We start from the raw sequence: 565,968 nt of genomic DNA, 5'->3' as shown, positions 1-565,968 counted from the left end.
TGGGGACAGGTCCTTGGTGATTTGCCTCTATGAAAAATGGGGAGGCATAAAATGAAGCAGCCAGGAATCAGGTGAGGACATGGATATCTGGATCTCAAGCACCTGTGCTATGCCCATTGGGTACTGGCCCCATGGACACAGTGCTGAATGAGGCAAGTTGTGACAGTTCTCCTGCTGCACCCAAAATTAGGGTCTGGCAAGGCACCTGGATACATCAGCCAGCTGGTTGGAAGTGGAAGCTGCTCAGAACCATCATGTTTGGTGGGGTTGGCTGCATCAGGGTGGGGTGCTTGGGACATTTCCTTGGGGCAGAAGGAGGCTCTGTGCTGCTGAGGAGGGTCCCAAGCCCCCTTCCCACTGATGTCTCCTGAAACAGGTCTCAGACCTGGATGAAGGATGCTCTGGGGCTGGAGGAGGTTCTGCAGCAGAGGTGTCTGTCAGGATGGTGCTCAGCCAGCAGAGTCCAGTATTTCCTAAAATCCATAGCAAATCTGTGCCTCAGTTTCCACACTGGCAGGAGTCTCAGCCAAAGATTTCAGCAGCCTAAAGGCAACTTTCCCATGGAAAATTTTGCCTGAAAGGGGGGAGGGCAAGGCCACGGACCTCAGCCATGGTGCTTGCTGAGGCTATCCTGGGAACAGGTGGCTGGAGACTGTGACTATTTCAAACAAACCTGGAAAACCTGGACAGTCCTTGGTGCACATCCCTCTGGATGAGGGTGCCAGCTGGGAGGATGGACTCAGTTGTGGGTGAGAACATGAATTCCTGGTTGTGGGTTTAACCCATCCTGCTCTGTGCAGGTGCCAATTCCAGCAGGGTGTGTGGTCACACACCTCTGCTGCCTTCAGTACAGCCTGGGGGCTCCTCAAGGATCCTTTTCTCCATGGCTGAGCCATGGAATCACTTGTGTGTGATCTTTGGTTTTCCTCCAAATTGGAAATTAAAGGATGAAATATTTATTTGGCGGTTTAGCAGTGCTCAAAGGACAGCACATCACAGATGAGCGGCATCTTGGGGCGGACAGTGCTGAAAGCTACAACTGAACCCACTGGGCTGTAAAACTGCCACGAGATTTCGTCTCCCTCCTGACCTCCCACCCTTTCCAGAGTTCTTACCTGCCTGGGAAGGTGCAGCAGGGTTCAACATCCAGGAATGGCCTAAAGCTGTGGACCAGCAGACAGATATGTTTTGTCTGAGAAAGGGGAATGACAGCCCCACTTTGCTTTAAATACCAGCCTTAAACCCTCCAATTGATACGCCATGGAACTGGTAGGTCCTGGCTCTGGCAGTGGGGATATTTGCACAGGGCAGCCTGGTTGGAAAATCGAATGAAAGCACAGATCCTCCAAAAGGAATCAGGATCACGAGCTTCTCTCATTGCTTGCCTTCATTCAGGCTCTGGAGGGCAGGTTTTCTCCATTGCTGGCCCTTGGTTTGCTGGGGATGTATCCCAGGTGGTGAGGCATAGGGTGGGAAGTGACTCCAGGGCTGGTGACAATCTCTGTGGTGGATTTAATGTATCAACCAAATAAACAAGATAAATAAAAATCCATCTCAGTGTGCTGGAGAAGCTCCTGTGTGTCATCCCACTGGGATATCCCATAGCACCATGAGATCCTATCACTGGGTTCCCGTTTTGCTTTCCCTAGCCCTGAAAAGTACCAGGACAACATAGAGGGTTAACACAGATCCCAGGAGGCTTCAGCTTTGTCAAGAGCACTGGATTGGCAGATCATTAATCTCAGAGTTACTTGATAACTTTAAATACAGTCATGTAATCAGCAGGAACCTGTAATTATTATTTATGTGTATGGTGCTTACTAAATTACAGTTCTCTCCAAGGCTCTGTGTGATGAACAAATTAATTCTGCATCAGAAGAACTTGACCAAAAATCTGTTTGTGTCTGAATTTCACTTGTAAACACTGATGTATGAAATGAAAGTCGAGTTTAATTGGCCCTCCCTCCTGCTGTGAAACACATCACATTTTTGTTTTGTATTAGCTCACCTAGCAAGGGGGAAAACCTGGAAGACTTTCTCCAATCCTGATGGTACTTGTCTGGAAAACCCGTGTGGGATTCTCTTGGATGAGATGGATACCTTTGTGGAGAGCCACCTCCACACTCTGGGCACATGGTTTTAGGGTAAAAAGGAGACAAAAAAGCCTCTGGACCAGTGGGATGCTGAGCCCACTGCAGTGTGAGGATGCTCCTATGGAAACTGGGGAGAGACAATGCCAGAGTTGTCTTTTCCAAAAGATAAACCATACCCCAAAAGTCCTTGTAAGAGGAATTTAAGTATTTTTAATCAAATAAGACAGAGAATACACACTCCAGCTACGGAAAATAAAGTCACGTCAGTTGGAGCAGACCACCAAGAGAAGAAGGGTAAAACAGTGATGTGAACACAGATGCTTTTGTTTGGGTTTCTTTCTTTGGCTTTTCAATTTCCAGCTTCTTTCCACCAAAACTCCCCACTTTAGAAAAATCCAAATTGAGTAGGTAGCACATAATTTTTTGGCAACATTACTTGCAGGGATGATGAAAAAAGCTCTCTGGGGCATTTCCCCTTCTTCATTGCTAGCAGATCTTTACTAGCTCCTGCCAAAATACCCAACGAAGACACTAAGACACAGAAGACACAAGTCTACTCCTTACAGGGCACCAGCAGAAGTGTCCATAGAACTGGGAGCTGTCACTTTTCCCATTGGACAATTCCAGGGATCTTTTTCACACCTGTATTTTGAAGAAGTGGCAGTTTTTGGGACTCTTGACACTGGGTGAACTTGAACAAAGACTGAAACATGCCCCATATGCAGGGTATGGTCCTTCGTTGTGGTCACTGTGCCATACTGGGAACTGTTGCTGTTCCCAGCACGTTGAGTAAATGGGGTATTTCCAGTTTGACTGCACTGTGGACATGCAGGTAGGAAATCAAAATGGGAGGGAAGGGGGAGGAATTTACTCCAAACTACTGAATTTCACAGATGTTTGAAGAAAGAACTCAGAGGTTTTTCCCTATGCTTTCCTTTAAATAAAAAAAATGCAAGATTTTATTCATTTCTTGTGGTATATCCCAAAGATATCATAGAATACTGCAATTTCAATGATGCTTAAATCTCCCCAGGGTGGGAAACATTTATGCCTTTATGGTTCTTTACAGTAGGAAAACTGAGGCACAGAAGCGTGAAGGGGCTCACACCAGACCCTGTACAGCCCCAATGGCAAAATTCCTGGGATGCAGAGGGCAGACAGTCCATAACCCTGCCTGGGCATCCTCAGACCTTGTATGGGACAAGGAAAAGGTTGGACCTCTCTGCTCAGCTGCTTTCGATGACCACATGGGCAATGGGAGAGAGGGAACTGGGGTTTTAGAATGGGAAGGGAGATAGGAAGGGAGGAAAGGAGGCTGCTGCTCCTCCAAGGCACTTAACCCCAACGTGGGGATGGTTTGGCCCATCCCCTGCACAAGAGCAAGGAGCAGCTTTGGCCCTGGGCCCACCTGCCCAGGTAAAAGCAGGGCAATGAGGAGGTGGCAGAGCCAGGGCCTGTGCCTGCAGTAGCTGTCTTTGGGGACCCCAACCACTGCCCTGCTGCAGGGCTCCCTCACCTTTCCACCCTCTGAGCAGGGACATGGAATCAGCCTGAAGTCCAGGAGTTTGCAGAGACCTGTGGATCCATCTGGGCTGGACCAGAGGATTTAACTAGTTCCTGTTCTTCCCTCCAGATCAAGTCCACTCTGTGTGGCTGTTCAGAGACCCTAGGATCCATCTCCATGGGAGGGGAGTTCCCTCCCCTCTTCCACCCCATTGCTTTACCCTGCTTTTGGTGTGAAGATGAGAAATGACCTGGTCAGACCAAGCAGTAGTTACAGGACATCTGGAGACCCAGCAAGAGACAGGGGAATGACTCAGCCCCAGTGCTACAAAAACATAGCCATGTGAACCAATGTCTTGAATCACTCCAGGGCTCTCCATCCACGCCCTTCGAACTCGTAGGACTTTGGCTCCTCTAGAGCATTCTTCCCCCCCACCAGCAACATTCCAGCATGTGCTCAATGGAAGGCTGACCCAGCTTCCCAGGGAATTAGCCCCATAAGTTGTCCCAGCAATGTCCTGTCACCTCAAAGTCAACAAACCTAATAAAGGCAGTGACATGAGACATCATGCCCAGGATGAAGCTGGCACAAAGCTGCTGCAACCTCTCCTGGATCTTCTGTATCTTTCTGCTATGCCAGCAGGTCAAACAGCTGCCAGGAAGATGACAAAGCAGCATCTCAGCTGTCCTGTCCTCCAGGCCTGCCCAGCACATGGGGCAAGAGCTGTGCAGGTGTCCCATGACCGAGTGAGTTCACGCTCTCCTTGTGGGGCCAGGGGCCACAGGCAGGACCTGATCCTGTGCCATGCCCACCTCCCAGCTGCTCCCCACATGGGGATGTCGGCTCCTGGTGAGGCCTTTTGCTCCCAGCTCAGACAGCTGTGGATTGCTTGATGCTGTGGAAGCTTACACGGGTTGGAGAGGTGGGGATTGACATGGCCCTTGCCACGCGGGCACGGATGGAGTGCTTGTCCTGCCACCGATGCCACCGCTTCCGTACAGCTGATCGCACCTGGACGAGATGAACGAGGGACATGTGATCACCACACAGGGGCTGTTCAGGGGCAACAGCCATCCTTCTCAGTCCTCCAGCCAAAAATGGATTAATGGTATGTGATTTGGTAACAAAACAGGTTAATGTGGGGTAATCTTTCCTGAGCCAGCAAAGGTGTGGGAGCATTTGGAGGAGGCAGAGGAAAGAGCTGCCCAAATATTTGGCCCCAGGATTCACTTCTACTCTCAGCTCCTTTACTTTCTGCTGTTTGTGTTTTGAATCAGAACCTGGAACATGTTGTCATCCATGTGCAATCCACATGTCTATGGGGCTTACTCTGGGGAAGGATTTCCCTGGGATGGGGAAAACCCTTGTCTCTGTTGCACCAAATCATGCAAGTGCACCCTGAGAGCATCTCTTCTTGGGGGTGAATTTTCCTCCTCCATAGGAGACAGACAGCAGCCATTCCTGTCTGAGCAAAATCTGCAGCTGCAGATGTACCTGGGGCTAGAGGTAAAGCACCAACTCCAATCACCAAAGACCTTCAGATGGAGAATTAGGGACCAACACCCTCCAAGCCTTGTGCAGCAGCAGAGCCTCGTGCTGAACTTGTCTGCTTGCAAGCAAGGATGTAGATCCCCACAAAAAACCCCAGCCCCTTGTGCTCACCTCGCTGTTCAGGAAGCAGTAGAAGACAGAGACAAAGAAGCCCTGGAAGGAGACAAGCAGCAGAGTCACAAGCCAACAGGCACCCCCAAGCCAGGAGCTTTGAAATAGCTCTGGGGTTTGGTCTGGCTGGGGTCTGGTTTCGGGAGGGGGCAGAAGCAGGATGAGGGATCAGCCAGGATGGGCTCTTCCACATCCCATGGTGAAAGGACTGGGGTGGAAGCCAGTGTGGAGGACCATTACCTGGAAAGACTCTAGAAAGGAGTTGAAGTAGATGAAGACTATCCTGGAGATCTCATCCTCCCCTGGGTTGACAAAGAATAGCATGTAGGTGATCCCCAGCAAGGGCAGCAGCACCAGTGTGGCCTTGACTGCTTTCCTAGGGGGAAAACAGGGACCTGAGCTGCTACAGGACCCTGCCCATCCCACTCCCAACACCAGCATGGCTTGGACTGGTCTGCTGGGACTTGAAAACCAGTGACTGGGGGAGGATGGAGCCAAGTTGGGCTATTTTCCAGGGCAGGGGACTGGGATGGTTTGAGCACTGGGGACCTGCTCTGCTTCTCCACTCAGAAAAGGACAGTGGGGAGTAGAGGCCTGACCTTGAGCTGGCATGGAATGATTGCTTGGCTGATCTACAGCTTAATTAAAAAGGAATTAAGGAGGGTATAATAATTCACACCCTTCAACATGAGTTTGTGAAAACCGTATCTCAGGTAATTAATTTGATATCTTGATGAGATTACAAGTGCAGTTTGTGAAAACTTATAGTGCTTATATAGAGAGTGTGGGAAGGATTGGGGCTTGGCACCTCATTGCTTTGGATCAGGAGACAAGAACTATGCCAAGTCATCACTTTTTGCTTAAAGATCCTGTGAACAGACAGATTTCAGCAGTAGATGGTTATTCCTGGAGGGTTTGAGCTGGTCAGGGAGGGGGTCTGGCACCTATTTTGCATCTCTGTCTTAGAGGAGAGAACAGTCCCTGACGCAAATGGGCTGACGACATGGAAAACTGGAGGGAACCAAGGACGGAAGCTGGAAAACTAGAGTACAGCACATTCACTAGTCTAGCTTCTCCAGGGGGGCAGCCATGGCAGCAGGGGACACATCAGCCTTTTATCATCTAAGGTGAGCAGGAGCCCTCCAGGGCTGTGCCTTGCCTGGTTTAAGCAGAAGTGCACAGTTTATAACATACCAAGTTCTCCAAGTTTTCCTGTACCACAGAATATTTCCGGGAAATGAAAATGTTCGCCTGCCCAAAGGTGATAAACTCTCCCAAAATGAGGCCAATACTGGAAAACCAAAAGTCTCTCAAAATTGCTGTCGGGGCCAACCAGCCTTTTCCCAGAACCTTTATCTTTACTTACCCCAAGCTGAACCCCTCATCCCAGTTCAATACTCTGTGATGAGGAAAGCTGGCATTTCCCAGTAACAGAACCAGAATTTTTCCATTCTCAGCTGAAAAAGCCATCCTTCCATCTCAAAACAGCTTCTCTTGACCCAGCACATGGTGAGATTACCCAATTCCTGCCCACAAAATGATCCAGACAGAGGCAATGATGAAGTGAAGCCCAAATTATTTTCCATTCCAGGTACTTTTGGGAGCTGCTCTGACCATGCACCTCTTACGTTGTCTGCAAAATATTCCTCAGCAGGCAAGGAAGGGTTAAATCTTCCTGCCTTGTGCTGTGGGAGTACTGTCTTCTTCTTTACAAAGATGTGTTGGAGTGGCATTGATTCATCACTGCTTCCTCAGCTTTTGCTTTTCTGTCAAGCAGTGATTTAATTCTCACCTCCATGCCAGGATTTGCAGCTCCCAGCCTGGAGAGCTCATCAGGTCCCACCAGAACAGGCTTTTGCAAAGAGACTCAAATCCCAAAGGTTCACTTCAAAGGCAGAAATGGTCATCCACACTCTACATCACAAGACTCTCCCTGGCCAGATTTAATGACCATGTACCTCCAAAGAGCATTTGAGATGCTCTTAGATGTTTCTCCATGGTCCCATCCCCTTGCTACCAGGCTAATGGGGCTGTTCCCATCCCCACTAATCACGAGAGAACCCAGTTACTAGGTTGACTTCCTGCAGGGTCGCTCATGCTCTTACCTGTACTGGATTGTCTCGGACGTGGTTGAAGCTCGGAGCTTTGTCATGAGGATTCGGACAATGTTAAATAGAAAGATGAAGTTTATCTGGAAGGAACAGGGCCAGTGGTTAGTGTTTGCTTCCCCGTTATTTCTTCCTCCCATTTCTTCTGCAATGGCAGGGAAGGGGTGGGGGGGGGAAGATGGGGGAGCCAGGGGATATGTGAGTGTTTCCTCTTGAACCTGATCTACTGCCTTCCATGCACCATGAGAGGACATCTGCTGTCTTTAAAAACACTTGAACAATAAGATTTAGGAGTTTGGTCAAGGGATCAGGGCAGCAGGGTATGCTGGGAGATTGCCAAGGAAGGACAAGTGCTAGAGAAAGGGCTGAAGGTGAAAAAGTAGAGGGACAGGAAGAATCTATGGTGGAGAGTGGCTGCCATCACAGCAAGGATCTGCCTGACTGCTCTCCTGGCTGCCGAATTGCTAATAAGGGAATAGGAAGGCATCTTTTGAGCTGAACACAATTGACAGGAATTAGTAGTGGCCCGGCTGCCTAACAGACAAGGAAATGGGAAGCAGGATCACTTGTTCCATCATGCTGGTGCTTTTTACTCCCTTGAGTTTTCTCAGCATTGGGCAAGGTGGGAAGGAGCAGTTTTGGGACTTTGTGCATGGCTTTCCCCCGCCAGTACAGGTTGGACCCCCAGCTTGTGACCTACCACCTCTGCTCTTCTTTGTCCCTCCCCAAAAGACAAAGCCCCATCTATGTGACCCTTGGATCAAGCATTGCTACTCAGCTGGGGACCAGGAACAGAGAAGTGGAATCAGGATCAGGGAATGGAGTCAAGGATCCCAGGCTTCTGCAAATGCTTGGCAAAGCATCCACTCACACCCAAACAATGCCAGGGCAGGGATGGAGTGACCTACTGATGCATGTTGGAGTCTGCTGATGGGACATCCCTGTTAGAATGAGGTTTCCAGGCTCCTTCTTCAGCCCACCCCAAGCCCAGAATTGCTCAAGGGGCAGTTTGGGTGAGGGGCAGTGCTGCTGTGTGGAAGCAGAACCAGCCCCAGCAGAGTGAAGCTAAAGGACAGGGAATACCCTGTACAGAAGAGGCTGTGTTCCACCTACACAAGAGGGACTCTGTATTTAGCACACAAGGTCACTTTGCTCTTACCAGAAGCACCAGGATCATGGGGCCTTGGTAAATGTAGTCAGTATAAACTCCAGCTCGTTTCCCAAACCAGCACCTGCAAAGCAAGGGCAAGTGGTGTTGGGAACAAGCAGTGTCAGGGACAAGCCTGACATGACAGTGACCTGGATAGACTCCTGTCCTTGCACAGTCTGTAAGTCACTGTCTGTGAGGTGAAAGCACTACAACTCAAACTGCTGCGGCCATTGTGGAATAGCTTCCCTGGGAACTCAGTAAAAGGAGGGGTGTGTGTGTGAATGTGGGAGTGTTTATGGGCCACATGTCGATGTGGGACCTGGTTATTGCAGGACAAGCAGGGACACCCTCCTTACAAAGGAGGTGACTGTCTCCACTCTCTTCTGAATGGGGGCAGCCTCACCTCTTGTCCTGGGGGCAGTTTTGGGCACAACAATATAAGAAAGATCTGAAGTCATTAGAGAGCATCCAAAGGAGGGACATGAAGATGGAGAGCAGTGTGGAGGGGCCACATGAGAACAGCTGAGGGCAGAGGAGACCGAGTTTAGACTTCACCAGGGGCTGCAGCTCCTCACCAGGGGCAGCCCCCATCTCTGCTCTCTGTAACAGGGACGGGACCCAAGGAAATGGCCTGAAGTTGTGTCACAGCGGAATTTGCGATGGAGATCAGGAGAAGGTTCTTCCCCCAGAGGGTGTCTGGGCACTGAACAGGCTCCCCAGGGAAATGCTACAGCCCTGAGGCTGCCAGAGCTCCAGGACCTTCTGGGCAATGCTCTCAGAGATGCACAGGGTGGGATTGTTGGGGTGTCTGTGCAGGGTCAGGAGTCAGACTCTATGATCCTTGTGGTTTCCTTCCAGCTCAGGATATTCCATGATTCTCCATAATTTCACATAGGTCTGGGGGTCAGCTCTGTCCTCAGCAAACCCTGCTCACTCAGGGAGCTCACTCAGGTATATCCCTGCCTTGGGAGCACCTTGTGAAGGTTGTTCTATCAGTGCCTGTGTGAATAGCATGGGGCTTCTGAAGTCAGCAGGAAAAACTACCTCTGGAAAACAGAACAAGCTGCCATTCATCTCAACAGGCTCCTCTCAACTTCCCACTCTGGGATGAACTCTCTGGTACCTGTTAAGACCTTCTTTAGCAGGTGTCTGTTAAAATGGCTCAGGTGGGGGAATTTAGATCTCTGCTGGTTAAATCCCAGCTCCATTTAGCAAACCTGTTGTAGGAGATTTGGTTTAATCCCTTTTCCCCCTTAAAAATCACATTTGTCTTTCAAGGAGAAATAAGCAGGGGCAGAGCTTGTGCTGCAGAGAGCTGAAAGGTGGGGAAAAAAGAAAGAATGGAAGAATATTATCCTTTTTTTCCTCCCTGACACAACTGATCCCTCAGGATTTGGGATTGAAAGTAGAATGGAGGATAAGAGCAATCAGGCTCACTTCTCATTGTCATAGTAGAGCTTCCCAATGGCCCAGGCAACGATGATGGGAAAGGGGATACCTGCAGGGGAACACACAGGTGAGTCTCAGAGTGCAAGATCACCACAAAACCACACCATAACAAGGGTTTTCTCACATTCAAACCACCCAGTGAGCTGATGTGTCCATGCAAATCCCATCCTCCTGCTCCTGGCACCCTTATTGCAGTTCTTTGTGTGCACGGAGAACTGGAGCAGGGGATGGAGAGGGCATCACTCATCACTAAACCCTGGGTACCACTGACTGAGAGGAAGCCTGGCACTCACACCAGCCGATGCAGATAAACATCCACTTGCGGAGCTTGTCTGTGGAATAGGTGAGCACGATGGCCGTGTGCAGGTAGCAACCCTCGCCGAACATCCAGAAAAAATTGGTGACATGGAAGTAATTGTAGGCAGCAGTGACCAAGCGGCACCAAACCTGCCAGGAGATGTGGAGCTTGTCAAACTCTGTGCTACAGTGATGCAAACAATGCATGAAGCAGCACAGACCACAGCAGAGCAGTCAAATCCATGTTTCTCATACACACGGGGTGCCTGACAGCCACCAGCCAGCCCTATTCACCCCCCTGAAGTTGTTTTTGTAGACACATCTTAGATGTGAAAAATCACATCTGAAAGACAGTAATTTTAGAGAAGAAATTCTTCCCTGGGAAGGTGAGGTGAGGCCCTGGCACAGGTTGCCCAGAGAAGTTGTGGCTGCACCATCCCTGGAAGTGTCCAAGGCTAGGTTGGATGAGGCTTGGAGCAGCCTGGGATAGTGAAGGTATCCTTCTTCATGGCAGGGAGGCTGGAACCAAAGGATCCTTAAGGTCCCTTCAGACCCAAATCACTTCGTGGTTCTGTGATCTCCAGGGTCCTCACACCCCCTCACAACTGCTCAGGACTGGGCTCAGCCTGGCAGAGCTGCACCTACCACATTGCTCTCATGCACCTCTGGGTTCATGGTGAGCTGTACCACAAACCACGTGGCATTGCGTAGGATGAAGGCTGTGATCAGGTTCCAGTGGATGATGTTTCTCAGGCACCGGATGCTCCTGGAGAGAGGTGGAACAAGGCACCATCAGAGCAGGGGGACTGGGTACAGTGCTGTTTGTGGAGCTGAGTGTCTCTGTTGGGACCCCAAGGGTGACCTGCTGGGACCATGCCCTGGGTGGGGAGGAAGAAGACCAGGAGGTGGAAGGCATCAAGGAGGACACTCTGCCTCCATAATCAGGTGCTTTAAAAAAGCAGCAGAAGAAAAACAACCCTGAGACAGGCAGGATCCTTCCAGCCTGGAGGGTAGTGGCTGTGGGGGAGGACATGGCAAAGCACAGGAGCTGGGTGCATCCCTGCCTGAGATGACCTCGCAGGAACACGGCAGCAGGTTTATAACTCACCGCAGGCGCATGAAGAGGACAAAGGCCATGAGGAGGGCCCCCAGCGAAACACAGTGGCCCAGGTAGTTGATGATGACAGCAATGTGGTAGTGCAGCTTGCTCTTCCTCTGGGAGTGAGGGAGATGGGCAGAGGGTCAGCAGCAGCCTCGGTACCACACAAACCCACCTGCTCCACCACATCACCTTTGGCAGCCACACCTCAAATTTTGAGTCCTTTTTCAGGAAGCAGTTGGAGCCCACCCTGGGACAGGACATGGGAATGGATGGAGATAGGGCTAATGTGGGTTAACAGCCAACCAGCCTGGTTGCACATCCCACTTGTGCCAGAGCAGCTCACCAGCCAGTTCAGTGCTGGGACATCCCAACCCCTCCTCTGGGGAAACTCTTCCAGAACATAGCCGAGCTCACTGGAATCTTGTATCTCAGTTCATCCCCCATTGCCCTGGGGGCACTTGAGAGGCTGGGATGAATTTGGGCAGAGGGGAAATGTGAGTGATAATTGAATTAATTGATCACTCCTGCTCTTAGGCACTCATCCAATCAGTGAATTAGCAATTAAGTGAGTGAGAAAACCATTCCTGGCAAGAGATATCAGCACCTTAAACACAAGAGTTGATATCAACTGCACATGAAAAACTCCTATCTCTTCTTGTGTGCTTCAAGGGGTGGCTTGACCTACTCAGGGGCTTGTAATTCTTGATCCCCATTTTTTTATCTTTCAGCTTCCTAAATGTCTCCTTTATTTCATTGCCAGCAGGGAAGGATGGGATTTTCACTGAGTGCTGTGTCAGGAGGGAGCTGCAGGAGAGTGACGGGGCTGATCTGTACCCAGAGACCCTGGGAACCTCACACTGCCAATCCTGTTGGATTTTTAATGAGGATGGAAATAGGCATGGCTTTAGTTCTGAGGGGGAATAAAAATGCAAATCAAGAAGGGATCATAATTGCAACATGCAACTTTATCACTGGGAGCTGCTGCATGCTCAGCCCTGAGCTCCCACGGGCCATTCCAGGCCTGGATGCTGTTGCCTTTCAAAACTCCATTGTGTGTCTCTTGCCCTCCTGCCAAGAGCCCAAGGGCTCCCAAGCTCCTACCTCTTCACTGAGGATCTCCTGGCACTGGGAGTAGTTGACACGTGCTGCCCAGCTCCCATTTGCGAGGCATTCCCTGTACCCATTATCTGAAAGAAAGGATGCCCATCCAAGGGTTAACAGAGCACAGGGGATGGGCACAGGCATGTGACCTGACTGTCACTAATGCAGGGCATTGACATCAGGCCAGTTCTGAAGGCAGCTCAGCTACTGCCTTGGTCACAATTGCAGAACCAATATCCTTGGAATATTTCAGACCTGCTCAAGAGCTTTGGGTCTGCACTAGTTCTGCCCTGGGCACTGGGGCCCTCAACACCTCCTCACCACACACAGGGATGCAGCGGAAGCAGCACCAGTTAGACTCTTCCTTTTCACTCCACTGTTTGCTTGGGTGATCGTGTGCCAGCCCAGGATCTCTGCTGAGATGGCAGAATGAAGTTTCACTTCTCTCCCTGAATTAGGAGCTTTTGTGCCTCCCAGTGAGGACAGTCATGGCTAATTGGGAAGGAATGGCCCAGGCACCCCAGAGAGTCTGTGGTTGGTGTCAGCAGTGGGGCAATGCCAGCACTGGGGTGAGACACGGCTTCCATTAATGGGAGACTGTGAGCCTCATCAGGGTGATGGGGTGGGAAGGGCTCAGAGACAGGCTCAAGTTGCGATTAATGCAGAGAGGCTCCTAAAGTAGCACAGGAGGCACCACAAAGCGGGAGCTGTGTATCTGTGCCATCCTCCATGGCTGCAAGAATGTGCAGGATGGAAAAAATAAAGTTTTTTTTGTGAGAAGCAAGGTGTTTCTTTCATCAAAAACAGCACTTGGATGGTCAGAAACTTAACATTATGCTAGGAATGACTTTGGGCACTTTTCATATGCTATGGCTTCATCCTCTACTCCCAGCATGTCACCGGCAGTGACAGTGCAGTCACCTGTGCCAGGAGAGGATGAGGTTCAAAGTCTCCCAGTCTTTGCTCAACTGGGGGCTTCAGACCCCTGTACTACCTCCCAGGGCAGGACAGGATCGCTTCTGTGCCTTTGTCCCCAAGATAGGGACATCAGCCCTCTCCTCCCAGGAGGACCTGCTTATAAAGCTGCTTCTCTCAAATGACCCTCCCTGAAATCTAGGGTCCGAGGCACTGTTTTCTTTATGGTTGATGAGCTTTGTTTGCAGAGGTGTATTGTCACTTGTATGTCAGAACCCTCGCCCAGTGTGTCCCCAGCAGTGCTGCCCCTCTTACTGGTGGTGTTGTACCGCACGCCATAGAAGTACTCGGGGCAGGGCCGGGCCACCAACTGTCCCACCGCACTCCGCGGCCAGCATGTGCCGATCAGGTCCACTGAGGCATTGCACTGGGGACCTGCAAGGATGAAATGCACAGGGTAAGCAGAGGTCTGTGGGCCCCTTCCAGGCTGTTGAAGGTCAAGATTTGATTGAAGAGCTGCTGGATGAGCTGATGGGTCACCACAAGCTCAGCCCCCAGAAAACCCTCATGGCAGACACCAAATGGGGGCTGTGCAAGACTTGCAAGGGCTGCTTGAATCATCATGGCCATGACTATTACTCTGGTCCTGTCTAAACTACTGGGCTAAGCCCAGTTCGGGCACAAACTTGGTTTCAGACCTGCCTTCCAAGTCGATTTGGAGCTCCCAAGCTCTGGTTTCCCAGCCCTGCTCCTTCCTTCAGCCATGACTTTGGCATTTAGCCCCACAACAGGCACTAAGCCAGACTTACTCTTCCTCAGTGGTGGGTCCAGTCTGGTTCTAAGCCTCTCCAAGCATCTCACACCTCCTGGCTGCAAAATCTCCTTCCCAGCCATTCCCGTTGGTCTCTTCCAGTCTTTCACGGGTAGAAAACTCCAAAGCTGCTGCTATTTCAGATTTCAAGGATTTGTGTGCTTTTCTCAGCTACACAAGTGTGCTAACGTAGGCATTAGGTAGGCCAGATTGCAGGATTTTTTATGTATAATTTGTGTATATTTAGAACAACATGTACTGTAGCTAAATATGTCCCTGCTCCATCTCACAGTGAGGTCGGATGCACAATGGCTGCAATATCCATATACTACAACCCAAGACAAGCAGAAAATGGGTGGGCAGGAGATGCTGGAAGGGGTAGAGTTCAGTCCAAACCACTCCTGGGTAGCAGAGATGTTTGTGCTGCTGGCACAGAGACAGAAACTGCCATTTCCTAGGACAAAACACCCCAATTCACAGCTTCTTGGGTGCGAGAACACAGCATTTCCTCTCCCCCTGGATTTGTGGTTGCTATATGAATGCCTTTCCCAAAAATTCCTATGGATGGAGCTGGCTAAAGAGTGACCAAAGGAAAAAAAGCAAAATATTGCTGCTGCTGATGGAAGGTTTTTATGGAGGAATATTTGTTTTCATCGATTATTGGCCCCTTGTTATTTTGTGATGCTCTCAGAGAAAATTTTCAGGGCTTTCAGTGTCTTCAAATATCTTAGCAAGGGAAAACAGCTTCCAAGCATGTGAGCGAGGGAAGCATCAGAGCATGGTGAGTGTTTCCTTCTGCTTCCCATAGCTTGTAGGGAGAAATTAATTTTAACAATGACCTTTGCTTTTAGTTTTGCTAATGTGTAGGGTTGCTGTGGCAACCTTCCCTTTAAGTTAACTGTTTTAAACCTGTATTTTATAGGGAACAAGGTGCATTTTATCATGTGTGTGCCTGTGCCTTTCTGCATCCATTTGAATTTGTTGAGCTCCTTTGTTGTTTTGGTCCAACTTTGACAGAGAAGTAGAGGGTCACAGTTAAAAATTTTATGATAACATTCATCCATGTAAAGAAAAAACAACCAGTAATTACTCGAACAAAGGACAAAGTTAAATTGCAGGTGCTCTCCCTGTTAGCCACCAAGGTGAGAAGCTGCGTGAATGGCTGGAGGAAAAGCTTCACTTGGAACAATGCAGCACAGGAAAATGGGGCCTGCACACTACTAGTGACCATGGCAGCTCATGCAACTATCACAACCCCTCCCGGGGACTGGTAGGGCTGGGCACAAACTCAATTTTCTTTGCATGTTCTTTTGCCTCAGTTTTCCTTCTGTATGCCAGCATCTGTTCTGGGGGATGGACAGAGATTGCTCAGGGAGGACAAACAGGAAGAATGAGTACAGTAATTTCATGATTACAAGCCACACCGTTTTGACTAAAATTTTGCTCCCACACCAGAAATGCGGCTTACACTCAGGAGTGGCTAATATGTGAATAATTTTCTGACATTTCCAACCCTGGAAGTGCAAACCTAGATGCCGAGTCGAGCAACCTGCCAGTAAAACCCGGGACTGAGTGATTGTTACAAATTGGTTATTACTCTCTTGCGCGGCGGGTGGAGCCGGCTCCGTGCAGGCAGCGTGGCGGGGGGAAGGGGGGAAAGGCGGGGGGCTCAGGCAGCACAGCCTGGGGGGAGGCGGGGGAGCTCCCTCCTGCTGGCCCTGCGGCCCGGGGGAGAGGTGGGGGGCTCCTGTCCCCTCCTGCCACCGCTGCCATGGGTGCCAGCGGGCTCCATCCCCGCCTCCCACCACCGCCGCGGGTGCCGGCGGGCTCTGTGCCCCCCTGCCACCGTGGCGCAGTGCAGTGCCGGGCCAGGGCGAGTGAGCCCAGCGGCGGCGGCTGGCCCCAAGCAGCCCCGCCGAGCAGCCCCGTGGAGGGGCAGCGCCGAGCTGGGCCACCTGGCCCCGTTGGCAGCCCCGAGCCCAGCCAGTAAAGCCCGCCATGCCGTGATTCTGTTACTATTTGGCAACTTTGTTGCACACAGGTCCTTGCTGTGAACGACAGAGCGGCTTATAATTGGGTGTGGCTTGTGTATGGACAAAGAACGAAATGTTTGCCAACACCCGGACATGTGGCTTATAGTCAGTGCGGCTTGTAATCGTGAAATTTCTGTAATTAAAAGTCAACAGGGCAAGAAAGAAACAATGAAGATACTCTTCACCAGTAAAACAAACCCACAGCGATGCCATTAATAACCAAACCCAAGAGAGACTCATGGAAATTACATAGCCAGACAAAGGTGCATCATTCTGTGATATGTCAGCTCAAGGCTGGATTCAGTATCTCCACCTTTCTCCCAGGCACTTGGTGGTATGCTGCTTTGCACTCCCGTTAGAGCATTACAGGATCCCACCAGACACCAAACACAGTGGTTCCCACCAGTCCCACCACAGGGAAGGTGTACCAACATCAGCAGGAGCTCAGCCCTCCTCATCCCATGGTTTGGGTGTGCTGTGGGGTTACATTGGGGTCTAGGGCTGAAGTCAGATGAGGAGATGCTCAGCCAGGCTGGACCTCCCCCATGCTGCCACTGGCAGCATTTGGAGCTCTGTCCCACCAGGTTTTCATCTAGTGGGTGGCTGTTGTATTTTTCCCAGGCTTTCACTGAGAAAAGCTTGATGAAGAAAAGCTGCAGAAAGCAGATGTTGCTGTTTCTGCCCTCTCCAGCACACAGAAAAGAGAAAAAAAAAACCCTCCTGATAGGGAAGTGATAACTAAAACAGTGAAGACAAAGAGTGCCATGAGGGCTGCAACATCCTCTTCACTCAGGGGAGCTCTCTGCTCCAGCTCCCCCTGACTGGTGCCTGACTCCCAGCATTTAGAGCACTGTTTAGCATAGAAATGATAAGTTTCAGTACTAAATGCTTTCCTGTCCGCTCTGCAGCCCATCCATGTTTGCAGGGGACTATTCTACGGGCTCTGCACACTAGTGCTTTGGTTTCTCAGCTCCACTGGCTGCACAGGTTTGGTTTTTGCAAATTTACAGCAAGAAAGGTCGGTGAATTTCCTACCTGCACTCAATCTCCCTACTTTGGCTTCTTTCCCCACAAAAACATGCTGTTTGGAGGAGGAAGGCGCAGGCCCTACTTTGAGACAGGGAATGTGGCACACGGGAAGTCGCTCCAATCCCTTCTCACCCTGTTGCCTTTGGGTTGTACTGCTCTGAAGCAATATAAAGCACTTATTTTCTTCTGAAGAAAAAAGTGTCTGTCCAGGGACTAACACCGAGACAACTACAACAACAATAACTGTCTGTAACAATATCCCATCTGGTTCTAGAAAACATCCTTCTCCAGCCTGCTCCCACCACTTTCAGGGGCCTCCAAGATGGCTCTGAGCTAAAGCCACGGAACCATGAGACACCTGGCAGTGTAAAGCTCTCCGCTCCCAGATAATCTGCCACAAGATTTTGAGCAAATTTGAAGAGGATGGAGCATGTTTATCCTGGTCCGGCAGTACCAGACGTGTGGCCACAGTGCTCTTGAGCTGCTGCCAGGAGGTCTGAAGTATTACCACGCCTTCAAGCCATTGCTGGGATGCTCTGAAGAGGAGTAAAGCAAAGGCTGTGCTGATATAACTGGGCTGGTAAACACATCCTGCTTTACACTGGGCAGAACTGTGCCGCAGCACAATGTTCCAGTTTGCTGCTGTGCACAGACACAACTCTAAAGTGTGGAAGGATGAAGCCTCTCTCCTCTTCTGCAATGCAAAGGGACCAGGAGAGATGATGGAAATCTGAACTAAAGGCTCATTCCCATGGCTGGGAGTGACGGGGTTATTTATCTAAGATGATATCTCAAAAGCCTAACAGCTGAATGTTGTTAACCTATATCACTATCTGTCCTGAGCTCTTCTTCAACCATAGTTATCTCTGTCGAGCCCTGATGTCCTCTGTGACCACATTGCTGCTGCTACCTCGAGTCTCTGACTCCCTGAGAATGTCCTCTGTGTCTCTGCTGCAACATTTGCATTTGGCAATCAGGGCTTCATCTCCACATCTAATCAAAATACAACTCACCAATGCATCAAATTCGAAATCGCACAAAAGTCTCTTTGTCTCTCCCAGGCAGCTTCATCAGAGTGGTGAAGAACAAAGACCCATTTCACACCTTATTGCCCCAAAACAAGAGCCTTTGGGGGATGCTTTTACTTCCAGGTGCTGAGGTGCCAAGGAGGGATGGCTGGGTCAAGCTGCCGAGTCACTCAAAAGTTAAATGCTTGAGTAGCACCTTGAGGCATTGAGGAAAATGGCACTGGGGGACAATTTGTATTAAGATGGGGTAGAAATTGGGGTACTGTAGCTGTTTGCCTTCCCTCTGAGCAACGGTTGGTGCTCAGGATCGCTGGGAGCAGCTGTGGTTGCTTCAAAGTAGATCCTTGCTTACACCCTACCTCCAGCACTGCTTTCAGTGGCATTGGGGGCTTCTATTTACCTTTGAAAGATTCCAGTCCTTAAAACATCCCCAGCAATCCTCCCAAGCATTTAAGTTCCATGATCCTTTATGTAAAATAATTACCCTGGCTAATTAAGCATTATGATAGCTATGGGTCTTTGTAATGAATTTTTGGCTTGTTGCTATTCACTGTCACTGACTATCCCCTCAGGTCTTTGCTGCTGCTCTGGAGAAGAATAAATAAAAGGCACCAAACCTAGCTTGTGCTGCTGGTATCCATGCATCTGCTCAATGTTGTCGCTTAGGATGATCCATATACAGCTTTACAGCATATATATGTACATAATGTATATAACGTAGTAGTTGTGTTTGGGGCTTATCTTGTTCTCCTGACATGAACCACAGAGTGTTTGGAGTTGTGTTAATAACCAAGTGTGGCAGGAAGTTGTTTATTCCCTGGGGTTGGCTGGGATTTGGTGGTGGGTGAGTGAAGCATCAAAATCTCTCCCTGGCAGAGCCTTTTTTCCAGTTTGGCTACAACTGAACAGTCTCTGGCAGTGACTTCACTGCATCCAGTCCAAAGTACAGTTTAACTGCTGTAGCTGCTGCTCACACTGGGATATACCAGGACACGGTTTTGTACTGGAAAACTTCATAATCTTCCCTCCTCCACTACAATAAAATGTATAAATATCAATGAGTTGCTATTGACATCCCTGTTTCCCAGATGATGAAGGAGAATGGCCTTATCAACATCAGTATATATTTAAACCACTAGAATTTTCCATTTATATGAAAGTTTTGTTTCCCAAAACTGCCCAGTACTATGTCTCTCCCTCAAGTCCCTGCCTATACTCATTGCTGCACCTTTAACCCTTGCTCAGCTCCTTTATTAAGATTTCTGCCTCGGTGGGAGAGATGCCAATGAGACTAAAGAGAAAAGAGTCGCTGATGTTAATTTGACCTTTATGAATTTAAATTCTAGACTCACCCCACGGGAGTCAGTGATTGAATGAAAGAGCAGTGGCACGCAGGCTGCTGGAGCAGCATCAGCTTTTGGGAGCTCAGCTGGAGCTGGGAGTGGGTGGAAAGGCTCTTGGTAAAATTGTCACCCACTGTGAAAGGTGTTACCAAACTTATCTGATAGTGCCTGTGAAGGATATGTTCTCATTACTCACTGCTTCTTAGCCACAGGATTTTGCTGTATCTGGAACAATTAGATTTGCCTTTTTTAATGCAAAGCTACACTCCCTTTCCCCCTTGAAAAAACCTTCAGTTAAAAACCCACAGACATTTATTTTTTTCTGCTTAGCTTTGCTTTAGGTGAACTGGCATTGGCATGAAACATTTCTGTCCTGACAAGGAATTTTCTGTACTCCCCTCTCTCTCCTGAGCACACACACAGGATTGAGGATTCATTGTAATAAAAAGCTTAAGGAGTGGGTCGTGCAGCCAGGACCAGAAGGGGATGTGAGCAATTGGGTGGCAAATCCTTGGGCTGATCCAGGCTTGAGAGCTACGTATGGCAAAACAACCGCTTGAGAGTGCTCCGAGCTTGCTCTGCTCAAGTGCTTTCTGCTGAGCTGCTTTGGAAAAGCCTCATTATTACAGATATTTCACGACCATAAGGTGCACCGGAGTATAAGGCACACCTCCAGGAGCCGGCAAATTTTGCAACTTTGTACATTATATAAGGTGAACCGGAATAAAAGGCGCACCAGACTATAAGGCGCACTTTTTTTTTTGCAGCGAGGATCCACACACAACAAAGTAACGAAATAGTAACGGAATCGCACAATCGCGGGGTTTACTGGCAGGTGCTCAAATTACAAACATTTTTCACAGATTGGTGTAGCCATTAAACGCAGCCCCAGGCGCCCTCCCCGTGCACGGGGCCCGGAACTCTTGCCTGCCCGCGGTGCCAGCTGGTGAGGCGCAGCTCAGGGTGGCCGCGGTTCGCGGCGGTCTGGTTGGCTCGGGGTGGCTGTGGCTCACGCTGGGCTGGCGGCTCCCTCCCTCCTTACCCACATGGCTCGCGCCGGGCTGGAGCCGGTGGCAGCAGCTCCCTCCCTCCCTCCCCACGCAGCTCGCGCTGGGCTGGAGCTGACGGCGGCAGCTCCCTCCCTCCTTCCCCGCGCAGCTCATGCCAGGCCAGCGGTGGCAGCTTCCTCCATCCCTGCGCGGTTAGCGCTGGTCCGGAGCCGGTGGCAGCAGCTCCCTCCCTCTCTCCCTGCGCAATTCGCGCTGGGCTGGAGCCAGCGGCTCCCTCTATCCCCGTGTGGTCAGCACCAGTCCAGAGCCGGCGGTGGCAGCTCCCTCCCTCCTTCCCTGCGCAGCTCACGCCAGGCCAGCGGCGGCAGTTCCCTCTGTCCCCGCGTGGTTAGCGCCTGTCTGGAGCTGGCGGTAGCAGCTCCCTCCCTCCCTCCCCATGCAGCTCACACCAGGCCAGTGGCAGCACCTCCCTCCTTCCCCGCGCAGCCCAGGCTGGCGGTGGTGGCTCCCTCCCTCCCCGCACAATTCGCACCGGGCTGGAGCTGGCGGCTTCCTCCATCCCCGTGCGGTTAGTGCCAGTCCGCAGCCAGCGGCGGCGGCTCCCTGCTTCCCCACTTCTCCCCGGCCAGTGGCTGCCGCGCCGCTTCTCCCCGGCCGGCGGCTGCCGCACCGCTTCTTCCCGCTTCTCCCCGCGTCCTCCCAGCTGGCAGCCGCGCCGCGTCCCTCTGGCCAGTGGTCGCGCAGCTTCTCCCCGCTTCTCCCTGGCTGGCGGCTGCGCAGCATTCCCCCTAGCCAGCAGCCGCGCCCCTGCATCCCCCCGCCCGGCAGCCACGCTGGTTCCCGGTTTCCCCCGCCTGGTGACCACAGCTCCTGTGGTTCCTGGCTCCCCCCGTGCGGCCACAGCTCCTGTGGGTCCCGGCTCGGCTCATGGCTAGCACTTCCGGGTTGGCAAATTTCCGAACTTTGTCCACATATAAGACGCATCGGACTATAAGGCGCACTTCTGTGTTCGGACCAAAATTTTAGTCAAAAGGGTGCGCCTTATAGTAGTGAAATTACTGTAATTAGGAAAAGGCTTTCTCATCTTCTCAGATTCGCCCTTCCCTCCCCAGGGAAGTAGTCCTGCAGCTGCAGGGAATGCTTTGCCTTGGGGGATGAAATGACCTTGTCCTTCCCTGATGGACTTTGTGACAGGGCGAGAAGCAGCTGCACACAGACCCTGCGGAGTTTAAATCATCAGCCAGAGGAATCATCAGCCGGAGAAACCTGAGTCAGTCCATGGGCTAGGAGCCCTTGGGACAGCATCTATCCACCCCAGACAAGGGATGCTGATCCTCACTGTGTTCCTGTTCAGGCCTAATCTGAGACTCTCATGGTTTGCAGATGTTTGATGGTGCAGCTGACCTGACTTTCTGAATGTGCCATGTTGACCTTAAGTCCAGCCTGATATTCCCTCTTCATTGCTACTGTGGGAGGCAGCTTTCTGATAGAGCATGCAGCTATGTCCCAGCGTCCCAGTCTCAGCGAAAATCAGGGGCTCACTGACAAGAATTTTTGATGGATACCTAAACTATCAAGTTGGAGCATCCCAATGAGCCTGAATTCCCAGGGATATCTCCCTGCACTGGGGACTTGAAGGAAAATGGGTAAAACCATGGTGATAAGAGGGCAGGACAGGCGAGTTCTGTGAGGCTCAGGTGCTCTGTGTCCTGGGATAAGAGTTTGCACCATCTGTACCTCCTGAATCTGGACAGTATCACCCCAGTGTGCCTCCACCCTCTACCCCACTGCTGTGGCAGAGACTTTTCCAGCTCAGTGCACATGCCTGGAAACTGCTGGCACCCTGGTGACATCACTGGCCAGCCACATACCCTTTTTAAAACTGAGAGATTAAGGGACTGGTGACCCAGGAGAGGATGAGAGCCCATGCTGGACTGTGTTTTGGAGGAGGGATGCTGCACACAGGCACGAGGCAGTGCCTGTCCATGCATCCAGCAGATCCCCCACCGAGCCGCGTGCTGGGGGACCGCTGGGCTTCTGTTATCAGCATGTGTCATTTCCCAAGGGTTGTGAAGACATTAACAAATTAAGTCTCAGGAGCCTGCTGCAATTCTCATTAGCATCATCCTAACAACTCTTCATGTTAAATAGCTCAAATCAAAGTTTCCAGTTTAGTAAATATCCCTCTATAGGAATCACTGTCTCCATCAGCCAGGGCCTAAATGGACCCCAAGGACCAGGACTGGTACTGAACTCCACTTCCAAAGCAGATGTAACACAATTAATTTCACCTCCACCTCTTGTTCTAAGTTGCCTCCTCCAGCTGGAAGTGGCTCTCACATGTGCCAGCCCCGTCCAAATTAATGAATTGCTCAAGAATTGCAGGTTGGATATGTAGGGATAATAGACAATTTGCAAATCTGAAGCCTCACATTCTCCCCTCTGCCAGGGAGATGGAGACTGAGGTGCACTAAATCCTGCTTGGAATCGTGTTGATAAATCCCCAATGTGCAAAGCCCAATCCTTGCAGGAAGTAGTGCTCAGTGCTTGAGGATGGTGGTGATTCCAGGGCAATCCATCAGCAAACCACAGCAGAAATTCTCCCGTGTTTCTGATCTCTCCCTGGGGCTTGGGAGGTTCCAGAAGTGGGTGGAAAAGGCACAAGCTGGGCATGACGGTTTTCTGGGACCTGCCTGCTGCCCTGAGTCAGGATTTATCACAACTTAACATGGCCAAGGACAGGCACTCACTCAGCAGAGTGATGAAACCTTCAGGGAGCAAAACACATGAGTGATGACCAAGTTTCTTGTCTGAACAGGCATCCAGTCATTGCCACTCCACAGGCAGCTTTGATGTCCCCTGGCTTTCTGCCTCCACCTCGTGGGCTTGGGAAACTTCTTTCAGGGCAAGGTAGCCTGGGTTTGGCCAGACACTGGATCAGCTGGTGCCAAGATGGGATTTATTAAAAAGGAGTTGTTAATGCTGCTGTTAATGGGTGGTGGGCAGCCATCCCTCAGCTCTGGGTCCCCATGGCCGTGCTTCAGTGCCCAGTCCTGTGGCCATCCATCACCCTGATGCAGAGCTCCTTGGTGCCCACTCTGATTCTCATTCAGTCATGGAAAATCAACACCGCATCATTGCAGATCTGGGGAGGACTTTTCTCCTTGTTCCTGTGAGCTCCACTCCTTCTCACACTTCTCCTCCCCCAAAACCTGTCACTGAACCAGACCTGTCACTGCTGAGGTGACATCCAAGTCACATCCTGAATATAGGGTAAAAGCCAGTTTTGGCACAAGCTCTGACCTGATTGGATCAAACCCATGTACAATGCTGAACAGGAGTGGGCTGTCCATGCCCCTGCTGCTGCCACCTGTCAAGGCTGAGCCAGCCCTGGCCATAGCCATGTCCCCAGAAGCTCTTCATGACTGGTGGCCTCCCAAAGTGCTTAGTGGCACCTGTGTAGGAGTACTGGGGGAGTGAAAGTTGGCTGAGCCCAGAGCCATGGTGGCCACACTGCACTGGTGATGTAGTCTCCACAAAAATTCAAAACTTCCAGTCATAGGAGCCAAAGTCCTGCTGTCTCTTGGCATATCACAGAACAGGCAGCCAGCCCTGATGTCTCTGTCCAATCTCTCCCTCTGCCCAACACATATTTATTTTCTCAATTTTTATCTCCTGAGATCTGCACCTTCCACCTGCCTCCACAGTCACCCTGCAAGGAGGCTGCAGCAGCAGAGGGCTGTGATGCAGTGTCCGCACATCCCACCTCCCCAAAAAGGATCTCTGCAGCAGCAGATGAGCCAGGAGACAGCACTGGATCCTTGGGAGGTGGCTCGAGTGGACTGGGGCTGGGGGACACTCACCAGTGTGGTTGGTGACAGGCGGCAGGCTCTCGCAGTACTGCTCCTGGGTGGAGGCTGCAACCCGGCTATCCCAGAGGAGAAAGGCCTGCATGGGGAGAGAGCAGGCAGGAGTGGGGTTATATGTGCAATATGTTGCTTCCCCATCCCCAAATGCCTCCTTGGGTCAGATCTGAGCTTGTCTGAATAAGTACCGCCCCCAAAGCTGCACAATGGACATGTACCATTTTCAGGATGGTTTCCTAGGGAAACTGGCCCAAGCCCAAGGCTGGAGGACTGCTCTCTGTTTCCCATCCAGTGATCCTCTCCTGGCTCAAATAACCTCCTCAGCAAACTCTCCTGCAGCCCCTACTGAATTGTGGAATCTCTGCTATTTAGCATTTTAATCAACACTTTTGGGTTTAGCATCTTTCAATCCTGAGAGCAGACAGGGGAAACATGATGAGCCTGACACCATGCTTGGATTTTCAATCCCTTACTGAAATCACAGCCTTGTAAGCTGTCAGTGGAAAGATGTTCATACATGTCCTTAAGGAGATCCAATCCACAGACAATGAGGTCTGGCTAAAGTATTTTTTTCTGGAGAATTGTCAGCACACAATGGTAAATGTTGGTACATTCCCATTGAGTCTGAAAGCACTGACCATGATCTACTCAGCTGCTAAAACTTTGCACAAGGAGCTATTTTAGAAAAATTATTATTGAATTATTATGCCTTTAAAGGAATTTGAGGTAACTAGAAGTGAGAAAGGCAATTGCCATGATGAAGGGATTTCAAGGATGGCAGAGGGATGGTGCTGTTGGCCTCACAACTCACCAGGGTGCAGATGAGGGAAGGAGGGACCTGATATTTTGCAGAACACAGATTTCTACACAAGCAGCTGTGCACTCTCCCCTCCAGCTCAGAGAAGAGTGACACAAGCTCACCCTCTCTGCTCCACCAGCACTAATGGTGGATGAGGCTCAACTCCACTTCTTTCACCTTCAACAACTGATCAAATCCCCTGGAGAGAAGTCACTGATTAAATGACAGAGCTGCGCCCCAAAATACATCACATACAGATCTCTTGGGAAACAGCTCTGAGCCTGAAGGCAGGAGGGGCTGCACCTCCCCTGCTTGCAGGCAAGCTCCCAGCTTCTCGGGGACAACAACCTCTGCCTTCCCCATCAGCCAGGCTGATTCCTAGTGCCTGGCCCCCCTTCTTGAATGCCTGTCATTTACCTCCCAAACTGTTCTGAACAGGGAGAAGACATTTCTCCTCTTGTCCTTGAGCCATAGAAACACTGTCTGCTCTTGCTGGCACACCCAGCCATCCTCATGCCACATCAAGGCATTAGCAGGATTTATTCAGATACAGAGACAAGCTCAGCACCCACTTGCTCTTTTCCAAACAACTGTTTACTGCCTTGGGGAGCTGGTTTTGACAACAAGAGAGATGTCAGGCAGACGTATAAATGGAGCTGAGAATAGCTCCCTTGTTGTGACTGCTCCAGATGGCACAGAGGATCCGGCAGCGCAATCCTGCCCTGGTGCAGGAGCTGCTTGGAGCTCCTGGGTGCTGGTCCTGCAGGAGCCCAGCACCTCCTGAGTCTCCTTTCAGAAAGCTGAGACTACCCAAACTCCAGACAGGGGGAATCAAGGTATGGGGAGTCTGCTCCCCTCTGTGTTGATGCCCACAGCTGGTGCTCATCACACCTGGTGGCTCTTGGCATTGGCAGCTGGGACAGAAAGGCTCTGCCCAAAAATGGCTGGGATGGTTTCTCTACCTGAACAGGCTTTTAAGTGTTAATTGGATGTGTTTCTCCCAATCCCAGTCTGTTTCATCCTGGCAGTGCCCATTCTCCTTCCAGACACAGGGAGAGGTCTTGGTGCTGAGCAACACATGGACAAAGCCATGGCCAGAGAGGGCTGTGGATGGAGCAATCACTGGCCCTTTGCAGGCTTTATAAATGAGCTTGTTTCACTGCAGCGTGGCCAAACCTCTTAACAGAGGCAGAGGTTTTGTCCCACTTCCATCAGCATTTTGAGGGGAATAAGCAGGGGTGGTGGCAGCTGCAGGGGGATTTGCCCCAGTAAAAAAAATTCTTACCTGGCACTTGTTGGTCACTGTCTTATCTGTTTTGCTCTTTGTGGGTTAGTGCAACCCCTCTGAACACTTTTACAGATAGAACAGGTCAAAGCTCCATCCTTGAAGAGCTTCTTGTGCCAGAGCAGCACTGCTCTGTAAGATGCCACATGGTGCCCAGCAGGGCCCAGCCTGGCCGGGCTGAGCCAAGCTCACCTCAAGAGCCCCGACACGGCAGTGGGTTGTGCTTGGGCCAGAGAGGGGCCGTGTTCCTCCGCCCTCCTGCCCTGCCTTCACACAGCTATGGCAGATCCTGCTCTGCAGGCAGGAACACCTCTGTGACCTCTCTCAGCCTGCCAAAATCCTGGAGAGCCTCAGCTGAGCCCTCAGCTGCCTAGGAAGAAAGGCAATCTGCTCCTCTGGAAGCAGCCCCTTGGCACCTTGCTCCCAGTTATCCCGGGGAGCTGCTCCCACAGGGAGGGTGATAGTTCTGCCAGGAGCTGCACGGGCCGCATGAGGGCCCGCACTGGCAGCAGCTTCTTCTTCAGTAGGAGCCACCATTGTCTCCCCTGCTGCCGCCTCAGCATCCACCCAGCTCCCTTCCAGGCTCTGTAACATGTCTGTTTTATATGCAGGGATGGTTGTGGTTTAACCTTGGAGCACCAGCTCCTTCCTTTCATCCCCACATTTTCTGTAGCAGGACCAGCCCCCCCAGTCCTCACTGCATAGTTCAGACACCAAAACCTGACACTGCTTCCATGTTTCCTGCATCCCACACAGAGCAAACATCTGCTGTGGTTGGTGTTCCACCACCCACTATGGTAGGGTTGTCCCAGAGGGGAAACTGAGGCACTGAGGACCACCTGCCTCAGATCACTTAGGTTGTGGGGCACCATATGGGGCAGATCTCTCCAATATGGACACACCAATCATGTCCTGGTCCCACCAGGGCTCAAAAAACCCCGCTTGGTTTGTTTTGAGTTGTACTTGTGCCTGTGAGGGGACAGGGTGGCAGGTCCCCTGGGCCAGGAGATGCAGCGCAGTGGACTAGGACAGTGTCAGCTCATCAGCACTGGGAGTCTGGCTGCTGCTGTGTGGGTGAGCAGCACACTCACACACACATGGCTGATTCAGTCTCTGTGACCTCCCACTGACCTGGTAGAAAATTCAATTAATAGCAATTAGGAATTAATGTCCCCTAGTGGTGCTTTTGCTCTCCAATGCAATCCACAGATACTTATTAATACATTCACATCCAACTGCAACATCAGCCCCTGCACTGTGTTACCCAGAGACAAGCACATGTTGTTCCCCGCCCTGCCCCACTATAATATTGCCTCAAAAAAGAGGGGACCTGCATGGCAGCAAGGGCTGACAGCTCTGAGCAGAGATAGATGGCTTGTTGCCTAATTAGCAATCTAGGAGGTCCAGTGCCGAGGGGCTGTAATTGGAGAGTGGAGCGATTAGTAGGACTGAAGCCGGGGATAAAGCTGTGGGAGACAGGGCCTTGCACAGAGCTGGGGAGGACAGTGGGAGCAGTGGACAGCGATGGCCACCTTGACCTTCCTGGGAGGGGGGACAACACCAACCACTCTGGAGCTGTCCTTGCTGTAGGGACCTCTCTGACCCATCAGTTCTGCTCCCTGGCTTGGCTGGGCTTGCTGCCCACTACAACACTTGGCGTGGAAGAGGAAAGACCTCCTGGAACACATGGGCAGGGAAGGGCTGAGCAGCTGCTACCCTGGATCTTTGCTGAGGTTCCCTGGGGCATTAGGCTGGGATGGAGCCTATTCTTGGCTCTGAGCCTGCTGCAAAAGGTGCCAGACTTTGGGTATTAAATACAGTGAGTGTTAGAAGAGCTGGATGCCAACTTCAGATGGCAGAGCAGCATCAGTGGTGAGGGAAGGGAGCAGCACGTTCTGCCAGGACTGCAGCTGGAGGCTGGAGGTGGCCTGCAACAGCGACCGAAAGAGCTGCCCCTCAAATGTGCTTGGAGGTGCCTCCAACTCCCTGTGTCTCCTGCCTTCAGTGCAGGGGATCTCTTTGTCTCCTCTGACTTCCAGGGACTGATTTCTGCAGCTGGGGAGCTTCTTACCTGCTCCACCTTGAGGGCTTTAGCTTGGAAAAGTTTCATCCTCAGTTGAATCCATATATGAAACTTCCAGGCAGCATCTGGTCCATGAAGGACCCTCTTTACACCTCTGTCTTAGACCTGGCAGTAACCTGCTTTGTCACCCATGATCTCATGGTTTTTCCAAGCCCCTTTGCTGCCCTACCAAGACCCCATTGGTCCTTCAGTGCTTTTCCAAAGCCCCATCCCAAGCCCTGCCAGCATCAACGCAAAGCTCAGGCAATGGAACAAGGCTCAAAGCAAGACATGTGGGGGGATTTTCCATGGCTGATGTTACTCAGGGGGAGAGCAGGCAGTGAGAACATCTCCATCTGGCATTAAAATCTGTGAGTTTATTAATTTATCTGTATTAGAGGGCTAGTCCCTGTGGTGTGTGGACAGGAGCTTTGGTGAGAATATTTATTCTATTGCAGTCTCTCTCCAAGTGTGCTGGATGCAGATCCTAACAAAAGAATATCTATCAGGGCTAAATGAATGCCCTGTAAAAACTGATTTATGAGCAATTAAAGGTTTTCCTGAATTACGCTGTGGTCTCCCTTGCTTGCCATAAATAATTCTGACTTCATTTGTCTGTCAAGAGAGACATGGATTTTTGGGAACAGGTGAAAAAAATAACTAATGGCATTTGGGTATTGGAAGCTAAAGGCACAAACAAGCTGAGGAAAGGGACACTCCATGCTGCTCCTATGGGATCTGGATTTGCAGGGGCAAAGGCTGCTGAGGAAAATTGGAGTGATGGACACAATACTGGGGGAGGGTTGTTTTTCTACGGCAATTTTATTAAACTCTCTTGCAGGTTGCACATGTGGAACTCTTGTGCATTGACAGGTATTTTCAGTTTTGGATTGGACATTTTTCCCTCCAGCTTTGTCCCAAAACCCACATCTTGACTGCTCCAAACCCCTTCCTTCACCCATCACCTTTTTAGGGCTGCGCCCTGGGATGAACATCCACAATTAAATTCCCCATAATTTTTTTTTCTGGTTTATTCAGATTCACAGCTCAGGAAAGCTCGGCCACACCAAGGCATCTGTCACTGCCTTTCCAGGGTAAATAGCGCAGATTTCAGGGTGAAAGAGAGACTGTGATCTGCAAAATGCCAACCCACTTTGCCCTTGGTCATTGGAATGGAGATGACTGCTCCTGGGAGGGTGACTGTGGATAAAGCAGAGTAGGAGGGTCTCTTCTATCAGCTCAGAATACAGTTAGGGAAAAAAGGAAAAACAACAGATGGGCCCTGGGTATGCTATTCCATCTCCAGAAAGAGCCACCCTCTCCTGAGTGACAGCTCTGAAGTGTTGGACAGTGGCTCCTGGGCTCTGCTTGGTGAGGTGATTAGGGGGTTGATTTGTGCTTTGGGTTCAAAAATTGGTTTCACAGACAAAGCCACAGATGTAGCCTCTAAACATTGCAGACCCAATCGCAGCTTGAGCTTGTCGCTCACAACAAACTTCTAGGCTAACCCTGTGCAGGATTTTGGGTGAGCAGAGCTGGATTTCAGGGCAGGGTTGAGCTGTGGTGCAGGATATTCTCATCGTATTCCTATATATTCATTCTATGGTGAAAGAGCAGCTATTCTGGGAACAGGCTGTGCCTTTTCCATTCACTTCTTCGCTGGAGATGTGAAACCACAGGGATGATTTCATACACACTGAATCAACTCCAGCTTTTAAGGAAAGTGAGGACTGGAAGAGATCCCCAGGGTCAGCACGTCCTGCAACTGCAGCTCTGCATCTTATGCAAGGATTGGAGCATGGAATGGGCAGAGACTTTTTTTGGGGCTTATTGCTGCTGGAGGTGGTCAAATGAGAGGAGAGGGGAAATTATCTGATCTTCAGCATTAATCTCTGATTTTTCATAAAATGCTTTTGCAGTTTTATCAGCCCCAGATATGACATTGGCTCCTGACAGAGCTGCAGGTGGACTGGTTTATTTTAATCACGTTTTTAGTTTGCTTAAATGACTTGCAGGGTGTCAGGGAGCACTTGACAGCAAGTTTGGCTGCCTGTCTCCTAGTCTGTCTGTCTAACCTCCTGAGGGATTTCTATCTGGTAAAGCAACATGGGCAAACTGATGCTAAAGTGGAGGTGCTAGCCAGCTGCATGGGAACACCTAAACTGTACCAACCCAGTATCTGCAGGGGAGGTTTGTCCTTGCTGACCCCTGTGTTGGAGCTGGGCTGCTGCAGGTTTCTGCACTCACAGGCTGGATGCTGCTGCAGGTACACCTGGCTGCAGGGATGCACTCACAGCTGGAGTTTTATGGTCCTTTAGCCCATGCTGTCCCCAGGAGAGGGTTGAGACTGTTCTGGAGAAGTATCTGAGTTTTGAATGCGTGTATTTATAAGGAAAAATAGCTTGGCTGCAAAGAGGGCTGTAGATGGGCTGTTTCTTTTTGGAGCCAGCTGGGAGAGGCTTCTCTTTACCTGGACTGGGTTTTGTGATGCCACCCCCCACCCCCTCCTCCAGTCCCAGCTCCAGCACAGCAGTGGTTATATCTGAAACTCTGGAAGATTTTTGAGGACTTGTTGCTCCAGCTTCACAAGGATATCTCCAATATCCTTGGGGAACACCTGGGGATGGTGAGGGAATTCCCTGAGCCTAAGGAGCTTTGACAGAGGACGGGAGCTTCAGGCTCTTTAGGCTTCTTTTGGACCGCTTTCTGCTCATGGAAGTTATCATGCTGCTCACATGGCTGTCCTGACCAGAACATGACCCTACTGCATGCACTACGTCTGTGCTGTCTCTGCAGACTGGCCAAGAAGGACCTGGGCTGAGGGAAGAGATCCTGCCCTGTCTCACCTTTATTTCTTATATCAGAGCCAAACAAAACCTGAACCAGGGAATGTAACAACAAGAGAGGTCCCATAAATCCTATCAATCAGGCTTAGTGGGTTGCAGTGATAAGAGAGAGTAGCTGCTTAGAAGAGGAGATTTTAGAAGCAACACCAACTTGGCAGGCGGGTCTCCTGGTGCACATCAGCTTTTCTTATCACTCAGGTGAGAATTTTCTTGGCCCAGAGGTGCAGCTGGTGTGTGAGGTGCACAGTGGGATGAACAGTGGGGTGCACAGCCTGTAGGGTATGAGCCATGGCAGTGCTAATGGGGAGGGCTCTCCCTCCAGTCTACCTGCTGTTTTAACTGTGCAGTCTCAGCTGGGGCACTGAGACACCATTCTGCAGCCAGCCAAGCGGATTTGCTCTTTTACCCCTCTTTGACACACAGGTTTTATCAAAAGCCTGATCATTTTGTTTAACTGCCACTATAGGCTTGTTCAAATAAAATACAAGATTTCATTCAGAAATCTCTTCACCTCATTTGTCCGGGGTTTGGGATTTAAACAAGCTTTGGGCTGTGAATGTTTCCGTCTTTGATCAGCACTCAAGGAGCAGGAATATTCTTCTGACAAATCATTTGCATATTGTGCAGAGCTGCAAAATTAGCAGTGGCTACAGTTCCACAGTGAGCAAATTAGAGAGAAAAAGTCTTTTGCTCTGCAGGTGCAGGAGGGGAAAGGAGAGGCTTCCTTAGAAAATTAATTATGGGGGGCACAATTGAGCTCTGCATTTGCATTGTTCACATCCATTATACCCCCAGAGTGGCCACCTTCCCCAGCAGCCTGGTGGCAGCTGGTTTCACCGGGAGGTGCAAGGCTGGGAGGTGCTGGGAGCCCTGGGCTGAGCCCAGGAGGACCTGGCTGCAATTCTTCCCCCTTGAAATGATCCTCTGACTCACTTCAGCCCCTCTCCCCGACAGTTTTTGAGCATCACGAGCTCTTGCCAAGCCCCAGTGCCTCGACTGGAGGAATTCTCCTGGGGGCCCTTTGTGTTGCAGTTTCTTTTTTTACTTTTTCCTTCAAAGAAACTGGAAAGTCACTGCAGAGAACGCGGACGGTGCAGGGCGCAGGGGTGATAGGGAGGGGGCAGAAAGGCCCTTATGGGAAAAGAGGACTTAAAGAATCTTACCTTCAGGAGGAGGAGGAGGAGGGCAGGACATAGGCTGGGCACCATCCTCAGCTGCCCCTGCGCCCAGCTTCCCGGGGCATGGCTGGCGGTGTCCCCGCTCCTGCTGGGCTGCTTCTGCCGTCGGGGAGAGAATCCTCTGCGCGTCAAGCGAAGGAGCGTGGCGGGGCTGCGCGGAGGCTGCGGGTCCTTCTGCGTCCCGATCCTGCCTTTTATAACCTCCCTGGAGCCGGTCCTCCGGCTGCCCACCTTCCAGCTTGCCCGGCGATGGGCTGCATCCCTCCTCATCAGCCTCCCACTCCCCCTTCTCTCCCTCCTCCTCTCCCTCCTCCTCTCCCTCCTCCCCTTTTCCTCCCTCCACCTCCCTGGTGCCTTCCAACTCTATTTGATTTTTTTTCCGTTTTCTCCTTCCCTCCCTCAGCATCTTCAGCAGCAGAAACTTCCCACCGGCCCAGGGACCGCCCTCCCCACTCTCCTTGGAGTGGGATTTCTCCTCTCCACCCTTCTTACTCCCATCGTGCAGACACTGTGGACTCTCTCCTGCGGAGCCTGCGGGCTTCCCTTGTGTCTGCAAAGGGTTTGGGGCTGCAATTTGCCGGGGATGAGAGGGTGAGTGGGTGTTATGCATTTGGGGATTTCACTCCAGGGCTCTGGCAGAGGAATTGGGAAAAGGCGAGGTTTTCCCTGCCAGCCTTTGCAGCCCCTTTGCAAAATGCATGGTGAACACAGAGGGAGGGCAGAGTCCCTTTTCTCTTCCACAGGGATGGGGTGGAAGGGGTTTGAGCCCTGCCTTGTGAGGGAGATGCTCCTGAGGGAAGGACAGGGATGTGGATGCAGGTATTTCACACTGGGGCTGTGCGGGGGGCGTTTGATCATAAGAGCGGTCCTGGAGGAGGTGGAGGTGCTGGTAGCACTGTGCTTTGTCCCTTTTGTAGGATGGGTGATGGGAGGGGCAGGAGCGGGGCGGGGAGGGGGGCTTGAACTGATAGAGAAGGGGAAGGACAAGTGTCCTGGGGAGAGTGGGGGACAGTGGTGTGGGAGAGTCTGGATGATGTTCCTGAGGTGTTGGATAATGACATTTCCCTTCTCTCCTAGCATAATCCTACCCCTGGTCTCCTGGGGAGGGATCCCACACACCCTATCTCTTGGGGTTGCCATGGTCAGGATTGGGTCCATTCCTGAGCTGGATGAAATTCTGACTGGGTTAAATCTGCTTTCCCATGCCTGGGCAGTTTCAGAGCATGCCTTCTGTACCCTCTGAGGTTTAGGGGGTAGTCCCAGCTGTGGGTGCCGCATCTGTCCTGGGAGTAAGCCAAGCTCCATCAGCCTGAGGTGAGCTGGAGCAGCCAGCCAGGCAACACACTATGCTTCTTTCTTTCCTTGAGGAAAAACAAGGATCAATGAGGTGTACTGCTGGGAGGGGGGTGCTGGAAAATACTGCCATGGGATGCCAAATATTACCATACAGGGGTGTGATATTTCCCTTAGCTGATGATGGTTCATCCACCACCAGCCTCTCATGGGGTGCTGGATCATGCTCCCAACTGCAGCCTCTGCCTCTGAGAATGGCTGCAGACCACAGCAGGTTGTAGATGGATCAATAGGAGGGCAGTGTCCCTTGATGAATTCACGGCCACAGTCTCCATCCATCTTCACTGAGCTGCTCTTTGTCTCTGGAGCACCTGAGAGGGCAGAAGGGGATCAAGGTCCTCCCTGAGCTGTGGAACCAAGGCACAACAACTGGCCCCAGCATGTGGGGGGTGACCAGTGACCCATCCTGTCCCCCAAAGAGTAAATGTTCCTGGCCCAGTAATCAAAGGGAATAAACAACACAGACATACATCTCCTGGTATTAGCTGAGTTTAATCAATTGTATCATTGCTTTGGCAAAGAAATCTGAAAATATATAAAGCTCTGGTAAATTCAGGAAACTTTTTGTTTCTGAGGTCTCTTAACAAGGATGGGATGAGGCAGACTCCAGTGCCAGCCTTGTGTTACCTTTCACTTCAATAAGCCCATGGAAAATGCAAAATTTTCTAAAAATTGCTTGAGAAAACTCCAAATAACTTTGTACAGCCTGGATTCAACTGTGTATATCATAGAATCATGTAATGGTTTGAGCTGGAAGATCATATAGTTCCAAACCCCTGCCATGGGACACCTTCTACCATTGCAGGTCTAGGGCACAGCTCCTGATCACAAAATACACTGTTTTTGGGGGCTGCTCTGGGCTTTGTGCACCTAGGGGACAGAAGGGATCTTCCAATGGGAAGCACCAGAGACCTCATTCCCACACCAAGATCAATGATTGTCTTTCACTATCTCAGCCTGCCCATGGTGACCAAGTGGCACATATGGGATGGCCGTGCTCTGTTTAGGTGCCCAAAGTATGAGGTGATGCAGGGAAGGTAGAAGTGAACACTATTTTTAGTTAAGGAATTGGTTGCCCGGGACATGAAGATAATTCTTTCTCCATATATCAGGGAAAAGGCTGCAGAGCTGTTTGAAGCACTTAACTGAGGGGATTTATAGTAAAATGCAACTTGTCAGATGCGGCAAAGGAAAAATAAAACAGTCCCTGAGACACAGAAATCAGTTCATTTGTCATGGTTAATCTCAAACTCCTTGATGCGGTGCAGAGACAGACGTGGGAGATGGGTATTAGGGATGGAGACAATGAAGAGAAATATCGGATCTCCAGGAAGGAGGGAGAGGAGAGGTTTAGTCTGACTTACCTGCCTTTTTAAAAAAATACTATTATTTTATATAACTGCACATGGTTTGATAATCCTGTGTCTGAGCAGCAACATGACAGCTGCACTACAGGACTGTACAGGACTTACACCACTGCCCTACTCCCTCTCTATCTCTGCAGTCAACCCTCTCCTGGTTTGGGAAAACTCCATGTGTCCCTCCTGCACTATAGGGATGAGTCTGGGACTGGACTGTGCACTGAAAGGTTGCAGGGAAATGTGTTCCTGCTTCTCACATGGGGCATTGGTAGCAGGGCTTTGCTTCCAGCTGGGACATCTGTAGGAAAAAATAATCCTCAGTGTCCTAGACATTTAGATGAGGTAGGCGGAAAGGTGGAGTTTGGCTTCTCAGCTGAAATCCCAGCTGAGATCAGCAGTGTGCCTCGATTTCCCCAACTGTGTGTTGGAACTGTTTCCTTCCCAGGAGGTCGAATGCTTGGGGCGGTGCTCAGGGGAGGATAGGCTGTCAGCACGTGGGGCTGTGTTAGCAACTGCAGGCTGAGAAAAAATCCAACCTAGCACATTAAGTTTCTCCCAGGAGACTTGTTTTTTGCCCTGCTTTTAAAATTAGTTTCCAGGTTTTCTGTCCTGTGTCCTTTCCTCCTCCTAATCTGCAGTGAGAGGAACATGCTCTCAAACTCTGCCTGATGAAAGTGGCTGCTGGAACCAGGTTTCCCTCATTCCCAGTCACCACATAGTATAATCATGCCTCAAATTTGGCTATCCCTGTTGTATTTGATCACTCTGTATCACCTGCATCACCCCTGCAAGTCTCACAGTGCTCTGAGACTGAGAGCAGGAAAGCTGAAGCCACGGCCCCACTGAAAACATTGCAGGGAAAGAAACCTAAGATTGTTACCAATCTCATTTAGTGAGTATTACCTTAGAGCTGGACTGGCAGATTTTCTTGGTCTTGAAGGCCTTGAGAAATTCTGTTCATCCCATCAAACTCTGCTGTAGATGCGAAGTTGTCTGTGCAGGAAAACAAACCAGCATCCTGCTGGGAGGAGGAAAACTCAAACACATGGAGCTGGCTTTACTCTGACTCATTGCTCCATGCTGCAAGTGGCTGATTCCTTCATTTGTCCTCCTTCAGGAGGATAATTTCCTCCTGCCATTTCTTCTTCCCACATTGTGTGCATTGATAGGAAATCCTGCATTAACAAAAACATGGCAACTGCAAACTAAAACAAGGAAACCCACAAAGATCTGGGATCTAATTGAATTTCTCATTTGATTCCCAAGTTTCTCAAAAGTGTTTGCCATGTTTTTCAAATTGCTTTTGGGAGGATATGTCAATTTTGAATAGAACAGAAACACAAAAGCTTTTGTTTTACAGCTAATTAAACCTCAAGGCAGAATGCTAAACTGATCATAATAAAAGTCATAATTATTATTTTTCTCATTCGAAGCTAAGTCAACTGAAATTTCCCAATCAGCAGTTGGCATTTCCCATTAAACAGATCACAGTGGTTTGTGGTTGGGAAAAACTCCATGGTTTTATTCTGGAAACTGATCCCATCAGTGCACCAGCCGAAAGTGGCTCTGTCTTCACACGCTCTGTGACAGAGAGATGTACAGCCCTGTCAGCTAAGAACCTCTTTGTGGCTGTGTCTGTTTGGCAGCACAGGGACCCATCATGATTCTGCTGCATTGGCCATGCTGTTGTTGCACAGATGTACATGAGTTCCATGGATATACAGAGGCTCTTGCACGTATCATGGAATCATAAGATTGGGAAAGCCCTCCCAAACCATTCAGTCCAACCTGTGCCCCACCCCCACCTTGTTACCAAGCCCAGAGCACTGAGTGCCATGTTCAGGTGTTCCTTGGCCACCTTCAGGCATAGGGACTCCATATCTCCCTGGGCAGCCCCTTGCAATGCTTAGTAATTCCTTCCATGAGGAGATTACTCCTGATGTCCAACCTGAACCTCCCCTGTCAGAGCTTGAGGCCGTTTCCTCTTATCCTGTCCCTTGTTCCCTAGGAGAAGAGCCTGACTCCCCTGGCTGCCCGCTCCTGTCACAGTTGTGGAGAGCCAGAAGGTCCCCCCTGAACCTCCTTTTCTCCAGACTGGGCTCTCCCTCTGTCCCACAGAGGAATGGGCATATCCAGTGAGTGCAACACTCACTGGGCAACCTATGGGCATAACCCCACAGCATCATGGACATGGACACGTTATGGGTGGTGGAAATGTCCTTCAGAGATCGTGGCAAAAATACCTCCCTGCTCCTCAGGTCTGCAAATGCCCAACAAGGCAGGAAAGGTTCTGGATGCCTTTCAAACCTGGTTCTTTATTCCCTGTACATTTGATGAAATATTAATTTCCTCATCTCCAAAAGGCAATCAAATAAAACTGAGAAGAGATGACGCACAGGACCTCAACAGACAACAAAAAGCAGGAAAATAAAAATGAAATAAAATTCCGAATGTAATGTAGAATTCTATAAAACACATCTCTGTGCTGGCACAAAGGGCAGAGATGAAGTGACCTGGTGTCCTCAGGAGGCCAAGCAGGACCATGCAGGGAAGGGGATGAAGAGGACTTGGATCAGGTTACTCAGGTTGGTCTAAAGCTTTTCTGTGAGAGCTGTTGGTGGGATTTCTTTGAAGGTTTCCCCTTCCTTCTCTTGTGCATTAATTAGGGGTGGGTTGGTGCCAAGGCATCAGCCAGTTGGAGCCATTGTGCTGGGAATGGAGGGAAGGCAGATGGTGGATGTGTTGGAGGTGATGGCGGCTGGCACTAGGAACAACTGTTCAAAGTGATGGAGACTGGCAGCCTGGTGGGGACAGGACTCCAGAGGGGAAGTCTCCCTGAAGAGCTCCTGCAAGGCCCTGGTTCCATCTGCTTTCAGGGTGATGCAGCCTCAAACTGGACTCACTGTCTGAGGAGAGATGCTGCTCCGTCTTCCCAAGATGGCCCTTGGAAAACATTCACTGCTGCTGTGGATAGTGCTGGTACTAAAGGATTTGCACATGCAGCCAAAAAGAGTCTGGCAAAGTCTTGTTCAGTTCATGATCTCTCAGCCCATTTTCTTTATGTGTTTGTATCACATCTTTTTTGTAAAATAATCTCACAGATAATCTCCTGACATTTGATGAGGCAAAAAACTTTCCACCATCTCCATTTCTCTGGCTGTTACTAGTGTGCAGGTGATGTGGGAAGTGGTGTGAGTACCTTGTTTAATAACTATGGTCATAAAATAATTTGGTCACATAGGTTAAAATCCTCTTTCAAATCCCACTCCATGTTAACTATGATCTTGTAGGATCCAGTGCTTCAGCTGGAGACAAAGGACAGTCCTTTATTTGGGATGTCTTTGAATTTGCTCTTTTGTTCTGTAAAGTCCCTCAGTCTATGAGAAACCCAGGGATTATATATATATATATATACATATATATATATATATATAATGCTTCATCCCAGAGAGTTTAAGGTTTTGGCAGTTTGCTAACTGTATTCCTCATGCATATTTTATTCCATCATTACTCAGTCAGGATTTTCCTTCTTTAGGAATAATTAACCAGTGAGTAAGGGTCAACCAAAGGGCTGCAGTTTATTACAGGGGAAAGAGGAAATCACAAAATTGCTCTGCTGGAAGGTATACAGTTTGCATAGGGATTTATTTCCCCTTTCCTCATATGTCCTTGGATGTATTGTGGTGGCACTGTGTGTGAACGGGAAGTGTGTGCATGACAGCCTGTGGTCCCTGCAGGCGCAGGGAGCATTGCTGTGGCACTGTATGGGTGACTACTGTGGAGCAGCCAAGAACAGGGCACAGCTGCCCAAGAACTGGGCAGGTCTCTTTTGGGATGTAGAAGAAAAAATGAGAGGAGAGGGAGAGGGAGAGGGGAAAAAATATCCTGCTTTTCTTCCTTTCCTATTTCCCCGAGCAGCAGCACTTCCCTCTTGTCAATCTCTCCTCCTTGCTGCCTGACTCCTCCAATTCCCCTGTGCAGGTTCCAAGCTCTCTGGGATGGGAAGCCAGAGGCATCTCCCATATCCAGGCTTCTGCTTGACCTCAGGCTACCAGGGAATTCTTGTTGGCAGGATGATTTTCACTAGGGAAAATGCAGCCTGGTCAGACTCCATGCGTGCTGATGCAGGGCTGCAGGAAGGCCTGATTTCCGTTATTCAGGGCTAGCTCCACATTGCGTGAGGTCACCAGTCCCTGCTATGGTTGGGATGTACACTGGGCAAGGACAGTCCTCACCATATCCCAGCCACCTGGTGTTTGCTGTGCTGAATTGAGAGATGGAACACCATCCCAGAATCTCCCAGCACTACAATTCCATTCGACAGCAGAGCCCTCATGGCTGCACTGACTGATGTCTGCTGCTGCTTATTCTTCCCTCTCATCCTTCTCCCCTGATTTTTCTTGCCTGCTGCACAGCTGACAGGCTTCAGGGGTTTGGGACCCTGGAGCAGGGCTGGGATGTGCAGCTTCAGCATCTAATTCAATCCCACAATCAATCCTGCTGCTTGTGTTTTACCAATTATCCAGAGAGACAGGTCAGAAACCAGCCACACAGGAAATGGCAGGGTTATGTCTTCCATGCAGGAAGAGAATGGGAAGCAGCTGGAGCCACTTCTATTCCTGTGCCAGAGGAAGGTGCATTGGCAGCACTTTCACCTGTGAGGAGATGAAAGCCACTTTCAGCTCTGCCAGGCTCAGTCTGTGAACCCAGCCCAGGAGCTTTCCAACACAACTACATCCATTCCAAAGCAGGGGCATGCTTGGATTTTGTTGCTACACAGGATGACTCATCACAGCCAAAGCCTCCACATTCCCATTAACTCTAGAATGAGCATCTAAATTAATTAATTTGACAAGGTTTGGCTCCAGATTGGCACATCAGTGCTCTGGTCTGGCCAGAGCTGCTTCTGGCTGGAGGGGAGGGTGCGCTCAACAAAGGCTCTGAGGAGAATCTGTCCATCTAAGGCTTGCCTTTGAAAGCTTTGCTGCTGCTGCTATGAGAGGTGTCACTGTATCTGTGAATTCTCCCCACATGGGAAGGAACTGGCTCTATTTGCATTCTTGGCATGGAGGTGTTTGTGCTGCTCTGAGTCCCAAAGTACTGGCCTGTGTTTACACTCCAGCTCATGACCCTGCAGAAATGATCACAGTCCATTCACACAGGAAAGTCAGGAAATAAAGGCCCAAAGTGACGCAAAGACACCCAACTTCAGAGGGTAAAAACCCCAAAGTAATTTTTTAAAAAAATAAATCACAAGGAAATTTAGGCTTTTTAATAACTGGGGCCTTCCAGTCAGTGGGGGTGACATGCTGAGCATCAGGCAAGAGGCTCCCCTGAAGCTGAAGGTGCCAAAATAGGATGAGTGAAGCACAGAAATGCCCTTTGAGAAGTTCTGGTCCAGGAAATACTTTTTTGGCACTTCCAAGGGCAGATCGCAGGAGCTATGGCTACTTCGTGGGAAGCTGTCACTTCTGCCGCCTTCAAAACTTCCCAAATATTTCCCTCCAGGAAGCCACTGGGAGAAACTCAGTTCTTACAGAGTGCCTGGAGCATTCCAGAGGCTTGTCAGCTGATAAAAGGTCTTTAACCTAAAATTAGCTGTGTGGCCCAGGCAGAAGAACGGGTGGGGAGGCAGCTCAGACTGGGAGTGCAGCGGCTGCCTGGGACACTCATTGGAGTCTCCAGGAACGTTATTTGTGGTTCTCCTCCATTCCTGGGGTTACTAGTGCTGGTTTATCTTTCTGACAGCTAATCCCAGCGCAGACAGTGCCAGCTCTGATAGCATCATCTGCTCATCACCTTGTACAGGTTCAGGATTGAGTGAATTGTGGCTTTGCTAAGAGGTCTCTTTTCCCCCCACGGACAAGGTGAGGTCAGGGTGTCCTCGATAAATTCATTTCGCTCCTCTGGACCAGGAGGATGCAAGGATGAGCATAAAAGCCACTCTGGGCTGCTGGAGCCTAGTCCAGCCTCCGAGCGATGCTCTATGGACCTGGTGTCCTTAGTTGCTGGGCAAAGGATCTAAAATATGCCTTAGCAAAGTAAAATTTCTTGGAGAGGAGGGCTGTGTCCTTGTCCTTGGACGAATTATGTCAGAATGGCTTCCACCAGGGCTGAATCCTCAGCTCCTCCATGTGAAAGGAGGTCAGGATAAAATGAGTCTCCAATCTGTCAGTGCCTCTGGGCACAGACCAGACATTTATTATCCGGTGGTACAAGCACAGGGAATGTGTGTCCTGCACTCCCAGCACACAGGAAAAGAGATGATTTATGTTATGCTACCAACATGCTGAGCCAGCGCTGCATCCCGGCCCTTCCCAGGGCACTGAACTGCTTCCCCACTGAATCCCATGTGTGCTTCAGGAGCAGCAGTTGCAGAGAACATCCTGCTCCCTGGTGAAGGGAGATAGGTCAGGGAGCTGCTTCTCTGAAGCACCTCCATCCCTCCTCACACAGGGGAAAGGACAAATTCCAGAGTTATTTGCAAGGCTCTGCAATCTATTCACACAATCACAGAATGGTTTTGGGTTGGAAGGGACTTTCAGAGGTCATCTAGTCCAATCCCCATACTCAGAGGCTAAACCGTGACACCCTATTAGCCAGGGACCAGGAGCACTTGGCTTCAGTGATGGGAGAAAGTGTCCTGTGCATCTTGATTGTGATCAGCCTTTCCTCCCTGTGGTGTCATCAGATCTGGGTGCTGCTCTGGTCCCTTCAAGTTGCTTTTATTTCATGGGAATCTCCATAAGCATTTGACTGTGCCTTAGTTTTACTCTGCCATGAGCTTTCTAAGGCTGCAGTTCCCATCGTGGATTGGGAAGGGAAACCCCGCAGATGCAGACTAGGGTTTGACTCTGGGATTTTGGGCAATGGCTCAACCATTTTCCATCCCTAATCCATGTCTGGAAGCTGAAATCATCCAGTTTCCCAATAGCAGGACAAGCCCAGAGCCTGGATCTCCCCCATGCCACACCCAGGGGAGTCTCTGCTGTGCTTGTGCTGCTGTGATGAAGGTGATGGGGGAGCCTAAGCCACCAAAGTAATCATGGGGAAAGGAGTTTGTGTGATTAACCTCGTTATTCCAACCAAAGGACCTGAAGCAGCTCCAGACAGCCTAATAGCTGCTCTGTGGATATTACCCAGCCCATCCATCTTCCATGTAATCACCAGGCTGTAGGGATGAGACAGACTGATCTATGGATATCTGCTGCTGTTTAACCAGCCTGAAACTGGGAATATTTAACACAAAATAATTTGGGGGCTGGAAAACACTACTCAGCAGGAAATGGAATGGGTTCACAGTGGAAAAGGCCTAAAGGCACCCTAGTACTGAGCATGGGAGATGTTTCTAAAGGCAGTGATATATTTCCTATAGTGAAATTACATGTTTCACCTTTTCATTTCAGTTCATTTTGTTTTAACTTTTATATTGCTTGGTGGGGAAAGATTGTAAATTTTCACTATGGAGGTCTCCTCACCAGGACTGGTCACCTTAAACTCCTTCCCACCCGAACAAGACATCTGTTAGATCAGATAAATCAAACCCTCAGTGAGTTGAAGATAGAAGAAGGAAGAAAGTTACCAGATACAGGAGAAAAAATCAGCTCAAGGAATGGACCAAAAGCAGACAGTGAAGGACTGGCTGGGCTGTGAGAAAACTGCTGTGAAAGTCAGAGTTATTTTCTGGATAACATATATGAATATTTCCTAAAACGTTCCTGAGAAATGAAATCTAGTAAACCTGATGGAAGGGAATTATATTGCTAATTATATTGCTATTATACTGCTATTATAAAATATATAAATAATCAATATATAAATAATATAATAATATATATATAATATAAATATTATTGCTATTATACTGCTAATATATTGTGACAAGGTCCCTGCTGCAATGTGTTAAATCCCCACTTAAAAGCAGCGGACAGAGAGAGTGTGAATGAGTGAAAGCTGGAGGGAGATTCCTGGGTTCAGCTGTGACACCAAGACACCACAGACAGAGGGCAAAAAGCCAACCAGAGGCACTGGCACTGATCCATGGCAGGAGATAGCCTGGCTGTGTCAACAAATACTCTGGATTATCATTGGCTCTGAAATTGGGATGGGTGGGACTGTTAGGTTTCCAGCTTTGATGCTTCATGAGCATTGGAGATTAAGAAAACTGGACTAGGGGATGCTGGGAAGCGACAGCAGTCACTGGACTCTTCAGTATTACCTGGAGGCCAATAAATCTCAGGCAGATCCTACCAGCAAAAAAAAGTGGTCCTAAAGAAGTACAGTAATTTCACGACTATAAGGTGCACCCTTTTGATTAAAATTTTGATCGAAACCTGGAAGTGTGCCTTATAATCCAGTGCATCTTATATATGGACAAAGTTCAGAAATTTGCCAACCCGGAAGTGTGAGCCGCAAGGTTGCGGTGGCCGAGCTGCGAGGGGGGGCAACGGGGCCGTGGCAGCCAAGCCGCGAGCCGAGCCACGCCAGCTGGCGCCAGGGGCCAGCAGGAGTGCCGGGGCCTGTGGCATGGGGAGGGTGCCTGGGGCTGCGTTTAAAGGCTATGCCAATCTGTGAAAAATGTTTGCAAATTGAGCACCTGCCAGTAAACCCTGCGATCATGCGATTCCGTTTCTAATTTGTTACTTTCTTGTGTGGATCCTCGCTGCAAAAAAATAGTGCACCATATAGTCTGGTGTGCCTTATATATGGATAACGTTTGGAAATTTGCCGACACCTGGAAGTGTGCCTTATAATCCAGTGCGCCTTATAGTCATGAAATTACTGCAATTCGATGCCTTTGTCTATCTCTCTGCATATCTCAGCATGTAGGAACATATTTCTCCATTTCTGCTCTTTTAATAACAGCTTTTCCGTGGGGGATTCTGGAGTTGGTATCAGCAGGAGAAAAAAAGGTTCTCCCATGTGAACTGGGAAACAGCAGCTTTTGTTGCATGGTGATGTCATGGTCTGCACAACTGAGCAGGGGTCGTGATGGTTCGCTCAATCACAGAGTGCAAATGACAACACCAAGAGACTAAGGTTTTATTCAGCAACAAGCAGCAAAGCAGTTTATTGGCGGCCATCAATTCAGTTTTGGGGTAGTGGTAAGAGGGAGAGGGAGGGAGAGAGAGAGAGAATAAGGGGAACAGGGAGAGAGATATAGGTGACAAAGTAGAGAGAGAGAGAGAGAAAATGAGGGGAATAGCTACCAACAGATGGGATGTCCTCAGATCATCCGGCGATGTCTTCCATCTGTGGGGAGAAAGAAGTCTCAAAAGTCTCTTCGGAGAGTAATAATTTTATAGTCCGTTTCAAGGCAAGTGGCTGCTGGCCAAAAGGTGGGGAGATTTATGGACTATTGGGTGTAAGGCCTACTGCTCAGGTGCAGAAAGTACGGTTCCTTCAGCCTGTACCTGCCTGAACGCAGTGCAGCGTGACAGTACTGCACACACCCGACACAGTCCTTGGCAAGCATCTGCCTTGGCCTGGCCCAGCAGCTCCTGCCTAAAGTGAGTGGTAGGGGTCTCAGGGTCTCAGTCTCTGACGATGATTGTGAGGCAGATCAGGGAATCTTCGGACCAACCCTTACAGGTGATTTGCAGGTTTTCTAACTGTGAGGGTCTGCAGGACCATGGGGTGTTCACAGGGAAGATGCAACCAGTGGGTCATTGGGACTAATAGACCAAGGACAGAGCATGCTTAATCCACTTGGACTGGTTGGATTTGGATGAAATGAAAACATAGACAATGCACCAGATGGCCTAAGGAATCACAGAATGAATCACATTGGAAGAGACCACAGTGGGTCATCTGGTCCAGCTGAAGCAAATTCAGAGCATGTGGCACAGGATTGGCACAGAGGGTTCTGGAATGTCCCTGGTGAGGGAGACTCCACATCCTCCCCAGGTGACTTTTTCCAGCCTGTGGCCACACACATAACAAAATTCTTCCTCAGGTTCAGGGTCAATGTCTTCAGTTCAGTGGCTGAGTCAGTTCTGCTCCAGACAGAGTATCTGAAATGCAGAGGCTGAGCCACCTCCTCAGAGCGAAACTGAACACCCTTGCATTGCTGCTACACCCCTGCATTGCAGAGCAGGTGAGGATGGGACAGGTGCTTAATGCTCCATCAAAATCCACAACTGACTTTTCAAGGACTGCACACAGCAGCTGTCAGATGTCTCACTGCAAACCAGCCCACATCACTGATGGTGATGGGGTTGAGCTTCCACTCAGGTGGGCTGGGATGGAGAGACTTTTGCCTTGCAAACAGAGTGGAGACCTGTGAGGTGAGGATACACAGTGACACAGAGTCCCAAGGTAGGTGCAAAGGAGAACCGATTTATTCCAAAAACTCAGTCTTTTAAAAACATTAGCCAGTTATCAGTTACATACTTTTAAATAACAAACATAATTCAACCAACCACCATACTCCACGATGTGAACTCCTAATTCAACTGAATCTCTTTCCCACAGAGCTTTTCTACTTGGCCAAAGTAACAAGCCTGAACCGTGATTTTACAAGGCTTCTCTTATATAAAACGTTACTTATTGGTAGCAGAGACCCGTTTGCCTCAGACAGGCTGCTGGCGATTTCCCTCCTGGTAAAGGGAATTGCTGGAGGCAAAGATGAAATTCAAAGGATCAGATGAGAAACTGAGCAGTGCTGGAGGAACATGCGGAGTGCCAGGACCAGAACAGAGCAGAGCCCTGCAGCTGGGACAGCTGTGACAATTGCTCTGCTCCACAGGGAGCTGCCTGAGGGACTTTTTCTGCATTAGAAAGTGTATTTCTGCCCTTAATTGACTTGACAAAAGCACTCCCTGCCGGAGACAGGAGGTGGTCCCAAGAGGGGCTCACAAGTGCCGTTACTCTTGCCCTGGCTGCTGCCTGCAGAGCTTGTTCAGCCAAGAAGCTCCTGATGGCCAAACCTGTGTGTCCAGGCAGCTCCTACATACTTCCTTTCCAATGGTCTCCCTTGTCACCTCCGAAAGGATGCGAGGGTCAGCTGGGTGACAGAGATAATCAAATTGTCATCCCTCTCAGTTCTCTACCTGCCCTAGCTCATGCTCTACCCTCTCCCTGCTCTCAGCTCCCTGGTCATCTGCCATGGATCTGGGCAGATGCCAACACTTCTTTCTTTCCTTGACTCTCTCAGCTGATGTTGGACATCCAAAGCCTTGCAGATGCCTTTTGCAGAATGGATAAACACACATTTTATATGTTCTAGACAGACACTTTGCAAAGTTTCTACAGCCTCAGTGGAATCAGCACAATTTTCTGCAGATTTCCAAGCTGAATGCCAGTCAAATGTTCTGCCTTTTGATTCCTCCAAAGTATCACACTGAAATCAGAAATGTGACTCCTTCCCATGGGAATCTATTAAGTCCTAATATTATGAGCAATATTAATTTAAAAATGCACCTACTTACTCAATATACCATGAGTGTGTGAAGGGGGATGATGCAGCACAACTCCTAGGTTAGTGTCCCAGAAATATAGAAATATATTGGATTTTCTTTTTTCTGCACATGCCCTGTATGGTGTGTGTGAGAGCAGCACTGCATTAAGGTGCTTCAAGGTGGGGTGGAAAAAGAAGACATAAGCTTTATCAGAGAAATTGTAATTGAAATTAAATTGCATTTGATAGACAATGCTTAGCAATTCCAGAGTGACTGTGAGACAGGTAAAGTGATAGTGCTCATGTGAAATGCCTTGTTCAATCACTTCTCCATGTTATTAAAGTCATTTGGAAGCATCATTCCTTGCCATTGACATTGACTTGCCTAATTCAGGAAATGTGAACTCTGGGTATGTCATTCATGGCCTAAAAAGCTGAGAGATAGGGAAGTGCTTTGCTCTCTGAAGTGTGGTACATCCAGGGTTGCCCAGTACAGACTGGGGAAAGACAGGCTGGAGAGCAGCTCTGGGAAAGAGACCTGGGGCTCCTGGTCAACAGCAAGGACATTGAGTCAGCAATGCCCTGGAGCCAGGAGGGAAATTCATATCCTGGGAGGCATCAGGGAGGCCAGGCAAGGAAGGGGATTGTCCTACTCTCCTCTGGGCTGTGGGAGTCACACCTTGAGTGTTAGGGGCAGTTTTGGGCACAACAATGTAAGAAAGATCTAAAACTGTTGGAGAGTGTCCAAAGCAGGGACACAAGGATGGGGAAGGGTCTGGAGGGGCCACACAAGGAGCAGCTGAAGGCACTTGGCCTGTTCAGCTGGAGCAGAGAAAGCTGAAGGCAGAGCTCACCAGGGTCTGCAGTTCCGATCTCTGCTCCCTGTGACAGGGACAGGACCCAGGCAATGGCTGGAGCTGGGCCAGGGAATTTGAGATGGAGCTCAGGGAAAGGTTCTTCCCCCAGAGGGTGCTGGGCACTGCCCAGGCTCCCCAGGGAATGGTCCCAGCCCTGAGGCTGCCAGAGCTCCAGCAGTGTTTGGACAGAGCTGCCAGGGATGCACAGGGTGGGATTGTTGGGGTGTCTGTGCAGGGCTGGGGGTGGACTGAATAATCCTTGGGGAGTGCTTTCTACCCAGGATGTTTCATGATTCTAAATTTACGCCCATTTCTTGCTGCGGGTGTGAAGCTTTGCCTGAATTGAAAGCCTTGCTCTGTGTGCTGGTGGGCCAATCCCTACCAAAATTATCATAAAAAAGAAAAGGAGAGGAATTTGAAATAGATTTGGAAAGACTGGACTAGCAAGAAGTTTACGCATAAGTACAGATGCAGCTGAAGCCATAATTACAGAAGTCTCTTTTCCCATGGGTGGATCTACTGCAGATGAAGAGACCTCAGGGGACATCTCCCGAGTAGGTTGCATGGTACCAATGACACCATCACACAGCAGCAGCTGTGGCTGGACTCCAGACCTCCAAACTCATCTTCCCTGACTGTCCAACTGCAACCTTCTACATTGTTGAAGTGCAGCTGGAGAAGCAGAGGAGACCAGCCTGGGAACCTGATGGAGCAGTTTAGCAGAGGCTTTCCATGTTTAGTTCTGCAGGTACACTATTCAAGTCCCCAAATCTGTCTCTCGTGGCCCACTGGGTTGTGATGCCACAGTTGCCTTGCATGGTGGCAATGCCTAATTAAATGTCTCTTGCGTTGCTGTCACCTTGTTCATCACCCTCAGGAGGCTCTTAGTTGTGCTGTTCTGGGTCTGCTTAGTCAAGCTGGCCAGGCTGGATGGGGTTCTGAGCACCCTGGTGGAAAGCGTCCTTGCCCTTGGCAGGGGGCTGGAACTGGATGAACTTTAAGGTCCCTTCCAACTCAAACCATTGTAGGATCCAGCAGAAGCTTTGAGTTTCTCCTGTCTCTCATTTTATTTCATGCACTTCTACCAAAACAAATACAGGAAAGGTGCCCCTAAAGGCTCTGTCTCACTGTTTTCCAGGACCAGATGCAGATTGCACTGAGGGAAGTGTTCTGCATGCATTTCTGTGTTTATTATTCAAAGGAGGTTCCTCAGAGGCCAAAGGGTTTTCACCACACTGAACTTGCAGTAATGCAACACCAAAACAATAATTTTGAATCCTGAAAGTATTACTCTTAAATAATTCAGCCGTGAGAAAAGCGATTCCAGGATGTTTATGAGATGGATGAAGGGTTTTTAATTAGTCAGCAAGACTTCATTTAAACATACAGAACTCTGGAAGGGGGGGTATCAACTCCTTTGTGGAGTTTTATGCTGTTTCCAGCATGTATCTGATGAACTCGCTTTCATCAGAAGCAGAATGCAGCTTTTCGTAACCATTATAAGCATCCTCAGGATGAGGAGAAGCTGCTGGGAGGTCCCCAGTGTGCAGCAGGTGATGCCAGGGAAGGGGTGCTGGAGGAGAATGAGGTTTTCCTCAGAACAGCAGGAAGCTGCTGCTGTCTGGCAGCCTGCCCAGGCAGAGACTGCAGGAATTTCTCCCTCATCAGAAATGCTACTTCAGAAATGTGACGGGAAACACCCTGGGGAGCAGCCAAACCCACAGCTGCAGTATCCAGAATGAACTAAAGCAGCAGTTCAGAATGCTCTGTCCAGATAGGGCTTTGACCTGGCTGCTTTTACTTTTCATTAACAATGGAAAAGGTAAAGTTTTGCCTGAGTTACATCACCCAGTGCTGGGGAAGGTGAATTCCTTTGGTGCCTTCAGCCCTGCAGACACCCCCCTGTGAGTCATCCCACAGTACCACTTGCTCAGTGCCTTCTCCCACTCAGGCTGAGTCACTCCCGGCTGGTGGGGTCCCACCAGGATGGCACCAGAAACAGGAGTTAACCTGGAGCCTGTGTTATTGGAGTGTAAATTTGGGAATCACCCCATGATCCTGGGAGGAGGGAGCTAAGGGCAGGAGCTGGGCTTTGTTTTGAGTTTGTGGAGTAATTGCAACATCTACAGCTTGTGTCCCATTCCTGGACTGTTGCACGCAGGTTCATGGAGTAATATGTGACTGCTGCTCACCTGGAGGATGCAGTCCCACTGGCACCTGTAGATAGGACTGCAGAGTCACTACTCAGTTTTCACGTCACTGAGCTCTTGAGCCTGATCATTGCTGTTGGACACAGGCTGTTTGCTGGAACAGCAGCCAGCTTTGCTCTAGAAACAGCAGAAGGATGGCTAGTCTGTGTTGCATGGATTAGTCATGCTTAGTGCAGAAAAACCTTGTGCCTCATTTCCAATGCAAAGCTACCCTGGTTCAGATCTTCACCACTTCTTCTGTGGTGAACTCGGCATTCAAGAGCACTCGAATACCTTGTATTTTCTCTGCAGGGAGACACTTATTCCCTTTCATCAAATCACCCCTCATACTGCCTTCTTTATATATTTTTTTTTCCCTTTTTGAGCAGCAAACCAGACGGAGCTTTGTCAGTCTTCTATAGTGTGGCATTTTCTGTAGCTCTCCAATCACACCCGGTCTCTGCTTTCAGTCCTCTCTGAATTTTCACCTTCTTTTCAAAACCACAAATGCTGGGAGCACCTGAATTGTCCCATGTAGGCAGGGCCAGGGCAGCACATATTCATTACCTGGGTATTTCTGGTTCCGTTGCCTCCAGCCCTTTTGGAATGGCTGGTGTTTGGTGCTGATGTAGGTTCGTTTTCTGAGCTGTCAAATTCCCCCCACAGGTAAGCCTGGCTTGTCCTTAACTGGTTTAGAAGAGATGAAGGCAAGGAAGAGGCATAAAGAGATGGATTAGAACAAGGCTTGTTGTATGGGAGACTTGTAATCACTGGCTTGTCTTCTCTTCTTTGATAGTCTCTAAATTATTGAGCTTTGCATGTTGACTTGATTGCACGTGATCTTCCATCTGCTTCAACAGGGGTGATGAATCAAGAGAGAGGCATCTTCTAGTGGAAAGTGTCCATGGCAGGGGGTTGGAACAAGATGGTCTTTTTGGCCCCTCCTAACACATTCTGGGATTCCATGATTCCATGATTCCATGATCTGGTTATGGTTCTGCAGCTCTCCACCAGAAACATCCCTCCCAAAGATGGTCCCTTCTGGCAGCTCTTAATTCATCTGCTTCAGCACTGGCAAACCTGGCTTTGCCAGAACAGGTGATACCTTTTCTCAGTCCCGCTGGGCTGACAATTTTTGGCTCAGTGCTGATCTTTCAACTGGTTTCTAAGCATGAGGTCTTTCAGAATTCAAAATCTACCAACTGTAAATCAAGTCTGAAAATCCTTTTGACCAGAGACAGCCTCAGTCAATGAAGGGCACAGCATTGCCAGCCTTCAGTTCCCAATTTGCTAAATCCAAAGATCAACTTTCCCATTGTGTTGCCTTGACAGGCACCTGTTAGTGACTATGGTCTGTGACATTCTGCTTTTCTTCTCTGCACAAAGCTCCATTAACTTCTGCAGTTCCCTAAAGAAAGATTTCCCACTCATTAATATTTAATCTCAGTGTACTGGACAACACTCTGACCATCTTTTTGAAGACTCGAGAATAAAAATGATGTAAAATTACTGATTTGAAACGATATAAAAATACAGTTTTGTTCCCATCTGAAGTTGCCTAACAACCTCCTTAGTTACTAATGGACTAAAAAGTAGTTTGTTTCTCTGATGCTCTACAAGCATATTTTCCTGCTCCTCTACTAATACAAAATATAAATATTATTTGAGATCTTTTCTAGACTGCCAGCATCTGTTTCTCAGAGATTTACAGCAGAATGAAACCTTATGAAGGGATGAGTCTGGAAATAACCCAGTTCTTGTTCTCAGGGAAAAATATGACCAGTGCTTTTGTGACAGAGGAAGCTATTTCTTAAAATACATTGAAAGAAAAAGCAAAGGCATCCTCTGACTCTTGTTCTGGAAATGATACAGTTACACATAGCACATTAAAGCCCCAAACAATCATTTATAGCATACGATGAGAAACTGAAGCCTCCGGGAAAAACTACATTAAAAGGAAGAAGGACATAGAAGTAATGGACTAACTGTCCCACTGTTCCCTCATTTCTGCTGGGGCACACTGCACATTTCAGACACCCACCAGCTGCCCTCTGTCCCTCCCAGCACGGAAATGAGTGTTGGAAGGACTGAGCCTTCCCCTTACCTAAGGCTGCCAAAGACATTCCTGTGCCCTGGATAGTAAGACTTGCCTTGTGGGAAGAGATGGGATGGAGTTGAGCTGCAGGCTGTGGGACACACCTGCAGAAGAACATCAGAGCACAAAGAAGCACATGGCAGCACAGAGAGGCTTGTCTCCACCTGACCTTGGGAGCAGGAGGTGTCAAGTGCAGAGCCCTGCAGAGAGGACCCTGCTGGAAGCTGACAGACAGGTGAACAGAGCGTGCTCACCCCATAGAAGGACATTGAGAGAGCGTGTTGCTGACATGGAGATGTGTGATAAGTCGCTTAGTGAGAATTACCATATAAGGAAATACAGTGTCTTGAAGAAGTGTAAAAAACCAGCTCGTTTCTTTGAATAAATGGCTCAGATTCCCTGCTGGTATGAGTCCATGGCTCAGTTGTTACATTGCCTCATCCCTGAAACATTTTTAATGCTGAAATAGGTCTTTGAAATAGGAGTCTGAGTTTCTGCAGGCTCCCCAGAAGTTTCCTGCTGCTTCCACTGCTGACTGCAGTCACATTCAAGGGTTGAGAGTGTGAGTACACCCACACTCCTGATGCTCCTGGATGTCTCAGTGTCTCCTGGTGGAAGTGCTTTGCTGAGGGCCAGCAGAGCTACGCCAGTGGGAGCTGAGGCTCCTGTGCTGTAGTGGATATTCAGCTGATTTACTAATGGTAGAAAACCATTCTCTTTTTCTATTGACGGGGTCTTCATGGTCATCAAAACAGAATCTTCCAGGAGACAGTACAAACACAGGTCTTGCAATGTGATCTCTCTCTTCCTCCCCCTTCTAACATCTCATCCCTCTGTCCTCCTCTCCTCACCTTTTGCACCACTCCGTCTGAGCCAACTCTTCTGCTGCAAGCCCTTACACAGAATCCCAGTGCACAGAAGGAGGAATGAAGGATTTGTGGAGTGGTATGGGAGCAAGACCCTTGCACTGAGCATGGATTCAGGTCCATGGAGTGGGTGCTGAGCATTCCCCAGGCTCCGAGGAGAGGAGCAGGGCAGGTACCTTGTCCTTTCCCAACAAACACACACTGAGACCCACCAATAAACCAGCTTCAAAATAAAATGGAATTTTGCCCCAGAAAAACCTGCATTGTGAAGTGTAGGAGCAGGATGACTCAGGTGTCCCAATCCACTTCTGGAAATTTAGATTGATTTCCTGCTTTGATGGAAAATGCCTTTTTCCATCCTTTCAGCTCCCTGCAGCCATAGTCACGGGAAGCAAAATGCTCCTTAGAAACCCTGGGAGTCCTGAGCCTCCAAGGCCTCAGTGCCATTGCTGTTTGTGCAGCTGGTCAGAGGGGGTCATGTGGCAGCACTGGGAACAGGCATTAAACCCAAATCCGTGTGGCTTCTGTCCATGGCTTTCCACGGTACCTTCCAAACCCAGCTGGGGATGGTGCTGAAAATCCAGTATGGATTGAAGCAGGGTTGGTAGGTTATAATTTGCAGTAGAAACTTAGCGTGAAATCTTTACTTATACCATCTTAGAAAATCAAGAAGCAACTTAAAAAGACACCCGGAGCTCATTAGGATTTCTAAAATATTGTGACTTTAATCACTCAAGTTAAGGAGAGGGTGGAGAAGGGAAGGATGAATCCTGTTTTTCCAGTATGGTGGGGGAAGGGGTTTAAGAAAACTAAAATGAGACAAAGGAGGAGGTTGCATCTTCATGAGGTGCCAAACTCATCCAACTCTGCGTGAGCTGCACACATACATAATCCTCATTACATATTCCACAAACTACTTCCACTATGTTTCCAGACAGCCACCCACCAGCCATTGATGTTCCTTGCATGACAACCACGGAGCTCAGCAGCTCAGGAGTCAAAGAGCACAAACCAAAAAGGGAACTGTTCCATTACCTTGCTCATGTGGCTTCACCTGGGGCCAGAGGATCACCGCCCAGTGAGGGCACAGGTCTGGAGCCAGGGCAGCTGGGTGATTCCCCACACCACATTTTGAGACTTAATCATAAACACACACAATGGTTTGGGTTGTAAGGGGTCTTAAAGATCATCCAGTGCTACACTCTGCCATGGGCAGGCACATCTTCCACTCAACCAGGCTGCTCGAAGCCCTGGCCAGCCTGGCCTTAGAAAGGTGCTGATAGAGGACTCACTGGCAGAAAATAGAAGTATTTCAGCACTAATAGTTTTGGGTCAGGAATTCTTCCTTGGTACCTCATTGTTTCAGTAGAGGCTGACTAAAACTGACATTGAGCTCAGTTGCCTGAACACACATGGCTGTTGCTGTCTGAGGTGCTACACAAGATCCTTGGGGCTGGAAAACAGGATATAGGACCAGTGGGAATACCGCACCCTTCTAAAGACACAGCCAAAGGCTGAGGAGTTCCTGTTGCATCCAACACAGAGAGAGACACCTCCAACTAGGCAACCGTGAGAAGCCCCATGGCTGTTGAGCTGTCCTACTCCTGTTCTGTTCACTGCCTTCCTGCAGGTGATGCTCAGACACCAGTCCCATGGCAGGGGTTGGAACAGGATGGTCTTTAGGGTTCCATCCAACTCACACCTTCACATGGTTCCATGAGCTGACACATTTCATGCCATCTGTGGATGCTCAACTTGCCATGGTCACACCCTTTCAAGCGGGATTCCAGAGGAACTCACCAGGAGTTCACTGGAGGAGCGAGGGGACAAAGTCCCTCTGCTGTCTCAGGCAGCCAAGATGAGGATGACTCAGCCCTCCCAGTGTCCAGCCTGAATTTGCGACATGACAAAATGCAGCAAAACACACTGGGATGCAGGTCCTGCTCCTGAGAGCGCTTATTGATTTTATTGATGGATCTGCTATTGGGTCTGGTTGTGAATCCCATGGGAGCAGCTGGGTGTGATGGGTGGGTTATGAGCAGAGGGATCCATGGTCTTCCAGTGTGAGACCATGATCCAAAATAGAGATTTCCTTCCAGAGAAGGAAAAGGATCCCCTTCCTGTGGGGCTCCAATTTCACTTGAGTCCACTCTTCCTGTGGACTCAAAATGCACATAAAATCCAATTTGGCCACTGAATTTTGCTTTATTCCACTGTATGGGTGTTGTCATTGGGCTAGGAGACTGGCAAAAAAGGAACATGGCAACAAAGTTCCTTTGTGCAGAAGAGAAGCAAAAAGCCCTTTATTTAAAGAAACAACTACACTTTTATAGAGTAGAACGTAGAACTAAGGATAGACATGATTTCATTGGTGTAAGGAAGGTAACACCCCTTGTAAACATGCTTTCATGAAAACACCATGTCTCTCATGCAACCAGCAGGTGTTTAATCATTGTTATAATTCTTTCTGTCGTGTTTTCTTTGAGCAGCCTGAGAAACAAGGCTGCTTTCTCCCTGGCTTTCACTAGTATCCACCACATATGGGAAAACAAATTTTTGGGTTGTCAGAACGGCAAGTTCAGGTCAGACCAGATTGGCTCAACTTCCCTCCATGTCTTGATTTGGAGCAGAGTCTCAGGCTGGACATTCAGTTAAGGACGGACCAGGCACTTGGATCTTTGGCATTCAATTATCTGGGAATCTCAGCAAGCTCTGTGACAAAGCACAATCATGACTATCTTTTCCCCTCAGTTCCAAAACTTGCATTTTCCATTAACTTTCCCCAAATTAACAACTAGAACAACTAATTATTTTTATGCGCATGGTAGCTTCCAGAACTGATCTAAACTTGGGTGAAAGATCAGAGGGATTGTGTGAGCTCTTGTTTATTGAGTTCTGAGCAAGACCCTTTTGTGTCTTGGGGTGGGCAGAAAAAATAACACAAGGGCAATAAATATTTGTTCTTTGCCTGCAAAGGAATTTCCCTGTAAGCTTCACCAGTCTCCTGAAATATCTTGACCTGCTATTTTCTCTTTTCTCCTGTTGATTCTTGAAGCTGTCACTGTGACAGACAGAAGAAAGTGCTCTGCAAACCCTTCTCTCAACAAGGAAAGCTTTCAGCTGCCTTTTAACTTTTTGTTTAATTTGTATTTTCATACTTCCACTGTATTTTCTGTACTAATTCTTCAGTTCAGGAGGGGCATCATTTGTTTCCAGCCTAACTCACAGACTATCTGATTTTCTCATTGTTGTGTGTTTCATAATTCCTCCCTCATATAACTCTAGAAGCAGGTTTTTGATCTGAGAGTTAGCTGCTGAAAGCTAATAATGGGCTGGTTAAAATTAAATGTTTTGCTTTGTAAGGAGAATAATTAAATAATTAAATAAATAAATATTAACAGCTGTACTACTAAAACACACAAAATACCGATGGCTGTCTCAAAGCTGCTTGGTTGGAGAGATGTCTCTGTGAGCCACTGCAGTGGTCTGTGGAGATAATTCCTCAGATGGACCTGCTCCATAGGTTTGGCTTTTCACAACGAGCAGAGTGTATTTCCTCTACATTAATTAACCATCTGAAATGGGTTGAATATATTTATAAATCTATTTCAGATGCCTGAGTTTCAGTTCAGGCTTTACTGACAGACTGATTCTTTTTTTTTTCCTTCTGTGGGCACAGAAAAGCTGCTTGATGCCTCTAAGTCTGGTTGACTGTTACTACAAAGAGTTTTGGAGATGATTCAGATCCTGGATGCCTCTCTTCATTGCAGGAGAAATATCCACCAGAATGACAGGGGTGGGATGTGACACAAGGAGTAGGGCAAGGAGAAGGGGTGAGTTGGGTGCTGGGGCTTGACAGCACAACATGGGACAGATTTCTTGTCAAGAGATTTCTCCTTGGGCAGGACCTGGATTAATTCATTAATAGGATGAATGAGTATCAGAGGTGTTTTGGATGCCCTGTTTAACAGCTTGTGTGTGGACTTGATCCAATGTCTACTACAAAAGAAAGCTGTGGTGTGGGGATAAGACGGAGCCTGAAATTTAATTTTTTACTATCCCAAAATATTGCAGTGTTGGCTGCTGTGTTTTGGGGACTGAAGGTGTGTCAAGGTGGGTGTGCCAGGACCAGGAGATCACCTCTTAGTGGGGTGTTTCCTCCCTGTCTGTAAGGTGCTCATGGACATTCCTGTGGGATCCAAGCCTCTGACTGAAGATTTACTTTAGCATTTCTCTTTCCTTCACAATGCCCTATTTCTACAAGCACAATAAGGAGAAATTCTAAGGGACTGAAAAAAATAGTAACTTTGGAAATGTCAGAGTATTTTAACAGGTTTTGATCTCTGCATTGTCAAAATGAAAAGGATTCTTTTGTGTTCATTGCAAGACCATGAAATGCCATTTCACCTCTGCTCAAGTGAGTAAAAAGTACAAGATGGCAGGTACAGAAGGGGAACTGAGAGAAAGAAATGGCGTATTCCTTGTGATCTGGAATCCCATGGAGTATGTGGGGAAATGCAATGTGGGTTGAATGTGTGGTGAAACTGTAGGAGCCCTTTTGGCTCCTGCATCTCCCTGCTGTGTGGAGACGCCTCCTGCTCTGCTGCCTCCAGACTGGGGATCTCAGCTCAGGATCTGGAGCTGCTGGAGAGAGTCCAGAGGAGGTACTAGGATCATCAGAGGGATGGAGCAGCTCTGTTGGGAGGAAAGGCTGGGAGAGCTGGGATTGTTCAGCTGGAGAAGAGACCAGAGGTGACCTCATTGTGGCCTTCCAGTGTCAGAAGAGAGCCTGCAAAACAGATGGAGACTATTTACAGAGGATGGAGGGACAGGACAAGGGGAAAAGGATTTCCACTACCAGAAGACAGGTTTAGATGGGAAATTAGGAAGGAATTAGGGTGATCAGAGCAGCTGTGGCTGCCCCTGGATTCCTGGAAGTGTCCAAGGCCAGGCTGGACGAGGCTTGGAGGAGCCTGGGACAGTGGGAGGTGTCCCTGCCATGGCAGGGGGTGGGACTGGATGATATTTAAGGTCCCTTCCAAAACAGACCATTCAATGATTCAGTGATTCTGTGATTTAAAGGAAGAAACCAAGCTCCCCTGGCAGCCAGAAGGAAGTTGGTTAATACAATATCCCCATTAGAATTTGCTCAGTCCTTTTCCAGGTAGGTGAGAAAGAGTTGATCTCCATCCACCACCAAGGGTTGTGGGAAGTAAGGGACAAAACTTTCCAGTATCAGGCAAAGAAGCCTATTTCCAGGGGCTCTGTCCCAAGAACTCAATTCACAGGTGCCAAACCACTTTGTAACCTCAGCTGGAGATAATCAGAGAGCATTTAAAGCAGAGCTTCCGACTTCCCCCAAGCCCATGTGGTGCTCACACCCAGGATGGCAATTCTGCAATTTCCATAGGTAGATTTTTGCTGGGAGATTTAATGAAATCGTGGCAGAGAAACCACAGGGCATTAGTTACGGGGCTAAGGAAACAAATCTCACAGCATAATCCTGAGGTGCCTTTAATGTTCTAATTAAACCTATATATAGAAACTGCAGGGAGGAAAAATGGTGTGAAAAGTTTCTCATCTGCTGAGTATTTTTCCATCCCTTCCCCACCCTTCCCCCCTCCCCTCCATCCCCAACTCCCTTAACTCAGAGAGGGGCTGCAAAAGATCTTTCACACTGATTTTGATGGAGAAAGAGAGAGAAATGCCAGGCAGATAGAGATCAGCAGCATTTCCATTCCCTGGGCCCTTTGGAAAGACATGGCCCTGTCAATGTCTGCTGATAAGGCTGACTTCTGGCCTGATGAAGCCAGGCCAGCCCAAACCACACAAGGGGTTGAGCATTAGAAGCCTTGCATTTTTCTCCTCTAATTGCAAAGTGCAGCTGGTGATGGGACAAAAAATGTGAGGAGCTAGGAAATCACAGAGACTGTCTGAGAGAATTAGTGTTCATCAAAGGATGGCAGTGGGACAGGAGAACCTCACTGCCTTTTCATTTAGGGAAGGGTCACTGGAGACAGATGAAGAAGGAGGACAAAATCCTGCTGTCTTTTGCCAGTTAGCAAAGATGTCAAAGTGAGGGATGATGAATCAGAGATTGAGAGAATTGTTTAGGTTGGAAAAAACCTCTAAGATCATCTAGTCCAGCCACTGCCCCAGCACTGCCAAGGCCACCACTAATCCATGTCCCCAAGTGCCACATCCATATGGCTTTTAAATCCCTCCAGGGTGGGTGAGGCAGTGACTCTACCATTGCCCTGGGCACCCTGTTCCAGAGCTTGACAACGCTTTCAGTGTAGATGTTTTTCCTAATGCTCAATCTAAACTTCCCCAGATGTGACTAGAGGCGATTTCGTGTTGTCAGGACATGAGTTTGGGAAACAAAAGACCCCTTGAAGCAGGATAGGATGTGGGGTGAGAGCTGCTGAGACAACAAGGCTGTCCCAGGATCCCAGTGGCTGCAAGGATGTGATGTTGCCCAAGCTGTTACACTTCTAAGTCTTGCACAAATGGTCCTTCTCTCTACAATCTACCATCTGTGTTTTGAGCTTTCCTCCACCGTGCTGTGGACACAGAAGTTCTCGTGGAACAGCAGAGGAACATGCAGGAAGGTGGCACTTCAGGCTCATGCAACACAGGGAGGCTGGATTGAGTCTAAAGTGCAAATCCTGAAGAAAGGAATCCCAGTGTTAACAGAAATCTCTTTCAATCACATCCAACATTACTCCAAACCAGGTTTTTGTCACTTGGAGAAATGCATCTGCTTTGGCAGAGCTCTCACTATTAGTCCCAACCCAGTCTGGGGTCCAGCTTCCCATGAGAGCTCCCCGAGTTGTTCCTGCCATGACAGAGATTGCAGTGTGAACCTATTCCATCACTTCAGGGCTGTCTGAGACCTTTTGCTCCTTTTTTCATTTCCCTTCACAAGGTCTACTTGGAGCTAACAGCCAGGGGTATCTTTATCCCTCTTTCATCCTTCAGGCAGCAGAGGGAAGGGCCGAGCAATGTAGAGGCGAACTGAGATGTTCATTACCACCCTCTCCATGCCAAAGGAGCCCCTCCCACAGCAGGAATTAGTCTATAATTAGCTTAGAGAGTAAAGCACTTTTAATTAAGGATTAAAATTCAGCAGGCCATCTGCTGGTTTTTATTTGTAAGCAATAGGCATCTTCTGCTGGCAGCACTATTTTTCCTGGTTCCTCTCTCTAAACCTCTCAGTTGGGGTGAGACTAGGGCTGAGTGTGGGGGGGTGGAGCCAGGACATCACATCCACATTGTCCAAGACAATGCACTGCAATTTATTGGTTGCTACAGTGCAAAGCCTCCCTCAGAGACAGCCATGGAAGCTGGGATGGCATCTTGCTTTCCTTCCAGCCTTCCAAGCACTGTGACAGCTGCAAGGATCCCACCGAGGAAATTTCAGCAGAAGATTGCCCTTAGGTCCCATATAAGCCCTTTGCTTTCTCTGCAAGACACTCAAGGGGCTCAGAAAAGCCAGAAGCACAATTCCTGACACTTTCTTGCCTGGAACAGTTGTGGGGGGTAGTTAGGTGGGACATTAGGAAGAAATTCTTCCCTATGAGGGTGCTGAGGCCCTGGCACAGGTTGCCCAGAAAAGCTGTTGCTGCTCCATCCTGCCCAAGGCCAGATGGGAGAACTTGGACTTTAATGTCCCTTCCCACCCAAACCATTGTGGGATTCTATAATTCTGTAAAATCAGGACATGTCTTATGAATCACAGCCGTGGGATTGTTTGGGAAGCCTGAGGAAAGCAAACACAATTCTCAGTGTCCAGTAAGTTTTCAGAGACCTTTGATATTTGAAGTTCAAACTAAATTATAGCTCTTTTACTCCTTTTTTGTTTTCAAGCTGCAAATGGATGAAGCCCCCCCCAGCCTATCTGCAGTGCCCTGCTGTGAGACATGAGCTGGTGCTGCACATATTGTCAAGGAACCCAAGGGTTTCAAGGGCTCCTTTCTACCTGGAGCTTTCCCAATTACCATAAAAACCAGAGAAAGGCAGGAGGCACACCTGGGGCTGCTCCCTCTATTCTGGAGATGCTCTTAGAAAACCTTTTTGTCGAGCAGCTGACTCCCACCTGCATGTCTTTTATTCCCAATGATTTCCCATATACTCATGTTAGCTGACAAAAGTGCTGCTGCGGCTCTTTCTCCTTTCCCCCAGATTATTATTTTTCTTTATTTTCATTATTACTAAGGACACAACATGATTTATTTTCTGTAAAACAAGCCATGTTACAGTCAAGGCAAATTGAAAGGGCTGGGTTAGGAAGAGACATTAAAATACATTTTGTATGAAAATGAAAGATCACAAGCAGTTTCTTGGCAGACCTAATGTCTTTCAGGGCTGTTCTTTGGGAATAGCAATTCCAGGCAGGGACTCTGGAAAAAGTAGAGTGTGTTGATATAATGAGAAGCTGTATCAGAATGGATATGCATGAGCTGGGCAGATTAATATTTAATGAACAGTGAAGCCTGCTATCCCTAATTGTGGAGTGCCTGGGATTTGCGAAGTGACTAATTTTAAAGTATTTTGTATGGAATTATTCATGCATTAAAAAGTTCATGACTCCCTTGCAGTGAAACGGAATTAAACTCAATGAAATTTAGTCATCAAAATGTCAGGTGTCAGGTCCAGCTGAGACAAGGGTATCACTCTTATTGAAAGACATGGTGGAACTGGAAGTGTCAGGATTAGGGCACACAGATTCTTGCAGGGAGGAATGGCCTCATTCCAGTGGGTTTTCTTGCGAACCCAGAGCAGACAGATCATTTTTTGGGTTTTCAAAGCAAGGAAGAGCCAGGAGTGGAGACAGGACCAGCAAGAACTCCAGAGCAGGAAAACAGTGTGGATGAATGAAAAGGCAACACAAGGATTCAGGTGCTGGGGCAGGAACAGGACTGGGTCAAAACCAGTGACATCACTTGAGTGACATCTCTGACATCACTGTCATAATCTTTATTTTTGTTGGTATTTTGCTTTGAATGATGTCTTCAAACTTCCTTGTTGATTCAGAGTTTAATGAGACTTTACTTTGGCTGGAACAAATGGTTTTTGGATCTCAGTTCAGACAATTCTCCTGGAACTTCTTAGTCTTTTCTTCACCATCTTCTGATAAAAGGAGACTGTTCCAAATAAAAATGTTCTTTTCACCTGGAAAATGGGGTTTTTGTTGGGGGTGGGGAGGAAAGACTTTTTCCCCCGGCATCTTTTAAAGATTTCCACATTTTCCCTGACAGAAAACAGTTTGTTGACATTATTCTGTGTTCTTGAAAGCCATTGTTTGACCCAAACATTTATTTTGTGAAAATGCAGGAGGTAGAGGAGGCTGAGCCCTCTTCACCACACAATCTGTGAACACAGTAAGTTCATTGGCTTACTGAGAGGAGATTATAGAAACCACGTGAAAAGTTGAGTGCTACTAATTGCACCTAAGAGCTTCAGGAGAAGAGAGAAATTTGGCAATAAGGGTATGGGACAGGTGGGAGATGCATTTCCTCTCTCTGTGCCTGCCTGGAGCTGAACCAAGGCTGGGCTACCCACACACACAGTAATGGGGTTCCAGCTCGCTGGGAATGTGCCCTTGGCAAACATGGTCCCCAGGAATGAGAAAATCTCACCTGCAGTTGTAGCTGTGGCCCTGGAAGTGAAATGAATTTTGCTGGTCAGGAGGGAGGAAAAGGAGGGGGGAATGCGCAGGATCTGCAGCTCTTCCTGGGTTTGCATAGAAGCAGTCGGAGCAGATGTATTTTGTTATTTTTGGAACAGAATGTTGACTCAGAAATCAATTTATCCTTTCTCTGCCTAAATTAAAACAAAAGGTGAGCCTGAAAATGAGAAAACATTTCATGTCATCTTGAGAAAAATGCTTTAATCAGCCTGAAGTAAACAGATTGAGATTTTTCAGTTTTTGGTTCTTGGATTTTTTTTCTTTGCTTTGTTTTGTTATGGCAAGGATTTAGAGCTGGGCTTTTCCAAAGATTATTTATTCTTCTCTCATCATTCTTTATTAGATCTCTGAAAAGAAAGATGCATTATTTTCAGTGCAAGTATCGTTAGTACAGCTCCAAAAAGACATGTTAAATCCTAATTTGAATATTAAACATAATTAAAAGACATTTCTACATTGTGAACTGTTCTGTTATCTGTCTGCCCATAAATGTCAGTGTATTAATGGTCACGATTTGTCTCAGAGGTAGGAAGTAGCTTTTTCCTCCCACTGCCTTTTTTGAGCAATGAGGAATCAAGCACAGCAAGTCATGCTCATACAACCAGGCAAAAAAGTTCCTGCTACGCTTTTGCTTCAGCTTCAGTTGTAAATCCAATCTCTTCTGGCCAAGTGATTATTTCTACTCTTGAATACACTCTTTAAACCAAGAAATGTTATCTAGAAGTAGAAACAGGCAGAGATACATTTTAAAAGTATTTAATTTACTAAGCTACAAGCCAGAAGAAAGTTGGAGAAATTAATAACTCAGAGTGTGATGAACATGAAGCTTTTCTTTTTTTAATAGCTGGAGAGACAAGGAATTGGAAACTTGATGCTTTCTAATGATATGGAGAAAATGTTCATGTGAGTGTTTGGGCATTGCCAGATTCTCACATCCTTGTGCTTGGCCAAGGCTTTTGAAAACACTGACATCCCTGCCATCAAGGCTCTCCAGTACAGAGGAGAACTGCTCCCTGTGATAAATTTCCCCGGACTTTGTACAGGCTAATGGCCTTTAGTTATTTATTTCTTTGATTTGATTTAAAGTCCAACTCTTGGTGACTGCAGCTTTTAGAAATTCACAAAAGGATGGCTCCACCACACATTCCATGAAGTGTTGCACCTTAAGAAATTGCAATGCAATTGCAATTTTTCACTCCCTTGGCCAGACCAAAATCTGGGTTAGAGACAATTGAAAATCATTGTACTTGTAAAAAAAATGAGGCAAAAATATTAAACCTGAGCATTGCTCTGAGCATTGCTGTGAAACAGTCAGAGAGAGGTGAAACTTGCCCATTTTTGTGGTGTGTGACATTTCTCTACCTGCCAGATACACAAAAGGCAGTTTTCCTCTGCTTTCCACTAGCATTTCTTCTAATTTGCACCACTGGCTAGAAGTGCCTCACAGGTTCAGCTTCTCAGTTGCAAATAAGGATGTAGAGAAACAGAATGTGCCCCTGAATGGACTGATTTTGTCAAGAAGAAGATTGAAGTGGAAATTGAAGATTTTTCCATCTGCTTTTATCAAATTCAGGTGGAGAACTGAACAGCTGTGTCTGGAAGGGGCCCTGCAGGCCATTCTGGGCTGAAGCATTTCAATGTTTGTCAACACTTGTCACACTCTCCCAAGGCTTTATTTAGTGATTTCAACTTGTCCCCTGTGCTGGAAGATCCCAAGGTGTATTCTGGGATGTGTGAGACAGGAGCAGCAGCAAATACAGCAGTTTGAGTGAGCAGAGCTTTGGCTGCTGCTGGGGGGCATGGGGTCCCTCATGCCCACATCTGAATGTCCCTCCCAAGAAGATGCTTTCCTTGTCCCTGCTTTCTTCTGCATCCATAGTGCTTTCTCTTCTATCCCTTTCTGTATCCAGAAAAGGATGAAAACCACATCTTTGGTTTTGTTGGGAACTTGCTAAGCAAAACTCTGTGAAACCAGCCTGAGTGGGAATGAGCCCAAGGTGTTGTTTTGAGGCCTTTAGTCCTCTACCTCCTCCATCACATTGATCCTTCTGCTGTTCTGGAGAAAGGTGGGAGGGAGGTGTAACTTTTCCATGGCTGTGGAGGTCCAGCACAGGACACCTGGAACTCCCAGAACAGCCACAGGAGGCTGGAGTTGTGATGGGAAGAGGACATGGCAGAAATTCCTCTGCTGGCAGCTCTGTGTGGCTGGCACAGCCCAGATTCCCCCCCTTTCCTACCTGCCAGGGCTTTCCCCCAGGAAAACTCTTGGTTCTGCAAAGTCTCAGTGCTGCCATCGGCCTGGCAGAGAGACAAAAGCACCAGGTTAATTAAAGACCCAAGAACATAATTGCAATTAAACCCAAACAAACTGCTGAACCAGAGCAGCAAATTGCCTGGAGATGGGGGAAAGGCTGCTTTGCTTTAGCTTGTTTTGCTCAGAAAGGCTGAAGAGGCACAGGCGGTCAAGCAAATGCTGCAACAAGGATGTGCCACTGGTAGAAGTGTTTAACTGTTGAATAAGAGATAAGGATATGGATAAAGCCAGGATTGGGAGCAGCATGGTTGCTCAAGCCAATTTATGTTGGCTTCACTCTAGGAAAATCCCAGGAGTCTGCATCTGGCAAGCGTCTTTCCTACTTGGCTGGAAGCCTTCCCCAGCTGGGGCAGTCCCATTGATTCGTCCCATTCTAATTCCCTATTTCAGTGCTGCAAACCCATTCTGGAGTGGTCTTATGGCCAAAGCACCTCCTAGGCCCTCACCAGAATCCATGCCAAGGATATGTTCCCAAGGGATCTGCAGGAAGGATGTGGAAATTGCTCTACATCCTGCCTGATCTTCAAGGAAAACCTCATGGATACATCAGGGACCACCAGAAAATGAATCTGTGGGGCACCTCTGTCCTGTGCCTGGCAAGCAATGCCCCAAAGGGTGCATGGAGGAAATATTGGCACCTTCCCCCCTCCATTATTCAAATTCTGCAATCCTTGTTTGCAGCATCTATTCACTCATTCCAGGGCTGCTTTCTGTGGAGCTGCTCCAGTGCATCTCACTGAAGGCATAAAATTGAGAGAAGCCAGTGAATCATAAGGTCCCCGACAGCAGGACTCAGCAAGCAGCTGCTGTTAATCTTCCCTTTGCTACTCAGTTTTTGTTCTGCCTGTAATAAATCCCTGTGCCCTTTGCTGTTCAAACTGCAGCCTTGCTACTGGAAAGGGAGTGGGGTGGGGAATGCTGGAGATTGCTATGTGCAGAAATAAAATAAGGGATTCATGTCTTGGGCTGGCCAATACTTCTCATCGAGGACTGAGCCTTTGCTTGATCAACCAGTGTTAAATGTAATCATGGGGAGCTCAGGCTGAACCACAACATATTGGAAAAGCTGGTGGATTAATGCAGGAAATGGGGCAGACGGTGCTCTGTGTTTTCTTTGAGCAGGGTAGAATGGGCAATTGGAGACACGATGTGACATTGCTTCCAAATCTGGAGTAACATCAAGCTGGGAATTTGTTAATGAAAGTCTTTTCCCCAAATGCCACCTCTGTGGATTTACAGCTACTTGTGGTAAAGACAATATTCATAATAAACTTAGAAAATAAGAAAATCTGAGAATATCTACTATTTGCTTTGATATGAGCAAAATAACAATTACAATTTGGTTCACAATTTCTCCCAATCTGGGGATTTGTATAAAACAGAATTTAAAAACATTGAAAAGTAGTAAGAAAACACAGCACTCGACAGCACTTGAATTTCTGCACTTCTATGCAGGTTCTTCATTTGTGAAAAAATCTGCGCTTTTGATTATTCACCTGCACCTGAAGTAAAGGGGGAAAAAAACAAAATAGAAATTCAGAGAAAAATTGCCTGAGGGATTTGCTGCTGCAGAGAAGAAAAGCAGCTGCAGATCTGGTGGTGAGAAGAGCTGTGTCCTGTTGAAAATTTAAACTTCCCCATCATCCTTCCCAGTTCCCTGGTCCCTCTGCTCACACACTGCTGGGATTCATTTCCTGTGGCTCAACAATCCTCTAATCCCAGCACTGATTTCATGGCCAGGGGTTATTTAATCAATAGTCCTGACTCCTGTTGACAACGAGCTAACTTTATACTGCTCACCAGGCTTGGGAGCACTGAGGAGGGTGCAGAGCTCCGTGTGCTGCCAGGCAGGAGCTCTCTGAGATTAGCTTTGTGTCAATCCCTGCGGGGATCACATCCCTAGGAAGTGTCCTTGGAGTAGAGCTTGTGCCTGGTGCCACAGAAGATGCAGCTGGGCATGGAGAGTCCATAAATGTTGTGGCACAGGTGAAATGCTTTCAGAGGGATAATGCACCAACAGATAGAGCTGGAAAATGGAAAAGCTTTTGACACCACACCCTCTACCTGCTTCTGCCTTTACTTCTTCAGGGCTATAAATGTTACTGGCTCTTTACAGCTGTACAAGCAACAAGATCTGGCAGTGAGGCTGTAAAGGATCCTCCCTGCAGGAATTAAAGTCAGGGGGGAAAAATGCCCAGCCATGCCATCCACCAGAGCATGGAATGAGGCTTTGATTGCTTAGGAAATGAGCTGGAGTGGACTCCCCACATTTTAAAGACTCAAGACCTCACCAGGACAGCCCCCACCTGGGATATGGCCTGTCTCTCCTTCCAGCATGGCTCCAGACAGACCCAGCAGTGGGGCACAAGTAGAGAACGAATGGAATCATTAAGGTTGGAAAAGACCTCCAGAATTATCAGTTCCAACCTTTGATGGAATAAACTACATCCCAACATGCCCTGTGTGCTTGCTTTTTGAGCACCTCCAGAGATGGGAGGTCCTTTTTCAGGGCTTAACAACCCTTTCCATGAAAAAATTTTTCATAATACCCAATCTGAACCTCCCGTGGCACAGCTTGGGGTTGTTTCCTCTTGTTCTGTTGTTTCCTGGTAGCAGAGCCTGACCCCCCCTCACTGCCCCTCCTGTTAGGGAGTTGTGCAGAGCCACAAGGGCCCCCCTGAGCCTCCTTTGCTCCAGGCTGAGCCCCTTTCCAGCTCCATTCTCTTCCCTGGACATGTTCCAGCCCTTCAAGGTCTTGTTGTGAGGAGCCCAAAACTGGATACAGGATTTGAGATGCAGCCCCACCAATGCCAAGTTCAAGCTGCCTGAGACTGGTGGAATTGTGGGATTGGGCCTGCTGAGAACCTCATGGAAATTCGACCAAGCAGGTTTAATCCTAGACTCTGTAACTCCTGGGCCTTGGTTTCTTCAGGCAGTGAATGAATGGTTTCCACCTGGATCTGGAAAATATCCATGAGAATTCATGGGAAAGGAGGTCTTTAGCACTGCAGTGACTATGGTGGGAAAAATCAAGACTGATGGGCTTCTTCCCACCATGTTCCCCAGATGGAACACCAAAAATTTCCTTTGAGGACAGTTCTGTTTTTTTCCATAGCTCCAGTCTGCAAATGCTGTGGATTGGTCTAGAAACCCTCAAGATGGGAAGAAGCTTGAGCAGGTTGATTTTAACACAACTTTTCTGGCATGAAAATAATTCCTTTTTTGAGCAATTCTCTTGTTTAATTTCCAGCAGACAAGGAGTCACAATGAAATAGCCTTGAGTAGGATCTGAATATGAGAAACAAACTCCTGCAGAGGGATGAAAGATGTTAACTTAATAAAATTACAGTCTCAATCATACAAAACTGAACAAGAGAGCAATGTTTTCTCAATTGACAGTTGTGTTACTGTTCCCAAATGTTACTTTTTATTCCAACTATGCTAGCTGGGGTAGTAAAAGATATGACTTTGCTCCCCATACTTTGCCCAGTTGATTTTTTTATGAGTACCAAATCCTATTTCATGTCCTCAGTAGATGCAAAATTACCCAGAGTTGCCCCCAGTTGGAAGTTCAAATCTGTTAGAAATGGTTTATAGTAACACACAGGCTTGGCTACCACAGCACAGGGAAAATGTCTTTTTAAATGGTGTAGACTCACTCCCACAGAGTGAAAATCCTTGGTCTCCTTGTTCTATTTATATCTTACAGTGTTATATCGATGCTGGTATTTTTGTTACATTTTGTAGGATGTACTGAAAGGATTTTTAATATACTCAGATGTTGAAGAGCACTTCCACTTTTTTTATTTACCCAAACCTTCTGACATTATTAAAAAAAAACCCTGTGTGATATTTCTGAGGCAAATGCCAGGAATTTCAAAATTCCAAATGCATTTTCAATTGATGGTGAAAAGCCAGAGCAGGGATTTGAGCATCAGACCATTCTGTTCTGATGTGAGAATGGGAATTGCCCATGATTTCCTATAGGGGCATTCCTGGGAGATGGGCTGCTCTGCCCAAAAGTAAACATGAGTTCTTTTCTCCATTTCTTCCAAACTGCAATCGGTTGTGGGTCCATTGTGTAAAGACAAGAGAAACCAGTCAGTTAAATCCCAGAATGGTTTAGGTTGGAAGAGACATTGAAGGGCATCAGTCCCACCCCTGCTATAGGCAGGGACACCTTCCACTATCCCAGGTTGCTCCAAGCCCTGTCCAACCTGGCCTCGAGGCTGAAGGATGTGCATCCAAATTCATTGATGGGAGTGTGAACCCCACTCCCATCTCTGCCCCATCCCTGTGGGGCAGCACAGCTGGGCAAATAAAATGAGTTAAATGAGCATCTGGCAAATAAAAAAACATCCTTACCAGAGGTTCCAGGTCTACAGCTGATGACACAGAGTTAAGAAGTAGAAACTTTTTAACTGGGTTTTGGCCTTCATGAGGAAAAAAGATGGTAACATTGGGGGGTTGTGGGCCAAGGGGTGACATCCTTGTAGGGAAACATATGACAAAGCTGGCAGTGAAATATTGTTCTCCAGGTGAATTATTAATGTTGACATAGGAAGGGATATTTGTTGGGAATTGGTTATTATTGAAAAAATGCATCCTTCTCCCCCCTCCCCACAGCTCTCAGACAGGGGTTTAGGCCAAGGCCAGCAATCTTTGGGACTCCAGGGCAAACAAGCTTAGAGGTTACGAGAGAATTTCTCCTTTCATTAACTCCCAACTCCAAAAACTCCAGCTTTGCTGCTGCAGTCCAGTCTCTCTATGCCTTTTTGAGTCATGACTGGTGACAGAATTCAGAAGGGTCACGCTGGGCTGTAGCAGCACTGACACCCCACGGCTGCAGCAGGGATGGATGGATGGATGTGCCCAAGCCTCCTGTAATTGGCTTTGGAGAAAACCAGCACTGTCCCAAGAGTGCCACCAACTCAAGCCAAATGAATATTTCCATCTGCAGCTTTGTCATCATCTACAACTCCTTGGGACAGGAGAGTTGCTCATTTAAGTGCCAGAGAGGTAATTTGGAATAATAAATAATAAAAATATATCAATAAAATATATTTATTTACATTTATTTTTATCAATTTATATTTACTATATTAATAAATAAGTGGAAATATTCCCTTTTACCCCCCCGCCACCCCCAATATCTTCTTTATTTATGCAATGGAGTTGGGTCTGTTTGGATGTTCCCTGGAACCCTGAAGGTTTTACTTCTGCAAGTTGCACACTTTCACTCAGGGATGATATTTTTTGGCTGTTCATTAATTTGGGCGGGGATTATTTTCTTACAAGGTTCCTTTTGCCTTCTCCTTACATACTGAGTTGGTTTCTGAATCCTCCTGATAGATTTGTCTGGAGTGGTACAAGACCAGAAAGGGGCAAATCCTGTCCCAGTCATGCCTCTCTTCCACAACTCCCCCTAACTTTGGGGTTCCCAGAGCCAAGGACCCTGAATAGACCCGTCTGGGCTTTTTCCTTTGCAGGCACTACCACCTAGTGCAGTGCACTGGAACTTCATGTCTTCCCCTTGGATTTTATCCCACAGTTGAAATCGATTGGTGGAATAATGTATTAGCCATTGCTCCAAGGTGTTTGCTTTTCTTAACCACTGCAAGCAGTTCTCAAAGGGGGAACAATTTCCACAGCCAGGCAATGGGTTCATTGTCTCCAAAAGGGAATTTGCAAAGTGACTGCTAGAGCTGCTCTTAAAGGGGAGACCTTCTTTTGGATTTTGAAGTTGACTCAGTCCCTGTCTAGGCAAGCAGGATAAAATCACAGAATCCTGGACTGGTTTGAGTGGGAAGAGACTGTAAAGCCCATCCAGTGCCATCCCTGCCATGGGCAAGGGAGGACCTTCCACTATCCCAGGTTGCTCCCCATCCAGCCTGGCCTTGGACACTTCCAGGGATGGGATAGGCACAATTTCTCTGAGAAATCTGTTCCATTGTCTCACCACCCTCACAGGGAAGAATTTCTTCCTTATATCTACTCTAAACCATGGATAGCCATAAGCAAGAGCAAGGAAAAGGGAAAATCCTCCCCTCCTGGGAGGTTTGTGTGTGAACCTCACACCAAGTGAGTCAATGCTGTGGAACTGAGCAGAGCCTTCACATGGACAACCTTCTCCTCTGATGCTTCCCTGCCTGTTTACCCCCCAAAGCTCTCCATGCTTCTCAGTCTGGCTCATTTTTCATGTGCTCCAAAGGGATGCAACACTGGCCTGGTGTGCAGGAGTTTTTTGCTCCTCAGCCAGCAGTGACTCCTACTCCCAGAACCCCACTGCTGGATCACATATAGAAAGTGGAAGGTGTGAACAGAGAGGTCCCTTGGCTTTTCCATACCTGAGAAGTGTCTCAGAGTTTGTCTGGATCGTGCCATGATTTTTACAACCTGCTTTTCTTTCCAGGGTGCTGGCATTTCTCCCAAAATTAGACAAAGAGGGAGCAATGTGACTGTTACCTCCAGGTGAAGTAACTTTAAATTTTGGTTTGCCTTGAGATAGTCCTCCAACACTGGTTTCGAACAGAGGCTGATTTTCCTAAATATGAAGACATATTTGAAGACAATTTCAGACTTTGTGGAGATTTGCCTGTTAAGGCACGATGTAAAGCCATGGCATGTGCCCCATTTGTCCCTAGGCAGGGCATCCTGTTTACAGTCACAGCCTGCGCATAGAAACAGAGACCCGTTTTAGTTGGAAACAACCTTTAAGATCATGAGGTCCATTGGCCTGCCATGTTTTGTGGGAGTGAACGATGAGCAGAGAGCTCCAGATAATGCTAGTGTGGGTCCTCAGCCACCTGAGCACTCTCCATCCCCACCATTTGCTCACAGTCAAGCAGAAGTTTGAAGCAGTGGAAATAAAATGACATTATTCCAGGCAGAGCTGATTTCATGAAAAATACATTGTCTTTCCACAGCTTCAGTAAAAATATATTGGTTTTTGCCAGATGAAATTAGAAGTCATCTATTCTCAGAACCTGTGAGGAACTGGCATGAGATGGGAGTGGATATGAGAGACATCAAATCTCTTGCAGGGACTGAATTAACTGAATGCAACACTTTACCTGCAAAGGAAGCTAAATAAATTTCCTCCTGCTAAATATGCACTGCAAAATAACTACAGTAGTTTCACGAATACAAGCCGCACGGATTATAAGCCGCACCCCTGGTGCCTCGACAATGTTGCTGTCTTTGTCAATAGATAAGCCGCACCCCAAATATTAGCCGCACTTTCGTTCGTAGCGAGAATCCGTGCGCAGCTTTCACAAATTGGCCAATTAGCAACAGGATCGCGGCATAGCGGGCTTTACTGGCTCGGGGCGGGGCCAGGCAGGCTCAGCCCGCTCATGGTTGCCGATAGGGGTGGATGGCCCGGCTCGGCGCTACGGCTTGGCTGGGCCGGCCGGGCGGTGTTGCTGCCGCCGCCGCCGCCAGGCTCCCTGCTCCCGTCTGCACTGCCACTGCTGCGTTTGCTTGCCCTGCGGGCGGTGCTGCTGCTGCCGCCGCTGCCAGACTCCCTGGCTCCCCGCTCCCGTCTGCACCGCCGCTGCCATGTTGGCTTGCCCTGGCCGGCACTGCTGGCCGCCGCACCGCCGGGCTCCCCCACGCTGCTAGCCCTGGTTCCCCTGGGCTCCCGTGCACTGCCAGCCCTGCTTCTAGGGGCTTCTCCCCGCCGCCGGGCAGCCCTGCTCGCCGGGCTTCCTGCTTCTACTATCCTATCCTATGCAATGTGGCTCCCGTGCACTGCCAGCCCTGCTTCTAGGGGGCTTTTCCCTGCCGCCGGGCTTCCTGCTTCTGCTATCTTCCCCTATGCAGTCGGGCTCCCCTGCACTGCTAGCCCCAGTTCTCCCGGGCTTCCCCGCCCTGCTGGCCCGGGCTCTGCCGCCCTCCCTGCCCCGCCCTGCTGGCTCAGGCTCTGCTGCCCGCCCCCCACACTGCTGGCCCCGCCTCTGCCCGGCTTTCCCACCTCAGCCGGGGCCGGCCGGGCTCCAGCTTGGCTTGGGGCTGCCGCGGGCTCTCACTTCCGTGTTGGCAGCTTTTAGAATTTTGTTAATGTATTAGCCGCCCCGGAATATTGGCCGCACGTCCGGGTTTCCACCAAAATTTTGGTCAAATTGGTGCGGCTTGTATTCGTGAAATTACTGTATATGAAAACACTTCATTTATTTGCAATCTGAACTCAGCAATTACTGGTTTACTTCGCTTTTGTTTGACAGGCATAATTTTGTATTAAAAGGTGAACCAAATGAATATGAGTAAAACTATTATCCACCTTAAAACCAGGAGTAATTGTAGGTGAAACAAGAAGTTTTATTCAACAACAACAACAAAATAAATGTTTCTCTTTAATTTAATAGGCCTTAAAATCCTGGAACTGTCTGGTTTTCCCAATATTTTATCATGGCAGTTTTGAGCTGAAAGCACTGCAATGAGAAATCAAGACACTTCATTTTAAAAGTGTCAAGACAAAGAATCTTCACTTTTCCAGTTTTTTCTACCCATTTTATTTTGAGCTGAACTCGTCAAATCCTCAAAAATCTTTGGGGCTGTCAAAAAGGACACAGTGTCTCTTTTTAACCCTTTTCAAACTTTTAAAACATAAATAAACCCCCATTTGCTGACCAAAGACTTGTATCATTCTGTTGGCATTGGCTTTGCTACCAGACCAGCCCCAAATACATTTTTCTGCAAAATAAATGGCCTTGGATTAACTCAGTTTGGATGCTCTTGAACTGCAGCAAACTCTCTTTGCGGTTTACCCTCTGACACCAAATTAACCTTCCCCTGAGCAAGGCATTTATATTCTGGAGTAAATGCACTTACAGAGTTATTCTGCAATTATGTGAAATTATATTTGGTCTCAGCGTAACAAGAGCAAGTGTGGAGAGCATAGGGTGAGGAGAGGATGAACAGCCTGAGCATCCCCTGCTGCCTGCAGGGACAGGCTCCCTGTGCTCACCTGCACTGGTTTCTGAACTTGGTATTTGTGCAGTGAAAAGCAATCCTGGAATGAACAGTGACAAAAATGGGACTGCCCAAAGCTGCAATTTGCACCTCGGGAACCCCAGTGAAATGCTCTTCAGGGTTTTTACTCCTGGTCTCTGCAGGAGGACAGTGCTTTAACAGAGGGGATGTGAATCATCATCAAAGAGGTTTGCACATTCTCTGACTTTGCTTTCAAGTGGTTTCATGTCCATTTCTCTTAAACTGGTTGGAAACCAGGGAAAGGATGAAACCAGAGGATGTTTTCAGAGCCTGGAAACATTGAAGGCTGGATTCAACTAGGCTTGGAACAATCTGATCCAGTGGAAGGTGTCCCTGCCCATGGCAGGGAGTGGAACTGGATGAGCTATAAGGTCTCTTCCAACCCAAACTATTTCATGATTCAATGAAAGAGTGTACACAGAAATGTGCCATGAGAAAGCTGATCCTGACAGCAGGTGTCATTGCTTGAACCAGACTGGTTTGGTAATACCTGGCAGGGAATGGAACATTGAAAAGCTTCACCTTCCCAAATATCTGAGTTCCACCACCACAGAGCAGCTTCCTGTGGAAAGCCAGCCAAAAAAACGGTGGCATGCTGAAAGTGACTTCCCCAGGGCATGGAGTTGTCCCATATCCCAGCCACTGAGTGCTATGAATGATGAGTAAATGTCAGTGACTGAGCCCTGGCAGAGGCTGGCTGCATTGCTGAGCTCTGACAGAGGCTGGGCTGCATTGCTGTGCCTGCTTTTGATTTCTAAGAGTCAACACTGCATCTATCCTGCACCTCTCAGCAATTTTCCTGATAGGAGGAAACCAAGCAGCTTTTGGCAAGGTTTGCTTAAGCAAATCACAATTTTCTCTTTGAGGGCTTTTACCACTTGCAAATTTGCTTTTATTGTATCTACAGCTCCTTCCTGGTCAGACTTTGGTGTATGGGGGTGACAGCAGAAATGATAATTGCAAGGGCATGATGCTGATGGGTTGGAGTGATGCCACCACAGGAAATGCTTTCAGGAAGATGCTTTCAGAAAGATGTTTTCAGTAGACGCTTTCAGGAGATGGTTTCAGGAGGATGTTTTCAGTAGATGCTTTCAGAAAAATGCTTTTGGGACATGCCTTCAGAAGGTGCTTTCGGAAGATGGTTTCAGGAGAGGCTTTTAGGAAAATACCTTTGGGAGATGGTTTCAGTAAGATGTTTTTGGTAGATGCATTCAGGAAGATTCTTTCAGAAGATGCTTTAGCTCCACCATCTCTGCTGCTCTCTCTAGCTCAGCTAAAATGACTGCACTGGGGATCCTTTCCTCCTTGCTGGGCTTTGCTCTGCTCATAGAATTGAGACTGGTTTGAGTTGGAAGGAACATTAAAGATCACCCAGTCCAACTCCCTGCCAGGGGGCAGGGACACCTTCCACTATCGCAGCTTGCTCCAGGTCCTGTCCAGTCAGGCCTTGGACGCTCCCAGGGATCCAAGGGCAGCCACAGCTGCTCTGGGCACCTGGTGCCAGGGCCTGCCCACCCTCACAGGGAACAATTCCTTTCTAGTCATCCGCTCAGCACTGACTCAGTGAGACCTTTTCTGGCCACTTTGTAAGAGTCAAAATCCTTCCATTCTTAGAGTGAGAGCTGCAGTTCTGGCAATAATTGCTGTCACACCTAGCTTCCAAGTGCAGATGAGTGATGGCCAATTTTCTGCTGGTTGAGAATTTGCTTCTGAAAATCCCCACCTGCCCTGGAGAGCTGCTCCCTCACCACCCTGAACAGCACCTGGGATCTGAGTCCCAGCTCCTTTTCAGCTATCAGCAAACCATCATCACATCATGCCTGGCCAGAAACATGACCAAACACAGAACTAGAGCAGGGAAACAGGCAGTGCTTGCTTTGTTCTTTCATTAGAACTTGATTTGGTGCTGTATTTAAACATGAAATACTGAGAAGAAAAAGACAGGGCTCTGCTCCTCATTGGCTGTTATTAAAACTTTAAATCAGGCTGCCTATGGAGCCATCCCTGCTACCTTTGCAAAATGAAACAGGGAATTGGCCCCTTCTGTCTCTGAGGGAGGGTGCAAGCACGTCCAGCTATCCTAATAAAGCACTTGGATTTTCCTGAACCTGCCAGTTTGCAATTTTGTAAATCACCACAACAGGGCTGGGGAGGAAAAGGACTTGGAAATGTTCTTCCTAAATGGCAGCTGTACTGTAACTCAGACCAGCAGCTGCCCAGATCTCGTTCAGCTGTAAATTCAGTAATGGATTTCTAAGGAGTGGAGATTCATACCCCAAAATCCCATATCCAGCTTATAACTCCAAACCAGAAACATCCCCCTTGCTGGGGCATGTCTGGAAGGACTGCAGGGAACATGGTGGGAATTCTGGTTTAACCCCAGTTGCAACTCAACCTCACACATCCCAGTGGGGTGGGTGAAGAGAATCAAAAGGGTAGAAGTGAGAAAACTTGGGTTGAGGTAAACATTTTAATAAGTAAAGCAAAAACTGTGTGCAAGCAAGGCAAACCAAAGAGTCCATTCACTGCTTTCCATCACAGGCAGGTGCTCAGCCATCCCAGGAAAACACGGCCTCAACACTGGCACAGTGACTTTGGAAGACAAAACCCATCACTCAGAATTTCTCTCTCTTCCTTCTTCCCCCAGCTAAGTATGACTTCATATGGAATGGGATATCCCTGGGATTAGTTGGGATTCTGGCTGTGACTACCAGACCTTCTTCCCAGCCTCCCCTCTGGTGGGGTGAGAAGCAGAAAACACCCTAACTCTGTCACCCCTGCCCAGCTAAAGCAAAACATCCCTGGATTATCTCCAGCACAAAGCCCAGCCACAGCACCAGATAAGTTACTGCGAAGGAAATGAACTGTCTCCCACCCACACCCAGCACATGATGGGATGAGGACATTATTATTGTTATATTTAGGCTGATATAACTGATTCTCTGTTTCAAAATATAAAAAAATAAATTTAAATTAAAAAAAATTCAAAGTTTTGGTTTTGTTTGAATTATTTTGTTGTTTATACACAAGGTTTAGGTTCTTTTAATTTCATTTTCCAGGCAGCCTTTTCCTGCCCAGATATCATGGACCAGCTTCACCACAAGAAGCTCTGACTGACCTGAAAATGCATTTCCACTGCTCAGATAATTGATCTTCAATGCTGTCTGCCAAGTGAGCAAGTGAGAGCACTGAGTCACTCCTTTCCCTACCAGCCTGGTCACAGCCGCCCCCAGCCAGGCCAGCAAAGCTCTCACCTACAGAGAGGACCCAGCAGAGGGTTTTTTCCTGTGTGATGGGAAAACAGAACCCTCCTTCATCTTCTGGAATGAACTTTCTGCCCTTCTATAGAGAGGAGACCTGCAAAAACACCAGGGTAGAGGACTGGTGATGCATTTCATACTGAGAGTCCCAGACTGGTTTGGGTTGGAAAAAACCTTAAAGCTCATCCAGTGCCATCCCCTGCCATGGGCAGTGACACCTTCTACTGTCCCAGGCTGCTCCAAGCCCTGTCCAACCTGGCCTTGGACACTCCCAGGGATGAGGCAGCCACAGCTCTCAGGGCCCTGTGCCAGAGCCTGCCCACCCTCACAAGGAAGTATTCCTAGACAGAAATGAACTAGGATAAAAGATATATTGAGCCCAATTTGCATTTTTTTTCCCTCTGAAAGCAGGCAAAATCATTCTTTAGCTTTTCTGGGCCTTTTCTCTCACGCATCATCTCAGGCACCCTCTCAGAGAATATGTGATGAGCAAAGGGCTCAGGGTAGGGCCCTCTTCTGTCACATCTTACACAAACTGAAGGAACCTCTTAAGTTGGGGCAGCTTCATGGAGCAAAATGCTTGATCTACTCAGCTCTACCAAGACCAGCTCTGGGCAGTTATTACTGCACTGACTTAAACCACATCCAAAAGGAACACAGAAAATTTCATGTGTTCTCCCCTTCAGAAAGGGCAAGGATTTAAGATGAGGTTGGTTATCTTGGTGCAGGAACAGCTCCTCTGAAGTGGATAGAATCCTGCTGAGAGTAAATACCATAATCTGGTAGAGTTCCTGTCCCTGCTGCTTCTCAACCCACTGAATAACCAAGATCTAACTCACTCAGTGTTCCTGAGGGGGGAAAGTATTAGGCCCAACCACCATACTGGGGAGCACAAATTAAATTACATGTTCCAGCCAAAAAGCATCTTGCATGGCCTCCAGCAAACCTCATCCATGACTCTGATTTCCATAAAGTGCTAACAATGCCACAGGACACATCTCCAGCGTATCAATTTGCCCCCACAACAAACAGTCCTTTCAGCCAACTCACTTCATATTTCTGCCTTTGGGAGGTCCCCCTGCAGAGCTGCCTCCAGCCCTGGGATCCCAGAACAGGAAGGATGTGGAGCTGCTGGAGACTCCAGACATGGTCCTGGAGCTGCTCCAGGGCTGGAGTGGCTCTGTGGGAGGACAGCTGGTAAGGACAGTGCTGAAGGCAGTCTCCCCTGATGACTTGCAGCTGCACTAATTACCAAAGAGTGGAAACAGCCTTTCTTGCCCGATGAGGCTGGGTGTTACAAAAGAGTGAGTTAGTTAGCTGAGAGGAGTTTGTTGGAGTTTGCTGGTTGTGCTGTGAGGAAGAAGGAATGTGTGAGGGACAGATGGGGTTAGGTGGTCATCTGGAAGGAAGAGAGAAGGAGTCAATGCTGTGTGGAGCTGCCTGTGGAGAGGATATAGACAAAAACTATAAGATATTTTCAAGGTAATAAGGGACTGATGATGGTGTCAGTCATACCTCTACTGTCACCCCTCTTGCTCAGGAGCCAGGCTAGGAGAGCTGGGGGTGCTCACCTGGACAGGAGAAGCTCCAGGGAGAGCTCAGAGCCCCTTCCAGGGCCTAAAGGGACTGCAGGAGAGCTGGAGAGGGACTGGGGAAAAGGGGTGGAGAGACAAGACACAGGGAATGACTCCCACTGCCAGAGGGAAGGGATGGATGGCTGAGGGTGGTGAGACCCTGGCACAGAGTGTCTGGAGAAGCTGTGGCTGCCTCTGGATCCCTGGAAGTGCCCAAGACCAGTTTAAATTTGGCTTAAATCAGCCTGGGATAGTGGAAGCTGTGACTTGCTCTTGATACAAATGTAAACAGGAGCTTTTTACCCATTGGCCCTGCACAGACACCCCAGCAATCCCACCCTGTGCATCCCTGGTAGTGCTGTCCAAACACTCCTGGAGCTCTGGCAGCCTCAGGGCTGGGACCATTCCCTGGGGAGCCTGGGCAGTGCCCAGCACCCTCTGGGGAAGAACCTTTCCCTGAGCTCCATCCCAAATTCCCTGGCCCAGCTCCAGCCATTGCCTGGGTCCTGTCCCTGTCACAGGGAGCAGAGATTGGAGCTGCAGACCCTGGTGAGCTCTGCCTTCAGCTTCCTCTGCTCCAGCTGAACAGGCCAAGTGCCTTCAGCTGCTCCTTGTGTGGCCCCTCCAGACCCTTCCCCATCCTTGTGTCCCTGCTTTGGACACTCTCCAATGCCTTTAGATTTTTTGGTACAGAGAAATCCCCCCTGGGGATCCCCAAGGACCTCTGTCTTGTGCCATCTCCCAGCTCTGCTCCTTTGGCATCAGGATTGTAATTAGCTTTGAGATTGTTTTTTTTTTTTTCTTTCTCTTGTTTTCCCAGTTCAGCCACTTGAGGAAGGACAATTGGGGTTGCCATGGCAATGGAAGAATGACTTCTTAATTTGTGGGATTCTCTCTCTAATTATTCTGAGAATTGTAATCCCATGAAAATTGCCTCCTTTGGAGAAATTCAGTTAAGAGCTGCACAGGCATTGAAGGAGAATTTAAAAGAAAGCTAATGAAGATGTTTTTTGCGCAAAAGAATGAAAAAATATATTTTGGTGAATTTTCCTTGCTTGTTTCATGTGCCAACAAGAACAAATGTCTGGTATTATCCAGAAACAAGGGCCTGGAATGGGTCCTAAGCTTGAATTATTCATGGGTAATTCAAGGTGTTTTTACAGACTTTCTGAGGAACAAGAGTATCAGGGAGAACTAACACACATAACTGAAAATAAAACCGTGTAAAACTTAATGGAGAACAAGTAGGATTTCAAGGGCTATTTAAATGGAGAGGTACCCGAGAAAATAAAAATTTTTAGTACATTTTTTCATCCCCGAATCTTAAAACTCAAGATGCAGGACTGAAGCAGCACTTGCTTTCATTTTGTGTAAGATGAAGAGACACTGTGGCTTGCTCAGGGTAGGCAGTGAAGGACAGGCACAGGAGGATGGAGCCAAAGTCCCTGAGGTGTCCAAGCTGGCTTTGGAGCTGAGCAGGTGCCACAGAAGTCACCTCTTACAGGAGCAGCTTGGAACCCCGAGGGACATGGCCCTGAAGAGAGGGCTGCTACATCTGGTATTGCAGAGAAGCTGGGAATGTCAGAGGGAACATAGCAGCCTCTGAGTGCTAAGAAACACCTCTAAAAATTCAATATGCCCTTGCTGGGGCCCAGCACCTCCAGGGGTGTATTAATGTGTATTAATATTTCTGCAGGATGAGGGAGAGGAGGAAGGCAGCTGGAGCATCCTCTCTGCTGCTTGGGGAGAATGCTTCTCCCCAAAATCATAAATCCACTGGAAAATGCTGGTTAAGCTCTCTGCCAATATGATGTTTTCATTATCACTTTTCTTTGGAAGGAAATGGTCACATGGAAATGGAGCATTTAATTGTCTTGTATTCTGACAGCTTTGTTGCCCAAAGAAGCTGTGGCTGCCCCTGGATCCCTGGTAGTGTCCAAGGCCAGGTTGGGCAGGGCTTGGAGCAACCTGGGATATAGTGGAAGGTGTCCCTGCCCAGGGCAGGGACTGGGACGGAATGATTTTAAGACACCTTCCAACCCAAACTAGTATGGGATTCTATGACCTTCCTTTAGAAGGCATTTCATGCAGCCATTTGCATATTTTTGGTTTTCTTTCAAGGAAATTTCTTTTTCTTTTCAATTGCCTTCATTGGTTTCATTTTATACCACATTATAAATCCAAGCACAACAGTAAATGCCCTCAAATCTAATAAAAATTTCAATTTTCTTTATATATTAAAAAGCTGTTTAACTGAGCCAAAACTACTTTGGAAGTGATCAGATTTAATTTCAGGGGAAACATCAATACTCAACTTTGTTTCTGTTAAGAAAGGTGAAGTCCTTTAAGTAGCTGAGCCCTCTCTGCTCAGGTGAGCTCTGTATCCCCACTTTGAAGACACTGGCAGTAAAAATTTAAGTGACAAGAGTCCAAAAATATTAGGGAAAGCCTGAGAAATGAGGGAGAGTTACAGATCATGATTAACTTAACCAAAATTCTTCTTCCGGGAGTCAGTATTGTTGGCCCAATGCTCCCTGACTTCTCTTCCAAATGCCTCTTGTCCTTTCTGCCTTCAAAGCCCATGGCAAAAGCAGTGTCCTGTGAAACTGAAATCCCAGTGGGACATTGCCCTGGCGCTCAATGCAACCACAGAATGATCTGCAGCTGGACCAGGGAAGGATCTGGAGCAGCTGAGGGAGCTGGGACAGGGGCTCAGCTTGGAGAAGAGGAGGCTCAGAGGGGACCTTCTGGCTGTGCACAACTCCGTGACAGGAGGGACAGCTGGGGAGGGGTTGGGATTTCTCCTAGGGGACAGTAGGAGAGGGAGCGGCCTCAAACTGTGCCTGGGAAAGCTTGGATTGGATATTAGGGAACATTTCTTTGTGGAAAGGGCTGTCCAGCCCTGGCACAGCTGCCCAGGACAGTAGCGGAGTCCCCATCCCTGGAGGGGTTTAAAAGCCGTGTGAATGTGGCACCTGGGACAGTGGTGGCCTTTGGCAGTGCTGCGTCATCTCAGTTGAACTCAAAGGGCTCCAAGGACTTTTCCAATCTAAATGAATTTGTGATTGTCAGACAAACCTCTTCCCTTCCTCCCTGGACTGCAACCATCATTGACTATTTTTGGTTTTTTTAAATCCTTTTCTCTTCAAGCCCAGAGGGGAACATCAAAAAAATGAACTGGCAGAAAACACAATGATTTCCAGGGTTAAGGAGAGGGCTCTGGCCCAGGGCAGTGGAAACCATGTGCTGAGCCACATGGGGGACCAAAGCACCTCATTTTCTCTGTAAAACATCCCAGTGCTGTGTCTGGGAGGTCAGTCCTGCCTTTCTCATTGCAAACCCTTTACCTGGGCTGTGCTTCTGGGAGGGTTCAGGTGGGGCTGTGCAAGCTCACACGGGTGAGAATCTTTCTTCAGCTCTTTTTCTTCCTCAAATAGAGCTGTTCCCCCGTGTTTCAGGGTGGGATCCCGAGCACTGCAGCAAGTGCTGGAGACACAAGAGGGCAGGCACAGGCTGTACAAAGGAGAGAGGGCTCTGCATGGCCTGGGTCTGCCCTCTTGCCAGCCAGCCTGGCCCACTCCACTTCTCTGCAAAGGAGTGAAAAAGAGGATTTTCTTCAGGGGTATATCTTCTGGCCCTGCCTGGCTCATCTGCTGAAACAGATTTGAAGCAGCATGTTCTGCAAGAACATCCAGGGGCTGAGAGTGGGCTGTGAGCTCCCATAGCAGCTCCTCCACCTGCCAGAGATGCTCTGCATTCCCAGAGTGTTCCCTAGTGCAGGTGTCCTTGGCTGGGCTCTGCCACCTCAGGGGGTTTATGGGACCAGCTAGGTTGCCTTGTCCTCCCTCTGCATGTCCCCTTAGAGGGGTTGTTCATAGGGGTGGCCCGAGCGGCCATCAGCCCTTACCAGCCTTTGCATCCCCTGTCCCTGACCCTCGCTAGTGTTACCCCACATCCCATCTCCAGCCACTGCTTTCCTTGGCTCCCAGGATATTATGGCTGATGGCAGCTCTTGGGCACAGCCTGAGCCAGCCCTCACCAGAGTGTGACAGTGCCCAGAGCAGCTGTGGCTGGCCCAGCCCTGGAAGCGCCCAAGGCCAGGTTGGACAGGACTTGGAACATCCTGGGATAGTGAAGGTGTCCCTGCTCATGGCAGAGGGTGGGATGAGATGATGCCTTCCCACCCAAACCATTCCACGATTCTGTGATTTTTCACCTTGGTTTGTGCCCGTCCCAGGGGCAGTGGAGTAGAACTGCCCTCTGAGGTGCCCTCAGAGGTGCCAGAACCAGTGCCAGGCAGCTCTGCTGGGCATGGGGCTGTTCCCTCCAGGCTGCAGCCAAAGCTCCCTGCACCGTTCAACAATAAATCATAGCAGATGGTTTATGGTGTGAATTACAGCAAACCGGATTGCAAAGGCAGCGCATGGGGAACAAATGAAAGCATTAACACGCTGGCCAGTGCAGGTGTGAGAAGGGAGGGGGATTTGCAGATGTGCTGGGAATGGGTAGGAAAGGGAGCCAGGAGTGTTTTAGAGGCGAAGGATGTTGTCTCTGACCATGCAGCAGTGGTGAGCATAACGAGAGACAGGCAGTGAGGTCTGGAGCCAGGAGCAAGGGTGCTGTGGCCACTCTGTCCTCAGCTGCTTTAATTCTGGACACACCCAATTGTGCTCAGCTCTGTCTTTTCCACTTTCTTGGAAAGAGAGTGCACAAGGTGCCGGTTTGTGCATATTGTCTGAATTTCTGTGTAATGCAGATGGAACACAGCTGTTTAGCCATCAATGGACTGTATTGATAGCCTGGCTTCACTCACAGGCACAGATGCAGGAGGAGGAAGCATTTTTTTGCATTTCAGGGCTGATGTGGATTTGTACAAGATGAAACCAGAGTCTGGAGGCAGCTCCTGCTCCCTCTGCACCCCAGCCATCCGTGACAACACAATACTGGAGCCTTCTCCGGTACTAGAAGGAGTGTTCAGCTTCAGGGCAGCAACCCCGCATACTGAAAAGTCCTCCTGGGAAAACCAGCTCCCAAAACGGTTCCAAATCCTTTGTCCTTTCTTTGCTTCAGATTCTCCGGTGTAAAATGGAGAAAGCAGTTTTGTAGCAGGGCTGGTATGGGCAGTTCAGACTGAGAGATATTCCCATAGGAACATCTATGCTGAGGGATGCCACAGCTGGGTTTGTGTTTGACTGCCAAGGCCAAATGGAGACAGCAAAGCTGAAATTATCTTATCTCTGTGTGAAAATCGTCAGGGGGAGGACAGGATGGCTTATCGCCTGGGAACAAGAGTCTTGGGGCTCCATCAGTGAAGTCAAGCACCTGAAAGGTGAAGGGGCCAAATGGTGCAAATGGTCTGTTGTCATGGTAACAGCAGTAAGGGTTATAAATCCAAAAACCGGGCTCATTTTATCCTATATGTTTTTTAAAAGTGGCTGAGATCGTGACAGGCTCTGCCTGTGCTTCAACCCTCTGCTTCCATCTCATCCCACCTAGGAAAGTCACGTTCTGGGAAAGAGCTTCCATGCTCTGGGACCCTCACCTGCTGTAGGGCTGGGTGCTGTAGAGAGACAGAAATCCTGGGTTTAATTCTTGATCTGAAAAAAAGCAAGCAAAACCCCTGCTGTTCATGGAGCCAATATGGAAGGGAGTTACTCTGGCCCTGCTGAGACCCAGCACCTCACACCTCTGGTATGGATCCCCCTCATTCCCACTCCAGTCACAGCACGGATGCTCTCCTGTACCAAGGCATCGTCACAGGATCTGCAGCATCTCCTGGGTAGAAAACTCGGTTTTCCTCCCCTCCGCTCCTTCCTCCATCCCAGTCTCCCGGCTGAATGCACATCTGGGAGCGCCGTCCCCTAACACATCCATCACAGCTGCCTTCCACCGGCAAACAGAGCATCTGGAGATCCTGCTGGTTCAGAGTCTTCCGAGCCTCGGGGGGCTGAGCCGGGGGGCTCAGGAGCTGCTGGGCACAGCCCCCGAGCCCCGCCGAGGCACAGCCACGTCCAGACTCAGCCCAGGCTGGAGCTGGGGGTCTCGAGTCGCAGCTCCCCCTCCCTGCCCTGCCGCGGGGCTCTGGATCCATGTGTGACTCACGGCTCCCAGCGCTTCTCCCTGAAAGTCCTGCAGCGAAGGAAAGCTCTGAGGAGAGATGAGAGATGCTATAGCCCCTCCGCTGCCTCTCCCCGGGTCTAGCCCTGACTGGGTTTTGCTCGGAGCTGCCGTGAGAAGGAGAAGCGGGTTCATGCCACCGCTTTGTAATCTGTGTGTGTGCATGCACGGAGCTGAGCAGCAATCCTCTCATTTTCTTTCATTTTTCAGCTTTCCCTTTTCATTTTTAGCCTTTCCTTTTCCCTCCCTCTTTCGCTCTCCTATTTCTCCCGTTGAATTAGCTGCCCACCTTTCCCTTGCAAATCACACCGACAGCACAGGGTGGTGTTTTCTGCCCAAAATGGAGAAGTGGGGAGGAGGAGAGATGCCTAAATCCTGCAGTCGCATCCCCGGAGCTCGGGGAGCATCTCCCGGTCGGGCTGAAGACATCCGGGAAGCAGCATCCTCGGCTTTCCGCACTAGTTAACAGCCTGCGAGCTGCCTCCGCTTGTTTTAGGCTCGCTCACTTAATCTCAGCTCCCCTCGGCGCGTGTGTGCCTGTGTGTGTGCAGGGGGAGGACTTTATTGCCATTGGCTCAGCTTTCGCTGCCCACCCACATCTCTTCCACATCACCTTGGTGTCTCCCTAAATAAAACCAGCCCTCTTTATCGCACCGAGGAAATCAAGAACGAGAGTTTGAATGGATTTTATATAAATATTTACCCCGACGAAGCTACTGCTGAGCTCGTGGGACAAACTCGCAGCAGCTGGTCTCACTCTGCTTCCCTTGCCCGCCCCTAAAAGGGCTTAATTACTTTGGGGAGGAGAGGGGAGAGATCTGGATCCCAGTTCTGGCTTCAGATTGACCCAAAAAGCAGGACCAGGATTTAAATGAACTATGGATCTGAAGGACAGCACCAGCGAAGGCAGCATGGGCAGCCTGCAGCCTTCCAGCATCCAGATTTTTGCCAACACCACCACGCTCCATGGGATCCGTCATGTCTTTGTCTACGGGCCGGTGACCATCCGGCGCCTGCTCTGGACTTTGGCCTTTGTGGGCTCGCTGGGTCTCCTCCTGGTGGAGAGCTCAGATAGGGTGGCTTTTTACTTCTCCTATCAGCATGTGACCAAAGTGGATGAGGTGGTGGCGAACAGCCTGGTGTTTCCTGCCGTCACCATCTGTAACCTCAATGAGTTCCGCTTCTCCCAGCTCACCACCAATGACCTATACCATGCTGGAGAGCTCCTGGCTCTGCTGGACGTCAACCTGCAGATCCCCAACCCTCACTTGGCTGACCCCGCTGTCTTAGCCATCCTCCAAGAAAAGGCAAACTTTAAGCAGTATAAACCCAAAGTTTTCAGCATGCAGGAGTTCCTGGCACGGGTTGGCCATGACCTAAAGGATATGATGCTGTACTGCAAGTTCAGAGGCCAAGAGTGCAACCACAAGGACTTCAAAACTGTGAGTATGAGCAGACACTCTGCTTTTCTCTTCTCTGGGCATGTGGACCATGGTGTTGCAGGACCAGGACAGCCCTGGAGGTCACTGGCCAAATTATGTGGATCTGGTGTGATGAGGCTGTGGCTGCCAGGCTCTGGCATGGCAGAGGAGGAGCAGGAGGAAGCCTATTGAGCTGAAGTTTTTTTGTTGGAGTACTAATGGGGGTTTTGTGGGGCCAGACCTGCAATGGGCTTGTAGCAGTTCTAGCCTCCATCCTGCATAAGGCCCACGGTTCCCAGTATCTGCTTGGGGTCAGCTGCTGAGCGTCACAGGGGGCCTGAGGGTCTCTTGCCATGGCCAGTGGATGTCATCCAGCTGAAGGAAGCAGAGAGGGCTGGACAGAGCCAGCAAGAAGGGCAGGTTCTTGGGGCTGGTCTGAGCAGTGTCCAGTTGTATTTCTCCAGGTGTTTGCAGCTTTACTGGAACTGTGGAAGGAGAAATTTTTCCTCTTGTTCCTGGTGTTCATGCCTCATAAATCCTTGTTTGCTGCGGAGTCTGGGTAGCAGCTGGGTACCTGCCTGGTGTTGTGTCCTTCTTGTGCTGTGTTAGATGAAAGGAGGGGAAAGAGGAGAGGAAAAGCTGCTGAGAGGCTGAGCTCTGATCCCAGTCTGATCTGAGATGGGGGAAGATGGAGTGAGCCGGCTACTCGAGCATCCTGAGGGAAGCAGCTGCTGCCGAGTTTCCAGCTTGTGGCTGGCACCCTGATGGCAATGCAGGCTGGCCTGGGTGCTATGGTGGTAAACGTGTCAGTGGAAAATAAAAATTACTAGGAGATTGTCTGGATGAAGTGATGCCCCTCTGTGCTGCTGGGGCAGGTGAGGGGACTGGACAGGGGACTGCAGAGGGGGCTGAGCCCCATCCTGGCTGAGCTGGGGGGTGCTGGGGTCTGGGCTAAGTCCCACTATGCTCTCAGGCCTTGCTGGGCAGTGCCTTGGCTCTGAGATCCTGGAGTCAGGAATGTTATAGGTTTCAGGTAGTTTTTTCTTGGGAGTGCTTCAGCTTGTTCTGCTAATTGCAGTGTGTCCTGCAGTGAGCAGGTCCTGAGCAGGGTTTGTGATCGCCTAGTTCATCAGCAGAATCTGTCTGGTTTTGGGAGAAGGAAATATTTTCTTTCTGCACTGCTTTGGATCTCGGAGCAAATGAGTCCAACAGTCTCCAGCTCCAAAGTCATTGCCATCCCCTGGACTATGCTCTCTTTATGCTTCTGAGCAGGAACACAGAATTTTATGCCTCAGTTATTGCCTTTGCATAACTCGGATGCTGTGCCTATTTCAGACTGGATATCCAGGCAAACCATTCCCTTGTTTCTGCTCCCTGGGCAGGTCTGAGAGGGGTTGGGCCATCCAAGTTGTAGGAAGGCATCAACCAAGTTCCAAGGAGAGGAGCTTGCTAAAGAAAAGCCATGTGTGAGCAAGTCTGGGGAATGGGATAAAAAAGGAGAAACAGATGCAAAAGTCCAGGGAACGGACAAGTTGTGGAATGAGGTCAGATCCCACGAGTATGGACAGATCTCCCTTGACTGTAGCAAAGTGTGGGGAGCGGGAGGTATTCTGCCTGTGGACTTACCAAGAATGAAATAAGAACCAGCCAAAACAAAAAACCTCAAAGCCAGGGAGCAACCAGCACTTTTAAAGCATCTGCAGGACTTAAAAATGGACTTTAAATAGCAGGTCCTGTTCTCAGGGAAGACAGGAGCTCTTGGCAGCCCTCCTTGGACCCAGCAGGGTGTCACCCCAGCCATTGAGTTTTTGAGATAATTGTTTCTGAAACAATGATTTTTAAAATTTTCTTTTTCCATGGGGGATACTGTAGTCTCCAGAAAGACAAACATTCCCTGTCTGCCAAATAAATGCTCTGTTAAAACAGATCAGGGCAAGCTAGAAAGAGACAGGACAGCACTTGTCCTTGTCAAGGTGAGAGATTGAGTGCAATACTTCAGCCCATTCTGCAAAGTAGCTCCTACCTGAGCCAGCAGACACATTGTCTCTTGCAGAGGCAGGACTTCAGTCCCACTGACTCCAGGTAATCCCCCAAGAAATCCCAGAAGCAGCGCTCAATAGAGACACAACAACTCTGTTTTCCTTCCGGATTTTACGTCTCAGAGATATTTCCGTAGGGAGAATGCTGTAAAGGTCTTTGGGCAGCCTCCAGGCTGAATCAGAACCTCATGACCTGGATAAATTTTGCATTTAATCACCACCAACCTGTTGCTATTGCACACAGGCTCAGTGACAGTGCATTCATCCTGCTGAAGCACCCCCTGGAGAAGAGTCATCACTGAAGCCTGATTTGTTTCCTGAAGGGAAACGGCGTAAATCCCAAGGCAGTTCTGCAATATGTCAGCAGAGTGGAGAACTATGAGGTTTTTATACACACTCCTCAAATTCTGGCAGCTAGGAGCAGAGAAGGCAGGAGCTTTGTAGCAGAGGGCTGCACCAAACAGCAACTCTGCAATAAGGTGCTGCTGGAAGAGTCAGTGCTGTGCTGCCTCTGGTCAGCTCTGCCTTCTGGTACATGGGGGGTTTTGTGTGCAGGGTGTCCCTGAATAAAGCCCACAGTGCTGCTGCTGCAGGGAGAGCAGGAGCTGGAGTGGCAGCGTCTTGGCACATTGAAAACAGTTGACTTTACCCTCCTTCCTCCTCCACTGCCCTGTTTAAATCCTCTGTCACTGCTCTAATGACATGGTTTGAGCTGGGTTTTCCCTACACTTCCTGTTCCTTTTCCCCCTAATACTTCTCAGATAACATTTCCCATATTAAGGTCTGTTCACTGGAGTGAGTCCCTGCAGCTTTTTTGCAGAAATACCCCAAAGGGAACAGCCAGGTGTCAGCAGGATGTGCTGATTGCCATATACAGAACAGCAGAGAAGATAATGCAGAGCTCTGCTGTAGGCAATGCAAGTGAAGAAGAGAAAATTGGCTGAATGAGGTTTAGCAAAGCCATTCCCTTGGAGTATTTGGAGGAGGAAATCCTGACAGCAGCAGCCAAGGAAATCCCCTCCTTGTTTTCTGCATTGCTCCCCCAGGAGGTCCTGGTTGGAGATGACCTTGCCTTTTCCTGGAGGAGCTGTGCTCCTGCTGCTCGACGTGACATCAAGGTCTTCCATCCCACTGCTGCTGAGCCTGGCAAAGCTTGGGCTCATCTGTCTGCACGGCACCACACCCCACCACACCCCACCACACCCCACCACACCCCACCACACCCCACCACACCCCACCACACCCCACCACACCCCACCACACCCCACCACACTGCTGGGCTGCTGTTGTGGCTTGTGGTCCTTCACTGCTCCAGCCTGGGATGAGCTGGGCAGTGGCAGGGGACACTTACAGGAGGATTTTGTGTGTGACCCAGCAAATGTGAGGGGCAACGGGGAGAAAACCTCTGAAAACCCTTTCAGCCTGTGGTGCAAACATGGAGTGAGGGATGGGATGGCCTGGAGTGGAAACTGGGAATGTGAGCAGCAGGGGAATGGGATGCCTCAGTCCCCCTCTTGCTGAGAAATGCTCCCCAGAAGCACAGCCCTGCCCAGCACAGCCTGCTCGTTGCTCTGAGGGATGTTTCGGGTGTCTGGGGTGGTACCACGATCCTCAGTCAGGTCATTTGCTAAATGCAGTGTTGGGCTGTGCTTCCTCACACATCCAATCATTTGAGCTAACACAAACTTTTCCCTTGTGCATGCTCTGCCTCATCAGGTGTCTATTTATTGCCAGTGGCCATGACAATTGAAGGATAGGATTAATTTATTTTCAATACACATTCTTCTACTGACAGAGTCCACAAAATGAAGTGTATCTCATGTGAATATTGCTATTTTAAGACATGAGTTTCTGTCAATCTATCTGGCTTTCTCTATACACATTTTTTTCTGCCATTCTTTCTAGTGTATCTATCAGGACAATGTTTAGTGAATAACTTTGGCTTTTTAGACTAACTAGTCCATTCTCATCTGTTACAAAACTTCCACTTTCTTCAAGAAAAAAGGTCAGGATAGTGCGTACTTGATTCTGAAAACCATTACTTTTCTATTTAACAATTTTTCTGAAGAGTCAAACTTTTCCAAAGTTTCCTCCAGAATCTAAGATGCTGTAATGAGATCTGGCATTATGAGACGTGCAATTCAGCGATAACTTGTACAAAAAAAGGCTGTTCTTCCAGTAGGAAATCAGGTCTCTGTGCAGCCTTCCCAGTCTGCACTAGAATATCTCCATTTTGCAGGTGCTTTAGAAGGTCTGGGTGTGCGCACAGGCACAGAGGGAGTGCAGTATTGCCATTTTGCTGCTGGTGGTGTCTCGTTGGGTGTCTAAAAAGAGGTGGATTGCTCCTGGCTCAGGTATCTGGCAAACCCTGCCCTTGAGTAATGCAGACCCTCATTCTACCCAGTTCTTTCCTGGATTAAATTTCTCTGTCTGATAAGGATTTATGGTTATGGTAGTTCCCTATTACAATTATGGCATTTGTATTTCCTTAATTTATTAAAAAATGGTAGGATAATGCTTTATATTTTGCAGGAAGTTTCATGGATGGATGCCAGTTGGGATCAATGCTCATGAAAAGCCATTCCTGGGTTGGACTTAATAGAGTTAAAATCTAATGAAAGCTGTGGACCTTCAGGGGGGTCTTTTCATGGTAAATCCAGTTTTAAATCCTTTAATACTGTGTCTTGGTTTGGCACAGCCTGGTTTTTTGTTGGGGAGGGGGGTGGGGGAGGCAAGGGAGTAGCTTTTGTGAGAAGCTACTAGAAACTTCCCCATATTTGACAGAGCCAATCTCTGGTGGCTCTGAAGATGGACATGCTACCAGCTCGATTAGAGAGGTTGGTAATACGTCTGTGATAACATATTTAAGAAGAAAATCCAAACACCACCTGCCAGTTTTTTCCCAGGGATGGCTTGGCACTGCCACTGGGGCCATCTCAGTGTAGTGCAAGGCAAGCCTTGCCTGCCTGGCCGCCCCTAGCCAGCCGTGCCGTGGGCAGAAGTGCAGGACTGGTGGCAGCAACTACTCCTTCCTGATGCCCCACAGGAGGAGAGGTGTTAAATAGTGCCAGCAGCCTGGCAGTCCCCACTGTCCATGGGATGGTGGCAGGGTTGAATGGACGGCACCAGAAAAACAGCGAGAGACTCACTAGTGTGGAACCAAGACAAATCGACTCCTCAGTGCTCCTGCAGGAATCTCTGAACTGGTGGAACTTGTTGGCAACGGTACTTAGGAACAGCAGTTTTTTTTCTAGTCAGAGAAGAGAAGGAAGTGTGGATTTGTGAGGGAAAACAACATGGTGTCCCTAAGGTCAGTGGGAAAAAGAGCAGAAGGAAGTTTTCCAAGCATCAGAGCCAAAATTCCTCTGCAAGCTGTGGTGAGGACCATGGTGAAACAAACTGTAATCCATGTAATCCCTGTAATCCATGAAGTCCACAGTGTGTGTAGAGAGCCACTCATAGCGCATAGGAGAAGTGCTCATGCTGGGGAAGGTGGATGCCAAAGGAACCTGTGATCCAGTGGGACACTGAATATAGAGAGAGAGGGACCTTGCTTCTAGAGATAAAGAGACAGGGTCCCTAGTTCTAGAGATAGAGTGCCCTTGCTCCCAAACTAGAGCAGCCTCTCCTTAGAGGACTGCACCCATGGACGAGTGACCCACTCCACAGCAGTTTTGGGAAGACTGTTTGCCCATGGGAGGGACCCCATGGCATAGCAGAGAAAAGACTCCTCTCCCTAAATGAACAGATGAAGATCTCAAGTGATGAACTGACCAAAACCCCCACTCCCTGTGCTGTGGGTGGGAAGGAGGGAGAGGCTGAGGAGAAAAAAAGGTGTTTTAGGAGCTTATTTTACTTCTCATTATCCTCCTCTGACTGTGTTGATAATAAATTTACTTTATACCTCTAAATTTAAACCTACTTTGCCCTTGGAGTGTTTTTTCTCCCAATCCTTAACTCATTAACCCTTTGTTAATTCTTAATTTTTTTTTTTGTTTCTCTTCTCTGCCCAATTGTAGCAGAAGAGGGTAAACAAATTACATTCATGAATATCTGGCTTTGGCCAATATCAAACTATGACATACTGAAAGTATAAACACTGGGTGAAACAACTTCAAAGCAGAGAAACTGCAGAAATGGGCTGTAGGTTGTGTTGTTAGCTTGGGACATTGGTGCTCCACGTTGGGGATGCTGATCTGACTGCAGACCTAACCAGAGCAGTGACAGGTCTCCTTAATGATCTTTGAAAAGGGCTGTGTTTGGTTGTGTTTTTATGTTTCTTAGCCAGGCATGCCACCCTTCCTCACTTGGGTTTTTGGATGGGGAATAAACAAGTGGGAAATGTCAGGAACAGGCACGGCTCAAGTGTCAGAGCCAGCTGGAGAGCAGAGGGGGATGAATGACGAGGGAGATGGGGCACGGGGAGGGCCCTGGGAGAGGAAGGACGAAGAATTTGTGTGTGTAAGAGTCAGATGTTGGCTCAGCCGTCCCTTGCTGGAGCAGCTGGCACTTGGTTTGGAGGAGAGCAAGAGCCACTCCTCACTTCTGAGGTATTCCCATTCGTTAGACTTATTCATCAGGAGACCAGATGAGAGCTCCTCTGTCCTCCACACCCCACCTGCCCAGGGATTTGCACTCTAAATAGCAGCTGGAGCAAAATGCAAATCTGCCCTTGGGATGGGGAAGAACTGCTGAACAAGGAGGGGTGTCACTGGAGTTCCAAGGATAGAGAAGATGTTTGAGGGCTGCCAGGATTTATCAGAATTGTCCTGGGAATTGTGTGAGGCTTTTCTTAGAGTTGGAAATACCTCTGAGTGCAGTTTCTTGTGCTTCAGCTCATTTCTCCCAGACTGACACTGAGAACTGAAGTGCCCAAAGCTGTGGAGAGCCAAGATTGTCAACAACAGAGAACAAATCTGATAAATGTCTTCCAGACGCCATGTCCTGGTGCCTCCTTCGCCTGTGGCTCTCTGTGACTAACACAGTTCATGTCACAGGGTCTCCCTGACAACTGGTCTTGGATGAGTTCTTCTGGGTACAGTTTTCTGTCTGCAGTGGGTGGAGCGTAAAACCAGAGGAAGCTTTCACATGTACTTGTGCTCTCTCTGCAGGAACCAGACTTAGTCTAGTCATGTCCAAAGCTAGACGTAAAGGCCAGGAAATACAAGGAATATATAAAAAACCCAGCCTGGCTTCCAACTGGAGAGGTAAAGTGGAACAACATAGCTTGTCCATATCCCCACCATGCAGGTGCCCCTTCGAGTCTTTCTCGCAGATTATGAGCAACGTCCCAGATGTCCCCTCCTGAGTTTATCTAACCAAGAGCAGTGATGCTCTGTGAAAAATCATGGTGTGACTGCTGTGGGTTTAATCTAAGCCCTCCTTGAGAGGATCTGACTTCCAGGTCTATGGTCCCCAAAGACCTCAAAGAAATTGGTAAAAATCTAAACCGGTTCTCATGAAGTGAAACAGGAGAAATTCCCAGCTGATTAAAAAAGAAAACAGGTCTGACTTCAGTGAGGGCCTCTGGCCTCTTGAGGTGCCTTCCAAGCTGAATTATGATTTTATAAGACAAAGCAGGGGCATATCTGTGGGTCTTAAATACTTTTCCTGCTTTTGGAGCATTGAATTTTTTCATGGAAATACAGAACCCTGGAATCGTTTGGGTTAGAAGGGACCTTTAAATCATCCAGTCCCATTCCCTGCCATGGACAGGGACACCTTCCACTGTCCCAGGATGCTCCAAGCCTGGTCCAATCTGGCCTTGGACACTTTCAGAGATCAGGAGCAGCCACGGCTTCTTTGGGCATCTTGTGCGTATGGTGGAGTCATCATCCCTGGATGTGTTTAAAAAAAGACTGGATGTGGCACTTGGTGCTATGGTCTAATTGAGGTGTTGGGGCATGGGTTAGACTCAGTGATCTTGAAGGTCTCTTCCAACTTAGTCATTCTGTGAAATTCTGTGCCAGGGCCTCCCCACCCTCACAGGGAAGCATGTTTTCCTAATATCTAATCCAAACCTACTCTCTCAGTTTAAAGCCATTCCGCTTAGTTCTGTCCCTACATGCTCTTTTCCAATGTCTCTCTCCATCTCTCTTGGACTCCTTTGGGCACAGGAAGGGGCTCTAAAGATCAGTCTCCCTGGAGCTTCTCTTCTCCAGGCCGAACAGCCTTGCAGGACCTTGCACTTGGCCTTGATGGACTTTGTGAGGGTTACGCATTCCCACCTCTCCAGCCTGGCCAGGTCCCTCTGGATCCCATCCCTTCCCTCTAGCATGTCACACAGCTTGGTGTCATGAAGCTTACTGAGGGTGCCCTCAATCCCATTGTTCGTGTCACCAACAGAGATGGAAACCACAGCTCTAACCCTGACAAGCTCTACACATCTCTCACCTGCTCTCAAGGTTACCCTCAGTCTTCCTGAGAAATGAAAGCCAGTTTGGGAAGACGATCACCTTCCTCTCTGTGAACACTATGCACAAGTTCAAGTATGCATTATTGACCTAAGGACAAAAATTGCCCTCAAATGTAGAGCTGCTGACAGCTCTGTCTGCTCTGAGCATTGAGGCATTCACAGCTCTGATTCCATAATGAGTCCACCACAGTTTCTCTGAGCAAACCCCTGTCTTTTCTCATTTCCTGACTATCCCTATTTGCTTTAGAAGCAGACAGTGGCGATTCCCTAAAAAAGCCCTCCTCAAATCCATCACTCATCTCCTGCTGACACAAAATGTGCCTGGCAGCTCTTGAGGAGGCGCAGGATGGGGAGGTCAGGCACAGCATCTCCATCTCCTCTGGCAGGGTCTGGAGTCCCTCCTATGCCTTCCCAAAGGCATTTGTCACAGGGATTTATGCCTGGAGTGCCAGCCAGGCTCAGGTCAGCCCTGCAGAAGAGTCCTGCTATCATTGGCATGGTCAGGGTGAAGGCAATGAAGGGGATAAACTATCATGCTAAGGCAGGTGTGAGCAGGGTGTCAGGTGACTGTGTTGCTGCCACAGCTACACCAGCTCTATATGGGACTCAAAAATACAAAACGGATTCTGCCTACTGGGCTGATGAGACCCTGCAGTGTTCCATAGGAAGAGCTCTTTGGAAAAAAAGACCCATGGAAAACTTTCTTGCCTAGAAAGTGATGACAGCTATGAGAGAGCTGGGAGTGGGGAGGACTCAGATCTTGGCACCTGCATCTGCTGAGAGGTCATGATGAAAAGCCTTAAACAGATTGACTTTATTGAGGGATGGTCCTCTAGAAGCTTTTTGGGATTTCCTGACCCCTGGAAATCCATGAGGAAACCTCTCAGGCAGCAGAAGCTCAATAAGCTAAGAAGGAAAATGAGGTAGATGAGGTGGTCATGTCTGACTCCATCTGCCATGAATTAAGGTATGAGACCTGCACCAGGAAAACAAAATCGCCCCTTGGAGGTAAAAGAGACTGAGAGTTGTTTCAGCATGACTGACACCAGTGTGCTCAGGGCCATCAAGAACCTATCTCCACCCAGCCATGAATATTTACAAACAAGCACATGCCATTACTTGAAGAATGTTTTGATAATTTATTGCTGTTGTGCCATGGAAGGAAGGATTTAGCCTGTGTGTTAACGCAAGGAGCCTGAAATGAAGGAGTGAAGGGTAATGGAAAATGCACATATATTTGCCCAGGGTGAGATGGATGAAAGGAGATTTAATCTGCACTTGGATTTCCCAGAGGATCCCATCCAAGGGAATGGGGCCATCAGGGATGCTCATGTGCAAGAGGAGCTGCTCAGTTGTCTGCTCCTGTCATCAGAGGAACCAGTTCTGCTTCATGATTTCCTCAGAGATTGAAATTTGAAAAGAAAATCAGAAGTGAAAAAGACTGAGTCAAATTTCATCTCCTCCTCAAATATTCCCCCACACTGGTCTGACCTTGTACGAGAAGGAGATTCCAGGCTCTTGTCTCATGCCAGGTCTGTAGGCTTCCCTTTCAGTCAGTCCAAAAGTTGTCCAGATCTCACTTCCAGTATGAGTTTCTTGGGAATTTGAGTTTTTCCTGAGGTAAACCAATAGTGCTGAGTCTGTCCTCCTTGCCTGTATGAAAAAAATCCCAAACCAAGACACAAAAGCCCCAAACTAAACCACTGAAGGTCCAAAATCATAGAAATTTTAGTGGGATCAAGTTTTAGCTGCTCTATAAAACTGAGTTTTCATTATGGTGTTTCAATGGTGATGAAGACTGATATATAAATGTAATATGAAGGTGGGTATGAAATTAAAATACTTCCTGAAATTAAAGTGAAAATAAAATGAAATTAAAGTTTAAAACTATTAAAGTTTATTTTGCTTTTTAACAGCTTTGTCATTATTGGAAAAAGAAAATCAAAGCAACCCATTTAGACATTTTTTTGTTTCTCATTCCATCTCGTTTTCCAGGTTCTCTGAAATCCCACGCTTGTGTGGTGGAGGACTTGTGCAGGGATTTCATTTTATGAAAGGGGCTGAATCCCATAACAGTGATTTAAACTGTTGCTTCACCTGAAGGTTTGAGGGATATTAATCTTAGGCCAGGAGAAGAGAATAAATAAACCCCAGCAAATGCTCTCTGGTGATTCAGCTGTGTTACTGTGAGAGAGGTAATTTAAGGGTTCCGTGACAGGAGATTTCTCCCAGCTCAGTAAAAAATGATGAGCTGGACCTCTGGAACAGCACGAGGATAGGACAGGACAGGATTCACATGGGGTTGCTCAACGACAGCCCAGCAAACATCACTGCAGTTGCCATAGGCAGGACTAAATTAATTATAGAGAAGATCAATGAGTAGTGGGAGGAATTAATAGAAGCTTAACCCTTGATTATCTAAACTTCCAATATGACATTCCACTGCTCCCTGGCCTGAAATGGATGGTGAATCCTGAGACATCCAGGAAAGTCTCTCTATCCCTTCCAGTGCCACCTGCAAGGCTTTGGACGAGCAGCTCACGGCTCTGTCACGTGTGAAGTGGTGTCACCAGAGCTATGAACTCCTCAGCAGTTCTCCAGTGATGGAGGAACATGTGAAAGCTGAATGTCAGAGAGGCGTCATTTTCACCCTGAATGAGAGATGTAATTATGTGCTTGGAGATGGGAGGGACTCTAAGCCATTGTAATTGGGAAGGTTTAGCTGAAGGGGACCTTGGATGGGGGCTGACATTCACTAGCAGATTTTTTGGTGTATCTGTGAACAGGTGAACCAGAATTCTGCTCAGAAGTGTAGTTTCTGTTCACCCTACTGGTATTTTTCTCTGGATATACTGCTGGGATTAGGGTTAGGGGTGGGGATCAGGATCTCATAGAACATAACATGTTGTGTCCTCTTCTGCTCAGGAGCTGCTGGTGTGGTACAGCAGTCACACAACCCTGATATATTAATTTCTTCCTTTGAAACATCCACTGTTTGGGGATTTATTTTTTTTTTTATGAAAAAAGAGGCAAGTTTCCCCATAAGGTTTGAGGTTGCTGTGGTCATTTCTCAAGCAATGTTCCCATCTAAGCCAATCTTTATGTAAAAGCTGGGAACAGTTTCCATGGATAGCATGACCAGAGTGTGGAGATGCTGAGAAGGAGCTGCTATGCTGGATGTTAAGATTGATCTGTGTTGATTCAGCTACATTTTTCATCCTCTACCCTGGCCTCAGATGCTGCAGAAACCATCCCTTCTGCAGATCCTGCAGGATCACTCTAAATAGTCATTAATTAATGCTAAATTATGATGAAGCATCTCCTGAAATACATGTGGCATCCACATGAATAACAAATGGATTTGTTTCCGTCAGGCATGACAGGGGTTTGCAGCTGATCCACACCAATCCTACAAGTCCCTCATAGGGCCCTGTCATTCCAGGACAGGAACGGAGAGAGGAGGGAGTGTACATGGCAGTCCAGGATGAGCTGTGGGAGGAGACAAGTTCCAGGCTGTCAAAGCAGTCCCAGTTCTATAGAACCCCAGTGGAGTTTGTCTCCTAACAACATTAATGAGGGGGAGATCCCTCTGTTAACCTCCGCAGCTGCATCCATGCCTGCAAAAATCGTTCTCTCCTCATTATCTCTTGGTAAAACAAAAAGACCCTCAGAGGTCAGTCCTGTGATGATGTTTCTGTACATCTGCATCTCTCCAGGGAAAAAGAGATCAAGAGGGAAAAGATTTTTCCATGGAGTTTGTGCATGATACCAGAAGAATGCGTGTCTCCTGGGATGAGATTTCCCATGTGAAAAATGAAAGCTTTTTGTCTTAAAGCATTTCTATTTTCCACGAAAATAATTAAAATCTCAGTGAAAAATAAAGCATTGAAACCTTGGGATACCTCATGAAATGGATGGTCTGGTTCATAATTAAGTAATGGATAAAGTGATGCAGAGCTGGGGAACTTTTCACCATGTGCTGCCTCTACATCTTGCTCTTGTAGGTCAGCAGGTTCTATTGCACCCAGGTTCTATTTTACAGGGGTTTTGAGGCAAACCCTGGTGTCATCTGAGGTTAGTGAGGGGGAGCCCTGAGTTACATATTCATGTCTGGCTTTCCCTGAATAGGGGGATTTAATTTACTGTTTTCAAACAAGCCTCCTCTTTCAAAGAGCAGTCAGAGCATGACGCTTCTGACAGCCCGACCTCTGAGATTTCTGGAGATGGCTTTAGACTTTTTTCCTGATAAGAGATGGTTTCAGCAATTTTCCTTTGTTTGAAAGAACAGGAGAAATATCAAAACTATGTGATTTCTACAAGTTTCACAAAAGCTGGCAGATGGGAGAGACCCAAACTGGAGCCCAGGGAGGAAAAACAGGGTCAGTGCTTGTGTTTTACATTATGTCTGACAGGGACCAGCTGGCCAACAAACACATGTGCCCCAGTTTCTCCAGGAGCAGCCTGGCAATAATGAAACAGCTCACACTTCTCTGGCAGCACAGCACAAGCAAGATCAAAGCAGGATGCTGTGCTCCCTGAGGGACATGGGGAACCATCCCAGGGCAGGTGCACGTGTGAAGGCAGGTCCTGGGTGTGCAGGTCAGCTCCTCCTGGTTTGTTCTGATGGTGCTCTGGGGGTCCTAAGGAGCCTGGGACAGAGAACGGAGAGGTTGGAAGACAAAATCCTCAGGAACACAGTCTTCATACATTCTTCTGTTTCAAATTCTGAGTAATTCCCAGGACTGGGAGCTGGCTCACAGTGCTGCAGGTGCACTGCAGGACTCGGAATGCATGGAGTGACCTCAGCTTTGCAGCCGAACTCCTCCAGGGCTGGGTGGGAAATCCTGTCCAGCTTGGAGCCTCCTCAACTGCCTGTCAATCCAAAGCTTTCACTCCACTCTTTAGATTGGCAATAAAACTGTCATCTCCTCAGGGCAAGGGCTGTTTTCTGGTTTATGTTTGCTGTTAAACATTTATTATTAAAATTGATTAAACTTTAACTAAGGGAGGGGAATTGTTTTAACCTGCTGCAGAGAATGACATGGACTGTGATTTTGTGCAGACATGAGAAAATCCATCATTCTTGGTTGGAAGGAATTTAAACCAAACAGATTTTTCTACAAATGTCTTCACTCAAAAAGCATTTTGAAAGCCTTAGTGCATTTGCAAATCAGGTATACAGAATACTTGAGCACCCCAGCTGCTGTAGCTCTAGAAACTCCAGATAGCTTCTGCAAGTGCCTGCAGGCTGAACAGCATCCTGAGGTAAAGTGTCTACCTCCCTTCCATTTTGGAATGCTGTTAAATGTTGATGGGTATTTCTGAGCCTAAATCTCTCCGTCATTGGGGGTGCCCATGGCTGTTTGTTGGAACAATTAACTGCAGCATATTTTCCTCCCATATTTCAAGCCCATCTAACACCAGGCATTAAAGCACAGGTAAATTCATGTGACAAATCATTTCTGGAGATCAAGCAAAGACAGTTCAGTTACCAGGGGCAGGGAAATGTGGTGACCATTTATTTTGTTGGAAATCGGGCAGGTTAGTACAGTCCCCATTAGCAAAGTAATCTTGAAACCTGGGAAGAGCTGTCAGTTGTTAACACAGTTATTGTGACCCCTTTGTGTATTCTGGTCTTTTCGTGCATTTTCTTTTTTTCTGTCAGGAGGAGAAATAAGTGTCTGAGTCAAGTATGTTCTTGTAGACACACTTTCATTAAACCCAACAAAACCAAACACCAGCATTGTGGCTTTAGTGCTGAGAAACCCTTTGATTCAGCCCTCCTCTGAGCTGTGCCCAAGCAGATCCATCTCTCTGCAGTACTTTTTACCTGGAATAAAATTCCTCTGCTCTTTCAGTGCAGGCACATCCAGGTGTGTGATATTCCAGCTTTTTGGTGTGCACCAGGGTTCTTCCCTTGTCTCATCCATGTGGTGTTTGTCAGTCAAGGTGGGGGCGCCTGATTGTCAAAGATGATGATTGTAGAAACCCAAGACATTCCTCTGGCTTCCCTGGACGGTTCGAGACCCAGGCAGGGGTTTCAGGAGCCTCAGCACAGTGCCCAAAACCCCTGTGCCTTTGATTTCTCTCCCTGGGAAAAACTACCACCTTTACATGAAGAATTACAAGTCACAAAAAATAAGTAGAGTGTAAGTCAGATTATTATAAGATGAAAAAGTAGGTTTTTAAGATTGTTTATAATTAGGGTCTGGAGTCAAGGTGGAGGAACCTGAGCGTGTTCTGTCCTTCTTTCTCCTTCTTCCTAGCGTCCATCTTTTAGGTGATGTTGGCATTTTTAGATTGGTTTAGAGCAGAACCAGACTGTTCAATATAAGTGATAGGTATTGGAAGATAATTGTAAATAATGTTTATGCAGTTTATAGTATAAAAAGATAATACCACCCCAGGGGTGAGCAGTGTGCCTGGGGCTGGCCTGCTGAAGGAACCTCAACTGGTCAGGGAAAGAGCTTTTAGATTAGATAAAAAAACACCTCTGGAAACAACAGAAGAAGTCTCCCGACTCTTTCTCCAGTGCTCGGGCTGGAACACAGAGACTCTAAAACAACACAGGTGGCCGGCTCAGGTTCCAGAGACACCACTGGCCACAGATGATGATTCAAAGATGCAGATGATGAGTTTGTATCACTTATTGCAACAGTGGTGCAGTAAATCCCAGTTTTAGGCATATGCATATGAATAGCATCCTTGCTATTCACAGGGAATCTCACATTCCTAAAATATCAAGGGGAAGAGATAAAACAGCATCAAGTACCTCCAGGGGAGGTTTAGATTGAATATTAGGGAAAATTGGGGAAGCTTTTTTCACAGAAAGGTTTAGGAGAGCATAGGATAAGAGGCAGAGCAGGGCACTCACCACCCACCCCTGGAAGTGTTCAAAAAATTATGGATGGACACTTGAGGAAAGAGTTAAAAGTGACCATAGTGGTGGTGCTGTGGGTTGGACTTGGTGATCTCAGAGGTGTTTTCTAACCTTAACAATTTCCTAGATCCAGCTAGACATCCCCACAGCAGAGGTTTGGTGTCCTGCTCCTGAGCTGAGTGTCTAGAAATTGGGATTTTCTGTCCTCCCAGTGTGCACCTGGGGAGGGGAAAAAGAGCTGGGGGAAGGGGAATGTTTGGGAGCAGTGCCTGGACTGCTGGGGATTGCAGAGGAGATGCAGGGAGGCAAAGGGGAGCAGCAGAGTATATTCTCAAAGGGCCACACTAGCATGTCTAGCCCATTCCTTGAAGGTACCGGGAGGGTCTCAGGGAGCTGGGAAGGGGCTCAGCCTGGAGAAAAGGAGGCTCAAGGGGGACCTTGTGGCTCTGCACAACTCCCTGACAGGAGGGGCAGTGAGGGGGGGTTGGGCTCTGCTCCAGGGAACAGGGACAGGAGGAGAAGGAACAGGGCAGGCTCAGGTTGGACACCAGCAGGAATTTCCCCATGGAAAGGGTGCTCAGGCCTTGGAACTGCCCAGGGAGGTTTGGAGTGCCCATCCCTGCAGGTGTCCCAGGAACTCCTGGGGGTGGCACTGAGTGCTCTGGGCTGGGGACAAGGTGGGGATCAGTCACAAGGTGAATTTGATGATCCTGGAGGTCTTTTCCAACCTCAATGATTCTGGGATTTTACGATTGCTGGAAATAATGCTTAGGTCTACTTTTCTCCATATTTTTCATGCCAGGCTGGCATAAAAAAATACTTTCATGCTGAGTTTCATGCCTTTCCTCCCTCCCTTACTAGTAACATGGAATTATATCTCCATTCTTTCAACATTATGAAGTTTAGCAAGCACATAAACTCACTTAAACCCTAGCCCTAACTGTAAAGTAAATATTCCTTTTCCTCTCAGGGAATCATTCCTTTGACTTGTTATTTTGAGCTCCATCATGGCTGTTGCATGCAAGGGCAACTTTGTGGAAAAGAAGGTTAAGTGCTAAGGTTAAAACAGGTTCAAGTATAATCCAGAGTGCCCTTGGCAAAGACAGAAGGGTTTTAGTGGGTCTCATTTATCATTTCCTGACTTAAAGTGCTTGACTGACTCATTATTGTTTTTATATGCCTTTGGAAGAGCTGCAAAAGAGCCAGTGAGAAAAGCATCACTGTTTTCCTCTTTTAACCCACACTCAACAGGGAACAATAGTATTTAAGACTTCAGAGTATAAAAGGTTTCCTCTTCAGAAACCAAATTCCCCAGCATGAGCCACGTGGAGCAGCTCAGGCTCAGCTCCAGTGCGAAGGTTTCTGTTGGTGTGGAGTTACATCCATGGCACAATTTTAGAGCTGAGAGCTGGGAGCTGCTCCTGCCAGCTAGGGTTCCCAGGCCTTCCTGAAACCACTTTCAGCCTTTTTTCCTCATCCTTTCTGCCATAGCTTTGTCCTCCCCCTGCAGGGGCTATGGGCTCTGCAATGGAAGGAATGGTTGGACCATCCCTGGAAGGCTGGGAGCTACTGGAATAGTTTTCTCAGAAGAAGTTGTGGACTCCCCATCTCTGGCAGTGCCCAAGGCCAGGGTGGATGGGACTTAGAGCACCCTGGGATAGTGGAATGTGTCCCCGTCCATTGTACAGGGTGGGAATAAGAAGAGCTTTAAAGTCTCTTCCAGCTCAAACCATTCAATGATTCTGGGATCATGGAACACTAAAAAGAATATTTTGGAGCACAGATATCAAAGATCAGTGATCAAAGACCTTCTCTGTGCTCCATCCCCACCTGTTTGTTTTGCACATGGATCCTGGGAGATACAGGCAGTGCTCCCAGTGCTCCACACCTGGGGATTTGTGTGCAGTTATATAAATCACATCAGGATGATATAGCAGAGGTCCTGACGGTGGGGGGACTTTAATTCGTGGCACCTTGCCAAAGCTCTTTACAAAGCTCTTCCAGAGCTCAGGAGATGCTAATGCCACTGGAAGAAGCAGTGGCTTTATCCCAAAGCAGCTGAATCCAACCTGAAACGGGTACAGAGCAAGACTGGATTAAGGAAAAGAAGCACCTGTTCTAGAGGGGAGATAATGAGAATGGAGCTTGTTTAAGTGAGCCTGGCAAAAGCTGTGTAAAGGACTGGGATAACTCTGAAGGAGAAATCCATCAAGGGGATGACAACTGCAGGGAAAATGGTTTCTGGCTTTGAAGCAAATGGTACAAATTGTTCATGGATAACTTGATGCTGGAAGTTAGAAAGGGTTTTTTAAATTGTTATTATTTTTTGAAGGGACAAAATTCTGAAGTAACAGGGATAAAGAACACAACAGGGTTTTAAGCAGGATCATTTCTTAGTGGTGGATTGTGTGAGGTGGCTGCTGGGAACAGGAGGGGGTGTTCAAAGACCTCTCCAAGTCTGTGGACAACAACCTTTTCCTAGACTGAAGGAATGGGTTGGATGTACACCTGGATCATGGTAGCCAGGCACCTTTCACCTGGGATAAGCAGAGTGGTGGGATGCCTGGGAAGCATGGAAAAACACAGCTGTGTCCTGGAAAGCTCTTTCTGCTCAGTTCCCAGAGTCCTACAGTATCAATTCTGTGTTTCTTGATCCTGAGAAAACTTTAATACCCAGCTTGCCAGTTCTGGGAATTCAGTTAACTCAGCTCCTGTCTGTGTCTGCATGGAGACAGGAACATTGAGCACATTGGGGTGTAAATCCTGTGGGTGCTTAACCCTGTCCAGGGCTGGATGAAGATCCCATGTGGAGGCTGAAGCAGCTTCCTTTGATGGTGTTCATGTGGCCTGCAGTGAGAATCTGCCCAAAACAGGAGTGCAAGACACCCCAAATGCAGACACCCCAAAATTACAGGTTAATGTTAATGTTGAGAACACTCATGAGTATTATTCAATATCTCTGCTGCAAGAGAGTGTAAAAACACCCTGGGATCCTGTTAATGGCCCATCTGACTGAAGTCAAGGCATTAGATGTGGCTGGATTTTTGTTTATCTATATTCATATCCGATCTGGGAGTCCCTGGGATGCTGTTGTATTAGACATCACACAAAAATGAAGCAGAAATGTGGTCTCTCCTTTCTGCTGCTTAAAAATAATATAATTTTCTCTGTGATTTACAGGGTCTCTGAGCAGCAAGGGAGAAAAGGGAGGGACAGCTTCGGTTCATTGATTCTGACCACTACTCACAATGCAACACAGAGAGAAAGGGGGAACCTTTAAAAAATATTTTAATAAATTCCTTCTGCAGAAATTAATTACTTGGGCTTGATTTTACCCACCTGGGAACTCTGATTATTGTCTCATGAAACAGAGCACCTGCTCTGTTATCCCATAAATAAGAGAGAGCAAATGCATTGTGTGCTCACTCCAAAGCCTGGCTCCCCTGCAGGGCTGGAATGTGCTGCAGCAGAAGGAAGAGATTTGAAAGTTTGCCCTCCAGTCTCGTAGAGAGACAAGGCTGTGGGAGCAGTTAGAAGAACATTCACTCTGCCTGCCGGGGTTCCCTTCCATGGCTCAAAAGTGCTTGTTGCTGCTGTTAATCAGACCTGGGTGGAAACATCCCCAGCAAAGCTGGAGCTGCAGCAAACATGCCTGGCAGGGTTGCACTCCAGGCTTCAACTGCAAATCAGCTGCCCTGGAAGATTTGGAATCCCTGAAGGGATGGAGTGGACTGGAGCTCTGGCATCAGTGACATGTGAATGCTCTTAGGATAAGCCAAGGTCCAGATGTGGACTAATTAAGACCCACTTTGTGTTGACTTAGGGGGTATTTAGCTAATGAAGACGGGACCGGCAGCCCAGCTTTGTGCTGAATGTGCAATTCTCCTTTCTCTTGGTTTTAGTGGCAGGACAGGGAGCTCGCTCTGAGTCCATCCTGTCTGTTTTGAATCCTAAATTGTGACCTCAAAATCTCCACTGGAAGCAGGGCGGTGACCACCCTGCTAAGACCCATTTGTGCTGCAGGCAGAACTGGTACTGCTGGCACCCTTGGGAGCCTAAGGAGTAAATCCGTGCTGGTTGTTTGGGATGAGGGGCAATAAAGCTGTTGGAGAAGGTGGGGGTGGCTTTGCTGGAACTGCCTCAGACATTGAAATCCCCTCTGGTCAGCAGTACCAGATCAATGCTGTGAACACAGCCATGAGTGTGCAGGATGTGGCCCAACCCACAGCTCAGCCTCACCCTGAGATCTGTGTCAGAGTGGGAAGTGAGAGCTTTCCATATCCTGCTGCTGTGTTCCAGATCATTTACTGTGACTCTTGGCATATGTTGTCAATTCACCAGCACCGTTATGCAGTCAGCTATAATTCACATTTGCTGGTTTTTAATGAATGTTTGTTCACTGGAGCATTTGCCAGGGAGTGTGCATGGTGTGCAGAGCCCACATCCCAGCAGCCTCCAACACAAGCTGAGGTGAGGAATCAAGCTCAGGAACAAATGAGGAATATATTTTGTGAAACATGCTGCCTGAGATGGAGGGGACTCTGTGAATGAGAGTCTTGCAAGAGAGTCCTGGCAGGCACATGGATGGAAAACTTTCCTGCCAAAGCAATGGAAAATCCCGGACATAATCAGGCCCTGCTGAAATTCCCTTAAAATCCAAATATAAGCTCAGCCACTGCCACTCTGGAGTACCTCATTGCTGTCACTGCAATGTTTGTTGTCCTGGCTGGTATTCTCATCATCCAGATGGGGAATGGAAGCAAACCAGGATATATGGAATGCATAGTGATGAGGGGCCTTTGAGAAACATCCCAGGAGGCCCATATTCTCAGGAAGGCATTGAGAGACAGAAGGAATACAGACGGAACTAAGGCTGAATGTGGTTCTTCTAAAAATGCACCCAAAAAGGCAATGTGGGGATTTCAGAAACACTTGAGAGGTGTTGGGAGCCCTTCTCCTCCTCCAGCCCTGTCTTCCCCAGTTCAACCTCCCGAAGTTGCTACAGCCCAAGTTACAATATCCACTCCTTCAGCAACTTTAGTGTTGCCTCAACCTTCCCCTCTAAGTCATCCCACTCCTACAATTTATCCTCCCTTACCATCCTCTACCCCAAATACATTAAATCCCTCTCTCTCAAGTGCTCCTTTAGCTCCACAGGCTTCTTTAGGTGCCCCAATATCCTCTCCTGTTGTTCCTATAACCCAAGCCTGCTCTGCAAACTTAAGTTCAACAACTCAAAGTATCCTTTCCCCAATCCTTGCCCCTAACACATTCCAAAATACTCCTTTTTATTTTTCCACTATACCTCAACCTGTTGGAGACCAAGTAGCAGAAAAAGACCAAAAACCGAAGGAAGCATATTTAATGGAAGATCAGAAAATAGAAAAGACTTGTTGTTGTAGGAATGTAGAGGAAAATAAATCTATGAAATCAAATGGACGCTTGGAGGGTCATCAATATAATACTAGGTTCCAAGCAAAGAAAATTCAGAATTATAGAGAGAGGACCGAAAGATTGTTATCCTTAAGAAAGGTACCTATGAGGGGAGCTAGGAGAGGTATAGGTTTTGTAAATGTTCCCTTGACTGCTTCTGAGGTTAGGAATTTTAAAAAAGAAATTAAGAATCTATTGGAGGATCCCATAGGCATTTCTCAACAATTTGATCAATTCCTAGGCCCTATTATATACACCTGGGAAGAATTAAATTCCATTCTAGGAATATTTTTCTCCCCTGAGGAAATACAACTAATTCGGACAGCAGGTATGTGAATTTGGGAAGGGGAAAACCAAGGTGGTCCTAGGGAGGATGAAAAGTTGCCTAATAACCCTCCAGACTGGGACCCAAATGAAGGAGAAGGGAGAAGGAGTATGAGAGAACACAGAACACTGATCGTAAGAGGGATAAGGGAGGCAGTCCCCAGGGCAAGTAATGTGAAACTGGCTTATGATAGCCAACAGCACAAGGATGAATTGCCCAGTGCCTGGCTAGAAAGGTTAAAAAGAAACTTCCAACTCTATTCCAGTGTTGATCCTGAGAGTCCGGAGGGACAAGTCTTAGTAAAATTACAGTTTGTAACAAAGGTAGACAAAGCAATGCAAATAAATAATTACTGTAGCTAAACGTGGGAGTTAATTACTTCTCCCCTTTGCTGGCTGTGTAAAAGATGCAGAGATGAACAGGGACTGCTTCCTCTGTCCTTTGCTGGGAGAGCCAAGGCTGCAGCCTGTGCTGGGGAAAAATGCAGGAAAACCAAGGAGCTGACAAGAGTAGGCTACAAAGTTGAGCAGCTCTGAGTCTTGCTGGGCAAAAACAACTGACCAGGAAACTGGATTTCAGCAGCTTTTCCTTCCATATCTTTGCCTCCAAATGCAGCTGCTGCTTCAACAAAACTGGCTTTAAAGTAGGTCAGATCTGAAGTCATCTTAGGATACTCTTAGAAATACAGCCACTGTGGCTTTTAATCGAGTTGTTCTCCACTGGCTGCTCCATGGGACTCACATCCAGAAGAAAAGCTGCAGCCAGGTGGGACAAGCCATAGATCGCAAATCCTACCTGAAGGGATGCACTCCAGCAGAGATGAGGACAGCACAAGGGAAACATGAGAGTGGAGATCTAAATTCTCAAACTACTTCTGAGAAGATGGACTTGGAGAAACATCAGGGTCCTGAGCACCTTCTTAGCAGCTTTGGGGTCCCAAAAGCTTAATTATCCACTCAGAGTCTTAATGAGTAATCCCAGGGCTTTTTTGGACAGTCTGACAGAATTCAGTCTGGGCTATTTTAGTAGCATGAAGACATCCTGGGTACTCCTTTTAGGTCTCAGACATGTAATTAGCAGTTCCAGGTTGTGAGTAGCTCATTAGTGTTTGTGCAATTGGGAAGGGGACACCAATGAATTATGATTTCAAGCACCTGCTCAGCAGCTGTGAGTTTTGGATCCCTCCTCTTAGCAATGCCAGCGAGTTCCAAACCTGCTTTCAGGGAAGCATTTTCATCAGGCTGGAAAGAAATTAACGGTTTTTTTCCCTGCCGCTGTCCAGCAGCCAAATTCTTGTGCCTTGTTTTCCTGGGAGGAGTGGTCCCAGGCTGAGCTGCAGTTTTCCCTGGTTGATTGGGCTCTAAAGCCTGCGTTTAGCTGAACACATTAAACCCATCTGATTTCCAGATCCAGCTGCAACTCCAGGCCTCCAGGGCACTCGGCAGTGCTGCTGTTCTGACAAAGCTCAGGCAGGAGCTTTTTGGGAAGGCAGAGAATGGAAGAAGAAGGAGGAGGAAGATGTAAAAGCAGATCAGCACAGCATCTCGGAGGAGCTTTCCCTTCTCCCTGAGCCACCCATCACTCCACAGATGCACAAAAGGAAAGAGAAAAGTAGTATTTGCTGACTCTCTGAGGAATGTGAGGCTGGAGTGAGCTCCAGGTGAGGGATCCATGCATTATTTATTGGCTCTGGGCTGTGCTGGATGGCTTGGCTGGATGAGCCAAGTGTTCTCATTCAAAGAACAGCTCCTACCAGGCAGTTTAACCCCCATCCCTGTTGTCTCCAGTGAACTGAGACTGGAAGACACAAAGGCAAAGCTCAGCTCCCTGGTGTGCGCAGGTGAGCACAGCCAGGAGGGTCTGAGCTGTGCCTGGGATGGGATTCACGGCCCTGGAGAATGGGAATGCTGCCAGTGCCCCCCCAGTGCCACCTGAGCCAGCAGCAATCAGCCCCTGCTCTCCCTGGCCAGAAAGGTCTGGAATGGCCGGAGCTCCTGAGCTGACATCTTCCAGCTGAGTGGTTTGTTGCTCCCTGGGAAATGCTGCTGCTTGAGGTGAGTTCCTGTCCTGCTAGAGCAGTGCCCAGGCAAAGCAGCTTTTTGGGACCAATTCACGTTTTCTTGCTCTGTGGTGCATGTAAAATCCATCAGAATGAAAATCAGAGCAACATAAAGCTAACACTGGCATGGGCTTGTTTGCATTTTAATCCTTTATTACCATAAAATACGGAACTGTGTTATAATATGATAGGGTTTTATACTGTGTTACACTGGGCTTCAAAGATTACAAAGAATTTGTATTAAATATGAGGTTGAGTGGTTTCCAAGCACATATATTAAGGGGATATTTAGTATATAATATGTGGGGGTTTTATTATAAAATGCCATCAGTATTTCAGTACAACAACCTGTTAAGATAAAATGGATTAAAGAGACAAGTTGGAACTGTCTGCTTTACCAGCCTTGAGTAAATTACTTCAGCATTTTTCTAACTAAACAAGAAAACCTATGTGATTAATTTGGACTCTTGATCTGAGTTGGATTTCACTAGATCAAATTGACATTTTGCTGTGAAATGTTAGAAACTAGATGAGACCACATTTTCCTCTCAAGGATTTTCTGATCTTCATGGAAAGAGTGGTCAGGAATTAGAAAGGGCTGCCCGGGACAGTGGTGGAGTCCCTGTCCCTGGAGAGGTTTAAAAGCCTTGTGGACGTGGCATTTGAGGATATGGTTAGTGGTGGCCTTGGCAGTGCTGGGGGATGGTTGGTCTCAATGGTCTCACAGAGCTTTTCCAACCTGAACAAAGCCATGATTCTTGTGATCATTTTCCCACACAGCCCCTGCCCAGCCTCGGGAATCAGCTGCCTCCAAGACAGGCTTTGCCAGGCTGGTGGCACAGCGGGAGTCATGAGAGCAAAGGGTCTGAGTGTTTGCAGAGGAGAACGTGCAGTACCTTGAGAACGACCCCTGTGGGCTCATTCCTCTGTATCCTCTGCGTCTTGTCTCCTGGGCTTTCCACACTACTGGCATTCCCCAGGCAGCAAAGGGAGAGCAGGAGGGCTGTGGCAGCTGCTCATGTTGTATTGTGCATCCACAGGGAGTAGTGGAGGGTTCTTCAGGAAAACAGGAATCCCAAAAGACCCTCCATGAACTAGGAGCCACCTGAGCCCCCTGATACACAACATCCCATGGACACACGGAGGGAAAACATGCCAGAAGCACACAAAAATTGATCCAAACTCTGGGGTTTCAGTGACTGCTCTGGGGTATTAGTGACCCAGTGTATAAATGACCCCAGAGTAGGTATAGAAGAGTTCATATCATCAATAAGTGGCTCAAGGGTTGGTGTCATCGGCAGATGAGTTCTTTGATCATGGGGAAACTTTTACAGCACCTGGCCTGCTGGAACTGGATGGGCTCCATCTCTCAGTTAAGGGCAAAAGGTTTTTAGCTCATGAACTGGCAGACCTCATTGAGAGGGCTTTAAACTAGGTTTGAAGGGGGAAGGGGATGCAAGCAGGTAAGCCCGAGCTAGGAGTGAAATCAGTAGCCCAGCTGAGGTGCTGGTACACCAATGCACACAGCATGGATAATAAAGAAGAGCTGGAAGCCATGGTGCAACAGCAGAGCTATGATGTAGTTGCCATCACAGAAACGTGGTGGGACAACTCACACAGCTGGAGCACTGCACTGGATGGCTACAAGCTCTTCAAAAGAGACAGGAAAGGGAGCAGAGGTGGAGGGGTGGTCCCTTATATTAGGGAGGCTTTTGATGTCATGGTATTGAAAAGAATGATGATGAAGTTGAATGTTTATGGGTAAGAGTTAAGGGGAAGGCCAACAAGGCTGACATCCTACTGGGGGTCTGTTATCGTCCACCCAAAGAAGAAGAGGTGGACAACTCCACTGCTCCAGCAGTGGAGCAGCTGGAGAATGTTTCAGGATCATCAACCCTCGTACTTGTAGGTGATTTCAACCTACCAGACATCTGCTGGGAACTTAATACAGCAGAAAAGAGGCAGTCCAGGAAGTTTTTAGAGTATATGGAGGACAACTTTTTGTCACAGCTGGTGAGTGAGCCTACCAGGGGAGGGACTATTTTAGACTTGGTGTTTGTAAATAGAGATGGGCTGGTGGGAGATGTGGTGGTTGGGAGCTGCTTGGGGCACAGTGATCATGAAATTATTCTCATTATTTGGTGATATCAGGAGGAACATCAATAAGACTTTTACAGTGGACTTCGGGAGGGCAGATTTTGGCCTATTTAGGAGACTTATTCAGAGAATTGCTTGGGAAGCCCTCAAAAGCAAAGGAGTAGAGGAAAGGTGAGTGCGCTTCAAAACAGAGATCTTGAGGGCACAGGAACAAGCTGTCCCTATGTGCCGAAAGATGAGTTGATGAGGCAAATGTCCAGCTTGGATGGGCAATGAGGTTTCGAAGGAAGTTAGAAATAAAAAGAGGATATATCATCTTTGGAAGGAGGGTCAGGTTTCTCAGTAAGTACTTAAGGGGGCTGTTAGAGCATGTAGGAAAAAAATTAGGGAGGCCAAAGCTCAGTTCAAACTTAAAATGGCAACTTCTATAAAGGGTAGTAAAAAATATTTTTACTAATATATTACTGGTAAAAGAAAGGGCAAGACCAGTCTTTTTTCTCTATTGGATGCGGGAGGGAAGTTAGTAACTACATATGAGGAGAAATTGGAAGTGTTTAATACCTTCTTTGTCTCAGTCTTTAGTGAGAAGACAGCTTGTCTTCAGGACAACTGTCCTCTTGGGATGGTAGAGGGTGTCAGGGACCAGAATGGTCCTCCTGTTATCCAGGAGGAGGCAGTCAGAGAACTGCTGAGCAGCTTAGATATTCATAAATCTATGGGCTCAGATAAGATTCACCCCAGGGTGATGAGGGACCTGGCAGATGAGCTTGTGAAGCCACTCTCCATCATTTACCAGCAGTCCTGGGACACTGGCGAGGTTCCAGATGACTGGAAGCTGGCCAATGTGACAGCCATTCATAAAAAGCGGGGGATGGACCTCAGTAGCTGGTAAGGTTATGGAGCAGCACTTACAGGATGGCCAGGGTAGCAGACCCAGCCAGCATGGGATTAGGAGGGGTAGGTCGTGTTTTACCAACCTGATCTCCTGTTATGACCAGATGACCCACCTGGTGGATGCAGGAAGGGCTGTGGATGTTGTGTACCTTGATTTCAGCAAGGCCTTTGACACTGCCTCCCACAGCAAACTCCTGGAAAAGCTGCAGCCCACAGCTTGGACAGGAGCACTCTTTGCTGGGTTAAGAACTGGCTGGATGGCCAGGCCCAGAGAGTGGTGCTGAACAGTGCTTCATCCAGCTGGGGATCAGTCACCAGTGGTGTCCCTCAGGGGTCTGTGATGGGGCCTGTTGTGTTCAATATTTTATTGACTACGTGGATGAGTCTTTCATTAGTAAATTTGGAGACAACACTAAGCTGGAAGCATGTGTTGATCTGTTGGAAGGAAGGAGGGCTCTGCAGAGAGACCTGGAATGTTTGGATGGATGGGCAGAGTCCAACAAGATGAAGTTTAACAAGTCCAAGTGCCGAGTCCTGCATTTTGGCCACAATAACCCCCTGCAGCATTACAGGCTGGGGACGGTGTGGCTGGACAGTGCCCAGGCAGAAAGGGACCTGGGGGTACTGGTCAACAGCCAACTGAACATGAGCCAGCAGTGTGCCCTGGTGGCCAAGAAGGCCAATGGCATCTGGCCTGGATCAGGAACAGCGTGGCCAGCAGGAGCAGAGAGGTCATTCTTCCCCTGTACTCAGCACTGGTGAGGCCACATCTTGAGTGCTGTGTCCATTTCTGGTCCCTCAGTTTAGGGAGGACGTGGAGATGCTTGAGCACACCCAGAGAAGGGCAATGAGGCTGGTGAGGGGCTTGGAACACAAACCCTGTGAGGAATGGCTGAGGGAACTGGGGTTGTTTATCCTGGAGAAAAGGATACTCAGGGGTGACCTTATCACTCTCTACAGCTCCCTGAAAGGTGGCTGTGGTCAGGTGGGGTCGGTCTCTTTCTCCAGGCAGCACTGACAGAATGAGAGGACACAGTCTCAAGCTGCACCAAGGGTGCACTATAGATTCAATATTAGCAAAGATTTTACAGAAGGGGTGATAGAGTATTGGAAGGACTTGCCCAGGGAGGTGTTCTGTCACCATCTCTGGATGTGTTTAAAAATAGACTTGGATGTGGCACTTGGTGCCATGGTCTAGTTGAGGTGTTAGGGAATGGGTTGGACTCGACGATCTTGGAGATCTCTTGCAATCTACTGATTCTATGATTCTATTATTCTGTAACACCGCCTTCCTTGTTGGTATAAACCCATCTGAGTGACAACCTGGGATGGGAGGATTTGTTTTGATTTTTTTCGTCTCTGGATGTTGGATTTCAGAGGAGCCTCTGGAAGTGGAGCAGAGAAAAACTCAGTGAGGCAAGAAACTGTTTTCTCTCCTTGGAAAAGCTTCCAGAAAGGCTCATCCAGCCCCATTCAGGCTTAGGAAAACCCTCTGAGAGCTTTGGGCTGAGTTGGGGCAACAGTGGTGAGAGATATATGTGCCAGGGGAGGCTGGAGCTGTAAGGAAAGGCTCTGGGACCTGCAGGGATCTGTTGATATCTCTGTCTACTGGGCAAGACATGGCCTAGGGGAAGCCCTAGGCAAAGTTAATAACGAGGAATGTGAGTGTTGGGAGGCAGCAGGGACCTCTCTGTGCCATAGCAGCTTCCAGCAGGAGGAAGAGAAGTTTGAGGAGCCATGAGGAATTTCTGAGGCAGATGCTGATAGATTTGGGCTCAGACAGCTCATCAGATCTTCTAAATACATCCTTCAAGGGAGGCAATGAAAAGGCCCTACAATTGGGCCCCGATTTGAGAGAGTTTCAAGGAAATGCTTGATTTTGGTGCTCCTCACCCTAAAATGGGCCTTCCCCAATCAGACAGGGAAGCTGTGAAACTTTATTGTCATTATTAAATCAAGAACAATATGAATGTGATTTCTTAATCAGTGGACTATAAACAGCCCTTCTTCCTAAGGGATGATTTTTCTTCCTTTTTTATCCATGGGGGAAGTAGGAAAGAGAGAAGAGATTTCTTTTGTCTCTACAACCCATCTGTGATAGAGAAAACTGTTCCCTGATTCCCACCCTAATGGTACAACCCCTGCAAAAGCCCCTGGTTATGGACTGCCATAGGGGTGTGCAACCAAAGAGAACAACTTGGGCTTCCAGCATGGGACAATTCATGGCAGAAGAGGAAATACAAGATATTAGGGGGTAGGGAGATGTCAGAGCTTGGTCCAAGCACCCAGAAGGTTCCTCTCCTGACTGCTGGAGGATTTTCCCACCAGCCCTGTGGCTTTGGAGCCAGGAGGAATTGGTTTTTCCAGATACATTTGTCAAGGGCTCCACGGCACCATAATGAGAAGTGTCACAGTTTCAGAGCCAGGCATTTGACAAAACTCACCAAAATTCCTGCAGCAACAGTCACAGTTTAGTGATGTGCGCCCCCTTTATAGGGGCTGCCATTCCCCCTTACACGTGATTGGTTGATGTCTTAGCCCCGCCCAGCTCACTGGCCAATGATCTGTGTGCATTTGGGTTCAAAGGGATTGGCTGCGCTGCTGTTTGGGTTTGAATCTGACCAATCACGGCCATTCCTGGCACTTGGTTATTGTTATTCTCTAACGAGCTCAGGCTGCTCAGGTTGGTGTCTGTTGGGGCAATCAATGCGTGCAGCTTACAGACCAGCCAGAGCTGTCACAGAGAAGCTCTGCAGGTCTGTCAGCAGAGCCCTGGGAAGACATCTCCAAGGAAAGCAGAGTTTTCCCTCTCTCTTTAAGGGTCTCTCCGTTTTATTCCTCCCATACCCATACAAGGCAAAGGTCAGACTCGTGCTGAAGAAGAAACACCTCATCCCCTTCCAGGCTTTCAGCCAAAGGATGGGCTGTAAATCACCCTTGTTTCCACGTGCAGCTGTGGGTTTTATGTCATGGGCTGAGAAGATAAACTCACTCCCTACTCACAACAGAGAGCTTTTGCAGCATTTATTTCCAATTCTGTCCCCCCACACACCCACCCTGGCATGACAAATAAGAGGCTGTAATTCTCTGGGAGTCAAGTTTTATGGGAAGCAATGAATTTTCCTGTACCAGCTGCTAAACAGTCTGTGGCTCTCCATCTGATACTAGGTTTGGGCAGTTTATTCTCTGGCAGACTTGCTGTGATTTTCCAATTCACTGATCTAACATGGGATGATTAAGAAAAGTCTTCCCTTCTTGCTACTGTCATTCTTCTTCACCATGTAATTCTTTCCCAATTTACTTTTGAACAAGTGGGCTTTTTTGGTCTCCATACAGGTCTGAGATTTATGCTTTATTTCTGTCTTATGGGACCATGTCCCACAGAGAAAATTCATGGAGCAGCTTTGTGTAGGTGTCTCAGTCCTGTTGAAGTTCAGTGTTCTCAAAGCTGGGAATTGGGTGACATTTAAGGTGCCTTCCAATGCAGGCCATTTTAGGATTTTATGAAACCTGGAGAATTTCTGCTGTGACCTTTAACTCTTTAAAGCCATTTAAAAGCACAAGCTCTCCAGAATTGGGGGATATGCAGCAGATGACCCCCAGTCTGAGGCATAACTCTTAGCTGTGTTGAAGATATTTAGCTTTGGATCAAGATCAATCAGCTCCTGAGAGTGATCTGTGCTGCCATAAAGCACTGTCTTATTTAAAACAGCCCCTAGTCCCACCAACCCCAGGGCTCTCTCATTGTCAGCACTGTTTCAGTGGAATTTATTGGCATGTTTGGCTCTTTTTAGATCCTCGTACAATCTCTGCTGTTGATCCTGACATTTAACTGGCCATCATCATTGTCTTGACACAATTTGAATGCAGTTCTGTGGTTAACAGGTTATAGTGCAGCTCTTTGCAGCACAAATACCCTTGTCTTTCCCCCTGGGAAACTACAAAGAGTCTATTAAAAAATATCTGTTCTAGTGAGGTGGGGCTGGGCTCTTCTCCCAGGCAATAAGTGACAGGATGAGAAGAAATGGCCTAGAGTCTCACCAGGGTGAGTTTAGGTTGGATATCAGGAAAATTTTCTTAATGGAAGGAGTTATCAAGCACTTGCACAGGTTGTGCAGGCAGTTGTGGAGTCACCATCCCTCAAAGTGTTCAAAGAAGTGTGTGGTTGTGCCACCTGGGGACACAGTCACTGGTAAATGTACTACTGGTGCTGGCCTTGTGGTTGCACTTGATGTTGTCCAACCTCAACAATTCTATGATACTATGAAATGGGTTTGGGTTTTTTTTATCCTGATGATAGAGAAAGAATTACAGATAAAGACATTGCACTGTGTTCCAGGGAAGCTGAGATTAACAAGGCAACTTTCTGCTTTTGTTTTGGAGCACAGCATAGATGCATAATTTAGGGGAATTTGGTACCTTGACTCTCCTGTGCTTTTTATTCACTCTCTGCATTGACTGGAGGATGGAGAGTGCAAGAATCTGAAGGGCAGGCTGTGTACACACTGATGTGGTAGCACAGAGCCAGGGATAAATTCCTCCTGTACTACAGGAGTGTGATAATCTTCGACGGCAGAGGTAACAGGAGCTACACAACTGAGATACACCAGCACAATCCTAGCCCAGCTGTGGTGGCTGCTGCTGCATTCAGAAATAGCATCATCCTCTTTTGTATTTGCTGCCTGGGTTTGTGTTCGTGTTCTTTCTGCCGTAGAATGAAAACACAACAGGAGAAGAGAGCAGGGAGGGGCAGGGGTTATCACTGGCCTGGGGACAAGTGAAGGACAATCACTGAGAGGGAAAAGGCAAAGGCAGATTGTCCTGGCTTAGGGACAGTACTGCCAGAAAAGAAAAAGGCGAGAGTTTTTTCCCAAAATGGAGAGTGAAACTCCCTCCCAGTTTACTATAATTTGGAAATTAAGGGTTTCTCAGCCAAAAGGTATGGGTTTAGGAATAACAGTTTTTTACTGATATATCTACAAGACAAACAAGAACAACATCAGCTATGAACAGATCAGTGACAAACAGAACGAAACGCAGTCTCAGTCCTTTTGTCCAGTCAGGCCACAGGGTCCTGGTGGAGCGGGGGGTGGAGTGGCTTTTTTCTCAGTCGCAGGAACTGCAGGAGCAGGCAGGTGGTAGCGACAGGGCTGTCCCAGGTGGGAGACGGGTGAAGGAAAAGAAACCTCTGCTCACCGGTTGTGTCCCGGTTCTCAGTGCTGTTCTCAGAAGCAGGAAGCTGTAGCAGTGTCGGAGTGCAGGACCTGGTCGCACCACGGAGAAAGAAAGAAATTCTCTCCTCCGCGTTTGAGTGGCTCCTCAAAAGACCAAAGCAACTTACAGCTATTCATCCCCACCCCCTCTTTTGTCTTGAGTAATTAGAAACCAGGGAGTTGCCCGGGTCAGGTTCCTTTGACATGCTAATGACAAAAATTTTCTCTACTGAGGGAAAGAGTAAAAACTTCCCCAGCCCCCAACACAGATCAAGGCAAAGCATATCAAATAGGGACACAAGACTATTAATGTACTTGTACACGCAGAAATTCCAGTCACACAGACAAGGAAAGGATTTCCCTCGACCTTCCTCAGGATGCTCTCTCTGGCAACACCCAGACCTGGCAGCAGCCGAAAAGCTTCAGCAATGACAACTCCAGAGCAGTGACCACAATGACCATTCCCTGGTGGGGAGTGTTTGTCCACGAATGGATCATTACTGATCCAAAAGCTTGTTCATACACAGCAGGGGGCTGGTGGGACAAACTTGTCAAAGCCAAAGGTTGTCGGAGGGAAATATAATCTTAATTGAAAAAGTTAGGAGAGTCCTTCAACCTAAGAACCACCTGCAACCACATAGCTGTGTCCCTAGAAAGTTAGTGGAATGAAAGACAGACCTTGAGCAAGGCCTGGCAGTTGCTCATGCAGTGAATATCCATGACGTTATTATCCAGTGATTTATCTTCAAGGCTTAGCTACTACCAGAATAGTTTATCTGTGCTACATTCTGCCCTTGCAAATGTAGGGTCATCTGCTGCTGCTAAAGGTACCAGAGTGGAGACAAAGTCTCTTATGTCAACGCCTCCAATCTAGAGAGAAGCCAGTTTTCTGGTGGTTTGTAAAGATTTCCTGAAATTTTTTACCTGCTGAGACCTGGGCAGCTTCCTTTGAACCTGACAAAGACCAATCAGTGTCTGATTTTTAATACTGACACATTGGTACAGGAATGAGAACGTTTATTTGTCTTTGTGAAACACCTAAAGACAAAAAGCCCTGGGAAAGCTCTCTTTCATTTCCTCTCAGAAGGTAACTGGCCTGGCGGGGGCCAAGCCCAGCGTGGCCTGTAGGCCAGGCCGGGACTGGGCTGGGGAGGGGAGGCCCTTGGCTCGCTGAGATCCTGGCTGCTTCCCCCTCCCCTGCAGTGTGGCAAAAATGCTGCCACTGCTAACACCCCTGGGAGAAGCTCCAGGCTGGGGCTGCCCCGTCACTCCTCTCTGGCCGGGCAAGGTCCAGTCTGAGCCTGCCTACCATAGCCCCTGCAGCCAGGGAGGGGGAGGCTGAGCTGAGTTTCCCCCCTGAGTGGAATACAACCAACACACCACCGATTCTGGCTGGGCCCTTGCTAAGATCCTAGCCCAGCCCAGCACGGCTGCTGAAAAAGACTCTGTCATAAAATAACTCCCGGTTGTGGCCTGGAAGAGGTCGCAGAACCAACCTGCCTGGGCAAGGTACTAACTCTTTAACTGCCCAAAATGAGACTTGTAGACACTCTGCTGTCTTTCCTGACTGAAAGAAAAGGACCAAGATGATAATATGCACAGAAACAGCATGAAAACACTGAGGTCAGACAAAGTCAGGTCAGAGTCAGGGAATAATCAAAGTCAGGGAGGAGTCAGGTCTCAGATGAGGGAAGGATGAGAGTCATGGACTGAAATTTCTCTTTTTTTAAGCTATGGAAAAGAGACTCTTGTTTCCCTACAACACATAAAGAAACGATGGGGTGGATTGAATGTTTTAACTGTCAATATGAGCAGAGGCATTGGTGCTAGAATAAGCAGATGTTGAAATGGCTGTCATTCCATAAGCGTGAATAGAGAGGAGATGAAGATCCCTGCTGCTCCCAGAGAAGAAGAAGAAGAAGAAGAAGAAGAAGAAGAAGAAGAAGAAGAAGAAGAAGAAGAAGACCTCCGTTTTCAAAGATGAAAAGAGCCTTTGTTTGAACTGTTATAATCCTTAAGTGTGTGCCATAAAGACCTCCGTTTTCAAAGATGAAAAGAGCCTTTGTTTGAACTGTTATAATCCTTAAGTGTGTGCCATAAGTTGATATGGTCCTCAATAATAGTCATAGGAAAACTGTTAGTCAGGGAAGGGATTTTTACACAGTGATCAGAATTCTGTTCTCCTGGGTGGCTGATCACTATGACATCAAGGCCATGAGAAAACTGTTTCTTGTGGAGAAATCTCCATAGACTGAAGAGAGAAGTCTCCTCTCACAAGTGAATTGGTGAAAGACTCTTTTTTTGAAAAGATGGTAAACTGATTGATTTTTCTGTACATTGTCAGTGTGAAAGAAAAGAAGTGTGTGGGGGGAGGAGGAGTGTTCTGAAAGTTTTATTCTGAGTTTTATTCTTTTTTTTCTTGTAGTTTCTAGTAATAAAGTTTTTCCTTGTACCACTTAAAGGCCTGTTTTGCCTTCCTCCTAATCCTATCTCACAGTAGGGAAATTTCAAATCGGCGAACTAAAACCACTACATGGCTCTTCCACGTGCTTAGCTCCAGTAATGCCAATTGTACCTGTTCATTGGATTTGTAGCTCTCCCTCCCTGCTGGCCCAGGCAGGATAATAATTTCCCATTATTCATTAGTGCACAGCATCCTTCTCTTCTCCAAAGGGATTTCCCCAGACTGTGGCTCCCTAATCAAAGGGGTTTGTGATGGGAGATGAAGTTTGAGCTGGAACTGCAGCACCACAGAGAAAACTTCAATGTGTTTTTGCCACATTTACAGGCAATTTTCCTACAGGTCAAACCCATGGGTCTGATTCCCAAATACAATCAAGTATTTGGGTTTTCATCCCACAAAAGGGGTGGGAAGGTGCTTTTGCCCCATTTTGGTGTCATAACTTGAAAGATGACACAGGTGGCATGAAGTGAGCCAGTGAAGAGGAATCTGTTAGACTGGAAAAAGAGGATGGGTATTTCTAATGCTCAGAGAGTGTCCCAGCTGCCTGTGGAATAGGAATTGCTGCATTTCCCCCAAAATCCTGACTGCAGAGTTGAGCAGCTCATTTCTGTCAACCAGATGTCATGAGAAAACAGAGTGAGTAAGACAAAAAGAGCCAACAAACCACTACCGTAGGTTAAAGGAAAAAAAAGACAGGGAAGAGTGTCTTATGCCTTTGGTGTACCACGGGGCTGCACCTTCCAACAGGATTCAGGAAGGGATGAGATAAAGGACAGCACAAGACATGAATCCCAGGCAAGACAGGCTCTGATCATTATGGGAATTTTAACCCAGCCTGACACTATGCACTGCAAAAATCTGAAAGCATAACCTGTCCCTGACCTTGGAAAAGATTTTCCTCTGTTTGAAATTAAAATTCAGAAGGGAAGAAAGGAGGCAATTGCTAGAATAAGCACTACAGCCTTTAAACACAGACATTATTGAACACAGCTCATGTAAAGCTTTCTCAATCCCACAAGCACTTCCTTATGAAAACCCCTCCCTGTTCCTGCATCTCACCTGTAGCTGGGAGTGGCTGCCAGGGGAGCATGAGACTCAGCACCAAGATTTGCAGTCCTTGCAACAGGCAGAACGGAACGGAGGCCCAGGATGAGGGGTTGTGCTATTACCTGCCTGCTTGTAATGCAGATCCATCCTCTGCATTTCCTGCCAACACCTCCAAGCTAAAAATAGAAATGTTTCCTTCACAGTTGGCATGCAGGAAGAATCCAAGTCTGGGGAGTGGAGCAATTACAAAGTTTTATTGGGAACATCTCTCCTTTGCTGGGTTGGAGCAGCATTGGCAGAGCAGCAGCAGTGATGTCAGAGCATCACCAAGAAGAGTTGGCCCAGAGCCTACAGGTCCTGCAAGATCTGAGAGCACAAATTGAACACCAGAGATGCTCCTGTGGGAGCGGAATGTCAGGCAGGAAGCACTTGGCCTCTGCATCCCATGGGAATGAAGCATTTTAGCTCCCACCTCCACCCTCCCTGAGTGACACGAGGTGCCCAGAGGAGCTGTGCCCAGGGGGTTTCTTTGCATTTAAAGCTGGGGCAGGTCCATGCAGTGTCCCAGCCTGGGCAGCTTCATGGTGGCTGTGGAGTGGATGATGCAGCTGGAGTGCCCAGAGCCCTGCTATGTCAGTTCTGAGGACCAACTCCAGAGACTGCTGAGTGCAGAATGAGCTTGAGAAGGTGTAAAAATCCCACCCTGGCACTGGTCATAACCAGATTTTGGTCAAGGTGTGTTCCTGACTGGCCTATCCAAGGAAAGCTTGGCTAGGGAGGGCAAAGGGATTCTTACCATGGTTACTAAAGGGAAGTGAAGGTGCAAACACACCACACTTAAACCAATTTCTGTACTTTATTCCATGTCCAATCCACATTCTGGGATCAATTCGCCCACATCCAACTCATAAACCCAGGATCCATCTGACTTGCCACCAATGCCATCCTGCCAGTGAGCTGATGGATGGGCCAGAATGTTCTTCAGACCACACTCAGTAATGACAGCTCCTGATATTCTAGCAGCATTCCCTCCTCCTCCAGCCTACTGTCCACAGCCTTATCAATATCTGGATTGCCAATCCCCAGCAGAGAAGGATGCCTAGGGGCTTTGGGCCTATTTGGGAATCTTTCACCCTCCTTGGGACCTCTGCCACAGAAGGACCAGTTGGATGATGTCAGCAGTCTGCCAGGAAGAACAGGAATGCAGTTTCCATCCTCTAGAGCTGTAGGAAAACCTCAACACTTTTTCAACCCTCTTTCGACTGCCCTCAAACCCTGATGATCCAAGAGAGTTCTCCCTGCTTTTCTGCTCCCTGACACTGCAGTGACAACAGTGCAGGCCCTGGGAGCCCTGCAAGGACTGTCACACTTGGGCTTTCCCAGCCTTTTGGAAGGAACTGCACCCATTGTGGTTGTTCAGAGAGGATAGTGGGACTCTGAGCTGGCAGCGCCTGCTCATTGAAGGAACCCAGTTTGCACTGTTCTTGTTGCAGTACACACTGTTAGAGTGTTGCTACCCTGTTGTGTTTGTATGGGGCAAAGAATTGACTGGGTATCAGTTTCATCCCTTTAGGGTTTACAGTAGGAGAGTCTCCTTCTTTCTGCACGTGCTGGTGAGGAGTCCCCCTCCTGGGTTCCATTCTGGGCAGGGTGACCATGCTGTGAAATGCCCATTTACAGCCACATTTGCTCTTTTTTAACAGGTCCTTTTGCTTCTGGCAGGAACCCCCAAACACCCTCTCAGCAAATGTTAGAAGCAGGAGGCAGCTCTGCTTTTCCATCAGGGGCTCAGCCCTCCCATCTGTGTGGTCCTGCCACCCACAGAAGATCAGAGGGGTGTGTGTGGTAATGTGTGGCCTAGGAGGAGTCAGGTCCTGCTTTGTTTGCCACTTTCCTAGTGGCATTTCAGGGATGTGGCACAATCTGTCCTTCACTTGTTAGCCCTGGGAAAGTGTCAAAAATCCGACACTATCAATCTGAACCTTTCTAATGTGGTTTGCTGTGGAGGGAAAGGGGGAGGTGAGGTAGAAGTGATGGAGTTCTTTATGCCAAAGGGAGAGGAGATCATAATCCTTTAACTTGGATACTTCCCCTCCCCGCCCCACCCCCAAACCAGGCAGATTGGGATGTTGACATGGGAGGAGCAAGGATTCTGTCAGTGTCATGTGTTTCCTTTCTCCACAGCTGCCACTGGATGGGAGTAACATGAAGCCCCAAACACCACAGATGTGTGGTATGGCCATGCAGGGAGGAGGAGAAGCCTTGAACCCGATATTTGGCACCAACCCAAGCTCGCACCAGCCATCCCAGGGAGGGATGTCATTGTGGGTATCTACAGCATAGGCATTGCCCAGCAGGTGCCACCTGCTCAGGCATTGCTGTGAGAAGAGGACAGTGGTTCAGGAGTGACTGCAGGAGGAGCAGAGCACCCACTGCACTGAATCCCACAGGCTCTTGTGAAGAACCAGTTCACAGTCTGTGCTTTGAGGAGGGATCATTAGACCCAAGTTGGGATTTCAGACAGCCTTTGGATGTCATCTTTCCCTGTTCCCTGAAAGAGCTGTCACCTCTAGGTTAAGAAATAACTGAAAAATACAATGTCAAGAGCAAGGCCTCCTCCACCAGCTCCCTGAAGATCCAACTGCTGCATGACAGACTCACATCATCAATTGAAAATTTTTCCCAAAAACGACTCCTCTGCATCATTTGTTTCTGGCCTGGTTGGGCACCAAAGTGCAGACACTGAAATGCTCTTGAATGCATCCCTTGGTTCCTTATTCCTGTGGTTGTAGTGGGATCTCTTGTTATTGTATGTTGGGTTGATGTGAAGGCGCAGTGTGAGGAGCACTCAGCTGCAGTGTAAGGAGGAGAAACTTCTCTCCCACGAGACATCTCCTTGTGGCTCTAGGTGGGGATGCCTGGCTGATGGCTGCAAGATTTGGGTGATGGCTGCAGGCGGTTTGTGTTCAGGACAGTCCACGCTGTCCCCTCACTCTGTAGCACCACATTTCTGTCTGGGCTGAGCAGAATTAGGGACCTGACGGACAGGTGAAGGTGGCTGAGCCCCCTCTGGAGAAGAGTCAGGGTGGCACCTGCTACCAGTCCTGCTCTGACACTGGTGGAATGTGCTGAAAGGGAGAGATTTGGGTTCTCGTACTTCCAATGGGCTGAAAACACAGAGTATTTATCCAGGTGTTTCATGGGTGATTCACTGACAGTGAATGAACACTGATGACAACTGCAAGGACTCTACTAAAAACTGTCCTGGCCCCACGTTTCCTCTTCAGGTCCAGGAGTATGCCCTTCCTGAGTCTTTGGGAATGTCCCTCCAACTGCCAGATGCAGAACCTGAGGAGCACGGACTCCAGAATGGGGGGCAAAAATTAGGATATTTGTTATTATCTGGTAATATGTTAGGGAGCTGTGGAAATCCAGAGTATGGTTCAGTTGCCCTGTGATCATGGAATAGCCTGGATTGGAAGGTATGTAAAACACCATCCAGGGCCACGCCTACCATGGGCAGGGACATCTTCCACTCTCCCAGGTTGCTTCAAGCCCTGTCCAACCTGGCTTTGAACAATTCCAGGGATGGGGCAGCCACAGCTGCTCTGAGTAGCCTGTGCCAGGACCTCCCCACCCTTACAACAAAGGATTCCTTCGCAATATTTAATAATTCTGCTGCAGAGAGCAGACATTTCCCAGCCTGTGTCAGTGCACGGCTGGAGGAGTTGATATAGCCCCTGAAGCCCATCACAACAACCCCAGAAGGTGGGAACTTCTGTGTTCCTTCTGGAGTTACTTCTTATGGATCCAACCAGCCACACCAACCTTCCCATAGATCTAGGCCAAGGACTACACTTGCTAGAAGGTGCTGCAGAGATTTCATATTCCCAGAGAAAGGAAGATGTCTTCCAAGTGTTCTGTGGCTGGGTTTAGAAGAGAAAGATTGAAAGCAATCTGCACAGAAAATGAATCTGCTTTAGATCCTGGTTATTTTAGAACTGTATCAAGTTCATGACAGAAAAGATGTCCTGCCATGGCTAATCCTATCTTTGGAGTAGCAGGACCAGGGCTGGGAATTGAGCCAAAAAGAGCCAGAAACTCCTGTTACGAAGTGCTGGCTCACAGTTTGGGAACACTACACACAGCTGTACTTGGTGGGATGCTGGGCTGTCACTCAGCCATTGGAATGCTGTCGTGATCCTGGTTCTTTGGCAGACTTCCCAGGGAAGGAGGTCAGTGGGATAACAGGGCCCATTAAGTGGGTTTGGAGGCTGCCCTGGTAAACCACGTTTGGTTGGGGCTTGAGGCAGCAAAGCTCCCAGAAGGGAGCAGATGGAGTGGGAATATCCCACAGCACCACCAAACACTGCTCATCTCCCTGTGCCAGGGACAGCACGGGACAGGCAGAGCTCGGCAGTTAACATTCCATGGGTAACGCCAGCAGGCCTGGGACTCGGAGCTTCTCCTCTGCCAGCAGACAAATACACGAGCTGGATGGCAGCTGGCTGGACTCAGGGGCTGCCATCCTGCACAGCTTTCCTTGGCAAAGGCCCTCGGCTCCACCAGCAGGGCTGGCTCAGGGTTTTCCAGCTCAATTAGCTTTTGTCTGGTTTATTGAGATTTGAGGCTGAAGTGCAGACTCTTGTTACTTTATAAAGTAAGTTAGAAGGAAGAATGTTCTGTTTGCCCTTAGTACAGAAAATCCTGTATTGTTTTGGTTCATTCTGATGTCAAATAAATTTTTTCCCTTTTTTTTTTAGTATAACCTCTTTTTTTATTTTATGCAAACCCCTACTCAGAATAAATCATCTCAAACCAAAATATTCCATCTTAGAGAATTCCCTCTCCCTCTCCACATCCCCATTTTTGTCCTTTTCCACCTCCCCTTTTTTTGCTGTTTTTGTTTTATTTTAATTTCCTTTTGGTTTTACCTTTTTCTACAAAGAGCATCTGGCAAAAAGCTGGGGTTTTCAGACAGGGTTGTAAGGATTTTTTTAAGCCCATACCTGGTAGTTCTCTGCAGGCTCAGAGAACACACCCCTGTTCATCTATTCCTCCTTTCCCAGGGGCTGAATTTCCCTTTCACCCCACACATGCACTGAGGTGAGCAAAGGACCAATTGGATGGTTGGTTGGGGACTAAAGGAAATGAGGAAAAAACATGATCCTCATATCACTAATGAATTGAAAATATAATTTTAAAAATCCCTGAGAAACGAACTGGATAAATCCCTTACAATTCTGACATTTCTTGAGCAATTTTCAGCTAATAAGTCCAATTGAAGGAGGTTTTGAAATGAAACATCACTTCAAATGAAAAATAATCAGCACTTGTTTGTTCTCAAAGTCCCAGATTGACACAAAGACTAAAAACTCCTGAAATGTTTACATTCTTATTTTTTCCAATTAACAGCTTTAATATACAGCACATGTAATAAAGTAATTCAGGTTTTTTACACTGGAAAAATTGATTCCCTCTCCCTTTCTCCAGACTGACAGAACTATACCTTCTGCTTGTTACAGTCTTATTCTGCTGCCAGGTTTCAAACAAATGACAGGCTTGGTGTTAAAAAGTAATCAAAAGGAAGGAGCACCCGATAAAGCTGTTTGCTCTGATGAAGTGAGGCAGTTGCTTTGCACATGAATATCAGCATTATGAGTAAACTTGAAAATAGCCTTTTTCCTGAGTTTTGCTTCTAAATCAATATTTAGATGTGTCTCAGCTGAGCAGCACATGTGGCACTGGCTGCCACAAGCTCTCAAATGGCCTCTTCTCCACCCTTCTTTGAGCATGGGGGCTACAGAAATTCAGAGGTGTTTGGAAAGCAGCATCCTGCATTCCCCTAATCCTTTCCTTCATTAAAGACATCTGTGGTGGGAAAATTCAGGATGACAGCACTGAAGGGATGGGATTGAAGGGTAGAACAGGGAGGCCCTTTCAGGACATTCCCAGCTAGAGAAATCTATGCCAGATATTACAGAGAGCATCGCAGGATGAGTTTAGACTCTCAACTTCTGGATATCTGAAACTAAGCAAGAATTAACAGAATTCACAGAATCACAGAATCACTAGGTTGGAAGAGACCTCCAAGATCGTCGAGTCCAACCCATTCCCTAACACCTCAACTAGACCATGGCACCAAGTGCCACATCAGTCTATTTTTAAACACATTCAGAGATGGTGACTCCACCACCTCCCTGGACAGACCATTCCAGTACTTTAATACTCTTTATGTGAAAAACTTTTTCCTAATATAAAACCTATATTTCCCTTGGTGCAGCTTGAGACTGTATCCTCTCATTCTGTCAGTGCTACCTGGAGAAAGAGACCGACCCCACCTGACCACAGCCACCTTTCAGGGAGCTGTAGAGAGTGATAAGGTCACCCCTGAGTATCCTTTTCTCCAGGATAAACAACCCCAGTTCCCTCAGCCATTCCTCACAGGGTTTGTGTTCCAAGCCCCTCACCAGCCTCATTGCCCTTCTCTGGGTGTGCTCAAGCATCTCCACGTCCTCCCTAAACTGAGGGACCAGAAATGGACACAGCACTCAAGGTGTGGCCTCACCAGTGCTGAGTACAAGGGAAGAATGACCTCCCTGCTCCTGCTGGCCACACTGTTCCTGATACAGGACAGATGCCATTGGCCTTCTTGGCCACCAGGGCACACTGCTGGCTCATGTTCAGTTGGCTGTTGACCAGTACCCCCAGGTCCCTTTCTGCCTGGGCACTGTCCAGCCACACCGTCCCCAGCCTGTAATGCTGCAGGGGGTTATTGTGGCCAAAATGCAGGACTCGGCACTTGGATTTGTTAAACTTCATCTTGTTGGACTCTGCCCATCCATCCAAACATTCCAGGTCTCTCTGCAGAGCCCTCCTTCCTTCCAACAGATTGACACATGCTTCCAGCTTAGTGTTGTCTCCAAATTTACTAATGAAAGACTCATCCATGTAGTCAATAAAATATTGAACACAACAGGCCCCATCACAGACCCCTGAGGGACACCACTGGTGACTGATCCCCAGCTGGATGAAGCACCGTTCAGCACCACTTTCTGGGCCTGGCCATCCAGCCAGTTCTTAACCCAGCAAAGAGTGCTCCTGTCCAAGCTGTGGGCTGCAGCTTTTCCAGGAGTTTGCTGTGGGAGGCAGTGTCAAAGGCCTTGCTGAAGTCCAAGAAACCCCACCCTCAGCTCCTCTGCTCCCGTAATTTTTTTTGAGATAATGACAATGCTCTGTTTCCCAGAGAGGTTATAAAAATTAGTGCAATCTTCAAGTGCCACAGGGAGAACAGAGAAGAGAAAGAACAAGTTCTCCTGGTGCATGGGGGACAAGAGCAGGAATAACAGGTTTAAGTTGTAGGAAGGAGGATTTAGTTTTCATGTAGAAAACCACCTAGCAAAGTTTGACAGACAATTTGAGCCCAAGGAAGCAATACACAGACCATGGAATTCTCCTCTGGTGCAGGCCCCTGCTCACTCCACGTATGTTACATGGGGCACATCTGTGGGATAACACACATCCCTGGGAGCAGGATAACTGATATCTCCCAGGGAGAAGGATAATACATGTTCCCAAGAGTAGGATAACTCACAGCTCCCTGGGAATGAGGATTTCTGGAGCACTTGGAGCTGTGCGATATTCCAGCATCTGGCTGAATGTTCTCCTTTGGCAAATGACAGAGCTGTTTCCACCTGTAGAGCTGAACAAGAGCTGCTGTGCCTGAAATGGACCTTGGTTGTCACCCAGGCGACATTTGTGACCTGGAGGTGCTGAGTGTAAGCAGTGCCTCTGACAGGTGTGGAGCAGTCCAGCTCTGAACAAGTTAAATGTTTCCTGCTGAAATCTTGGACTACTGTATTTTATTTCTGTGGATAACTTGCTTCTGAAATAATTTATTGGACACTGACAGAATGTTTCACTTCCTCCTTAACATGAAAAAATTTTGGAGGTAAGAATTAATCTTGTGTGCAAGTCACAAGTTTGGCACGGAAGCCATCCAGCTAAGTTTGGGCTCAAAGTGCCTTTCTCAGCTTTAGTGCTTGAACTGGAAAGCAGAGTGCAGGCAGCAGTGCCAGTCTGGAGGAAATCTCTCCAGGTCTGATCCCTCTTCCTCACTGCAGCAGGAACAGGCAGAGACAGTGCTGAACTCCCCAGGTTGGTGCCTTTGGAAAGCTTGAAAGAGGAAGGACTATTAAGGAACTGACAAATCTGGTACCTCCGAGCTCTGGGCTTTGTGGCCTTTGATGAATTTGCTCAGTCATCTCAGTGTGAACGCTCTGCCAAGTACTGAAGAATATAGGCTTTGAAAAGCCACCAAGCCCCAGCACACTCTCCAGGGGTGCAGAGAAGCTGCCTCTGCCCCAGCCGCAGAGTGCCCTCCTCAGCTGTGGAACCCCCAGCCCACAGCAGGGCTGGAGCCTTTTGCAGCCTTTAGTGGACTGAATCCCATTAAAGTACCCACTCCCCACAGGCACTCCTCTTTAGGGCTGGGGTCACCAGACCCAGGAGAGCAATTCCTGAAGCAGGCCCTCTCTCCTGTCTGGCTTGTCGCAGCCCATCATTCCACCAGGAACCAGCCCCATTGGCTGGCAGGAAGCTGCTGCAGCCATCAGTGCTGAGCTACAGGCAGAACCTGTCCCCCATGCACAGCGAGTTGTGGCTCACTGGGGATCCAGGGCAGCAGGGGAGTTTTTAATCCTGGGGTTTCTGAGCTGGTGGATGTAACCTGAGGGCTCAGGGATTTCAGGGGCTGTTCATCAGCGATCACAGGTTGGTGCAGCCATGAGCGTATCTGGGTGCAGGTGGGGGTGTTTGGCTCTGGGTGAAGGTGTTTGGCTCTGGGTGCAGGTGGGGGTGATTGGCTCTGAGTGAAGGTGAAGGTGTTTGGCTCTGGGTGAAGGTGAAGGTGTTTGGCTCTGGGTGCAGGTGGGGGTGTTTGGCTCTGGGTGAAGTTGTTTGGCTCTGGGTGCAGGTGGGGGTGTTTGGCTCTGGCTGAAGATGTTTGGCTCTGGGTGAAGGTTGGGGTGATTGGCTCTGGATCCTTCCTCTCTGTGTTCAGTCAGCCATCCTTGCATATCTGGGGTTTAGGGGGCACAGGGAATCCTCCCACACTCTGCTCCAGGCCTGCCCTGGGGCGGAGGCCCACTCACACTTCCAGGGTGTCCAACCCCAGCTGGGTTTTGGCAGCTCTGTGCTGGGAGAGGAGGTTATACAGGGGATTAAGCCTAAATAACCATTGGGCCTGCCTGAGCCAGGGAAGAGGAAGAAAGAAAGAAAGGAGAGCGTTCTGTCCTTTTTGATTGAGAGGATGAAGAATAGGGGGTGTTCTCCCCTTCCTGAAGAGCAGTTTCCTCAACAGGACTCTGACAGCAGCCCCTTGGTGGCAAGAAGGGTATGTCTGGTTTGTCTGATCTGGACCTTGACCCGTCCCTTCCCAGTGTCCCTGAACCACAGGATGTCACCACAGAGTATCCAGAGGCAGGACAGAGACCCCAAAGCTCCTGAAAACACAAGCTGAGGAAGATTCTGCTTCCAAACTCTCCACTCCAATCCAGGCTCAGCTTTCAGAAGTATTGCCCAGAGCAGGTCCCAGCTTTGGCTCCTCCACAGAAACACAATTTGCTCCTCACAGATGCATCCTGCCAGCCAAGCCTGCTGCCTTAAGGATTATCCACTGCAGAGACAGAAAGACCTTGTCATTAACAAGGGGAGCAAAAGAAAATACTTTAATTATCAGTCAAGTCTGACAAAGCAAATACATCCAAGTTAATGAGCATCCCAGTGGCACACACCTTACCTAAGCAGGTAGATGTTTCCTCTCTAATTGAAAAAAAAAGCTGTTCATTAGCAAAAGTTCTTTTAGAGACTTTCTTCATGCTAATATAGATGCATAGCCCTCCCTACTCTTCTTGCAGTATCTTCCCAGTGAGGCACCCCCATGTTCCCAGGGACCAGTAGACAAACAGGGGCAAGTTTCATTCCTTGGAGGCAGCTGATGGAATCTGGGGGGCTCAAGGCTAGCAAGGAGGGGGTGGCAGGACCCTTTCCCGGTGGGGATCAGGGCTCCACTTCTAGGCTCTGATTTCTGTGCTCTGTCTTATATCCACAAATCCAACTAGACTTACTTATGTCTAAACTCTTCCTTGGGGTGAATGTTGTTTTTACTAGTGACAGCTATGTCTGTTAAACACACACATTTTAGGTGCCTGTAACCATTCCTTGGGAACCTCCTTCCCACCTGAACTGCTGGGCAGTGTCTGCTTCTCTTTAATGTAGTGCTAAAGGAGATGGATGCTAGGGCAGGGACCTCTGCTCTCTAATCCCTTAAATGCTATGGGCCACGGAGCCTTTCAGAAGTGAAAACAAACCAAAAAATAATTTCCTTTAGCCTAAAACTCAGAACCAGGATTTCCAGCCTAGCTGAAATCAGGAATTTTCTATTCCCCCTGCAATGAGACTCTTGCCTTATCCAGAGAAGGGTCCTGGTTAGGTTTGGAGTTTGTCAGCAATCTTGCAGTGTAATTTTCTTATTCTGCCAAGCACTGAGGCTTTGTGGATGTGACTGGGCTTGCAAGTGCTCAAACTCTTCAGGGAAATTGCTTGTCATCCTTGGCTGCTTTACAGCTGTAAACATCGTGAAGACAAAGGCGTTGAAGTGCTGTACTCAGATGGTACCTGCTCCTGCTCATAGTTAACAGGAGATGGACTGCAGAAAAAAATAACAGCAGCTTTCACTGTTTTCCTCCTCTTTTCCCCCACCGACTGGCAGTGAAAGCTTTACTGTCTCCCACACCCGCTGCTTTTATTATTTTATCAATTCTTAGCCCTGCCACAAAAGTGAAGGAAACACGGGATGGGCTTTATGAACCACCACCAAGCATGGCTACAGATCTAATTATAGATTCCTGAAATTTGCATTAAAGTGTTTGGAAGCCCTGTGGAAGGAGAGCACATAGCTGTACGAAATAGGAAGAACAGCAGCCTCTTGCCCAACATTTTGCAGTTTAAGTAGAGAAGGCAAGAAAAAGATGGCGATTACAGTAATTTCACTATTATAAGCCGCACCATTTTGACTAAAATTTTGATCCCACCCCGGAAATGCGGCTTACACTCAGGAGCGGCTAATATGTGGAAAATTTTCTGAAATTTCCAACCCCAGAAGTGCAGCTGAGGTGCCAAGTCGAGCACCTGCCAGTAAAACCTGGGATTGCACGATTGGTTACTCTGTTGCACAGCGAGTGGGGGCGGGCTCTGTGCCGGCAGTGCAGGGGGAGGTGGGGGGCTCCCTCCTTCAGGCAGCGCAGCCCACAGGAGAGGCAGGGGGCTCCATGCTGCCATCCCTGCAGCTCAAGGGGAGGCGGGGGGCTCCTGCCCCTGCCTGCCGCTGCAGGAGCAGGCAGGCTCCGTCCCCGCCTGCCGCCGCGGGAGCAGGGGGGCTCCGTCCCTGCCTGCCGCCACTGCTGTGGGTGCCAGCGGGCTCCATCCCCCCCTGCTGCCGCTGCAGTGGGTGCCGGCGGGCTCCGTCTCCGCCTGCCACCACGGGGCAGCGCCGGGCCAGGTTGAGCGAGCCCAGCGGCAGCAGTGGCCAGCCTCGAGTGGCCCCGCCGAGCGGCAGCGCCGAGCTGGGCCACGTGACCCCATTGGCAGCCCTGAGCGGGCCGAGCCTGCACGGCCCGAGCCGAGCCAGTAATCCACACGATCCAGCTATTCTGTTACTATTTGGCAACTTTGTTGCACGCGAGTCCTCACTGCGAACAACAGAGCAGCTTATAATCAGGTGCAGCTTATGTATGGACAAAGAACGAAATGTTGCCGACACCCGGAGATGCGGCTTATAGTCACTGCGGCTTGTAATTGTGAAATTAGTGTAATTAACTGGTACCAGTTATGTGGTGCAGGAGGAGAATGGAGACCAGGGGAGTTCAGGCTGAGTCTGTCCCGTGGATCTGTGGTGCAGCCAAGAGGAGAGCCTGGCTGGAAGGCAAATGGGCTCATCTGTCTGATCACTTGATGCCATGTTCTTCCCACTGTCCCAGAATGCCAAGAGAAGGAGTTTATTAAATATGGAATCTCAGAAGGGCTTGGGTTGGAAGGGACCTTAAAGCCCACCCAGTCCCACCCCTGCCATGGGCAGGGACACCTTTCACTATTCCAGGGTGCCCCAAGCCCTGTCCAGCCTGGCCTTGGACACTTCCAGGGATCCAGGGGCAGCCACTGCTGCTCTGGGCATCTGTGCCAGGGCCTCCCCACATTCCCAATATCCCATCTAACCCTGCCCTCTGGCAGTGGGAAGCCATTCCCTGTGTCCTGTCAGCTGGATGCAGCACCATTCATGAACACTCTCTGGGCCCGGTTATCCAGCCAGTTCTTATCCCAGCAGAGTGCTCCTGTCCATGCCGTGCGCTGCAGCTTTTCCAGAGAATGCTGAGGGAGGCAGTGTCAAAGGCCTTGCTGAAGTCCAAGCCACCACTCCTCCGTGCTTCCTGGCTCTCTCCGAAATCCGAAAAAAAGCTGTGCACAGGTTCCAGAGCTCAGGGATATGTGGAAACAGGGAAACACACCTGAGAAAAGTGGCAGTGGAGGCAGAAAAGGACAGAGAAGGGACAGAGGAGCCAGAGGCAGCTGGTGAGGAAAATCAGCAGATAGTCAGCACATCTAATCATGTGTGATGGGCTCCATCTCCTCGGCTCTTCAGGGCCAGCAAATCTCTGCACTACTATTGATTTTCTGTCTGGCCCCTCAGGGGTGGTGCTCTCTGAAGATATGGGCTTCCCCTTCAGGCTGCAGCTGAAGGAGGCAGGGAAGGCTCTCACTGCTGGAGCAGAAGCTCCTCCTGCTCAGAGCTTTCTGCAGAAGGAGGAATCATGTGCAAAAACCTGCTTGTCTAGGGCATTTGTATCTATCTAGCAATGCAGCAGGAAAGATTGATCCTGCCCTGAGCATCTTGTCACAGTGACTGATGGCCTGAAGCCTTGGGAGCTGGCTGGCTTGGAGTTACAGGTGCCATCACTACATACTGGATGTCACAGTTCACTTGGGCTAAATAAAAAGTTACTGTGATTCAAAAGCGAGAAAGGGTCTATTTCTTATTTATAGAGAAAAATATAGAGAATTTTTTGTTTCAATGTAATGGAAATTCTCCATGTCCTTATGATATTAAAAAGCTTGGATGAGTTGACATTTTTCTAATGGGAAAAAAAACTTGTTGTCAAAAGATTCCACTCATTTTACTCCGCTTCAGCTAGCCCTTTTCTCTCACTGTGAGTTTGTTTAACACTTGACAGAAGCAGGAGACCAAGGCACCAGCAGTGCTGAACCACTGCCCTTCTCTGTACCCTTCCCTGTCTTGGCTCTGCTCTGCTGGAGCAGGAATCAGCTGTCAGGAGTCAGGATACAAATCCCTATCAGACTCGCAGGTTCATCCCAGAGCTGCTCACACCACAGGCTTTGGGGTGCCTCTACTCAGGTATTGCTTTATGTAGTCCATGAGCCAACTTTTAACAGGTTAATAGCCAAGATTGGGTTTGCTGCCTTTATTCCTGCCAAGAGACCTGAAGTCACCTCACCAAAGCTGGGAGCTAGGAGGGAAGGCCCAGTGGATGTTAACAGCTGCAGGGGCATTTTCCACCCCCAATGCTGCCTGGGGGGGCTCTGGAGTGGGAAGATTTAGGAAAGGTGGCAGGAGCAGCACACGCCTGCCCATCCTAGAGGTGAAGGGCTGGAGAGAGCCAATCCCATGAGGAGCAGCTGAGGGAGCTGGAAAGGGGCTCAGCCTGGAGCAAAGGAGGCTCAGGGGGGCCCTTGTGGCTCTGCACAACTCCCTGACAGGAGGGGCAGTGAGGGGGGCTCGGGCTCTGCTCCAGGGAACAGGGACAGGAGGAGAGGGAACGGCCTCAGGCTGGGCCAGGGCAGGCTCAGGGTGGACACCAGCAGGAATTTCCCCATGGAAAGGGTGCTCAGGCCTTGGAACTGCCCAGGGAGGTTTGGAGTGCCCATCCCTGCAGGTGTCCAAGGAATTCCTGGAGGTGGCACTGAGTGCTCTGAGCTGGGGACAAGGTGGAGATTGGGCACAGTTTGGACTCGATGATCCTGGAGATCTTTTCTAACTTAATGATCCTGGGATTCTGGAGTTCCCTGATCCAAATCACTCCCTTGTACACCACAGGAATGCCCTGTTATGAGATGTTTGTTCTGGGATATAAACCACATCCTTAGGATGTTTGGAGAGGGAAGAGGCAGTGCCCTCTGTCTCCTCCAGCAAAATGTAAGAGAGCGTGTGAAAAATTGGTGGCATTGGTAGAAATCACCTTTACTTTAATCTTTCATGATCAAACACAGGGATGCCTTGGGGAGGTGCATATTAATGACATATTAAAGCAATATAAAATGGGCTGTACAACAGGTACCGCACTCCAGCCCCACTCCTGGGCTCCCTGGACCTCACTTTATCAGGAGTTATTTACAGCAGTGTCTTGTCCTATTATGCAAATGTCCTTTTTGTCTCCATTTTGGAATGTGCAACGTTCCCATCATTGGCAGGAAGGCTGCCCTATGCTGAAAGAATCAGATAAAATATTGGGTGATATTCCTGGGCTATTTAAGTGGAAAAACTCTTTAGTGGTGTTGCTTTTCTCATGACCCAAATGCATTTTCTCTTGCATGGTTGAAAGCACAAATTGTGTTTAATCCTAGCCCCACAATTCCTCATATCTCTATGCCCTGAGCATGCCAGGAATAGCAAACTTGCACTCATCCTTTTGAATTCAGCTTCATTTAGATTCGTGACTTGTTTATGGATTCTCTCCTGAAGTGCTTGGGTGTATTTGCTAAATAATCTGGACAAACTTCAGCTCTGGCAGGGAGTTATCGACTCCCCAGCTGCCTTTGCCAGGGAAGGGGATGGGAATGTACGCTCTGGATTACATGGCTGCCTGTGCCACTGATCTCATTATGAATCTTGCAAAACTTCATGTTTTCCTAAAAGCCTCAGCTCCTCAGCTGAAATGTGAACCTGCCCACTGATGTCATGACAAAGCTCTGCGATCTGAGCTGCAGAAGAGAGGTTGCAAGGGGGACTGAAATGGCTGAAAAATCCAGCCAGAAAATGAAAGGGGCTTTTGGTCATTGAAATCTCCTTGTTTAAAGGCAAATCTCATTGTTTTGCGGATAACGGACTGGCTTGGTTGGATTTGTGGAGGGTCGGAGAGCTGAGCCCCTTGCTAGGCAGGCAGAGACAGTCACAAGTATGGACCAGCAAAGCCTGAGTGTGTTGAGCTGTTGCCAGGAGAGAGGGGTTGGGCTCATGTGCTGCTCTTCCACAAATCCCTTGGTGCTGCCAAATCCTCTGCTGCTCCTCCAGCCCCTGCTTGAGCTCTGCTCACCCTCTGGTCCCTCCCTGAGCTCTGTAGTGTTCAGATACATTCTCTGAGCAAGATCTTCCTTGCAGTGTTTTGTTCCAGGTGTCTGAACCTTTAAATGAGATAAAACTCCATGTTCATCCCTGGAGATCTTGGTGTCTTGGGGTTCTCTTCCCCTCTGTCCCCAACATGTGGCGAGCCAGACAGATCAAGTATTTGACAAAATACAATGTGAACACCTGCAAATCCAGTGCCTAGTCTGTGCCAGGTGCTGCAGCCCTGGCTAAAGTGTCTGAGTATATTTAGAGAAAGTCTGAGGGTATAGAAATAACATTTCTACATGGGAAATGAGAACAGGGGTGGAGAAATAACTGATGTTTTAATGCCAGTTGGTAATCACCGGATGTCTTCTGGATGTGCCTTGGATGGCAGCAAAGCAAGAATCCCTGCCTTGCACTTCCCAACATCACTCAGCAGGAGCTCAGCAAGAGAGAAGATGTCCAAGCAGGGTGGTTGTGATGTGTCACATGTGTCAGGAGGGATTGTGGAGATGCCAACAAGAGGTTTTGTCTGTGGAACTGCTTGGATTGATATAAAACACAGAGATTTGTGCTTCCAGGATGCAGGAGTGCCTGGAAATTGTTGTTATGGCAAACAGGGCAGAAAGCATGAAAGGGAAGAAAGGGGTTCCCTTCCCGAAGCTGAATTCAGCTGGGGTCAGGGGCTGGGAGAGGCAGGAGTGCTGCCTATCCAGACTGCATCTCAAACTGGATACAGGTATTTTCTGGCACAAAGAGGCACAAGGATGCATCTGGGCCAGACCCCAAAGTCCTCCAGGCTTTGCCCAGTGACTCTGTGGTGAAGGAACCTGAACTGTCCCATGGATACAGGACTGGCCAGAATGAAGGATCTCCAGGCTGTTGCCTCAGCAGGCACTGGAGGACTCTGGAAATAGCTCCTGGTTTTTGTCTCCTGAGAGCTGGGGCCTCTTCATGGTCTGAATTGTGTCCCAGCTTTTTCACTTGAGCTGCTGATTTAACCTGTAAGAAAACCTCTGCCAAGCCAGACCGAGGGAGTGCCTGGCTGTGGTGGGACAGTGAGCACACAGCTCGTTCAAAGGGAGAACTAGTTAGGAGGAGATCACTGAGTCTCTTCCACTGGAGGAAAAAGCAGATATTTTTAAAAGCAGCTGTGTTTCCATAGAAACCTTAGGAAAGGGTCCTGCAATCCTATGGGGGAAGAGTGCTTTTCATCCAGTCTAAACAGCTGCCAAGAATTTCAGTGCCGAAGGAGATACAATACCCCTGCCTCACAGCTGAACTGTAAGGGGAAGTTATTTTTCTTTTATCAGAGCTTTTCCAGCTGCATTCCAGTAGTTGCCTTTTCCCTCCATGTTCCATGTAATGCTGTGCCTTGCATGGTGCCCACATGGTGCCCATGGCCTGGTTTTTAGGTAGAAATGATGAGCTCGATGTCTGTGGAGAACCAATTCCAGCCTCCCCTGCTCATCCTCTGACCTGGGTGTGGGTTAGGACTGGGATATATCCCACAGCTGCTGGGTTTGTTATTATAGGTCTGCAAACACTTTCAGCAGTCTGGGGAAACTTCTGCTCTGCTTTGGTCTGACTGTAAAACAAGGGAAACTTTCTGAAAACTAAGAAGACACAATTTAACCCCCCACTGTACTTCCCACTGTGTGCTCAGAGCTCTGAAGAACAGCTTTGTGCCAGGATCAGGGATCAGGGATTGGACTCACAGCATTCATCAGGGTAATTCCCAACTTCCTAGAAATGCTTCAGCTGAAGCTCAGAGATAGTGAATGACTTGCCTGTAGACAAACAGTGGGGGACTGGGGACAGTGGGCAAAATTTTTCTTTCTTCTTAGATCAGATGATGTCAGGCTTCTGCTGTCTGTGGGCCACAGCAAATAGTGCTGGTCTTCAGTGAGGCCAGATAATCCTTCCAGGCTTAAGTGGAAAATGTCAGCTCACTAAATCAGCAGCACCATCATCGCTTGAAATTGGTCACGAGGCCAATCCAGTTTTGCTCTCACTCTTTAGCACCCCACAGCAGGCCAGGGATGATAATGAACTGCACTGCACTTGACTCTAATAATTTGATTTTCTGCCTTAGTGAAGCATAAGAGCCATATTTTGAAAAACTCATTGTAATCTGGGTACCTTTGGCCTGGGAGTCCAGGATTATAGACATAAAGGGAAACTGCCCGAAAGTGGTAAAACCATTGACTCTCCATGACTGATTATAGGACAGGAATGTTTTGCACATGAGATCTTTGCTGGATATAAAAACAGTTTTTGCTGGAGAGATTAATTTTTTTCCTATTCAAGGCAGATGAGAGCACGTGAAAATTGACATTCTTGACAAAATTAATTTTTTTTTCATCCACAAGGAGACTTTCTGCTTAAATCCCTGTTGAAGCTTCTACTTCCAACTCAAAATTAAGAGAGAGATGGGAGGATTTGATTCATGCACCTTGACACCAAGAGCACCTTGATCTGGGCCTGAATTATATTTCATTTTCCAAATGCTTCACAGAAAAGTACTTTCAAGTCTGAAAAGAAACATTTTGACTTAAAAGGAGAGTGGTAAATATTCCATCTTGGCTATTTCCATTTGCCCACTCTGTTTTCTGTATAAATTCAAGTATGAAAGGGATTTGGAGTTCTGCACTGGACCCTTTCTGACTAAGTGTTTCCCTGAACTCCCAGCCAGGCCCCAGGACTGTAAAGGGTTTTCCAAGGCAAGTGCATTTGCAGTACAGCAAATTGCACAGATTTGACACTGGCAATTGTGAATAAAATTCTTTCTACACTTGTTAACTCTGGCAGAAGAAATGAGTTAAGCTAATTTGTCTCCTTCCCAAGATGAATTTTTCATTTTCTTTTCCAAGCCTATTGACATTTGTGAAATGATTTTCTGGCATTTGTTCAGTCAATAAAAACTGTGGCTGGATTTGGAGTCAGCAGAAAGACCTGCTTGGCACTAGCCCTGCACAGAGGGGTGTGTGCTGGGTTATCACAAAGTCTCTGATTCTTATCTCATTTGGATACACTGCGGGTATTGGCTTTTTGTGTCTATGTCAGAGCTGTCAGCGAGGTTGGGAACGTTTGCTGATGAATTCTGCCTGTCTCCACCTCTGGAAAACACAACAGAGAACAGCTTTGCAGCTGTAGTGGAATCATCATCAGCCTGACAAAAACTCTCAAATTCCTCAATTTAAACTCATAGCCACTAATTCATGCCAAACTTACATTTCATAGAGTCTGACACCTCATCCTGAGGCTCCATGGCCTGGGAAGTTTTTGGGCTGAGTAAATCATTGAATCATGGAATATCCTGAGCTGGGAAGGACCCACAGGTATCATCCCCACCCCTGTTCCTGCACAGACACCCCAGCAATCCCAGCCTATCCATCCCTGGCAGCACTGTCCAAACACTCCTGGAGCTCTGGCAGCCTCGGGGCTGGGACCATTCCCTGGGGAACCTGGGCAGTGCCCAGCACCCTCTGGGGGAAGAACCTTTCCCTGAGCTCCATCCCAAATCCCCCTGGCCCAGCTCCAGCCATTGCCTGAGTCCTGCCCCTGTCACAGGGAGCAGACATGTGCATCCAGAGAATTGGATCCAAAACAGATTTCAAACTTCAAAGTTTAGTTGCCAGTTTGTAAAAAGGGAGAGAAAAGGTCTCCTGTGACATCTCAAGCATCCTGTGGAAGAGAGAAGTACAGTAATTTCACGAATACAAGCCGCACCATTTTGACTAAAATTTTGCTCCCACACCAGAAATGCGACTAATACTCAGGAGTGGCTAATATGTGAATAATTTTCTGACATTTACAACCTCAGAAGTGCCAGCCAGGGTGCCGAGCCGAGCACCTGCTAGTAAAAGCCGGCATTTCGCGATTGTTACAAATTGTTACTCTGTTGCGCCACAGGTGGAGCCTGGCTCCCTGCAGGCAGCACGGGGGGCGGGGAGAGAGGCAGGAGAGCTCTCTCCTTCCCTCCTCTGCCGCAGCCCGGGGGAGAGACGGGGGGGGCCCCGCGCCGCCATCACCACGGCCCGGGGTGGAGGCGGGGGCCCCGTGCTGCCATTGTCGCGGCTCAGGGAGGAGGCGGGGGAATCCGTCCCCGCCTGCTGCTGCAGGAGCAGGGAGGGCTCCGTCCCTGCCTGCCACCACGGGGCAGCGCCGGGCCAGGGCGAGCGAAGCCCAGAGGCGGCGGCCGGCCCCCCAGTGGCCCCGCCGAGCGGCAGCACTGGGCTGGGCCACCTGGCCCCATCGCCAGCCCCGAGCCGGCCGAGCCTGCACAGCCTGAGCTGAGCCAGTAAACCCCACCATGCCGTGGTTCTGTTACTGATTGGCAACTTTGTTGCACACGGGTCCTCGCTGCGAACGACAGAGCGGCTTATATTCAGGTGTGGCTTATTTATGGACAGAAACCGAAATATTTGCCAACACCCAGAGATGCGGCTTATAGTCCGTGCGACTTGTATTAGTGAATTTACTGTAATTTTCTTTCTCCCTGGCCATCTCTCTGAACCCGAGATGATAGCTCTATTTTCCAGCAAACCTTGGACAGGACAATCTGGTCTTATGACCCTTGGCGGGGTCATAATGAGAGGATCTTTAAGGTCCCTTTCAACCAAAACCATCCCATGAGTCTGTGATTCTATGACTTTTCCTGCAAATAGAGTAAAGCAATGATTTAACAAATAAATAAAGCTTTCTATTGGCTCTCCCTGTAAAACAGGAGCATGATTTAAAAGAAAAACTGTTCCTTTAAACATCTCAGTGCTTAGAAATTGTAGGATCTGCCTCTGTGCCCTTTGAATGGGAAAGTGGGGGAGGCAAGGGGGGAAATCTAATGAGCTGCCAGGCTAAGGAGAAGAGGAATGGATTGACTTTGGGAAGTCAATGGGGATCTATTGACTTGTGCTGCTGAAAACCTGTCCATCCTCACAGTGTCAGAGCACAGGGCTGGGAAGGGAGCAGCCTTTAATTGGGAGGCAGGATCAAACTCCTTACTCCTATCTCCCCCTGATTAATCCCAGGATTAATTTTAAAGCTTATTTTGTTATTTTTGAAAGTTTTTTATTCCAGAGATGCCCTTTGTTGTAGCTGAGGAGATTTGTACAACACTACCTGCAAAGAGCTGCTTGGAGAAGGGGAGCAGGCAGCAAAGAGAGATTAAATGTTCATTTTTTAAAACCACTAAATAGCTAAATAAACTGTACTGCCAATTGCCAGCCTGTCAAGTGGTGTTTCAGTGTGTTTATAGAGGGTGCTCAGGTGTTTGGGGACAGATCTGTAATTAGAAGAAGTAAAAGTTGCCATCTGGAGAGAAAATCTGTTTCCTCTTCGCTGTGGCTGAGGTTGCAGCAGCTCCACATGTGCTGCCAGGAGAGTTTGCTTCCTCAGACACCACCTACTTGGTGATCTGTGTTTATTAGTTAGGGAGGGCTTCTTTTGATCAGTCTGATCTGGTTTGGGCAAAGGATTTCCTTTTCCTGCAGGGAAAGTCAGGCTGATTGAAAATACAGTAGTTTCACGAATACAAGCCGCACGGATTATAAGCCGCACTTCCGGTGCCTCGACAATGTTGCTGTCTTTGTCAATAGATAAGCCGCACCCCGAATATTAGCCGCACTTTCGTTCGTCGCGAGAATCCGTGCGCAGCTTTCACAAATTGGCCAATTAGTAACAGGATCGCGGCATAGAGGGCTTTACTGGCTCGGGGCGGGGCCAGGAAGGCTCGGCCCGCTCATGGTTGCTGACAGGGCCGGCCGGGTGGTGCTGCAGCCGCCGCCGGCCTCACTGGCCCCCCTCTCCCATCAGCACCGCCTCGCCGCTACGTTTACGTACTCGCCCTGCCGGCGGGCCAGCCACTGCCGCCACTGGCAGGCATACCGGCCGCCTCGCCGCTGCGTTGTGTACGTAGTCGCCCTGCCGGCGGACCAGCCACTGCCGCCGCTGGCAGGCATGCCGGCCGCCTCGCCGCTGCGTTGTTTACGTAGTCGCCCCTGCCGGCGGACCAGCCACTGCCGCCGCTGGCAGGCATACCGGCCGCCTCACCGCTGCGCTGTTACGTACTCGCCCTGCCGGCGGACCAGCCACTGCCGCCGCTGGCAGGCATGCCGGCCGCCTCGCCGCTGCGTTGTTTACGTAGTCGCCCTGCCGGCGGACCAGCCACTGCCGCCGCTGGCAGGCATACCGGCCGCCTCGCCGCTGCGCTGTTTACGTAGTCGCCCTGCCGGCGGACCAGCCACTGCCGCCGCTGGCAGGCATGCCGGCCGCCTCGCCGCTGCGTTGTTTACGTAGTCGCCCCTGCCGGGGGACCAGCCACTGCCGCCGCTGGCAGGCATACCGGCCGCCTCGCCGCTGCGCTGTTTACGTAGTCGCCCTGCCGGCGGACCAGCCACTGCCGCCGCTGGCAGGCATACCGGCCGCCTCGCCGCTGCGCTGTTTACGTAGTCGCCCTGCCGGCGGGCCAGCCACTGCCGCCGCCGCCGGGCTCGCTGGCCCCCCTCTCCCGTCAGCACCGCCCCGCTGCCGCGTTCCCTAGCCCTGCCGGCGGGCTGCCGCCGCCCGGCTCACCGGCCGCGCCGCGTTCCCTAGCCCTGCCGGCGGGCTGCCGCCGCCGCCGCCCGGCTCGCCGGCCGCGCCGCGTTCCCTAGCCCTGCCGGCGGGCTGCGCCGCCCGGCTCGCTGGCCGCGCCGCGTTCCCCAGCCCTGCGGCGGGCTGCCGCCGCCCAGCTTGCCGGCCGCGCCGCGTTCCCTAGCCCTGCCGGCGGGCTGCCGCCGCCGCCGCCCGGCTCGCCGGCCGCACCGCGCCACGTTCCCTAGCCCTGCCGGCGGGCTGCCGCCGCCGGGCTCGCCGGCCGCCCCCTCCCGTCTGCACCGCCGCCCGCGTTTCCTCGCCCTGGCCGGCACTGCAGGCCCCCGCACCGCCGGGCTCCCCCATGCTGCTGGCCCCGATTCTGCTGGGCTTCCCCCGCTGCCAGGCAGCCCCACCCGCCGGCCTTCCTGCTTCTGCCATGCTCCCCTGCACTGCTAGCCCCAGTTCTCCCGGGCTCCCCCGCCCTGCTGGCCCGGGCTCTGCCGCTCCCCCTGCCCCGCCCTGCTGGCTCAGGCTCAGCCGCCCATTCCCCGCACTGCTGGCCCCGCCTCTGCCAGGCTTTCCCACCTCTGCCGGGGCCAGCCGGGCTCCAGCTTGACTTGGGGCTGCCGCGGGCTCTCACTTCCGTGTTGGCAGCTTTTAGAATTTTGTTAATGTATTAGCCGCCCCGGAATATTAGCCGCACTTCCGGGTTTCCACCAAAATTTTGGTCAAATTGGTGCGGCTTGTATTCGTGAAATTACTGTAGTCTAAGTTACGAGTTCCAGAGATACCCCAGGAACCTTCCCTTCCCTTGCTAGCTCTCCTGGTGGCACTGGCCTGGGATGATTAGTGGCTCTCAGAGTCCTTTTGTGAATTGGTGAGGTATGCAGCTTTTCACTCCAGCAGAGATTTCACTGACTTGGTTGGCAGGGGAAGCTCAAAACTGAGACCCAGGAACGACAGGGAAGTTGAAGTAGCAGAAAACCAGTAAGAGAAGCAAGATTTAGTCATCAGTCTGGTGTTCCAGGAAAACTCCTGTTGCTTATTCCATGCCCTGACCATCTCTTTGCCCCATGGCCCCATGTTTTGGGAAGAAGGAGCTCTGCTGATCCCTCTTGGAGCACAGAGCAGGGAAGGTCGTGTTTGCAGTGACTTGCATCAGGAGATTGCACATATGCAGCTCATCCCTCACTAAAAAACAAGGAACACAGGTGCTGAGGATGTTATTTTGGTCAGAAGAAGGTTTCACTGGAGAAAATGAAACCCCTTTTTTAATGCTGTAGTAAGGAAGTTTCACACTCTGATCTTGCAAGTGTAACAGAAGCTCTAATGGGTTCTCCAGTTTCCTGCCAAACTGGGATTAGGCATCACCCCCTGCCATTAATATGCAGCTAATGACTCAAGCCATTAAATCATCCCGGGTGCCTTTTCCCGCTGAGTACGAGGAAAAGACCTGTAATGGCTATTTTGGAGGTGTGTGTCTGTTTGTCTGGAAGGACTTGGAGCTTAAAGGGATGTGGCAGCTGTCTAGGGCCTAGGAAAATTTTCAACCTTGATTTTCTCAGGCTATGACAAGTACACAGTTTTAGTTTCTCTTGGGAACTAAAGCCTTCCCGGACTGTTTTCAATACACAGCTTGGGGTTGTGGAACCTCAAGCTTCCCAGGCAAATAACTCTGCCGGGCGATAGAACGGGAAAAAACACAAATAAGACACCTGTTGTTTGTCTTTCAAGTGTATGGTAAATGCATGACAGAAGTTGTTTTTCCTTTCTGTCCAATAACTTTCTGTTCTGCTGAGCTCTGCGATCCACACTATAAAATACCTGCGGTTCATTCAATAAATGCTCTCTTCTCTGAAAAAGTCCTGCGTTGCTGTCTTTACTTTCCCTTGCGTGATAGTGACAGAGGGATTAATGTTCCCAAATAAATTACACTGGAGATATTTCAACTGAGTGATTTTCTTCCCTGTAGTTGTGTCCTTGTGGCACTGCTGAGGTGGCTCCCTGGTTGTCCTTCCCTGTACTTCTGCCCTTGTTGTCCTGGTCTGCCCTGCTGGAGCGCAGCAGAGCTTTGCTCTTCGTGTCTTCAGGAAGTACTGGAGATGTGAGAACCCTTGTACCTGCAATATGGTGTGGCCATCACTCCTAACATCCCAGGATTTCTTGATCAAGATCCAAACACACCCAGGAATTGTCAAAGGCTCTCAGTTACCATTTTAAAAAAAGCAATGTGTTGACAGTGCAACAAATATTCCCAGATTTTTTTCATCCCAGTGCTTGGCTTGACTCAGGGCTGGATTTCTTCTTTCCACCCTTGGGAAGCAGATGACACTCAGCATCTTTTCTTTCCCTGTTTTGATTCCAATTAATTACTTTCAAATTAGAAGATTGATTTTGAAGAGGTCTTGGCTTTGCTGAAAATCTGATTTAAGGAGGTACCTGAGCATGAGGCTCCATGTCAGTGCTGCTTGTTCCTTCCAGTTCTGCCCTCTGCCTTGAGGGGTTTATACCCACAGTTTTTCCCAGGGCTCTGGCCTTGGCAACATTTTGGGATGTGTTTTGTCTCCTCAGGGTCACAGAGCTGGAATCAAGCATCATTCAGACTCTGAATGGGTTTAAAACAGTTCTTTCACTCAGTGCAAAAAAACAGAATTCAGAACTGATCCATGTATTTCCCAATTCATAACCTGAATTAACTCTTTTAGATGCTGCTGCTGCTACTGGAAAAAAAATAACTTGTCCCATCTGCTTAAGGGGTTATTTTGGTACAGAATTATACAAAAGATGAAGAAATACTACTTGAAAGGGCTTTTCCACAGAAAGCTTTAGCGTTTCAAAATCACTTGGGGAGTATCCACTATGATCTGAATGTAGTACCATTGTTTCATCTCTACTTCTAAATATCACTCTACACATGGCCAAAAATGTTTGTTTGTTTCTTTGTTATTTCTGTGTTTTCTTTTGCAATGAAGTGAGGGTCATTGAAGTCTGCAATGAACCTCAAAGTGTGTGGTCTCCAGGTCTGATCAGTGGATGTTCACAGAACAAGGAAAATATAATAAAGAATAAAACTATTCAACTGCTTCCCTTGCACCTCCAACAATAGAATTTGTGTTAATGCTGGGATTCTTGTCAAAGCCTCACTCAAGACTCGTTTTCTTCATGAGAATGCCTCTAATGGCTTTTTTAGGAAGTACCCAAATAGCTAAAGAATCAGCCAGATCCTGCTGAAGCATTCCAAATAGGCTCTTTTGGAAAAGGAGACAAGGATTTATGGCTGGGGAGTACTTGTTGCACTGAGAATGGAGAACTGTGGCTCTAATAACAACAGGATTTATGGCTTCCAATCCATCAGAGCCCAAGCTGCACGAGAGCTTTTTATGACTGGAACTCTGTCAAGACAATGCAAGCACTTGAAGGTGAAGGCTCTATTTTCATGAGTAAAAGTTGCAATTTAAAAAAAGGTACAAAGTTACAGTTTTGGCTGTCAGAAAAGATTCCTCAGTCAGAAGGAGATTAAAGGGAAAACCAGCTCTCCCGGAGGGTTCATTGGGTGTGAAGTACGGTGAGAGCAGCAAGGCTGGGGGGGTTAATGGAATCAAAGGATGCTCTCTATTTGTGTTTGCAAAAGGTTCTACTTTGCGTTTGACACCTGTTTCAGTGGCTGCTAAGAAGGTGCTGTGTCATAAAATCAAGGAATATCCTGAACTGGAAGGGACCCCAAGGATCATCCAGTCCGATTCCTGCCCTGCACAGGCACACCAGCAATCCCACCCTGTGCATCCCTGGCAGCTCTGTCCAAACACTCCTGGAGCTCTGGCAGCCTCAGGGCTGGGACCATTCCCTGGGGAGCCTGGGCAATGCCCAGCACCCTCTGGGGGAAGAGCCTTTCCCTGAGCTCCATCCCAAATCCCCCTGGCTCAGCTCCAGGTTGTGCTCATTGTGGCCCAAGGCTCACTAGGATCACAGGAAAGTATCCAGGTGAGCCCATGTCAGGGGGTGGAACTGGAGGATGTTTAAGGTCCCTTCCAGCCCAAGCCATCCTGGGATTCTGTGAAATAATTTCTAATAGAAAAAGAATAGCTGCCATCAAACCCCTTTCCTGCTGAGATCTTGTGACTGTGGTGTGTTGTATTCAGGTGCCCTGCATCTCCTGCCCCTCCTCAGCTCTGTTTATCCCTGTTGGAGCTCTTGGCTGCTCTGCATTTCCAGATCCCTTCATCCTGCCTGCAGGAGCTTCCAAGCTGGTTGTGTTCAGGTCTTCTCTCTTCCCTGCTCACTCTCTGCTGAGGGAGAGCATCACCTGCATCCCAATCCAAAAGCACTCCCAAGAAGTGAGGTCAGCCTGTACTGTCCAAAATCCCACAGCTCCTTCTTCCCCAGGATTTCCCAAGGCCCTGCTCAGTGTAGTTGGAAGCAGACTGTACCCTGGGGCGCTGCCTTCCTGCCATCATCCTGCTGTGCCTTTGCTCCCATGATTTTCTTTTCCTGGCTCCAGGGTTCCTCTCATCTTGATGTACGTCCGAAGGAGTCATTCTTGCTTTGTAGTTCTTGAGGAGTGAGATGTCCTAGAGAGGAATTCATCTTCCCTACCCTCCATCCACTTCCCAAGAGAGGCATCTCTCATCCTTCAGTGCTGCTCCTTCTCTCTGATAATTACAAAGGTGTCCACTCAGACCTAGATGGGTTTTGTTTGGCTCAGCCAGTGCAATTGAATGTCCCCACCTGTACAATTAACAAAAAACACCCACCCCAGTTCTACACATGACATTGAGTAAAAGGACTGAAAGTGTACAAACGAATTCCCAGACGTGCAGTTTAAAAGTACACTCCACTCCACTTAAGTCTAAAGTTATTCTAAATAATTCCTCCTGGCAGTTTAATGGTGGGGATTTTGCTGTAATGCTTCCTCCCTGACATTTGCAATGACCCAGTTTACTGTTTTTACAAATAATAATTTGTCTTAATTTTCTCTTTGAAGTAGTAAGGAAAAGAATAAATGGGTGAAATCCAAACCTGGTAACCTTGCTGGATATTGTAGGTCAATAAATTATCTTCTTGCACAGCTTAGTGTTCCAGGTTTCCACTTGAGTGGATGAGGGCTCTTTTAATGCTTGTTAAAATAGCAGAGATAAGTGATTGCAGTCTGAGGTTGGAAAACACTGAATAATGCAAAGATCTGTGGATTTTGTGATTTTACTTGGCTGGGGGAGAAAAATCCTTTGATTCTTTCAGAACTGGATAATAAGAGCTTTCTTTTCAGTTCAGACTCTGTGTTTTTGAGCCAAACATGGCTCTGAAAAGTAATAATGCATTCCTGATGAAATGATCCAGCTGGGCTATGCCAGAGCTGGGCATTTCTGACCTGGTTTTCAATATAAAAATCCAGCACAGGCTGAAGAGTATTCCATTCTGAAGCCAGGAAACCTTGTCAGAAACACCATTTAGAGCTGCTAGTGCATCTGAAGTTCTGGATGCAGATTCTGGATGCTCTGGTGACCAAAGCTGGTGGCAGAAAGTGATTTACTTGATGGAGACCTGATTCTAAGAAGTCCTTCAAATCGACATCACTTGATTTGTGGGTGGGGTGAAGCTTCTCAAGGGAAATCCAGGAGTTTTAATGAGGCAAAAATGTTCATGGAATGAGGCTGACTTCCCTAATTGTATTCTTTTATCCGAGCAAATGAAAATCTTCGAAGCTACATACAACTTTTTCAAAACATCAAAAAATTTTGACAAGAAAGTAATAATTTTAAATGAAGACCAGGTTTGCCCCTTTTTAAACTTCCATTTTTCTCTGCAAACTTTCTGGCGAACTGGAAATCTGGTTCACCAAGGCCCATTTCAGCTTCCTCAAATATCAGTTTCATTTCTCCTTCTGTACAGGAGGAATGAGACTCATTTACCCAATTTATGGGGTTCAGCTCTCACCACAGATGGCCCTCCCTGCACTTGTGCTATTTCAGCTGTGTCCTGGAAGCAGCATCCGAAATGAGGTCCATCCTTTGGAATCCAAATACCCTCATTCGTGGTCATGGACTGACATTTTCAGCCCTGAAGACTTGCACAATTTTTTCCTTTCTGATAAGCAAGTGTCGTATTCAACTGTTCTAATATTTTATTGCCTTGTCAACATGTGAGAAAATAATAATTGCACCCTGCTCTGCAGGACTGGGAATTCTAATCAACACTAAAGTTGGATCTGTACATAATTAGAAGCTTGTTTTAGCTGCTTTTTCAGAATTTATCTCTCAAGCAATTGTCAGTGTCAGCAACATGGTTCAAACAAGCAAATCCAAAAGTGAGATTTCATTGTTAGTGCTGGTCTAAAATAAAAATAAGATAAAATCACCATTTGCTCCAAAACAATGAAGACTGAAAACTGCTGAAAAGTTCCCCAGATCAGTCAGAGGCACTGTTAGGTTGTCTGAAAGGTTTGGGGGTTTGAACCCAGAGCAAAGGTTTGTCTGTATCTTGTTGCTGTGAGATTTGGGGCTCTTCCTGTCACCCAAGGTGTCAAAGGGCATTGTCCCTATTTGAGGTCTGGAGCAGGAGCAGACACTGAAATTGCATCCTCAGGGGTTCATCCAGGAGCCTCAGTCACAAAAGGGACATTTAGAAATGGAGTTGAAGAGCCCAAAGAACTTTCATTTCACTTGAGCCAGTCTAGGCGTGGAGCCCAAACTCACAAGACCTTTCCAGCAGTTACTTGATCCTGGTTGCCATTTGTTCTTTGAACTTGCCCATGGTTCAGATAGTGATGAACCCTATCATTACCAAAAGATCCACCTCTCTGCCTCAATTTCCCCTGGCTTCCAACAGTGCTCAGATGTCCCTGTGGCATAAGAACACATGTGGAGGTTGGAGCAGGTCCAGAGGGCCCCTGGAGATGCTCCAAGGGCTGGGTCCCCTCTGCTCTGGAGCTAGGCTGGGAGAGCTGGGGGTGTTCACCTAGAGAAGGGAAGGATCCAGGGAGAGCTCAGAGCCCCTTTCAGGGGGCTCCAGGAGTGTTGGGGCATGTTGCAATAGGACAAAGAGTGATGGTTTTCAACTAAAAGAGAGTTGATTTAGACTGAATTAAATTAGGGTGATGAGGCACTGGCACAGGATGCCCAGAGCAGCAGTGGCTGCTCCTGGATCCCTGGCAGTGTCCAAGGCCAGGCTGGACAGGGCTTACAGCAAGCTGGGACAGTGGAAGGTGTCCCTGCCCATGGCAGGGGTGGCACTGGGTGGGCTTTAAGTTCCTTTTCCCACCCAAACTAGTCTGTGATTCTGTGCTCTGGGATATTGGCCATGTCTGATGCTGGAACACTCCTGCTCTCCTCCAGCCTTCAAGGCAGGGACTCTTACAGGAGCAGAGCTGGACAAGCTGGGACAAGAATTCCCACAATGGGACAATATTTCAGGCTCTAGGAGCTGTCCATGCTAAAAGCAAGGGGAACTCAAGCCTTGGTGTGTTCCTGTGCCTGTCTGCACTGCCAGAAGGCAGCTGGTGAGCTGAAATATCATTAGAGATCAAATGTTTGGGAGCTCACAGTGGGTAGAGGTGGAAAAGTGCCTGGGACAAACACTCCTGAGCAATTTTATCCCCAGACTGCTCAGAGGATGCTGCCTGCATTGTTCTGTCTGCTCTTTCCTGCCTGGGCATCTCATTTATAATCTCATTGACTTTCAGTCTTTAAGCTGCTTTTAATTTAAGAAGCTTCCTTTTCACCTCTCTTATAGATTCAAGAGCTCTCCTGGCTGAGATGGATTGGGATGCCTGGAAGGGCATTAAAATGCTGTGTATATGCTGTAAAATGTTGCCCAGCTCCTCCAATCCCTTTTTCCTACATCTTGCTCAGCACTGGACCCATGGATCCCAGCCCTGCAGTGCTGCTCCTGGAACTGCACTGCTTTCATTAAGTGCACATACATACCAAATTCTCTTGATTTTTGCCGTTTTCTTCCCCAAGCACGTGAGAATTCTGGGCAAATGTGGAAAGGCAGGAAAAGATCTTCTAAATACATTATAAATCCTATTCTAATTCAACTAATTATAGCTACAGCATAATTATATTAAAATACTGTGAAGCAAAAGAAAATAATCCTGCTGGAAAGTGCATTAATACCTTACACCTGCAGAGTTTTGAATCACTGCACTTTTGTACCTAACAGCAAAATGCTCAACAGCCACTTCTGCCAGAAACCCCAAACCTGCTGAGAAGAGCCTTTCTTTCTTCCTGAGGGGCAGCTCTGATCTCTGCTGCTTGAGAGCAGGGACAGGGCCCAGGCAATGGCTGGAGCTGTGCCAGGGGAATTTGGGATGGAACTCAGGGAAAGGTTCTTCCCCCAGAGGGTACTGGGCACTGCCCAGGCTCCCCAGGGAATGGCCCCAGCCCCGAGGCTGCCAGAGCTCCAGGAGTGTTTGGACAGCGCTGCCAGGGATGGACAGGGTGGGATTGCTGGGGGGTCTGTGCAGGGCCAGGGGTGGGACTGGATGAGCCTTGGGGTCCCTTCCAGCTCAGGATATTCCAGGATTACATGATCTGTTGGCTCACTGGTCCTGGTGAGTGGGGGAACAGTTCTTGCTGCTCGTGCAAACTCCCTCGTATTCCCTTTCCTAAAGGTGAGAATAAACACATTGAAATGTTGGCAGCTACAAATCAAAATGTCACACCAGAAGAAAAATCCTTGTTACATAAAATTTCTCTTTTTCTATTGATTGGAAAGTTCCAGCAGGAGAAATGAAAAATGTTGAACTTGATTTCATGAGCAGGGATTTTTTTGCAGTTACAAGTGGGAGAACAAGCCATTGTGCCTGCAAAACAAATGCAACTATTTCCTGACCAGCTCTATCTTAGTGATTTCAAGAGTAATAAATTTGCTGATGGAAAAATATTATTACACTGAATATTCATCCGTCACAGAAAAGCACCAGATATGTCAAAGACTGGGGGTAATACATTCGAGATAAATATCCCTATACAGGTCAATCAAATCCCTTCTATCCCTAAGTGGGTGAATTTCTTTGCTCAGTGCCATGGTATATTCCTACTGCAAAAATGCAGGGAACGATGGATGATTCTCCGTGGCTTTACATGAAGCAGGGACTATGAAATGCAGCACAGAAATTACAGATGGAATTTCCATGTCCTGTGTCCCACTGGAGGTCAGGCAGGATGGGGATGACAATATTTCCTTCTGGCCTTAGAGAAATGCATCTGTGAAAATACAATCAGAGCTTATGGGCCATTGGATCCATGTGCTCTGAAATGACTTTTTAGCACTAAAAATGACATTATCTGCAAGAACAAATAAACTGTGTCTGCCAGCATCAGCAGTCGAGCTTGGAAATGGGAAAAGTATGAGGAGAAAATCCCAACCTGCTTAATTGCCTCACAAATCAAAGCTCTGGGCAATAAATCCTGTTTAGGGGAAATTCAGATGAGAAATATAATTACTGCTCTCTGTGGGGGAAAGGCAGCACTTAGACAAAATGTGGGCTGTTTTTTTTCCAAGTGATCCCAGTGCCAGGGCCTGACTTGTCAGAACTCCTTGGGAAGGTCAAAGCTTTTTCCTATTTCAGCAGTTTTATGCAGCTCAAGGTGGACTTGAGCTGGTGCAGCTTCTCCCATGGGGCGAGTTGATGTCCTTCCATGTGCACCATGCAGAATTCAGGGCACTCTGTGGGCCAGTCCATGGAAATTCAAACATCTAAGGGAAAAAGAAATATATAAATCTCCATTTTCTTTCCAGGAAAACAGTTTGAGGTTTTAATAATGGGGCAGCTGGTGAAGTGTTTGTATATAAATAACACCTAAGTGAGGGTAGTGTTGGTGTTCACATACATTAAACTTCCACAATGTTCTGTTCAGAGAACCAATTATCTTTTCAGTAGGAGAAAAAGTTTGTTTTATTTGATCTGAGTTGTGCATAAATCTGGCAGGTTCAGCCTGTGCTGGAGTGACACAAAGGCCAAACTGGTATCTGATGGCTGGGGCTTTCTGGAGAGGATCTTGAAGGGATGGGAGCAATTCCATGTACCACAACCACTCGGGACAAATGTTAACATGGAGATCTGAGTGCAGAGGGGGCTGTGTGTCTTTGCACAAACTCTGGGGTTCAGGTTTGGCCGTTCTCTGCCTGTTCCCATTGTTTGCATCCTTGTCAGTCCATGCTGGATGTCCCAACACTGCAACTTTTGTGATTGTGATTCTGTGCAGCCTCAGGGCAAATGCCAGCCCTCAGCTCCCTCTCTTCCAAGTCAGGTCTTTTTTTCCTCCGCATTCTGAGCCCCAGAGTGACTTTCTTTTATTCTGGAGAGGGAAAGCTGCTCCATGGGTGGCAGAAGGACTTGCCCAGGGTCAGGGGGGGCTCGTTGTATGGCTGGGGTCAGTATGAGTCATGGCCATGGCAGGGGTTCCCCCAGCACCTCCATTCCTTACCAGGGGATCTGCTCCAGGCAGAGGAGGAGCTGGGTTGATGCAGCAGCTGGGAAGGGAGTGTGGGAGCTCAAGGAGTGGTTGGTGTGAAGGATAGGGTGAAACCCCTCTGTGGAGGGAGTGTTGCAAGGGTGAAGCCACTTTCCTTTTTATTCTTGGAATTATTAGAGGGTTCAAGTGGAATTTAATTGGTGCTTTAGCCTTGGGCTGCCCTCAGTGTGGGAACTGCCGAGCAGCCACTGAATGCAGAGCCAGGGAACTCCAGCTCTCACCTTCCCTGTCCTCTCCAGAGCAAACAACCAAACACTCCAGTAATTAACTGCACAGCCAGACTGTGAGGAGCAGTGCTGGGAGACATCACCCAGGAGAGGGCAGGCAGGAAAACGAGGAGTCTGAAAAAGCTGATCCAGAAAAATAATGAGCTTCTCCTGTAGAGGAGGATGCAAAATCAATCTGAGTATTAAATTCCTCATTACAACTGTAGAATCAGGGATTTTTGTAGGTTGGAAAAGCCCTCCCAGATCTTCAAGTCCAACTGTTCCCCCGTGCTTGCCAAGGCCACCACTATGTCCCTAAGTGCCACATCCACATGGATTTTAAATCCCTCCAGGGCTGGGGACTCCACAACTGACTCAGTTATCACTCTCCATCATCCTCCACTGCTCTGGGCCCTCCCAGCACTTGAACTGCTGAGTCACAACGTCAAGGAACAGTCCTGAGCATAAGGACTCAAGGACATCCTGTGGGAGATTTAGACCTGGTCTAAAAACCAGCTTGGGTTTGGACCAGTCCCAAAGGGTTTTTCTTACAGGAATTCCTACTGCAGTTCAAGAAACAATTCCCATCCCACTGTGGAGACAAAGAATTAAATTGGAGTGACCTGAGCAGCTCCCCATGACTGCAAGCAGTGCCCAAGGACAGTCTAGGACTCATCTTTGCCAATGCCAGGCACAGGGCACTGCAGGGTGATGGAGGAATGGCATAGTGCTCCAGGCTAAGCCAAAACAGGTCTGGGTCACGCTACCAGACCTGCATAGAAAGTTCCTTTTCCCTGTGCTTCCCTTCAGCTGAGTCATTGCTTTGGGATAGTTCAGCAGCAGCTGCACTGCAGGGACACGATGAGCAGGCACCAAATGTGCCTGTGCTGGATCTGGTGCCTCATTTGCTTCATCTGTCGAATGGAGATGAGTTCTCTGTTCCTCTGTAACTTCCTGTGAGATGTAGCCATGGTAGTGTCACATGGGAATGGCTGATCCAGGTCAGGCTCAGATTAGGCTGGGAGTCTGTCCCAGTTCTCTTATCCCTGGATTCCAACCATCTGAGAGCTCAAGCGAAACAGCTCTTCCAGTAGATGTCCACAAACTCCTTTGTTGGTTGATCTGTGCCCTGTAGGATTGGTCCTTGCAGAGCACTCCATGTCCTCCCAGCAAAAGCACCTTCCACTGTCCCAGGCTGCTCCCAGCCCTGTCCAGCCTGGCCTTGGACACTCTCAGTGATCCAGGGGCAGCCACAGCTGCTCTGGGCACCCTGTGCCAGGGCCTGCCCACCCTGATAAAGAATTCCTGAGCTCACTGAGCATCTCCTGAGTAAAGTCCTGGGTGTGGATCCATGTGTGATGGCTGCTGCAGTCAGGGAAATGAGCAGAACACCTTTTCCAAACATGTATTCCTTGCAGACAGTCCTTGAGCTTCTTCAAGTATTCCCTGTAAAAATGTGTCATACAAAACACTTTAAGTCCAGTCCAGATCCACTCTGTTGATATGAGCTGTATATGTGCCCCAACAGAAAATGTCAAAACAAGAACCATCACAATAGGAGGTAAAACTGTGAAAACTGAAGGTTGGGAGATTTGGAAGGCTCTGTTTCATGTCCCAGTGAGTGATTCTGCAGAGGATTCATCCCCAGGGCACACCTGGAAATCACTGATAGTTCCCCTGGGAGCAATGGAGAAATGGAATTGAGCTGGGAGCAGCCAGAAAAGTTTGGCATGGCTGAAACCTGGTCCTGGTCCTGAAGGGCAGGTCTGGGATCTGCAAAGGAAAAAGATTCCCTTTCCTCTGGCTGCATCTGTGCTGTGTACAGCAGTTCATCTTTAGGGGACAGACAGAGGTGCCAAATTAATCTCCTTGTCCTCCCCAGGATGTGGAAAAGCCTGAGGAGTTCCCAGGATGATGTTTAAATAGCCCACCCAGGGGATGATGCCCCCAGCACAGAGAAACAACATCCAGGGTTGATCAAGAGAAGCCCATTGTGTTGTGGAGTTCATGAAGAGCTCTGGATACAGTGCAACAGTTGTGTTGAGGCAGCAATAAACCCCTGCAAAATGCATTTTATTGGGCTCTTGTGAGTGCCCCAGGGGAGTTGTGGTGCAGGAGCTCAGGGAGGAAACATTTCCATCTGTCTCAAATGGACTCTGGGATCTGCTGGTGGAATTATCCTGGAATTATTCACTCCACCCCTGGCCAGGTGCCACTGCACGAACCTCCCTGACATTTCCATTGCCATCTCCAGCAGCTTTCACTGGCAGTAGCCCCTCTGATTTCCTCCCACTTCACTTTTAAAAGCTTTATTCTAAAAAACCCAACTCTGTGCAAACTAATTTGATCTTTCGCTGCCCAAGAAAACACAATCTGGTGGGAACATCACTGAAATAATGGATACAACCAAATCTGAAGGACTTTGGCTGTTCCAGACATGGCAGGAAGTTGGAACTACATGATTGTAAATTCCCTTCCAACCCAAACCATTCTGGGATTGCAGGATTATTCAGTTTTCTCAGCTGGAACCTCCTGCAGATGGAAAACAACCCAAGAAGGGATGGAAAGTGAGTTGGAAGAAGCCTTTGCTATTTCTGTATCACCTCTTCAATGGTTGCTCACCAGGTGTAGGAAGGGTCCTGGAACATCTGTGGAAGCTGATGGAACAGAGGGAAATGTGCCTCCACACCTTGGTTTGAACCACTGCTAACTGGGATCTCCTGGAAATTCAGCCCTATTTCTCCAATTTACTGTATTTCCCCTACATATGTAGGAAGAACACAAGGGCAGCTGGCTTTGGCTCCTATCTGATCTCATGTACAGCATAGGACATTTCCCATTTCCTGCCTGCTGTGTCTGGCCCCCACACCCACCTTGCAATGTGGGCAACTGTGGCCACTGTGGGCCTGTTTTTCTCCATTAACTGTCAGGAGAATTTAGATATCTCATTCAGACAGAGATGTCAACACTGAGAACGTTCACATTTGGACAAAATGTATCAGCCCAGACTGTCTGAGAACAGAGATATATTTAATCACATTTTAGGTATCCAGAGAAGAGATGTCAACAGCCGAGTCAAGCCTTTTCCTTCCCCAGCACAGCTAGTTCAGTCTCAGGTACTGGAAAGAACGATGACAAACCTCCCCTTTGGCTAGGCAAGGAATCAGTGTGGCTAGCTGGATGTCAGTACAAATGTTATGGATGACTCTGGGTAGGATTGAGCCTTAGTGTTTCACTCAGTCATGAGGCAAAGGCTCAGTCTGTGGTCACACATCATCATTTGTCAGAGCTCATCTTGATGGTTTAGGGAAAAATATCCCTGAGCCCAGTCCTCCTGAATGTGCTGACCAAAATTCTCCAGGCTCCAGCAATAGTAAAACCAAACCTGTGACTCTGCTGGCCTGTCACAACAGTTTAGCAGCAAAGAGATCACTCTCAGTGGGCATCTGTAACTCTGAGCACACAGAGAGCTCAGCCAGAGAGAAAGGAGCTCGCTCGCTGCTGGGCGGGGCTGAGGATGCAGAGGTGATGCTGGCTGTCACCTTGGCAACCACCCCCATCTGGGAGGAATCTGAGGCAGGGGCTCTGTCTCCTGGCAAAAAACGTTTGAACATTTAATGACTTAAATAAGGGAATAATTCTTTGCTGTTGGGAAAGGGGGAGGTGTTGTAGCTCAGCTGAACATCACTTGGAACCATAAATGAGGGAACTCAGCATGGACTAGTTCCACAGGTTTGGAATTTGGTGAAGAAGGTGCCACCAAAGTCCACTCAAGAGACAGTTGGAAAGGAATAGAGCCTGATTTTCCACTCATTTTCAATCTGTTATTCCAAATTCATGGAGAATTTCCTTTTAAAAGGAGACAAGGTGGTTGAGATTATTGGCACTAACCAGGACATGGGTCAGTAATGGCCTTGGCATTGGGAAACAACTGGACTCCATAATCTCTGAGGGCTTTTCCAACTTTAATGGGTCTCTGATTCTACAGTTCTAAGAAGGAGGAATTTAGTACTCAGATTCCTTTTGCATCCTCCTCCACAGGAGAAGCTCATTATTTTCCTGGACTGGTTTTTTCAGTCTCCATGTTTTCCTGCCTGCCCTCTCCTGGGTGATGTTTCCCAGCACTGCTCCTCACAGTTAATTGTTGGAGTGTTTGTTTCTTTTGAAGAGGACAGGGAAGGTGAGAGCTGCAGTTCCCTGGCTCTGCACTCAGTGCCTGGGGAATTGTACCTGCACAAGTCTGGCCTTCTAGAATCTGAGAATGGAATCCTGACATGGTTTGGGTTGGAAGGACCTGAAAGCTCATCCAGTGCCACTTCCTACTATCCCAGGCTGCTCCAAGCCCTGTCCAACTTGGCCTGGACACTTCCAGGGATCCAGGGGCAGCCACAGGTGGTCTGGGCAACCAGAACTGCTCAGTTCTGAATTCACAGAATTTTCAATTATTGACCCCAGAACAGTAAGAAAATGCCCACACAAGTCTCATTTTCCGATGTAATTCAGATTTTGAGCTGCAGTTTAAGGTTACCTCTGAATTGTTAGTATTTATATAAAATGTTAGTATTTATATAAAAGAGAACAATCAGATAGAAATCCAGATACCTGGAAGATCCTGAGATATGACAAACCTTTGTAAAAAATGTGGAATTCCAGTTTTATTTCTTCAAACATTAACTCAGATACATTCAGTAGGGTCTTCATATTCAAGGATTGTAAAATTGAAATTCTTTTGCAGCAAGCAAACAAAAGAGTGTGTGGAGATGGATACAAAGGCAAATGTGAGTTGAAGAGAGATAAATTACAGTAATTTCGCGATTATAAGCTGCACCATTTTGACTAAAATTTTGGTCCGAACCCAAAGTGCGGCTTATAATCAGATGCAGCTTATGTATGGACAAAGAATGAAAAGTTGCTGTTTTAGTTTGGAGGACAGGTGTCTGTTGAGAAAGGCAGGAGCTTCTCTTTGAAATGGAGAATGTAAACCCCCTCCCTCCAAATTATTATAATTTTGAAATCAAAGGGCTTTCAGGCAAAGACGTGGGAATTAGGAAAAACAGTTCTTTACTAGGGAAATTGAAATAGAAATACAGCACTACAAAGAAACAAACCCCAAACCCTGACAAAGCCAGAGTACAACCTGACACCCCGTCAGGCAGGGTGTTGGCAGCAGTCCCATTCCATGGTGGCTGCATCCTCCTGCAGTGACAGATGTGGCTCAGTTGGAGCAGTGCTCCTGTAGAAGGTGCAGTTTCCCTCTGGAGGTCCAGTGGGAATGTGGAGAAATCCAGTTTTCCTCTGGGGTCCAGTGGAGAAAGAGGCTCCCTTAGTGTCCCAAAACCTCTGTTTTTATCTTGGTAAGAAATGTTGGGCTCTTCCCCCTGGCTGGAGCAACTCCCAATGGGATGAAGTAATTTTATCAGTCACACAGTGGGACTCAATGGCCATGAGCAGAAAATGACTCACTGGAGGAAGGATGGGTTGTGATAAAGAACAATGCCCTGCCTGGCTTCAATGGATGGCCCATTACTGAACATCTCCCACAGAGATAAGGATCACTGCCCCCACCTTCAACAGATGGTGATAGAATAGATACCTTTTATCACACTCTGTATTGTAACCTTCGGCTTATAATCAGGTGTGACTTATGTATGGACAAAGAAGGAAAAGTTGCTGACACTGGGAAGTGCGGCTTATAATCAGGTGCAGCTTATAATCATGAAATTACTGTAGCTAAAATCCTGGATCCTGTGTCTCTACAGAGAAAGCTCTGTTAAATGAAAAGAAAACTTTCCCTGAACCATTTCTATTCATTAAATCCCTTCTTAGAAACAGTTTTTGGTCAAAAATTTCCTCTGTTTATATCACTGACACTGCAGCACAGAATTGTGGAATTACTGAAGTTGGAAATGACCTCTGAGATCATCAAGTCCGATCTCTGACCAAACACATGTGGGGCTTCAGGCCAGCAGGTGACAACACCATGTCCAGAGAACACTCAATATTCCAAGGATTGTGCTTTCTCTCTGCACACAGAGAAAGGCTCAGAGCGGAGTGTCCCATACCCCATGGAGCACTCTGGAGCCCAGGCTGTTCATCATTCCAGGATGCATTGGACTTTTTCTGTGCTTAATGAAACCTTTTAAAAACTTCCAACTGTTCTGATGCAGAATGAAAACGAATGTGTAAACCTCCAAGAGATTCACAATTCATTTTCTCCAGCCATGGCAGATTCCTGGAGTATGCCATTAATCTTACCAGTGGAATCACTGGGTTTCTCACTAGGGATCTGCTTCTTGCTCCCTTTGGATCCATGGATCCCTGTGTGTCTTTTCCACACTCACTATGGATAAAGGAGAGTGCTGAGTGTGTACCTCTGACCCAGCCCCTGTTCCTGCTGCTGCTGTTCCAGTTCTGCCCCCTTCTCTTGCTGGTGGATCAACCTCCATCTGGTGATATTTAAGGAAGGCAGCTGTGACATCCCTCCCCATATTTCATGTTTTTGCAGCCCTGATCCTTCATGATATCTGGATGTGGTTTTCTAAGTAAGGAAGAGTTTCCATTCTCCTTTGGACACTGTTCCCTACTGGCACATACTACCTTGGAAAAGGCTCACATGTTCCAATGAGCAAAGTGGTCTAGGAGCAGAGAGATCCCTGCACATCTGCTGTTGCTACATGAACGAACAAAACGCTGGTGGAAATTAAAAGCAGCATGAGTTGGAGTTCCTGGCAGAACTGTGCTCTTTTCGGAAGATGTGGCCAGAACAGAAATTCATTGCATCAGTCTGGCTCCATGGTTACTAAGAAACAGAGGGATGCTACTATACTGGAGTTATTTCATTCCCAGATGAGACAGGGATGCATAAGATGAAATATAAATTTTTTTTTAATTATTCTGTTTCTCTATAACAGAAGCCAGCACCCCAATTTAATCTCCACTGCCAGTGGATACTCCTGGTTGCTCTGCTCTCTGCCCTTCAGCAGAAGGGGATGGGCACCTTCGTGTGCTTAATTAATTCTTCTCTTTTTTTTGCATTAACCCACATTGCTTTCAGCAGATCAGGTTTTATCCTCAGTAGGTAAAAATAAAGAAAAGTAATTGCTCATATGAAGGAAAAGTCCCCACCTGTTTTTCAACTGAGCTTCAGGAAATCAGCAGGCAAGGCAGAGACAGCAACAAAGGTGAGGGTCAGCTTTGGGAATAACAGGTTTATGCTTAAAAGGAGTAAGGATTTTCCCACAGATTTCCAGAGTCACTGAGGTTGGAAAAGCTCTCTCAGACCACTAAGTCCAAGCTGTGACTGATCCCCACCTTGTCCCCAGCCCAGAGGACTCAGTGCCACCTCCAGGAGTTCCTGGGACACCTCCAGGGATGGGCACTCCAAACCTCCCTGGGCAGTTCCAAGGCCTGAGCACCCTTTCCATGGGGAAATTCCTGCTGGTGTCCACCCTGAGCCTGCCCTGGCCCAGCCTGAGGCCATTCCCTCTCCTCCTGTCCCAGTTCCTGGAGCAGATCCTGATACCCCCCGGCTGCCAGGCAGACCCTGAGCATCCTTTGCTCAAAGCTGCTGCTGCTGCTCCTCCTCCTGCCACTGCTGTCCCTTGCTTTCCCTCACCAGCTTGTTGGGGAACATCCCCACTCCCTCAAAGCAGCCCAGGGAAGGATGGCACCAGGATAAGCAGCCAAAAGCCTCCCTGGGAGAAGATTTTCCCTCCACAAAGCCAATCCTATTATCCTGATTTATTCCTCCTCTGGTGAAGTGAGCACTGCTTGAGCTGATTCCAGCAACAACCAAAACACCGAAGGGCTGATTTAGTTCCTGATGGATGGGTGGGCACCAGAGCTCATTCACTACTTTCTGCTGCTGCTGTTGAGGGCAGAGCATGGCTTTGGGGGCATTTTAGGTGCCACATTTCAAACTTGGTTTAAAAATCTTAAATAATGGCTGCCCTGGAGGACTGCAAGACCTGGCAGGAGTGTGGGGGCTGTCAGTCCTGAAATACATCAGCTATGGAAAATCATGGATAGAGATGGGAGTTAAGATTTCACTGTGCTCCTTACATCCCTCAAGAATACTGGCAGCTCCCTGCTGCTTTGTGCTCTGCTTCAGACAGGCACCAGAAAGTTTGGGATAATTTCAGCTCACTGGGAATCCTGTATTTCTAATGGGAAATTGTGGTCTTTGATTTTAATTTTCCTTTTTAAACCTATCCAATTTATTTCCATTAAAATTATCAATAAATTCACAGCTTGTGGGTTGTTAATATTTTTACTGCAATATGAAGTCTAACCTTTCATTCTCCTTGTGCTGCTGGTTCCCTATGATAATCTAAAAGGTTTTACTTTTACCTTCTCTAAAGTAACTTCCATTCTGTTGAAACCAGGATGTTGCTTTTGGTGCTGGATGCTGCAAAGCCACTGTCAGCATTTATGACATTATGCAACACTGTGAGCTGTAAATGCTGCCATTAAATGTTTCCAGTTTAAACAAAGTTTTAAGTGAAACAAAAGTATTTACATAGTTCACACCAGTTCCACAAAAAAATGAGAAATATTGACTTCTTGAAGGCTTTTTTCTTCCCAAGTTGCAGCACAGATCAATTACTCCTGAAAATGTTATTGTTTCTGGTCATCCTGGTTATCTTCCCTTAAATTAGGAAGCCTGGAGAAGAGAAGGCTCCAGAGTGATCCAGTTGCAGTCTTTCAGTGCCTGAAGGGAGCCCACAGGAGAGCTGGAGAGGGACTGGGGGCAAGGGATGGAGGGACAGGACACAGGGAATGGCTCCCACTGCCAGAGGGCAGGGATGTGTGGGATATTGGGCAGGAATTGTTCCCTGGGACAGGGCAGGCCCTGGCACAGGGTGCCCAGAGCAGCTGTGGCTGCCCCTGGATCCCTGACAGTGTCCAAGGCTGGGCTGGACAGGGCTTGGAGCAACCTGGGACAGTGGGAGGTGTCCCTGCCCATGGGTGCGGTTTAAGGTCCTACCCAACCCAAACCATTCTGTGACAATAAACTTCCATGTTTTTCTATTCCACATTCCCATTTTCCCATTTGTTCACTTTGTGGGATTACTTGGAACAACCTAAATATGGGCAGGGCTCAGATTTCCAGCAGCACCACATCATTGTCTCCTTTGCTCTTTGAGTAGTGAAACAACTCCACAAGTCTCCAGTTCAGTAATGGATGAGGATTTGGGAGCCAACAAAGGGCTTTGTTTGTGTTGGACATGACATAGAAATATTAAAACTGCTCTTCTGTTCCCTGTAAGTGCAATTACCCCTTCAGGAGACTGACTGCAGTCCTCACAGGAGTTGCTGTGGAATTAAAACCCTTGCAGGGCTCTGATCAACCTTACATGGCCTGGGAAATAAAATCCACTTGAAAATTGAATTGTGTGACAAAGTCAAGAGCAAAAACAGGAGGCAGGGACACTGATCATAAAAGATTTCAGTGGAATTTGCCTTCTGATTCTTTCATGCTGTTCCCTCTTTTCTATGGGTTCTGGGCCTTTCTCATTGCTCCAAGACAGTGTTGCTTCATCCAAGGCTGGGAGATATATCAGATGATGAACAGAAGCGAGACCAGCACTGACCTTCCCATCACACAAACAACCCAGCAAGGCCATGGAATCCTGAGATGGTTTGGCCTTAAACCCCATCCAGTGCCACTTCTGCCATGGCATCTTCCACCGTCCCAGGCTGCTCCAAGCCCCAATGTCCAACCTGGCCTGGGACGCTTCCAGGGATCCAGGGGCAGCCACAGCTGCTCTGGGCACCCTGTGCCAGGGCCTGCCCACCCTCACAAGGAACAATTCCTGCCAATATCCCATCCAACCCTGCCCTCTGGCAGTTTAAGGCCATTCCCCCTTGTCCTCTCTCTCTACATCCTTGTCCAAAGTCCTTCTCCTTCCTACAAGCCCCCTTTACTTCTGGAAGGCTGCAATTTCTCTGTGCATTCCCATACTGTCTCCACCCCAGTCCCAACCCAGAGATGGGAATCACTCCTTGTACACACACCTCTGCCTTGGAGTTTTGTCTTGGTCTAAAGTCATTCCTCAAATCCAAAATTCATTGGAACAGAATGTTAGACAGAAAAAAAGGAACTATTGAGTCTCTTTGTTCTTACAAATGTCCTTTGACATTTTCATTCTCTTTGAACACTTGGCAGGGATTCTTCTCAGACTTTCTAGACATTGCAGCAGTTCCAGGAAACAGGACAGGTATTATTGCCTCCCAAAGGGATCTGCCTGCTCTCCTTCCCCTTCATGGGGAATCCAGGAAGAACTGACCAGTGCAGGGCTGGGAGGGACTCGGGAATGGCTCATTTCCCTCTTGCAGGGGCTGGTTGAACATTCCAGTGGCCAGTGTTAAAATGCTCCCACCTTCACTGGAGTCTTCTCTGCAGCTCTCAGGGCACAGAGCAGCTACTAATCCTCACTGCTTTAAATCTTTTATGTTAATTGGTGATGGTTGGTCTTGACACTTCAGAAATCCTCTAAGAATGCCCAGCTAGACAAGAAAACACTCACAGAACAGCATAGCACCAGGAATCTCAGCCCCAGAGTCCAGGTTTCCACTTAATGATAAACGATTAATAATTAATAATTAATATCAATTTCTTGGTGCCTCAGTTTACCCATGTGAACATGGATGTTTTCCTGACAAGGCAAGGAGATACTTCAGTTATGGAGCCTTGCACAGCTGGAAATATTGCTGATGTTTTCCTTTAGAGTCTCCTGTCTTGCCTGAGATCCTGCAGCACGGATGGGATCAATTCTATGAACACTTCTTATTTTTCATCTCATTGCATTAGGTGTTTGCTTTTAAATTGTGAGTTTGGTTTTTTTCCTGAGCACCGAATATCTGAGGAGCACTGAAATAACCAACTAAAGTACAGAAAGCACAGCTGCAATGTTACATCAACTCATCCACGGTCATTAATGGAAGTCCATTGGCAGCAGAAATTCTGCCAGCGCAGTTATCAACCCTGGGCACTCTCAAATGCTCACAGTGCATCTCCTCTCCCTCCTCTCCCTTCCCATGCAACACGGGCCAGCACCCATCAGGCACGAGGGAGCAGACACCGCTCGAGCCCAGTGCTCATCCCCAGCTCAGTGAATAATCCCAGCGAGCAGAGGGGGCCTCCCCTTGTGTCCCCGGATCCTGGGGGGATCCCAGGGCTGAGCAGGGGCAGACCAGCCCCTGGTGAGCCCCTGGAGCTGGCTCGGGGGGTCTCAGCGCCCTCCCACGCTGCCGAAGATTGTGGCTGCCCAAGGAAAGCCGTGGTCGCCATGGACACCAAAGCGGGGAGGATCTGATTTACCAAAATATGAGTATTGGTCTAGTACCGATACTCAACTGTGATGGACAAAAGACTCTCTAACAATTTAAAGTTAGAAAGGATATGTTTATTCAGCGCTGGGCAGCAGCGTGGGGTAGTCCCCTAATACGCACTGCAAAATTACAGGTGGTCACAGAGTCTATTTATTAACAAAAGGTTTAAATAAATACATATTCATAATACCAGCCCCTCCCATCCCCTGCTTCCTATGGTAATTAGCTTGAATGGCTATTAAGCATGCATGGTTGGCTTCTTGAATTAAGTCTGGGGTCGTTTTTGTGGGGAGGGGTCCTAAAAGGAGGAAGTAAGGCGAGTCTTCCTCGCCCTGAACTTTCGACCCTTTTCTATTAGTGACAATACAAATGATTTCTGGGGATATTCCAATTTTTCAAAGAATGGGTTTCTGGTTGCGATTGTTCGTGCTTCTTCAGGCCTGCTTACCAGTTTCGTCTTTTCCCATTGTAAGCACAGCTGAGCAAACATGAGATGACAGATGATCAATCAATTATTTAAGTTTAACTAAAATCTTAATTTCTCTGAGATTAGTGTTTCAGATCCATCAGGAAATAGGACAGGATAAAATGTTAGTGACTGAGGGGGAATGCGGGGCGACCTTCAGGAGGGAGGGAACCCTCCCTTAGAGAGGGACATGATCTCTGAGTGAGGGAAAGCTTGGGGAAATCTGCATCTTTCATTACCAGGAGCGGCAGTGTCCCAGCGTGCGTTTAGACGCTGCTGAAACAGGAACGAATCCCAGAGTGTGCTGTGTGCGACTCCAGGCTCTGCTGCCAACACAGCCAGAGCTGGGCTCAGGAAGGGCCAGAGGTGTCCCCAGGGGTGTCCCCAGGGTGTCCTGCTGGGGACCTGCAGGGCAGGGCCGAAGTTATTGCTGCACTGCAGAGCCCTGGTGTTCCCTGGAGAGTTCAAACACAGAATTGCAGAGCCACAGACGGCTGGAAAAGCCCTCTGAGATCAAGTCCAAGCATTAACCTAGGACTGGCAGGTCCATCATGGACCATGTCTCCAAGAGCCCCAGCCACACAGCTTTTAAATCCCTCTGGGATGGAGACTCCTGGAGAGAGGGGGAGGAGGAAAGGCAGAACCCATCCTTTGCACATGGAGAGGAGATCTCATTGGGAACTAGAAAACAATGACTTCCCTAATAATTAAGCACCACCCCTCCTCTTTTTTTCCCCCTTTTCTTAGTCCAAGAAGTTCTATTTTCACCCTGGGACCTTCTGAAAAGGGAATTCCTGATCAGCTCACAAGTGCTTTTCTCCTTGTCAAGAAATCCTGTCACTGTGGTGTTCTCAGGATTTTACATCTCCTGAAGTACAAATCTGAAAATCTCTACCTTAGGAAATCAGGTTTTTTTCCCGTCGCTCACACCTGACATGTGGAGAGAGCATCAGGCTGCACCTGCAGCTTTAACCACCTTGATGAAGACACCTCTCAAAATTCCCCCATTTTTCATGACAAGTTAAGCCCCTATAATCTCTCAGATCCTGGCTCAGCTCAATCAGGTCCCCTGGCACAGGAAAGCCCATTGTGGGACACTTTTCCTGTATATTAAAGAGACAGATCTCAGCGTGACACGGACAATGCAGCATTTTTAAAACCTGAGACCATTTAAATGTTCTGAGAGCAGCAGAAACAAAATAAAGTCTGTTTGCAAAATATCTGTTCAGATCTGGCATAAATACAACCAAAAATTGCATTAGTGGTGAATTATTTGCATTCCTTTCCCCCACTCCAGTTCCTCTAAGCACTAAACTTGGCTCTACTGAAGTTGTCCTTTCCATTTGACAGCCCCTTTAATCCCTTGACTTTGTAATCAGATCCATTCAGAGAACTTCAGAACACAAATGAACTGCCATTCCAGCCCAGCCTCTGGATGCAGCCTTGGAAATTACAGAGCAAAACCCAGCAGTAAATCAGTGGCTGATTAGCTCTGGGATTTGAGGAGATTCTGATTTGAAAACCAATGAGAAAATTCCCCTCTGGAATGACAAATGGGCTGACTTGCAAGGGCTTTGTTAGTTTTGGGGAGAGCAGACTGTACTAAGCATCTTCCCAAATCCCAGCTATCCCACAGCAGGGTTAAGGGCTGGAACACCTTGTCTAAGGAAGGGATCTGGGAAAGGGCTGGAGCCCCAGCAGGGGCTGAGGGAGCTGGAAAGGGGCTCAGCCTGGAGAAAAGGAGGCTCAGGGGGGCCCTTGTGGCTCTGCACAACTCCCTGACAGGAGGGGCAGTGAGGGGGGGTCGGGCTCTGCTCCAGGGAACAGGGACAGGAGGAGAGGGAACGGCCTCAGGCTGGGCCAGGGCAGGCTCAGGGTGGACATCAGCAGGAATTTCCCCATGGAAAGGGTGCTCAGGCCTTGGAACTGCCCAGGGAGGTTTGGAGTGCCCATCCCTGGAGGTGTCCCAGGAACTCCTGGAGGTGGCACTGAGTGCTCTGGGCTGGGGACAAGGTGGGGATCAGAGACATTGGAGAGCTTTTTCAATCTCATTGATTCGATTATTCCATGTGGGATTCTATGTACAATCACAGAATCACAGGGATTGGAAAAGATCTCTGAGGTCACGGAGTCCAACTTCTGAATCCCTCCATGCCAAATAATCCCCATCACAAAGGGTGCCCCAGAGGGACCCACAGGACACAGGCAGCTGGGCAGGCACCTAGGGCAGAACAACCCCAAACTGTGATATTTTCCTCAGAACATTGCTTTAATAATGCACCAGTGCTCATTGTTGAGCAGGGTAGGACCTGAAGTGCTGTTCTCAGATAGCTCTGGGCTGTGGTTTCCAGTCCATGTTAATGCTGTTAATGCTCCAATAGTGACATTTTGGCCATGTAATCTTATTGAAAAAGGTTTTTTCCCCTTCAGTTTCATGGTGTTTCAGGTATTTAATGCACATATTAAACCAGCCCTGGTCATTCTGCCCCCAGGCAGACTCTGAGGGACTCCTGAACCTCTGGATGGTTTTGTGCTGTTATTGTTGGGTGTTCCGGTGATTATTCTTTCAAAAAGACCAAAGCAGGGAGTAGGAAGTCGGTTTGCACTGTGTTATAATTAATGTAGAACAAATTTGAGTGCAATCAGGATGTTTTGATTGCAGCCTAGCAGGATTTCTGGGTGTCCTTTTTAGCCATGACATCATGCAAATCAGTTTTTGGCACCATTAGAAGGCAGAAATTGAGGAAAAACTGAGGATGCTGGAAGTACTCGGGTACAACTCAGCCTAGGGAAGACCAAACCCACTTGATCCATTCCTGCTCACAGGCAGAGGAGAAAATTCAGGGGACCAAATTTCCGGTCTCTAATCCATACTTAAAAAATTTACATCGGAGCATTATGTATTTTCCCAATGCAAAATTCTAGGAGATTCAGTGTCAGAAAATTTGAAAGGTGTAGAATGAGTCAAACCATCCTTTGCAGCCTTAAAACCTCCTCTTAGCTGGAGAGGTTGCTTTGGGATTTTGCTCATAGTCCTTATTTTCAGTTTTAACTGTTGCGAAGGAATGAAAGGTCCAAATTGCCACAAAAGTGGCTTGGAAGGGTCTCAGGTTTGACATTAAAAGGCAGGTTAATTAATCAGTGCAGTGACAAGAAAGATATGGTTCAGTTTTCATGGAAAAATATAGCTGAGTATAAATCCAGACAGTTTCTTCAGGTGTTGTCTTGAAAAATTTCTTCTTTTTCATCCTAAAAATATCTGTGACTTCTCCAAGTCCTTGCTGCCAGAGCCTCCCAAAGGACTTTTCCCCTGGCAGCCACAAACAGGCCATGGAACGTGACTACTGCACTTTCAAACGAGAGCTCTTGGCAGTTTTTGTGCACCAGCCCAGGTTTTCCCAATGCATCAAACAGCAGAATGGAGATGGGGATGGGGGAGAAATCTGTGGTGGAGGCACGGATTTGTTCCTGAGGGATGGAACACAACAGCATTTGAATAATCGTCAATGCAAAAGATTTTCTAGCAGCCGAACACAATTGTTCCATCAACACTGGTGGCAGAAGCCCAGCTCCTCAAACCCAGCTGAGTTTGGAGCAGCTGATCATTTTCCTTGTTTCCTATTCAAATTTTCAACTGAATTCTGGCTGGGGGCTGGATGGAAATGGAGTGAACAGAAGCTAAGCAAGACTTTCTGCTGAAGTGTCTGGAGACAAGGTCAGCACTGTTTGCCATGGTGGTAAGAGGAAAATTATAATATCATCCTTAGTGAATCCTGGAATGAATTGGCTTAGAAAGGACAATAAGCCCATCCAGTGCCACCCCTGTCATGGGCAGGGACATCTTGCATCAGCCCAGGTTGCTCCAAGCCCCGTCCAGCCTGGCCTCGGACACTTCCTCTGTGGTGTTTGGGAGGAAAGTGCAGCAGGGCCTTGGGGAAGGGCCCCTTCCTTCTCCGGGTGGCGATTCCTTCTCAAAGGGTTGCTGCACTCCCTGAGTCCCCACTCCCCCTTCGGATCACAGATTTAACTTTCTGAGCTGGAGTGGAGCTGCAGGAGTCTGTCCCTGTGTGTCACTGCTTCTCCAGCAATGCCTGAGTGTGGTGTCAGGGTGCCATGGGCGGTGCACACATACTGTGAGCCTATTTTGTTATTGATGAGCCAGCACCCCCAGCCTGCTCCCTGACAGTCAAGTGGGAAGCTGGCAAATTCCCATGGCACCCGAGTCCCCGATATCTGCAGCAAAAAGTGTTGGCCCCTGTTAGTCCTTCTCTGCTGTCTGAGTAAGACATTTTCCATAGGGCTAGAAAATCGGGATATTTCACATCTGGCCTTCTTCATCAGTGCCTCAAATTCCTTGGTGATTTTTGTTTAGCCTTTGAAAGAAAAGGACTGCTGTGCTGACAGGGAATTCTTCCTTTTTGCTGTGGCATTGGAGCATAAATGAGGTATGACAGAACATTTTCAGGTTGCCTTTGGCACAGTTGTGTGTTAAATGCTGTTTTAAATTGAAGGGTTTCTGCATGACAGTGTCAGGACACACCAGGTTTACTCTCTTTTTCTGTGTAGAGAATTTTCTCTTTTTTCCAATTTGGGTTGGATTTGTTTCTAGGAGTCTCTTGACCTATTTTCTGCTGAAGTACAAAGGTAAATAAATGGTATTTAGTTGGTTAGAATCCCTCAGTGCCCATTTCAGGCATCTCACAAAGCCATTAAGGATGGAAAAGAGCTGATTTGGGCTCAGGGTAGGTCCTTGTGCTCCACCCACTGAGGCTTTGATGGCTTTGTTTGGTGTCGTGCTCAGAGGAGTTTGCTCATGCTCCTTGCCCAAAGGCCGTGGGATGGATCCACCTCTACAGTTCTGGGCCAAGTCTGCTTATTAGGGAAAGGTCCCAGTGCCCTATGGCGCCAGGCAAATACAGAATTTGGCCTCCACCCCCATCAGACCCAGCACAGACAGCTGTCAATAACATCATTTTCTTTCATGCTTGAGAACTTCGACATTAGGATTTGTTAGGGTGTAGTCACTGAGAGAATTAAAAATGCTGCACAAACCTCACACCATTTACAAAAGCTCTTGGAGCTCAAAGCCTCTATTGCAAGTCAAAGAAAAGTATTGAGGTCAGCGCTAAGAAAGAGATCTGCAACTTTGTGGCAATTACCAAACACAATTATATTTCTGTAAAGAAGAGGCTAAAAACCTCACCAAAACTCTGTGATTCTAATTATAATCAGGCTGTCAGATACCCATCTCTCACAGGACTCTGGAGTGAATTTAACACTTGCAGTAGCATTTTTCCAATGCTTATGAACAAAAAATGTGTGAATTTCTGTCCCCAGATAATGACAACATTAAATTTCTTTATCTGATTCAGTGACTTTTTTTGTAGTCCAACAGACCCAGAAGTTCAGGTGGAAATCAGACCCTTTTAAGATTTAAAAAGAGTTTCTGATTCAACCCCCTCCAGAGAATCTGTTTTCATTTGGGAAGTAGGAGGTGGCTTTTGATGATATCTTGAATTCAGTTTACAGCAAGGCTGATGGGTTTAACCCTGGGGGTAACATGAGACTACTTGTGCCCAGCAACTGCTTTGCTCCGAACCCTGAACTGGGCACTTGGCCTCAGAAAACCCCTGCAAGGCAAAATCTCTTTCCTGGCAGATCAGAGTGGGAAAAGTCAGTCAGGAGTTTATTCTTTCTGTTTGCCTTCACTTGTGGCTTTCAGCAATACAAGAAACTGATGCAAAAGTGTCTTTATTAAACCCATCCTCACATTTGGGTATTGCCGTGGAAAGCGAAGAGAAGCAGCTCCTGAACTTCCTTCTGCAATCTCCCAGCCCTCCAAGCAGCTCAGCTCTTTGTCCTGATAAAAGACCAACTTCCCTGTGGCAGGCTGCTCTGGGCCAAGGCCAAGTGACCCTGGCTGAGGGCAGGAGGAATGAGGAAGGTCTGAAAGACTGAAATCTTGAACTGCATAGGAAAACAAAGCCAAGGTGTGCATGAAACAATGCCAGGGTCGAGGTTTTGGATTGACCTTTCCTATTTCTCCTTTGTTCTGGCAGATAGAGTAGGAAGCCCCTTCACCCAAAGGATCACCAGGAGATTCAGAAACGTGTTAGGCAAGTGCTTTTCAGTTCCCTTTTGTTCCTAAGGTGGAGAGTTTGAGGGCAAACAGGGAAAAAATAAAGACCAAGAGAAAAAATGGTGAATCTCTACCTGACCCTTGAGATCATCCAGATGGGCACAGACAGACCCCAGGATTTCACAGGAATTTCCATTCTTGTGCTCCCAAATAAATCCCACTGTGTCTGGCAGTACAATCCCCTGATACACACCAGATGTTGATACACACCAGATGTTTTCAGTCCAGCACATTCAAACTCATACCCCAACCCCGGTTTTTTGTCCCCACCCTTACCCCAAAGCTCTGGCCTCACCATAATCCTCCCCTCCCTGAAACCTTTGGAAAGTTTTGCCCTGCATGATTCCTCAGCCATAAATTCCCATCCATGGGAAAGAACAGCTGATAAAGTTCACTTTTCATAGCATTCAGGCCAGCATTCAGGCTGTCCTTATGGTGCTGAACTTTCCTCCAGGTTTGTCAGCTGTCTTTCGGGTGGGATCTTGCTCTGGTCATGACTTTGTGGTGGCAATGTGCCAGGGGTGAGCTAGACAGTCTGTCTGGCTTCCTGCTCTCTCCCTGGAAGCTTTTCTTCCAGGAATGGCCACTGCCACAGTACCTGGCTCCCAAACCAAACACTTTGCTCTATTCCTGCAGCTGGGAATAGCTCACAGGCTATTGTGGCCTGGGAGGCTCCACAAAAAGCTGCTGTCTGTCCTCATCCCTGTGCTAACCCAGACCTTTCCCTGTTGTTTTTTTTTTTTTCTATATTTCTCAAATTAAGACTCATAGCCACATGGATCTCTGGGCTTATTTTCAGCATCACCAGATTTGGTTGGTGCTCAGCAGATTGACTACCCAAAGAATAGCAAGAGATTGAGAACCCAAACTTCCCTGCTCTAGGCCCTTCAGCTTCTGCTGTTCTCATATGTGATTTGATGTAATTTAATTTAATTCAATTTAATCTCTGTACAACTCTTCCTGGGAGCACTCAGTACCATCATGACCATGAGCCAGCTGTGTGCAGGGATGGCCACCCCAAACCTACAGCTCAGAATTCTGCATCAAGAGGAAACCTGAACTGTAGGATGTTATTTGGGGTGTTACTGGAATTTCTCCCCATTCCAAAAGGTTGGCAGCAGGACCCTTTCCATGTTTCTGGTCAAAGTCACCTTTGTGGTACTAGGGTGAGGCCCTGGTGTCTGAGGGGTGAATGTAACTCCTGGAAACACTGAATTCCATGTGCCAACACTGAATTCCATGTGCCAGCACTACTGGTCTTCAGGGTCTTTCTCATATCACACTCAGGAACTCTCATTTGGCAGCTCTTAATAAACCTTAATCTCTTTTGTTGAACTCTTATACCAAAGCTTTGTTCGAAACCATCTCCAGTTGATTTTTCTGCTGGAAATGCAGGATCTATCCCAGATAAAAATCAAGCAATGCAATCAGTTGGGAATTGCACATATAATACATGTATAATTGAATTTTTATTAACACACTTTGCTTGCACTCTTAATTGTTTTATAAAAAACATGTGGTTGTATTTTTCTCTCCAAGAACTCCAGGCCCTGTTTCCCAGGCAGTTATTGTCAACCTTCCTCTAGGAAAAGTTAAAATGTAAAATTTCACAACAGTCTAATTAAATTTCCTGCTCTCTGTAGTTAAAAGGTAGTTAAACCCGTAAGCATTCATTCAACTTTAATGAAGATGGGGAAGTAATGGCATATGTATTTCTTTATAATTATTACTTAATTGCATTACCAATAGATTTATCTCTTGCTTATTTAGCCAAGCTCAGTGAAGAATGTATAAGGCTGACTTTATGGTTATTTGGGCTGTTCCAAGAACAACACAATCAGGAGCAGGGAGCTTTGCACACCAGTTCATACAGCAGGCAGCAGGGACAGATTTTTTCCGGGTTTACCAAAGACTTCTCCTTAAGACCAGCTTGAAATGCTCCATCATCTGTGGGGGTGGTGGAGCTCTTCAAAGACCAGCAGGAAGCCAAGATACCCATCTTTCCATTTCCTGGCTGGCTTTGAAGAGCTCAGCTCTGAAAAAGGATCTTGATGCTTAATTGTCTCTTATGACATAATTGAGGCACCAAGAAAATCAGTTTTGCTGGTGTAAGGAAAAAAAGCCCTTTGTGCTGAAATAACTGTGGTGTGTTGGGAACTTCATCCTTTCCCTTTGCTCTCCTGTGTCCCTGCAGGCCCATCCTGCTGTGGAACACAGAGATGTTCCCTAAGGTCTGAGAAGACAATTTCACTGGAAATTAGCAGGCAAATCTGGAATTCAGGGAAATGGGAAAGATTGTGATTTCCAAATGAATTTCTGAAGCACAGTTATTAGTAGGTGAAGAGAAAGAGCCATTACAGAGTGATGTTTCAAGGGGCAATAAAAGCTACAATCCACAAATATCAGACTGTGTCTGTCCTCCAAATGTTCCTAAGAATAGCACTGGTTATTGTTAACCACATGTAACAGGCTCTGGAATAAATTTGTTCCCTATTAACTGGAGCTCTCTATCTCTTGTGTGCCTTTCTGGTAATGCTATTGATATTCCTGATGCTGCTTATTGCAGTTCCCAGCTTTGGCTGCCTGAGAATGTGTCTGAGCCTCTGTTTCAGTGAGGATTTCTCATGCTGTGTGTCTACCTCAATTCTTCCAGCAAGATCTGTGCAGGATTTTTGCACCAAGAAACAAAACAGAGGGTTTAGGCAATGTTAGCAAATCCTCTGTGATGGTAAACACAACATTAATTCTACTGGATCACATTTATCTTGTGAGATACTCAGGTCCCTATGGTTTAAAGTCCAGTACAAACCAAGTGCCTTGGACTATTGTTCAAAACAATAAAAATGAAAAATCATTCCGAATAAGAAGGCAATCTAAAATACACAGAATGTATGCTAATGAATACATGCTATGTGTATATTCAATATCCTTTCCAATCCCATTTTTGATACTGGTTTCATTCCAGGCAGAAAGGACACAATCACTTGCCAGAGATTCCCGTTCCTCTGGCTTTCAATTCTCCACACAGTTGAAATATTTGTAACATTTTCTGGAAAAGGCTCTCAGAATTACTCAGAATTTTCTGTTCTCAGAGAAATAATGATAATGAAAAGTTCAGCTCAATCCATCTTCCCATTGCAACAGTTATGGAAAATTCAGATTTTCACTACAACCCAAATATTTCTCAGCATGTTACCTCAAAAGACCAACTCTTTAAAGGATTGAAATGCTTCATTGTTGCTGAATTTTAGCATTACTTAGATAATTTTGGATCTAGGTGTGAGTGTTTGGGCCTTGAGAAAGGGTCACCACTGAGCCCATGGCAACAGAATCCTGATGTTCCTTGGGAGAAGCCCTAAGTTCAAAAGACAGGACCATGTAGGAAGGTCAGCCCTGCTCACAGCACATCCCTGGAAGTGCTGCTGCTGTAGAAAGGGACTGGAAGCCCAGGAGAACATGAGATGGAATCATTGTCTGTTGGAATTATCTGAAGGAGCTGCTAAAGGAGAGCTGGCCTGAGGGGATATAGTGCTTTGTGCCACACGGAGAGAGACCAGGCATGACCTGCAGCACTCCAGCTGCTCCTGGAAGGAGCACCAGTGTGGTGGGAACGTGCTTGAGATGGTCAGAGTCAGGTCCCTGCAAGCCTTCAGGTCTGGCCATGAGTTCTGATGGCCAGGGATGGAATCAGAGTTCTGGGTCCTGCTTCTCCACCTGCTGTCCCTGGGATATTTGAGCCAGGAAAAGGAGGGGGTGCAGGCTTTCAGAAGGACAGATATATTTTCTATTTCCTTCTCCCCTAAAAACTAAAAATAAAGGAAAAAAAAATTGGAGGGAGGGGGAAAGTTTTACAGACTTTCTTTAGAAAAGTTCTTTTATTTTCTCTTTAGTTGTCAGCCCTTCTCAGCACATTTGGGTGATATTTTCCTACTTCCCTTGCAATACAAAGCCACAAATACACTTCCAAGTGCAAACTGAGATTTTCATACAGTTTCCTGATTCCAGGAGCTGTGGCTGAAAAAAACTCCCAACACTCCAAACAACACAATTCTTACTTGAAAAGTGAGGAGTGCTAAAGACACCAACAGAGCTGAAATGTGAATCTGATCTGCAAAGTATTTATAGAGTGAAAAAGGAATGAGAAAATAAAGCTGAATTCCAAATGCTTTCAAAGAAAGGAGCAGTTAGCACTCAGATTGCTTCCAAGGAAAATAATGAAGAAGTAACTTGTATTTAAGACTCAAAATATTTTTTTAAATCTCTGTGATGAATGTTGTACCTGGGCTCTGAGAGGGCCAACACCAGGCTTGTATAGCAGAGAATCCTCACCCTGGGGGTGGTGGAGGTCACACAGCTCTGGAGACACATCCCAGGGAGATGGATTTCAATCTCATAAAGCAGATGACTCCTGGCATCATTTTCTTGTGAAATTTAACAATTTTCCTGATTATGGTGATCAGCCACCTCTTTTGGCTGAAAATGGTCCTGCAGTGTGGCAGAATATACCAACCTAGCTGAATCATGGTGCACTCCCAGCTCTCTCTAAATACTGAATAATCTCCAGCACACATTGGTTAAAAAATCAAGGACAGATGAATAATGAATATCAATGGACATTCCTGCATTAAAATTCAATGGCAGCAAAGGAAAATGGAAACAGGACATTTTCCAGGATCCTGCAGGACAATTACAAGCACCGTTACTAGTCCCTGGAACAGACCTACTCCTGTGAGTTGTCAGTGATTCCCCTAAGCACTCTCCAAACGTGAGGGGAATGCAACCCCTGAGCAAGGAAAGGTGCAGAGTACTGGGGCAAAGCCACCTTTTCTTCAGGAACTCCTGACTGGAATGTGGAAGGAAGCACTTTCAGAGAATTACACATTACAGGATAGAAGTGACCATTCTGGAGTAACAGAGGACAGCAAATGCCAGCCCCTGCTCTCCTCTTCTAGGCCACAGAGCCTTGAGAAAGTCATTTCATCTTGATTTGAAGACTTCCCACAGGAACAGCCTGTAAGGCCAGGAGGGATCAGCTGGTACTGGCTCTGAAAATCTGTGCTTCAGTTTAAACAGTAATTAATTAAAGGAATTCCTTTGCCATGGGAAAATGCCCATGTGACTTCCCAGATAACTTGAGAGAGTCTTTGCTGTCCTCAGTAACTTCCCGAGGCTCTCCCTGGAGTAGTCAGAGGTTCACAGGAGTCTCCTGGAAACATAGACATCTCTATATGCAAATATAACATTACAAGCAATAGGAAGCTTTCTAATCAAATGCAGCACTAAGGGGGTTCTCATCCCCATCAGTGAGAGTGAAAGAGTCAAATTTTGGGATTAAACATCACAAAATTCTAAACCAGAGTCACTGTGACTCTGGCTTGTTGTGCAAAACCGTGAGTCAGGAGTGTGACAGGAGACAGTTTAATTCCTTTTTCAGTTCCTCTCTGCTGCCTGGCAGAGTTGGGGGGGAGCCAGGTATTCCAGCAGCACAGAATGCTTAGAGAATCACATTTTCCCATTAACTCTCTTCTCCTCCTCTGTGCCCAAGCCTGATTCCAGCTGCCACTTCAGGCACTCCCACATTCCACTGAGGTTCCCAAGGAGCCGGGGTGTGCCGTGAGTCCATTTGCTGTTGAGTAGGGAGTGGATGGAAGGAAAGGCAGCAGCTGAATGAGGCTGATTTGAATGACAATGCCTAAATATCAAATTTACGACAGCTAGGTCCTTTCCTTGTCTCCCATTTTTTTAATGGATGTTATTGGCTGGTATCACATGGGTGCGTGGGAGCCATGACCTGCATGCAGGGGTCAGTGGGACACAGGTGATGATTTGTCTTTGGATAGTCTGGATTCAGGATATTCCACTTTCTCCTTGGCCTCTCACTTCCCTGTGTATTCCTGACACTGTGTCACAGGTTACGGACAGGCTCCCAGATAAAATTCCTGCACATGGAAGGGATAAAATTTCTTCATGGGAATTTATTTTTCATGAAAATAGTTACCAAGCACTGGTACAGGCTGACAGGGTCACCCTGCTTGGAAGTGTCAAAAAAACCCTGGATGTGGCACCTGGGGACATGATTTAGTGGTGAGCATGGTGGTGGTGCTGGGTGATGGTTGAACTCAATCTTAAAGGTGTTTTCCAACCTTAAGGACTCAGACTCTAAGATCAGGTCCCAAGCACCTCACCAAGTATTTGAAAGGTCGCAGTCTGGGTTTTGGTGAATGAATTTGGAGGGATATGATCCTGCTGTCAGTTTATCCTTCAGAGATTTCCAACTCCTATTGCAAGGAAAGTTGATCTTGGGAGGCAGACACTGAACCCCACAAGTTCAGCTCAGTGTTAAGGGTTGTTTTCTTCAGTGTTCTGGATTCAGCAGCTCAACTCTGAAGTGGGAGTCAGAATTATGAATGGATTTAGTCCAGCAGGAGTTGGAAGTGGGTGCCTGAGGGGGTGGTGTTTGCAAAGGTTCAACTGGACATGGACTCTACAGCCTCTTGGGGAGACCTTGTTCTGCTCACGAGTCACTGGGTGAAGTCAGTGAGTTTCTGTATTATTTCTTTTTTTTTCTTTTGGTTTTTCCCAGTGTAGCAAAAGGAAAAGGCATGACACTGAAGGTTTGGTTTGGCTGAAGTCCTTGGGTGGTTGTGAGCTCTGGCAGCACTCCCTTGGTTTGTCCTCACCTGTGTCAGCCTCCTGGGCTATCCAATTCTCAGACTGTTGTGTCCTTGAGGCACCTGGACCCAGGGATCCAAAGATGAAGCTCTGGAGAGCAGTTCAGCCCTTGCAGCATTTAACAAAGGCTACAGCAGCACAAGAGCCCTCTCACCTCAGAGGAGGGATTCAGAGCTGAGCTGTGTCAGGAGTGACGGATGTGAGGGACCAACTGGGCCCTGTGAGGATGTAAGGAAAATCAGGATTCTGAGCCCCACTGATTCCTGAGTGACTGCTGCAGCATCCACTGGCTGATACAGAAATCCAAGGAACAAAAGCCTGCTTGAACTCAGCAGGGACTTGTTTTGCCAGCAAAATCTTTTCAAGTGACTGTGGCTGCCAATGAAAAGTTGGATGGGGAGGGGAAGAAGGGGGAAAATGAAGTGATTCAGCAATTCCCACACATGGAACCAAGGAGTGACTGGATGTGCTGCAGCCCCATCCAGTGCCTCTATGAGCAATCCAGCTCCAGCCTGGTTGGGATGCAGGAGGCATTTCTGCAGCCAGGTTAAATTGGGAGCTGGTGATGACAGCAGACATCGTGGAAATGTCAGAATTAGCATGTGCTGAACGAGGGCCAGTCCAGAGAATCGGGAAAGCAAGGAAAAGGAGGGCTGAGGAAGAGAGAAGGGCTCCCACCTGGCTCTGCAGGTGCACCACATGGACAGTTCCAGCCAGAGCTGGTGCTTTTCCAGGGGTTGGAACATCAAAAATACCAAAGGCCAGCTCACTGAGGCATTGTCCTCCTTGCCCAGGAAGGTGGGGGGGAGCAACATCTCCTCAGCCAAGGGTAGGTTTGACCTTAAGGAAAGAGTTCCCCACATTCATTTCCAGAGCTCCTGAGTCCCCCAAGGCAGAGAAGGCTCCTTTGTGTTCAGTTCCCTCTTTCCCACCAGCTGATGACTTCCCATTTTCATTTTCCCCATCCCCTGTTGTGTTTAGAACAAAATGAACAAAACAACCCAAACTGGAACAGAGGAGGTGTTTGTAAACTTCAGAGCTGCTCACTGAGTCCTTACAAACCTCGGGGGGGTTATTATTGTTTGTACCAAATCCTGTTCTGTAGGGACTTGGTGGAATTGTTCCAGCCCAACTTTGTGGCTGAGGAAACGAGGAATGAACTTGGATGCACAACCTTTCTTGTGGGATCACAACTTTGGATCTCCTTGGATCTGAATGTCCTCAAGCATGGCAGGAATGTTTGGAAACTGTTCTTTGGTTGACTGAAACAAGAAGTGCAGCCTGTGCTTCCTTTCTTTCAGAAATGCTTCTGGAAAAGGAATCACAGAGTCACAGAGTCACAGAATCTCAAGGGCTGGAAAGATCTCCAAGATCCAACTTTTGACTGAATCCCACTAAAGCACATTACAAGTGCCACTTCTACTCATTTTCTGGACAATTTCAGGCATGGTGACTCCACCACACCCCAGGGCCTTCCAAAGCCTGACCACTCTTGCAGTGAAATATTTTCCTGTTATCCAATCTGAACCTCACCTGGTGCAACCAGAGCTCTCCTGGAGCTGATTCTCTGCTGTCTTGACAAGGGCACCAGCACAGGGTGGTTCAAACCAGCTCAGGAAGCTGTGGAGCACCAGTGTGGAGCCCAAGCTGTCCTGCAGACCCTGGTTCTGTTCTGTGCAGAGGGGCAGGTCCCACTGGTGACCCCTCTATCACTCTGAGATGGTTTCATTAACACTGGAAACACAGAGGGAGATAAAACCCTTTTCCTAAATCAGGGACAAGTCTGGCTTATGGGAACAGCAGTGATTATCTGCAAATAAACCAGAGGCCACCGTGTGCAGATGCATTTATTGATGTAATTGCATACTGAATTGGTGTCTTTGTTTCCTGGTGTCATGGGCACACGTTCAGCACAGGGAACCAGATTATCCCTGCAGGAGAGAGACCAGTCTCAGCCCTGACTCATGTCCTAAACACAACTGCCTTGGTAGTTTTGGGTTCTCCAACCCCTCATTAAGGTGTTGGGCCACAGGAACTACAGAAGGAACATTTTTCCCATTTATCAGGAGGAGATACTCAGCTCAGCCAATGTGAATCCAAGGCTGAAGCAGAAGAGGGATAAGCAGGAGATGAAGTTAATTTTCCTGATGGAATAAAAGGGATGAAGGGCCCTTTTTTCCCTGTTCCTTTCCATCCCTCTCCTGGAATGTGGATTAATATCATTAATTTCTTCTCACAGCTCCATTTGCTGCAAGCAGCTAAAACAGGAGTGGAGTTCTCTTTCTCTGTGGCTCACTAGGGAGGGGCTGGGAAATTAATTTCTTCATGGTGCAAATTTGGAGCCTTACTGGAGGCAGGGAGAGATTGTTCTTCTTGGGAGCCCAGCATGAGGATCTGCTCCTTGATACTATTAAGGAAGTCACCAAGCATTTCTTAATAAGATTTTTTTAACAAACTAATCAGCAATATTGGATTTTCAAGGATTTCAGAGGGAATTCTTGCTAATTGAGGTGTTTTTTACCATTAACTGCTCCCAGCAGGAGCCTTGCACACAGGTGGAAGAGCACCATGTATCTTATAAAATCAATAGTGCAGCCAAATATAAAAAAAGCACAATTAGTGTGGCTGATTCAAATTAGAATTGCAAATTCCTAATGGATCCAGATGTCAGGGCTAGGCAAGGCTGTGTGTGCTTAAATTCAGGGAAAAGATTGGCACAATTGATGCAGTGATGTGGATTCCCACTCCCTTCCCCCAGCAAAGCAGCTCCACATTTTCTGGAATTGTCACTCATGCTCCCAGATTCCAGGAGGGTTTAATGACAGACCAATGCTGATCAAACACTTCTCTCTCCCACAGATGAAAGGAACGGTCAAGTGTGGTTTTGTGTCCTTCCTGGAGCCAAATAAAATTATAATTTCCATCTGAAAATCCAGTCTTGTGTATTTGTACCCTACTTTGAGCTCCAGTGGAGCTGTCCTGCCTCCCTTTGGTGTGATAAAATCAGATTTAATTCCTCTGGAGGACAGGGTGTGGGGGCTGGGATTTCTGCAGGGAAAAAGGGTGAGAACAGAGCGGAACTGAGTCTGCTGAGTCTGTGGGAACCCTTTGGCTACAAGTTCTTCCATACCTGGTCAGGAAATGCAGGTGCATTTGAAGCAAAAATTCAGAAAATTCAGAAAATAGATTCAGACATTTTTCACCGTGGAAAGAATCACTGGGCACACGGAGGAGCAGTGAGAGGAGTCTGAGTGGTGCAGAGGAGCACAAGAGGCAAGAAGAGGAACCTCTGGCTTTGTGCACTCTCACAGGGAGCGTGTTCATGCTCCAAGTGTCTTGCTGGCCTGAGAATCCTCCTTGCAGAGAATAAGGAGTCCAGGAGTGGTTTGGCTGGGAAGGGCCCTCAAAGCCCTCCCAGGCCCACCCCTGCCATGGCAGGGACACCTTCCACTGTCCCAGGCTGCTCCCAGCCCTGTCCAGCCTCGCCTTGGGCACTGCCAGGGATCCAGGGGCAGCCACAGCAGCTCTGGGCACCCTGTGCCAGGGCCTGCCCATGCTCACAGGGAGGAATTCCTTCCCAAAATCCCATCTAACCCTGCCCTGCTTCAGGCTAAGGCCATTCACTCTTGTCCTATCACTACATGCCAGAGACATCCTTGTAATCTGATTTCCTGTTTCTCTCAAAAATTCCTTTTTAAAAATGAATCCTAAGCAACTGTTTTTCACCAGCCAATCTGAGACATTGCCTGAACCAGATGAGAATCTTTTCTATTGTGCAGCTGCCTCAGAAAAGCTTTTAACACAAAGTTGCACAACAGAAAATTCCCATAATAACCATTGCTAAGAATGTACCAGTGATCCTGGGGCTGTGCCCTCGACCAGCAGAAGAAATTATCCAGAATTACAGCAAATATCTTCTACTGCATCTGAGCTTGTGCTATTTGCTCTGGGAATTCCTGATCTCCTCAGAGAGGGGGCTGTGCAGGGTAACCCTTTGGTGAGGGGAGGAGGGAGTCAGTCATACACAGAGTGACTGCAGGTCACGCTCTCCTGGCTTGTACAGATGTGTCAGTGTGCCTGACAAAGATTACATTGCTCTGGATTACGAGGCTTTGGGGCATTCCTCTTCCAAAAGCCTCCTTTACATCACATATTTAGGGGAGGCTTCTGGCACTTGGGGCTCCAGATTGCTATAGACAGATCTATTCCCTCTGTGCCTTGGGCTTCATGCAAACCCTACAAAAGGAGAAGGAAATTTTCCATAAATACAGGTCCATACTCACTGTTGCCTATTCCTTTCTCACATGCTGATTTTCAACTTTTGCTGCTGAATTTAATTGCATTCCCAAGCTGCCTCTCCTCTTCCCTTCTCAGTAAAGTAGAACACAACACCTGGGCTCTTGCTCTTGTGTTATCCCTTATTTTTTATTTTTGTTAGCACAGCACACAGAACAGAAACTTCCAAAAGTGCATTGTTGAGCCTTTATTTCCAGCTTGCCATGGAACAAAATCCAGCTGATGGAGCCGGCTCAGGTTACAAGAGTTTTTATGCCTCTGTTTGTTTAAATAGGAATGGCTGAGGTGCTACAAAATGTACTCAAATAAACTGTTCTTAGGGCTTCAAGAGAACTGAAAACATCTTTTTCTTTCTTTCTTTCTTTCTCTTTCTTTCTTTCTTTCTTTCTTTCTTTCTTTCTTTCTTTCTTTCTTTCTTTCTTTCTTTCTTTCTTTCTTTCTTTCTTTCTTTCTTTCTTTCTTTCTTTCTTTCTTTCTTTCTTTCTTTCTTTCTTTCTTTCTTTCTTTCTTTCTTTCTTTCTTTCTTTCTTTCTTTCTTTCTTTCTTTCTTTTTCCCCTGCTTCTACAAATTCCTTCATTGCATCTCTTTCCTTCAATCTTGAGTGAGTTTCATGGGTGGGAAGCAGCACTTGAGTCTGACCCAGATTTGGTCTTCAGCTCTTCTTCATAGCAAGCCTCTATTGCACCATTCCTGGGTAAATTTCCCAGGTTTTCCTGGTTAGGCTGAAGATGAGGGAAAGGTTCTTTCCCCAGAGGGTGCTGGGCACTGCCCAGGCTCCCCAGGGAATGGTCCCAGCCCCGAGGCTGCCAGAGCTCCAGCAGTGTTTGGACAGCACTACCAGGGATGCACAGGCTGGGATTGCTGGGGGGTCTGTGCAGGGCAGGGGTGGGACTGGATGATCCTGGTGGGTCCCTTCCAGCTCAGGATATTCCAGGATTCCAGAACTGTGCGTGCAGGGAGAAGAAGATTGGATACCTCACTGTGATTCTGAATTTGACTGGTGTAACTCCATTTGCTAAGGAATGTTAAAACAATTAAAACCGCAACCTGCTGATGCCAGCAAAACTCCCAGCAGGGATGGGGCTCTTCTGCCAACATACCAATGCTGCCAGCTCAGCTCATGGCACCTGGGGACATTTTATATTGAAACTGGCAAGTGCCACACACTGAGTCTGGCAGGGCAGTTGTGCCAGAGAGGATCTCTGCCATTCCATCCTGCTTCCCAGCCATTTCCTGCTTCCCAAGGCTCTTCTGATCTCACAGCCTCACAGCTAATCCTCAAGAAAGGGATTATCCCCTTGAGCCCAGCATGCTCCAGGCCATGGAGAATTGGCCTCTGGTTTCCTCTGCAGCTGCAGGAGCAGCACAAGGCAAAAGAGTTTGGATTTCACCCTCTGCAAATCTATCCCAGAAGTGGTGTCGGCCCAAAGCAGCACATTGATGTCAGAGGAAACCTGTGTGTGCCCCAAAATATGGCTTTTCCACAGGCTTTTCTAGGCTGTGGAGGAACTCCTTGGAGCTGCACCCACGTCAGACTGAATGGAAAGGGCCAAAGCTCTGTTTGGCTTCTGGCTGACCTCAGTATTGACAAATACCTGGAGGCAGTGTTCCCAGGAGTGACCAGCACTGCTTGCAGCTCTCAGAAAGGACTCATTTTTGTTCACTGGGAATTCAAAACTTCTGTCATCAGCTTTAGTTCTTCCCATCCCAGCTGCAGGAGTCAATGACAAACTCCAGTCTGTTCTATTTGAGGAGCCTGAGAAGAGACTTTCTCCACACTGCACCTCCCCCTTGCCCTGTCTCTCCATTCCTTGTCCAAAGAAGTTCCTCTTCAGCTCTCTTGGAGCCCATTTAGGCACTGAAAGGGGCTCTGAGGTCTCCCAAAGCTCTCCAAGCTGACCATCCCTGTGTGCTGGTGTTTCTCTTCCTGGGCATTTTATTAACCCTTTGCAAAGCCTCTTCTTGCTGCATGAAAGTGCAGCTCCAGGCTGAGTCTGGTCTTAGAGTTGTAAAACACTTCTCAAAGGCTAAAAATGCTTTTTCAGCCACTATAAAACAGGTGTGGGCTGAAAGGGACTCCCAGCCTTGCCTGGCTCCTGGGAGGTGTTCCCTCCATCCTTGCTGGAGGATTTTACAGCTAATTGGCATCACCGTGTGGACATTTGCTGTTGCTAAGTAGCACTTCCCTGCCACCAAATAACCTCTCCTGGAAAATGTGATTCTCATTTCCCTCCAGCTTCACAAGAGACAGTTCTCAATACTCACTGCAAGGGCTTGGTCTGTTTAAAGGCTGGGATCCTCCAGGGAGTATCCAGGGCCTCTGAGCCGGAGCCAATCAGCAGTTCTGCAGAGGAGCCGCAGGTGGAGGGAACTGTGTGGGAACAAGGTGTCAGTGTTTGAAGCCCACTTTGGCTTTGTGTCTTTCCGTACAGCTCTCCCACAGAGCTAATGAGAATTGTAATGAACTTTGGCCAGACCTACTTTCTAATATCTTTAATTTATTGGTCTGGTGTAGGACACTGTAGGGCATCTGAGATGTTTTCAGATCAGAAGTGTTTGAATACTTCAGTGTGCTGGTTTCTCTGTTCCCAGTAAGCTGGGCAGTCCTGCTGGACTTTTGGTGTTGCAGAATGTGGGACAGCTTTAAGGTAAAACTTTTCAGGACTGGGAGCAGGTTGGCTGAAGAAAGCAGGAGCAAGCTCTGAGGAGGAGTTCTATGGATGTGCAGCTTTCAGACAGAATGTGAACACCTGGAAAACCCCAGAAAAAACCATTACACACCATAACTGGTACAAATTTCCAGTAAACAAATGGAAAGGAGCCTGAGTATCCCACTGCAGCCTGCCCTGGAGCTGTGCCCTGGATACACAGGGCTCGGCAGGAAAGCAGGTGCCCTCACAGCCGAGCTGTTTGCAGCCTCACAGCTGCAGAAACTCTGAGAAACTCTGGGGCCACATTCTCCCTCTGTCTCTCCCAGGATTCAGGGTCCTTTGATTCTCTTGTCTGAGGAACCATGGCTGTTTAATAGACAAGTTGTCCCATGGACATTTTCCACCCCATTTTCTCAAACATGCGGCTCAAAGGCTGAGCTGATCTCCTGCATATTTAAAGTGCTCAGTGGTGATTTAAGAGGGCAGCAATTACTCCACACGTCCTTCTGAAGGCTAAATGGCTCAATAGGCTGGGTTTAAGGCTAATCCAGAGTGTATCATTCCATAGCAAGAGCAGTAAAGGCAGTTTTGAAGGCCAGCAGCTGCAGGAGGTGCCTCGGGAGCAGTTGGAGCTCAGGCTGTGTCAGTCTGGCCCCTGGCTGTTCCAAGGGCTTGGAGCTGGCAGGGATGGCTGCATTATTAGAGAGTATTCAGTGTGTGGAGGGGGGACAAGGGACCAGTCCTGGTGTGGAGATTCCTGGGGCAAACCTGTCCCCAGGGATCGTTTCACTGCCAGGGAACTGTGCTTCCCTAATTCTTGCCCACACCTGGGCAATCCCACAGGAGAACCACTGTGGCGTTCAGAGAATTCTCATTCCAAGAGGCAATTATGTTAAAGTTTTAGAAGAGGCCTTCAAACAGCACAGCTGCTCTGGCAGATCTGCTCAGGCGATGAAAGAACATTTGAAGACTGACGACTTCATTTTCCTCTACAAACACAAAATACCAGCTGGGCAAACTGGAAAACTGAGGAGTGGGAAGGGTTTTTGAAAGAAGATCAGTGTCTGGAGACTGAAGCACTGAAAGTTCTGGTGATTCATTTGTAGTGTGTCTGTGCAAAGTCTCTGTGTGAGCTTTGATAAATGACTTGGGATCCCAAGTCTTGAGGCCTCTGGGAAATGGGTTATAAAGTGCTGAAATCCTGATCTCCCTCTTCTCCAGTGGCCAGTGGAGAGATCTAACATGGGATCCAAAGTGTCCATGTTCAGAGAAGGGCTCTAAGCTCTCCTGGGGTAGCAACAGCAATAAATTATGGTCATGAACTCCACATTCTTCTTGCTTCTGGTAAAGAACCAAACAGATATAAAGTGCATCCAAGGATGTATTTCTCTAAATTTTCAGATAAGGGAAAAACAAATTTAGTGGTGTGGCTTTAATCAGCTGAGTGAATAATGCACTCAGGATGGAAGTTTTATCTGAGAAGGGAATAACCAGCCTGATGTTCAGCTGGGAATCTTTAGGAGTACTGTGGAAACAGCACCATCTTGTACATGGGTTTGGTGCCCGCTCTGGAAATAACTCAATTATAACCATGATTCTCAGTTTTAGGAAATCTTTCTTCCCAAAGTCCTGCTGTGGTTATAGAGAATTTTTTCTAGGCACAGGCCTTTGGCTCACACTGCAGGTGAGTACAACAAGCCCAGTTGACCAAATGACCACCGGTTCCTGCTTTCACTCTTCACCCTCCAAGCATTTACCAGGATTTATTTCACCTTGAATAAACCCCAAATCCTCGTACTGGCATCTCTTCCCTGCTCCTGCACATCATACAGGATTGGGGGTTCTGGAATCTCCCTGTAGAGTGCTGAGGCCCAAGGCAAGCTAATCCCTCTCTCACACCCATTTCAGAAACACCAAGCTCTGAACAATAAGACTATGGTGGAACTAATCCTTCAAGTCTTTCTTCTTGGAAAAGGGGAAAGTTGCAGGGAGCACAGAGTGGAAAAACAGTGTCTTGCACAGATCACTCCTCAGTGGGTTTTGCAGTGGCCTAGAGTGAGAATGGGGGCACAAGGTAACTCTCCACTAATAGGAGCAGAAATGTAGTGAAGCTTAAATCACTCACACCTCTCCCAAAATAGCACCTGAGGAGGCTGGAGATGGCCCAAAGCAGCACGCACAGCTCCAGCTCTGCTCTGGTGGTGTTGGGAATTATTCCCACCTCCTGCTGCTTTGCACATGGATCACTCTGCTTTTCTTTCCCATTTTACCTCAGCTGTGCTGTAGGATCATCAAGGTTCAGATCAAATGGAGCAGAGCCAGCACATTCTTTCACTCTGCCTGCTCTAATTACTCTGCTAATTGCTAGTTGGTCATCATCAGCCCATTGCTCCTCTCTAATTTCTTTGAAGACCTGTCTCCATGTGCCAGGCACATCACCTGGGGAGCACCAGCAAAAGCTCTGGGGGTGGAATTTCTCTTCCTGGGGCTGGGAATACCTGGATCAGTTCTCAAGGGTATTTTCCAGAACTGTTTTGGACATCTGGGGTTTCTCTCTTGGGCATCTCAGTTACTATTGAAATATTTTTTTTTAAAAAACTGGACTCCCCTGCCAAAGCCCAGAGTCCAGAAAGTATTTGGAAAACACTCTCAGGCATGGAGTGGGATTGTTGGGTTGTCCTGTGCAGAGCCAGGAGCTGGACACGGTGATCCTTTTGAGCCCATTCCAGCTCAGGATATTCCATGATTCTGCACCCATGATCCCAGGGAAATCTGTGCTGTTCTGGTTATAATCAGGATGACAAAAGCAATTTCCCTTCATGGGTCTGCAATAAGTGTTAAGCCTGGATTCTGCCTGGTCCTTCCAAGACAACTCCAGGCTCCAAAGCAGTCTCTGGATATTTAAATGGAATTCTATAAGAATTCCAGCTGAAACCCTAATTCCAAGTTCTTGGGGACCAGTCCTGGAATCCTCCCCTGTGAGGGTGGGCAGGCCCTGGCACAGGGTGCCCAGAGCAGCTGTGGCTGCCCCTGGATCCCTGGAAGTGTTCGGGGCTGGATGGGGCTTGGAGCAGCTGAGACAGTGGAAGGTGTCTTTAAGGGTGGGCTTTAAGATCCATCCCAATCCAAACCAATCTGTAATTCTATGATTGTAAGTTTGGAGAAGTCCAAGAACATCCCAGAGCCACAAGGGGAGGACAGAGCCCGGCTGATCCGAGGCAGGCTATCACCAGGAGGAGAGGAAAAGCAGAGCTGTTACCCCATTGTGCTCCCTCTAAAGCCATCTGTGTTTGCAGCCCTTCCCAGGACGTGCTCGGGAGGGAACCATCTGTGTTTTCTTTGGGAGACACAGCTTGTGGGGAAATAGACTGGTTGTTAACGAGACAGGCAGATGGCAAATCCAGCCGATGTCGTGATGACTGCACTCCAAAGGGATAATCAATAATCAGGCAATTAGACTTGGTTTGGATCAGTAGGAGAATGGAGACATTCAGGAAGATACATTTTCCATGCCTCCTTTGGAGATTCAGGGCTGGAGCTTCTGCAGCAGTAGAGTTTTACAGGAACCTCCTGCAGATTGAACACAGACCCTTAATCACAGTTGATTGTTCACAGAGCAGCTGACTGGCAATATGGGAATATTTTATGGACTATAACCTTATTTTGTTTCAAAGTGAATGTCTCATCTTTCTCCATGATTTCTCTCATTTTCTTCTTTTTTTGTTCATTTGTTTGTTTTAATTTTAAGAGTTTTTGGGGGAATTTATTTAAATTTTATTTACTTAAATTAAAATTTCTGACTTCACAAGATAATTTGAAGATAAGAGTCAAAAGCTTGTACGAAAAGAAAAAATCTTGTCCTTGATATAAAATGCTCCCCTGGTAGATTTTATGTGTGGATTTCAAAGAGTTTAAAATGACCAAAAATATTTTGGTGTGCTGACTTTCACTTTAATGAAGTGAGTTCCTTGAAACAAATATGGGTTCAGTCTAACCAAATAGATCATTAGTCTAGGAGTCTAATTAACTTCCTGCACAACACAGGAAAAAAGATGTCAAGGGGAGGTTGAAATTGTTAAAATGTGGATGTTTTTTACTGGCCAGGCCTGATTGTTTCTTTTTGAAGTCAGTCTTTGAGTTTGAACTTTTTTTGCTACATGAAATACAGTTGAATATGAAATGCAGCTCTTCTAAATTATTAACATTAAATATTTACACTGAAGCAGACCAATATGAAAAGTTAGACTGTGAGTATTGATGGACTGGGAGCACCTTCTCTCCCTGCTGAAATCCCCAAACAAACCCTGAAACAAAACACCTCTTGCAAAATGAGTTGTTAAAAGCCTTGGGAATTGGACCCATCCATGCAAACCCAGGAGGAAGAGGAGCCAAGGCTGGAAGACTTGGAGGTTCCAAATGCTTCATTTGCTGGCAGAGCGAGGAGGCCAAGCATGAGGAACTTAAACCAGACAAATTCAGATTGCAAGTAAAATATAAATGTTTAACAGAGGTTAACCCAGCTCTGGAACAATTCACAGTAGGCACTGTGGGATTCTCAAGCTCCAGCAATACTTAATAAAAAAAATCACTTTTTTCTTTCCCCTAGAAAGATATTTTCCAGTTGAGATACAGAGTAACTCAAACACAACCAATGACTTGGATTATGCAGAAAAGCAGATCTCCTGTTCAATCCTTTTTGCCCTGAAGTCTGACTTGTTTTGACAGACCTTGGACTGTGTTTCCCTGCCAGCTGTTACCTATCAGAGCTGGAATTGTTATTTCTTTCCTGCTGAGATTGGCTGCTTCTGCACTAAAACTGTGTTTTCCTTTTCTGGAAATCCCTTTTGTAGTTTATAGTGCACTCAGTGCAATTTGGGATTTCAGGCCAGTGAGGAGAAAATGTCCAATTTGTGGAATTTGGGGCACCTGGTTTTTGAAGAATCTCCTACAAGCAATAATTTCAGGAAGAGAAGACAAATCATTGCCAGACTCATCAAGAATGTGACACTTAAATTAGACAAGCCTGAAATGTCCATTTTATGTAGATAAACCTGTCTGCACAAACACTCTCATACCCCAGTGCTGGGACTAAACCAAATTGTCTGAGCTTTTCACTGAGCAGATACTTCTTATTTTATATTTTCTAGCTCTAAATTAATTCATGTGTCACCTATATAAGCATTTTTGGCCATGGTCTCTGCACTTTGCCTCTAGGCTGATGTGTTGAATGATGTCAGTCTGGGTACTGATGGATTCATAGAATCATGGAATGGATTGGGCTAGAAAGGACCTTAAGGATCATCAGTGCCACCCCTGCCATGGGCAGGGACACCTTCCACTATCTCAGGGCACTCCAAACCCTGCCCAACCTGGCCTTAGACACTGCCACGGATGCAACCAAATATTCCCACAAATTCAGCAGAGATCCATAACTCCTCGCCTTGTTCTGGGACTAGGGAGCAGCTCCTCTGATCCCTCACCACTGATGGGGGTTTTGCTGCATAACCACACATTCCACAGGAAGTAGATTTTGGTTAAGCACCCCGGCCTGCCTTGAGCATGCCTCTGCCAGAGTTCAGCTCCAACTCACTTTATGAAGAGCCTCCTAAAATCCATCCCCCTCTTGCTCCAATTCCAGACACAGCAGGTTCACCATTGGCAGAGCAAATGATGGAGAATTTGCATCTGATTTGGGGATGCAAACTATGCTCCTGGCTGGTCCATATTCCTCGTGAATAATGAGCTCCTCACCAGGAGAGGCACTGGAAAAAACCCATCCCAGCTCCACAGGCAGAGCAGGTGTTGCTCTTCAGCATCCTCAGTGATTCAAGGAGAGCCTCACCCCAGCCTGGTGCGGTCTGGAAGCCCTGAGCTCAGCAAAGCTGCACCACAAACTGCACAAAGGGTTGGGGAATCCCAGCAGCAAGAGCCAACTCAGGGCCCTGCAGTACTGCAGGCAAAGATGCTGATTTGGCTCCCAGGGATAAGTGACAATCTCTTGTCATCAGTGCAAACTCACTCTTTTATGGGATAGCTTCTGCTTTTTACTAGAAATGTGTTTGGAGACAAGGAGTGATTGTACTTGGAAATTGAGATACTGAACAGTAAAATCTTTATTCCAGATGTTTCAGTTTTTAACTTGCATTTTTATTTCAAAACTTTTTCATCTTTCCAAGTCCTTAAAGACATGCTGAAGTAGGAGAACAATGTGCAAGTCTGTGAAAGAACAAGGCCCAGAAAATACCTAAACTTTCCATTTAATCTAGTTTTAAAATTGTATTTATTTTTTGGAGTACTGGAAATTTCTGTTCTTGATTTAGTGGTTTTCTTTTCAAAAATTGCCAGTGATTTTTCTCCTCTATTTGATGCATTAAGTTGGTATATTTGTTGAAGCAGGGAAAGATAAAGTGCTTTTTCTCAGTCAGGATCTGAAGGGCTGTGTTTTGTGGAATGTCGGACTGCTTTTGGTTGGAAAGGACCTTAAAACCCACCCAGTGCCACCCTGCCATGGGCAGGGACACCTCCCACTGTCCCAGGCTGCTCCCAGCCCTGTCCAGCCTGGCCTTGGACACTGCCAGGGATCCAGGAGCAGCCACAGCTGCTCTGGGCACCTTGTGCTAGGGCCTCCTCACCCTCCCAGGGAGGAATTCCTTCCTAAAATCCCATCTAACCCTGCCCTCCATCAGCTTAAGGCCATTCACTCCTAACATGCATCCCCTTATGAAAAGTCCCTCGCCAGATTTATAGGAAATGTTTATGTTCCTATAAACTCATTCTGACATTGTTTAACTTTTTAGCATTTATATTGTGCAATTTTCCTGGTTGTATAGGACACCAGGAGGAATTTCTTCATGGAAAGGGTGGCAAGGCATTGAAACTACTCAGGGAGTGGGGGAGTCCTCACTCCTGGAGGTGTCCAAGGAAGACCTGGATGTGGCACTCAGTTCTCTGGGCTGGAGACAAGGTGGAGACTGGTGACAGGCTGGACTCAATGACCCCAGAGGGCTTTTCTTTAATGATTCTACAATTCTCTATTATTTTGTATATCACTGTTTGTCAATAATGAACCTCAACATATTCTGCTATCAATGAATATCCAACAAAACTCTTTAAAAAGTGTCTAATGCTTTAGAGAAATGCAGCAGTTCCTTAGTACTGATTGAAAATCCGATCTTTTCCATGTCCAAATATCCTATTTATACTGGAAAATGTTTGATTACAGCAAGCTGCAGACATTTTCATCTAGAAAGAGATGAGACATTTCAATCAGTGCTGAACAGCAGAGGAACTTAATGATGTGGAAAAACCCCTAAAAGCCAGACTACATTAACTCTTATATGATAACACATTATCCGTGCTAGAGGGAGTAGAGTGTTCATGAAATAATGGGGAAATTATAAAACTAAGATACACTGGACCAGAATTCCTTTTCTGAAACCAGGGAATATTTTTAGAAAGCTAGTATCTCACAGAATCCCTGTTTAATGAAGTATTATATCATAGAAATGAATTGTCAGATGTTAATTTCTGCTGAAATAGGAATTCTGAATTTGGTAAGGTTCTTTTCAGGTTCTCCAGCCCAATTTTCTAAGGAAATGAGGCTGCTGTACAGGTTTCTGTCTGTGTTTGAATCCATGGATCAAGTTCAAGGGAATTTGGGGAGGAATTTGAGGTGTCAAAGGTCAGACAGGTCCTGTGGATTTTGGGAAAATCAGAAGCCATATTATGCAAGAGAATGCAATGGAAGGAATGGAACAGACACTGTGATGCTCAGCTGTCCACAGGTGTGAAGGTCACTGCAGGAGCACTGGGTCAGTCCATGAACACAGCAACAATTCCTGAACCCATGGGAATGGGCTGAATTCCTGGCTGCAGACCCTGCAGGCTGTTGACATTAATGTGAGTTATACTAAGCCCTCAGGGAAGGATCGACACCCATGCAATGGGACAGGGGGACAGGAGCTGCAATCCCTGTCCTGGGGACATGGCAGGTTTTGGGACAGACCCACACATGTGAAGCTTGTTGGTGCCTCGTCCTTCCCAAGAGTAATCTTTGCATTCAGCCACTGCATAAGCTCCTCATGCCCCAGCAGGGCTCTAAGAGTCATTTCCTGTGAATATCTCCAGCATCTGTGAGCAGGGCTGACGCTAATTCCAAGTGACAGGAGCGTCTTCTAGCCCAGGGCATCGTCAGCAGGGCCAAGTACTCAGAGATGACAGCCTGGCTCCCTGAACAGACTTGGAGCTGTCAGTGCCACTGCTGAGCCCATCAGGGCCCTGCTGAACTCATCCCAGGGAGAACACAACAACAGCAGCATGGCAAAGGGAGGGAACACTTGGAGGTGAGGGAGGCTTGTCAGCCCAAACCAGGCTGGAGTGTTGGCTGAGCACATGGAGCTAACTCACCTGAGCCAGGGATGATGGTTCCAGCACTGGGAAGCTGACTGGAAGTCCTGCTGGAAAAACAGTCCTGTCCTGCTCCAGCTGGCATAGGGTTCATTTACTGCTGGCAGCTCCTGCAGTGCTGAGCTTTGGGATCACTGTGGGAACAGTGCTGGCACCACACGGGGTTGAGCTGTGGCTGAGCAGGGCTCACTCTCAATCATGGAGTTTCAGTGTCCTTGCTCTGCCAGAGAGGAGCTGCACAAGAAACCAGGAGGGAGCAGGTTCAGGACAGCTGAACTGGCCAGAGGGATATTCCAGACCAGGAAACATCAGACACTGAATATGAACTGTACTCAGTTGTAGACAAGGGGCCATCTTGTGTCTTTGGGAAAGGAAATAGGGAAAATCCATCCCTATGATGGGAGGTGTGGACTTTACCTCCTGGCTGGACAAGGGGCCCATGTGCTTTGATCCCAGAATGGTTTGGGTTGGAAGGGACCTCAGTGGGATCTCACACCCAGTGCCACCCCCTGCCATGGCACCTCCCACTGTCCCAGGTTGCTCCAAGCCCTGTCCAGCCTGGCCTTGGCCACTGCCAGGGATCCAGGGGCAGCCACTGGCCTGGGCCAGGCCTGCCCATCCTCTGAGTAAAGAATTCCTTCCTAATCAGGGGCTACTTTCCTTCTGGAAAACATTTCTACAAGAAAAGGGCTGGATATGAAACCCAGCTTGTTCCCCTAGGCTTATAAAATCATCCCTGGGAAGCACAGAAGGATGTGAACTCCCAGAGCTGGGATGGTGCCTACAGGGTTCCACAAGTATCCAAAGAGCCATGAGCAGGATATGGGGAGGGAGCGACATCTCTGGGATGTGCCCTATTAATGCACAGAGAGCAGCTGTTCCCTGCTTGTTTCAGTGCCTGTCCTTCCCAACACTTGAAAAAATAGTGTTTGTATTGATATATTGAATAGTAAATATCTTTAATTTTCTATGGCTAAGGGGTATTTAGGGCAACAGTTTGGGGTCAATTTGCAGTCAGTGTGGCTCAGGGGAGGAGCTGAGCTCTCACAGAACAGGGGTCTGACACAGAGCCCCACTGCAGACAGCCCTGGCTGATGGATCCCTCCTTATTGGGATTCACACAGTGGCAGCTTTTGAGGGAAGCACCTTGACCTCTCTGGTATTAGGAGTTACTACACCCAGCCTTACAGGAAGTACAGTAATTTCAGGATTATAAGCCGAACCATTTTGACTAAAATTTTGATCCCACCCCGGAAATGCGGTTTACACTCAGGAGCGGCTAATATGTGAAAAAATTTCTGACATTTTCAATCTCGGAAGTGCAGCCGAGGTTCCGAGCTGAGCACCTGCCAGGAAAACCCAGGATTGCGCAATTGTTACAAATTGGTTACTCTGTTTCACGGGGGGTGGAGCCCGCTCCGTGCCGGCAGCGTTGGTGGGGGGGGGGGGGGGGCGCAGGGCTCCCTCCTTCAGGCAGCGCAGCCCAGGGGAGGCGGAGGGCTCCCTCCTGCTGGCCCCCGCAGCCCGGGGGGAGGCAGGGGGGCTGCGTGCCTGCCTCCCTCCAGCGCTGCAGGAGCGGGCGGGGGGGCTCCATGCCCCCCTGCCGCCGTGGGGCAGCGCCGGGCCAAGGCGTGTGAGCCTGGTGGCAGCAGCGGCCAGCCCCAAGTAGCCCCGCCGAGTGGCAGCGCCGGGCTGGGCCACCCAGCCCCATTGGCAGCCCTGAGCGGGCCGAGCCCGCACGGCCCGAGCTGAGCCAGTAAACCCCGCGTTCCCGCAATTCTGTTACTATTTGGCAATTTTGTTGCACGCGGGTCCTCGCTGCGAACGACAGAGCGGCTTATAATCAGGTGCAGCTTATGTATGGACAAAGAACGAAATGTTGCCGACACCCGGAGATGCAGCTTATAATCAGTGCGGCTTGTAATCGTGAAATTACTGTAAATAACCTGGAGTAGTGCAAAGCCCCCAGAATAAAACAGGAGAGCGTGTGATGCTCTGGGCTAGAAGCTCTGCAGAGGTCCAGGGAAATCTGCTGGGATCATTTTTTACATTTTTTAGATAGCGGGGAGTTTTTTATTTGGCTTGAGAAAACCACCTCTTTTGTGTTCCTGTTCAGAGGGAGTGCTGGGCTCCTCAGGAATCACTCAGTTCCTGGTTCAATGCAGAATTTTAAATCAGGTCTAAAGGAGCTGCCAAGACATGAGTGAGACAAGTGGCCTCCCTCCCTGAAGCGAAATCCAACATCCCACCCTGACCCAAAGAGCAGGAAAGCTCTTGTGGGCCCAACAACAGCCTGAGGTGTCTGGGGAATTCATCTGGACTGGATATATTAACACTTTAACTCCTCAGATTTTCCTGTCTTACTGAGAGCTGGGCTGGAACTGATTAATTAGCCCTTGGCTAAACACTTTGAGATTTGCAGATGAAAAGCAGCCTGGAAGTCCAAAGGAAGTAGAGCATTTATTACCAGCTGAGAGAGACATGAAGAACTGAGGAGTGTTGAAAGGAGTCCTGCCAATTAATTTGCACTTAGACAGAAGTGTTGGGGTTGTTTTGCTGAAAGTTTTATTTTTCTGAAAATTGAAAACTAAGAAGTCAAACCAAAATCAAAAAGAAAAAGGTAAGGGTCAAGACTCGTTGAATAATGTGATGCCTTTCTATGTTCAGTTTTGCTGATGAAAACTTTGACACTTAAAAATTCAGTGATTCTCTGATTCTCAACAGTAATGCACAGGAAATGCATACAGGCTCATTTATTGCGCTGAAAAGCAGGCAAAATAAAGATGCTAAGAAAGTGAGGATGCTGTGGTGAACCACTCTGTCCACAAGGAAGGAGAAATGGTTTGACTGCTCTCTCCTCTGAGCTGAAATACAAGATAGAACCAGAGTACTTAACCCAGGAATAAATCATTGGCGTTTGGAGGATGTGTTAATGAGGTGCTAAATAAAGGTGGGGAAGAAGGAGGGAGGGGCAGAGCAGAGGCAAGATCTGCCCTAGCTTTGGGTCCCAGTACTGGAGGGACTTGGAGCTGCTGGATAGAGCCCAGAGGAGGCTCTAGGGTGATTCCCAGGGATGGAGCAGCTCTGCTGGGATTGTTCTGCCTGGATCAGAGACCAGGGGTGTCCTCACTGTGGCCTCCCAGGGCCTGAGGGAGCTGCAGGAAACATGGAGAGAGAATACAAGAGTGCCAGGACACAGGGAATGGCTCCCAGTGCCAGAGGGCAGGGATGGATGGGATATTGGGCAGGAGTTGTTCCCTGGGAGGATGGGCAGGGCCTGGCACAGGATGCCCAGAGCAGCTGGGGCTGCCCTGGATCCCTGGAAGTGTCCAAGGCCAGGCTGGACAGGGCTGGAGCAACCTGGGATGGTGGAAGGTGTCCCTACCCATGCAGGGGTGGCACTAGATGGGCTTTAAGGTTCCTCCCAACCCAATCCACTGTGGGATTTTATGATTAAAGGCTTGTTTTAAAATCTGTGACACTCCTGAATGAGAAGTGATTTTATTGCCTCCTTTTGAATTTTGAAAAAAAATTGAAGTTAAACCCCGTGGCTCAAGAGAGTTGCTGCTGGCAGACTTCAGGAGGGATGTGGATCTCCTGTGGATGTTCCATCATCAGGTCCTTATTTTAGGATTATGTTTGTAGTTTTCTGTAATGTGGCAACTGTAGTACTCTACAAAGGGGCTGGAGGGGACTTTTCCCCTCTTCCAGCAGCTTGTGGGCACCAGTTCTGGGAGCAGCAGAAGTGTCTTGCCTAGTCCAGAGCCTCAGAAGAAATAACCACTGGGTGCCTGCAGTGTAGTGAGGACAGAGGAGGTGGGGTGGATACAGAGGCAAAAACCCAAAAAATGAGAAAGACCCTGAGCAGCCCAGGTGGAGATCAAGGGGTCTGTGAGCACTTGAACACCATCATTTGGACTCTGCAATTAAAAATACAGGCCAATACATACCCAAGCTTGGGATAATTACCCAGAGCTCTGCTGTCAGTCCTCACCAAGGTCCAGAGAGACAAGGAATCGATCTGTGTCGGATCAAAGCCCTCCTTTTGGAAATACAGGAGTGGAGTTATCCCTTGTTCTCCACAGATATCACAGAACTCTTGTTTGCCATTCTTGCAGTGCAAAGTCCACAAAATTTACAAGTATAATAAAATTATGTGTGTGGGGAGAAGAGGGAAGAAATATAAATTTGTGTTTTGATGATTTATCTTGGAAAACAACAACAAAAATTCTCATCTGAAGCCTCTGGGTAATGAGACCTGTTGATTCCACACAGATTGTGCCTTTGTTTGGACACTTTTAAGAAAGTGAATGATGTTTGTCAGTAAATATCCACTCCAGCGATATGGGGATATGGCTTTTTCATGGAATTCCAGAATGGTTTGGGTTGGAAGAGACTTTAAAGCTCTTCCAGTTCCACCCTCTGGTCTGTGGGGACACCTTCCCACCACTCCAGGGTGCTCAGAGCTCCTTCCCAAGGTTTTGTATTCTCTGGTCCCACCCACCTTCTAAAGCTGAGTGACTCATGGATGTTCTCAAATAGCCTTTGGTGTATTTTGGGACAGAAAAAGAAGATGGTCCTAATGCAGTCATTCTCATGGATTTATTTTAAGTTTGTTTTTTCTCCCTGATTGACCCTGGCCTCAGTAAATCTTTTATTTCTAAGAAAGCCACAGGATAGAAAAGAAGGGTTTGTTGTTTCTTTCTGCATTAACTTGACTTTGGTGGATTTTCCAGATGAGTTTAACCTTTGCCTGCTGCTGGTACCAACTGGAATGTGTGAAGAGCTCAAAGGATGGGCTGGGAGTGTGGGGAAGGCTGGAAAAGAGGCAGGGATACCTTTAGATAAAGCAGCAAACAAATGGGGAGAAGAGTTTTAAAATTAACAATGCAGAACCCACTGCCCAGAACCATCCCAGGGAAGCGTCCTGTGTCCTCTGGGACTCAGAGTGGCAGAAAAACCTTGTCTGGAAGCTCTCCAAGTCCTTTTACACTCAATTCAGATGTTCAGACTTTCACAGGTGATGATGGAATTCTGTTCTGAGGGACCCCTGCCCCTGCTCCCTTGTGCCCAGGGAAAGACAAGTTGCAATTCTGCTCCCAGAAACCTCTCCCTGAACCACCTCTCTCCTCTGTAGGGCAGCTCCTGGAGCTGGGGACAGCTGATGTGATGGTTAGTGACATTTTGCACCTGGTTTCCCAGGAAAGTCTGCAAGGTATCTACACATTAGCTCTGACCTGAAGTCTGATAGTGATCAGTCATTGAAAAAAATGAAAATAAAATGTCCTTGCTCTGAGGCTTTCTTGTAAACCAGTAAAACAAGGAAAGAAAACTGCCTCTGACTCTCCAGGAGCAAAGTTCTGCTCCCAAAAGAAATTTCAGTGCCCTGACAGGATGGATGCAGGGAATGGCTGCTTTGATGGCACTGTAGGAGGGGAGAAATCATTCCCCATGCTAAGGCCTAATTCTGATCTGTATTTTAGACAGTCTCTGATGCTCTTGGTGCAACTCCTATGTCAGGTGTGGTTTTCAAGCAGAGGGGCTCCCATTGGAGCAGTATTTTGGCTTTGGACAGCTCAACACTGTTCTGTGGGCTGGCCTTAGTCAGATACAAAATCTAAACAAATAATGAGCAATATCTGCTCTCCTTTCCCTCGGCTGTCTGGCAGAGGAGGCTTCAGCTGCAAGTACAGCTCATTTGTCAATAATGCCACAGCCCCAGTGCCCCCTGCAGTGCTCCCATGGACTGGTTCTATGCATCACCTTCAGCACTTCAGCAAATGCTCCTGGTTTGCCCCGAGGGAAACAAAGGGTAGGACTTGCTAAATATGGCAGGAATTGTGATGTCCTTCAACAAAATGAGAAGAGTTTAGAATGAATCATGGATTGCCACGGGTTGGGTTAGAAGGGACCTTAATGATCATCTCATTCCATCCTCCTGCCATGGGCAGGGACACCGTCCACTATCCCAGGCTGCTCCAAGCCCCGTCCAACCTGGCCATGGACACTTCTGGGGGAAGCCACAACCTCATCCCAACCTTTAATTTCAAATGCCTCTTACATTCCACCACTCTCTTACTTTTTTTGAGCACTCACACACATAAAGGATGCAAGGCTGCTCCACCTCCACCTTACCAGTCTATTTTAGACCCAGATTAAGTTGTGGGCTCTCTGAGGCAGAAATAAAGCACCTGTCATGGCTGCAGAGCTCCCATCAGCTCTGGCAATAATCGTTAATCATGAGTAGCTTTGTAATTTGCCAATCCTTCTGCAGAAATACAACAGACTCCTTGTATGGGATGTGTGTGCACCAAGGTCCCAGAGGCCATCTGAGGTTCTCGGGCAGTTTTATGGACTCAGACAATTTTATACACTCAGGCAGTTTTCCATACTCCACCTTAGTGCTGGGAAAAACTTACTCAGGCAGGTAATGCCTTTTCCTCTCCTACACACAAGCTTTTACTCCGTAGGGATTTTCTCTATCCCAACACCCTTTCTACCAGGAATTCTCCTCTGGAGTGGCTCTTGCTTCTGTTACCTCAGCGGTAGAGACAGCAGTTGTGCAGCTTCTCTAAGCTTTTCATGCTGGCACTGTGAGAGGTTTCCTCTACCTTAGCTACCTGCAAATCACCTGTGCTGGGGGAGCAGCTCCTGCCCTTTGCACCCAGCATTCAGGTACTTGTGAGCTCAGGTCCTGTGCTGCTGGACCATCTCCAGACAGCCCCATCCTGACCATCCTGGGCATTCCTGGACAGCTGGACACATGAAGTGACCCCAGCAGACGTTGTGGGACATTGGACTCAGCCTGGATATTCAAGGTGACTTATTGGCGACCTTCCAGGACCTGAAGGGGCTACAAGAAACATGGAGAGGAGTGTTGGACCAGGGTCTGGGGTGACAGGACACAGGGAATGGCTCCTACTGTCAGGGACAGGGTTAGATGGGATATTGGGAAGGAATTCCTCCCTGGGAGGGTGGGGAGGCCCTGGCACAGGGTGCCCAGAGCAGCAGTGGTTGCCCCTGGATCCCTGGGAGTGTCCAAGGCCAGGCTGGACAGGGCTGGGAGCAGCCTGGGACAGTAGAAGGTGTCCCTGCCCATGGCAAGCACTGGGTGGGCATTAAAGTCCTTCCCAACCCAAACCATTCTGGGATTCTGTTTATGAAGCAGAAGGGACAGTGAGTGTCACATATGGCACATGCAGGGAAATGTGGAATTAGTTCTTAGCCCTCTTAACCCATTTAGCAAACTCCTCACAAATTCTGGTGAAGGAGTCATGGATATGGAGCAAGTAAACAAAATCTCTGGAGCAGGTTCATAGTTTAAAGGTTGTACTAAATTTTACAGATAACATTGTGTGGTCCAACTGCTGCTCCCCACGGCCCTGGGGCAGTGCAGGGAGTTTTCTCCATGTGCCTGGAACTGCTGCACCCAGAGAGTGGCACTGAAGGGCTCTGGGAGCTCATGGGCTGTAGCAGGATTTGCCAACACAATTTTGATTGACTTAAAGACCTGGAAAAGTACTTTAGAGAATATCAATTGTTTTCTTTTTTTTTTTTTTTTTTTTTTTTTGTGGATCCTGTTTTCTTCTCTCCAACTTCACTAAAGCAAATCCATGGATTGGTTCCCCAAGGCTTTATTTAAGACATTCTTGATCTAAAGGCATAACTCAAAATCTTTTCTCTGTAGATACTTTTTGTACCTGTGCTCTTTAATGAAACAACTTTATGATTGACTCTGTTCACTTGTCAATCTGAGTTGTCCATCTGGGATTTGTGTTCAAAAGAGGTGAGTTGGTTATGGACTAGCAGTACCTTCTCAGGCACTTCCACTTAATCTGTATTTTCAAATAAAATTATGAATATCTTAATATGTTATTTTCCCTCTGATGTGGTTGAGGATTCAGGACTTTATGGCAGTGATACTCAGCTAGAAAACCTGGGATATCTGGAACCATGGAATTATGGAATCATGGAATGGTTTGTGTTGGAAGAGACATTAAAGCCCACCCAGTGCCACTCCTGCCACGGGCAGGGACACCTTCCACTGTCCCAGGCTGCTCCAAGCCCCATCCAGCCTGGCCTTGGACACTCCCAGGGATGATTCTCAGTCCAGCATCTCCTGTAACCTTCTCCCTTTGAATTTATTGTTCTGCCTCTTGCCTTTTCCCTGCTTTACAAATATGCTGTGCTGAACTGGGGCAGGTTTGACCCAAGTCCAGGCAGGTGCTGCCACAGGTCAGAACAAAGCAGATCCTGCTTTTCCATTTTGTCTGGGCTACAGAATCTGGAATAGCACAACACCTTTGTGCTCCATCTCATAGCACTGATCCACCCCTGAGGCAGATAGCAACTTTTATAACTATCATAACTATTTCATAGAGTTATAATTAATATATCTATTACAACATAGCATGGAGAAGGGAGGTTTTGGGAGAGCTCATTGTGGCCTTCCAGTACCCAAGGGCGGCTGCTAAAAAAGTGGTAGTGACAGGACAAAGGACAATGTGTTCCAACTGCCAGAGGTTTGATGTGATATTGTGAAGAAATTATTCCCTGTGAGAGCAGGGAGGCCCTGGCACTGGGTGCCCAGAGAAGCTGTGGCTGCTCCATCAGAGCCCTGAGCACCCTCTTGCAAATCTCTGCAAAACCCAACTCTGCTTTTAAAGCAAAACTCTCCCTGTGTGTATTCCAGGGTCCTCCTGGGCCCGTGCTGGGCTGCACAATCCCCAGATTTCAACATCAAACCTTCCTCTGTCCAGTCTGAAATCTCCCCAAGTTGTAAAATTGCGAAGAAAAATTCTGATACTTTGAAAAGCAATGACATCAGATTGTTCTGCATCTGTTTTCTGTGGATCCAGAGCCTGTTGTCCAGATGGCGGATCCACACTCCATATTCAGCAGGGAGAGCATTTTCTTCATACAGGGAATTTGTGCTAATTAAAAAATAGCATTTTACTGAAAACAGAATAAAAATATTTGGAGTTTTAGAGCATTTTGGAAGCAAATAAAAATACTGGAAAGAAGGACAGCAGTTCTTCCTCCCAAAGAAAGCAAGGTGGTTTTTTTTCTTTAATTTATGAAAGTTGGGGTAAAATTTTTGGAGGAGATGCAGGATGGGGTTTTCCTTTTTGGGGACATCACTTTCTAAGCTGCAGAACCTGAGTGGTATTGAGTGGTGAGAGTGGGAGAAATTGCACTTACAGTGCCTGGAGTTCAGCTCAGGCCAGAAGTGAAGCCCATGCCAGTAAGGAAGGGAGGGAGAGAGGGAGAAACAAATCCCAGTCCCTTGCTGCAGAGAAAGGGAAACTCCTGCCCTCACTTCTCCCATTGAGGTGGGGAGACACTGGGAGGTTGTGGCTACCCCATCCCTGAAATGTCCAAGGCCAGGCTGGATAGAGCTTGGAGCAATCTGGGACAGTGGAAGATGTCCCTGCCCATGGCAGGGGTGGATCCTTCCTTGAAGTCCCTTCCCATCCAAATCATTCTGGGATTCTGTAATTCCATGGTCTCTTGTCATTATGCCACGAGCTGGTTCATGGTGCTGGGAGTGGGGCCAGCTCTGTGGCAAGACTGGAGCCAGGAAAAAGAGGGAATGGGGAAGAAAAGAGCCCCGAGCCCAGCGGAATCCATGTCTCTTTGAAGGCTGAAAAGCATCCAAGTCTGGCAGATGTAAATTCCTCTCTCTGATGTTTCTCCAGTTTTCCCAGTGGAAAACCAGTCAGAAATGGTGGTCTGAAATCAAGTCAGGGACTCACTTGTCACTACTCAGTCCTGTGCTCTAGAAGAGGAAAAAACTGCAAAGAAGGCTAGAAAAGTCTGGGGGAAAGAAAATTCTTTCCCTGTGGAACTGAATTCATTCTGCCAAGCAGGATTTGTGCTTTTGGAAGAGGTTTCCCTTTTTTTCCCAGCCTCTGGTTATTTTCAGCCTCTTTTATTTTTCCCTCTTTTTTTCCACTGAATTCCTTCAAGCGTTTCCTTGATTTTCACCAGGGTGTCATGTGAAGCCCATCCCCTGTTTTACAGGAAACATTAAATTGGGATTTTCAGACAAAATCAGTAAATTGCACAACTCAACAGCAAAAGCCCCTGACATGGACACATCCCCTTAATAATGAACCATTGCCAAGCATTAGATGCTGAAGGAGAGGATCTCCTGATTGAACCTTTCCATTCACACTGAAGGAAGAGGCCCATGCCATTTTCCAATGAATATTCCTGGTCACAAGAAAGCAGGCTGTTAACAGGCAACAACCAAAGGAATAAAAGCAGGTAAATGAAAGGATTTAAGTTTCAAGGCTAAGTTTGTATTCCAAAGAAGTACTGAAATGTACATGCATAAATATAGATAAATACAAAAACAAATATAAATGTAATTTAAAGGGTTTAAGTGCTAAGAAATATCAGGGTGTTACCACAAAAAAAGCAGCCAAGCAAAGTCCCTGGAAAGGCTTCTCAGCCTTCTCAGTGTTACTGCCCTGGAAAAGCCACAGAGGAACAGCAAGTAGGGAAATGTGAACCTGTTTCCTCACAAATTTTGGTCCTATTCACACCCAAAAATTCTCTTGGAGTGCTTAGGCCTGGTGGGTTGGCCCTGGCTGGATTCCAGGTGCTCCCAAAGCTGCTCTGTCCCTGCCCTTCCCAACTGGACTGGGTACAGAAAATGGGATGAAAAGCTCTGGGTCGGGATAGGGACAAGGAGAGATCACCCAACAGTTGCTGCCTTGAGCAAAACAGAACCAACTTGGGGAATTGAGTCTAATTTAGTGGCCAATAAATCAGAGCAACATTGTGAGAAAAAAAAATGAAATCTTAGACCCCCTTGTGTGGTGCTCCCAGAAGCTAAGTGGACCCAGGGGAAGCCTCTTTCCCCATATGTTGCTCCCACTGAAAGACATTTTCTGGCAGAGGGGGAGTGGTGGTTTTGTTCTCAGTTCTTAGCACCTCCCTGATGAACTTCTGCCCTGCAAGTGAATGAAATCAGTATTTTATTCGCTGTCTACGAGACACTGCTGCTTTGGAGGCTGGAGTGTAATGAACTTGCTGTGTATTACAATTAACAAATAAATCCCTGCACCTTTAAATTAGATCATAAATCTCTCAGTGCAATTCAATGCACCAGTAATGATGTTTTCCTTCCCAGAAGAGATTCTCCAGTGATAGAAGCCAGGCAACTTCTCTTCCAAATTATGTGACCCTGAGGACATTCCTTGTGACACATTTAGCCTTTTTGTCAGTGGCTTCCTTCCCTCAGAATCATCTGAGATGTGGTTTGAACACAGCTCTGCCAGCTGTGAATGTTACCAGCTTATGCTGCAGAGAAAATGACTGACTGGGGATTTTCCACAGGAGTCTGGGTGAGGCCCTTGGGAGTGCAGTGGGTTATTGAGATTGTGGTGCAGTTGGACTGATGGTGGCATCAGGTGAACTTGAAGGTCTCTTCCAACAGTGATGATTCTGAGAGCTAAAGGATTGAACTTGGCCTCCACACCCAGAGCTCATGGATCCTCTTCCCTCTCCTTTCAGGCTCAGGTGCTCCTGCTTGGTAAGATTTCCCTGTCCTTCTCAATCCCTTGTTTGTCCTTCTGTTTTCCCCAACACCAACGTTACCTCTGTCTCCTTCCATGATGTTTGGCAAAATATTTGCTCAAGGCTCTGTTTGCTAAGGGTTGGTGCCACTCGAAGCTCCCAGTAATCAAAACTGCTGCAAATTAGGTGCAGTGCAATTAAACCACTGCCTTTCAGCAAATCAAAGACACAATCCCAATTAACAATGATAATTCAAAACAATTAAGCAGCTACTGCTGGACTTATTGCCATCCAACTTGCAGTAAATGAGCCTTCTCTCCAGCAGGTCTTTAGCTCCCAGGTAAGCAAAGTAAATAACAACAAAGGGAAAAATCAATAAAAGATCATTTGCAACTTGTAAAAGGTTTGCAAATCTGAGCATGAAGAGTAGATTGCATTTCATAAAGCTTCAATAAATTGTGTGTTTACAAGGTGGAATTTGAAACAACCAAGATTGAGGTTTCCAGTGCAGTCTATAAAGATGGAATTAGGAACAGCTGTTTAAAAGCTGTTTAAAGCACAGAGCCCCCTCTCTCTCTCACATAGTGTTATTTTTGGCAGAAATTCCCAATAGAATAATTTCAGCAGAAGTTACAGTTTTGCATTTGAATTTACAGAAGATTTCAAGTGCACAAGTTTTCTTGGTTGCATTGTAAGATGAGAATTTTTCTGGTAACAAAACAGAGACAGGATTGGCCCAGGAGGGTGCAAGCCTTATTTCCACTGTCTGGAATTCTGCTTGGCCCCCAGCACTTCCAGCTAAGGAAGAGCCTTTAGATTGTTGCAGATTTGCTCTGAATCAAAGGCAATTCTTCCTCTTTACTCACCCCAGAAGCAGCTGAGCAAGGCTTGGTAAAGGGGCAGGATCAATCTGCACTTCTTTGTATTTCTATTGATTTATTTGTGATACAAATGTTGGAGCAGATGGAGCCTTGTCCCTGGGGCTGGGTCATCCTGGCTGAACATGTTTATGCATCTTTTCTAGAAATTGGCTAAAGATGGTTGATTTTGGTCATTGCAAACAGCTGCCTTTGCTATTTGCAAGAATAAACACAGAGGAAAACCTGCCCTGGGACCTCCTCCAAGGACTAAGGAAGCCTGGGGAATTCCTAGGACCAAGTAGGTACTGGAAGTTTTCCTTTGGCTGGGGTATTTGTTTGGCTGTGAAAGATCATAGTTGTTAAACTTTAAGTCCTTGACCTTCTATTTTATGCAGAAGCCCTTTGAGATTTAATGGAGGAGTCACTGAAGTGTGGCAGGTGAAGATGTGAGGGCCATGGCAGAGCACTGTGTCCTCCACTGTCCTTCCCACACCATTCCTGCAAACTGGAAACAGCAGAAATCCCTCTGGCTCCTCAGGGAATGGCACTGAAGTGTCTCAGCTGAGACAGCTGTTTGTCCTTAGCTGGAGATGCCTGGAATGCACCACTTCATTTGGTCCCTACTGACTATCATGTAGTGGTTTGCCTAGGAAGGGACCTTAAAGCCCACCAGTGCCACCCCTGCCATGGGCAGGGACACCTTCCACTGTCCCAGGCTGCTCCCAGCCCCATCCCACCTGACCTTGGACACTGCCAGAGATGAGGAGTCACAACCTTTCTGGGCAAGAGACATCTTTCCAGTTTTTTATTAATATATTTTATTATTAGCTTTATCTTCTTTCACCCTACAAATTTTCCATCTTTCATCTCAATTGAGTGGATTTTTCATTTCCAGTCAAAATGTTTTATGGCCCCAGCACTGTGTCTCTGTGTGAGTGATCCCACAGAAGTCCTGTTAGATCTCTTTTTCATGGCTAAACCAGCCTGACAGAGGCAGCATTTGCCTGGAGGAGTCTTCTGCCTATCTCCCTGCTTCTTTTGGTTTGGTTTTTGCCACCTGCCTGTGATTCCTTTACTGCTCTTGGTGCAGAGCTGTTCCAGGGCTGCTCAGGGGCCTCCAGGCTGTGACCTGGCAGTTGCACGATCCCATCCCAGCAGTTGGACAATCCCAACCCAGCAGTTTGAGCTGCCCCTGGAGTGTGTGTGATCCTTGAGAATGCTGATATTGTAATAAGGGCTCTGGACCTGCCCTGAGGTTCTGTGACTGAGGGGGATCATTGCAGCCAACCCTGGAATGTGTCAAGTCCTCAGCACGCCCTGGCACTGCTGTGCCCCTGCTTGGGTTATCAGGGTCCATGGCAGTGGGGACCAGGTCACTCTGCTGCTGCCACAGGAGCTGGTCCTGGTGCTGTGCTCCCACTCCAGGTGAAACTGCACCTGCTCCCCAAGAAGTCCTTGCAGTGAAATTGCTCCTTAATGAATATCCTGATTAATCTTAGCGCCTATGCTAATGACAGCAGTGCAAAGTCATCTGGAATCCCAGAGGCTCTGCCATTCCCCTTCAATATGTACCACTTGATATTAGGGAAGGGAAAATTTTGCTAAGAGAGGGAAGCATGAATAATGTATTGCTGGATAATGGTAAACAGTGATTATTATTCCTCCTTTCCCTTGGATGTACCAGCATTTTGTTAAAGAGAGGCTTTGTTCAGAGGAAAAGGATAATTGGAAACAGGGAGGTGATGCAGTGTCTGGCAAATTACAATCATGTGAGTGTGGCAGATGGTGCCACCGTGTCTGACAATTGCTGCGACACCAAATTACTTCCTCGAGTCAAGAAGGCCAATTTTTGCTGGATTTGTCTGTGTTTACAAAGGATAAACAAACCTGTTTGCATGAAAATGTGGGAGGAAGCCTGGAGAGACCCCCCCCCCACCCAATCTTGCTCTGTCTGAAGTGATGAGGGGGTTTTTACAGTACAGAGCTCTGGAGACACCTCTGATATCTCCAAACAGCTGCAGAGATCTCTTGCTAATCCACTCAAAAGCTCTGACTCCCAGTGGGACCAACACTGGGCTAAGCTGGAGCTGGTGAAGGGGCCGGAGGAACTCCTGCATGAGCACAGAAATCTTTGTCTGTGAGGCAGAGGCACAGCCATACTCAAGGCACAGCCAAAATGAGTTTATCCACGTCCAGCAATGCCACAGCAAGGTCACTGCTGTGACCACAGCTGGGGGATCAGAGGTGTCCAACAGCTGGCTGGAGTGGAGAGTGTTATTAGTCAGAATTGCCTGGGGGATTTGTGGATGGTCGTGCACTGCTTTGACTTTCCACTGACTGAAAGTGAGGTGAGACTGGCACCTACATAAAACATTTGTCCCCACTTCTAATTAACACACAACCAGAAATCTGCTCCTTAAAGTCTCTGTGTTCCAGGGCCCCACCTGCACACAGGGAATTATGTCCTCACTCATTTACTCCTACCTAGACTTGGGATATACTTAATTGGGTCAAGGATTCCCTCATTTCAGCTGAACTCTTATCACAGTGATGGGAACAGCTGGGCTGCTTAAGGAACATCATGTCAGGTTGATGGTTGGGCTTGATGATCTTAAAAGTCTTTTCTAGTCTTAACAATTCCCTGATTCCATGATTCTGTGATCACCCAGATGCAGGTTCCTGAGCAGAGCTGGGAGCTGAGGCAGCATTTGCTGCTCTGCCTGAACTCTCATGTGGTATCACTGAAACATTGAATTATTCAGCCCCATAAGCCCAGGATGAATCATCACCCTGAGAATGTCACACAAAGCCAGTGCTGGAGCAGTGTTTGTGGCACAGTGTCCTGTCACACCATGCTCACCCCTCAGCCCCTGTGTCCATCCCTGTGATTCCGGGCTGGCCGAGCCCACTTGTGCACAGGCTTGGAGAACAAAGCAAGGTGTGACCTGGAGGGGTTTCATCACTCTGTCCTGTTCTACACTCAGGTCAGGCCCAGTATTGGTGTGGCCCTGCCTGTGGAACAGCTTTGCAGCCACCTGGGCACCCTGGGCTGGCCCAGCCCAGTCCTGTCAGGCCACCATCAGCTCCCCAAGGAAAATTCTCAGCTCTGTGTCCTGCTCTACCTGCCCACGGCCCTGGCCCTGACCAGGGGCCAGCCCTGCTCCTGCTGTGACAGCTGGAATTGCTCCCTAGCCCAGTTCTATCAAAATGATCTGGATTAGCTTAAAACATTGCTAATAGTAGGGTTTTGTTTGTTGAATTTTTTAAAGCTGTTCTGACAGAACCAGGTTAGACTGCAAGGATCTGATCAGTGATGCCAGCTGATGGCAGAGCTGGGAAGTTCCTACCCCACCTCAGCTGAACCCAGAGCAGCTTCTGTGAGTCTTTTATCTGTCTGCAGCTCTGGTGACAACTGGGACACGTTTGGAGGTAGTGTGGCATGGAGGTGGTAGCTGTGGTACCCCTGGGTGACATCCTGCAGGATCCTACTGGAGAGCTGACTTTGCAGGAGTAGCAGATTGATGGAAAAAGAGCAGTCTGGAGAATTCAGGCCAGATTTGGGCTGGGGTTGGAGCTCTGGTATTGTCACAAGCTGTTTTGCTTTGTTCAGGCAGGATTTGGCTCCTCTGTTTGTCCTCTTGGGCCAGGCAGGATCATCCCATCCCTGTCCTGCCCACACAGACAGAATAAGGGGAGAAGGGAAAGGGACGTGAGCCAATATCTTGAAATGCCAGCCCAGGAGGCCAGACAGCCTGGGCTACACCCAAAGGGAGAGGGAGCAGATTGAGGGAGGGGACTGTGCCCTCATGAGACCCCAGGAGCAGAGCTGGCTCCAGGTCGGGGACCCTAAGCCAGGCAGGACATGGAGCTGTTGGAACAGGTTCAGAAGAGGCCATAGGGATAATCCCAAGGCTGGAGCCCCTCTGGAGCCAGGCTGGGAGAGCTGGGGGTGCTCACCTGGAGAAGAGGAGGCTCCAGGGCCTGAAGGGGCTCCATGAGAGCTGGAGAGGGACTGGGGACAAGGGCTGGAGGGACAGAACACAGGGAATGGCTCCCACTGCCAGAGAGCAGGGATGGATGGGATATTGGGCAGGAATTGTTCCCTGGGAGGGTGAAAGGCCCTGGCACAGGGTGCCCAGAGCAGCTGTGGGTGCCCCTGGATCCCTGGCAGTGTCTAAAGTCCAGTGACTTTGGAGCTGGGAGCAGCCTGGGACAGTGGGAGGTGTCCCTGCCCATGGTAGGGGTGGCACTGGATGGTTTTAAGTTCCCTTCCAACCCAAACCAGTCTGAGATTCCATTTTCTGATTCCATACTCAGTGCCACAGAGATGTCAGGGGCGTTAAGGCTGGAAGGAGCCTCTGCATTCTCCTGAAAGACATTGCAAAGGCTGGGCTGAGGGTCCTTTTTCAGCTGTGTTTTTCTGCACAGGAAATCAACCTGCCAGGAGAGGGGCCCTCACAAGGGAGGGGCTCGGTATTTGACAAAACTTCCCTTTGAAGAGCTGAATTCCTCCTAAAAGGTCATGGAATGAGTGTTTTACTCTTGAGAAGAGCTGGTGAAATCCTGCTGCGATGGAGTGAGAAGAGGAGGAAATCTGGGTATTTGTGGAGGGAAATTCTGGTCCATTAAATACTCAAGGAAACTTCAGAAAAAGAAATCCCCACCCTCCAGGATGGCTCTTATTAAACAATTTGATCTTCAAGGCACCCAACTTTCAGAGTTATGATCCAAAGCAGACTTTAGTTTGCAAATTTCTACTTTTAGGCATGTTCTAAATACCTTCAGTTATTGGATGCCCAGCCTCAAGCACTCAGGGGTTGGATTCTTCCTAAAAAAGTTTAGAGCTCTGAAGCACCTGGTTCAAGAAGTTTCAAGATGAGAACCAAGGGACAAGTTTTATTGCTGAACAACTTTTCCTCCCTGACTTATAAGTTGTAGGGATCTCTGGCAGTGGATGTAGAGTTCAGCATGAGTTTGCACTGAGGCTGGAGCTCAGGAATCCTCCAGGATTTCTGTCTCCAGGGCTGAAAAGCTGCACCTTCCAACACTTAAGCTTTGGACACACCAAATCATGGACTAAGGCCTGGTTTTCCAGTGTCTAGTCTTTTCCTGGTCTGCCATACCAGAGGTTTACATTGAAATTTTCCACCTCCAAGGAATCGCTGAAGTTTTTGTTTGTTTGTTTGTGTTTTTTGTTTTTTTCCCAACATTTCCCAGGGATTTTTATCCCCACTGCCCCTTTGCTCCAGGGGGGCAGGCTGTGGGGGATGTGGCAGGGTTGGGATGGTGGGACAATAAATAAATAATGGCTCCAAGCTGTTTCCCCTGATGTGGGAGCTCTTTATAATCCTTTATAAAGAAGCTGAGCCAAGACCAAGCAGAGAGAAACCAACTCCTCTGGCTTGTTTAATCACATTCATCATCCAACTGCAGCTCTGATGCAGAATTTCCAGAGCACAAGGAACACAGTATCAAACAGTTCAAAAGGGAGAGAAAAAAAGGGCATGGTGCAAAATGCAGAGCAACAAAGTCAAATCTCCTCTCTGAAGCTGTTCAGCTGCATTTTGGAGATTACTTTGAAACTGGTGAATCTGAAATTCCTCATTAGGAGCCAAAAGCAGATACAGGAGCTGCACTTCTAATCTGGGCATGAGGAGATCATTCCAACCCTGACCTCCCTCTCTCCACTTGATACAACATTTGCTTCAATCAAAGAGGTAATTAAACTCCTGAGATGAGAAATCCCCACAGTTCATGTCCTGAATATGGTGCAGAAAAAGTTCTTCAGTAATGAAACGGCATGACCTGCAGTTATTGCTGGAGCCAGACAATGCCCGAGGCAAAAAGACACGGAATAACTTCTGTCAGAGATGCTCTGCTTGCCCTAATGTGCCCCACAGGAGTCCAGGCAGGTAAAAACTCAGAGTTCCAGTCAGAGCTCTGGGAAATGGAGCTCATTTATGGCAAGGGAACCATGGACATGGGTGATCCAAGATACTGGGACTGCAGAGAGAGGAAACTGGAGCAGCTCCTTCCCCTCAAATGAGTTCAAATGCAGATCCAAACCCAGTGCTGGCCCTGCTCCAGGTGAGGACGGAGAAGCCAGGAGGAAAACCATCAGTGGTGGGGTTTTTCTTTAGAAGCTCTACTTTTTTGAAATAAAAGCTGATCAGGAGAACTCATCACTAGAGAAATGGTTGGGATGGAATCAATGCACTGAGCTGAAAATGGAGCTGCAGCATGAGCAGAGAAATGCCAGCATCACCCAAAGCAAGTGGTGTGATGTCTCCAACAGCAAGAAAAAGGAAATGCTGAGTTTGAGATCAAAGCAGGGCTTACAGGACTGGCATTTCCTGCCAAATGGAAGCCTGATGAGTTTGAAGAGTGGCTTGAGCGGGGAAAGTCTGCAGATGTCTGGGAAGTCCAGGAACTTAAACAAGTCAGGACAAACTGAGGCTGTTCAGCTGGGCCATTAATCCTTCCCTGGGCTTTCTGGAGGTATTTTTGTTTGTCCCTGTCCTGAAAGGAAAAAGACAGTGAAATATCCACCATAAAGCACCTCTGGAATGCCTGTGCCAGTCTGCAGAGAGTGCTGCTGCAATACACAGCAATTCCAGGGCTAAACACAGGGTGCTCCAAGCCCTTTCCAGCCTGGCCTTGTGCACTGCCAGGGATCCAGGGGCAGGCACTGCTGCTCTGGGCATCCTGTGCCAAGACCTCCCCACCCTCACCGGGAGGAATTCCAAATTCCTTCCTTCTCCCTGGTCTTGCTCCCACCAATAAACCCCAGGATTTTTGTGAGATTCCTAGTAGAGCTCTCCCTGAAGTTCTCACCTCATGAAGTCTTGTCTTACCGCAGGTAAAGCAAATTGCTTTTAAGTGGATCTGTCCAACACATTCTTCGTTTGATGTTTTTTCTGGATCACCGAGGCAGGAATTAGCCAGCCTAGTGCCACTCCACATTCCAGAGCAGTCTTCTTTTGCACTCAGGTTTGCAGCATCAGGAAACGTCACTGGCTGTGTCTGGGGCTGCTGGGACTGTGAGACTCCTGTCACAGCTCCCATTTCCCTGGCTAATTATATCATGTGAGCCACCAGGAGCAATGGGAGCTCTTTGCAAACCATCTGTTGATCAGCTACTGCCTGGAGCAGAGAAATTGGGTGCCCTGGCAATTACACTCCTCACTCCTGTCATTGCACATGCTCTGCCTGAGTGCTGGAAATGCCTCATCCTTTCTGAAACTGCACAGATCTGTTCCTTGTTTCCTTCTCCTTCACCCCAAGGCAAAGAATTTAATGCTGCCTCTGGAGGTTTCCCAGGATTTCCTGGCTGTTTAATCAGGGTTGTGGCTCAGATCACAGGGTTGCAGTTTGTGCTGTTTGTGGTTAACAGGACGTTTGTCATTCCCCAGGCAAACAGGGTTTAAAAGGGACAGGCTGGGAAGTCTCTGAGCTCCTTCAATAAATTCAGTTGCTCTGTATCTGAAAATCTGTATGTTCCCTATTTCCACTCTTCCTCCTCCTCCAGGCAGTGCCAGGTGTGGAAAAAACACTGAGGTGGTGCCATGTTCTGGGTCTTCCTTTCACCTGGATCAGGAGAGGATTTATACACAAAACACCCTATGGTTCCCATCAGCATAGGGGGATTTTGAAGCATCCCTAAAAATAGTGACTGGACACACGGAATGACTTCCCACTGCCAGAGGTTAGGGATGGATGGGATATTGGGCAGGAATTGTTCCCTGGGAGGGTGGGCAGGCCCTGGATCCCTGGGAGTGCCCAAGGCCAGGCTGGACAGGGCTGGGAGCAGCCTGGGACAGTGGGAGGCGTCCCTGCCATGGCAGGGGTGGCAGTGGGTGGGTTGAAGGTCCCTTCCACCCAAACCATTCCAGGGTTCCATCATACTGTGTCTCTATGAACACCTTGCCCAGGTCATGGGCTGGGGCACTTCCCACTATCCCAGGTTGATCCCAGCCCCATTCAAGCTGGCCTTGGACACTGCCAGGGATCTGGGGGCAGCCACAGTTTCTCACTTCCATCTCCCAAGACCAAATTTCCATGTTTTGGGACAAAGCAGGACAGCCCTGGCCCCCGAGGTGCTGAATTCATTCACCTGTCTGCAGCAGAGCCTTTGCTCTCCTCTGCCCTGTGTACTTGGCCAGCCTCTTTAGGCATTTCTGCTGGATTTGGGGCTGCTCCCTAGGAGGCTTTTGCAATGAATGGGGACTCCAGGGTTATTTAAAAGATGCAATCTGCCAGAAACCAGCAAAACACTCATAGAAAGCCCAAGAATTTTTCCTAAGACAGAGAAAAACTGTAGCCTGCCATAGGAATCTGCACATCTGATGAGCTGGAATCTCCAAGGATGGCTTTGATTATTTTTGATTCGTGCAGTGCTTGGCTTATGCACAGGACATAATCACAGGAAAATTCAGGAAAGTATTTTCTTTTGGAAGTAAAATCCTTGGTTTCACCAGTTTTTATCCAGTTCCCTTTCTAATTCCAAGCTGAAGCAAGCAGCAATTCTGATCCTTACAGAGAACATGAGAAAGGGTTGTTCTTACAGTGCAGAACCCACCAAGGGAAGTGAAAAATTAAATGGAATTAATTTAACCAGATTATATCCTCGTAGCAAATATTCCTGGCCCAGAATCAGAATCCCATTACCTCTGCCTCAAATTAATTGCCTGTCAGCTGAGCTGGGTGACTGTGGGCAGCACTCACCTGCAGCAGAGATGAGGTCATAAATGCAATTTAATCCCTTTTCATTGCAAATGAACCTAAATTGCTCCATCTCGCCTTCCTTGAGCTGGAGAGGAGGCTCAGGACTGCTAAAGGAGCAGATTAACATCAGGCTTCCCTGAAGGGCTGAAATGGCCTTGATTTGCTTTATCTTAATTTGCTTTAGATAAACTCAGTCACTTCAAGAAGTTCATTGTAGGGAATTGTCAGGAGGTTTTGGTGAAGACAAGCACATGATGGATTCAATTTCCTTTTCTTTTCTCTCTGCAAATATTTTTTTTCTGCTCTGGACTAACAAAGAGCCACCTCTGCAGACGGTGGGAACAGAACTAACACAAGCTCAGTTCAAAGCCTCTCCTAATTTGTTTCCCCAACTTCACTCCTGACACCAGTTGGGCTCCAGGAGCTGTTTACTTTTAGCTCCAATAACTTCAGATAATGTACTATTAACTGCTGAACTAATGATCCCAGACTTAGCATTTCCATCAGGACCTTGCCCCATTGAGCTGACACTCCTCAGACAATTTTCTCTCTCATTAAAGTAATTAAATACAACATTGTTGGAAAGACCTTCAGGCAACCAGAGACAGAGCTGATAATAAGCAAAGCACATCCACCGTTGTGGTTCTTTTGATCTGGAGTTTAATTAATGGAAGTTGGACACGGATATGTATTTTCTGTGTGTGAGGGTCCCCTCCTGGTGGCACTTCTGGCAGCAATGAGAATTTCCAGGTATCCCATTTCCCTGGACCTGCACTGGCCAAGAGCTTCTGAGTGGTTTTCCTTCATTGTAGGATTTCATGGAGAAGAGGCAGAAACATAAGAGGGGATGGAGATTGTTTCATGTGTTTGTGCTGCAGAGGAATTCAGTGAACAAACTTCCCCTGGGGATCCAGGGCTGTGCAGTGATAAGGGGAAGAGCTTTGGGAAACCTAAGCCCAGACTGAATTTGGCCTTGCCCACACTTCCCCATTTGTGAAGAGAATTTCAGAGGAGTTTTACCATTCCATTCCCCACAGACAATGTTACTGTCAAACATGCCCTGGGTCCACTTCATTTCTTCTAAGGAGGAATTTCTTCCTGGAAAGATGGTCAGGCGTTGGCAGTGGCCTCATGGCTTCCATGGGTAATCAGGCTCGTTCCTGGTGTCCTTTCAGGGCCTTGTCCCACCTGTCCCTGCAGTCCCTGGCCCAGGAGGAGCCATTTCAGCAGCACCTGGGCTGAGATCAGGGTTCATTCCTGTGGAATGGGATGTTCATCCTTCCCTGGGGCCAGTTCTGAGGGTGCCCAGTAAGGGTCCCATCAGTCAGTTCAGCCAGGTCAGGACTGTGGGTGACCTGGTGGTGTGGATCTGCTCAGATTTGGGGCTAGTTTGAGGCAAGGGAGGATGGAACAGTCTGGAAGCAAGGGGAGGAGGGGAAACAAAGGCTGCTGTTGAGAGCTGTTGGATCAGCTCATCCCATCTGCTGAAGCCAGAGCTTTCAGAGCTGTCCAGTGCTGCAGTGCTTCAATTTCCCCGCTGGTCTGAGAAACTGGGCTTGTTCTGCTGCTCTTCTCTCTGCTCTCTCCCGTGCTGCCTTCCCTGTGGAATTGTCAGCACAGGCTCACTTTTCATTTCCAGCACCTCAGCCCTGACTCAGGGAAATGATGCAGGGTGTGCTAGGGAGATTTAAAATCAGCTGATGTCTCTGGGCAGGTCTGAGCAACTGTACCATGGGTTAGAGAAATGGGAAGGGTCTGGAGCCCCAGGAGGAGCTGAGGGAGCTGGGAAAGGGGCTCAGCCTGGAGCAAAGGAGGCTCAGGGGGGCCCTTGTGGCTCTGCACAACTCCCTGACAGGAGGGGCAGTGAGGGGGGGGTCGGGCTCTGCTCCAGGGAACAGGGACAGGAGGAGAGGGAACAGCCTCAGGCTGGGCCAGGGGAGGCTCAGGGTGGATATTGGGAAAATTTCTTCACTAAAAGGGTTGCAAAGCATTGTAATGCTTAGGTCAGTGATGGAATCTCCATCCCTGGAAGTGTTCAGAAAACCTATGGATATGGTGCTTGGGGATATGGGTCAGTAGTGATGTTGATGGTTGAACTCGATGACCTTAGAGATCTTTTCCACACTTAGCAATCTGATGATTCTGTGATTCTCAGTAAGAACCAGGACAGAGCCAGAGGAAGAAGCAGCGTGAAGGACACTTGGAAATCACATATAAACCTTGCAAGAGTTTTTGTGTGGGTTCTTAACTAGCACAGATGGGATTATGAAACTCGGTGTTATTTCCTTGGCTCGGGCCTTGGGAAGTGTCCAGGCTTTGACAGGAGCAGTGTCCTTTGGTCTGTCTTCAGTTGATCACCTTTCTTCTGACCCCAAAGCTCAGGAGAAGCTCTGGTAATTATTTTCAATTGTTTTTGGGGAGAGCTGATTAAAAGTGACTGAAGCCTTAATGAAAGCTGACCAGCTTTCCAAACTTGAGATGAAAACCCTTTGGCTTCATTCCCCTGGGCTGGAGAGGGAACATTGGAATTCAAGGCAGGGGAAGAAAGAGGAATTAACAAAATTCCTCCAGAGGGGCAATTATGAAAATAAAGCAGCTTTGTAGTAGAAATTCAGTTTTGTGGAGCAGTTCCCTAAGCAGAGTGTGTTCATTCTCTTGTGCTGTAAGTTAGTATCCTTTTAGGATTTTAAAGAACAGATCATCTCCTTTTGCTGTTACTCTAAAAGCAGCTACTGCAGTCAAAGCACTGTTCCAAGGCTGTTCTCAGTGGATGCTGCCAATTTATCCTGGAAGAATACAAGTGACAGCTCTGCAGCTTTGTGACAAAGGTTTAATTCAGCTTTACACAGCCCTGATTTCAATTTACACAGAGAAATCCTGCTCCAGTCACTCGGTGTTTCTTATCAGGGCAGATTCCACATTGGCTGAATAACTTGTTCTGAATCTCCTGCAGCTGCCTCAAGTTGTGTCTCAGGGATGAGCTGCTCCCTCCCATCAAACCACAACCAACTTTGTGATGTTTCTGATAAACATCTTCCCACGTTCTGAACACTCAGCTAGTTATCACTCTGTGCACTTGGGGTTTTTTGCAGTGACATGGAAGAGAAACGGCTCCAGATCCTGCATGGAAGGGGAAACAGGGAAAATGGCTTGTGACTCACCTGGCTTCAGGAACTTGAGGGGAAAAAAAGAAAAACACTTCGGGCTTGAATGTTTGGTCTGATGTGAATCAGGGGATTGTGGGTTGGGAGGGACTTTAAGCCCACCCAGTGCCACCCCTGCCGTGGGCAGGGACACCTCCCACTGTCCCAGGCTGCTCCCAGCCCTGGCCTGGGATGCTTCCAGGCATCAAGGACAGCCACAGCTTCTCTGGATTCTCTGTGCCAGGAACTCCCCTGTGAACCCTTCCTTTGCTGCTGGTGCTGTGTTTGGCTCTTTTACCTGCCCTGAAAGCAGCCTTTGGTACCAGGACAGCAACCCCTGGGCAGCTCCTGCTCTCCTGCTGGGAAGTGGAGCCCACTGCTGAGGATTTTCCGTAACAACAGGTGTTTCTCCCCTTCTTGTTCTGGTTGCTCCAGAGAATCCCTTCCCAGCTCCACAGAATCTCCCCCAGAATCCCTTCTCAGCCCAGGCTGGACAGGGCTTGGAGCAGCCTGGGACAGAGGGATGTGTCCCTGCCATGGCAGGGGTGGCACTGCATGGGCTTTGAGGTAGTTCTAAACCCAAACTGTTCCATGATTCAGAATTGGGATCCCTGTGCTCCCCCTGTGCCAGAATGGAACAATTGCTGACATGTTCATTGCTCCAGTTCACACCAGTGGATTGGTGACCCCTGTAGGAGTTCCCTGCTGCAGCAGGAATTGGGGACATTTGAGACACTTTGTGCCACATGATGACACTCGATTTGAGCTCACTGGAGTTTCAGTGTTGCAGGGTTTCTCCAAACCCTTCTGTCCTGAAATTGTGTTTGTGCTTGTTCCCATCCCAGCTCTTCTGAACAGTTCCTGTCAGTTGTGTGAAGGAGACCTGGGGCAAATACATCATTAAATAGATGGAGAGGAAAGGGCGACCACAGTGACCTCAGTGCTGGCATTTATCAACTTCCAACCTTCTCCTTTGGAATATTAATGGTTCCTTAATGTATGGTTTAGAGTGAAATTACCTCTGTATACTGAATGCTTTGCAGAACATACCACAAATATTTCATAGATCAGAACGGATTCATAGAGTGCAGTATTTGTCTCTGAAGGGTAAATTCTTACCCAAGTATCACTAACTGGTCACAGATGCCGAGGTTTTTCAAAACCTCTCACTCTTATTCTTTATGTGATGGTTTTATTTTGGAAGGAAGGGCATTTTGCACTTTCTGTATCCAGAAAGAAAATTATTAGAAGCTTGGCTCCTGTGGGACTGGAGAGAGAATGTAAGTGGTGGATTACAGGTTGTAAGGGAGCTGTGGGTGACTGCAAACAGTTTTTCACTGAGCAAAGTCAGGCTATCCTTAAAGGAAGGATAAATCTTTTTCATTAGAACAGAACAAATTTGTTCCATCGAACTGGTGCTGCGGTGCTTTAAATAGCTTAGGGGGAAGGAGAGGTTTCTATCCAGCCATACATTCTCACCAGAATCTAGTAGGGAAGGGGAAAAACCAGCAGAGGGAGATCTGTGAGGGAAGAGAACTGCTGAGCTTCCTGCGGGTTGAGGTACAAACAAACAAACAAACAAACAAACAAAAGCTTTTAAAAGGTTTGTGGTGACCAGGGTGTTCTGTTTTGATGAGCAGCCAGGAAAAATAAGGAGAGGCTGTCCCAGCCTTGCCTAAGGAAGATGGGTTGCTTCTTGGGGAAAACTTGGCCAGTGCTGGATGCAGTGTCTGGGTAAAAGCACGAGGCCAGAGTTACGACGTGCAGGGACTGCAGAGGTGCTGTTTGTCACCTCAGGGGCTCTCTGGGGCAGGGATTTGTCTGCTGAGGGTTTGTTGCTGTGCTTCCTTCAGCCCTCCATAAACCAGCTTCTCTCCTGTGAAGATGTCACCAGTGCTGAGCTCTCAACATGGATGCTAAGCTCAGTTAATTTGTTAAGTGCTTTGCTCTTTGGATGGAAACTGAATTTTAAGTATTGCTCTGTTAAATTCCATTTTCTCAGTCCTGCAGCTGAAGGTATCCAGACGAATTTCAGGCTGATGGATTCACAGCATGTGTCTCTGTTCTGTTCTGTGTGGATTAGTTTTACAGCCTCTTAATTCCAGCACTCCATGTGCTCCTTATGCAGAATAACAGCAAAGCTGTGCAAACTGAGAGGGGATTCCTTGGGTAAATGCTGGCCTTAATTAAAGTGCCAGAGTTTCCTTTGGTTTATGCAGGAATCTGAAAGTCACAGAGGATCAGAGTGGGAGGGGAAGAAGTCAAGGGGATGTGATGTGAGGGCCTGGGCTCCAGTCCCCCTGTGGCACTGTTTGATCCCAACACTTGGACTTTGGGCCAAGTCACTCCCTGGGCCTGAAGTACTCCTCACACTGAGGGGAATGTCTGAGTGTTTGTTCAGGTGATGAAAAGCTTTGAATAAACACTCTGTGTTTGCTATTAGCATGAAATTAGTTCTTTCTGGCAGTACTTTACAAACAGGAATAATTCTGCTGGTTTTGTTGAGGACTTGGGGGCTGGGGTTGCCCCAAGGCTCACAGACAGAGAGCTGCACATGGATCACCCATGGATCACGCCTCCTGTGTCAGCACCTGGTGTTCCACCTGGTCCTGGAGATCTTACTATGGGATGTCTGAGACTGATGCCTCTTCTAATGGCAATGAAGAGAGAGAGAATCATGGGATCAGGGAACGGCTGGGGTTGGGAGGGACCTTAAAGCCATGGCAGGGACACCTTCCACTGTCCCAGGCTGCTCCCAGCCCTGTCCAGCCTGGCCTTGGACACTTCCAGGGATCCAGGGGCAGCCACAGCTGCTCTGGGCACCCTGTACCAGGGCCTGCCCACCCTCACAGGGAACAATTCCTTCCCAGTACCCATCTAACCCTGTCCTACTTCAGCTGCAGCAATCAGGACACTCAACATTGTCACAGATCTCAAAATACAAATCTATTCAGACTCTTTCCTTGTTGTGGGGACCTTCCTCCCCCACTGGCTGGAAGAAACATCCAGGAAAGTCTGCCCAGAGACTGAGCTATTCCAAGGAAGCCCTGGTGGGAAATGCAGAGCAACCCAGGGTCCTAAACGAGTGGGAATGTCTGTCAGCCTGCGGTGACAGCTCCCACACCCCCTGTCCCTATAAGTGCTGGCTCTGTCCCACAAACACCACACAGTCCATGCACAGCTCCCACTGGGATCTGCTCACAGCCTTAGGATGTTGGGATAGCCAAGGAAAGGAACAGGAATCACTTTGCAGCTCCCCTGAGCTGAGCTGCTCCCTAGGCGGTTTTCCTTCCCTGACTCAGGTTCTCTGTGGATGCAGAAAAACGGGATCAGCCCTGCCCTGAGGGCAAGGACCCATCTCCTGGCATCCTCCATATCTTCTCCCATCCCCAGCAGCAATTTATAATCATAGCTCTGATTTGCTCACTGCTAAACGTCTGCACTGATATCAGAAACTCTGGGAAAAATCTCCTCCTTTGGGACTCTGCTGCTTTGTGCCTTTGAAGAGGTGCAAACAATGGAAATCAGGAGTAAGAGATGGAGATATCAGAATGATAATGCAGTTATTAAAGACCTGAACTCTGCCAGGGATCTGTTCTCTGGATAGAAATTAAGATGATCACAGGAACACTGAATTAAATAGAACAGTCATGAATGAAACTTCATAAAAGGCAGACATTTATTCCTGCACCTCCACAGAGAAGGGAAGAATTCTGAGAGTGGATAATCATCAGCCATCCTTATTTCTGTACTGTTTCCTTCACACCATTCCCCTGCATCAGCTGAGTCTGCCCAGGGAAAACAGGATAAATATTGTTCCACACCGTGCTGAGGTGTGGAACAGGTCCCCTGGGTGATCCAGGGACAGGAGGTGTGAAGGGTGGAAAGGGAAGCAGCATTTCTGGGCACAGTGAGGCTGCTCAGACGTGGGCTCAGTTGTCTGTAGCAGTGAGAAAACCATCTGGAAACCTCTGCCAGGAAAGTGCCTCTCTCATTCTCACTGGAAAGAGGTGTGACAGCTCCAGCAGCTCAGGATCCATGCCCTGTGTTATTCATTTGACACCTCCTTTTGCCTAACGAAGGGTAGGGCTTTGTGGTTGCCTCTGTCCATAGGACCTGGGTCAGCAGCTTCCTCCTAGATGGACACCCTTGTACTGGATTTTCTGATTTGTGTGTGCTGTGAAAATGTCAAAATGAGCAGAAATACTCATTATTAGGTGCCAAAAAATTTACTTGACTTTAGGAGAAATGAAGGCAGTTCCTGAGCAGAACAGGTCAGTAGGTGGTGATGGAAGAGGAGAGAGCAGATCCTAGGAATTCAAACAATCATCTCAGGCAATGGCTGGAGCTGGGCCAGGGGAATTTGGGATGGAGCTCAGGGAAAGGTTCTTCCCCCAGAGGGTGCTGGGCACTGCCCAGGCTCCCCAGGGAATGGCCCCAGCCCCGAGGCTGCCAGAGCTCCAGGAGTGTTTGGACAGGGTGGGATTGCTGGGGTGTCTGTGCAGGGCAGGGGTGGGACTGGATGAGCCCTGGGGTCCTTCTCAGGTCAGGATACTCTGTGATTCCATGAGTAGAGGAGATGTAACAATTTGTGGAAATTGTTTACATTCATAATTGCACTGTAAAGGGACAAGAAAATCCCTATTTTTCACATTTCTCTGTTCAAGAGCAGAACATGAGTAGGAAACAAACTCCTTTGGTAATTCTGCTTTCCAGAGGCCCATTAGAGACACAGCCAGATACTGCTCTGCACTCACATAAATGGATCACAATTCCAGGGAATTAATTTCTCATCCTCTCTGCAGGGAGACATTTAAGGAGCAGGTCAATAGGAGCAGGTAGGAATGGGACACAAAGGACATTTTCCTTTGTGTGTAACTGGGATAAAACAGCTCTGGGAACTGCTCAGGCACTGAACCCACTGTCAGGTGAGTCTGCTCAAAGGAGCGGAACAGTGGCTGAATCTTCCCTGGAATTGGTGCCTTTCTCCAGCAGGGCCATTTGCTCCCTTTGAACGGAAGGGTTGGGATGCTGCTGTGGATGTTGGGGCCTGGAAAGTGTTCCCAGCAAACGAGGGCTCCTGGGAACAGCGTCAGGAGTGACTGCTCCCTGCAGAGAGGAGCCTGCCTGGAGCAGAGACATGCGGGGAGGGTGGGGAAGCAACACAGCAGCTCCTGGGTGCTGATTTAGGGGCACTGGGGGGCCTGGCAGAGGCTGCAGTGATGGAGGATGAGCTTCAGGAGCACAAAAATGGGGGGAAATATTCAGGGAAGCTTTTGAAATATCAGATATGGTGAGGCTGATTTCTAAATGAAATCACAGCTAGCTCTGATCTTTAAACTTTGTAACTGTGGCCCTGTTTCTTCCTTTTTACCTTTCTCGTGTCAAGCAGTTCTTTTGACAGCATCATCTCCACATTAACTTTGTCACCTGCTGTTTGCCCTTGTTATCTGATATTTGAAGTGAATATCCCATTATATTATTTGGGAATAGTTCTCAGGATTTCAAACTATTTAAAGCTACAAAGCTTCCATGAGAACTGAATTTTTCAACTCAAGTCTAAGTCAGTCACTGAGTTCTTATTGCAAATATCCTCTCCTGCAATGTTGTGTGGAGTGAGAAATTAAATCCCCTAAACTCATGGCACTGAGAGTTTATTCCTCAGCCTAAATTGGCCTTGGCATATTGGGAGGATGGGGGATGTGCAGTTCTGAATGTGAGGTTGTCATCTTAATTATTGTTTTCAAGTACCAAAAAAAAAAAAAAAAAGCAGAGATTGCAGTTGTTTTCTTTGATTCAATGGAGCAAAAGCAACAAATGCTTGATTCTGATTTCTATCACTGGAAATTAATTCTGAAGGTCAGAAGATGAGTAAATAGTGGAGCTGAAAATAGTCTTTTCTAGTTAAAAATCTTTGAATTATAAATAGTAATTCACTCACAAGAAAACAACAGAGGAGAAGGTTAAAGGATGAGGGGGAGAAACAGAACCTGAAAACTTCTTCACTGATAAACTCATGAACATTTGCCATGTTTTAATCCCAGTCTTTTACTTCCTACTCTTTTTTTTAGATGCTTCCCTTTGCTTCCTATTTTTTTAATATACTCTTCCTTTAGCTAGAGAAAATGAAAGATGGGCAGAAAATAAAGTGTAAAAATATAAATTCTGTATTTTATGGAAATGGTAGTAGGAGAAAAAAGCCATCCAAACTTTCTATTTATAAACAAGACCTGCTTGTCAAAGACCTTTCCAGCTGCTTTCTGGCAGGCAGGATTCCCCCACAAATCCCCACAAGGGGACGATTAAAAGGGCTATGGAAGCTCTGTCCCTGTTCCTGGAGCAGCCCCTCACTGCCCCCGTGAGCACGGGCTGGGCTCTGGATCCCAGCTGGCCCTGCTCACCTGGATGAGCACAGCACGGTCCCGGGGGTGCCAGGGGCTCCCTGCCAGGGAACAGACTGGCTCCTGTGCAATCCCCCCAGAACTGGCCTTTCCCCTCTGCAGTCCTGGCAGTCCTGAGCAGAACACTCGGACCTTCCTCTGGTGCGAGGAATTTCTGCTGGAATTCTGCTCCCTTTTACTGGCTCCTGGACTATGCTTTGTCAAGAGGCACAGCTTGGAATAAACAAAGAACACAGGTTGCCCAGACAGGGCATGGAGTGCCCCTCACTGGGGATATTCCAGGAGCATTGGACACAATCCTGGGCCGTGTGCACTGGGGTGCCCTACTGGAGCTGGAGCTGGGACCAGAGGACACACTGTGCTCCCTTGCAGCCTGACCCATCCTGTGACACCCTACAATAAAACTTCCCCATTGTTCCCATTGTTTAAAGGTCAAATGCTGCCTCTGCTCTCCCAGGGAAGGATGTTCACAGGAGTTTTGGGGGTATAGACCTCCCCCTTGGCACAGGAACTCAGTCCTGAGTTCCCTCCTATTAGATGTTGCATACTGGGAAGGAATTCCTGGCTGGGAGGGTGGGCAGGCCCTGGCACAGGGTGCCCAGAGCACTGAGGCTGCCCCTGGATCCCTGGAAATGTCCAAAGCCAGGCTGGACAGGGCTGGGAGCAGCCTGGGACAGTGCAGGTATCCCTGCCATGGCAGGGGTGGCACTGGGTGGGCTTTAAGCACTCCACACACACCCCCACCCCCAAGCCTGTGTTCCTGTGATTTTTGGTTGATTTTCACCAGCAGTTTACTCCTCCTCACTTTTCTGCTCTTACTTAATTGCTTCTAGGATGGATAATTCCCTGCACATTGTCCTGGCACCAGGGGAACAGACCCATCCTAATGATTGTGCTCTGCCAGCTGATGAGGGCACAGAGAATCATTGAGGCTGGAAAAGGCCTTTAAGGTCATCCAGTCCAACCATGAACCAGCACCACCACCATGGTCTCCACTGACCCCTGCCCCCAGGTGCCACATCCACGTGGTTTTGCCACACCCACTGCCCTGGACAGCCTGTTCCAGGGGCTTTGCAACCCTTCCCATAAAAGTTTTCCCCTATTATCTAATCTAGGCTTTTGCTGGTGCAACTTGAGGCCATTAAATATAAAAATCCATATCATAAAATAGATACAGCAGAACCATAATGCAGGAAAATCTTCCTGTGCCTCAAGGCCATGGGAATGGTCTTCCATGCCATGTGCAGATGTATTTTGTGCTGGAAGCTGGCTGGGATCCAGAGACAGGAGCAAGGTTATCCCTCCAGGTATGGGCAGGAGTTCCATGGCTCAGTGCCACCTCCTGAACAGGTGACTGCCTTGCCAGCCACAGCAGCAGGAGCCAGAGGCACCCTCCTAGTGTCACATGCAGAGGGAAGAAGGAATCATCTCCAGTCACATCCCTCCTTTCCCTCTGTTCCCTGAGTTCTAGCCGGTGCTGCTCTACTCCCAGCTCTTCATCAGGAAATTTAGTAGAACATGTAATGGTGTAACAAATAGAATATTTACATGGTTAATTGAAAGAGCTTTTCCCTGGAGGCTAATTACAGTGTGAGCCATTAAGTCACAATTAAGATTTGTTTGAATATCCAAACAATTACGAATCTCCTTGCTGGAAAAAGAAGAAGTGTAGCACTCCTGGCTGGGCCAGATAGGTACCTGGATTTCAGTTTTTCCAGGAGTGCAGAACCTGAACCCTTTTCCCACTGGTGACTTGTCCAGAAAACCAAACTCCCAGAACCTGGCTGACCCCTGAAACCTCTGAGGAGCTCTATTTACTCCCTGGTAGATCTTACACCTTCCTAAATCCTGGGGTAAGGGCACTAGTATGAACTACAGATTCTGTTGTTTGCTGGAACCAGATGATACTTCCAAGTCTTAACCTTAAAGGAAGCTATTTCTGACACTCCACTCCACTCTTTGTGTGGTTGGGCACTGGAGAGGGAATTCTCTCCCAGAGCCTGTGGCACTGCAGCTTGGGGCTGTTTTATTTGTGGAGTTAAACAGTGGCCTGACATAAAAGTGAGCTGAATGTGGGGGATGTGCCCTAAGGAAAAGGCAGGGGGGCAGACTGCCCACCCTGAGCTGGGAATGTGTCCCTGGAGGTCAGCAGGGAATCCCTGAGAGGATTCACCCATCAGACAGTTCCCAGAGATCCAGGAGCCAGGCCAAGGTGAACAAACACCCTGCTGGCCTGGCTGTCACCCTCACAGGAGGGGGGAACTTCTGGAGCTTTCTAGAAAGGACAGCTAAAGACTAGCAAGTTTTAGAAGCTTTATTTTAACTGCAACTTTCCCCTCTATTTGTGCTTGGGGATGACAACTGTAATTCTCCTTTCTTTTCCTTCTGTGATTGGATAATTTGATGGTTGAGTAGAGAAAGCTACAAGTGACGTGAGGAGTTAAACAGCAGAGGTGAGGCTGTTGTGAGGAATTCTGCAGCAGCTGACAGTGCTGGGCTTCAGTGCAGGGAAATGCTGTGGGGATGTGCTGTACATGCAGATACTGTTACTATTTCTCTAAAGAAAAGATCTAACTCTAATGAGGAGCAGCTGAGGGAGCTGGGAAGGGGCTGGAGCCCCAGCAGGGGCTGAGGGAGCTGGAAAGGGGCTCAGCCTGGAGAAAAGGAGGCTCAGGGGGGCCCTTGTGGCTCTGCACAACTCCCTGACAGGAGGGACAGTGAGGGGGGGTCGGGCTCTGCTCCAGGGAACAGGGACAGGAGGAGAGGGAACGGCCTCAGGCTGGGCCAGGGCAGGCTCAGGGTGGATATTGGGGAAATATCTTCACCCCCATTCCTGCTGTGGAGGGCAGTCCATGGTGGGGTCAGCAGGAGCTGCTCTGCAGCACTGGAAGGTTCTGGGGAGGTTCCTCAGGCTCCTCTTCCTGGTGCTGCAGGTTCCATTTGTGCTTTGCGGGGAGACAGAAACCAAATCCTGTGTGTGAAATCAGCTGAATTTCCTGAATGTGTTCTAGTGTGGAATTGGGTTTTAATTTTCATTTTCCCTGAGTAGCTCACAACGCTGCTCTAGCACTCTCATTGCTATCAGCCAGGTAATTACAGACCCGTCATGGAAAAACAACATTCCAAATCCAGTTTAATATTAATCTGTGTCAGATTTACAGTGACAGCAGGGAATATTGATGTCATTATCCCCTTGCAGCAATACAGAGCTTGAAAACAACAGGCAGACATTGTCTTTAGAGGAAAATACATGTAACCAGCTTTATAAAATGTCCAGTCTTGCACATCAGGAGGAATTTCCCCATGGAAGGGGTGCTCAGGCCTTGGCAGGGGCTGCCCAGGGAGGTTTGGAGTGCCCATCCCTGGAGGTGTCCAAGGAAGGCCTGGATGTGGCACTGAGTGCTCTGGGATGGGGACAAGTTGGGGATTGGGCACAGATTGAACTCAATGGTCTGGGATGGCTTTTCCAACCTTAAAGATTGTGGGACTCTGGGATTATGTTGCCAGTGCTATTTTTACAGATTTTCTCTAGAATCTGCTGCCTGCTGGCTGTCACATTCCCTTTCTCACATTTTCCTTTGACAACAGAGGTTCAACTTGGAGAATGACATTTAGATGAATGAACCGAACTTTGAGGGAGATGCTTTAAATTCTGGAATTTGAAGGAAATAATTCCTTGTTCATCCCTGAGTAAAAGAAGGAGCTGGAGTGGAAATTGCTGGAACTGCCCTGTTCCCCCTCCCAAAGTCTTCTGTCTTAGCTGAGCACCAGCCGGTTCAGCCAAGGGCAGTTTTGGGGTATGGGCTCAGCTGAAGGCAGCTCCTCTGCCATCATCCATCCATGGATCCATCCATCCATTCATCCATCATCCATCCATCCATCCATCCATCCATCCATCCATCCATCCTCCTTCCATCCATGTATCCATCCATCATCCATCATCCATCCATCATCCATCCATCCATCATCCATCCATCCATCACCCATCCATCATCCATCATCCATCCATCCATCCATCCATCATCCATCATCCATCCATCCATCATCCATCATCCATCCATCATCCATCCATCATCCATCCATCCATCATCCATCCATCCATCCATCCATCCATCCATCCATCCATCCATCATCCATCCATCCGTCATCCATCCATCATCCATCCATCATCCATCCATCATCCATCCATCCATCCATGTATCCATCCATCATCCATCATCCATCATCTATCCATCATCCATCCATCATCCATCCATTCATCATCCATCCTCTATCCATCATCCATCCATCATCCTGACCCAGCCCAGACTAACAAACTAAAGGTGCTTTAATTTTCCTGCCAGGGAACAATCCAGGAAATTGCTTTGTGTGGAGCATCAGTCTGGACCCAAATGGTCTCATACTTCAGGGGAGTTGCTGGGTTGGATTTTGTGTCTCCTGATAATTTTATTTTTTTAAAGAAACCCACATTTTGGATAAAATTCCTCTGCCAAAAGAAATTTCCCCCCCTATCCTGTGGCCATGAGGGTCCGTGCTGCAGTTAGGCACCAGAAATTTGTGATGAATTAAACAAATCCAAGTGCTTCTGCTGCTGGGTTTGGCAAAGGAAGAGCAGGACCCACTAGAGACAACAGGCACAGCACGATCAGGGATTCTCATTCCAAGCTTTCAGGACTTTTTGCATTTTAAAGCATTAAAATACCACTGTTCTTCCCACAGGAAGGAGATTTTGCTTGTCAGTTCACAGCTGCTTTTGTGTCAGTTTGCTCAGACCCTCTTGGCTCCTGGTGGAATGAACAAAGCAATGCTGAGATCGTTTTTCAGTCGTAGAAAATTGGGATTGCACTGAGATTTGGGGAGAGGGGAGTGAAACAAGGACAGTTATCACTGCCCAGCACAAGGTGTGACTACACCAGGAGAAGGATTAAAGAATTCTGAAATTCTAGAATGGTTTGGATTGGAACAGGCATTAAAGCCCATCCAGTGCTACCTCTGTTTTGGGCAGGGACATCTTCCACTATCCCAGGGTGCTCCAAACCCCTTCCAGACTGGCCTTGGACACTTCCAGGGATCCAGGGGCAGCCACACCTGCTCTGCACAACCTAATCTTCCACTTTACTTCCCCTTAGCAGGTTCTGCCACTCATGTTCATCTTCCTAGAGCCTCTTTACAGACAAAATCCTTCATAAATGTGGAAGATGTAGGAGAGGGCAAAGGCAAAGTTCTTCACTTTACATTTGTTGTATAGAAAATGTCTGAAAATGTTCACAGAAACAAATGTTCATTTCTCTCTTGTTCATTTGCTCTGGGAAGTCTGAATATCAAATTCTCTTCTGTTTCCTGCGACCTGTGGGATAATGAGATAATGCAGCCCCAAGCAAAGAGCAGTGGGAATCATTCCCTGTGCCACTGTCCAGGATGATGTCCAGGATTTGCCCAGAGAACCAAAGCTGCAGTGCTTTGGGACCCTGATTGCCTTTGCCTGGTTTGAGAATTCTGCCTCAGTTTGTGAAATCCAACTCAATAACAGCAGCCTCTGATCACCTCAGCAAGTACTGGGAACATTTTTTCTGCTTTTATTTGCTTATAGAGGACATTTCTTGGTCCTTTAAAATGATTAAAGTTCAATTATTCTTCAGTCACAACGTGTTCAGTGTTGCTCTTGTATTGGAACCTCAACCTCATCAATATTCACCACTTCCCCAGACTGCTGCATTTGCTGATTAAGTAGCAATTATTGGAGATTTGGAGATGTCTAATGAGAGAACTATTTATTATCATCACAGAATTCCAGAATGATTTGGTTTGCTAGGGACCTTAAGGACCAGATCCATGGGCAGAGACACCTTTCCCTGGAGTGGAGAGGCAAAACCACCTCCATAAGGACTTAAAGGATAACAAAAATAGGTTAAAATAGGTTCCCCCTGTGTTGTACCTCTGTGATTTGGAAGGACCCTTCCCACTCTGGATGTTGAAAATGAACTGATATGCCCAGGATGCCAATGGGAACTGGATTTTCCCACCTTTCCCTACCATGAAATTATTTTGCTACAAACAAATAATTTTTATTCCCCTCTCCATGAGCCTGCTTTAGGCCTTGCTAAAACAGGATCCTTAGGGAACCCGTAAACATTTCTGGTTCCAGGTTCCAAGGTCCCAGGTTTAGTTCCTGCATCTGAAATCCAGTCACAGGCTGCATTTCTGCCATTCCATGCCAGGGAAAGCTCAGCATTTTCGCACCCGGTGCAGCCCTGGGGGTTTCCTCCACTCCCCAGCCCCACACCTGGGTGTGCTCAGCCCCCACTGGGATCCCTGCCTGGCTCAGGGATTCACCTTTCCATACTAAACCCTCCAAGGCAAAGGACCCGTGGAATGGGTAAATTACCTCAAAAATCAGGTTACTCCCTCCAGAAGGACACAGCTCCTCCATGCCCTGATCCCTGGGCTGCCTTGGAACCAGCATTCCTGCTTCATGTTCCTATTGATCCCATTAATAAATGATTGGCTCCTCATGATGGGGAAGTGGTAACTGGAGTTTCCTTAAGGGCACAAGTGCCAAGCTAAATATTTCAAGCCTCCATAAATAATTGAAGCTTCTCTTCAGCGGAAGGAGATTGGGGTTGTAATTCCCTTTCTCGGTGAATGATCTCTAGCCTTTTCAGTGGAGGGAACTCACCTGGGAACCACAAATAATTCAGCAGTGGTGCTGCTGGTTTTATTTTTGTACCTAGGGCAGGTTGTGTTACTTCTGCAGGTGCAGCTACAGAGCAGTTTCACATTTCCTGATGCAGGGCTGGGCTCCAAGCAGGGAGCTCCTTGCTGAGGTTCAGGCATCTGCCATCTGGGAGCTGTGTTTCTTTGTGGATTTAGTGAAAGTTGGGGAAATTTGGGCCTTTAATAGTCACATCTTCAGCAAAAAGTTTCTTTAAATATTCATTAATAATCCTTGTCAAAATTAAAGGAATATCAAGAAGGGAGATGACATCACTGCAGGGTTTGGGCATCCTGGGAAGACTTGGGAGAAGGTGGAGGCTCCTCCTGCTCTTATCCCAGTTAGCACTGGGAGAAGGAGCAGCACTTTTGTAAGGAGACCAACACTGAAGAGTGTCCACAGCCCAGCTGAATCCAGCACCTCCTCTGGGCCAGTAATCCCCTGGTTCCAAATGCCAGGCTCTGGACAGGTGCTGTTCTTAATTTGCTAATTGGGTGGGTTCATTAAAGCAGCTGGGATTATATCTGGCTCCTCAGCATTTTCTCACTGGGCACTGGGTGTACAGTAGCTCACAGAAAGCTCCAGAAACAGTTGGTGCCATAAACTGGGATATTCTTTGAGGTCTTGTTTCCTCAAGTGGTTTGCTCAGGAGCCTTCCATAGGTACACTCCCAGCAGAGGATGAATATCCTCATTATGCTGCCACTTGGCTAAAGACATTTTGCTAAAGACACTGAAATATTTTGTGCTGTGCTGTTACTGAGGGAGAAACCTGTGACCCTGCTGAGCTCCTTGCTTTGAACTTGTACAAATCCTGCACGGGGAAAATGAGAATTTGGCCCTTTGTGTAAATCAGGGCAGGAAAATAATGGGAGTTGCAGTGAGAGAGGTCAGGAGGTTTTGGCTCACAAAGCTCTTGATGGTGTAAGATACTTCTGCCCAAGGCTGATTTGTTTGGGATGCAGGAGACAGGAACAGTTTGGGGCCTGGGAGTGCCCTTGGAAGCATTGAGGAAGTCGAGCTGTGTATTCCAAGTTCCTTAAGTCAATATTTACAGTGAGCGCCTTTGGTGCGGGCTTTGGCTAATCCAGAGAAACACAGCCCTCTGGTCCAGATAGTCCAGGTCCAAGTGGGATTTGGTGCTGCTGGAGCCCTGCCTTGCTCCCCACCTTGAGCCCAGCACAGCTTCAAGGTGCAGCTGCTTCAGAGTTTGTCACTCCTGGAGTGACTTTTCAGCTTTTCAGCTGGGCTGGGTGAGATTTGTTTCCCAGGCTGGAATCACCAAGTGCTGCTCCCTTGGATTTCATTGCCTGCCATCATTGCTTTGCTGCTACTGTGGTTTGATTCCCATGGAGGTGAGGTTCTTTCTGGCTCTGACTGCATGATGGGCTGTTTGCTTGGCTTTGATAAGAAGTTCCACGATTTGTTTTTCATTAATCATCTTGGGATGCCTTCCGGCCTTTTATTTTGGATGAGGATTTCACAGCCTATGTTTGCCCAGTGTTTGGGAATGCTCATTACTCTTATTCTGGTCCTCAGGCAGCTCAGTGAGACACCTCCAACAGGTGTAATGTGCCTGCTTTGCAGCACATGAGTAATTCCAGTGGTCCCAAGGGAATTTCCTACTCAGACCTTTAAAGATAGACACAACCACATGTAATGTGCTCAGCTGGGGACTTTACAGGGCAGCTCTAAAATAACAAATTGCAACATTGGCATTGTCTGGGGAGTGGTTTCTTCCTGCGTTTGTTGGGGATTGGGCAGGTTCAGGCCCTGAGAAAACACATTTCCCTACCACTCATGGCACATTCAGGACTGTTTTAAAAGATAAATTGCTGGAATATTTCTTTTTATTTGCTTAAGCCTTGTGTTTCCATCAAAATGACAAATATAAAAACAAAGCATTTAAAGAAGGAAAGGAAGGAAGGGAGGAAGCAAGGAAGGCTGGCTGGTTTTAGTTAACTTCTCCTTTCTGGCAGCCAGGGTATTAAAAAACGCTCAAACTGCAATTCTCTATAGAGACAAGGTCCAGGTCCCATCTCCAGAGGTGTTTGGGAATTGTAAGGGAAACCTTGCATTGTCAAAAAGTCAACTTTCCCCCAAAGCATCTCCATTTTAGTGAAAGATTTTTATCACAATAGAGATGGACAAAGACACCTGTTCTTCATGCAGAATAGCTGAATCTTTATTCACATAGCTCATATTTATATGATTATCAGAAGGCAGCATGTTTAATTGGCCAGCAATTCATTGAAACTCAATTCACTAGTTGGTTGTGGCTAGTGTACATGTCCATCAAACTTTTCTCTTTCTGGAGATGTTTACATTCTTGTCTTGTGAAGTAAATGTTTCACACAGGTAGAATTTTCCTCCCCACAGGTGTGAACTGTCTTCTCACAAGAACAGATTGTTATGCAAACTGATTCTCACTGTTAAAATTCTTTTCTCATGGGAACTTATCAGGCGAGCTGTTAGCTTAGCCGAAGTAAAAGTAACAAGGCCTGATTTTGCAAGGCCTTTCTTTTATAAGGTTTTATCTATATGTAACAAATTTTCCATTCAGACAAGTGTTTAAATCAGGCGGAGTGTTTGACTACCTCGAGGCTGTGTTGTAGATAAAGATACTTAGATAAAGGTGTTGCCAAACTTGCCAAACATTGCTGAATCTCAGAATCATGGGTTTAAATGGGATATTGAGGAGGAATTCTTCCCGGTGAGGATGGGGAGGCACTGGCACAGGATGCCCAGAGCAGCAGTGGCTGCCCCTGGATCCCTGGAAGTGTCCAAGGCCAGGCTGGACAGGCCTTGCAGCAAGCTGGGATAGTGGAAGGTGTCCCTGCCCATGGCAGGGGGTGTGAATGGATGGGCTGTAAGGTCCTTTCTAACTTTAACTAATTTATTTAGCAGTGAAAGACTCTCACTGAGCCCCAAATAGAGGAAGTTTCTCTGAGATGTGGAAAATAAACACCAGAAATGCAAGAACTGAACAACTCTTTTGCTGGTGCCTCCTCAACGATTTCCACTCTCACTGACACAAATCCCCTGACTCAGGATTTGCCTGAGGCTCTTTCCTGGAGCAGTCAATGCCCTGGTCAGGGGCTGTGGGTTGCCTCTGGGTTTGTGCTCAGGGTGATCATTTAACCAAATGCTTTAGAGGAGAATTGAACCTTCCTGGGTTTGGGTGACTTGGTGGCTTTTTATTTCTTTTCACTACTATAGGTAGATACTGATTTTTTTTACCTTCTTGCGTGATTTCTAAATGCTGTTGGTTTTACATTTATTGTAGAGGAACAAAAAAAGAGAAAAAAAAACAGTGAATGGCAAACACAAAGTAATTTCTCTGATGGAGGTGTAAAGACAATAAGGAAGCTGAGGGTGCCATCAATGAACTGACACCAGCTGGTTATCAAAGGAAACACTCTTATCAGTACATTGTTTGATACAAATCCTCTTGTCTTGGCCTTTGTAAGGATGGAGGATTTAGAGCAACCACACCAGAACAGCAGGAATAAAAAATATTCCCAAACCACACCCCCAGGTGCTCGAGAAACAAAGGGCGGACACTCTCAGCATGGCTGATATATTTCCACTGACTGCACACAAAACCTGGTCTGGGGAAGTGCCCAAAAACTGTCCCTGGGTCTGATGGCACAACATCTGTGGGGTCTGGGGATGTCTGTGGGGTCATGGCATCTGTGCACTGCCAGGGATCCTCCCAGCACAATTCATCTGTCCCACTCCACCCATTCCCAAATGAAACAAAGCCTCCTGGGAAGGGATCAGAAGAAGGCTCCATAGCAGGAATTGTGCTCGGAACTAATGAGACGGTGATTGTGGTTTCTTAAACACCAACTGATTGCAATCCCTACACGCTTACTGGAGACAGTGGCAGCTGCTGAGCTGCACCCTGGAATCACCAACTGGACCCAGGACCAGTGTCATAATTCTGATGATTTATTTGATTTAATTTTATTGTATTTAGGTTTAAGCTAATATGAACGTGGTGCTTTCCCTTTGGCATTGTATTGTTCCTGGGATCATAGGATCATGGAATATCCAGATTTGGCATGGACCTACAAGGCTCATCCAGTCCCACCCCTGGCCCTGCACAGACCCCCCAGCAATCCCAGCCTGAGCATCCCTGGCAGCGCTGTCCAAACACTCCTGGAGCTCTGGCAGCCTCGGGGCTGGGACCATTCTCAGCAATACTGAAATGCTGGGATTTAGGAAGGCAGAGATTCGTGGGAATTTCCCAACAGAATAATCTCCAGGCCCACTGGCATTCCTGTGAAATTGAAATTGAGCTGTAGGATTATTGGAGAGCTGGGAAGCTGTGGCTGTTCCTGTGGGCTGGGCATGGCTCTGTTCCTGTTCCCTGCTGTTTCCCCTGGAAGGTTTTCCTCAGACCCCAGCAAGGAGGAGTCCTGAGGGGATGCTGGGAGCTGATGGAATAAAGCAGTGGGAGGAATCCTGAGCACTTCCCAGGGAGGAGAGGGAATGGGGTGCTTGGGTCCTGTATTCCTTGTGCAGAGGGGTTCTGCAGGGGTTTTAGTACCTTCACCAGGGATTTTTAGTGCCTTCATCCTTGTTATGCTGCTGGGGTTTCCTTGCCTCTCCCCTCCCCATCCCTGTCACACCCCACCAGCAGCTCTCCATTGCTGGCTATCCCTGTGTCCCCTCGGGACATGGATCCAGCCCTGGAGCTCTGGGGTGGCTGGAGCAGGGAGAAGCAGCTTCCAGGGAGTGATGAGTGAGGGGGAAGCTGGGAACTGTGGCTGGCCTAAAACTGAGGCTCTTTCTCCAGCCTTGCTCTCAGGCCCTGGGATGAAGATGCTTTGAGAAAGGTGACAGTTTATTTTCGTATTAAAAAAACCTTTCCTAGAAGTTTTCCCTGTTTATCAGGCAGAGCCTGAGTCCCCCTCAGCAGCTGCAGCCTCAGGATTTTCCCAGTGCCAGATCCAGGACAGATCCACCTTTACTCCAAAGGTTGCATGAGAAATATCCCCTATTGAACAAACCCTTTGGATGCTCTTCTGCCTCATTAAACCCAGACCATCCATAAAGCAACAGTGGCAGACAGGAAAAGGCAAAATGACTTGGAAGTAATTGGCCTCTCTGGAATGTGGGAGGAAGGAGTCACAACCCTGCCTGCCACAGAGACATCCCTGTGTCTGTCTGGGCATCTGTGAGCCAGGGAACACCCAACTGCTCCCAACTCAGAGCCCTTTCACCACAGAAAATGTTCCACAACAGCTCCTTGTCTGATGACAAATGTTGCTAAGTTACAGAGGAGAAATTTTGGAACAACAAAGTCCCTTTCTGAGGGAATATTGTCACGGTTTCTCCAGGCATAGCTGATTTTCCCAGGATAACTATGGGAAGTGTCCAGTGCATAGATGGGGTCTGGGCTGATTGGTCCCCACTCCTCAGCTCTGCTGGCCCTCAGAGGGAGGGACTGGGGCTGGACAAAACATTCCCTTGGAAGAGCTGAATTCTTCCTAAAAGGTCATGGAATGAGACAGAGGGGTAGGGCCAGATTAGGGCCAGGGAAGCTGGAAAATTGTCTGGAAGCATCAGGAGGAGGACACAGGAAAATGTAAAATCTCAGATGTTTCGGGAAGGAAAGGAAAATCAAAAATAAAAATAATTACGACAATTCAATGGTTTCTACATCTGATCAAACAGCCTGGGAATCTCAGCCCCACACATGGCTGTGCAGAGACTCAGCCCTGAGACTGGTCTGAGATCTCGGAGCATGGAGTGGTTTGGGTTGAAAGGGGCCTTAAAGCCCATCCAGTCCCACCCCCTCCCACTGTCCCAGGCTGCTCCCAGCCCTGTCCAGCCTGGCCTTGGACACTTCCAGGGATCCAGGGGCACCCACAGCTGCTCTGAGCACCCTGTGAGAGCCACCCCCCACCCCCGGAGATTTGAGAGTTGAGGGGCCACTGGTTGGACTCTGGGCGCTGGAATCCATCAGGGGATGTGCTCCTGTGGGAATGGCCCCTCTGGGGGCTGGGGGCCCTGACCCCAGCGAGATCCAGGTCCAAACCCCCTCCAAAACCCCCAGAGTGGGTGGACACCACAGGGATGGGTGAAAAAGGGGGTCCTGGTACTGCTGGAGCAGCTGCTGCCACCAAGAGCAGAGAAATGAACAATCCCAAAGCTGAGAACACAAAAAGTGATGGATTTTGTGGATCAGAGAGGGAAGGCAGGTGGGAAGAGGCTGAAGAAACAGAGCAGTGATGTGGAGAGAGGTGTAGGAAGTGCCTGGTCTGTGGGCACTGACAGCACAAATAGAAATGCTGGGGAGAGGAGAAGGAGCTGCTTTAGAGACAGATGAAATCCATCCCTGTAGGAGGTAAGGAAGGATGCTTGGAGCCGTTTCCCTGCACTGACTTTTGGACAGGACTGGGTTTGGGCTGAGCAGATGCCTTAGAGAAAAAGTGGCTGCATTCCACAAAAAACAAAAAGCCAAACCAAACCAACAAAAAAAAAAAAAAAAAAAAAAAAAAAAACCAAAAAACCATAAAACCCCAAAACCCCCAAAAACAAAACAAAAAAACCCCAAAAACCAAAACCAAAACCCAAAACCAAACAAAAAAAAAATCACAACAAACCCCACCCGCTTTGCTTTTCTATGTGAAAACCAAACATTTCCTAAAACATTTTTAACACTGGAAGTTCTGCTAAGAAAAGTCACAGCCACTTTTCCTTGCAACTGAAGGCAAAACATCTTTTGCAGTTTGTTGGTTTTTTATAATTTTCTACGAGAATTGTGACCAGCTGAGTCTCAGTGAGCAGGATGAACAAGAGCACCTCTGCACAGGGAAGCCTTCGTTGTGATCGTGGACTGAGAGAGGAAGAGAACAGGATGTTTGTGCAATTAAAGCTTCAGTTATCCCAGGGATCCAGCTCAGCTGCTCCCTGTCAAACTAAGACTCAGGTGTGAGGAGCATTAAGGGTTCCTGTGCACTTGGAGAGGGGAACTCCTAAATCAGAGCAGGATAAAATAAAGCAAATCCAAATGAAACCCTGTGTGGGTTTATTGGCATCTCCTGGAATGTGAAACATGTGGAGTGGTACAGGTGGGAAGGGAAGGGATCAGGGAAGCATCTGCTCCCTCCTCCTGATGGCTCAGCACTGCATTCTCACCAGGCTGCTGGGGCTGGCTCCAGCTGGATCCTGGGATGCTCCCAGGAGCACAGTTCCAAAGCAAAGGAGTTTGGAATCAATGCAGGGCCAGGGCTGCTCCTCTCTTGCAGCTACAAAATCCTGCAAAGGAGGAGGGGGTTCTTCATTTTGGGGGCTGTTTGACTCTCCCTAGAAAACATCTCCTGGCAATTTTACTGAGGCAAATAATAATAAAAATGCTGGAGGTTAAAGCCACTTCCGTTTGAAAAAAATTTAAGAGGAGCTTGAGTGTGATCCAGACCAGGCTGGACAGGCAGGACAAACCAGCAGGAAAAGGAGCTAAAAAAGGAAAAACCCAGTCTATTGGGTGATCCTCTGGTGCACAATAAAGCTGGAGAAGATTCCCTTATCCAACAGGAGATTTCTGCCAAGATTCAAAAAAGTTCATTCAGCTTTAGCTGCCCAAGACTGAGTTTGAGGCAGGTGAAGGTAAATGAGGACTAGGTGTGTGAGAGCTGCAACCTCCCAGCTCTGCCTGGACGCCTTCTGGGGCAGCAGGGAGCTGAACTCAGCCTGTGTTCAGAGCCCAGGCCCTGTTCCAGTCACATTAGGGACAACTGGGAGCAGATCACAGGAGGTTTGGGAGCAGTTCTGCAATTCCCTCTCAGATCAGTTCCGTTTGCATGGCAAAACATTTCCCAACCAGCAGCAATGAAAGCTCTTCCTGAGATCAGAAAAATCACAACAGCAGCTCTCAGTCCTTAGACAGCAGTTTGGAGCCTGCCCAAGCCTCAGTTAATGAACCCAGAGAGGCTGCTGCTCCTGCCTCATTCCTAGCAGGAAATGCTCCAGGATTAGAAATCTGCTGACACATTGGTGCACAGGGTGCCTGAGGCACTGGGGTAGTGGCTCTGGAGCTCTGCTGTTTTTATGATGCTGACAGGGGTAAAAAAAGGATCCCAATGTCAGCAGAGATGATCAGGCCATGAGTTCCCTTCCCTTCCCTTCCCTTCCCTTACCTTCCCTTCCCTTCCCTTCCCTTCCCGTCCCTTCCATCCCTTCCCTTCCCTTCCCTTCCCTTCCCTTCCCTTCCCTTCCCTTCCCTTCCCTTCCCTTCCCTTCCCTTCCCTTCCCTTCCCTTCCCTTCCCTTCCCTTCCCTTCCCTTCCCTTCCCTTCCCTTCCCTTCCCTTCCCTTCCCAGTGTTCAGTGAGTCCAGGAGTGACAAACTCTGAAGGAGCTGCACCTTGGAGCTGTTCTGGGCTCGTGGTGGGGAGCAAGGCAGGCTCCAGCAGCACCAAATCCCTGACTTGGACCTAGAGCAGAGGGCTGTGTTTCTCTGGATTAGCCAAAGCCTCTGCTGGGGTGTTACAGCCCTAGCTCCATCCGTAGGAAGCTAAAGTCCTGGATGAAGTTTCAGCCTCCAGGCTCTGTTTCCCTCAGGGAGGTGGGGATAAGCAGGGAAAAGTTCTGAGGGATTTAGGCTCAATTCCAACAGAAATGAGCAGGGTGTGGTCCTTTTTCCTGTTATCCTGGTGGGTTTCTGTGGGTTTGTGGCAGTTTTCCCTTCACTGTGATGGGACACACCAAGGGCTGGCAGCAGTTCTGGAGATCCTCCCTGACTTTTGGGATGCTGTGGGTGTTGTTCCATTGCTTCTGAGGCTCTGCTTTCCCTTGAACATCTCTTCCCATCCTCTTCCCTTCCCCTTCCCAGCCTCTCCCAAAGGACTACCCAGCTGCAATGCAAAATGACATGCACTAAACATCTTTATTGCTGGATCAATCCCAGGGATTTGGGAGGGCAGGATGCTGCTTCCAGAGCTTCCCCCAAACCAGAGGTTGACATTCCTTCCAAAACCCTGGGGCACAGCTCAGGGGAGAGAATGAAAAGGCAGAGCTGATTTGTAAATCCCTGTTTAATCCCATTAGCTGGAGTGGTTTGAGGCTGGAGGGACTCGCTGGGTTCACAGCACGATGAAAAGCCTGGACACAGAACAGCTGGGGAAAGGGCATGGTCTGAACACTGCTCAAGGGAGACAATAATTGGATTTACCCATTTCCCTTTGCTCCATTTTTCACTCCTCCAATTGCTGGAACAGAGAAACAGCAGTGCCAGGGCAGTGCCCCGCACCTCTCCCAGCTCTGGGACAGATTAAGGGGAAAAATACCCTAAAAGGGGCAAAACCACCTCTAGAAACCCTGCAGTGCTGATTCCAGGCCCTTTCCAGGAACTGCAGTTCTCTGGACTGCACTGCAGGATTTACCTGTGTGGGAAGAAGCCTCATATGGCTGGGCAGGTCTCACCTGGGGGCTCCTCCTGCTTGGCTGAAATGCTCCCAGGATGTCCTTTAGTATTAATGGATAATGTACAGAAAGAGTTCCTGCTCAGGGTCATCACTGCAAAGCGTTCCCAGGGATTGGCTGTGGTTGTAGCCACATGCTCTTTGAATTTTAATTGGTGGAGGAAAAGGGCTGAAGGAAAAGAAGGAATTACATTTTATGAGGGGTGAGAGGCACTGACCACTGACCCCACTGACACCACTGACCACTGCCTCCACTGCCCCCACTGACCACTGACCCCACTGCCCCCACTGACCCCACTGCCCCCACTGACCAATGACCCCACTGACCCCACTGCCCCTCACTGACCACTGCCCCCACTGACCCCACTGACCAATGACCCCACTGACCCCAGTGCCCCCACTGACCACTGACCCCACTGCCCCCCACTGACCCCACTGACCACTGCCCCCACTGCCCCCACTGCCCCCACTGCCCCCACTGACCCCAGTGCCCCCACTGACCACTGACCCCACTGACCACTGACCCCACTGACCCCACTGCCCCCACTGCCCCCACTGACCCCACTGACCCCACTGCCCCCACTGACCAATGACCCCACTGACCCCACTGACCACTGCCTCCACTGACCCTACTGCCCCCACTGACCAATGACCCCACTGACCCCACTGCCCCCACTGACCCCACTGACCACTGACCACTTCCCCCACTGACCCCACTGACCACTGACCCCACTGCCCCATGGCTCCACTGACACCATTGCCCCCACTGACCCCTCTGCCCCCACTGACCACTGACCCCACTGACCCCACTGACCACTGCCCCCACTGCCCCCACTGACCAATGACCCCACTGCCCCCACTGCCCCCACTGCCCACTGACCCCACTGACCCCACTGACCACTGACCCCACTGACCCCACTGACCCCACTGCCCCCACTGCCCCCACTGACCACTGCCCCCCACTGACCCCAGTGCCCCCACTGCCCCCACTGACCCCACTGCCCCCACTGACCCCAGTGCCCCCACTGACCCCACTGACCACTGACCCCACTGACCACTGACCCCACTGACCCCACTGACCCCACTGACCACTGACCCCACTGACCCCACTGACCACTGACCCCACTGACCACTGACCCCACTGACCCCACTGCCCCCACTGACCCCAGTGCCCCCACTGACCCCACTGACCACTGACCCCACTGACCACTGACCCCACTGACCCCACTGACCCCACTGACCCCACTGACCACTGACCCCACTGACGCCCTCTGGGCTCAGACCCTGCCCCAAACCAGAGGTAAAGTTTTAGGTGCCTGTTTTAATGCAGGTAAAATGATGCAGATAAAACTATTAGTGCAGAACACAAACATCAGATTTTAGGGGTCCTTGCAGTGACCCTTGGGGACAGGGGACTATGACCAAGAGATTGACTCCAAAATGTCAGATAAAACTGAGCCTAAGACATTCACAAACCTGCAAACTGAGATATTAATGAACTGCAGTTTCTCATTATTTCTGTTCAAAAGAGCTTTTCCCTCTAAAATGTAATCCATCTTAATTAGGCAATAATATGCTTAAAAAATAAACAAAAACACATTTTCAAGAAAATTCAGGTTTTATTGAGACTGAAAAGGATTTCTTTTTGTTTGCAGTTTTCAAAAACAAGCCAAAAAAATCTTAAAATACTGAAACAATGATTTTCACATTGCACAGAAAAAACACACCAGGTTTTCCCCTCTCTGTGTCTCCATTTTTGATCCAGTTAAAGAAGTGAGGTTCCCACTGTTCACACAACTCTATCCTCTCCACCTGCACAAGGTACAGACAGAGAATTGGGACAGAAGAGCCTTTGGAAAGCACGGAGAGCACAGGTGGCTGTGGAGACAAGGCTGCAGTGGGGGACCTGCACCCAGGATCTGTCACCTGGGGTTCCTCTGCTCCCTGCCCCACACTGCCCACGGCAGGGGCAGAGTCCCCAGCCCTGGAAATCTTCAAACCCCACGGATTTTATCCTGAGGGGGTGGTTTAGTGGTGACTGTGGTGCTGGTGCTGCGCTGGTGGTTGGACTTGATGATCTTTTCCCAGCCACAGAAGTGTCCAAGGCCAGGTTGGACACTGGGACTTGGAGCACCCTGGGGACAATGGAAGGTGTCCTTGTCCATGGCAGGGGTGGCACTGGATGGGCTTTGAGGTCCCTTCCAACCCAAACCATCCTGGGACTGCGATTTACAGGTCTTTTCCAACCTGATAAATTCCCTGACTGCCCCAGCTGTCCCTCTCTGGGTGTGTTACAGGCTCCGAGTTTCTCTTCCAGCCACTGTGGTTTCCTCTGCCCTGTGCCCCAGACAGAGGCAGCCCTGGGGCAGTGCCCAGTGTTTGCCATGGTCTGGTGCTCCCTGATGCTCCTGATCTCCCTGGCAGTGGGAATGTGCTGGCAGAGCTGCCTGGCACAGCTGGTGCCCAGAGCTGGGAGCACCGAGGTGGAACTGCAGCAGATTTTCGGGATCCAGGGGCTGCAGCACTCAGAGACTCCGGGCAGGGCACGGAACCTGCTGTGCCAGAGACTGCAAAGTGTACCTTGTTCTAGAGCAGAGGAAGCAGGGATGTCTCCAAGGAACTGGGGGTCAAATGGGGGGCAGGAGCTCGTGGTGTCCAGGTGTGGGACTGTGCCATCCCTAGCAGCTGCAAGTGCCAGGGGGCTTTTGAGGTGGGGGGTTCTGTTCCTCTGGAGCGTATCTGTGCAGGGACAGCTGAGCTTGAATTCAGCCCCATCCTAACACAAAAATGAGAATTTTGGTTCGCTGGAGCCTGTAACTCAGCCCAGGAGGCTGCCTGAGCTGATCCCAGCTGGATTTATTTTATACAAAGGCTTTGATCAGGACACACAGTTTGCAGCACTTGCTGTGCCCCGAGTCCTGATTTGCTGTAAGAGCTGCATGAGCTGCCAGAGTTCTTAATTCCTTTTCCACTGCATGAATTTGTTCCTCTGTTTGATTTAAGATTTGAAACTAAGGTTTCTCTGACTAAATGCACTCAGCTGTACCCATCTTTCTTGGGAAAGTTCTTCCCAAGATTTGGGATTTGATACTTAAGGACTCCACCATCCCAACCCAAGAGCTTCCAAACAATTGCAAATAAAAAAATAGTAATTTGTTATTGCTGCAGCCCTCTGGGTACAAGAGAGATCTGGGAAAGAAAACTGAGCAATAAGTGTCTCTTCTAACAAAATTCAGGGTTAAATTCTTTCTTGCTGAGCTGCAGAGGTGACATCAGAATTGTGACATCAGAGGTGTGAATTCTGTGTGGGACCAACCTGTCCCTGCCAGGGCCTGCCCAGGGCTCCACTCACCCTTCAGGGTGAAATTTTCCCCTTTCCCTGTGGAACAGCAGCTTTTCCTGTCAGGTTTGCGTCTGACCACTCCACTCTCCTGCAGGGCCTTTAAAGGCTGCAAATATTCAGGTGCTCCTGCAGGACACCTTCCCTCCCTCCCTCTGCTCCATTCATTCATTCATTGCATGGCTGCATTGCAAAGCACATAAATCTCATTTAATTTGTCTGGAAATTATTCACATCCATACAAAAATATCCTTCAGTGTGGATATTTCCCTCTATAGATTTATCCTTCTCCTTTGGAAGTAAATTGAAACAGCTTTACAACTCTATCCCATAGCATGGAAATAATTTTATTGGCTTTATAAGACCTCATAATTCACCAGCTGAAGGTGTTTGATGGCACAAAGGCTATGTCCCAAGGTTTTCCAGAGCCTGGGAATACACAAGTGCCTGACTTTACTTGTTTTCATAATTAGTTTTCAGTTGGGGAACTCAAGAATTCAGTTTTAATATTTTGTTCTCCCACCAAAGTGAAAACATTGGACTTTATCATGGAATCAGCTGATATTTGCCTGTTTGGGGAAATTCTTTCTATGGAACATCTAAACTTGGATTGTTTTTTTTTTTTACTGGAAATTAATTTATTCTAAAGGTCAGCATCTCCCAAGGAATATAAATTAAATAATCCAGTGGACTCAGGCCTTTTTGTTTCTTCTGAAAGTAAGAGAAATCTGATAGGAAATGTTTGACCCAAAATACTGAAAATGCTCTTCTGATAACCTGGACAAATTTCAATTCCCAGTTAAAAAGCTGACATTAATCTTCACTTTCTTCAACACCCACTGCTGACCAAGCATTCTTGCCTTCTATGCAAATCCTTCAATGTCTTCTTACCCATTAAATCTGAGTTTTCCTTAAGAAAAGAGAACAAGAAGTGCATATTCCAGTTCTGGCTTTGAGCTGGTTTTATGCTCCAGAAGAGAGCTGGACCTGGGTAAGTCATTATCTACTCCTGATGTAAGAGTTGGAAATTGGAATAAATCCATGCCTGGGATGAAACAACCTCAGAAGGAGCAAATTCCTCAACAGCTGAATTAAAAGATGAGGTTACAGATTGCAATGATGGATTGGAGAGCAGTTTGGGCTAAGACTGCCCACATGTGGATTCCCCATCCCTGGCAGTGTCCAGGCTGGATGGGGTTGGAGCACACTGGGGTGGGACTGGAGGGGCTTTAAGGTCCCTTCCAACCCAAACTATTCCAGGATTCTGCGATTCCATGACAATATTTAACCTCAGTAACAGGCATTGCACATAAAAATCCAAAGGCAGTTTGGGCACAGCAAGGTGGCCGTGGGACAGGGGGATCTCCTCCCAAGGCCTCCCTGTCCCCTACCCAGTGTGGGGAGTGGGGCTCAGGAGGGAAAAGGCCAAGGCTGTGCCAGCAGGGATCTGCTTTGGGGCCGAGGCATCTGTGCAGGGCAGGGACTCCTCTGGCAGGTGGGGACACCTGGAAAACAAACCTGGGGATGCTCCTGAGGGAAGTTCACTGCAGCTGTGGCCTTCAAGGGACCCTCCGGGGCCACCCTGGTCCCATCCCCTCCCCAGCCCCAGCCCCATCTGGCTGGCTCAGATGTACCCATCTCCTCCCATCAGTCGGATCCTGCTGCTCTTGTTGCTGCCCAGACTTACCTTTTCTTCCTCAGAAATATTTACTGGAAGCACATAAGGGAAGTCCTGAACAGAGAGTGGAAGCAGCATTTATTTGAAATATTTGGGTTAGCTTGAAAAATGAATGTGCAGTGACCTTTCCATGACCCCGAGCCAGCTGCAGCGTGACCGGGCAGCGTTTATGGCAGAGGCAGCACCTCCAGTCCTCAGGCTGGGAGCAGAAACCCTCTGTTAATGTTACTGCCCTCGGGCTCTGGAGCCATCCTCACCCTCATTGCTCCTGATTCCCTCCTTCTCTCCCTCCGCTGCAACAGATTGCACAGAATGCTGAGGAGGGAAACAATGGGATTTTAAGCTGCATAAACAGAAGGAAAAAAGGAGAAATCTGATGAAAGAATGAGTTCCCAGAAATGGGAACACAGGAGGAAGCTGGATTTTCTCCCACAGAACTGGGCCTCTGTTGTGCTCTTCTCAGGTCTCTTTGTTGTGCTTTGAGCATTTGCTCTGATGTGCTTGAGTGACTGATTTTCTGAAATGTTCCCACGGGCACAACTCCTCATGAGGAATATCTTTGGGAGTTTTGAAGGCTGGGTCATTCCCTAAGCTTAGAGCTTGGCTGGGATGGGGAATTCCATCCCATTCCATGCAAGTAGAGTTGAGGATGCTGAGGTGAGGGTGAGCATGGCTGGGAGAGGAGGAAGAGCAGTGGTGAAATGGTCACTTCCAATGACTTCAGAAGCACGAGGTGAGTTCTCATTGGAAGCAGATCCAGGGAGGAAGAATCTATGGGGAGGGCTTGGCACTGTTGCTTTGAGAGCAGCTATGAACTCAAACCATCCCAATTTCCAGAGAGAATGGACGGTTCCAGAACAGCCACCTCGACAAAATGGAACCTTCCCATTTTACTGTGTCTGCAGAAAAAGGGAAATGGATTAGAGGGGAAAAGCTGAACTCCAGGAACAGCCAATGTGTGCAGGGACCTGCTCAGAATAGGCAGCACCAAATAATACCCAGGAAGGGAGAGAATTCCTGAAAAAAATGGGATCAATGAGCACCAGAACAGGCCATGGAAAACCTTTCCCAGATGAGCCCTAGATGCTGTCTGAGAGGAAGAGTTGGTGTGACTCCCACAACAGCAGTGCCCAGCCCACAGAGGGGTCAGAGAGAAGCAATTTGGGTCAAAACAGCTGCTCCTGAGGAAATGCACCCAGAGAGGAGGATGAGGAGCAGGAGGAGAAGGGAGTTCATTCCTGCAGGATGAGGACAGCTGGAGAACTCAAAGGGATTCATCCACCTGACATTAGTTTTCCTGCATAGACAAAGCCAGTTTAAAGCTCCCACCCTGGCCCAGCAGGATGCATCTGGAAATGACAGCAGGATGGGAACACCTGGCACTGAGTGGGAACACCTGGAAATGCCTGGGAATACCTGGCAGTGACAGCAGTTGAGGCAATTACTGGGTTATACTTTAACCCAACCTCAAGTCACAGGGCAGAGTCTTCCAACACCTCAGGACAGAGATTCCCTGCACCAGGAGAAGCTGCGGCAGAGGAACAGCACCCTGGCAGGGATTAGTGCCCTGGATTGCTGGTTACAGCTACAGAAGTGCCGTATCAGCCAGCAGTAGTCCAGCCTCAGGCACTGCTTCCCTGCTTTCCAGCCCCTGGATCCTGGAGTTCATGGGAATCAACCTGGTCTGTATGGAAAGTTCAGTTTCCAGCACTTCCTTGCATAAATCCTTCCTGACTCTCCTTAGATGCAATTCCTGGTGCGTATCAGGGCCTAATGAATCAAAAGAGATTTTTATGGAATTGTAGAATCCCAGAATGGTTTGGGTGGGAAGGGACCTTAGAGACCATCCTGTCCCACCCCCTGCCATGGGCAGGGACACCTTCCACTCTCCCAGAGTTCTCCAAGCCCCGTCCAACTTGGCCTTGGACACTGCCAGGGATGGGGCAGCAAGAGCTTGCCCACTCTTTTTGTGTTCTTCAAAGGAAAAATTCCCTTTTCCTGTCCCTGCTCCCCTGGACTCTCTGCAATTGTAGTAGAATTCACTTTGGACACCAGTGAGACCTTTCCATGACCTGAGCTGTGGTCTCTGGGATGATCCTGATGAGTTTTCTCCTCATTAGAACAGCAAACTTCTTAGCCCTGGTGCCTTTTGCAGACCCAGCAGCTGCTCTGGGTGCAGCTCAGGGCCGTCAGGAGCTGGGAGCTCACTTTGCTGTGGAGACACCAAGATCCTCTGGAAACTGTTCCTGGGCCTTGTTTCCATCTATTTTTGCACAAGTTAAGACAGTCTATTGTTTGCAAAGAGGAGCAATTATGTTAATAATACTGCAGAGCTGGGCTTTATTTTCCTATTGATTTTAGTGACTTGGATCCAGCAGGAATTTTAGTGTCTGGATGACTAAAAAAGGCGAGATGTTTATAGGAGAGCATAAACCTCGTTTCATGCACTCCATTTTACAAGTAGCTTGAAATGGGTTTTTAATAAGCATTTAAAGTGAGGTATTCCCATCAATAGAAGTTGTCATGTCTCATCTCAGGAAAAGTGATTTTAAATGGCTCTTGTAATTAACTATTTATTTATTTTTAGTACATTATTTACAGAGGTCTGTTATGGGGAGGTTTGGTGTGTGAGAGCCTGCCCAGTGCTCCCAAGGGGGTTAGAGGGGCTGGAGCTGGAGCTGCTGGAGAAGGACTCTGCATTGAGCTCATGCTCTTCCTTCCAAGGAATCACAGGGTCACTGAGGTTGGAAAAGACCTCCAAGATCATCCAGTTCAACCTTTGACCAAATCCCTCCATTCCCACTAAACCATACCATGAAGTGCCACATCCACATGTTTTTTGAACACCTCCAGTAGTGGGGACTCCACCCCTGCCCTGGGCAGCCCCTTGCCAATGCCAGACCAGCCTTTCCAGGAGGAAATTTTCCCAGGATCCTGTTGCAGTACAAAGCTGGTTTGTACTGGACAATGAATTCAGCTATAAACAAGAGGCCCAGCCCAGTTCCATGGGCCAGCCCCTGGGTGGACAATGATAGGTTCTTTTCAAACCCAAACACAGACTTTACCCAATGGTGTCCCACCCTGGGCTGCAGACATCACTGGGCAGGGAGCTGGCCGGGGTTAAGGCCAGCCCAATCACCTGTCTGGACCAGGGACTTTCGAATCTCCTATATAAGAGGGATCTGAACAATGAAACACTTTGTTTGTGTCCTGTCTGTCTCTGACCCATGCCCCATGTAACAGTGTCCACCTTAACCTCCCCTGGCCCAGCTTCTCTCCTCCTCTCTCCTCCTGTCCCTGTTCCCTGGAGCAGAGCCCGACCCCCCCTCACTGCCCCTCCTGTCAGGGAGTTGTGCAGAGCCACAAGGGCCCCCCTGAGCCTCCTTTTCTCCAGGCTGAGCCCCTTTCCAGCTCCCTCAGCTCCTCCTGGGGCTCCAGCCCCTTCCCATTCCCTGCCCTGGACAAGCTCCAGTCCCTCCAGGTCCTTCTTCAGTCCTCTGAACCGCAAACGAGGTTCTGGTTGGGGTGAAATCCATGGACTGTGGGCCTGGCCTTGGTGTGCTGCTATGGGGTTTCCTTATTCCAGAAAGAGCTAAAAATGATGACACTTCCCAAACCTGCATCAGGCTCTTTCTCTGGTCAGCCCAGAGCAGGTTCACATCCTTGGGTTTCATTCAGACCATCAGGTGGCTGCTGCCATCAATTTAAACCCAGGTCTGGAAGGGATCTCCAGAGGTCCTTTAATCTCATCTGGTTTGCTCCCAATTCAGATTTATGGCAGCAGTTAAGGATATTAATTGATATTTTGTCTTTTGAAAGATCTTAAAATCAAGCCTGTGAATGGTTGACTGCATTCAGGGGATGGTTTTAGCAGCAGTTCCCTCCTGACCGGTTGACAAATCCCTGAGGAATCCAAATGGCAGGAGCTGGAGCAGGGATTGGTTTTCCTGCCCTGTCTCCATTGGGAAGGGGAAGGATTTGTTTCGTTGCCATCTCTCTGTGATTTGTAGTCACAAAAGCAGCGCAATAAACATGATGGGAGATTCTGGGAAGATGGAAAGCTCCTTGGACAGGGAGTTTTGGCTGCTTCCAAAGCTCCCACTCTCAGGGCTCTTTGTCATGCTTTGAGCATTTGCTCTGATGGGCTTGACTGATTGGTTTTTTGAAATGTTCCCACTGGCACAACAGAAACTCCTCATGAGGAATATCTTTGGGAGCCTGAGGGTTGGGTCATCCCCCAAGCTCAGAGCTTGGCTAGGATGGGGAATTCCATCCCATGGTGAGTCAGGGGAAGGCAGGGGCTGAGCTGCACATCCCCAGGATCAGGGCACATCCTCAGCTGCCACCCCAGCAGCAGGATGACACCAGCAGCTCTCCCTGCTCTGTAATTCCACATCCCACGCTGCCACAGGGGCGGGCAGGGAAGGCACACAGGGAATAGCTGCGTTCTTGAACCTGGAGTGCGTTGGCTGAGGTGTTCTCGCCATCAGCTCCTCTCCCACCTCCCTGTCTTGCCAAGAATCCTTGGTATTCCAATTTCGGAGTTCTGCCGAAGCTCTCTGAGTGAATTGCACCCTCTAGGGTTCGAGAGGAGCTGCAGGATCTGTGCAGCTGCTACAGGGACAGAAGGAAAGCAGATGAAAAGGAACCTGCCTGGCAACAAAAATGCTGGAAATTAAACAGTCGGAGTTGAGGGCAGTTCTTTGGAGTTTCATGGCAAAGGAGCTGTGCGTGCTGGGGCAAACTGGGAGTCAGTGCCGTGGGTAACTGGGCACACTCTGGACCTTGCAATGACTGAACTGAGGGAGTGTTTGTGTGCAGCATTCCCTTTCCTACCCCCGCATTCTCTTCTTGAGGCATTCCACCCCTTGTCATTCCCTGTCCTGCCCCTGCAGCTTCACCTGGAGGATTTCCACCCCCTAGAGTTTCCTTGGAAGCACTACTCCAGCTGTGGCTTCCACAGCATTTGATGCAAACCTGAGCCTCTTCTGCTGACAGCAGAGTCCCTTCTGGCCCTGATCCCTCATTTCCTTTCCCTCACACACTGCAGAGGAGCGGGGAATGGATCTGCAGGTACTGGGTGGGAGCACAGTGCTGTTTGAGCAAGGGTTTGGGGTTAATCAGAGAATTCCCCACTGGAGCAGCTCCTGTCTCGCTGGCAGGAGGCTCAGAGCCCCAGGCAAGGTTGATGGGAACTGATCTAAATGAAGCTGGCAGGGACCAACTCCCACTGGGACACATCCCAGCCATCCCCAGCGGCAGCCAGAGAGAAATTGGAGCCAACAGCACCAAATGCACCAAAGTGACAGGGCTGAACTGTCTGGGAGGGGGTCAGACACAGAGAGACAGATAATGTAATTCTGGAACATTCTGAGCTGGGAAGGACCCACAGGGATCATCCCCACCCCTGTTCCTGCACAGACACCCCAGCAATCCCACCCTGTGCATCCCTGGCAGCGCTGTCCAAACACTCCTGGAGCTCTGGCAGCCTCGGGGCTGGGACCATTCCCTGGGGAGCCTGGGCAGTGCCCAGCACCCTCTGGGGGAAGAGCCTTTCCCTGAGCTCCATCCCAAATTCCCTGGCACAGCTTCAGCCATTCCCCCAGGAACTCCTGCCATGGGAATTCCCAGGCAAACCTTTGCAGAGGGCACTTGATCAGAAGGTCCCCAGAATAATCCCCAAACCTAGGAAGCAGCTGGGAAAAGGGAATAAAAGGTTAAGTTTATGCTTGGATGCACTAGGAGGGTCTTTCCTTCAAATCCATGAGATCTCACACCTGCAGTGCCTTATCAAAATGCCACAGAAAACCAAGGAAGGGGCTGTTCCTTGCAGAGCTCTCCAAAAAGCATTCCCTGGGATGTTCCCAGCTTGGAAATATTCCTTCAGAGGATGGATGGATGGATGGATGGATGGATGGATGGATGGATGGATGGATGGATGGATGGATGGATGGAGAAAGGGAGAGGAATGCAAAACACACTCTGATACCCTTGTACTGCTCAGCTGCTGAATACACAGGAGCAATGATCCATTAAAGAACTCCACACACAGTTCCTGGGTAAACTGAGGAGCAGTTCAGGGATTGATTGCTTCCTTCCAGCCTGGGCTAAATTATTCCCTGGACTGAAACAAGACCCTCCCAGCTGAGTCTGTAAGCTCCAGGTTTAATGAGAGCAGAAAGCTCTTTTTCCTGCTGTGCAGAATTGCAGAGCTGATTAACATCCAGCACTAATTACAGGAGGCTGCAGAGAACTGGCTGAAACTGGAAGTTTTATCCCCTGAAGTGTTCACAAAACAACCAGATGAGGGATCCTGTGACATGCTTTGGTGGGAATTGTGGGATTTGGTCAGAGGTTGGACTTGAAAATCCAGGAGGTTATTTCCAACCTAAATATTACTGTGATTCCATGGACCAGGAGCTGGATGGCAGTGCCCAACTGCCAAAACCCCTGTGCTGTTCAGCAGCAGGAGAGGCACTGCCAGGCCTGCCTTTTAAGGATATTTATCTTTTTTTCCTCCACTTTTCCCTGTGCTCTCTCCTCTGTGCCACTTGTGCAGCCAATTTGCCAATTCCAGGTGCAGATGACTGCAGGAGGGAGGCTGAGGCTGACTGAATTCCTGCAGCTGCAGGAATCAGTGTTGGAGCAGGGGGTGGAGCCTTTGTATGTGCTGCAGATGTGGGAAGAGCTCTGTGCTTATTCCCTGTGCCAGAGCAGAGCTGAACTCTCCCAGCTCAGCACACTGGGGAAGAAACCTCCAACCCCAGCTCTCTGTGGCTGATCATAGAACCAGAGCACCAGACAGCAGTAGAAACCCGGCCTGGCAGTTTTCCAACAGAATATTCCACACTGTCAATCCAATCTTTTCACACAATGAAGAGAGGCTTTTCTGTTGTAAACTTGGTGTTTTGGGAGGAGAAATTGAAAATATCAGTTCTGTGGGCTTGGAGTTCAAAGTCAGCATTGTCCAGAGGGAACAGGGAGAATCAAATGAACCCTTTCTGATCATCAGGAATTGTTTCTTGGAGATCATAGAATAATGGAATGATTTGGTGATACAACACCCTAAGGCCTGGCCCCGCTCCCTGAATACTCTGCAGAGCTAGCCTGGGGTGCTATCATATAGAACAGATGAGATATTAGAGGTTCTTCCCTGTATTTCTTCAGTTTATTAATCTGTGACTTCCATGGGGGAAGGCAGGGAACAAAAAGCACGAAACAAAGGGGTTCGGGGTTTTTCTGTGGGTCAGGAAAGGGGAGAGGAACTTCTTGGCTTCTTTCCAATAGGATTTCAGCTGGTCAGTCCATAGGTTTTACAGGGGTCATAGGGTTAGAGAGTTGCAGAGACATACCATTTCTTAAGGCATCAGGGTATAGGGTTACAACAGTTTGGGTTGGAAGGCACCTTAAAGCCCATCCAGTCCCACCCCTGCTGTGGGCAGGGACACCTTCCACTATCCCAGGTTGCTCCAGAGCTTGTCCAGCCTGGCCTTGGACACTGCCAGGGATCCAGGGGCAGCCACAGCTGCTCTGGCGTGGCTGTTTTGGAGACAGACAAGGGACGGGGCACGCGGGCTCACACAGCACCAGCCCAGCAGCTTTAATAAACAGCGTTCATTGAGGCGCGCCCCCTTTTATAGGGGCTTCGACTTTCCCACTCTTAGCTGTGATTGGCTCACGCCTTAGCTCCGCCCAGCTGAGCAGCCAATGGCAGGGCTGCGTCCCTTGCCCACAGGAGGGCCGGGCCTGTCCCAGTGGGGCCTGTCCCAGGGTGACCCGCCCGCGCCGTGCCGGGCCCTGCGCGCTCCTGGCTCCCCACGGAGCTGGGTGCTCCACTGCCCTCTGTCATGGCCACATCCTCTGTGTGGCTCCCGACCGCCGCAGCTGTCACACCTGGGCACCCTGCGCCAGGAGCCAGCCAGAGCCCCCTGCACCCAAATCCTCAGCACTGCCGGCTGTGCCTGTGCCGAGCTCCATTCGCTGCTCTCACCTATTTTACACTAAAGCTGGGTAAATATTCTCCCTTCTCAGCTGCTTTCTGACATGAAATGGAGATGAGATTCAATTTCTGAGTGTCTGTTGGCCATAGAATTTTAAAACACCTGAACATTTTTCACATGAACACTGCACAAACCCCAGTTATCCCTGGCTCAGTGCCTGGGTTTGTGTCACTTGTCTGCCCAATGCCCCACAGTCCTGCCCTGCTGGCTCCTGCCCATCTCTAACTGGGGCCAAGGACAATGCCAGAAACACGGGAGGGAAATGGCCTGAGCAGAAGTGCAGCCTGTGGGTGCTGATTCATCCACTCCCCGTTTCCTGCTGTAGCTGAGAAACCCCCTTAGGATACAGGGAGCACAAACAGCTTTGCTTTTAGTACACTGAATTTTTCTGGTGAAGAATCAAAACAAACAAAAACCCAAACCAAAACCCCACCTCCTGCCCAAGGTGTAAAGGGCAGCAGTGAGGTGCAGGTGAGGTGAGTCAGGACTGATTCATCCTGGGCTTACTCACCCCAAAACTGAGCTGCATTTTTAGTGCTGCACAGAGAAATAGAGGTGCTAAGCAGACCTTTCAATTTGTCACTGTATCTGCCGTGGAAAGACTTCCATTAACTCTGTCACATCCTGGATCAGTGAACAATAACTCTGATGGATCTGGAGATTGGTGCTCCTGAGCTGCTACCCAAATAAGCAATTACTCACTTAATTAAGATTCAAGTCAGGAAATTAAAAGCAAAACTTAGAAGTGTGTGTGTGTGAAGGTTGGGAATTCTGTTCAAAACTGATTTTTCTGATTTTTAAATCACAGAAAGGAAACAGGATAAAATAGGAGTAAAGTCACAGGTAGGGGTCAGGCTGTGCTCCCACAGAACAAGGGGCAGGATGAAAGGAAACAGCCTCAAGCTGTGCCAGGAGAGGTTTGGGTTGGATTTAGGGAAAACCTCCACAGAACGAGCTTGTCAGGTACTGGAAGAGGCTGCCCAGGACCTCTGACTGAGAATTCCATTATTTAGCTTTCATTTCTGGATGCGAGCTGCATCAGCCGCCAAAATACCAACATTGTAGTGGCACTCAGGAAAGTGTTGATTTGGAAACAGCAACCTGAAAATCCCTGTCTGTTTTAAGCAAACATAAACCTACTTTCAAAGCAATGTCAGCTTTTGACAGATTGAAATTTCAAAATGTTGATTCAGAAGCTTCAGTTTGGAGTCTCCTTAAAGAAATGCCCATTTTGACAAGATCTGTGTTTTGTCATGTAAACTTGTCAGCAGATTCCCATGGGATCTCCTGTTTTCCCGGGTGTTTCCGGCTGTGCAGCTCTCCATGGACAGCATCACTCATAGTACCAAAGGATTTGGAAAGGCTCTTAGCTCCCTGTTTGTCTCTCCAGAGCCAGGATTTGTGATGCAGCCATGGAAAATCCGGATTTGATGGGTTTGCAAGTCATTGAAAAAGCAGGAAATCAAAGGGAAAATGGGATTGGGAGGTAAAAGCAGCAGCTGGATGTTCCATGTCCTGGTCTTGGATGAGTCTCTGTGGGAGCTGTTACTTGGAGGGAGAGGTTGCCTCTGCCTCAGTTCCCAACTCTGCCCCCAGTCCAGACTATTTTTGTTCTCCTCCATCTGCCTGGGAGACTGGAAGGTTCCTTGCCTGTTGTGGGGGTTGGAAGTTGATGGTTTTAATGTCCCTTCCAACCCAAAGCATTCCAGGATTCTGGGATTGGATGATTTGCTGACCTGGTGAAGTTTTCTGGAGATCTGGATCCTCCCTCGTAGGGCATTTACAGTCTGAGCACCAAAGTTCCAGACTGCTCAGGGAGAGAAGTCAGGCTCAATTTAGGGCTAAAACTGCTTTGGGATTAGAGTTTTCCACAGGATTTCCAGATGAAATCAGTCATAGAATCATGGAATGTTTGGGTTGGAAGGGACCCCAAACACTATCCAGTGCCACCCCTGCCATGGCAGGGACAACTCCCACTGTCCCAGGCTGCTCCCAGCCCTGTCCAGCCCGGCCTTGGACACTGCCAGGGATCCAGGGGCAGCCACAGCTGCTCTGGGCACCCTGTGCCAGGGCCTGCCCACCCTCCCAGGGAACAATTCCTGCCAATATCCCATCCAGCCCTGCCCTCCTTCATCTTAAGGTCATTCCTCCTTGTCCTGTCCCTCCAGGCCTTTGTCAAAATTCCCTCTCCAGCACCCTTGTAGGCCCCTAAATGCACACACTCACTTCAAAAACTTTTTTCACCCTTATATTTTACTTCCAATCTTTATTTCCTTTTATTTTTCACAAGTTTCTTGCTTTTCTCCCTGCAAATCCATAATAAACCCTGGATATTTTTTCCCCTCAGTTTCCATCCCAGCCCCTCAGCTGAAGATAATTTTCTGTTTCTGCCACCTGAGGGGTGTTTTTCTCATGTCCTTCCTCACCTATGTTTAATGAGAGGTGCAGAAATGTTGGTCTCAGGTGAGACAGCACCACCTGGTATCTTCCCCGCAATCAACTCATGCTGATGTGTATTACCCAAATCTCCCACTAGATGGTAGGAGGGGATTGGAAAGGGAATTCACTCCAAAACTGAAGGAAAATTCCGTCTAAACCGTCCCCCCCCACCAACTCCCAACCTCTGATACATTGGAATAATGGCCAAGGATGGCAGAAATAAGATGTGGTGCTGGCCAGTGAAAGTCAGGACAAGGATTGGTCCTGTGCCATGTTCACCAAAGGTGTCACGTTGGATGCACTCTAGGAATTCCCAGCTCCAGAGGTTGTCTCACTTTCAACTCTCTTGGAAAATCAAACATCTGCCCTGTAAACTCTCCTACAAAGCCAGGCTGGGAGAGCTGGGGGTGTTCACCTGGTGAGGAAAAGCTCCAGGGAGAGCTCAGAGCCCATTGCAGAGCCTAAAGGGGCTGCAGGAGAGCTGGAGAGGGTCTGGGGACAAGGGATGGAGGGACAGGACCAGAGTTAATCCTGCCGGGGACAGAAAAAAAGAAAAGAAACAATAAATCATCGAGACAAGAGGAAAAGAAAATTCCCCCTCTGACTCGCCGTGGAAAGGTGTGGGAGCATCAACCAGCCTCAGCTCCTCTCACTCATTCCTTTTCCCCTCAAAAAAGCAGGAAAAGGTGGAAACACACAAGATGAGGGCAGAGACCGTTTGAAGGAAAGCAAATGAAGAAAGGAAAAGGAGTGGGATTTTAAAACGAGGTGTTTGATTGTGAAATATCCAAAGGGTAGAGAGAAACAGAAAGTGAGAGAATTCAATTCTTCCCACTGAACACATTCCCAGTGCTGGCATCTGGGGCAGGGAGAATTCCCTGTGCCACATGCACAGCATGCCCTGTGTCACACTCAGAGTCATACCCACGGCATTTCCAGTGCCATATCCATGCAAATCCCGTGTCACAGCCAGTGTCACATCCCAGAGCCGCACTGGTACAAATCATTTGTGAAGTCAGGAATTTGTCACATCCCAGGGGCCTCAGGTCCATCTGGTGACAGAGCTGCTCCAAGACTGCGGTTCATCCCGGCTCCTGCCGGATCCCTCCCTGCCTGCAGAGCTGGAGAGGCCCCGGCCGTGTTTGCCCCACGAGCAGGGGTGTGCTGGTCCCTCCCCAGCTGGAGGAAGGCTATGGATCATCTTCCCCCTCCCTGCTCCTCTGCACAGCCCTGGCCGCGGCAGTGCCGGGCTGGGCTCCCGCAGCACACAGGAAGGTGCTGTGCTCTTCCCTCCCGGCACAGACGTTTCTGTAGCACTGACAGAGCCTTTCATTCCCTCACACCCTCCTCATCCTCCCTGAAAGCCTCCTCTGTTCATGGGAAATTCAGGAAATTGCCTTGGGAAGCTAGACTCTGTCATACAGGGAACAGCTGGAGCTGGGCCAGGGGAATTTGGGATGGAGCTCAGGGAAAGGTTCTTCCCCCAGAGGGTGCTGGGCACTGCCCAGGCTCCCCAGGGAATGGTCCCAGCCCTGAGGCTGCCAGAGCTCCAGGAGTGTTTGGACAGCACTGCCAGGGATGCTCAGGCTGGGATTGCTGGGGTGTCTGTGCAGGGCCAGGGGTGGGACTGGATGATCCCTGTGGGTCCTTCCCAGCTCAGGATATTCCCTGATCCCAGACTGATGGGTGGTGTTACCAAAAATCTATAAAAAACAAACCTTCTTCACACCAACGCAGCATTAAGAAGCAGAAATCCTTTGTTCAGATGGATGCACAGTCTTCTCCAAAATATCCTGACTGCTGTGTGCAGAGAAGGCTCCTGGTTTATAATCAATTTTATATACATATCCATTGATTTTCCTGGAATGAACATCCATATGATAATAATTTCCCCAAAGTCATTTCCATATTTTCCCTCTGCGCAGGTGCTCTGCAGTCCTAGGGTCTCTTAGTGGTCACTGATGATTGGTGACCCCAAAGTCACACCTGGCCCCCTGGTGAACTGGTTAAACTGGGCACAACTGGGCTGGGTTTGCTTTCCAGTTCTTTTCCTACAGAATGGGCGTGTGGGTTCCATGGGCCAATGGTTTGAAGAATGAGCATTGTATGAACCTGCTGGGGGCAAACAATTGCTCATCCGGCACCAGTGGGGCTGTGAGTCCCCTCCTCTGCAGGGTCAGAGCCCTCCACAAGTATAGAATACAGAGCCTTTGGGAATTTTCTCCAGGAAATTCCCGCTCTGCTGGGCAGTCGACTCTTCTCTGCCTGAGCCCTCTAGTCCAGGTACATAAAGTCAGTGATCTCTTTATCTCCCACAGAGAGGTCTCGCCCGACAAAACCCCGTGCAAACCTCTCCTCGTTGCTGCAGGGGAGGAGAGCTCTGCTCCCCGGGGCTGCAGTGACATCAATCACCAAAGGTGCTTGGGGCGAAAAAAGCCAATAAAGAGAATTTGTTCCATGCTTCAGAGCAGGCCAGAACTGCACGGTGACAATCCTCCTCTGTCTGGTGGCTTTTCTGTCAGTCTGGGGTTGCCTCCCTTTGATCCTTTGCAGGAGTTATTATGAAACAAGAATTTGGGAGATAGAGCTGGCACTGCTTCCCTCGGAACCTGCCCAGGGAGGTCACGGAGCCAGGATCAGACACATTCCCTGTGGGAGCAGGCACAGTTTAAATAAAGGTTTTTCAAGGCCCTTAACATTCCTGTAGCTTTGAGGCATTGATGTCATTCTCTCACAAAAGAAAGGGAAAGGAAAAGAAGGGCATGAAAAATCCATCTCCACCAGAGACACTCAGTGCCTGTCTCTATGTGAAAATTAATTCCAATTAGGTTAATTTAAATATTAAATAAAATGCTACAGGACCATATTTCCAGGCTTGGATGACTGACATCCAACTCAAGACTATGTCTGGACAATTAATAACACATCCACTTACAGTAATTTCACGATTATAAGCCGCACCATTTTGACTAAAACTTTCATCTGACCCAGAAGTGCGGCTTATAATCAGGTGCGGCCAATATATTGATGAGGATCAGAAATTTGCCAACCCGGAAGGTCGAGCCCATACGGCCCCAGTGGAGGGGACAGCGGGGCTGATCCGAGCCCACCCAGCCCCGGCAGGGGAAAAGCGGGGCCGATCCGAGCCCACCCAGCCCCGGCAGGGGAAAAGCGGGGCTGATCCGAGCCCACCCAGCCCCGGCAGGGGAAAAGCGGGGCTGATCCGAGCCCACCCAGCCCCGGCAGGGGAAAAGCGGGGCCGATCCGAGCCCGCACGGCCCTGAGCCGAGCCAGTAAACTTCGCGATCCCTCGATTCTGTTACTAACTGGCAACTTTGTGAAAGTTGTGCAAGCATCCTCGCTGCGAACAGAAGTGCAGTTTATAATCAGGTGCGGCTTATATATGGACGAAGACCTAAACATTGCCGACACCCGGATGTGTGGCTTATAATGAGGTGTGGCTTGTAATCGTGAAATTGCTATAAATTTGGCTTTTGATCCCTAATTCCCTCTCTCCTCTCTTATTTTTCTCCACAAAATTCACAGAAAATTGTAACAATTTTTGTTATTTTTGTGCATTTTGTTGTCACATTTCCTCACTGGTGGCAGCAGGACTCACCTTGAGGCTGCTTGGACTCAGGACAGGTAAAACACCTCACAAGAGTCCCAGACCTGCAAAGCCCAACTGAAACTGTTGAAGTTGATTCCTGGAGGGAAGGAATCAATGGACACATGTATGAGATTTATTTTCTCCAGATAAAAGGTGTTATTTACACCCCGCTTTTATGAGGCTTCCCTGAGCTTAAAATTAATGGAAAACTTTTGGTCAGTCTTTCACAGTGACAAGTTGCAATTTTATTATTGTTACATATTTGTTAGTTTTCCACTCCATATCTTTTAATTCCAGGATTCAGGGGGACTCTCCCCTTCCCCACATTTCCAAATGCCAGTGGAGACAATGGGAAATATAAATCCTCCAAAGAGCCAGGAATCAGACTGGAGCCTAAAATGTGTTTTTAAAAATCCCCTGAGCCCTCAAGATTTTCCAGAAGTGTCCTGATTGCTGGGCAGGCTGGATTCTGTGTGTTTATATTTGGTTCTTCAACCAAACCACAACTCCCAGACATCATTTAGTCCCTATCTCCAGGTACTTATCTCGTTTTCCTCTGAATTCTCTGAGTGTGTTTTTGCTTCTCAGGACTGGTAATTGCCCTTTAGAGCCCAGAAACAGCTTTTGCAGCTCTCTCCTGCAATCTGTGATGCCCAGCTGGGGAGGGAGCTGCAATTGATGAGGTGCATTTGCTGCTCCTGCTGGGAGCTCGATGGGGCTGGTGCAGGGCAGTGCCCGCTGCCAGCCCTGCCAGGCTGGAGCTGCAGAGGGAATTCCAGTGTCTGTCACTGCCACCACGACCAGCAGCACACACAGCACACTCGTTAGATGGATAATTCTGTGGAGTGGCAACAGGCAAATAAAGGTAGATCCCAGATTAGGAGAGCCAACATTATCCATCATTCCTGACATGAACATCCCTTATCTCTAGCCCTGCCAGCGAGCCAGTAGCTCTGGGGCCTGGAACAGCTCCTGAGAATCGACAGGAACTGGGAGAAAGAAATCCTATCTGAGCAGAGGGTGCTGTGCCAGCCTGGAAAATGGTCTGGGAATAAGAGCAGTGGGGTCTCTGTGCAGGGGGGTTTGATTGGAGACTCTGAACTGCCCCAGAGCCTGGAGCTCCTGGGAAGGACTGAATCCACCAGCAAGGACTGACACCCTGCTCTTGCCGGGGTGGATGTGATCCCTCAGGATGCCCCAGGCATTCAAACCCTCCTGGAACAGCTGAGTCCCTTCCACTGAGCACAGCCCGGGCAGGGACACGGGACAAGGAGGGACAGGGGTACACAGGTGGCCTTGGGAAGGCACAGAGGGCACAAAGATTTGGGACTTATCCCCACACTGGTGCTGTCTGTCCATGCCAAGCTCTGCATTCCTTGCACAATCCTGAAGAGTAATGCCGAGGAACCACGGGGGGCTCAGCCCCAAGCACGGCTGGGTTTGGGGCTGGGGGAGGTCGGTGCTGCCCCAGGGACAGGAGAGGACCTGGAGGTGTCTGAGTCCTGCAGCTGGTGAATTGTCTGAGAATTGTCTGAGAATTTTCTGGTGACGGCTGGGAGGGTTTGTGTGACTGGAAAAGAGGGAATTTCCCTCTTCCCTGGGACCCGCAGGGCTTTGTGACAGTCCCGAGGGAGGGTGGCACTGAATGCAAAGGGAGGTGACAGAGTGGGGGATTCAGCCACCACTGATTGTCTAGATGTGTTTGAAAGCTGAAGGAAACAGGCACGACTTTGTTCTTCTCCTGGGATCAGGATTGAAATGGGGGAAGCAAATCAGGCTTTGGAGCTGCCTGTCTGCTCCAGACACTGCAGGTAATGAGCTCAGAAGGGAACATTGCTAGTTCTGGACCACCACACTGATGAGTGAAGGATCCCACTTGAACCAGCTCTGAGGACACTCCTTGAACTTGATTTTGACTGATTGGACATTTTTTCACTAAGGAGATGAATAAACACATCAAATATATAATTTTAACAATGATCATGGAATCAGAGAATCCCAGGCTGGTCTGGGTTGGGAGGGACCTTAAAGCTCACCCAGCGCCAGCCCTGCTATGGGCAGGGACACTTTCCACTGTCCCAGGTGAGTTCATCTATTGTTTAAACCTGGCTGTGCACCCATAAGCCTGCATTAAATTAAATGTAAGCAACAGTGAGAGAGGGTCATTTATCAGCATGAAAAATTGAACTGAATCATTTCAGTCCAGCAGGCCAAAGCTGCATTTCACAAATGAAGTCAAACAATTCTGCTCTGGGATGATGGATCTGCCTGAGCTGTAAACAGCAAAGCTTCCAGCTTGGATAGCAAAGGGGTCTCTTTTGTCTTCCCAGTCTGTTCTGGAACTTGTGGAACATCTGGAGCCTGGAGAATGCTCCATGGAGAGCTCAGAGCCACTTCCAGGGCCTAAAGGGGCTCCAGGAGAGCTGGAGAGGAGATGGAAGGACACAGGGAATGGTTCCCACTGCCAGAGGCAAGGGTTAGATGGGATACTGGGAAGGAATTGTTCCCTGGGAGGGTGGGGAGGCACTGGGATGGAATTCCCAGAGCAGCTGTGGCTGCCCCTGCATCCCTGGCAGTGTCCAAGGCCAGGCTGGACAGGGTTTGGAGCAGCCTGGGACAGTGGGAGGTGTCCCTGCCATGGCAGGGGTGGGCCTGGGTGGGCTTTGAGGTCCTTTCCAAGCTGAAACATCCTGGCATTCCATAATTCTGTCTCTGTCACTCTTTTACCTGTCTCCTGTTCCCGTTGAGGATCCAATAAAACCTCAGCCCAAGATTCTGTCACAGTCTGGCACAAACATTCCCTGTCTTCCCATTTCCCCCAAGGCTCTGAGCAGAATGGCCCCAGGACTTTCTCTCCCAGCCAGTTGCAAGGCCAGGCAGGGCCAGCCCTGAAGGGCAGGAGCTGCTCCCAGCAGTGAGCACAGGCTCCAGGAGGAGGGGATAATGCTGGGGCTGTGGCACCTCTCACCATCTCCATGTCAATAAAACTCACAGAGTGTTCAACAACCTTGTTCTTCCTGTCAGTTCTGCTCTCTCCCTCATCACTCCTGGACCACAGAGAGGCCAAAATATTAATGAGGACATTGATGAATCAGGGGCTGAATTCCTTTAATTTGTTCCTGGCTGAGTTCCCGCTTGCATCCACAACTCCACTGCAGTTAATTCAGAGAATTGATAGCCTTAGCCCTGTCAGGTGCTTTGTAAAATCTCTATTGGTGTCTCATTAATGGAAGATTTTCCCCTTTTGGAATTCTATCAGCAAAGGAGGTTTTTTTAAATAGGGAAATATAAATATCTATGAGTAGAGGAAAGAATAGGAGCCCCCAGTGCCTCCCTCTGGCCTCTGTCAGTGATGGCCCAAGACAGAAATCTCCTGCAAGCCCGGGGGGCTGAGGCAGCTTGACTGTGTCCTGCCAGCACTGGGCACGTTGCTCTGAGTCACTCAGGGAGAGCAGGGGACATTTTCAGAGTCACCTCCACTCCTTCAGAGGGCTTGATCTGAACAAACCTTGTTCCTTTACTCTCCCCTTCCCCCTGAGTTCAGGGATTAAGTTGGATATAGGGAAAATCCTTCCTGGAAAGGGCTGTCAGGGTCTGGCACAGCTGGCCAGGGTAGGGGTGGAATATCTTCCCTGGAAGTGCTCCAAAAACAAGCAGAGGTGACACTTTGTGCTGTTTATTGGGAATGGGGAACTCAGTTAAAAGTTGGATTTGATGATCCTAGAGATCTTTTCCACCCTTAAGGATGTTGTGGTTCCCCAGGCTGGGTCTGTGGTGTCTCTGGTGTCCAGCTCCAGGGAGGGGTGGCTGTGACCAGGCAGGCCTGGGTGGCTCTGCTCAAGCAGCTCCAGCTCCTTTCAAACCAGGAGCTGCTTTCCAGAGAAAACCTCAAAGGAAAAGGAGCTGGGCCAGCACTGCTGCCTCCTCTCCAAGGGGGAAGATAGAGAGAAAGGAGAAAGGTCCCCAGGTCCTGTAGCTGAGGACAGATAATTGGCCAGAGTCTCCAACCAGGGGAAAAAAGAAAATCTCACATCCAAGGTCCTTCCTTGGCACCACCTTGCCTTATCATTGGAAATGTTCCATTTTACTCTTTAATTTCTTTTTTTTTTTTTTTTTTTTAATAGAAGACATGTCTATGCTGAGGATTGGGGTTTTAAAAGCAAAGGAGAGGAGAAAGAAAACTATAAAAAATGTATGTGGGAAGCAGACTCTGTTTGTGAAGGTTTTCTTTAAACACTTTCAAACAAATATTTCCAGGCACACTGAAAGAGAAGTTGGGAAAAAATAGAACTGCTTGAAAAACAAAAGAGAGAATTTCCTGCATTATTGGAATCCGAAGCAATCCAGAATCTCAGCTCCAACTGAACAGCTCTGAGAAGGCTCTTTTTCATTTTCAGGTGCAAACCCCCCAGACTGTGTGTTGGGGTTTTACAGCCTCCTTCATGGAAAATCAAGGAATTGATTGCTCCTATCTGGGCTCTGCTGAGGAATCTCAGTCCTGGGGTTGTTTTTGGTAACCTCATGACCAGGAAGACTGGGAGGGGCTGGAGCATGTCCAGGGAAGGGAACGGAGCTGGGAAGGGGCTGGAGCCCCAGGAGCAGCTGAAGGGGCTGGGGGGGCTCAGCCTGGAGCAAAGGAGGCTCAGGGGGGCCCTTGTGGCTCTGCACAACTCCCTGACAGGAGGGGCAGTGAGGGGGGGTCGGGCTCTGCTCCAGGGAACAGGGACAGGAGGAGAGGGAACGGCCTCAGGCTGGGCCAGGCGAGGCTCAGGGTGGATATTGGGAAAATTTCTTCATTGGCCCAGGCTGGTCAGGGCAGAGGTGGAGTCCCCATCCTGGAAGTGCTCTTAAAAGATGTGGATGTGGCACTTGGGGATGTGGGTTAGTGGTGAACGTGGTGCTTCTGTTTCACGGTTGGACTCAATGACCTTAAAAGTCTTTTCCAACCTGAACAATTCCACGGTTCTGTGATTCTTTGTACAACCACCCCAAATTCTGTGTCCGTATTTTCTATCCTCCTCCATGGTAAGATTCCCCTTCTCCAAAAGGAACAGCTCCTGTCATCCCTGGCTCCTGTCTGAAGTAGAGGGGTCTGGCAGCAGTGACTGGGGACTTGTCCTTACTGGGCTGGCACAGACAGAACCCAGCCAGGAATTGGCTCTGGCCTGTCCCAGATATTCCATTTCCCAGAGGAAATCTGCGAGCCCAGAAATCCCTGCATCACTCTAGGAGACTGGAACTGCAGGAGAGGATCAGCTGCAGGAAATCTGATGGAGACAAAGGAATCAACAGTAAGGAGAGGAAGATAAACCCAAATCAGCTCATCCCAGCCTCCCTTCCCTCCCAGGAATGGGCCTTCCCTAGGAACAGTGGGGAGGGAACTGGGCAAGGCCTGGCTCTCAGCAGAAGTATTTTTAGAGAGATTTTTCCTTGCTCTTGATGACTGGCTAGGTCTAAAATGAGAAATTCTGTTTTGATTCCTGTCAAAACAAAAAGTTCCTCCTTGATTTGGCTTTATTTATTTATTTATGCCCCTTCTTCCCTGCTCTTTAGAAATTCAGTAGATCACACAAGGATCAGAAGTCCCAGACAAGGGACCCATTTCTTCATAAAGAAGATTGAAATTGAAATCCCTGTGACTGGGAGGGGAAAGGGAGGCAAAAATTCACTTCCTTCAATATGTGGTGTGAGAAAAAATCTGGCTTTTCCTCCCAGCTGATTCCTACTCTGGAAATGGATGGGGAAAACCTCTTTGGGTTCTAATTGAGGTTTTTGTCGGGGCAGAAATCCCACAGAGCTGGGGCTGTCCCCAAACCTGCTCAGTCCCAGCAGCCCCTGGCTCTTGGTGGAATGAGGGTGGGTCACACACTGGGACCTGCAAAGACAGCTTTGATATCCTTTTATTTAAGCACTTCCAGCTATGCTGAAATTCTGTAATTTCCCCTCCCAATTCCTTAAGAGGCCTCTTGAATTCCATGCTGGAAAACTCCAAGGGCAGTAGCCATTCTGGACCATGATACCACCAGTTTAATGTTCACTAAACAGTGGGAGTTCCTATTTGAAATCCATATCCTCACTGCCAGCCCTGCTGCTCCACCCTGGCTGAAATCCACCCTGAGAAGAACAAGGCCAAAGCATCATTTCAGCTCCACTAAACCCTTGGAAAAACAACTCCCTCCAGTTGTGAGCACATCAATTATATTTCCATGGAAGATAAAAGCCTAACAAATGGGAACAGGGCTCCCATCAGCATCAGTCTCCTCCCATATTAAAGCTGCTTTGTGCAGCTCTGCTGACAGCCAGCCTGGAAATGGACTGTGAACAGGACAGAAATAGGAAAATAAATAAATGCTGAAGGATTAACATAGGGACAACACTGAAATCTTGAATTCATGGAATCACAGAGTGGTTTGGGTTGGGAGAGATCTTAAAGACCATTCAAATCCACTCCATGCATTGGGTAGAGATGCTTTCAGTTGTCCCAGGGTACTCAGAGGTGGCAGACATGGGTTTGTAGGTGACAGGAACTCTGGGTTTGTGGGTGACAGGAGCTCTGAGAGGAGATCAGTGACACTGTCCCTGTTTTGTTGTAGAGACGGGAAACAGGAAAGCACCAAAGTCAAGTGGGAATGCAGTGACTTGGACCCACATCACCATTCCAGTCCCTGGAGAGACAGAGCACAGAGAATGGCTCCCACTGCCCAGAGCAGGAATGGATGGGATATTGGTCAGGAATTGTTCCCTGGGAGGGTGGAAAGGCCCTGGCACAGGGTGCCCAGAGCAGCTGTGGCTGCCCTGGATCCCTGGAAGTGTTCAAGTCCAGGTTGGACAGGGCTTGGAGCAGCCTGGGACAGTGGGAGGTGTCCCTGCCCATGGCAGGGTGGCACTGGGTGGGGTTTAAGGTCCCTTCCGTCCTGGGATTCTGATTCCAGGATCTCTCCATTGTCTCTGCTGCCAGGAGCTCCCCAGTGATTCAGAAGAATACTCAATTCACTACTCCCTCTCATTAGAAAAGGGAAGCAGGGTCAGGGCTATGAATGAACACATCTGAATTTACCAGGGTAAGCTGGGCCTGCAGGATGGAGACAGAAAGCCAGAGACATGGAAATCCCTGCAAACCTTGTGACAGACACAGAGCCCAGGTCAGGGATTTGACAGCTCAGATGTTGTAGCCAAAGCCTTGCTGGTGCTGAGGCTGTCTGGGACCTGTTGCTGCTTTCCCAGCTGAATTCCTTAGCCCTGCCCCTGGCCACTGTGAAAGGGAATCTCCCAGACTGGAGTGGGAGCCTTGCTCAGGAGCTGAGTATGTTCATCCTAGGGATCAGGCTCTCAAAAGTGACAGGAGGAAGCAGGGAAATGAGCCCTGGTATGACCCTGGAGGGTGGGCTGAGCTCTGCCACAGTGCCAGGGAGGAGCAGCAGCAGGAACAGGAACAGGAACAGGAATTGGAGCAGGAACAGGAGCAGGAACGGGAATGGGAACAGGAGCGGGAACAGGAACGGGAACAGGAACAGGAGCAGGAACAGGAACAGGAGCAGGAACAGGAACAGGAGCAGGAGCAGGAACAGGAACAGGAGCAGCTCTCCAGAACCAAGGGATTGTTTTCCAAGTGGCTTTGTGCCATGCAGGCTTCCCAGACTGACACAACTGGATTTGCCCCATGCTGGAATTTGTGTCTCTGCCTGTGAACAGAACAAGGAACTGAGGGGTCACAGTGCGGTGCCTTTCACCCCTTCACTCCTTCCTTGTCAGATCATGCTCTGATATTTCTATCAGCGGCAGAAATGTACCCTGTGGTTAGAAAAACCAATCTTTAGTCATAAATTTGAATTAGTCCCTTTCTCAGGCTAATTTTAGAATCCAATTATGATCAAGAGAAGATCGTGAAAGAAAAATAACAGGAAAAATTCACTCCAGATCTCTCTCTGTGATAGAGCCTGAGCAGCCTGCACCAGCCTTGGCTTAATTGGGAAAAAAACCCCGCGTTTATCTTGATTTATTTTACGTGAGGATTGGGGGATAAGGATGAAGAAACTTCAGTTCTTGCTCTAGATCTAACAGCTCTGACAAGTACATGGAAAACAGATCAGAGGGAAGATCTTACTGTGCCCAGATGGAGCAGGAGGGGAATTAGCAAATGGCACATTACCATATTTCTGATGGCATTCCAGTCTTCCTGAGAAAGGAAAGGTTTGGAGAGATTCATTAATTAATTTGTGGAGTTTGCAAGACACCTCCTTGTTTGGAGCTGGAGACAATGAAGTGCTGCTGCATCTGAACCTTTCTGCCAAAGAAAGGATGGAGCCCTTCCCCTTTCAGGGCAGTCAGAGCCTGAATTTCAGGCTGGTGTTGAGTGCTGTGTTTAGAGTCCTGCCTGTGGACTCTGCAGAAAACATGCAGGGAATTGGGTGGAAAGTGATGTTCACAATCTGACCAAGTCTCACGTTTCCCCCCCAGAGCAGTTCATGCCCTATAAAAAGTGCACAAAGAGGCCCTGCTGAGCTGATTTGGGGCTCTCACAGGGAGAAGGGCAAACAGACCTTCAACCTGCAGCTCTAAATCCTGGGCTGGGGAACAGCCCAGGAGGCTCCAATTCCAAGAGGCTTTTAGTCAAAGAGCTCCCGGAGCTGAGGGGGACCCGAAGGCCCTGCCTCAGTGCAGAATTAATTAGTCTCACCCTGTCCAGGAGAGGTGTTCCCACCCCTCTCTATAAACCCTGAAGGACCAGGAGATAAACTAAATAAAAACCAAATAAAAGTGCTGCTTTCCAGAAATCCAGGCTTCTGGGCAATGGCATGAGCTGGAGGAGGACCCTGGATCTGAGAGGGCTAAGATGTGGCTTTTGAAGCCACCCCAGGGCACAGAAGATGCTGATTGTTAAAATCACCTATTGTTCCACCTAGTTCTGCCTGGACCAGGCTTTGCCCAGCTCCTGCTCCTGCCTCTGCCCAATATTTTTATTTTTGCAGTGCTGAACTTTCAGGTCAGTGGAAGAGAAAGGAGTTGTTCCCTGTGCTGAGTTTGATATGTCAGAGGATGAACCTTGCCCTGCTCAGCTCAGGGTGTGATGTTCTCATTAACCCTTAATGGGAGCAAAGTCCTGGCACCATTAAATTCCACAGCCCCAAATCTGGGACTGATCGACCCCCCCAGAGCAACTAAGGGAGACGCACCTGGGCTGCCCTGCAGCATCTCAGTGAGAACTGAAAATAAAAGTGCATCACAATTAGTGCCTTTCACAGGAAAAGGTCATTTGTGTCTTTGGTGAGAAAGGAAAGGAAAAAAGTATTAAAAAATCGACAGAGTTCTCCAAACAAAGGGCAGCTTCTCCATTCCAAAGGGCTTTTTGCTCAGATGTGGATGTTACATGAACAGACAAAGCTTTTCAGAATCTTAACTGAAGCTCTTAAAAAATCATTGGTATTAAATATTTCATTTATGCCTGTGTAATATTTGGATATTTGGGAGAGACACTTCAGTTTCCCCAATTAATCTATGAATTCTTCACATTTCCTTTCTGATTTAAAGAAGGATTTGTATTTTCCTTTTAATCCTGACACACTTTTTTCCCATGAAATTAGAAAGCCCCAACCTTAATTTTGAGTGGCATCTTCCTCATATTTTATATGAGTGAGGATTGGAAGAAATGTTTTAATCTCTGGTTTCATGGCACCAGACTCAGTGCTGGGAGAAGTGGGTGCTCCCAGAACCTGAGTACAGCACAAGCTCTTGCCAGGACCTTAAAATTCCATAAATGTATTAAAAATCCAGCAGTTGGAGCTGGAATGGGGGATCTAGCAGGAGTGAACTGGTGCTGCCGATTTTTTTCCTCATTTTACAATTAATTCCTCAATTTCTTTGTGCATTCACTGAATCACTCTAATCACTGCTTGATTGGCTGAGATTGAGGCATCATCGTCCCTGTGTCACCACAGGCTGGCAGGTTGTGACAGTGCTCAGCTGCAGGGGACAAGCTCCTTGTCCCCATCCCTGACTGCTATCAGGACCTCCTCCAGCCATTCCCTCCAGGAATGTGGCAACAGCTCCCAACTAAATTAGTGTTTGTATTTCCCTCCCTCCTTAGTGAGGTTTCCTCGTGTTCAGGGCCCATTCAGTGAAGGCCACCTTGGATAATGCTCCTTTGTGCAAAGCTTCGCTCTGTTAATTCCATGCTTAGCTCAAACCTCAGGACTAAATTCCCTGAACACCCCACTCTGGCCTTGGCACTGAGAGGTTGGAGGGAGAGGAGAGGCGAGGCCCTAGCACAGGTGCCCAGAGAGGCTGTGGGATCCCAGTCCCTGGCAGTGCCCCAGCTCAGGCTGGATGGGGCTTGGAGCCACCTGGGACAGTACAAGGTGTCCCTGCCCACATCAGGAGTGGCACGGGGTGGGCTATGAGGGCCCTTTGAACCCAAATTCATTTAGTTTTCTTTCAGCAGTGACAGGAACTCACTGAGCCCAAAAGAGAGGAAAATTCTCTGAGACGTGGAAAGTAAAGACACCCAGAAATGCAGGATTTGAACAGCACTTGGCCCCTACATGGGCAGGTTTTAGTCAGTGATGCATTTTCTGTCTGAGGCAGAGTCCAGCCCTTCCTAAACCTGTTTGGGTGATGGAGGGGAGGAGGGGAGAGACACAAAAAGTGACAAAAAGTCACAAAGGCAGAAAGGCTGAGCCAGCATTGCTCCAGGAGAGCCAAACATCTGCCAGGGCATTCTCTCAGGAGACCAAATTTGCAGCCTTAAAACTGCTTTACCTGCCTCAGACATCCTGGTAACCATTTCTCCACAGCTGTGACAAGTTCTAGAATGTTCCTGCATAGCTGCTCTTAATTCTCCTCCATGCAGATGATGTTTCAAGTTTAAACTGTTTGACTTGAGGAGCTGATGTTTAACAAGCTCTTTAATTCTGTTGAATTCCGTCTGTGCAATCAAATACTGCTTTGGGGCACTGCAACGTGAAGGATTTCATTATCCTTGTAGGATATGGAGGCATCATCCAAATTATTTCCAACTACAGAGCTGAAATATTTATTAACTTCTGCTTGTTCTGTGTTGCTGGGCTGGTTTTCCATCCTGGCTGGTCCTGGACTCACTGGAACTGATTCAGCCTGAAATTTTTAGGGTAAAGTTAATGTGCTCTCAGCAGCAAAACAAATTATTTCAATCTGTGCCCTTCCTTCCCAAGGAAGAAAATCAGGTTGGGAAACCCCAAGGATTCCCCTTATGGATAGTTTTTATCATTTTACTGAAAATCCTGAGCTCTAAATTAATTTGTTTTCTCAGAGGGGGTCTGGAGGGAGATGTCTGAGGAGTTTTTATCACCAAAAAAATTGAATTTAACAAAAATCCTCTTGAGAGTGCTTGGAGGGAAGTGTGAAGGTCCTGGGAAAGGAAGGACAGGAGGATGGAAGTACAGCAGGAAGGCCTATGATGTTTTGCCTAAAAGGAATTCTCTGCTGGATGGAAGATGTTTAAAGGGAAATATTTAACCCAGCCTTAAGGAGAAATTCCCTCTCCTGAGCAGACATGGAGGATCCCCTTTGAACAGAGCACTCCAAGAGCCACTCCTGTGATTTCCTTCTGAAGATGTTCTGCAGATGCCAAGCGTGTCATTCCTATCAGAATGATGGGAGAAGGAGAGCAGAGTCCTTCCAGCCTTTGGCTGTTGATCTGAGAGGGATTCTGGGGGGATGTGAGGCCCTCAGCTCCTTCAGTGGGATTCACCGTGTGTGTGTGATCCTGCTGCTCCCTGAGGGCTTTGACTCCCATGTGCCTGGAAAACAGGAACTATTCCCACATTTCACTCTGAAAATCAACAACTGCTTTGCCTCCTCCTTTAACAGTTGATTTTCCTACTCATTGCTTCAGCCTGGCCCCTCTCCCCCTCTCCAGAGTGAGAAGAGAAAAACAAACATTTGTGTGTTTGGCTGACACTCGTTTCATGGGGGCCGGGAGCTGTCAGAGCCACAAGGCAAATGAGCAGCGAGTTTCCCTGGAATGGTAATTACAGCCTTTGTGCCGTGCTGAGCCGGGGGTTTGAAGTGTAAATGTGCAGTTAAATCAAAGTTGCGTTTCTGAGACAGCAGTACAAGGACAGGTGTCCAAATGCTCAGTGTGGACAGTTCTGTAGTCCTGGTGGGCAGTGAGCTGGACATGAACCAGCACAGGATCCTGGAATGGTTCGGGTTGAAAGGGACCTTAAATCCCAGTGCCACCCCTGCCATGGCAGGGACACCTCCCACTGTCCCAGGCTGCTCCCAGCCCTGTCCAACCTGGCCTTGGGCACTGCCAGGGATCCAGGGGCAGCCACAGCTGCTCTGGGCACCCTGTGCCAGGGCCTGCCCACCCTCCCAGGGAACAATTCCTGCCCAATCTCCCATCCATCCCTGTCCTGTGGCAGTGGGAGCCATTCCCTGTGTCCTGTCCCTCCATCCCTTGTCCCCAGCCCCTCTCCAGCTCTCCTGGAGCCCCTTTAGGCACTGGAAGGGGCTCTGAGGTATCTCCCTGAAGCTCCTCTTCTCCAGGTGAGCACCCCCAGCTCTCCAAGCCTGGATCCAAGGGAATGTTTGGATGTGACCCTGAAGCTTCATGCTTTTCTCACAGAATGCAGAAATTCCTGGTTTGCCCTGAGAAGCTGCAGTTTTCCCAAGGCCTGGGATGAAATCCATCTCACCAGGGTAACAGCACAGAAGGTGAATGTTCAAATAGTCCCATGTCCCTCTGGATCTGCCCACAAATCTTCCCCACATCCTCCCCTACGAGGGGCTTGGGCAGCCCTGGTGGGGTTATCCAGCACTGAGGGAGCACTGTGGCTGCAGTGTAAAGAGAGGGAGAAGGTGGGGAGGAAATGCAGCTGTTTGGCTGAAAGGAGATTTATTTCCTCAGCCTGGCACTAAGTTTGCATCTGTGCTGGGCAAGGTCCTGCTTCTGGCAGGAATTTTCACCTGCAGCCAGCTCCTGGCATGGCAGACACTGAACACCAAGCCCTCTTCTCTAAATGCTGCTCCATTATTTAAAAGTCTTTTACTTCAGGTAATTGTTTCAGTCAGATGCTTTTTAAAGCCTTTTTCTAAGAGGAACAAGTCCCGAATTAGAAGCAATCCCCAGCTAATAACAGTGATTGCTGCAAGGCCCGCAGTGAAGGAGCTGCTGAGGAGTTCATGGCTCCTGCCCCATCCCAGGTCAGCCCATTGCTCTGGGCACTTCCCCTGCTGCCATCCTGAGCCACAGCTCCATCCCCTCACCCTTCCTGCTGCCAGCCTGGGGACACAGGGCTCTGTCCCTGCTGCCACCCTCTCCCTGGGCCCCCCTTCCTCTCATGGCCACAGTCCCTTCCCTTTCCCTTAATTAGTGTTCAGTGTAATTAATATCCAGAGGAACCATTGGGCAGGGAATGATGCTTGTGAGGGGCACTGAAGCACTCAAGGAATGCTCAGTGAGGAATTAGGAGTTACCCACTGTCATTATGGGCTGAGGCAGCTCCAGTGGCAGCAGGAACTGCGCTGGGGTTACAGTGGGACAGCTCCCGCAGGAGCTCCATGCGCTTGGCCCGTGATTTGGGAGGCTGGCTTGGAACTGAGCCCAGGGTGGTTTGGGCACGGATTATCCCTGTCCTGAGCTCACCTGGATCTCAGTGCTGGGTCCGTCTCGGGGCTGGGTAGCAGAGCTTGGTCACCTTGAGCACAAACACCGTCCCCAGAGAGGTCGGGGTGGAGCTGTGGGGGTTTGCAGTCAAACGCAGCACTTTTGTCCTTTCAAGAATGGCCCAGAGTGTCTGTGATCGGCTGCAGGGGTGGCTTTGGCCCAGTGGGAGTGTTTGGAAATGAAACATTTAATCCAGAGTTCAACAAAAACAAAATGACAAAGTGTGGTCAGGGAGAGGGAGTGCATGTGGGGCTGTGAGCGCTTTGCTTCCCTCTCTCTCGTTAACTGCTGAGGCTGGAAATCCATCACCCATCCCAGGAGCAGCTGTAGGAGACACCTGATAAGGTAGAACAGCAAAGCCATTAACCTGAAGTCACAGATTGCTGTTCTCCTCCTCTGTAGCTGCTCAGAGCAGGTGACAGGAGGCACAGACAGCTCCCAGCTGCAGCCTCTGATCCCACAGAAGGGAAATGTCACTGCACAGCTCCAGGAGCTGTTTCAGGAGCACCAGGCACAGAGAACGTCTCTGGCACGCTGCAGTCCGTGTGAGGCTCCATCAGGAGCATCCCTTTGCTGCTCCCAGCCCTGTGGCACTGAGCCAGGCTGGCTGTACCGCACCAGGGCAGGGACCGTGGAGCTGAGCCCCTTCAAACTCCTTTTGGCTGTGCTGAACGTGCAGATTCCCGCTCTGGTAGCTGCTCCAGGCACAGAGCTGCAGTGGGACAGCTGGCAAGTGTCACCCCGAGTGTCACCAGGGAGCTCCACCCTGCGGGAAACTTTGAGGGCAGGGGACGAGGAGGGAGGTTCCACCCTGGGCTGAGGAGTTCTGTCCCTGTGTCCCAGCTGCCACCTGCCCAGAGCAGGATGTGCCCTGCAGGGACAGCACATTCTGTGGGGCTTCAGGGCTCCCTCCTCTGCCAGCCCAGTGACCCTCACCTCTTGCTGGAAAAGAGATTTCAGAAGGTAAAATTGAACAACTGAGGAGAAAGTGTTCCTTGCCATCCCTCAGGAGCACAAAGCCCTCTGTCCCTGTCAGAAACTGTGCTGGCTTTTCCTCTCCCTTCTCCTTTCCATCTGGCATTTCCAAACCAAGGACATGAGCCATGCCTCCCCCTGCCCTGCAAGGGCAGATGATCACCTGGCTCTTCGGGAGCTGTCTGCTTGCATCAGCTGAGATTCTGCCCCGTGGGCAGCACACAAATCCATCCCTGTGTCTGTCTGCACAGAGAGTAACAATCATTCCTCTCCCATCAGTGTCAGTGTGACCGCACAGGGTATCCAGGAACATCATTGCCACTTTAAAGCCCCTCACAGGATTTCTGAGCACTGGATTTTACCCCTGAAAGATATTGCCATAGCTACTAATTATTAATAACAGCCTGTAGTGAAGGCTGACAGTTGTCTCTGGAGGGAGGGAATGTTCTGTAGCTTTGAGATCCATCCATGCTCTTATTTAGCAACACAGCTGAGGTCTCTTGATCGGCCCCTTTCAGCCTGGAGTAAAGCAGGATATCAGAGAATCCCAGGATGGTTTGGGGTGGAAAGGAATTTAAAACCCAGCCAGTCCCTCTGGGGCAGAGACACTTCCCACTGTCCCAGGTTGCTCCCAGCCCTGTCCAGCCTGGCCTTGGACACTCCCAGGGATACAGGGGCAGCCACTGCTGCTCTGGGCACCCTGTGTCAGGTTCTCCTCACCCTCACAGAGAAGGATTTTTGTCCCAACATCCCATATAAACCTACTCCCCTTCAGGATGGTTCAGGAGTTTCACCACTTTGTTCCCCTTCCCCACCAGGTTTCCATGGCAGGAGTTTGAGGCAGTGCCCTAAAATGCCTTCAGTGTCAGAGGCCTTTTCCATGTCCAGTTTTCTCTGAAACTCACCTGGGCACAAAGAATCCTTAAAACATTAATCTATCCATGAAGTCCCTGGTGATGATTGTGGAGGGCTGAGAGGAATTCTGTTCCCCATGGACCATTGGAGGGAATCTGTCCCTTGGACTCCCGATGATCAGGGCAACAGCAGGAGATCCTTTTGGAGGTAAAAGTGTCCAACAGGATTTGGAGCTGAACTATTGCAAACAGTTCCCAGGGCTGGAAGGAAACACTTCTGGGGAGGGTGATTATGGTGCTGCTGGTCAAAGGTGCTGGGTTTAATTCCACTCCCAACTCCCTGTCCGCTCCCTTTCCGCCCCAAACCACATCCAGGCTTGCCTGGCTGTGGGAGCTGAGCCTGTCCTGTCACAGCCAGCCTGTGATGTGACTCAGGGGAACAGGAGGTGACAGGGCAGGAACAGCCTGATGGGCTGGAGGCTGAAACAGAGGTGGAGGGAGTTATTTTGGGATGTGATGCCAGGAATTCAAGGAGGATGTAAAGCAGAGCTGGCAGATAAAAGGGCTAAGCTGCTGCAGAGGAACCTGGTGACCTTCAAAGCTTTGACTTGTGCCCAGAGCTGAGCCACATGGCACTGAGGGGCTCATGGCCCCGGGTACAAGTGCTGGTGTTGGGACATGGTGCTGGAGCAGTGGATCTGTGGCCTGGGACAGCCCAGGTGCAGCTCTGAGAGATGTCCCAGGCAATCACTGCAGATCCTCTGCATGAGAAGAGGCAGGGCTGGCAGGGGCTGGCAGGGGCTGGCAGGGCTGGCTGGGCTGGCAGGGGATGGCAGGAGGATCTGAAGGACCATAAATGAGCAGCTTTGGGCAGGTTTGTGGCCTTTTGCCTTGCAGGATCTGCAATTCCAAAGCAAAGAAGCACCTGTGGAGAAGCTTTGGGATTTTATCTCAGTATTGGGGCAGAGCTTGGCACTTCCCATTCACCCATCCAACAGTGATTCACCTCTGTGCCCCTCACCTCTCCCACCAATGGCATTCCACAGGTCAGGAAGTGTTCAGGGTGGGGGGGGATGCTGGGTGTGACCAGGCTGCTCCTCAGGTGAGATCCAGAGGAGCAGGATCCTGAGGTACTTCCCTCTGCACTGCCCAGGTGTGTTCTGAGCACCCAAAATCCCAGAGGATTGCCAGGTTTGGAGAGAGCAGGGTGTGCCCAGGATCCTGCTTTCATTCCCAGGTAACAAATCCCATTTCCAATTCCCCAGTGATGTAAGAACCTACAGAACTGGTGTTGCATTATCAGAACAGACTCCCAGCCCAGCCAGGGAAGTGTCACCGGCCCCAGCCCCTCCCTCTCCCTCTGAAGGTGACAAGAACCTTTCAGCAGAAGAGTTTCCTCCTCACACTTGATTTCCAATTTGGTTTCCACTTGGGGAAGAATAAGTGGGAAGTGACTTTGCAGCTGCAGCAGCTCCTGCACAGGCATGAGGAATGTTCCTGCACTGGCAGAATGAGCTGGAAACCTCAGCCCAGAGAGTGGGGCTGAAACAAAGGCAGAATATTTCCTAGAGAGCAAACAAATACTTATACTTACTTATACTTACTAACAAATACTTATAATGTTTATTAGAGTACTTACAATTACATTTTTTATCCCAGATGTTATTTTTCTTGCTTTATACTTTCTTTGTGTATATTATCCTCAAAAATTACGTCAATCGTTAGGAAAAAAACCCAACCTTTCCCCTCCCCACAAATTCTCTTTTTTCTTGCTTTATGTTTTCATTTTTCCTGAAGCTCCACAAATATAAGAAATGCATTTCACTGGTTTCATTTTGCAATAAGAGAGCAAAGCAATTCCACTTGATTTAAAGGAAGCAGCAGCTCGGGTAATGATCACGGAAAGAGGCTGGAATTACTCAATGAATAGAGTGGAACATCCTGCTTCCACTTCCATTAGAATTGGGGCACTTTGGGGATGACTTCCCAGAGATAACACAAGTTACAGGAGCCTGGAGTGCAGCATCCTCGTTGGGGCTCTGGCAGAGGTGTCCTGCCACAAATCCTGAGTCTGTTGGGAGACTCTCCAGGACTTTAATCCAGCAAAATCACTCTGATCATAGGTGAAATACCCTGGAATAAAATTAACTCCACTCCCTTCTGCAGCTGGCACCAGCAAAAAAATTCCTTGTTTGCAGTTCCAGGGGACAGGTGGAAGGGGTTTGTGGGAGAGATGAGTAGGGTGAGAGTCCTGAGCCGTGTAGGGTGCTGGGAATTCTGGATGAGGAGCCAGGACACCTGGAATTCCCTGGGAGCCCCTCTCTGCTCCCGCGCCTGATGGAGACAATTCCTGCGGGGTGGGGAAGGGGTGCCTGAGGAATCTTCTGTCACACCTGAGTTCAATAGCTTTTTTGCTTTTTGGGGTCTCAGCTTTCCTCCAAATTCTGGCCAGGGATGGGAGTGGCACCTGCCCAGGGGGATCCTGCTCCAGCTGTGCTGCTCCAGGACAGAAATTCCAGTGGGATTTGGGACAGGCTGAGCTGGAGTTTGTGTTCCCAAGTAATTTGCTCAGATTTAATTTCCTACACAGCTCTATGTCTCCCCTGAGAAGTTTTGGCCCCATTTCTGTGACCTCTGAGTTGAATTCCTGGAACAATTTGGACATTTTTGTTCAGACACAGCAACACTGACATTGTTCCAGCCCTTCCAGTGCTCAAACAGTAGCTCTGGAGAGCTCAGCCAAGGCATTTCCCAGCTCCTGCCAAGTGTGCTCCTCACAAATCTGTTCCTCCCTCACTCCTGCACCTGGGATGCTGCTGAGCGTGGAAAGAAATCTTTTTAGGTGCTGTGTCTCACTTCAGGTAAATTCAGCAATAATTCACTTTGTGAGGGACAAGAGGTCCAATCTTGTGGGTGCTAAAATTCCTGCAGGTCCCTCATTGTGAATATAAGGACTGGAATCACCTGGGAGCACTGGGCACTAGGCCAGGCTCCCACAGGCCTGGGGACTGCTTCTTTGTGCTTGTGCAGTCCCACAAAATCAGCAGCACTTTGAGCTGTCTGAAGAAAGTTTTATCTCCCCAAAATCCCTGAAAGTTCACTTTATCCATCTATCTAAAGTCGTTTTTCGTAGCAGGCACAATTGTATGGGAAGGTCCAGGAGGAGTCCTGATCAACACTCAGGCTCTGTGAGGAAGGTGGGACATTAATCAAGACCTCTGCCTCCCCCAGTCCTGCCCAGCAGAGCTGTGAGCCTGGCTTGAGGAGGGCTGGTTCCTAAACCCCAGAGCCCTGGGAATGCAGTGGGAAGTGTGGAAGGGTTTGGCAGCACCCTGTGGGATTTCTCCCCACCAAAGGTGGCTCATGCGGAGGCCCAGCACCCTCAGGTGAGGTTGAGGGCCAGCATGACCTGGAAAATTGCAATTTATCTCCTAGAGAGGACTGATCCAGGGTTTGTCTGCCAGGGGGAATAAAAGCATTTCATGTTTGCTGAACCTAGTTCCTTAAAATGTTTTTGAACTCTGTGGCTGTTTGCTGGGCTCCAGGGCTCAGAAGGGAGCTCAGGTGGGTGAGGTATGTCCCCACAGGTACATGAGCTCAGGTGGGTGAGGTATGTCCCCACAGGTACATGAGCTTAAGTGTGTTCCCAGCTTGGTAGGAGCAGCAGCTCTGTAATTATCCCCACCACACCTGTGCCCACATCATCCCTTCCTTCTTCCATGGGGAGGAGAGAAAACTCCCAGCACTCCCCCTGGCCCACCTGGGAATGCTGCTTGTTCTCTCTTTGAGAAACCCCTGCAAATTCTTTGTTCACTTAATTTTGCCCAGTCCCTCCAGTGAATGTAGGAGCCACAAACAGTCGAGAACAGAGGCAGAGAGGGCTCAGGATTTGGGTGCAAAGGGAGCACCAGGAGCTGGATCCCGGTATTCTCCCTGCCTGGTCCCAGTGGTGCCACTCCCCAGCCCTTCTGGGGATGCTGTGTTTGATCTTCACCCTCAGGCAGCCAAGAACAAAACCTTTGGTTTAAGGCCTTCAGGTGTAGGGGTGTGGCCTTGAGTTATTTTGTGAGCAATTAACTCCGGATCATTCACAAATAACAAATCTGTGAATGTGGGTTGGAGCACAACCCTTCCCCAAGTCTCATTCCATGCCAGGCACATCCCAGTCTGTGCAGGGCAGAGTGTTCCCATTTGTATCCTGCTCTTAATGTGCAGGGAGTGCCCATTGGGAGTTAATTGGCAATTAATTAACTGTGGCTTAGAAAAAGACCAAGAATTAACCCTTTGCTAGGCGATGGCCTTTCCCTGAGTGAGTCCTGCAGGGGGGATCTTTTGGGAGAGACAAAATACTGAGGGTGATGGACACTCTGGGCTGTGGAATTCCAGTGATCCTGGTGGATCCAACCACAAAACCAGAGCCCTGAGATGATGGGGCCACCTTTTCATAGTGACAAACTCAGTGAATTGGCAGAAACTGTACTTTTTAATTTTTTTCCTACCCTTCAGTTAATTAACCCTGGGATGAAAACAGAAGAGCCCAGGGAATCTGCTCAGGTGAGACCCCACCTGCAGAGCTACCCAACTCCTGGGGACCAGCACAGGAGGGACCTGGAGCTGCTGGAGAGCCCAGAGGAGGCTCCAGGGTGATCCCAGGGATGGAGCAGCTGGGGTTGGAGAGGAGAAGCTTTGCAGTGACCTCACTGTGGTCTTGCAGGACCTGAAGGAGCTGGAGGAAACATGGAGAGAGACAATTCCCAAGAGATGGATGGACAGGACTCAGGGAATGTCTTCCCACTGCCCAGGGCAGGGAGAGATGGGGTACTGGAAGGAATTGTTCCCTGGGAGGGTGGGCAGGCCCTGGCACAGGGTGCCCAGAGCAGCTGTGGCTGCCCCTGCATCCCTGGCAGTGTCCAAGGCCAGGCTGGAGAGGGCTGGGAGCAGCCTGGGACAGTGGAAGGTGTCCCTGCCCAAGGGGGTGGCACTGGATGGGCTTTAGGGTCCCTTTCAACCCAAACCATCCTGGAATTCTGTGATCCTCTGAGACTCTTGAGAGGAGGCAGGAGCTGATCTGAGCTCTCAGCAGGGGAATCCTGGGCAGGTCCCAACCATGGGGATGCTGGGGCTGAGTCCGTGCCTCTCTTACTGCTAAGCTGTGCCCGGCTCAGCGACTGAGGCAGCTCAGCCCAAATCCCTTTGATCAGGACTTGCCTGAAGTCTCATCACAGCAGCAGAACTCTCCCAGCTCAGAGGGTTCCTGTGACTGTCACCGCGAGCACAGCACAGCTCTGCTCCTCCCTCCCTCTGTAGCTGCAGGGAGGTGTCACAGGCCAGGCTCAGAGCTGTCCTGGCTGTCCCCAGGGACATTCCCAGAGTGTGACCTGCCTGCTGAGGGTCTCCTGCCACCTCCAGGAGTCAACTGCTAAATTCAACACTAGGGGTTTGTGCACAAAACTCTTCCAGTGTCTCTAAACTCCTTTTTCCAAGTCATTACCTGGATCAATGGACAAGGGTTTATCTCTAACCTGAATTTCTGCTGGCTCTATCATTTCTTTTGTTACCCTCCCTCTGCTCATGCTGAGGGAATGGAAGTATGGAAATGGTGGGGAAACCAGCTTTGGAAGACCAAATTATTCCTCCCCCTCCAGAGCAGTGAGGAAAGGTGTTGGAATCCAGAATTTTTGAAGGGATGACTTTATTGACCTATTTGGTCTGAATTCAGCCTTCTTTTGAATGAGGGAATGGCTGGAGCTGAGCCAGGGGAATTTGAGATGGAGCTCAGGAAAAGGTTCTTCCCCCAGAGGGTGCTGGGCACTGCCCAGGCTCCCCAAGGAATGGTCCCAGCCCCAGACCTGCAGGAGTGTTTGGACAGCGCTGCCAGGGATGGACAGGGTGGGGTTGCTGGGGTGTCTGTGCAGGGCCAGGGGTGGGACTGGATGATCCCTCCCAGCTCAGGATATTCCATGACTTTATGAATTCAGACCTAGACATAAAGAGCCACAGCCCTTCCAGCATCTGCCTTTTCTCTTAAACCTCTCCAGAATGACTCCAGCAGTTTCCAGCTGGGTGAGAAGATCGACACCATAAATACATTTGTGGGCAGACCCCAGGGGTGCAGAAAAATCCTCTCCTCCTCTCCTTTTCACCACGAAAAAAAAAAACCCAATAGCCTGGAAAATGAGGAGAAAGCTGTGGAACAGTGACCTATCCACAGCAGCAGGGATTGAGGAATATCTCTAATTTTAAAATGAATTTCAGATTCATAAGATGGTGTTAATGGTCCTGAGGGTGCAGTGGACTGGAATGTCCTTCCCAGTCCTACATAAATCATCTTGTGTGCTCTCCTGGGACAGAGGGGCTCTGGAACAGGTGTTTTAGTTCTGATCTTCCATTGTACTGGAATTATGGCAGAGTCTGGAGAAGTCCAGGCTCTGAGCCAAGGAGGAGTCACACCGGGCTGGACACCTCCCACCCAACTTAAGGCTCCTTCAGTTCCAAGTCCCGAGGGGAAAAACCTGGGAAAAGCAGCAAGCAATAAAACCACGGAGCACCCAAGGATGGAGCGGGGCTCCCTGTGTACAGCATGAAATCCCTCTGGAAGCACCTCCCTCCCTGCTGCCTCTGGATGTGAAATCTAAACAGGGCTCCTAATTAAACACTCCAGTTAAGGATCTGGAGCTCTGCAGGATGCACTGAGATCAAAATCCCCTTCATCCTCAGCTGCAGCATCCACGTGGTGGTTCCTTTGTGCCTTTTCCCAGCTCTCGTGGCCACAGGTTCCCTTCAAAGCACCTTTAATTCACTCCACTCTCATTCTGTGCCTGGGTTTAAAGCTCTTCCCACGTGCCCTGTTCCAACCTCAGAAGTTTTCCAGAAGGTTCATGGGCTCAATCTGTTGCTGCAGCCTCATTTGCATATGTTTTGCATTTTGCCTGGGGTGTTTAAAGCCACCAGCTCATTAGCAGGACTAATTTGGGTGCTGGCTGTGTCAGGGTTTAATGCAGAGATGCCACCCTGGGCCTGGCAGGTTAGAAAATCCCTGCCCAGGGAAGGGACACCATGGACATGGGGGATTGGGGTGGATGGAGAGCATTTAGAGAGGGTCAGCACAAGGTTTGGGAAACTGGGAATCTTCAGGGGTTTTCAGGGAACCCAGAGAGATTTTGGAGTTCCTTTTCCCACTCCAGGCAGGGTTTCCAGGGCTCAGTCTCTGTGCATTTGTCCAGACTCTGTTTATGGCTCTGATGGAGCCTCAGCACCACCCTGGACCCTCCAGAGCTCCCTGGGGATCTCATTTAGGGCTTTTTACATTTCTGCAGTTCTTGCCAGATGTGACTCTTTGTCCTAGTCATGGAGCAGGCTCTGTCCCTCTGCAGCAGCTCCCTGGGTATTTGCAGATTGTTCTCTGTGTCCTCTCTCTGGCAGTGGGAAGCCTTTTCCCTGTGTCCTGACCCTCCACCCCTTGTCCCAAATCCCTCTCCATGTCACAATTAAGTCACAAAGCTTCTCTTGTCCAGGCCCTGCCTTGATTTTCTCCACACCATTTTCCAGAGCTGCCTTGTGCCATCTGGGAAAGCATTGCAGGAATTAGTTCTGGGAAATGTTCTCATCCAGGGGTTTGGCGAGCAAAGCTGTGTTGCCCATGAGGGACATGGACCCAGGGTCAAATAATAAAGAAAAATGTCATCATTTTTCTTGGGTTTGGGGAGTTTTCTTCCATTCACTAATGGCCCAATTTCCTGTGAGTGTGGAGTGCTCTGAAGACAATGGGGTCACACCAGCACAGAAACTTCAAATGGAAGTGGGAAATGGGGTTCTACCAGCAATTCCCAAAGTGCTGGGGCCATGCCTTTAAGAAGAAATAATACTCAGATTCCCCTAGGATGCAGAAGTTGAAATTATGCTGCTGCTTCTTTCCTTCTGCTTTGTGTTATGTTCCAAATGAGTTCATGTCCCATAAAATAAAGATGCTGATGGAATCCCAGCAGCTGCTTAGAGCTGAGCTGGACAGTCCTGCCAAAGGCCCTGGCAGTAATCACCTTGTTACTGCTCCAAAGCAGGAGAAGAATCTTGATATATTATGAGAAACAGCTTAAATCACTGGGCCTCCAATCCCTTCAGGCAGCATCAGTTTAAACTTTTGATTTGAACACACACCAAGTCTCAAAAGTTAAAAAAAGACAATAAAAATACAGGTTTGTGGCATGGGAAGTGTCACAGGGCTCTGCTGGAATCTTTGCTCCAAGAGCTTTCCCTTCCCTGCCAACTCTGGTTCATAAGCCCTTGGCTCTGAATCAGCTGAACAGAACAAATGATTTAAAAATGGCAATATTGGCCCATTGCTTACTGTCCCACCATGCCCAGCCACAGCTGCTGCCAGGGAGCCCTCCCAGGGACATGGGAGCTGAGGTCACTTCAGCTGCACCAGGCAATCAGTGGCACCAGAAGGACGGGATCTTCTCCCACAGGATCTGCCCAAACCATCATTTCTGACAGAGCTGAGGCCGCAAGAAACAGCTGGAATTAACAAAAAATAATTGTGTTCACAAACAGGGACCAGATGGGCTCAGGATGTCCTGAGGCCTCACAGTCCAAGAGAGCAGTGTGGTGGGCACATGGTTGTGCAAAACCAGGGGATCCTATCAAAACCAGGTTGTAAAACCAGGGTGATCCCAATAAAACCAAGTTGTAAAACCAGGGTGTAAAACCAGGGGGATCCCAAGTCCCAGCAGCCTCACAGAGATCAGCTTTCGCTCCCTCAAACACCTCCAACATGCAAAATTTCTCATTACACATTTGTTTGGAAGGTTCCCTAAGTTCAGGTTGATTCTGAACTTTTCTGTACAATATGTGAAGCAGACAGGGTTCTTTATTAATTCAGGCACCCTCTCACCCCAAGGCCACATTTCCACAGGGTGCCTCTGTTCCAGAGTGCTGATGGAATTCAGCTGGATGTGACCCAGGTGCTGCAGCTGAGGGGACACTGAGCAGCTCTGGCTCCTGCTCACCTGTGGGGCCAGGCAAGGATCCAGGTGAGCCCTCCAAATAAAGGCACACCTGAAGGGTTCCTGCTTCAGCCAGGGTAAGACAGGTAGAGAAAGGAGGCTCTGTGGGAATGGAGAGCCCCAAATTCATGGAGTGCTTTGTTTGAGCAGTGCTGAGCACAAGAACAGAAACTCTGTAGAAAAGCAGAACTCCAACCCAGGGAATATTTTGTTTGAGCACTGCTGAACATCAGAAGGGAGAACAAAGGAAGGAGCTGTGACAAGGCTCCCCAGAAGCAGGAGTTAAATATAGCCCCTGGATTTTCTCATTATCAGAATTGGGAGCTGAGCTAAAGACAATCAAATCTCATGCTCTGATGCAAGAGCTGCTGCAGGCAGCTGGAATGGGCCTCTCCCTCTGAGGCTCTGCCATGTTAAGTGTTGGAACACTATTAGTAAAATCATTAATAACCAGTAACTATTCCTGATCATTAAATTCAGGACACTTGGCTTCAGTTCCTGGGCCATGACTGATCCTGTCTGGCCACAGGCAGCCCTTTTTCCTTCTGCATTCCTGAATTTCTGCCTCTTAGGAAAGGAGGCAGAGGAACTTGTCTTGAAAGCAGCATCAGGAGCTGAGGGTTGGCGAGGCCTGGTGCTCATTAGTGAGGGATTATGAGGATTTAGGATTTGCTTCCTGGGAAGTCTGGCCACAGCACTGCAGGCCCTTGGAGCAGGGCAGGAGCCTGGCATTGTGAGATCCAAATTCATGGAAGCAGGTATTCACCTGGAGCAGCCTCATCTCCACAGCTCTGCCACAACCTCTGTGGCTGGAACCAAATCCATCCAACCAAAGTGGCTGTAAATTGAGAAAAGAGGAGCCCAGAGTGAATAAATTGCACCGGTTTGTGCAGGGCTAATGGTGTTCTCATCCCTCAGGGAAGGCTGACACTGAAGTTTGCTCTCTCCAGCTGCAGTTCCGCCACGTGTGAGCCCTCAGTGTCTCCTCTCTCCTCCCCAGTCACAAACGGTGCCTGCTGTGATGGCACCATCAGGCCAGAGCCCGGCTGGGGACAGCAATTTGCTCCTCATTAGGGCTGAAACTGCAAATTCCTTCCCGAAGTGTGCCCCGGGAGATGTCAGGTGCCATTACTGCATTTCCAAAGGGAATTAATGCAATCAGCAGAGGCTGCAATGCTCAAGGCAAGGGCACAGGGAGGGAAGAGCCTTCTGCAGTTGCCTGCTTGAAGGTGACTGCAATAAAGTGATGTTGGTGTTTGTCTGAGCCTGGTCTGGGAGCACTGGAGGGAGCAGTCCTGGGTCCGGGAGCTGGAGCAGAACATCCCCACACCACGCTGTGTTTAGGGGCACAGCAGGACCACAGGAATGATTATTCCTGCACAGAAACTCCTCTGGATGTCTGCCCTCTCCTGCTCCCCTTGGCACTGCTTGGATGGGCTCCTGGGGAATCCCTGTCCCTTGGAGCTGGGCTGGGTTTGGGATCTCCCAATGCTGCCTGCAGGGTGTCACTGAAGGCAGCAGAGATCCAGGGCTCCCTGGAGTCACTAGGAATCCTTCATGAGGAATCTGAGCACCAGAAGCACCCAGAAATCCTTTAATGCCTGTGCTTTAACGGGAGGTTAGCTGTGGGATTCCCAGTTGCCCTTCTTCAGGAAGGAATGAGCAGAGACAGGCAGGGATTGGGATCCACAGTTCAGCCCAAATCCCTTTGATCAGGACTTGCCTGAAGTCTCTGGAGGATCTTTCTCCAGAGGTGGAAGATTCATTACAGAAAATTCCCTGTGAGCAACTGGAAGTGGCTGATGGAGTTGGGAGGAAGCTGCTGGCCAGCATGGAGTGTGTGGGAACAACGGGCTCACTGTGTTCCACAGGCATCCCTCGTGTTCCAGGAGTGATCCAGGAGTGCAGAGGATCCACTAACTGAAGTGAGACAAGACACGTGAAGAGGAGAAACTCTGCAGAGTGTGATTGCAGGGAAAATAACTCCCCTGGCAGAGGAATTGCTCTGAGTTCAGCTGGCAGGGGAAAGGCAGGAGCTGGGCTGCTCCACGTGGGAGCTCTGGAGAAGCTCTGTGATCCCATCCTGCACAGCTGGGCACTGACTGTCCCTCCTGCCATTCCCCTGCGAAATTCCTTCTGGCCAGTCCTGGAGAGCTGCAGCCCTGAGCAGAAGTTACAGTAATTTCACGACTATAATGCGCACCCTTTTGACTAAATTTTTCCCTGGAACCCGGAAGTGCACCTTATAGTCTGGTGCACCTTATATGATGGACAAAGTTCAAAAAATTTGCCTACCCAGAAGTGAGAGCTGCGAGCCACGGGGGGAGCTGGCAGGGCCATGGCTGCCAGGTGGAGGCGGGGCGGAGCAGCGGCAGGCACGCCCCAGCCCCGTGGAGGCGGAGCCGCCCCTACACAGGCACCCCCTGGCCCCGTGCAGGCAGCACGGAGGGGCGATGGCCATAGCCTGGCCCTGGAGAGGCAGCACAGAGGGGTGGCGGCCATGCCCCGGCCCCGCCAGATGCAGGCGGGCCTGGGGCCCCGCGGCACCGCCCCTGCCAGGTACAGGCGGGCCCGGGGGCCAATGACTGCCGGGTTGAGGCGGGGCCTCGACCAGCAACCGCGCGGAGGGAGCTGGGGGCGGAGCCTCACTGCAAAAAACAAGTGTGCCCTATAGTCCGGTGCGCCTTATCTGATCTACAAAGTTGCAAATTTTGCCGAATCCACGGGGGTGCGCCTTATAGTCCGGTGCGCCTTATGGTTGTGAAATTACTGTAATTAATTTACAAATTGCATTATTCCATTGTTGCGTTACCCAGCCATGGATCAATGGTGGTGATTATGGCAGGGTGGGTGCAGTGGGTGCTGGCCAAGCTCAGGGTGAGCAGATTTCACATCAACATCACAAAAACAGGCAGAGCTGTAGGCTTTGGGGGATCCTGGCCTTTGGAGCTGTTCCCGTTTACCAGGAGGATTCCGGACCCGAAGGGGACCAGTGCACTGTGAGCTTCCAGAGCATCCTGAGGGACACAAGAGGGGCACCAGGCTCCTAATCCAGGTTTTCGTAGCCTGGTTCTCCTGTTCCACACCTCTCACATCACCAGCACTGGGGTGTGCCTCTAGCACAAGGACATTTCCCCACAACTGGAAGCCCCAGGGACAATAGGGCAGTTTGAAATCTTCTCTTCCCTTGCTGAGAGCTTTCCTTTAGGACTTCCTGACTTTTCCTTTTGCTCTGTTGCTGTTTCTGGGTCCAGTTCCCCATTTTTAGCTCTGTGCCCCTGTAGCTGAGGATGAGCTAAATCCCAGAGCCTCTAAATCAGCCCTCTGGTTTCTGGGCCCTGGATCCTCCTGGCAGCTCCAGCCTGGAGCAAATGCTGGACTTCCAGATGCTGGGCAAGCTCAGACACCCAAGCAGCTCTCACAGCTCCCTGGGATTGATCCCAGCTTTGGGATTTGGCTTTGATTGAGCAAAAATTCAGCAGAATCCAGATGTCTTTGGGCACTGGGGAGTGGCAGCAGCTCAGAATAGATCAGCTCTGTCTAAGCTGCACTTGGCTTTGATCTGAGCAACTCCTTGAGGTCTGAGGACTCCAGTGAAATTCCTGGGAGCACAAGCTGTGAACTCCTCAGAGTGGGAAATGCTGGTCCCCCTTTAGTGACCACCCAGGCAAATCCCATTGCCAGGCGGATTTTGGCAGGAACAATCCCCCTGAACGCACAGGGACAGCCAGAGTTCCCTTTAGGAAGGGCAGGATTTTCTCCAGCCAACCAGGCTTTGAGGCAGCAGTGTTATCCTTTACTGGATCAAGGGAAGGTGGGAAAAGCAAAGGAGCTTTCAGGCACACTTGCCATCATTCAGGAATAGAAGCATCAGATTTGAAAGCTGAATCGAGCTGGGGATGATTGCTCAGAGTTTAATTAGGGATGTATCAGTTGGTTCATCTCCCAAGGAAGGCGGAGGTGGCAGGGATGCAGGAAGATGATGTTGGTTGTAGGGAGAGATGTGATCACACGTTCATCTCCTGGGAGAAAAATGGATTGAGTCAGTTTAGAGCCTGGATAGCACAGGGAGCTCCTGCTGGAATCACTATTTCCATGTGATCCCTGTTGAGTCAAATCCCCACTGCTGGAGGGGGCAAGAGACTCGATTCCCATTCCCTGGCGAGAGGAGAGCCCCATTCCTGCCCTGGCCACTCCCGTGCTGGTGCTTTGCAGGAAGGATTTCACCACTGTCTTCAGGCTGCCTGAAATCCATTTTATCCCTGCACCCTTTCACAGCCTCGCCCCTGCCTTTCTCAGCTTGCCAGGGAAGACAATACCCTCCCTTCCCACTGCCTGAGTGCCGGCACGGATTATTTTGGGAATGTGCACCACAGAACGGAGCAGGAAATGATGGACTGCCTGGAGAAAGAGTGACACTTCCTTAAATTCTCCAAAATGTTTCATAAGAATTCCCAAATACTCTGTTCAAACCAGTACAGGCTGATTGTTGTTAATATTCGGAGCAGCCCCACATTTATCTGTGTGTGCTGTTATGGGACTTCTGTAGGAAGTTTTTCTATAGGAAGAGAAGGTGACACAGGTCACCAAAAATCCAGTTTTCAATTTAAAATAATTAAATTCAGTCTGAACTTTGAGCAGGACCAGCTGGGGCAGCAGCAGGGCTGACCTGCCCTGAGATGGTTGTGTGATGTTTCCCTGGGCTCTCATCCTGAGACTTTTTTGGGCACCTTCCCAATGCCCTTCAAATCACAGCTCAAATCCTCAGATTCCCAGAGTAATAATGAGGAAAGGACCCCAGGGGCACTCCAAGCAAGACTCTCCCTTGTAAAGGAATTTTGGTTGGAGTAAGGCCCCACATTTCCTGGCCATTGGCTGTTTCCCTCCAGTTTGCTTTTTTTCCTTATTTTCCCACAAAGCTTCAGGATCTGCTGTGAAAAATCAAAAGACTCTGATGCATTTTTTAGCACTATTTCGAATCTTATGCTAAATTAAAAGCGACTCTGGTGTTGCTGCCTTCCCTCCTGCCTGGCACATTAGAACAGTAACCTGGATCTTATTAATGTTTGCTTATTCCTAATTTTGTCCCTGTTTTTTAGCAGCTGTCTCACCTTTGTTCCCTGATTTCTCTTCCATCACCTCTCCAGCACATAATCAGCCTCCTTGGGAGCTGCCCTTCCTGATGAATCCTTCTCTTCAGCACTCTCTGAACCCAAAATCACAATCTGGGTTGGTCCTTGGAAGACAAAGCCCAGCTCCAGCAGCTCCTCATCAGGGAGGGTTCTGGGCAAATGTCTCATTTTCAGCTTTGATTTTGTTCTTGTTCTTTCATTACCTTAAGAGCACTTTCCCAGCTTGACACCCTTTAACTTGGCTGTTCATAATATTCCTGGTATTTTACTTCAGGTCAGAGCAGAGCAGCTTTTTTTCTCTTCTACATCTTCTTATTTTTTCTCCCAGGCTTGCCCTAAGCTAGGATTTGCTGTGAGACTTTGGGGTCAGACCCCACATCGGGGTGCCCAAATCCCAGGAGCTGCGAGGCAGTGCCAGGTGTCCATTTCTGGGTGGATTTCCAGTTCCTGGCATTTCAATGCTGTCACAGGGTCCTTCCCCAGCCTCCTGTGGCCCTGTGGAATCCATCCTGGATTCCCATTCCTTGCTGCCTTCTCAGTCTTTGGCTCTCATTCTGCATGGAAGGAAGTGGCAAAGGCTAAGCAGGATCACACAGGGCTGGGGTTCCTGAGGGCTCTCCTGACCAGGAGCACTTTGGGAACATCTAACACCCTTGCTTGCATCCATGTTGGGTATTCCAGGCTGACACGATCATGGAATCACAGAATCCTGGAATGGGTTGGGTTGGAACAGCCCTTAAAGCCCTGTCAGCACCACCCCTGCCATGGGCAGTGACACCTCCCTCTGTGGGGAAGGGCTGGGGGCTCATGGTGGCAGATTAGGGTTGCAGAGGTATCCCAGTGAAAGCCTCAGGATGGGGAGCACGGAGCAGCTTCCTGGCAGCTCAGCAATCCATCAATCAACTCAATCAATCCATCCACCAACTCAATCAACTTCATCTGACACATATGGTCAGGATATAAAAATATATAAAAATTTCCAAGCCTGTGTGCTGGAGCTGAGATTCCTGAAAAGTTAAACAGCCAAAAAAAAAAAAATTAAAAACCAAGTAAGTGATGGTCCAGCTTTCTCCATGGTTTAATTCCAGCCTTTTCTCCTGGCCCCAGCCTGTGTCTGAAACATTTATCAGGGCCTGATGATGGTTTGCAGTTTTCATTTGTGCTTTATTTCCCCCAGGAAAGCTCAGCTGTGAGCCCAGCACAGAGCTGTTCAAGGGGCTGGGGGAGGTTTCCAGCTGGGCTCACAGACAGATGAGAAGGGAAATGTTTTGTTTAAGGTCACCCAATGAACCAGAGCCCTTCTTGGAGCAAAGCTCAGTGGGCTTGGCAGGGGGATGTGGTTTCATCCTGCAAGGCAAAGCTTTGCCAGGCTCCAGTTCCCTGTCTGCCTGCTGGGAACTGGACATGGAGGCTGGAGACCAAATGAATGGGATGGATTTGGTCATAAATCTGCTTTGAGTGGGGTCACCCTTTAGAGACCCAGAGAAATGTCCCCATCAAGGACTGCTCATTAAAGCCACACTTGCTTGGCACTGCAGTCAGGCAGTCAAAATTCTCTCTCCAAAGGATTCCAGGGAATCCCAGAATCTCCTGAGCCAGGAGGAACCTACAGGGGTCATCAACTGCAGCTCCTGGCCCTGCTCAGACACCCCAAAATCCTGCCCTGTCCCTGTCCACACTCCTCCTGCTCCCTGGCAGCCTTGGGGCCATGACCAGGACAGGAATAAACAGGACAAAGCAGGCACAGGGCTGGTCAGAATCCCAAGGAAAGCCAGGGAATTCCTGCACTGTGCCGATGCCCCAAGCTCACTGAGGTCAGCCTGAAAATGCTGTTGGTGGGGCCATCATTCCTCTGCTTGGCAGAGGCAGATTTGGGACTGAAGGAATGATTTAGGAGCAGATTTTATCACTCCTCCAGGCTGCTCAGTGCATCCTGAGGTGAAACCCTTCATGTAGGAATATAAATAATTATGGAATTTAACAGAGCTCAGCCAAAAATGAAGGCAAAGAACAAAGAAAAAAGTGTTAGTGAAATGTTTTGTTTTGTAACAACTGCAGAATTGAAATTATTTATTGCATTTCCACATTCATGTTCAATTCACTTGATTATTGCTGTGGAAAAGAAACTTTAAACTTCCCATTCCAGCCTTTTCTAAACAAAATTTTGAGTGGGTGTCCAAGATCCTCCCATTCACACATGAAGAAACAAAAAGCAAAGCAGGAAGCTGCAATTTGAAAGTTAAATGAAATAATTCCTTGCAGACAGTACAGAACACTTGACTTGACCTGAAAGAAATGTTGGAGAGTTTATCCTGCCAGGAAGGAAAAAGAGACAGGAAGAAATAAAAAAGAACTTTTTTCTCCATTTGGGTGGTTATGAGTGACCTGAACCAGGAGTTATTTTTGCAGCTCTGACCACAGAATTCCAGACATGTCCTGGCCTCAGTCCCAGGATTCACTCCTGTTCACAGGTGCTGTTCCTCCTTTGGATGGAGGAGTGATCCCTTCACCAGCCCAGTGTCGAGCAGATGTGGGTAAATCCTGCTGCCAAGTGGGAATAATGAGACCCCTCCCAAAGGCAGCAGTGACTCCTCTCACTGGAAAAAAGATCCTTTGGATTGGATTTGCTGTTTCTGTTATTGCCCAATTACTGCAATCCCAGCTCCTCTTGGAAAGGTCATCTCTGACCTTTATTGCAGCTCCAGGAGGGCCTGGAGAGGGTTTTCCCACAGGGAATAAGGTCCCTGTCCTGGTCACTGCTCAGGACCCAGCTCCTGTCCCCTCCAGCTGGGCTGTGCCAGGAAAGGCCAGAAAGACCACATTGTGCTCCCTGCACTGCCTCTGGCATTGAGCAGGGAATGAAGGCTCCCAGAGCACCTGGAATTGGTGACTCTGGCATTGAGCAGGGAATGAAGGCTCCCAGAGCACCTGGAATTGGTGACTCTGGCATTGAACAGGGAATGAGGGCTCCCAGAGCACCTGGAATTGGTGACTCTGGCATTGAACAGGGAATGAAGGCTCCCAGAGCACCTGGAATTGGGGCAGGTCAGGCAGCAGAGCCAAATTGCTGCTTTGCTCCCATTCCTTGGCCCAGCAAATCCCCCCTGAGTGGCAGCCAGGGGAGCTCAGCAGAGTTCTGGAAGATCATTGAGTGGTTTGGGTTGCAAAAAGCTTTGGGACCATCGAGTCCAGGTGTTAAGTTGGGTTTGTGTGCCCTGGTGATCCCAGCACAGCTCTGGCAGGGGCTGTCCCAGCACAGCCCACAGCAGGGTGATGCTCTGGGACCTGCTGGGATTTGCCCGTGGAGCTGGCGCTCCCTGAGCCACCACGGTGACCCGGCTGTCAAAGGGCCATGGAATGTCCTGAGCTGGACCAGGCTGGGCACCCTGAGGTTCCAACCTCTCTGGCTCCCTGACTGCAGCACCCCTGGTGCACAAGGAGCCAGGGAGTCCCTGTCCCTGCTGGGGCAGGGGTGCAGAAGAGAGGCAGAGTTGGGGTTGTTTTGCAAGCTCTGTGTGATGAACTCCTGGAAAAACAGCCCCTGGGCAATGGGGTGATTTCTGATTTCTGCCTCCCCATCCCATCCCTGGAGCTGGGCTTGACAGACCTCACACAGTTCCGCATGTGCTGCCTGCTCTGAAATGATTCAGCTGAAACATTGCAGTGCTCACAAGGCTGTGCATTTATCTCCTAAAACACCCAGCAAAACCTCCATAACTCACAGAACTCATCGGGTTTGGCAACTGGAAGAAAGCCTCTGCAGCAGGGGAAGGAGAGAGAAAATCACTCAGAAATTATTGCAGCAATGTGGCTCTTTAGAGGAGTTGACAATAATATGGGTTTGATTATTTCTGAAGGAGCTTAACTGACCTTTACAGCCAGATTCCATTAAAAATGAATAATTTTCCATTTTAAAACATATTTTTCTCTGCAGTGAGTAGAAAATGTAACCAGACAACTTTGCATCCTTAAAAAAAAAAAAAAAGTGTTATCCATATAATCTTTGGGAGGAATTAAAGAAAGGAATCAATCTCTTGGCAGCAGTGAAATTTCAAAGCTTCATTTTACTGCAAACTTTAAAATAAAGAGACTATTTCATTCCTGTGCTGTAGCAGCCTTGCTTGGTCCTTGCTCCAGCTCAGGAGCTGCTGAACGGCGCTGGGAAATAATGATCCTGTTCTGTCCTGGCCACATAAATCAGGCTCTGCTCGGCAGCAAAATTCGGGATTGCAAACAGGAGCTGAGGGAGGATCTCACAGCTCCAGCCCTTGGCAATGGAGCCTCCCACAGGTGATGCCTTGGCCACGTCCTGCAGCTTCTCCCTCCTCCACTTGGTGTGTTCTGCCCCTCCCGAGGGGTCAGAGCTGATTGCAGGATGCTCCAGGGAGGATTGCCCAGCAAGGCAAAGGAAAACCCCCTGTGATCAGGGATCCATCAGGGCTGTTGGGAACGGCAGGAAGGGACCTGCAGGGCTGAGTGCTCTGGGAACAGCCCAGGTGAGCCCAGGCTGAGTCCAGGTGAGCAGAGTTCAGCCTCAGCTGCAGCACTCCCCAGCTCCCATGGAAAGGGTTCATTCAGCAGCAGAGAAAGTCACAGTAAGATGAAATACAGAAAGCTGAAAAATCACCCCTATCCCCATGAAATGTGTGTTCCTTCTTGTTTCAGGAGTAAGGGATCCAGGTTTTGCAGGCTCTGTTTATTTCTATTTGTTAATATATGAGAGATGAGGAAGAATGGAAACTGGGAAGGAGTTCCTGGCTGTGAGGGTGGGCAGGCCCTGGCACAGGGTGCCCAGAGAAGCTGTGGCTGCCCCTGGATCCCTGGAACTGTTCAGGGTTGTATAGACTTTGGAGCAGCCTGGGATAGTGGAAGGTGTCCCTGCCCATGGCAGGGAGTGGGACTGGATGGGCTTTTTGGTCTATTCCAACTTAAAACCATTCTGGGATTCTGTGATTTTATTCCAGTTTGACCAGTACCAAAGAATAATTTTTTAACCAGGGGTGTATCAGCCAACAGTTCTCTCTGTATCAGTCAACTGTTCTCTCCATAGATTCCAGGCAAATTGATTTCTTCCTGTGTTCTCTGGCACAAGGGAGGCAGGAAATGACCTGGTAAAATCCCCCACAGCTCATCCTGACCCACAGGGGCACACCAAGGTCAGAAACAAACACAGCATGAGATCTGTCACCCTGGCCTTGGGCACTGCCAGGGATCCAGGGGCAGCCCCAGCTGCTCTGGGCACCCTGTGCCAGGGCCTGCCCACCCTCCCAGGGAACAATTCCTGCCCGATCTCCCATCCATCTGGCAGTGGGAGCCATTCCCTGTGTCCTGTCCCTCCATCCCTTGTCCCCAGTTCCTCTCCAGCTCTCCTGCAGTCCCTTTAGGCCCTGAAAGGGCTCAGAGCTCTCCCTGGAGCTTCTCCTGTCCAGATGAGCACCCCCAGCTCTCCCAGCCTGGCTCCAGAGGGGCTCCAGCCCTTGGAGCAGCTCCACATCATCCCTGTCCTTCCCATGCTGGGACCCCAGTTCTGGATGCAGTTGCAGGGAATCTGGGAGAAGATTTTGAATCCGAGTCCTAGGGGCTGTGTAGGACAGGGCCTGGTTTAAGAGCAGTGGACTTGGAATGTCACACTGCAGAGCTCCAGCTGGATATGGGCTCTGAGGAGCTCCCACCTGATGACTCAGAGCAGGAGATAATGTGTCAGTGTTTTCTTTCTGCTGCAATAAATGAGTTTAGTTCTATTCTCCCCAGGTCAGAGCAGCAAATTGCTTTTAGGCCTTTCAGTGTCCTAATCCTGTGCTCCATTCATGGAGTTATTGGAAAAGCCTTGAGGAGAAAGCACTCACATCTTTAGGGCTGCTCTGCCCAGGGTTTCTGCTCCTCACTTGCAGCATTTTGGCCTCGCAGCCATTTGTTCTGGGCCTGCTTTTACAGAGTCCAGCCAGGCACAAAACCCTGTGAGCCACAACAGCTCAGCTCCAGTTGGAATTCTACTCTCACAAAGAATTTAATCAGTAATCCCAAGGAATGAAAACCTCAGCGTGGGCAGAGCTGAACATGGATCAAGCAGAGGCTATAAAAAAAGCTTAACATGGGCAGACTGCAGGAGGAGAAAACTTCACTTTGGGACTATTGGTAAGTGATGGTGTTCTGCCCATACCCTGAGATCTCTCCCAGCCTGGGAGGGGTCTTGCTCCAAGCTGCAGCTCCAGGTATTGCTTGGGTTTGTTTGCCGCTGTTTCAGCCTCACAAAAAGCTCATAAGGGAGAGCAGAGAGGTTCCCAGGCTGGGCAGGGACTCGAGCCCCGATCTGGCTCACACTGAGAGCTCCTGGCCCTGCCTTTGTTCATCGCTGCCCTTTAAAGGGCTGCTGGTTTGCCAGACAATGGAGGGATGGTTGCACTGGAGCAATTTCCATAGCTCACCACATCCAGACACCTTTTTATTGGAATAGAATGGGATCAAAGCTTCCTCCACATCCTTGCCTGCAGGTTTGGCTTTCCCAGTGCTGGCACATCCCTGGGTTTAAATTCCGGGAGTTTTGTGGCCTTGGGTAGCCCCAGAGGGGGCTGGAGGCTCATTCCTCTGCAGTCCATGCCCAGGTGAGTCCTGGGTGAGCAGGGAATGCTCCTGATGCCCGCTGCCCTCCCTGGCACTCTGGGAGCAGACTGACCATGGCCAGTGCTTGTGCTGTGTCTTTTCCTGAACAGGAAAATTGTGGAGCTGGAAAAGCTCCATCCAAACAATTCCCAGTGTCCTTAGTGGCATCTGTACCGTGACATTCCTGTCCTTGTCCCTTTGTCACATTTGCTTTCCTGCTGCCCTTTCACAGCTGCCTCACCTGAGGCTGCTCCTTTCAGTGCTGCCGCCTCCCAAACAGCTTTTTGAGAGTTAAAACTGTCCCGGAGGTGGAAATCCTCCCCTGAGGCACCGGGGATCAGCAAGGACATGGGGACAGGTCCCATCAAACTGCAGCTCCTTTGTCCCCAAGCCCAGCTCAGCCTTGGCTGCTCCCCAGCTCCAAAGCAGCTGGGATACAATTAATGGCACTTGGAATACAATTAATGGCAACTGGGATACAATTAATTGCAATTGGGATACAATTGATGGCAGCTCCAGCACGAGGCTCAGAACAGCCAGACTGGGCTCATATTTAACATTCCAAGTCTCCTCTGCTGCTCTGCAGAGGCACGACTGAACTAATGCTTCTGCTGAACTGATTCTTCTCCTTTGGTCTGGAATGGATCAATCCGGATCTTTGGGGCTGATTTATGCCTTGTGTTCCTTTCTGAAAGAGTTCGTCCTCCCCAAGGCAATTAGAAAATCTCACTGAGAGCGAACAGGGAGGGCTGAGGCTGCTTTTACTGAGCTGCCAACTGAGATTCCATCAGGGGGTTCCTTTCCATCCCTGAATTCACAAGGGATGGGATTCACCTCAGGCACTGAGTGTATCCACGTGAGTGAGTTGTCCGGAGTTCCTGGTGGCCCCTGGCCTCAGGCACTGGGTGACAGAGCACGATCCATCCATGGAAAAACAGGTGTGATTTTTAGGCATCCTGTGCGTGCATCTCCTGGGAATTCATTGTGCTGTCCCCTACTCCTAAACCTGGATAAGGAGAATTGAAACTTCTCCTTTCTGCTTTTGTATTTCCTTTTGCAAACGTGTTGGGAAGAGACAGGATCAACCCCCAAAGAGGACAGCAGTATGTGGTGGCCAAGGGCCAGGTGGGAGGGACATCGTCCCTGGAAGTGTCCCAGGGCAGGGGGCTCGGAGCACCTGGGACATGGAAGGTGTGGCACTGGATGGGCTTTAACCCATTGCAGGATTCCATGATCTGGCTGTCAGTCGTGTCCCAAAACCTGGAGGACACCCAGAGGGATGTTAGGAATTGGGGTGACACTGACCATTCCCTTGGGAATGCTCAGGCCCAGTAGTCCAGCCAGGCCTCTCCCTCCCTGGAATCCATTGGCATTTGAGTATTTCAATCCCCAGCAGTCCCAGACATTCCCAGTGTTTTGTGGGTGTTTAGGGTGTGATGGCCCCAAGCTGTGCTCAGTGACAGGGACATGTAGGGGGTGCTGCAGTACCAATGATAAATCCCAGTTAACCTTTGGAAAACTGGGATTGAGGGTCTGTATTCCAGCCCAGCCAGGGCAGGGTGATGTCATTTCTCTTGGAATCTCTATCCCTGCCAAGAAAACATGGTGAAAACTTGGGAACATCCTTTGGATATGATTGGTCTGCAAGTTTCGTTCGGGTTTTTTTCCCCCTTGTTCTGATCACCTTTGCTCTGATGGACATTTGAAGGTTTTGTTGTTGTTGGAGTTTTTTGAGGGTTTTTTTTTCCTCTGTTATGGTTTATTCACTGAAATATCGATTCCTCATCAAAAATTCATCAGTTTTTTGGCCCTAACCCACCACTTTCCAGCCAAGAAATGGCTTTTCTGCCTCAGAAAAAACCCTTTTACTCTGGTACAACTCACATTTTGTGAACTTCTCTTTTCTTCTGAAAAACCCCCAGCTGCGTGCAAACAACAATTCCTTTGGATGGATAATCTTTGTCCAGTCCCATTGGGAACATCAAGCTTGCAGTGTCTAAACTCTTCTGGCTTTTTTGGGGGGGGCGGAGGGGGTGAATTTTTGGAAACATCATTTCTCCTTCTTCCAGCCTGAGTGAGAACATGGTAGAGGCACAGCTGGAGCAAGCAGAGCTTTTCTTCTGCTTGTCAGACACCAAAACATGGATCTCTGTCTGTTGAAAAGCTTTTAGGGACTCTAGCTCTGGAAAAGCTGTAAATTCCCAAGGCTTTCTCCACTTGTCCCTCCCAGAGTGAAGTGTCCCTATTCCCAGTTTATAGATAAAGGAACTGGGAAATGGGGGAATTAAAGTAAAAGCAGTGGTGGACAGGAGGGACCCCTAGAGCCAGGCCCTGCTTTATCTCACCCCTTCCTTGGATCTTGATGATCTTTAGGTCCCTTTTAGGGATCCTTTCCAGGATTCCTGGGAAAGAGACTCTGGCACCTTCTGATCCCCTGCCAGCCCTGCAGTTCCACTTTGGGATCAGAGCCACCAGAGTTGCCTGCAGTGACCAGTCTGTGAGCCCGGGACTAAAGGTGTGCCATAAAGAGTCGGGGAAAGAGGGAGAAGTTCCAGGAGCTCTGTTCCCACCCGCTGCAACTCAGCCAAGGAGCCTCGGACTGAAGAGACTTTAGGGTTTAATGATATTTTAAGGTTTCATCTTTTGCTCTCAGCTATACCAGAGCTTTGGTCTGGAGCTGTAAGATTTCAACTTCTGACTTGTTTAATGCTCCCTGAGACTTTCCCAAGGCTGAGGAAATGATGTTTAATATTTCCACATTGCTTAGGAAACAGTGGGAGCCTGCAGAGCTGGGTGCTGGCTGAGACCTGGGCTGGGCTTTTTGCTGCTTTTTTTGTCTTTCTCCCAACACAGGTCTTTGTTTTTCTGTTTCCCTTCACTCCGAGCCTTTCCCAAGGCCTCTCTATCGCTGAGCTTTGTCTGACCCAAAGATGCAAAGCCCCAGAAATGAAATGCTCAGAGCCTCAAACTGAGGTTCTGCTGCCCCCGGCTTTAAATGCAGTCTGGAGGATGGAGGATGAAGCCAAAGCCTGGGAGATTCAGCCCAGAAGGGGAGGGTTTGTGCCTCCCTCATTAACGGGAGCCGTTCGCAGGGTCATTAGCGAGTCCCTAATTGTTTGATCACCTCCAGCTGGCTGCGCTAAGGGAATAAAGGAGGAAATGGGCCCGCAGCGGCTCTGGGGTTCAGCCAGCGAGCCCCGCGTTTGTTCTTTGTGTGTTGTGTTTTGTGGGAGCTTTAAAAGCAGCCAGGTGCGAAACGTTGGGTGCAGAAACAGGGCTGGACCGAGCAGCATGAATTCACATGTCCGTGCCAGGAAATGGGACAGCACGGACAGGATCATTGGCAATAAGTGAGAATAGTGGGGGGTGGAAGGAAAAGCTGATCCGTTCTTCCTCTCGTCGAAGTAGCCTCGACTGAGCATTTCACCTCTGCCCAGCCTGGATTCCTGGCTATTCCCTCCATCCCTTCAATTTTCCAGCTCTGGGATGGTCCAGGACCAGCACAACTCCAACCCAGCATCTGCCCAGATGTTGCTGGGTGAGGAGAGCCGGAGTGACTGATTCCAGGTGATGGGTATCACATGTCAGGAATAAAGTAAAGCCAAGCGAAAATTAGATTTTCAGTCAGGCTGGGTCACCAGGAACCATGAGCACTCACACTCTCACGGTGACTGGAGCAATAAACCTCGGATTCTCCCAAAGCAGACACACCAAGTTAATTTGGATGTGGACAGGACCATTGTGAGGGGTCAGCTGGGTGTTAACAGCAGAATCAGGGTTTTATTTTGCTGCTCTACACGGGCTCCATTATCCCTTCTTACAGGAACGGAGTTTAATCACATCTGGCAGACCTGCTGCCTGTAATGTGTCCCAATACCCCATTATATTTTCAATTTACATGTATTACCTTTCCCTGGAAAAGTTCCCTGCACGTCTGTCCGCGGAATTAAATGGCCATTATGAAAACAGAGCAGGACATTTCAGCGATCTGCGTGTTTGATCTCACCCTGGGAGGCAATTAGTGCTAATAAGTCCTGTATCCAGTGTCTACCTCTGATTTAACTCAAAAATAGAGCAGCTAAGAGGCCTCAAGTGGGATGGCAATTCCAGAGGGTGATTCCCTTCCCACAAAACGGCCGATAATGGAGAACAGAGGAGCTGTGTCTGGGCAGGGGAGATCAGAGCCAAATCCGTGTCCTTTGGACCAGAACGTCTGGTCTAAAGCAGAAGGAAGGAGCAGCATCCCAAATCAAGGCTGGGTTAGGCTGAGCCTAAACACAAACACACACCCAGGAGATAAAGAATTAAAGCAGGGGGTGTTTAAAGCCGGTGTTAAAGGCTCGCAGAAGGAGGGGGAACACATTCCAGAGCAGGTTTAGAAGGAGATGAGGGTTTGATGCTCATAATCTCCATTGATCAGGGCATTTCCAACCTGCTCCTCCCTGTGAGAGAAGGGAAAGAGCCATTGATCACATGGAGTCGTTAATCACAGTCATTAAGCACAGTCATTAATGGCCTGGGAAGTGCCTCAGGGTCCCTCAGTTCGTGTCGGCGCTTTCCCAATGCCTCTGCAGGATCACCCACCCTGCCTGCTCAATGGACATTCCAGGATGTGTTTTACAGGCAGGCTCAGCCGCCTCTGGGATTTCCCAGCTGAGCCATTCCCAGGCTGAAGCTGGGGAAAAGGGCAACGATCCAACAGGAACGGAGCATCCCGAGGGGGCTGCAAGGAAAGCCCAGCCCCAGGAGAAGGGTGGTGAGCAGGGAAAGGGAGGGAAAATGCTGGAGCTGGAGCAGGTCCGTGGGGCTGAAACCAGGAATGTGCCCAGCACATCCCGTGTGGGAGCTGCTGGTCTGGGAATGGGCACCGAGGTGCTGAGCTGGGGACATGGGAAGGGGCATCTGGAGTGACAGGAGCCATCCCATCCCTGCTGCAAGGCAGCCATGGGAAATTCCAGCTTTTTACAAGGACGTGCAAGGACAGGACAAGGGGTGCTTGTTTTACACTGAGAGAGGGAGGATTTGGATTGGATTTAAAGGAGAAGATTTTCCTGTCAGGGGAGAGAGGCCCTGGCACAGAGCAGCTGTGGCTGCCCCATCCATGCAAGGCCAGGTTGGACAGGGTTTGGAGCACCCTGGGAGAGTGGAAGGTGTCCCTGATCATTGCAGGGAGTGGGAACTAGAAGGTCTTCAAGTTCCCTTCCCACCCAAAATATTTTCTGATTCCATGGCCTGTGACCTCTGTGAGCAAGATTCTGCTCAGGACCCTTGCACTAGATTTAACAGATTAAAATATTCCCACATTTTTAATTAATAAACACATGTGTCCCAGTGGTTTATTCCTCACCTGCAGCTTTTATAAACTTTGCAGCTCCTGAACTCATTGGGACACTGGGAGCAATAAAGGCCTTATTTAGTGCAAACATGAGCAGCAAGGAGAACAGCAATAATGAGGAAGAAAAACCAAAGGAATGGGTGAATATTCCACAGAGCAACATTGCCCTGAGTTCCCTGCAGGATCTGGTGGGATTTTGTGTTTGGGAGAGCGAGAAATGAGAGGCAGAACATAGCTGTTCCTGGAGCTTTATTTCCAAAAGCAGGAATTGGAGCCCAGAGAAGCTGGTTTAGGATGTCAGGTCCTCAAGGAGCAGGAGAGGTAGATCTGGAGTAAGGATGTTTTCCAGGACTGGCTTTGAGGGTGTTCACTGGCTTTTGTAACAATTCCTCCAGGAAACCCTGAGATTCATTTTTATGTGCTGTAAAATCCCCAAGCTTTGGCTTTGGAAGCTTTTAAAATGGAATTAGGATTCGTTTAACCAGAGGGAAGTTCAAAAGGGACAGAAGGAGTTAAGATGGAACAGAGCTTTGCAGAACAGTAACAGCAAATTCAGAACAAGGAAAATGAGCAGACGAAAGGGGGATACTCTGGGGGTACCAGGGGATACTGGAGGGAGTGAGCTCCTACAAACACCACCCACTCTCCTCCTCTCAGGACAGGCTCCTGTCCCCTCCCCAGCCTTTCAGTGCCTCACAAACAGCTGCAGGAGTGTAAGGATTCAGCAATTTTCAAGCTGCAGATAAAAGTTAAAGGCAGCACAGGAAGAATTTTCCTGGGACAGTGGAAATCACCCCCTTCCCTTTCTGTGGGGGATGAGGGAATTCTTCTGGAAGCAAGAGGAAAGTAAAGGGATGATAACAGACCAAGAGCCTTGGAGACAAAGGTGTGCAGCTTCCTCCAGTTACAGACCTGGATCATGGAATCCCAGATTGGGCTGGGATGGAAGAGATCTTAGAGCCACCCCTGCCATGGCAGGGACACCTCCCACTGTCCCAGGCTGCTCCAAAGCCCAATGTCCAGCCTGGCCTTGGGCACTGCCAGGGATCCAGGGCAGCCACAGCTGCTCTGGGCACCCTGTGCCAGAGCCTGCCCACCCTCCCAGGGAACAATTCCTGCCCAATATCCCATCCAGCCCTGCCCTCTGGCAGTGGGAGCCATTCCCTGTGTCCTGTCTCTCTATCCCTTGCAAACATCCCTCTCTCTGTGTCCCTTGTAGGCTCTGTTTAGCCAGCCTCAGGTCCCTGGAGAGCTGTCCCCAACTCCCATCACCCCTAGGACGTTTCCTAAAAGGGATTTTTGTGCTGCCTCCCAAAGCTGCTCTTTACTCACACCAGGAATTCTGTGCAGGCAAAATCAGAGCCCTCCCAACCCCTCCTTTCCCAAAAGCCTTCCCCTGTGCAATCACTTGTCAGGAATCATTGCCCAGCAGAGCTGTCACTGCCTCGGAGCAGCTTCTGTCCAGCTGTTGGAGTGAAGGCTTCCCACGTTCCCATCCCTCCTCTGTGTTTTGTACCACACCAGGCACAGCTGGCTCGGAGACTCCCTTGATCCCACAAATAACAAGCAGCTGGAATACAACACCCACATCTCCCAGCCAAAGCTGCTTTTCCTGAAGCTCTCTGGAAGCTCAGTGGCTGTGAGCACGCCCTGTCTGCCCTGAGCTGCTCCAGCCCCACGCTGCTATCGATCCCAAGCCTCTGCTCCATTGGATTTCTCTCCAGGCACAGGAGGAATGGGATTCTCTATCAAAACAGCAACAATCAGAATATCTGGGCAAAGATCTCTCTCTTTTGTTGTGCAGGCAGCAAACAAAGCTGGGACTCTTTTGTGCTTATTTAAAGACAGAATTGCTGGATTTGTTTGGGAAATGGTGGCCCTGATTTCCATCGTGTCTCTGGATGGTTCCCATTGAAGGGACAAAGCTTTGCTCCTGTCACAGAGGGGACATTGGGCAGGGAGGGCAGCTGCTCTGCTGGGCTGGCTCTTTTCACCCTCCCAAGGCTTCACCCCCGAGGTTCCCAGCCACTCACTGCTTTCACACCATGGGTGCACTCCCAGAAATTCCACAAGCTGGGAAACTGAGGCCCAGGTGAGAGGAGTGTGAGGCCCTTGTCCAGCACGAGTGTGGAAACTGCAGCTCGTCCTGAGCCACTTCTGGAAGGGCTTGGAACAGGGATAGAGGAGCTGGGGACAGTTCTGCTCCAGGACAAGGAAGGGGGAAACTACCAATGTGGGACATCCAGGGACATGGGCAGGGAATGTCCCCTTGGAATAACAGGGAAGGGAAGGGAAGGGAAGGGAAGGGAAGGGAAGGGAAGGGAAGGGAAGGGAAGGGAAGGGAAGGGAAGGGAAGGGAAGGGAAGGGAAGGGAAGGGAAGGGAAGGGAAGGGAAGGGAAGGGAAGATATTGCCACAGTGGTTGGATTTTTCCCAGTCCTGCTCAGGATCCCTGGGGATGTGTCCAGGGGCTACACAGAAGGAGCTGCAGATGGAAAAGTGCTCAGGGAATGTCCCAGGCAGGAGAGATTCCCATTCCCCAGGCACAGTGCTCAGCTGCTCCTCGGGAAAGGCTCTGTCTCCCTGGCAATGCTCTTTGGAAAATGCAAAATGCTGTGGAGCAGGGATGTCTCCCAGGCAATGCCCTTTGGATGGAAAAGCTTGGGAACAAAGGAGTCCAGGACAACACCAGTGTCACCCATGTCCCCTGAAGCCTCCCTGCCCTGCTCAGCTCCTCCAGGGCTTGTGGGAAACACTGAGCAGGAAAAGCCTGACCTGGAGATCCTGAATGTCCCTGACACCTGTGGGAAACCCAAACCAACAGGTGGGAGATGTCAATCCACTGGAAATGGTAGCCAGAGGGAGCAGAGCACAAAGCAGGGATGGGAATTCCCAGGTGGCGAAGGTTCCTGTGGCAGGGAGTGGGAATGAGATGGTCCTGAAGGTCCCTTCAACCAAAGCCATTCCATGGATCTGTGACTCCATTCTCTGCTTCTGCTGCTCCCCAGCACTGCTGAGGCCACCCTGACCCCTGTCCCCAAATGCCACATCCCCAGGGCTTGAAATCCCTCCAGGGATGGGCACTCCAAACCCTCCCTGGGCAGTTCCAAGGCCTGAGCACCCTTTCCATGGGGAAATTCCTGCTGGTGTCCACCCTGAGCCTCCCCTGGCCCAGCCTGAGGCTGTTCCCTCTGCTCCTGTCCCTGTTCCCTGGAGCAGAGCCCGACCCCCCCTCACTGTCCCTCCTGTCAGGGAGTTGTGCAGAGCCACAAGGGCCCCCCTGAGCCTCCTTTTCTCCAGGCTGAGCCCCTTCCCAGCTCCCTCAGCCCCTGCTGGGGCTCCAGCCCCTTCCCAGCTCTGTTCCCTGCCCTGGACACGCTCCAGCCCCTCCCGGTCTTGTGAGAGACCCAAACTGAACCCAGGATGTGAGGTGTGGCCTTACCATTGAACTTTGCCTCCTTCTTTCCTTCTTCAGCAGCACTGAAATTCCTGGGAAACCTCTTCTTGCAGAGACAGAGTTGGAAATGAAGGATTTGGTCCTGCTGGCCAGACAGGTCCCCCTCTCTTATTGGTGCTTTGCTTTGTCCTAACCCAAAATTCAGGTTTGGGCTGCCTGGGCATGGCCTTTTCATCCTGAAGAAGATTTTAAATAATTTTCCTGTTGGAATTCAGAGAAAGACTCCAAAATCTCAATTTTTTTGTCACTGAGAAAGAAAAACTCAAACAAGTCAAAACATTGGGTCTTCAAGCTGTTTATTTCCATTTGACCTTTAAAACCCATTTGTGGTGTAAACTCAGTGACATCCCTGAGCTCCAAGTTATTCCAAACAAAAAACCATTTTGCTGGAAATGACAAAATGGGTTTTCAGCAATTTCTCAACGTTTTTCTTGCTCCAGCAGGAGATTCATCAAATTGATCCTTTCCCTGGGGTATTTTTGGCTTCAACAAATTGACATTGCCTGGAAAACAGAGATTTTGTCAGTGGGAAAGCTGCACCAGGAGTTTTAGGAACAACCCCATTGGGCAGGAGAATGGAAAGGGCAGGGATGGAGGGGTTGAGAATGTGGCCTCTGCTGTGACCCCTGCCTGGGGCTGGGTGATGGCAATTCGATATTATCTCTTATCAGCAGGTCACTGCTGGCCCCAGCCCCTCCCTGGCTGCTGCAGGGTCCCCCAGTGCCCCCTGCCTGATCCCTGTGCTGGAATAAACCCTGCTGCCACATTTCCTGATCAGTCCTGGCACTGCAGCTCCAGCATTTATCAGGAAGTTTTTATAAAACATGAGTGGAATCCTAATTCTCACCCTGGACTGATTCCAATCTCTCTGCTGGTTCTCTCCCACTTTTGCCTGGGAGCTCCTGGTTCTACTTTGGGGTTTTGGGGGCTCTTAGCCTGGGCAGATTTGCTGGAGGGGGTCCCAGAGACCCCACCCAGGTTAGGGGGTTACTCACAGAAAAGCAGCATCAGAGCTGCCATTCCCATTCCCACTTCTGAGGCTGGATTTTCATGGAATTATTCCAGACTGGGTTGGGTGGGAAAGGACCTTAAGGACCCTCTCATTCCCATCCCTCACCATGGGCAGGCACACCTCCCACCAGACCAGAATCTTATTTTCTAAATTTGGAGGGATTTCTGTTATGTCTGAAGCAGCTCTTGCTGACCCCACAATCTGGGTCTCCCTGCTCTGTCCTTGTCTCTTCCCAGTTCTGTTTTCCCCGGCTGGTTCCAGACTCCACGTGTGTGCCTGGATTTTTGGCACTACAGGGAATTTTCTGTTATTTTCCTGTGTTTAATTCACCACCCCAGTTTCTGGCACACTCCCAAACCGTTTGCAGGAGCTGCTGCTCTGGGATTTGAGGCAGAGTGTGGGGGTTTGGTGCAGGAAGAGCAGGAGAGGAGCTCATTCCCTGGGCAAACTTGAATCCAACCTGTCCTTCCCCAGCAGGGATGGGGGCAGGAATCCTGCTCCCAAAGGCAGGGACATCCCTGGGATGCAGCACAGCAAACCAGGATGGGCAGAGCAGGGAAGGAGCAGTGAGGGGGCCAAGGGCAGGCAGGAATATATTTGTGGCTGTGTGAGGGGACTCCAAGTCCAGCCCTGGAAATCCCAAATTCGACTTGACAAACATGCCCAGAGCCCTTCCAGCCCTTTGCTGTATTGCTGCTTTCAGTTATTTGGGAAAAATCCTGGGGATCTGCCATTTCCCTCCTGCTTTATTGCAGACACCTGTTGGTTCCCAGCCCATCCACATGGATTTGCACCCTAAACACACTCAGGTGGAGAAATACACGGGAATAAATGGGCTTGGAGCAGGATTTGGGAGCAGACTGAGAACCAGTGGGGTCTCACAGCCCTTTATCTCAGTGTCCTTTGCAGTGCTCAGTTATGCAGCAGGTCTGGGTCGTGCAGAGGCCGAGAGAAAGGGATTTGCTCTGGAATTGTCCCAGCTGGGAGCAGAGCAATGCCCTGGCAGGTTTAGGATGTGCAGCAATGGATGATTTGGAGTGAGGGTGCTCAACCTTTATCACACAAACCTTGCCTGTGTCGTATAACCCCTCCTGGAGCAGCAGAACATCCCCCATGAGCCACTGGCCATCCTCTCCCTGTCCCTTCCCAGGGCTTGCATGGGTTCTGCTCCCTCCCTGTTTCAGTCTCTGACTGGGAGCACAAGGCTCTGACAACAAACCCAGCCCCAGCCAGGGATGAGCCCAGCTCTGGGGTAGGATGGATGAGTCAGATCTTGGCTGGAAAGGTGTGAAGGGCAACTGGAGACTCTGGGGTACCTGAGATCAGCCTGGTGGGGAGGATCCTGATGCTCAGGAGAGGATGCTGTGCTTCCAGAAGCCAGGCTGCCCAAGGACCCTGTCCCTGCCCCCAGGACTGTCCCATCCTGTCCCACACTGTCCCACACTGTCCCACCCTGCCCCGTGTCCCACCCTGTCCCACCGTGTTCCAGCTGTCCCAGCTGTCCCTGGTGACACTGAAACAGGCAGGGGAAGGGGGCAGTGGTGCCAGCAGAGCCTCCCCTTCAGCCCCTGCTCCTGGTGAGGGCCTGTGGTTCTGTGGTTCCTTCCAGCCAGGATGGGCTTCCCAAGGGAAAATGGGCTCTTGTCTGCTGTCATTCCAGAGGCTGTTCCTGCCACCAACAGGGAGCTTGGAGAGGGCTGACAGCGCTGAGAGCTCAGCTGGGGAGCAGGAGGGAACAACAACAGGAACTGAGGGAGGGGAGAGCCTGGAGACTCCTCAGAGGTGTGGGAAAATGGAGCAAAGGCACATCCAGGGTAACAAACCAGAGTCTGTCTGTACAGACACAGCTCTGGGACTGGAAGGCACCGGGGGAAGGATGGGCTCCAGCAGGCTGATCCTGAGGCCACAGAGCTGTTCAGGGCAGAGGAGCTGGTTCTCAGCACATCTCCATCAGCCAGACCCTGTGCCAACACCAGCTGGGAACTTCCTGGGCAGAGCTGGCCAGAATCACCCAGATAACAGAGGCCAGCTCCTGAAAGCTCTGCAGGTGCTGGGAAGGCTCCATCACCAGATGGCTGAAGGAAGGAACTGGACCTCAGAAAATGCCCCGAGGGGAACAACACATCCCTGCCAGCTCTGCAGGTGTGTGAAGCACTGGCAGACCCTGAAACAGCTCCTGTCTCCCTCCCTGCGAGTGCTGGATGCCAACAAAAGGCAGGAGCCTGGATTCTGCCTCTGAAAGCCTTCAACAGCTGAACTCCCTGCTCAGCCAGGCAGGGAAAGTGAAGTACAAAGTCCCACTGCAAGGCTTTGATGACTCCCACACTCCCCCAAAAGCTGAGCCCAGCTCTGGGAGAATTCTCAGGTAGTTCATTCCCTGCTCCCCATCTGCCCCTGCCAACATTTACAAGTTTCTCATTCAAGCTGGGAATCAATGCCAGTGATTTAAGGGAGATGCTGTCATCAGGATCCTTCTGAGGGCTGAAAAATGGCATGGGCAGCGTTTAGAGAAAGAGAGGAGAATCCATCAGGGGAACTTTGCCTCCTCTTGCTTTCCCTTGGCTTCCAGGGGCTGAGCTGTGCTTGGCAGGGAGAAGCTGTGGAGCCCTGTTTGCTCTGCCAGCTCCCTGGGACAGTCACAGGGTCAGGTTTGCAGCTCAGCACAGCCTTGGCATCCTGGATTCCCACCCAATTTCCATCCCAGGCACTGCCCACCCATACAAACCAGGGGGAATTTCATCCATCTGGTCTTTTTCATCACCTCTGCTCACCCCAGGCACCACTGGAGGGGCATCATTGGCCTTACAGGGCTTTGTTGGGGGTTTTGTTCCCTGGCGTCACTGGCTGCAAGGAGTTTGTCACCTCCATGAGCTGCAGGGGTTTGTCACCTCCAGGGGTTCCAGGGGTTTGTTATCTCCTGGGACTGCAAGTCTGTCCCAGATCCTTATCTTCCAGCCCTCACAATTTCCTTTTTCTTTCCTTTTCCTGGGCTTCTGTCATGTTTTCCTGCACTCAGCACAAATCTGCAGCTACTTCCAGTCCATTTGAAATTCCACTGGTATTTTGGGGCACATAAATGATCCGCCTTCAGAATCTCCCCTGGCTTTGGAGTGGAGATGTGCACAAACTGAATGCCAGGGAAAATCAGGAATGTCACGTCTGATTTATCAGAAAATGTAACACAGCCCGTCCAGCCTGGATTGGGCTGGGAATATCCAGCAGCACCAGGGCCAGCAGGAAAAGCTAAAGGGATCCTTCACTCCCTCACCCCCCAAAAAATTTAATTCTTCTCTTTTAGCCAGAAGACGTCAGTGACTTCCAGGGGGGTTTGTGTTCAGGGGGCCTGGGTTTGGTGCACATGGAGAAAGAAGGGAAGGAGGGTTCTGCAGGGCACCTGAGACATGAAGTGCTGGCCAAGCTGCTGCAGTGTGGTGCCACAGGGTGAGATCCAAAGGTGTTGGAAGTGTCCAAAGCAGGGACACAAGGATGGGGAAGGGTCTGGAGGGGCCACACAAGGAGCAGCTGAGGGCACTTGGCCTGTTCAGCTGGAGCAGAGGAAGCTGAGGGCAGAGCTCACCAGGGTCTGCAGCTCTGATCTCTGCTCCCTGTGACAGGGACAGGACCCAGGCAATGGCTGGAGCTGGGCCAGGGAATTTGGGATGGAGCTCAGGGAAAGGTTCTTCCCCCAGAGGGTGCTGTGCACTGCCCAGGCTCCCCAGGGAATGGTCCCAGCCCCGAGGCTGCCAGAGCTCCAGGAGTGTTTGGATGGCGCTGCCAGGGTGGGATTGCTGGGGTGTCTGTGCAGGACAGGGGTGGGACTGACTGATCCTGTGGGGCCGTTCCAGCTCAGGATATTCCAGGATTACATGAGTCCAAGAAATAAATAAGCACCATTAGAAGGAATTGTTTGCTAAAGGCCTCTCTAAAGACCTGGGAGGTCCTCAGCCCTGCCTGCAGCGCTCCCTGCCAGCCCTGCCTCAGTTTCCCGGTTAATTAATGGGAAAGGGAAGCTGATGCAGATGGGAGCCAGGGGGGTCATTAGTAAAGCTCAGCCAGGAGTGAGCTGAACATCAGATCCAGGGCATGAATTATTTATCCATTTGTAATTTCCAGCACAATGAGGAAAATGAGCTGGAAATACCTCGATGGCTCCTGGGCTCTGCCCAGCACCTCCCAGGACATTCCTTCCCTTCCACAAGAACCCCAGAGCTGTGGATGTTTGGGCTGGCTGAGGGATTTTGCAGTCTGTGACTTGTGCCCTGGGAGAGCACCATGATTGAATCCCAGGATGAGATTTATTGGAGCTGGAAAGAAAACCAAATTGACAACCATTTGCAATCCCCTTCAAAATGACACTGAAATTCTTTTAGTGCAGGGAAGGCTGGATGCAAAATGCAATGAGAAAGTAAAAAAATGTTTGGGGGGATGCTCAGGAATGGTTTAAGCTGCCACACAGTCCCCCAGGCAAGTCCAAGTTTGGCTGGATTTACAGGAAAGCTCCAACATGAGAGGATGAAAATAAAATCTCACATCTTCCCTGGCCTCATTCCTGCCCTTGCAAATGTAGCAGTCTCCAGCTTGCTGTCTCTGTCCCTCTAGTGCAGTCACATCCATATTTCCATGGATTTGGGAATCTGGTGAAGCCCACACAATGAGAGAGAAAAATAACAGCAGATGAGCACAGAGCCACGAACACAGAGAGCTCCCAGCGTCAAGAGTTCCGCTTTAATGGAAATATTTGTTCAGCAACACTGGTTTGGAGCAACAAATGAAGTGATTTTTATTCTCTTTTTTCCCCCCACAAATGTATCTTTCCAAGAGAAGAGGTTTAATATGCAGATCTAGTTGGAATCTGCTTTGCTGGGTTTGTTTGTCATAAATTGGAATCAGTGCAAAAATCTGCGCTATCAGTTGCAGATCGGGGCCTTCCAGAGAGAATAATGAGGAGCAAACTCCCAGCTGGGGCTGCAACAGGAACTGGGAATGTGCTGCGAGTGAACTGGGAATGTGCTGGGAGCTGGGAATGAGCTGGGAATGAGCTGGGAATGTGCTGGGAGCTGGGAATGAGCTGGGAATGTGCTGGGAATGTGCTGGGAGCTGGGAATGTGCTGGGAATGTGCTGGGAATGAGCTGGGAATGAGCTGGGAATGAGCTGGGAATGTGCTGGGAATTAGCTGGGAATGTGCTGGGAATGTGCTGGGAATGTGCTGGGAATGAGCTGGGAATGTGCTGGGAGCTGGGAATGTGCTGGGAATGAGCTGGGAATGTGCTGGGAGCTGGGAATGTGCTGGGAATGAGCTGAGAATGTGCTGGGAATGAGCTGGGAATGTGCTGGATGGATACTGCTGCTAAGAGCAAACCTCAGCGCGGGTGCCAGGAGGGGCTCAGCAGAGGGGGTGCCGTGCCCGGCCCCTGGGCAGGTTTGGCACCTCCACTCCAGCCAGCAGAGCCCCAGGCTGGAGCAGCCCCAGGTCCCCTCAATCCCTCAGAACCTGCTGCAGCTGAGGCTGGATGTGGGACAGGGCTGCAGCTGGGTGTAGCCTTTGGGGGATGTGCTTGTGGGATGGTGCTGAGCACACTGGGGAGGGCTGTGGGTTCTCCTCCTTCTCTTCTGGATGTGCTGCCCAATTTCGGTACATTCAGCCCAGTAGCTAAAAATTGAAAGCTTGACCAGGGATAGGACCCAGGGAATGGCTGCAGATGGAACAGGGTAGGGTCATGTTGGATATTGGGAAAGGTTCCTCCTCCAGAGGGTGCTGGGCACTGCCCAGGCTCCCCAGGGAATGCCCCCAAGGCTGCTAGAGCTCCAGGAGTGTTTGCACAGCCTGGGATGTCTGGGGTGTCTGTGCAGGAACAGGGGTTGGGATGACCCTGGGGGTCCCTTCCCACTCAGGATTTCCAGGGTTGGCAAATCCCAGCGGGTCCCAGAGCATCACCCTGCTGTGGGCTGTGCTGGGACAGCCCCTGCCACAGCTGTGCTGGGATCACCAGGGCACACAAACCCAACTTAACACCTGGACTCGATGGTCCCAAAGCTTTTTGCAACCCAAACCACTCAATGATCTTCCAGAACTCTGCTGAGCTCCCCTGGCTGCCACTCAGGGGGGATTTGCTGGGCCAAGGAATGGGAGCAAAGCAGCAATTTGGCTCTGCTGCCTGACCTGCCCCAATTCCAGGTGCTCTGGGAGCCTTCATTCCCTGCTCAATGCCAGAGTCACCAATTCCAGGTGCTCTGGGAGCCTTCATTCCCTGTTCAATGCCAGAGTCACCAATTCCAGGTGCTCTGGGAGCCTTCATTCCCTGCTCAATGCCAGAGTCACCAATTCCAGGTGCTCTGGGAGCCTTCATTCCCTGCTCAATGCCAGAGGCAGTGCAGGGAGCACAATGTGGTCTCTCTGGCCTTTCCTGGCACAGCCCAGCTGGAGGGGACAGGAGCTGGGTCCTGAGCAGTGACCAGGACAGGGACCTTATTCCCTGTGGGAAAACCCTCTCCAGGTCCTCCTGGAGCTGCAATAAAGGTCAGAGATGACCTTTCCAAGAGGAGCTGGGATTGCAGTAATTGGGCAATAACAGAAACAGTAAATCCAATCCAAAGGATCTTTTTATTTGTTTGGTTGGGGTTTTTTTTTTTTTATTTTGGTTTTGAGGTGTTTTTTATGATTCTGTTATGGTTTAGTGGAAAAACACTCAAGAACATGGGTTGGTTTATCCAGTGGGGGAAGAAGAAAATCCTCATAGAATCCAGCCCAGGAACAGCTTTGGGAACACCAGGTTCCCAAAGAATCCAGCCCAGGAGCAGCTCTGGAATATAGGCACTCTCCTGCTGTACCAGGCAGGATTTGCTCTCTAATTCCAGTCCAGATCCACTTTTTAAAGCTGAGTCTCACCCAAGGCCAGAGGAGTTGTGCAGCTTCTGAGAAACCACTGGCACAGCAATAAAAATCACCTGCTTGTATTGAGAGTTGTATTTTTAGGCTAAGATTGAAGTGCTCTGCTCCAGAAGCAGCCACTCCTGCAGGGAGGGAGAGTTGAATCCTCAGCACTAAAGATGGAGAATAAAATCCAGAGAAAATCCTTTCTCAGGGTATTTCCCCACCCAAAATTCTCATGGAAGGACTCTCCAAACATTTTGTGCTTTGTTTTTTAGATAAAAATTGAGGGAAGTGGCTGCTTGCCCCCAGAATGCTCTGATTTTCTTTATAGAAGCAAAGCCACAACATTTCTTTTACACATGATCCTCCCATTTCTCCTTTTTGTTTTTTCATCCAATACTGGATTTCCGCCAAAAAATATTGGTCCTCAATTACTGAAAATCAATTTATTCTCTTTCTGAGCACTTGGCATAATCCAGTGCAGAAAAGTCCATTAATGAACTCTCTCCCAGATGAAAACAGAAGCAAAGCTTTGCATTTCATCAGCTCTTAGGAGAAGCTGAACAAGTTAAGCTGGGCCAGCAACATTTTAATTAAGCCTTGCTGAGATTGTCTCCTGCTACAAGAACCCCTTTTAATTACATTTGTTAAAATATCCCACAGTGGCTTGAATCCCTGCTGGAAGGGGTTTCTCCATGATGGGAATGCCAATAAATGCCCGTGTTTCCCTGGCACTGCAGCCCCAGGTGAGTCCCAACTCCAAACTGGGAATGCCGGAGGGGCAGTGCCAGGGCTGGGCCAAGCCCTTGGAAACAGCTTTAATTCCCACCCATCCCACGGGGTCTGAGCATTCCCTGGGGTGTCCAACAGGGAATTCTGCAGGTGACCCTGGATAAAATCCATCTGGGAGATTGATGGGAGGGGCAGCATCAGTCCTTTCCCAGCCCTCCCCCTCCCAAATGGGACAATCGCCACTCCCAGGAGCGCTGTCCTGCGATGTGCCAGCACTGGGAGCCCTGCAGAGACCACACAAGGTGTGGGAAAGCATCTCCCTCATTCAGGGAACAGCCTCACCCCTGGCTGTGGCAGAGGAGCATCTTCAGACCAGGGAACACAGGAGGAATGAGTCCAAAGTGGGGGAAAACATGGGGAATGTGCCCAAAACTCTTCCCCACATGACCAAAGTTCCTCAAGCTTGAATCCCAAGGTGTTCAGCAGCTGTTGTCAGGTTCTGTCTGGACACACAGCACTGCTCCATGATTCCAAGGTACCAAAAGAAGCTGGAACAGTCGGATCTGGGTTTTTAAAGCCACTGCTGAAGCTGTTTCAGAGGAATTCTGTGGCCTCTGTTTGAAGAAGGAGGCGGCTGCACTGCTGGGATGGGAGATGGGGCTCACACAGACCCTTGGAGCAGGGTCTGTGCCTGAAGGGGCTGGAAATCTGAACCTCTGACCCTGTTGGCAGGAGCTTGTGGGCCAGGAATTTCCTCTGAGCAAAGGAAATATGGTGAGGGACATAAGATTAGGGAAAATGTTGTCTGATTACTTCCAAAATCAATGTATCAGGGAAGACCATGGAACAGGCAGCTCTCTCATTCAGAAACCGGACAATTTAATTAACTCTGAATAGCAGTCAGAATGGGGAATTCTGAACCCACTGGTGGATGGGCTGAATCCTCCAGGAAGGGTTGGATTGGAAGCTCTTGTCTGATTCCCTGCTCCAGCAAAAATTAAGGAAGAGATTCTTTCCAAACCCTGTTCCCTTCAGGGCTGGAGGCTTTCAGGTTCATTTCCAAACAAGGTTTTCCATTCAGGAGTTAGTTGGTCCCTGGTCCTCCCAGAAGCATGACTATTTAATGAGTCTTGAGCCAAATTCCTTTTCCCTTCACCAAGGTGTAAATCAGAAATGCCAGCACTGGAATCCCTGGGCACACACAGGGAAAGGGATCAGGGCTGGTGCCACAGGCCTAGGGCTGGGAGAGACAATTCCCAGGAGCCAGGACAAGGGGGAAGGGCTGCAAACTGACAGAGAGGAGGTTTGACTGGATACTGGGAAGGAATTCCTGACTGGGATGGTGCCCAGAGCAGCAGTGGCTGCCCCTGGATCCCTGGCAGTGTCCCAGGCCAGGCTGGACAGGGCTGGGAGCACCCTGGGACAGTGGGAGATGTCCCTGCCATGGCAGGATTTTTAAGGTCCTTCCCAACCAAACCATTCTGGCATTCCATGGGAGTCTCACTTTGATTCAAATCCCCAGCTGGATTCCCACCACACCTGTGGAGTCTCCATGTCCCATCCCACCCCACAAACCCTCCTGGAAACCCCTGACCAAGACACATGGATGCCCTGATTAGCAAAAACCCATGGCAGGGTGGTGGAGGCAGCTCTGAAACCCAGACTCTCCTCAGTTATCCCCACCTGAGTCTGGAGCAGCTCCATGAGGCCAGTTCTACTACAGAGTTACACAGCTGTGAGTTGTGACCCATCCTGCTGTGTCACTGCTGTGTCCCTGCAGCTACCAGAGGGCACAGGGCTCTCTGCAGCTCCAGGTGGCTCTGGGTCACTGGGAGCTGCCAAAGCTGCTCAGTCCTGGTGTCACCCACTGCTCAGTCCTGGTGTCACCAACTGCTTAGTCCTGGTGTCACCCATTGCTCAGTCCTGGTGTCACCCACTGCTCAATCCCAGTGTCATCAACTGCTCAGTCCTGGTGTCACCCATTGCTCAGTCCTGGTGTCACCCACTGCTCAATCCCAGTGTCACCCACTGCTCAGTCCTGGTGTCACCCACTGCTCAATCCCAGTGTCACCCACTGCTCAGTCCTGGTGTCACCCACGGCTCAATTCTGGTGTCACCCATTACTCAAACCCAGAATCACCCATTGCTCAGTCCTGGTGTCACCCACTGCTCAATCCCAGTGTCACCCACTGCTCAGTCCTGATGTCACCTACTGCTCAATTCCAGTGTCACCCCCTGCTCAATCCTGCTATCACCCCCTGCTCAATCCTGCTGTCACCCACTGCTCAATCCTGCTGTCACCCACTGCTCAATCCTGCTGTCACCCACGGCTCAATCCTGCTGTCACCCACGGCTCAATCCTGCTGTCACCCCCTGCTCAATCCTGCTGTCACCCACGGCTCAATCCTGCTGTCACCCACCTGTCTCCCCTTTGTACAAAGGACTTTGTCCTGTCCTGGCATTTCCAAAGCCCTGAGCACATGGGATCCCAGGTTAACAGACTCCAGCAGAAACTCCAAGATCCCAAAGGAGCTCTTTGCAAGGATTGGAGCAGGAGAAGCTGTCACCCTTCAAAGGAGCTGTGGCAGCACAGGCAGGGTCTGCTGCATCCCCTCAGCCCCTGCCCAGGCTGCTCCCTGGCTCCTCTGCTCTTTGCCCATTGCAGGAATGTGGGGCTGGGGAGATGAGAAACTGGGCAGGATAAAATTTAATGCAGGCTCAAGAAGAGAAATGAGTCAGGTCTGAGTGCAGGCGCCCTCTGGCAGCTCCATGGTCTGTCCATCCTGGCTGGGCTCACACTCAGCATCTGCTCTGTGCCAAAGAGAAACTCGGGGATCTCTGAGGCTGCAGAATCCAAACTTCCCTAAACCCATCCACCCCACACAGGGAGGCTGCAGCCTCGGGGAGGGAACATCCCAGATGAGGACAGGGGGACACCCGGGGTAAGCTGGGCTTTCACCACAATGTAAGGAGAGAGGAAGGGCTTGGTGAAATCACACTGAATAGCTGGGAAGTCACATTGAATATTTGTGAACTCATATGTAAATATTTTACATTCATATTGAATATTTTTTAGCTGGGTGACCACAATCACGTCCCAGGACCCAAGGGAGGCGGTAACTTGCCCCAGTCAGGGAATGATTCAGTGCAAAAGTTCATCAGGTGTCAGAGGATGTTTATCTGAACTTCCTGGAGATTCCACTCCAAAATAGGAGAAGTGTCAAATTAGATCAGGCCTAAGATCCATCTTAGACCAACACTGCAGCTCAGAAAGGCCCCACTTCACCATCCAGTCCAGGTGGGAAATGTCCTGTTTCACACACAATCCTTCAGCAGTGACGCTGCTGGGGAGCTGGCCCTGCCCATGGCAGGGGGTGCAGCTGGATGATTGTTCCAGCCCAAAGCATTCCATGATTCTCTGGAGTTATTCTGACTCCTGCTCTCTTGTTGACCGTTAACAATTCAATTCAGGTTATTTTTACTGTTTGAGTAAAGATAAGTCTCGATCTGGCCTCACACACCTTCCCAAGGCAGTGGATCCAGTGCCCAATCCCTGTTCCATGTTCCCCAGGGTGTGGACATGGGGACAGGACACACGCATGGATTGTGTGGGATGGTTCATCCACTGATTTTGGGATCCTTTCCTCCTTGGAGGCACTGAAGCCACAGCAGCACTGGCTAAAAATCCTTCCCTGGTCATGGATAGCAGATCCTCCCTAGCTCATAATTCTTTGGCATCAGATCTCAGATATGAAGGGATGCAGGCAGTGCATCCAATGTTTTAGGGTTGTTGGGAGTTTGGGGCTTGTACTTCTGAACAGAACCACAATTTTCCTTCCTGCAAGCTAAGCAAGAATTCCCTGAGCTGATTGTGGGTCTGGAGGGGAGGGAACAACTTGGAAATGAAAAATGTTGGGAATTAAACGTGATCTAAAGTCTCTGTCACATTAGAATGCAATTTGCAGGTCTGGTATCTCCCATTCTGCAGGACTTGGGCACGGATTGCAGGGGAGAGGCAGAGCTCACCCCGATCCCAGGCACATAAAGCACCGGCTCTGCCTGGGAAGGGCTTCCAAGACCCAACAATAAATAAGAGTAATGGAGCCTTAAACACGTCCCTAAGCAGGGCTGAGAAATGCCTCCATAAACTGCAGGGCAGGGCAGAGTTCCCTGAGGGGAGCGAGGCAGCAGTTCTGTGGTTTGTTTGGGATAAAACTAAAGGAAAATCCATCCAAAGCTCCTGGGGGCTGCCAGGAGTGGCCAGGCCGGGGGGAGGACCCCAAATCCGAGCAGGGGGAGGGGTTTGTGTTATTTCTATGGCAACACGGGAAGCATCTGGGATCAGAAAGCTCGCGAAGAGGAGCCAAACTCCAGTTCTGCCTTTGGAATCTGTCCCTGCTCCATCCATTCCTTGTCCCAGGGAAGGTTTAACCACCAAGGGGAGTTGGCTGCCCCTGCTCACTCACTGATGCTCACCCTGCAGTCTATGAGAATTTCCATCCGATTTTAGAGGGGATTCCACGGATCTTCCCTTCCTGCCCAGACTCCTCTGTGTTCCACACGAGCTCAGGGCTGCTTTGCATTCCACACAGGCTTGTGCTGCAGGAGCCAACCTCAGAACATTCATCCAGCACAGTTTGGGAATGCGCTGAGTTAAGCCTGACTGGGTCAAGCCTGACTTGCCTTTCACTGACAGGGACAATGGGCAGTGTCCTGGCTGTCACCTCACGCAGGAAGAAAGGGACAAGGAGACCATGTGTGCCTGGAAAAAAAGTTAATTATTGACACATGGTTGGGGTTTTTTTCTGCCAGATCCCATTAAAGAATTTTTGAGCTCTTGCTAAGGGGCCGGGGAGCATCCCCTTGGATTTGGTGTGTGCTGGTATTTGGCACTGCTGGGAATCCTTGGGGGAAGAGTCCTTGGGGTATGGAGGGAGGAACCAGGAAAGCTTTATTGCCAAATGTTTTCCTGCCCATTGCCCCCAGAAAATGCAGCCTCTTCCTGTGATTTCCTGTATTCCACAGCCATCCCAAAATATTCCCTGCAGTTCACCCCACCTCTCCTTCCTCCTCTCCTGTCACATCTGTGGGGTCATTTTATTGTGACCTTCCAGGGCCTAAAGGGGCTCCAGGAGAGCTGGAGAGGGACTGGGGTCAAGGCATGGAGGGACAGGACACAGGGAATGGCTCCCAGTGCCAGAGAGCAGGGCTGGATGGGATATTGGGCAGGAATTGTTCCCTGGGAGGGTGGGCAGGCCCTGGCACAGGGTGCCCAGAGCAGCTGGGGCTGCCCCTGGATCCCTGGCAGTGCCCAAGGCCAGGCTGGACAGGGTTTGGAGCAACCTGGGACAGTGGAAGGTGTCCCTGCCCTATGGCAGGGGTGGCACTGGATGGTCTTTGAGGTCCCACCCAACCCAAACTGTTCTGGAATTCTGGGATTCTTGATGATCCCTGCTGAGTCTTTGGGCCCTGTCCCTGCAAATTCCCAGTTGTTCCAACCCCCACTGGGTTCCCTCACTCCTGGTTTCCATCCCAGGGTTCTTCCAGACTCCTCATCCTCACAAAACTGTGCTGAGGCTCTGGGAGTAGCAGAGGGGCTCTGACCTTCCTGGGAAGCTGCAGGAATAAAGGACTCCATCCCCAAAGTCTTTATCCAGTACAATTTCCTGGTGGGTTGTGCATGTGGAGGCCGTGAGGGGAAGGGATTTGTCTGAGACTGAATCAGTGAGGAAGTGAGCCACGGCTGAGCTGAGCCTAATCCAGGGCAGGGAAATTGCTGGGATGGTGCCACAAGCGCCTCAGGAATTGCTCAGCTGGGAGCAGCCCCTGGATGCACTCGGATTGTGCTGGGAAGCAGCCCCAGAGTCAGGGGGGTTTGGAATGGACCAAAGTGCTACTAAAGTCTGGAATGTTTTGCTGTGTCTGTGGTAAACAGGCCCCAAATACTTCCCCCCTCTCCCTTCACAACATTTCCTTGGAGTTTTTCCTGAAATCCAGTCTTTTTCCAAAACAGACAAAAGGAATATGTGGGGTCCAAAATGAGTGATTGTGATGCCAAGTCAATTTTCCAGGGATAGGAAATCCCCGCTGCTCTGGAGGAAGCCCAACACACTTTGTCAGAAGGTGTTTGGGGTTTTCTTTAATTCTGTCAGCCCTGTTATAGCTAATAATCGGATTAAGCTGAAATAAATAGTAAAACAACAATCTTTATTTTTGCGACCGAAAATACGGTCTTGGGAAGCAATAATCGAGAAACAGGACAGCACCGAGCCCGGTGAACATGCCACACTGATCTGACCTCTACCACATCAGATCCCCCTGTGTTCACACTGCCATCCTGGGGAGCTCAGTTTTTATACAGCTTTTGTGGCCTGAGGCGAAAGTCCCCTTTGTTTTTGCTGCAGATTCTCATATTCAGATTAAATCTTTTTCTTGGTGCTGCTCTGGACAAAGGTGTTTCCTGTGCGTGGATGAATCTTGATGAAGGTTGTGTCTGCTCTGTATTGAGGTGTGATTTTCCTTGGGAAGGTTGATTTTTGCTTAGGGGAACCGAGGCTTTGGAATGTAACTTTTCCCCGGTGGAAATGACTGGATTTACTGGGAACTGGCTTTGATATGTAATGGCCCCCAGCTGTCTTCAGGTGTGGTACTTGACATGTTTTTATCGACGATCTTCTCCTTTGAGTGGTTTCAGGATTGCCCAGCTAGGTTTGTTGATGTGCTAATTAAGGCCTTTGTCTATGGCTCCGGGTGCTGGAGTCTGATGAAAACACCCTTTTCCTGGCAGTGGCTAAAATGTTCCCCTATTTTATTTCTTTATTTTATACAACTTTTTTATACTATATAAACACTAATTATAACAACATATATCACAGCCCCATTCCCCCAAAACTACTGCAAAAGCTCTCCCTGTCTCCTGCTCAAATGGGTTTGTTATGGAAGGTGAGCTCTGGGCAGGATCAGGAGAGGTGAGCAGGTTGTGACAGGATGGGAATGCAGCTGTGGGGGCTCTGATACAGATGTTTGCCTCTGCACTGCTGCCCCACATGTCTCTGTACCCCTCATTTCCAGCACTGAACCCTTTTTCTTGCAGTAATTCAATAGGGACGTGCCAAAAAGAGCCAGGGAAAGGCAAATATTTCAGCTGCTTTCTCTCAGTAGAGTGAGGTGACTGAAGCAAAGCACTCCCTGAATCCTTCCTGCCACTTCCCATGCTCCTGGTGAATGACTCTCCTTGTCCCTGAGCACTCCCAAGCTGCTGCAGGTTGAAAGATGGCTGAGGATAAGGGACTGCAGACTGTGGATTTGCTCATAATTTCTCTCTCAGTTCTCCCTGTTCGTGTTTCCAAGCATTCCCAGAGTGGGTTGATTTCCTCCATGGAGGTGATGTTGTTTCCCTTGGTGGGGATGACGCTGTCTCTCCTTGGTGCCTGGGTTACAGAACCACAGAATCAACAGGCTGCAGAATCAGAGAACTCCAGACTGGTCTGGATTGTAAAGGGCACTGAAGCCCCTCCAATGCCACCCGTGCCATGAGCAGGGACACCCCGCTCTGTCCCAGAGTGCTCCCAGTCCTGTCCAGCCTCTATCTGGACAATATCCACCCTGGGAAGATGGAAGGCTGGATCCTGAGCAAGGGAAAGCAGGGATTTTGATTTGAGCCATGATTTTCTCTATTTAAGTAATTTCTCCATTAAAGGTCCGTGTTTCTTTACAAGTTGCCGGCATTTTATGGTTTTTTTTTTTTAGCCGCCATGCAAGTGTTGGGCAGGCACTATACCCGAGGGTGTTCCCTGCTCCAAGGCTCTGCCCACACACCAATATTCCACACAGGAAGTGCTGTTCACATCCCTGGGGTCACCAGCTCATGCTTCAGATTCACAAATCGTACAAAACCTTCCTCTGATTTCCATTCCTCCCTGCAGCCTTGGGCATGCACAGGCAGAGAAAGGGGAGCTTCCAATGCTCTGCCCTATTCCTGGAAATGAGGAAAGTTGGGAATGATCTGGAATCCACTGCCTGAGGTTTTACAGGATTAATTCATTTTTAGTTGAACCCTGACCCTTGAAGAGCCGCTTGAAGACCCCTCAGTATTCAGGGGTCCCTCAGAGACACAACATCAACCCCAAAACTGTCCCGGCTTCCCCAGCCGACCCCCAGAGGAAGTGAATCTCTTCTCCTGAGTCTCCCGGACTGCCTGCAGCTGGAGGGAGGCTTTTCCTTGAAGCCTTGGATCAGAGCCAGCCCAGCCACTCTGAACTCTGGTAATTAGTCAAAATCTGAGGGTAAATTATTTTCTGACAGAAGATGTGGGCAGACAGGAGTTTTAAGGCTTCATTAGCCCCGGCAGTGGCTGGGTCAGTCCCCTCAGCTCGGTGGCTCGAGCTGTGCTGGAGAGCAGCTCCTCTCCTGGATAATGAACGAGCACTGACTAATCTGACAGACTGGGAGAACACTGCAGTATGTGCTCCAGCGGCAGGGCTATGGACACGGCGGGGCCGCCTCCCTGCTGGAAGAGCTGTGGGCAGCCCCCGCTGGGCCGGGCCATGAGGGGCTCTGGTGTCCGGCTCCGCCCCGGGCTGTGATGGGTTAAACCCCCGGGCTAATAACACCGGGACATTTCCCGGGAGGGACCGGCGTGACCCCCGTGAGCCGGGATCCTGCTCGGGCTCACCCTGTGCCTGTTGATCTCTTTCCCAAATGATCGAGTTCCTCCCCCGGAGGCGCTCAGGCACTGACCAGGGAATGGTCCCAGCCCCGAGGCTGCCAGAGCTGCAGGAGTGTTTGGACAGCGCTGCCAGGGATGCACGGGCTGGGATTGCTGGGGTGTCTGTGCAGGACAGGGTTGGACTGGATGATCCCTGGGTTCTCTTTCCCACTCGGATTTTCCACGACCCCATGTGTGCAATGGAACCATCGGTGCTGTTCCTCCACGGACTCGCAGCCCAAGCTGCAGAATGAGCTCCCGTCATCCAAAGGCTCGCAGACCCGGCTGCAGCTCCCCTGAGCTCCATCTCAGTGGCAATCAGGCTGCGATCCCTTGTCCACGAACTGCTCATTCCGTGCAAATCCAGCCCTGCTCCCCGCCCGCCTCAGTGATAAAAGCCAGAACAGACGCGTCTCTCTCGAACAACTGCAAAGCCCAGCACAAAACTCCTAATGGCCTTTTCCTTGTGCCTTGTGCTCACCGCTCCTGGGCACAGCTCTCCCGCTGCCGAGGGAGGTGAGACATTATTGCCGGAGAAACGGGAACTTCAACACCCTCTGGAATAATCTCTGTAATAGCCATCAGCGAGTACTTATTCCTGAAATGCCTTTGCGCTCTTTGGGGAGGTGAAGGGCGCAGTAATGATGGGGATGGTCCCGTAATGATCCCAGCGCAGCAGGGAGGCTCCCGGGGATGGCTCTCCCTGCTCATCACTTCCAGAGCGCGGATCTCTGCCTTCACTGCGTGCTAAAGCCGGCCAGGAGAGCCCGCGCTGCCTGCGGGAATGGGGGGAACGGGGAGTGATGGGGACACTTCGGGGTCACTGGGGAGCGACACCCGGGGGGTTCGAAGGAACAGCGAGCTGGCACCGCCTCAGACAGCAGCGACTGGCTCTGCTTCTCGGGGTGCTTCCAGAGGAAAAAGGGAAAATCGGTGACTGCACGGCAGGGAGGGTTTGGGTTTCAGGGGCTGCTCTGAGGTGCAGAACTCCAGGGGGATTTTCCTTGTTCAGGAATGGAACGGGTAGAACACAATCGGGATGGGTCGGGAGGGAATGGGAGTCCCTGCCTTTGCCTTAGCCAACCAAACTGCATCCCAGATGTCCCCAAATCCATCCCAAATATCCCCAAATCCTGTAAGTGTGATAGGTAAAGCTCCTCCAACCCCTCCCTGCTGCCTGCAGCCCTGTGAGTTGAAAAGCTGCCCCCTCACTTTGGATACACAAAGTGCATGGAAAAAGAGAAGAGACAATTTTATTCCACTTTTGCCTCCAGAAATCACAAAATTATTGTGGAATCATAAAATCCCAGACTGGTTTGGGTTGGGAGAGACCTCAAAGCCCATCCAGTGCCTTGGGCAGGGACACCTCCTAGTACGCCAGGCTGCCCAGAGCCAACTCCAGCCTGGCTTTGGACATCTCCAGGGATGCGGCTTCAACAAACTGCCCCTCTTTTCTTGCTTGGGAAGTCACCCAGGAGGGCCCCCTGCTCCATGGTCACAGTCACAGCTGCTCTCAGTTCCAGCCCCTTTGCTTCAAAGCCTGGCAGGATTTTCCCTCCTCACCCTGGTGATGTCCCATGAGATCCTCTAGATGATCCCACAAATCCATCTCGGTGCAGCTGAACGATTCCCCACCCCTCGTCTGAGTCCGTGCCTGTCACAGCTCAGGGAACATCCTCCGGGAAGGAGCATCCTGAGGGAAACATTCCCTGCCAGACCATCCTGCAGGAGACTTTCTAAGCTTTGGAGCTTTTGGGTCTCGTTGTCACCTTTTCATCAACCCTTTTATTTCAAACAACAGCACTAGGAGATGCTTTGATGAGTGAGACTGTTGTGGGGTTTTAAAAAAAAAAAAAAAAAAAAAGATAAATAAGGTTTTTTCAGTGAAATTTTAGGGATTTGGTTTAACTTGTGGGAAGGTTGCTGTGGATTTATCCTGCAAGGGTCGGGACACCTCGTGAGCAGTGGTGGAGGTGTTTGTTAAAGGTGTGCTGGGCAGGCAGGGCAGGTCCCCGAATTGAGGCTTTTGTGAGTCCTGCTGGGAGGATCCTGTCTGGGGCCTCCCCTCAGACTCCTTTCCTGGCAGCTTTTTGATCAGAGGTTGGAAGGGTCCTGTTCTCACCTCGGCAGGGAGTGAAAATGGACCTGTAAAACCTCTCGGCACTTCGCAGAAGCAATTCCTGGTTCACAGCCGTGCCTGCTGCGATGGATCAGGAGCTGTTCCCATGGGGAGGAGAAAAAAAGAGATTTCTGTGTCTGTGGGCAGGGCTGGAGATCTTCTTGGGATCTCAGCAGGGAATGAGGTACAGCAGCGCTACTCCCTGCTTTGGGGGGAAAGGAGAATATGGGAATAGACTGTGGGATAAATCCTTCCCTGGGAGGGTGGGCAGGGTGCCCACAGCAGCTGTGACTGCCCCTGGATCCACGGCAGAGTCCAAGGCCAGGCTGGACATTGGGGTTTGGAGCACAGTGGAAAGTGCCCCAATCCGTGGCAGGGGTGAGACCAGATGAGATTTAAGGTCCCTTCCAACCCAAACCACTTTGGAATTCCCTGAAGGTGTGGGGTGGGGAGGGACATTCCTACCAAGGGTTACCCCACCACCCTGAGCAGGGAATAAATTGGAATAAATCTCTACCCCAGGGGAGCAGCTGCTCCTCATGGAAAGAGAAGCTCTGTAAAGATTCTGGCTACAGCACAAAGTTACTTTGGATAAGGAAAGAAGGACAATTCAATTGAATTGCAATTATTCACCACTAATTTTCTTACTGTCTCCTGTTAAAGAAATGTTTGAGACATCACATTGAGAAGCAGAAATGATGCCACAAGAGATGGATGAGGAATTCTAGGGAAAATGAGCTATCAGTAAACAACTGAAGAGCACCTTAGTGCTTCACATGTCCTGGTTAGCAGGTCTGAGTAATGAGGAAACTTGTAAAAATTAAACTGTGGGTTGTTTGTGCCACAATGATTTAAAAAAGAAGAGTCAAACAGTTGGTGAATTTATATGCAATGAATAAATGAATCAGTTCTATTTTCTCCAGAGGAATCAAAGCAAACAAGAGAAGGGCTCTGTATCTGTGCACACAGCATTGTTTTCAAACCTCAGCTGTTACAAAGCAGAAAATATTTGCAATGGGGAGAACAATTTGAGAAATTAAATCAGTGTGGGAGGGGGAATTTGAAGTTCTGCTGCTCTTCTGATATCAGCAAAGCCCATCAGGATTTTGTCTTGGTGTGGGGAGCAGAAGGAAATGAGAATGTCAGGGGAGGACAGTACCTGGAGGAGGAATTATTGCTTCATTGTCTCCTGCAATGTCTCTGATGGATCCTCTGGGAGTTGGAGCTACAAAATCATCCACCAGCACAAGGATGGGGGTTATTACCTCTGTGTCCAATTAAAGTTAACACTGGGATGATTTGTTAGGGGAGATGGTCCTGTCTTGGCCAGGGCACCCCAGTGGGGCTGCGGCTGCTGCTGGAGCCATGCCCTGCAGCTGGGAGGGACTCAGGGAGATTCCAGCCTGGAGGGGCTCAGCTCAGGAACAGGAATTTTGGAGGAGATGCCAGGTTTGCAAAAGCTTTCATGATTTTGTTACCTTCCATTGTGGGGGACCTTGGGATAGTGGGAGTGTTTGGACTCAAGACCCTGCCCTGACACCATCCCCACCACCTGAAATCAGTTAAACAGAACAGTTAAAAATAGTTCTGGACTGGAGTCCAGCCTGGGCTCCATACATTGTACCTGAGCAGGCCGAGCTTTTTGGAAATTGCTGTTTTATCATCCACAGTGCATCAGCCTCGATCCCAGCACAAGCATCCTCCAGGCACAAGCTCTATGATAAAGCAGACCCATCCTGTGGCCTCTCTGTGATGCTCTTGGCCAAACCCCTGAGGCACAGGCTGAAACCAGAGCCCACAGGCTGATCCATATCCTTGAGCTGGCACAAAGCTGGCTGAGGACATGTGAGCATCCCTTGTTCCCTCCTTGAAAGTATTTGTATAAAATACTCTCCCCACCACATATGTCCCCAGTCCTGTTCCTTCCCTGCTCCTTTCCAGTGCTCCAGTCAGCACAGGGATTATTCCCAGTTTTTCTCTTCACAATGTCTGGCTGCATTGTCCAGCTTGGCAAACACTTCCCTTTCCCTGCTCTGTTTGCTGTGAAGCAGGAACAGATTGTGATGGCAGCAGACAGCAGAGCTGACAGCTCTCCAGCCCCCCCAGCTCCCTCAGCTCCTTCAGCTCTCTCAGCCTCCCCAGCTCTCTCAGCTCCTTCAGCTCCTTCAGCTCCCTCAGCTCCCCCAGCTTCCTCAGCTCCCTCAGCTCCCCAAAACCTTCAGCTCCCCCAACATCCTCATCTCCCTCATCTCCCTCATCTCCCTCAGCTCCCCCAGCTCCTCCAGCTCCCTCATCTTTCTCAGCTCCCTCAGCTCCCTCAGCTCCTTCAACTCCTTCAGCTCTCTCAGCTCCTTCAGCTCCTTTTCCTCTCTCAGCTCTCTCAGCTTTCTCAGCCTTGTTTATGAATTAAAATAGTTTTTCTAACCCCCAAAGTGTTCCTCTGCTCCTTCACACTAACACATAAATCCTTCATGCCCAGACATGGAGCTGCCAGTTTCTCCTTTTTCACAGAACCACAGAATGGTTTGTGTTGGAAGGGACCTTGACAATGATTTTGTTCCACCCTGCCATGGCAGGGACACCTTCCACTGTCCCAGGCTGCTCCGAGCCCTGTCCAGCCTGGCCTTGGGCACTTCTAGGGATCCAGGGGCAGCCACTGCTGCTCTGGGAATCTGTGCATTCCCTGCATCTCCTCCCTGCAGCTGAAAGTGTGGCAAACATGGAGAGCTCTGGCTCTCCATGGCACAGGAATTCTCTCTTTTTAGGCTGCTTTGCCCATTCCCCACATTTCTATCCCTGCCTGCTTGGCAGGGTCAGGGATATGGGGCTGGATGGAATGAGAGGATGGGAGACGCAGGAGGAGCCAGGAATGTTCCAGAGCCCCAGCACAGGAAGAGATGCTTCAGGCATGCAAAAATGAAGCCTAATTAAAATGAATGAGAATTATTTTTATCTCCTTAAACAATTGTATGATCACATTTTAATTAAACTAATGTTAAAACATTTCTCTTTTTTTTGGATTTTGCTAATGTAGATGCTTATGGCCTTATCACAAATAGACAAAGAGCCTGGAAGGACTTTTCCTTTTCCTAAGAGGCTTTTAGTGGCAGTAAATTAAGATCTATGGATATGTGTGAAGAGAATGGGCATGAAGACAGCACTGAGTTAAAGTCTGTGTCTGGCTGAGGTTTAATTTTCTCCTTCCCATCCTTTAACTGGATTTTGATGTTGTGAAGTTGTTCCTGCACACGGAGCTCTTTGCAGCTCAGAGAATCCTTGACTGAGAGAGAATTGATGGTCTGGGACAGTACTGGGCTCCTGGGATGCTTCTTGCACCTATTCCAGCTCTTTTTAGGGAGGTTCTGTGCCCTGTGGAAACCAAACCCCTGCTGTTATTCCTGCTCTGTTCCTCAGGAAGGTGCAGGTCCCTGTAGGAGATCTGGAGCTGGACTGGAAGGAGAGGTCCAGGAAGGATGAGTGGAGTGGGGAGAAAGAAGAATCTTGGGGAAATAAGAGTGGAGGAGAACAGATTTCAGTGGATAAAAGATCCTGTGTATTTGGGCTGAGGAGAGTAATGGAATCATTAAGGCTGGAAAAATCTCCAAGTTCATGAAGCCAAACTTTGGACTGAATCCCACCATTCCCACTAATCCACATAATGAAGTATCACATCTGTTGAGTTTTGGACACTTCCAGGGGTTGGGGACTCCACCACTGACTGCCCTGGGCAGCCTGTTCACGGTTTAACCACTCTCCCAGTGAAGAAATTTTCCCAAAATCCAGCCTGAATCCCACTGGCACCACCTCAGGTGATTCCCTTGTCCAGTCAAGTGTTACCATGGGCCAAGAATTTTGCCTGGTCAGGTCCCAGCTGAACAAATCTGAAATTCCCATCCCAGGGTTTGATGGGGCTTTTAAAGGCCCAAAGGAATATTTGGAAATGTCAGCTGACACATGCAGGGCTCAGCACCTGCACTCAGAGCTTGACACAATTCATTTGCTCATTAACATTCAATTAAATTGGTTTGGAACAATGCTGCTTAAAGAGCAGAACTCCAGCTGATAAGATTGGGGCTGCTCAGCCTGGAGAAGAAAAAGTTATATGGGGTCCTCATGGCAAAATTCTGGTGTCCTGAGGGGTTACTGGGGAACTGGAAATGGAATCTGCATTGGGAACTCGAGTGACAGGTCAGGGTAATGGGTTCAGACTGAGAGAGAGGAAATTTAGGATGGGTACTGGGAAGGAATTCCTGGCTGTGAGGGCGGTGAGGCCATGGCTGTGGCTGCCCTGGATCCCTGGGAGTGTCCAAGGCCAGGCCGGACGGGAGCAGCCTGGGACAGTGGAAAGCATCCCTGCCATGGCAGGATGGAACTGGACAATCTTTAAATTCCCTACCAACCCAAACCTGTTTGGTATTCTGGGATTCTTTGCACCAAAAACCCTAAGAGGGAGCATGGTGGAGCTGCCTTTACAATGAGAGGATTTAGAAATCTAGAATTTTTGTGCTGAAAAGGAAACGGAATTTTAATCAAGAAACACCTTAAGTGGTTTGAAGCAGAAAATTCTAGCACTCTGAATTTTTGAAGACTGGAATAAAACCTCTTCAATTTACTGATTTTCTTTATTTATTTCTGGGGGGGGAAGGGCGGTGGTGCTAAAAAGTAGAAACATTTCCTTCCCACACATCCCTTTCCCAGGAAAGGAAGAGATCTGAGTCCCGCTTTAGCCAGTGGGCAAAGGCACAGCTTTACCAAGCCTTGTTTACCAATTAACCCCATTTTTCCAACCCCAGAATGCCATCCTAGGAACTCTCTGGGGCTGCTCAGCTCCTTTGCTCCTTCACAGCAACTCCCAGTTCTTTTTTTTTCCTGCCCCAGAGGAAACCCTGAGGTTGAAATCAGATCATTTCTGTAAATAAAGCTGCAGGACCTTAGCCAGCCCCCTCAGTGCCAGCTCAGATTTGCATCACACCAGGCAGAATTGCAGTGATGTCTCTGCAGGAAGAAAAAGCACCAAACTTCCCTGCAGCAGCCGATTTCCTCATCCCCTCCCTGCTCCCTGAGCTGCTTCAGGAGGACACAAACCCATTGTCTGCCTTGGGATACATTTCCTGGCACGTCCAGGGCCACATGTGTAACAAAGGGATGGAAGGAGAACCAGCAGGGTACAAGTGACACAGGAGGCAGAACTTCTTTGGGTGGTAGCACTTCCAGACCGAAGGAGTTGGTTTGAGGCATGAAATATCCAAAATGTTTAAGAGTTTTAAGGCTGATTCCAAGCTAATTGGGGGCTGTGGGGGGAGGGTGAGAATTAGATCTTTACAGAACTGGTTTCTCCTTTGCTGGAAATGTGTGTTGTTCTTAAAAACATGTACAAAATAGAGAAATGGTGCATCTGAAAATGAAGATGGTTTGGTTTGGCCGATTTGTCACCTAAAATGTTGATGCTTTTGCAGTCCTTGCTGAGGATGGGGGCTACTGCACTGTGCCCCCCTCAATGGTCAGGAAAGATCTTTCCTGGGAGAGGAGCTCCCCTCCTCTGACATTTCCCCTGGGACCCACCAGTGACACAGAGACCTGTAAAACTTCACCTTTATCATTCAGTTCTGGAGAAATCGGAAATGTTCAGGCACTTAACAGAGCCATGAACCCCTGCTAAAGCTCATCTCCAGCCACATGTCTTTATCCCTATCTATTCCCTTCATCCCTGTCCCTCCACTCACTCGAGGATGCTGTTCCCTGTCTCCCCGCCCACATCTGCAGGACATTGAAACAAAAGATTCTCAAACCCACGCAGAGCTCTGAGAGTGCAGCCCAGGGCAGAGTTTGTGATCGCTGAGATGTGGAGGGCAGAAAGTCCCCAGACTCTGAAATTCCCCTGAGGGGCAGGAATCTCTCATGAGCTGCTGGTGTGGGAGCACCTGGAAAAGGTGGATCCTGCTCATCATTCCTTGGCTCATCACCCAGAGAATTAGAGGAGAAATCATGGGATCCTGAAGTGGTTTGAGTGGGAAGGAGCCTTAAGGTCCATCCAGTGCCACCCCTGCCATGGGCAGGGACACCTCCCACTGTCCCATGGTGCTCCAGCCTGGCCTTGGGCACTGCCAGGGATCCAGGGGCAGCCCCAGCTGCTCTGGGAATTCCATCCCAGCCCCTCCCCACCCTCCCAGGGAACAATTCCTTCCCAATATCCCATCCACCCCTGCCCTCAGGCAGTGGGAGTCATTCCCTGTGTTCTGTCCCTCCATCCCTTGTCCCAAGTCCCTCTCCAGCTCTCCTGGAGCCCCTTTAGGCCCTGGAAGGGGCTCTGAGCTCTCCCTGGAGCCTTCCCTTCTCCAGGCTGGACACCCCCAGCTCTCCCAGCCTGGCTCCATGGCAGAGGTTTCCCACCCTTGGATCATCTTCCTGGCCCTGGCCAGGCGCAGCAGTGCCACAGCTCCTGTTCCCCGTGTCCATCTCCATTCCTGGGCATGGATCCCATCCCTGCCTGGCATTCCTCCAGCTGGAAGATGAATGCCTGGTTCCTCCGTGCAGACAGAGTACGAGGGAACAGCTCCATCATAAAATAAGAGTGGAATTACTGTGTGTCCACGGCCCCAGTGCTTTCCTGGGAAGAGCTGAGGTTTCCCTGTGTTTCCTGAGCCGTGGCCATCACATGCCCAAGCGACTGTGCCCTCCCCTCACTGCACTGATTAGCACCGAATTCATTAAGAAGGACAGCAGAGTGAGTGATCTCATCTGGCCCCGTAGCAGCTGAAGGGTTCCAAACCACAGGAGCCAATTCCATGAAATCGCTGCCTCACTGTCAGTGCATTCCAGCTCCGCTTCTCCATGCCCTCTTCCTTTGCTGTGCTGCTGATGTGTGGCTGCTGCTGGGCTCTGGGAAGGACGGGGTTTGTGCTGCTGGAGCAATGACACATTCTGGCACCGATGAGCTCATCAGAGCAGAAATGAAACATTTCCCTGCCTTCACATTTCCCTGCCTCCACATTTCCCTGCCTTCAGCCCTCGTCCCTGTGCTCCGCGGCGTCTGCGCCGCACCAGCGAATTCCCGGGAATGGGCTGAGCCCAGCACCAGGTCTGGTGTTTCCCTCACAAGTCCCACCACCCAGCTGGAGTGTGGCACCTGAGAGCATCAACAACGCCAGGCAGGGCAGGGGAGGGAGGTGGGAATGCGGGGGGTGCTTGGATGCTGCTCCTCCTGTTGCTCCTGGAGCTGTGGCAGCTGCGGGCTTTAATTACAGAGATTAAAGGGAAAAATGAGACATAAAACAGCGAACTGGCCTCGTGCCTGGGAAACCATCTGAGCTGGGCTGCGCCGGGAATGGGAATGCCACAGGCAGGATCCTCCTGAGGGACACCAAGGGGGCACAGAGCTTCAGCAAAGAAAGGAAGCAAAGACGGGAGACAATCGAGTCCGGAGGGGAGGAGAGGATGCGCCCAGCTCAGGCTGATCCCAGGCTGAGGTGGAGTGGGGAAATGCTGCAGGAAGACGCTGGGAAAGACTGGGACCATGGAAGTGCATTTGTCTGGCTGGAGTACCCCCCTGTGCTCCTCCACAATTAGAGCTGCTAATGAGAACTCATTTACTGGGATTTAACAGAGCCCTTTGTCCCCAGAACTGCTGCTCAGCCCCTCCCCCGTCTCCCCTGTCCCTTCCCCTGCCCTGCCAGGACTCTCTGGGCAGTGCCGGGACTGGACAGAGCTCCCAGCACAGCTCCCACCAGGAGGCTTTCTCACATTGTGGGAAGACAAAGAGCACAAAAAGGAATCAATTTGTCAGAAAGCTTGTAATGAGCTGGTGCAGAGAGCTCAGCCAGGTGCTGATGACCTCCCGGGTTAATTAACCTGCATCAGAACTCCGTGTCTCCTTTTCACTCTCCTCCGCTGATGTTTCTCTCGCTGCCTGGCTGAGGAGCTGCTCCTCGTGTGACACCTCCAGGTGCTCCCCTGCCTCCCCTGCTCTGCTGGCAGTGCCAGCGCTGGGCAGCAGTGCCAGGAGCCAACCTCACTCCCAGCAAAGCTTCAGCCCTCATTTGTCACTGCTCCATGATCACAGCTGGCAGGAGCTCTCTGCTTCCAGCCTGCTGCCATCCCTGTTCCAGACACATCCCTGCTCCCAGAGACGTCTCATCACCTGAGACATCCCAGCTCCAGACACATCCCAGCTCCAGAGATATCCCTGCATACAGGAACATCCCAGCTGCAGAGACATCCCAGCCCCTGACTGCCAGGAAAGGACCTCAGTACCAGGCAGGTCAATGTGGGATGGGGGGAGAAGGGAGCACACATGGCCTGGGATGGGAGAGCTGATGCCACGCCAAGGAGAAATTCCTGGAATGGGAACACTTCAGAGTTCTGGTGGCATTTCAGCTCCCTCTGGACAGAGGAGCAGGGGTTCAAACACTGAACCTGCAGGTGGAGCTTCTCTGTTATAGATAGATTGTAGAGCTTCCCTGTTATGGGAATATTTATGTCCTTTTCACCTCTAAGAAAGCAGGAATGGGAGCAGAGGGGACAGACCTTGGAGGTGGGAGAGAACGGGAAGGGTCAAACTGCCGAGGTTTCTCTGGGCCCAGGCAGTGAGTCCTGAGCATCTCCAGAGGATCCTCCAGTTCAGGTGACATTCCCACCGGGAGAGGTTGTGATGCTGAGTGAGTGCAGCTCCTGAGGGGGGCACCTCTCTGCCAGGGACAGGGATTCTGCTAATTTTGAGCTGGAAGTGTGAGTGGAAATGGGGAAGGAGCTGCATGGCAAGAGGAGCAGAGTGGCACCAACCACTCCCTGCTGACAATTTCAGTCTCAGCTCCCTCCTCCACCCCTCTGGCACTGACTGAAAGACTTCCATGGCCGGGAATTCCTGCTCCTCCCTGCCTGGGGGATGCTCCAGCTGATGCTAAGTTTGCATGGATACACTGAGCAGAATCAGCTCCTTGTTTTTCCCCTTCCCCAGTGGGGAAGCAGGGACAAGTTCAGTGATCACAAACAAGGTAGGGGAATGAGCAGGTGCCACATCCTTTTGTCTCTAGTGACAATCACAGCCATGGATCTGTCAGGTAAAGGATGTGGACAAGCGGGAAAAGAACATGAACAGGTTATAAAAGGATATGGATAGGCACTAAAAGGACATGGCCAGGGGAAAAGGATGTGGCCAGGCAGAAAAGGACCATGATCAGCTAGGAAAAGGATATGGCCAGGTGGTAAAAGGCCATGGCCAGGAGGTAAAATGGGAACAGCCCAATTTCCAGGGATGAGACTTCATCCAGAAGGGATCCCTGGGCTGTGAGTGCAGCCATGAACTGGATTTTGGGAATGTGTTACTGCATCCCTGTTGAGCCAGGTTTTGGAAATGTGTTATTCCTTTGCTGGAGGGCTCCATGGCAGAGCAGGGATGGAAGGGACAGTGATCAGCCTCTGCTCACCCCCAGCAGCTGCAGGAACAGAGTTTTCCAGCACAGGGGCTGGAGGCTGCTCTGGAGCTGCTGGAGCACCTGGGCCAGGCCATTCCCTTTAGGTAATGATGGAGAAAGGAGGCCCAGGCCCAGCCCTGCCCCAGCCCAGCTGTGCCCAGTCCCAGCCCTGCCCCAGCCCAGCTGTGCCCAGTCCCAGCCATGCCCAGTCCCAGCCTTTCCCAGTCCCAGCTGTGCCCAGTCCCAGCCTTTCCCAGTCCCAGCCATGCCCAGTCCCAGCTGTTCCCAGTCCCAGCTGTTCCCAGTCCCAGCCGTTCCCAGTCCCAGCCGTTCCCAGTCCCAGCCATGCCCAGTCCCAGCCATTCCCAGTCCCAGCTGTGCCCAGTCCCAGCCGTGCCCAGGCCCAGCCGTGCCCAGGCCCAGCCGTGCCCAGTCTCAGCCATTCCCAGTCCCAGCTGTGCCCAGGCCCAGCCGTGCCCAGTCTCAGCCATTCCCAGTCCCAGCCGTGCCCAGTCTCAGCCATTCCCAGTCCCAGCTGTGCCCAGGCCCAGCCGTGCCCAGTCTCAGCCATTCCCAGTCCCAGCTGTGCCCAGGCCCAGCCATTCCCAGTCCCAGCTGTGCCCAGTCCCAGCCATTCCCAGTCCCAGCCATGCCCAGTCCCAGCCATGCCCAGTCCCAGCTGTGCCCAGTCCCAGCTGTGCCCAGTCCCAGCCATTCCCAGTCCCAGCTGTGCCCAGTCCCAGCTGTGCCCAGGCCCAGCTGTGCCCAGTCCCAGCCATGCCCAGTCCCAGCTGTGCCCAGTCCCAGCCATTCCCAGTCCCAGCCATGCCCAGTCCCAGCCATGCCCAGTCCCAGCCATGCCCAGTCCCAGCCGTGCCCAGTCCCAGCTGTGCCCAGTCCCAGCTGTGCCCAGTCCCAGCTGTGCCCAGGCCCAGCCATGCCCCTTCGCTGCCCTCCCCAAGCCCCAGGCTGCTGCTCTCCCAGCTGGCACTTCTCAGCTCCCTCTGTGCTGCCCTCACTGTGGCAGGGTTTGATGTTAAGAGCTCAGGGTCTGTTCAACCTGCCCATCTAAAAGAGGCTCTGGGTGACTGTGAATAATGAACATTCCTGAAATATTCTTCACATGATAAAAAAATCACCAGTAAGACCAAGGGACAGCAATAAAAGGAGACATCAATAACCCATTGATCAGGGGGATTGCTTGGGATTGCATTGGAACATTTATTTGTCATTGGCAAGTAGATATTAATTATAATGTTATTAATAACACTGTCATTTTGCTTGGATAAAAGGGTGGCACTGGATGGGCTTTAAAGTCTTTTCCAGCCTAAACCAGATTCTGGGATTCTGTGGTTCCTCCAGGAACTCACAGCTTTCTGATATACTGAAGAGCTGGGCCTGGAATCTCTCAGCTTCCCTCCCGAAGATCTAGGGATTTTGGCTCCATTGTCCAACAATGGGAAGAGCTGTTGAAGCCCCAGGTGTGGGGAAAGGCCTGGCCAATCTGAAGGAATCAGTGATGGAATAAAATCCCTTTTCCAGCAGTGTTGTCAAGACCAAACATCCAGAACTCCTCATTCAGTTCTGCCTCCATCACACAACTCCTTCCCAGGATTGTCACCCTCCACCAGTCCTGGTTCCTGGAAAAGTTTTACTCCTTTGCTGCTGAGGGAAAGAGCCTGAAATCCCCTCTCTGAGAGTCACCTGTGAAGTTCTGCATCCCCTAAAACTTCAGAGCCACTTTCTCCAAGATCTGGAGCTTGCATTTGGAAGCATCTGCCTTTTAAATGGAAAATTTGTCAGATTCTCTTTTGTAACAGATTTGGGGAGTTTGGGAGCTGGAGGGGAGGTGTTATTTTTAAGTTTTATTGGCAGTGCTGAAGTTACTGAGCTGGAAGCTGAATCTGGTCACATGCCTTGGAGTCTTGAAACTTCATAAAAATAGAGCTCAACTCCCAGTGCCACCTGCAGAGGTGAGCTCTGACTGCAGCGATTGGCTCAGGAAGGCTCCTCCTCAATTCCTAAAAGTTCTACCAGCTTTAAGCATCCCTGGATACCAGAGATGAGCTTTCAGTGTTGTTTATTGGTCATTGAATCCATGCTTTTCTAAGGAATATGAAGTGGATAAGGAGTGTAATGTAGCCTTTATTGGAATGCTGTCATTGTCCCTCTCTGGATAAGAGGAATATGTGATAAATCCCTGTCCTGGGATGCTCCTGTGACCCCTGAACTGATGAGAGGAGGGCAGGCCTGGCCTGCTCTCATCTCCTGGGGTCTGGAGCTCTCCAGGGTTTTCTGCTTTGGAGCATCCTCCCTCTCCAAGGCTGGAACTGGATCTTGTCTGTGTTTTCTGGCTCTCATTGCTGAGTGAGCCCCTGAGGAGCCAGGAGGAGCAGAGCAGGGTCTTGGTGAGGAAGGGCAGCCCTGGGTGTCACCCCTGGTGTCCCTGCCCTACTTGTGGCCCGGCATGGCCTCTGCAGCTGCTGGCTGGCCCCATGTCACCCCTGGCACACAGCACAGCTGGGACTTGTGGCGCTGCTCCCAATTCCTCAGCAACTCAGAAAAGGAGGGCAGAGAAGCACCAGGAAAAGCAGGAGGGACAGAAGATGAAAGCTGGCACTTCTTTCTCGAGGCAAGGCAAGAAATAAACCCGCGTCCTCCTCCTTCCCTACTCTCTTTTTTATGAATTACCATATTTGTTTTCTTTCTTGGCCTAGGAGATGAGTTTGTGCCCAAAATGGATCATGAGCTCTTTCCTTTCTAGCTGGCAGCTCCTGAAGGGAGCAGAGAGCTTTTCCTTTCTGCTCCAGCACATCCATCACTGATGCCTGATTGGAGCTGAAACCCAGGCTCAGGCAGGGCTCCTGCACAGGGTCCCAGGAATTTCATGGAGCTGCTTCAGACACTTCAAAACAAGGCTGGGGAAAAGGCGGTGGAAATTTTAGTGGGGGGCATTTAGGAGAGCTTTATCCAGGAGGATATTTAGGAGAGGTTTATCCAGGTCCTACAACACTGGATTGGGGGTTATTTCTGAAAAGGGGATGGTGCTGCCTGCTTTTCTCAGGTTCTGAGGAAGAGTTGTGGCAAAGAGGATGTGGAATTGCTGGAGTGAGTCCAGACAAGTCCAGGTCCATGGAGCTGCTCCAGGGCTGGAGCCACTCTAGAGCCAGGCTGGGAGAGATGGGGGTGCTCACCTGGACAGGAGAAGCTTCAGGGAGAGCTCAGAGCCCTTCCAGTGCCTAAAGGGGCTCCAGGAGAGCTGGAGAGGGGCTGGGGACAAGGGATGGAGGGACAGGACACAGCTCTGCTTCTCTCATCAAGGGGCAGCAGAGCCTCCCCAGGGTGCTGCCGAGGCCGACAGAGCCTCATTTTTCAAACTGTCCCTGAAAAAGCCCTGGAAATAAAACTGGACTTTGTTGCTAACTCAGCAAAAATCTGAGAGGGGCTGGGGACAAGGGCTGGGGGAATGGCTCCCACTGCCAATGGGCAGGGATGGATGGTATATTGGGCAGGAATTGTTCCCTGGGAGGGTGGGCAGGCCCTGGCACAGGGTGCCCAGAGCAGCTGTGGCTGCCCCTGGATCCCTGGCAGTGTCCAAGGCCGGGCTGGACAGGGCTGGGAGCAACCTGGGACAGTGGGAGGTGTCCCTGCCATGGCAGGGGTGGCACTGGGTGGGCTTTAAGGTCCCTTTCAACCCAAACCATTCCAGGATTCTGTGAAAGTGTCTGTTTGAACCATGTGGGGAAGTTTGGGGCTCTGCCAGTGACAGAGTGTCCCAGGTCAGCCCTGAAGATGACAGAGTTTATTCCTTGTGTTTAAATTCTCTGCCCAAGCCCCACCTCACCTGCAGCAGTGGCTCTTCAAGTCTGATGCTGGAGGACAAGGAGAGTTTCAGGAAATCAGGATGGAATGGGGGAAAAGCAAGAGGATCTTGAAGAGAAACTGCTCTGAAGGGAGGAGCTGCTGGAGCTTGAGCAGCTCCTGAAGTGCCTCTTTGATGTCCTGACCACAAAATCAGCCACTTAAATTTTAGAGCCTCCATTTCCTTTGTTGACTGGAAATAAATGTGAGCTCTTGCCTTGGGATGCTGGAGCCAAGGTTCTCAGAGCCAGGAGTCAGGAGGGAGCCAGCCTCATGAGTTCCATGGGGACATGTCCTCCATGGACTATTCCAAGTGAAAATGTCCTGGACCCTCCCAAATCCCCATCCCTCCTGGAACTGCCTCTGCCCAGGATGGTCCAGCTGGCTCCGTCCAAATTCCCTGGCAGCAAACTCAGAACCCTGGGACTAAAAATAGCAGAGCCTTGGAGCCTCTTCCCAGAGAAGGCAGAGAACAAACTAAACCCAGGGATGGGATGAATGAAGGGCTGAGCATTCCCACAAGTCTCTGTTTCCCACGTTATGAAATAGAGACAACATTTCTGAGCCTGATCCCAATATCGATGTGTGCAGAGACATTTGTTCAGTGCTCACAGTAAACACCTTCCAATCAATGCAGGGAAATGCAGCTGGGGTTTTATTGTGCTCAGGGTTTGTATTTGCAGAAGAACTGGAATTTTCTCTTTTATTCCTCACCTCAGAAAGTTTAAGGGAGTGACTCTTGAATGGAGCACGGCAGCAGCAGGTGAAGGATGAGACAAAGGAAGGAACCATCATTGGCAAAGGTTTTATTGCACATCCTGGGATTATTATTTTTTTTCCCTGCTCTTCCCTCTACACACCAGATTGTTTCCACAGACCAAGAAAGTTAAACACATAATGGGGAAAATACAGGTTGGGAATTGAGAATTATTGAGAGAAAGAAAAATGGGAAAATCCCTGAGCTTGGTGAAGAAGATCTGCATGAAGTGGTCCCATTCCTCCAAGTTCTGACTCTGTGGGTATTCCCTGACTCAGTTCATGGAATGGGCAGGAAACTAACCCAGAAATAAAATAAATACAACAATGGGAATATAAAAATAAGCCCACAGAATCCCAGGCTGATTTGGGTCAGAAGGGACCTTAAAGATCGCCCTGTTCCAGCCCTGGTGCCAGGGATGGGAACAGTCCTGGCTTACCTGAATGCTCTGGCTTAGCCTTGGAGTGCAGCCTTGGTTTAACAGTGACATTGGCAGCAGTGCTGCCAATTCCTGATGCAAATCCCTCCAAAGGAACCTCTGGCATTTCTTACAAAGGCTCAGGGTTACCTGAAAAATTCAACATCTTTCTATTAATTCCTTGTATTTCCACCAGCTCAGCCATGAGCTCCTGCCTCTGGAATTCTCCAAAGCCCAGCTGCTGAACCTGAGCTGCAGCTGCCCCTGGGCTGGAATTACTGCCCTGGGCAATGGTGCTGGAGGGAGCCAGAGGGGGAGCTTGGGCTGAGCAGGGGATGTAAAGCTCTGCTTCTCTCATCAAGGGGCAGCAGAGCCTCCCCAGGGCGCTGTCGAGGCCGACAGGGCCTCATTTTTCAAACTGTCCCTGAAAAAGCCCTGGAAATAAAACTGGACTTTGTTGCTAACTCAGCAAAAAGCTGAGCCTGGTTCTGCTGACTTTGGGATTAGCTCTCCAAGAGCTGAGGTTCATGTTCAGACTGCTAAAATCAGTTCTTCAGCTCAATTTTAAGCTGGTATTTAAGTTGTGCTAAGAGGAGGGGACTGTCTGAGCCCAGCCTGAGCTTAGCCTCACCCCAGACCATTCATCATTCAGGCAGGGAGACTTCAGTGCCACGGAGTCCTGGAATGGGAATGGGATGCAGGGTGTTTCATATGCAGTTCTTGTTTGCCAAAACCTGCTTTTCCATGCCCAGAATATTTGTAGGAAAGATAAGGAAAGGTCATCACAGCCCCAGTCTCTTCCTTGGCCTGAACCTGGCTCCCATTGGAGGTAGACAGTGCTGGGAATGGCCCAGGGATTTGAGATTTGGGATCCATCCCTGGGGGTCCAGCCAGGATCAGGGGATTTGGGATCCATCCCTGGGGACTGAAAGCACAGAAAAGCAGCAATGTTTGCACAGCCCATTGTACTTCCTTATTAATAGAAATGCAACAAGAGGAGAAAAAATCCACAGATTTCAGAGCCGGGACTTCCCAGGCAGGGAGAAGCAGCAATTCCAACCTTTGGATTTATAATGTCAGGATGAATCAGGTGCCTGAGCCTAGCTGCTCCCTTTGTCTGGCAGTTTCAATGTCTGCACATTGTCAGCCTTGGGCAGGGCCTGACTTTGGGAAGGCAGAAGAAAAGGACAGGAAAGGGCCCTTTGATCCCCAAAGTCTCAGAGCAGTGGGGGCTGCTCGGTTTCTCCTGGCAGGGGATCCCATATTTGCTTTTTATTTCCCTTTTATTTTCCCTTTTCCACGTCCCCCTGTGCTGGGCTGATGTTCAGGGCCAGGCTGGGGGGACGCTGAGCTTGTCCCCAGAGCAGCCCCAGGTCCCTCCCTGCAGCCCAAAGCAGGCTCCTGCATTTCCACTCCGTTCCCCTCCTGTGTAGGGCTCCTGTCCTGCCACAGCCTGACCTGAGGAGTCCTGAGCTGCCAGGGCTGCTGGAGCCTTGGCTGTGCCTGAGGCCTCCAGGCAGCTTGGTCAGACCTCTTGCTCCAGCACATCCATTGGTTTTGGAGCCAGGAAGGATCCCAGGGATTATCCCAGAGCTTTTCTGTTGGGGCAATCAGAGCTCTCCCTGTCTGCTGTTCACAGCCTCGTAGCCATAGAAACTATGGGAATTTATAGGCACCACACGGTGCCTTTGGCTGAGTCTACAGGGAAACAGCAGTGCCAGGGCCCCCAGACGTGCCAGGGCCCCCAGACGTGCCCATCCTCACAGGGTGGCACAGGCCTGTCCCCAGGGCTCTGCTGGGTGTCACACGAGTCAGGCTTGGGGCCAGCAGCAGCTCCCGTGGGAATTCATCAGCCTGGATTTGGAAGTCTTTGGAGGGGGATGGGGTCTTCTCCCAGATGGAGCTGAGGAGGCACTGTGGTGACATCCAGAAATCAGCACAATTGTCACAACACAGCAATCTCTGATGGACTGAGACCATCACTGCTGGGACAGGAACGTCTGCTCCTCAGCAGATGGCCCTGGGAGAGACAGGATGGGGTTTGGAGCACCCTGATCCATTGGAAAATGTCCCTTCCCATGGCAGGGGGTGGTGCTGGGTGGATTTTGGGGTCCCTTCTCACCCAAAACATCCTGGGATTCTGTGATTCCATGGAAATCTATTCAATTTGGGACACTCAGTCCATTTGTACAACATCCCAGCCCAAAGGTCTGTTCCAAATATCTCCACGTGCAAATGGGGTCTCTGTGATCTAGTTGGACTCTTCCTTCTGGAGAAGGAACAGGGATTTGGAACCAATGTATAGCATAAGACTCTAAAATTAAACTTGTCTGTGTAGTGAGTGCAGTTCAAAGCCAGGACAAACCAAAGAACCCCAAGTGAACCTGAAACTTTGGAAATAGAAAACAAGCTTTGGATTTTCCCATGTTTTTCCAGGAAGGCACCAGCTCCTCCTGTGTTCTTCAGTCTCTCTAAAAAAACCCTGAAGTCAAAACCCAAATAACTCTGAACAAAAAGACAAAACTGCACAGTGAGAGAAGGGTGGGAGGGAACATTTCACCAGCAGCTCTGCTCAAAACAAAGAGGGTTTTCAGCTCCTTGATCACAAGGAGGATGTGAATAAAGGAATTAAAGCTGTGAATATTTTCTGTGATCACACAACTCCAGGAGAGTTGATGAAGTTCTTGGGAGATGCAGAAAGCAGCTGAGAAATGTCAAAGCAATGAAGGCATTTCAGGACTGGCAATTCCAAGGAAGTGACAACAAAGGCTCAGTCCAGAAACACCAACTCCGTGCTGAGCTGGATCAGGAGTGACAAGGAAAGGGGAAATCAAAATTTAATGAGTCATCTGTTTTTTCCAATGGCTGGGAATTGTTTGGACATCATTGGGATCACAGTGCAGGAGCCAAACCCGAGTCTGTGCTCACTGCCAGTCAGGAATCCCTTCAGAGGGACCTCAAAGCCCAGTGCCCCCTCTGCAATGGGCAGGGACACCTCCCACTGTCCCAGGGAGCTCCAAACCCCATCCAGCCTGGCCTGGGACACTTCCAGAGATGTGCCATCAGAGTCCCAGGTAAAACAGAGTTTTAGTGCATGCTTTGGGCATTTCCTGAGCTGCTTCTCCCTGAGCTGGGGAGAAGGGGATCATCCGTTTTTATTTATCATTGTTTAATTCCTTGAATTAAAAACTAAAACAGCTCAGAGGTGATGCTGCCCCTGTGCCCCCTCTGGATGCCACATGGGCTCCTGCATCCAGCTCCAGACTACTCAGAACAGCAGGGATGTGGGAGAGAGCCCACAGGAGACCCAGGATGCTCAGAGGATGGAGAAGCTGCTCCATCAGATCAGAGGATGGAGGATGGAGGATGGAGGATGGAGGATGGAGGATGGAGCTGCTCTGCTGGGGAGAAAGGCTGGGAGAGCTGGAGGTGTTCACCTGGAGAAGAGGATGCTCCAGGGGGAGCTCAGAGGCCCTTCCAGGGCCTAAAGGAGCTCCAGGAGAGGGACTGAGGACAAGGGACAGGACACAGGGAATGGCTCCCAGTGCCAGGGGGCAGGGCTGGATGGGATATTGGGCAGGAATTGTTCCCTGGGAGGATGGGCAGGCCCTGGTACAGGGTGCCCAGAGCAGCTGTGGCTGCCCCTGGATCCCTGGCAGTGTCCAAGGCCAGGCTGGACAGGGCTGGGAGCAGCCTGGGACAGTGGGAGGTGTCCCTGCCCATGGCAGGGGTGGGCCTGGATGAGCTTTAAGGTCCTTTCCACCCAAACGATTCCCTGATTCCATGACAGGATCTCTGCTGTTCTTTCCACACTTCCCTGCTCAGATCCTGCCACAGAAGCTTTTCCAAGCTATTAAAAATTGAGTTCACTCCCTTCCAGGTTGTGCTGACGTTGGGATCCACAGGTTCCCAGTCCCTGGGGATCCTTTTTCCTCACTCACCATTGGGCCATGGCTGAATCCAGATTTTCAGCAATCTCCAAATTCCTCAGCTCATTAACTGACATCAAATCTGACCTGGGAATTTCTGCTGCAACCTCATTTCTCTGCCCCAAAATCAGGGACTGGCATTTGAAAACCAACGAGATTCTTCTTGTAGTGCTTGAGTGTGAATAATAATAATAATAATAATCATCATCATCATCATCATCACCACCATCATCAGTAGTGCAGTGCTGGGGGATGAATCCCCTCCCAAGGTTGTGGAGCAGATTAAGGAGCACCCCCGTGCAGGAGCACAAAGGGGAGGGGGCAGGAGGGATTCTTCCAGCAAAAATATGAACATGGGAATTTTGCTGCTTGGTGGGTTTGCCTTTGCTCACAAACATCCAGGGAGGGGGCAGGGATTGGGACTGAGCTTTTTCACTGGAGATTGAATTTAGGGAAGCAGGAATGGAAACAGACAAGGATCTGCTGAATAAATTGTAAGCACAGAGCAAAAAATGTGAAGTTCACAATGTGCTGCTCCATGGGGACGTGCTGGATGTGGCTCCAGTAAGCCTGGCTCAGCCAGGTCTGGCCTGCTGTTCAGAAGTCAGGGACAGGGTCAAGGATTAAGGACATTTCTGGATATCAGATCCTGATAAAGTACAACCCTGGATATCCCATCCTGATAAAGAACATCCCCACTGGTTCATCACAACAGGAATTAAAAAACCACAAAATCCAGGTTGGGAGCAGTCTCAGTGGTCTTTGCTTTGCAAGGGAAAGGCTCATCCAGGTTGCTCCTTCCTGAGGGATGCTCATCCCAATGCATCCTTCACAACTCCAGGTATGCTGTTGCTACCCCACTCCCAGGCAATGTATTCCAGTATTTCACTGTCCCCATCACAAAAGAGTTTTCCCCAATGTCCAACCAGAATCTCCCTTGTTAGGAATGAATCCAACTGCTGCTGCTTTAATCCAAAAGCTCATTTGTAAGGATGGACCACAGGGGCTGGAAAAGGCAACTCCCAGGATCTGGAGCTCTCTGTGCAGCACCTTTTCCTCCAGCTCTGAACACAACAGAGATTGAATCCCAAGGCATTCCTGGAACAGCTGTGATGAAGAACTGGGTAACACCTTCCTTTTGTTGCTTTCACTGGTGGGAATAACTCAGAGCAGGCAAAGGAAAAGGTTTGGCAGCTCCAGGAGGATCGAGGTGCACACTGAGGTGACTTGGAGACAGCCAGAATAAGCATTTTTGGGCTCAGAAATGAGGAAATATCCCTTTTTCTATCAAGAAAAATCACAGAAATTACCCTCAAGCAGCTTCTGCCTTCAGGCATGAAAAGAGAGGGATTGTTTTCCCCTCCTGCATCTTTTTTTGGGAGTCTGAACAGCTGAAATCCCAAATTCGTGACTGAGCTATTCTCCCTTCCCTCATGTTTCTCATTTGCTTGCCAAGCTTTGGGATGCAAAGGGAAATCCAGGAACACAAACCACTCCAAAATCCCACAAAACACCAAGCAAATGGATAAACACAAATGAGCTCTCCCTTCCAGCAGGACTGGGATCTCCATTCGCTCCTCAATGCCAGGGGGCATTCCCATTATTTCCCTTCCCAGCAAACAGCACATCCATTCCCTGCTCCACTGTATTTTCTGTGTTTTCTCACCAAACTAATTCAGTTTGGTGCTTGTGAAAAAAGGGAATCAAAAATTTGCCTGGGGTAAAGCAGGATAAAAGAGTGATTTACAAAAAGTGTTCCCTTCTGAAATCCTGAGCTGGGTTTTGTGGAACCCAGAGAGCAATTCCTGCAAACAGATGTGACATCCAACCATGGAAATAACCTGGAACTCAGATATCCCATCTATTCCAGAGGAATTGTAAAGCATCTCAGAGAAGTCTGAATTATAGCCCAGCCACCTCCACCACTGCATCCCACATCCAGTTCATTCCTGTTATTTTTTCCACATAAATAGATTGAGAAGAGGAATTAATGTGTCCCAGGGACTGGTGACAGCTCTGGCTCCGGATGAGGAGGGCAGGGAAAGGAATGGGACTGGAAAGGAATGATTCTTTGGAAGAGGACACAAAGGAAAGGAAGCCTGAGGGAACTGGGAACCTTTGGGATGGGATTCAGACAAGGAATGGGCTCTGTGGGGACCCATCTCCAATCCCTGTCACTCAAGGGATGAGGTGGCAGCTCCTGTGGCCACCCATCCCCAAAGCTATGGCACTCCTGCTGGTTTTGGGGTGCAGGATTTCCTTCCTTGATTCTCCAAACCTCAAACTTCCCCAGGCTGCCAGGCAGGGCCAGCCTGGCCATGGTGTGACAGGGAGTGACCTCTGGGCAGGGCCAGCCTGGCCATGGTGTGACAGGGAGTGACCCCTGGGCAGGGCCAGCCTGGCCATGGTGTGACAGAGAGTGACCCCTGGGCAGGGCCAGCCTGGCCATGGTGTGACAGGGGGTTTGGGAGGGGAGGATGCCCTGTCCTGCCCCACCCCAGGGGCGTTCTGGGGGTGCCAGCCCTGCCCTGCTCCTGGCAGAGGGTGGCAGAGCTCCGGGGGTGCCAGCCCTGCCCTGTTCCTGGCAGAGGGTGGCAGAGCTCCGTGGCAGCAGCCAGAGGTTCCCATCCCATCCCAATCCCAGCAGCAGGAAAAGTCGGCGCTGTTCTCGTTGTCCTCTGCACGCCCAGCCCGAAGCCGGGCAGGGATGCAGAGCTGGGGTGGGCACTGGAGCCTCCCTGGAAGGTGGTAATGGGCACCATGGAGTTCCCACTGAAATCCACGGAATTCAATGCAAACATCTCCCACGGCTCCAGGGTATCCCCCCAAAGTTCGTGCCCAGACCTCCCCCAGAGTCTATGGAAAAGGGCAGAGGCACAAAAGGAAAGGCAAACCACCATTCCTGTTCTTTGGGAGCCTCAACCTTTTGGAATTCATTTTCCTTCCACATCAGAATGAACAGAGAAATTCACAAATCCTTCCCCAAGCAGAAATTTCATTTTGGAAATGTCAGAACCCTTGCCTGGAAATGTTTCATTCTCCAACACTGGAGCAGGAGGATTTGAAAAAGCAAATGTAATCTATAAATATGAAAATGTCCCTAAAACATGGATCCCATTCTATATTATTGAAATTCCTATTACACCTCACTGTGTTTCATTAAAACAACTGCATAAACCCTGAGTTAAATCCCAACAAATTCTGGAATTTAAATGCCCCATTTTGAGCACAGATTATTTCCACTTCCAAGGGTGACTCTTCCCTCATTATAGCTTCCCATTTTGGAAAAAGAAGGATTTTTTTTCCCCAAAATCCAGTTCCATTACGGGTTGCAGCAATAGCTCCAATTCCTCTCAGTGCCCCAAGTAAGAGTCTTGGGAATGTTCAGGCAGGGTGGGAGGAGAGGAGAGAGGAGAGGTTTCAGTCTTTCCTAAATTCAGTAATTGCCTTTTAGACTTCCTTGCTGGGAGACCCTCCATGGACCCCACACCTTTCTGGATGAGAGCTTCCCCAAATCCAAGAGCCCAAGGATTGTTATTTAAAGGGGGCACCAAACCACAATGAAGGTACAAATTAAAGGGACAAACTCTGCCTGAGAGGCCCCAGGCTGAGGGTTCCAAGCTGCTGAATGAGTTTGCTCAGTTTGGAAAGGCCAGGCTGGACGGGGCTTGGAGCACCCTGGGATCGTGGGAGGTGTCCCTGCCATGGCACTGGGTGGGCTTCAGGGTCCCTTCTAACCCAAACCATTCTGTGATTCCATGAGAGGCATTCCTGGGGCTGAGTGCCAGGAGAAACGTTCCAGGTGGGTGGGACAATCCAGCAGGATCCCTCTCCAGGTGCTCATCAGCCCAGCCAGGTCTGTAAAAGCTCAGCCAGGGATTAACCACCCACTGCCAATCCATGCAAGGAGTCTGTGAGGGAAACTGGGCCTGATTTCCACAATTCAGCTGCCAGATCCCACAGGATCTGAGTTCCCCAGCTCCTTCCCAGGCTTTGGGGGCAGTCTGGCTGAGGGAAGGGAGCACCTCACACCTGTAAACCCCGAAATGATGTTTGTGATCCTCGCTCAGCCTCACTGCCACTCCAGCCCGGAGAGGCATTTACATCTTTTCCAAACGAGGATTTGCACTGTGTTTATGTGGAGAACACAGAAACAATTGAAATGTAATGGCCTGAGTGTTCCTGAGCTCATTTCTGCTCACTGGGGCCAATGACTTTGTGTTCAGGCCACTAAATCACCCCTGAGCTCGCTTGTTTGCCTCCCTCCTTCAGCACCGTTCCTTTATCCAGCCCGAGGATCTGCATGGGACATTAAGTTTTACAGCAACGCCTCAACCCAATTTCATGTTACTGCTGAGTGTGCTGCACAGTTCCAGCTCCACACAGAAAAACTGTCTCAGGGACTGCTGCCAGTGCTGGGGAGTGTCACAAACTCAGATTCCAGCCCCAGCTCCCCAAGCTGCAGCTCCAAGGACCAAAGGTGTCCAGCAGCACCTCGGCAGGAATTTGGGAAAGGGGGAAACAGGAAAGTGCTTAGAACTCCTTTAATCCATATTTAGCCTTTCTTTAATCATTGCAGTGCCAGGGATTCCCCCTTGGCACCGCCTGACTTGGATGTGTGATGTAATCAATCAAGCACAGGCTGGAAATGAAGGCTGTGGCCACCAGGAATTGTTCAGGGAATTTTCCTTTTGTTGTTTTTGTCAGCACCAAACAATTCCAGCTTGTGACCCCAATAAGAGGCAGATCTGAAGCCCTGCTTGGCTCAGCATTTGTTTCAATAAAATATTGCCACAGTCCAGGTAGTTAAGATTTTAAAATAAGATTCTCTGGGCACTGAATCAGGGGCTCTCTGGTCAAAAAAAAAAAAAGAGTTTCTTTAGATTAAGAAAAAGAAACTAAGAAGCTGAAACCATAACCAAGTGCAGCCTTTAGATGGATCCCTGATCGGATCCCTCCCAGCACCACAGGAGCAGGAATTGTGTTGGATTTGTTGAATTCACACCAGTTTTGTCCCAGGTCCTTGTGGCAGAGCTGCTCCTGGGACAGAGCTCAGCTTTTCCTTGGGCTCAGCCCCAGCTCTGCCCTTCCCAGGCCTGGCAGTGAGGATTGATCAGGGGAGGCTCAGGAGCCTCAGGAACAGGGCCAGTTAAACACAGATTGTTGTGGCCCCCTGTGACCTGAAGAAGTTTTGGGGACATCCCCACTCTTCACAGCCAGGGATCACTCCCTGACCCCTTTTCCCTGTCTCCCCTCATTCCTGCAGCTCATCCTGCCAACAGCTTCTCCAGCACCCCCTCAGCATCCCTCTCTTTTCACACCCGAGGGCAGGAATACTAAAGCACGGAAGGAGATCCATTTAACCCTAATGATGCTCACACACTTTGGGGCTGGATCCACAGGGCTGAAGCAGCACAGGGATTTTGGGGAGGAGGAGGAGCCATCCTGGGGCTCCCCAGAAGGAGCTGGTGCTACAGGTGACCTGAAGGAAATGTCCTGCCATGTTCAAATCGAGCTTGGGAATGACCAGAGAATATCAGGGGAGTATTCAGGACTGGTGGGAGGGGGGAGCCTTAGGGGGATCTGAGAAGGCAGAGAGGGCTCAGGTTTCCTTACCAGTGCTGCAAAATCCCTGCAGCTGCAAGTGCCACTTAAAGCACGACAGTTAATGAACCTGTCCTGAAATCTCTAATTGGGAACACATCAGGAAGAGTTGCTGGGCAGCAATCCCTTCTCTGCCCCAGCCCGGGACAGGAGGATGGCGCTGCCACACTTCTGGGGTGCTCCAGGAACAGGAGGTGCTGCCTGGGAATTTGTGCATCCCTCCCAGAGCTGATCATTAGTGACACCCTGCCCCCATTCCTTTTCTCTTCCTGGATGCCCTCAGGATCTGCAGCATCCAGAATCAAGCAGGATCTGGAACATCCACTGAATCCATCTCCTTTTCTGCGTTCCCAGAGCCTTCAGGCACTGATCTGTGCTCTGGTGACCATGGACAGCACCCGAGGGAATTCTTTTCAATACCCAAAACTGTGTCAGGGAGTTTCTCTCTGGCTGATTTCAGTGTCACTTTTCTCCTGAATTTTTCCTACAGCTCTCACAGGGGTTGTGTCCAACATTTCACAACCACGAGGAAATTCCCTGTAACAATGTGACATCCTCATCCTTGTGAGCAGGGAGAGGACAAGGGAACAGCTGGAGCTGGGCCAGGGAATTTGGGATGGAGCTCAGGGAAAGGTTCTTCCCCCAGAGGGTGCTGGGCACTGCCCAGGCTCCCCAGGGAATGGTCCCAGCCCTGAGGCTGCCAGAGCTCCAGGAGTGTTTGGACAGAGCTGCCAGGGATGCACAGGCTGGGATTGCTGGGGGGTCTGTGCAGGAACAGGAGTGGGACTGGATGATCCTCATGGTTCCTTTCCAGCTCAGGATATTCCCTGATTCCCCAGCAGCCTTTCAGTGCCACTCACAGCCTTTCCCACCCCCATCCTCAGGGAAGCTGAAGTGGATTCTTGGGAGCAGCTGCAAAGCCGGGGGAGTTTCTACTCAGGGATAAATTTAAAACGATGCTGCTGGTTTCAGTCCAATTTGGATGAAAACCAACAAGCAAAAGGGAAAAAAATATTAATTTCTTAAAAATTTGCTTTTTGCCCACCTCCAGCACCTCAGGGATGGGATGAGTTTGGGGATACTGCTTTTCAATTTCTGCTGGAGCACAATTCTTGAAGGCAAGATAAATGTGCACAGAAAGGATCTGACACCTTTGCTCTTCTGTGTGCGGTTTGTCCCCTCAGGATTCTGCCTGGATGGGTTCTCAGTAATCCCTGAAGCTGCTGGGTTTTCCAGGCAGAGCCAAAGTGTGTCCCTGTCACTGTCCCTTCCCAGGGGCACAAGGGCCAAGGTGGGAGCTGTGGAGGGACTCTGGCAGCATCCATAGCCTGGATGGGAAGAACCCTGAGGCCATGGAGAGCCCAGGCCGGTGCTGTTTGTCCCCAGGGAAGCACTTGGCCATCCCCAGGGGCTCTTAGGGCAGGGAAGTCACCTCTAAGACACAACTGGGCTGGTTTGGAAGCTCCAAGCCATAGGAGGAGCTGTTTCCTAGGAGCTGGAGAGGCAGGGAGCATGGAGAGACCTGTGCTAAGCACCAGGAGGGGTCTGATCCCTGTGTATTCAGCAGGACATGGATAGGGAATCTGATGGATGACAGATCATTGAACTAATTTCAAGCTCCATTGAAAAGAGGGAGGGAAAGGAAACAGGGGATCAATTCCTGCCAAAGGAATAAAGTCCAGCAGCAGGAACATCTCATTTCCTGGTTGCTCAGGGTGTTCAGGAGGCACCTGAGGTTGATCCAGAGGCTCCCTGTGTGAGCTGGATGGCCGAAGGCAGCTGTGAAAAATAGGAGTTTCTATAGGAAAACAAGGATGTAGAGATGAGCTGAGAGTGGGATCAGGCCATGGTCTGGGAGGAATTCAGGTGGAGCCAGACCCCAGGGCTATAGAGAGGCTGGGGGTTGTTGGATGCTTTCCTGGCAGGTGGAAAGATTCAGGGTGCAAGTTCTGCATTTGAGGCTGCCTTAAGCCCCAAGTTTCCATCAAAGTTTTTCCCTCAGTACCCAAATGAAAGTGAACAACAGAAAGGAAAACGAATATTTGGTTTAGGGAGTCTTAAACTCCCCAAGAAATTCATCAACATCAATAAAGGCTTTGTGGAGTAGATGGAAAATTTATTTAAACTCCATTTTCCAGCAGAAAAAAAGGATTATGAACATTCTCCAGGAGGTTTGTCCCTTAGAGAGAGGGGGGATGCTGAAAACAAGGATTCACCTCCGTGCTTTGCAAAGTGCCTGTGCAGGTGACAGCCACAGGCTGAGGCCACAAGGCCACTCCCCAAATCCCCACAGTGTTTAACTCCCTGCCCAGGCACGGAATAGACAAATGGAGAGGACACAGGATCTGAGGGAGGTCATTCCCATGGCCATGCTCTGCAAATCTGCTTTGCCACAGCTTTTGATCCCGACTCTGCAATCTCTCTTTATCTCTTTAGGTTAAAAATGAATTCCTTTCTCCCCATCTCTGAAAACAAAACCTGCCACATAAAAGTGAACCACTCAGGCCATTATTTCCAGATCCATTCGGCACGGAAAGGACATTTACAATGTGGGAAGCAGGGGAGAATTGTCTGCCACTGCTCAAAAATATCTCCTCCGTTCAAACATGACTTTATTGTTTCTTTTCTCGTTGTGTCTTTCTTTTTTCCCGCTAATGCAAGAGAATCCTGCAGGCAGCAGCCTCGTCCTGCCCAGGGCAGCTCCATCCTGAGCTGTGAGTCAGAGAGCACGGAGCAAAAATAGCCTTGATGATGTAATTAATGAGTATTTTCAGGAGCAGGGACAAAGGGCTGCAGATGAAGTCACCGGGCCTGATGGCACTTCCTGGCTCCTGCTTTGCCTAATGCAGGGTTTGGGTTTAATTCAGTGTTTTGTGCTGGTGGAGATTCAGAATCTCTGCTCTTCTTCCCTTCCCAAAGTTGGGCTGCTCAGCTGCAGGGGGAGAACTCTGAGCAGGGACTTTTGAGGAGGCCTGGATATTGAGAAGGCTTTGCAAGAGCAAAAGAATCATCCTGGAAGGGAAAGAAAGGATTGGAGCAGAGCTGAGGGAGCTGGGAAGGGGCTCAGCCTGGAGCAAAGGAGGCTCAGGGGGGCCCTTGTGGCTCTGCACAACTCCCTGACAGGAGGGGCAGTGAGGGGGGGTCGGGCTCTGCTCCAGGGAACAGGGACAGGAGGAGAGGGAACGGCCTCAGGCTGGGCCAGGGCAGGCTCAGGGTGGATATTGGGAAAATTTCTTCATGAAAAGAGCTGGCACAGCTGCCCAGGGCAGGGCTGGAGACCCCATCCCTGGATGGGTTTAAAGCCCTGTGGATGTGGCACTTGGGGACATGGTCAGTGGTGGCCCTGACACTGCTGGGGGATGTTGACCCCATGATCTTAAAGGTCTTTTCCAGCCTGAATGATTCCATGACTCCATGGTTTTATGAATGTCATTTTTGCAGCTCTGGTGGCTCGAAGTTCAAGGACTTTGGGCTGAAGCTCTGTCCCAGAAGCCACCCTGCCTGTTATCAAACATCTCCCAATTAACAGCATTTACCTGAAAATCCCCCAAAGAGCCCCTTTTCTGTGCTGGATCCTTGGTGCTCTGTCAATAGAAAAGCTCTTCCCTCCTTCCTGAGCCAGGCTCAGCCAGAGCAAAGAAATCCCAGTCAGTCCCAGGCAGCTGCGGGAAGTTTCTCTGGGAACAAATGTCCAGCCTGCTCTGAGTGATCCTGGGAAGCTGCTCTGAGGGGACTTTGCTGAGGGAGGCAAAAAAAAAACCAAAACATTTAGGGCTGACAGTGGAGCTTTTTCATCTGTTCCAAAGCCTCCTGCAGGGGGAAATTTTCTGGTACCAATCCCTACAAAGAGTTCTGTAATTGTTCCAGGTGGGGCAAAGCACTTTTCATGTCTAAAAGGAGCCAGTTTGATCCTCTCACTGCCTCACTCAGCATTTTGGGGGAGATTCTCTGGAAGACTGTTCAGCACTGGCTGTAAAATCCCCCCAAGGCTGGAGAGGCTCTCATGTCCTGTTCCTCAAACATGGCACCAGCAGCCAAATCAGCAGCAGAAGTTTAATGGGCACAGGAGAAACTTGCACTTCACAATTCTGCTCTTTGGAGCAGCTTTCAGGGAATCTTTTGAGTTCTAGATGGTTCCTTGCCTCAGGACATCCCAATCCAGCCCTGCCCTGGTCCCTGCTTGGTACCTCAGTTCTTCCACCTCTGCAGGTGATGCCTTTCTTCTCCAAGTTAACTTCTTGAGTTTCCATAATGGCTCGGATTTTTTCCTAACTAAAATGATCCCATAAGACTGGTACCCTTCCCTTCCCGGCCCTGATGTGAAATCTCAGCTCAACTTCCAATTTAAGAGAGCATTTTGTGGGAGCAGCAAACTCAGAGCAGCACCAGGAAGGGGAGCCAGGCCTCCCTCAGCTACAGCTGAGCCCAAAGGCACCCACAGGGCGAAGGTTGCACTGGTTTCATGGAATCCTGGAATGGTTTGGGTGCGAAGGGACCTTAAAGCCCCTCCAGTGCCACCCCTGCCATGGGCAGGGACACCTTCTACTATCCCAGCTTGCTGCAAGGCCTGTCCGGCCTGGCCTTGGACACTTCCAGGGATCCAGGGGCAGCCACTGCTGCTCTGGGCATCCTGTGCCAGTGCCTCCCCATCCTCACCGGGAAGAATTCCTTCCCAATATCCACCTAACTCTACCCTCTAGCAGTGGGAGCCATTCCCTGTGTCCTCCATCCATCCCTTGCCAATTGTCTCTCTCCAGCTCTCCTGTGGCCCCTTAAGGCCCTGCAAGACCACAGTGAGGTCACCCCACAGCCCCTCCTCTCCAGGCTGAGCAATCCCAGCCTTTCCTCCCAGCAGAGCTGCTCCATCCCTGGGATCATCCTGAGGCCTCCTCTGGGCTCTCCAGCAGCTCCAGGTCCCTGCTGAGCTCTGCAGTGGGGTCTCACTGAGTGGGACACGGGGACAATCCCTGGCAGGGCTGTGGCACAGCCAGCCCGGGGGCTGCAGACACCATGGAGCAAAGCTCTCCAAGTTCTCCCCCTTGATCCATTGTCCCTCTGGGAAGGGCAGGACAGGGTTTGGGCACACCCTGGCTTTGTCCCCCAGCTGCTCCTGAGCCCCAAGGCCAGCAGGCAGCAGCACATCCATCCCTTGTCCATGCCTGCCCCCGCTCCTGCTGCTCTCCCAGCTCCTGTCCTCCCTCAGCCAGGTGGGAGTGAAGGCTGAACTCACCCCACTGTGCTCCCAGGGAAGGCGTCCCACAAAACCAGGGAGCTCCTCAGCCCAGCTCTGACAGATCCTTTGCCTTTGTTTTATATCGAAAGAAGAGTTCAATTAATTCCCTCAGCTCCTTTTGAGAGATCTGTAATTGCTGCTGTGGCAACAGCACAGGAGAAGCTGCTTTCCACCCGATGCTTCATTAACTTGTCCCTAACTGGCCGAGTAAACAAAACCAAATTAGTCCTGGCTTGGGCTGAATTCCTTCAAGGAATCTGGAGAGGACATGGAGAGGACTCAATGCTTGAGACCGGCTACACAATGAGCAGGAAATACTTCAGGTCGAAAATACTCCTGCACTTACTGAGAATAATCAACAGCTGCTGTCCTGGCGTGCCCAGAAAGATTAACAAACACTGGCTTCATTTGTTTGAGGGCATTTTTCTCTCCTTCCTTCTATTAATGATGATTGGGAGTGAATTAAGTGCTGTGGCTGCTCATTTTTCATCCTTTGTGCTCTCAGCTGCCTCTGAGAATAGAACAGTACAGGGGGAAGATTCCAAATGTGCACACACAGGAGCTGCTGAGGGCTGGAAAGCCTCAAAATCCTGGGAAAGGGGGAAGCAACAGCATCATCCTCTATCCAGGGTTAAATTCCATGGTGGTGGCTTCTGGCCAAACCCAAAACCGGTTTTTCAAGTAGTTGCTTGGATGATCACTGCCACAGCCCCTTCATCCACAGGTGGCTCCAGAGGGAAAGGGAGTAACAAATTCAAGTGGCCACAAGCTCTCTACTGAACCTCAGGTTTCATTCTGTCCCCTCCAAGGGTCAGAGCCACCTCAGAGTCCCCCACTGCAGCTGTGTCAGGTGATCTCAGCTGCTGGAATTTGGGGTGGGATCATCCTGCTTTGGGCTGGGCTGAATCCCAGCCGACCCTGCTGATTGCCATCAATACCCCCCAGCAGCCCTGCTCAGGCAGGACTTGGCCCCTCCAAACCCTGCCCAACCCCATCAGAGCCTCCTGCTCCTGTCCTTGCCCACTTTTGGAGGCCAGAATGGCTGAGAAATGAATTCTCTCAGCTGGACAGGGTGTAAGAGCAGGGTGAGTGTCTGGGCTCACAGCAGGGTCTCTATCTGATAACCCTTATCTCTCTGGCCTTGCTGCCTCCCTCATCCCTTATCCCCAGATGCCCCTGCAATGACAAAATCCCAATGACTCCAGCAGGGCTGGGATCCTGCCCCTGCACTCCATAAAAGCTTCCCTGACAGCTGCTGAGGTTTGCTGGGCAAGGGTTAAAGCTGTGCTCGGCTTTGGAGCCAGGGAATAAAATGTTTACATCTTGGATCATCAGCTCTTCCCTGGCTGAGTGCATGGCAGGGAATTCAAGGGCAATGTTTAGCAGAGGACAAAAAGGATTGGAAGGGCTGGATTTGTCTCCTTGTTCATTGAAAGTCCCCCAAATCCCAGCTCCTGAGTCCCCCATGAGCCCCTCCCTGCTTAGGGAAATCAGGCACTGAACCCTGCAGGGCTGTTGTGATCCAGCTTCCCAGCAAACCGACTCTGGCACGTGGGAATTCACAGCTGGAACTGATATATTTCCTTATTATTATTTCCTAAACGAGCAGTAAAGACAATAAAGAAAATCTGAGGAAAATGGGGCTGTTGCCAGCACGTTCCAGTTCTCCAGCACTGGGATCCTGCTTCTCCTGCTGCTACTCCATCTCCTCCAGCCTGAGGTTGTCAAAGGCTTTCCTGCTCAGTGCCAGGATTTGAACCAAAGGGAGGTGGGAAAACATCCTGTGGATTTCAGCAGGAAATTCAGCAGGAACTGCACGAGCAGGGGATGATCCTGGATTGGGTTCTGCAGGGATTTCTAGCAAAAGGGGCTCTGGGAAAAGGTCTCAGTCCCTCCTGCTTGATTTTCCTGCCAAACAGGTGACAGGAGCTCAGAATTAGGACTGGGAACACAGAGATGTGATTCCTGAGGATGATTCCCTGGTGGGTCTCCTCCAGCTCAGGACATTCCCTGTTTCCATGGGGTACAACAGGAGATGCCCAGGGAACAGCTTGGTCCAGCAGGGATCCACCCCGGGCATTTCCCAGCTGCACTTCTGCATTTATTTGAGAGGCTGAATTTCACCGAGACCCCCACAGCTCCACCCCCAAATCCTGACTCCTGGCAGGAGCCGTGCCCGAGGGTGGAGTTGGATCAGGACCACGCTGGGGCGAGGGTGGGCGCCAGGATTTGGGGAAAATGATGTTTTTATGAGCATCATTAAATCCTGCAGAGCCTGGCCAGGGGAGCGGGGGGGGGGAGGGGGGAGAGGCTCCCTCTGCCTGGTCACGGCTTTATCTCCACACTACCAACACCGAGCTGCAGAGTCCCATCAATTACCCACAAATTCCAGGCTGGAATGGTGATTAAAGCCCCTGAATTCCCCCAGCACTGCCACAGAATGGGGGTTGGATGGCCCAGAGCCCTGAGCACGCCCTGTGTGGTTTGGGGGAAGGTGGGATGGGAGCAGGGGTGGGAGAGGGGCAGGGGGGTTTAAATGCCCTCATTGCTCCCAAACTTTCCAGGGAGAGAAAATGCAGAGAAAACAGGCAGGAACAGCTTGGGAATGCCCCAGTGAAAGGGCTGCAGATGCCTGTGTTTTTCCAAGTAAGAGGGGGAAAAGAAATCCAACAAAATATCTGGGAGTTTATTTGGAAAGGTTCTGAAAGCCCCTGGTAAAGCTGAGACTGCTGGGATCTAAAATAAATATTTGATTGCCGTTTCATTCTCCCTCTGCAAGAAAAGGTGAAAAATATTAAGGATGACCTCGTGCTCCAGCTGTATTGGAGTATTGACTCAATGGATTCAGAATAAATAAATCCAGAGTGCTGGGAACAGCTCTTTCTATGGAGAAGAGGCACCTCACTGGGGAAAAAAACAGAGAGGAAAAGTGTAAAAAACCCACCCCAAACAACTCTCTGGCACAAACAACAAACAGCCCCCAGCTCACCCCTGAAGCTGGAAAACACAAAATAAACCCAGCAAAACAGGAGGAGATTGTGGCCATCAAACACAAGTGCCCAGTGCAGGCATTATCCCAAAGCTCAGCTCATTCCCTGCTGCAGATGGGAGCCACTGCTGGGAGCTGCAGGAGTTACTGGGAGCTCCCAGGCTGCATTTCCCATTTGTAGCCCTGCCAGAGCCTCTGGGGAAGGGTTCTCATCTGTTTTGGCTAAAAGCAAAATTAAAGGAATCACAACAAAAATGTGTCTGAGTAAATCCCAGCCAGGGAGGAGAGGGAATGGGGATGAGGCCTGGATTAGTGCTCCCAGGGTTCTGCTGGCCATGGATCTCTCTACTTGAGAGGCTCCTAGGATGGGCTGTGCTGCAGAAAATGTGGGAGATTAAACAGAAATGCAGAAATTCTCTTTTTTTCATAGCGGGAAAAAAGCAAGACCACATTTTCAGCTTCACTATAACACAGAAAGGCATTCACCAGGCTTGGAAATTTCCTCAGATGAGCCCAGATGAGCCTTGGCTGCAGTCCTGGGCTGGAGGCTCCTGTCCCTTGGGGTTCCTTGCTATCCCTCTGCCTGAAATGAAGGGAAATTCTGTCAGCCTTGGGCAAATCCATGTTTGGAGGAAGCCTAAAACACTTTAACTGTATCCAGACATTCCTGATGTTCCTCCTCACTGGATATTTCTGCTGCCAAATGGAGCCTGCAGAGGCTCCAGGCCCTGGGGATGCAGCCCCTGGATTGTTCTGCAGGGCTCAGAAATCTCCAGCTCACTGGGTATTGACTGGAAGTTGGGTTTAAATCCCCTGCAGGGGTTTTTAAATCATGGAATTGGGGATTTATGGAGTGGTCTTGGTTGGAAAGAACCTTAAAGCCCACCCAGTGCCACCCTGCTATGGCAGGGACACCTCCCACTGCAGGGATGCAGGGGCAGCCCCAGCTGCTCTGGGCACCCTGTGCCAGGGCCTGCCCACCCTCCCAGGGAACAATTCCTGCCCAATATCCCATCCATCCCTGCCCTCTGGCAGTGGGAGCCATTCCCTGTGTCCTGTCCCTCCATGCCTTGACCCCAGTCCCTCTCCAGCTCCCCTGGAGCCCTGGAAGGAGCTCTGAGTCTCCCTGGATCCTTCTCCTCTGCAGGTGAACCTCTCCAGCATTCCCAACCATTTTTTTTTTTTTTTTGGGAGATCCTGAGGAAAAAGCTGTCCTGGGATCCCAGCTGGGTTTCCAGCCCAGGACTGGCTATTTGAGGCTGCACTGGAGCTTCTCCCACAGCATTCCCACCCCAGGAAAGCTTGGCAGCAGCATGGTAGGAGGAGGGGAAGCCTTTGAGCATCTCAGGATGTAAAACCAGGCTCTGAGGATTATTTCTGTTCCAGGTGGAGCAGCTCTGGCTCCTGGGTGAGAGCACAGAGCAGGATTTGTTCCCCTTCCCTGGGTTCCTTTTGTAGGGGCAGCTGAGGGAGCTCAGCTGCAGTAGGGTGGAAAATCCCTGGAGCTGGGAAAGGGAGGATCCAGCTGCTGCCCAGGCATTCCTGCCCCTGGCAGCCCTGGCACAAATGCCACAACTCCTGGTGCCAGGACAGAAATGCTCTGCTGGAAACTCCCTTGCAGGAGCAAGGGTTTCATTCCCAGCCATCCATCCGAGGCTGCAGGGAATGTGTTCCAGCTGGATCACATCCTGTCCTGCATGGCAGAGCTGGGCTGGGCCCCCTGCCAGCCCCAGCAGATCCAGAACCTTCCCCTGCCCCGCCTTCATGCACACTTCTGCTCCGAGACACGGCCCTGGCTTTGCTCAGGAGAGCACAGCAAACACGAGGTGCTCTTCTCCATCCCCTGTTTTTTTCCATCTTTTCCTCTCTTGCCTCCAGCAGCCCCTGCCTGGAGGCTTTGGGCCGGATTTTCAAAGCCTTGTGGAGCTGGAATGGCTTTGAAAGTCTGGGTTGGAAGGTTGGGAAAGGAGATGTTCCCCCCAGGGAAGCAAAGGCATAAAAGGAGCCCCAAACAGACCCAGGGTGGGTGCAAATGCCACTCCTTTCATCTCTGGTGAAGCTGAAGGGGCTGTGCCCCATCGTGCTTGGGCTCAGGGAGGGAAGCAAGTCCCTGTTCCAGCCTCTGCCTCCTGCTCTCCATTCCCTCTGCATCCCAAGGCACAGCCCTGGGGCAGCTGCCTGCTCCTCTCATAGAAAATGCTCCTAAAATCTGCTGTGCCTCAGCAGGGGTTTCACTGCAAACCTTCCACAGGCTCTGCAGGTCCAGAAAATCCCCAAATCCAGGTCCAAATTCCACCCCCTGCAGAGTCCTGCACTGCAAACTGATTATCTGAAGTGCAGAGAAATTTATTTCCAGCTGCATCCAGGGATTTCTTTGTGTTTGGAGGCTCAGAGAGAACAGGGAGAAACATTTCCCCAGGGTTTTGAGCTGATCTGTGGAAACGATAATCTGATTTTGCAGGGCAGGACCCAAAGCCCATCTCACTCTCATTAGGATATGAATTCCTGCCCACTCCTGGTGCCCCAGAGCCACCTTGGCACTGTCACTCGTGTCACATCTGCACCTCCTCCTCCTTTGCAAGCCAAGATCAGCCCCTGGACCCCTCGACTCCCCAGCCTCACCCCCTCCCCATTTCCTGGCCCCCCAGCATTCCAGAGGTTCCTGCTGCCAAGGCAAGAAACTCTCTCCCAATATCCTGACAGTTCTTCCAATCCTGTCCTTTTTCACTCACCTGAATCCCTCCTTTTCCCTTGGATTTGCACCACACTGCCTCTGGGCTTGGTTTTGTTCAGAAGAGGAGCAGCTTCCCCTGCTCCTGCTTGGAGCTGACTCCAAAGAAATCATTGGAGTTGCAGGAAAAGCAAAAGACTGGGCTTCAAACGCTGCCAGCTCCCCCTGAAAGCCTCCCTGGTACATTTGAATGGGGCTGCAGGAGGCAGTAGAAGGCAGGCAGGCTGCAGGGAGCTGCTCTGACCTTGAGGGGCTCAGTGCTGCTCTCAGGCCCAGCAGCTGCCAGGGTTTAGTCTGGGCTTAGCTGGGCCAGGACTGGGGAGGATTTATCCTTCACTGGGAGATTTAGCACTAAGCCAGACTCTGGGAGGTGCCAGGCTGAGCAAGGACTTGCTCAGCCCATCTGTTCCCTGTCCCAGCTGCTTTTCCAGGGAGTCTCTGTGCAGGGACAGCCCTGGATGAGGCTCTGGGAGCGCAGCCAGGGCTCTGTGGCTGCGGCAGGAGCGGGGACAGGAGCGGGGACAGGAGGGGACCTGACCCCAGGAGAGGAGCAGAGCCAGGGCAGCACCTGGGGGGTGTGAGGCACCTCTGGACCTGTCTGTGCTGCCCAAACCCCCAGGATTCCATCCCAGGGTCACCAGCTCTGGACTCATCTGGGACCCCAGGGATGTTTATCATTCCCCCATCTCCAAACCCCCCAGCTACACAACCGGGGGTGCTGCCCTTTCCTTGTGCTGTGGGAAGGATAACAAGGGGCTTTAGGGCAGAGCAGGAGGGAACTGGGGGGATCTGTGGCTTCTTCCAGCCATGGGAGCCCCCAAATCCCCCCAGATCCCCATGTGGGGCTGCTAGCAGAGCAGCTGCTGGCACCTGCAACTCCATCACCAGGGAAAGGTGGGAATCCATGTGTTCCAGGAGACTCCTCTTTGCACAGGGATCTTTCCCTGCTCCCTTCACCCCAGTGGGTGTCACTTCTCAGCCAATGCTGGTGTCACCTGAAGGATTTTTGCAGGGAACACTGACCTTTGGTTTTTCTCTCTTGTTTCTCCTTTGTGTCTCACCCACTGAGACATTTTTGGTGTCCGCAGGCTAAAATTAAACTTTCCTTGAGGGTTTTTGGCCCTGAGTGATCACAGAGGGGAGGCTCCAAAGCCTGACACACTCTGGATTCCTGCATGGACTTGGAGGAGATGAGAGCTGGGCAGCCTGGGTGGCAGGAACATCTCTGGGAGAGGCTGATGAGGCCAAATCCAAGGACACCAATTCCTTCCCTAGCAAGGAAGAAGCTGCTGTCACCCAGCAGGAGGGGCTTGTGAACGTTTAGGGTTAAAGGAAATGGCCTCAGGTTGTACCAGGGGAGGTTTAGGCTGGATATGGGGAAAATCTCTCCATGGGGCAGTGGCACAATGCCCAAAATGCAGATTTTCAGCAGCAGTGTAATGACAACACCTCAGTCTTGGTCAGATCTGCGCTTCAGGGAGGGGCTGAATTCCTGATGGGAATGTGGAGCTGGTGGGGGAGGGGGGCAGGGGGTAGAGGAGGGGGTTGGGCTGTGCTCCCAGGGAACAGGGACAGGAGCAAAGGGAACAGGGCAGGCTCAGGTTGGACACCAGCAGGAATTTCCCCATGGAAAGGGTGCTCAGGCCTTGGAACTGCCCAGGGAGGTTTGGAGTGCCCATCCCTGCAGGTGTCCCAGGAACTCCTGGGGGTGGCACTGAGTGCTCTGGGCTGGGGACAAGGTGGGGATCAGGTACAGGTGATGATCCTGGAGGGATTTTCCAAGCTCAGTGATCCCTGGGTTCTGTGAATGTGTGCAGTGCCCAGGGGTGGTTATGGAGACAGGGGATGCAGTCACATTTCCGTCATTTTTACAGGATTTTTTTATTTTTCCCAGAAAAACCCTGCTTCCTTCAGACCCAAAGCTGCAGGTGCAGCTCTCCAAACCCAGCTCCAGGATAAAACCCTTTCTCACTTTCCCCCTCCCAGCTCCAGTGGGTCAGGAGCTCTGTCCCAGCAGATTCCCTACTCCTTCTCCCCAAAAGCTCCGAAATTGCAGAAGGCTTCAAATGCAAATTCCCACTCAGTTTTAATGGACTCCATGGTAAATTTGTTCAGGCTCAGCCTCCTGGAAAGCAAATTTGCCCAGCCCTGAGCAGGTGTGAGCAGAGCTGCCAGCCCAGCTACATCCATCACCACCCTGCAGAATCCTCAAACACAATGCTCATGTGGGAAAAAGGGGGGAAAAGGGAATTTATTTAACATTTATATCTTCTCTTTATTGCAGCAAATGTGTTTTATGTCCCAGAGATGAAATATGGAGCACAAGGCCCATTCCGAGCTTGGAGTTACATCCATGAGGAGCTCAGCCCCAGTTTTGTTTAGTAAATCATTTGCTGATGGCTTTGGAGAGGATCCATAAATCTTTCCTGAATTGCTCCTTTCAGATCCTCAGCTTTTGCAGGCATGTTCATCTGCATATTCAGACATTGGTTAGCTCAACAGGGGGGAACATTCCCAAAATTCCATTCTTTGGGAGGTTATTCTGGGGACCCAGGAGTGACTCTGGCTTTTCAGTACCCACAAAAGGGCCCCAGCTTTGGGCTTCAGTGGAATATTCAGAAAATATTCCCTAACTTTGAGCTAAACCCAGAGTTTTGAGGGAATTCTCTTTATTTTCACAGCAGTGATCAAATGGAATTGTGAGAAAAGCTGGAGGTAGAAGGGGCAGGAAAATTCCCTTAAACTGGTTTTGGAGTGGCTTGGAGGGAATTCCCAAAGATCTCCTGATCCACTGGGGTTTGTTTCCCAAAATCCCACCCTGAGGTGACTCAGGTCAGGCTGGACAGGGCTGGGGGCACGCTGGGACAGTGGAAGGTAGCACTGGATGGGCCTTAGGGTCCCTTCAGCCCAAACCACTGCAGGATTCCATATTTTACATTCACTTTTCCCATCGGGCATTGTTTGAGGGCTCTGTGGACTAATCCTGAAATTGGATTCTCCCATTCCTGGAGACATCAGATGGCAAAGAGATCAGGTGGGAACAGGGAGATGGGGTTGCTTTAAATCCAGTGAGCACTGACACAGCTTTTCATGGGGCTCAGGGGACAAGACCTGGGAAATGCAAAAATTCCACACTTTTAATGCAAATGAGATTGGCCTGGATACAAAAGTTCATTTCCATAAGTTTTTCAAAACCAAAATGTTTTATTGGGAAGCCATGGGCTCCTTACTTTGATTTCTTCCAGGGAGAATGACACCAGGTCTCCCAAAGATTGTAAGAAAGTTTTTTCTTTTAGTTCCTGAGGATCTGGGAGCTAGTTTTGGAGGCTTTGGGATCGGAGAGTTAGTTCCAGAAGAAAAAGGTCTGGGAAGGAGGGGCAGGTCAGAGGGGACAGACTTGGAACCACTGGGAGTTGGATCATGGCAAAAAAATCCCAGTGGGATTCTCATCACATCTGATCCAGGGGAGAGAGGGAGCCCTGACTCCCAGAGCTGTGTCCCATTCCTGACTCCCAGAGCTCTGTCCCATTCCTGACTCCCAGAGCTGTGTCCCATTCCTGACTCCATGGAGCACTGTCCCATTCCTGACTCCCAGAGCTCTGCCCCATTATTGATTCCCAGAGCTCTGTCCCATTCCTGACTCCCAGAGCTCTGCCCCATTATTGATTCCCAGAGCTCTGTCCCATTCCTGACACCCAGGGCTGTGTCCCATTCCTGATTCCCAGAGCTCTGTCCCATTCCTGACTCCCAGAGCTCTGTCCCATTCCTGACTCCCAGAGCTCTGTCCCATTCCTGATTCCCAGAGCTGTGTCCCATTCCCCCTTCCAGCCTCTATCCCAGCCCTCAGCTCGTGGAGTTTTGCCTTTGGAGATGAGCCAAGACCTGGGAAAGGGTGAGCCTGCAGCGATCTGGGCAGTGCCAGGGGAAGGAGCATGCCAGGAGCTCCCAGAGCTGCTCCTGCAGCCCCAAGCAGGGAACAGGAAACACAGGCAGAGGAGTCCCTGCGGGGAGGCTGATCCCACAGCAGGGATTGCTGGATCTGGCTCATGGGGTGAGGTCAGGGCGTGAGGAAAAGCAGGAGAAAGAGCCCTGGGGTGTGCTTCCTCAGCTGGAATTACAACAGGAAACTCTGCCTTGGGAGAAGGGGAACAAGGAGAGGGCAGGAAGAACCAATTTTTTGGTTCACTGCCTCCTCTGGATGGGAAAGGAAAAAGGAAAAGTCATTTCAGGCAGATTGAGGAGCTGCATTTCCCTGGAATGAAACAATTCCTGTGAGGGGCCAGGGGGGATTTTGTGTCCCCAAATAAATAAAACAGGAAGAGACTGTGATTTTTTTTTTTTCCCACATCCTGAAGTTAAAGAGGCATTAGAGGTCAGTGGGAATGACCAGGAGGCCTCTGGGGCTGTGGGAATTCCTTCCAGGGGGTTCCTGAGCCCAGGTCCCAGCTGCCCAAACCCAGGACAGTGAGGGAGCTGCCCTGGGAGCAGGGAATGTACTCCAAGTCTCCAGGTGCTGTAAAAATCAGGATACAACACAAATATTTCCCAGCAGGACAAAGCAGGGCTCACACAATACCTGGGACAGGTCACAGAGCCAGCACTGAACCTCCATGACACAACCACAACTTGAATTTGTTCAATGGCGTTAAATCCAGGGGATTCATTGGGACGGAGTGGATTTGGGGAATATCACTGTGGTTTCCAGCTCTTCCCCTGGCTCATTTTTCCATTGGTGTTTCAGCTGACCTGAGCTGCTCAGGGCTCACCTGAGGAGTGGGATCTGTGAGCACTCCCAGCATTTCTGCTTCATGCAGGGCCCCAGCTCTGCCCCGTACACTAGAGAGAGGAAATGGTTATTGGAAATGTTTATTGGAAATGGTTATAGAAAATGTTTAAAAATGTTCAGTAAAAACCTTGTGCCAAATTTAGGGAGCTTTTAGTGAGTCTATCCCAGTGAAACAGAGCCAGCCCTAGGGAGGAGAACACACATTTTATGGTCATTTAATACTTGCTTAGGATTTTCAAATTGAACTTCTGGCAGGCTCGAGGATTGTTGGGATTCAGGGATTCCTGCCCGTCTGTGGTGATTACATGGAATAAATGATTTGGCTTAATGAGGGTAGGAGAAAATGGCACAGTTGGGTGTTTCTGTTGGGTTTGGGTTTGCCTTAATGGGAATTTCGTACAAATCCACTCAGGGTGGGGTCGGGATGTGCTCCCTTTGGGAGTCTCAGCACCTGGGGATGAGCTGGGGCTGCTCAGCAAGGCCAATTCCAGCTTTGTGAGAACAGCCTCAATCAGGACATGTTGGGAACACCCTCAGGAAGGACTAAATCCATGGAAAAACAAAGATTCATTGTGAGGAATTCATTTCCCATGGATAAATCCCTCCCTTGGTGCCTCAGGTCCCTTTCTGCATGGCCCAGGGTGGCCCAGGCAGAGCCATGCCCAGGCCAAGGGGATGGAATGTCCTCCCCAGGAGCTGCCCTGGCAAAGCTTGAATCCAGCAGCCCTGGAGATCATCCCAGAGACCCTGAGCTCTGTTTGTCAGGGAATTTCGAACTTCCAAGGGCATTGGGGTACATTCACTGGATTCCAGCCCCTGTGACACCTGGGGTTTTTCTGGATGGCTGAGCCTTTCCAGGCTCTGGAGAAAGCATCACTGCCACTGCAGGAGTTTTCCCCAGATCCCAGAAGCCTGCATGGATTGTTTGCCACAGGGAGGGATTGTTCACCTGCCGAGTTTCCCAGAAAGTAGGCCAGGATTTGTGTTTTCTCCAACTGCTGCAGGTGCAAGGAAAGCAGCCATTGTTTATTTCTGTTCCTGTGACTTCCCTGTGGAGCTTTTCCAGCCTCTTTTCCATGTGCAGATGGACAAGGCCTCCAGTTAATCCCTAACTGAGCCATTGACACAAGGAATGGGGCCATTAAATAAGAATTAAGGATGTGCTCCCTACCTTTGAGGGAGTTTGGGATAGATTCCCTCATTTCTAATCTCCTTCCCCGCAATATTCTCTCCAAAATCCTTCTCCCTGCATCTCAATTGAGCTTTGGATGACTCATAAAATTAATCCTTCCTGAGCAGCAAATCCCTTCCCTTCCAAGCTTGCATGTGAGGAGCTGTTCCCACATTGCTGCCTCAGTCCCAGGTGTTCCTGGAGCAGGAATCTGTGTCCCAGAGGAGCCCTGGGGACAGATCCCATTCCCTGGGCACCCCAAGCTGTCAGGCAGGGCTTTGATTCCTTATATTAGTTTGTTTTCTTGGGGGAAGAAGTCAGGAATGGGGTCACTGTCATGAGGGACATCACTGCAAGTTCTTGAGGTGACATCAGCCATGGTCCAGGACCTGGAGCTGCTGGAGTGAGTCCAGAGGAGGTCCCAGGGCTGCTCCAAGGGCTGGAGCCCTTCTGGAGCCAGGCTAGGAGAGCTGGGGGTGCTCACCTGGAGAGGAGAAGCTCCAGGGAGAGCTCAGAGCCCCTGCCAGGGCCTAAAGGGACTGCAGGAGAGCTGGAGAGGGACTGGGGACAAGGGATGGAGGGACAGGACACAGGGAATGGCTCCCACTGCCAGAGGGCAGGGTTGGATGGGATATTGGGCAGGAATTGTTCCCTGGGAGGGTGGGGAGGCCCTGGCACAGGGTGCCCAGAGCAGCTGTAGCTGCCCCTGGATCCCTGGCAGTGCCCAAGGCCGGGCTGGACAGGGCTGGGAGCAGCCTGGGACAGTACAAGGTGTCCCTGCCATGGCAGGGGTGGCACTGGGTAGATTTAAGGACCCTTTCAACCCAAACCATTCCATGACTCCTTGATCATTTTCCCAGATAGGTTTAGGACAGACCAGAGGGAAGATGCTCTCTGACTGTGAATTTTTCCACTTGTGGTAGAAAAATCAGTCCTAAAACTGAACTAAAAATGAAGTGGAGAAAAGCAGGAATCTCTTTGTGGACATTTCCTTTTCAAAGTAAGTTTCCTGGGGAAAGAAAAATTCTTCATCCAAAAAATAAAAACCTTGAACAGACTCTTTAAACCCATCCTGGATGTGAGATTAAAACATGAGAAAGGGAAAATTCTGCAGCTAAAAATCCCAGTTTTGGAAGCTGCAAAGCTCCTGGGAAGGGTTTGATCCCTCCCATGGAGCAGAGGAAAAGAGGGGGGGTGGGCAGTGACACTGCAGGATGGGGAATCAGGATTAGTCCCAAATGCAGATTAAGAAAAGTTGATTTAATAATTCTTCTCTGTGCACTTCAGTGACAGCTCCATCTGAAACCTTCAGGAATAACTCCTGAACACCATTCTAAGCCCCAGGAATCTCTCTGAAGCCTTTTCCAAGGAAGCTGTTCTGGCATTTTCCCAGACAGCCACAGCTTCCCTGGGCTGGAGCAGCCCTGACATGAAAGAGTCTCCCTCCCTGACCTTGTGCAAAGGAGCAGGAGAGAGGGAAAAAATGAATCCTCAATAAAAGAAATCTCATTTTTGCAGTGCTAATTAGGCACATCCATGGAGCATTCCCAGACAGGGCTTTGGGATGGGCTGGGAATGATCCTTATCCTGTGCTGGGCAGGTTCTGTTTGCTGTAAATCCTTCCCCACTTCCAAAGGAGCCTTTGCAAGTGCAGTGGGAGCAAAGGCTTCTCCAACATTCCTCATTTCAGGGGATGCTGTGAACAGAGGGAGTCTGGGGTTGGATACAGCCACAGCCACTGATTTCATTAGGATTTCATTTGGATTTCTTTGGCAGAATTCTGGAGATAAGGGACATCTTGGGTTTATTTCTATTTTTGTTTCCTTCATTTCATTGTCTTCCATCCTTCTATAAAACAATTCCTTGGTTTATTGGGAATGTCTGTTCCAGGGAGTCCCTGGGGACTGACCACCTTTTCATCACCAGTTTGGTACCTGAGTTTTCCATTCCTTGCAGAGATTTCTCTCTGATCCCAGTCAGGATCAGGATCAGGGTGAGGCTCCTCCTGCTATGTGAGAGATTCCTGGGAGTCCCAAACGACTCTGGGCAGGAGGAGCAGCTCCCCTGGAGCAATTCCTGCCAGGAGGACATGTGTTTTGAGCCAAGCTCACCAACATCCAAGTCCTTCCCTAACAAACCCAGGTTTTCCAAACTTTCCCATCCTGACCTGCTCCACCACTGCTCCTTCCTGGACCTGCTGAGGAGTTTTCCAAGGCTTTCCAAATCCCTGATGGTGTCCCTTGGGGCTCATGAGGGGGGTTCACCCACAGGAACTTTGCCTTGCTGGGGTCCTGTGCAACAGTCATCCCCAAGGACAGGAAACTTCCCTGCCATTAATTCCTGAACCGGCTGGGAAAAACCTTCTACTTAGCACCACATTCATTAGTGATTGACTTCCTTCAAATGCAATAGAAGTCAAGGATGGGAGAGCTGGGGGTGTTCAGCTAGGAAAGATCCAGGGAGAGCTCAGAGCCCCTACCAGGGCATAAAGGGGTTCCAGGAGAGCTGGAGAGGGACTGGGGACAAGGGATGGAGGGACAGGACACAGGGAATGGCTCCCACTGCCTGAGGGCAGGGATGGATGGGATATTGGGAAGGAATTGTTCCTGGGAGGGTGAAAGGCCCTGGCACAGGGTGCCCAGAGCAGCTGTGGCTGCCCCTGCATCCCTGGCAGTGTCCAAGGCCAGGCTGGACAGGGCTGGGAGCAGCCTGGGACAGTGGGAGGTGTCCCTGCCCATGGCAGAGGTGGCACTGGATGGGTTTTAAGGTCCCTTCCAACCCAAAACATTCCAGGTTCAACTCTTTTCTCTAGTGGGATTTTATATCTCTGGATTTGGTGTTCCCCTGAAGGTTTTAGGTTTGTTATAAAACACCCAGAGGTGATTGTGGCCGAAGGACTTCCCAGGAAAAATCTCTGTTGCTCCTATGCTTGAATGAAGAAATCTGAGCTGGGGATACTGAAGGTCCCTCCCAGCTCCTTTTTACTTTAAAATTGTGATTCTGTCCCTTCTCCCAGAATCTCACAAAATCAGATCAACTCCTGTTTTCTGATGCTCCTGGAAGGGTCTGGAGCCCCAGGAGCGGCTGAGGGAGCTGGAAAGGGGCTCAGCCTGGAGAAAAGGAGGCTCAGGGGGGCCCTTGTGGCTCTGCACAACTCCCTGACAGGAGGGGCAGTGAGGGGGGGTCGGGCTCTGCTCCAGGGAACAGGGACAGGAGGAGAGGGAACGGCCTCAGGCTGGGCCAGGGCAGGCTCAGGGTGGATATTGGGAAAATTTCCTCCTGGAAAGGGTGGCCAGGGCAGGGCTGGAGTCCCCATTCCTGCAGGGATTTACAGCCCTGTGGATGTGGCACGTGGAGACAGGGTCAATGTGGCTTTGGCACTGCTGGGGAATGTTGAACTCCACGAAACTGGAGCTCTTTTCCATTCCAATTCCAAGGCTCTGGAACTCACACTCAGTTCAGGTAACCAGGATGCAGCAGGCAAAGTCTTGAGGCTGTAATTTCTCCTCAACCCAAAATAGTCAAACATATGCAGGGAGAAAGAGCTCCAAATAAACAAACCCACAATCTGCTCCTACAAAAATATCTTGGAATGTGCACAACAGACTGGGATCCCTCAGGGCCTTCCCAGCACTGCTCAGGGTTCCAGTGGTAACAGCTCTGAGCTGGGACAGATTTGCAGCCCTAAAAAACCTGGAGCTGTAGTAATTACTGATTCTGTGCTTTAAGTAGGAATATCTTTGCATGGAATTCTATTTTCCATTATTTCCAAATGACAGCAGACACAGTGACAGCTCCAGCTGTTTATTTTGGGAAGACAGGAGATTTTAAAGATGGTTGCAGGAGTATGGATGCAGGGATGGGGGAAGGTGACTTCACCTCTGTGTAAAACCAAACCAAACCAAACCAAACCAAACCAAACCAAACCAAACCACTCCCTGCTCTTTAACTTTCAATGACATCCAGCCAGGGCAGCAAAATCCTTGGAATTAACCTCAGGATGTCCCCTGGAAATGCTGTTTGCAGGATCAGGGAGGCTCCACCTTCCAGCTCTGAAAACCACAGGGAGTGTTTGAGTCACTGAAACAAACCCAGCAGAGAAACAGAACTTCCAGGGCCATGTCCAGGGAGGACCAAATTCCAACAGGGGTGTGCAAAGTGTGCTCAGTGTGAAGGGGAGCTCGTGCAGGGCTCCCTGCAGGAATAATGCAATAATCTGGGAAGGGAATGACATCAAGCCTGGGAAGGATTGCTGCCACAGAGCTGTGCTTCCCAAAATTCATTTCTCCCAGGAAACTGCAGCAAATTCATTGCTGGAGGTGCTGAGGAGCCAATTCCAAGGCCAGGAATGTGGTCTTAGAGATTGCTGCCCTGGCCAGGGTGATTCAGACAATTCCTTCTCCATCAGGAAATGCTGATTTACCAAATGCACTACTTTTGACTCTGATTAAGTTGGGTTTGCTAAATGATATCCTCAAGTCCTGCACGTGGTTTGGAGAGGAAATCTCCAAGCAGGAATGCACTCTGGGGCTGGGTTTGTGCTGGGAATGCCACAGTTCAACCCCTGGGCATGGATTTGGAGTCCCACTCTGGATGCCAGGCTTGCTAACAACAGCACCTACATCAAAATGCTCTTTTCCCCACAGTGGCTGCAAATTCAGGGAGCTGAAGAAGTGTCTTCATCCTTTTTTTGGATGTAGCTCTTTCAGGCCTGGCTGTTTAAAGCCAGCAGGGACCCCTGGGCTCCATCCCAAGATCCTTCCAGCCTCCCTCAGGATTTGATCTCCAGGTTTTCAGCAAAAGAGAAGGCCTGCATTCAAATAAAGCATTAAAGGTGTTTCCATGCCCATTTTTTATTTTGCAAGCTGAAGCTGCTTCAAGGAATGAAGGAATATGAAGAAATAACTTTTCTCTAGCAGAAATTATATTCCTTTTCCTCTCCCCTGGCTGCCCAGAGCAGCAGGAAGAAGCTTGGGGAATTACCAGGCTCAGGAGCCCCAGGAGAAGTGAGGTCAGGCAGGGAACATCACTAATCCCTCCTGGAAATTACAACCATTTCAGGCTGCCTCTCACTCCTGGAGGTTTTTGCCAGGTGTGAGGAGCTATCAGTAGGTGGAAGGGAATTCAGGGCTGAGTTTCCAACAGTTTTCCTCAAGCTTTGGGGGTCAGGACAGTCCCAGGGCCCTCAGGATCCTGCAGAGCCTTTGGATGAGCCTTTTCCTCCAAAAAGGACATCAGCAGCAACATAAACCACAAAATCAGGGAATTGTGGAATGGTTTGGGTTGGAAAAGGCCTTAAAAGATCCAGTGCCATCACCTGCCATGGCAGGGACACCTCCCACTGTCCCAGGCTGCTCCCAGCCCTGTCCAACCTGACCTGGGACACTGCCAGGGATCCAGGGGCAGCCCCAGCTGCTCTGGGAATTCCATCCCAGCCCCTCCCCACCCTCAAAGGCAGGAATTCCTTCCCAGTATCCCATCTAACCCTACTCCCTTTAAATCCTGAACCTTGCAGGGTGCCTGGAACAGTTTCCTGAGGCTGGGCATGGATTGAGCCCCAAATCAACCTTTGCATGGAAAAATAGACAAACAAAGCCAGCTCTTCCTGCATCCCAATCCCTTCCTGTTGTTTTCCAAAGCAGTGAGGAGGAAATCAGAAGGTCAGGGAAGGGACATCCCCCATCAACCCCAGTGCCACAAATTCCAGCAGAGAAGGAGCAGACCCAAAGGCAGGGGCAGGGTCATTTGCCCAAGGAATCCTGGTTGGGATGTTGGGAAGTCAGAGCTGGGAAGGAGGACGGAGGGGGATTGCTGGGAAGGCCCAGGGACAGATGGAGCCAAGGCAGGAGGAGGAGGAAGTGTGGAGGAGAGAAAGCTCCAGCTGGGAGTGGGTGAGCCCGGCCAAACAGGGACATTGTTTGCAGCCCAGAAGCTGCAAAATCCCCACTGCAATTGTCAGGATTTCACTAATTCTTGGCTCAGTGGGTTTGCTTCCCATTTCCCAGGATGCAGGGACATGCCAGCCTATCCCACCAGGGAGCTGTCAGTGACCTACTCCACATCTAGCAGATCCTTTACTGGAGAGCTGGGAATTCCCCAGTTCAATGTTTTCTGTCAGGAATTACTGTTTTGTAGAAACTGTGCCGAGTTTTGGGATGGCTGGAAACAAAGCTTTTTGGGAAGAAGTCTCCAAACTGCCAAAGCTCCCCATTTCCCACTTCTGGAGGAAAGGATGACTTTGCCAAGGAGCCATATCTCTTTTAGGAAAGAGTTTTCTGGAAGGGAAATGGGAATGCCAGCATTTCATTCTGACAGAGCTGAGCTTCAGGCTGGGCCTGGGCTGGGGTTTAACTGCTCCTAGATCTGAATTTCAGGATAAATGTCCTTTGCTGATTCAGGCTGTCCCAGGAACAGCTGCTCCTGAATCTCAGGCTCTTCCCAGAATCCCAGTCTGGTTTGGGTGGAAGGGCCCTCAAAGGCCACCCAGTCCTATCCAGGACACCTCCCACTGTCCCAGGGTGCCCCAGCCTGGCCTGCCTGGCCTCAGGTTGTGCTCACTGATCCACCCAGAGTTCCTGGTTCAAAATCCCTGGAGGGATCCCCAGCCTGGAGGGATCCCCCCCGAGCTGCCCCAGGGGCCAGGATCACTGAACTCAAGGAATGGCTGCTCAGTCCATGGATTAGAGGGATTACCCTGGGCTGTCAGCTCTGATCTGACCATTCCAGAAATCCAGTAGAAAGGAAAGGAAAGAACCCCAAGCCCCCAGAGCCGTTTCAGGCAGTGTTTGATCCCTGAGCTCAGAGTCACGGCTTGACTGGAGCAGGGATTAATTACAGGATTTATCTTCCCTGGCTTTCCCCTGCACTTCCTCATTAACATTTACAGCAGGATCCTGGTCCATCACTGGGCTCCAGCTGCTGGAAAAATACCTGTGGTTATTAAAACTGAGCCTAATTGTGCTGGAGCCACCCATGTGAGTTGACAGCTGCTGCTGAAGCTGAGAAAGGATTCTCCTCCTGCAGCAGCTCTGCTGGGAGCAGGCACAAAATGGGAATTTTGCCAATTCCATGCTCACAACTTTTTATGATATTTCAGCCATGGTTGCAGTTCTGAGCAACCCCAGATTCTGATCCCAAACAGTTCTGGGGCCATCAGACAAAACCAAGACTAAACCAGGTTTAAATCACAGAGCTCCAGTTCTACCCAGGTTCAGGGGGACAGAGCACTGGATTCTGGACAAACCATTGGATACTGGACAGAGCACTGGATACAGCTGACAGCTGATTGCAAAGTTATATAAGTTATGGTAACTGGTGATGAAAGTGTTTTCCTCCTTGATGTGCTTACTAAAAATGTGTCACCATTGTCCATACACAGAGAGATTTTGTCCCTAAATCTTTGTCCTGAATTCCTTGTCCTGGGCTCTGTAAGAGCCTGTTCTCAGAGGAGCTGTGAGTGCTGGGATTTGTCCTGAGCATAGAACCCTGGAATGGTTTGGGCTGGATGGGCCTTAAGGATGAGCCAGTGCCACCTCTGCCATGGGCAGGGACACCTTCCACACTCCCAGTTTCCCAGGAACCATCCAAGGCTCTGTAATGTAGAAAAATCTGGATTTTCCCTCAGGTTTTGTGTTCATTCTTGGACTCCTTTCCCAAGGCTGTTGTGTGTGTGAGGTCCAGCACCTCAGACATTCCCTGTCTTTCCTGCAGAATTCCATGTTTTATTCTCTCACCTGGAGCTGCTTCCCTTCAACTGCAGCAAAGGCTGCTCAGGCTTGAAAAGGAAAACCTGGCACTAAACCCAGGAAAACTCAGGGCTTTCCCATGAAAACTGCTGCAAAAATGTAATTTCCTGGATTTGGGGCAGAACAGCCTAACCTGGAATGCTGCAGATGGGCAGAATTCCTTCCAAAAAGTGCTGAGAGCTGAGGTGTAAGCAGTGTGGGATCTCACTGGTGTCTCCCAATTGCTGCTTTTCCTCTGGAATATCAATCCCTCCCCCTGGGAATCCAGGACTCAGTTTCCCCGAGGTGCTGGGAGAAGCTGGGATGGGGCCAGGCTGTCCCAGGGAGCTGTGAGTGATGGCTCTGGGCTTTGAGGGTCTAAATGCGCTCTGCACGATGCATTTGTTATTCTTCAGAGCTATAAAGTCCTTCCTGAATGGAGATGGATTTGATCCACAGAGTTCTTCCCACAAAGGAAACAAAACACAGAATTTCAGCTTAAATTCAAAGGTGTTGGAGTTTTGTCTCGAGCTTTACAAAGCCAAAAACGCCTCCCCTGGGATGTCAGTGCCAAGCTCTGTCTGGAAAGGATAAAGGAGGTTTGATCCTTTGTAATTTGTGCTTGGGAGGAGGAGGAGGAATCCCCTTTTGGGGACAGAGGGAGAGCCACAAAAAGCCCTTGCAGGGCTGGGTTTGGATCCCTGGTGCCAAAATCCTGGCAAGGGCTGAGAAGTTTGACCCCAAGCTGCAGAACAACCCCTCCCTTCCAACCCTGTGGGAAAGAGGCAGGAGGAGTCCCAGCATCCAAACCCAAAGGGAAACACAACCCCTGAGGGGAAAAAAGGAACTTTTGCCAGTGTTTGGGTAGAAATGAATCCCTGAGGTGTTTGCTCACCTTGGAGTTCCAGAACAGCTTTTCCCTTTTCCTCGTCACTGGTTCTGCTCAGTCAGGGGGGACTGAACTTCGTTAGACTGGGCTGGAAAATCTAATTAATAGTTCTCTGAGCACCTGAAACGGAGCTCATGGAGAGCTGTCTGTTAAAGGATCACAGAACGGTTTGGCGTGGGAGGAACCTTAAAGTCCCTACAGTGTCACCCCTGGGACCCCTCCCACTGTCCCAGGGTGCTGTAAGCCCCAGTGTCCAACCTGGCCTGGGACACTGCCAGGGATGGGGCAGGGATGGGGCAGGGCTGGGGCAGGGATGGGGCAGGGATAGGGCAGGGATGGGGCAGGGATGGGGCAGGGGTGGGGCAGGGATGGGGCAGGGGTGGGGCAGGGATGGGGCAGGGATGGGGCAGGGATGGGGCAGGGATGGGGCAGGAATGGGGCAGAGATGGGGCAGGGATGGGGCAGGGATCGGGCAGAGATGGGGCAGGGATGGGGCAGGGATGGGGCAGGGATGGGGCAGGGATAGGGCAGAGATGGGGCAGGGATGGGGCAGGGGTCGGGCAGGGGTCGGGCAGGGATGGGGCAGGGATGGGGCAGGGATCGGGCAGGGATAGGGCAGGGATAGGGCAGGGATGGGGCAGGGATGGGGCAGGGGTAGGGCAGGGATGGGGCAGGGATGGGGCAGGGATGGGGCAGGGGTCGGGCAGGGATGGGGCAGGGATGGGGCAGGGATAGGGCAGGGATGGGGCAGGGATAGGGCAGGGGTCGGGCAGGGATGGGGCAGGGATGGGGCAGGGATGGGGCAGGGGTGGGGCAGGGATGGGAGCAGGGATGGGGCAGGGTCCCACCACCCCCGGCAGGGAACAGTCCCAGCCCCGTGCTCCAGCTCCGGCCAGTCCTGAGCAGCTCTGAGCCTCTCCCCGTCCCAGCTGAGCCCCATGGCACGTGCAGGGATCGTGTCCCGTCGGGAGCCGCTGCGGCACAGCCAAAGGCTCAGCGGGGCATGAAAGAGCCGCTCGTGTGCGGCACCGCTAATTGATGACCGCCTGCAGACAGCCCAGCCCGGGCTGCTCAGCGCCCGCCTCGGCTGGAAGCAGCTCAGGAAGGAAAAATGAACTCTCAGCTTCTCCTCGTGCCATTAGGGCTGTGTGAGAGACTCATTAATCAGCGCAATTAGCGGGAAATCAAAGGGGTCTGTGGGGGGCACTCCGCTGCTCAGGAGTGTTGGGTGAGAATCTCCAGAGCTCTGCCGGGCTCTCCCATCCCCGCCAGGCACAGCACGAGGGTTTGGCCACGGGCACCCGGCAGCGCCTCCGTCCCCTCTGATCCCAGCGCAGGGTCACACCGAGCGCTGTCACCTGGGCTGGTGTCACTCACAGGGCACGGGGCCATGCTGTCCCTTAGGAACGATGTCACCAGGACTGGTGTCACACCCAGGGCACGGGCAATGCTGTCCCTTAGGAACGGTGTCACCTGGGCTGGTGTCACTCACAGGGCACAGGGCAATGCTGTCCTTTAGGAACACGCTCAGGGCTCTGGGTTCAGGATTAAATCCATCAGGGGCTCTTTGCAAAGCCTTCAACAGCTGCGGCCCAGCCCACCTTGGCATTAGAAATGTAGGGAATGATTGGAAAAGCAGCACAAGGTCTCCAAAACACACTCCATACATGTAGGGAATGAGTGGGAAGATCATGACCATGCCTACAAAACCCTTTCTTCCCCCAAACCTGAGTTACAGATGTTACAGAGATCACGAGGGTCTGGGAATTACCCTCATTTTTACAGAACTGTTGAAGGAAATCTCCCAATCCAGCTTCTTCAGGAGTCCTTTGGTGATGCTGAAGCGGCACAAAATCTCAGTATTGCTCTCTCAGGCCTTTCCTGCAGCACAGGAAAAGGTTTCCCGTGACTTTATCCACAAATAACTCCTGGTCTGGAGCCCTGCCCAGGGCAGGGTCACCTGCTCTGCTCACAGGTAGGGCAGCTCTGCAGCACAGCCCCAGGGCCAGGGATGGAGGGGATTTGGGAACACCAGAGAAAAACTCGTTGCAGAGCTTCACCTAAGGGAAATATTTTACCAAACCTCATTGTCTCAATTCTTTCAGTCTCAAAAAAATATAGAGATTTAACAGCAGCAAATTCTCCCTGCATGGATTCCAGCCTTGCACACACAAACAAAACATCAGGGAAAAAATGTAACAAATAAATCACTCTTTGGGTAGAGAACTCCTCAAGCTGTAACTACACTGTGATCATAGAAAATACTTGGCATTAAAATGGGATATTTCATATTAGGAAAAATAAAATGCTGCCCTTAACCCCAAGCAGGGTTTTCTTGCACTTTCGAATTGAGAAAAAAAATAAAATAAAATCAAGGATTTTAATTTCAAGTTGACCTGAAACAATTTCTTGTTTGCTTGCTTGTTTGAAATTGTCAGTGAGGCAAAAAAATCAATTATTTCCGGAGTATTACCTGGGCTGTGTCTGCTCAGAGGATGTGATAAACAACCTGCCTGTCTGAACCCTGCCAGGGAATGGGAATGGGAATAGGAATGGGAATGGGAATGGGAATGGGAATGGGAATGGGAATAGGAATAGGAATGGGAATAGGAATGGGAATAGGAATAGGAATGCTGCTCCAGGTGAATCTGGGGGGAGTTACAAACTGGAGCTGCTCAGCGTGAGCCTCATCTGGAAGTGACCATCCCCTCGTTCAGAGAATCTGGGAATATCCTGAGCTGCAACAGACACAGAGTGATCATCCAGTCCTACCCCGTATCCATCCCACACCCATCCCACATCCATCCCACATCCATCCCGTATCCATCCCACACCCATCCCACATCCATCCTGTATCCATCCCACATCCATCCTGTATCCATCCCACATCCATCCCACATCCATCCCGTATCCATCCCACATCCATCCCACATCCCTCCCACATCCATCCCACATCCATCCCACACCCATCCCACATCCATCCCACATCCATCCCACATCCATCCCACATCCATCCCACATCCATCCCACATCCATCCCGTATCCATCCCACACCCATCCCACATCCATCCCACATCCATCCCACATCCATCCTGTATCCATCCCACATCCATCCCACATCCATCCCGTATCCATCCCACATCCCTCCCACATCCATCCCACATCCATCCCACACCCATCCCACATCCCTCCCACATCCCTGACCCCGCAGTCTGCAGGCTCTGTCCAAGGTCCCTGATGTTTTAGGACTGGCCTGGCCAATCCTTTCCCCTCAGCCCGGGCCATCCCTTGGGACAGTGCCAGTCCCACTGTCCCGTTCCCACAGCGGGAGCTGGAATTCCCTGTCCCGTTATTTCTGTAGCCTTTGGAGCTCCGAGAGGATTGAGATCCTTCTGTTCCCTGCCCAGATGTCCCAGCCTCCGCTTGTTCCCTCCCATGTCACACGAGGGGCTGCCGTGCCCTCCCTGCTCCCAGCTCTCCAGGGAAAGCAGCCGGAGTGGGAAGATCAGCCCAGGGCTGGAATTGCTGAGTGCAATTCAACTGCTGAGGGCAGCCCACACGGTCACAGCTGGGAGTGGGGAGGCAGAATTCATTCCCAGAATCCTAAAGATGCCAGAGTGGGAGCAGGTTTAGGATTCATTCCCAAAGGAATCCCAAAGCTGCAGCAGCCAGCAGCAGGGAGTGGATCCCATAACACTGCTGCAAAGGAGGGATCAGAGTGGATAGGGCAGGACCCCTCTCCTTGGGTTACCTCTGGATAGCCCTGGGAAACCCCTGTCCCCCTGGGACCTTTCAGGCTGCTGGGGACACACAAGCAGGGACAGGGCCAGGGTCTGAGCCTCCCCCGGGGCTCTCTGCTCCCCCTGGCCCAGGGAATCCCAAATCCATCCCAGTGCTGCAGGAATTGTGCAGGGAGGAGAGCAGGTCCTGCTGCTGCTGCAGGAATTGCAGGAAAGCTGAGTCGGCTCTGGTCATCTCCAGCACCCAAAACAGGACCAGCCCCAGGAGCTGCAAGGAGCAGCAATGGAGGCATTCCCAAAAACCTCTGGAATTCTGTCAGCTCTATCCATCCCTGCCTGCTGGAGCCATAGTGGAAAAGGACCTCCTGCTTTTTCCTTTTTTTCTGTCCTGAGCTCCTGACCCTCAGCATTGTACAGAGGGTGACCTCACAGCTTCCTCAAGGCTCAGAAATGGAAAGGAATGGGAGGTTTGCTCATATTTATTCCCACTGAGGGTGGTTTTGTAATGTTTGGCCGCTGCCCAGGGCAGAGGGAGCTGATTCCTGGTGTTCTCAGTGGGATAATCCCAGAATCCCAGATGAGGCTGAGCTGGAAGGGCCCCAGAAGCTGCTGAAGGCCCATGCTGGGATCTGGTGTTGGGCTGCACCACACCTGGATCGTTTGCAGATGTTTGGAGGGTGAGGGGGAATACCCTAACTGAGCATTCCTCACCTCCTCATTAAACCATCTTCCCATTCCCTGCTCCTCCCAAACCCCCAGCTATGGGTAAGCTCCAGTTTATTTTTTGGAGATGCTTTGCCCTTTGCAAACAGCAGCTTCACTCCTGCTCTTCCAAACCAACCTCCTTTCTGCTTTCCAAGGACCCTTTTCCCCTCTATTGCTCCCCTCCCTTTCCCTCTCCCACTGTTCCATGTGGGGACACTCAACCTGTCCCTAATCCCTGGGAACTCAGAGTCCAGGGATTCTGTCCAGCTGAGGCCAACCCACAATTCCTGGTGGTCACCCTTTGGCAGGAGTGACCAGCGAGGATTCCTTGGCAGAGAGAAGGGATGGAGACAGCTCTGTGTGATTCCATGTTTCCCCCCACATGGCAGCAGCAATGGGATCCAGCATTTGGGATGGACACAGCATTTCCCAGGCATTTCCCTGCCTGTGAAGAGGTCTGTAGTGGTCAAAGGTCTCCATGGGGTGCTCAGAGCCTTATGTTGGACTTGAACTTTCAGGTCTTTCAGGTCTTTTCCCACCTTCTCTGGTTTTTAATACACCCTGAAAATTCCCATTCCCGCCCCTTTGGAGGCCATTTCATTGTTTCCAGGAGCTCATCTCTCCCTGAAGGAGCTGCTGGTGCAACTCCTGCCTGCTGCTGGGACAAACAACTTCTCTCACAAGGAGCAGCCTCTCCTGATGGGATTCCTCAGCACCCCTCTTTCTAGATGGAATGGGGTCAGGGCCCTGGAGCATGGGGGGAGTTCAGCTGCCCCTCAGCAGCCTCCAGAAATTCCATTTCCTGCCAAGGCCCTGAGCTATCCCTTCCCGTAAACGCTCTGCATTTATTGATGGATGAATCATGGATTAGGGATGAGGGAGGGGAGCAAGAGCTGAGTGTGCACCTGGGGGGAAGGAAAGTCCCCTCTGCTGCACTCCCTTCATTCCCAGGGCTGAGGGAAGGGATAAATGGAGCCCAGGGATCAGTGGAGCCCAGGGAAGATTTGGGCTCCAGTCATAAAGTGGTGCCTTCTCCTTTAAGCCCTCGGGGTGGTGAAGGATGATAGACAAAAGCTCCCAAGGAAATATTCCTTTCCCCTGTTTTTCTCAATTTGAGCTGAAAAGCTTCAGCCATCAGAGGAGCAGGGAGTACCAGCAGGTCATCCTGCACTTCCAGCAGGAAACTGAGGCTGGTCCTTCCCTGCGGGAGTCAGGGCTTGCTCTGGCTGCACCCCAATTACCAGGAGGCAAAACCTCCCTGACTTTATTCCCCACCTTTATTTCAGGGCTGTGTCCAGCTCCTGTCCCTGGAGCTTTGTCTGTCCTGAGTGGGGATTTCCCCAAAGATTCTCATGTGTTTGCAGGGCTTTATATGGCAGGGAAAAAAATTAGGGACAAAGGACAAGGGGGAACGGTCTTGAGCTAAAGGAGGGAAGGCTTGGATATTGGGAAGGAATTCCTCCCTGGGAGGGTGGGGAGGCTCTGGAATAGAGTGCCCAGAGCAGCAGTGCCTGCCCTGGATCCCTGGCAGTGCCCAAGGTCTGGGACAGAGGAAGGTGTCCCTGCCCATGGCAGGGGTGGCACTGGATCATCCTTAAGGTCCTTCCAACCCAACCCATTCTGGGATCCTGGAGCAATTAATCTCAGGCTCAACAAATTGGCTCCTCCTCTGACCAGTTCCACCCCTAATTCCAGGCTGGAAATGCTCCAGGATAAGCCATGGAGACCCTGCCTGCTGGGGAAAAGCAGTGGGACAGTCTTTGGGATGTTCAAATTCCTTTTTCAGAAGAGCTGGAGAATGGAATTCCAAAATGGATCCGTGTCCAGACAAAGCAAATCCATCTGCTGTGAGGAATTAATTTTTGCAGGAATTTCTGTGGCTGCTTCTCCCCATTCTGGGGCAGGAAACTTTGGCTCCTGCTGTGGCTCCCAGGACACCCAGAAGCACTCAGAACCCTGGGGTTGATTTTTATTGGAGGAGACGTTTTGTTTGGGGTTGTGGATGCAGGAGAGCAGCAGCTGCAGCCTCCCATGCTGCTTTTACAGGGAAAAGCCATTTCTGCTGGACTCTGGCCCTGTGTCCCCTCCTCCCTGTGCCCATGGCCTGTGTGTTCCCTCCACATCAGAGGCACCTCAGAATCGCCATTTATTATTCATTTGTTTGTGTTTCTCGCTCTGATCTTTGCAGGTCCTTTAGTTCTCAGTGTTGGCAGTAAAGGCCATCCAGAACAATTCCATCCCTCCTCCTCATCCTCCTCTCCCTTCCTGAGCCGTGTCACCCCCTCCTGCAGGCTCTGCTCCCAGGGCTGCTTTGGGAATTGCATTTTCTTTATGGATCAGAGAGAGATTGGAGGGAAAGTAGGAATTCTTCCTGTGAGCCCGGGGGAAATTGTCTTTTCCTGGGTCATTCCTGGGATGTATTGGTGCTCCTTGGGCAGACAGGGTGTGAGATTCCATCCTGGATGCTCAGGCAGTGTTTCAGACACAGCCTGGCCTCCAGCCCCTGAAGGTCCTGGGTGTGGCAGGGCAGAGATTTAGGACAAAGAACCCCAAAACTCTGTATTTTAGCAGATTGTGCTGCCCCAGGGGAGCTCACGGGCAGAGCTCAGAGTGCCCAGACTGAGACAATCCCATGGGACTGACAAATAGGTCAATCCCATGGGAGAACCTCCAAATGCTTCCCTTGCTCCTGGAGCCGTGGCTGGAAGGGCACTGCCACTGCTGGCACATGGAGAAGGCACCAAGCAGAAGCCAGGGGCCTGGCAGGAGCATGGGCTGCCCTGAAGGCCAGGCAGAGCAAACTCCAGGAGACACAATTGTCCCAGGAGGGCTAGAGATGGTCCTTGGCACTGTCCTGACCATGCCAGAGGATTTAGCTCCCTGGGGAATTGCCAGCTGCTCATAGGGCACATTTTGGGATGTCTGTGTGTCCCCGAGGGTGAGAACAGCCCTGGCAGGGACTCAGGCAGCTCAGATTCCTCAAGGGCAGGAGGAGGAGAAGGTGATTCCTGTGCCTTTTGTGCTGCAGCTGGAATTTCAGCCCCAGGAAAGGTTGGGTGGAAATGAATCCTTGTTTAACTCAGACCATGCTGAGCTCCTGCACCCAAGAGGGACAAACAGGGACTGCTGTGACCATCCAGGTGTCACCACCCATTTGTGGGGAGTCCTTTGTCCCTTCTCTTGGCCTCAGGCCTCATCCCTTCCTCCTGGACAGCTCCTGCATGGAATATCTCAGAGACAAACTGGCAATCAAGAGCCCACAAAGGCATTTCCTTGCATTCTCCTAGCAGAGCCTCCAGCCTTTCTCCTGCAAACCAGTGGGGACAACGCCCTGAGATGGAATCCCCTGGAAGAGCCTGACAAACACAGGGCAAATCAAAGCCATCCTGTTCCTGAATGAGAGGAGGAGGAGAAACCTTCCCCCATCTTGTTCTTTCTTGGAGAGCTGAATGCACTGAGGGGGTTAAATCTTGGATTTACAAGGAGCCACATCTGTGGGCCACCTCTGCATCCTGGATTTATTTCTGAGGGTTATTTTTAGCCCAGGCTCCCAGCCTCAAAGATTCCCATCACAGCCAGGAGCTGTGGAAGGCCCCATTCCAGGGAATGAGGACAGCCAGGCTCTGTCAGCCCTGCTTCCTAATTGGCTCAGTGTGATTTATTATTTTTGGCTTGGGAGTTGTAGCCAGAGCCTCTACCTGAGTCAGTCACCCCCACAGCCAGAGCATGGGCCAGGGATGGGCACAGAGCTCCAGGGGCTGCCAAAGCCACTCAGGGAAGGGTAGGGATGAGGAGAGAGGGCTGGAACAGGGCTTGGAGTGGAGGGACTGGGATGGCAAAAACCTGAGCTGGTCCTCAGGAAGGCAAACTCCAAAACCATCCTGGAGATCGGGAAAATCAACCCCAATCTAGCTGCAGGACAGGGCTCAGAATCGTGGGATGGGTGAGCTGGGGAGGGACCTGAAAGCTCCAAACCTGTGACTCAGAAATCTCCATGGCCCTGAAATCTCCATGGCTTCTGGGTTTCAATGTCACCCAAAGTGTCCCTGGCTTTCGATGTCACCCAACTTCACCCTGGGGTTCAATGTTATTCAAACTCAGCCTGGATTTCATTGCAAAGGTTGTGGGACCTGATGTGATCCCAAGTGAGGAGGGTTGGGGACATCTCCTGTGACACATCCCAGTGACACATCCCAGTGACACATCCCCAGTGACACATCCCCAGTGACACAGTCCAGTGACACATCCCAGTGACACATCCCAGTGACACATCCCCAGTGACACATCCCCAGTGACACATCCCAGTGACACATCTGCAGTGACACATCCCCAGTGACACATCCCAGTGACACATCCCCAGTGACACATCCCCAGTGACACAGCCCAGTGACACATCCCCAGTGACACATCACAGTGACACATCCCAGTGACACAGCCCAGTGACACATCCCCAGTGACACAGCCCAGTGACACATCCCCAGTGACACATCACAGTGACACAGCCCAGTGACACAGCCCAGTGACACATCCCCAGTGACACATCCCAGTGACACAGCCCAGTGACACAGCCCAGTGACACATCCCCAGTGACACAGCCCCTGTGACACATCCCAGTGACACAGTCCAGTGACACATCCCCAGTGACACCCCAGTGACACTCCAGTGACACCCCAGGACACCTCAGGACACCCCAGTGACACACCCCAGTGACACCCCAGTGACCCCCCAGTGACACATCCCCAGTGACACATCCCCAGTGACACACCAGTGACACCCCAGGACACCCCAGTGACCCCCCAGTGACACCCCAGTGACACACCCCAGTGACACCCCAGGACACCCCAGTGACACCCCAGTGACACAGCCCCAGTGACACAGCCCCAGTGACACCCCAGGGACACCTCAGGAACACCCCAGGACACCCCAGTGACACACCCCAGGACACCCCAGGGACTGGCCCCATGCAGGTGCTCCCCCATCCCCTCCCGCTCTCCAGCCCCTCGCTGTGGCTGGGCTGTTCTCCAGCCTGTACCCCCAGAGCAGAGCAGGGTGGGTCCCAGCTGAGGACTGACTGTCCCTGTTCCTGCAGCATCTCCTGGGACACGGTCACTCCTCAGCTCTGCAGATGAGGGGTTGCTTCAAAGCTGGGCTTTGTGTCCCCCTCACTCACATCCCATGGCAGCTTCCAGGCAATGCTGGGAAATCCTGGGCACAGCCAGGGCTGCAAGGGCACAGTGAGGATTTCAGGGAAAAGGAGGAAACTCCTGCAGATGATCCAGGGCTGTCCCTCCTGGTGGGTTTATAACTCTCAGGAAAACACTGGAGGGAGCACAATTCCCTCCGGATTTGCTCCTGAGGCGTCTCCACAATCCAACCTTTCCCTGGAGCAGGATGAAGAGGAAGAGCTGAGATTCCCAGTGTGCTCCCACAGCTCAGACCCTGTGCTCCTCCAGGCACAACCCCGCTGTCCTGGGGCCTCCAGGCTGTGGGGACAGAAATGTCCCCGTCCAAACAAAGGGTTTCCTTCCAGCACACACAAATCCACCTTTGGGATAAGAGGAATTCTTGGGGCACTCCTGATCCTGAGCTCACCCTGAGCAAGGGCCATGGGAGAGCAGTAAAAACTCAAAATCAGGGGAAAAAACCCAACCAAAATTCAGGATGGCTTCAGGAAAATCTCATTTATGCCTTTGCCAAAGCTTCATCTTTCCCTCAATCCTTTTGTCTTCCTGCTTAGTCTGTAAATAAATCAATATTATTTAAGCTTTGGACACTCCGTGGTTTTATATTTCATATTTTACATTTTATTTTTTAATTTTATATTTATTAGCACCCAGAGCTGCCTCACTGTTTCTTTGGTACCTCTGCCCTTACCTGGCTTGGGCACTGCCAGGGATCCAGGGGCAGCCACTGCTGCTCTGGGAATTCCATCCCAGCCCCTCTCCACTCTCCCAGCCAGGAATTCCTTCCCAATCTCCCATCCATCCCTGCCCTCCCTGTGTCCCCAGTCCCTTTCCAGCTCTCCTGGAGCCCCTTTAGGCCCTGGAAGGGCTCTGAGCTCTCCCTGGAGCTTCTCCTCTCCAGGTGAGCACCCCCAGCTCTCCCAGCCCTTCCATGGCAAAGCCCTGGGAGTTCCACCCGAGCGCCTCCCCACCCTCCCAGCCAGGAATTCCCTCCCGAAATCCCATCTATCTTTGCCCTCTGGCGCTGGAATCCATTCCCTGTGTCCTGTCCCTCCCACCCTTATCAAAAGCCCCTCTCTAGAGACTTTCCATGGCTGTTTCTGAGCCACAAAACCTGTGATTAAAAGCAAAACAACCCTGGTGTTAAAGGAGTCTGGATTCCCTGGTAATTAATTTAAGATTAATGGGAACAACTGAGTTAAAATTCGGTGACGATAATTAGCAGGCAAATTACAACAAAGGAGAAGGCAACAACTAAAAGTAATTACAGTGTACAGACATTGAATCCCGCACTGCCTGGAAAATCCCCAGGAAAATTCCTTGTGGGCAGCGGGAGAACACGACTGCCTGGAGCTGGGGGAGCAGCACAGCCACAGCCTGGAGTGCCTCTGGAACCCTGCTGGAATGCTGGGAGCTCTGCTGGCATCCTGCTCCTGCTGCTAAACAAACCTGGGCAGCTCCTGGGCACAGCTAAAGGAAAGCAAGAGAATTGCCTGGAAGCTGCCATGTGAATGCTCTGGATACAGGGAACAGGAGGCTGGCTTTGGGTCTCCATCCATCCCTTCCACTGCTCACCTCTCAGGAGTTCTGGTGGAGTTTTGTTGGGATTTCGCTCTGATTTCAGGAGTCCTGCCTGTCCCGGGTGTGCACAGACACAGCTCAGGCAAAGAGGATTTGCTGCCTTGGCTCTGATTTTTCTCAGGGTTGGTTCTCAGGCCTTGGGTGTTTGTTGGAGGGAGAAGACCCAGACAGTTCTTGTTGAGATCAGGAATTCCTGTTGCTGTCCTAAGGAGTTTCTGCTTTATCAAATCCAAAACTGTGTCAGGGAGTTTCTCTCTGGCTGATTTCAGTATCACTTTTCTCCTGAATTTTTCCTGCAGTTCTCACAGGGGTTGTGTCCAACATTTCACAACCATGAGGAAATGCCCTGTAACAAGGTGACATCTTCATCCTTGTGAGCAGGGAGAGGACAAGGGAACAGCTGGAGCTGGGCCAGGGAATTTGGGATGGAGCTCAGGGAAAGGTTCTTCCCCCAGAGGGTGCTGGGCACTGCCCAGGCTCCCCAGGGAATGGTCCCGGCCCCGAGGCTGCCAGAGCTCCAGGAGTGTTTGGACAGCACTGCCAGGGATGCACAGGCTGGGATTGCTGGGGTGTCTGTGCAGCGCCAGGGGCTGCACTGGATGATTTTGAGGGTCCCTTCCAGCTCAGGATATTCCCTGATTCTGTGTAGTGGATAATGGGAGATGAAAAAATTAAGGAATTGTGGAATGATTTGGGTTAGAGGGATCTTAAAGCCCATCCAGTGCCACCCCTGCCATGGCAGGGACACCTTCCACTGTCCCAGGCTGCTCCCAGCCCTGTCCAGCCTGGCCTGGGACACTGCCAGGGATCCAGGGGCAGCCACAGCTGCTCTGGGAAGCCATTCCAAGATTGCCAAAAGATGCCCTTGAGCTTGGGAAAAGGATTTGGGATCAATCCCCATGGATCAGGATGGAGCTGAGTGCCTGGGAAGGGCAGAACTGTCTGGGAAGTTCCTGACAGGGATGGTTCCAGCAGGTCCTGTGGGTTCTGGGGTGTCAGGAGTTTATTCCTCCTCTCTGGGGGTGATTCCTGAGCTCCATCTGAGGGGTGCCTGTTTGTGCTGTGTCCCCTTGGGATCAGTTCTGAGGGGTGGGACCAGGAGTGGCAGGTGGAGAGCTGGGATGAGCCTCCCACAGCCAGTCCCTGCCTGCTGAGCTGTCCCCAGAAATGTCACTGTCACTTCTCAAGCCCGACCTGGGACCGCCAGCAAATCCCAGTCCCCAGCCCTGCACTGCTGGAGCAGGATTTGGGATGGCCTTGAGCTGGATTTTAGCTTAACAGATCCAGCCCAGGGGCTTTGTGTGGCTGGGTTTAGCCAACAATGTCAGATTTTGGTCAATCCAGATAGAATTAAACTTACCCCATCCCATCCCATCCCTTCCCATCCCTGAGCTCTTCTCCTGGGGCAGGGTGGGATGAGATGCTGGATCCTGGCAAGCCCAGGAGTGTCTAGTCCCACATGCAGCTGTGCTTGCCTTCACCTTCACATCTGCACCCCATTTCTGCTCCTCAGCCCAAATCCTGACAGAGGGACCCCCAAACCTCCCCCAGGCTCCCCCACCCCAAAGGCCCCAGACTTTGCAGGCCTGGCATTGGAAAAACCCTCCTGGAACACAGAATTTCCATAGTCAAAGTGAGATTTGGCAATGAAATTCCACTCCCTGCCAACTGAGGATGTTTAGATTCAGCTTTTCCACTAAAAAATGTCATTTATCTGACTGAAGTGGCTCGTAGGGAAGGGCTGGAGCTGACAGCTCCCCCTCCCCAGCAGCTGCTGCAGGGACAGCAGAGGCAGCTCTGCAGCTCACAGGTGCTTCATGCCCCACTCCCCATTTCCAGAGCAGAAAATTCCATCTGAAGGATGGAGTTTTATCAGTTTTCTTTCATTTAAATGAACTCAGTGACTGCTCAGAAAGGAAAAAAGGTGAAATTTCAAAATGGAAACCAAGCACAGCAATATTATCGAAATATGGAGTTGGAGTTGGGGGAGCTGGGCTCAGCTGCCTTCTGAGCTGGGGCTTGGGCTCAGTTTTATCTAAAATAGCTCAGCTTGGATGAACTTTAGCAACTATCAGCAGCCTGGGGATGTCACAGGTCAAAAATCAGGTGAAAGAACTGCCCTGTGGTCCAGAGCTTCAGCTGTGCCTGAGCTCCCCTCTCCTGCCAGGGGTGTCCCAGGGCCACCTTCCCACACCCAGATCTCATCCCTGCTTTGGCACAGGTGATTGATGTTTATTAATAGAATTGATTTATTAGTTATTACAGGATTTCATTCTGTTCCAAGCACTGACCCTCAGGAGTTTGCTGCTCTCAGACCCTCCCAGGTGCCTGTGCTGGATCCCTCCCCTCACTGCTCCAGAGAAAAGCCAGGAGGCAGCTGAAGTTTTAAAGGAGTTAAAGGTTTCAAAGCCAGTCCTGAGTATTGGTTTGCAGTGAATTCTTCAGGGACCCCCTGAGTTTGTGGTGGCTGCTCCAGGCAGTTCCCACTCCCATCCCCACTCCTGCATCCCCAGGTGCTGCCCCTGGAGTTGTCCTGGGCCAGCCACTCCAGGAGAGCCCAGACTCCCTCTTAGCTCAGCTTTGGGAGCAGTTCCAGCTCTCTGTGAACAATTCCCTCCTAATTCTGCTCAGCCCAGCTGGGCCTCCCTGTGCAGCCCTGAGGATAAAGAGTGGGGAGGGAATCCTGGTTTTAGTAAGGCCCAGAAGTGCTGAATGCAAGCACTGAGCACTGGATCAAACCGATCTCCATGGGGTGGCCAGGCTGGAGCTGCTGTGCTGCACAGGCTCTTTGGTCACTGCCCTCTCTCAGGGATGTTTGCACTGCTGGGCTGCTGGAGCTTCTCTGCTCTTTGCCCTGCGCTCCAGCACATCCTGACAGGGGCTGGAAAGAACCTGAGCTACCCTCAAAGCCCAGCTCATGCTGACAAAAGATTGGTTTGGAGAAGAATTCCTCTTTGGGAGCCTCCCTGTTGCTCAGATTTAACCCAAACTGGTTTTGCTGGGTGGGCCAGGCTGGCTCTGGGCACACCAAGGCCAGGCAGCTCTTTGTGTTTATGGCCACGGCTGCTCCTCCTGCCAGAGGAGCTTTCCCAGAGCCAAGGAAACTTTATCCCTGCCAGGTACTGCCAAGTGCTAACCTGGGACAGGGAACAGCTGGAGCTGGGCCAGAGGAATTTGGGGTGGGGGTCAGGGCAAGGTTCTTCCCCCAGAGGGTGCTGGGCAGTGCCCAGGCTCACCTGGGAATGGCCCCAGCCCTGAGGCTGCCAGGGATGCCCATGGTGGGATTTGGGGGTGTCTGTGATCCTGAGGGTCCCTGCCAGCTCAGGATATTCCAGGACTGCCTAAGTCCCAGTTGGACCCCAGCTGCTCCATGTGCTGAGCTGCACAGGGATGCTCTGCCTGCCTCCCCCAGCTCCTGCTCTCTGCTGGGGTGTGGAGAAGCTGATCTCAAACCAATCTGGGGACATGGGTAGCACCTGAGGGCCCAGTGAGCCCAGTCTGGGCTCTGCCTGTGCCACAGCCCTGGGGACACAGCCCTTTTGTCACCCCTGCCCAGTTCCTGGTTCATGGTGACTTCTCCTTGGAACCCAAACCACTCTGGGTTCTGATTCCTCCAGCCATGGAGAAGCTGCTCAGCTGCCACCTTCCCTTCTCTTCCCAAGAGAAAGGATGAGAGTTGGGATTGTTCAGCTTGGAGAAGAGACTGGGGGACCTAACTGTGACCTCCAGGACCTGCAGGCAACTGCAGGAAAGATGGAGAGAGACAATTTCCAAGGGATGGAGGGACAGGACACAGGGAATGGCTTGCACTGCCAGAGGGCAGGGCTGGATGGGAGATTGAGAAGGAATTGTTCCCTGGGAGGGTGGGGAAGGGCTGAATTCCCAGAGCAGCTGTGGTTGCCCCTGGATCCCTGGCAGTGTCCAAGGCTGGGCTGGACAGCCTGGGACAGTGGGAGGGGACAGTGGGAGGTGTCCCTGCCATGGCAGAGGTGGGATGAGACAGGTTTTAAACATCCCAGACCATTTTGGATGAGGAGGAAAGTTAAAAATGTCATCCCAGGAGCAGGGAAATGCTGCTGCCTCTGCAAGTGACCCAGGAACCCAAAGTGCCCCCTGGGCCCCAGACACCTCCAGGGGTGGCTCTTAAACCCCACCCAGGTCCCAGCTGGGCTCTGAATTAAGTCCTAATTTCACCCATTTCCATGGCTCACCCCCTTTTCCAGGGAGCTCGGGTGGCTCCAGGCAGGGAGGGAATCCCAGGGAGCCTTTCCAAGGGCTCCAGTCCTTGACCCCCTCCCCACTGACCCCAGTGCCAAAGCAGCTCCAGTTCTGTGCCAGTGTCACAGTGTCACCCTGTCCCTCGTGCTGCCCCTCTGGGAGGTGCTCCATGAACTCCGTGCTCCCAAACACGACTCTCCAATGATGAAATATTCTGGTATTTTATTTCCCTGTGCCAGAGCAGCCCCCTCTTCCCTCTGTGCCTTGGGAAATCCTAATCCAGCCCCTCTCCTCAGCAGGGATTCCCCTGAAAGTGCCTGGATGCAAATGGAGCAGGCTCAGACAGAAGCTGTGTTTGGGGACACTCGGAGCTCTTTGTTGAAGATGTTTAAACTGCAAAGTACGTGGAGTTAAGGATTATTTCTGACTGGGTGTCACACCTGCCTCGAGTGCTGAGGGGCTCTGTCCAAACACAGCAGCTGGAAGAGAAGGGAATCCTGGATTTTGATCCTTCAAAGCAGCAAAGCTGCTCCTGACAGCATCTGAGACAACTGATGGTCTGTGTGTGAGTGGCTCAGGGAGATTCCAGCTCCTGGGAGCCTCCCAAGGACTCACCTGAAATTCCAGCCCCCTCCTTCCCCAGAGCTGTTGGGTCTCCTCCGTGGATGGGCTGGAAAAAGCCAAGGGATTCCCCCCAGTGCTCTGTGTAGGCAAGGCAAGGTGGAATTAGGAATTCCCCTCCTGGGGAATCAAGAAATCAGTGATGGGGACCCCAGCCCATGCAGGGCCCTCAGCAATCCCTGCAGAGCCAGGGCCAGGCATTCTGAAAACCAGGGAATCATGGAATGGTTTGGGTGGGAAGGGACCTTAAAGCTCATCCCATTCCACCCCTGCCATGGGCAGGGACACCTTCAGATATCCCAGGTTGCTCCAGCCTGGCCTTGGGCACTGCCAGGGATGCAGGGGCTGACACAACTGCTCTGGGAATTCCATCCCAGCCTCTCCCCACCCTCCCAGGGAGGAATTCTGTCCCAAATCCCAGCTACAGCCTGTGGCACACAAACACACAGTGGGATCCCTCCCAGTGTCCCCCAAATCCAGAGCAGCACTGGGGCCCTTCCCCAGGTGACACAAACCCATTCCAGGCTGGGAGTGGCTTTAAGGCAGGAGCTGCATTCCCAGCATGGGAAGTGATTCCCATCCCACCCTGTCTGCTCTCCCCACCCTTGGTGACTCCAGACCTAACAGGGAATTCCTCATTTCTGAATCCCATTTGGGTTTCCCTACAAGTCCTGGCAAAGCTCCAGGCCTGTGCAGCCAAAATCAGGGCTGATTTAGAATTATTTCAGCACCTGCCCTGTGGCTCACTGGGATCATCCCCTCCTGTCTTAGAGCTTTAACTCCCCAGGAAAGTGGTTCCCCATTTGTGCCCTGCTTGGCTCAGCCCAGATAGGTTCCCTGGGACTTCTGCCTCTGCCAGAGCAGCCAAGGAGCCTCCAGCATTCCAGGGATTGTCCCAGCCCTCCAGCCCTGCACACAGGGAGTTTTCCATCAAGGACACTTCCCAGTTTTGAAAGGTCCATACCTGGAAAATGCCTGAACATTCGCTGCACCCTTCCCAGCCTGTGCCTGACACTGAATCCAGCATCTGTATCCAGCAATGGAGAAATCCCTGATCCAGCCCTCACTGCTTTCCTCACAAATGGGAATCTGTTCAGACTCTCACCCTGGAGGCCACTGGTGTTTGTGAGCATCCAGGAATTCTCATTCCACCCCAACCCAGGAATGCTGATCCACAATAACCCAGCAAGCGAGCACAGACTGAGCCTGGAGGAATCTGGGGTTGGTCTGCCTGGATTTACATCCCAGAGTTATTCTGAGATTTATTCTGGGGCTGATTCAGCCCTGTTTGGGATGCAGGAGCTGCTCCTCACTGGAGGAGCTCTGGGCTGTGTGCTCAGCTGAGTTCCACCACAGAGCTCCAGCAAGGAGGAAACCAGGTCCAGATCCCAGGGAATGGCTGGAGCTGGGCCAGGGAATTTGGGATGGAGCTCAGGGAAAGGCTCTTCCCCCAGAGGGTGCTGGGCACTGCCCAGGCTCCCCAGGGAATGGTCCCAGCCCTGAGGCTGCCAGAGCTCCAGGAGTGTTTGGACAGCGCTGCCAGGGATGCACAGGGTGGGATTTGGGGGTGTCTGTGCAGGACAGGAATTGGACTGGATGGGACTGGATGGGACTGGATGATCCCTGTGGGTCCCTTCCAGCTCAGGATATTCCAGGATTCCAAAACTGCCAGCTGGACCCCACATGCTCCATGTGCTGAATGTGAGCCTGTCAGAGGAGCTGGATGAAACCAGACTGAGCCTCTGCCCTCTCCAATCTCCCTCTGGGAAAACCTATCCCTAGGGAAGGGGCCAGGAATAAGGTCAGGGAATAAAGAACAGCATTTATCCTGTTCCCAAAAGCTCTGTGATCCTGAGCAGCCTCTGACCCCTGCCCAAGCCAAAGGTGCCTTTCTGCTTCACCACCCTCAGCTGATTTATCACAGCTGCTTTCAAACCCTCCCTGCTCATTCCTTTCCCATTTCTGGGTCTACCCCCTGCTCTGGCTATATTGGTTTGTACTGGGAAAGAGGATGATCCCAGCACTGGGAATACTGGTGTCCAAACCCACCTTCTGCTGAGCAAGGAGCAATAACAGGAAATCCCCAGAAAGTTCCCTGGAGAGGCAAAGGGAGGATGAACTGAGCAGGACTGGCTGCATCTCACTGAGGCCTTCCAGGGCTTCAAGGGCTTTAAAAAAAAAAAAAAAAAAAAAAATAAAAAAAAAGGATAAGTGTATTTTCCATGAGCAGAGAGGGAAAGAACAAGGAGGGGGGAGGGTTTAGACTGAAAGAAAGCTGAAAGAAAGGGGATTTAGCTTGGCTCTTGGGAAGGAATTCCTCCCTGTGAGGGTGGGGAGGGGCTGGGATGCTCCCAGATGCTTGGAATGTCCCAGGCCAGGCTGGAGGGGGCTGGGAGCAGCCTGGGATAGTGGGACGTGCCCCTTCCCATGGCAGGGGTGGCACTGAATCCTTAAAGGTCCTTCCCAACCAAACAAGGCTGGGATTCCATGATTTGTAACCCTAAGGGACCAAGGAACTGGTGACATCCCAGCACTGATTGCCAGCCCCAAAGCTGCACAAGCCCTCATGGAGAACAATTCCAGCTGTCCCAGGAAAAGCTTTCCATGCCACTTTCCCCTCAGCTTGGCTCCAAGATCAACATTTGGAATTCTTCCTTCCATTTGCAAGGTCAGCATCAGGTGTTCCTGTTATCCCCCAGAAGCCCCACTTCTGCATCTGGAAAAGCAGAGGGAAATAAATTCGAATTCCTGATTATTTGTCCTGTGCAATTATTCTGGGAACAGCTCCCTGGGGAGTCAGTGCACAATGGGACATCAAAGAGAAAAAGAACTCCACTGTCATGGAAAACACCCCAGGGAGGAAGGGATTGAGGGAATTTTAGTGTCCCTGTGGAAATGTCTCATCCCAGCCCCTTCCCATCCATCCCAGAGCTGTGGCAGACCCAGGGTGTCCCCACCTCCAAGGGATAAATGGGAAGGCAGGAGATGCTGCACGGATATTTGGGAGCAGCCATAGGGAAAATAAACGGTCCTGCTTTTTGTGGGAGGATTGAGGGGGAGTTCTGGAGGGTGATCCATGGCCTGGCAGATTCCCAGCTCTGATTCCCACTTATCTGGAGCCTCCTGACTCCCATCAGCTCCTGGCACCAGGGAATTGATGGTGCCAAAGGGAACAAGGAAGATGGGAATGTGTTCATTCCCAGATTTTACAGCTGGTACCTGGTACACAGGAACAAATCCTCCCTTCATTCCCAGATTTTACAGCTGGACATGGGAACAAATCCTTCCTTGGAGCATTTTGTTCCCAAAATTAGGGACTAAATTTAAAAAACAACGTGGAGAAGTTGCAAAAAACCTGAAATTCCTGCAGGAGGAAAGTGCCCAAAAGCCGGGAGCAGGAAGGGTTTGATGGGAGCATTTCCAGTCAAGCTTTCCCAGTTCCCAGGGAGCTTTTGCACCTCTGGGGAAATAGTTTTAAAATATCAACTCCAGAGAGGAAATAGCCTTGGGAAGGGAAAAGTCTTGGAGAAAATCGTGGAGAATCATCCAGCCCATTACCCACAGCTCAGAGAAGCTCCATGTGCTCATCCAGCCACATCCAAGGGCTGGGAAATGAGGAGAGAGGGGGAAAGAGGAATTCTGAATATAAGTGTATCCAGTATTTTCGGGGGAAATACAGAGAGGAAACAAAAAAGACCAGGAAATGTCATCTTTGTGCCTTCTATACCTGGAGCAGAGCCCTTCTCCTCAGAGGGGGAACAGGATGGATTCAAACATTCCCAGGAACACTCAGGATATTCCTTCAGGGAACGTCTCTTCAGGAAAACAAATCCTGACACGATCTTGGTGCCAAGGCAGAGCCAGTCCAAACATCCCTTCTGGAAGGAAGAAACTTTTCCTGCTGCAGTTTCCTCCCTCCAGGGCTTTTTCCATCCAGGAGCTCCCTTCCTTTTGCCTTCCCATGGGATTCCATTAAAGAAAAAAGCAGGGATTTGAATAATAAAAAACACTCCTTCTCAGCCATCAGAGGGAAGAATAGAGGGAAGCATTAAAGGAAAGTGTAAAAAAGGGCAGAGTTTGATGAGATAAGGGGAAGGAATTCCTCCCTGGGAGAGTGGGAAAGGTTATTCCATTGATGGCCCTGGATCCCTGGCAGTGCCCAAGGCCAGGCTGGACAGGGCTGGGAGCAGCCTGGGACACTGGGAGGTGTCCCTGCCCTGCCAGGGGAGCAGTGGGATGGGCTTTAAGGTCCCTACCCACCCAAACCATTCCATGAGTCCATGGAAAAGTCCTGAAGGCTGGAATGGGAGAGGGAACAGCTCCCAGGAGCTGGATCCTGGCAGGAGAGAGGCCAGGACTGACCTGAGCCAGGCCCTGGATGTTGTCCCAGCCTGGGCCTGGAATTCTGTACCTGGACACTGAGGCACTCAGAAATCGTTTCCCATCTTTCCCCAGTGTCCTTTCCCTGTGTCCCAGGGCCAGATCCAACAGGGATTGAGCAGAGCCCTGTGAGCCCAGGGGGCCTGGGGGTGATCCTGAGTTACCCCCAGGCTGGATGAACCAGGAATGGAAATCTCCTGCTGCTCCTCCAGGTGATCCCAGGAGCACTGAGGCAGGACAAGGTCACTGAGCCCAACCTTGGTCCAAATCCCACCATTCCCACTAAAAACTCATCTCTGGTTTTAACCTTGGCCCCCAGCTCTGGATCCACGGGATTGGAGCCAGGAACCCCCAAAGCTCCTCAGGAGCTGCAGGGGAGCCTTTGCCAGAGGCACCTGCAGGGGTCACAGGTCCTGGAATCACACAGGCTGGAAAAGCCCTCAGAGCCCACACCAGGTGCAGTCCTGATCCCTGCTCATGCTGATTATCAAGGAACAGCCTGTACAGGGAATTGGGGCCGGATACAAACCTGGACAATTCCCTGTCTGAGCCAGCTCAGCCCCGGCTCTCCTCCCTGCACAGCTCCAGGGGCATTCCAAGGCTACTGAGAACCAAATCCTGCTTCTCATCCCTGAAAAAACAGCCTGAAACTGCCCTGAATTCCAAGAGAACCTCAAATTTCCTCTGCTGGCAGCAGGAGCAGAATCCAGCCCAAAACATTCCAAGTTTCCCGGTGTTGTTTGTGGGTTTTTTATAAAAATCAATGTCATTTACAATTATATAACTGCGAAAAAGCAGCTGAAAAACTTCAGGATGGAGCTTCTATTTTATCCAACCTTTTCTCCATTAATCTTCCCACACAACTGCTGTCACCATTAGGCTGCCAAAGGAAAATTCTTTGGATCCTTTCAGTGTGGCAGCTCCACAGGTGGCACTTACCTGCCTCTGCTTCCAGCCTGTCCCGCTTCCCTGGATCCCTGTGGGTACTCCCTGTGCCCAAGGGAACACAGATATCAGTGGGACAGGGATATCAGCACCCACCCTGTGGGTATTTCCAGTTCTGGAAATCCACAGGAAGGAGGTAAAAATTCCCAAATTCTCCCACAGCGACTGCTGGTGTGTGGAGAGTTTGCAGCCACCTGGGATTTCCACACTGGGAATTGCCTGAATGAGCCCATGCTGGAATTGCTGGCAGCATTTCCACAGAATCTGCAAGGAACTGGAGCAGCTTTGGGGCTGTCAGATTTGATCCTTTGAAGGGATTTTTGACAGGAATTGAAGCTTTTTTTGATGGAGAGGGGGAGGTTTTGCCGTGTGCAGAAAGGGGCTGCTTCCCTCGGGAAGGAACACGGAATTCTCCTGCATTTCTGCAAAGTCTGGGAGGCTCCCAAGCCTTCAGAGGAGCAGGGTCAGGTCAGAGCTGTTTATGCTTCCAGCCCCATCCCTCAGGTGCTCCGGGGATTTGTACAATAATTGCATTAATTGATTTCCTCCAAGGTGACCCCTGTGCTTGGCCAGAGCCTTGGGAGCAGGAGCAGGGATGAGCTGGGATGGGAACGTGACACAGGGACCTTCCCAAACCGTGGGGGCCCCTCCTGTGCCCAAAGCCCCCAGCTCCAAGTGACCTTCCTGCTGTCACCCCTGGAACCATCTCCAGCCCTGCTGGCAGTGTCCCAGGCCAGGCTGGCAGAGTGGGACTTGGACCAGGATGGGGTTTAAGGTCCCTCTGCACCCCAACCATTCCAGGATTCCATGATTCCCCACACGGGGCCAATTACTCCAACCCCTAAATGGAAATTTTTGCAGCAGCAAATTTCCCTGCAACTCCTGTGCCACAAATCTCAGGAACAAATGGATTTGGGAATGGGGAGGTTTCAGTGGCAGCTCCAGGGGCTGACCCAGGGACCACTCCTGGGCTGTTCAATCCCAAAAATTCCAGCCCAAACCTCCAAGGGGAGACTCCAGACTGGCCCAGGAGTTCCATATTTTCTTTCCAACAGATAAAGGAACTTCCAAACGTGGTCCTGGTGCTGTGGGATCAGAGGTGGAGGCGACCCTTGCCTTTTATCTTTCAGGATTTGAAACCTCATTCTCCCACTTCCCTCCTGCTGCCATAAAAACCTGGGATGTGGCAGCCTCTTGGATTTGAAATATCTCCAGGTTGGAGGAGAAAGGGCTTTTCCCTTTTTGCCACCTGGCTGCCAGGAGAGCCTTCAAATTCCTTGGAATGACAAGGAATAAACCTTAAATTAAGGAATTGGTCCCTGAACTTGGTTTGGAAGCCAAACTCCCCAGGAAAGAGAGAATTTTCCATGTTCTCCAATATCCAAACATGGAGCACTTTTCCTCTGGATTTGCCAGGTCCAGTGAATTTAATGGGAAGAAAAAGGGTTCAGGATGGGGGAATTAGCAGGGAATTGTCTCTCCAGGCACAGGGCAGGACATGGAATATTCAGCAGGACCCTCCCAGATGTCCCAGGTGTGCTGGGCCCTGTCCTCTGGGAAGCTCCAGCCTCTTCTTTTCCAGGTGCTGTTCCTCTTGGGAATGTGAGGTTTGGGGTCAGGGGAGGTGCAGAGGAGCCTCCAGCCCGCTCCAGGCTTATCCCCACGGGATCCAGAATCATCCCCCCAGGACAGGGAGGCTGGGAATTCCCTCCCACATTTCCCACTGTCACACTCACTGCCAGATCCAGAGGTGATGCCCAGTCCTAAATAAAGGTGTAGGTCCTGTCTAATCCTAAGTGAAGGTGCAGGAGGTGCCTAAATCCCCAAGGAAACTTGGGACATGATGGCCAATCCCATATAAAGTGTAGGAGGTGTCCAATCCCATATGGATCAGCTGCCATGCTCATCTCAGGACCAAAGCCCTGAATGAGCCAGCTTTGGATAGCAAAATGGGCTCAGGAGGTTTTTCCATCCTGAGATTCCTTTTTAATTAAAGCAGAGCATCTCCAGTAGTGCCACACATGGAGCAGGAAAAGCCTTGGAGTGTCCCTGAACTCCCAAGGGAAGCAGGAGAGCATCACCCCTCCCTGCAGCCCCCTCAGCAGCCAAAGCAGGGCCCCCCAGCCAGGAGCTCCCAGCAAATTCCAGCCCTTCAGGAACTGGGGAAAAAGGGAAATAAACAGGAACAGAGACACCCAAAGCTCTGAGGTTCAGAAGTTCGGGGGAAAATTGGAATAATCAGTGTGTCTGAGAGCCAGGAAACAGAATATTCAATATTTGAGATTCAGTGTTCAATAGTCAATGTTCAATAGTCAAAGATGGATTCATTTCCCAGGCTCTGGATGTGTCCCATGTCCCTCCCTTCCCTGCCCATTCAGGGCTCCTTTTAAAGCTGTTCTTTTCCCTTTTCCCCTTGGGCTGCCTGGATCCAGGATAATTCCAGCAGGGCCAGGGAAGGGGAGAAGTGCTCCAAAAGCTCAGGGATTGGGCACCAAGCACCTCAGCTGGCTGTGTCCCTTCATTGTCACACAGGGTGGAGGGACAGGACACAGGGAATGTGGACAGGGATGGATGGGAGATTGGGAAGGAATTGTTCCCTGGGAGGGTGGGGAGGGGCTGGGATGGAATTCCCAGAGCAGCTGTGGCTGCCCCTGGATCCCTGGCAGTGCCCAAGGCCAGGCTGGACAGGGCTGGGAGCAGCCTGGGACAGTGGGAGGTGTCCCTGCCATGACAGGGTGGCACTGGAGGAGATTTAAGATCCTTTCCAACCCAAACTATTCCATGACTTTTTTAACCCCTGGAGAGAGTTTTGGGGCCTCCCAGGAATGGAGGGAGGCTCCTGGCCTGCTCTGGGGCCACCAAAATCCACAGAGAGCATTGGAGCAGGAGCTGGGCTGGGCCCAGTTCCAGGGAATGAGGTCCAGGATGCCCCACTCCTGATGGCAGCAAAGAAATTTGATAGGAAGAAGCCACGAGAACTCTGCTGTTTAATTTGCTCCAAAGAATTCCTGTTCAAATCCATCCTTCCCAAATCCAGAGGTTTTCCTTTGTTTCATTTCCTCTTCTCATTTCTACGGCAGTGAAATGGAAAACGGGGAAAAAAAGGAGATAATTGGGAGGATGCCAGCAGCAAGTTTAAAATAGATCCAAATCCTTCCTCTTCCCTACCTGCAGAAGGAATAGAAGGAGATATTTAAATATCTATCTCTATAAACACATTTATTTATGGATTAGCCTTTTATTCCTTTAAGGAAGGCCAGGAATAATGGCTCAGCCAGAAAATGCCAGTTAAAGCAGATCCCACTAATTAAAGGCCGTGTGACAGCCCTGTCATGTGTGGCATGGAACACGACCTTAAATCCAGAGCTGATTCCCAAATTAAGCCCCTGGACCAACCACGTGTCCCCTCCAAAAACCAGGATGAAGGAGGATTAAATCCTTTGGGATGTGCAGGGATGGGGGGCCCCCCACGGGCAGGGTCCACAGCCCAGCCAAGATCTGGCTCCTGAAATCTTCCCAACGAATCCTTCTGTGGAACCCTGGAAAACCCCACATTATCTGCCTTCCCCGTGAATCCCAGTGTAATTCCCAAAGGGGCAGCAACATCTCAGCTCCCTTGGGCATTTGTTTGATCTCTCCCAGGTTTTTTCATATATATAAAAATATACATATACATATATATACAAACATTTTTACTCCTTTGGTGCTGCTGGGGTGAAGCAGCAGATCCAGAAATTCTGGCATTATTTATGTGCTGTGGTATGGATAGAATATTTCACCTCCCTGCTTTCAAAACAAACAGCCCCAAATCACTGCAGCCCCCAAAATTCCCTCAATTCCTCGGGAGAATTTCCCAGCTGGAAGCCCGTGGATTTATTGAATTTATTTGCATGGAAAATGGAAAAAGGAAAACAATGACAACTCCCCTTCGGATGGTTCTGGGGGTTTCTCAAAGCTCTGCTGCCCCGGGGTGGCTCAGGGTGGGGTTGTCACATTCTCTGGCATCTGAGGCAGCAGGGCCGGAATTAGGGCCGAGTGGTGGCTTCCATGGAAACCCCAATTTCCAAGTGTTCTGTGGTTTTCTGGTTCCATGGTGGCTCCTGCAGGAATTGTTTCTGCAGGGCTTGGGCAGAGCAGGGAATTTTTCTGGAAGGTTTGGGAGTCGCAGAATCCATTTAAAGCTCATTTTGCCTTAACACCCTGGGCTGTGGGGTCACACCTGTCCCAGTGCCTGTGGGGTCACACCTGTCCCCAGTACCTGTGGGGTCACACCTGTCCCAGGGGCTGTGGGGTCACACCTGTCCCAGGGGCTATGGGGTCACACCTGTCCCCAGTGCCTGTGGGGTCACACCTGTCCCCAGTACCTGTGGGGTCACACCTGTCCCCAGTGCCTGTGGGGTCACACCTGTCCCAGGGGCTGTGGGGTCACACCTGTCCCCAGGGGCTGTGGGGTCACACCTGTCCCAGGGGCTGTGGGGTCACACCTGTCCCCAGAGGCTGTGGGGTCACACCTGTCCCCAGAGGGTGTGGGGTCACACCTGTCCCCAGAGGCTGTGGGGTCACACCTGTCCCAGGGGCTATGGGGTCACACCTGTCCCCAGTGCCTGTGGGGTCACACCTGTCCCCAGTACCTGTGGGGTCACACCTGTCCCCAGTGCCTGTGGGGTCACACCTGTCCCCAGGGGCTGTGGGGTCACACCTGTCCCCAGGGGCTGTGGGGTCACACCTGTCCCAGGGGCTGGGAGGTCACACCTGTCCCAGGGGCTGTGGGGTCACACCTGTCCCAGGGGCTGTGGGGTCACACCTGTCCCCAGTACCTGTGGGGTCACACCTGTCCCCAGTGCCTGTGGGGTCACACCTGTCCCCAGGGGCTGTGGGGTCACACCTGTCCCCAGGAGCTGTGAGGTCACACCTGTCCCAGAGGCTGTGGGGTCACACCTGTCCCCAGAGGCTGTGGGGTCACACCTGTCCCCAGGGGCTGTGGGGTCACACCTGTCCCAGAGGCTGTGAGGTCACACCTGTCCCAGAGGCTATGGGGTCACACCTGTCCCCAGAGGCTGTGAGGTCACACCTGTCCCAGGGACTGTGGGGTCACACCTGTCCCAGGGGCTGTGGGGTCACACCTGTCCCCAGAGGCTGTGAGGTCACACCTGTCCCCAGGGGCTGTGGGGGTCACACCTGTCCCCAGAGGCTGTGGGGTCACACCTGTCCCAGGGGCTGTGGGGTCACACCTGTCCCCAGAGGCTGTGGGGTCACACCTGTCCCCAAAGGCTGTGAGGTCACACCTGTCCCAGTGCCTGTGGGGTCACACCTGTCCCAGGGCCTGTGGGGTCACACCTGTCCCCAGTGCCTGTGGGGTCACACCTGTCCCAGGGCCTGTGGGGTCACACCTGTCCCCAGTGCCTGTGGGGTCACACCTGTCCCAGGGGCTGTGGGATCACACCTGTCCCAGGGGCTGTGGGGTCACACCTGTCCCAGAGGCTCCTTGGGTCCTAAAGCCCAGCCCGGCCCAGGCAGGGCTCTGCTGTTCCCAGCGGTGCCAGGCTCTGCTCCTGCCCCTGGAGATGTTTCTGTGCTGGAAAAGGGATCCCATTCCCTGCCCAAGAGGACCTGAGCCTCCTGCCTGGGCACAAGTGGCTTTGCAGTGTCTGCCCCTTGTTCTCCTTGCCTTGAGATCCTGAGAGCTAAAAATCCCCACCTTTGTATTCCAGTGCCTCTGAGAGCACAAAATCCTCCATGGGAAGGTTGATTTGGAAATTCTGGAATGTCTGGGGTTGGGAGGGACCTTAAAGCCCATCCAGTTCCAACCCCCACTGTCCCAGGGTGCCCCAAGCCCACCCAGCCTGGCCTGGGACACTTCCAGGAATCCAGGGGCAACCATAGCCTCCATGGGAATTCTATTTCCATTCCAGGGCCTCCCCACCTTCCCAAGGAGGAATTGTTCCCCAAAATCCAAGCCCCATCCTGTCCCATTTGAGCCCATCATTGGAATTTCTCCCCCTGCTTTTGGTCCCTAAAAGCTCAGCAGAGCAGATGATGTCCCAGAGCTGCTCCTTGTCTGGGGCCAATCGCAGTGGATAAAAGCAGGGATAAATCTGCTGCCCACTCAGGCAGCAGGAACGGCTCGGGAGAGCCATGGAATAAATCCCATCAATCCCCTGGGATGCTCCAATGGACACAGGAGGGACTGTGGCCAGGGAAGGGGGGTTCCAGTCACCCTGTGAGTCTGGAGAGAGGAGATTGCGGTTGGATCCTCCCTCCGTTTGCTCCCTTCCCAGATAAATACTAATACTAATACTAATACTAATACTAATACTAATACTAAATACTAATACTAATACTAATACTAAATACTAATACTAATACTAATACTATCCAGAAGAACAAAGTTCTACTAATTCCTTTCCAGGGAGTTTCAAGCTTTTCTTTGATCCTTTTTGTCTTCACCTGAGTCAATGTTTGAGGTGAAAATGAAGTTTCAAAAGAAGCCAAAGCTTTTGGTTGGAATCACTTCTGAATAGTTTTCTTCTTGTTCCCTCTCAGGGGCACATGGGATGTTTGGGGTAGGGAATGGTGGAATTCCCCCACAACAATTCACTGAATTTGTCAAGTATTCCAAACTACAGAACCCCAAATCCATTCTCCTCCAGAAGGAGGAAGCTCACCCAGCCCAAGGGGTAATTTTCAAGTGACTTGTCAGTTAATTAGCAATATTTATTGATAAACTCTTTTATTTCTTATTGGACTTAATTAGCCCAAAAGAGCTTTAAAGCTGCTCTGACTGCCTGAGGAATTAGCCAGGGCTCGGATGCAGAGAGTGAGCTGCTTTCCCAAATAACTGAAATATGGAGAGAATTTCAAAAGGCTGGGGAGATGTCCCACCAGGTGATACCTTGGAATTTCATCGGCAGGTTTGGTTTGGCTTTGGAATGTTTTCGTGGGGATCCTTTTGGATTCCAGCTCCAGTTGGCCTTGGCCATCCCACTGCCCTTTGCCATCAGTCATTGCCAGCTAATTAAGAAAAGTTGCTTCCCTCTAATAAATCAAGGAATTTGAGTGGATCATTTGGAGTGGATTTAAGGAAAAAGCCACTTCCCATGCTCACCTGCTGCTCTTTCCTTCACAAACCCTTTTTGCCAGGCTGTCTCTGCCCCCCAAAAAAGAGTGAAAAGCCTTTTGGAGAAAGAGCTTTTGGAAAAGAGACGAGAAAGCGAGGCCACAGTGTAGGGTTAGGCTGGGCTTTTCCCCCGAAGGCACCGCCAAGGAACCCGGCCCGGCCCGGCAGCGCCACAGGGTGCGGATGCGCTTGGAGAGAGAGGGAATTCGGGAGGATGTTTATGGTCGGGCACCTTTTATTTCCTTGGTTTATGGCAACAAATCATGGATAAAACAGCCCCAGCCCGCCTGGCGGGGAAGCACTTGCGATGTTGATTATCCTAAGAGGGAGCCAGGGAAAAAAACTCCCACTGCTTTCAACAGGCGGCAGGGAAAAACGAGCCGGGATCCGCTGGGAAAACGCAGGAGAGGCTCCCTGGAGCTGCCGGAGATCCCGCTGGAATGGATCCGGCAACCGCTGGCCTCTGCCCACTCGGTTAGGAAAGGTCACGGCCGGTGCTGGGGCTTGGGAAGGATTTGCTGCTTACGAGCAGTGCTAAAAAATGGGAAAATGCTCCAGAGCACGGACACGAGCTCTGGAAGAACCACGTGAGTTATCTGAGGGCACCGAGCTGAGCCCACGCAGTGTTTGTGCTGCTGCCACCGCCCCCAGCCCTGCAGGGCACAAGCTCAGCCTCTCAATCCCATTTCTCCCCGTGTTTCAGGACAAGCAGTGGGATTTGGGGCCGGCTACCCCCCAAGCCGGGGCTGCTGCACGGTGGCAGCTTTGCCACAATAAAAAAGGAACTCTCCGGGAAAGGCTGGAGAGAACTAGGCTGTAACGACTCCATCTATTGGGTAAAAATATACGGCTCCAAATGCACAGGGAAAATTAATTCCGAGGGAAAAAAAAAATATCAGAGGGGATTCGGAGCAGTTACCGGCACTTACAGCTTAATTGGACACAATTAGAGGAATGTTTCTCGGTACTGTTTGAAAGCAAAATGAAGGTAACAGCAGCCGCTTCCAGAGATGGAGCTCAGCAGTCCCGAGGAGACGCCAATCCACATCCCGAGTTATTCCCGGCGCACGGGGTGTGAAGGGAATGGGGCTTTTTCGGTGTCCGAAGCAGGGCAGGAGGAGCCCCTGACCCCAAAGGGCTCCGCAGGCTCGGGGTGAGGGGCAGAGGGGCAGCGAGGCCCGGGGGCGACGCTTCCCTGAACGCGTTTGTCCCTCTCCCACTCGCTGCACGGCAGCGGAGGCGCGGGCAGCACAGAGCCCCTCCAAAGCCATCCCCCCTCCCCAGACAGCAGCGGCCGCACGGAGCCCGCTGCAGGGCTCGCCTGCGTTTCTCCAGGCTTTGCTTGATATTATGTTCTCCCCCGGGGCTGCTGAAAAGCAGAAAAACAAACTCCTGCCGGAGGAGGGAGGAGGCAGCGGGGGGGCCGGGGCCGGCAGCAGCCGGGGGATAATGGGGGGGCGGAGGAGGAGGAGAAGGAGGAGGAGGAGCGGGGGGCTACTCCGGGGAAGCAGCGGCGCGATCGGCGCCGAGCATCGCTCCCTCCGCCTCCCGAGCGCCGAGCGGCCGGGACTGGCACCTCGGGAAGCTTCGCCCCGCTCTTCCTCCTCCTCAGCCTCCTCCTCCTCCTCCTGCTGCCGCCGCTCGCTGCCCGCGGCCGGGGCGCGCCCGGCGGAGCGCTCGGCGATGGCAGCGCGGGGCGGGCGCGGCGCGGGGCGGGCGGGCGCGGGCCGGGGGTAGCGCGGGGGTCCCGCAGCGCTCTCCCCGCCGGGGTCCCGGGGTCCGCGGGGTCGGAGCCCGGCAGGGTCGCGGCGGGGCTCGGTCGGTGTCGGTGTCGGGCGGGGCGCGGTACCGCGGGATGTGAGCGGCGCGGCCGGGCAGGGACAGGGCAGCGACAGGGACAGGAGCGGGCGGCGCCGGTGGCCCCGGTGGCCCCGGGCCCGGCATGCCGCGCTGCCGGAACTGCCGCCCGCCGCGCAGCTCGGGGCCGCGGGCCGCCCGCGGGCGCTGCCCCCGCCGCTCGGGGCCGCAGCCGGCGGGGGCCCCGGGGATGGCGCGGCGCTGCTCGCCCTGAGCCCGGCCCGGAGGAGGACGAGCGGCGGCAGCGGGAGGAGGAGGTGGAGGAGGAGGGGAGCGCCCATGGCGCGGGGGCGCCGGGCGCCGGCGCTGCGCACTCGGCTGCACGGGCTGCGCCTCATGTGCTCGGCGCGGGCGGCGCCGGCGCGCCGGGCGCTCTGGGTGCTCGCCTTCTGCACGGCGCTGGGGCTGCTGCTGGCCTGGTCCTCCGACCGCCTGCTGCACTGGCTCGCCTTCCCCTCGCACACCCGCGTGCGCACCGAGTGGAGCCGCCAGCTGCCCTTCCCCGCCGTCACGCTGTGCAACAACAACCCGCTGCGCTTCCCTCGCCTGTCCAAGGGCGACCTGTACTACGCGGGGCACTGGCTGGGGCTGCTGCTGCCCAACCGCACCGCGCGGCCGCTGCTCACCGAGCTGCTGCGCGCCGACGAGGCGCGGCTGCGCTGGTTCGCCAAACTGGCCGATTTCCGCCTCTTTCTGCCGCCCCGCCACTACGAGGGCATCAGCGCCGACTTCATGGACCGCCTGGGCCACCAGCTGGAGGACATGCTGCTGTCCTGCAAGTACCGCGGCGAGCTCTGCGGCCCGCACAACTTCTCCGCGGTGAGTGCGCCCCGGGAGCCCCGGCTGCTCTCTGCTCCTCTCCGGTCCCCCCGGCTCTGTCGGTTCTGCTTCGTGTCCGCGGCTCCTCTTGGTCCGAGGAATCCCCGGGTCCAGTTGGTCCCGGTCCCTGTTCCCCGTTCGTGTCGGTCCAAGCGCACCCCTGGCTGGTGTCGGTTTAAGGGAGTCCTGGCTGCTCTCGGTCCCGGTCCGTGTCCCCCTCCCTGCTCCGGTCCCGGCCCCGCCGCCGCTCGCCGCGCGTTTTCCCACGGTGTCCGGAGCGCTCCGGGGTGGCGGCAGGGTCCCGAAGGGTCCCAGTGTGTCCGGTGGGTTCCGGAGGGTCCCACTGTGTCCAGCGGGTCTCGCATGGCCGGGCAGGGTCTCCCCGGCCCGGGAGCTCCCCGCGGGTCGCTGCCCACCGAGCGCTTTCCCTGTCGCTGGTTTCTCCGCTGCCCGAAGTGATGCTCTCTGGTCTAGGGGTGACTCTGGCGTATGAGGGGCTGGCTGCTGCCTTGGGTTTTAATGAGAAATAATTAATGTTGCACCATCCCCGTCGCTGCCGTCCCACGTTCCGTGTTGCTCCCAGCGTAGTCGCTCTCTGATTTTTCCCCTGTCCAAGCCGAGGTCCCCCAGGTGCGCCGTGGCTGCAGCGCGGGTCCGGCCCAGCCCTGCCCATCCCGCCGGCCTTTGCTGTGTCCGGTCCCCGTGCTCTGTCCGGGCTCCTTCGGCTCCCCGTGCAATCCCGGGAGTCCCTGGAGCGGCTCCTTTGGGGCGGTGCGGGTCGTGCACCCTGGGGTGCTTTGGGATGCGGAGCTTTGCTGATCGGAGCTGATCCAAACGGTGTTTGAGCCCTGATGAGCCAGCGGGGTTTGGAATCAACCCCAAAACTCAGGACAGGGCTTTACAAACCACTGGGAGTGGGATCCCTGCTTGGAAGAATCCCGGCGGGACTGCTGGGAGCTCTGATGTGTTGAGAGGAGACTCTGAGTGAGAGCTGGAACCAGAGCCACGTGAAGGACCCGGGCGCTTCCCTGGGAGCAGCGGGATGTTGCTGGTGCTGGAATATTCTGCTCCTCTGATGGCTGCAGATAGCGCGAAGGGTGGCTGTGCCTGAGCAAAGAGTGGGGCTGGGGTCTGTGGGGACAGATCAAACTCTGAGTGCGAGCTGCGTGCGCCGAGAGCAGCTGGATTCCCGGCTCTGCCTGGGATGCAGCCTGGAAATCAGGCGGAATTGTCCCTTTGGACTTGTCACGTCAGCCGCTAAACTGTGAAGGGGAGGAGGGAGGGACTCCCTGCGGGATGGAGGAGCTGCCCAGGCTGTGCAGGCAGCAGCTGCTGCTGCAAACAGGAGCAGGAGTGGCACAGCTGGAGGAAAAATCATAAATAAAATGGGATATTGAGACAGGCCCTTTCCAGCAGGACAATCCGGTGCTGTGGCAAGAGGAAATTCGGGAATTACAACAAGAACAGGCAGTGAGCAGTGGGGAAAAGCTGCTTCCCCCTCCCAGATGCCAGGGTAGGATCTGATGGAGTTTGGCTGGTGCCAGGAGGGGCTGACTGCAGCCTTTACCAAAGCCCTGCTTCCTCCAAGGTGCAGCAAACCCGGCAGAGGTTCCCTTTGTCCCAGCCAAAATAAATCCTGGAGCACTGCTGTGGGTGCCTGCTCTGGGAGTGCTGCAGGAGTTATTCCGGGATGGAATTGGGCATTCCCGGCCCTGCAGCTGCTGCTGGAGCCACCACGGTGGGCTGAGGAGCACAGTCTCCCCCAGCCATCCTGGAAAGGTTCCAGAAGCTGTTTCCCGAGGCTGGGAGGGAGGGAATTGGGGGTTGTGATCCCTGGGATTCTCCCTGGGAGCCCCAGCACTGAGGGAACTGCTCAGTGAGGAAATAGGGAGAATATCAGAATGTCCTTCCCATCCCAAAGGTCTGTGGTTCCAGGGTGGAGGGAGAGGAGAACCCCTGTGCCAGGAACCTGCTGGATCTGCTTTGCCTGCCCGAGCTCTGCTGTGGCAGGTGAGGGACATCAGTGCCACCTCCCTGTGTCCCAGCACGTCCCTCCTCCTGTCTGTGTGAAGGAACAGGGGATGACCTCTGTGCTGTCCTTGAGGGGAGGCTGAGGAGCTTCTCCACCTGGGAATCCCTGGCAAAGAGATGTGCTGCCTGGGGAAGTGCTGGGAGCAATGTCCCGGGGTCTGTAGTGTCCCCAGAGCCCAGGACAGGGGCCCTGCCCTCCCTGGACGTGTCTTTGGGGTGGAGGTGCCACACCAGGGCTGGGATTTCCTGTGGGGGCTGAGCCTGGGGCAGCCCCTGGGGTCTGGGGTACTTGGAGCTTCTGCTTCTCCTCCTGGATTGGGAGGGGGAACCCCAAGGAGAGGCAGGGAAATTGTGTGGTTTGAGCTGGCCACAGACATGAGGCAGGATGTGTGAAAAGATAAATGTAAATGGAATAAATGTGGGCGTAAAGAGAATTGTGCAGGTTTTAGACCTGCTTGGGTGCTCCAAGAGCATCTCCTGTCCTGGCTGAGATGTGGAGCAGAGCAAAGGGGCTGGGGGAGGGAGCTGCTCTTCTGTGAGTCCTTCCAGTTCTGTCCTGGAGCTCCTCCAAGAGATTCCCTCTCCTTCCAGTTCATCTCCCACAGGGGATTCCCTCTCCTTCCAGCCCATCTCCCACAGGGGATTTCCTCTCCTTCCAGCCCATCTCCCACAGGAGATCCCCTCTCCTTCCAGTCCATCTCCCACAGGAGATCCCCTCTCCTTCCAGCCCATCTCCCACAGGGGATTCCCTCTCCTTCCAGCCCATCTCCCACAGGGGATTCCCTCTCCTTCCAGCCCATCTCCCACAGGGGATTGCTGTTCCTTACAGCCCCTCCAGACCAGGGGGCACAGCAGTAGTTGGCTTTCATGGGTGACATGGAAAAGGAAAAGGACATTGGAGAACGAGCTCAGCATCTCAACAGTGTGGGAAGTGTTGCTTTTATTTCTTAATAAATGAAATATGGGATTGCACTGATCTGTGGAGCTCAAGGCTGCAGGGCTGGGATTTATTCCATTGGATTTATTCCTTTTAGGAGGGCTCACGTCTGGGTTATTTCCTAGCCTGCTTCAGGAGGGGTTTGTTGTCCCTGTCAATGTTTTCCAGAAAGATGAGGATTTGTTAATCAGATGAGATGGTGTCTCCTGCCTTCAGTCAATGTGTGGCTTTACTTATTTTAGGCTGGACCTAAAACTGGGCTGTTGGGATGGTTATCCAAGAATCCTGCAATGGTTTGGGTTGGGAGGGACTTTAAAGCCCAGTTCCATGGGCAGGTACACCTTCCATTATCCCAGGGTGCTCCAGGACTCCAGCCTGGCCTTGGGCACTTCCATAAATGCTTGGAGCTGGATAAATCCAACCTTCCCAAATGCCCCCATGCATCCTTCCAAGGGAAGGAATCATCCAGCCGCTCCTGTTCTTCAAAACTTCTCCCAAATTCCAAATCCAAGTGCCAGACAGGGCAGTTTGGTGAGTAAGGATCTGCTTTCCCTGGAATGGCCCTGTCTGGGAGGAGCTGAGGCTCAGGATTAAGTGGATGTTGCTCTGCTCTGCATTCCCTGGATTCAGGGTTGATTTATTCCCCTGAGCTCTTTGTCTCTGGAATATTTATCTTGATTGCCCTGTTGTGTGCTCATTGATTTCTTCCTTCCTATGATTTTTCATCCTGAGAAATGCATGTGTGGATCCAACACCCTGGGCTCTGTTCATGGATTGGGATTTAGGATTAGTGATCTCCTGATTTAATAACTCCCCAAATCAAATTGTCATCTGTGGCTCTGCAGCCTCAGCATCTGGGGAGCTGTGGGAACACAGGGGTCGTGCTGGGAGAGGTGCCAGGGTTTGGTCCCCATCCTTTGTGAAACCCTTGGATTTCTGGGGTGTTCCAAAGGCTCTGCAGTCAATATTTGCTCGTGGTTTGATTTACTCAGTTATTTTTTTGTTAAACCATTTAATTTCTCCTCAGAGCGGGGACTTTATGGGATGGCAGCTGCACAGAGACCTCAATGCTGCTTTTTAAAAATATTCCTGAGTATTTGCCTGAAAGTCTGATGAATATTCCTGAAATATGCTCTAGGTGGGGGCTGTAATTGTGCTGTTTCCACAGCAGAGAATCTCCTGTGTCCAGGGTGAAGCTCAGCCTTATCCCACTAAAAATGGGATACACTAAACCCTCGGCCTTGGGTTTGGTGTGAAGGCAAACAGGAATTCTGTGCCACCAGCTTGGAAAGCCCAAAGCTTGGAACAGCTGCAAGCACCTTAATTACAACCATCACAATTAATTGAGGAGGAATTTTGGGACGTGGGGTTGTTTATTTGGGGATTTTCCTCACTCGCCCACAAACTGTTTTACCCAATTTCGTTTTTCACCTTTATTCTCTCATATTTTTATTTATTTTTAGCTTCACTTCCAAGCAAAGCTCAGGCTTGGGGGTGGTGTTGCCTTTGGAAGGGATGTGGGTAGTGTTTAATGGTGCTGATGTGGGCCTGGAGCCTTGAATGTGCTCCCAAATTGTCCCAGTGTGGCTTTAGGGAGCTGCCTGGAGCAGCTGGGTTCAGCCTGGGGTCACTGTGGAGCCAAGGCTGTGTTCTCCCATCCTGAGGGTGTCCTGCTGATTTGGGGCTCCTGGTGCAGAATCCAAGGGGGAGTCAGGGCTGGGCTGTGCCAAGCACTGCCCCAAGCAATGCTGGCTGTGAGGGATGGGCTGCAGGCTTTGGGGGATTTCCTGTGGGTTTGGGGTCAGCTGGGCCCCTGCACTGAGGGTGGAGATTCCTGGTGCCCTACAGAGTTGGGTGTTGAGGGAATTTGGACTTTGCTTGAGCTGGGGATTGAAAACAGGGGTGAGTTTGGCACTGAACTGGTGCATGAGAGGAGCCAGGAGCTGTGGGAGAAGGACAAAGCCCAGGGATTGCAGAGCTGCCCTTCCCTGTTCAGCTCTGGAGAGCTGCAGGGATCCATGAGTGAGGAAAGCTGGGCAGCAGCAGGGCCTGGGCTCCTGGGTGTTCTCTGCATCCAGCCCCACCCTGCCATGGCAGGGACTCCTCTCACTGTCCCAGGCTGCTCCAGCCCCATCCAGCCCTGAACGCTGCCAGGGATCCAGGGGCAGCCTCAGCCAGGGCCTTTCACCCTCCCAGGGAACAATTCCTGCCCAATATCCCATCCAGCCCTGCCCTCTGGGAGCCATTCCCTGTGTCCTGTCCCTCCATCCCCTGTCCCCAGTCCCTCTCCAGCTCTCCTGGAGCCCCTTTAGGCTCTGGAAGGGGCTCAGAGCTCTCCCAGAGAGGGGCTCCATGGCTTCCTCTGGAAGCTGCTCCAGCTCCATTTCCTTGGAAAACCGAGTGACTTCCCGGGAGGCTCCCTGCAGCTTTGGCCAGGAATGTCCCAGCAGCAGGAGGAGAGCCTGGCCTTGCTGGCCTGGAGCAGGACAGATGTGCTGGGGATGTGTGGCTGTGCAGGGAGTCAGGATTGCAAATCCCACGGAATTTGGGAAGAAGAGGGTTGGGCTGGGCTCCTTTGCATCCCACACTTTGTATCCCAGTGCCCCTGCATCCAGGAGCAGATCCATGTACAGATCCACGTGCAGGCAGCTGTTGGAATTCTGCACCCTTGGTGGTTTTACCAATGTCTGGGCAGGATTCTGAGGTGAGAACTCTCCTGGACTCACAGACTGTCCTGGGATGGAAGGGGATCCACAAGGATCCATGAATCCAACTTCTCACTTCACCTTGAATGTGGGAACTTTGATTTCTGGCAAGACAGGAAAAACATCAGTTCCATGGGGAAAGGATTCAGCTCACTCTGGGAGCTGCTCCCAGTTTTGGCCTGGGTTGGAGCACGGACCAAACCCCTTTCCTTGAGCAGGGATTTTTGTGGAGAGGAGGGATGGGAGTGTTTTGAAAGTGAGGGATGGGTGGTTTTTGGGAGAGGAGGGATGGGATTTTTTGGGAGAAGAGGATCCAACTGTAGGAAGAGGAGGGATTTTTTAGTAGGACTTTCCTGTGGTTTTTTCTCTTTTCCATTTATTCCATCCATCCATCCATCCATCCATCCATCCATCCATCCATCCATCATCCATCCATCCATCCAGAAAGGAGATTCCAGGTGCTAAAGGTGTCATTGTCACCATGGGTTTGTTTGAGTTGTGGAATAGATTCCCAGTAGTTATTGCCCACCCTGAGCAGAATTAATGTAATTAAAGACACAGTTACAGTCCCCGCCCAATCTGGGATGCTGCCAGGGCATAATTAATGTTTGCAAGTTGCTGCATGATCTGCCTGGGACCACCCCCCAACAGTGCACAAAGAATGGGGATTCCTGGAATGAAGGTGCTGTGGGGCACTGGTGTGGGGAGGGGAAGGAAATGCAGGGATGCAGGGTGGGAATCAGCGGGATTTGGGCTCCTATTGCCCCGGCTTTGTTCCCCTGGGAGCCTGAGGCTGACAGGTTTGCCCTTGCCTCTGCTGCAGTTCAGGGCAATTCCATTTATCCTGAAATCCCTGGAGCTTGTTCCCACTGGGAGCATTGATGGTGCCATAAGCAATTCACACTGGCTCCAGAATCAGTCACTGTTCCTCTGGGATGGCTGACATTGGAGCTGGGATATCTGGGATTGGAGCTTTTTTCATTGTGGCCACGTTTTTCCCATCCTGTCATTTACCCTGAATTCCCTGGGCCACTGGAGTCTGTTCCCACTGGGAGCATTGATGGTGCCAGGAGGGCTTTGCAGCAGCCCAGGCTGGCTCCAGAATCCATCACTTGTCCAGAGGATGGATAAAACTGGAACTGGGATGAGCTTTATCTCTTGTGTTGGTTTTTCCCATCCCAGATGCAGATTTTCCGTGAACTGGAATAGAGGGAAACTGCTGGATTATTGTCTGGAGCAGCAGCTCTCCATCCTGGGGGGTGGACAGGCATTCCTCTGGATTATTTATCCCTGGAAAGGGCTCGGCCTGCCTGGGGAGCTGCTGCTTGTGCAGACATTTTGCAGCTGGATGGAACCAAGAGCTGAGTTCCCATTCCTTGTCCTTGTAGGAGGCCAGGCTGGAGCTGGCCTGGATGGAGGGATGGGGGGATGCCCTTTGGGATGGGGGGATGCCCTTTGGGATGGGGGGATGCCCTTTGGGATGCAGGGATGCCCTTTGAGGTGCAGGGATGCCCTTTGGGGTGCAGGGATGCCCTTTGGGGTGCAGGGATGCCCTTTGGGATGGGGGGATGCCCTTTGAGGTGCAAGGATGCCCTTTGGGGTACAGGGATGCCCTTTGGGGTGCAGGGATGCCCTTTGGGGTACAGGGATGCCCTTTGGGGTGCAGGGATGCCCTTTAGGATGGGGGATTCCTTTCTGTCTGCTTGTAGGGACTCCTGTGGGGCCAGGAACTGGTTGGGTAAATCCTGCCTAAATCCCAGGCTTTAAAAATGGAACCTGAGCTCCCAAGGTGGGAATTGTCCCCCAAAACCTGCCCAGCCCAGGTGTCTCAGGGCTTCCAGCAGGACTGATTTGATGTTGGAATTCCCATTTTTCCTGCATTCCTGCTCCATGTCCCCTTCCTGGCCCTTTTCAGCACTTCCACCCTTCCCTGATTCCCTGTTCCCAGTCCCTGTCTCTGAAGTCACCCATCCATCCTGGTGTGCTCTGGAATGAGGGCTCTGCACTCCTGCTGAAACCAGGGAATTCTGCTATTCCAAACCCCTGGATAGCACAGTTCATTCATTTCCCTCCTGCACTTCTGGGAGTTCTCATTCTTTCTTTTTTTCCTTTTTCCACCTGTGATTTCAAGCAGTGGGAGCAGGAATTTTTAATTTTTTCATGGATTGCTTCTCTCCTCCCTTCCCCATTTTATCATTTCTTCCAGGAATAAAACAAATTCTAGGCAAACCTCCTCCCTGAACCCCTGAAGCTTGAAACTTTTTTCAATAATAAGGTTGGAATGTAAATTAGGAACTGGAGCTGTTCCCAATCCTAGGAGCACACTGCTGCCATCCCGATTTTCCTCTGCTTTATTAAATCAGGAGGAATGCTCCATTGTAATCCAATTAACTGTGATTCCCAGGCAGGAATTCCTGGCTCCAGGGTGGGAGAAAAGTTGGATAAAATGATTGTAAAAGGCTTGGAATTGTGTGGTTTGGGATTTTTTCTTCTTTTCCCTTTAAAAACCCTTCAGCAACTGGAACCCAGGGCAAAGCCGTGGGGGGGAATTGGGGCCTGGTTTTGTAACAAATTTATGGAATGATCCAAAGTGGCTCCTTGTGGGCATGGAGATACTGCTGGGCTCCCAGCACATGTTCCTGACAGGAATAATCCCATCTTTCTCTTGGAATTCACAGCTCAGTGCTCCCAGCACGCGGGTGGAAGGGAGGGACGGAAGGATCAGCAACTGGTCAATGGAATTCTGTTCCTGCAGCTCCAAACAAACCTGGCACAGCTTGGAGGGATCTGGGGGGGTTTGCAGGCAGATGGAGAAATGGGATCATGGAGTGGTTTGGGTTGGAAAGGACCTTACAGGACCCTAAATCCCACCCATCCCATCCCTGCCATGTCAGGGACACCTCCCACTGTCCCAGGCTGCTCCAATCCCTGTCCAGCCTGGCCTTGGACACTGCCAGGGATCCAGGGGCAGCCCCAGCTGCTCTGGGCACCCTGTGCCAGCCCTGCCCTGTCCCAGGGAACAATTCCATCTCTCTCAGACCTCCTGGCTTTGCTAAATTTTGTAGCAATTCCCAAATGCCTCCAAAATCGTGCAGCAGGAAAAGAGCCTGGCAAATTCCAAATACAGCTACATACCATTCCCACAGGTGGATATAACTTTATAACAAATACTTTGGAATAGCAATAGATTCCATGAGGGGAAAATGAGCTTCCCCCTCTGGTTCCTTCCTCCCATGCCTGGATAAGGGCTGGGAAGTTTGGGACCAGCTCCCCGTGCTGGAACAGCTGCTCCCAGTGTTCCAGTTCAGCTTTCCAGCTCCTTCCCTGCTCCATCAACATCTTCTGTCCAAACTCAGCTGAATGCTGGAATTTCTTCCTTCAGGGAGTGTTGGAGCAGAAAATACCACCCTGCCCAAGTCATTCCCAGGGAAATCCTGGAAATCCTGACTGCAGGTGTCAGATCCTGGCACTGTTCCCACAATCCCAGCTTCCTGCATTATCCTAAGCACTGGGGTATCAAAGCTGTCAGTCTCTGTGTTCCTGGTGGTGCCTGCAGCCAGATGTTCCCCCTCTGGAAGCCTCCAGATTTGTGGCACCCGGGTCTCCAGCTGGGTCCTGCTCCTGGTCCTGCTGGGTCCTGTTCTACCAACACTCAGCACCACATCCCAGTGAGGATCCAGCCAGGGATCGCCCTGAGCTCCCTGTTTTCCTCTGGGAAGTCACTTTGCCCTCACAAACTCTGCTCCCTTTTCTTTATCCCTGCCTTGAGCTTTATTTATCCCTTTTATTCTGCTCAGCCCTTCCCTCCCCTGGGGTTTCTCCTGGGGCTTGGAGTCTTCCATGGTCCCTCCCTGCTCCCTGTGCCCTCTGTGTGGATTTGGGGACACAGCTGTCCCCTCCCCGTGCCCAGGTGGTGGCCCCAGGGGAGAGCTGTGGTTGCAGGAGCTGTGTCAGGGTCGTGCTCTCTGCTCCCTGCTGTCCCCTCAAACATTCCAATCCAATTCCCAGGCAGTAGCAGTGGGACACCACTGTCCCTGGTGCTGTTTTCCTGACCCTGCAGGACTGAGCCTTTCCCGAGGCTCTGTGCCTCAGCAGGGGTGAGGAGAGGGATGGGATGGGGCTCATGGATGCTGCTGGTTGGGGGGGGCTTTTCCTTGTGCTGGGATTCCCAGCTGCCCCCAGCTCCAGGGGTGCCCCTTGGGGTTTGATGGTTGTTGTAGGTCTCTTCCATCTGAAATTCCCGTTCCTTGTCCTTTTCCCCAGAATCTTCTCTTGGAATTTTCCAAGCACTGGACACTTCCCATCCCCTTCCTGCTCATGCCCATTAATCTTTGCCTTCTTTGTACCAAATTCATTGTGTTAAAATAATTCCAGTGACTCCAAGGCCCTTGGATAGGGGAGGACTGGGGGCAGGTGGGAATAAAAGTGCTGGCTGGGCAGGGAGATTCCTGAATTCCTTAGTGTGCTGTGACAGCTGCTTGGACAGGACCCATCTCAGCCCCTGCTGTTTCCCTGTTTCTGGGGAGTTCTGGCTGTGGGATGAGCAGGGGGTTTGGAACCCTTGTGTTTCTGTACTCACATCAATATTCCTGCTTTTCCAAAGGCCTCATGGAGTCAGTGTTCAGCTTTCACTTGGCGCAGGAGGGAATTTCTGCTCACCAGAATTTGACTCCCCCAAATGAAACCATCATTAGCAGTTAACTGGTGATAGGGGGAAGGTCCAGGTCCCTTTCCCTTGCCCCATCTCCCATTCCAAGGCTGGGGAGGTTTTATCTGGAATGACTCCTGAGTTTGGGATCTGCCACATCCTGGGAAGGATAATCCAGTGTGGGAAGGAGATGCCTCAACATCAGAGGCAGCTTTTGGGACTTTCCACAGGCTGGGACTTGGTGTGGAATCAACTCCCTGTGGAATTATCTGCACACCTCAGGGGATGGGGATGAGACACCGAGGGGTTCAGCAGCCCCAAATCATGAGGATTGATTGAAGTCTGATAAAAAACATGATTTTAAGATGGTTGGAGATTTTTTCTCTTTGTGTTTTGCCTCCAGCCTGAGCACTGCTTCAGATGAAATTTCCAAGCTTTCCTTGACAGTTTTAAGGACTAGGGATTTAGATTAAAGAGAGACCAGAGATTTTCACATGTCCTTAGTGCTGGCTTTAAAAATCCACCACTGGGGGATCCCAGAGCCAGGGGGGAATGAAATCTCAGGATGATCTTCTGATAGCCCCACCTCAAATCCTGGTTTAGTTTTGGGCTCTTCTAAACAAGAAGGACCTGGAGGGGCTGGAGTGTGTCCAGAGCAGGGAATGGAGCTGGGAAGGGTCTGGAGCCCCAGCAGAGGCTGAGGGAGCTGGGAAAGGGGCTCAGCCTGGAGAAAAGGAGGCTCAGGGGGGCCCTTGTGGCTCTGCACAACTCCCTGACAGGAGGGGCAGTGAGGGGGGCTCGGGCTCTGCTCCAGGGAACAGGGACAGGAGGAGAGGGAACGGCCTCAGGCTGGGCCAGGGGAGGCTCAGGGTGGACACCAGCAGGAATTTCCCCATGGAAAGGGTGCTCAGGCCTTGGAACTGCCCAGGGAGGTTTGGAGTGCCCATCCCTGCAGGTGTCCCAGGAACTCCTGGAGGTGGCACTGAGTGCTCTGAGCTGGGGACAAGGTGGAGATTGGGCACAGTTTGGAGCTCAGTGACCCTGGAGGGCTTTTCCAACCTCAGTGACTCTGGGATTGTGCAGTGGGAAATGGAGTGAGTGGGGAAGGGAAGCTGTGTGGGTTTGTTTCCAGGGATCCAGGGGCAGCCTGTGCCAGGCCCTGCCCACCCTCCCAGGGAACAATTCCTGCCCAATATCCCATCCAGCCCTGCCCTCTGGCACTGGGAGCCATTCCCTGTGTCCTGTCCCTCCATCCCTTGTCCCCAGCCCCTCTCCAGCTCTCCTGCAGCCCCTCTAGGCTCTGGAAGGGGCTCTGAGCTCTCCCTGGAGCTTCTCCTCTCCAGGTGAGCACCCCCAGCTCTCCCAGCCTGGCTCCAGCCTCTCTGATGCTTTGTTACCCCAGGCGCAGGAACCACTTCCCATGGAAAATCCCTCAGGTTTTGTTTCCTCTCCACTTTTTGAAGTGATTTTGCTCCTCTGGCCTCCATTCCCTCCCTGCCTTGGGAAAGGGGAGCTCTGTGGGGATGAAGGGGACAGCAACCTGCCAGTGCTGACCCTGGGAGCCCTCCCTGTGCCCACTCAGGTGATTAATGGGCCAGGGGATTTTTGGATTTTTGGGATTTCAAAGCCTGCTGCTGATGGGGGTGGCAGTGCCGTGGTTTTGTCCTCACCTGTGGTTTTGCCGTGTGAGGGATCAGGGTGTGCTGGCACTCCCTGCTGGATGTCTCACCGGAGAGCTTTGGCTCATCAGGGAGCAGGGGCTGAGCCAGAGGGGCTGAGTGCTGTGGTTTCCCAGCAACTAAACAGGAGCAGGGACAGTCCAGAGGAGGTCCTTGATGCCTGGCAGCCTGTGTGCTTCAGAAGTCCTTGGGAGCCATCAGCGCTCATCAGTGATTGTGACACTTGATTTTCACCCTCCTTTCTCCGGGCTGGGAAAGGCAATTCCCTCCTGCTGGGAGACATCCCGAATGCTCCTGAGCCCCAGTGGAGCAGGGGTGGGACCCAGCCCTGGATCAAACCTCTGGTGTTATTCCCAGGCTTTGCTCATTCCCATCTCCTTACAAGTTAAATGTAAAAAGCAGCAGAGAGATGATGGGAGGAGCTGCTGATGAGCACTGGTGCTCCTGAGTGAGGCTGTGCTGCTGCTTTGGGAGAAGCTGGGATGAGCCTGCTTTGTGCTCTGCCTCTGGAGTAAATCATGTGGAATTTCCTCTGGGTGTCCTTGCTGCAGGAATTGGTGCAGATTTAGTGCTTTCAGGTGGTTTTGTTCAGCGTTGCAGCAGCAGCATGGAAGGCCATGAGGGAGGACAGTGGGCTGTCCTTGCTCAGCAGGGTTTGAGGTGCTGGGGGCTGCAGGACCTGGCTCAAAGTGGAGCAAACCCAGCTCAAATTCCCCAGGAACAAATCCTGTCAAAGACAGCCCTGGAGGGAGGATCCAGGAACTTGGACCACCAGATTGCTCAGGGTGTGGTGGAGCAGGAGAAGGGTTTTTGGGGATTTCAGTGCTGGGTCAGCAGAGCTTGGGAGTCTCTTGAGGTGGAGCAGGGGAAGGGGTCCCACAAAGGCCACGGCTTGGGGTGACCAGGTGGGGCTTTGCTGATGAGATTTTTGTTATCAATGCCTGATTTGCTGTTGGACATTGGGATGGAGGAGCTTGGACTTGGGCTCCTCCTATGTGTGAGTCTGGCTCGAAGTCCCACTGCCCAGGGGCTGGGTGGTAGCGGGGACACAGGTGGGGTGGGAAACTGCTCCAAGGGCTTTCCCAAAAGTGGATGGACCAGACTGGACTTGGCTGCGGTTTGGGTGAGGTTGGATGGGGTTTGGTGGGGGGGAGGGGATGTTGAATGGGTTTGGGTGATGTTTGGGTGGGTTTGGGTGATGTTTGGATAGGGTTTGAGTAGGATTTGGTTGGGGTTGGGTGATGTTTGGGTGGGTTTGGATGGCTTCCTTGGATGGTGTCTGTCTCCTGTCCCTGGCCATGACAGGGGGACTTTGGGACAGGCTGGACCCCCCTGCCTCTGACAGAGGAAAACAAAGAGCAGGGACTGAGTGAGACAATTTGCAAAGTCAATCTTCAACACCAGTAAGGCTGGAAAAGATGTCCAAGGTGAAGTGCAGCCTTCATCCAGTCCCCAGATTTCTGGAATGGCTTTGCTGGGATATCAGGGCTCCAGAGCAGCTGGCACCACTGAATCCCAGTCCCACATCAGGGTGACCTTGATCCATTTTTCCTCCTGTTTTTCCTTTGCCTTGCTGCTGGGCTCAGCTCCTGAATCTCCATCTCCTCGTGAGCACAACTGGGAAACAGCTGAAAATCCATCAAGTCCTGATGGATTTGGAGGAGGGAATTTCCAATCTGAGTGAAAGGGCTTTTTTTTATTGCTGGAGGTATTTTTTTTTGCTGCAGTTTAATGGGATTAGTGCTGGAGGTCTGGGGCCAGCTGTTCCCTCTGCAGACAGGCAGGAAAACATTCCAGCATTCTACTCCTGCTGCTTTCATCTTGTAATGAGCTTGTCAACAATTAGCAGCTCTTGGAACGGCCATGGAGTGACAACTCTAGCAGCTCAGCGCCCAAAAGCTGCATTTTTAATGGCATTGGGTGGGAAAAGGGGTGGAATGTGGGTGGGACCAGGACTGATGGGCAGGAAGCGCCAGTGCTCTGCTTGGTGGCATTTCCTTGGTGTTCTGTGGCTGAGTTTGGGTTTATAATACATTGGCATCCTTTGGGGTTAATAGGGATATCATTTGGGGATTTTTACAAATTTTGAGTATTTTTTGCCTGGAATTTTCCCTTCTCTTAGGCAGAAGGGGAGTTCACTGAAGATCTTTAGGTCTGTTAAGTCTTTTTCCAACCCACACCTAAGGAAATGTGGATGGCACAGCCGATCCTGAGAAAATGGGATGTGCAGGGAATTTGTGCAGGGCTGGCAGAGCTGGGGATATTTTTTGGACAGAAAGAAGGGGTTTTGCTTGGTCTGGTTGTTGGTTCAGAGCCCAGATTTTTTCCAGGTGCAAATAAATCTCAGATAGGTTTGAAACCCCTGAGCAGATGTGGGGGAAAGGCTGACCTGGAATCTTGGAGTTTGTGCTGATCTTCAACCCTGGAGAAGACTTGCAGCACATTTCTGTTGTTATTTTTGAAGGTATCAAGCAGAGAAGATTCCTGAGCTTTTCCCTGCAGTTTTCCCCAGGAGCCATTCCAGAGCTGTGGCTCTGTCCTGGATTTTGTAGCTGGACGATTAAAGCTGAGCTGAAGGTCAGGACTTGGATTGGGAGGAGGCTTTGAGGGATTTGTCTCTCCAAGGTTTGGTTGTGGAAGTGTTGGAGCAGATCTGGGAGCTGCTTGTGGTCCTCCCAACCCTTCCCATGGGATTTGCTCTCCTGACTGAGGCTGGGCAGGACTGGGACAATATTCTGGAATTGTGGAATTGTTCAGGATGGAAAAGCCCTCTGAGCCCATGGATTGCAGCCATCCCCAGCACTGCTGAGGCCACCCTGAGCATGTCCTCAGGTGCCACATCCACAGCACCTTAAATCCCTGCAGGGATGGGGATTCCACCCTTGGACAGCACTTTCAGGGGGGACATTTTCCAGGATACCCAAGCTAAAGCCTGTGGCTGTTTGCCCTGGCCTAGCCTGAGGCTGTTCCCTCTCCTCCTGTCCCTGTTCCCTGGAGCAGATCCCGACCCCCCCTCACTGCCCCTCCTGTCAGGGAGTTGTGCAGAGCCACAAGGGCCCCCCTGAGCCTCCTTTGCTCCAGGCTGAGCCCCTTTCCAGCTCTCTCAGCCCCTGCTGGGCTCCAGCCCCTTCCCAGCTCCGTTCCCTTCCCTGGACATGCTCCAGCCCCTCCCGGTCCTTCTTGTTTAGAAGAGCCCAAAACTGAACCAGGATTTGAGGTGGGGCCATCAGAAGATCATCCTGAGATTTCTTTCCCCCCTGGAAGGCCCCAAACTCCCCCATTCCTGGGGACCCTTCCATCCCATGTGTGCCCTGCCAGGGCCTTGGGGTGCTGGGGACAGGGACAGAGGGGACATCACTGCCCCTGGCTCACATCTGGGCTCGGGCTGAGCTCATGCAGCTTTCCCTCACTTCCTTCAGCACCCTGAGCACAAATCCTGCTGCAGATTCCTCAGGGTTTGAGCCCCCAGCTCAGCCAAATCCTGAGGAAATTTGGGATGTGGTTCCAGGCTGAGCTGTTACCCTCATCAGGAGCCTTTCTAAAACGAGCCCCTTCCTTAAAAAACAAAGGGAAATGGAGCTGGACATGAGATCATGGCTCCCTGCTCCTGTTGAGCTTCATCCATCTTCCTTTCCCAAACCCATTCAACTGCAATGCCTGGAACACTCTCAGCCAATTAATCCTTGGGAAGGCAAAATAAATTAAAAATCAGTTGAAAAATTTGTCCAGTGGGAATGTCCTGAGGGAGGAATAAATCCAGGAACAAATGAGGCTGAGTTTTGCCAGCTGCTGGAATTTCTCCTCAATGACCGTGGCCCTTGGATGTGGCCACTGAGGGGACCCTGGAGCCACCAAGGCTCTGCAGATGCCACTCTGTGGTGTCCAAGCTCTGTGCCATTATCCCTGCTTTTGGCAAGGAATTGCTGCTCCTTGCCTGCCTCCCTGGAAGCTAATGAGCATTAAATGAGGCTGGCCTTGTGTTGACAACGAGCTCTGCTTGCAGAGGACTCGCTCCAGTGCCTGGAACCCCCAAGCTTTGCTCACATCACATTCCCAAAATCAGGGATTTGGACAGGGAAGTGTTTCCAAGGGCTCCTCTGGAGCTGCAGGCAGGAGTGAATGAGGGGGATCATTCTCTGTCTGGGCTGTACTGGATGGAAACTTTGGGATTTTAGCCCAAAATCTGTTTGTCAAGCACAGGCTGAGGCCTGGGTTCATCTCCAATTCCAGAGGGGTTTTTATTCTGGAATGTGTATCCCTACCCCAGCCAAGGGAGGATTTCTCTGAAGTGAAGCCTCTCAGCAGGAATTCTTTGCTGGCTGCTGCCCCTTTTGCCTCCAGTGGCTCCCAGGGACATCCCAGGAAATGCCATCCCTGGGAAGCTGCTCCAGTTTGGGATCATTGATTGCTCTTTCATCCCCTTCTCCCATTCCCCTCCTGCAATCCCTGGGTCAGGATCCCAAGGTGCTGTGTTGTCCAAGCCCCACCCAACTCCACTGCTCCCAGGTTGGGCCCTGGTGTGGTCCTGCCTGCTGCTGGGGGATACTGGGATGCTTCCTGCTGGGAATGGGTCAGGAAGTCTGAAAAGGCTTGGAAGGGACCATAAAACCCACCTAGACCCTGAGGGTTGGGGTCTGCAGGAGGGATCCCAAATTGTGGGGTCTGCAGGAGAGCCTGAGCTGTGGGGTTGCAGGAGAATCTCTGGATTGCAGGAAAATCTGAGCTGTGAGATTGCAGGAGAATCTGAGCTGTGGGGTTGCAGGAGAATCTCTGTGGAATTGCAGGAGAATCTGAGCTGTGGGGTTGCAGGAGAATCTCTGTGGAATTGCAGGAGAATCTGAGCTGTGGGGTTGCAGGAGCTGCTCTGACCAAACCTGACCCTCTGTGTTTAATGTGTGACCCCCCAGTGCCTGGTGAGAGGAGGGAAGCCAGGCAATCCTGGCAAGGCCAGGCAGTCCGTGTTGGTGCCAGGTGATTCCTGAACAGGGCCATCCATTATTTCTGCCCTGACCTCCAGCCCCAGCCCTGCTGTCCAGCCCTGCCTGGGCTCTGTGGGTTTCTCCTGGCCTCTTTTCTGAGATGGGCTTGTGCTGAGCCCCAGATGTGATGGGATTTCTTTTGGGTTCCCGGAGTGCTGGGTGTGGCTGGCAGGTTTTGGGGCTTTGCTGAGGCCTCACCTGGGCAGGTGTTGGTGCTGGGGATTCAGGCTGGGAATTGCTGCTGTTCAATGTGACACGAGCCAGGCACTGCCTCAAATCCATTCCCAAAAGCTTCCCAAAATCTCAGAATTAACTATCTGGGAAAGGCCCTTTGAGGCCGTGGGGTCCAGCCCATGACCTGACACCCCCTTGTCCCCAGGTGCCACCTGCAGGCCTGGCCCAAGCCCTGGGGCCGGTGGCTCCCCCATCCCGGCAGTGCCAGCCTGTTCTGCATTCCCAGGCAGGAAAGAGCAAGGCACAGCCCCAGCCTGTGTGAGGGGACAGGGAGGGGACCAAACCAGCACCACCTGTGCTGCCCAGAGTGTCATTTCCTGCTGCCAGTGCTGTCAGAGCTCGCTGCAGTTTATTAAAATCGCGCAGCCAGGGCTCTGTGAGTCACACAATTCCTGCCTGGAGCAGCTGCTCCAGCCTAGCTCCAGTGCCAGCTCTGTCCCTGCCCTGCCAGGCACAGGGACAGGGAGCATCAGGAACGAGCTCCTGGCTCAGCCTTCCCAACAGGAGCACTGGGGCTTTGTTCCCTGCCTGTGAGATCCCCCCAGGGCCCCCTGGATCTGTCCCAGCTGGAGGGAATTCTGAGTCCTCCCTCACTGGATCTTTGCTCCTTTCCCTGTCAGAGTGGGAAAACTCCCCCGGGGGTGCCCTGGATCTCTGAGCTCTTCCAGGGATGGGGCAGCCCCTCCCCACCCACAGGAATTTTTAATTCAAATTCGTGAATTTCCCAAAAAAAACCCACCCACACTTTTCTTCTTGGGTCACCATCTCCTTGTATTTTGGCCAAACCATCAGGGAAAAAGTGTGGAATTGGAGAAAATTCAGAGATTGCTGGGATGCTCCCCAGGCTTGGAGCCTTGGCTGTGGAGCTGGAGATGAAGCTCTGTAGGGAAAGCCCTGGAATCAGTAGGGTGAGGATTGGTTTTCCCTCTGGTTTCCCCCTGTTTCCCCATTGCTGATGTGCATTTGCAGGCAGGATGGCTCTGCCAGGGGTTGGATCTGCCAGGAGATGGATTGTGGATCCAATAAACTCAGCTCCAGGGTGGGACAGGCAGGAGTTTCTTCCACTGGGATTTTCCTGCTGGGGGATCAGGGATGTGTTGTGGTGGGAGTAGAGATCACCCTGAAGGTCCCTCCCTGTGCCTCTCCTTGAAGGGAGGAGAAGGAAAAATGGAAAATCCATTGAAAAATCCCTGATTTTCAGTGCTGTTCTTAGCTTCAGTGCTGGAGACAGCTCTGGAATGATGACCTTGGGGATCTCCCGTCCTGTAGGATCCAGGGGTTTTGTGGAATAAAAAGGAAAATTGCTTTCCTCCAGCCAGAGCTTCTCTGATGTATCCCATGGTTTTCTCTCCAGCTGCCCAGGGTAGCAGCAATTGCCAGGGGAAAATTCCCTCACCCCAGACATTCCCAGCATCTCCTGCTCTCATTCCCTGCTCCCAGGGGAGGCTCTTCCTCTCCTGCTGTGTTTTGGCAGAGCTTTGATTCCCCCCTCCCCTCCCTAATTCATTTTTCTTGACTTCCTCGTGGAAGAATCTGTCACCTTTCTTTCCTCCCCTGCCTATGCCAGGGGCTTTTCCATCATCCCAGGGATCCCTGGCTCCAGCCCTGGGAATATTCCCACTGCCCAGACTGAGCCTGGGGCTTAATCAGCTCAGGCTGAGCTCCCCCTCCATCCCAAAATCCAATTTGTTTCCCATTTCTGGCTGTGCCCCTTGGGGTGAGGAGAGGGGACCTTGTGGATTTAATCCCACCTTTGTCCTCCTGGTGGCTGAGGGACAGACTTGGCTGCCACACATTGGGAATGAGCCTGGAACACTCCCAGGGGTCAGCCCTGAGTCTGGAATTAACTCTTCTGGAGCTGGGTTTCACTGGGATCAGCTTTGGCTGGAATTAACTGCAACTGTGCCGTGATTCTGCACAGACCACAAAGAAAAAATCCATGGAAACTTCCTTCTGAAAACTCTGCAGTGCCTGGGCTGGATGAAACATTATTGAACATTATCCCTGGATTTTCAACCAGCTGCACTTTTCCTGCTGGAAAAGCCAGTGAAGCATCCAGGAGTGCTTTCCATGCCCGTCTCCAGGCAGAGAGCTCTTGGAGAGGCTGGGAATGCTGACATCCTGCCCTCATGGATTCCCAGCTGCTGGCTCAGGAACTGCACTTCCCAATGGTTTCCCTGGTTTTAAGCTGCAGTTAAACACAGGGATGGCTCTATGCTGACCTGAATAAAGGAGGGGCCCAGGGACACCCTGGAGCAGCCTCATTCCTTGTGGGAATTTTGCAGCGCCTGGTGACAACATTATTGTTGTTGTTATTATTATTATTATTTCACCTCATATTCTCTCCCCATCCACACCCAACTCCATGCTTTATTATGATTCCAGTGTTGTAGTTCCTGCTGGGAGTGGGAAATGCTGTGGGAGTTGCAAGAGCTCCTTAGAGCCCATTAAAGGCTCTCTGGACTCTGAGCTTTCTCCTTGTTCCGTGAAAATTCCAAGCTGTGTGTGTCCATGGCAGCCTGTGAGGGAAGGTTCACTCTGAGGTTAATGCACTTTATCCATCACTTGAAATTCCTGGTGTTTTTTCCAGCTGAAGCACCGAGTTCATCCAGGCAAGAGCTTGGGGAAAAACAAGGGAACAGCTCCTGAAAGCCCCCCTGGACCAGAGGGGGAATGCACATATTGGGAGTTTTTGGGGGAAAAAACTTGGCAGAAAAAGTGGGATTTTTCCTGAAAATCCTGGCTGTTCATCCTGGAATGGGATGAAGTTTCTTGGGGGAGTTCAGTGCCTGTGCTGAGCCCATCTTGCAGTGTCCTTCCCTCCCCCATTTCAGAGAACGGCATGAGCTCTGTCTCTTCTCATTTTCCTGTTATTCTCAGCTCAGTTTTGGATTTTGGGATGCTGGAGCTTTTCCTTGTTATTCCTTTGGCATCATCCAGCCCTTGGATCATTGGCATGATCCCTTTCCCACCCTGCAGGACCTTGGGGCAGCCACAAGTCTTGAGTCCCTTCATCCCATGCAGCCTTTTCCTTCAGGGAGGGCAGGGATGGATTTATTCCCTACACACCTTCCCTGGGTCTGGGGGGGTGGTCACTCCTTGGATTCCAGGCCAGGGTGGGATGCAGGGAATGAGCAGCATCCCAAAGACCCCTGGTGTGTGGGAACAGCTCTGGGCAGTGCTGAGGAATGTGCTATTTTTAGCATCCATTGAGAAGGGATTTGGGATTAGAGCCTTTGTCCACTGGCAAATGGGGATGGGAAGGGGCTGGGTGATCCTGGGATTCACTACTCTGGCAGGGACAGAGGGACATCCCCAAGATCCTGGAGGAGTCTGGGGCAGAGGATGGAGATGAACAGGAATTTTGGGGCTTTTAGGCTCTGTTTGATATTTTAGGGGGACACAGAAAGGGGTTTTGTCGGTGGGATCCAGTTCCTCAGAGGAGATTTGGGGAGATTCATCCAGCTCCCATCTCTGCTCCCTAAGCAGGGTCAGGAGCCAGGGAACTGGAGCTGTGTCAGGGGGATTTGGGATGGAGATCAGGGAAAGGTTCTTCCCCCAGAGGGTGGAAGAAGCACTGGAACAAGTTCTCAGTCCCAGCCCCGAGGCTGCCAGAGCTCCAGGAGTGTTTGGACAGCACTACCAGGGATGCTCAGGCTGGGATTGCTGGGGTGTCTGTGCAGGGCAGGGGTGGGACTGGATGATCCCTGTGGGTCCTTCTCAGCTCAGGATATTCCAGGATTGTGTTCTTTCCAGGAACTGAAATTCTCCTCTCAGCCACTGCCCAGGGGGAAACTGCCCACAGGGATAAAGTAAAAAGAAGCAAAACTGGGGCTCAGGACTATTTTGGAGGTGTTATATGGAAGCAGGGGGAAAATCTGGGAAAACTTCACCCCAGGCATTGATCCCAGCAGCACCAGAGGGATCCATTTATCCCTTGGCTGAGCAGAGAGAGAGGTTCTTGTGCTCAGCACTGGGACAGCACCTTGGAATGGGAATTTGGGACTTTGAACTTGGAGTTACTCACAAGACGTGCAAGGAAATCAGCTCCAGAACCCTTTGGGAATCAGAACTGTGGAATTATTTGAGTTTGAAGAGACCAGTTTTGGGTTTGAAATCCACCCAGGCCCACTCCTGCCATGGGCAGGGACACCTCCCACTGTCCCAGGTTGCTCCAAGCTCTGTCCAGCCTGGCCTGGGACACTGCCAGGGGTGGTCACAGCTGCTTTAGGAACTCCATTCCAGCCCCTCCCCAGCCTGCCAGGGCAGGATTTTCTCCCCAGGACTTGTGGTGTTGTGGGGCAGGCCATGGAGCAGCCCCAGGAGCTGGGGATGGAGCAGTAGCAGAGCTCTTTCACATCTTGCCTTGGTTTTGTCCTGAGCTCCAGCAGCAGTTTGATATTTCATGGAGCTCTGAGCTGAGCTTTGCTGGCTCCAGGCAGGATTTTCCTGCCTCCCAGGGCACCTGTGCCTTGCAGAAATGGCAATTCCTTGCACAGAATTCCCTGGACTCTGTCACCAAAACAACCTGGGCAGTTTTTCCGTGCTCGGTGTTGCTGCTGAGGTGATTCCATGTCCAGGATTGGCAGAAATCCCTTGCAGAGGAAAGAGCCAAGGATGCACCAGGGATCCAGTGAGGGTGTTGGGAGTTAGTTCCTTGTTCCCAGTTCCTGGGCAGGGCACGGTGACACTGCAGGGACTCATCTCCAGGGCTCCCCAAAAACAAGGCAGCAGAAAAGCTGAAGGAGCTGTGGCTCCATCATTCCCACAGCCCTGGGAAACGGTTCAGGCACAGGGGTTGGAGCATCCTGGGCACCAAAGGGAGCCCCAGATTCCAGCTGCTTCCTCAGGGAAGAGCTGAATATCCCCCAGGGAGCTCTGGGGGGTTTTGTTGGTTTTTTAAAATAAAATTTGCAAAATGTTCTCAAAGCCAAGTGCTGCTCCTGGGGCATTCCAGGGTGGGAATCTCAGAGCCACAGGTTTTCATTGGAATTAGGGAAGAGCCTTAGAACCCTAGAGTTAATTTGGGATTTTTAACTTGTAGTCAATGCAGCTCTTGAGTTGGGGTTAATCCAGTTTATCCTGAGGTGCAGGAGAAAGGGAATTTTGTGTCTTTGCAGCATTAATTGAGATTAATTGTTCTGGCTGATTAACCCCCATCGCTCCAGAAGATTTATAAAACACCTGGAAACCATCTCTGGGGGAATTTTCCATGTTTGCCTTCCTTCTAGTCCTTGTTTTGAATAAAGGAGTTGGTTTTTATGGCCACCAAATCTAGGAAGAGCCACAGAGGACTCCCAGGCTGGGGGAAGCAGGAGAGGGAACAGAGCTGGTTCTTGACATAAAAAAATAAACTGACTGATCCCATGGGTTCAGATTCCCTGGATTTATCTGAGGATTAGGAAAAGACTTCTTAAACCTGCAGATCCTCAACCCCAAACTGGCTTTCCCTGGGATGAGCAGGATCAAGGAGCCAGCAATGCCAAGGAGCTCCTGGGATCTTCAGGGCTTGGAAATGTCCTGGAGGGATGGGAATGTGAAAGGAACAGAGAGGAGCAGAGGGAAGGGGCAGTGACAGGGAGGTGACAGTGGCACCACCACAGGCTCTGCCTGGCCCTAAGAACTCCAGAAATTAAACTGGAATCTCAAATAAAACTGGGGATAGAAGGGCTTTGAAGGAAGGAGCTTTCCTTAAATTTCTGAGGCTGCAGGCTCCCAGCCAGAAATTCCCTCCCAAGATCCCATCCATCCCTGCCCTCTGGCAGTGGGAGCCATTCCCTGTGCCCTGTCCCTCCATCCCTTGTCCCAGTCCCTCTCCAGCTCTCCTGGAGCCCCTTCAGGCCCTGGCAGGGGCTCTGAGCTCTCCCTGGAGCTTTTCCTCTCCAGGTGAGCACCCCCAGCTCTGCCAGACCCCACCAGTTTTCCTGGTGAACATTCCCTGGCTCCAGAGGGACTCCAGCCTTTGGATCAGCTCCACGTGGACTCTCTCCACCCCCTTGGTTTTCAGGATAACCAACCTCAAATTCCAAGTGATTGGATCTCTTGGGAAGGTTTTGGCTTGGATGGAGTCCAGGGATAAAAAATCCTTCCTTTGGACTTCCCTGGTGACCTCCCCATGCTCCCAGCCAGGAATTCCTTCCCAATACCCCAATATCCCAATCCCTCAGTGTCCCGGCCCCCTGGCAGTGGGAAGCCAATCCCTGTGTCCTGTCCATGCATCCCTCATCCCAAGGCAGGCACTGCATCCACAGTGTCCTTCCCCCTGCACCCTTTGGCTGCATGGAGCCATCCCAGGAATGTCCAGGGGCTCTCCAGGGCAGGAATCCCAGCAGCCAGAGCTGTTCCCACAGAATTCCCAGCAGTCCCCCCTGGATGAAGCATCCCCTCTGCAGGCTCCCTGTGGGTGTGTGGAGCACAGGGCAGGAGCTGGGAGCGGTGCCCTGGGATCCCAGCAGGGATCCTGTGAGGACTCCTGCACTCCAGGGAGCTCTGGAATGCTGAGGACAGGAGCAGGGACATCCCACACAGTGAGAATTCCTCACAGCTGGGAGGGAGCTGAATCCCACCAGGAATGAGGTGAAGGAATTGCAGAACTCCACACTCCACCAATGCTTCCCAGGCCAGGATGGCCTGCAGGGATCTGCTCAGAATTCCAACACTGGGCATGTCCAGGCTGGACAGAACTTGAAGCAGCCTGGCATAGTGGGAGGTGGAAGGGCTGCAATAGGATGAGTTTTAAGGTCCTTCCAACCCAAACCCTTCCATGATTCCCTGGTTCTTTGCAGCCTCTCCAAAATTCTCTCTCCCAAATGCTGGAGCTGTTACAGGAAAATCAAAAATAATTCCCTGTGCTTGAGCATCTCCCACTGAAGTGTCTGGAATGGTACTTTAGGATGGGAATATGTTTTATATGATGTGAATATCTGTTCTGTGATGGAAATACCTTTTTCAATGGACTACAGAGGGCATTGAAGGGCCTGGAAGGAGGATCCCGGAGTTCTGGCCTGGTTATTCCAACAAATCCCTTGGAAAGGGCATGGAGCCATCACTGATCACATGTCTGTGCTCACTCAGAGTGACCCTGGTGCCCAGGCTGGCCCTGGGCCAGGTGGGGACAGGCTGAGCTTTCCCTCATTCCAAAATATTTCCTTCCAGGCAGGAGCTGTGGTACTCAGGGATGTGACTGAGCAGGGAAAACTTCCTGGGCCTTGGACCTCACAGGCTGCAGGGAAGGGATGTTTGCCATGGATGATTTCAGTGGATGTGGATCTTGTCAGTGCATGTTTCTGGTGGATGATTTCAGTGGATGTGGCTGGCTTTAGTCCATGCTTCCAGTGGATTTTTAGTGCTTCTCCTCCTGCCTGAGGGTGAGGGAGCTGCTTTTCCTCCATGGAAGGCAGCAGCTGGAGTTGTCCCACTGGGAATATTTGGAGCTGTTTGTCCTTCCCACGGGGCTGATGCCTCCTCCTGTGCCTGTGGGAGGGCTGGGAATTCCAGGGAATGGCCTCAAAACTCTACCCACAGAAATGATTACACAGCAGGAACAAACTGCTGGAGCCTCCCACAGGATCCCAGTGCCCAGAAGCTGTGAGGGGCTGGAGTGTATGGCTGAGGAGCCTGAGTGGCCAGGAGAGCCCAGCCCCAGGGCATTCCCCAACCCCTTTGGATTTGGGATACTGCTGCATGGGTTTAAGCACATGGGAGATGCTCAATCTCTATTTTCTGGAGAGTTGCTGTGGTGCAGGATATCCCTGCACAGCTGAAGGGTTTGGGATTGCCATTCCAGCTCCAGGTATTTTATCCCCCCTTTTCCTCAGGTTCTGTGGCACTGCAGGAGCCTCCCCATGGGAATGGGCACTGAGGAGAACCAGGGGCTGTTCTGGGACACTCCAGAGGAGTTTGGGACATTGAAATGTTGGAATGGTGCAATGTTGGAATGTTCAAATGTTCAGTCCCAGAGCTAGGCCAAGGGAATGGACAGGAGTTAATTAAGGGAATCAGTGGGGATGGCTCAGAAGTACAGATTGTAATTAGGATCCTAATGAATCCCAGCCCAGGAGCTGTGCCTGGCACCTGTCCCAAGGCTCCAGGGCTGGGATGAGCCTCGGTGGCCTCAGAGCAGGGCTGGAACCCCCCTCACCCTCCCTGCTCCAATCCCTGCTCCATCTGCTCCTTCCCAGGGCCTGCTCCAGGTGCTTGTGGACTCCTATGACCCCTGTGAGGACATCAGCCTGAGGTGTCCCAGGCCAGTGACCTCAGGTCGCCTCTTTGCACATTCCTGGTGCAAAGCTTTGTGCTGGGGCCTGGATTTTTAGGGATTTTTAAATTGATTTTAATGGATTTTTAATTGATTTGGAATTTATTTTTATGGATTTTAAATTTATTTTAAATTAGTTTTTATGGATTTCTATAAGATGAGAAACTTTCTGTTAAAAAGACCCCACTCTTCCCCCAAATCTTCCCAAATCCTGGAAAACCAGAGGACATGTTCTCTGCAGTGGTCCCTGATGGTGTCACCTGGTCACAGGTTGGACTCAGTGACCTTGGAGGGCTTTTCCAACCTCAGTAATTCCATGTTCTGCCAAAAAGAGCCTTGGGAACTGGGATTCCTGAGTTCATTTGTGGTCCCATGGGAGATGGGAATATCCATAAATATCCATAAAAACCCATAAATTCCAGTGAGCCCCAGCTTGTGTCCTGCATCCCTTTGTTGTGTGGAGGGAACCAGGCATTGATGGAACCAAGGAGAGGGCAGCACTTCCCTTGGTTTATGGACCAACAGAATTCCCAAATATTTGCAGCTTCTCCATTGGAGTTGATCCATTTGGTGCTGGAATTTTGGGGCTGTATTTCCTGTTAAACACCCACTCAATGGAGATGAATTGGAGCTGGAGAGGGATTTTTATGGAGTTATGGCAGCTCTGAGGAGTCCTCCCTGTTCCCACAAATCCTGGCACCAATGGGCCATTCCAGGGAGGGGCTGGTGGCACAAACCAGGAGAGAATGGGAATATCCCTTAGGGGATTAACCATGGAGCCCAGTGCTCCTCTGCCAGTGCTGCCAGTGTTTAACTGGAGTTCTGGCTGGGAGCTGTGAGCCACTGGCAGTGTTTGATGCCATCCATGAAATGAACAGATTGGAGATAGTTGGGTGTGCCTAGTAGTGAAGGCTGGATTGGAAGGGAGGGGTGGATGTGTTGGGAGTGTGTGATGTGCTGGGAATGTTGTGCGTTCTGAGCAGCTGTGGCAGTGCCAGATTATTGGATTTGGGCTGCTTGTTTGGGAAAAGCATTCCCATTAATCCTGGGAATGGGATTAATCTGCCTTCAGGAGGCAGCAGCCTGGCAGGGAGGTGAAGGCTCAGGCAGACCCGGAGTGCTGCAGGGAAACCTCTGCTGCCTTCCCTGGCAGCGCTGCCTGACAAATCCCAGCGGGAACCTCGGCCGTGGAAAACCCTCTCCTTGTAAACACAACCCTGACAACTTCCCTGGCTGTGCCTCCTGCAGCTCCCTCTCCATCCCTCAGCTCCACAGGGAGCTCAGAGCCGCCGGCAGGAGGGATGAGCTCTGAGCTTTTCCATGTCTGACATCGGCTCCGCCGCGCTCCTGACAGCTCAAACAAACAGCATTTAACCAGGACCCACGGCTGCCCCTGCACAGGGAGCAGATGCCAGAGCTCCTCCTCTCCAGGGGTTTCCCCTCCTGGATTTTGTTCATTTTTGAAGAGCTTTGCCTTATGGTCAGGTGAGGGTGACCCAAATCCCCTTGGGAATCGATGGCTCTGGGATTTTTGCATTCTCCCAGTGTTCTTGTAGGATTGGGATGTGCATAGCACGTGAAGAGAATGCCCAAAGGCTGGGCTTGCATTCCCCTCTGCTGTGACTGGTATTTCATTCCTTCCCTCTGCCCTTTGTTGGGAAAGGACGTTAAATCCTTTCTGCCCATTCTAAGAATTCCCTGCTTTCCAAGGGTCCATCCTTTTCCCCTGGAAGGGGATTCCTCTGGGGATCACTCAGACCCTTGTGGGCATCCATTGGGATTTTCTTCCCATCATTCCATTTTAAAAATGTCCCCTTGCCTACTGCCTGGGAGGACAAAGGGACCATTGGGATGGAGCTGTGGGTGGAGCTGGGATAGAGACTGGGATGGAGCTGGGATGGAGCCCTGGATGGAGCTGGGATGGAGACTGGGATGGAGCTAAGATGGAGCTGGGATGGAGCTGGGATGGAGACTGGGATGGAGCTAAGATGGAGCTGGGATGGAGCTGGGATGGAGACTGGGAGGGAGCTGAGATGGAGCTGAGGATGGAGCTGGGATGGAGACTGGGATGGAGCAGGGATGGAGCTGAGGATGGAGCTGGGATGAAGCAGAGATGGAGCAGGGATGGAGCTGAGGATGGAGCTGGGATGGAGCTGAGATGGAGCCCTGGATGGAGCTGGGATGGAGCAGGGATGGAACTGGGATGGAGCTGGGATGGAGCTGAGGATGGAGCTGGGATGGAGACTGGGATTGAGCTAAGATGGAGCCCTGGATGGAGCTGGGATGGAGCCCTGGATGGAGCAGGGATGGAGCCCAGGATGGAGCCAGGGATGGAGTTGGAATGGACTCCTTCCTCTCTCCAAGTGTCATCAGGACAGGGCTCACTGCCACCCTTGGCTCATTGGGAGAGCTGGGAGGCCTGGGAATGGATCTCTCTGGCAAAACCCAGGCAATAAAGTCTTTTCTCCTCCTAAACAGGATCCTTTCCCTATCCTCTCCTGGATGTTCTTGCCCAAACCCATCTCAGTTTTTCAGTTCCACGTTCCCCTTCTCCTGGACCCATCTTGAAAATCGCTTTGTTTTCATTTTTCCCACTCTGCATGAATCCCTTGGATGTGGCTTGCTGGGAAATGTCTCTCTGAGCCTTTGTGCCCCACAGTTGTGGAGAAATGTCTGCACAGGGCTCCAATTCCCTCTTTTTTCCATGTTTTTACCTCCTTCTGACACCTCCTTCCTGCCTGCATCTCCATTTGCATTTGGAAAAGTCATTCCCAGGCTTCCATTGAGTTCCTTTTCTCATCATTTTTCTCTGGATTGAATGGATGATTTCTCAGCAGAAAGATTTTTTCTGTGCATCCTGGTAGAAACTGGAATGCCTCATTTTCCATGACTCTGGGCAGGCCTCTGGAATATCAGACCCAGGCCTGATGGATTCACAGGCAGCAGGATTTTTTTATCCAGGGATTTCTTGGAGCTTTTGGTGGTGTCTGGTTTGTGCCTGGAATCTGTTTGGGCTACCCCTGTCTGAGTTTTGACTTCCCAAAAGGAACATTTTCCTTGGGCTTCCCATAGGCTGAGGAAGGGCTCAGGAAGTCACTCCAAGGCAGTTCATGGATTGCACTCCATCATCTTAAAGGCTTTTCCCAGCCTAAACGATTCCATCAAATCCCATTCCACAGGTTTAGAATTATTTCTCTTTATGAACAAGCAGGGATTTTCCAAGGAGCTGTCAAAGGCCCTGTGCTCCATCAGAGGGAACAAATTGGAATTTTTATGGACTATTCTCAGGGAACGTGTCTGGAGTTATGCTTCTGGCCCTTTTCTTTGGAAGTTAAAGCATTTCCAAGGACCAGGGGGGCTTTCCCCCCCTCAGCCACACCAGCTGAGCTTAAATCATCCTGCTCTGCTCATGTTCACTGCCTGCAGTGAATCCCAGCCCTTCCCAACAGCTTCAGGCATTATCCTGATGATCTGATAATGCTCCAAGTCCTTTTCTGTTGTCAGGGAGCCTGAAAACATGAGGAGACTCTGGAAAAACAATGTTGTATTTTCCCAAATGATCACTCCAGCAAAGGGGAGAGGGGAGGAACATCCTCAGGAGAGAGTCAGAACACGGGGAATGGCTTCCAGAGGGCAGGGATGGATGGGATACTGGGGAGGAATTCCTTCCTGGGAGGGTGGGCAGGGGCTGGAATAGAATTCCCAGAGCAGCTGGGGCTGCCCCTGGATCCCTGGCAGTGCCCAAGGCCAGGCTGCAGCTCCCTGGGGTGGTGGGAGGTGTCCCTGCCCATGGCACAGGATGATCCTGAAGGTCCAAATCCAAACCATTCCGTTACTCCACTGATGCTGTAACACCACAGTCCTGTTCAGTGGGAGCTGGAATGAATGCACGTGCATTTGTGAACTTTAAATGTCGTTAGGAATCATTTTTTGTATCTTCTTTGGGAACAATGGAAATCCTTGTGGCTGAGAGGTCCCATAGTTGTCCTTTCCCAGTCCCCATGAGGTCTCTTTCCCTGCCCTGCTATCCCTGTCAGGTTCCATCTTTTCCTTGGATAAACACATAAACACATCCTAATGGGAGCTTTTACAGGGAATTTTTACAGCCATATAAAACCCCATCAAACTGCCTGGATTTATCTGCCTGCAGACTGTGCTGAGCAGAGCAGCTCCAAAATCCTCAGTCCCTGGGCTGTTGTACCCATTGCAGCCTTGTTGTTTCGCCCTGATTTTCTCCACTGCAGCTTTTTCTCCTTGCTGGATTTTAAACACCTCTCATCAGGAATTTTTGACTTCTGCCTCCAGAGCCTATCTGGGAAAACCCATCCATGGGGCTGTTTCCAGAGGCTCAGCTTCTCTTTCCAGCCTGAGCTCTTTAATTGGTCAGGCAAGTATTAAAATGGGATTTTTTTTATTTGGATATCAAATCCTTTTTCAAGGATATATTGTTTTTCCCCTCACAAACACTTCCTATTTGAATTCAAATATTATTTCCTTTCTCTCCCATCCCACCTGCTTCCCTGGCACTGGGATTAGTCAGGGTATGTCAATATTTGAGGGAATAAATCGCTGCTGGCTCCAGCTTCTGTTTGGGTTTCTGACTCATCTTGGGGTCAAATGAGCTCAGCAAATGTGGGAGAGATTCCAGAGGGACTGGAGCTGTGCTGGCTCCTCATACTCATTGAGTATGCTCAGTGCTGGGGTTTACTGGTTGGTACTGGTTTCCAAACTGGGCTTTCTGGAGTCTTTATCCCAGAAAGCAGTTCTGGATGCCCCCAGGCTGTCAGTGCAGGGCAGAGCAGGGATTGATTGGGGTTTAATCTGGGATTTCTGGAAGTTTTCCCATTTGAGGGGAAGGCTGAGCCTGAGCTGAGTCTGGGCCCTGAGTGTCTCCACCAGCAGATGTGACATCTCTGCTGCCCACCAGGAGCACTGGGTTCCCAGTGGGAGATCTGTGTTACCCACTGGGAAATGTGTACTACCCACTGGGAAATGTGTGTTACCCAGTGGGAAATCTGTGTTACCCACTGGGAAATGTGTGTTATACACTGGGAAATGTGTGTTACCCACTGGGAAATGTGTGTTACCCACTGGGAAATGTGTGTTACCCACTGGGAAATGTGTACTACCCACAGGGAAATGTGTATTACCCACTGGGAAATGTGTGTCACCCACTGGGAAATGTGTGTTACCCACTGGGAAATGTGTATTACCCACTGGGAGATGTGTGTTACCCACTGGGAGATGTGTGTTACCCACTGGGAGATCTGTGTTACCCACTGGGAAATCTGTGTTATACACTGGGAAATGTGTGTTACCCACTGGGAAATGTGTGTTACCCACTGGGAAATGTGTATTACCCACTGGGAGATGTGTGTTACCCACTGGGAGATGTGTGTTACCCACTGGGAGATCTGTGTTACCCACTGGGAAATCTGTGTTATACACTGGGAAATGTGTGTTATACACTGGGAAATGTGTGTTACCCACTGGGAAATGTGTGTTACCCACTGGGAGATCTGTGTTATACACTGGGAAATGTGTGTTACCCACTGGGAAATGTGTGTCAGGAATTAAGGGGATATTGGATTTTTAATTCCAGGAGAGCATTCCCATGGGCTGACTCCACCAGGGAATTGTGTGAATTCTCAGCAGGACCTTAAGGCTGGTGTGTGTGTGTCAGAGCCTGGACTGACTGGAATGGCTCCAGGAGCTTTTGAGCTTTTCCTCCAAGCAGCTTTTCCTTTCTCTCTTGCCTCTTTCATTTTCCATAAGGAAAGCACAATGATTAAACAAATGATTAAACCTGGATGGATTTCTGTGGTTGTGTCTGAGGATATTTCTGAGGATTTTTGTGTGGATGTTTCCCCCTGACCTGCAGCTTGTGGCTGTTTCCCATCCCTTTGCTGGTTGGGAATGGACATTGAGCCTGTGGGAAATATTCCCTAATTCCTCTCTTTTTTCCCCACAGGTGTTTACAAAATATGGGAAATGCTACATGTTTAACTCAGGAGAGGAGGGGCGGCCTCTCCTCACCACGGTGAAGGGGGGGACAGGGAATGGCCTGGAAATCATGCTGGACATTCAGCAGGACGAGTATCTGCCTATCTGGGGAGAAACAGGTAAGAGCTCCTTCTTCCTCGGGTGATTTCCTTGGAAAAACCATCCCATTATCCCATCCCATCCCATGATCTCATCCCATCCCATCCCATCCCATCCCATCCCATCCCATCCCATCCCATCCCATGATCCCATCCCATTATCCCATCCCATTATCCCATCCCATGATCCCATCTCATTATCCCATCCCACCCCAGACAATGCCTAAACCAGCTCTGGGAGCAAGAGCCTGGTCAGTCCAGGATGTATCACTTTTCTTCCCAGGGTTTGTGGTGGCCCTTTGGGACAAGAATTTTGTGGAGTGCTGGGCTTGGGTGTCCCAACCCCAAAGTCTGGGGTGCCAGGCAGGAATGGCACTGCCTGTCCTGGCAAAGGATGGCATTTGTGGGTGACAGGAGTGTGGGGTTGTCTTCAGAGGCTCCAGCACATCCCTCTCCCCTGGAAAGGCATTTTTGGGAGGCTGTGCTCAAGGTGGACTCCAGCTGCTCTCTGGGTTTTCCTTCTTGGAATTTGGGAATATTTGCTGTCCTGAGAGTTGTTTGCTGGGCTGGTGCTGTCTGGGTGAGCCAAGGACTGGGTTCCTTGGCTTTGGAGCATTTGGGATGGATGGAATCTGTCTAGGAATGAACTCAGCTGGGCTGAGCATCTGTGAAGGAGCTGGAAGCGATTGTTGCTGGAGCAGGAGGTGCTGAGCAGGAGAGCTGGGCTGTGGGATGTCCCCCATGGATTGGGATGCAGCTCCTGGGGTAGATTTGGAGTTGCTGGGAGTGCTGGTGCCAGATCCTTTAATGAACCTGCTGCAAAAAGGATGGGGAGGAGGGTGGGGGACAGGATGGGGACAATGCCACCAGGGCCACTTGGCCACAGCTGCCTTCAGCAGTGCCCAGCAGTGGTGGCTGCAGCTTTCCTGTGACATTTGAAACAAAGCACCCAAAAAACCACTGGAAAACCTGCAGGAGCTGCGTTTGTGTGGCAGAGCCCTGTGGGGAGACTCATCCAGGATGAGCTAGGGTTGTTTTGGGGATCAGGGAGAGGAGAGGAGGAAATCTCATTCCAGGTTGGTGTCACTGTGGCTCTGTCACCCCCTCTAGCACCTCTCAAACTCCTGCTCAGAGCAGAGAGGGGATTTGGCTGCGTTTGTTCCCAGTTCCCTTTTCTTTCTGTGGTGTTGACTCTTCCAGACACACCCCTGTGGGGCCATCAATCATTCCAAGCTGCCCAGGCTTTAGAGGAGCTTTGCTCCCAGATTTCAGCTCCTGCTCCAAATCAGCCTGGTCTGGCCCAGGTGAGGGTGAGGACACAGAGATTTGGGATAATCATTGCTCACTCAGGGAATTGGTTTGAGGTCTTGCCCTTCTAAAGGTAAAACAGGTTCATGAGTGGGAACAGGAGGAGCAACCCCCCCTTCAGAGTTTCATCTCACACAGGGAGAGGTTCCCCAAGGGAGACAGAGCTGCCCTAGGGGACCTGTGGGGGTGGGAAAGCACCCCAGGGATGGCTTGGGGACATCCCAGAGCTGAACACCTGGAGCTTTGTGTTCAGCCCCATTGGGGTCTCATATCTTGGAATCCCAGGATGGTTTGGCCATGGCAGGGACACCTCCCACTGTCCCAGAGTTCTCCAAGCCCTGTCCAGCCTGGCCTTGGACACTGCTAGGGATCCAGGGGCAGCCACAGCTGCTCTGGGAATTCTATTCCAGCCTTCCCACCCTCCCAGAGAACAATTCCTGCTCAGTCTCCCATCCATCCCTGCCCTCTGGCACTGGGAGCCATTCCTGTGTCCTGTCCCTCCATCCCATCTCTCCAGCTCTCCTGGAGCCCTTTAGGCTCTGGAAGGGCTCAGAGCTGTCCCTGGAGCTTCTCCAGGTGAGCATTCTCAGCTTTCCCAGCCTTTTCTCACAGGATAGGACCCCTGTGAGTTTCTCCAAGGAGACCCAGCCCTGTGTCCCACCATTCCCACTTTGCTGCCTTTTTGGTGCTGCCCTTTGGAGAAGCTGTAGGAAGGTCTGGCTGGGAATTGCTGGGAACTTGCTGGGAATGTGCTGGGAATTGCTGGGAATTGCTGGGAATGTGTTGGGCTTTTCTATCCTTGTTGTTCTGGGAAAGGTGGATCAGTCTCAGGGGGGTGAATCAGCCTTGCGTTGCAAAAAAAAAAAAAGGAATAATAAATAAGTGAGGATAAAAATAGGAAGGGAGAAGGTGAGGGAGGAGTTTTCCAGTCTGGTCCTTCCACATCCATTGGCATCAGCTCCATCCTGAGGGGGTGGGATGGCAGCTGTTGCTCTTCTCCCTTCTTCAGACACCTCCCAAGGCCTGAGGCACTGGAAACCTGTCCTGGCTGTGGGCTTGAGGGACAAAAACAACCTCAGGTGTTCATTTTTGTTAAGAATGGTGCTTGTGGTGTCTCTGGAGTTCAGAGCTGCCTTGGTGGGAGGATCCTGGGAAGTTCAGCTTCCCCTGATGCCTCCTGCCCCCCACGACCCCATCACTGCCCATCCCACCCAGACTGAGCTGAGAGTTAGCTCAAGGTCAGAGGCTCCAGGAGGAAGTCTCATGTCCATGGATCTGGTTTAGAGTTGGATTCTCATGTCCCAGGATCAGAGTTGATATTGGATATCCTGTTCCTGGGTCTGGGTTGTGTTGGATTCTCCTGGATCTGGTTGATTCTGGATTCTCATGTCTCTGGACCTGGGCTGACATTCTGGATTTGGATTGCACTGGGAGTTATTGAAGTCTCTTTAAACCTGGAATTTTACAGGATTCAAAGAAAAACTCCACAAACAGGGCTTTGATTTGGTGGGGTGATGAAGGAGAAACTCCTGGACTCATTCCCAGGAGCTGTGGCCATGTTCTCACAGGCCCAGGTGGACCTGCTTGCCCTCAGAACATCAACCGTGGCCTTTGCACAGGAGCCTTCCCCTCTCCCACAGCCCTCAGCAGCTTGGGCAGCCTGTCCTGGATCCAAGGGCTCCCTGGGCACCACCAAATCCCAAATGGCAGCTCTGGGGATCCCTGGGCACCACCAAATCCCAAATGGCAGCTCTGGGGATCCTGGGCACCACCAAATCCCAAATGGCAGCTCTGGGGATCCTGGGCACCACCAAATCCCAAATGGCAGCTCTGGGGATCCTGGGCACCACCAAATCCCAAATGGCAGCTCTGCTGTTGCGGGGCTGTTGCCACAGCGCTGCCTCAGCTCTGCCCAGGTGGGGGAGGAGTTGGTTATTTCTGAGTGTTTGCAGAATTGTTTCAGTGTGTTTGGAGTTCAGTGGCCTGGCCCGGGCTGGGGGATGGAGGGGACATGAGGTGGGGTCCTGGTGTTGCAGGGACAAAGGAACATCCATGGCATGGCAGCAGTTGGGGTTTTCCTTCCCAGTGAGGTCCTGTCTCCGCTGTCACTGGCAGGGTGGCACAGATTCCCAGGAAATGTGGATCCCTGGATCCCTGCAGTGTCCCTGCCCAGGCTGGGTGGGGCTGGAGCAGCCTGGGACAGTGGGAGGTGTCCCTGCCCAGGCTGGTGGCATTGGAGGATCCTCAAGGTCCTTTGCAGTCCCTAAAAAGCTGGGATTCTGCAGAGGAAGCAGCAGTAGGAGCAGTTTCCCTGCCAGGTCAGGGGACCTGACTGCTGGGAAAACAGGAGATGAAATTCCTGCAGTAAACAACCATTGGGATTCCCATTTTCTTTATTATCTTTTTTTAATTCTGGCTGTTGAAGTGCCCAAACCGGGCTGAGAGGATGCTCCAAGATGTGCTGAGTGCACCAGGATGGGCTGAAGATGCTCAGAGCAGCTCCTGGCCAGGCCTCAGCCTCCAGCTCATCCTGGAGAGCAGAGGGGTTGATGGACAAAACATGGGAATGTTTTCCCATTACTTCCCTCACTGCCTGCTTACCCCTTGTAGGAAATTCCAGGAGCTCTCTCCCAGCTGCCAGACCTGCTTCTGATGGCTAAAAAATCTCCTTTTTTTGGCTCAAAAATCCTGAAGTGGCTATAAATGAACATTCCCCTGTTTATTAAATCCAAACAATCTTTGGATTTTAAGGAAAACATCCCTCCCAGTAATTCCACTCATCCCACACCACCAATCCCAGAGGCAATCCAAGCCTGGAGCAGCTCCTCCAAATCCCTGGGCACGTGGGCACAGCAGGTCCTGCTCCATCACAACAGAGCCAAAATTGCTTTTCAAGCCCTGCCTTGGCTCTCCCCACCTCCAGGAGAATTTAAGAGGCCCTGGAGAGCAATTCCCAAAACCAGGAGTTCATGGGGTTTGTGACAACCTCGAAGACCCAAACCCTGAATAACCTTTGTGCTGCTGCTCCTCCCAGGGGTTTGGTGCTGCTCAATCAAATATTAATTAATGTGTAGTGGCAGAATAATTTGGGAGCTGCTCTGCTCACCAGGGGCTGCTGAGAGGTGGCAACCATGGGCCTGTTCTCCCTGGGAATGCTGGCTGGTTCAGGGAATCCTGGCTAATTCAGGGAAATCCTGGCTAATTCAGGAATCCTGGCTAATTCAGGAATCCTGGCTAATTCTGGGAATCCTGGCTAATTCAGGAATCCTGGCTAATTCAGGAATTCTGGCTAATTCAGGAATTCTGACTAACTCAAGGAATCCTGGCTAGCTCAGGGAATCCTGGCTAATTCAGGGAAATCCTGCTAATTCAGGAATTCTGGCTAATTCAGGAATTCTGGGTAACTCAAGGAATCCTGGCTAGCTCAGGGAATCCTGGCTAATTCAGGAATGCTGGCTCTCCTCAGGGAAAGGACACAGCACATTTTAGGTGACACCAAGCAGCCCCCTGAAGGTGCCCTTGCCTTGGCTGGGCTGATCCAAGAGCAGATTTTCCTATTCCATAAAAACCAAGAACTTCTCCTGTCCTGAGCCCCCCCATGTTATTCCTGCCCCAGGCCCCTTTTCCTTTTTGGCCTCCTTTATTCCCATTTTCAGAAGGATGAACAACCCTGAGCCCCGGGTTTGGAGGGATTTTCCCACTTTTTGCTTGCTGGGAATGCCCAGCATCTCCAGGAGGAAGGATTTTTTTCCTGTGCAGGGAAGGATTTTCTCCCGGGGGTGACTTTTCCCAGCTGATTTTAAACCAAAACTACTTCTCTGGGAATTCCATCCCAGCCCCTGCCCACCCTCCCAGCCAGGAATTCCTTCCCAATATCCCATCCATCCCTGCCCTCTGGCACTGGGAGCCATTCCCTGTGTCCTGTCCCTCCATGCCTTGTCCCCAGCCCCTCTCCAGCTCTCCTGGAGCCCCTTTAGGCTCTGGAAGTTTCCTGGAATTTCTCCTCTCTGGAATTGTCCCAGAATTTTGTTCAAACAAAGGCTGTGAGCACAAATCAAACGCAGGAAAATCCCGGGCTGTGGATGCTTCCAAACTGTCCTTTATAAAAGAAAAAGAAAAAAAAAAAAGCCCCAAATTCAAGGAAATGTTAATTGAAGGCAAACCTGAAGGAATCCAAACCTCTTGCTTTGGGAATCTGGAAAAGCCAAGATAAGGCCCTAAAAACCAACAGATGAGGCATTCAAATGAAATCTGCATTTCCAGCTTTCCTTGGAGCTTTGTTGCTGTCAAATGCCCACAGCTGAAATAGGAGCCCTCAGGATTGCAGGAATACTTGGAAATACGTGGGAAAACATGGGAAAAACCTTGGAATTTGAGGTGGTGCCACCAAGGTGACAAAGTTTGGGGCTGTTCCCTGTCCAAGGAGCTCTAAAGGTGTTTGCAAACGTTGGATTTTTATTGCTGCTGTCCCAAGCACTGAGAGTGAGGTCTCAGAGCCTCAGGTGAGGTTTGGGGATCTCTGGTTGCCCTTGGCAATCATCCAGGTCATTCCCCATCCCCACCCTTTCCTGGGTGGCTCCATTTCCTTCCTGCAGGAGCTCAGAGCATTTTTTAATCAATCCCAAGGAGACCCCAGGAGATTTCAGGGCTGGGAGATAAAAGTCTCTTCCAAAGGCTAATTACATTTAATTGGATTAATCCCTTTGGCTCAGGGATCATCTTTTGCTCCGTTTTCGTCCAGTTGGTGCCTGAGACCTCCCAGGTGCTTCCCGAGGGCAGTTGCTGTGTTCCTGGTGCTGAGGAGGCTGTGGGGAGGGTTTTCCCTCCTGGGAAGATTTCTCCACTCCTGGGAATGGGTTTGCCCTGCTGGAGAGCCTCTGGGAGAGTTTTAATTGTGCTGATCAACAGCAGGGCCTGGCAGTGTTCTCTTAAACCAGCACTGCTTGGGGCAGCTCTGGATGAGCAAAATAATCTGATCTGGAATATGAAATAATCTGTTCTGGAGCAGCAAAGAGTCTGCTCTGAAAGGATGAAAACCCTGCTCTGGAATATTAAATAATCATCTCAGGAGGAGCCAAGAGTCTGCTCTGGAGGAACAAAAATCTGCTCTGGAGGAATAAATAAACTGTTCTGGAATATTAAACAATCTGCTCTAAAGGGACAAAGAGTCTGTTCTGGAGGAACAAATCATTTGCCCTGGAGGAACAAAGAATCTGCTCTGGAATATTAAACAATCTGCTCTGGAGGAATAAATAGACAGCTTGGGAAGAGCAAAGAATCTGCTCCAAAGGAGTAAATAATTTTCTGTGAAGCAATAAATAATCTGCTCTGGAATATTAAATAATCTGCTCTGAAGGAATCAATAATCTGCTCTGGAATATTAAATAATCTGCTCTGAAGGAATCAATAATCTGCTCTGAAGGAATCAATAATCTGCTCTGGAATATTAAATAATCTGCTCTGAAGGAGTGAAGAATCTGTTCTGGAGGGACAAATAACCAGCTCTGGAATATTAAATAATCTGCACTCAGGGAACAACTGAGCTGCTCCCGAGGGCTCCTGCTGGGCTCCCTGGAGGAGTCATTGGCTTGGAGGGGGTGGAGGGGAGGAAAGGAGTCTGTGGGTGTGGGGACCCAGCTGGGGACAAAGAGGGACAATGCAGAGGGGGCAGGGGAGGAGGATGGGTCTGGGTGTGGGAAAGGCACCAAATCCATGGATTCAGCCTTTTTCCTCCTCTTGTCCTCCCATGGAGTGAGGGAAGCTGATGCTCCCTGTGCTTTGGGGACAGCTGGGGACAGTCCTGCAGAGGGGCTCTGGGGTGGCCTTGGTGCCCACGGCACAGCTGCCCTGGCACCCTGGGGACAGTGACAGGAGCCAAGAGTGACCTGTGCTGTCCTTGGACATCTTCCCTGTGTCTCCTAGGCCACATTCCCCACCCTGCCTCCTGCTCTGCTCCAGCAGGGTGTGCCATGTCCTGGCTGGGGCAGGCTGGGGACAGTGCTGAGCTGGGGCTGGGGACAGTGCTGAGCTGGGACAGGCTGGGGACAGTGCTGAACCCCTGAGCTGGGGCTGGGGGCAGTGCTGAGCTGGGCTGGGGACAGTGCTGAACCCCTGAGCTGGGCTGGGGCAGTGTCACCAGTCCCTGGGCACAAACAGGGCTGGCTGGGATGGGTTTGGAATTGTGCCACCTCCAGCACTGCCAGGGAAACCCTTGGGGAAGAGGCTGTGCCTGTGTGGGGTGGAGCCATTGGAATATCTGTGCTGTGGTTTTGATTTTCCTCGGCTGCTGCTCCAAGAGAAGAGGGAAGAGAGGGAAGACAGGGGATCCCACACAAGGAGCTGCTCAGAGATTTTGGAGTGGGAGCAGTGGGAAGGGAAGGAGTTTGTGGATGGAAAAATCTCTTTTTTTCTGTCTGTGGAAGCTCAGGGTGAGGGAAGGAAAGTGGGGGTGTCTGGGGGATGGGGGAAAGAGAGGGATTTCATGTTAACCACCCCAAAATGTGCCAGGCAGGGGAGGCAGAATTCTTGGTCTTTGTGAGGAAAGATGGCTTGGAGTCCAGAGTTATGAAATTGTTCAGGTTGGAAAAGCTCTCTGAGATGAGTCCAGCATCCCCCAGCACTGCCAAGGCCACCACTGGCTCCTGTCCCCAAGTGCCACATCCACATGGATTTAAATTCCTGCAGGAACAAGGACTCCACCACTGGACAAGCCTTTCCATGAAGGAGTTTTCCCAATATCCAGCCTAAGCCTGCCCTGGCACAGCTGGAAGCCATTTCCTCTTACATGGAATTCATGCCTGGAGAAAAAGAACCTTGAGCCAGCTCTGTTCTTCTTTGGGATCTGCTCACCTTGGATCAACCCAGGGGACCTTCAGCTCTCTTGGAATTGACACTTCCAGGGAAGGATCCGATTTTCCCCCATTCTGCCCACACCCAACAATCTTCCCAAACCCAAAGTCTCGATCCAGTCCCAGTCTGGTCCCAGTGGGGAGCAGAGGATCCCCCAGTTTGCTCCTCCAGCCCCCAGAGTGTCCCCCTGAGGTCTTCTCTCCATCATTTTTCCAACCTTTTCCTTCAAGTCCTGCAGACTATGGAGACTGCCTGTAATTCCAGGCTGGAGCAGCTCACAGTGCCCATCCCAAGGGAAGTCAGAGCCAGTTCTGAGGGGAAAAGGCCAAAGCCCCTCTTTGTTTGCAGGCTGTCCCCTCAGCTGGGGCTGGGATCTGGCTGCAGTGTCTCCAGATGGAGTATCCTGGGATAACCTGTTCCAATCTGGATCCTTTGTTTTCTCCACTGTTTCTCCTGCCAGTGGAAATGTTCTGCTCCCGTCTGGTGTTTGCCTGGGAATATTTATAGAAAAGATCCAGAGCTTTCTCCTTGCCAGACACAACCCAAGCTGTGCTGGACTCCTCCCAAATCCTGCCCTTCCTGTTCCTCTTCCCATCCCAGCTACTCCTGGGGTGCACCTGTCCCTGTCCCCATCCATGCCTTGCTGTGACCAGAGCTGGGGGTGGCATTTCCACTGCCAGGGCTCCTGGAGTCCCCTCCCATGGGATGTTGGCACCTGGGAAGGTGGATTTGGGAGAGGAATGAGATGAAATCCAGACAGGAGCTGCACTGCCCTCCATAACTCCTTAGAAAGGGATTTTCCATCAGAGTAAGTGAGGGGATGGGGTGGATGGATCATCACCATGGTGACCACTGGGGTTGATGGTCAGCTCTGAGGTGGCAGGATGATGAGCAATTCCCTTGTTTGTCTCTGTTGGAAAATCCATCTGGATTCAGCTCAGCCTCATTGTCATCCTGCTGCTGGATTTCACCTCCTGCTGTTTTCTCCCCATTCCTTGAAAACCTTCCAGTGCCAGCCCCACCATTCCCTACCTGAATTGCCATCAGGCTGCCACTGATGGATATTTTGGTCTATTTTCCCTCTCTCCAGCCCACTTCCAGCAGGCTGAGCTGCCTGGAGTTTTCCCAGGTTGCATGGGAAATCCTTCCCCTCCTGCTGCCCCCCAGACATGGGAATGCCCTGGGAGTGGCACCAAAACGCACTGCAAATGTTTTTATATTTCCATTTATTTATCCATAAAATCCTTCATCGGGAGGGTGGCAGGGGGGACAGGGCTGGGGGGACACCTGGGGATGGGGGGGACAAAGGGAGGAAGGTGCTGCAATGCTTTGGGATACAGAGAGGGCAAATCCCTTCCTGAAGAAAGGAGGCCCCAGGGAGAGCTCAGAGCCCCTTCCAGGGCCTAAAGGGGCCTAAAACCCTTAAAGGGGCTCCAGGAGAGCTGGAGAGGCACTGAGGGCAAGGCATGAAGGGACAGAACACAGGGAATGGCTCCCACTGCCAGAGGGCAGGGATGGATGGGATATTGGGCAGGAATTGTTCCCTGGGAGGGTGGGCAGGCCCTGGCACAGGGTGCCCAGAGCAGCTGTGGCTGCCCCTGGATCCCTGGCAGTGTCCAAGGCCAGGTTGGACATTGAGGCTGGGAGCAGCCTGGGACAGTGGGAGTTGTCCCTCTGGGTGGGTTGAAGGTCCCTTCCCACCCAAACCATTCCAGGATTCCATGACCTCCATTTCATCCATACCAAAAACTGGCTGGACCCTTGGACATCCCAGTTCCATCCATTGATCCCCCCCCTCCATCTATCCATCCATCCATCCATCATCCATTCATCATCCATCATCCATCCATCCATCATCCATTCATCATCCATCATCCATCCATCCATCATCCATCCATCCATCCATCCATCCATCCATCCATCATCCATCCATCATACATCCATCCATCCATCCATCATCCATCCATCATCCATCCATCCATCCATCATCCATCCATCCATCCATCATCCCAAAGGGGCAGCAGCACTGCCAGGACCCCTCCTCATCCCTGGAATTCTGCTTCCTTCTGGCTTCTACACCAGCCAAAATCAGCAGTACTTTTTCCTGTTTAATTTTTCAGGATGTTCCAGGAGAAGTGGTGAAACTCCTGGCAGGGGAGGGATGAGCAGGATCTGGTTCTGTGCCTCTCAGTGCTGTTTTCCCTTATTTTGATTGATTTGGGATCATCCCAGTCCCTGGGGGCAGCATCTGAACAAGGCCAAACGAGTGACACCCCTGGCTCTGGATACTGGGACCATCCCTCCCTCCCTCCCTCCCCTCCCTCCCCTCCCTCCCCTCCCTCCCCTCCAGGGAATCTCTGCTCCCTCCCCACTCCCTGTTCCTGCTCCTGTTCCTGCCAGCAGCTCCCTGGGATGCTGGAGGTACCAGGATGGCTGCAGAGATTCTGGTTCTGCTCCCTCCTGCCCCTTCACTGCCACGTGTGATTCCCAAGGGATGCTGAGGTGGAAAGGACATTTTTATTCCTTCCCCAGCATGGAGAAATCATGGAAGCAGCATCCCAGGATCATTCCTGCCTGCCCTGGGATGACCCTTAGGAGATCGTCAGGTCATGGGACACTTGTTCCCTCTTTTTAATGATGAAAAGTTTAGTTTAGGAGGAGCAAGGAGATGGAATGTTGAATTCCTGGATCCTGCTCATCCAGGAAAACCTTTCCCAGCCCTGGACTGGAATCCTGGTGCTGTCTCCTACTCCTGGATTATGTAAGGAGCTTTTTAATAACATCTGTGGAGCTCTGGATCTTCTGGGTCTTGTCCCTCCCATGGTCACCCTTCACTGCCACATGTGATTCCCAAGGGATACTGAGGTGCGAAGGGGATTTTTATTCCTTCTCCAGCATGGAGAAATTGTGGAAGCAGCATCCCAGGAGCACCCCTGCCTGCCCTGGGATGACCTCCAGGAGAGCTTCCCAGACATTTGTTCCCTCATTTTAATGATTAAAAATTAAGTTTAATAGGACATGAGCAAGCTGGAATATTGAATTCCTGGGTCCTGCTCATCCAACAAAACCTTTCCCAGCCCTGAGCTGGAATCCTGGTTCTTTCTCCTGCTCCTGGATTATGTAAGGAGCTTTTTAATAATATCTGTGGAGCTCTGGCTCTTCTGGCGCTCCTGCCTCCTCCTTTCACTGCCACACGTGATTCCCAGAGGATGCTGAGGTGGGAAGGGGATTTGTATTCCTTGGTCATGGAAACAGCATCACCTGGCAGGAGCATCCCTGCCTGCCCTGGAGTGACCCCCAGGAGAGCTTCCCAGACATTTGTTTAAAAATTTAGTTTAATAGGGAGGAGCAAGGAGCTGGAATATTGAATTCCTGCATCCTGCTTATCCAGCAAAACCTTTCCCAGCCCTGGGCTGGAATCCTGGCGCTTTCTCCTGCTCCTGGATTATGTAAGGAGCTTTTTAATAATATCCATGGAGCCATCTGGCCCCAGATTTGGGATGCAAATGCAATATGTTCCCTAAAAATAGCACAGTGGCTCCGTGGGGTTGTACAACACCTCCTGCTCCTCGGGAAGGGAGGGAGCTCGGAAAGGAGGGAGCAGGGAAAATCCTCTCCAGGCTGGGGAGGAGCTGGAGGAGCTCTGGAGTCCCAGCTCCTGCTCCTTCCCTCTCCATGACCCAGGGATGGGGTGGCAGGCACCCAAATAAACACAAAGTGGGAGATAAATCAGGAATTTCTGTAGGGAAGCTTTGGGTCCCAGCCCAGGGTAGGTGGGAGCTGGGGTTTGTCCTGAATATTTATCCCAGCTGATGCTGTAGGAATTCCAGAACTGTGGAATGCTTTGCCTTGGGAGGGACTTTAAAGTCCATCCATTGGGCAGGGACACCTCCCCCTATCCCAAGCTCTCCAAGCCCTGTCCAACCTGGCCTTGGACACTGCCAGGCTGGAATTCCAGAGGTGCCAGAGGGAAGCATTGGCTCTGTGCCCTCATCCCTTGGGATCAGACTGCAGACACCCTTTTGCTTCTTTCCCAGCCTTTGCTCCATCCCAAATTCCCTCTGAGTCTCCTTTTGCTGGCAAAGCCATTTTTATTTCTCTCTCCCATTCCCACCATTCCCTTCTCCCTGAAGCAAATGGAAATGACATTCTGTGCTGGGGTGACTCCAGACCTCTCTGAGCAGCCCCTTCCAGGGCCTGACCACCCTTTTCATGAGAGAATTTTCCCTAAATCCAACCTAAGCCTCCCATGATGCAACCTGAGGCCATTTCCTCTCATCCTGTCCCTTTTTCCCAGGAGAAATCCCCATCCTCCCCAATCTTGTCTGGGAGTTGTGGAATCAGAAGGTCCCCCTGAGCCTTCTCTTCTGCAGGATAAATTTATTCCCTGAATCCAGCCAGGCTGGGCTCACCCAGAGCCTGTACAGGATGTCATTCCTGTGTATCCCAGTGGGAACAGCCCCTTTTCCCAGGGGGATGTGGCAGACACCTCCCTTTTATCCAGGAGGAAATTCCTTGTCCCTGATTGCTCCTGAGCTCAGCCCACAGCAAAAACACCACCAGGACAAATCTGGAGTGTGTGGTTTCCCTGGAAAAGCTGCGTGGCCTCAGCTGGGATCAGCCTTCAGATTCCAGCTTCACCTCCCTGTTCCCAAGCAGCTTCCAGGGAGCTAAAACCCAATTCTGTGGAAATCAGAGCACACTCGGGGCAGCCAACCTGAAACTGGTGCCTTCACAACTCCACATCCTCCCAGGGTGGGATTGCAGCTCCTGCTTCCTTGGAGCCACGTTTCCATGGCAATTGGACTTTTTGTTTTAATCTATAAATCTTTGTCTGGGAAAAATATGAGCGTTGGGAGCTTGGTCAGGATTCTTGCCTGGATATGGAGGGATTGGAGGGGCAGGTGACTCCCTGGGAGCACAGGGAGCATCCAGGGATCCCCTGCTCAGCAGGGGCTGGGGGTGAGCTGAGAACACAAATCCAAGTCCTGCACACTTCCTGGAATAATGAGGAATGGGGGAGGATTTCAGGAATCTGGTGGTGGTGGGAACAGGGAGCACAGCCAGAGCAGCTGGGGCTGCTCCATCCCAGTGCTGGGAATTCCTGCCCTTCCCAGGGCTCACACAGGAGCTGGGGTGCTTCCTGGGAAGGTGGGGGATCCCCAGGAAGGTTGGGGATCCCTGGCTCATCCAGGTTTCCATGGTGATACAAAGGATGCTGGAAAACCTCAGGATGAACTCAGCATCCCACAGCATTCCTGGGACATGCCTGATTCTCAGGATGAAGGGAATGCTGATTCCCTGCTCCAGGTCCTTCCTTCCCAAGGAACACTGGGAATCCTGGTCCCAAAGTGCCCCCCAGCGATGCACATCTGGGCTCCCTGCCAGATGTGGCTCCTGGGGCTGCCCTGGGGCCGTTGCCCCCCCTGGGCCCCTCCTGGGGTTTGGGGGCACCTGGGGGTGGGAAGGGCCCTTAGAGACACTTCCAGGCCAAGGAATTCTTTGGGATGTTGTTCCTGTTTTACAGAAGGGAGACTGAGGCCAAGGACAGTGAAGATCTGGGGAATCCAAACCTTTCCCAGCTCTGTTCCCTCTGCCCAGAGCAGGGCAAGATTTATGGGAATTAACTGAGGAATTCCCGGGTGGAGATGTGTGGGACCTGCTTTGGCTTTCTCCAAGCAGGAATTCCCCCCCTGGAGCTCCTGGCTGGGGATAATTCCAGAGGATAGCAATTCCAGAGCTGGGGATAACAGTTCCAGAGCTGGGGATAACAGTTCCAGAGGATAACAGTTCCAGGACTGGGCATAACAATGCCAGAGCTGTAGAATAACAATTCCAGAGCTAGAGATAACAATTCCAGAGCTGTGGATGACAACTCCAGAGCTGGGGATAACAATTCCAGAAGATAACAGTTCCAGAGCTGGGAATAACATTTCCAGAGGATAATAATTCCAGAGCTGGTGATAACAGTTCCAGAAGTGAGGAGTAACAATTTCAGACCTGGGGATAACAATTCCACCAGAAACACCTCCCAGCTCTGGCTGTATCCTCACTTCCCAATTAATCAGTGCCAGGATCAGCTCCAGCTGGTCATTCCCAGGGGGAATTGGATGTGTTTGGAGAGGACCAGGCAAGGTGAGAGGGAAGCTCCCAGCTTTTGGCAGCACTGGAGATTTTAATTCCTGAATTTTCAGGGATGACCTTGAGTCTGCTGGAGCTCCCTGCAGTTTTTCAGGGATGCTCTTCCCTAAAAAGCCATGGAAAGGCAACAGCAGGAGTAGGAAGTTGAGCTTCCCTCTGCAGCCAGCTGGGAGCAGGTGCTGAGTTAATTCTAGATTTAATTCAAGCTCCTTTAATCCTGCAGGGAAAAGAGCAGCTCAGGATTTGTTGGGAGACACTGCCCTGGGAGCAAGAGTGGATTTAATGTGTGGGAAAATGCAGTTTCTCAAGGAATTCTGGATTATTCCCAACTTGGAATGCATTAAAACCTGAATTTCCAGACTCTGAGAGTGGGGCTGGAAATGAAGGAGGTGGTTGGGCTTCCCCACATCCCAAAATAAAACTGGGACAAGCCAAATCCCAAGGGATTGGGACTGATTTTAGTTTCTCTGGGCAAATCCAAGGATTTGAGGATTATTTTTCCCCACAGTGATGGGTATTTATAAAAATTGGGAAGGGAAGAGCAGTGGCTCAGCCCCAAAGCTCCAGGAGAAATTCCCAGATAAAGCCATTCCAAATGATGGTAAAATTGGAAAAAATTGGGGAAAAAAATCTGTCGATTGGGAAAAAAAACCTGTCAGATTGTCAAAAATTTCTAAAATTGGAAATATTTATAAAAACTTGGCTGGGATTTTTCCCTGGGACATTCAGAGCACTCTCCAGTGCCAGGGAGTTCCATGAAGCTCTTTGGCATTTGCTGTGTCCAGGGAAAATTCCTTCAGAAATGAATGACCTCAAACCTAGATTTTTGATGCTACTGGGCTCTCCCTTTTCCCACAATTCCAGGAAATATTTAATCCCCACTAAAGCTCCTGAATCCCAGCATGGGTGTGGAATATTTCAGATGCAGTTAATGACTTCTGATCCAGGCATTTCCATCCAAGCTGGGCTTTGAACATCCCTCTCCTAGCAGCAAACAGGAATTTTGGAAGAAATAGATTTTTTTAGGAGAAGGGATAATTTTTCCTAGCCAATTCCATATTTTTGGTTTCATCTTTGTGCAGGAAAAACAAGGAAAGCTGCTTGGGGTTGGAAGCTCCTCTAAAAAAATCCTGTTTATTTTGTTTTCCTGGTTATCAGTGATGGCAGTCTGCAATTGTGTGGTTTGATCCCAAAGTGTTCTCCATAGTGTGGCCTTTCCCTTTCTTTCCATGAGCACCACTGGCTTCATTCCAGGATTTCCCATCTAAAATTCCCAATCCTGCTGTTTTTAAGATTAATTTGGATACCTGCAGGCTGGATCTTGGTATAGATGGACAGGGATTTACCCATGGGGAGACCTGGATGCAGCCCCTGGGATGGGAAATCCTTGGAATTGGAGCTGGGGCAGGTGCAGAAATGGGCAGTGGAGTTTTAGAGGAAAATATTTTGGGAAAATTCCTGTTGCCCAACAAATTAAACTAAATAGGAGCTTTTCCATCCGAGGTGTCAGGGAATTACTGAGGGAAGCAGATGGGATCTCCTCCAGAGTGCTGGAAGGGGATCAACAGCCAGCAGAGCCGTGGGGGTGGGTGGGATTGGAATAACGGGATGGGAACTGGGGCTGGGGGAGCTTGGGAAGGGTTTGAGCCTGGCCTGGTCTGGGATTTGGGCAGATCCTGGGATGCTGTGGGGCTGTGGAGATGGGATGGGGTGGAATTGGGATGTTCTCCATCAACAAAGGCATTTGGGAAGAGCTGGCAGGGGTTTGTTCCAAAAACTGTGGCAGTGTGTGGTTTGGGGCTGGGGTTGTCCCAGGGGGTGATGGCAGTGTCTGGCCTGGGGTCTCCAGAATTCCAGACTCCTGCATCAGCTCTTGCCATGGCTGTGCTGAGCTGGGAGCTGAGGCCTTGGAGCTGGAAGGGAAGGGAGAGGAGGAAGGGGAGGCTGGAAGGGAGGGGATCCAAGCACTGGGATGATCCCATTTATCCAAATGGCAAATCCCAACCTAAACCCACCCCCACCTGTGGGGTCTCTGTGTTTGCTTTGGCAGCTCCTGGGTGAGCAGGGTCTGTTTAGTGGGATTTGGGGAAGGAATTTCTGGTTGTGAGGGTGGGCAGGCCCTGGCACAGGTTCCCAAAGCACCTGTGGCTGCCCCTGGATCCCTGGCAGTGTCCAAGGCCAAGCTGGACAGGCCTTGGAGCACCCTGGGGTAGTGGAAGGTTGGGAGGGGTGGCACTGGATGGGCTTTCAGGTCCTTCCCAACCCAAACCATTCCAGGATTCAATGAAATCCTGAATTTCTGAGATCCACAAAACCTCTTCCAGTGTCCCCTCATTGTTCCCTTGTCCTTGCCCGTGTCCTCCCAGCCCTCTTTGTGCAGACCTGGAGAAGCAACTCCAGAGTTGGCAATGGTTGGGATTCCCTGCTCCTGAGATTCTCCCAGAGCTGTTAGAAGTTGAAATGCACAATGCAATAGTAGGAAAATCCTACAGAATAGTGGGAAGCTGAGGAATGATTCATCCTCCAACAGAAACTGCTCAGATGTGGAGGCGGCACTGCTGGCCACCAGCGTGGATGCAGATCCAGGAATATTCCAGGTTTAGACCAAACTGGGCCTCGCTAACAACTTCCTCTGTCAATCCTAGTCCCAGATGGCATCTCAGGTTTGTTGGGACGTGAGAGCAGCAGCAATCCCGAGGAGAGGAGGTGACAGCCCCGGTGTGTGAGGACAGGAGCCCATGGGGCCAATCTGGTCTGATCAATTCTGCTTCCAAAGCCACTTGGTGACTTCTGTCCACTCATTTTAGCGGCAAAGAGGGACTGACCTCGAGTTACTCCTCATGGATTTGGGATGTGGAAACTTCCCATCACCCTGAGCTCTGCTGTGTTGTCTTGGTTTGAAAGACAGGTGTCTGCTAAGGAAGGCAGGACCCTCCCATGGAATGCAGAATGTAAACCTCCTCCCTCCAAATTCTGATAATTTTGAAATTAAGGGGCTCTCAGGTGCAGATATGAGGATAGGAATAACAGTTCTTTACTAGTATGTATAAGAAGGCAAACAAAACAACAACAGCTATGGAATTAATAACAACCAGCCCCAGGGACCCTGTGACAGCTGAGATGGGAAGGATGGAGGAGAGGCTTTGCCTCACGAAGCCATGGGGTCAGTCCTGGTGCCCCAGAAGGACTCTGAGGACGGGGATCGGGGCTCAGAACAGGGATGGGAGCTCGGGGCAGGGATGGGGGTTCAGGGCAGGGATTGGGGATTTAGGACAGGAATTGGGGCTCAGGGCAGGGACTGGGGCTCAGGGCAGGGATGTGGGGGTTTAGGACAGGGATGTGGGGGTTTAGGACAGGGATTGGTGCTCAGGGCAGGGATGGGGGCTCAGGATTCCCTGTACACGAGCACATGGGGACAGGGCCCTCTTCTTAGTGAGGTCGGTGTTAATGAGATCCCGAGTCAGTGGTTGCTCTCTCGAGCAGAGGCTCATCCCCACTATGGTAAATTCTTTTCCCTAAGCACAAAACAGCTCTGAAGGTCCCGTACCCCACTGAAGCCGCCGAGCCAGAGCCAGCAGCTGCCCCTGCCCTCCTTTTACCTGAGCCCACCAACCCTTTGTTTTCTCAAGTACCCGAAGTACCGGCAGTCAGCATTTCCCAGCAACCCATGGGGAAAATTCTATAGGTAAGAAGGAACAAGAAAACAAACCCAACCCTCAACATGAGCCGAAGACCAAAAGGCTTTTCCAGCCTGGAGCAGCTGCCAAACTCAAAATTCCTTGAAATTTTTTGATGTCATTTCATGGCCAACATTCCCAGGTGGCCTCGGGCTGTGTCAGGGATGGGACAGCAGAGGGGCATCCGTGAATCCGCAGCATTGGAGCCCTCCTGGAGGGTAGGAAGGGCTCGGGCTGGGGAAAGAGTTGGTTTGGTTTGGTGATGTGGGAATGTCATCAGAGTGTCCTGGAACCAAATTCCAGCTGGAAGGGGAGATCCCCTTCTGGTTTCCCTTCCTTGGAAGTTCAGAGCAGGCTGGAACCACTGTTCCAGGGAGGAGGAGCTGGATCAGGAGCCAGGGATGCTCCTGGTGCTGATGGGAGGTGATTTTGGATGAGGCCCAGGAGTGGTCTGTTCCCAGCAACTCCTGCTGCTGAATTTCCTCCCTCAGTTATCAGGGATCTGAACATTCCAGCTGTTCTTGAGCTCCTTAACCTCCCACTTCTCTTCCAGAGGAGACGACGTTCGAGGCTGGAGTCAAAGTGCAGATCCACAGCCAGTCCGAGCCTCCCTTCGTCCAGGAACTGGGATTTGGGGTGGCCCCCGGATTCCAGACCTTTGTGGCCACCCAGGAGCAAAGGGTAAGTTCCAAATTCCTGTTTCACCCCAGCATCCCTCTGGGCCTTCCTGGGAGAGGTTCCTTGCCCATAATTCACACCCCTTGAGATGCAGCTCCATCATTAACAGGTTTTTGATGCTTGCTTCAAATTTCTTGGCAGGAGGGCAGCTTTTCCAGGTTATCTCCCCTGCGTTCCCACAGTCCTGCATTCCCACATTCCTTAAAGTCCCACAGTAATTCCATCTCCAGGAGAGATTTCATCTCTGGTGACTTCCCTGCATTGCTCTTCCATGGTTGGAAGCTGAGCCATGGCAGTTCCAAGTGTTGGGTCCTGTCCAACCCCCTGGGGTTTTCCCAGAAAAAACACATTTCAAGGATATAAAAAGAGGGAGGAGCACAGAGTCTCCTGATGGAGAACAGCAGGAATCTTACAGATGACACCAGAATATCCACGTGATTTATGATAAACTCTGCTGGGATAGCTGGGAATCATTGCCTTCCATGAATCTGAGCAGTAACACATCCAGATGGATGGGTGATAGATGGATGGATGATGGATGATGGATGGATGATGGATGGATGATGGATGGATGGATGATGGATGATGGATGGATGGATGATGGATGGATGGATGGATGGATGATGGATGGATGATGGATGGATGGATGGATGGATGGATGATGGATGGATGGATGGATGGATGATGGATGGATGGATAGATGGATGGATGGATGGATAGATGGATGGATGGATGATGGATGGATGGATGATGGATGGATGGATGGATGGATGATGGATGATGGATGGATGGATGGATGGATGGATGGATGGATGGATGATGGATGGATGGACAGGGATGGGAAGAGCTAGAAAGGGCTGGATGGGGCATCAGGTGGTACCTGATGCTCAAAGATTTTGAGAGCAGGTCCTCAAGTGAGACCCACCTGGCAGCTCCAGCAGTGGTTGAAAAGACTCTTCCTTAAAAATTCCATTCTGGACAAGATTTGGGAGCAGGGATCTCAAGGGCTTTGGGTTAAATTGGTGCAAACTCCAGGCCTTTGCTGCAGCTGCTGGAATCCATCCCCACCCCATTGCCAGCACTGCCTGTTCCAATATTTCCTTTGAAAAATGAGAATTCCAACCAGGAGAATATCATCCAGATGAGAGAGAGGGACAAATGTCCCTCCCCTAATCCCCCCTTCCACATGGGACATGTAGAGGAGAACAGTTTTAGGGGTTCTCAGCTCCAGGGTGTCCCTTTTTCCAGGGGGTTTTGCCAGAGTTTTGCTGCTGGGAGAGAGAATGGCTCATTCCTAGGATCTTCTGATTGGTTTAAAATCATCTGAGTGCTCCAAAGCCTTTTCCCAGGAGAACTGGCAGGATCTCCAGCATTCAACTCCCACCCCAATTCCTCTTCCCAGAAAGTAATTTTTAACCTAATTACAGCCATTAATAACTTTGTCTAATTAATTATCCCTCAGGGGCCTTCTGGGCTTCCCCCACCTTCCCAATGTGCAGCTTTTATCCCAATCCCTGATTTAGTCTGGGTCTTTCCAACTCAATCTCTCTGCCTGTGCTGCTCCTTTAATAAACCAAAGTCAAAGGTGGAACAGCTCCAGGAAAATCCCCTGGGACTGAGCCCACACAGTTATGAACCCAGAGTTTTACACCCTGGGCCATAAAAGAAATGATCCTGCAGCTGGAAAATAGCAGGAATGAAGATAAAGTGGAGCTGGTTTCCCATCTCCCAGCTTAGAGCAGCCTCAGGGAGTTAAAAAGATAAAAAGTGTGGAGTGGGGAAGATTTGGGATGGTGGGAGCTGTGGATCCTCTGTGGGACAGAATTTGGGGTGTGGGGATTCATTCTGGCTCTGGAGTCATTCCCTGGGGCCCTGCTCAAATCCCTCCCTCCTTTCCCCATCCCACTCTGGAAATCAGAGCATTCCCTGGGCTTTGCTCCCTGATTTTCTGCCTTCCCAGGGCTGCAGCTGCTTGGCACCAGTGAGGATCCACATCTTGAGACCAGGGGATAAATCGTGGCTTTCCACCCAGAGCTTCCCAAAATCCCCCTGTCTAGAGCCAGCTCTGGCTCCTTGGTTGGGACCTCATTAAATCTCCCTTCACAGTGAGCTCTCAGGCTGGAAAAATGAGAATGAAATCAGCTTTGCTCCTCCCCCTGCAGTGATTGAGCCTTGTAGGTCCTGCAAGGAGACATGGGAAATGCATCCCACCTTGGGACTTAATGCAGGAGCAACCTGGGAGGGACCTGCAATGTCAGGGATGGAAATGCTGAGTCAGCAACAAAAACTCCTGAGAAAGCAATTTCAGCAGGAGGTTTATCCATAAACTGTGGTGGATGCTTCTGGATGCGTGGCCAAGGGAGATATTTCCTGGTTAAAAAAAAAAGTGGGATTGTTCATCCTGGATGAGACACCAGGGGCAACCAAACTGTGACCTTCCAGGACCTGAAGGGGCTGCAGGAAAAATGGAGAGGGAATATTTCCAGGGATGGAGGGACAGGACACAGGGAATGGCTCCCACTGCCAGAGGGCAGGGCTGGGTGGGATATTGGGCAGGAATTGTTCCCTGGGAGGACGGGCAGGCCCTGGCACAGGGTGCCCAGAGCAGCTGTGGCTGCCCCTGGATCCCTGGCAGTGCCCAAGGCCAGGCTGGACAGGGCTGGGAGCAGCCTGGGACAGTGGGAGGTGTCCCTGCCATGGCAGGGGTGGCACTGGATGGGTTTAAGGTCCCTTCCAACCCAAACCATTCCAGGGTTCCATGAAATCTCAGACTGAAGCAATCCCTGAAGTTCAGGGGAGCCAGGGCTGAGCTCCCCAAGGGAGGCAGGAGCCAGCACACAATGGATGATTGGGGTGAAAACAGGAGGGGCTGGATGGAGAATCCTCCCTGGATCCCCCTTCAGGCCTGAGTGCAGAGAGAGAGAGGCTGGAGTGGCTCCCATGGGAATGGGAGCCCAGAGCTGCTGCCCTGGGGCTTTCACCCCATTTCCCATGGGAGGGACCCCACAGTGCCATCCCAGCTCCCACTGGGATGCTCCAGCATCTCCAGGAGTGTTTCCATGGCAATTCCTGAGTGGTGAATGAGCTTTGTGTGCTCATGAATGGTAGCTGGGCAGGAGCTGGTGCAAGGAAGGATCCATCGCCTCCAGAGGGATCCCAAGGGAGGCCAGTGCCCCTGGAATTGGGAATTGCCCTTCAGCTGCCACCACTCCTGGCTTTGGATTGATGCCCTTCCATTTTCCCCTTTCCAGGCACTTTGGGGTGAGCCTGGTGTTGGAATCTCCCCCTCCAGACCTTGGGAAGCTGCACTGTCCCTGCACTACCCCTGCAACATTCCCCTTTTCCCTGACCATGGCACCAAGGCTTGCACAGACACACTAAAAATCCTTATTTTTAAGGGTTGATTCCATGGAGAAATAGAAATACCTCTTTCCTTCCCCTTTCCCAGGCTGGTTTTTGCAGCATCCCAGCATCAACTCTTCCATCAGGAATGTGATCAGACTTCCCACAGAGCTGCACAGGGCATTCAGGGAACATGGACAGTAAAAGGGAAAAGGGCAATTCCTGCCAAGTTGGCCATAAAAATTTCAGAGCCCTGGGTTCTGAACTGGAACAGTGTTGTTTGCTGGGGCTCTGGAGACTCATCCCCTCCAAAGGTTTTATGGGATAGAGAGCAGAAGTACAGAACTGCAGATCCAGAGTGGGATTAGAGAGATGGCAAAGTAGGACTCAGGGCTGTCAGTGATGGCTTGGAAACCCTTATTCCCAGTCAGAGTGGAAGCACTGGGATTTGGGGATTAAGAGGAGTTAAAGAACATTTCCTATATTTGAGGTGCCATTTTACAAGGATGGGGTGCCAGGACACAGGCAATGTGAGTCCAGGAAATGTGTGTTCCTTCCCAATATCCCATCTATCCCCTCCCTGTCCCTGTCCCTCCCACTGCCAGAGGACAGGACTGGATGGGATATAGGGAAGGAATTCCTGGCTGGGAGGGTGGGGAGGTCCTGGAATGGATTTCCCAGAGCAGCTGTGGCTGCCCCTGGTTCCCTGGCAGTGCCCAAGGCCAGGTTGGATGGGGCTTGGAGCAGCCTGGGACAGTGGGAGGTGTCCCTGGGGTTGGAATTGGATGAGCTTTAATGTCCCTCCCAACCCAAACCATTCCATAATTCCATGGATTTACATTTCCTAGCCCTTGCTCTGAGCATTTTCTCCCACCCATGGTCTGACCCCTCGTGGATAAAGGTTCACCCCCTGATTTCTTTGTTCCCCTCAATCCCACAAACTCTCCCAGTGGATTCTCTCCCATTTACCCTAAAATTCTGAATTAATTCAACAAGGAGATCCCATAAAACCAATCCCATGGAACAGTCATGGCACAGGAGCAGTTGGAAGCAGCAGATGGAGGAAAACTTTGAATTTGAAGGGCAGGAGAGGAGTTTTGGTTGGAAAAAAATGGTTGAGAGGAAATCAGGAATGGATGCAGAGGAAAATGGGTTTGGAGGGAAGGGATGGAGATGAAGCAGAGCCTGGAAGAGGCAGAGATTGGGAAGGGAGGTTGGGAAGAACCATCAGATCCAAGGATGAGGGAATGGTTTGGGTTTCCTGCTCCTCCTGTACCCTGTGGAAAAGAGGAGTTTATAAAAAGGTGGAAAAGTGAGGATAGGGAAACTTCAGAGTCCAATTCCCCCCACTCCCCAAACTGGGCACCTTTGCCAGAATTTGGGAATTGAGTCCAACAAATCCAGCCAGAATTTTCTGTGAGAATGAGGGAAAATGTTCCAGGGAATAAGCAGGAGGAGAGGCAGAATTTCTTGGAGCAGGGCCATGGGGAATCCCCATCCCTGAGTGATTTCATCCATGTGGATGTGACATTTGGGGACATGGGGCAGTGGTGGCCTGGAGGGAACAGCTGGGCTTGATCTCAGAGGTGTTTTCTAACCTTTACAATTCCATAATTCCACGTTATTGGGAATTTTAGGCTGATTTTGCACCTGAGCCACAGTCCCAGCTCATGCAGGGGGAGCAGAAGTGGGAGCAAACCCAGGATGAGGCTCCAGAGGGGCTGCCCTGGTCTTTTTATGGACCTGCAGGAGATTGCAGTGCTGCTGTTCCTGTTGGATTTGCAAAGAAGGACCCTGGAGCTCCTAAATTCGATTTTTCCCTGGGCACTCGTGGGCCCTGTGACACCCCTGAGCTCTGCTCCAGGGGAGCTTCCAGAGGCTGGAAGGGTCAAATTTGTCCCCTAAAACCAATTCCTCAGGAAAGGAGCAGATGAGAAGGAACAACCAGGATGGGAAAAGAGTTGGAGATGCAAACAGACAATTCCAGCACCATTAACTGGGAGCTGGGGTCAGCCAGCCGTGGCTCTCTGGGTTTTTCAGCATTTCACAAGGGCTGGAGCTGCCTGGGATGGAAGTTCCAGGAGGTTGCTGCTGTAGGAGGTCTCGTTAAGGAATGGAGGGTTCTGGTTCTGGTTTTGTTGGGAGCCCAGCCCAGGTGGGATGTTCAGGGAGGGGTTGGAGCCTTCCTTGGCTTGCTGGAGTTTGGTGCCATCAGCCATGGGAGAGGGTCTGGGCAGGAATCGGTGCTGGATCCAATGGAAATGGGGCAGGGAAAGGTTCTTCCCTCCCCCAGAGGGTGCTGGGCACTGCCCAGGCTCCCCAGGGAATGGTCCCAGCCCCGAGGCTGCCACAGCTCCAGGACAGCACTGCCAGGGATGCACAGGCTGGGGTTGTTGGGAACCCTCCCAGCTCAGGATATTCCAGGGTTTTATGAAGCTGCCCCGACCTCTGCTGGGATCATCTCCACCACATTTCCCTGTTTGAGAAAATGAAACAGGCAGAAAAAACAGAGATAGCACTTCCAGTTAATTGAAGGAATGACCTCTGTGGCTGCAGGCAGATGCTGGCAGCTCCCGTGAGGCTCTGTGCCAGGAGCAGTGTGGAAAGGCAGGAGTGTGGCCAGGGACAGGCTGTAGCAGGAGCTGATCCTCCCCTTCCCCTGGGATCTCTTCCCTTCAGGTTTTCCAAACTCATCCCCTCTTTTCCTGGCATTTGGGACAAGCAGGATCCATCCAGCTTCCAAGGAGTCAAATCAATTTTTTCCTTCCCCTTTTAGCACCTGCCAGCTGGGAAGTGATCCCAGTAATCCTGGAGAAAGCTGGGATCAGGAGGGTTGGAAAAACGTTTAATTCATTAATTAATTATTAATGACTGCAAAAGGGCCAGGCTGGGAGTTTGTCACCCTCAATTATAGGCTGGAGCTGGATTTCTCTAGGCAGGAGCAGGAGGAGGAGCCCTTGGGAAGCTGCCAGGGAGCACAGTTCCTGCAGGATCCCAGGGCAGGGATGTCTCTGCTGCCTTTCCCTGCTTTTCCTGCTGCTTTGATGTGGTTTGTTCCCACTTTGGAGGCAGCAGGGGAGGGTGGAGGGAGCAGCTCCACAATGCTGGGGCTGATCCAGCTCTGGACCCCTGCACCAACCCCCAGTTGGGATAATCTGGAAGAAAGGAAAGGGATTCCCCAGGAAGCCCTCAGGAGGAGGAGGATCTGGAGGGGTTGCAGGGAGAGGGATCAAACCCAATTAAGTCTCTCCCATTAATTCTTTCCATGGCTGAGGGCTGGGATTGCCCCATCCCTCCTGCTCCTGTTCCTGCCTCCTTGGGGTGCCTTTCTCAGCATTCCAGCAGCTCCAGTGGCACAGAGAGCAGGAGTCCAGCTCTGAAATGAGCTCAGCAGTTCCATGGGAGCAAGGCTTGGCATGGAAAGGCTTTTCCTGAGGTGTCAGCCCTGATTTGGCCAGGAAGGGATTCATAGGAGCCCTTAGGGTTGGAATCCCCCTGGATTTAACCCGGAATTCCCGTGCCAGGCTGGGAGCAGCAACTGGGAGAAAACTGCACACACTTCCAGGGAATGTGCACATATTCCTGCTTGGGGACAGTTTGGTGGAGCTTTTCCAGTTTGTAAAGTGGAGTTTGCCAGGCGGAAATTCCAGCTGATCCTTCCACAGCTGCTCCCACTCCCAGGACGTTCATTGTCACCTGGCAATGTCACCTCCAGGACGTTCATTGTCACCTGGCAGTGTCACCTCCAGGACATTCATTGTCACCTGGCAGTGTCACCTCCAGAATGTTCATTGTCACCTGGCAGTGCCACCTCCAGGATGTTCATTGTCACCTGGCAGTGTCACCTCCAGGACATTCGTTGTCACCTGGGAGTGTTGCTCCCGTGGCACCGGGAGAGCTCCTTAGGGACGGCCTGTCCCAAGTGAGTTATCTCAGGAATCAGGGAGCTCCTGGGAGGGAGAGAGGTGCCCTGAGGGACTGCAGTGGCTGCCCCACAACAGAGGAGCTCCTGTGACAGGGGAAGTGTCCTGCCCTGTCCTTGTCCCCATCCCTGTCTCCCTGTCTCCCAGCTGATGTCACTGTCCTGTCCCCAGCTGACACCTCTGTCCTGTCCCCAGCTGACACCCCTGTCCTGTCCCCAGCTGATGTCACTGTCCTGTCCCCAGCTGATGTCCCTGTCCTGTCCCCAGCTGACACCCCTGTCCTGTCCCCAGCTGACACCCCTGTCCTGTCCCCAGCTGATGTCCCTGTCCTGTCCCCAGCTGATGTCCCTGTCCTGTCCCCAGCTGATGTCCCTGTCCTGTCCCCAGCTGACACCCCTGTCCTGTCCCCAGCTGATGTCCCTGTCCTGTCCCCAGCTGATGTCCCCATCCCTGTCCCCAGCTGATGTCCCTGTCCTGTCCCCAGCTGATGTCCCCATCCCTGTCCCCAGCTGATGTCCCTGTCCTGTCCCCAGCTGACACCCCTGTCCTGTCCCCAGCTGACGTCCCTGTCCTGTCCCCAGCTGATGTCCCTGTCCTGTCCCCAGCTGACACCCCTGTCCTGTCCCCAGCTGATGTCCCTGTCCTGTCCCCAGCTGACACCCCTGTCCTGTCCCCAGCTGACACCCCTGTCCTGTCCCCAGCTGATGTCCCTGTCCTGTCCCCAGCTGACGTACCTGCCCCCACCGTGGGGCGAGTGCCGCTCCCCGGAGCTGGGCCTGGCGTTTTTCCCGGTGTACAGCGTCACAGCCTGCAGGATCGACTGCGAGACTCGCTACATCGTGGAGAACTGCAACTGCAGGATGGTGCACATGCCAGGTCAGTGACAGGGACACCAGGGGACACTGGGGGCTGGGGTATGTGAGGGAAGCAGGTGCCCATGGCCTTTGGAGAGGCTGGGGATGAGGCAGCAGCGCCCTGGAGCCAGCAGGGCCATCCCTGTCCTGGGGAATCAGGGACAGCAGAGGGGGAGGGAAGGATTGTCCAGCTCTCCTCTGGCCTGGAGCAGCCTCACCCAGAGTTCTGGGGCAGTTTTGGGCACCACAAAATAAAAAAGACACCAGAGAACACGAGAGGGTCCAAAGGAGGGACATGAGGATGGGGAAGGGTCCAGAGAGCCTGCAGGAGGAGCAGCGGAGGCCACTTGGGATGTTCATCTGGAGCAGAGCTCAGGGAGCTCAGTGTCCTCAGGAGGGGCATGGCAGGAGCAGCTCTGATCTCTGCTCCCTGTGACAGGGACAGGACCCAGGAAATGGCCTGAGGTTGTGCACATGGGGGTTTGGTTGGGGATCAGGGAAAGGTTCTTCCCCCAGAGAGTGTCTGTGCGGGAACAGAGGAGGGACTGGATGGTCCTGCAGGGCCCTTCCAGCTCAGGATATTCCCTGATTCCCTGTAAAATAGGGGCAAGCCATGGAAGAGAGACCTGGGTCTGATTAAGGTTGGAAAAAACCTCTGGGATCACCAAATCCCACCTTTTTTAGCTCCACTGCCACATTGGGTGCTGTTCCCAGCAGCTCCTGCAGGACAAGGCCCCTGTGGCAGGAGGGGTGTGAACAGCCGGGGTGACCTGACTGGGGGAGGTCCCTGGGTCCCCATGGAGAGCACAGGGTCCCCCTGTGATGGCTTTGTCCTGTCCCTGCAGGAGATGCTCCCTTCTGCACCCCGGAGCAGTACAAGGAATGCGCAGAGCCCGCGCTCAGTGAGTACCGGGGCAGTCCCTGCATCCAGGGGAATTCCAGCGGCCTGGGTCCTCCTGGCTGGGCCTGGGTTCTCCTGGCTGGGTCTGGGTCCTCCTGGCTGGGTCTGGATCCTCCTGGCTGGGCCTGGGTTCTCCTGGCTGGGTCTGGCTGGGCCTGGATCCTCCTGGCTGGGCCTGGATCCTCCTGGCTGGGTCTGGGTCCTCCTGGCTGGGCCTGGCTGGGCCTGGGTCCTCCTGGCTGGGTCTGGGTCCTCCTGGCTGGGCCTGGATCCTCCTGGCTGGCAGGAACGGGGGATCTGCAGCCTGGAGAGGGGTTGGGATTACCCCAAGGTTGTTGGGAAGTGCTGGATGCACCCTGGGATGAAGTTCCTCCTGGTTCTCCATGAGCACAGAAACCCTCAGGATCAGGGGAGCCCCAGGAGCCCCTCTGGGGTGGGGTTTGGGATGGAGGGACCCATTCCAAGTCTGGATTTAGGATTCTCAGCCATGAGTTCTCCAAGCTGTTGATGAGTGTGGCCTCCAGCGAGAGGCTTCTCCAAGATGGTGAGAACTGGAATGAACTGGGAGAGAAATGTCCAGGACATTGGACATTTTGGGCCCCTTGGCCCCTTTCTGGGAGGGACAGTCTCTGCTCCTGCCCTGCTCCATGTCCCTGCTCTGAGAGTTCCATGCTGCCCCCCTGCAGGTCTCCTGGCAGAGAAGGACAGCAATTACTGCATCTGCAGGACCCCCTGTAACCTTACCAGGTACAACAAGGAGCTCTCCATGGTCAAGATCCCCAGCAAGACCTCAGCCAAGTACCTGGAGAAGAAGTTCAACAAGTCAGAAAAATACATCTCGTGAGTGGGGGAGGACCTGAATTCCTTTGGTTTTTGGGAGGGAAATGTCTGGAAAAGGCCCAATCCTGGCCAATCCATCCCCAGCACAGGGATGTCCTCCAGGGAAGAGCAGAGTGAGAACCTGGAAGAGATGAGGTTGACTTCTTCTCAGCAGAACAGCCTGAGTTCCTTCACAAGGACTGTCCTCATGGGAATCCTCCAGTCCTACTAAAAAAGTGCAAAATTTCCCAGTTTTGTTTGTCCTGTTGGAGATTGGAATCTCTGGACTGAGGTCCTTGGGCCATGGAGCTCTCCCAGCCCTGAGCATGTGATTGCCATGTGTGGGAAGTGAGAGTTGTTCCAGATCCTTTGGATTCTGCTTCACAGAATCATGGAATGGATTGGCTTGGAAGGGACCTTAAACCCATCCAGTGCCACCCCTGCCATGGCAGGGACACCTTCCCCTGTCCCAGGCTGCTCCAAGGCCTGTCCAGCCTGGCCTTGGACACTGCCAGGGATCCAGGAGCAGCTGTGGGCATCCTGTGCCAGGGCCTGCCCACCCTCACAATCAGGAGTCACCATCCAATAAAAGAGTTCCCAGCAAAGTGAGATCCAAAATCCTGAGGAATTCTGGGGAAAGTTTTCCCACCTGCTCCAAAGGCCCCCAGAGCCCTGAGGGTGCCCTGAGCTCCTGCTCTGCTCCAGCTCCAAGTTCTCTGGGTTCTGAGGACCCCAGAGAGAGGAGCAATCCAGACAAAGGGGAATAAAGCCCCAAAATCCTGGTTTTCCTTCATCCCAAAGGATTGAGCCACCAGTGGCTCCTGGGCTGATGGTTTTCCTGTTTCCCCAGAGAGAATATTCTCGTGCTGGACATTTTTTTTGAAGCACTCAACTACGAGACCATTGAGCAGAAGAAAGCCTATGAAGTTGCAGCCTTACTTGGTAAGGGGGACTGGGACCAGTTTGGGGTCTCTACTGGTCTGGGAGGGGCAGAGGAGGCTGGGAGGGGTCCACAGCCTGGAAAGCCCCAGCAAGGCCCCATCTCTACTTCCCTCACATCACCATGGCATCCCAGCATTGTCCCTGTGGATACTCCGTGGGTTCATGGAAGGTTCTGGAGCTGCTCCATCCCTGCCTGCTCCCTTTTTTTTGAGATTTTGGGGCTGGGTGCCCTCTGTGGTGCAGGGTGTGGAGGGCATCCCAAAACCATCTCCCATCACCTCTCCCCTGTTCCAAATCCATCCTTTCCATCTGGGCCTGAGCTCTTAGCCTTTGGATGCCTCATGAAAATGCTGGAGGAGACCCATGCAAGGTTCTGCTCCATCCCTGCCTGCTCCCATTTTTGGGACACTTTGGGGCTGGGTGGGCACTGGGTGCTCCCCATGGTGCCCCCTGGGCAGTGTGTAGAGGACATCCCAAAATCTCGTCTCCATCACCTCTACCCTGCTCCAAATCCATCCTTTCCAGCAGGAGGTGGAGGAGATCCATGGAATGTTCTGAAGCTGCTCCATCCCTGCCTGCTTCCAGCCCCTCCATTTTGGAGATCTGGGATGGGGGGGTGCTGGGTGTTGTCTGTGGTGCAGGGGACATCCCAAAACCATCTCCCCATCACCTCTTCCCTGCTTCAAATCCACCTTTTCCAACCAGGCCTGGACCCTTGGCCTTTGGATACCTCATGGAAGAGCTGCAGGAGACCCTGAGCTGCTCAGCCCCAAATCAGCTCCAGCTCTGGGGTCCCAGCTGTAGGTTTGGGATTGGCCCCATTGGGTTTGGGGGGAGTGAGCCCTGCCCCAGCCCTGCAGCCTCCCTGAGCCACCCTGGATCCCTCTGGAATGCTGGGAGTGCTCAGCACCTTGGGAAGCTGGAGCTGGGTCACCCCTGGCACACAGAGGTGTCCCCATGTCGCCCCACATGGGCGGCCCTGCCAAATGCCCCCTCAGGAACCCCTTTGCACCTCCTGGGGCTTTTCCAGGAATTCCAGAGAGGAAGAGGAGGCTGCTGGGGTCTCTCTGACCCAAACCTCATTTGCACCTCATAGGACCCTCGTTCCCAGGGCTCTGGAGCTTCAAGGAGGGCCTCATCCCAGAATCTTTTCCCCATGCTCAGAGCCTCCAGGTGATCCTGCCTGGTGTAAATCCAGAGCACTCCCTGGGGTCCTTCCAGGTTCTCACTTTACTCCCAAACCTTTTCCCTCTTTCCTCTCTCTGTGTCTCATGGACACCCCTGGAAAAGGCCCCTTCTCCCCTCACCCCTGGGTGCTTTTGCTCTGGGGGTCAATCCAGGGCTGTTGTCCAGCACAATCCATGGGATTTGCCTTCCCTGAGCACCACATCCCAGTCACCTTCCCAGCAGATTCCTGAGAATCTCCTCTCCTCAGGTTCTTCCTCCACCTTGGGACACTCAAGCAGAAGCTAAGAGATGCTTCCCAAAAACCCCAGGGCACCTCCCTTCCCACTTTTTGCTAGGTTGGAGTTTGTCCTTGGCTCCAGGGATATTCATTCTTCCCAGCACCTTCCCCAGACTGGGAATTGGGATTCCTGGGATGCAGCTGGAGCACTCCAGGCTCCATTAGCAGGAAAACCACTTTGGGGTGCAGGCCCATTCCTGGGATGCTGATCCACTGATCCATCCTGCTGGTGCCACTGGAGATGCTGCTGCTCTGAGGGAAATTTCTCCCAATTTTTGAGGATCTAAGGGCCCAGCAGTGCTGGGAGCCCTCATGGTGCTGTCCCTGCAGGTGACATTGGTGGCCAGATGGGGCTGTTCATCGGGGCCAGCATCCTCACCATCCTCGAGCTCTTCGATTACCTGTACGAGGTAAGGCTGGCATTTCCTGTCCTGGAGCCCCTCAGCTGGCATTTCCCATCCTGGAGCCCCTCAGGCTGGCATTTCCTGTCCTGGAGCCCCTCAGGCTGCCATTTCCTGTCCTGGAGCCCCTCAGGCTGCCATTTCCTGTCCTGGAGCCCCTCAGGCTGGCATTTCCCATCCTGGAGCCCCTCATCCCAGATTTCCCATCCTGGAGCCCCTCATCCCAGATTTCCCATCCTGGAGCCCCTCATCCCAGATTTCCAATCCTGCTGCCCCTCACCCCTGTATTTTCTGCTCCCTGGGGATCCCAGAGCCCCCCCAGAATCCTGGATTTCCAACCTGCCTCATCCAGCTCTCCCACAGCCCCACTCCAGTGGGAACAGGGAGTTTTACTCCCATGGGATGTCACAGTTGTCCATGGCTGTTGATTTAGGGTGTCCTAACCCAGACTGTCCCATTCCAGGGAAGGGAATTCCACAATTCCAGCTCTGAACTCACTTCAAATCCCCTCATTTTCATTTTTTTGGGATGCTGACTTTATATTTTTGTATTTTCAGACAATTCCCCCCATCCCAAATCTCTCCCAGGCAGCTCAAGCATTGGTGCCATTAACCAGGAATAAAAAATATGGAAAAATTCCAGGGCTAAAGCTCAGAGAGCAACAAAAACTAAGCCTGAATTTAGATCTTGGCCTGGATACCCAAATGTTTCATTAAATTTGCCTTTTCCTGGATTTCTTGGGGATTTTTCCTAAGTAGGCCCTAAGAAAACTCGCAAATTTGGGATTTTCCTCTCTGGTTTTCTCCCTTTTTTGACATCTGCTGATAAAATTTGTCAAATGTGGTACTTTTGCTGCTCTTTTTTATTTTTTCTTTTTATTTGGGCTTAAAATTCATTTTGTCCCCTCAGAGAAGCTCCTGGGGATGCCTCAACAGGGGAATCTTCACATTTCCAGATATTTGACCCCCCTCAGCCAGGAAAAAAAGGAATAAAATACCTTAATATGTCAAAAAAATCCACACACTATTTTCCCTCTGCTTGGAGTTTCACAAAGAGGGGATCAGCACCCCAAAAATTTGCATTTTCAGCCAAAAACTGAAAGAGAATCTGGGAATTAAAGCAATGAGATATTTTGTGGTTGGTTTTTTTTTTGTTTTTTTTTCATGGATTGGCCAAATTTGGGGGAAATAGTGACCATACATAGGCTTTTTTGTGGTCTTCTGCTGAGCTCTGTCCTTGTAGTCCCAAATTCCCACCACACTCTTGCACCAGCCAGGTCCACATTCCTTAGGAGCTGACCCAATTTTCTGGGATTTCGGGATTTCAGCTTTCTTCTTCCTGGTTTTATTTCTCTTTTCTCCCAGTGGAAATTTTCCAGTAAAACAGTTCCCAAGTTTTATGGGATTTCCCTGGAAGCCAAATCCTGCAGCAGCAGGAAAATGAGGAGGCTGGGAAGGGAAATGGAGCTCACAGAGGTGGGAGCTTTCCCTGAACCCCAAAAGTGTCCCAAAAATGGAATTTTTGTGGGTTTTATTCTTGTAAGAGAATTCTGGAATGGTTTGGATGGAAGGGACCTTAAAGATCATCCAGTGCCACCCCTGCCATGGCAGGGACACCTTCCACTGTCCCAGGCTGCTCCCAGCCCTGTCCAGCCTGGCCTTGGGCACTGCCAGGGATCCAGGGGCAGCCACAGCTGCTCTGGGCACCCTGTGCCAGGGCCTTTCACTCTCCCAGGGAACAATTCCTGCCCAATATCCCATCCATCCCTGCCCTCTGGCACTGGGAGCCATTCCCTGTGCCCTGTCCCTCCATCCCTTGTCTCTCCAGCTCTCCACAGCCCCTTTAGGCCCTGGAAGGGGCTCTGAGCTCTCCCTGGATCTTTCTCCTCTCCATCTGGACCCCCCCAGCTCTCCCAGCCTTTCCATGGCAAAGCCCTTGGAGCATCTCCCTCCTCCCAGCCCTTTGGAATGCACCCCCAAACCCAGCAAGTCCCAGTGCTCCCTGTCCCACTGCAGCCTCTTCCCACCTTAACCCCAGCTGCCTCTTCTTGCAGCTGATCAAGGAAAAATTATTGGACCTTCTTGGAAAAGAGGAAGAGGACGGGAGCCATGACGAGAACGTGGTAAGGAGAGAAGGCAAAATTCCCTGGGGATGCTGGAGCTCTTCCCACCTGTGTCAGGATCCAGTTATTAAAATTATAGTTTATATGCCTCTGCCTCAATTAAGGACCAGGAAACAGGACCAGATGCCTGTGACAACAGTCTGGGGTTCATTGGATAATAAATTTGAGAGAGAGAGAAGAGAGAGAAAAAGCAAGGGTGGGGGGAACAGAAAGAGTGACAGAGCCAGAATGAGGAAAATATCATCATCTGTGAATCCCATTGATCCTCCCCAGCTGCTCTTGGTGGTGAAGGTCCCTCCAGGAGCACAGAATCCAATGGCTAATAGAGCTCAGGCTGGGCAGGAAAACCCAGGCACGTCCCCAGGGTGGAGTTAGCTGTTGTCTCTGACAGCAGGCTCCAGGTTTGCTGCATCCTGTGCAGTGCTGCTGTGCAAGGCTTCAGGAATGGCTCTGGGGAGCACTCTGGGAGTCTTTGATGGGTTCTCACATGCACATCCTATGGATGTACCTGCCCAGGACTGAGGGTTCCACAGCTGGGCCTGTTTGTGTGAGGGAGGATGGCTGTGCAGTGCCTCTGACCAGAGGCTACACCCAGAACCTCCTCCCTGCTCCTTCTGGGGGAGTGAACCTGGCTCCTGAGGGCTCTGATCTCCCCCAGCCCAAACCCAGCCAGGGAAGAGTCTCTGCTGTGGCTGGCTTTCTTGTGGATGCACTCCTGTCCTCAGCCTTGTTTGTTTTTTCCTAGGCCTGAGATGATTAAAGAATCGATTTTCACTTTATCTAATTTAGTGGTTTAACTCACAGTCAAAAGTCCCAGCCAGGTATCTTCAGGGAGCTTTCTTTGGCTCTAGCTTCTTTACCCAGTTTTTGTTGTAATGAGCAAAACTTTATATAAATTATATAAAGGGTTTTTTAATATGATATAAAACTTCATATCAATGTTTGAGGCATGAACTATTTCAGTCTCTGTCAACCCCAAACCCAGCCAGGGAAGAGTCTCTGCTGCATTTCTTGTGGATGAATTCCTGTCCCTCAGCCTTGTTTGTCTGAGGTGATTGAAGAATGGTGTGAAAAACAAGGTTCACTTTCTTGGTGGATTTTAAAAGGTTTAATAAAAGACAATAAGAGACAAACAATAAAATAAAAGATTATAATGGTCAGGTGCTTGGCATTCAGCCAAGAGCAGCCCTGCTGCTTTGGAGACACTCCTTAAATTCATCAGCCCCTTGCATTTTCGTAGAGCCATGATACATTTTTAAACTTTTCTATAAACTATTTTCCATATTCCAAGAACTGTTTTACATGGCCACTCTTTGAGTTTGCCTTTTTAGACCATGTGTGCTTTTTGTCTGTGGTTGTAATTTATTTTTCTTGTCAGTTTTAGTTTGGGCTGTGGTTTTTAATTTTTACAGATGGTTGGTGCTGGTAACTGGTGTAGCAGTAGCAGGTGTCTTCACTGGGTGTTTTCCAACCAAGCAGGCAGTTCAGTTACCACAAAGATACTTTATTAGCCTATGTTACTCTTAGAGAAAACTACATCTTAAAAACCATTTCAACACCACACATATGGTATCCACCCTGATATTTGGGAATAGTCAGTACCATAATATGCATTTATAACACTGGGTTTCCCTTTGTGCCATCCCAGCAGTTTGACTTCCAGCCCAAAGCTCTCCAAGGAGCTTTCTGTGGTTGTGGCTCCTTTACCCAGTTCTTGTTACAATCAGTGTTGGAAGCATGGAGTGTTTCAGTGCCTGCTGTGGGAGGGTGAGGAGCTGTGGATAAAGCATTGCCTGCTTTTCCATCGGCAGAGCACCTGTGATCCAGTGCCAAACCACTCGGAGAGCCTGAGCCACACTGTGACCGTGCCCCTGCAGGCCCCGCTGGGGACGCTGGAGGAAATCGCCTGCTGACCCCTCCCACCACAGTGCCCATCCCGAGAAGGAAAACTGCACAGGGAAAACAGGGACCCAGCTCAGGTTTGCACTGGGGGGAAAGAAAAAAGATGGAAGAAAAAAATACTGGAAAAAAAAAAAAACTGGAAAAAAAAATACTGGAAAAAAATTATTTTAAAAAATCTATTAAAAATAAAAAAAAAAAAAAAAGAAGAAAAACTCGCTATGCATTAAAATAATATAAAAATAATATAAAAATATAAATTCTAAATATACTCTGCCCAAAGTGAGAGGCGCCTTGGACCTGACTCCTGTTGTCCTTTCCTCCCGGGGGGGTTTGGCTCCAGGCTGGGAGAGCTGTGAATGTTCACCTGGAGCAGGGAAGCTCAGAGAAGAGAAACCTCAGAGTCCCTTCCAGTGCTAAAGGGGCTCCAGGAGAGCTGGAGAGGGACTTGGCACACAGGCTGGAGGGACAGGACACTTTTTGGGACTGTCCAAGCCTGAGCAGCAGCAGCAGCAAATCCCAAAGGAAGCATCCCAAATATCCCAAGTGCTGCATGCCAGGGCTTGTCCTGGCCTCGGGATTCCTCAGCTGCCTCTCTCAGCTCTGTTCCTCTTTGCAGTCCCTGGGTTTCAGTGCCAGAAGGAGCATCCCAGAATTCTCCATTCCCAGCGCCGTAGGCTGAGAGTTTTAGAATAAAAGAGATGCAAAAGTCGCCGCTCTCGGATTCTTCTCCCGGTCGCGTCCTCCGGGTGAGGCTGGGCTGAATCCCGAGCTCAGCCCAAGGTGAGCATCCCTGGAGAGGAGCCACAGGGGCTCCCTATGGATCATCCCAGTCCTGCTCCTCCACCTGCAGAGCCTGCAGAGTCCAGGAGCACTGGGTGGGGCTGGCTTCATTCATTTCTTTTTTAATTTCTGGGGGGAATTTTTGGAATTTCTTTCTTCTCCCATTCATGGATTCTGTGCTTTCTCCTCGTTCTCCTGACTGATATTAAAGCTGGTCTTGTGGAAATGGCCAGGCTGTGTCATTCCTGCCTTGCCCTCATCCCCAGTGGGAGGGCAGATCCCAGGAAAAGCCTTCCCAGGGCTCTTCCTCATCCCTTATCCCTCCTTTTCCTCTCCCACCATGTCCTCACACAGCTCAGGATGGGGTGGAAGTGGTGCCAGTACCATGCTCAACTGCATCCCTGTCTTCTCTGAGGTGGGGATCTCCAGGATGTGCTGGGATCTCTGGGATGTTGTGGCATCTCTTTGCTGACAGAGGTGTTGGAAACCTCTCCATGAGGTTTTGTTCAGCCTGGAGAGGAGAAGCTTTGGGGTGACCTCATTGAGGCCTTCCAGTGCCTGCAGGCAGCCTGGAGAAAACCTGGGGAGGGACTTGGGACAAGGGATGGAGGGACAGGACACAGGGAATGGCTCCCACTGCAGAGGGCAGGGCTGGATGGGATATTGGGAAGGAATTCCTCCTTGATAGGGTGAGGAGGGGCTGGGATGGCATTCCCAGAAAAATTATGGCTGCCCCTGGATCCCTGGGAGTGTCCCAGGCCAGGCTGGAGCAGCCTGGGGCAGTGAGAGGTGTCCCTACCCATGGCAGGGGTGGGAATTCAATGATCTTTAGGGTACTTCCAACCCAAACTGGTCTGGGATTCTGGGGTTACAACTTCTCCTTTACTGAGCCACTTTAACTGGCTCCAAAGCATAACTAGAAAATCCATTTCCATCAAAGTGCATCCCAAAATGCGTTGGCAGTGGCTTCATCCCTGGATCCAGGCACTAGATCTGCTCTGCCACTTCCCCAGCACTGGGAGAGACCTGGGAATTTTAAGAAACACCCTCAGGGAGAGATGAGGGTTTGAGGGGCCTGGAAAAAGGGCCATGAGCCCTGATAGAGAGGGATGGGAGGAGATTTCATTTCCAATTGCAAACCTCCGCAGGATTAAGGGTTCCTTTTCCAGGAAAAAAGAGAGATGATAAAGATCAAGAAAATCTGTGAGGATTATTTGGGGATTCAGGAGAAAAAACAACGAAAGTTCAAATCCCCAGCAAAGCCCCAGCTCTGCTGAGTGCCCCACGATTTTCCAGGGAAAAGAGAAGCTTCATTCTTTGCAGTAATTAACCCCATGCTGGCTTGCAGCACACTCCAAGGAAAAGAGAGAGGAGTGGAAATGGCACCCATGTTTGGTGTTGGATGGATCTGCCCAGGGATAGGAGCAGGGATGGAGCAGGAAAGGAGCAGGGATAGAACAGAGATGGGAGCAGGGATGGAACAGGGATTAGAACAGAAGTTGGAGCAGGGATGGCAGCCAACCATCAGTTCCCAAAATCCTGACAAGAAAAAATTAAAAACAATCTACCTGGGAAATTAAAATCCCATGGACAAGGTGGGGAAATCCAGAGTGGGATTGACTGGGGAGTTTGGCTGAGCTGGAGCTCAGGAAATTCAACATCAACCACAAATCCATCAAACCAAGCTGGATTTGCCATCCCAAGGGATAATTCCCCATGGAACTCCACAGGGCAAGGAACCTGGATCATCCCTGGGCAGCAGGGCCCCAGGGCTGGGACAATGAGGAAAATCCTATGGGAATGCTTTAGGAGAATTAGCAGGAGCAGAACCAGCTCTGAGAAGGAATTTCTGAAGTGCAGCTGCATTTTTGGGGAGTGGGAGAGCTCAGCTTGGCATGGAGAGGGCTGGAGCCCAGGCCAGAGCACATTCCCAGGATTTCTGGCCCAGCCACCACATCCCTGACCAGCTCCCACAGCTGTGTTCCCACAAGGACAGGAAAACACCCAGGAAATGCTCTTGGAGTCACCTCCACTTGCTCAAGGTCACACAAATACCTCTCCCTATTCCTCCTCCATTCCCAGCATTCAGGAGGCTCCTCCATCCATGGGATGCTCCAAGGACCAGCATTTCATCATTCCCAGGAATCACCAGCTGTGAAGGACATTCCATGGTCCATTCTCCCTGATCCTCCCCCTGAGCCTGCAGCAAGGACAGCAATTACAGGCAATTAATGGGAATTTTTAGCAGGAAAATTGTCCTTGTTTTGTGTTAGTTTGTGTGGGAAGAGCCCAACCCCAACCCCAATCCCATCCCAATGGGAATTCTTGTGATGGTTCCTCTCCCACCCCTTGGTGGTTTCTGAAGGTTTTGTTGCCTTCTCCACCCCCAGAGCTCAATGATGATCCTTCAGCTCATGGAATTTCTGGGGGCCACAGTTGCTGTTTCCATTCCTGTGTGAACACATCCATATTAACAGGCTTTGCCTCTGACTCCAGCTTTAAGCTCTCAGAAGTATTTCCCTCCCCTCTTCGCTGTGTCTCCATTGTTATTCCAGGCAGGAATATCCCCCAGCTTCCTTAAAGGAATCATCTCCACACTCTGCAGGGTTCCTGCTCCTCCTGAGCAGCCCTGGAGCACACCCAGGCCGTGGATCAGGACAGTCCAGGGTTTCATCCAGGAAAACTGTGGAGCAGGGCTGCAACAGGGAGATCAGGCTGATCCCAGCTGCATTCCTGGAAGGATCCCTGTTGGAATCCTCAGAGACATCCCTGGGATTTCCTTGGAGCTCCAGGGTGAAGGTGGGGTGGGACCACTCCCAGGTCACTGATTTGGGGAATTCCTGCTCCCAGCTTCACATTTTTCCCTCCCTTAGCTTCTCCACCCCCGCCAAGAATTCCTTTTTCCTTTAATTTTTGTCCCTCCTGCAGCCTTGCCCAGATTTGGGGCTCCCCAGGCTCCCTCTGTACCTACAGCAGAACCGTGCTGCTGTTCCCCTCACTCAGAGTAATTCCTTCATTCCTCCCTCCAGGATTCCCGAGGCCCCAGCGGCTGCTCCTGACACGGCTGTGCCTGAGCAGCTGGAGCTGCTGGAATCTGGGATCCCTCCAAGGAGCTCCAGGGGCTGCCCCAGGCTCTGAGGGTGGGTCCTGCTCAGTGCCACCCAAACACGGCCCTGCAGGGGGACAGGCAGGTCCCACATTCCTGAGCCATCCAGGCTGAGTCCCCATTCCTGAGCCATCCAGGCTGATCCCACATTCCTGAGCCATCCAGGCCGATCCCACATTCCTGAGCCATCCAGGCTGAGTCCCCATTCCTGAGCCATCCAGGCTGAGTCCCCATTTGTGTGCTGTCCAGGATGCTCCTGTCCCATTCTTGTGCCATTCAGGATGCTCCTTCATTTCTATTCCGTCCAGGATGCTCCTGTCCCATTCCTCCACCATCCAAGCTGCTCCACCCAGGATGCTCCCACATTTCTGTGCATTCCAGGCTGTTCCCTCATTTCTGTTCCATCCAGGATGCTCCCACATTTCTGTGCATTCCAGGCTATTCCCTCAACGCATTCGAGGCTGCTCCTGCATTTCTGTTCCCTCGGGGCTGCTCTCCCATTTCCCCACTCCAGGCACCCCCAGGACAGTTCTGGAGGATTGTGGAGCTTTTCCCAAGGGAAGGGCAGGGCTGGCTCCCTGCAGGGATGAGCTGTGGGCTCCACAGCTGGGATGGAAGTGCAGCAGCTCCTGGCTTTTCCCCCATGTGTTTCATCCTCCCGTTTCCTCAGCATGGTTGAGATTCCCTGTGGGTCCCCTCCAAGATCTGTGCCCTTCCTTGGAGACTCCCAGTGCTGGTAGGAGAGACTTGGCAAAGAGCAGGAAAACCTCGGGCAGGCAAAGCAGGGAAGTTTGGAGAGCACAAATCCCTGTTTTCCACCAGTCTTCTGCAGGAAACCATGATAGCAGAGGAGCAAAGTGGAGCAGGACCAGAGGGGGACATCCCACCCTCAGCTCTTCCTGGAAACATCCCAGTGATTTTTCCCAAGTCCAGGGCTGGGACTGCTCAGGTGCAGGTTAGTCCCACACTCCATGGAGGATATTGGTCATCCAAAGGCTCCCTGAGGAGATTTTGCTCCTCTGGGTAATTAATAGCTGTAATTCCTGAATTCCCAGCTGTGAATTTCACCATCCAACCACAAATCATTTCTCCAGCAGCAGGAGCACTGTGGGCTGTTTCCATGAGCAGGATCTGCAGGAATAACCATGGCAGGGTTTGGGGCTGGCACGGGAATGTCCAGAAGAAGGGAAGCAGCCACTGGGAAAATCCCAGCAACCTGATCCCAGAATAACTGTGGGATGAAGGTCTCTGGAGAGGAGCCCTCCAGGGAACACCTCATGGCATTGCTCAGCTCTCACCTCCCCTCTGGACTGACCCTGATTGGATCCACCTCTCCCAAATCCCTGAATCCTCAGGAACAGCTCCAAGCCCCTCCAGGGCACTGGGATTTCGAGCACAGTTGCTGAAATTCTGGGAAGCTGCTTTAATTTGGATAACCCAGAAGTACCACTGCAACAGAAATTTTCACTGAACCAGCCTGAATTCCGTTTTCTATCCTCCTCTTTGGCAAGGGGCTTCCCAAGCCACCTGGAGCCTTTTTCTGTCAGGATTCTGTAAATAAGAAATGGGAGCTCTGGAATTTGTCACCTTCCAGCTCATCCATGAATTCCCACCCAAACCCCAACCTCAGGGACACGAGGAGTGCCCAATTCCCATTCCCATGGCACGGCAGTGACAGGAATGGGGCAGCACCCTAGGGTGCCTTGGCTGGACAGAGCTGAGCCAGGGCAGTGCTTGGAGCAGGAAAAATCCACAAAAACCAAAGTCTGAAAGCAGCCCCAGGCCAGGATTGGAGGCAGCAACCAGGGATGGTGGGAACAGGAAGGGCAGAGCCTTGGGAACACCTTCAGGCACCTCCAGCAGGGATTTCTCCAGCTACAGCCATGGAAAAGCATCCCCGAAGGGGCCCTGGCATCACCCAGCAGCAACCTGAGGAGGGAGGAGCTGCTCCAGGGGCTGGGAGGATCCAGGGGGAAGCATCCCTGCAAATTCTCTGTTTGTTGGCTGAGAACAGGATTCGGCTTCTCAATTATGGATGAGAAAATAAGGGATAATGGATGGATTTACAAGCAGCATTTTGTCATGTGAGGCACCCATGAAAAATTCAGGCGCTCAGGAAGTGCCTTTTTCCCTGCACAGAATTCCCAATCCTCCCCTCACAGTCAGGCTGGAAAACACTCTGCCAGGACCTGAAAAAAAACATTCCAGAGAGGCTCCCAGTGGTGTGTAGCTGAACTGTACATTAAATGTTCCAGATTTGTGCCTAGTTCCTTATGGGAGAGAATTCCCACATGGGGGTGGGAATGGGACCTGGGAGGAGGGAATTGTGTGCAGGGATCCAGAGGGGAAGGGAACAGGGATCAAACACTGGGAAAGTGAACAAGCATCAGACACTGGGAAAAGGGACAGGGATCAGACACTGGGAAAAGGGAACAAGGATTAAACACTGGGAAAAGGGACAGAGATCAGACACTGGGAAAAGGGAACAAGGATCAAACACTGGGAAAAGGGAACAAGGATTAAACACTGGGAAAAGGGAACAAGGATCAAACACTGGGAAAGGGAACAAGGATCAGACAGATCCCAAAGGCTGGAGAGGCAGAGAAGCACAAAAGCAGGGACTGGGAAGAGGACAGGGATCCCTTCCCAGTGTTCCAGTCACCCCCAGTGCCTAACACTCCAAACACAGAGTGGGGCTGTGGGAAGAGCATCCCGGGCTCCTCATCCCTCCCAGCTGGAAGGAGTTTTAAGATCCCTAAACAGGGATCAGCAGCACTTTGGAGCAGAGGAATCTGGCCTGGATCCCCAAAATGTGAGATCAGACCTATGAAAGGAGGGAATGAACCCCAAGGGAGGAGCCTGGATCCCCAAAAGTGGGAGCTCAGCCCCTCTACAATCAGGACAAGGATGGGTCCAAACCTCCTGGGTGACAGTGACATCCCAAAATCCTGAGGCAGCTCCTGACCCCGCACATCCAGGGCAGAACAGCCGTGCTGGAGCAGCAGGGCTGGGATCAGGACACACGTGCAGGGAGAAGCCCCAAAGGCAGCAGGAGAGGCTGCTGGACACCACCTGCATGTGCCACCCACAGCCTGTCCCCACCCCATGGCAGCAGGCACGGAGCTGAGCGCAGGAATTTGCCGGATCCGTGGACAACGAGGCTCCTGATTTGTTTTTAATGGCATTGTTTACTGGCAGGGAAATCTCCCGGAGCCAGAACTTGTCTCTCCTAATAAAAAACAAGGAAATAACAACAGGAGCGAGAAGGGAGAACATTTGGAAGCCATCAGGGTTTGATTTGATTGATCCTGGTAATAAAGCAGGAATTGTTAGGCTGGAACAGAGCTTGTACATCCCCATCCGTAATTTCAGAGGGAATGAGAGCTCTGAACGTGCAAAATTCCCCCAAACTCCAGGGTGAAAAATTCAGGAAGGGTTGTGGAAAAAACTGGGCAGAGGCCTGGGGGTCCCAGTGCTGTTTGCTGCAGGATCTCAGTCCAGTCCCAGTCCCAGCCCCAGTCCCAGCCCCAGTCCCAGCCCCAATCCCAGTCCCAGTCCCAGCCCCAGCCCCAGCCCCAGTCCCAGTCCCAGCCCCAGTCAGGAGCTTGTGGAAACAGGACATGGGAAGAGGAAGGAGAGAAGGACATGGGCAGGGGGAAGGGGAACATGGGGTGCAGGGGGTAGAAGGACACATGGAATGGGAACAGACAAGGGGAGAGAGGAAGAGGAAGCTGGGCAGGGAGGAGAGGACTCCAAGCAGTGTCCCTGAGCAGCAGCAGCAGAAACAAGGTGGGATGAGCTGACCCTGAGCCCCATTCCCATCTCCCTGTGCTCCCAGAGGGATGAGGGAGAGCCTGGGAAGGAGGGAGGGCTGGCAGGGTGCTGGTGTTGAGATTCATTCTACTTCTCTTTTTCCTGCTCTGACTTTGTTGGGAATAAATTGAAATCATATCCCCATGTTCTGTGTGTTGTGTCCATGATGAGATCAGAGCGGGATCTCTCCCTCTCTTCCTCTCAGCTCCTGAATCCTTCTTTTTATTTCCTCTCCCTGTCCTGCAGAGGCTTTGTTGGCATCAAGCCAAGGTCACCCCAACATGTGCAAAAATTCCCCCTGTGCCCCCATCCCAGCCTGGCCACAGCCCCATCCCTGGATGCTGTTCCTGAGGGTGTTCAGGCCAGGACAGGAAGGTCAGGAACACAGAGAACCCCATCCCCAGAGATCCCAGAACCACAGAACCACAGAATCCCAGGGAGCTTTGGATTGCAGGGGACGTTTAAAGGGCACCTGCTCCAACCCCACCTCGATGAGCAACAACACAAATGAGGGACAACACAAAGAGCATCCTTAAAAATCTATTTTCAAGGTCCCATGTTGGCTCCCCACATCCCAGGGACACATCCCAGGGACACATCCCAGGGACACATTCCAGGCACACATCCCAGGCTCATTTCTGAGCCTTGCTGGGACAGTGTGGCCTGGCAGAGCCACTGAAGTCTTGAGGGACCACAACCACCCAGGTGTTCCGAGGAGGGGACATTCCCAGAGTGCAAATTCCCCCAAAGCCTTGGGAAAGTCCATGTCCCCAAGCAGGCTGTGGTGGGGAGGCATTTCCAGGGCTCTCCCATGGTTTCTTTTATCCCATTCCCTCTGTTTTCCGCTGGGATTCCAAGGGTTTGGCTGTAATTGTGTCCCTGCTGATTGTTCCCATCACAAACCTGAGGGTTTGATTATATCAAATCTCTCCCAGAACAGCTGCTTTTCCCTGGGTCACTCACTCCAAGCAGAACATTCCCATTTTTCTGTGCTCCAGCTTCAAAATATTCTTCCTTTCCATTTTGCCAAAGGATTTTGTGGGAGCTTTGCCCTCATCCCTGTCCCTTTCAGGCCCAGTTTGGCACCAATTCCCTTTCAGGGCCGCTTTAGCACCAATTCCTGTTCCCTCCTGCTGGAAGATGAAGGATTTTTCTGACACAAACATTCCTCACGTCTCTCTGGACACATAAAATGTTTTCCCTCCATTCAGGACCAAAGGATGGGTTTGGTGTGGAATAAAACAAAGCTGTTTCTTCCTCCCTTCCTTGTCTTTCCAAAGCCATTCCTCAGGGAGTGACATCAGGGCTGATTTGGGGACTTCTGGTGACAGCTCCCTCTCCCTCTCCAGCCCATCCTCATCCCAGTTTTTGAACTGCTTCCCTTTGTTTTCCTTGCATCCAACTTTTTTGAGCAATCAAAGGATCCTCCCTGCCTTCAAACCTTGGGGTTGTGCCTTTGTGCACAAAGCTGATTTCTCCCAAGTAAAAGGAATATTTTTCCACACACAACCTCCAGTTGTCCAAGTTTTCCACCCAAAGCCCATTCTGGAGGGATAGAAGCCAGTGGGAATTTGCTGCCAGCCCCACTGCTCTTGTGGCCTCCAAACCCAGCATTAAGTAAAATAATAATTTTAATCGGATTTCTGGATGCAAATAAAAGCAGGAAGCTCCCATTTCTCCCTCAGGCTGGGACAGCCCTGGAGGGGCTGATGTGGGGACACCTGGAATTGTCCTTTGTCCCCTCACAGGTCAGTGGGAACAAGCCCCACATGCACCACTGGGGGTCATTAACAGGACTGACCCTCCCAGGCTTGATGGGGTTTTAATTAAAGGCTTTTAAAGGTTCATTGGAGCCTTGGAGGATATGCTTTCACTCCAGGAAGGATCTTTTGGAGTGGAAAATCAAGGGTAGATTTGGTTTGTGCCCTCTGGGTAAGAGTTTGGGAATCTGGGAGCTGTTCCCCCATCCTCACCTGGAGGCCAAAATGTTCCTTCACCATAAATCCTCCCTTTATCCATACAATAGAGACACCCAGGACACAGAACTGCAGCTCCTGGTGCTCCTCTTCCACTTTTCCATGACCTCCAGAAGCTGAAGCAAAGCTGGAGGTCTGGTGCAAAACCAATTCCAGCCTGGCAGAGCTCCCAGCTGTTTGTTTTATTGGGATTTTAACAAATAAATAACAAAAACCTCATTAAAGAAAAATCCATTTTTCCCATTACTGCTCACTGAGCAAGCCAAAACCAGGAGTGAAACTGGCAGCTCCCAAGGAATCCATGTGGAAACAAGGATGAAAACAGGGAATATTGCTGTGCTGCCTCCACCTGGAATGACCAAACAGCAGCTGGAACTCACCTGGGGCAGCAGGAGCTGGGGGGGTCACTGAGCACCCCTCACTCCTGTGGCTGCTCCAGGGGGCAAATCCTGCAGATTCCCTGGGATGCTGAAGCAGGACTGGGCTCCAGGAATCCATCCAGTGCCTCTCTGGGGAGGGAGGATATTCCCAAGGGGAATCACCAGGACAGGCAGAGCCAAGGACCAAGCTAGGGCTTTTATTTTGTTATTGCAGAGGTTCAAATCCTGGAATGGTTTGGGTGGGAAGGAGCTTACAGCTTAGAGCCCATCCAGTGCCACCCCCTGGCACAGGCAGGGACACCTCCCACACTGCTCCAAACCCCACCCAGCCCAGCTTTGGATACTGCCAGGCACCACCACAGCTTCTCTGGGAATTCCATCCCAGCCCACCCCCACAACAGAAGCCCTGGAGCCTGCCAGAAAAACAACAATCTGCAGAGCTTGGAAGGAGAGGTGATGAAGTTGTTGAAGGGGCATGCAGGTCAGGATGACAAAAGGCTTCTCCCCACAACCCTCAGCTGTTGTATGTTAATTTACCCCAGTTCTGTGCCCCTCATTGGCCTGTTGGCCCAGACCACCCCTGATACCCCAACATGGTCACCCCTGGGATGTTCTCCCTTCTCCTCATCCACACTGGTCCCAGTTTGCTGCACTGTTCCACCCCTGTACCCCACTGCTTTCCCCCATCCTTTGCCCTGCCTACACACCATTTTCCCTGGTACCCATTGGTCCCTGATGCCCTGCTCCACCTCTCTTTTCCCATATTTAAACCCAAATCCTTCCATGTTCTGTGTTTTCTGTGCCTGGACCCCTTGGGTGTGGCTCCATTAAACCCCATCAGAGCTACGCACAGAAAACCTTTCCATCTTTTTGCTCGTTGGCCTTTCTCACATCTGGAGCTGTCCTGTGATGTGTGTGTGTGACTGCCTGCCCCATCACTGCCCTGCCCCATCACTGCCCTGCCCCATCACTGCCTGCCCTGCCCCATCACTGCCTGCCCCATCACTGCCTGCCCCATCACTGCCCTGCCCTGCCCCATCACTGCCTCCCCTGCCCCATCACTGCCCTGCCCCATCACTGCCTGCCCCATCACTGCCCTGCCCCATCACTGCCTGCCCTGCCCCATCACTGCCCTGCCCCATCACTGCCCTGCCCTGCCCTGCCCCATCACTGCCCTGCCCCATCACTGCCCTGCCCCATCACTGCCTGCCCCATCACTGCCTGCCCTGCCCCATCACTGCCTGCCCCATCACTGCCCTGCCCCATCACTGCCCTGCCCCATCACTGCCTGCCCTGCCCCATCACTGCCTGCCCTGCCCCATCACTGCCTGCCCCATCACTGCCTGCCCTGCCCCATCACTGCCTGCCCCATCACTGCCCTGCCCTGCCCCATCACTGCCCTGCCCCATCACTGCCTCCCCTGCCCCATCACTGCCCTGCCCCATCACTGCCTGCCCCATCACTGCCTGCCCCATCACTGCCCTGCCCCATCACTGCCTGCCCCATCACTGCCCTGCCCCATCACTGCCTGCCCCATCACTGCCCTGCCCCATCACTGCCCTGCCCCATCACTGCCTGCCCCATCACTGCCCTGCCCTGCCCCATCACTGCCCTGCCCCATCACTGCCTGCCCTGCCCCATCACTGCCCTGCCCCATCACTGCCCTGCCCCATCACTGCCTGCCCTGCCCCATCACTGCCCTGCCCCATCACTGCCCTGCCCCATCACTGCCTGCCCCATCACTGCCTGCCCCATCACTGCCCTGCCCCATCACTGCCTGCCCCATCACTGCCTGCCCCATCACTGCCCTGCCCTGCCCCATCACTGCCTGCCCTGCCCCATCACTGCCTGCCCCATCACTGCCTGCCCTGCCCCATCACTGCCCTGCCCCATCACTGCCTGCCCTGCCCTGCCCCATCACTGCCCTGCCCCATCACTGCCCTGCCCCATCACTGCCTGCCCTGCCCCATCACTGCCCTGCCCTGCCCCATCACTGCCCTGCCCCATTGCTTTCAGAAGGTAGCAGCACCTCCCCACCCCTACAGGGAACAATTCCTTCCCAAAATTCCACCTCAATCCATCCAGCTGTGTCTATCATGGCTGAATCCCTTTGTCTGCCTTATATTCCATGAGCAAAACCATCCCAGAGCTTTCTCCATATGGAATGTGAATTATTGAAGCTTCTAAAGAGACAAGAATTTTACAAATTGGGGCAAACCCAACTGGGGCACAGAGGAGAAAATTCCAGAGAGCTGAAACACCTGAGCAAGGGCTGACTTGTTCATCCCAGACTCCTAAAAATCATCTCCCACATGGAAAACCCAAGCAAAGTCTCACCAAACCCTAATTCAAACCTTAGAAATGATCATTCCCAGGGACAGGTCACAGCCCCAAGGCTTGGACAACACTCCCAGGCCAGGGTGGAATTATTGGGGTGTCCAGGTAGGGCCAGGACTGGGAATAGCTGATCCTTCCCAGCCCTTCTCTGATCCTGTTCTCAGCCCCACTCAGTGGAGCTCATCCCTGAGCTTTTGGGGAGAGCATAGATCCATGTCTGAGTTTTCCTTGGTCAGTCTGACACCAGCCAGACATCCTGAGGACTCCACAAAGATTCCCACATGTTTTGGTAGGGATTTGCCCTTGGTGAAGGGCTCTCCATGGATCATCCAGGGCAGGAGAGGAGGGAAAGGATTTTATCTGTTTTCCATGAGAGCAGGAAAGGGCTGCAAAGGCAAATGGAAGCTGGAAGCATTGGGAAGGAGACAGAGGCTCCCTGTGGACAACCACATTCCAGATGGGTGGATATGACTTCTGGAACCATCTGGCAACAAGAAACTGCCCTGAGCTTTCCCAGGATTCCCAGAGGCACAGCTGGGGCACAGAGCAAAATCCTGGGTAAGGTTTGGCTTCCCAGACCTGCTCCCATGGCCAGGACATCCCAAACATCCAACAGGACATCTCCAAATATCTGATAGCCAAGGCCACCTGAGGCCAGCTGACCCAGATGTCTCCAGTGCTGTGACAGCTGCACAGAGAATGTGGCCATGACAGAACCAAGTGGAGCAGCCCAACTCGTTGGAGATCAAGGAGTGCCCAGTGGCCAGGTACAGATGGGATGGGTTAGGCTGGAACTCAGCCAGGGGACCCCAGCCCATCCCTTTGTGCCAGGAGTGCCCTGGCTCAGGGGCTGGTGAGCTGGGCAATGCTGGGGCCTTTCTCTGGTCCTCTGGGGATGAGCAGGAAATTCAAAGCCCCTATAGAAGAGAGCGCACATCAATAAACTCAACTCATCAATAAACTCATCAATAAACTCATCAATAAACTCATCAATAAACTCATCAATAAACTCGGGCTGTTGCTGCATGAGCTTGGGGTGTGTGTCACATTCCTGTCCCCACCAGCAGCCACAGAGTGCCACCAGCTCTTCCTCCTCTCCCTCATCCCAGAGCAATTCCTTGGCTTGGGCAGACCCTACAAAACCCAGCAGGGCATAAATCCCCCACTTCTCCTCCCAGGGCATCCCAAATCCCCTCTGTTCCACCTGGAAATGGTGGTGCCACCCCAATCCCGGCCTCTTCCAGATCAGAATTCCCTCCAAACAAGGCCTGAAGAATTCCTGGTAGGACACCATTGAGGGAGGTGTGGTGGGTTGGGAAGTTGAAATGTGGGGGAGTTGTTATCCAGGGCTATCCAGGAATTCTGTGGGAAGCACCTGCAGGGTTTGTCCTCTCCCTGTGTCCCCTCCCTCTGCGGGGTCCCCTCGGGTCACAGCTGCTCGGGACCTGCAGGGCTGCAGCTCAGTGGCTCTTGTTAATGGATATAATCAGGATGTTAATGAGGCTTTGATGGGGGAATCTGCTGGGGACTCACTTCCACGAGCTGATGGGAATCAGGAGAATTCCCAAAGAAAGGAGGGGAGGCTCTTCCCAGAGTTGAAAACTACACAAAATCTTCTCCTGGAAATACAAACCTCTGCAGTTCCTATTTCTTCCCAGCCTCCAGCATAATTTCCAGGGAAGCAGTAACTGGAATAAGGTGATCCACAGTTCATCCTCTGCTGCTTTTCCCATAAAACGCAGCTTAAATTCCACTTCTCCTGTGCTCCTGCTGAAATGAGGCCTCATCCTCAGCTCACAGCTCCCTAAAAACCCTTTCCTACTTATTTTTTACTGCCTTGAACATTTCCCTTGCTTTCCCTCGCTTTACGTGATGCCACTAAAAATGCTGGAGAAGCACCCTCAGGGATAATCTCTGCTGGAAAAGGTTGGGATGAATCCAGCAGGAGCTCCCCTGCCCCTCAGCTCTACTGGAATCCCAGCAGAGAATGGGTTAGTCCCAAACTCCCTCCAAATTTAATGGCTGAGGTCTCCAGGCCTCGGGCCATGGGTGGGCTGGGCTGCAGCAAGCAGAGGATGGGAAAGAAGCTCTTCCAGGAGCCACAGTTCCAGCTCTTCCTTCATGGAAACTTCCAGATTAGAACAGCTTTTCACAGGTTTGGGTTGCAAGGGCCTTAAGGATCATCTCAAAATTTAGGATAATTCCCTTGTGGTTCTCACAGTTCTCAGGAAACCCTGAAGGATGCAATAAAGGAAAAACATCTTTCCCTTTGGGGTTTTCCAAAAAGTTTGGGATGGTCCCAGCAGAGATCCTGGGATCCATAGGAATGGATGGTCCTGGGTCATGTCCAGTCATTCCCTGGACACTTCCAGGATGGGGCAGCCACAGCTGCTCTGGGATCTGTGCCAGGGCCTGCCCAGCCTCCAGGAATGTGAGGGAAATGATCCCACAGAAGGATGGGACAGCCTGGAGTGAGGGAAGTGGCCATGAAAGAGGAGAGTCCAAAGGAAGGGGTTTGGATTAAGTGGAAAATTGGAAAGGAATTCCTGGCTGAGAGTGTGAGATGGATGGGATGGGATGGGATGGGATGGGATGGGATGGGATGGGATGGGATGGGATGGGATGGGATGGGATGGGATGGGATGGGATGGGATGGGATGGGATGGGATGGGATGGGATGGGATGGGATGGGATGGGATGGGATTCCCAGAGCAGCTGTGGCTGCCTCTGGATCTCTGGCAGTGTCCCAGGCCAGGCAGGACAGAGCTTGGAGCAGCCTGGGACAGTGGGAGATGTCTCTGCCCATGGCAGGGGGTGGCACTGAATGGATTTAAGGTCCCTCCCAACCCAAATAATTCTGGAATTCTCTGAATCCCCATTCCCAGGCAAATTCTGCTTTTAGAGAACGCTCCCTCTGTGTTCCAAACCTGCAATCCCACAACCACCACTTTCAACCCCCCCACAGGAGGTTGTTCCAACCATCCCTGCAAACACCTTATAATAAAATAAAAACATAAAACATTTTTATTTCCCTCTAAGAACTCCAAGAAAGCTCATTCCACAACATTCCCCTCCCCCACTTTCTTCTCCTTTTTATTGATGTGGCAGGAATAAAATCCACATTGTATTGTTTAATTTGTTTCTTATCAAACCAAACACAGAGTTTTTGCTCTTGGATCACTTTTCCTTCAGGCAGGTTCACGCCAAGAGGTAAAATCCTGCCAGCAGCTGCCTGGGATACATTTTTCCAAGACCAAAGGAATATTAAGATGACAGAAGGAGGGATTTCCTTTAAATCAGAGTTGGAGCAGGAAGCGCTGAACCTGGGGTGATGCTCAGAGGCCCCAAACAGGGGAGTTCAAACAGAGCTGAGATGGTTTTAAAGAGCTGCTTCATTTTCTCTTTTACTTTATAAAGCAGAAAAAAGCCTCTGCTCCCTTCAAAGGTGCAGAACAGGGAGAGCCACATTCCCACTTTAATTCCATTTAATTCCATGAATCCCATGTCCAGACCGCCCCAAGACCCAAAGTTCTGCCTCCAGAACTTGCCAAAAGAAACTTATTCCAGGGAATTCCACTGCTCCCTATTTCCTGGAATTGTTTGGCTGGAAAATTCCTTTAAAGCCAAGTCCAACCACCCCTAGCACCGCCAAGGCCACCACAGATCCCTGTCCCAGGTGCCACATCCATACAGATTATTAAATCCCACCCAGAATGGGGACTGCAGCCCTACCCTGGGCAACCTTTCCCCATTCCATGGAGAAATTCTCCCTGGAATCTCCCCTAAACCTGCTCTGGGGAGGTTTCTTCTTGTCCTGTCACTTATTCTGGGGGGAAAGAGCCTGATCCACCCTGGATTCACCTCCCAGAGTTTTATGGATTTGCTCCCAGTGGATCCTCAGCACAAACACAGAGTGGGTTTGGGGCAGAGGAATGAATGGAAGAAGCAGAGGGATAAAAGGCAGGAAAAGAGGAGTGAAAAGCAGGGACAGGGGACAATCTGCCTTCCCAGGATGCTGCTGAACCCATGGGAATGTTCTTCCTTTTCCACCAGTTCAGGCTTCCCTTGCATCCTCTATCCAGAGCTGCTGAAATGCCAGGCCCAGAGCTTGGGGGAATTTATCCAACATTAAATACTGACGGGAAAAACAGCTCCTCCCAACCTGGAGAAAGGATTTTCTTGGCAGTGGGTGACAGATGAATCCCAGGAACAGGACAGGGCCAGAATCACTCTGCTCTGCAGGTGCCAGCAAAATTCTGGGGACTGGGAAAGAAACGTCTGAAGAAACAATAAAATTTTAAACTTTCTGAGCCTGATTTCAGTTTTTCACTTGGAATGGAGGAGAACAGAAGGAAGGAGGAAAAGTCTGTAAAAGATTTAAAAGCCAGCCAGGAGTGGTAACCCAGATTTTCCAGGACTCTTTGATAAAGAGCAGAAAGCCTGGAAAAAAACCTCACAGAACCTTCCAGGAGTTTCTGCGGGAGATGATTCTGGTTCCAGGAAAAGTGACTGCCAAGGGCAGAAAATCCAGGAATGACAAAGCACGAAGAGCTGAGGAGCTGAAAAGAGGCAGAGTTGTGGTTCAGAGGTGAATTCAGCACTGGGAACCTGGACAGGAAACCCAGGGCAGAATTTGGGATATCCCTGGATACCCCAAACCACAGCTCAGCATCCTGGGATTCTCCAGCATCAGGGTGGGACTCTGAGTCCACCTGGCAGGGTGAGTCCTCCTCTGCTGCTGCTCCACTTGGCAAAAAGCGCCTGAACATCCCTGGATCTGAGAGGAATCCTGCCCTGACCCCGCTGAGAGCTTCCTCACCCCACACAATGGATTGGAATCCATTCCAGGATGGATTGGGTGGGAAGGGACCTTAAAACCCACCCAGTGCCACCCCTGCCATGGCAGGGACACCTTGTACTGTCCCAAGCTGCTCCCAGCCCTGTCCAGCCTGGCCTGGGACACTGCCAGGGATCCACGGGCAGCCACAGCTGCTCTGGGCACCCTGTGCCAGGGCCTGCCCGTCCTCCCAGGGAACAATTCCTGCCCAATATCCCATCCATCCCTGTCCTCTGGCAGTGGGAGCCATTCCCTGTGTCCTGTCCCTCCATGCCTTGTCCCCAGTCCCTCTCCAGCTCTCCTGGAGCCCCTTTAGGCCCTGGAAGGGGCTCTGAGCTCTCCCTGGATCCTTCTCTCCAGGTGAACACCCCCAGCTCTGCCAGCTGTAAATCAGCACCGCAGGGAGCAAGAGGAGCTTGAATGAGCCTCCCCCAGCGTGGGCTGAGATGGCTGAGGCAGGGGAAGGAAGAACGAGCGTGTCCACACGGGAGGAGGCAGGAATGTCCCTCTGCATCACCGCACTCCGAGCTAATCCTGTTAAATCACGGGAGCAGCAGCATCGGCGCGTCCTTCCCTCCCGCTGTGGGATGCTCCCGACAATTCCCACTGGGGATGTTCCCGAGAATTCCCTCTGGGGATGTTCCCGAGCCGACAATCCCCTCTGGGGATGTTCCCGAGAATTCCCTCTGGGGGTGTTCTCGAGGATTCTCTCTGGGGTTGCTCCCGACAATTCCCTCTGGGGATGTTCCCGGGAATTCCTCTCTGGGGATGCTCCCGGGAATTCCCTCTGGGGGTGCTCCCGACAATTCCCTCTGAGGATGTTCCCGACAATTCTCCCTGGGGTTACTCCCGACAATTCCCTCTGGGGATGTTCCCGGGCCGACAATCACCTCTGGGGATGCTCCCGGGAATTCTCTCTGGTGATGCTCCCGGGAATTCCCTCTGGGGATGCTCCCGGGAATTCCCTCTGGGGATGCTCCCGGGAATTCCCTCTGGGGATGCTCCCGGGAATTCTCTCTGAGGATGCTCCCGGGAATTCCCCTGGGGATGCTCCCGGCCGTTCCCTCTGGCTCTTTATCCCCAGGGACAGGAGAGGCCGCTGTCCCGGCCCGCTCCAGCAGGCTGGCACTGGGATCTGGCTGCCCTTTCCCGCAGGGAGCTGCTCCCGGCCGGAGCAGGAGAAGCGGAGCAGCCGCTTCCCGTGTGCTGATAAAGGCTTGGCTCCCATCCCGGAGGGAGAACACCGCTGGGATCCCTTCTCCCGGCTCCTTTCACCTGCACACCGCGGGAAGGAGCTTGTTCGGTCTAAAGGAATTTGCCTTTACAAAAGGATTGGAGAGATCCTGGGAAATGTTTTCCCAACTGATGAAAATAAATGTAGGGAAATAAATGTTCAAACATCCCCTCCAGTGTGCTCAGCTTTCATACTGGATCCATTCTGGATCGGTTTCCTGCTGTTTTCTATACAAATTGTCCCTTTTGGGGAGAACTGTCTCCCGTTGTCCCCCTTTGGGTGTTTATGCCCCACAGCCTCCTGTGCTGAATGTGTTCATTTCCTGATTGCTCCCTCACCCCAGGGTTTATCTTCACGTCCTCACGGGGGGCACAAATCCCAGAATCCCAGAATGGGATTGAAGGGACCTTAAAGCTCACCCAGTGCCATGGGCAGGGACACCTTCCCCTGTCCCAGGGCTCTCCAGCCTGGCCTTTGGGACACCTCAGCACTGATATCAGCATCAAGAAAGTTCCCACCATCCCTGCCATGATCCCACTCTTCCCATGGCCATCCCTGAATCCCTGCAGTGACATTTCCAGGGATTTACCCTTAGCCCAGATGAGCACTTGACTAAAATCAGGATCTATGAACATCTTCAGCCCCTGATTTCCAGTTCCATCAGAAATGTAATTAAATTTGTCCAGCCTGATTTATTCCTACTAAACCCGAGTTCCGTTCTGCTCCTGGTGCTCAGAACTATCAATATTTGCCCAGTAAATTTACTGGGATTTGAACAAAGATTCCCAGGAAATCTTATTCATTATCTAATTAATAAACAATGCTAATCCAGGAGAGGAGCCAGTGAGCAGTGCCCAGTGTTTTGCAGGGAATTAATTCTGCCTCCAATCCCTGCCTCTCCCTCCAGTTCCATGGGAATGCTGGCAGGGAGGCTCTGGCTTTGTCCTGAGCAAAGAATGGAAGGAAAAACATGGAAAAATGGGATATGCTGAGGTGGAAGTGACCCACGAGGATCATCCAGTGCCACTCCTGGCCCTGCACAGACACCCCAACAATCCCAGCAGGAGATCGTCCAAACCTTCCTCATTGGTTTGTGACCATTCCCGGGGATCCTCATGTCAGAGGCACCTCAGACCAATGTCCCTGTGTCCCCTTATCCCTCTGTCCCCTTGTCCCTATGTCCCCATGTCCCCTTGTCCCCATGTCCCTGTGTCCCTGTGTCCTTGTGTCACCGTGTCCCCGTGCCCCCATGTCCCCATGTTCTAGTGTCCCCATATCCCCATGTCCCTCTGTCCCTCTGTCCCTCTGTCCCCCTGTCCCTGCATCCCTTGTCCTCCTGTCCCCATGTCCCTATGTCCCCATATCCTCATATCCCCCTGTCCCTCTGTTCCTCTGTCCCTGTGTCCCTGTGTCCCCATGTCCCCATGTCTCCCTATCCCCCTGTGTCCCCGTGTCCCCCTGTCCCCACATCCCCGTGTCCCTGTGTGCCCACGTCCCCCTGTCCTTGTGTCCCTGTGTCCCCCTGTCGCCATGTCCCTCTCTCTCCTCCCCCATAAAGGATTCTCCTTGGGCCCTTTCTGCAGCAGCAGAAGGTTCCCAGCTCCTTTGGAGATCAATTTCCCAGGAATTCAGCCCCACGGATGGCTCAAAGGCTTTTGTCCATGCAAACTATAACTCAGTAATAGATTAAATAAATGTCACCCAGGTCACCACATGCTGGGAGAGGAGGTGACACGAGCCACCTGCCCTTGTCACCTTTGCACAGCCCTGATCACACCTTGGAATATCTCCAGCGAAACACAGGCAGGGATAGCTGGAAATAGAAATCAAGGCAAGGGAGGGCTAAAAATTAAGTTTTTGATGGGAATTTAGCATTTAAGAGGGAGGAAAAAATGCACAGAAATAGATAAGAATAAGAATAAGAATAAGAATAAGAATAAGAATAAGAATAAGAATAAGAATAAGAATAAGAATAAGAATAAGAATAAGAATAATCCAATAACAAATCCAGGAGAAAGTCACAGTTCTTTGGAAGTTATTTTATCTCTTCTTCCAGATCAAAGCCCACATTTCCTGGAGAAACCCTCCAGTTCCAGCCTGGTGCTGCCCAGAGGCTCCAGACATTCCAACCTGGGATAGGAAGGAGATGCTGAGCCCAGCCTGGGATCAGGAGTGGCTCCAGATGAAGGGAACAAGGGACAGTCCCAGAGCCAGCCTGGAGGAGCAGCTCCAGGAGTGAGTTTCAGTTGAAATTAGAATTTACAATTCTAACTCTACTGTCTGTAGAGTTAAATTGTAAGATTGTAATTTCCAAGTAATCAACCTGCAGCATGCCAATTTGAAAACTTGTAATGGGTAATCCTGTTTGACAGCTCCTGGCTAAAGGAAATATAAGTGGGATATTACTAGAAAATTTTCACAGAAAGAATAACAAAGTAGTGGAATGATCTGCCTGGGGAGGTGGTGGAGTCACCACTAAAAACAGACTGGATGTGGCACTCAGTGCCATGGTCTAGTTAAGGTGTTGGGCTGGGTTGGACTCGATGATCTTGGAGGTCTTTTCCAACCTTGGATTCTGTGATTCTGTGAATTCTGCGAATGTTGCATCTTGTATGATGTATGGGACATACCACAGGCTGGGAAGGGCTGGGCTTGTGGAGTTAGGTAGAAGGATGTATGCCATTGTGCTGCCTTCTTACCCCGTCTGCAGTGGGCCCTTGCAGAGGGATAACAAAGAACACTTCACAATTTTATAAATCAGAAAGTAGCTATGGCTGCAGTGGCACACATCGATTGGCCCTAACAAACACCAACTTGACCAGCCTAAGCTCGTTAGAGAATAACATTGGAGAATTATTGGCCTTTAACAAATATTAAAATGAATGCTCTCTGTATAATGTTGGAAAACTTTGCTGTATGAATATAGGCTCTTTTAGTTCTGCTGTTAACAAAACTTGGCAATAGTAGTGTGAGATAGATATGGATATAGAGATATAGATATAGATTAGATATAGATATATAGATATAGATATAGATATAGATATAGATATAGATATAGATATAGATATAGATATAGATATAGATATAGATATAGATATAGATATAGATATAGATATAGATATAGATATAGATAGGTATGTATTTCTTGGACTATGACATGGTGATGTAAAAAGCTTTTGTTTGTGTAACTAACTCAGAGAAGGGTAGAAAAGATAATCAGGATGTTCTTCACATTCTTGGATTATCCTATCTGGATGAAGACAGGAGTGACGAACACCAGAACTCTGGGGAAAGAATTTATTGATCAGGGAGTAGGTGATGGAATGGCAGCACAAAAAAATTTGATTTACAGGTTGGGGGGTGATTTTGAATAATGCAGGAAGGTCTATGAATCTGCAGCATGTTGATGCATTTAATGAAGTGTTTTCTGAGCTAGGGCATGCTCTTGGCTGAATGTCAAGCACCCGGCCATTGTAACCTTTTGCTTTATTGTTTGTCTCTTACTGTCTTTTATTAAAGTTTTTAAAACCCACCAGGAAGGTGAGCTCGTTTTTCACACCAATAACCAAGTGCCAGGAATGGCCGTGATTGGTCAGATTCAAACCCAAACGGCAGCGCAGCCAATTCTTTTGAACCCAAATGCACACAGATCATTGGCCAGTGAGCTGGGCGGGGCTAAGACATCAACCAATCACGTGTAAGGGGGGAATGGCAGCCCCTATAAAGGGGGCGCACATCAATAAACCGTGACTGTTGCTGCAGGAATTTCGGTGGGTTTTGTCAAATGCCTGGCTCTGAAACTGTGACAGGATTATCCCACTGAGGGAACAGGAGGATCCATCCTGGACAGTGAGGGGCTGGAGCCCCAGCAGGGGCTGAGGGAGCTGGGAAGGGGCTCAACCTGGAGAAAAGGAGGCTCAGGGGGGCCCTTGTGGCTCTGCACAACTCCCTGACAGGAGGGGCAGTGAGGGGGGGTCGGGCTCTGCTCCAGGGAACAGGGACAGGAGGAGAGGGAACGGCCTCAGGCTGGGCCAGGGCAGGCTCAGGGTGGACACCAGCAGGAATTTCCCCATGGAAAGGGTGCTCAGGCCTTGGAACTGCCCAGGGAGGTTTGGAGTGCCCATCCCTGCAGGTGTCCCAGGAACTCCTGGAGGTGGCACTGAGTGCTCTGGGCTGGGGACAAGGTGGGGATCAGTCACAGCTTGGAGCTCAGTGACCCTGGAGGGCTTTTCCAACCTCAGTGACTCTGGGATTCTGAGCTGCTCCATAAATGGAACAAAATTCACATATTTTGAGGATCTGCACCAAAACTTCCCCACAACTGCTCCACAGCCCCTTCTTCATCCCCTGGAGCTGGTGCTGGAGGATCTGATTCCTGTTGTCTATTCCCTGGTTCCTATTTGTTTTCCCTGCTCTCCCCCTCCCATCCCTCCCCACCCCAATGAATTTAAAGGAGCATTTATATCCCAAAGTCCATGTTTACAATTTCTAATTGAGTTCCAATTATGGGCTGGGAAAGCAGCTGGAATTGAGCCTGTCTCCATAATTTATAGGCAGTGCAATCCCAACCCAACGGATCCATTTCAGGAAGAACAGGAACATTTGTCTCCAGGGCTCCAGCAGCAATTCCTTATGCTAATAGAGTCTATGATCCAAGGGAAATAATCCTGCCCAGGGACAGCACCATCCCAAAGGATCCAGAGGACTGGAGCAGAAGGCAACAGGCTGCAAAAACTTCTGAGATACACCAGGATTGGAGCAGGAGGATGAGCAGGGACATCCATGTCCCACCAGGAGAATGGGGAAAATCCTTGTCCTTCCCTTGCTGACAGATCTCTCCTCTTCCTGTGTGTCCATGGAATATCTGAATTAAAGGATTGACATCCCAGTTTTCTCCAGGCTTCAAAGAGGAACCAGCCTAGCAAGGATTTGGACATGGGGCCTGGTGGCTTTTACGACACCCCAAATTCAGATCTCCCTTGGCTTTTCCAGGCTGGATGAGCCCAGGTCTCCCAACCCCTCCTGCAGAGTACCAGCAGAGGAATTCCAAAGCCAGCAGATCTCAGGGGCATTTTGGGAGTAGAAACCTTATCCTGATGCATCCCTGCACAAACCAATCCATGGCAATTCCTCTGAGGATTCCCAGGTTGAAGGGACAGGGAATCATCCCAGAATTCCAGAATGGCTTGGAAGGGACCTCAAAGCCCATCCAGTGCCACCCTTGCCATGGGCAGGAACATCTTCCACTGCCCCAGGGTGCTCCAAACTCTTTCCAACCCTGGACACTTCTGGGGAACCAGGGGCAGCCACAGCTGCTCTGGACAATCTGGGCCAGGGCCTCCCTACCCCTGCCAGCCAGGAGTTCCTTCCCAATACCCCATCTAAACCCTCAGTGTTTCCATTTGAAGAATAAAATTTGTATTAAAAATACATTTTTTACTCAATGGGAGCAGGATTCCCAAAAACATCCTCCCCACTCTCCTCCAGTCTCTCCCCTCAGGGCTCTGCCAGGCTGTGGAAGAACAGCAGTGCTGGGACATCATCTCCATCTCCATCTTGATGACCTTGATTTTGCATGACAAGCTCCATATTAATTAATTAAAGAACAAGCCCAGCGTTCCCTGGAAAGGACCATTCTTTTAATCCTGACAGGTAATTACAGCAGCAGAAATGATAAATCTTCCTGGGCACTGTTTGTCTTCAGGAGAGGCTTTAATTATGGAGGTTTTATGGCTGGAGGGAGCTGGGGATGTGTCAGGGGATGAAGGAAGGCTCAGGACCACCTGGAGTGTGAGTCCCTGATCCACCCCCCTCCCTGCCTTTCTTCCAGTCTGCGGGAGGAATGCAGTGCTGAAGGAAGCAGGAGAGATGAGAACAAATAAAATCCACTGGAGAAATTCCTAACAGCAGGACAGACCTCTAGAAGTCATTGCCATCATCTGTCACCTGGCAGGGTCTGAGGAGGGATCTCCCTTTTATGGAGATAATGGGAAAATCCATATTTATAGGAAAGAAGGAAAAAGAAAACCAAGATATTCTGTGAGGAGTAGAAATCACAGCATGGTTTCTTATGTACTGCTGCACCCTTAAAATATCCCACAGGAATTCCAGGTCCTCCTTCTGTCCTCCAGAGGGAGAGAGAACCTCCAGCTCGCTCCAAAGTCTTGGACAAGGCATAAATTTGGGGCTCTCTTTATCCAGCCAAGAATCTCCACAAAGCTGGAGGATCTTCATCGTGCCATTAGGATCTGCAGGATCTCCACCAGCCCAGCAGGAGCTGCAGCATCTCCACCAGCCGTGCATAGGGAACAGGTCCTGCTGTCCTTGCATCCCACATCCCATGGAATCCCGAAATTCCAGGTGATTTTTTAAGCTGTCATGGCCAAGTTCTTCCTTGCTTATCACATCCCACTGCTCAGCTATGAGAGGGGATTCACTCTGGGAGGTGATAAATCCGAGTCACCAAAGCCCCAGGGTCAGCCAGGGGAAAGCAGCTGCAGTGGGTTCAGGTGGGTTCCTGGTGAGGAGCCAAAGCAACCACTAACACACAGAAAACATTAATTAAATTTAAAAAACATTAAACCAATTAAAGGCTCATTGACATTTTCTGAGGAATATTTACCTGTCCCATCCCTGGAAATGTCCACGGTCAGGTTGGATGGGGCTTGGAGCAGCCTGGGATAGTGGGAGGTGTCGCAGTGGGTGGCACTGGATGGGCTGTAAGTTCCCTTCCAACCCAAACAATTCCATGGCTCAAAAACCTGTTGAGCATTTCCCCTTCCTGAAAAATATTAAATCCACAGAGATCCAATTTTCTCTGATTTTCTCTTCCGTCTTTGCAATGATCACACAGCAGAACACGGGATCATTCCCTCCGTGTGCCAGGACTCGCTGGAATTCCAAGCCCTTGGGAAGAGCCCACCCCGTATGCAGACAGGAGGTGCTGCAGGATGGAGCAGGAGCTGGTGGGATGCAGAAATAGCCCCTGGAAAACATCCAGCCGAGGAGGCGATGCTGTCACGGTGATGCTCCCGTTCCCGACCTTCCCACTCCAAGATTCTCAGTCTGGCTGTCGGGACAAGCCAAGGCAGCCGGAACATCAAGAGGAGTCATTAGCAGGGCAATTAGCGCTCGCTCGGCGCTCATTAAGAGCAATCAATCCATCAATCAATCAGAGCTGAGGGGACATCAAAGCCAGGCCTCCCGCGGCGGGAGGTGACAGCCGGGACATCAGTTTACAACTGGGATTCGACACAAGGATCGAGGAGCCTGTGGTCAGCCTGTGCCAGAGCCCCGAGTGCTGCGGGAAGTGTTGGCGCAGGATCAGGATCCAACATGTGAGAATTGATAAAAGATTCGTGTTAATCACAAAAGTATTGGGGTTTGTATAAACCAGAATACTGAGGTCTGAAGTGACACTTGATAGAGGAAAAATGTGATTAAATCCTTCTGTTTTAAATCCCGTGTTATGAATATTATGTTTCTAAATAATTTGTATCTACTACAAGTTTGTAAAATCAGACTCTCCAATAGTGTGCTTGATTTTGCAAAATCTAACTTCCTGCCTTTCTTTTATCAATGCTGCCTATCTACAAGACCAGAACGTCCCAATTTCTGCCGGTTTTATCTACCAAGAACAGATGCTTATCTATGGGACTGACTCCCAGAGACTTTTACACTGATGTTTATTTCGGCCACCATTGCTTGCCTGGCAAAATTATGACAGCAAGAAAACAAAAATTATTGATAACCACAAGAGACCACACTAAAAGAAGAAGCTGCAAACCAAGATCCAACAGAGTGTGGAGTGGGCAGTGACCTCTCACGTCTCTCCAGCGCTGCTTTGCTCTGTTTATATAAAATAAACCAATCTACATTTTGCTAAAAATTGAGACTTTTGTTTCTCATTTATAAGAAGCAGCATCCCACTTCCATCTGCACTGGCCAGGAGAGTTTATCTCATGCTGGGAAAAGCTGGATTCAGCTGCAGGAAAAGCCGTTTTTTCCAGGCTGGCAGCACATGGAATCACAGAGTCATGGATGGAATGGTTTGGTTGGAAGGGACCTTAAAGATCACCCAGTTCCACGTTCCAGGGATCCAGGGAGACCCAGACTGTTGGAGGGGCCACTTGGGTCAGATCCTCTGGAGACTCGTCCTGGGGCTGTGGCTCAGTCCTGCTGGGGATTCCTGCAGCTCCATTCCCATGGAGGGTTCCTCCCTGGTTACAAATCCTGGATGCTGACTCCTGCTGGATGCTGGTTCCTGCTGGATGCTGGTTCCTGCTGGATGCTGGGCTCCCCACGCCCCTGGAGGCACTGCCCTCCAGCCCCTCCATGTGCTCTGTGGCAATGCAGGGTCCCTCCCTTTCCTCCTCCCAGACACAGCATTGAGACATGCCAGGAAATCCCAAATTCCCTGCGAACCCCTGGGAGGGTTTCCATATGGCCGAGATGAGCCCATCCTGATGTCCCCTGGGGCCATGTCCTGCCCTCTGATATCGTCCCACCCACGGATGTGCCAAGGGAAGCATCCCTGGATATTTCTCCTGAGCTGTAATCTCCCTGGAGTTACTTCAGTGTTCTTGGAACAGAAACAAAGGGTAAAGCCAAACTGTGAACCCTCTCAATCCCTCCCTGTCCCCAAGCACAGGGAGGAGGGATGAGGCGTCACCACCCATGAAACCCAATGGGGCCGAGCAAGGGACGAGTCACCAGCCATGGACACCCCTGCCCTGTGCCTTTGTCCCCAGCCTGGGTGACCACACCAAGATTTGAGGCTTTCAGGGGGTTTTGGTGGCCACTTCACTTGGGGTTTCTGTCCTGAGGAGGAGGGGAGAGCAGTGCTCCTGTGCAGGGACATTCCAGGGATGAAAGTATGGGAGCCTGGAGCTGGTGAGACATTGCCATGGAAACCAGCAGCTCCAGCACCTGAGCAGCCCTGGAGGGGAAGGTGGAGGGAGCAGAGAGGGGCAGCAGAACAAGGGAGATGCTCCAACCTCAGCCAGGCAGGAGGAGGAGGAAGGAAAACAGGGAAGAGAGGAAGCAGAGGACAAGGGAGAGGAAGGAGAACTCTCCTGGGGGGGACAGAGGGACACGGGGCCACCTGCAGCTCCTGTGTGACTTCACAGCTGGGAAAGGCACCGAGAAGTGGCTGTCCCTTAAGGAGGTGATGTCCCCACACTCATCTCCTGCACAGCAAATCACATCAGCCCAGCAGCACGTCCAGGGAAGGATGGATTGTCATCCAGGGGCATCCTGTTCCTGATGTGAGGACAATCACACCAGGCAGACACATCCCAAGGATTTTTGGTGTCCTGGTCCCCACCTTTCTCCTCATCCCAGGGATGTTCAGCCTCGACACCTTCCCAACACCACTCCCATAAATCCTGTGGGAATGAAGCAGCTCCCAAACCCCCCGGGCTCCACAGGAAATCCCATCTCTTCTTTCAGATGCATTGAACCTCTCCCTGCTGGAATCACATCATTTCTCCCCCCATTCCCTCCCAGACACCGTTCCCCCCTTGCTCCTTATCCCTGTGGATGTTCAGCTCTTCCAGGAATGCACCCACTGGAATAAGAACACCTCCCAGTCTTCTTTTTCAAGTGCTGAACGCTTCAAATTCTATTTTCCCCCCCATCAGGGCTTTTCTTTCCCCCATCCCTAAAAGTAGAAAATAAAGGGATTTATTCTCCCTTTTCCCAAACCCTGATCCTTATAAAGTTGTTTTTTATTCATCACCTGCATGAAAATTGTTCCCACAGGTGTTTCAGGGCTCCGAAAAGCAACAACTTTATCATTTAAGCATTGAAGGATTTCAAATCCCTCAATTATCCCCAATTCTGAGTGGATTGAAGGATCCGAGGAGCAGCAGCTCCATAACAATCAAGACAAAAGCAGCTTCCAAGTGTCTCTTTTATGTGGTTTTGTCCATGATCATGGCAGGGAGATAAATTCCAAAATTTATTCCCTCTTATCCAGGCAGGCAGCAATTTATGGGTTTTTTAGGAGGGTGAAAATGGCCGTGGGATGTTCCCATGTTTATGGGCCGCTAAATTTGATTTATAGGGAATTATCAGCACTGCTATTGGGAAGGGTCCAGGGAGCTTAATATGATTTGCATTGATGAGATTAATATCAATTAAAAGCTGCCAGGTTTGTGGAGCACAGCTGAGGCCTGATTCCCACCAGCTCCTGCCCCTGATTGATTCCCAATGGCTCCAGCCCCTGATTCCCACCGGCTCCAACCCCTGATCCTCCCCAGCTCCAGTTCCTGATTCCCATGGGCTCCTGCCCCTGATTGATTCCCAATGGCTCCTGCCCCTGATTCCCATTAGCTCCTGCCCCTGATTCCCATTGCCTCCAAGCCCTGATTCCCAATGGCTCCAACCCCTGATCCTCCCCAGCTCCTGCCCCTGATTCCCACCGGCTCCAGCTCTGGCAGGTGAAGGGCATTTTCCTCTGAAGATGTTTTGACTTCAAACCCCACAAATCCTGAGGGGTTTGATTGTTTCTTTCTGGTCGCAGCCCCAGAAACCTTAGCTCTGCTTGTGCTCCCCTCATTCAAGGGGACGTAATTGCAGGGAAGGGCCCAGGATGGACACGGATTCCATGGGGTGGGGCAGGGGCAGTCTCTGCTCCGAGCCCGGGGGAAGGGGCAGAAGGGGCTCTGTAGCTCCTGATCCTCGTGGTGTTTCAGTGCCCTCTTGTGCCCAGATTTATGGAGGGGCTGAGCCTGGAATGCATCTCCTCGGTGGTTTTGAGAAAGGGAAGGAGCTTTCCCATTGGGCCCAACCCCCTTAGCATGATCCTGAAACTCCCGAAGATGTAAAACCCCACAAAAGTCTGATTTAATGCTATAAGCACTGGGGGCTCTGGGCCACGAAGGGTCCCCCGTGGCTGGGAAGGAAGGGGGGAGCTGAGGTAACTCCCAGTGACAATCGGGGTGTGGGAGGAAGCAACAGGGCTGGAATTGGTGCCAGGATGTGCCAGGAGACCCAGCTCCCCTGGCAGAGTGGGTGCAGCTTCCCAGCACAGGGTACCCAGGGTTTGGGGCATTAGCAGGTGATTGAAAGTTCCCCTGCTGCTTCTTTTCCCTTCAAAACCTCTTGGCTCAGCTGGGAAATCCATGCCAGTTCTGTCCCATGGTGCCAAATATCACCCACCCTCTAAACCCGGCTCTGTCCCCTGACCCAGGGGATGGAGGGGACGAGGAGGGGCTGTCCCCACTCTCCATGCAACACAACCCATCCTGAGCCTCGCACACATGGATGGAGTCTGGGAGGCTCCAGAGCCACCCTGGAGGCTTCTGGTGCCCAGGGACAGCCCTGTGGGGAGAGACAAACACAAAGGGATTCAGGAAATTAATTCCCAACATCCCTTTGACTGTCCCTGACAGGAAAGCCTTCCCTGCACAGGGGAATAATTTAAAACCTGAGTTACCAGGTTGGTAACTCAAAAGTTTCATCTTGTGCCTTGTGTGTCCCAGCTTGCACCAGCTGCAGCTGGGATAGACTGGGATAAGCAAGGGCTGGATGGAGATTGTCCAGCAGCCAGGCTGGGGATGGATGAAAAGCAGGGAATTTCCTTCCCAAATGAGGAGCACACAAGCCCAGGTGAGGGGAGTGACATGGCCTGAACTTGGTGCTACACATCACTGGGAAAATTGAATGGTTTGGGCTGGAAGAGATTGAAACCCACCCAGTGCCACCCCTGCCATGGCAGGGACACCTCCCACTGTCCCAGGCTGCTCCCAGCCCTGTCCAGCCTGGCCATGGACACTGCCAGGGATCCAGGGCAGCCACAGCTGCTCTGGGCACCCTGTGCCAGGGCCTTTCACCCTCCCAGGGAACAATTCCTGCCCAATATCCCATCCAGCCCTGCCCTCTGGCAGTGGGAGTCATTCCCTGTGTCCTGTCCCTCCACCCCTTGTCCCAAGGCCCTCTCCAGGCTTCAGCTCAAGCTGGGGAGCCCTGAAATGTCAATGGGCACCATAAAGCCACTTGTCCCACTGGGAGGGGACACTGTCCCTGGAGATGTCACCCCTCCTGAAGGGAAACCCAGGGATTTGTCCATGGATTCATGGAGCTGTCCTGGAAGCAATGAGGTGATGGATGGCCAAGATCTCAGTGTGGAATATCCCTCCCACACAAACCTCTCCACTGGTCAGGACCCAGAGCCATCTCCAGCCCTTTATCCCCCCAAACCAAATACTTCTAATGCTTTCCTGATGTAACTGGGTGGTGTTTGCACCATTTAGTTAGTGGTTTGTCTGAAGTTTCTTTTGTCTTCACTCAGAGCCAGGATTAAAAACATGAAGGAGATGAATTTTCTCCTGTTTGGATTTGGTTTTTTATTAAATCTTATCTAAAGTACAGAGAGTTCAGCAACACTTTCAGCCACCAGCTAAAAGTGAGCAAAATGGAGGTGAACTGAGGTAGTTACAAGGTCTTTTAAAGCTAAACAGTCCAATAGAGAACTAACACCTGTATTATTTACACTTTTGACCCAATAACCAAACTCCTGTGACCTCTAGTGCAGCACTAACTGTCCAACCAGAAACTACTGCCTGAAACCAGGAAGAAGGAAGAAGAAGGAACAAAAAGGAGACACCATCCAAATTCCTCCATCTTTTCCCATACCTATCTCTATATTATAAAACCCTCACATTTAAAAACCCTTCACCATGTGAAATCACACACTTTTATTTAACTGCACACCCGTGATTTTAACTCCATCATTCAAATTTGGAACCCTTCTCCAAGGCCTCAGGTCAAAAGCAGTGTTCTCCTGGGGGTCAGTGCCAGAAAGCACAGAAAGCTCAAAATCCCAGGTTTCTGGGATCCAACATCCTGGGAGCCACTGGATCCTGGTAAGGGGCTCAGCTCATGGAGAGACATCCAAGGCTTGTGCCCATCCAGCTGCTCCAAGAAATAAAGCCCAGGCTGTGTTGGTGGCTCCACAGTGTCCCTCAATCCTCCCTCTGGAGCACAGCTTTATTTGGAATCTCTGCAGCTGCCCTGGACCACAGCTCTGGGCCCTTCCTTGGCAGGATCAGGGCATCACCAAACAATCATCATCCTGCTGCTTTCTTCCTCCACCATCTGGGACAGTTTTCCAAGCCCTAGGAGAGCTCTTGTGGAATATCCCCCAAGGTATGGAGTGGCCACAGGCATGGATTTGAAATGACCTCAAAAAGAGAGATTTAATGAAAAATATGGACAGGATGCTCCTGGTTTTCCATCTGGAGGGGAGGATTCCCTGGTCCCTGCAGACAGCCAGGAACAAGCACCTTCCCAGGGAAACACTGAACCTCACCTATGCTGATAAACAGGGTCTGGTTAATTGAGTTTCAGCCTAACGGTAGAGAAGAAGGCAGAGTAATCACCTTTAACCACCAGAGAAATTATCTTTTAATCAGCATCCTCTAAAAGTCATTTATTGCTGGGGTCTGCACTTCTTGGAAAATGTCCCAGGAGGAAGAGACTGAAACCAGCACCTGAGTAAGGGGAGAGGCTGGAGCCTGGTGTTCCTGTGAGCTCCAGAGGCTGCAGGGAGGGAAAATGGGAAGGAAGCTTTTTCCAAAGTGCCTGATGACCCCTGGAAGTGGAGTGGAGCAGGCAGGTGCTGCAACTGCACGTCCCTGCTGAGGACTGGGAATACTCCCAGAGGAGTTTTCCTGCTGGGAAAATGGAGCTGTGGTTCTTTGGGAAGCTTTGCCCTGGGCAGGGGAATCTCCTGCTGGCAGCAGCACTTTGGGATGGAGCAGTTCTCACTCCAGCAGGGGCAGGAAAACTGAGGAGAGAGGCAAGAAGGCAACTTCCTGAAGGTCATTCAGCCAGGCAGGGATGGGAGGAGGACCCGATGTCCCTGGGGTGTCTCCAAGCCCCGGGACTTTCCATGGGCTCAGGTAAGACAATAGGAATGACAACAAAGCTGGCAAAGCAATAAAGCCCTAATCTTCACAATCCCTGCCTGATTTCCCTGGAATCCCATCCTTTCTGCATCCCAGAAGGATGGCTGGGACCTTCCTGGAGAGAGAAGAGAGACAGAGAAATCAGGCTCAGATCAAGCTTTGTCCTTGCCCACATGGTTTCCAGTTTCCATAAAAGCAAAAAGTTTCGATTTGTTTTCTTACCTAGAAGTGGGAAAAGGAGCTCTGGATCCCAGAAAATGGTTTTGCTATGGGAAAGGGAAGCAGTGCCTAGCACAGCCCTCTCTGAAGGAAGCAGGAAAAGCATCTCAAGTGACTGAAGAGCAGAGCCCTGTGTGTCCTCCAGAGAACAAACCCTTGTCTTCAGTGCTGTCCCACAGAGCCACCAGGAACGAGACTGGGACAAATCCCACTGAGGGTTTGAGCCCTGTAAGGGAGAAATGAGCCTTTTCAACCTTTCATATGCAGGGGTTCTGCCCAGGAGAAGGTTTTCAGTGACACCCACGCTGTGAAGAGGCTCAGCTGTCACCTGCAGCTGGGCTGTGCCTGTGCCCTTTGCCTGGGATGTTGTGGTGAAGCCACTGCAGGGGAATGTCACTGTCACTTCTCCTGCCCATGCTGGGGCCTTCACTGCACCGACAGGGACTAGGCAGGACACAGACTGCCCCAAAATCCTGGAAACCTCCCCAAAACCAGGGGAAAACTTGCTGGGATGAGAGACAGCAATTACACCTGCAGTGAGGGTGTGATGGCAGCCTGAGAATGTACTCTGCGGGTGAGGAATTCCCGGGCACAGAGTGAGCCCTGAGCAACTCTGAGTGCCCTGTGGCAGCAGCCAGAAATTCCAGCCTTTCCCAGGATTTCACTGAGGGTTACCAGCGGCTCAAATCGCCCCGGGACAGGGTTTCGTTGCGTTTATTGAGGTGTCAGCCCTTCTAAAGGGTTTTAATGATGGTTCAAGCCTGCTGTGGGAGCGTCCAGGTGCAGCGGCAGAGCAGGAGGGTTTGGAAACACAGGCCTGAACCCTCATGCCATGCAGGCCCGGGGCGGTCCCCGCCAGGACTGCGGAATTTAACGGGAATGTAGCGGGAATTTAACGGGAATTTAACGGGAATTTAACAGGAATGTAGCGGGAATTTAACGGGAATGTAACGGGAATTTAACGGGAATTTTGGGGTTTCGGGGCTTTTGCTCCGTCCCGACCGCGGAGCGCCTCCTGCTGCGCCCCCTGGCGGCCGCACCGCGGAACAGCTGAGACAGCCGGGATCAAGGGGACCCCAGAGACCCCCCGGGACAGCCGGGACCAAGGGGACCCCAGAGACCCCCGGGACATCCGGGACCAAGGGGACCCCAGAGACCCCCCGGGACAGCCGGGACCAAGGGGACTCCAGAGACCCCCGGGACAGCCGGGACCAAGGGGACCCCAAAGACCCCCCGGGACAGCCGGGACCAAGGGGACTCCAGAGACCCCCGGGACAGCCGGGACCAAGGGGACACCAGAGACCCCCGGGACAGCCGGGACCAAGGGGACACCAGAGACCCCCGGGACAGCCGGGACCCCCGGGACAGCCAGGACCAAGGGGACACCAGAGACCCCCGGGACAGCCGGGACCCCCGGGACAGCCAGGACCAAGGGGACACCAGAGACCCCCGGGACAGCCGGGACCCCCGGGACAGCCAGGACCAAGGGGACACCAGAGACCCCCGGGACAGCCAGGACCAAGGGGACACCAGAGACCCCCGGGACAGCCGGGACCAAGGGGACACCAGAGACCCCCGGGACAGCCGGGACCCCCGGGACAGCCAGGACCAAGGGGACACCAGAGACCCCCGGGACAGCCGGGACCCCCGGGACAGCCAGGACCAAGGGGACACCAGAGACCCCCGGGACAGCCGGGACCCCCGGGACAGCCAGGACCAAGGGGACACCAGAGACCCCCGGGACAGCCAGGACCAAGGGGACACCAGAGACCCCCGGGACAGCCGGGACCAAGGGGACTCCAGAGACCCCCGGGACAGCCGGGACCAAGGGGACTCCAGAGACCCCCGGGACAGCCGGGACCAAGGGGACCCCAGAGACCCCCCGGGACAGCCGGGACCAAGGGGACCCCAGAGACCCCCGGGACAGCCGGGACCAAGGGGACACCAGAGACCCCCGGGACAGCCGGGACCAAGGGGACACCAGAGACCCCCGGGACAGCCGGGACCCCCGGGACAGCCAGGACCAAGGGGACACCAGAGACCCCCGGGACAGCCAGGACCAAGGGGACACCAGAGACCCCCGGGACAGCCGGGACCCCCCGAGACAGCCGGGACCAAGGGGACACCAGAGACCCCCGGGACAGCCGGGACCAAGGGGACACCAGAGACCCCCGGGACAGCCGGGACCCCAGAGACCCCCGGGACAGCCGGGACCCCGGAACCACCGAAGCCCCCGGGACCACCGCGACCCCCGAGACCCGCGACCACCGCACCCGCGTGTGCCCGAGATCGCCGCTATCCCCGGGACCGCCGAGATCCCCAAGGCTCCCGCAACTGCCGCGCCCCCCGCAGCCGCACGCACGCCTGTCTGTGACCCCTCCGGCTCCTCACACCCACACCGCGGGTGTGGCCGTCCCCCCGTGACCTTCCGTGTCCCCGCACCTGCACACACTTTAGGTGCGAACACACGAGCCTCACCCCCGTTAGGTATGCGAACCCCCCTGCACACCTGTTTCACACACACGGGCCGCACACATCCGTGTCACTCACACATCCGTGTCACTCACACCCTCGTGTCACTCACACAGGCCACACACACGCATGTCACACACACACCCCCACCCGTGCCACGCACACATCTGTGTCATACGCACGCATCTGTGTCACTCACACGGGCCACACACCCCCGTGTCACACACACACTCGTGTTATTCACACACCTGTGTCACACACATCTGTATAGGAGCACATGCACACACCTCCACACGTGTGCACACCTGCACACACACACACAGGTCCATGAACACACATGTGCACACACACGTGCTCAAACAGCAACGCACGTGTCCGCACACACAGGTGTTCATACACACACGTTTATTTGCACACACACGTGTGCACACACGTGTATATCACATGTCCATGTATATCACACGCGTTGACGTCACGCACGCTACGTTACTCTAGGGGCGGGGCTACCAGGTGCGCGCGCAGCGCTATGGGCGTGGCTCCGAGGGGGCGGGATCTGGGGCGGGGCCTGAGGAACGGCGGGAGCGGGGCGGGGCTATGCCGGGGAGGGCCGGTGGAGGCGGGGCCTGAGGGGCGGGGCTGTGTCCGGGGGCGGGGCTATCCCGGGGCGGGGCCGTGCATGGGGGCGGGGCGCTGTCCGGGGGCGGCGGGCGCGGATCCGTTCCCGTTCCGGCCCCGCCGCTCGGAGCCGCCGCCGGTGTTTCCTCGGCCCGTCCCGTCCGCTGCGGCCCCGTCATGGCCGGGCGCGGCGCTTTCCCGCTCAGCCCGCTGCCCCCCGCGGCTGCCCCGCCGGCCCCGGGGCCCGGCACCGCCCTGCTGCGCGGCCCCAGCCCCGCGCCCGCCGCCGCCCCGGGCTACCGCGCCATGGGCCCGGCTGCCGCGCAGTACCAGGTGAGGCGCCCCGGGGCTGCGGGAGGGGCGCGGGGGGCACCCAGGGGCCCGGGCTAGCGCCGGGGAACCTGGCGGGCCGGCGGGGCCTTCCTGGGGCAGCGCGGCCGGGCCCGGCCGGCATCGCCCGCAGCGGGCCCGGGACCCCCGGTGGGGCCGTTCTGCTGCCCTTTTTAGTCGGGACATCTCCCTCTTCCCCTGCTCCCACTTTTCACCCTCAAAGCCCGGGAAAAGTTCGGCCGGGCCCGTCCCCTCCCGCAGCGGGTGAGCCGGGCCGGGGTCGCTGCCGTGGGGCCATGAGCCCATCCGAATCCGCAGCTATCCCTTCCCGTCCCTGCTCGTCCTTTCCCCTCCCTTCCTTTCCTTCCCTTCCCCTGGCACGGGAACGCATTGGTGTCCTTGGCAGAGGCGGAGGTAACGCGTGGTGTGCAGGTGTAGCCTCGGTGTAACCTCGGAGTATTCTCGGTGTGTCCTCCGGAAGGACGGCGGCTTGGTTGGTGGGGGAAGAGCAGAGCAGGCGCTCGGTAATGTTGGGGAAATCAAAACAACCAGCAGCCTTCAAAAAGCACATGGAATCACTTCTTTTTCAGCCTGGCATCTTTTACAAGTAAATTCAGGAAGTAAGAACTGTGTTCACAAGTGCCGGAGGGACAGGGCACGGCGAATGGCTTCTCACTGCCCAGGGCAGAGATAGATGGGATATTGGGCAGGAATTCTTCCCTGTGAGGGTGGGGAGGCACTGGCACAGGGTGCCCAGAGCAGCAGTGGCTGCCCCTGGATCCCTGGAAGTGTCCAAGGCCAGGCTGGACAGGGCTGGGAGCAGCCTGGGACAGTACAAGGTGTGCCTGCCCATGGCAGGGTGGCACTGGGTGGGCTTCAAGGTCCCTTCCCACCCAAACCATTCCGTGTTTCTGTGCTGTTCCAGCAGTAAGAAGAATATCCTGGCACACATTCCTGCTCCCCCTTGCACACCTGGCTTCTCAGTTCCAAGCTCATGGTGATTATTTTGGGAATGAGTTTTTAGGTGCAAAGCTCAGTTTTCCAGGCTGGCTGGAAATGGAGGAGCCCAGTTGTGCAACACATTCTCCTGGGCTGCCACTGCCTCCTCCAGAGCTGTGCCTGATTTGCATGATTTAAAACTCAGGAAATAAAGCAAGCTCAGGGAAATTCTGGCTCCTTCACACAGGAGTAGGAAACAACTTCCTCCTGCAGCCTTCAAAACGCCAGAAAATGGTGTTGGAAGCTGAGCTGGCTGAGTGTGAGCCGCTGGTAACTCGAGGCGGGGGCACTGCCTGACCTTCCATGTGCAGGGTGCAAAATCCAGCTGGGAAGCTGGAGCCAGCCGGGTAAACAGGCTGGCAGATGCTGCTTCCCCCACGGCTGGGGCAGCAGCAGGTGTCGGGAGCAGGGGGCGATGTCCCCACGGCCATGTCCCCACGGCGGTGTCCCCACGGCGATGTCCCCGGCACCCCTGGCACAGCAGGATCCAGGCCCGAGCTGGTATTGAGTGGTCTCTCCCTGAGCCTGGGAAAGGAGAGGATCCAGAGGGTCTGCCCTTTGTTTTGCAATTCCCAGGCTGAGGAAAACAGCCCCTCCCATCCCTGCCAGGCCCCCAGGGCTTGGTTCTGTCCCCGTTTTAGGAAGAGCTTCGTTGTATGGGCACCAGGAGACAGAAGAGGCCCTGGCCAGGCCAGCGAGGGCTTAGGGGCTCTAATCTCGGGATTATTAAACATATGCTCATCCTTTGGACATCCTTGTGTGCCTGCTGGGGATTTCCTGGCAGCCCAGGCAGGGAATCCAAGGGGCTCCTTTGGTGGGAGCTGATGTTTCCAGAGCAGCCAGGGGCCGGTGCCATGTCTGGAGCAGGAAGGAGAGGCCTTTTTCCAGGAGCAGGAAGATCAGGTGTGGTGGGGGGTGTGGGCAGATCCCACCCTGATCCCTCTCCCTGCCCCTGGAGCAGCCAGGATGCCCAGGCTGAGTCCTAGCAGCCAGGTTCCATGGAAGTTCAGCAGGAAGGAGCCTTCCTGTTTTTTCAGGTGCTGGTTTCAGGTTTAGGAGAGTTTTTCCCAAGTTTTTGGATTAACACCATGGCCTGGAGCAGTGTGGATCCGTGTGGGATGAGACCTTGGAGTTCAGCACTCTGGCCTTGCAGTTACCCCTAGCTAATGCTTCCCTGGTGCAGAATTAGGTCCCCAATAAATGGATTTTATAAGCACATGTTGGGAAGACAGAGCCAGGAGGGTCAGGAGGCTGCTGCAGCCTGAGAACTCCCAAGCCTGCAGCAGCTCTGTAATCCTGTCCCTGGGCACATGGCAGTGGGAAGGATAGTTGTCCTTCATGGAGAAATCCGTGGAGGCAGCAGGACAGAGGAGCTGAAGAAGTGTGGGATGTTGTGCCAGGTGAAACTGGGGAGGCCTGGACATGCTGGAGAGGGTGTAATGCAGGAGAAATCCAGCCCTTTGGGAGCAGGGAGAGCAGTGTTCTGCTCATGGCATGGTTGGGACTGGTTTGGAGGGGGCCAGGGGAGAACAGCCAGAGCTGGAGCTGTTCCAGAAAGCTGCTTGTGCTGGATAACCCCACCCTTCCCAAGGGAGAGGCTTTCCAAGGCAGGTTTCATCAGAGCGGGAGCCTGGAGCTGCTTCCAGCGCTGATCCAAAGCAGATGGACACTGTCCTTTGGAGCAGGGGGAGGAGGGCAGAGCAGAGCCCGGGCACGCTCTGCTGCTCCTGGGAAACGTGACAGGGAAGGGGGGAACAACAACATCTCCGGGACTGCTGCTCCCTCTGCTTCCACAGAGCCTTCTCGGGAGCCCTCGGGGCTGTCCCCGGAAAGTTTGGCCCTGCAGGAGCAGCACGGGCAGGGTTTGGGCCAGGCCCATCTCTGCTCTTCCTCAGAGCCTCCTGCAGCTCCCAGGAGGAGCACCTTTGTTCCTTGTTCGTGCAGCTGTTCCTGCCCCTGTGGGATCTGAATTGCTGTGACCTCTCTTTTCTGTGTCCTGGAACATCCATGGCTCCAGCTGCAGGGCTGTGGACAGGCAGGTTTGTCCAGCTCAGACAGCTCTTCTGCTGCTGCTGGAGACATTCCAGGATGTGTCCTGGATCTGCTGGGGGCTGTGCCTGTGCTGTGCCATTCTCCCTTTGATTTACCACTTCCTCATGTCGGCTTTACAGCTGAGATCTGGCTCCTGGAGCTCCTCCTGTTTCAAAGACAGAAGTTTTCCAAGTGTGGGGGAATTTGGGGGCTTGAAGGGAGCTGCAGCAGCAGCATCTCCATCCCAGCAGCACTTCCCAGCTGAAGGTCTGTGCCAGCACCAGCCCAGGCTCTCCCTGGCACCCTCCCAAGAGGGATTTGCTCACAGATAAGGAGGAACAAAGGGGAAAATCACCCTTTTGGAGTGTGCAGGGGGCTCATCTGATCCCAGTCCACTCTGCTGCCCTGGGCAGCGGGGCTCTTCTGGAGCCCAACCCACTGTGGAACTGGAATCCTGTTTGAACAGGGACTGTTTCTGTATCCCAGTGGGAACTGCTGCTGCCTGGGCACGAGGGGAGGATATTGCAGGAAGAGCTCTTGGTGCTGGGCCAGGCTCTGCTCCAGAGCCCTGGGCGAGGATGGATGTGGGCTCTGGCTCCCTGACTCCCTGTCAGTGTGCAGAGCTGCATCCTGGAGCAGGACGGGACAGGTGTGGACAGGAGCCTTCTCTGGCTGGGGAGGTGCAGGGAAGAACCAGGATTCTGGGAGGGACATGAAGAGGCCCTGGAGCTGTTTGCAGAATTCCAGCTTTGCCTCAAGTTCTGTCTCCAGCCCAGCTTCTTCCTGCTGATCCATCCTGGGATTTATTGCTTCTCCTTTCTGCTACCAGCCCCTGATTTCTGGGCTGCCCTTCCTCAAGAAGAGGCTTTTGGCAGGCTCAGAAGCTCCTGCCATGCCAGCAAACATCCCTCAGGAATCCTTCCAGCCTCCCGTTGGATTCAGCCGGGGCTGATTCCGTGGAGCTGCCCCAGGGCTGTGCAGTGACCTGGGCTGAACCCCGAGCTGCCCTGTCCCTGGCAGGGAGCAGACACGAGCTGTGTGCTGTTCTGTTTCCAGAGGCTCCAGGGAGGGCTGGATGGGATCCAGGCTGTTCCTCGCGCTGAGCTTGCAGGGTTTGCCCTTTGTCTGCCCCTCTGAGGGGAGGGGACAGGGCGGGCCCGGCAGTGGCAAAGGGACAGGGGGTGCTGGGCAGGAATGAGCTCCTGCTTGGAGCTGGTTTAATCAAATTTCCAGAGTTTAAACCCGCTGCTTTCTGGGATTTCCAGGCTTTCCAAAAGGTGCTGGAGACAGGCTTCACCCTGGGGCTGTGGTGCTGCTTCCTGGCTTGGCTGGAGGTTTAGGCTGGGCTTGTGTGACAAGGGTTTGGGAGCCTTTGGGAGCAGGTCTGCCCCAGGCACTGGTGATTGGTTGTGCCAAGAGGCTTCTCTGTTGCAAATTTGAAAATCCTGAGAGTAAACTGAGAGGAAGAATCCATGTGGAGGGTTCTGCCCTCCCCTAATTGTTCACCCAGGCAATCCAGTGTGCATCCTTGGTGGGCTGAAAGTCACTCCCCAGGCAGCTGAGCTGTGGCTGATGGCTCTCAGATGGTTTGGGAGGTGATGGTGAAGTGACAAATCCGTGTATTCTTGTGCTGAACCTCTCCCTGCCGGTGGAATTGTCTCAATGGAGCCCTGGAAAGAGCAGCTGGACACACAAGAGACTTTGCCCAAGGACGTGGAGCTGTCAAAGATTCTCTGAGCCTCCAAATGTCTCACTTCAGGGATGGCTCTGAAATGTGCTCTGTGGAGTGGCAGAGAGACGGAGGAGAGACCTCAGGGGTGCCCTGGCCAAAGGGCAGGAGCTGGGCATGGCTGGGTCAGCTCCAAGCAAACTCCTGACAGCATTCCCAGGGCAGGGAATGCCTCTGTAGCTCTGGAACCTCTCTGGCCTTCCAGACTCTGAAAAACACCCGGGGCAGGGTTTCCCTGGGAGCCATTTCCTGCTCCTGGTGGCTGCAGGGAGTGCAGGCTCTGCTTCCAGCCTGAGGTCTGCACTGAGCTGCTCTGGGGGCCCAGAAATTTCAAATTAAGTTTCCCAGGTCCTTCTGGGGGTTTCTCTGCTCTCCAAAAGCCCTGGCAGATGTCAGCACAGGTTTGAATCCCACAGGGATTCCCCAGCCCTGCTCAGCTGAACTGCAGAACAACATTTACTGTGGTTTGTTGTGTTACACAGGGTGTGGGCCTGCCCAGGCCTGCCACAACGGATTTCTTGATAAACCCAAAGAAACTGGGTCCTGGCCTTGTGGTTTTGGCACAAAAAGGTGCTGCTGGCCCTGCTCGCCCTCGGAGCTGCTGCCAGAGTCACGAGGAGTTGTGCAAATGGGGCTGAGCAGGACGAGAACATCTGGGAGCTGGGAGGAGGAAAAAGGAGCCTCCTGCCCTGGGGAAGGGCGGGTCAGAGCCCGGCTCTGGGGTTGCTGCTTCAAAGGCTCTGGAGCCTGTGTGGTTGTGTGTGTTGTGTAACGGGCTCAGCCTGGGCCTGGGGGGGTTTGAGCTTCCACGTGCAGCGCTAATCCTGGGGCCCTGCTGCTGCCCTGATCCTGCCTGGAACACACTTCTCCTCTTGGGATCTGTCCCTGGCAGAGGCAGCAGCAGCAGCTCAAACTCTTGAGTTTCTGTTTATCAGCTTTTCATGGAGCTAGGGGTGGTTTTTAGGGCTTTTTAGGTTGCAGCTCCATCAAACCAACCCATGTTACAGCTCTGAGCTGCGGCAGGCCAGCTACACCTCCCTCTTGCATCCAGGGCTTGCTCCCTGTGTGCAGGGAATGAGGAGTTTCCTTGGCTCCCTGTCCTGGGATGTCCTGGCACGTCAGGAGCCTGGGGCAGGGCAGAAATGTTGTTCTGCTGGCTCGGTGGCTCTCCCAGCCTCCCACCTTGGCAGGGGGAGCTGAGGATCAAAGGATACTGGGAAGCTGCTGCATCAGCCCAAGGTGGAGCAGGGAGGAGCAGGAGGGTAGTGGGTCCCGGGAGGCTGGGACCGATTGATTGTCCCCAGAGGGACACCCTGATGGCACCCGAGGCACCAGTGGGTGCTGCCAAATCAGTGCTCTGAGGGTGCAGAGAGGCTGCCAGGGCTGGCACCCCTCGGGGTTGTGTTGTGGCTCCCAAGGACGGGAGCTGGCTGCTGACAGGGGAGCTCCTGCTTCCTCCATCCCTCACTTCCTTCCTGCCTGTGGGAGGAAGTGGGATTGCCCTGCTCCCCGCTCCTGTGCTGCTTTCCAGAGTGGAACCAACGAGGTCCCCGGGGTGGGGACACTGCTGGCAGTGTCCTCGTGCTGCTGCAGCTATGGGATGGTGGCACAGGGCCACTAGCCTGGCTTTGGCTCCACAGCTGCCAGGCCAGGCTTCCCTGCACTCCATGGCTTCTCCTCCTGTTCCTGCTTCCTCAGAATTTCCTGCTGCTGCAGCTCCTGCTGTCATTCTCTGCTCCCTGCCCTGGCCTGGGATGCAGCCCCAGGAAGAGGTCGCATTGAGGGTGGTGGCACCGAGGGTGGTGGCATTGGGGGTGGTGGCACCATGGCCAGGGTGCTGTGTAACCCCCGTGTCCCTGTTTCCAGCAGCGCCCTGGGATGCCCCCCGGGGGCAGGATGCCCATGGCAGGGCTGCAGGTGGGACCCCCGGGAGCTCCCCCGTACGGAGCAGCGACCCCGCTGAGGCCCGGCCTGCCCCAGGCCATGATGGATCCCTTCAGGAAGCGCCTGCTGACCCCCCAGGCACAGCCACCCATGGCCACCCCTAGGAGAGGGTAAGGGCTGGGATGTCCCATCCAGGAGGGATTCCCGTGGGAGGAGGGGGGTCCTGCTGGGTCCCGGCTGCACTTCCTAAAATCACGGGATGGGTGGGGTGGAAGGACCTCAAAGCCCATCCAGTCCCACTCCAGGACACCTTTCACAATCCCAGGGTGCTCCAAGCTCCTTGAATATTCCCAGGACTGCCACGCTACTCCATGCTGTCAGGAAGCTGCATCCCTGCTGCTCAGTGAATCCAGGTTGTGTTTCACCTCATGTTTTCCATCTGAACTGAGCCAGGAGCTGCTTTGTTCAAACCAGGCACAGCAATTCAGTCCAAACAGGATCTTCTGCTGGGAAACTTCTCCAGAACATGGGAGAGCCATGTTTTGGAAATACCTATTTATAACTATAAATAATATCTGATATAAATGTAGATATCAGTGAGATGTCACTGCAGATACAGAGCTGTAAAAACATGGATATAAATCCCCTCAGGACAGGGATCCCAGGGCTGTGTACAGTCAGTGTTTGACTCTCTTTAAAACTCCAAAGCCTCTCCAGGTCCCCAATCAAGTGTGTCTCAAGTGCCACAGCTCCTGTCCTGCTGCACAGGTGGGGGGACCAGGGCTTTCCTCCAGCCTGGCACCTGCCTGAGCTCAGAAATGGGATGTTTTGGGATGGGGGCAGAGGTTCCTCAGTTTGCAGCTTCCCCTCGCTCTGATCTCCACACCAGCACCTAAAGAGCCTCGTGGCTGCCCAGCAGCAGCTCCTGGGGATCTTCCTTGTCCTCCCAGGGATCCCTGGTAGCTCTGGCAGGCACAGATGTGGCTGGAAGTGTGGGATGGTGCTGGCAGATTTTAGGGATGTTGCCTGGAGCTGCAGTCAGAGCAGGACTCTTTGTTTGGGCTCTGCCAGCAGCTCCTCACTCGTTCACAGCCCTGCTGATCCCTCTCTGTGGGGAATTGTGGTTCCTACAATCTCCAGGCAGGATCCCTTGGTGCTCAGGGATTCTCAGGTCTCATTCCCTTCCCTGGCAGCTCCATTGGCTCCCTGATTCCTCCTGGGGCATCCCAGCACTGCACAGCAGAAGTGAGCTGGGGACTGGGGACAGGGAGCAGCCTGGCACCCACAGGGACATCAGAGCCATCCAGGACTGGGGACAGGGAGCAGCCTGGCACCCACAGGGACCTCAGAGCCATCCAGGACTGGGGACAGGGAGCAGCCTGGCACCCACAGGGACATCAGAGCCATCCAGGACTGGGGACAGGGAGCAGCCTGGCACCCACAGCAACCTCAGAGCCATCCAGGGGATTGGGGATCAGCCAGGCTCAGCTGGCTGGGCATTCCCTGCTCCCAGCCAGTGGATCAAGGGATTAGGAGCTGCCAGCTGCTCTGGGGTGTCCAGACCTGCGGGCAGGAGGGCTTGCATGGGGAGGAATTGCTCCAAAGCAGGGCTCTGACCTCTCCTTGAGCGTTCTCCTGGACCATTCAGTGTCCCCCAGACCCCTCCTGTGTGATCCTGCTGCTCCATGTGCAGCTGGAGAAATGGGAATTCCCTGTGCTGCTGGACTCTGCCCTGTGCAGGAAAACAGGAGGAGAGCATTCCCATTGTGCCCAGGCTCAGCAGGAGCTCCCTGGGCACTGGGATGGGCTTGGGGTGATGGGAATCTCCAGTGGGCAGGATTGAATCCTGCTGAGCTGGATTTTCCCAGGATTCCAGCCCCTCCACAGCAGGGTTTGGTTTGAGCTGGGTTTAAGGGAGTTCTGGCAGTGGCTTTGGTTTGGAGCACTGAAAGAATGGGATGACTGCTTTCAGAGGGGAAATTTGAGAATTCTGTCCTGCAACCCTGGCTTTACCTTGTTATCAGCTCTGCTTGCTCCAGGCTTTCATGGATTCTCTTCCCTGGTGTCAGGCTCCAACATCCAACACCTTCCCCCCAGGAATATCCTGAGTGGGAATAGACCCTCAGTCCAGCCCCTGGCCCTGCACAGACACCCCCAACAATCCCACCCTGGGAGCATTGTCCAATGGCTCCTGGAGCTCTGGCAGCCTTGGGCCAGGACCATTCCCTGGGGAATGCAGTGCCCAGCACCCTCTGGGGGAAGAACCTTTTCCAATATCCTTCCCTGCAGTGGGATGTCCTGTGGGAGCTGTAATGTTTCCCTGTTTCCCAGGGTGAAGAGAAGGAAGATGGCTGATAAGGTGTTGCCACAGAGGGTGAGTGTCACCTCAGCCCAGGGGACAGAGCTGGGCTGCTGCTGGGGGTGGGGGGTTCCCACAAAGGGAGGATCTCCCTGAGTTCCCTCCTGCCCACTGGGAGTTTCTGTTCAATCCCAAACCACCTGGAATGTTTCTGTCTCTCCCTCTGGCATGGCAGGAGAGGGTTGGGGTGGGGCTGGATCCTGAACAAGCAAGGAGCAGGAATGGGGTACAGTGGAGATCTCAGGAGGTCCCTCATGAGATTCCAGGGTTCCATTCCATGCTGGGAACAGTGACAGGCTCCAGACTGGTTTGGGCAGACCAAACCTGGCCCTTTGCAGGGCTCCAGGCTGGGTTTAACATAAGAACTGGGTGCTGGACTTGTCACCTGGCATCTCCCAGGCTCCTGGGGCTGTGGGGAAATGCAGGCCATCCCAGCACACCAGCATTGACCATTCCTGTGTCAGATCCGGGAGCTGGTCCCAGAGTCCCAGGCCTACATGGACCTCCTGGCCTTCGAGCGCAAGCTGGACCAAACCATTGCTCGGAAGAGGATGGAGATCCAGGAGGCCATCAAGAAACCCCTGACAGTGAGTGGGGGGCTGGGAGGGGGGATGGAAATCATGGAATCATGGGATCCATAAGGTTGGAAAAATTCTCTAAGGTCATCAAGTGCAGCCATCACCCTGAGCCATGACCCCAGGTGGAATATCCACACGTTTCTTCCAGGGCTGGGGGATTCCACCTCTGCCCAGGGCAGCCCATTCCAGTGTTTTACAACCCTTTCCATGGATAAATTTTCTCTAATATCCAATCTAAACTTCCCCTGAGGCCATTTCCTCCCATCCTGCCATGGAGATGGGTGCTGCAGTCCTCTCTCACTCTGTCCATCCCTCTCTCTGTTCCCATTCCACAGCAAAAGCGGAAGCTCAGGATTTACATCTCCAACACCTTCACCCCGGCCAAGGAGGAAGGAGAGGGAGGGGAGCGTGTGGCCTCCTGGGAGCTCCGTGTGGAGGGGAAACTGCTGGAGGATGTGAGGATCCAGCAGGGATGGAGGGAGGAACTCTGGTCTGTCAGGAGCATCCAGGAGGAAGGAGGGAGGGAGGAGGAGCTGGTCTGTCAGGATCCAGGAGGGATGGAGTGGTGGTGGTGGGAGGGGCTGGTCCATAGGATCATCCAGGAGGGAAGGAGTGATGGTGGGAAGAGCTCTGGTGGTCCATGAGGACTCAGGAGGGATAAATGATGGTGGGAGGAGGAACACTGGTCCATAACAATCCAAGATAGATGAGGAGGTGGTGGGAGCACTGGTCCATAAGGATCCAGGAAGGAAGGAGTGATGGTGGGAGGAGGAGCACTGGTCCATGAGGATGTGCTGGGAGCACTGGTGCTGTGCTGAGAGCTCTGCTGGATTTGGGATCAGGAATCTCTGCTGCTCTGTCTGCAGCCCAGCAAGCAGAAGAGGAAGTTCTCTTCCTTCTTTAAGAGCCTCGTGATCGAGCTGGACAAGGAGCTCTACGGACCAGACAATCACCTGGTGGAGGTGAGATGGGAAAGGATCCCGATGGGAAGGGATCCCACTGGGAAATGAGGTGTGGCCCTGCTGCTCCCCCTCTGGATGCTCAGCTCCCAACCCAAGGCCTGTCCTGCTGGGAGAGGGGCCTGAGCAGGTTTTGAGGCTGGGGGCAGTGCCAGGTTCTTCATGGGGACCCTGCTCTCCTGCTTTTCCAGCTCAAGTTTGGGGATACATTTTGTTCCCTGGCGGGGCTGAGCTCTGACCCCTCAGCCCAGGCCCTGAGCCCAAGCTGTGCTGTGGTGTGTGGGGGCAGGGGTGGCTCCAGGGGCAGCTTCCCCCTGTCCTGGCACAGATTGTCCCCACGTGGGTGCTCATGTGGGAAGAAGGATTTGCCCTCCTCCCTGACCCTGAGCTGCAGGGCCCTTGAGGGGTTTATGCTGTGCCTGGGAGAGGGATCAGATCTTTTTTGGGTACTCTTGCCTAGAGCTCTCTCTGCACCCAGCTCATGCTTTTGCCCTGGGAGATTCTGTGGAGCTGCTGAATCCCCTTCCAGGAGGTTGGGAGCAGTTCTGATGCACATTCCCTGAAGGATTGATCCAGAAGCTGTGGGAGCCCTGGACCCCAAGCACTCAGGGCTGGAACTGCCCCAGTCCCTCCCAGTGCTGGAGCACATCCCAGGATGGGATGGACTGGGAAAGCTCTGAGCTGGGATCAGGAGCTGCCCCAGGGGGTGCCCCAGGCTGTGTGACTGTGCCAGAGCCTGCCCAGAGCCCCAGCCCAGCTCTGCAGACACAGACCCTGCTGGCAGGTGGCTTCCATGGCCTTGGCATGAGCAGTGTCCCCGTTGTCCCTTGCAGTGGCACCGGATGCCCACGACCCAGGAGACTGACGGCTTCCAGGTGAAGCGTCCCGGGGATGTCAATGTGAAGTGCACCCTGCTGCTCATGCTGGACCACCAGGTACAGCCTGGGGCCACCTGGTGGGTAGCCAGGGGTGGGGATGGGCTGGGACAAGGGCTTTGGATGAGGGTTTAGGGATGCAGGGATTGAAAGGAGCATGGGGAACTCTGAGCATGGACCTGCAGTGACACAGGGGCTGTGGGGAACTCCCAAGGGCCAGACTGACCCCCCCCTTCTCTGAGCAGCAGAAGGGATTTCTTCATGAAAAGGGAATTATAAACTGGGACAGGGCCTTAGATGAGGGTTTGGGGGATGCAGGGATCAAAAGGTGCACAGGGAGCTCTGGACATGAAGCTGGAGTGACACAGGGGGCTGTGGGCACTCCCGAGTGCCTCTTCTTTGGGCAGCAGGAGGAATTTCTTCATGGAAAGGGAGTTAAAAACTGGGCCAGGCTGCCCAGAGAGTGGTGGAGTCCCCATCCCTTCAGCTGTCCCAGGAGCAGCTGGGCATGCAGTGTACAGGATGGGGATGGGTCAGAGTTGGGCTTTGTTCTGGGAGGGTTTTTCCATCACGGCTGACCCCGGCTGTCCCCACAGCCCCCCCAGTACAAGCTGGACCCACGGCTGGCCCGGCTGCTGGGGGTGCACACCCAGACCAGGGCCAGCATCATGCAGGCCCTGTGGCTCTACATCAAACACAACAAACTGCAGGACAGCCATGAGAAGGAGTTCATCAACTGCAACCGCTACTTCCGCCAGGTACCTGCACATTCCCACCTCATTCAGCTGGGAAAAGCCTCTCCCCACCCTCCACAGCCCCTCCAGGCTCTGGTTGTGCCCCTTCCCTGAGCTCTGGCTTGTACCACCAGCTTGGGGATCCCCACCTGGCTGCACAGGTGAGGGGAGACCCTGGCATGGGTGCCAAAGGCTCTGCTTGCCCCCCAGATCTTCAACTGCGTCCGCATGCGCTTCTCTGAGATCCCCATGAAGCTGGCAGGGCTGCTGCAGCACCCAGACCCCATCATCATCAACCACACCATCAGGTGGGGGCACAGTATGGGCACAGCCCCTGAGGGGCTCTGTGGGCTGGGCACTGGGTGGGCAGTGTCCCCAGGGCTGGGGGGCTCTGTAGGGTGGGCAGCAGGCTGGGCAGTGTCCCCGAGACTGGGGGGCTCTGTAGGGTGGGGAGTGGGTGTGTCCCTGGGGGGTTTTATGGGGTGGGGACTGGTCCAATGTCCCCATGACTGGTGGGGAGCTCTCAGTGGGGTGGGCAGTGGGGTGGGCAGTGTCCCCAGGCCTGAGGGCTTGGGAGGCTTTGAGGTGTCCGGCCTGAAGAACCAGCACAAGTCACCTGGGAGAGGAAAACCCATCATATTTGAGGGTTCTTGGGGCACTGGTGTTGCTGGGGGTCCATCCACTCCCTAGCCACGTGGGGCTCAGCCGGTCTCCCCAACCCCATTCCCCCAGTGTGGACCCCAATGACCAGAAGAAGACAGCCTGCTACGACATCGATGTGGAGGTGGATGATCCCCTCAAAGCCCAGATGAGCAATTTCCTGGCCTCCACCACCAACCAGCAGGAAATCGCCTCCCTGGATGCCAAGGTGGGAGGGGACACTGCCAGGGGACAACCGTGTCCTGGGGGGGTAACACAGTTCCTCTGACTCCCATCACCTCCCCAGATCCACGAGACCATTGAGTCCATTAACCAGCTGAAGACACAGAGAGATTTCATGCTGAGCTTCAGCAACAACCCCCAGGATTTCATCCAGGAATGGATCAAATCCCAGAGGAGGGACCTCAAGGTAAAGTGGAACAATTACTATGGAGGTTTAGGTTGGATATTGAGAAAAATTTCTTCATGGAAGGGGTTGTCCAGAACTGGCACAGCTGCCCAGGGCAGTGGTGGAGCCCCATCCTTGGAGGGGGTCACAGCCATGGATGTGGCCCTTGGGGACTTAGGGCAGTGGTGAACACTGGTGTTGGGGTAAGGGTTGAAGGTCTTTTCCAACCTTAACAATTCCACAATTTTGAAGCTGGTCAGAGTGAGGGGCTGGGAGGGGCCTAGGTCCATCTCAGGGAAGGTGTGGATCCCTCGTGGGGCTCACTGCTGGTGCCCATCCCGTTCGGGTCAGATCATCACGGATGTGATCGGGAACCCCGAGGAGGAGCGGCGGGCAGAGTTCTACCAACAGCCCTGGGCGCAGGAGGCCGTGGGCAGACACATCTTTGCCAAGGTGAGCTCGGGGTGGGTACGGGCTTGGGATGGCAGTGACAGATCCCTGGGGCACTGGCAGTGTCCCCTGTCTCTCCCTGACCGCCATGGTGTCCCCAGGTCCAGCAGCGCCGGCAGGAACTGGAACAAGTGCTCGGGATCCGCCTCACTTAAGGCGGGCGGGGCCGCTCCTGCCCCGCTGCCCGAGCCGGACGGTACCGACTGGAAGCCACAGCACTTGCACAAACCCGATGTGCCTGGAGGGATGGGAGCCCCCCCGCCCCCCGGGGCTCCCCCGGGCTCCCCGAGCCGAGCACAGCGGGGTCCCCGCTCCCCCCAAGCCCCCGCAGCGCTTCCTCCGCTTTGCATCGCGCCTCTCCCCGCGCAGCCCCCGCGGGTTTCCCGCTCCCCTCCCGCTTCCAAAAATCCTCCGGGAGCCGGGAAGCGCTGCCCGTGCCCAGGGGGAGGAGCTGCCAGCCCCAGCCCGAGCCCAGCAGGCCCCGCCCTGCCCCTCTTTAACCAAAGTTCGTCATTCCAAACGCCAGCTCCCCCCGGCCCCGACGTTTTGCACTATTTTTGTGAACAGGTTTTATATAAAAAAAAAACCACGGAAAAAAAAAAAAGGCAGCGTTTTGTACAGTGGGTTTGTATTTGATTAATTAATTAATATATTGATTGAGTTCCTCTTCCTGCACTGGGCTCTGCAGGGGCTCGGGGAGGCTCCCAGGGCTGCTCTGGGGATACGGAACCGAGGGTTGGGGTTCAGTTTGTGACAATCAGTTTATTCCTTCCCCTCCTCCCGCTGTTTTACATAATTCTGTAATTAACCACTTGTCTTGATGAGGTTTGGCAGCAGAGGGGGTAGCTCTGCCCCAGGACCTGTGGCCAGTGGGGGCACAGGGGCACCAAGAACTGGAGATACTGGGGGAGGGAGGGGACCACGGGGACAGTGCCACCACTGCCACCCCCACTGAAGTGCCTTTGCCCCCCTACAGGCTCCTGAGGTGGGGGTGACGTTTACAGATTCCCAGGGTTGGGCTCAGGGGTCCCTGCTCTGCCTCTTGTGTAACCAGTTTTTGTCTATTTTGGATCTTTTCTAATAAAAGCAGTTAGCAGCAGCTCTGTGGGGTGTGTGCTGTGTCCTGCAGCTCTGGGGGTGTGCAGTGGCCTGCAGCCCCCACCCTGTCCCCAACTCCGTGCCCAGGCCTGACCACAGCAGCTCTTTATTGACAGTACAGAGGGAGCAGCTCCGGCCTCACCGTTACTTCCACAGCTTCTTGATAGACATGTTCTTCTCACTGTCCTTCTGCATCACCTGGGGGAAGGGGACAGGGGTGGGTCCAACATTAAGTGCCCAAATCGGGTGTTAATTACCCCAAAACACTCCAAGACCAAGTTTCAGCCCTGCACAGCAGGGCTCAGCAGCCTCTGTCCATCCATGCCCTGTGCCCCAGCAGCCTCTCCCGTGTCACTCAGGCGATGACAATCCCCGTTTGTGCTCCAGGCAAACACCACTCAGGACACTCTGTGCCCCCATTACCCGGCACTGTCACCTTTCCCCTGGCACCCACCTTGGCCACGGCCATCTCAAAGTCCTCCTGTGTGACGTGCACCCTCCTCTCCCTCAGTGCATACATCCCTGCTTCTGTGCACACACCCTGAGGGGACAGGAGAGCAACATCAGCCAGTGCCCCCCATGCCAGCCCCAGTATCCTCAGAGTCCCCAGCTCACCTTCACCTCAGCCCCCGAGGCCCCCGGCATCAGCTCCGCGATTTTCCGCAGGTTGATGCCCCGGGTCAGATTCATCTTCCGGGAGTGGATCTTGAGGATGTCCAGGCGGGCCTGGGGTAGGGGCACAGGGAGGGTTGAAGCCCAGGAATGGCTCCCAGGGAGAGGGTAGGGACAGCAGGGACAGGGACAGGGCCAGCTGGGGGTGGCTCTGGTACCTCCTCATTGGGAGGGGGAAACTCGATTTTCCTGTCGATGCGACCGGGGCGCAGCAGGGCTGAGTCCAGGATGTCGATCCTGTTGGTGGCCATGATCACCTGCACAGGCAACAACTGTCACCACCCTGGGCACCATGGGGCTGGCAGGGCCCCAGGGAGGGGTGGCCCCCTACCTTGATGTTCTTGGTGGCCTCGAAGCCGTCGAGCTGGTTGAGGAGCTCGAGCATTGTGCGCTGCACCTCGCTGTCCCCGCCCGAGCCGCCCTCCAGGCGGGATGAGCCGATGGAGTCAATCTCATCCATGAAGATGATGGAGGGCGCATGTTCCCGGGCCATCACAAACAGCTCCCGCACCATACGAGCCCCTGGGGGGCACAGGGCTCAGCCTGGCCCTGAGCCCACCAGCCCCAAGGGCTCCCAGAGCCAGCCCCTCCCCCGTTACCTTCCCCAATGAATTTCTGCACGAGCTCGGAGCCGGACACACGGATGAAGGTGCAGTCGGTGTGATGGGCCACGGCTCTAGCCAGCAGGGTCTTCCCTGTGCCAGGAGGGCCATAGAGCAGCACCCCCTGGAATGGCCACACAGCACCTCAGAGCCTGCCTGGGGACAGGGGCCAGCCCAGGGACTCCCCCAGAGCAGCACTTGCCTTGGGCTGGGCGATGCCCAGAGCCTCAAAGAGCTCCGGGTGCTTCACAGGCAGCTCGATGACTTCCTTGATCTCCTTGATCTGTTTGTCCAGGCCCCCAATCATCTCATAGGTGGAGTCTGGGACCTTCTCCACCATCATGAGGGACACAAGTGGGTCCACCTTGTTGGGCAGGATCTTGTGCAGAGTGTAGCTGTCGTTGCGCAGGGCCACGCGGCAGTTGGGGGTCACCTGAGGGACAGCACGGGGGTATGGGTGTCCCTGCCAGCCCTGGGGACCCCCCACAGCCCCGGGCCACTCACATCATTGATGTCAATGTTCTTGTCCACATCCACCACAAACTTCCCCTCTGGGTGCACCTAGAAAGGAGCAAATACCCCTGGCAGTTGTTTCCCTGGAAATTCCCTGCTGAGGGACAGCCACATGGCCTGGGAGGAGCAGGAGCCAAGAGCTCCAACCCCACAGGACACCCCAGGCCCAGCAAAGCCATCCCAATGAACTCAGGACAAGGAGTTCCCACCCCACGTCCCTGAGTTGTCCCATCCCCTGTGGGGACACAGGGTAGTCCCCCAGCCCTGTCACCCTGGGGCAGCTCAGCCTCATACCTTGACCAGCACCTTCTTCTTGTCCATGGCTCTCACCACCTCTCCCACGTAGGATCCCTGCTCCTGCAGCAGCTGCAGCTCCTCCCTCAGCAGCCGCACTAGCACAGGGACAGGGAAGGCTCAGCACCAGCCCCAGGGGCTGCAGCCCCCCAAGCCCAGCCCAGAGCCCCCAGCCCAAGCCCCAGGTGAGCAGGAGGAGGCTCCAGGCCCTACCCTTGGCATTGAGCTCGTTCCTCTGTGCCTGCAGCCGCCGCAGGTTCTGGCTCTTCTCGTTCACAATGAGCTGAAGGGGAAAGGCTTTGCTGAGTGGTTTTGGGATCGCCCATACGCAGCAAAAAATCATGACAGGCTTTGCATTGGAAAAGATGTTAGAGCTCATCTAATTCCACTCCTTGCCATGGGCAGCGACACCTTCCATTATCCCAGGCTGCTCCAAGCCCCACCCAGCCTGGCCTTGGACACTGCCAGGGATCCCGGGCAGCCACTGCTGCTCTGGGCACCTTGTGACAGGGCCACCCAGCCCTAACAGGGAACAATTCTATCTCAATATCCCACCTAACCCTGCCCTTCGGCAGCTGGGAACAGGGACAGGACCTCAGCCAGGGGCAGCAGCATCCCCAGTTCACAGTACAGCCCCATCTCGAGTCCCCAGATCCCTCAGGGACGATCCTGCCTGCCCCCACCCCCTGGGCACACCATCCTGGCTAGAGGCACAGTGACACTGTCGCGGTGTGCCCTGGTGCTGTGTTCACCTGCAGCTCCTCGATCTTGGACAGGTAATACTGCCGGAGCCCCGAGCCGCCCTTCCCGTCGTCCATCTCCATCTGGGACAACAGAGTTCAGCGGCCTCCGACATTCCCACACCCCCGCCGACTCGGGGCTGCCCTGCAGGGCCCCGACTCCCCCATCACCACCGCTGGGCCGTGTCCTGGCTCCTCTTTTCCCTCCTCCCATGCTCTGTTCCCAGTCTCCAATTCCCACTCCCGTCCGGGTCCCGAGTGTCCCTTTCCCTCCCCTCATTCCCCTCACATCCCCAAGCCGAGTCCTGTGTCCTCCATGTCCCGTGCTCCCAGCGGTGCCCACAGCAGCCCCAGCTCCCGTTCCCTGCGAGCCCCCTGCTTCCAATCCCGATCCCGTCCCGCCCCCCACGTCCCGCCAAGTCACGGCACTGCCAGGCCCCGAGCAGCCTCGGCCGCAGCGGAGCCCGGGGCAGCATGGACCGCCCCAAGTCCCTTCCGAAGCCCTGTCGGTTCATCCCCAGCCGCGTCCTAGCCCGGTCCCGGCCCGTCCGTACCTGCTCGGGCCCGTCCAGCGCCATCTTCTCCGCCGGCATCGGGCCCCAACAAAGATGGTGGCCGCCGGCTTCCGCTGCCCGGCCCACACCTGCTCGGCGTGATGGCGTCACTTCCCCTTCCGTGAAACCGCCTCGGGGATTACAGTGCGCCTGCGCTGTACGGGATCACCCGTGACTGCGCCGCCATCTTGGGACGGTCAAAGGTGATTTATCCGTATTGGAAAGCACTGAAAGGGAATAACAGGGTTGTGATCGCCCCACCGAGTGGGCCCGTTATTGTTTCCTGCACTTTCTAGGAGACCCGTACTTCTTCCGCCCTCAGGCTGCAGAGAAGGGAGTGCGCCACTCCTACAATGGTGGCCAGAGCAGGAGGAAGCGGAAGCTGTCTGGTTCGCGCGGGGCACGCCGGGAAGGCGGTGCAGGCACGCGGAGGGAGCGGGAGCGGGGTCTGGATCGGGGTCGGGCTCTGCATTGTGTCGGTGTCCCGGGGGCGGCGGCTCGGGCTGGGGAGGGGGGCACGTCGAGCCCGGGTGATCGGAGGCTTCAGGGCAGAACAACGGGGCCGGGATGCGGCTCGGGGGCAGCGGGGTGCAGGTGGGCCTGAGGGGGCAATGCTGGGAGCAGTGGCGGAGCGGGCTCTGAGTGAGCACTGTGAGGCCACTGGGAGCACCTGGAGGGGTACTGAGAGGGGTAACGAGGGGAGCACTGAAAGAGAGCTGAAGAGACACAGGATGCGCTTGAGGGGACGCTAACAGGACACTGAGGGAACCTTGAGGGAGGCCTGGGCTCCCCTGCTGGGCCTTGGGGACCCCAGGCCACCCCTTACTCCTGTTCCCCCCTCACAGCCCTGAGCCCTTGGCTGACTGCACATCCCAGTCCCTCTGAGGGGCCCGCCTGCCACCACCATGGGCAAGAAAAGCAAACTGGGCAAGAGCCGGCGGGACAAATTCTACCACCTGGCCAAGGAGACAGGTGACAGCCATACCTGGTGGTGTTTGGGACAGGGGGGCTGCAAGTCCTGTCACCCCAATAACCTCCCTTCTGCTCCCCGCCAGGTTTCCGCTCCCGCTCCTCCTTCAAGCTGCTCCAGCTCAATCGGAAATTCCAGTTCCTGCAGAAGGCCCGGGCATTGCTGGACCTGTGTGCGGCCCCTGGCGGGTGGTGAGTGGGGACAGGCTGCCCACAGTGCCACCAGCTGCCCTGGGGGGTGTCCTCTGTGTTCCCTGTTGTGTCTCTGCTCTCAATCCCAAACCCTGGAAACACAGTCGCAGGCTGAGAGCTCTTCTGGGATCCTGCTGCAGCTTTGCTCCTCTCTGTTCTTCCCAGGCTTCAGGTGGCTTCCAAATTCATGCCGGTGTCCAGCCTGATCATTGGTGAGTGGTGGTGTTTGGCAGCAGCTGGGGACAGTCTCTGGGTGTGACAGAGAAGAGGATCCTGGCCTGGGGATCCTGGGAGGAGGACAGGGTGGGTGGGGAAGCCCCTTGGGATGGGCTGGAGCCCCTTTTGAGAGAATTTGATGTTTTTCTTCAACCAGGGGTGGATTTGGTGCCCATCAAGCCCATTCCCAACGTGGTGACGCTGCAGGAGGACATCACCACCGAGAAGTGCCGCCAGGTACTGTCCCAGATCCCTGCTGGTCCCCTGTACTGGCAGAGGGGGTCACAGGGGATGGCGTGGGGTACCTTGGTGAGGGACAAATGGGTGTCCCTGTCCCACAGGCTCTGCGCAAGGAGCTGCAGACGTGGAAAGTGGACGTGGTGCTGAACGATGGAGCGCCCAACGTGGGAGCCAGCTGGGTGCACGATGCCTATTCCCAGGGTGAGACTGCCTGGGGACATGGGGGACAGGAAAATGTCACTGTTCTTGGAGAGTTCTAGGCTGGTTTGGGTTGGGAGGGACCTTAAAGCCCATTCAGTACCATGGGTAAGGGCTGCCGTAGGTAGGGACACCTTCCACTCTCTCAGGGTGCTCCAAGCCCTGTCCAGCCTCACCTTGGGGATGGGGCAGCCACAGCTTCTCTGGGAAACCCATTCCAGCCCCTCTCCACCCTCCCAGGGAAGGGTCATTGTCTCACTCCCTCTTTTCTCCTGCTACAGCCAACCTGACCCTCATGGCCCTGAAGCTGGCCTGTGAGTTCCTGTGCAAGGGTGGCTGGTTCATCACAAAGGTTTTCCGTTCCCGGGATTACCAGCCCCTCCTGTGGATCTTCCAGCAGTTCTTCCAGAAGGTGCAGGCCACCAAGCCCCAGGCCTCCCGCAATGAGTCTGCCGAGATCTTTGTGGTGTGCCAGGGTGAGCACTTGGGGACCTGGAGCAGCTGGGGTGGGACTGGGAAAACCTGCTGGTGGCTCTGATTCCTCCATCCCAGGAGGAGTGGCTCTGATCTCTCCATGCCAGCAGGAATGGTCTTGATTCCTTCGTTCTGAGAGAAATGGCTTTGACAGCTCTGAGCCTTCCATCGCAGCTGGAATGGTTTTGATGGTTCTGATTTCTCCTGAGACAGTGGAATGACTCTGAGCCTTCTCTCCCCAGAGAAGTAGCTCTGATCCCTGCATCTCAGAGGAATGTTTCTCATGGCTCTGATCCCTCCATCCCAGGTTATCAAGCTCCAGACAAAATCGACAGCAAGTTTTTTGACCCTAAATATGCCTTCAAGGATGTGGAGGTTCCCACCAAGTCTGTCAGTGAGCTGGTCAGCAAAAAGAAGCCCAAGGTATGAGCAAGGCAGACACAAATGGGACTGGGCCTAAAGAGGTTGTGGTAATTAGAATAGTTCAGGAGAATGAAAGATTTTGGAATGGGAAGTGTTGAAAGAGCCAGTTTGGGGAGGGTTTGGAGCCCTAAAATCACTGCAGCACTGAAATGGCTACTATGAGACTGGGACAGTTAAATCCTACAGAGGTTGGGTACGAGGTTTGTGTCTGTCTGAGGTGGCTTTAGCACAGTAAATCTGTGTCAGGTGATCTCAGCTGAGCACAGAGCTGACACAAACCTGTCATTGTCAGCTCTTGTACCTGAGGTGGGGCTGGGAGCTGCTGTTGGACTGGGGCTGGACTGGACTGGTGATTTGCCCTAGCTCTGATTGAAGTTAGAAATGATTTCTAAAGTCTTCAAGTACAGCCCACAGACACATTTAGGTGGCCGCTGCAGCAAGACATGAGTTAGGTGACCCTATCCACCCTTCAGGGCTAGTGGTATTTGCCTGTCTGTCGCCTGCCCTGGCTGCCACAGCCCCTTTTATCCCCAGGCCGAAGGCTACGCTGAGGGTGACACCACCCTGTACCACCGCTTCACCCTCATGGACTTCCTCAAGGCTCCCAACCCCGTGGACTTCCTCTCCAAGGCCAATGAGGTGTGTGTCTGGAAGGATTCCCTATCCCTGTCCTGTGGAGGAGAGGCTGGAATTTAAATTTAAATCTAAATTTCTTTCTCTGTGCCAGATCACTCTGGGGGATGGGGAGCTGGAGAATCACAGCTCCACCACGGAGGAGCTGCGTCAGTGCTGCAGGGACATCCGAGTGCTGGGCCGCAAGGAGCTCAGGTGCTGGGGGACCCTGGGACAGCCACACCCCCCAGCTGGGCCTGCTGGCTGTCCCTAACAGCTGCCATCCCACCCAGGGCCCTGCTGAACTGGAGGACGAAGCTGCGCCGGTTCCTGGCCAAGAAACTGAAGGAGCAGGCGAAGGAGTTGGATATCAAGTAGGATCAGAGAGCAGGGCTGTCCCTAGGCTGGGATGGGGCTGCCCCCAACACAGCTTCTCTGAGCTCCTTCCTTTTGGCAGCCTGAGCTCTGATGAGGAGGAGGAGGGCAGGGAGGAGGAGAAGAAGGAGAAGATGGAGGCGAAAGCTGCAGCTGCTGAAGAGGCGAAGGAGCAAGAGGAGGTGGAGCTGGCCTTGGCAGAGATGAAGGCCGAGGAGCTGGCAGAGCTGAAAAGGTAGAAAGAGGAGGAGAGGTGGGGCCATAGTCATGGAGTCAGGGTGGCAGTGTCAGCCTGTCCCTCTGCTGGGGGTGTTTGTTGGTTTGGGGTCCTTGGGCTCCTCTGCTCCTCCAAATGGCTGAAGCAGCTGTTCCTGGCTGTCCCAGCTCTAGGGACCCCTCATGGGGATTGGCAGTGCTGTGGCAGGGGCTGAGCCTCTGGGGTGTTTGTGTGGGATGGGGACAGTGTGGCCTCATTCCTTTGCCTCTCCAGAAAGAAGAAGAAGATCCTGAAGGAGCAACGGAAGCAGCGGGAGCGTGTGGAGCTGAAGATGGACCTGCCTGGAGTGTCCATTGCTGACGATGGGGACACCAGCATGTTCTCCCTGCGCAGCATCCACAGGACCCCGGTGCGTGAGGGAGCTCCTGGGCTGGGACAGGGCCTGGTTTGTGACTCGTGTCACTTATGTCACATGTGTGACTCTAACCTGTGCTGCAGCTGCTAAATGAGCTCTCCCGGGGGGACATGGCCTCGGCCGATGCCCTGCTGGAGATCAGCCCTGGGGACGATGACATTTACGTGTCGGATCACGAGGAAGAGGACGACGTGTCCCTGGCCAGTGACCTGGACCCAGAGGAGCTGCTGGAGATCGAGGCCCGGCAGCGGAAGCTGGAGCGGGAGCAGCGTGGGAAGAGGTGAGAAGGGAGAGGTGTCCTGGGGCAGGGGCTGCCCTGGGAGCTCCCCAGGAGCCAGCCAGAGCTGGAGCCACTGATCCTGCTGCTCTGTGTCACAGGCCAAAGTTTAAACAGAAAGCAGAGGAGGAGGAGGAAGGACAGGAAGTGGAGAATCCCCTGCTAGTGCCCCTGGAGGAGAAGTCGGTGCTGGAGGAGCGACGGACCAGCCTGTGGTTCGGGAAGGTGAGTCCCACTTGTGAGGCAGGAATGATGGAGCAGCCTTGGCCCCAACAGCTTCCCAGGACTGTCCTGGGGTGAGACCCCCAACCCTGGGGCTAACTTCCCCCACCCCCCCACAATCCCTGGGGCTAACTACCCCCATATCCCTGGGGCTAACTCCTCCCCGGGGCTGACCCCACTGTTCCCCATCCCAGGACGCCTTTGCTGGCATCGAGGATGATGCAGATGAGGAGCTGGAGCTGGGGCAGGCCCAGATGTTGGCTGAGAAGCAGCGTGAGGCTCAGAGAGGTGAGGGGACGCAGAGGAACAGTCCCACAGCCCAGTGTGGGACACTGGGTCCAGCTACAATGGGAATGCTGCCCTGAGCAGCAGCGTGGAATGCTTTGGGTTGGAAAGGACCTCAAAGAGCACCCAGTTCCAAACCTTGCCACAGGCAGGAACACCTCCCTCTGGACCAAAGACTGTTGCCAGCCTGTGTCACTAACAAGCTGTTACTAGTGCCGTGTTAATGAGCGGGATCTCTAGAGGAGTGTCTGTGGCAGGGTATGCTGTCAGAGCCAGACAGAGAGATGGAGACTTCAGATGGCTCTCGAGATGCTGCTTATTACATAGACAAGGTTTACAATAGTTATGGGTTGTGGGTGAGCCTATAGCTGATGGCTGTAGGCAAGCCGTGTGTTTTGAAGCTTTGTTTCGTTCATGTTACAAAGCATTATATTTATTTCTTTGCTGTGCATCTTATTACATAACAACCAATCAATACCTTTGCTACTATCTATAGCCTATCCTAACTACTAACATTACTATATTCATGATGCTATTTTCCAATCACAAAAGCTTAGTATGTTACAAGTTAAGCTAGATGTTGTTTTTCGCTTTTCTTGCAGTAGAAAATTCTAAGATTTTTCCTCTGCTTATAACATTAGTTTTCTTGTTTGTCTGTGAGAATCTTTTTGCTTAGTAAAAATGTCTTCTGTTTGAAGTAGATTTATCTTTTCCTCAAAGTCATAAAAGCCCCTTCCAACTCACTTGCTCTTTGCCTTCTTAGTTACCCAGTAAGACTGGCTCAACAGTTCTTTTCCTCTAGATCGAAACTTGCTATCATTTCTATACCTTCTTCAAATTCTACATTCAAAAATCTTTCTGTTATACATACATATCTGTGAGACCTTCCTGTCAAATCCTTATCCTTCCCAACAGTCTGCCTTGACTCTGTCTCACCCAATGTTTCCCATTCCCAGACAAAACAGCAAAGAAAGGGCAGAAGAAGAAGAAGGTGGCCCAGGAGGAGGCTCCAGCTGAGCCCACCCCTGCAGCAGCTGTGGCTCCCAATGCCAGTGAGGCTCAGGAGGAGCAGAGCAGTGATGATGACAGCAGCAGCGAAGATGAGAGGTGAGGGCTGAGGGGGGTCTGGGTGTCCTCCCCAGCTCCACAATCCTGGAGAGCTGAGGGACCCCAGCCCTGCCCACTCCTCTCCACAGGCCACTGGCACCAGTGGGGAGGAAGCGGGGCCGTGTCGAGCCCTGTGGCTTCGAGGTGGTGCCCATTGAGAAACCAGGTGAGTGGGGGGCCATGGGGGTCCCTCGGGAGGGACAGGAGATGGGGCAGGGACAGACCATGGTCCCCAGGACTGCACCCTGGCTCTTGGGCTGCAGCCAGGCCAAGCCTTCCCATCCCACAGTGAAAAGAATCCTGGATGCAGAGGGCCTGGCCCTTGGCTCTGTCATTGCCAGCTCCAAAAAGGCCCGGCGGGACCTCATCGACGACTCCTTCAACAGGTACCGAACTGGGGGCTGCAGGGTTTGTTCCCCAGCACAGACAGGTGAAGTGGGGCCCCCATGTCCTCTTCACACCTCACCTGGGACCCTGCAGGTACTCCTACAACGAGGAGGAGGGGGAGCTGCCCGAGTGGTTCACAGAGGAGGAGCGGCAGCACCGGCGCCGGCAGCTGCCCGTGGACAAGCAGACGGTCGAGGCCTATCGGCAGCGCTGGAAGGAGATCAATGCCCGCCCCATCAAGAAGGTGGCAGAGGCCAAGGCCCGCAAGAAGCGGAGGGTGAGTGGGGGTGGGCTCCCAGGGCTGCCCTGACTCCTCTTCCAGGGCCTCAGTCCTCTCTCTGACCCATGCCTCTTCTCCAATGCCCCCTGTCCCATCTCTGGTACCTCATCCTTTTCTGACACCCCTGTCCCACCTCTGACCCCCCCGTCCCTCCTCTAAACCCCCTGTCCCTCTTCCAATTCCCCTTCCTCCTCTGACTCCCCTGTCCCTCCTCTGACCCCATGTCCCCCCCGGCTGCTCCCCAGATGCTGAAGAAGCTGGAGCAGATGAAGAAGAAGGCCGAGGCTGTGGTGAGCACCGTGGACATCTCGGAGCGGGAGAAGGTGGCCCAACTGCGCCGGTGAGTGGCCAAGCCAGGATCCAGCTGCTGCCTTTGTGGCTGGGCTGGCTGGTGGGGCTGTGTCCCTGCAGCCACTGGGACAGATCTGTGTCCCCAGCCAGGCTGATCCAGGGGTGGCAGAACCAGAGAAGGGGTGGGACCTAATGTTGCCCAACCCTGGGTTTGGTTTTTGTCCCACCCAAACTCACTCTGATCTTTGTCCTTCTCCTGCAGCATCTACAAGAAGGCTGGGCTGGCCAAGGAGAAGCGCCAGGTCACCTACCTGGTGGCCAAGAAGGGTGTGGGACCCCGGGTGCGGCGTCCCCCTGGTGTCAAGGGCCAGTTCAAAGTGGTCGACAGCCGCCTCAAGAAGGACGTGCGGGCTCAAAAGCGCAAAGAGCAGAAGAAAAAGCGCCACAAGTGAGGTGGGAGTGGCTCCATCCCCAGCAAGAGACTCAGCTTGGGGCACAGGGCTGGCTCCTGTACCCCACTGCCACCTCAGGAGAGCCCTGGGGACAGGGCTGAGGCTTGGCCGCTCCTTGCTTAGTCTGTGCCTTGCTGTGACAGTGCCTCATACCCTCCCCTGGGGCACAGAGGGGTCGTTTGGCCCCAGTGCTGTGGCCCTGGTCTCTGGCCACAGCTCCAGGTGTCACCAGGCTGGCTCTGCTGGGTGACTCCTCTGGGGAGATGACAGCAGCATCCATGTCAGCCCCAGCTGTCCCCAGGGAGGGTATGGCTCCTGGGGGCATCCCTGGGCCAGAGTTGTCACTGAGGTGGCAGAACAGTGGTGCCTCTGCCCAGAGCAGCTGCTCAGGGACAGCAGTGTTTAACCCCAGTCTGAGGCTGCCCAGGGCTGTGCCATGTGCCTGGCTGAGGTGAGGGACCCCTGCTGGCACTGCCATGTCCCCTTGTGCCATGTGACAGGCAGAGAGGGCACTGCTGGGTGTGTTCTGTACACCTGTTCATGCCTCAGGAGCCCACCTGGTTCTGTCTGACAGGGATTGGCTCTCCTGACCTTCACCTCCTGCCCCAGGCCACAGCAGCCACCCTGTCCTCTCTGTCCCCACCTCCTGGTGGGGAAGAAAGAAAGACCAAGAGTAAGAAATGCTTGACTATATGGCTTTATTTAGATCCAGGGCAGGGGCTGGGGTCCACCAGGCCCTAGCTTCTCTCCAAGAGGCATCTGACTGGTCTGCTGGAATTACAGTGTCCCCAAGTCCCTCGTGGTGACACTGGCACTATGTCAGTGCCGGGGAGAGGGCTGGAGTGGCACTGTGGATCCCAGGGGGGCGGGGTGAGGAGTGGTGAGGACCTGCCAGGGAAGCTCTGGGCCCCCTTCAGGTGCTGTGGGAAGGGGAGAGGCCAGAGCTGGCACCCCAGAAGCCCCCTGCAGGGGTGGCAGGAGGTGGCCTGGGGTGTCCCTGTGAAGTCCCCACTGTGGCTGCTCAGCCAAGTCCATCGTGTGGCAGAGCTGGAGAAGCCGTGTGTGTCCTTGGGCCTGCAGGAGCCCCTCTGCTGCAGATCCTGGGGTGGGGGCAGCTGTAGCTCCATCCAGAGGGGCTGTGCTGGGAGGGTCTCTGGGCCACCTCCTGCCCCATGGAGGGTCAGGACCATGGCAGGGTGGGAGCAGAGACCCTCAGCCATCCCTGTCTTGGTGGCCACAGGAGCTGGGGCAGGGATGGGCTGCCGGACTCCAGGCTGAGTTAGATGTTTTCCTTCTCCTCTTCAAGATGGAATATGGGGGTGCAGTGAGAGGAGAGTCCCCACAACCCCCCACCACCACCCTTGCTTGTCCCTGACCCTCTGGCTGAGGCCCATCCCCTGGAGCTCACTGTCCCATCCCCTGTGTGACCCCAAACCCCCAGGTGGGAAGCTCCAGGGGTCACTGGAGGAAGGCCAGGGCTGATGGGTGCTGAGCCCACCCAAAGAGGTACAGAACCTCCTACACCCCCACACTGGACACCTGGGCCCTGCTTGACCTCTGCCCCCAAGCTCTGGCCAGCAAATCCCCAACAATCATGGCAGGACTTTGGGATGGGCTCCTCTGTCCCCACTTCCTGCCCTCCTTCCCACGTTGTGCCTCCAGGGAGATGCCTCCCCATCAGGGTCCCAAGGGTGGGGTGACCCCTGGCCTGGCAGGCTCAGCCCCTACCTGAGCTGGGGGGTGCAGTGTAGGCCACATCCACACGGTCACCTGCAATGGGAGGGGTGGTGACCATGGGCCTAGGAAGAGCTGCTCCAGTAACGAGCCAAAGCTCATTAGTGGGAGCTGGGAGCTCAGCCAGACCCCACTGAGCCCCTGGGGCTGCAGGGGTGACAGCAGGGCCAGGGGACACAGCCCTGCAGGGCTCACCTGTCTCATAGTAGTCATACAGGGACACGGTGGCTGGCTGGAGGTTGCTCACCAGGAAATCCTGCTGGGCTCGGAAGGAAAAGGTCTTCTCCTCCTTACTCAGCTGTGGAGACAGCTCAGGGGTGAGGTGCAGCCACTCACCATGGGGAAACCCCCCCACATCCCAGGGCTCCTCCTCCTGTCCCCATCTCACCTGCTCCAGGTAAATGGTCACCTGATCGGGCTGCACCTCCACCTTCTTCACCAGGTTCTGCCTCTTCAGCTGCAGGGACACGGCTCAGGAAGGGCCACAGCTGCTCCATGGGTGCCCAGCACCCCAAGCAGGTGTGTCCCTCTGTTTCCCACAGCCCCCAGGGTCAGGGACCTGTGGGATGTGGTATCCCAGAGGGGGATGGGGACTCCTCACCTCCACCATGGATTTCTTGTCCGGGCTGTAGCCCGATGGCAGCTTGGCCTCGATGACAACCATGTTGGTGGCAGGACGCTCCCCGCTGTACCTGCAAGTGCAGAGCCACAGGGTGGACTTGGCGATTCCCTCCCTCCTGGCTGCTCCTGTCCTCCCCAAACCCGGGACAGCCCCAGTCCCTACCGTGCCCAGAGCCTCAGCAGGAAATGGGGGTTCTGTGTGCCAGGCAGCGGCTCTGTCTCCACACGCAGCTCAAACACCCCCGTGCTGGGAGGTGGGGGCACGTTATAGCGCAGGGTCACCTGGGGGACAGCGCAGGGTGAGGCCAGTGAGGGGACAGCGACAGGGGCGGGGCCAAGGACAGGGAGCCCAGGCTGTGCCCACCTGTACCAGGGCACAGCCCTGCCCGCGGGTTTGCAGCCTGTAGGTGCCCGGCAGCTCAGCCAGGGCTGCCCGCTGCAGCACCAGCCGGTTGCTGCTGTCCAGCACAAAGTCCTGCACTGTCCCCGTGGGCGATGTCACCGTCACCGTGAAGTCCCCATTGTCGCCATAGGTCAGGGCGGCGTATTTGGCCAGGGCTTGCAGGGCCACCACAGTGTCCTATGCACAGGGACAGTGCCACGGTCACCCCTGAGCACAGCTCCCAGAGGGGCCGCTCTGGAGCAGCCCCTGGAGCCCAGGGCCGGTACCTGAGTGGAGGCAAAGCCCCCATAGGGGTTCTGCTGCTTGCAGAGCCAGCGGACGATCCTGGACGCTGTCCCCAGTTCAGCAGGGGACACGGAGGGCTGGGACAGGTAGGCCAGCAGGACATAGGCTGTCATCTCCACCTCAGCCGGTGCAGCCGCGGCCCAGGACGGCTCCGAGGGCTCCTGCGCCTTCCCCTTCCTCTGCCAGTAGAGTTGCCCCTCTGGGAGAGAAGGGGCAGCAGCTGAGCCCCTGCTGCAGGCTGGGCTGGGGTCCCTCACAGAGGTGGCAGTGCCCCCAGTGCCCCTGCCTGGACTGTACCTGTGCTGATGCTGTGCTGGGCCAGGTGCTGCAGCTGCGCCTCCTGCTGCTCCCGCAGCCCTGCCAGCCCAAACACGTAGGCAAGCAGGGCTTGTGTGTAGGGGTTTTCCGTGGGAGAAGCCCCCAGGCACTTCAAGGCCGAGTTCACCGTTGGCTCCTGGTGTGGAAGTGGAGTCAGGAGCCAGCCCACGGCACAGGACTCACTCAGAGACCCCAGTGCTGCCCAGCACAACCAGCTGTGCCCAGTTCGGGCTGTGAGGTGGCCTGGAATGGCCAATCCCCTGTCCCAGCAGCTGTCCCCACACCACCAGTCCCTGTGGGGAGGAAGGGTCCATCCTCACCACCGTGGGTAGCCCCAGCTCCAGCATCGCTGCCGTCACATACGCAGAGAGCGAGAGCTCATCGGAGACGCCGCCCTGCAAGGGGACAGTGGGACACGGGTCTGGCCGGGCTCTGACAACAGCCATACCAACACAAAGGACATCTCAGTGCCCAGATCACACTCTGGGTCCCCACCACAGCCCCTGCCCCACCTGCAGGGCGTTGTTGAAGAGTTTGCCCGTGCTGCGGAAGCAGCCACTCTTCTTCTGGCGCTGCCGCAGCCACTGCAGCGCATCCGTGATGTGCTGCTCCTCGATGGCCACGTAGGCTCGGGCCTGCCCGAAGGACTTGAGGACAAACGCAGTCAGCCTGCAGCAAGGGAGACAGCGGAGGGCTGAGGGTCAGCACTGGGGTTCCCTGGGTGGCAGGAGGAGCCCTGGTGCAGCTGCAGAACCCTCACCAGGTATTGCCCGTGCTGTCACTCTTCCCAAAGGCACTGTAAGAGCCGTCGTCGTGTTTGTACAGCAGCTCCCGCTGGTACCCTGTGGGAGGACATGGGGACAGGGTGCTATTTCTGTGCCCAGGGGACCCCAGCAGAGCCAGGTGGAGTAGGGAGGGGACTGTGGGACAGTGGTGTCCCTCCCAGGCGGGGGTCAGGGTCCCACTGACCGCTCTGCAGGAACCCCTGTGCCTTGGCGCGGATGTCCGGCAGCAGCTGCCCGGTCTTCTCCAGGTACTGCTGGATGTAGATGTTGGGGGCAAAGCGAACCATGTTCTGCTCCCCACAGCCATAGGGCATGGCCAGTAGCCTGTCCAGGTTCTGTAGTGCATTGCCCAGGATGTCACCTGTCCCAGGGGGACACACCATCAGCTGTGCCCCTGCCCCGTGTCAGCTCTGGGTGGTCCCATGTCCTGCTGAGCCTGGGGACTTCTGCACCCACCCTGTCCCCCATGGTCCCCAGGCCACCCTGGCCATTCCCTTACCCATCACAGTAACGTGGGCTCTCTGGGAGCTCTCCAGGATGTTTGGAGGAATCTCCAAGGAGACTTCTTCAGCACCTGTGGGGACAGAGGGCCATGACAGTGGGAATGCCCAGCTCTTCCCAGCCTGTCCCATGGCAGCCTCACCCACCCCATTCCTTCCCAGGCACCTTGGCCTTTGATTCCTCTGGGCTGGTAGCCCTTGTGACCAGTGGCCAAAGACCCCTAGCCCACATTCCACAGCACTGTCAGACACCCCTGGGCAGTCCTACCTTCCTGGCACAGCAGGGAGCTGTGAGCCTTCTCCACCAGGATCCCCCCAGGCTGTGAGGAAGCAGCACCAGAGTCAGTCAGGTGGAGGGACCTGCCTGTCCCTGTGTCCCCTGGGTCACCCCCTGGCTTCATGTCTGGGTGCTCTTGCCCTGCCCCCCAAGGGCTGTTTGCACCCTGCTCCCAAATCCATCCCATTTTCCTCCTCCACAACCCTCTGACCTGCACCAGCAGGGGCTTTATCACAGTGTCCACGCGGCCCTGGGCTGGCACCAGGGGCAGCTCATTGCCACAGGGCTCGGTGGAGCTGAGGGCCTCGGTGCTCACGGTGATGTTCACCTCCCCTGCAAGTGCAAACAAGCCCCTCAGTCCCCAGGGAGCCCCCAGACCTGAGTACAGCCCCCTAGGCTTAGGGTGGGGCTGACTGGGCTGGGTTGGGGGGTCCCCAGGAAGGGTGGGAGTAGAGTGAGGGAGAACTGCTTAGGTGCCCTGGGGTTCCTGCCCTCCCTGCCCACCCTACCCCATCCCCTGAGAGGGTCCCGAGGCAGCAGGGTGGGGTGGTAGCAGCTCTGTACCCAGGCTGGTGGCTCGCACGCCCCATTGGAAGGTCTTGGCTTCGTCTGCACAGACACAGCCGCTGTAGGAGTCCCCTGCGCCTGGTGTCACCTCCAGCTCTGCCGACGCTGCCAGTGTCACCTGAACCTGCGGGGCATGGCCATGGCTCCATCAGACCCCACAGCCAGGGCCACCTGCCTGGGCCTCACCTGAACGTGCCAGAGGACAGCTACAGCTCCATCAGCCTCTGCCACACCCCAGGGTCCCCTGTCTGTCCCCGCTCACCCTCAGGCACTGGCGCAGATAGTTGAAGACAGTGGCCCTGAGGGTGAAGGTCTCGTGGCGCACCACGGCGTAGGGCAGTGCCAGCTCCACAAAGAATGGCTGGAAGGCTGTGAGGGTGACAGCAGGGGACAGCCCCAGGCCCTGCGGGGCCGTGCAGAACATCCCGGCCTCCCACTCCGTGATGGCGTCAGGCACCGTCACTGTCACCTCAGCAGAGCCGCCCTCCCTGCGGCATGGAGAACATTGTGAGGCCACCTCACCATGGCTGGTGGCGTCACCTGAGTGGCACTGCTGTGACACTGCTGGTGCCATCCCACAGGGAGAAGGAGTCCTGGGGTCCCCAACTCCCTTCCCTTGGGAACTGTCCTCTCACCCCACAGGGACCAGGTCCCACAGCCACGTCTCTGGGAAATACATCCGGGGTGCTGGGGGCTCTTCCCCGCCCTCGATGGGGCTGGACACTGCCACGCCTTCTGGGATAATATCGCTTGCATCAAAGTAATGGTGTCGCATCACCGGACCTGAAAAAGGCAGAGCAGAACTTGGGGCCCTCAGGTCTCAGCTGGACCTCACCTGCAGCCAGCACAAGGGTGATCAAGATCCTTTTCCATCCTGTTCCATACTCTTTGATGCCAAGGGTATTTTCTGGATGGCTCCAAGTCCCCCTGAGGACAGAGCAGCCAGGACTGGCCACCAGCTCTTTGCTCTTTTCAGCCCAAGGGCTGTGCTCACCTCCAACACCTGCCATTCCAACAACAGGGAACCTGGACATGAACATCATGGGCGCACAATCCTCCCTGGTCTTGGCACTGGTGAAGAGCTTCAGTGCTGCACCCTGTGAAAAAGCAGAGGTTGTCCACCTCCAATAGCCAGCAGGAGCAATATCCCCATTCCAGCAGTGAGTAGTCCCAGAGCTTCAGAAAACAAGTGGAGGAGCCTGGGCTTGGCAGGAAAGGGAAGTCCTTTGCCACAAGTGTGACTTCCCCAGCACTTGGGAGAAGCATGGGTGGCTCCTGGATGGGGAAGAACCGGGAGGCCCAGGCAGACAGGGGCTTCACCTGGAATAGCTTGTAGGTTTCCATCTTGGCATCTCTCCAGTAAAAGTAACAGGGTGGTTCATCCTGGATGCTGTGGGGGTAGTCGAATTCGGGCAGTGCTTTGTAGATCTGGGAATAAAGATGTGCAAAAACCTCATTTTCAGAGCACAGGGCTCTGCCCAGGAGCCACCACAGCACTGGTTCCATGTGAGCCAATGTCATCCCATGCCCAGCCCAGGCTGCTCCTGGGGCTGCAGGGGGACCCCAGGCAGGGCCAGCACTCACAGCCTCGGCATTGAGCTCAGCCTCAGGCTTCAGGAGCAGCACACTGCGATCCACGGCTCGGACAGCGCACAGGGAGCCTGGGGCAGCCCCCAGCTGCAGCTTCAGTGCTGCCCCAGGCAGGGCCCTGGCCTCTGAAAATGCCATCTTCACCTGCACAGGGACATCAGGAGACAGGGGCAGAGGGCAGTCACCTCCTGTGGAGCAGCTGGATGGAGCCACAAGAAGGGAGGGCTCTTCTCAGAGGGTTTGGGGATCAGGGAATGGGCTGAGAGACCGTGACACTGTGATACACCTGGAGTGGGATGTGTCCCAAGGCAGGCAGCCATGGACAAGCCAGTTCCTCTCACCTGGTTGGGCAAGCACTTGGCCACATAGAGCTCATTGCTGTCAGCCACCATCTCGCCATTGGGCAGCACCGTGTAGACCAGAAGCCTGGCCATGGGTGCCAGCTCCAGCGCAAAGGGCACCTCCAGGGAGAGGGAGACCCTCTGTCCTGGGCCATGGAAAAGAGAGAGATGTTACCCAGAGAAACTGCGGCTGCTCCAGCCCTGGAAGTGTCCAACACCGGGTTGGACAGAGCTTGGAGCACCCTGGGAGAGTGCAAGGTGTCCCAACCCAGGATGGGCTTGGAGGGCCCTTCTAACCCAACCATTCCATGGTTCTGTGAGGAGCAGGCACAGGGAGCAGAGCCCTGCACAGCCCCTCCATGTCATGGGACATACCAGGCTCTGCAGTGACCTCTTTCCTGAAGATGCTGGTAATGGTTCCCTTGGCCAGGACCTGCAGAGGAGGGAGTGAGAACAAAATGGATGCTGAGTATGGATTCCAAGTGTCCTGATGGAGGACAATCCCACAATGAGAGTTCTGGGATGATTTTTAACCATGCCCAGTCTCCAGCTCCCCATCTCCCATGGGGGTGCAGGCCCAACAGTGGCAGCAGCCACCTCCTCTGACAGGTCCCTCAGTCTCTCCAGGACAGGCTGGTCATTGTACTGTCCCTGGGGACACCACTGTGAACATCTGTGGAGATGTGGCCGCTCCCACACAACTGCTCAATTCTTGCTGCCCTCCCTCCCTGGGCCGGGGCTCACCATGAAAACCAGATCCAAGTTCTTCAGCTCACTGCCTAAAGCCTCCTTGCCAAAGATGGAATCCACATGGAACACCTGGGAATGGCCGCAGGGCAGCTCCCCCTCCGGGTCACGGATGTGCAGGAAGCTCCCGCTCTTCGACGAGTAGGGCATGACTCTCATGACTGCCTCTCCGACTGCTGAGTCCTCCTCCTGGCTCTCAGCTGTCATGTTGACTTGAGCCTGAGGTGGGAATCAGGGATGAATCCACTCAGCAGCCCCCAAGGCTGGTGCCACTCCAAGGCACCCACTGGAGGAAGCAGTTGCAGGACCTCTGAGAGGGGGACATGGGTGGGGCACTTACCCGCAAGGAGACTGTGCCACTCCAGCCAGAGCTGTCCAGCTGGAAAGAGGCTCTCCCTGAGCTGTCTGTCAGGAAGCTGTGTTTCTTCACTTGTCTCTGGTTTGTGACCAAGAGCTGGACCTGCCTCTGGGGCCACCCAGAGTTGCCAGCTAGCTGCACCAAGATCTGTGCCAGGAGGGAAGGGGAGATGCCATGGTTTGGGGCTGCAGCCATGGCAGAATAGGGCTGGGGGTGGGCAGGACCAGGGCTGGGAGCAGAAGGGGGCAGGTGAGCCCTGCAGGGAGAGGGGACCCTCCATTACCGTCCCAATGTAGGGGAGGCCAGGCTTGTAGACGTGGTCGGGCTTCTCAAAGGTGACCGAGACTATTTCAGGTGAAACCTTGCAGCTCTTGGTGCTCTTCATCTCCAGCCCTGTGGAGAGTGAGTGAGGAGCTCAGGGAGTTGCAGGGACACAAGACACAGCTTAGCTCCAGCCAGTGCCCCTGCCCCCAAGCAGAAAAGGTCCCTGAGCTACTGGGCTTTCCTCTTGCAGTTCCCAGCATGGTTTGCATGGTTTGCATCTCCTACAAGAGCAGCAGAAGGCCTGTGGAATATTTCAGATCTACAACCAGGGTGCAGCTGGGGGCAGACACTTCAGAAAAGGCTCTTCACCAAAACAGCATCATGAGGGGCCACAGGGCAAAGGGACAAGCCCTGCTCTCCTTTCTCTCCAGCCAGGTCAGGTACTCCTGGTGTGACAAGGTGGCAAGTGAGGGATGAGCTTGGAGGTGAAGCCACCCCACCAGCCTGGGTGAACCCAGCCACTCTGCACTGCCAGGACTCAGCTCCCAGCACCGGCAGAGCTGCTGGATCTTGGAAAGGTGTTTTTCCTTTCCTTTGCTTGGAATTCCAAGTCTTGCCAGGCTGACCTGACCCACACCCCACCCAAACCCCATCCCTGCATGTGCACCCCTAAATCCCAGCAGTGCTTTTGGGTGTTCCTGGAGAAGACCAATCCCTTGGGAGCACGTAGGGATGGCCACACCCCCATCCCACCTGTCCCATCCTCCACCAGCAATGCCTTGACTTCAAGTTCCTCCCGCAACTGCAAGGTGGCCTCAAAGTCAGCCAACGAAACCTCTTTGGAAAAGCAGCCATTCTTCTCCGTCTGGAGGGAAGATCAACCCTGTCAGCAACATTCCCAGGAAGGAGCCATGCCAGTGACACCCCCAGTCCCAGCCACACTCACCTGCCCAGTAACCTGGGTGCAAATCTTCCTCCTCCGGTGAGATGAGCGCTTCCCACTGAAGCACAAGTCAGCCTGGACCTTCCCCTGGACAGGCTTTCCATAGGTGTAGCTGCATGGGGACAGTGAAGAGGCTGTGCCATGATGGTTCCACCCTGCTGGAACCCCCATCTCCCCCTGTTCCCTGTTCCCAGCTCACCGCCCGCAAATCTCCACAGGGAACTTCTCGTCCTTCTCCCGCAGCGTGTTGGGGAGATGAATGATCACCTCAAACTTGGGCAGCACTGGTGGACAGGCACAGGGACAGAGGGTGGTCACTCCCGGGACAGTGACATCTCACATCTCCTGGGTGACTGGAGGGGGTCAAGACCTGCTGCCCATGGTGAGCTCCCACTTCCCAGTCCCCGTGTACCGTATTCCTCCACGCTGAAGGAATGGCTCTTGCCCTCCACGCTGATGGTGTAGGTGCCCAGGGCCGGCTCCGAGGCCAGCGGGAGGGACAAATCCACGATTCCCTGCCGAGGGGTCACCTCCCGCCACTGTGCAATGCGGTTCCCGTTGGGATCCTGCGCAGGGACACACGGGATCAGCACCCACGGAGCCCGGCAAACACCCCTGGCCTGTGTCCTGTGTCCCCTCTCCCAGCCCTCCCGAGCCCACCCCACTCCCCAGTGTCCCAAACTGACCTTCAGGAACACCAGGGGCAGCTGGAAGACAAAGAGAGGATGGTCAGAGGAACAATTCCATTCCTTGGGGTTCCCACCAGGGTGGGCACAGCCGTGGATGGGGCAGAGGGAGGCTTTTCTGTGGGATGCTGTGAACTCCCCAGCCCTCAGGATGCTTTGGGATGGATTTTGCACCTGGCTCTAGCAGGGGTGAGCCGAGGGCACTGCAAGCATGGCACAGAGAGGTGGCATCTCCCAGTGCCTTAGGAAGGGTCTAGAACCCCTTTAATCTGGGTACATCCTGCACTTCCAGGGACCCCAGTGATTGCTCAGGGGTGCCAGAGGCTGAGCCTGCTGGTATTCCTGGTGTTTGATGCCTTGATGGATATCAGCACCTTTCCCACTTCCCACTCACCAGGGCTGCACCCCTAGTTGGGAGCTGGTGAGGGCACATTCCTGTGCCACACGTGCCCTCTGCTTTCTCCTTCCTGGTCCTGCTGCATCCCTGAGCAGCACAGGGCAAACCTGCCCCGGGGGGCAGCTCCCCGGGCAGAGCTGGCCAGGGCAGCATTCCCAAGGGAAAAGGTGATTCCCACACCTCTCCCACGGCTGGCTGGGCTGCAGGGAGCCCTTGTCACCTCCCCACGTCCCAGCCCTGCTCTCACCTTCTGGTTGCTGGGGGTCAGGTCTTTATCCAAAGAGACGACTCGGAACTTCACTGGGAAAGGAAACTGAGATGGAGGAGGGGCTTCATGGGAAGGGAGGGAATTCCCCATGGGAAGGTGGATGGAAATCCACCCTGAGCCCTCACTGCCCCTCAAGCAGCACAGCCTCCAGCGAGCCTTGGCATTGCCCTGTGCCAGTGCTGGGCATTCCAGGACATCCCAGGATAATCCCTCCCATTTTCAGGCAGTGCAGGAGCAAGGCTGGGCCTCCTCACCTCTCTCCCCGACCAGGGGATTCCCCCAGGGCAGGGTGGTCCCTCCTGCCCCCCTCACCTTCCTGCCCAGGCTTGTAGACAGCCTTGTCTGTCTGGATGAAGATCCCGGGGTTCAGAGCTCTCAGCATCACCTTCTTCGACTCAGAGACATTCAGGGAATCTCCTTGGATTGACACTTTCAGGGCCACGATTTCCTCCTTGCCTTTGGCAGGGGCTGGGGCCTGCAGGGGGAACAGCAGGTTCAGGGTGAGGGACAAGGACGGTGCCCAGGCTCCCTCCGGGTGTCTCAGGGCACTGCCCGCCCCCAGGAACACCTTCCCTGAGCCAGGGGCTGGGCAGGGTCCCCCCAGCACCCTGCAGGTCTGCAAACTGGATCATTCCAGCCACGGGATGACCGACCGGGCCTGGAGGAGTTCTGTCAGTGTGACAAAAGGGGTGAGACTCTGCCACAAGATGGGGAAGTCACATCTGTTCCCAGCACTGATTGGAGCTGATTGAAACAGCCTGGACACCACCCAGGGCCTCCCTCCCTGCTCCTGGCTGGTTTGGGGTGACATTGGGGTGACATTGGGGTGACACTCACAGGGAAGGTGACGTTCAGGTGCAGATGAGGCTCCAGGACCTCTCTCGTCAGCAGGGTGATGGGCAGGGTTGTGCTGTCCCCCTGCAGCTGGACATGGACCTGGACAGGCCCCTGGAGGTCACTGAGGTGCACCCAGAGCGTGGCAGGGTAAGGGTGGTACAGCACGGCCGGGGACACCACCACGTAACTCCTGGCAGGGACAAGTGACGGGAGAGTCCTGGGGGTGAAGCACATCCAGCCCAGCCCCACAGAGACCTGGAAAAGCCCCTGGGAGCACAGGAACCCCCCCAGCCTCCCCTCTCTGCTCCTGGGCTGCCCTTGGCTCCTCAGCTCAGCTCTGTAGGTGAGGGCACAACAACTCCTCAGAGACACCAGAGACATCAGGGCCTCAGTGCTCCTGGGCAGGGAGAACCCCCAGCCTGAGCGTTCCCACCCTGGGCAGCAATCAGGGCACAGGAGGGATTGAGTCCCTCCAGGAATTGCAAGGGAGCCAAAGTTAAACCACCCCAATAAGCACAGGAGGGATTGAATCCCACCAGCAATTGCAAGGGAGCCAAGGTTAAAGCAATTCCAGCAGGCACAGACAGGCACAGAGGGGACTTACGGTGCTCCAGAGGCCCCGGCTGAGAGGAGCAGGATGGTGAAGAGGATGGGAAAGGTTGGACACATCATGTCTCCAGCTGGGTGTGGATGTTTGGAACAGCCACAGCCTCCTCCTGCAGGTCTTGGATCACTCTGGATCTATCTGTTCTGCTGCAGGTGCTGAAATGGGATCCTGTGTCCCATCCACTGTGGAAATCAGGGCTGGCAGAGGAACCCTGGGCACCTGCAGATAAAGTCCAGGCAATGTTTGCCTTCTGCCCACAACTTCTGGGGGTCAAGGATCGCAGAGATTTTTGCAATATTGGGAAAGGTCCCTGGAGTTTCAATCTGGGACAGGAGCCACCTCCACACAGGTTTGCGGGAAATGATTTCAGGAGGCGGCAGGAACACATGGAAGGTGAAAATAGCAGAACATGAGGAGTGGCTGACAGCTGGGGCTGATTTCTCCGAAAGGGAAAATTTACAGGTATTTCAAATTTATTTTGGACTGACCACGTGTCCTAGGCTGGCTTTTTGCCCAGTTTCCTCCAGTTTCATCCAATCTGAACAGAGGAACAGGATGGTGTTGGGATGGGGCATCTCTCCATCTGCTCCTATTCCACACGTAGGAGCTGGACACTGGCCAGGGCAGGGCTGAGCTGCTTCCTTCTGTCCTGGTAGGAATTTGGGACAGTTGAGGAGCTCCATGACAGCCCCACAGTGTCCTGAGCACATCCCCTGCTCTGGGGCCTTGCAGCTCCCTTCCCTTTGAGGATGTGGGAACCATAGAATCACGTACTGGTTTGGGTTGGAAGGGACCTCAAAGCACTTCCACTCCTGCTGTGGGCAGGGACACCTTCCACTGTCCCGGGGTGCTCCAAGCCCTGTCCAACCTGGCCTTGCAGGGAGAACAGCAGGCTCAGGGTGAGGACAAAGACGGGGAGGGGGCAACCCTCAAGGAGGGACTGGGGGCAACCACTTCTGCTCTGGGAATCTGTGCCAGGGCCTCACAGGAAGCCATAGATGGGGCTGACCTGTCCCATGGGATCTCAGATGACCACAGCTCTGTCTCCACGCCTGCCCAGCTCAGGTTTTGCTGGACATGGCTCCATGCCCACCTCCCTGCACTTTGGAGCAGCCCCACAGGCTGTGGGTGGCTGGAGGGTGCTGGACCTGCCACCCCCAAGGACACGAGCCAGGAGCACAGGCCTGAGGCCATCCTGTCCTGCCAGGATGTGGGTGGGGGTCAGTGTCCTGCCAAACAACCCAGCGTGGGTGAATGGGATGAGAAGCTCACGGCTCCCCCAGCACTGCCAAGGCCACCACTGACCCCTGTCCCCAAGTGCTATATCCACACAGATGTGAAATCTTTCCAGGAATGGGGACTCCACCACAGCCCTGTGCCAGGGCTGGGCAACCAAAGCAGCTGGGCAGGGCAGGCCTTGGAGGACCAGAAAAAGCAAGTTGTTCCCAGAGCACCCATTCCAAGGTTTTTTTCCTCTCATCAAGCTTTCACCTCCCACTGACATGTGGAAAATCCAGGAAGGGCTCTGTCTGGGCCCTGGCCCTCCAGGCAGGAGAAGGTTTTGTCCAGAGCAGCAGTGGCTGCGCCTGGATCAGTGGAAGTGTCCAAGGCCAGGGTGGATGGGCCTTGGAGCAACCTGGAGTAGTGAAAGGTGTCCCTGCCCATGGCAGAACTGGATGGACTTTAAGGTCCTTCCCACCCAAACCATTCCATGATTCCATTGCCACTTCACATCCAAACTCAAACTTTTGGGCAATCAAACCACCCCCAAGGTGGTGGGAGTGGGGTGGGACCCCCAGGCCAGCTCAGAGCTGACAGACTGCCACATGTTGGGAATCCTGTGAAGCAGGAAACGATTAAAGGGGTTTTCTGGGACATGGGACCTTCCTGTGCCCTTGGCCATGTCCATGTGACAGCTCCTGATCCCTTGGGTTGTTCCTCATGGGAAGCTCCTTTGCTGTGTGGTGTCAGATGATTGCAACAGATTTGAAGGATTTGCTCCATAATCCAGCCGCTCCTGAGAGCCGGAATGATACCAAACCGGCATCCAAAGTGGAGTTCTGTGACCATGGTTTGCACATTTCATCCCAGGATGGGAGGGCAAGCCTTTCCCACCCTGCTCCCCACAAGCAGACAGCCACACCCTACCCTGTCCCTGCCCTGCTGCCACCCTGGGGTGCTGGCACAGGAGCTGCTCAGCTGGGAAGGAGCCAGGAGATCCCAAATCCCTGCCTGGCTGCAGGGAACCATTCACTTGTCAGATGAGTCCAGGTGGGCATAATCCAGGAATTGCTGGGAATTTTAGGCTGCAGTGGATGCTCTTCTTGTGCATTTAATGATGGAGGGAGAGCTCTACCTCAGGGGCAGACCCAGACCAGTGTAACCCTCACCCTGCCATGTGCTCCTCACACCATCCCATGTGCAGGGATGGATCCTCTCCCCTCAGCCCCCTTAGCACAGACAGGACACAGCACCAGCTCCAGACTCTTTAATGTCCCACCCTTGGCTCACAGCTCAGCACCAAGGATGCTGTCCCCCCCAGCAATCTCCCCTGGGCCTCATGTTCCCCCCAAGCCACACATTCTGGGTCTCTCCCTAGAGCTGGCTGCACCCCAACAGCATTTCCAGCTTGTAGGAGCCTCTGGAAGGAGAATCCCAACAATCAGGGAAAACAGGGCTGGGAACCCCCAACCCTGCCTGGAGAATCCCTGCCCTGCCCAGAGAGCAAGCAGGAGCCATCCTGGGGCACAGGCACAGCTCCAGGTCTGGCAGAGGGACGTACAGTCACAATGAGGGGTTTTATGCGGCCCCTTGCTCTGTTTTGGGGGCACCTTGCTCTGTTTCAGGAGTGCTGCCTGGTCCACATCCTGCCCTGCTCTGCTCCCCTTAGGGCACCGTCCTGCTGGGGCGGTGGCAGGGCTGCAGGACACCTCCTCAGGGGACAAGGGACACCGCCCTGGCGTCCCTGAGGGATTTGCTCCCTCTGCCTATTTGCTGTTCCCGGCTGTGTCCCCCTGGCCCTGGGGGCTGCCGCTGTCCTTCCCTGGCCCCAGCAGAGGCTGCTCCATGTCCTGGTCCCCGTGGTCACTCATGGACATCTCGGCCAGGGCCTCAGCCATGGCCTGGCGGACACTCTCAGTCAGTTCGGGGACATCCTTTGGGCTCAGGCCCCGCGTTTCCACTCTGGGGAGGACTCGGATGGTGCAGGTCCCTGGGAGAGGAGGGAAAAGCCAGGGATGTGTTAGAGGATCCCACCAAGAACCAGGTATTCCCCTGAGCTGCATCCCCACCCCTCAGCATCCCATAGACACCCCTAAGTGCCTCATCTCCAGCGCCAGCCCTGCCCTCTGCCATGGGAATTCCTGTCCATCCCTTACCAGAGCTGAATCTCTTCTCCTTGGAGCTGAAGAAGTCCCAGTACGGGGAGATCACAATGGGGACAATGGGAACCTGAAGGACACAGAGTATCAGGGGAGTTCCCCCAGACAGAGCCCTCCCCAGGTGGGACTCCTGCTCCTGCCTGTCCCTCTCTGGTGCTGCCTGGCACAATGTCCATCCCTGGGGACCCAACCCCTCATCCCTGGGGACCAAACCTCCCCCCATCCCTCTGCCCCAGGGTTCACACCCACCCCACTCCATCCAGGGTGAGCCAAAGGGGAAGGAATCATTTTGGAAAAGGCCTCCAAGACCACTGAGTGCAGCCTTTGACCAAAAGGGTGCCCTTACCTGGGCCTGCACGGCCAGGTGGAAAGCCCCACGCTTGAAGGGCAGCATGGATTTGCCCGGGTTCCTGGTGCCTTCCGGGAAAACCCACACGCGGAGCTGCAGGGGACAGGGACAGAGGTGACCCCGGACCTCAGCCAGGTCGGTGCTGCCCACATCCCCTCACACCAGGGGTGATTTCCCCCAAACCCAGTTTTGCTCACGTTCTCTCGCCGCATGGTGCTGGCAGTGTGGGAGATGACCTCGATGGCCGCGTCCCTGCGGTGGCGGTCGATGAAGATGATGCCACTGAGCCAGCAGGCCCAGCCCACCGTGCCCAGGTACAGCAGCTCCCGCTTGGCGATGGGCACACAGCGCTCAGGAATGACCTCCACCATTCCTGGGGCACGGATAATGTCCATTAACACCTTCCCAACCCCATGGGATTGGCAGCACTAAAATCACCTGGGAAAATGCTTTGAAGTGGAACCCCCAGGTTGGACAAAGCAGGTGGTTATCAGGACTAAATTTTGCAGCTCAGCCAGCCTTCAGAGGTGATAACTGCAGAGAGGAACTCTCTGGAGGGGCCAAATCACATCAGTGCACAGGTTAATTAATAATTTATACCCTAACATAGGACCAAGGTTTTTTTTAGTCTTGACTTAAAAGGACTTTAAACTGTCCCCAATCCCAGGACCACCCTGTGGCATCACCTCCCGTTGTCCCTCCACTCCTTGCAGCACAGCCCTGTCCCAAAAGCTCTCCTGGTCCATTCCCACCACACATCTCTGCCCTAATCCCGGTGCTGACTCCCCAGAGCAACCCTGGTGCACCCCCGGAGCCCCCAAAGGTGCCGAGGATCCCCCCCTGCCCTGCCCCACACGCACCCATGAGGTCGAGGGAAGCCTGGTGGTTGCAGACGATCACGAAGGGCCCCTGCAGCTGCAGCTGCTCGGAGCCCCGCACCCGCATCCTGATGCCGTAGAGGCGCTTGAGGGGCAGGAGCGCGGCGCGCAGGAGCCTGCGGAGATAAGGGACGAGATAAGGCGGAGGGACACGGGTGGGGAGCGGGTCTGCACCGGGCTGGGCCGGGCCGCGGCTGCTCTGCTGGAGCCGGGCTCAGGCATGCTTGGATTTCTCACATTTGCAGCCTGTGAGGCTCAGAACTCACCTGGCTCCCACCTGAGCTGGGCCCAGCTCCTGGCCCAGAGCAGAGGGAGCTGCTGGGCAGGGAGACTGACTAGTGTGGGGCGGTGGGAGTGAAAAAAACAGAATTTTTATGTCCAGGGATGATAGGAAAGCAAAAAGAGAAGTTGGGGGATGGCGACGGGAATGGAGATGGCGATGGGGATGGAGATGGCAATGGGATCTTCACGTCCCAACGAGGACAGACTGTCTCTGCCCAGGGTAGCCTATCCAGGGGCTCAGCTGGATCCTTGTGTGGATGGAAATCCAGATCCCAGACTCGTAAAGCCAGAGGTGGATCCCAGCCTACAGGAGCTGAGCTGGGGATGGAGGAGCACAGGGGATGGAGGGCAGAGGGACAGGTAGATCCCCAGGGGTGTGGGTGACCCCAGGGACTGCCCCTGCACAGCTTTTTGCTGCAAGGGGAAAGGAAAACCAGCCTGGATATAGTCCTTAGGGGAATCACAAATCGCTCCAACCGGAGCTGCAGTGTCGGGAAGGGATGGATCTGAGCAGAAAAGTGGAGTCACATCCCGGGAGGGCTGCACAGCAAGGGGAATATCAGGATGGCAGCGACGGGAGACGCTCAGTATGAAAATGAGAGGAATGGAGGGAGGAGGGAGCACCCGGGATTCCAGCAGCCATGGAGATACAATCCTGAGACACGTCCTGGGTGTTGGAATGGGGCACAGAGGGTCTGTGCCAGGGTCCCCACATCTGTCACTGCCCCCAGGGGAACAGGGCAGGGGGCAGAGAAGGGCCCAGCACCAGGCAGGGGTGAGAAGGGAGAAGGAGGCACAGGGTCCGTGGTATCGCCCCCATCCCTCGGGAGCCGCAGGCTCGGAGATCCCTGAGGATCCGAGGAGAAACAGCGCCCCAAAGCCAGGACTAATGACAGGGAAGCGCTCCGAGCCGCAGGCTTTGGGATTCGGAGGAGAGGGAGCTGGGCGTGCTGCGCGGGCACGGAGCTGTCGGTGGGACAAGATAAGGCGGCGCTGATAAGGCGGGTGAGTCAGAGCCTCCCGCGGGGATCCCCGCAAAGCCGGAAGCCTTGGCTTTGGAGCAGCCCTGGATGCGGCGTGCGCCCGAAATTCCAGCGGGGAATGGCCTGGGACAGGCGGCACCACCGCTGGGAACCGAACCTCTGACTGGGAACGCCGAACCTGACTGGGAACACTGAACCTGACTGGGAACACCGAACCTCTGACTGATAATATCGAACCTGACTGGTAACACCGAACCTGACTGGGAATACCGAACCTGACTGGGAACACTGAACCTCTGACTGATAACATCGAACCTGACTGATAACATCGAACCGGCCTGATAACACTGAACCTGACTGGGAACACCGAACCTCTGACTGATAATATCGAACCTGACTGGTAACACCGAACCTGACTGGGAATACCGAACCTGACTGGGAACACTGAACCTCTGACTGATAACATCGAACCTGACTGATAACATCGAACCGGCCTGATAACACCGAACCTGACTGGGAACACCGAACCTGACTGGGAACACCGAACCTGACTGGGAACACCGAACCCCTGACTGATAACACCGAACCCCTGACTGGGAACACCGAACCCCTGACTGGGAACACCGAACCCCTGACTGATAACACCGAACCCCTGACTGATAACACCAAACCCCTGACTGATAACACCGAACCTCTGACTGATAATATCGAACCTGACTGGGAACACCGAACCTGACTGATAACACCAAACCCCTGACTGATAACACCAAACCCCTGACTGGGAACACCGAACCCCTGACTGGGAACACCGAACCCCTGACTGGGAACACCGAACCCCTGACTGGGAACACCAAACCTCTGATAACACCGAACCCCTGACCACGCTCCTGCCGCGGGCCAGGATCGATCCGCACAAATCCTCAGTAAATTTCTCAAGCTGGGATATTTCCCCTGTGACATAATTACATCCCTCCTGCTGTGCTCATCCTGCCCAGGAATCCAGCAATGGGATTGCAACACCCTGAGAGCACCCAGACCTTCCTCCGGTGTTGCACAGCGATGTTATCTCAGTGATGTTATCTCCCTGCTTCCACCCTTGGGAACGTGAGTCGTGAGTCGGGACATGGCTGTGACCAGGACATGGCTGTGATCAGGACAGGGCTGTGCCCCTGACAGCTGATGACACCAGGACATCCCAAAACCATAAAAACATGGAATAGTTTGGGTTGGAAGGGACCTTAAATCCACCCAGTATCACCCCCCAACCATGGACAGGGACAGTTCCCACCGTCTTAGGTTGTCCCAAGCCCTGTCCAACCTGGCCTGGCACACTTCCAGGGATGGGGCAGCCATGGAATAATCTCTGCCAGGGCCTCTCCACCCTCAATCCCTCTGCCAAAGTGCTGTTCCCGGGTCTCCCATGGGCAAAACCAGAGCCAGGGACACAGCACGAGGTGTGTATTTGTCCCTTGTCATGATGGTACCTCCAAGCCCCCCTGTCATTCACCAAGTAATAACCCCAACATTGCTATGACCAAGAATGATCCCTTTTATGTTGTTTTATCCCTCACAAATCCCAACTCCAGCATGGCCTGATGCTCCCTGGGCACAGCCAGCACATCTCACACCACAAGATGCACATCACTGCTCCTGGGATGTGACCACAGTGCTTGCCATGGCCCCAGGGCTCTGCCACCAGCTGTGACCCAGCTGTGGGTCCATCCAGGGCAGGACAGAGCCTGTGGCCACAAACCACAGGATTTCCTCCACCCAAGCCAAGCCCCAGCCAGCTCTCCCCAAGCCCAGCCCACACTCACTTCATGTTCTCCACGGAGCGGCCCCGGAAGGCGGCGAAGGGGGACAGCACGGTGGCCAAGGCCACGATCCAGCAGTTGAAAAAGGCCACCTTGCAGAGGTACTGGAAAGGAGGGCTGCACCTGTAGAGCAGCAGCGCTGCCAGGGGCAGGAGCAGCAGCCCATGGAGCAGCAGCACGTCCATGGTGCCGCCCCGAGCTCAGCCCACGGCCAGGATGGATCGGGCGAGTGGCCGGGGCTGCCAGGAGCGTGCCAGGTGAATCAGGAGATCCTGCGTGGGCGGCCGGGGCTGGCCCAGGGGAAGGCTCGGTGTGGATCTCATCCCTGGGGATGGAGTGGCTCAGGTGGAAGCAGGACACCCACCCAAGGGTGGAGAGTGGCCATGAGTCACACGGGGACCCTGAGTCACACAAGATGTCACCTCTGACAGGGCTTTCCTGGGCTATTAAAAGCCATTGCAGTCACTCCACATTGATAAAGTCAGATCTGCTGCTCACAAAAGTGTCCCTGTCCCGGGAATCTCTCCTGGCCATGGGGAAGCCAGCTCTGGGGAAGGGAGTCTCAGCTGGTGGGGACAGCAGGAGCTGCTCCTGGTCCATGGCCATCACCCCAGCCAGCTTGGTCACTGTCACCTGAGGCACCCAAACCTCACCCTGCAGAGCATCAGATTATTGGAAGGAAGACATCTCCCACCTGGAATGACAGCAGGAATGTGGCATCAGTGCTCTCCATCCCTGCTCAGTTTAGGCAGCAGAAGCCCTACTGGACTTCCCCTCCCAGGGCTCAGCATCTGTCCCCAGGATCCCCACAGTGCCTGGGGGCTGAGGTCTGCCACCCCCCGCTGCCAGCCCAGGCTGCAGGAGGTGCCAGCCCTTGGCCCAGTTGGCAGCCAGGGGCTGTGTTGCATGAGGTGTTTTCATGAGTGCAATTAGCACAGGCTGTAATTAACATCTTCTCCTGCTCTGGTGCCTTGTACCGTGCACACAGGATCCAGGCCAGTCCCCTGGAAAATCCTGGAACCAAGTCCTTGTCACAGCAGGGACACTGGGCCAATGTCAGCCCCCAGCAGCATCTCCCAGCCAGGATGCTCCATGGCCCAAATCAGGGAGTCACAGAACTCCAGGATGGTTTGGGAGGGAAGGACCTCAAAGCCCATCCAGTGCCACCCCCTGCCATGGGCAGGGACACCTTCCACTGTCCCAGCTGGCTCCAAGCCCTGTCCAACCCAGCCTGGGACACCCCCAGGGATGGGCAAAGAAGGGACATTCCTGTGCTGCTGCCCAGAGCCATCAGGTCAGGCCTGACCCCGGGTCAGGAGCTGGGAGCAGTGAGATCCCCTCATGCCTGCCCATAACAACCCCAGCAGGGTTTCTGGGGGCCTCCCAGCGCCCCCCAGGCCACTCCTGGGAAGGTGCCACATCCACTGGGACCATCCCAGCCCTCCTGCCCCTCACCTGGCAGGACCTGCCCCCAGCCCAACATCTCTGCACCACTGTCCCTGCTGTGCCCAGTGCTGCTCTGCTCTTCCACCCACACCTTCCCCTGTCCTCTGGAGGTGACAGAGATGTCCCCAGGCTCTGGCCATGCTGGAGGGTGCCCCAGTTTGACCAGCAACACAGCATTACGTCCACCAGGGATGTTGCAATGCCCATTGCTTCACCCTCCCATTCCTCTCATTATTCTCCTATTAAAGGAAAGATTGGGTCACATCTCGAGCCCACCCTTCCTGTCCAGCCCATTCCAAGTGACTCCTCACCTCCTCCTTCCCATTCTGTGTCCATGTGGGAAACTTTGGGCACCAGCCTGGTCTCCCATCAAACCCAGCTTTGCTTTTGGATGCCTCCTTCAGTCCCTCCCAGCTGGAGGAGCTGGACCTTCCTACTGGAATCCAACCTGATCCTCCTGCTCTGCATTTGGGAGCTTCTCCAGGAGCTATGCTGGGGAAGATCTGCCCATTCCAGAGCACGGGAAGATAAATCCTGCCTTCCACTGGGCAGAGGAGAGGCAGGGCAGTCCAAGGAGGGGGTTTAAGGTGCCTCTCTGCATCCTCAGAGCTCCAGACCACCAGCCCTGAGGTGTCGTGCCAGGAGCTCTGGCAGGGACAAGCTTGGAACCCCCCACGGGCACAGCAGGGCTGGCACTCCTCCGTGGGGCTGGGGAGTGACACGGGCAGGGGACAGCTCCCACCACCCAAAAGCTTTCACCCCCCACTTCCTCCTGCTTCCTGGGCAGCAGACGGGTCGGTGAATCCTGGGAAACTGTGATTCCATGATCTCCCTCTTCCAGGCTGCTCTCCCAGCCACGTCTGCACAAAGCTCCAGCTCTGCCTGTGCTCAGCAGGAGATCCCACTCTGGAGCTTCCAGCATTAGCCCCAGCACCCCCTCACCCCACAGGCTCTGACAGACACCCCCCATCAGCATCGCCAGGCTCTGACAGACCCTCCCCCATCACCCCGGCCCCTCCAGGCACTGACAGACCCACCCCACCCCCGAGGGAGCCCCTGCACTCAGGCACGGAGCCACTAGCCCATGTAATTACAGATGCTTAATTAGAGACAGCAGGGCGCTCTCTTAACAAAGAAATTAATTACAGGCAATGCTGCATTGAGAGCTGGAGGGACTAATGAAGGCTGGGACCACCTGGGCTGGGGACATCCCCCTGTCCCCACCAGGGGACACAGCACAGCCTCTGCCACCCGGGCAGGGGCGCGGTGCCCAGCTGGGTTCGGGGGTGTCACTGGGGCTGGTGACAGTGCTGTGACACCCCTGCCCTGGGGGGGGTCACAGCGGGGAAACCACCCCAAAACGAGAGTGGGAATCGTGGAACATCCGTGCGGGATCTTTGGGATCTTCGGGGGGCAGAGCTCACAGCCCCCGCTCCATGCTGTAGAACTCTGCGGGGACAAGAGGGGTGACAGGGATTGAGCCCCAGATGGACACAGGGAGCAGGGAAGCTCAGAGTAGGATGGTGGAAGCTCGAGGGAAGGCTGTCCCTGTCGGGGCCATGGGACAATGTTCCCCAGGTGTCCTTACCCGCTGCCGGGGGCACGCCGGGTCCCACAGTCCCGGTGGCACTGGGGGGCGGCGGGGGGGGCACAGCTCTGCGGGAGAGGAGCGAGCACAGGTAAGGGATGGGTTGGAGGTGTCCCTCGAGGCCCGGCTGCGGCTGGAGGAGCTGTCACACGAGGGGCTGTCACACCGAGGTGGCACCGAGCTCCATCCCCGGCACTCACCCCTCGTCCCCAGGCGAGGAGCGCAGGAACCGCACGGGCACCGGGCCGGGCGCGGGCCAGGGCACGTAGTGATGGTGGAAAACCACGGCCTCCTCTTCCTCCTCGCCCTGCGAAGGTCCTGCCAGCGCCTGCGGGGAGGGACAGGGACACGGACAGGGACACGGACAGGGACAGGGCTGGGCCGGGCTCCGGAGCTCCTGAAGCGCCGATTCCCAGGGATCGCCCCCGGCTGCTCCTGCTGGGTGGGCTCGGTCCCACACACAGCCCCGGGTCAGCAGCGTGGGAACGCAGCTGCTGGGGACACGGGGGGGTGGCAGCCCCACAGATGCGACCAAAACCCCGTGGGAAGAGCCCCTTTGATCTGTCTGAGAGCCGTTTGAGCAGGCAGGGTCCAGTGCTGGCCAGGGTGGGGGGTGAGTGCCAGGAGGTGCCAGCTGGCAGCGAGCCCGGCCCTGCCCCAAAAGCAGCACTGTTCCCCACAAGGAGATGAAATGTTTCATATGGTTTTGGTTCGAGATGGATTTTTAAGTGGCAGCCCCTGCAGAGCCTTCCTGCCTGACTGGGCTGTGCTTCCAGAAGGTCTTGGCTCTTCCCAGCTGGGCTAAACCTCTGCCTACGGGCTTGGATGCGTTCTGAGCTGTCAGAGCTGGGCTTCAAACCACCTCAGAGAGCACCAAAACCCCAAGGGGCTGCTCCGAGCTGAGCTGGGACCATCCAGGTGCTGCACCCAGAGGGTTCCAAAGCGGGATGTGGGGATCCTGCTCTCCTGAACAGCCCTGAGAAGGTCCCTCTGCCCCCTCTTTGGTCCCTTTGCTCACCCAGCCCCTCTGAGCCTCACCTGGGCAGGGGCTGGGGCTGGCCCCACACCGAGGGGCATCAGAGCTGCCATGGCCAGGCCGTGCATCAGCAGCTGGTGCATTTGGGAGGTTTGAATCAGCATCAACTCCATCAAATCTGCCAGAGAATTGGAGATTCTGCGTCAGCAAGGGAGCAGATGGAGAGCAGGAGGAGCACAGCCTGGGATGAGTGCCTGGGATGGGGCGGCCACAAGGCTCCTCCCTGTTCCCAAGCAGTGGGAGCAAAGCCAGATTTCCCCCATCCCGGTTTGGAAGCCCTGTGTGGTGTTTAAAAATTATTTTGCTCGGATAAAACTTGAAAATTGCCATATTTGAGCCTTTTCTTCCCGGCAAATGTGACCGAGCATCTGGGCTGGCTCACAAGGGGTGATTACCGGGGACGGAGGCACCAGACTTTCCACTCATTCTGGGGAGAATTTCTCCAACCCTGGAAGTGCTCAGAGGCTTGGGCAGCACCTGCCCTGGCACCAGCTGGCAGAGACAGCGTCCTTGGGGTGGCCCAGAGCACACCAGGGTCAGCTCTGCTCTGTGCACAGGGGCTCTGAGCCCTGCAAGGGCAGTAGCTGGGGCTGCACCATGGATCCCCATCCCGCTCCTGGGAGCTGAATCCAGGTGAAGAGCAGGGTGGGGATGCTCAGTGCCTCCTCAGCCCTCACCTGGCTCCACACAAGGAGCTGGGTCCAGGGCAGTGTTCCTGTTCCTCTGGCTGGATCACCACACTGGGGAAGGATGCTGAGGCTCTGCATCCCCAAAAAAATCCCCATTTTCTGCAGGTGTGAAATTCCCACAGAAAATTCCCATAAACTGCTGGATTCCCCTGAGATCCTGCTGGCTTCACCCACCCAGAGCAGCTGTGGCTGCCCTGGAAGTGTCCAAGGCCAGGCTGGACAGGGCTTGGAGCAGCCTGGGACAGTGGAAGGTATCCCTGCCAGGGCAGGGGTGGCACTGGGCAATCCTTAATGTCCCTTCCAGTCCAAACCATTCTGGGATACCCTGGTTCCATGACCTGGAGTAAAAATGGGTTTGGACCACCCCGTACCCCATGTTCCAGGTCCCCAAAGGCTCCAGAGCTGCCAGGCTGGGCTCCCAGAACACCAGGAGGTGGCTGTGCCTCCATCCAGGATCATCCCAGCACATCCTGGGGCTCTGCTGAGCTGGATCCAGGAGCAGGGAGCACCCCAGGAATTGAACCAGGGCTGGGACACAGAGTGGAAGCTCTGAATGGGTCCCACCCATCCCACGGGGCCCAGGCTGGGTCTCTTTTCCTTTCCACTCTGATTTTTCAGCATCCTTTTTCCTCTCCAGATTTTTAAAGACAGCTCCACCTTCCCCCTCCCTGGGAGGTGACTTTGCCTGTGGTGTGTCCCTGGTGACCACAGCCCCTCGTCCTTGCTGTCCCCAGTGACCACAGCCCCTCGTCCCTGCTGTCCCCAGTGACCACAGCCCCTCGTCCCTGCTGTCCCCAGTGACCACAGCCCCCTGGCCCTGCTGCCAGTCCCCCCAGCCCGGATTGCTGCAGCTTGGGGGCACGAGGTTGGGTGAAGCCCCTTTGGACAGTGGCCCAGCCCAAGGTTCCAATCCCACTCAATCCCACCTCGCAATTCCAAGGAGCCCATGGCATCATGGCTTTCCCTGGAGATACCCACAGGAAATGGGTTTTGGAGAACAAAAACTGGTAAATCTAAATAAATAAAAATAAAAATAAAAATAAAAATAAAAATAAAAATAAAAATAAAAATAAACCCATAGCCCCCAACTGGTCCGTGGGAGCTCCTTGGACATCCATCCAAGGACAGGATGGACATTCCTGAGCCTAGCTCAGCCCCCTGCCTCTCACCCTGGAAAAGGCCGGGGAGAAGGAGCGGCTGAAGCCCAGCCGGGTTTAGCGCTGCCTCTCGCAGCTCTGCCCGCACGCACCTCCCCGCACGGGCGGCGGTGCCGCGGGGGGCCCGGGGAGCTGCTGCAGGATCAACACCGGCGGCCGGGACACCGGGACGGCTCCGGGCGGCGATCCCACGGCGCCAAGCTGCAAGGCAGGAGGGGAAGGAAAAGGACGGGATTGATTGGGCAGTGCCGGGTTAATTCAGCGTCCTGGCAGCGGGGCAGGAGGCGACAGAGGGGACACGAGGGTGGTGGCAGGAGGAGCCGGTGGCCCGGGGGAAGCAGGACTGGAGAAGGGAATGGACGCTTCCCCTGTTTTTTCAAGGGACACTGCCCTCCCATCCTGGATGGGTTCCAGCCCTGCAGCGTCCCCAGCTCTGGGGACACGTCCCCGTGCAGGGATGGCCTTTCGGGGTCTGCAGGGCGCCGGAGGCCTTTGCAAACCCCCCCGGTGCGCACCCAAACCACCGACCCCAACCCCTCTCCCCTCCCGCCCCATCCCATCTCCACCCTAATCCCCTAAATCCAGAGGCAGAGGCGCTCCGGGGCTCACCCTGCGCGGGACAAGGAAGGTCCCTGCTGGGGGGTCCCCGGGCGCTCCCCCGTTCATGGCTCGGGGAGCGGAGCTGCCGCAGGAGCCGGGATGGTCTCCAGGGCTCCCGGGGAAACAAACCCTGCCCGGAGGGAGGCTCAGCCGCGCCAGGAATGTCCCCGGGCTGGTTTTCCCGGCAGGAAATTCCCGGGAAAGCTCCTGTGGTACTTGGCTGGGGTGTTCGTGTGTCCCCACGCAGCTGGGACGTGTCCCCGACCCGTGTGTCCTGAGGAGGGGGTGAAAGGAGCAGTTCATGGGATCTGAGCCTCATTAGGGAATGGGAGGGACATCGGATTAATGAAGTCTCCCAAAAACTGGGGATGGGACCCCTAGAGTCCTCCCTAAAATTTGGGTGGCAACCCCAGAGACCTCCAAAATTCTCGACTAGAATTGGGGTTAGGAACCACAGAAACCTCCTCAAAATCTCTCCAGAACTGGAGAAGGGACACTCAAAGTCTCCCCAAAATTAGGGATGGGACCTCCAGAAATCCCTGTAAAAATTGGGATGGGATCATAAACATCTCCCCTAATACTGGGAGATGGGACTCCTAGAAATGCCCAAAAGTCTCCCAAAAATTTGGGATGGCACCCCTAAAATCTCCCCACTGTTGGGGATGGGACCCCCAGAGATCCCCCAAAAAAATGGGTTGGCACCCTCAAAAGTCTCCCCAAAACTGGGGATGGTCCCTGTGATATCACTCAGCCCCAGTGCCACCCCAGGATGTCACAGCCTCAGTGTGACCTGAGGGCTTGTCCCCAGAATGTCCCCAGCCTCGGTGCCACCCCGGGATGTCCATGTCACCGTGCCAGGTGCCACGGGTGTCCCAGCCCCCTGCACCGCATCCCCATGGATGCAGTTACCAACCCCGGCATTCCCCATGGAAACCTGGGAATGAGCAGGGAGCGCTGGCAGCAGAGCCTGGCTCCACACTGCTGCTGGAGCCTCCCCAAAATTTGGGATGAGACCCTCAGAAACCGCCAACCCCACCCCACCCCCCCCAAAAAATTTAGGATAGGAACCACAGAACCCTGTTCAAAATCTCCACAAAACTGGGATGGGTACCAAAGGTCTTCCCTAAAATTTGGGTAGAAACCCTAGATACCTCCAAAAGTCTTCCCAAAATTGGGAGTAGGAAACACAGAAACCCCCCCCCCCCAAAATCTCCCCAGTATTTGGGATGGGAGCCCCAGAGACCCCTGCCACGGGTCCTTCTCAGGATATTCCCAAGGGGATTTGTGCCCAGCAGAGCACAACCAGCTCCTGCTTTCCCCCTGGCAGAGAGCTCAGCGTGTCCCCGCTCATCTCAGGAAATCCTGGGGACGGGGAGTCTGCACGAAACTCCCAAAAAAACTCCGGCAAAATCCACCCTGTGCCCCCAGAGACCCCAACCGACCCCAGCCCCCAGCCCCAGACACCTCTCCCACCCCCCCAGCCGCCCTGCCCAAGCCGCTCCTCTGGGAGATTTCCATGGATATCACATCCCAGATCCACCGTGCCCCAGCGCAGAGCTGGGAACTTTTCCCAAGGTTTCAGCCCGCGGCCAGCTCCTCTCGGGAACAGATCTCTCCCAATCCTCTCGTTCTGCCCCAGGAAGGCACCAGAGCCCCTCCCCCAAATCCTCCCCCGGGCTCCGAGCCTGGCTGCCTCAGCCCCCAGCCCTTGGCTCCAGTCCGGGCTATTTTCTGCTTGATTGAATTTTTCTCTGTGTTCCTAATTTTTCCGACCCCCTCTGGATTGCTTTTCTGCCTTTTGTTAAAATTCTAAATTCCCATTATTTGTCCGTTTAATTACTGTGCTGCTTCCTGCCTGTTTTGGCAGAGCCTGGCTGGGCTGATCCTGATCTTACCTCCCCTTAGGAGGGATTCAAGCACCGGGGTGAGGGTGAGGAGTCTAAGGGAGCCTCGTGCCAGGGGTGGGACATGAAGGGTGACAGGGATGTGCTCTGAATGTCCTCAGCCCCCCACGGCAGCCTGAGCCCCTCTGGGGGGATCATTACTGAGAGAGGAGAGGAAGGAGAAGGAGAAGGAGAAGGAGAAGGAGAAGGAGAAGGAGAAGGAGAAGGAGAAGGAGAAGGAGAAGGAGAAGGAGAAGGAGAAGGAGAAGGAGAAGGAGAAGGAGAAGGAGGGAATTTGGGAAGTTTTCTTGAGCCAAAGCAAGCACAAGTGTGTTGTGCAGCAGGGCAGGGCTTAGACCAGGCTCAGCTCTGGGCTGTGCCTGGCTCCAGCTTGTCCCCTGTTCCTTGTCCCCTGTCCCCTGTCCCTTTTCAGTTCCCCCAGAACATGCTATCAGCCCAACTCCTAAACCTCTTCAAAGCCCAGGGTCACAGAATTAGGGCAGGGCAGGGCAGGGCAGGGTGGGGACCATCCTGGGACAGGAGCACTCCTGGCCCCTTGGAGGAGCAGGAGGATCCATGGCCAGAGGGGCCTGAGTGGCAGGACAAGAACTGGCCAGGACAGCAGAGCCTGGGGACAGGGAAGTGCCAGCTGTGGCTGTGCTGTCCCCAGGACACTGCCCAGGTCACCTTCCCTAAGTAGGAATGATGCCCCAGCTGGAGGTGCCACCTCTGCTGCCCCCCCCCATCTGACTCACCCGCATTGGGAGAGGTGACAGCCCTGGACTGGTTTGTGTTCCCACCTTGGAGTGTTTGGTGGGGACACATAAAACATCCACTGGGAAAACCCAGGAGAGATCAGAGAATTCTCCAGCTCTGATGGGGATGGATCCCATCAGAGGGATCCCTGGAAGAGCCACCCAGTGCCAAGGACACCCTGAGGATGCCCAGCAGAGGTTTTTCTCCCTTTGGAAGCTCTGGAGCCCCTCTCTTACAGCAACTCCGGGATTTCTTCTGGAAACCCTAAAAATCTCTCCCCTGCACCCAGCCCAGGGCCGGGATCTCAGCTCTGTCCCTGCTCAGGCACAGGATGAGTCCCAGGAGCTGTGCTTTGCACCAGGAATTTTGCTTTTCAGGACCAGGGCCTTGGAATGGGGTCAGTCCCTGGGGACCAAGAGGGACAGGACCCTTCTGCCACCCCTTGGGCTGTGGGTGCTGTGGGTGCTGCTCCAGCTCCTGGAATGGGATCAATGGGATCCAGCTCCTCTCTGTGGGACATCAACCAACTTTGTTAAAAAATCAGAACAGAGGCAGGCAGGGCATGGTGGCAGGTCAGACCGGGAGCACCAGGAAGGTGAGGAATTGAGCCCTGAGCTGCCCTGGAGGTGCCAGCACATCCCTTGTGCCACTTCCTGGGAGACCAAGAGGAGCCAGAGAGATTCCCAAAGTGAGGAAACCCTGGCAGGATCAGCAGCCTTGCCCAAGACTCGAGGGAGATGAAGAAAGCACCGCTGAGGCAACACATCCCCCCAGCTCCTGCTGTCTCCAGGGGCTCCAAAACCAGTCCTAGAGCAGTTTGTCACTGCACACGGGGTCAAACCCAAGCTCTGGGGTGGCAGTGTGGGAGCTGCTGTCCCCTGGGCTGCCCACGCTGTCACATCCAGGCACTCAGGACACACCTCTGGGGACGCTCTCTGTGCCCAGAGCTGTGAATGGATTTGAGCTCCTCATTTTGAACGAGAACTACAAAAAATCCCCTTTCCAGGAGGTCTCACACTGCCAGTGCTTTGATCTTCATCGTCCCCAAGCTGCCATCCATCCATCGAGGATTCCTCTTCCTCCTAATTTCCCTTCCCAGGTTTGTTTCCTTCCACGGAGCCCAAAATCCAGGAAGAGGCAGCTGGGGCGGGGACCCCACCTGGCTGCATCCCTGGTGATCCCAGCCCTCCCTAAATGAGCATTTGTCACCTGCAGGAAGAGTCCTGTCAGTGACTTCCTTTGCTTTGGAAACGGCTGAATCATCCCCAGCTCCTGGCGGGATCGCTGGGAACGCCCGCGGCTTCGGGCCATCCTCTGGGGACATTCCCTGGGGCCACGGCGGGGACACAATCGCCTTTCCCCTCACCGGAGCCGTGCTGCCACACCAGAGCCGTGTGCCCGAGGCAAATCCTCCTGTCCTGTCCTGTCCTGTCCTGTCCCCTCCACCTGTCACCACTGCCGCTGTCAGTGCCACATGAGTGGGCACCGCCGCCCCATACGGGACCCTCCATGGGACCCCAGAGCGGGGCTGCGTTTGGGTCCGGGATTTGCAATCCAGAGAGTTTGTTCTCATTTCTTTGCCTCTTGCCCCAGCCAAAGGGGTCAGTGGCCCAAGGCCAGCAGGGCTGGGCAGGTCACCCCACACCGGGAAGGAGGTCAGGCCACCATCGCCTGTGCCAGCTCCTCCTCGCTGGATCGGGAGCAGCTCGGGAATGTGTGGGGGGAGAGAATCACCCGAGGGACCCCCGGGACTCTCCCTGCTGGGAAAAGGGACAGGGGTTCCCATCCCACAGCCATGCTTCCCCGATTTCCTCCGGCTTTCCAACCAGCCCAACCTGGGGACACAGCCCGCAGCCCGTTTGCCACGAGATGGCACCAAATTGGCCCTGTGGGGACAGCTGGCTTTGTGGGGACACCTGGCTTTGTGGGGACAGCTGGCTTTGTGGGGACACCTGGCTTTGTGGGGACAGCTGGCTTTGTGGGAACACCTGGCTTTGTGGGGACAGCTGGCTTTGTGGGGACACCCGGCTTTGTGGGGACACCTGGCTTTGTGGGGACACCCGGCTATGTGGGGACAGCTGGCTTTGTGGGAACACCTGGCTTTGTGGGGACACCCGGCTATGTGGGGACAGCTGGCTTTGTGGGGACAGCTGGCTTTGTGGGGACACCCGACTTTGTGGGGACACCTGGCGCACCCCCATCCCCCAAAGCAGCCCAAGGGGGGCGTGGGGCTCTTCCAGCAGGGACGGTTTCATTCGGGCTTTAGGCTCCATCCCAAGGGTTTATGGGCTGCTGGAAAATTAAATTATTAATTTGGGCGGTTCCATTTCAGATGTTAATGAGCCTGGCCCGGCCTCGGCAGCTTTGGTGTCAACATAACCCCGGGCTCAGCCTTTGCCTCCTCATTACGGGAAACGAGGGCTCGGATGTATTGCGGACCCAGTTCTTTCATCCGCGTTCTTTAGGGTGATCTCATTTACAGAGAACTTCTTAATGAGACCCCCTCCAAAACTGGGGATGGGACTCCCAGAGACTCCCCAAAACCTGGGAATGGGATCCCTAAACATCTCTGCTAATATTGGGGAGGGATCCCCAGAAACCCCCAAAAGGCTCCCCAAAATTTGGGATAGGACCCACAGAGACCCCCCCAACACTGGAGATAGGATCCCTAAAGCATCCACTAAAGTTTGGGTTGAAACCCCTGAGATCCGCAGAATTTTCCCCAAAAATAGGGGTGGGAACCAGAGTAATTCCCTCATAATCTTTCCAAAATTGGGGATGGGACCCCTAAAGTCTCCCCAGAATTGGAGGTCCCATTACTAAAATAATTAAAATGGTGACGTTTGAGTCAAGATTTCCCTTGCTGAGAGGGACGGGACTTTCTAGCTGGGAGAATTGTATAAGTGCATTTATTTTACATATCCATAATACATATTTATATCGATTTTATACAAATTCCTATATTTACAGATACTTATTTTTATTTTTTTCTGCAAGAAGAGTCTAGGTGATGCTTGGGGGTCTGGATCCAAGGGCAGCCCCATCCTTGGGGGAGAGGCAGGAATGCAGCTCCAGGTGTTCCCTGCTCTGTGTCCGTCCCAGGTTGTTCCTGGGGTCCCCCAAACCTTCCCTGCTCTGCTCTGGCACCGAGGTGACAACATCCAGCACACAATTAAACACCAAAATCGCGATCCCAGCCCCAGGGCTGGGCAGAGCTGGGGTCAGTTTGAAGAGGGGGTGGGGCTGTCACACACCCCGAACCCATACCAGGAGTTTCTGGGCAGGAGGAAAATACTGGGGAGGGGTTCGGGGGCGTCCCAGG

At 51.4% G+C, this 565,968-nt stretch overlaps 9 protein-coding genes across 20 annotated transcripts; 3 read left to right on the top strand and 6 right to left on the bottom strand.

Moving 5' to 3' along the window:
* Nucleotides 1-2,283: 2,283 nt before the first annotated feature.
* Nucleotides 2,284-32,986, bottom strand: CRHR1 (corticotropin releasing hormone receptor 1). 4 transcript variants are annotated; one of them, XM_033078815.2, is made up of 13 exons: nt 32,657-32,985; nt 24,499-24,583; nt 13,697-13,816; nt 12,467-12,552; nt 11,372-11,478; nt 10,909-11,029; nt 10,260-10,413; nt 9,955-10,015; nt 8,527-8,599; nt 7,365-7,450; nt 5,500-5,635; nt 5,260-5,301; nt 2,284-4,608 (listed from the first exon to the last, which is right to left on the bottom strand). In XM_033078815.2, exons 1-13 carry the CDS (start codon nt 32,939-32,941, stop codon nt 4,468-4,470), a joined length of 1,497 nt encoding a protein of 498 aa, XP_032934706.1. In that variant the 5' UTR covers nt 32,942-32,985; the 3' UTR covers nt 2,284-4,467. The 4 variants fall into 4 exon arrangements, with proteins under 4 accessions (XP_032934706.1, XP_032934707.1, XP_032934709.1 ...); XM_033078816.2 differs by having other exon boundaries at nt 10,927-11,029; nt 32,657-32,984; XM_033078818.2 differs by lacking the exon at nt 24,499-24,583 and having other exon boundaries at nt 32,657-32,781.
* A 52,361-nt stretch (nt 32,987-85,347) lies between these two features.
* Nucleotides 85,348-472,524, top strand: LOC117006607 (acid-sensing ion channel 2). Of its 4 annotated transcripts, none has more exons than XM_033079138.2 (11): nt 85,348-86,182; nt 436,061-436,211; nt 454,719-454,846; nt 462,810-462,984; nt 463,808-463,864; nt 464,550-464,703; nt 465,533-465,624; nt 467,420-467,499; nt 469,544-469,612; nt 471,424-471,591; nt 472,131-472,524. In XM_033079138.2, exons 1-10 carry the CDS (start codon nt 85,619-85,621, stop codon nt 471,523-471,525), a joined length of 1,572 nt encoding a protein of 523 aa, XP_032935029.1. In that variant the 5' UTR covers nt 85,348-85,618; the 3' UTR covers nt 471,526-471,591; nt 472,131-472,524. The 4 variants fall into 4 exon arrangements, with proteins under 4 accessions (XP_032935029.1, XP_032935030.1, XP_032935031.1 ...); XM_033079140.2 differs by having other exon boundaries at nt 85,351-86,182; nt 462,834-462,984; XM_033079142.1 differs by lacking the exon at nt 85,348-86,182 and adding an exon at nt 404,065-404,619 and having other exon boundaries at nt 462,834-462,984.
* A 34,957-nt stretch (nt 472,525-507,481) lies between these two features.
* Nucleotides 507,482-522,271, top strand: SMARCD2 (SWI/SNF related, matrix associated, actin dependent regulator of chromatin, subfamily d, member 2). 3 transcript variants are annotated; one of them, XM_033078924.1, is made up of 13 exons: nt 507,482-507,529; nt 514,152-514,339; nt 516,501-516,543; nt 516,993-517,115; nt 517,442-517,561; nt 517,973-518,068; nt 518,899-519,000; nt 519,537-519,698; nt 519,885-519,982; nt 520,407-520,542; nt 520,621-520,743; nt 521,074-521,175; nt 521,274-522,271. In XM_033078924.1, the coding sequence occupies exons 1-13, from the start codon at nt 507,503-507,505 to the stop codon at nt 521,325-521,327; spliced, it is 1,374 nt and encodes a 457-aa protein (XP_032934815.1). In that variant the 5' UTR covers nt 507,482-507,502; the 3' UTR covers nt 521,328-522,271. The 3 variants fall into 3 exon arrangements, with proteins under 3 accessions (XP_032934815.1, XP_032934814.1, XP_032934813.1); XM_033078923.1 differs by having other exon boundaries at nt 517,949-518,068; XM_033078922.1 differs by having other exon boundaries at nt 507,485-507,529; nt 514,155-514,339.
* Nucleotides 521,779-525,753, bottom strand: PSMC5 (proteasome 26S subunit, ATPase 5). 3 transcript variants are annotated; one of them, XM_033078926.1, is made up of 13 exons: nt 525,646-525,753; nt 525,104-525,175; nt 524,565-524,634; nt 524,352-524,449; nt 524,049-524,105; nt 523,747-523,977; nt 523,542-523,668; nt 523,274-523,464; nt 523,101-523,199; nt 522,886-522,996; nt 522,725-522,811; nt 522,413-522,468; nt 521,779-521,887 (listed from the first exon to the last, which is right to left on the bottom strand). In XM_033078926.1, the coding sequence occupies exons 1-12, from the start codon at nt 525,682-525,684 to the stop codon at nt 522,415-522,417; spliced, it is 1,236 nt and encodes a 411-aa protein (XP_032934817.1). In that variant the 5' UTR covers nt 525,685-525,753; the 3' UTR covers nt 521,779-521,887; nt 522,413-522,414. The 3 variants fall into 3 exon arrangements, with proteins under 3 accessions (XP_032934817.1, XP_032934818.1, XP_032934816.1); XM_033078927.1 differs by having other exon boundaries at nt 521,779-521,882; XM_033078925.2 differs by having other exon boundaries at nt 521,779-522,468.
* A 102-nt stretch (nt 525,754-525,855) lies between these two features.
* FTSJ3 (FtsJ RNA 2'-O-methyltransferase 3) lies at nt 525,856-533,958 on the top strand. Its single transcript, XM_042779939.1, is given in 23 exon segments — nt 525,856-526,067; nt 526,491-526,617; nt 526,701-526,806; nt 526,972-527,018; nt 527,180-527,259; nt 527,364-527,463; nt 527,742-527,936; nt 528,242-528,357; nt 528,892-528,996; nt 529,085-529,185; nt 529,263-529,343; nt 529,427-529,579; nt 529,835-529,970; nt 530,060-530,256; nt 530,355-530,478; nt 530,670-530,763; nt 531,717-531,867; nt 531,957-532,033; nt 532,157-532,253; nt 532,348-532,531; nt 532,780-532,874; nt 533,088-533,181; nt 533,183-533,958. Coding segments are annotated over 22 exon segments (2,745 nt in total). The 5' UTR covers nt 525,856-526,067; nt 526,491-526,550; the 3' UTR covers nt 533,528-533,958.
* Nucleotides 533,959-534,045: 87 nt separating this feature from the next.
* On the bottom strand, nt 534,046-546,801 carry LOC117006319 (alpha-2-macroglobulin-like protein 1). The gene is given in 38 exon segments (XM_033078691.1): nt 534,046-534,576; nt 535,006-535,047; nt 535,207-535,309; nt 535,400-535,468; nt 535,613-535,703; nt 535,796-535,914; nt 535,997-536,212; nt 536,302-536,519; nt 536,618-536,774; nt 536,959-537,033; nt 537,151-537,307; nt 537,399-537,480; nt 537,608-537,784; nt 537,923-537,997; nt 538,192-538,243; nt 538,412-538,533; nt 538,765-538,891; nt 539,030-539,255; nt 539,403-539,550; nt 539,762-539,864; nt 540,088-540,195; nt 540,352-540,501; nt 540,699-540,844; nt 541,074-541,131; nt 541,443-541,664; nt 541,786-541,950; nt 542,087-542,196; nt 542,821-542,932; nt 543,014-543,122; nt 543,210-543,294; nt 543,423-543,576; nt 543,697-543,717; nt 544,341-544,393; nt 544,674-544,836; nt 545,199-545,388; nt 545,803-545,940; nt 545,942-545,987; nt 546,792-546,801. Coding segments are annotated over 38 exon segments (4,419 nt in total). The 3' UTR covers nt 534,046-534,556.
* Nucleotides 546,802-548,456: 1,655 nt separating this feature from the next.
* Nucleotides 548,457-554,681, bottom strand: LOC117006658 (1-acyl-sn-glycerol-3-phosphate acyltransferase alpha-like). Its single transcript, XM_033079206.1, has 6 exons — nt 553,495-554,681; nt 550,395-550,528; nt 549,732-549,907; nt 549,532-549,627; nt 549,183-549,255; nt 548,457-549,016 (listed from the first exon to the last, which is right to left on the bottom strand). The coding sequence occupies exons 1-6, from the start codon at nt 553,674-553,676 to the stop codon at nt 548,793-548,795; spliced, it is 885 nt and encodes a 294-aa protein (XP_032935097.1). The 5' UTR covers nt 553,677-554,681; the 3' UTR covers nt 548,457-548,792.
* Nucleotides 550,538-553,584, bottom strand: LOC117006657. Its single transcript, XM_033079203.1, has 2 exons — nt 552,551-553,584; nt 550,538-552,369 (listed from the first exon to the last, which is right to left on the bottom strand). Exon 2 carries the CDS (start codon nt 552,141-552,143, stop codon nt 550,932-550,934), a length of 1,212 nt encoding a protein of 403 aa, XP_032935094.1. The 5' UTR covers nt 552,144-552,369; nt 552,551-553,584; the 3' UTR covers nt 550,538-550,931.
* Nucleotides 554,682-556,019: 1,338 nt separating the features above from the next.
* On the bottom strand, nt 556,020-561,008 carry PRR29 (proline rich 29). Of its 2 annotated transcripts, XM_033079207.1 has the most exons (6): nt 560,017-561,008; nt 559,420-559,608; nt 557,564-557,679; nt 556,726-556,853; nt 556,526-556,593; nt 556,020-556,386 (listed from the first exon to the last, which is right to left on the bottom strand). In XM_033079207.1, the coding sequence occupies exons 1-6, from the start codon at nt 560,324-560,326 to the stop codon at nt 556,358-556,360; spliced, it is 840 nt and encodes a 279-aa protein (XP_032935098.1). In that variant the 5' UTR covers nt 560,327-561,008; the 3' UTR covers nt 556,020-556,357. The 2 variants fall into 2 exon arrangements, with proteins under 2 accessions (XP_032935098.1, XP_032935099.1); XM_033079208.1 differs by lacking the exon at nt 559,420-559,608.
* Nucleotides 561,009-565,968: the final 4,960 nt, after the last annotated feature.

Source organism: Catharus ustulatus, chromosome 23 (genome assembly GCF_009819885.2).
Source record: "Catharus ustulatus isolate bCatUst1 chromosome 23, bCatUst1.pri.v2, whole genome shotgun sequence".
NCBI lineage: Eukaryota > Metazoa > Chordata > Aves > Passeriformes > Turdidae > Catharus > Catharus ustulatus.
This window is presented reverse-complemented; position numbering and strand designations above follow the sequence as displayed.

Bases quoted from the DNA above. Each gene is read 5' to 3' on its own strand.
- PRR29 (XM_033079207.1), bottom strand. From the start codon at position 560,326: ATGAGGCTCAGATCCCATGAACTGCTCCTTTCACCCCCTCCTCAGGAC. The intron at 556,854-557,563 runs GTGAGGCTCAGA...CCCTCCCCGCAG, and splicing joins CAGCCCCAGCCCCTGCCCAG to GCGCTGGCAGGACCTTCGCA. The intron at 556,594-556,725 runs GTGAGTGCCGGG...CCTCTCCCGCAG, and splicing joins TCCTCGCCTGGGGACGAGGG to AGCTGTGCCCCCCCCGCCGC.
- SMARCD2 (XM_033078923.1), top strand. From the start codon at position 507,503: ATGGGCCCGGCTGCCGCGCAGTACCAG. The intron at 517,116-517,441 runs GTGAGTGGGGGG...CCCATTCCACAG, and splicing joins CCATCAAGAAACCCCTGACA to CAAAAGCGGAAGCTCAGGAT. The intron at 517,562-517,948 runs GTGAGGATCCAG...ATTTGGGATCAG, and splicing joins AGGGGAAACTGCTGGAGGAT to GAATCTCTGCTGCTCTGTCT.
- LOC117006657 (XM_033079203.1), bottom strand. From the start codon at position 552,143: ATGTTATCAGTCAGAGGTTCAGTGTTCCCAGTCAGGTTCGGTATTCCC.
- PSMC5 (XM_033078925.2), bottom strand. From the start codon at position 525,684: ATGCCGGCGGAGAAGATGGCGCTGGACGGGCCCGAGCAG. The intron at 523,465-523,541 runs GTAACGGGGGAG...TGTGCCCCCCAG, and splicing joins GCAGAAATTCATTGGGGAAG to GGGCTCGTATGGTGCGGGAG. The intron at 522,997-523,100 runs GTACCAGAGCCA...CCCCTACCCCAG, and splicing joins TTCCCCCTCCCAATGAGGAG to GCCCGCCTGGACATCCTCAA.
- LOC117006607 (XM_033079138.2), top strand. From the start codon at position 85,619: ATGGATCTGAAGGACAGCACCAGCGAAGGCAGCATGGGCAGCCTGCAG. The intron at 436,212-454,718 runs GTAAGAGCTCCT...CTTCTCTTCCAG, and splicing joins GCCTATCTGGGGAGAAACAG to AGGAGACGACGTTCGAGGCT. The intron at 465,625-467,419 runs GTAAGGGGGACT...CTGTCCCTGCAG, and splicing joins TGAAGTTGCAGCCTTACTTG to GTGACATTGGTGGCCAGATG.
- CRHR1 (XM_033078815.2), bottom strand. From the start codon at position 32,941: ATGAGGAGGGATGCAGCCCATCGCCGGGCAAGCTGGAAGGTGGGCAGC. The intron at 11,030-11,371 runs GTGAGTTATAAA...ACCTCTCTCCAG, and splicing joins GTCCTCTTCATGCGCCTGCG to GAGCATCCGGTGCCTGAGAA. The intron at 7,451-8,526 runs GTAAGAGCAAAG...TGTTCCTTCCAG, and splicing joins CCATGATCCTGGTGCTTCTG to ATAAACTTCATCTTTCTATT.
- LOC117006658 (XM_033079206.1), bottom strand. From the start codon at position 553,676: ATGGACGTGCTGCTGCTCCATGGGCTGCTGCTCCTGCCCCTGGCAGCG. The intron at 549,908-550,394 runs GTGCGTGTGGGG...TCCGTGCCCCAG, and splicing joins GGCTTCCCTCGACCTCATGG to GAATGGTGGAGGTCATTCCT. The intron at 549,256-549,531 runs GTAAGGGCACCC...TGTGTCCTTCAG, and splicing joins ACCTGGCCGTGCAGGCCCAG to GTTCCCATTGTCCCCATTGT.